Raw genomic sequence first — 574,622 nt, forward strand, 5'->3', positions numbered from 1 at the left:
CGAAAGGTGAGGCGAGACCTGAGATGTGACAAAAGGCCCAGGAGGGATGAGAATATATTTTTGATTGTTTTTCAGGCAGTGAGTTGTTGTGGTCTGGAATGTGCTGTCGGAAAAGCCGGCGGAAAAGATTTAATAATGACTTTCATTGGACAATTATGTAAAGGGGAGAAAATTACAGGGCTGTGGAGAAGGAGCAAGGAGTTGGATAAATGGAATGTTTTTTGCCTAGGAACCAGCAGAGAGTATGCTGTAGAATTCCGTGGTTCTAGAAAACACATATTCTAGTACCACGACGGGGGTCAGTTTCTTGCTGTTCTGATGAATTGAAACCATCGATTCACCGATAAAGTTTCCAGTTTCTTGTTTTTATTTATTTGTAGGGAGAAGGTTGTGCATTTATTAAGCCTCTTCTCACATCTGTTAACTCTTAATCAATGTAACTTTTAGCAAAAATGACTAAAACATTAAATAAAATCATATTGTGAGGAACATTGTTTTCATACTAGTATCTTTTTTCCACGATTTTATTTAGTCCTCCAAGAACTCTATGCTTCCCTAATTTAGGCCTCTTGTTGATTTCTGGTTTCCTTTGCCCCATCAATGGCAGCAATGACCTCAGATGCCAAGGCCTTAAACTCTAGCATTCCCTCCCTAAACCTGCCTTGTCTGACACTTTGACAATCTACCTGTTTGACAAGGTGTCATGTTTTCATGTTTGACTCAGTGTCAAATCTTTTGTAATAATGCTTCTGCAATGTGCCTTGGGACATTTTACTAGGTTAAAGGTGCTATATAAATGCAAGTTGTTGCTGTTAGCTTTACACAAGGGTTCTTCAGCCGGAGCCAGTGGTTAAAGTATGTTAGATAAAGCTTCACGCTAAGCCTGGGCCAATTCAGAGTGTGGTTCACAAGGACTGTCTGCTCTCCAAACCGAGCATGCAAATTCAGCATCAATGTTCTATTCACATTACAACTGCCATGTAAATGAGGCAGCATAAAGATCTCTGGAAGCATCAAAAGTATCCAAAACTCAGATGTGAGAGGGAGTTTTGGTGCCCTGCATCTGGGACAAAGCTAAATGCCTGTTGCCAGTAGCACTGGTCATGGTGTTGAGTGCTAAACACTGGCAGCCTGCCCATATAAACCTGCAGCACAACTTTCATAATGTAGCTTTGACTTTTATCCAGCATCAGGGCAGGAGGTGCAGCCACTGTGATAAAGTCACAAATGTGACCTTGGAGTAAACTATGCCTAATTCTCCCGATGCTATTGATTCGCACTGTAAACAGAACAGGCTGGCTCCAACAGCAATCACATTTTGTTACATGATATAAAAGGGGTATAAGGAAAGGTATAAAGATAACTGATGTGATCTAGGCTAAGCCCACTTACATCATCTTTCCATGGCCGGTCTCTTCTTTAGAAATTGTGTTAGCAACCTACAAAGGAGTTACACTGCTGTCTCCCGAGGAAAGCATGAAGTGCTGTCACCTCCCTACTTATTAATGCGCAGCAAGAGAGGCTGTAATTGATGCCTACCTAACAAGCGTCATGGCCCCTTGGTGAGATCAGCTAGACTTGGCTTGACTGCTGGCTCCTTTTGTGTGACAAACTTCATTTTCCGTTTATTTGTCTTTCTCACATTGGAGCTCAAAAGATCAAGGGATGTTTGATTACTTGCTCACACTCTGTTTCTCACGCTCCATGGAGGAGTTAGTACCTAGGTGACATCTGTGTAGATGCTTGCTCCTATACTTGTTCATTTGCATTATTTTTACTTTACATAGTCAATCATCTTTCGATGCACTAAAGAAACAGTAGGGGTGAACTTTATAATAGATATGCTCTATGGGCAGGGTTACAGATGCCAGTTGTGATATGCAGGCACTTTGCTATTGATATTTGACTGACGTGTATGTGCATCATGGACATGGAGTAGTCGGAGGCAAATAATACAGGTAACTTTAAGGGGAAGTTTGAAAACTTCACAACTTGCATTTACGCGATGGCTTTAACATGGTAAAATAGCCCAAGGTGCTTCCCAGGAGCACAATTTGACACTGAGACATGAAAGGGAGATAATAGGGCAGAGCGCCAACAAATCTGATCAAAGGTTTTAAGGAGTGTCTGAAAAGAGGAGAGGTAGAGAAAGCACCACTGGAAATGGTGGAGGGATTAAAATTGGGGATGAGCAAATCAGAATTGGAGAAGCACTGAGATCTTGGGGGTCATAGGGCTGGAGGATGCTGAAAAAATTGGGAGGGCTGTGAAGGAGTACAGGGGGGAGAAAGGAATAGAAGGATACACATATAGATAGAGTAGGATGAGCTTTATAAACACCAATGTGGATCTGTTGGACTGAATGCTTTTTTCTGTGATATGAATTATTTATTTATTCTTTCATGTGATGTGGGCGTCACTGACAAGTTCAGCATTTTTTCCTTTTGGCTAAGATCAAGTGTAGTATCGACATGCTACGCTTGGTTGAAGTCATTAGGTTACATTTCAGCTTCATTTGAAGCAATTTTTAAAAGCGGTATCTCGGCCTGTTGGCTAAGATGCAAATAAGATCAATCCTTGGAGGAGGAGCTATACCTACTCCAATCAGCTTGGACCGTGTAGATCAAGCCCAAGACAGGAGGTGGGAGCCCTGTCTTGTCAGCCTGGATCGGGAATGTCCCAACTTGTTGAGACTCTGAATTGGACTTGATTGGACTGAATTGGATTAAAAAAATAAAAAAAATTGCTCCTAATTGCTCTTGAACTGAGTGTCTTGCTATTTCAGTGAGCAGTGAAGACTCAATCATAATGATGTGGATCTGGAATCAAAACCAGGCCAAAAATGTCAGATTTCCTTCCTTAAAGTGAACCAGATGGGTTTTAATGATAAGATGATTGTTTCATGGTCATCATTACAAGACTAGCTTTTTTTTTAACTAATTGAGTTTAAATTCCACTACCTGGGGTTTTGGAGGGTCAGTCATCTCAGTTCCAGGACATCTCTACAGGAGTCCCTCAGGGTAGTGTTCTAGGCCCAACAGTCTTCAGCTGCTTCATCAATGATCTTCCCTCCATCATAAGGTCAGAAGTGGCAATGTTTGCCAATGATTGCACAATGTTCAGCACCATTTGTGACTCCTCAGATACTGAAGCAGTCCATACTCAAATGCAACAAGATCTGGACAATATCCAGGCTTGGGCTGACAAGTGGCAAGTAACATTTGTGCCACACAAATGCCGGGCAATGACCATCACCAGTAAGAGACACTCTAACCACTGTCGCTTGACATTCAATGGTGTTACCATCACTGACCCCATTGTCATCATCCTTGGGGTTACCATTGACCAGAAACTCAACTGGACTCACCACATAAACATAGTGGCTCCAAGAACAGTCAGAGACTAGGAATACTGCAGTGAGTACCTCGCCTCCTGACTCCCCAAATCTGTCCCCCATCTACAAGGCACAAGTGTGATGGAATACTCCCCACTTGCCTGGATGGGTGTAGCTCAAACAACATTCAACAAGCTTGACACCGTCCAGGACAAAGCAGCCCCGCTTGATTGGCACCACATCTACAAACATCCACTTCCTCCACCACCAACGCTCAGTAGCAGCAGTGTGTACTATCTACAAGATGCACTGCAACAATTCACCAAAGATCCTTAGACAGCACCTTCCAAACCCACTTTCACCTAGAAGGACAAGAGCAGTAGATAAATGGGAATTTGTGTGGCATGAATGTTATTTGCCACTTGTCAGCCCAAGCCTGGATATTGTCCAGATCTTGTTGCATTTGAGTATGGACTGCTTCAGTACCACCTGCAAGTTCCCCTCGAAGCCATGCACCCTCTTGACTTGGAAATATATCGCCGTTCCTTCACAGTCCCTGGGTCAAAATCCTGGGATTCCCTCCCTAATGGCATTGTTGGTCAATCTAAGCATGTGGACTGCAGCGATTCAAGAATGCAGCTCACCACCACCTTCTCAAGGGCAACTAGGGATGGGCAGTAAATGCTGGCCAACCAGTGATGCCCATGTCCCAGGAATGTATATAAAAGAAAAGCTGCCACGGTGAGATTTGAATCCATGTCCCAGATGGTTAACTTGGGCCTCTAGGCTATCATTGCAGTGGCATTACCACTACACCACCAGCTATAAAGTATAGAAACTGGAAATCAAATGAATATACTTCCCTAAGTGTTTGTGTTGATGGAAACACCTTTATGGGATGCATGTGCTTCATCAGACTGGTAGAACACAGATTCAAACCTGCAATGTCTCCCATGGTATGCTGTCAATCTCGGTCAGGCAGTGTCCACTGCTATTCTACAAGGGACAGAAATAAACATTAAAAGCAGGGATAATGCCACTTGGAGTGAGGAATTAACTGAATTCAAAGCATATGGATCAACATTCAGGTCTTCTGTCTGACAACAATGTCTTTTAACGATAATATTTTCTACTATAGGTGTTTAGTATAATCCACTAAAAGAAAATGTGTAAAGATTGCTTCAAGTTCATGGGAAGGTTAAACATTTATCTCCATAAAACCCTGGGAATCCCAGTGGGAGGATCCCTAAATGACAATCAGAATGTTGATCTTGGCTGATTTCCCTCTTTTTCTTCAGTTCCGGAAAGCTGATGCCAAATCTGGAGCATCTGGATCAGACCAGCTCACTCTGCACTAACCGGGAATTGAACCTGGAACCATCGTGGTCTGGATGGCACAGTGCCACGCTGGGTAGTACATCCACCAGACCCAGCCAACAAAGGCTATAACCTAGAGCTGACATAGCAATGTCAGCAAGTGAAAACAGAATGTTTTTATCTGGTGTTGCTCACTCTTTCATTTTGATGGGACTATTAATTGATTTTAAATAAATGCTAAAATGGTTAAATAAATGCTAAAATAAAAGGGATTGGTAAGGCCACACTTGGAATACTGTGTGCAATTCTGGCCACCCTGTCATAGAAAGGATATTATTAAACTAGAAAGAGTGCAGAAAAGATTTACTAGGATGCTACCAGGACTTGATGGTTTGAGTTATAAGGAGAGGCTGAACAGACTGGGACTTTTTTCTCTGCAGCGTAGGAGGCTGAGAGGCGATCTTATAAAGGTCTATAAAATAATGACGGGTGTAGATCAGCTAGATAGTCAATATCTTTTCCCAAAGGTAGGGGAGTCTAAAACTAGAGGGCATAGATTTAAGGTGAGAGGGAAGAGTCCAGAAGGGCAATTTTTTCATACAGAGGATGGTGAGTGTCTGGAAAAAGCTGCCTGAGGTAGTAGAGGCGGGTACAATTTTGTCTTTTAAAAAGTGTTTAGACATTTACATGGATGAGTATAGAGGGACATGGGCCAAATGTGGACAAATGGGAGTAGCTTAGGGGTTTAAAAAAAAAGGGCAGCATGGACAAGTTGGGCTGAAGGGCCTGTTTCCATGCTGTAAACATATATGACTCAATGGTAAATGGAACAACACAATGCATTCATGATTACCGGTATTGATTGGAGTTTTCACTCATACTCAAACTGCTGCTCTAAAAACACCGTCGCACTGTCACATTCAGCAGTGAGACAAGTGTGGCAAGAGTCAAAACATCTCCGCAGTCTTTGACAGGTCAATCTTTGTAATGCCAGGGGGCAGTGAAACGGTGGCTACACTCTCCACGCACATGAATCTCACTGCTTCTTTAATTCACAATTTTTGAACATTAGCTAGCAAGCTCTGATCACTTTGTATCTCAGACACTGCCGCAGATTTGACAGAGCACTCCTGCCCTCAATTTATTATTTTTTTAAATTAAAAGTTATTTATAGGTTTGAAAAATGATTTCTCATGTAAAGCAGCCGGTCAGAGGGAGAGAGAAACCTACAATGGGGCACTTTAAATATCTGCCTTTAAGGAGAAAAGCACTTGGGCCTCGTGAATATGTTCCGGTTTGCGAGCTAGCGTCAAAAACCGTGTTGGTTGGGAGCATTCTCACTGCCATCAGAAGGTTGGATGGGGTGGGGGAGGGGGGTCGTGGGGAAGGGGGGTTGGAACTCCGCCTGCCCTCCCACAGCAACAACCAACAATGGAAGAATAGCAGAGGAGTTCTTCCCAGCGTCCTGGGGCAAATATTTTCCTCACAACCACCATTACTGAATTAGAAAAAATGCAGGAAAAGCACAACAGGTCTGGCAGCATCTGTGGAGAGAGAAAATAGAGTTAACACTCCGAATCCGCACGACTCTTCAGAGCCAAAGAAAGGGAGAAACGTGATGGATTGTATGCTGTATAAGACAGGGTGGAGTTGTTGGAACAGGATAGAAGGTCAGTGATCGGTGGGAGTTAGGAGAGATTGCAACAAAGATGTGTAGGTCGCAGGACAGGAAGTGTTAAAAAACTCTTTATGTTTCTCTCTACAGTGACTTCATTGCAAGCCTACTTGTGACACTAAAATATTTATAGGATCAAGAGAAACCAGAGTGTACTCAATGGCAGGACAAGGTGTGAGCAGTTGCATAAAAGTAACATATCCAAATGCGTTAATGGAAGAATTAAGGACAGTGCTAAATGAAAACAAAACTAGATAACAAGTGACAGATGGGGGGGGGTGGGGGGGGGGGGGCGGCGGTGCGGGGAGCAGTTTGCATTGGGACAGAAAATGTTTTGGATATTTTGAAGAAAATGGTCAAGATGGAGGAGAAAGGTCACAGTTGTTGAACTCAGTGAGTCCTGAGTGCTGTAACAGGCCTGTGGTGAAGATGAGATGCTGTTTCTCCAGCTTGCACTGGGCTGCACTGGAGCATTGCAACAGTGTCGGTGGTAGTCATCATGTAGAGATGCCAGCGTTGGACTGGGGTAAACACAGTAAGAGGTCTCACAACACCAGGTTAAAGTCCAACAGGTTTATCTGATAGTAAACCCACAAGCTTTCGGAAACGGTGTTCCTTCATCAGGTGTGTGGAAGGTTCTGATCAGAGAAGGGCATATAAAGTCACACACAATTTACAGAATACTGATTAGAATGCAAGTCTTTACAGCTAACCTGCTATTCCCCTCTTTAAGACTTGAATAGCAGGTTAGCTGTAAAGACTTACATTCTAATCAGTATTCTGTAAACTGTGTGTGACTTTATATGCCCTTCTCTGATCAGAACCTTCCACACACCTGATGAAGGAACACCGTTTCTGAAAGCTTGTGGGTTTACTATCAAATAAACTGGTTGGACTTTAACCTGGTGTTGTGAGACTTCTTACTGCATTGCAACAGACCAAGGACGGACATGTGGGCGTGAGAGCAAAGTGCTGAGTTAAAATGGCAAGCAGCAGGGTCACGTTTGCAGACTGAGGGTATGTGACTGAATGAATGTGTTCTGCAAAGTGGTCACAGACAGCATTTGGTCTCCCCAGTGTACAGGAGACCGCATTGGAAGCACCAAACACAGTGATCAAATTGAAGGAAGTGCAAGGAAAATGTTGCTTCACCTGAAAGAAGTGTTTGTGGTCTTGGACAGTGAGGAGGGAGAGGTAAAGGGACAGGTGTTGCATCTTCTGTGATTGCAAAGAAAGGTGACGTGGGGAGGGGATGAGGAGTTGGGGGGTGATGGAGGAATGGACCACGGTGTCACAGTGGGAGCAGGGCCTGGGGAATGTTGATGGGGAGTGTATGTGAGGGGAAGATGTGTTTTGTGATGGTATCACTCTGTTTCCCTCTACGACTCACCCCAATTCAAGTTCCATCCCTCATGTTTTGAATCCACCCAGGCTTACAGGTATTTCTGAGATAAACCAGAGTGATGGGATTGCTGTTCAGGCTGCATACTGACATCCACACTCAGTGCCATGCATTGCCAGATATAAACACTCGACCCTTCTCTCCAGCATCATCGACTCACTGTCTCTCAAAGCTATCCTTGCCCCAGTTCCATTTTATTCTTCATCTCAAACACCATAACGAGAAGCTTTTTTTCTTCCTTTCAGCTGACAGGAATGCAAGCTGCAACAATTTACTGACACCAACACCTCTGACCCCATCTCCTTGCTCTGACCCCACCCCGTCCCTCTGACCCCACTCTGTCCCTCTGAATCCACCCCATCCCTCTGACCCCACAACATCCCTCTGACCCCACCCTATCCCTTTGACCCTATCCCGTCCCTCTGACCCCACCTTGTTCCTCTGACCCCACCCCATCCCTCTGACCCCACCCTATCCCTTTGACCCCATCCTGTCCCTCTGACCCCATCCTGTCCCTCTGACCCCCATCACGTCCCTCTGACTACTATCCTGTCCCTCTGACTCCCACCCCGTCCCTCTGACCCCATCCCCTTGCTCTGACCCTATCCCGTCCTTCTGACCCCACCCCGTCCCTCTGACCCCACCCTGTCTCTCTGACCCCATCCTGTCCCTCTGACCCCCATCCTGTCCCTCTGACCCTCATCTTGTTCCTCTGACCCCACCCTCTGACCCCCATCCTCTCCCTCTGACCCCACCCCGTTCCTCTGACCCCACCCTTTGACCCCATCCCTTCCCTCTGACCCCACCCCATCCCTCTGACCCTATCCTGTCCCTCTGACCCCATCTCTTATTCTAATCCCAGCCCTTGCTGTGTATTACACAGACTCTCTGACATTCCCCTATCTGATGTTGAACATTCAGCAAAGGTCTCGGTTTCACTCTTTCACCCACTCTCTTCACTAAATTTCGAGCACAGCGTGATGCTGAACCCTTCTTCCATTACGTCCATCTCCAAGCTCAGTTCTTTGAGCAGGAGTCCTCCCTCCACCTCCAGTTTTCTCCTCCACCCTCTGGCCTCCGACCTGCTTTTCATCTTTTCATTCAGAGCTGTTGGGGTGACATTGACTGCCTCAGTGTTTCTGCTCCTCTCACTCAGTGCAACCTGCTGCCTCATTCTCTCAGGACCATTCCCCTCCTCCTCTGGGCCACCTGTCACTTGATGTTCATTTGGCTTTCACTGAGCTTTATTTTCCCATGAATACATTCTTACCTTTATGTAATTACTGGCACCTTCTTCTGTCATTAACATTTCCTTCAATTCAGGATCTACACATTTTTGTTGCAGCTCCCACCAATCACCGACCTTCTGTTCTGCTCCCTTTCTTGTACAGAATTTAACCTTTTCGTTCTATTTAGCTCTGAAGTCACATGAACTCGAAACATTGGGTGTAATTTTCCTGCCCCTTCCGCCATGGGAATCGTAGCGGGCGGGACAGGACCATGCAACGATTCATTGACCACGGGCAGGATTTTCCAGACTTGGGGTGAGTATGACCAGAAAATCCTGCCCACTAACTTTGTTTCTCTCTCCACAGATGCTGCCAGACCTGCTGAGGTTATCTAGCCCTTTTCTGATTTTGTTTCAGATTTTTGCTTTTATTTCTGATACAGACTGTCTGGTCATTATCTCATAGCTATTTATGGGACAACTGAGGGCAATTCAATTGCTTATCCAGAAACTTTTACTCCAACATTAGTCAGGATAAGAGTGTGAGAAAACGCTTCCTACATTACAGCTGTTAGTACATTGTCAAAAGTACCTCATTGGCTGTAAAGTACTTTGGGACATCCTGTGGTTGTGGTAGGGTTTATAGATAAATGAAAACATTTCTTTCAACTAAAGATTTGACATTTCCCAAGACTATACTCTGAGGCCAAGTGAAAAATATCCCAGAAATTGTGATGTTTGACTAGTCTAAAACCCCTTTTGTTTTTCTAATATTGTCAAGGGATTTGAAAGGTCAATGGACAGTTTCAGGGAATCAAGTGTAAAAAAGAACAAACATGCCGCTGAAGATGCCTTTGATGCACCTTGATCCGTAACTCAACTGACCATGTGATAGCAATGGTAGCTTGCAACTTTATAGCAGCTTCAACATGGTAAAACTTTGCAAGGTGAATCACAGGATGACAAACAGCCACACAGATATTGGGAGAGGTGACCAATACCTTGCCCAAAGAGTTCGGTTTTAAGGAAGGACTTGAGGAGAGAGAGGTAAACAGCAGGAGAAGTTTAGGGAAAGAATTTCAGAGTTTGAGGCTTAGGCAGCTGAAGACATGAACATGACTGGTGAACAGAAGGTAACGGGTGACAAAAGCACTTTAACAAAGGGTCGTCTGGACAGGAACATCAACTCTTTTCTCTTCTTACAGATGCTGCCAGACCTGCTGAGATTTTCCAGCATTTTCTCTTTTGGTTTCAGGTAACTGGTGATGTTTAAGTGGTAAGAAATGGTAGGATGCAGAGACTTGGGAGGAATGGAAAGCTGGAAGAGGTAATGAGATAAGTAGTCACCACAGTCCCAGATGATCATAGGCTCAAAGGGCAGAGCTGACTGGTAGCGATTTAACCTGAGGGTCACCACACCTCAGGCGGGTAGCAAGGTTGCAAAGATGGGGCCTTCATGGATAACCTCAGCCGGAATGGGAATTAAATCCGTGTTGTTGGTGTCCCTCTGCATCACAAAACCAGCCATCCAGACAACTGAGCTAACTGGGAGTCCCATATCCCAAGATACTGAGGTAAACGATTCACATTTAAATTTCATTCATGAATTGCCCTGATGTGCAGCTGCTATTGCTTCAGGCAAAGCACTAGGTTGGTGGGGATATTTACGTGCTGTCATTCTGCTCCATCGAACAATTAGAATCTCTGTATTAAAAATGAGTTTCCTATCCTCTATCCATTAAGACACTTCTGGAGGAGATCTCCAGCTCAAGCAGAGGTGACTTTTGTTTCAGTAACCCAAGTTCTTCAAAAGCAGTACCAACAGTCATAGAATCATAGGGGCTTACAGCATGGAAACAGGCCTTTCGGCCCAACTTGTCCATGCTGCCTTTTTTTTAAATCCCTAAGCTAATCCCAATTGTTTGCATTTGGCCTATATCCCTCAATACCCACCGTAACTATGTAACTATCTAAATGCTTTTTAAAAAGACAAAATTGTACCCACCTCTACTACTACTTCTGGCAGCTTGTTCCAGACACTCATTACCCTCTGTGTGAAAAAACTGCCTCTCTGGACCCTTTTGTATTTCTCCCCTCTCATTTTAAACCTATGCCCTCTAGTTTTAGACTCCCCTACCTTTGGGAAAAGATATTGACAATCTAGCTGATTTATGCTCCTCATTATTTTACAGACCTCGAGGAGATCACCCCTTAGCCTTCTACGCTCCAGACAAAAAAATCCCAGTCTATCCAGCCTCTCCTTATAACTCAAACCATCAAGTCCCAGTAGCATCCTAGTAAATTTTTTATGCACTCTTTCTAGTTTAATAATATGCTTTCTATGATAGGGTGAACAGAATTGTACACAGTATTCCAAGTGTGGCCTTACCAATATCTTGTACAACTTCAGCAAGTCATCCCAACTCCTGTATTTAATGTTCTGACCAATGAAACCAAGCAAGCCGAATGCCTTCTTCACCACTCTATCCACCTGTGACTCCACTTTCAATGAGCTATGAACATGTATCCCTAGATGTCTTTGTTCTATAACTCTCCCCAATGCCCTACCATTAACTGGAGTAAGTCCTGCCCTGATTCATCTGCCAAGTCTTCCTATTCCTACTCTCACTAGCACGTGGCACCGGTAGTCATCCAGAAATTACTACCTTCGAGGTCCTCCACTTCAGCCTTCTGCCTAACTCTGTATATTCACACTTCAGGACCTCATCCCTTTTCCTACTTATGTCGTTGGTACCAATATGTACAATGACCTCTGGCTGCTCACTCTCCTCCTTAAGAATGTCCTGCAACTGCTCAGAGATGTCCTTGACCCTGGCACCAAGGAGGCAACACACCATCCTGGAATCTCGATTGTGGCCACAGAGGCTTGTCTGTGCCTCTAACTAGTTCCAAGTGATTTGACAGTGGAGTCCAGTTTCTGTCTATTTACATCTCTGTCACATCAACTACTCCACCTTGACTTGTTTCCACTGTTGCTGCAACTCTCATTCACCTCTGGTTATGTCCACAGGCACAACATCTCCAGTGTTCTTGTCACCAACTCCTGACTTTCAAGCATATAAATAAATGTAACTCATTGAAACCCTGACCGTGTAGCCTATCTCTGCACATTGCCCAGCCTGATGTGTTCCACTAGTTCCCAACTCAATGCCTTGAATTCAAAACCCTTGACTTTGGTTACAATTGTCTCCATTGGTTCGCCTCACTGTGGCCTCTACAACCCGTCCACCTTCATGTGTCAGTGTATATCCTGCATTCATCTGATTCTGGCAGCCGCTGCAACCCCTCCGCTGTCTCTCACAGTGAAGGAGTCCTCAGTGTTTGGGCCCAAGGCACTCAAATTTTTTGCATAAACCATGACGCCTTGTTACCTCTCTCTTCACTTTTGCAGCCTATTTCTTTGACCTTGCCTTTGGTTAATTCTCCTAATTCCTCTACTGCTGTTCAATGTCTTTTTCCATCTTTATGAAGTACCTCTGGATGTTTGTTACCTTAAAGGCATTAAATAAATACAAGTTGTTGTTATTGTTATGGAGCGAATTGCAATTTAAATACTGCCAGAAGGAGCTTTATGCCATAAAAATGTCTGAGGAATGGCTGGAATTATGCTGTTTTGAGGCTTTTCAGTAACAGGATCAATGTTTTTCCAGCATTTTTACAAATCTTAACTTTTAAAATAAGAACCTCCTGAAGGTATTGACTTAGGTTGGCACACAATTCTACCTGCCTGCGTGGTCAATTGAATTACCCTGATTTGTCCCTTAGCTTCGAACAATAACCTCAGCATGATCAAGAGATTAATATGGGAATTGCTCTGGCCTGAATGGCCAGTACTAATGGAGATAATTTACCCCACTTGACAATCTTCCTCTGTGACTGTGGTACTTTTGGTAAATAGATTCCAGATTCAAAAATGGTGACCTAGCCAATAAAATGGCGGTTCAGGTTAATAAAATTAATTTTATGAACAAATGACTAAGTCTTTTTTTTAATGAAAATACATTATTGTTCGACAGACACTGGGCAACAAATTACTCCAGTTATGACTGAAAGCTCCCTTGAAGATGTCACAATTCATTCAAATAATAATGAAACAAGCATGCATGAAATATATAATTTAATAAGATGTTAGCATTTAAAAATCAAAGCAATGTAAAAAAAATGAAATACAGTACAAATTTAAATGAAAACTTGATTGCTGGTGATAACACAAACTGCAGACTTAAATAATAGGAAAATATTGACAATTATATGTACAGATTATTAATACAGTTTATAAAAAAAGCAATTAAATATTTTGAAAAGCAAAAATAAAATGTTAAAAACATGTCTGATTGGAACAAAACCAAACGGAGAGGGAGACATAATACTGACGGGGAAAACACCGGTTTTTTTGACCTTCAACACAATGAACTGATATTCAGCTGCTAATCTCAATGCTTCCCACACATAAGATGCTGGTCCTTACACAGAAACTGCTGATTCTGCTGGGATCCCAGTCTGCGCCATGTTAGTTATATTAAAGGTATGAATGAGATAAAAGAATTCAATCCAGTGCTTCATCATCTGAAAAAGTAAAATGACAGATTTTGTTCAAACCAAAGCTGTTCAAAATACAGTTAGCAGGAAATCAATAAATCCATTAATATATTAAAAGTCTGATGTCGTGCACACGCTCCACATTTACAATCAAACTGCCGATGGAAAGCTGTCCTGCAGTGATCACTCCTTCCTGCCAACAGAGGTGCATCGCTGGCAGGAGAGAGTAATTGCAGTTATTTCTGTTTCACGATTGCTTTAATGATGGGGACTGAATATTACACAAAATAAGAGGCTCCACATTCAGTCGTGCACGTTACGCCCCGTTCACACAGCAGGCGCCAGTTGGGCAGGCTTAGAATTCACACATTCTTATTTCAAATGTATGGCACCCTGTGAATGGAGTAATCAGTGTGCAATTGTCAGATTGCAATCTTATATTGAATAGACAGGGTTCAGAGTGATGGAAAGTTTATACGTGACCACTGCATAAGTTGTGTACCTTGTTCCAATCAAGTCTGGTGTAGCTTATGGAAAAACTCTACCTTAATTCCCTTTTCTAAACTGCTGTTTTTTAAAAACATAATCATGAATAAAGCTTGCCAGTGAAATGCTGCCTCTTCCAAAAAAGAAATCACTGATATTTCTCTTCTGTGTGAGTATCTATTCCATTATTTACAATGATTAAATGGTACCCACGCCACAGAGTAAGTCTATGGGGAAACAGCAAGGGAGTGGGACAAATTAAAAAGCACTTTCAAAGAGCTTGTGCCAGTATTGGCATGATAGGCTGATTAACCTTCACTGCTGTATCATAAGAACATAAGAAATAGGAGCAGGAGTAGGCCATCTAGCCCTTCGAGCCTGCCCCGCCATTCAATAAGATCATGGCTGATCTGTCGCTGCTCAGTTCCACTTTCCCGCTTTCTCCCCATAACCCTTAATCCCCTCTCTTATCAAAAACCCATCAACCTGCATCTTAAAAATATTTAGCAAGGCAGCCTCCACCACTTCAACGGGCAGAGAATTCCAGAGATTCACCACCCTTTGAGTGAAGAAGTTCCTCCTCAACTCCGTTCTAAACCGCCCCCCTTTATCTTGAGGCTGTGTCCCCTAGTCCTACTGTCTTTTTTGAGCGGGAAGAGTCTCTCCACCTCTATCCTATCCATCCCATTCATCATCTTATACGTCTCAATGAGATCTCCCCTCATTCTTCTAAACTCTAACGAGTACAAGCCCAGTTTATTCAGCCTCTCCTCATAGCTCAACCCCCTCAACTCCGGTATCAGCCTAGTAAACCTCCTCTGCACTCCCTCCAAGGCCAAAATATCTTTGTGCAGGTGCGGCGCCCAAAACTGCACATAGTACTCCAGCTGCGGCCTCGCCAATGCCCTATACAGCTGCAGCAAGACCTCCCTACTTTTATATTCAATCCCCCTCGCTATGAAGGCCAGCATCCCATTCGCCTTCCTGACCACCTGCTGCACCTGCAAGCTGGGTTTTTGCGACTCATGCACAAGGACCCCGAGGTCCCTCTGCACCGTCGCCTGCTGCAGTTTTTCGCCCCGTAAGTAATAGTCCTTCCTACCATTCTTCCTACCAAAGTGGACCACCTCACACTTGCCAACATTAAATTCCATTTGCCATTTCCTGGCCCATTCGCCCAGCCTATCTAGATCCTTCTACAGACTCTCCACACCCTCCGCACAATTTGCCGTTCCCCCAATCTTGGTGTCATCAGCAAATTTCGACACCCTACACTCGGTTCCCTCCTCCAGATTTTTCTTTCAGAACCCTCGGATGCATTCCGTCCGGTCCTGGGGACTTGTCCACAATCAGCCCCTCCAGTCTGTCGAGCACTGCCTCTCTAGTAACAGTAATGTCATTAAGACCCTCCAGTCCTACCACCTTTCCATTGCTAACACCCGGCAAATTATTCACGTCCTCCTCCGTGAAGACAGAAACAAAAAAGTTATTCAATACCTTAGCCACTAGGTCCCCTTTCTCATCCTCTAAAGGACCAACATTCACCCTATCATTTTATGATTCCAAATGTTACAGCCATGACATAAGATACAAATGTTTATTGACTTACAATTAATATTTAATGGATCCAAATTGCAGTCAATTTACACTTTTATAGCCCTGGTCTTTGTTTTAAAATCAAAAATCTTTTTGGCTCCTTCTAAGTTCTGGGTTCTGAGTAAGAAGAAATCTCTATTCTATTGCTTGATAACATCAAACACACAATGCACCTCTTGCCTCTGTAACTTCCACCACAGGAAGGACAAAGGCACCACCACATCAAAGCCACAATCTATGCTGACATGGATGTACACCACCTTTCTTCATCAGTATTGGGTCAAACGTCTGGAAATCCTCTTTGTAACACCAACAGTTAAGTCTGAGACTAAGGTTCTGAACTTAAGGAAAGCTAACTTTGATGGTATGAGGCGTGCATTGGCTAAGATAAGCTGGCAAAGGATACTTAAGGTGTTGGCAATGGATAGGCAATGGCAGACATTTAAAGAACGCATGGATGAACTTTGACAACTGGACATCGCTGACTGGTGTCAGAGTAAAACGGGGAAGGTGGTTCAACCGTGGCTAACAACGGAATTCAGGGATAGCGTTAAAGGCAAATAGGAGACCAGAAAAAGCAGAAAACCTGAGGACTGGGAGAATCTTAAACTCCAGAGGAGGACAAAGGGTTTAAGTCGGGAGGGAAAATAGAACACGAGAGTAAGCTTGCAGAAAACAAAAGCTCTCTGCAAAAGCTTTGATAGATATATGAAGAGAAAATGACTGGTGAAGACAAATCCCTGACAGTTAGAATCAGATAAATTCATAATGGGCAACAAAGAGATGGCAGAGCAGCTGAACAAATACTTTGGATCTGTCTTCACTGTCTTCAAGATAAAAGGGGGGCAGTTTAGAACGGAGTTGAGGAGGAACTTCTTCACTCAAAGGGTGGTGAATCTCTGGAATTCTCTGCCCGTTGAAGTGGTGGAGGCTGCCTCGCTAAATATTTTTAAGACGCGGGTTGATGGGTTTTTGATAGGAGAGGGGATTAAGGGTTATGGGGAGAGGGCGGGAAAGTGGAACTGAGCAGCGACAGATCAGCCATGATCTTATTGAATGGCGGGGCAGGCTCGAAGGGCTGGATGGCCTACTCCTGCTCCTATTTCTTATGTTCTTATGTTCACTAAGGAGGACACAAGTAACCTTCCAGAAACAGTAGGGGACAGAGAGTCTAGAATGAAGGAGGAACTGAAGGGAATCCTTATTAGTCAGGAAATTGCTGGGATTAAAACCCAGCAGGGACCAGAGGTACTCTGCGTCCTACAGTACCTAAGGAAGTGGTCCTAGAAATAGTGTCACAGCATCCAACCAGCATTCTACAGACTCTGGAAGAGTTCCAGTGAATTGGAGGATAGCTAACATAACCGCACTTTTTAAAAAAGGAGGGAGAGAAAATGGGGAAATTATAGACTGGTTAGCCTGACATCGATGGTGGGGAAAATGCTGGAGTCAATTATTAAGGATGCAATATCTGAGCATTTGGAAAGTGGTGACAGGATTGGTCCAAGTCAGCACAGATTCACTAAAGGGAAGTTGTGTTCGACAAATCTTCTGGAATTTTTTGAGGATGTGACCAGTGGAGTATACAGGGGTGAACCAGTAGATGTATATCTGGACTTCCAAAAGGCTTTTGACAAGGTCTTAAACAAGAGATTAGTGAGCAAAATTAAAGCTCATGGTATTGGGGGTAATGTATTGATGTGGATAGAGAACTGGCTGGCAGACAGGAAACAGAGAGTGGGAATAAATGGGTCTTTTTCAGCATGGCAGGCAGTGACTAGTCGGGTACCGCAGGGTTCAGTGCTGGGACACCAGCTATTCACAATATACATGAATGATTTGGATGAAGTAATTGAATGCAATATCTCCAAATTTGTTGGCAACACCAAGCTGGGTGGCAGTGTGTGCTGTGAGGGGGATGCTAAGAGGTTACAGGGTGACTTGGACAGGCTGGCTGAATGGGCAAATTTAATATAATGTGGATAAATGTGAGGTTATCCACTTTGGTGACAGTAACAGGAAGGAAGATTATTATCTGAATGGTGGCAGTTTAGGAAAAGGGGAAGTGCAATGTGACCTGTTCACAGTGGAACAGTCGCTGAAGGCTGGCATGCAGGTACAGCAGGCGGTGAGGAAAGCTAATGGCACGCTGGCCTTCATTGCAAGAGGACTTGAGTATAGGAGTGAGGATGTCTTGTCGCTGGGACCTTGGTGAGGCTGCACCTTGAGTACTGTGTGCAGTTTTGGTCTCCTGGTCTGAGGAAGGACATTCTTGCTATTGAAGGAGTCCAGCAAAGGTTCACCAGACTGATTCCCGGACTGGCAGGATTGACAAATGAAGAGAGACTGGATCGACTGGGCTTGTGCTCACTGGAATTCAGAAGAATGAGAGGGGATCTCACAGAAACATATAAAATCCTGATGGGACTGGACAGGCTAGATACAGGAAGAATGTTCCCGATGTTGGGGAAGTCCAGAACTAGGGGTCACAGTCTAAGAACAGTGGGGTAAACTATTCAGGACTGAGGTAAGGAAGAAGTTCTTCACTCAGAGAGTTGTGAACCTGTGGAATTCACTGCTACAGAAAGCTGTTGGAACCAGCTTGTTAGATATGTTCACAGACGGAGCTGGACATGGCCCTTGCTGCTAAAGGGATCAAGAGGTATGGAGAGAAAGTGGGAGTGGAACACTGAAAGTGCATGATCAACCATGACCATATTGAATGCTGGTGCAGGCTCGAAGGGCCGAATGGCCTGCTCCTGCACTTATTTTCTCTGTTTCACCACAAAGATTGCAGTGATTCACGGAGAGTCCCGAACTTGAATGCAACCAGTATCACCCACATCTCAACAATAACATCTTGCATTTATATAATATCTTTGATGAGGTAAGTTGTTCCAAGGTACTTAACAGGGGCATTATCAAACAAAACTTGATACTAAATCACTTAAGGTCATGTTATTTGAAAACCAAAGGTGCCATGAGGAAACTCCTCTCTCTGCAACAAATTCTGACCTGGAATGCAGAGCCTAATAGAGCAGCAAAAGCAATTTCAATAATAACATTCAAAGCAATTGGATAATAACTGAAAAGAAAACATCCTCATGGTTCTTGGGAAAGAGTAGGGAAGATGAACTAATAGGATAGCTCTACCAAACAGAGATGATGGGCTGAATGGCCTCCTTTGCATTGTATGATTCTATAAATCAGAAGTGCAAAGGGACTTGGGAGTCTTAGCTCAGGATTCTCTTAAGGTTAACTTGCAAGTTGAGCTAGTAGTTTGGAAGGCGAATGTAACGTTAGCATTCATTTTGAGAGGACTAGACTACAAAAGCAGGGATGCTTTTGTGTTCTTTAAAAGGCTCTGGTCTGACCACATTTGGAGTACTGTGAGCAATTTTAGACCCTGTATCTAAGGAAGGGTGTGCTGGCGTTGGAGAAGGTCCAGAGGAAGTTCACAAGAATGATCCTTGGAATGAAAAGCTTGATGCATGAGGAATGTTTGAAAACTCTGGGTCTGTACTTGATGGAGTTTAGAAGAATGAGGGGGGATCTCATTGAAACTTACAAAATACTGAAAGGCCTGGATAGAATGGACATGGATAAGATGTTTCCATGAGTGGGAGAGACGAGGATCCGAGGACACAGCCTCAGAGTAAAGGTATGACTCTTCACAACTAAGATGAGAAGGAATCTCCTCAGCCAAAGGATGGTGAATACAAAGAACAAAGAAAAGTACAGCACAGGAACAGACCCTTTGGCCCTCCAGGCCTGTGTCGATCATGATGCCCCAACTAAATTAAAGAAAAAAGACTTCTGCCCTTATCCAGTCTGTATCCTTCTATTCCCTCCCTATTCATATAAGGCAGTACGGTGGCACAGTGGTTAGCACTGCTGCCTCACAGTGCCAGGGACCCGGATTCAATTCCTGGCTTTGGTCACTGTCTGTGTGGAGTTTGCACGTTCTCCCCGTGTCTGCGTGGGTTTTCTCCAGGTTCTCCAGTTTCCTCCCACAGTCCAAAGATGTGCGGCTTAGGCTGATTGGCCATGCTAAATTGCCCCTTACTGTTAAGGGGACTAGCTAAGGTAAATGCATGGGATAATGGGAATAGGGTCTGGGTGGGATTCTGGTTGGTGCAGACTCAATGGGTCAAATGGCCTCCTTCTGCACTGTAAGGTTCTATGATCTATGTACCCATCCAGATGCCTCTTAAATGTTGCTAATGTGCCTGCTTCCAAACCTGCTCTGGCAGCGTGTTCCAGGCACCTGCCACTCTGTGTGAAAATCTTCCTCTGCACATCTCCATTAAACTTTCCCCCTCTCACCTTGAAGCTCTACCCCGTTGTAATTGACACTTCCATCCTTGGAAAAAGCCTCTGACTGATAGGTCCCATCCTGCCCTGGGGACTTGTCTACCTTAATACAATTTAGGAGACCCAACACGTCCTTCTTTGATATATTGACATTCTCAAAAGCGTTCACACACCTATCCTTGATCCCAACATCTGTCAAGTCGTTCTCCTTGGTGAATACCAATACAAAGTACTCATTAAGGATTTCATCCACTTCGTGTGACTCCATGCATAACTTCCCTCTATTGTACCTGAGTGGGCCTAATCTTTCTCTTGCTACCCCGTTGTTCCTAATGTGTGCATTAAAAAGTCTTGGGATTCTGCTTGACCTTGTTTGCTAAAGAATTCATTGCCACAGAAGGCTGTGGAGGCCAGGTCATTGAGTGTAGTTAAGGTGGATATAGATATGTTCTTGATTGGCAGGGGATCAAGGATTATGGGGAAAAGGCAGGAGAATGGGGTTGAAAAACCTATCAGCTGTGATTGAATGGCAAAGCAAGCTTGATGGGCTGAATGGCCTAATTCTATTCCTATATCTTGTGGTCCTATAAGGAGATACCAAACCATTTGAGCAAAACAGTGAACATGGTTTGAAGGGGCTGGTAACTGGTTGGCTATGATACGTATTGCAGTGATACAATCCTCACAGTCTCAGCTCACGTGAAAGTAATGGCTGCAGGATAGCTCGAGCTTAGTGATTCCGTTATGAAGTGACCTCAGGACAAGGAGGAAGATGGGATGGCTTCTCAGGGTAGCAGTGGCCGCCGTCAGATTAACAAAACAACTTTAACCTTACTTTAACAATTCCATAAGGCCATAAGATATTGGAGCAGAATTAGGCCACTCGGCCCATCAAGTCTGCTCCGCCATTCAATCATGGCTGATGTATTTCTCATCCCCATTCTCCTGCCTTTTCCTCATATTCCCCAATTCCCAAGATGCCTTCAATGTCTCTCTGCTGGTCTTGGAATTTTAACTATTTAAAGGCTCTGTGTCATCGGCAGTTTCTGACCTGGAAAATGCAAAGTCTTTTTCACAAAGTTGCTTGTTAGGAATGAAAAAGGGGTGGTAGGAATTGGAATCTGCAAGAACTTCTGGATATTTCCAGGAAATGTAACTTCCACGGAGAAGGATCTTTGTGAAGATAAAAATCCCACCCAAAAATAATCTTTCAGTTTCAATTAGTTTCAGTTTTGTTAGGTGCTCCTGGGAACTCAGTGAGTTTACCCAGTGCAGAAGCTGAACCTCACTGGCCAGTAAAGTTCAGGTTGCGTCCATCGTCTGTGTAAGAGCTGGCTAATCTTTAGTAAAGCAGTCTGTTACATGATGCGGCACAGTGGCACACTGATGCATGGATAGTGGTGCATGTGTGGCACAGTGGTTAGCACTGTTGCCTCACAGCACAAGGGACCTGGGTTCAATTCCAGCCTCGGGTCACTGTGTGGATTTGCACACTCTCCCCATGTCTGCGAGGGTTTCCTCCAGGTGCTCCGGTTTCCTCCCACAGTCCAAAGATGTGCAGGTTAGATGGATTGGCCATGGTAAGCACATGGAGTTATGGGGATAGGGTCTGTGTGGCATGGTCTCATAGAGAACTTATGCAGACTCAATGGGCTGAATGGCCACCTTCTGCACTGCAGAAATTTTATAACTTTATGACAATTGACCTCAACTGTCTGGTATTAGGCAGAATTTCCACCCTGACAGCCATTCAGCAATATCTTTCAGAAAGTCTGTCTGTGGCCAGGGAGGCAGTGATGCTCCAGGGTCAAATAGCATCCCCAGAGTAAAGGATCCCACATAAATAATACCCACTTGATGAGCTTCCTGAGGGCTCTGCCCCACACCCCCCAGAAAATCTCCATCAAAATAGTTTTATGGTTTGCAGCTACATTTGAATTAAGTCGCTGTGGTAACAACTCCAGCTATGTGAACTGGTTCCGGGCAGCACCCTGCTGCTCCCACTCCAGAAACGGCGAAGGCACTGGGAGATGCCATTGTTAAACTGGCTGTGAAGTGAGACACTCACCTTCTATTGCGGTAGGTGTTCAGCTCCTCCTGAAGAACAGATGCCCTCTTTTGAAGGAAAGTTACCTAAAGTACACAAAGGAGAAATGTTATTTAATAAATAAAACGTGTTTAAAGAAACTGACAGGTTTCCGTAGCTTGTGCTGTCCAAATTTATAAATGACATTAAAACCATTTGAGCTGAATGTAGCAAATAACGACAGTGCTCCAAGTTGACGTGACCTTATTCCTTCAACAACAACTTGTATTTATACCCTGCCTATAATGTCATTAAAACATTATGCTCAATTTTTTTGTGCAGTGCATGAGTCCTTTAGATTATTTTGCACAGATGCATGGTAACTTTAAGTTGATAACTTGTGCGCAGTCTGTATAGGAATGGTTGTACAATTTAGTGGGAATATCAATCACAGGTCATTTCATAGGAATGTTATTAAACAAAATCTGGTACTGGGACACTTAAAGAGATATTAGGGCAAATAGTTTCTAAGTTTAAAGTTTATTTATTAGTGTTACAAATAGGCTTACATTAACACTGCAATGAAGTTACTGTGAAAATCCCCTAGTTGCCACACTCTGGCATCTGTTCGGGTACACTGAGGCAGAATTTAGCATGGCCAATGCACCCAACCAGCATGTCTTTCGGACTTGGGAGGGAACTGGAGCACCCGGAGGAAACCCACACAGACATGGGGAGAACATGCAGACTCCGCACAGTGACCCAAGCTGGGAATCGAACTCGGGTCCCTGGCACTGCGAGGCAGCACCGTGTTCAAAAGTTTGGTCAAAAAAGTGTTTTTAAGGAGCAACTTAAAGGAGGAAAGGGAGGTAGCAAGATAGAGAGGATTCGGAAGGGAATTCCAGAACTTCACATCCAGGTAGTTCCCCCAATCTCCATTTGTTAGCTGGATTAACTTGGCCACCTGCTCACCAAATGGATACTTAGCACTCCATCCCTGAATCCTGTAACATCCATTTCCAAATCCAACTTTCTCAACTCAATTCAAACAAACACACAATATATTTTTCCTCAGTTCTTTGGTTCTGAGATTGGCTAAGTAATTTCTCAGATTGCGAAAAGTTCTGGACATGTGTAGGGAGGATGTTCCCACAGACACAGACACCAAAACATAATTTTGCTGAATTCCTATTAAACTCTCAAAACATAAGCTGGTCACTGAGCAAGTTGAGAAGGAGGCTGGGATTCACTGCAGGCGGAACAGGAGGAGGTCAATGTTTGGGGAAAAGAGCAGTCATTATTTCCTCTCACCCTGTTTCAACTGAGTAGTAAAACTCCCATTCTGTGTGTCTGTTTATTGCTGACCTCTCCATGTTTCCCTCTTACTGTAGTGATTTGTGAATTAGACAACTGCCCCCCTCCATGTTCAAAGTCCAAACAATTTGTATTTGTAATGTTAAGGCTGGGATTGGAAGTGTGATGGGACGAGGATACGAGAGTTAGCACCTTGAGCAACGGAGGGTAGGAAATTCATTCAACAAAATCCAAATAACGCCACGCTGAAAGTTTACCAAATGACCAGTGACCATTTATTTGAATGAAATAATATTTTTCATTGCTATGTATTCTGACTGGTAGACTGGAATTTTAGGATTTTATTATCAACAACAGCAAATAATGCGACGTTGCACAATGAATGGTTTTGTTGAGCAGCAGTTCTGATGTGATCCCACTGTTCCCCAGGTCATAGCTAAGCTGTAAAATGCTTTATACACGGAGACGTATCCAGAATAAACATTCCAGTGTGCCTTGCAGCTTTGTACTGTAAGGTGAAAGTCCCTGAAAGTTGCGTAATGAAATACCTGTTGCCTCAGTCTTGAAATCAAACAAAGATGAAAGTACAGGATAAATCCGCACTGTGACATTAGTGTGTGCAAAAACAATTGCTCTTGGGCTCTGCGCTGATAAGCTGTGATAATGGCTGACTGCAACCTCCTGCTTAACTACTTTACGCCATCAACACTAAAATACCTTCCAGCTGGAATGAATTGGAAAAGATTTGGGGATCGAGGATAGAGCAAAGGAAACAAGCTCACTTCTCCAATGCTCATGAAGTGGAGATGCCGGTGTTGGACTGGGGTGGGCACAGTAAGAAGTCTCACAACACCAGGTTAAAGTCCAACAGGTTCATGTGCTATCATGAGCATTTGGAGTGCCGCTCCTTCATCAGGTGATTCCTGATGAAGGATCAGCGCTCCGAAAGCTCGTGATTCCAAATAAACCTGTTGAACTTTAACCTGGTGTTGTGAGACTTTTTCTTGTGCCAATGTTCATTGACAGGAATAAATCATTACCAATGATCTACATCTAGCCAGTCTGTTGGTCTTCTTAAGAGTCCAAATTGGGCATGGTGATATTATCAGAGTGATGGAGTCCATTGTCAGTGCTACTGTACTAGTGGAGTTTAATACTTTGTGGCTGGTCAAACAACAGGATAACACCCTTGAATTCTGCTCTGCAAATCTCCAGTTATTAACCTCTTATTGCTTAACTAAGAATATTATCTCCACACTGGGAGGAGATTGGTTTTATCCCACTGTAATGTGGAATTAAATGGGTCAAAATGCAGACATGGGGAAATCTGAAGCAGAATCTCCCCATGGAGTGGAAAGGCTTGTATTTACTCCACATCATCAGCCCTCTTTCTGCATGTGGCTAAAGCCAAAGAACAAAATCTGCCCTATTTGTCGTTTGGTGTGGCACTGTCATCAGGCTGTGTTGGGCAACTGCAAATAACATAATGCAATCAACAGCAAAACAGCCAATGAGACGAAATGGAACTGAGCCTTTCACCAGAGGGTAGTGAGGGGATCAACAGGTATTCCCCAACACTGCTCCATCACACAGGCACTTCAATAAAGTCCATGTCTTGTGCTTCTCAAAACAACTAATATTTATACAACACCTTTAACGTAGCAAAGCTTCCCAGGATAGGTTACCAGTCTGTTAGCAAATAAATTTTGATGCCAAGGCGGGGAAAGGACAATAGTGTCGTTGACTTGGTAAAAGGTTTTAAGTAGTGACTTAAAGGAGAAAAGTGAGGCTGAGAGGCAGTGAGGTGCAGGGAGGGAATTCCAGAACTTACGGCTTAGGCAGCTGAAGGCATGCCTGGCAGTTGTGAGTGATGAAAGTCAGGGATTCTCACAGCCATACAGAGATCTTGGACGGTTATAGGACTGTAGAAGATTCCCGAGATAGGGACGGGGGAGACCATGAGGAGATCTGAAAACAGTTTATTAAATGGAGTTGGCAATTGACTAATTATTAAATATTCCAAGATTTAGTTATGGATGCGGCTATCTGAGAAGAGTACATCTGCTCTGATGAGGCACTCATCCTATTGTTAACCAACCTGGAGCAGCAAGTAAAGGCTGAGTGTAGTAAGCTGTGCCAACTAGAAGATCCAGGTGGGGTGGTCCTGCCAGCTGGGCCCAGTTCCCCAGTGTTATTGAGAGGTTGCAGAGCAGGTAAAGTCAATCACGGTTCCTGCTCCTGATCCCAGATCGTTATCCCTACCGCAAAAATACATCCGCAGTGGAAGGTGATGAAACTCCAGCTTGGCTCTGATGTCCTCCCTGGTCAAACTGTCTACCAATAGCAGCCCATTTCGCCCATCAAGTCTGCACCGACCACAATCCCACCCAGTCCCTATCCCTGTAACCCCATGCTTTTACCCTACTAGTGCCCCTAACTCTAAGGATCAATTTAGCGTCGCCAATCCATTTAACCTGCACATCTTTGGCAGTGGGAGGAAACCCTCCTTCACACCAGAAGACTGGTCACTTTGGGGAGGTCCCGGGGGTTACTGGCACCTCCCAAGCAAACCAGCACCTTCAGAAGAGGTGATGGGGGAGATAACAGGAGTTTTAGTGAATGAAATGGAATAAGATGAAAGAGTTTGCATTTTATGAAATGCAGTATTGGCAGCCCATGTAACAGGTGCACTGGCAGCTGGGTTGGCAGCAGAAATACAATAACTGGTGCTTGACTTTCAATTTGGCATCAGGAAACTGACGCACACTGATCATTTTCAGGTCCCAACTAACATGTTGGCGCTAAGGATAGCGTTACATCAGCAACATGTCTGATGTGGTGCCATCTTTAAAGCAGGTTCCCTAATGGGGCAAGTGGTGAGCTCAGCATCAAATTAATAACATTGGATACTGCCAGGAGGTAAATCCTGATTCCAGTGTACAATCCTCAAAGGCAGATGGGTGCCATGATTGTCATTCTCTTGCAGAATAGAGGAGACAAGAGATCGGAGGGCCAGCAACCTTACAGTGCAGACACATGGTAAACAATTAACCAGAAGGTATCCCCCTGCTCTGCATTGAAAATTGTTCACTGGCTCTCCCCAGCCCATTAACAAACCCCTCAAACAACTTACTGGTTAGCAAATTGGAGATGAACAGGTCCATTGCTGCCCCCATCACTCTCCAAAATATGATGTGAAGATGCCAGTGTTCGGCTGGGGTGGGCACAGTGAGAAGTCTCATAACACCAGGTTAAAGTTCAACAGGTTTATTTGGTAGCACGAGCTTTCGGTGCGCTGCTCCTTCATAAGAACATATATAAGAACATAAGAAATAGGAGCAGGAGTAGGCCATCTAGCCCTTTGAACCTGCCCCGCCATTCAATAAGATCATGGCTGATCTGAAGTGGATCAGTTCCACTTTCCCGCTTTCTCCCCATAACCCTTAATTCCCCTGTCTATCAGAAACCTATCTACCCGTGACTTAAATATATTCAGTGAGGTAGCCTCCACCACTTCAACGGGCAGAGAATTCCAGAGATTCACCACCCTTTGAGTGAAGAAGTTCATCAACTGATGAAGGGGCAGTGCTCTGAAAGCTCGTGCTACTTTCCAAAATAACAATGTGTCCCAGAGATGTGGGGTCACTGACATGCCACCTAGAAGCATGATTTTAAAATTGCGCCCACACTCAATCTCGCTCTGACTGCTAAGTAAAAATCAGATTCTTGGTCTGAGAAGCTTAAAGCTAGTGACAGAAAAAAAGTCAATCACTTTTTCTGTCCCTGATCACTATCCCAAGAGGCCTTGTCTGCTGACTCTTACTTTGTAGGCTGCACAAAAAACCCAACTATTTGGCCGAGGCGCCTTGACTTGGAACCATATCGCCATTCCCTCTCTGTCGCTGGGTCAAAGTCCTGGAACTCTCTCGTGGCACTATGCCTCAGTGACTGCAGTGGTTCAAGAAGCTGCTCATCACCACTTTTCAAAGGGAAAGGTGAAGGTAAAATTATAAGAAGTACAACAGTTAATGGGAACCAAAGCATCAGGTTAGTATGTGAGGAGAAGGTGGAGGTGAATAGGATGAACATGCAGGACCAGGCTAACCAACATCAGAGGTTAATAAAGAGGTCAAATATGTGAAAAAGGTAGTGCACAAGAAAATCCTGCAAGGGAAAGACAAACCAGTAGGACATATTTATATAGTCCTATAGAGTATAGGAGCTGCCGTCTAATGCTTCAGTTGTACAGAACATTGGTTAGTCTGCATTTGGAGTACTGCGTCCAGTTCTGGTCACCTTACTACTGGAAGGATGTGGAGAGTCTGGAGAGAGTGCAGAGGAGGTTTACCAGGATGTTGCCTGGCATGGAAGGACTGAGTTACGAGGAAAGGTTGGAGAAACTGGGACTCTTCTCCTTGGAAAGACGGAGATTAAGGGGGGACATGATAGAGGTATATAAAATACTGAAGGGAATTTACTGGAGTTCTATGAGGATGTGTCTAGGGCAGTGGATAGAGGAGAGCCGGTGGATGTGGTCTTTCTGGATTTTCAGAAGGCGTTTGACAAGGTACCTCACAAGAGGTTATTGCAGAAGGTCAGGGGACATGGAGTTGGGGGTAGGGTGTTAGCGTGGATAGAGGATTGGTTGTCAAATAGGAGGCAGAGAGTGGGGGTCAATGGGTGCTATTCGGATTGGCGGTTGGTGACCCCAGGGGTCGGTGCTGGGGCCTCAGCTATTTACCATTTATATAGATGATCTGGAGGAGGGAACCGAGTGCAGGGTGTCGAAATTTGCTGATGACACCAAGATTGGGGGAAAGGCAAATTGTGCGGAGGGTGTGGAGAGTCTGCAGAAGGATCTAGATAGGCTGGGCGAATGGGCCAGGAAATGGCAAATGGAATTTAATGTTGGCAAGTGTGAGGTGGTCCACTTTGGTAGGAAGAATGGTAGGAAGGACTATTACTTACGGGGCGAAAAACTGCAGCAGGCGACGGTGCAGAGGGACCTCGGGGTCCTTGTGCATGAGTCGCAAAAACCCAGCTTGCAGGTGCAGCAGGTGGTCAGGAAGGCGAATGGGATGCTGGCCTTCATAGCGAGAGGGATTGAATATAAAAGTAGGGAGGTCTTGCTGCAGCTGTATAGGGCATTGGTGAGGCCGCAGCTGGAGTACTGTGTGCAGTTTTGGGCGCCGCACCTGCGCAAGGATATTTTGGCCCTGGAGGGAGTGCAGAGGAGGTTTACTAGGCTGATACCGGAGTTGAGGGGATTGAGCTATGAGGAGAGGCTGAATAAACTAGGCTTGTACTCGTTAGAGTTTAGAAGAATGAGGGGAGATCTCATTGAGACGTATAAGATGATGAATGGGATGGATAGGATAGAGGTGGAGAGACTCTTCCCGCTCAAAAAAGACAGTAAGACTAGGGGGCACAGCCTCAAGATAAAGGGGAGGCGGTTTAGAACGGAGTTGAGGAGGAACTTCTTCACTCAAAGGGTGGTGAATCTCTGGAATTCTCTGCCTGTTGAAGTGGTGGAGGCTGCCTCGCTAAATATTTTTAAGAAGCGGGTTGATGGGTTCTTGATAAGAGAGGGGATTAAGGGTTATGGGGAGAGGGCGGGAAAGTGGAACTGAGCCACAACAGATCAGCCATGATCTTATTGAATGGCGGGGCAGGCTCGAAGGGCTAGATGGCCTACTCCTGCTCCTATTTCTTATTATGTTCTTATTATGAATAGATAGAATCAATAGTGGTAGGCTGTTCCCTAGATTGGGGACAATTACGAGAGGTCACGATCTAAGGGTGAGGGGGGAGAAGTATAATTTGGATATGAGAGGAAGGTTCTTCATGCAGAGGGTCGTGGGGGTATGGAATGCGCTACCGAGTAGGGTGGTGGAGGCAGGCACGTTGGACTTGTTTAAGGTTTACTTAGATAGACACATGAGCGAAACAAGCATGGAGGGTTATAGTAGAGGGTATTAAATAGGGTCAGAGCCTCGGGACGACACCGGAAATGTAGAATTACATGTTAATGTTTTGTCCTTTTATTCCGCAGGTGTCGGTCCACCTTGTTGTCAAACGAGGGGCATGCACATGGTGGGTCGTGCGTGGGCTGCTCTTGGAGGTTCCGGGAGTGGCCTAGTACTTCGTGTTGGTGTGTGTGCTTAATCCTGGACCGGTAGACGGGCGCCGCAACAGCTCAGTGACTATCACTGCTAGCTGTGCAGATACATGGATTTGGGCCTGTGTCTGTGGGAGTTTGCGCATTCTCCCTGTGGTTGCGTGGGTTTCCTCCGGGCGCTCCGGTTTCCTCCCACACCCCAAAGATGTGCTCTTAGGCTGATTGGTGTACCAAATTGACACTATTCTCCCCTGAATCTAGCTAAATTAGGGGTTCCACTCACATACACACAGGGCAGGGTAGGTGTAGGAGGATGCGGCGGCGTGGGCTCGTTGGGCCGAAGGGCCTGTTTCCCGTGCTGGGTTGTTCTTTGTTCTTTGTATTTATAAACCCTGAACCTAAATGCACGCATTATTTGGAATAAGGTCAATGAGTTGTTGGCACAAATAGAAACAAATGGGTATGATTTATGGGGATTACTGAAACACAGTTACAGGAGGACCGGGATTGGGAGTCGAATGTCCAAGGGTACCCAACATTCTGGAAGGATAGACAGGATGGGACAGGAGATGGAGTTGCTTTACTGGTTAAAGGTGACATCAAGGCTGCATTAAGAAATGACATTGGCACTAAGGGCCAACATGTTGAATTGATCTTGGGTGGAAATAAAATCAAAGGAAAGAATTTACAGCCTTCCAAGCAATACTTCCAAAGGGCAGAGTATAAACCAAAAAATAATGAGAAGGGCGCAATGGTAATCATGGGTGGTTTTAACATGCACATAGACTGGATTAATCAAACTGGCAAAGGCAGCCTCGAGGGAGATTTCATAGAGTGTATGAGGAATTGTTTCTTAGAGCAATATGTTATGGAACCAACCAGGGAGCAGGTTATTTTAGATTTAGTATTAAGTAACGAAGAAGGGTTGATAATTAGTCTTGTTGGTAAAGATCCTCTTGGAAAGAGTGGTAACAGTGTGCTCAAATTTCAGATTCAGATTGAGTGAGAGAAGAAAGTGCCATACTAATAGAACATACAGCACAGTACAGGCCTCAAAGTTGTGCTGAGCTATATCCAAACCCAAGATCAAGCTATCCCACTCCCTATCATTCTGTGCGCTCCATATGCCTGTCCAATAACTGCGTGAAAGTTCCCAAAGTGTCTGACTCCGACTCCACTATCACAGCAGGCAATGCATTCCACACACCAACCACTCTCTGAGTGAAGAATCTACCTCGGACATCCCTCCTATATCTCCCACCATGAACCTTATAGTTATGCCCCCTTGTAACAGCTACATCCACCTGAGGAAATAGTCTCTGCACGTCCACTCTTATCTTATTATATCGCCTCTCATCCTCCTCCGCTCTAAAAAGCCCCAGCTCCCTCAACCTTTCCTCACAAAACTAACCCTCCAAACCAGGCAGCATCCTGGTAAATCTCCTCTGCACTCTCTCCAATGCTTCCACATCCTTCTTACAGTGAGGTGACCAGAACTGCACACAATATTACAAATGTGGTCTCAGCAAGGTCTTGTATAGTTGCAGCACAACCCCACGGCTCTTAAACTCAAATCTCCTGTTAATAAATGCTAACACACTATAAGCCTACTTCACGGCTCAATCCACTTGAGTGGCAACCTTCAGAGATCTGTGGATACGAACCCCAAGATCTCTCTGTTCCTCCAAGTCCCTTAGAACCCTGCCATTGACCCTGTAATCCGCACTCAAGTTTGTCCTACCAAAATGAATCACCTTGCACTTATCAGGGTTAAACTCCATCTGCCACCTTTCTGCCCAGCTCTGCATCCTATCAATGTTTCTTTGCAGCCTACAAGAGGCCTCCACCTCATCCACTACTTCACCAATCGTGGTGTCATCAGCAAATTTACTAACCCACCCTTCAGCCCTCTCTTCCAAGTAATTGATAAAAATAACAAATAGCAGAGGACTCAGCACTGATCCCTGTGGTACACCGCTGGTAACTGGCTTCCAATCTGAAAATTTTCCCTCCACCACCACCCTCTGTCTTCTATGAGACAGCCAGTTACTTATCCCCAATTGACCAAATTTCCTTCTATCCCATTCCTCCTTACTTTCTTCATGACCCTATCATGAGGAGCCTTATCAAATGCCTTACTAAAATCCATGTATACAACTGTTCTACCTTCGTCTACACATTTAGTTACCTCCTCAAAGAATTCAATCAAATTTGTGAGGCAAGACTTACCCCTCACGAAACCGTGCCGATTATTCCAGATTAAACTGCATCTTTCCAAATGGTCATAAATCCTATCTCCCAGGACCTTTCCATTAACTTACTGACCATCGAAGTAAGACTAACTGGCCTATAATTACCATGATCATTCCTATTTCCTTTCTTGAAGACAGGAACAACATTCAGCACTCCCCAGTCCTCTGGCACAATCCCCATGGACAGTGAGGACCCAAAGATCAAAGCTAAAGGCTCCTCAATCTCATCCCTTGCCTCCCAAAGTATCCTAGGATATATCCCATCTGGCCCAGGGGACTTACTGACCCTCAGGTTTTTCAAAATTGCTAATAAAGTTTCCCTCAAAACATCTACCTCTTCCATCCTATCAGCCTGTATCACACTCCCATCCTCAAAAAATGGCCCCTCTCCTTAGTGAACACTGAAGAGAAGTATTCATTCAATGCCTCACCTATCTCTTCTGACTCCATGCAGTAGTTTTATCATTGGTCAGTGGTAATTATATAGGCCTAAGGAAAGAGTTGTCCCAAGTAAACTGGTGCAAATAATTGAGGGCAGGACAGTTGAGGAACAATGGTGGATGACTGAAGCATATAAAACTTTAAAAGGGATTGATGAAGTAAGTGTAGACCAAATGTTCCCTTTGGTGGGGCAATCTTGAACAAGAGGTCACAGGTATAGGTTGAGAAGCGGTAGATTAAAACTTAGATGAGGAGGAACTGTTTCTCACAGAAGTTGGTGAATTTGTAGAACTCACTGTCCCATAGTGCGCTGGAGTCTGAATCATTGAATGGTTTCAAGAAGGAGATTGATATATTTTTAATTAAAAAGGGATATGGGGAACAGGTGGGGAGGTGGATTTGAGACCAGGGAGAGATCACCGATGATCTGATTGAATGGCGGAGCAGGCTCGAGGGGCTGAATTTGTCGACTTCTGCTCCTAATTTCTATGTTCCTGTGTAAAGGGCAATTAGGGATGGGCAATAAATAGCAGTGACAATCAAATCCCATGATAAAATTTAAAAAAAGGCACCCAATACGCACAGGCTAGGATAGTTTGAACCCTTGGCTTCAGGAGAGTTGTTAAAAATGAAAAACACATTAATTGTTTTACTGCTGAGATTTACCTGAGACTTCATGGAACTAATGGTGTCTTCAAGCTCCTGTTGCACTGTGGCAGGCATCAAACCTTTGATTTTCATTTCATATTCCTGTTGGATATGAGTGATCTGAAAAAAAAACAAAGATACTGAGGATCACATTTCGCTTTTAAGCAAAACCTGTCTGTTTTGGGATGAAATAAAATCAGGAAGCAATGGAATGGAATTTGGAGGTTTCTCAAAAAATTAGAAGTACTATTTTTAAAGGTGCAGAAGTCTGAAGTAAATTTGATTTTAAATCTGCTCTGATTCCGAAACTGCTTTCATCCAAAGTTCACCTCACTGAAATGATGCAAGACAATAAACCTGACAGCAAAATAAAGGGAACTAACTCTGACATGCCTTGTGTCTAAACGTTTGGCGATTACAACTTCAAATTCCATTCAATGTTTCAAACAAAAGCTGCAGAAACAGAGCATATTAAAAGACACAAGATGGGGTGTTTGACAGACACTGTGAGGGAGAGAACTCCTGCCCTCATAAAGATCTGGACTGGCACATGACTTTGTTCAGAAAAAGTTCACTAGGTTGATTCCTGGGATGAAGGGGCTTGTCTTATGAGGGAATATTGAGCAGGTTGGGCATATACTCACTGGAGTTTAAAAGAATGAGAGGTGACCTTATTAAGACATATAAGATTCTGAGGGGGGTTTGACAAATGCTGAAATCTAGAACTAAAGGGGTACGGTTTAAAAATAAGGGGTGTAGACCAAATCATTGAAGATATTCAAGGCTGAGTTACACTGACTTTTGATCTGTAATGCAGTCAGGTGTATGGGGGCAGGCTGGAAAGTACAGTTCAGGCCACAATCAGATTGGCATGATCTTATTGAACAGCAGAGCAGGTTTCAGAGGCCAGATAGCCTACTGCTGCTCTTGTTTCCTATGATCTTATAATAACAATAACCTGCATTTAAATGGTGCCTTTACAATTATAGAAATGTCATCAGTACATCACAGGAGTATGATCAGCCAAGACTTTGACATTGAGCACGTAAGGAGACAGGACAGGTGACTAAAAGCCTGGCGTGACAAAGGAGGAAAGAGGTAGTGAGATGTAAGGATCAAATTTTGTTTCTTACGCCTTCATGAGATGTAGGCATTGCTGACAAGGCCAGCATTTAGTACCCATCCTTAATTGCCCTTGAGTAGATGATGGTGGGCACACTTCTTGAACTACCTTGTGGTGTCAGCAGCCATGGTGCTGTCTAGGAGGGAGTTCCAGGATTTTGAGTCAGTGACAATGAAGAATCAGTGCTTTCTTTTCAAGTCAGGACAATGTGTGTCTTGGAGGGGAATTTGCTGCTGATGATATCCCATAGTCTTACCACCCTTGTCCTTCTGGGCCAGAGTCCTGGGGTTTGGGGGAGGCTGTCGAAGAAGCCTTGGTGAGTTTCTGCAGTGCATCTTGTAGATGGTACACACTGCACTGACTGTGCATCATTGCTGGTGTAGGTTTAAGCCCAAGCAGCTGAGGACACAGCCATCAAGAGCGGAGCAATAAAAATCCCAGGGGGACTTGAGACGCATTCTGTTCCTTTATAGACAAGACCACAAAAGGGAAAACTCATGACATCACTTCATCAACAACTCTACCTGCTCTGCTAAATATTCGCAACTTGAAGGGAAGCAGGCATTTCAAATAAAAAGATATCAAAGAGGATCATATTGAAGTTGCGTCTGAACTCGCCTCAGCAGTCTAGCATGGCAGGGCTTGCTGCAAATGGTAATTATCCACTGACAGATAATGTCCTTTTAACTATAATCTGATGGGTGTGGAAAATATGGGCCCTTTAAGAAGGAACTGGGTAAATTGCTGAGGGAGGGAAACTGCTGGGTGAGACTGCAGTGTCACGGATAACAAAGAGGTCTGCTGGAGCTTGATACTGGGGAGCAATTTTCTCAAGGGAAAGAAAGACTTGCATGTGCGGACATAGATGTCCTGAAGCACTTTACAGCCAAAAAAGTGATTGATGTGTAGATGACACTTGTGGTGTAGGAAATGCAGCAGCCAGTTTGTGCATAGTAAGATCCAATAAACAACAATGAGGCAATGACCAGATGTAACAAAGGGTTAAGGTATGAATACTGTATTGTCCAGAATACCTCTGTGCTTTTTCTTGAAAAATGCCACTATATCTTTCATGTCACCCAAGTGGAAGATGGGATCTTAGTTTAATGTTCTGTCCAAAACACAGCACCACTGACAATGTAGCCCTCCTTCAGTACTGATAGTGAGAATGTCTAGATTTTGTGTGATTCCCTCCAGCCCTTGCCACACGATCCGGACACCATTTTTCAGGTACTTTAGAGAAGGATAGCAGCGAGGAAACTGGCCCCTAGATTTACTGAAGGGTCCCTCACCTGTATACTTGATGCCATGGAGCAGAGGTGGGCTACAATACACCCTCAGGCTGGCAGGAGACTCTCTAACAAGGTGACAAATCTTGCCTGAGAGACTGGTGAGTGTCAGCAGCCTAAGAGGACATGTGTGCAACGCAGGAAAAAGATGAATGACCTACTTCAATCAACCAGGGTAAGTGCACCCTGTCTCCTTCTCCAACCTTCAGTCACCCCCTAGATCCCACATGAGGTGAGAACTATGCAGCTTGCAGGAGTGGGCCTGTGCTGGCAGCGAGCTTGCCTATGGAGAAAAAGTTAGGAGCCGCTGCACCTTCATTCAGATGACCAGGTTCAAGCGAGTTCTGTGCAGTCCAAACCCTTGACCATGTACTAAAACCATGCACCTGGCCCTACAGAAACACATACCAAGCAGCGAGGTCCACCCACCTGCAGTGTTCCACTGCCCACTCTCGACAGCACCTCAGAGGTGATCTGGGAGGAGTACACAGCTGTCATTCACACCATCCATCACAGAGACACACAACTGGATGGGTGACCTGAGCAGACAGGCTCCTGGATCACTATCTGCTGAGCACCACACTGTTTCTGAAGCGCAACAGGTGGAGGCAGGAATGTCGGTATTCCTGTAGGGCCAGGGGCATAGTTTTAGTACATGGCCTGGTCAAGGGTTTGGGCTACACAAAACTCACTTGAACCTGGTCACCTGGATGAAGGTGCAGCGGCTCCTCACTTTTCCCCCATAGGCACACACAAAAATAATTTAAACATAGATGCAGTATAAATCATGCACGCTGCTTTCCTCAGCAGAAGCTGGCCAAGTGATTAGAACATTGAATCCCTACAGTGCACAAGGAGGCCATTCGGCCCATTGAGTCTGCATCAACCCTCTGACAGAGCATTCCACCCAGGCCTAACCTCCACACATTTACCCCACTAATCCCTCTAATCCACACATTACTCCCCAACAACGGTGCCAAAACTAACCATCACATAGGTTTGACGGTGACAGAGCTGCCCATTTCCTCCCTGAGCAATTGTTCAACCAGTTCTGAGCTCTTCCCCAGGGCACAAATGATGATATTTGCATGAATCACAGAAATTTAACATGCAGTTACAGCAAGCAATCAGGAACGCAAATGATAACCTTTATTGCAAGGGAGTTGGAATAGAAGAGTAATGAAATCTTGCTGCAATAATATGTGGCTATGGTGAGACCACACCTGTGTACAGTTTAGTCTCCTAACCAAATGGAAGATCCACTTCTGTATTTGCCGTAGAGGAGCTGCATTAAAAATTCACCAGGCAGATTCCTGATGAGGCAAGATTGATTAGGATGCAGAATTTGGAGAATTAAAACTTGGTCCAATTCTAATGGAAAAAATAATTCTTGAAGCTTCTTTTACAGGGTGGATGCTGAGAGACTGTTTCCCTGGCTGAAGAATCTAGAATTAGGGAGTGATAACGTGAGGATAAGGGTTTAGTCATTTACTACTGAAATGAGGAAATTTTCTTCAATCAGAAAGTTGTAAATCTTTGGAATTTTCTCCCTCATTGAAGATATTCAAAACTGAAACAATAGACTTTTGGACATTAAGGAAAGCGGAGTTGGTGTAAAAATTCAGCCATGATCTTACTGAACTGAATACTCCTGCTCCAGTTATTATGCTCTTAACATATTCACATGATGGTAAATTATAAGACCATTAGACATAGGATCAGAAGTGCACCATTCAGCCCATCAAGTCTGCTCTACCATTTAATGAGATCATGACTGATCTGATATAATCCTCAACTCCACTTTCCTGCCTTATTGCCATAACCCTTGATTCCCTTATTAATTAAAAATCCTGTCTTATCTCAGCTTTGAACACACTTAACAACCCAGCCTCTACAACACTCTGTGGAAAAGAATTCCACAGATTCACTTCCCTCTGAGACCCTTTACTCTGAGATTATGTCCTCTGGTTCTAGACTCCCACAAGGGGAAACAGCTTCTCAGCATCTCCCCTGCCAAACCCCCAAGAATCCTATATGTCTCAATAAGATCACCTCTCATTCTTCTAAACTCCAATGTGTACTCAACCACTCTTCATGAGAAAATCCCTCCACACTCAGGATCAACCTAGACAACCTTCTCTGGACTGCTTCCAATGCCAGTATATCTTTCCTTAGATAAGAGGACCAAAACCGTTCGTAGTATTCTGGATGTAGGCTAATTAGGGAGGCAACACTTCCCTACTTTTATACTTCTCTTTGAAATAAATGATAATCTGCCTTCGCTATTATCTGCTGAATTTGCATGCTAGCTTATTGTGATTTATGCAAGCCCCCAAAATCCCTCTGTGCTACAGTTTTCTGCAGTCTTTCTCCATTTAAATAATATTCTTCTCCTTTATTCCTACCAAAGTGCAGAACTTCATATTTTCTTACATTGTATTCCTTCTGCCAAGTTTTTGCCCAATCACCTAAGCTGTCTATATCCTCTGTAGACTCTTTGCATCAACCTCACCGCTTGCCTTCCCACTTATCCTTGTGCAAACTGCAAACTTAGCGATATTACATTCACTTCTCTCGTCCAAGTCTTTAATATATATTGTAAATAATTGTGGTCCTAGCACAGATCTTCCCCATCATCATTTCCCAGTCTCGTTCTCTAAGTGGCCTGTGTTCACTTTGGCCTCTCTCTTCCTCTTTAAATGTTTAAAAAAGTTTTTACTGTCTGTTTTGTATTACTGGCTACTTTACCCTCATAGTTTATCTTCTGTATTATATTTTTGCTCACCTTTTGTTGGTTCTCTGGCTCATCACTAATCGTTGCTACATTGTACATTTTATCTTTCAGTTCAATACTTAATTTCCTTGGTTGACCATGGTTGGTTTTATCCCTTTCCTAGAATCCTCCTTCCTTTGTTGTGAGTCATGAACTATTTTCATAAACGTCTCCCATTACTGATCAACCGTCATTTCTGCTAAACACCTTTTCAAATCAACTCCAGCCAACTTCTGCCATGTTTTTTATTCATTCGTGGGACATGGGTATCACTGGCTGGCCAGCATTTATTGCCCATCCCTACTTGCCCAAAGGCAGTTGAGAGTCATTAACATTGCTGTGGCTCTGGAGTCACATGAAGGCCAGACCAGGTAAGGATGGCAGATTTCCTTCCCTAAAGGATATTAGTGAACAAGATGGGTTTTTCTGACAATTGACAATGGTTTCATGGTCATTAGTAGATTCTTAATTCCAGGTATGCTTTTCATTGGATTCAAATTTCACCATGTGAGATTCGAATCTAGTGATAATACCACTAAGGCCATTGCCCTCCTCTGGTCATTGCTTCCTAGGGGTTCTTCTAATCTGAGATTGTTTACTAAACGCACCTTATTATACATTACTTGATTCAAAATAGCCTGATTGCTGGTTGGGTCCATATAGGAAACTGTTCTGAGTATAGACTATGAATTCTTCCCCATGGCCACTCTGCCAGTTTGATTTTGCCAATTGACATGAAGTTTAAAGTCATCCAAGATGAATGTATTTTCTTTTTTTCACATGTTCTCATTATCTCCTGATTAATTCTCCATCCTCCAGTATAGCTAAGATTAGAGGACTTATAGATTACTCCCACCAGTGTCTTCTTCCCCTTGCTGTTTCTTACCTCCATCCAGATGGATTCTATGGACCCAATTTTACCATCAGGTAGGGGGGTGGGGGGGGAGGAGGAGGAGTCCGCTGCTACTCTGCCTGAGATCAGTGGGGGGAAGGGGGAGGGACCCATGATTGGTCTGATGGTGGGGATAAGTCGATCAGTAATGTTGGTGGGGGTGGGCCAATGTCTATGGGACTGGGGGGGTGCATTAGCCAGCCCAGTAGGAATATGGCAGGGAAGCCGCATTCTATCATTTACTTTCTGTGCACGCGCAGTTGGAGGCACTGATCGGAGCTGCAGAATTTCGGGTGTGTTAAGCCCCTCCTGTTGGCTTCTGCAGTGTGATTCGGAATTGCTGATATTTTTTCAGGCAGAATGCATATGGGGGTGCCTGAGAATGGGTCTAAAAGTTAGATCTGAAACACTGCCAATTTCAAGTCCACCCAGCATTTAGAATCAAAATGGTAAAACAGGTCCCAATATCTGCCGACCCAAGATCTTTCTTGCTAATGCACTTATTCCATCTCCTACTAACAAAGCGACCTCACCACCATTTCCTTCCTGCCTGTCCTTGTCCCTGAGTATTTAGTTCCTAGCTTTGATCGTGGGTTTCCTCCGGGTGCTCCAGTTTCCTCCCACACCCCAAAGATGTGCTCTTAGGCTGATTGGTGTAACAAACTGTCCCTAAACTATTCTCCCCTGAATCTGATTTCCAATGGGGGTACCATACACATACACACGGGTCAAGGTAGGTGTAGGAAAATGCTTTGTTAAGATGGCTGCACGGGCTCGTTGGGCCGAAGGGCCTGTTTCCCGTGCTGGGTTGTTCTTTGTCCTTTGTATCTCCTTGTAACCTTGTCTCTGTAATGGCTACGTTCCTTTGTTTGTCCATTCAAAAACAGGGCAGTTATACGAATGCATTCAGCACTTTTTGCTAATATTGGCAGCAAGTCATTTCTAAGCTGTGGTGCTTTCCACATGCATACTAACTGAAATATGTATCAATTCCTCTGGGCATCAAGTGACTGCCACAATACAGTCACGTATAGAAAGTACCTGCTTGGACTACTGAAATTTAAAATGTCTCCAAATTGATGGAAGCAATAATGTGCTATTTTGAAACTGTTCCTTTCCAAAGTATGAGGCATTTTCTCAAAGAAAGAACTAACATATATATAAAAAACACCTTTTGATAACACTAGATGTCACATTTTGTAGCCAACGAAGCAATTTTGAAAGTGTAGTCATTGCTCTCGGGACACAGTAAGCACCCACAAACAAGTTGGAGATAAATCATTAGACAATCCGATTTACTGATGTAGGTTGAGGGATATAGATAGGCCAGCACACATGGAGGTATTCCTCTGTTCTTGAAAACTGTCTTAGGGGTCTTTTACTGGCACCCAAAACAGGTCTTAAACTCTTATCCAAAAGGTGGTACCTTTGACACTGCAGTCTTCCCAAGGCACTTCATTGGGTAACAACCTGTTTTCTTATGTGCTCAGTCTCTGGGACAGAATTTGAATCATCAGACTCTGATTTAGAAGCGAGAGTTCTATCCAGAGCCACACCTGATTTCCCAGATTCGTATTGTTAACTGATGTACTCTTCAGAAGTAACTTCAACCAATCAGGATAACTTATTGTACTCACATTTCCTTTTGATGTTGCACTCTCTGATAAACAACTAATTTAAAAGAAGCAGATACTCTGTGAAGAAGCCACAGTGGGGAAACAGCTGCTGCAGGTCATTCCACGTTCAGGATTGTAGAATCCACAGACAAGCTTTTCTTTTTTCCTCTGTTACACTGTTCAATTTTCCTTTCTTTCTGCTGCTGATAATATGAAATTCCACACTGAATGGGCTGGCCCTCAATCAATGCTGATCACATCAGTGAGGAGTGGGCAAGTGTAGATTGGGTTGAAGAGTATCATTGTAGTTCAAGTCTGGTTGCCGTCCCTCTTTATGAAAAAATATTTGCCACCAGTAAACGGGAGATGGCAATTTGACACACAGCCGGACAATTAAAGACAGAGGACGGGATTTTCCAGCTGTGCTTGCCTCAAAACTGGAAGATGCCACCCAAGATCAATGGACCGTTCCACAGTCCATCCCCCGCCTGCTACGGTTCCCATGGAGGGCAAGGCAGGAAATTCCCCCATGCACTCACCTACTAAGGTTTCATTGTACTGTACACACCTTCCCTAGCATACAATTCCTCTTCTGGATCAACGGGATAAAACACATTGTGCAGTTCATAAAACCAGAACAATCAATGATTCTGTGTCTCTGGTGAGTTAGCTTGTCTCAACTGGAACAGCAGGGATGATACAATTCCTTTCACTGCACTGTGGCATACTGGGGGCAGCATGGTGGCACAGTGATTAGGACTGGTGCTTCATAGTGCCAGGGACCCAGGTTTAATTCCGAGCTTGGGTGACTGTGTGGAGTTTGAACATTCTCTCCGTGTCTATGTGGTTTCCTCCGGGTGCTCCGGTTTCCTCCCACACTCCAAATATGTGCAGGTTAGGTTGATTGGCCATGCTAGATTACCCCTTAGTGTCTGGGGGGCTAGCAGGATAAAAACATGTGGTTAAGGGGATAGGGCCTGGGTGGGATTGTTGTCAGTGCAGGTCTGATGGGCTGAATGGCCTCCTTCTGCACTGTAGGGATTTGATGATTCTTTCAGCACGTGAAGGAGAGCTGGAAGAGTGGCTCAGGCTGCTAGATTCATGATGAGGAGATCCAGGACCCATTATTTTTACAAGGTTTCTATGAGCATTGTTCTCCTGTCAGGCTGCCTGCAGCGCAGTGATAAAGCTATTGTCATGGGGACACAGCAGTTGCCCACAGACCCTACATTGCAGGAAGATGATGACGTGCAGTGGAGAGAATGTGTGGAACCTCACACAGCCTCTGTGACTGGCTGGCTCCTGTCTGCCTGATGGCAGCTCACTCATTCTCAATGGCAAAACTCATATCATAGTGGTGCAGCGGGGAATGTTGCAGCTCTCCTGATCTAACAACATTCTGTGTGAGCTGTGAGGTTCAGTGCCACCAGAGGCTGAGGCAGATGAGATAAGAGTGGCATCCATAGCTCAAAGGTGCAGAGAGCACACACTGACAGTGACTGGAATGAGTGGTGCTAGCCCTTTACACTGCAAGAAACATCCTCATTCCCGACAAGATACCAGCATTACTAATGTGTTCAGTCACTGTGAAGGGACACCACCAACATCTGGGAACTTTACACAACACATATGGGTTGTCAGTCCCCTGGTGTCGGCTCCCCCCGCCCCATACAGGAAGCCAGTTGTCAGGTTGCGACCGCAGGAATGTAGCTCATTAGAAAGGGTGCAATTAGTGAGACATTCTTTACAGAACCTGTCCGCTGTGCCCTGCTGTCTGTGATGACCTTAGTGAGCATTCTCTGGAGGGCCGAGACCTGGAGGGCTGCTGTGTGGCACTGCCACCCTCCTCGACCTGTGGAGCTGGAGCAGAAGTGGTCTCGGGAGGAGAGGATTCAGATGGGTGGGGCTCAGGCATTCAGGTTCACCTGGGTGAATGACCCTGGAGTGTGCAGCAGCTGCCCCTCTCCCTAAGGGTGTGAGGGCCCCTGGCTTCCTCCTTGGGACTGAGCTAGCATGCCATCCTCTGGCATTGGCACTCATGGATCTCAGCAATACCTGCACCATGGGGTGCAGGCCCTGCACCAGTGCAGGACAGAGGTCTTGCATTAAGGTTTCCATGGCAACTGCCACCCTAGCTGTGTTGACCTTGTTGTGTTGCAGTGTCAACACAATCACCTCAGGCATAAGGTGAATAGATTCCTCCCTGCAGCCTTTCAATCCGAGGAGTATCCCAGACATCCCTTCCTGATTTTCCTGCCTTGACTTTGGAGCTCCAACAACTGAGCACGACTGAGTCCAGAGGCTGGTCACCTGGCTGCATCTCATAAAGTCACAGTTATAGAGGCTTATAGCACAGAAAAGGCCCTTCGGCCCATCGCATCTGCACTCAGCAGCTTCCAGCAATCCTCCCGAGTGCCGGCACCTTCCTTCCTTCACCCACTGCGGATCTGAAAGTGTGATGTGCCCCCAGACTGCGACCCCGAGGCTGCTCTGAAGTTAGGTTCCACCAAAGTGTGTGAAGGGTTTGGGTGAACATTGCTTCCCAGATGCACCGACAGAAAGGAGAGCTCATGAGTTAATGGCTGGGGCCTTTAGAAACAGGAGGCATGACTCACAGCGTTGCTGTCTGATGGATGTTGCCGTGCTGGATGATCATTTAGTTTATCGACCTCACCGTCAGTGCAGAAGCTTCGGCATCCTCCCCGGCCAGCTGGATGATTCTGTCCTCAAGGTCCATGAGCTCCTTCAGTCATGGCATCCTCCTGCCCATCTGGGGGCTCCCCCTCTTGCTGTGAGTCAACTTTCCCTGCATGAAAACAGATGGTGAGTGAGTAAGCAGGTTCTGTGCCAGGGGAGGTGATAAAGACGCCTGGCATGTGTGGGTGGTAAGTGGGACCAGCAAGGTGATGAGGACATGACCCACATGGGACAGCGAGCGGGCGTGAGTGAGTGAGAACGCAGTGGATGTGTGATAGGTGTGAGAGTGGAGATTGATGGGAAAAGTGGCTTACCCTGACAGAATGGAGGAGATCATTTATCCTCTTCCTGCACTGGATGGCTGTCCTCTTCTGCAGGGCGTTAGCGCAGACCATCTCCCATGCTGAGTTGGTGACTTTACTGGCCGGTTTTCCTCCTGTGTAGGGCTTAGAGGACATCACCTCCACACTCCACTGCATCCAGCAGCCTCTCCAGGGGGACTTCTAAAAACTTGGGCATGGATTTTTGGCAGCCATCGCTTCCCGGCGATCAACAAAGTGTGGCTGGTGTGTGCTGGAGCAGCTGCCCCACCACCAACAAGGCGTGCAGCCACAGTTTGGTACTAAGGGCTGCACTACATAGTGGGAAAAGCCACCATTACCATTTCAATGCAACCTTTCCCATCTGCCATCGGCCAATTCCTGGGAAACTCTCATCCAACATTTCAGATTGATGACTTTTCAGCAGAACTCAGAATGTTTCCAGCATATTCTATTTTATTTCACATTTCCAGCATCTGCAGTATGTTGCTTCAGTCTTTCACTGTTGAGAGAGGCTGTTTCACTTACACTTGATTTTTTTCTTCCTTTACTCAGGAAGTTACATTCACTTTCTGTCTCCCCTGATGATTCAGATCAGAGGCACATCCTTTGTGGCACATTGGCACATTTGCAAACTAGACTGGCTGGCAAGCTGAAGAACTGAGATTTTAGTTTATGGAAGATTCCTTTGGGATAGCAGTAAAGAATCACTGACAGAGTGGCTTATGGTCTGCTAGGCTTGAACCCACTACGTTTCCCATAAACTACTTTCTTAAATATTGCCAAAGAGAGATATGTTGTTGAAGCTTTTCATCTTGCACTTATCAGGACAAATACAAGAATGCCAAACTTCAAATGATCATAACACTTTACACTACAGGAGGAAAGGGTGCTGATTCGCTGGTAAGTTGATTTTGATAGCCTGAGATGTTGATATGGAAAAAGCAACATGGAACTACAAGCTCCTGGATAAAAAATAGGTGTCAGACTTAGACACATTCCTTTCGTTTGCTGAAAATGGGTCCCTAGATATAAATGAATGCTTACATCTGGCTGCAGGGTTGGCCACATTATTTAAATTCTGAAATCGTGAATTGGCAGCATGGTGGCACAGCGGTTAGCACTGCTGCCTCACAGCGCCAGGGACCCGGGTTCAAATCTAGCCTTAGGTGACTGTGTGGAGTTTGCACATCCCTGCAGAGTTTCCTTTAGTTTCCTTCCACAGTCTGAAAGATGTGCTGGTTAGGCGATTGTCATGCTAAATTGTCCCTCAGCATCAGGGGGATTAGCAGGTTTAAGGGGATAGGGCCAGGGTGGGACTGTTGTCTTGAAGCAGCAAATGCCTCCTTCTGTACTGTAGGGATTTTATGATTCTATGAATGAATTTTCAGATACTGACGAAGTTCAGTCTAGAATTGATTCGCGTTATTGTAATACTAGTTGGTGCAGAGAACTGAGAGCAAGCAATGAGTTAATCGATTCATAATTATTCATAACTTCATATGTAGCTCTGGTCTTGCACTGGAAGAGAGCCAACAGAGAGCGGGGGCACAATTCAAAGCACAGATCAAATTTAAAGGGTTGTGGCCACACAATGGTAAAATGCTGGAGGAGGAGGAGCTGGAGGAGCCTTTGGAAGCTTTTGGAAAGAATCTATTGTGGGTACCTCAACTTCTTGGAAGACTGAAAAAGGAGAAAGAAGTACCAGGCAAAAGCACAAAAGAAACATAGAGGGATTTTAACTGGAATGTGAGAGAGCAGCCCAGTACCTTCCTTTTAATTAATTCATGAGACATGGGCACTGCTGGCTGGCCAGCATTTATTGCCCATCCCTAGTTGCCTGAGGGCAGTTGAGAGTCAACCACATTGCTGTGGCTCCGGAGTCACATGTGGGCCAGACTGGGTAAGGATGGCAGATTTCACTTCTTAAAGGACATTAGTGAACAAGATGGGTTTTCTGACAATCGACAATAGACTCTTAACCCCAGATATTTTCATTGAATTCAAATTCCACCATCTGCCACGGTGGGATTCAAACCCAGGTGCCCAGAACATTAGCTGAGTATTCTGGATTAACGGTCAAGTGATACTACCACTAGGCCATCACTTCCTCCTCCAATGGTTGCACAGGTTGTCACATCAGCAGTGAGGAATTCACTGCTAAGGATTTCTGCATGGAAGTACCAATAGTGGGCAACATACATTTAGGTTTTTATTGTAATGTTTGAACTTTTAACCTGGACTTGGTTGATTCTCAGTTTTTGAGCACAATAATGAGTTGTTAATAGAAGTGTTAACAGTTGTGCCGGTGGTGAGGGCGGCTGTTTTTGTGGTTTATGTGCAGGATGTGGTATCAAATTAAACAAACTACTGGCCATCTCCAAACGGAAATTTAATCTCTGGACAGAAAGGGGAACCATGTGTATTTACTCACCAGGACTGAGAATTGTAGAATCCAGTAACTGGACTGGATACCTAATGAGGACAACATTACACCCTCAGTCTAAATTGTCTGTTGATGCTATTTGCCTAGGGTCACAAATAAACAATGACAACTTGGGCAAAGTATGTTGAGGCCTACTATTAATGGTGAAACCTGATCCAGAGGAAACCCTAAAGCACTCCACGGTCAATGAAACGTAATCAATGTAATGCTGGGACCACACAAGAGCCCCCCCCAAAAAAGACAATGTGATAGTGATAAGGCAATCTGTTTACTTGATGTGGGTTGTGAGATAAATATTAGCAAGGACAATGGGACAATCACAGAATCCCTACAGTAGAGAAGAAGGCCATTCAGCCCTTTGAGTCTGCACCGACAACAATCCCACCCAAGCCCTATCCCCACAACCCCATGTATTTAACCTCCTAATCCCCTTGACAGTAAAGGGCAATTTAGAACTTCCTTGGTCTTTTAAATTGACTCCCAGGAGTTTTTACATCCAGTCTTACTGAAAGAGTAGAACGAGACTCGGTTTAATAGGAAGGATGGATTGGCTCTTCATAAAAGCAGGGGAGAAATTGGGAATAACAATCTATAGCATGCTGCATCGTTTGGAATTCAATTACACAGAAAAACCCAAGTACTGAATGATTACCAATTGCACACTTACTAAAAGAACACAGCTTTTCCTTTCAGAGTGGCTTGTGATTAGTTCATCTGAAATGTTTCCCAGTGCAGATGCCTTTGCAAGGCTGGAGTCATAACACCATGATTTAGCATAATCAAGGCTGTGCACATAATAATTATGAGCCATTTTCTGTGTTTGTTCTTCAAACATCAAAAATAGCATGGATTCCTGTAGCCGGGCTGTTGGGAAATTTCAAAATGCACTGGAGAGGCACATTCAGTCAATCTCATTTTATTATTATTTTGTAAAATTTGGCTTAATGTTGCATTTTAAAAATGTTTGTAATTATGCATGTTTAAAAAGCCACGTTCCCAGACATCTCTCAGAATTGCTGTGTTATTAATCTCCTGGAAGCCTCTGGTTACATGCTGTCAATTCCACACCTATACGTTCCTGTGATTTGGCTTGATAGAAACCACATCTAACAGCTCATCGGTTCTCTGGCTCATACTTCTGAATCTGCTTTTTGTTGTCCCAATTTCTCACCTGGAGAGTTCTTTCTCTTTGTTGTTGCGCACGGTGAGATTACACTAAATTCAGAATGGTGCTGAGATAGCAACAAAAAGAGCCCTAGACAATGCAGCTTGAGCACATTAACTCCCTCCCTGTTATTCCTGTGACTAAAGGATTTCTCAGCTCACGTGATACCACTGACTATGAACATGCTGCAAGCGACAAAAGTCCTGTGTGGGGGGAATTTCTGTTGGAAATTTGGGCTCTTCAGGTGAAAAGAATTAGTGCTTGAAACACATTGTTCTTTTGGTTTTGCCACCGGTATTCTTCGGTCAGGCAGGTCAGGTGGAGTTGCTGGCGTTGGACTGGGGTGGGCACAGTAAGTGGTCTCAAAGCACCACGTTGAAGTCTAACAAGTTTACTTGGTAGCACAAGCTTTCTGAGTGCTGACTTGGCCAACATTGTCTACCTGATATGCTGCAGGAAAGGATGTCCTGAGGCACTGGCGAGACCATGCAGATGCTACGACAATAGATGAATGGACACCGCTCGACAATACCAGGCAAGAGTGTTCCCTTCCTGTCGGGGAACACTTCAGCAGTCGTGGGCATTCAGCCTCTGATCTTTGGATAATCATTCTCCAAGGCAGCTTTCACGACACGTAATGCAGAATTGCTGAACAGAAACTGATAGCCAGGTTCCACATGCATGAGGACAGCCTTAACCAGGTTCTTGGGTTCATGTCGCACTATCTATAACCTTCACAACTTGCCTGGGCTTGCAAAATCTCACCAACTGTCCTGGCTGGAGACAATTCACACCTCTTTAACCTGTGCTTAACTGTCTCTCCACTCATGTTGCCTGCACTTGTAAATTACCTGTTAAGAGTCGCATTCCAACCATTATCTTGCAACTGAGTTTGTGTCTATATATGCGCTGTTTGTGAAACAAATCCTGTACTCACCTGATGAAGGGGTAGTGCTCTGAAAGCTTGTGCTACCAAATAAACCTGTTGGACTTTAACATGGAGTTGTGAGTGTAAATCAAGAACAGAGTAAAACTGCCAGATGATAACATAAGAACTAGGAGCATGAGCAGCCCATTCAGCCCCTCTAGTCTGCTCTGCCATTCAATAAGATCATGGCTGATCTTTTCACGGACCCAACTCCACTTACCTGCTCACTCACTACAGGCCTTAATTTCTTTACTGTTCAAAAATCCATCCATTTTTGCCTTAAAAACATTTAATGAGAGAACCTCAACTGCTTCACTGAGCAGAGAATTCCACAGATTCACAACCCTTTGGGTGAAGAAGTTTCTCCTCAACTCAATCCTAAACCTGCTCCCCCTTATTTTGATGCTATGCTCCCGAGTTCTGGTTTCACGCATCAGTGGAAACAACTTCCCTGCTTCCATCTTAATTATTCTCTTCATAGTCTTTTACGTTTCGATAAGATCTTCCCTTATTCTTCTAAATTCCAATGAGTATAGTCCCAGCCTACTTGGTTTCTCTTCACTGCCAACCCTCTCAACTCCAGAATCAACCTAGTGAATCTCCTCTGCACCTCCTCCAATGCCAGTACATCCTTTCTCAAATAACGAGACTAAATCTGTACACAGTACTCCAGGTGTGGCTAAATAATCTTCAATGTGCCACGAGAAATCAGAATAAAGCTGCCTGGTTTAAATTTCAACAATGCTTGGCAGTTAACTCTCAATCACCATTAATTGGTGCATTCTCCATAATAATGCCTTCACCAATCAGAATTCACGAGCCCACCAATCAGCACTCTGTTCTCATCCAGTATAAATTTATTGATTTCCCTTGCGTTGTATGCTTGTGAATGTCCAATGAGTGCAAGGTGAAAAGCTTCAACCAAAATGGCTCTTAATTCTGTGCTACCAAACAACTATTTAAGGACAGTCAGTATTTGATCCATTACTGTTCGAAAGGGGTATTAAACCTCATTTTCTCTTCTCCTGTTTAATAGTATTTCATAGGATTTACTGCACAGAAACAGATTATTCGGCCCAAATGGTCCATGCTAATGTTGATGTTCCATATGAGCCTCTTCCCAGCCTTATTAATTCACCTGATTAACAGACCCTTATAGGGTTTATATAGAACAGGAACAGGCCCTTCAGCCCACGATGTTGTGCTGAGCATGATGCCAAATTAAACTAATCCCTTTTGCCTGTCGTTACATTTTAAAAAACAGCTGTAAAGTACCTTGGGATGTCCGAAGTTTGTGAACGGTGCTACTTGAATTAAATCTTTTTTATCTTGCCCTTGATGGGTTTTATTTGAATGGAAGTGCTTGTACAAGCACTGGGGATCATGTGGAGAACAATAGGATTTTGATGTGCTGGCTTTATCTAAACAACACTGCTAACAATCAGTGGTGTGATTTAACAGAAACGCGGCCCTCAGTTTATGCATTAGAGAAATCTGGGAGAGTCCTGCTTTTCTTTTGTCTTTTTATGTAATGAATATGACAATTAAATTTTTGTAAGTCTGTTAACTCCATATGCCATGGTGGATACTTTAAAGGCACAAACTCAGCATTCACACCAAAATTGTTTTTCTGTTGCAATCGTTGGGACACATTGGGGACATTGCAAGCCAAGGATAATTGGACTAGATGCTTTGATTCAGTCCCACTAAAACAGAGCCAGAAACGTGGATCAAACCAGTTTACTAGTTTGATAGATGAAACAGAGATGATGAACACTCTGCTTATGGTGAGGTCCAGTTTTGCAATCCAAGCTTAGCATTCAAAAATTCTTAAAGAGTCACACGTGACATAAACCTTAGCTCTGTTTCTCTCGACAGATGCTGCCAGATCTGCTGAGTATTTCCAGAACTCTCTTTTGTACTTATTTTAGCATTTAAACCTATTGTCTCTTGTTTCGGGGCTAAGGCAAAGATCTAAATGTCTACTGTCTACTGGATCCACTACAGTTTGCCTACCGCTGCAACAGGTCCACAGCATATGCCATCTCCCTGGCCCTGCACTCAACCTTGGAATACCTAGATAACAAGGACATCTATGTCAGACTCCTATTTATTGACTACAGCTCAGCCTTCAACACCACTGTTCCCATGAAACTCATCTCCAAACTCTGTGGCTTGGGCCTCGGCACCTCCCTCTGCGACTGGATCCTGAACTTCCGAATCCACAGACCACAATCAGTAAGGATAGGCAACAACACCTCCTCATCCTCAACACCTGTGCCCCACAAGGCTGTATTCTCAGCCCTCTAATATACTCCTTATACATCTATTACTGTATGGTCAAACTCCCCTCCAACTTGATTTTCAAGTTTGCTGATAATACCACTATCGTGGGTTGGATCTCAAACAATGACAAGACAGAGTACAGGAATGAGATAGCAAATCTGGTAAACTGGTGCGGGGACAATAATCTCTCCCTCAATGTCAACAAAACGAAGGAGATTGCCATCGACTTCAGGAAGCTAGTGGGGAACATGCTCTTGTCTATACCAACGGGGATGAAGTAGAAATGGTTGAAAGCAGATCACCGATAACCTGACACTACAGTTAATAAGCCCAACAACACCAATACTTTCTCAGAAAACTAAGGAGATTTGGCATGTCAACAATGACTCTCACCAATTTTTACAATGCACCATAGAAAGCATTCTTTCTGGTTGTATCACAGCTTGGTATGGCTCCTGCTCTGCCCAAGATTGCAAGAAATTACAAAAGGTTTAGAATGTAGCCCAATCCATCATGCAAAACAGCCTCCCATCCATTGACTTCGTCTACACTTCCTGCTGCTGCTGCAAAGCAGCCAGCATAACTAAAGACTCCACGCATCCCGGACATTCTCTCTTCCACCTTCTTTCGTTGGGAAAAAGATACAAAAATCTGAGGTCACGTACCAGCTGACACAAGAACAGCTTTCTTCCTGCTGCCATCAGACTTTTGAATGGACCTACCTCACATTAAGTAGATTTTTTTTTACACCCTGGCTATGACTGTAACACTACATTCTGCACTCTCTCGTTTCCTTCCCTATAAACGGTACGCTTTGTCTGTATAGCGCAAGAAACAATACTTTTCACTGTATGCTAATACATGTGATAATAGTAAATCAAATGAAATTAAATCAAATCAAATCACCCTACTTTATTTTCCCTAGCTACTGATTGTTGCTACACCAAGAGGAAAATGAAGCATGAAACTAAGCAACAGGTCATGAAATAAGTAAAAGTGGCTGCCATGGAGAAATTTGGGCAGAAGAAATGCCACACTAGCCACTGATGTGCATTCAGGGTCAATAACAAAAGAAGAATTATTGGAGTGGATTGTTGCAGCTGGCCCACGATAAGAAGTATATCTATTTTAATAGCAGAATCTCAAAAAATAATCTGCTCTTCATCATCATCATGTTTAACTCCTCAACCATAAAAAAATCCAAAGTAATCAATGGACAGGTTAGCAACATCACAAAATGTCTTGTGCTTCTGGTAAGTAAGCCTTCTTGTCAGGAGCGTACCTTCATAAACCTGGCTCTGTTTTGTATATTTCCCAGTAATGCAATGCCAAAATAAATATGAGGCTGCTTGCACCAGACACGTGGTGGAATATACCTTGAGGCCTTGCATTGCCTAGCACCTTTATTACCCTTTCACTTGTGCTGAGAAAATTAAAAACTGAGCATTATTTTGAAATAATTACTCGAGTTAATACAAAAAAATTAAAAATACAATTGTAAGTCAATCTCTCTAGCAATTGTAAATCTTTACAGTTACTGTTTATGGTATCGACTGAATTATACAACTGAATTATTGGTTTGTACCTAAGTGCCAGCTGTAATACAACACAGCCAATTTAAACAATGTACAGATAGCATATTTATACACACAAGATAATTAACCAAACCTATTCAGAATCATTAAGGAACAGAAGGAAGTAATTCAGTTTGAGTCCATGCAGCTCTCTAACAGTAATCCAATCAGTTCCATTGCCCCCTCTATCCCAATACCCCCAGTAAGTTTACTTCCTTCAAGTGCCCATTCAATTTCTTTTTGAAAGCATTAATCACCTCCACTTCCACCACCCTCGCAGGCAGACAGTCTTTACCACTCACTGCATTAAAAAAAAATCTTCCTCGCATTTGTTCTACATCTCTTGCCCAAAACCTTAAATCTGCATCTCCTGGCTCTTGTACCATCAGTTAATGGGAACAGTTTTTGTCAACCTTATCTAAGCCTGTCATCATTCTGTACAACTCTATCAAAACTCCCCTCAATCTCCTTTGCTCTAAGGAAAACAATCCAAGCTTCTCCAGCCTAATCTTGTACCTAAAATCCCTTATTTCTGAAACTATTCTGGCAAATCTCCTCTGCCCCTGCTCAAGGATGCTCACATGCTTTCTAAGGTGGCAGTGACCAGAACGGCATGTAATACTGGCCTAACTAGATATATACTGATGGGATGCACTGCAGCAACTTAAGAACATAAGAAATAGGAGCAGGAGTAGGCCATCTAGCCCTTCGAGCCTGCCCCGCCATTCAATAAGATCATGGCTGATCTGTCGTGGCTCAGTTCCACTTTCCCGCCCTCTCCCCATAACCCTTAATCCCCTCTCTTATCAAGAACCCATCAACCCGCTTCTTAAAAATATTTAGCGAGGCAGCCTCCACCACTTCAACGGGCAGAGAATTCCAGAGATTCACCACCCTTTGAGTGAAGAAGTTCCTCCTCAACTCCGTTCTAAACCGCCTCCCCTTTATCTTGAGGCTGTGCCCCCTAGTCCTACTGTCTTTTTTGAGTGGGAAGAGTCTCTCCACCTCTATCCTATCCATCCCATTTATCATCTTATACGTCTCAATGAGATCTCCCCTCATTCTTCTAAACTCTAACGAGTACAAGCCTAGTTTATTCAGCCTCTCCTCATAGCTCAACCCCCTCAACTCCGGTATCAGCCTAGTAAACCTCCTCTGCACTCCCTCCAAGGCCAAAATATCCTTGCGCAGGTGCGGCGCCCAAAACTGCACACAGTACTCCAGCTGCGGCCTCACCAATGCCCTATACAGCTGCAGCAAGACCTCCCTACTTTTATATTCAATCCCCTCGCTATGAAGGCCAGCATCCCAATCGCCTTCCTGACCACCTGCTGCACCTGCAAGCTGGGTTTTTGCGACTCATGCACAAGGACCCCGAGGTCCCTCTGCACCGTCGCCTGCTGCAGTTTTTTGCCACGTAAGTAATAGTCCTTCCTACCATTCTTCCTACCAAAGTGGACCACCTCACGCTTGCCAACATTAAATTCCATTTGCCATTTCCTGGCCCATTCGCCCAGCCTATCTAGATCCTTCTGCAGACTCTCCACACCCTCCGCACAATTTGCCTTTCCCCCAATCTTGGTGTCATCAGCAAATTTCGACACCCTACACTCGGTTCCCTCCTCCAGATCATCTATATAAATGGTAAATAGCTGAGGCCCCAGCACCGACCCCTGGGGCACCCCACTAGTCACCAACCGCCAATCCGAATAGCACCCATTGACCCCCACTCTCTGCCTCCTATTTGACAACCAATCCTCTATCCACGCTAACATCCTACCCCCAACTCCATGTCCCCTGACCTTCTGCAATAACCTCTTGTGAGGTACCTTGTCAAACGCCTTCTGAAAATCCAGAAAGACCACATCCACCGGCTCTCCTCTATCCACTGCCCTAGACACATCCTCATAGAACTCCAGTAAATTTGTCAGACACGACTTCCCTTTAATGAAACCGTGTTGCGTCTGCCCTATCAAGCAATTCCCTTCAAGATGCCTCGCAATTTCCTCCTTAATGACGGATTCTAACATTTTACCTACCACAGACGTTAAACTAACCGGCCTATAATTCCCCGCCTTTTGCCTGGCACCCTTCTTAAACAACGGAGTAACATTAGCCGTTTTCCAATCTTCCGGCACTTCCCCGGAATCCAGCGACGTCTGGAAAATAACCACCAAGGCATCCACTATAACCTCCGCCATTTCTTTCAGAACCCTCGGATGCATTCCATCCGGTCCTGGGGACTTGTCCACAATCAGCCCCTCCAGTCTGTCGAGCACCACCTCTCTAGTAACAGTAATGTCATTAAGACCCTCCAGTCCTACCACCTTTCCATCGCTAACACCTGGCAAATTATTCACGTCCTCCTCCGTGAAGACAGAAACAAAAAAGTTATTCAAGACCTTAGCCATATCCCCATCCCCTACCACTAGGTCCCCTTTCTCATCCTCTAAGGGACCAACGTTCACCCTAGCCAGCCTCTTCCTTTTTATATATTTATAAAAACTCTTGCTATCCTTTTTTATATTAAGTGCTAGCCCAGCTTCATAGCTTCTCCTACCCTCCTTTATCAACTTCTTTGTCAATCTTTGTTGACATTTAAACCTTTCCCAATCCTCTTCTCGCCCACTGCTCTTAGCTACTCTAAATTCCTCCGCTTTTAATTTAACACTTTCCTTCACCTCCTTCATTATCCATGGCTTATTACCTCTCTTCCTACTATCCTTTTTGACCATCGGAATAAATTTCTGCTGAGCACCAAGAAAGATCTCCTTAAAGATCCTCCACTGCTCCTCAGCAGACCTACCTTCCAACACGCTCCCCCAGTCCACATTCGCCAATTCTTCTCTCATCCTACCTTACTCCCCTCTATTCAAACAAAGGACGCGTGTCCGGGAACCCACTTTCTCCTCCTCCATCTGCAACAGAAACTCCACCATACAATGATCACTCTCTCCAAGAGGATCCTTCACCGCAAGGTCCCTAATTCTACCCGCCTCATTACATAGCACCAGATCCAAGATAGCTCGCTCCCTCATCGGCTCCAACACACACTGTTCAAGGAAATTATCCCGGCAGCATTCCAAGAACTCCTCCTCGAGCCCACCTCGTCCAACATGGGTCGACCAATCAATATGCAGATTGAAATCCCCCATAACTACTGCCGTCCCATTCCTGCACGCCGCACTTATTTGCGCGTTAACAGCCCGCCCCACCTCCAGATCATTATTCGGGGGCCTATAGACGACACCCACCAGCGTCTTCCTCCCTTTGCTGTTCCTAAACTCCACCCACAACGATTCCACTTTCTGCTCTTTGGCTCCGATATCATCCCTTGCTACCACCTTGATACTATCCTTAATCAGCAGAGCTATGCCACCCCCTCTTTCCTCCTGCCTATCCTTCCTAAACACTTGATAGCCCTGTACATTCATCTCCCAGTCCCTGTCACCTTGCAGCCACGTCTCTGTAATGGCCACCAGATCGTATCCATTTGTGTCGATCTGCGCCACCAGCTCATCCACTTTATTCCGAATGCTTCGTGCATTCAGATAAAGCGCTTTCATCCCAGCCTTCACCTGGACCCTATTTGCCGTAACGCCACCAATTGGGACATCCTCGGCCTCTTCCCTTACCTGTACCCTATCCTTAACTTTAGACCTCGTAACATCACCTACCCTCGCACCCTCCCCCCCGCTAATTAGTTTAAAGCCCTGTCTACAGTCCTCTTTACTCGATTCGCCAGCACTCTGGTCCCAGCACGGTTCAGACCAACCCCATCCCGCCCGAACAAGTCCCACCTACCCCAATACTGGTGCCAATGCCCCATAAATTCGAACCCATTCCTTCCACACCAATCCCTGAGCCACCCATTCACTTCCTTTATCCTGTCAACCCTACACCCGTCTGCACTCGGTTCAGGCAGTAGCCCAGAGACGACCACCTTGTCGGTTCTACTTTTTAATTCCATTCCCAGCTTCTCATACTCCCTCCCCAGATCCTCAGTCCGCACTTTGCCTACGTCGCCGGCACCCACATGTACTACAACAACCGGGTTCTCACCCTCCCACTCCAGATTCCTCTGCAGCCCAGCTGCGACATCCTGTACCCGAGCACCAGGCAGACAACACACCCTTCTGTGCACTTTGTCATTGTGACAAAGGACAGTGTCAATACCCTTCACCCCACTATCCCCAATCACTACTACGTTCCTTTTCCCCTTCTCTTTGCCTATGTCCTGCTGCATCACTGTACCGTGTGCAGTTTGCTCACCAACCTCACCTGCCTCGTCCTCTTCCAGAGTGGAAGCAAGAACCTCAAACCTGTTATGCAGATTAAGAGGCTGAGGCCTCTGCTCCTCACCCCCCTTCCTCCTCCCAGCAGCCCCCTTTTGTCCCTGACCCTTAGATTTAGCCAGTCCAGGGGGGGTGGATGTCACTTGCACCCCATTGACAATGGCACCCTCTCTCCCCCTGATGAGCCTCAGTGTCTGTAGCCAGGGTTTCTTCATTAGTACCTTCCAATCATGCAACAAGGGTAGCAAGTGAATGGAAATACCATTACCTCAAAGTTCCCTTCCAAGTCCTACACTTGGATATACTTACAATACCTTTACGGTCACAGAATCAGAATCCTGGAACTCCCTAGCTAACAGTAATATGGAAATACCTTCATGACACACACACTGCAGAGATTTGACAAGGTGGCCCATTATCCAACTCAAGCCTTGCCAGTGAGGCTCACATCCCAAGAAGTACATATTGTCAAAAAAGTTAAGGAAACTGCTTTGGTTCTGGAAAACTTAAAAAGTGGATTTTATTTGGACTTAAATTCAATATATTGTAAACCTCTATGGCTCTATATTTATATATGCTTAACAGTGGGACCGAAACATAGAAACTAGAAGCAGGAGTAGGCCAATTGGCTTTTCAAGCCTTCTCTGCCATTAATTTTTAATCATGGCTGATCATCAAGTTCAATATCCTGATCCTGCCTTCCCCCCCTATCTCTTGGTCCCCTTAGCCCCAAGAGCTATATCTAATTTCTTGTTGAAATCAGACAATGTTTTGGCCTCAACTACTTTTTGTGGTAGATTCCCCACTCTCTGGGTGAAGAAGTTTCTCCTCACCTCAGTCCTAAAAGGATTTGATAATGCTAATAAATACTAATACCATGGGACTTCTGCAGCCATCATGCAACCCAGATGTAAAACTGTCAGGATTTTTTCGGGAAGCTGTATCTTGGCTCAAAAAATTGAGTTGCAATGTTCAAGTGCTCTGTCTGAGGGTAGATTCTGGGAACATCCAATATTCCCACACCACCATGTTGAGTGCAGTTCACCATTTCTACTCAGGACCAAAGTCTGCTATTGTGCTGGTGGCTCTGGTGTTGAGTATGTAAACCAGGCTTTCTTCAGAGTCATCAACACTGCAAACCAGATAAGCCAGGCCAATTGGTTTTATTGGTAAGGGCATTAAGGGTTATGATGAAGGAGCAGTTGAGATAGAGATCTAACCTAAGCTGAAACTTCCAGCACAGTAATGTTGGTGGGCTACACTGTCAGAGGTGCGATAGAATCAGAGAATCTACAGTGCAGAAGGAGGTCATTTAGCCCATCGAGCCTGCACCATCAGCAATCCCACCCAGGTCCTATCCTATCCCGTAACCCCATGTATTTACCCTGCTAATCCCCCTGATATTAAGGGGCAATTTATCATGGCCAATCAACCTAACCTGCACATCTTTGGACTGTGGGACGAAACCAGAGCACCTGAAGGAAACTCATACAGACATGGGGAGAATGTGCAGACTTTGCACAGACAGTCACCCGAGGCTGGAAGTGAACCTGTGTCCCTGGCACTGTGAAGCAGCAGTGCTAACCACTCTGCCATCAGGCCATCCCATCTTTTGAGAGAGATGTTAATATGAGGCTACATCTGTCCTCTCAGGTGGGCATAAAATATCTCCTGACACTAGTTGAGGAACAGCAAGGAAATTCTCCTCGTTGCCCTGGTCAATCTTTATCCCTTAACCAAATCACTAAAACAAATTAAAATCAAACTGCTGCAGAAGGATCATATAAACTCAAAACGTTAACTCTTTTCTCTCTCCACAGATGCTGTCAGACCTGCTGAGTTTATCCAGCATTTTCTGTTCCTAAAACAAATTATCTGGTCACTTATCTCTTTGCTGTTTGTTATAATTGAATTAACTGCCGCATATCCAACATGACAACAAGTGATTACACTTCAAAGAACTTAATTGGCTGCAAAGTGTTTAAGGATGTCCTGAGATTATAAAGGGTGCTATAAAAATGCAAGCTGTTCTTTCAAATTGGGTGTGGAAACAGGCTCAAGTGGCTAAGTGGCCCGGCCCTGTGCCTGAGCCAATGATTGCAGGAAGAGAGTTACTTTAACAAGCAGCTTCTTGCATTGAAATATATTGAGTACCTTTCTTCAAAGTCTAGGAAGCAGTGTCGGATTAGAGAAGGGTGAAGTGAGTGAAATGATGTGTAAGAAACATAGACACTAGAAGCAGGTGTAGGCCATTCAGCCCTTCAAACCTGCTCCACCATTCATTTTGATCATGGTTGATCATTGAATTCAATATCCTGATTCCCCCTTCCAACTCATATTCCTTGATCCCTTTAGCCTCAAGAGCTATATCTAATTTCTTCTTGAAATCACACAACGTTTTGCCTTCAACTACAGTCTGTGAGAGTGAATTCTACACATTTACCACTCTCTGGGTGAAGAAATTTCTCCTCACCTCAAAAAAGGTTTACACCTTATCCTCAAACTATAACCTCTAGTTCAGAACTCCTCCATTAATGGGAACAATGGGATTCAGAATCTACCCTGTCTAATCCTGTTAGAATTTTATAAGTTTCTCTGAGATCCCTTCTCGCTCTTCTAAACTCTAGCGAATATAATTCTAACCATTTAGTCTCTCCTCATATATCAGACCTGCCATCCCAGGAATCAGTCTGGTAAACCTTTGCTGTACTCCCTCTAAAGCAAGGACATCCTTTCTCAGATAAGGACACCTAAACTGTGCACAATACTCCAGGTGTGGCCTCGCCTATAAGAATTACATTTAATGTTAGATTGGAGGGAGATGGACTATAGGTTATAGAACATTACAGTGCAGTACAGGCCCTTCGGCCCTCGATATTGCGCCGACCAGTGGAACCAATCTAATGACCCTCTAACCTAAACTATTCCAATGTTATCCATATGCCTATCCACTGACCATTATATAGACAGGAACAGGCCATTCGGCCCAACCAGTCCACACTGGTGTTGATGCTCCCTCTTCCCTTTTCCCATCTACCATCATCTAGATCTGCCATTATAACCATCCTTCCCCTTAAATGTCTGTCTGGCTTCTTCTTAAATGTGTCTATACCCGCTGTGACAATGAATTCCACGTTCTCATCACTCTCTGGGTAAAGAAATTTCTGCTGAATTCCCAGTTAGATTTCTTGGTGAACAACTGATACTGTACTGATGGCCTCAAGCTATGATCTTCCCCACATGGGAAAACATTCTCTCTACTCGCTCTATCAAAACCTTTCATTATTTAAGGACTATTTTAAAAGTGTGGTCACTCCTCAGTCTTCACTTTTCCAAGAGGAAAAAGATCCAGCCTATCAACCTTCCCCTGATAATATATGCCTATGCATTTCTGCTAATGTCCTTGTAAATCTTCTCAGTGCTCTCTCCAGTGCCTTTAGATGCTTTTATAATGTGGTGATCAGAACTGCACACAATGCTCTAAGTATGGTTTAACCAAGCTTTAATGAAAATTTAGCAATAACTTCCCTAATGTTCAGTTTTATTGAAGGCCCCAATTTAAATTAATTTGGGAAATCTCAAATTCCTAGTGTCTGAGAATCTATTAGCATGAAACCCTGTACAATTATTGATACTAAAATTAGCCATCTCCTTCAGAAAGGCCACAAAAATAATTGGTGTGGGAAATGGGAATGTAACACTGAAAGCAGACGGTGCTTTTCTGAAGTTGTCATTAGGTACATTGTTGGAATTTTACCCCGTATCTGACCTGTGATATTATCTTCATACAGCATTAGGTGGAAAATGTTTCTTTCGTCAGTATTGGCATCCACTATACTGATGGGTGGAGACCATAGGTTGAGTACATTGTGAAACACCGGAACCAACTGAAGAATCAATCATGGAATCAGATAGTACAGAAGAAGTCACTTGGTATCCAATTAATTCCATTCTCTTGCTTTTTCCCCATAGCCCTTTTCAAGTATTTATCTAATTCCCCTTTGAAAGATTATTACTGAATCTGTTTCCACCGCCCTGTATTATCCTTAACCCATTAAGTAATAGACGCTTTTGTGTCTTGTCAGTTACCTGTTCCTGAGCCTCCAACTCCTTGTTTTGTATCTCCGTTTCTAATGCCTTGATCTGGTTACGATAGCTTTCTATCTCGGCCTCCAGAGCCTAAATGAAAAATCAGCAAAGAGAAAGAAGATCATTCGGGTTATTGACGTAGGCACTCCAACCTTTACAAAGACAAATGTGATGTGAATGGACCTGTTTATATTTGCCATGTGATTCTCACTGCAAAATGAGATAGCTGTACTTGTCCTTTGTTTCGCTAACCCTCCTACAGTTTAGAGGATTATTAGTGAACAGATTCTTTCTGTGGAAAGCTCTCTTCAAGGACTGGCATTGAAGGTAGAGATTCTGAGCCTCTCAAGGCTCTCTAACCCCATTCATGATTTCACCCACAAAAGCATAGAATCATAAAAAAGATACAACGCAGAAGGAGGCTGCTCTATCCATCTTGTCCTTGCCAGCCCGAGGACACCCACATGCCATTCCTATTCCCACCTTCCTGCATCTGGCCCATAGCCCTGTCGCTTACAGCCCTTAAAGTGCAGATTTAAGTACTTTTTAAAAGTGTTTAGAGACTCTGCCTCCACCATCAACTCAGGCAGCGAATTGCAGACACCTACCACCCTTTATGTAAAAAAGTTCTTCTTGCAGCAGTTAGTTAAGAAGGCAAATGGAATTTTGTCCTTCATTGCTAGAGGGGTGGAGTTTAAAAACAGCAGGGTTATGTTGCAGCTGAATAAGGTGCTAGTGAGGCCACACCTGGAGAACTGTGAATAGTCTTGGTCTCCTTACTTGAGAAACGGAAAGATCAGCCATGATCTTATTGAATGGCAGAGCAGGCTCGAGGGGCCAGATGGCCTACTCCTGCTCCTAGTTCTTGTGTTCTTATGTTCATGGCCTCTCTACACCTACTGCCATTTATCTTGAATCTATGTCCCTGGTTCTAGAATTCTCCACCAAGGAAACAATTTTATTCTGTCTATTCTACCTCTCGCCTTCATAATTTTGTACATCTCAATCACATCATCCCTCAGCCTCCTTTGTTCCAAGAATAATAACCCCAAACTATCCATTCTGTCATCATAGCTACAGTTTTTCTGACCCTGGCGACATTCTTGTAAACCTGCTCTGCACTCTCTCCAGAGCAATTACACCTATCTACACAAAATCTCTGTACCTAGCCCTCGTTAACCAGTAAGCTCCTTAACCAAACTGGCAACATTTAAGAAAGACAGAGGGAGATCAGAAAGTGCAAACATAACCAAGATTATAATATTTACGTTGACAAGGCAATTCAAAGAAAGAGAACCAATGAAGTACTTCTGAAGTGTGGTCACAATTATAAGAGACACAGTGGCCATTTAGCACATGTTAAGTTCCCACAAAGAGCAGTGAACTAAATGTTCAAAAGATCTGCTCCAGTGATGTTGCTGAGGGATAAAAATTGTCCAGCACAACATCCCTGCTCTTCAAATACCACTGAGTTTTTGTATCCGATTGAGTGGATAGATAGAGCTAGCATCTCTGACAGTGCAGTATTCCCTCTGCACTTCATTGGAGTTTCAGCAGGGATTATGAGCTGAAGTCTCAGTGGAACTCGAAACCACAACCTTCTGAGCCCACGGTCTCCTAACACCACTCACTGCAAATCTTATCTGCCCATCCTCCCACACCTTTTTTGTCTACTTCCTGCAACAAGCCATGCATTTTCTGCTCTTAAAATTATTTAACAGAAAATTGCGGAAAGCACATGCCAGGAGTTCAGAGGGATAAAGTGCAGTCGGAACAGACTCAATGGGCTGATGGGCCTCTTCTGCACTGTAGTATTCTGTAATTAAGATTGTGCACCAAAAGTGAGATTTCCAATTTAGACATTTTAATGGTAAATCTTCATAAATTTATGCAATCTAACTCATTAAATATTCAGAATTATGTTGTTTACGCAGTTTTAAAGATTTTACCTAAAAAATAAAACTGTGAATCTCATAAACGATTCTGGAAAAGTTTTTAAACTGAATTCTCAGCAGCAGTAAGTAGCAACCGTTTCACTTTAAACAATCGGTTTTATTTTATAATTGCCAACAATAATCCTTGATTCCAGGTGCTCTGCTCACAGATATTGCCTGATGTTAACATATTTAAATAAATGCCAGGAACGTCACATTGAAACTTTGGCAAATTCAATCTTTAGTTTCTTTCAAAGTCTCTTTTGCAAGAACAGGCAAGAAACTCTCTGATTGTCTCAGAACGGGAAAATTCCACTAACAAAATGCTGTAAAGCACACACACTCTAAAGGCACAAATCAGGAGTGTGATGGAATACACTTCACTAGCCTGGACAAGTGCAACTGTGACAACACTCAAGAAGCTTATCACCATCCAGGTCAAAGCCATTCGCTTGTTTGTCACCCCATCCACACCTTAAATATTCACTTCCTCCCAAGGCCTGATAGTGGGTGGTGTACATGGTGCTAATCACCAGGGCCTGAGCCAGTGAGAAAGAATGGGTGACATTAAGTGTGAGAGTGAATGAGAATGTGAGAGGTGTGAGAGAGTGAGTGTTTTTGTAAGTGTGTGTGAGAGACTGAGAGGTAGTAACCATGTACATGCACACATGGGGAGGCGATGGCCTAGTGGTATTATCGCTCGCCTATTAATCCAGAAACTTAGCTAATGTTCTGGGGACCTGGGTTTGAATCCCACTATGGCAGATGGTGGAATTTGAATTCAATAATTCAAAATTATGAATCTACTGGTGACCACAAAGCTATTGTTGATTGGTAGGAAAAATACCCATCTGGTTCACTAATGTCCTTTAGGGAAGGAAATCTGTCATCCTTACCTGGTCTGGCCTACATGTGACTCCAGAGCCACAGCAATGTGGTTGACTCTCAATTGCCCCTGGGCAATAAATGCTGGCCCAGCCAGTGACACCCATGTCCCACAATGGAATAAAAATGAATAAAACCATATAGGTGAGCGCACTCACACACTGTCCAACTTTCCCAAAAACCTGGTGGGCTGGGAAAGAAAAAAGACCCAGGTTGAAAGACAACCCACTTCCTACCAGAGGCCAACTCAACGTGTACACCACTGCAGGGAACACAGGATCAGTGTTAATTAAACTCAACTCCTTAACTTGTCTCTGGTCCCCACCCTTTCCCTGTGACCAGGACTTGGGGTTGAGTTTGATTATAGACCTAAAAGGTTGACTCTGTTTCTCTCTTAGATGCTGGGTATATTTCCAGCATTTTAATTTATATTTTGGTTTTCCAGCATCTGCGGTATTTTGCCCTTCTCTAATTGCCCTGGAGGAGGTGGTGGTGTCCATGCTGCAGTCCATGTGGTGTAGGTACACCCTCAATGCTGTTAGGGAGGGCGTTCCAGGATTTTGACCCAGCAATATAATTCCATGTCAGGATGGTGTGTGGCTCAGAGGGGAACTTACAGGCGGTGGAAACATTCTGGTTTGGACTTATGAGTGGCAAGTAACATTTGTGCTCACAAGTGCAGGTAATGATTCTCCACAAGGGAAATCATTTTCCCTTGAAATTCAATGGCATTACCATTGCTGAAACCCCTACTGTCAACATCTTGGGGGTTGCCTTTGAGCAGAACTAAACTGGACCAGCCATATAAATATTATAGCGCCAGAACAGGTCAGAGGCTGGGAATTCTGTGAAGAGTAATTCACCTCCTAATGCCCCAAAACCTGTCCACCATCTACAAGGCACAAGGCAGGAGTGTGATAGAATACTCTCCAATAAATGGTGGCCTAAACAGCAAAGCACACATTCTATGTAAGAATAAATAGTTATTTAGCTGTCCATCATTCCCGACTGGACATAGCAGAAGTACAAAGCTCCCTCTGAGGAATTTACAGGGATAGTGAAGCCATGAACACAAAGACGGGAATTTTAAATTTGATATGTTGATGGACTGGGAACCAATATTTGTGTTTTTTTGGGACTAATTTCTCCCATCTACTCCACTAAAAAAGTTGGGATATGACTCTGTTAATGTGGAGCAGCCTGTGGTACCTTGTTTAAGTGGATAATAGGGGCCAATTTTAAGTGGATGGAATTTGAATGAATTAAGAACTTGTCCGAATTAATGTCAGCCGATTTTTGAACTGTGGAGGGATCACAGTCAAGCCAAATTGTGCCTTCACTCCATGGCTCCAGATATAGACATTTTCTATTGGGTTTCACTTGATTGCAATGAGTAAATTTACTCTCTCCACTGAAACCAATTGTTAACAACCCAATTGCTCCTCTTGCTAATTCAGCAGAGGGTAGCAATTAATCCTGGGAGAGTTTGCTTGGCTACATACTACTTTACAGAGTTATTAGGGCAGAATAAAACATTACTATTATGTCTTAATCAGAGTTTGGAGAACACAGTTTGAAATGTCCAAACGAGTCACTTGGTCAACCGACCTAACCAAATATTTAAAATCTAAGCAACCAATCAGCTTGGCCAAAAGTACACACACCTCCTTCGAGGGGGAGTTTGCAGCAGGGTTGAATTTGATGGGAATCAATTTTCTCAATGGGTTTCTCTGTTTTGAGGGTGTGGGCTCCACTACCACCCTCGTAAAATAAAATTGCAAACAACCAGATTTTACTAAACCACTAGACTACTCTTGTGGAGTCAGTGGAATAATATGGCACTGTAATTTGTTTAGTTAGGATTAATGGCTTCTTTGAACAATCACATCTTTTACAAATTCCACATTGGAAATATGCTTTGCGAACCACAATAAATACAGTGTCTTTTGAAAAAGAGGCGAAGAAATGTTATGGTTTTAGGATAAGCCACAATTTATATTTCCACATATGTGACATTCCTTCATGATGGGAATTTTTGCCTACAGAACAATGAGTATTCCAGGCCAGCATCCTTTGATATCATGATGCTGCTTCAGTGTTTTATTTACTGAATGGGGAGCAATGGTTTGAGTTCTCTCACCAGGATACTGGGTGAAAGCAGCATGCATAATTAAAACTCATAGCTCCAATCCCTGATCTGTACTTTTAGTTGTTTGTCTTTGCGGGGGTGGTGGCAGTGGTGCTACAATTGGCTTTAGGGCCTTGGGATTTGGGAGAGGGAAGAAATTTAATCAATGTTCCTCCATCTGTCAAAGCCCACCAACGCCTCTACTTTCTCAGAAAACTAAGGAAATTTGGCATTCAGCTACCACTCTCAACAAATTTTACAAGTGCACCATAGAAAACATTTTTTCTGGTTGTATCACAGCTTGGTATGGCCCCTGCTCTCCCAAGACCACAAGAAACTACACAAGGTCATGAATGTAACCTGATGCACCACGCAAACCAGCCTCCCATCCATTGACTCTGTCTACACTTCCCACAGCCTCGTCAAAGCAGCCAGCATAATTAAGGACATCACGCACCCCGGGCATTCTCTCTTCCACCTTCTTCTGTCAGGAAAAAGATACAAAAATCTGAGGTCACATACCAATCAACTCAGGAACAGCTTCTTTCCTACTGCTGTCAGACTTTTGAACAGATTCACCTTGCATTGAGTTGATCTTTCTCTACAACCTAGCTATGACTGTAACACTATATTCTGCACTCTCTCCTTTCCTTCTTTATGAACAGTATGCTTTATCTGTATAGCGTGCAAGGAACAATGCTTTTCACTGTATGTTAACACATGAGACAATAATAAATCAAATCAAATCAATAACCATTGACCCCCTACTGTTGGAAGAGGTAGCGGCAGTCAGCCACGGATAGTCCTTCAGCACTGGGTTCTGGCGTAAAGTGTACCGGGTTGGTCTTGGTCCTGACCTCAATGACCAAACTCACCAACCCACCGGGTTGAGCAGATTTAAAATATTCACGGCAGATATTGATGCTTTCTGATGGGAGAGAGGCCAGCAGTATCAGCTGATTGCATTGGGCAAGGCTGCCCTTTCTTTTGGTAAGGCCACTACTTTATAGGGAGACTGCAGGCAATGCTAAGATATCAGTAATGGGAAATATACCATTTGCCTTGATCCCAGATTACTTTATACCTATTCTGGATTTGGAGGGACAGCACAACTTATTCAATGTTTTCTATCAGTGAAACTGGTGGGACGATTTCTGGGATTATTCCCGCTGGCCTAGAATTGACCCCAAAACGGGCAAAACCAATCCTCATTGTTCAGGCTTGCACTTGTGTGTTTGGGTAAGATAGTCAGTGATTAGCTAGTGCTTGTGGAGCTGGACACTAACTAAAATTACTGCCTTCAGAACAAATGGGGGACAACTGAGGGGGAAAAACACTTGACTGATCTGTTTACTGGCATACTGCTGCAGCTTTATTCCCCATCAAGTATCTGAAACCATGTTTGTTCTACCTGGAGGAGTCTGGGTCTATAATCGATGGAGTTTAGAAGGACGAGGGGAGACCTAATTGAAACTTACAGAATACTAAGAGGCCTAGATTGAGTGGATGTGGAAAGTAAGTTTCCACTAGTGGGAGAGACTAGAACTTGAGGGCACAACCTCAGAGTAAAGGGACGCTTCTTTAAACCTAAGATGAGGAGGAATTTCTTCAACCAGAGGGTGGTGAATCTGTGGAACATATTGCCACAGGGTGCTATGGAGGCCAGGTCATTGAGTGTCTTTAAGATGGAGATAGATTGTTTCTTGATCAATAAGAGGATCAAGGGTTATGGGGAGAAGGTAGGAAAATGGGGATGAGAATCATGTCACTCATGATTGAATGGCGGAGCAGACTCGATGGGCTGAATGGCCTAATGCTGCCTCTATACTGTATGGTCTTATGGAGAGGACCTGAATGTTTGGCTATCTAAAGAATTAATCATGCCTGTCAATAATTAACAATACGGCCATTGAACAATCTCAATAAATACTAAACATAAAAAGTAACCCCTCCCAAACAGTGTACACAGCTCCACCACGCAAGTGTGTAAATAGCAGACCTCAGCCTAGTGTTTGTGATAAAGAACAGCAACATGCCAATGTTTAGGTGACTCAGCTGTAATTCTCACCAGCCTAGCTGAGTCCCTTCGACCTGGAATTGGTTAACAGTTAACATTTTGCTTCTAGCTCTCCATGCAAATGTTTTGGCAGATACAACAGGGGAAATAAGATTTTAGTTATTACTCTGCCTGTTGCATGTGCCTGATCTCCATTTGCTGCTTGTCAATTAATGTTCTAAGCAAGCTTTTCATGGAGTAACCATCTGGCCAAGCCTACATTCCAACATTCAGGGATGTTTTTATGTGCCAATTGCATGTGTTACTAGATAATCCAAGTCACAGGAAATCACCTCTTTACTTGCATGTTGTAGAATCTGGGTTCAAAGCGGAATAAAGTTTTGAACAGTAAAAGAATTAAGGGTTATGCTGAGCGGGTGGGTAAGTGGAGCTGAGTCCACAAAAGATCAGCCCTGATCTTATTGAATGGCGGAGCAGGCTGAAGGGGCCAGATGGCCGACTCCTGCTCCTAGTGCTTATGTTCTTATTGCAGGAATGCTGAAGTACCATTATATAAGGTACTTGGTGTTCCTCACATTATATATATATAACCAACTGTCTCTCTCTAATGAAGAGAGATACTAATGGCCCTTTGTGGACCATAGCTAATTACTTACTCATTCTCAAGTACCAGCTTTAGTGTGGCTTTAAGTTCATAAGAATAGAATTAGAAAAGGCTATTCCGCCCAGCAAATTTCTGAATCCTACAGAACAAGTAGAATTAATCCATCTACAAAGATCTTTGCCCCACTTACACAATTCTCTGTGAGGAAAGTTTTGTATAAATATTACCTGAAGCTAAATTCTAGAATATTCATTCTTTCACGAATCTTCCAGATGAGTCTCTAAACCAAAAACTGGTTTGCCCTCTTAGCTGGGTGTAAAAGATCCCCTGGCACTCTTTCAAAGGAGAATAGGAGTTTTCTAAATGTCCTGGCCAATATTTGTTCTTCGATCACAAAGGAAATAAAAATCAGATGATCTGATCCTTATCACACTGCTGCTTATGGGAGTTTGCTGTGCACACATTTACTGCCACGTTTTTTGCATGACAACAGTGACACATATCAAGCCTACCTGATTGGCAGTAAAGCAGAGTGGCACATTCTGAGGTTGTGAAACAGTTTCTGTTTTTATACTGCGAAGACTGTACTATTCAAATACATGTATATCTGTGTACAAAAGGTCATGAATGTAGCCCAATTCATCACGCAAACCAGCCTCCCATCATTGACTCTATACTTCCTGCTGCCTCAGCAAAGCAGTCAGCATAATTAAGGACCCCACAGACTCTGGACATTCTCTCTTCCACCGTCTTCCATTGGGAAAAAGATACAAAAGTCTGAGATCATGTACCAATTGACTCAAGAACAGCTTCTTCCCTGTTGCTGTCAGACTTTTGAATGGATCTACGTTGCATTAAATTGATCTTTCTCTACACCCTAGCTGTATCTGTAACACTACACTCTGCACACTCTCGTTTCCTTCCCTATGAACGGTATGTTTTGTCCGTATAGCACGCAAGAAACAATACTTCTCACTGTATGTTAATACATGTGACAATAATAAATCAAATCAAATCAAATCAAATCTGGCAATTCAGTTGTTGTAAACATTCCCCCCCCCCCACAACCAGCACAGGAATTGTCATGTCCCACGTCCCAAGGAATATTTGATTATCTGCCTGTAACTAATCTTGAGAGCTCAGAAGCCATTTGCAACTGGGGCTAATTGACACAGGGGAAAGACACATTTACACAACAGATGGAGTACTGCTGCTTAGACAAGAAACAGTAGGCTGGTTAGACTAGGTAAAAGCACTGTGTGACATTGAGCATTATACAACCACAGTTAGGGGCAGACGCAAATGCAGTGCTGCAGGTAACAGCAAGTAAGATCAGAAAAAAGGGTTTCAAATATCCTTATTTTAGTATAAAACTGATATTCAACAATGAGGGTTTATGGGAATCTAACAATGGGTATAATATGCTGGCGATATTAAAATTTGTACAGTTCATTCTGTGTTGAAATGTTGCTATTCAATATCACTAATTAATACATTACAATTCCTGTATAAAAACTGTTATTTTAACAAAAGCTTATTAACATGGCAGAGGAGTTTTGTACGTGTGTTAATAGATTTGTCACTGCAACTGAACAACTAAGTTCCCCAGTGTCTTTGGGGCAAAAGCAACGTTAAAGCAATATATAAACAAATTGCTTCTGTGAAAAACAGAAAATACTGGAAATCCACAGCCATTCACACTATCTGATTCTAGCACTGATTTTTCTGAACCCCAATAAAACTGTTCCAAAAATATTCCAATTCTGCTGAAAGATCGTGATCTGGATTAACTCTGTTTCTCTCTCCGCAGATGCTGCCTGACCCCGTGGGTTTTTCCAACATAATTTTTATGACACACTTTATAAAATGCTCTAGATTGTGTTACAAATGCATGTATTGTAAGATTACTTTTGGTTTGGAAGTTGTAATTTTTAAATGTATTATAAATGAAAGAACACCTGGTTAGAGGGCCAGGCAGACAGGCCTGATGTAATTACAGACCAAAAGGAGACTGATGTTATTAGCGAAGTCAATGATGTGAGATGTTAAAAGTTAAATAATGGGAGCCTCATTAACTATCTCTTAAGGAGATGGTTTCTCTGTAAGAGATCGGTAGAGGTTTTAAATTATTCATTTCTCCAGATCAAAGATAGTATTTGGCAGTCTGGGAGGAAGCCTGTATCTGGGGAGGCTCGAAACAGACAGAGAGAATCTGCTAGCAGCCAGTACAAGGAACAAAGAGTCACTCAGGAACCAGAGGCATTTCTGATTTGGAATCACCACTCAAAGATGAAAGTGAGGCTGTTCTAAGGCTGGGTAAATCCACATTTGTGAGGTGTTGACGTAGGGCTGGAGGGATTGCCTAGTTGGATGGTAAAGGGAGAATCCCTACGAACTTCTTGTCTAGGAAGTAAGTATTGAAAAATCAGAGTGAATTCCTGGGAGCTGTGACACACCTTGGTTTGGTTCCAGAATTGAATGACCATTCAAGAAACTGACCGAAAAAGTGATCTTGATTGAAATTAAAAGTAGAATATGGAGTGTTCTATTTGGAATGCTGGTTTAAAGTGAGTGCATATGAGATGTGGTATTAGTCATGTTTGTTTTGACATATGTCACAGTAAAAGGTTTTATACAAAATATGGAACCTAGTTGCATAGTCTTTTCAATTAATAGCAGGGAATTTGCATTTCTCTTTAAATCATTATCAGGCTCTATGGAGATTGTAGAAATTGTCCTCTCTGTTTCCTGTTCTTCTAAAGTTCCCATTTGCTGTTTTTGTTTCTAAATTTTCATTGCAAATTACATTTCTGCATTATTGAAAATATCTTCTGTTCAGATATTTACTCTCACAGTAATAAATGTTGATTGTGCATTTCTTCTTCCAGTTTGCCGTCCATCCCTTTCCTCTCGCTCTTCAATCACTGAGCTTTGATAGACAGCTGGTGGCAAAATATATCGTAGAATCCCTACAGTGCAGGAGCACGCCATTTGGCCCATCGAGTCTGCTCTGACTTTCCAACAGAGCATCACATCCAGGCCCACCTCTCGCCATATCCCCATAACCCACATATTTTTCCCACTAATCCTCCTAAGCTACACATTCTGGGATACTAAGGGACAATTTAGCATGGCCAATCCACCTAACTTGCACATCTTTAGCTGAATAGCTTCCAATTAAAAGGAGCAAATGGAACAAAACACAAAGGCAAATTCCCCCCTCCCCAGATTAATTTATTGTAAAAATGGGAGGGAAATGAAGTTATCTCACTTATCTTGCAGGGATTGATTTGATAAAGTCTTCAGAGGATACCCTATCACTGTTTGGCTGTCACTGGTTCTAAAACATCCTTAGGAGGAATTTTGTTGGACGATTGTGATGGAAGATATTCATAGCTACCACTAGCACTTGTGTTTGGTCTGGCATTTAAAGTCAGCCGACACATGCAGTCAGCAAGAACAAAGTATAAATAATCAGATCTCCGCACCTGGAATAATTGTTTTTTAACTGCAAGCTGTATCAGTCTCCAAATTCACTTCTCTCAAACAAACAGTTCTTTCAGTAAAACTAGAGCTAAGAAGGCAAGATAATGGACAATGGAATATTTTTGAGGATGAATCAAAAACTGGCTTGATTAGTTCTGAAGAGGGAATTGGGCAATATGACTTTGCCCACATCCTGTCTGTGAATAACAAAGAAAAATCACCACCAGCTCCTACCAGCTATTTGAAGTTCTTACCCTTGAGTCCCAGCCTTTTGGTACTTGGAATCGTTTCTTTGTTCCCTACTGGGGATACAAGAGCGGACAGGAATCTCCAAACACTTTTGATTGGTCGATATGAAATGTGAGAGATGGAAGGCATGTGATATTTACTCTTCTCCTCAGATTTTCTCACCATACAGGCTGTTGCCTGGTTATAACTTGGCAGATGCCACAGTCGAGAGTGGAAACTCAATCAGTGACCAAGTCACAGGTTTAAATCTACTTTTGAACTAGTCCACGCCAGAATGAGGTAATTGATATTCTGTTGCTTCTCTGAGAAATGTGTTCTAATTGGTTTGTTACGTATAAAGTACTTTCTGTGAGGGCAAAAGGGAGAGATTTTTACTTAGATGCAAGGAAAAAATAATATGCATGGAAATGAAATCTTGGGGTCTCAATTGACAATAAGTTGAAGCTAACCCAACAATGCTCAATGGCAGTGAATATTGCAAAAAGGTAGTGTGGTGAATTAGTAGGACTATTTTGAAATAAAATTGTGGTGCAATTCTGCAGTTTATAAACCATTGGTCCACTTGGGCTGGAATTCTCCAGCTATTCATGCACCGCTGCCAGTGAGAATGGAGAATTTGGTGCACAGCCAGATCTCCATCCACTGCAGCGGGACTGGAGAATCCCAGTCGCCAGTGAGATCAGAATATCCAGTCCCTGAATACTGTGTCCATTTTTGGCTGACACTGTACAAAAAGAATATTGGAACTATTGAAAGGATAAATGAGCAGCCCCAGAGATGATGGGAATGAGGGAACTTGAAAACCAGAAGAAATGATGTAAATTGGTCATATCCTCAATGCAAAAGAATGAGAGGGACATGATTACTATTGTTATATATACAACAATGGGACGAGATAATAAAGACCATGACAAGCAATTCCATTTTGTCCAGGTCAGTAGAATTGGAAGGCACAACCTACAATTAAAGATGGCTAAATTAAAAAATAATCCGAAATCGGTTTGGATGCAATGTAAACTAGGGTACCACCCAATCCTGCGGGATTCTTATTCGCCATTTCCCAGGCGTTAGTTATTTTTGAACTGCACTCGCTCTAGCAGACTGGGGAAATGGAACACACTGAATTCTGATTCTTCCCACTGGGTCTGGTATAAGGTGACTGGTGTAAAATTTAAGGTGATTGGGGAGAGATACAAAAGGGTCCAGAGGAGCAATTTTTTAACACAGAGGGTGGTATCTGGAACAAGCTGCCAGAGGTAGTAGTACACGCGGGTACAATTTTATCTTTTAAAAAACAATTAGACAGTTCAATGGGTAAAATGGGTATAGAGGGATATGGGCCAAATGTGGGCAATTGGACGAGCATGGTGGTTAAAAAAAGAGCAGCATGGACAAGTTGGGCCAAAGGGCCTGTTTCCATGCTGTAAACCTCTATGACTCTTCTATGATTCTATGGTAACCATTCCTTTACAGCCCCATTTTCCTGAACTGGTCAAGTGAATATAAAAGATCCTAACTGATGAGCTGACAACATCCTTCATCTCCTGGCCAACAGTCTTCTTTCAATTAACACCATCAAACGGCACTTTAACTACATTCATCTCATCACTGGAGTCAGTCGGCTGCCAGATTCTCCCAATAGGCACTGTTTTACGTAAGGTAATCCATTGTGTGAAGGAGTCTAATTTGTTTCAGTGTGACAATATGATACGTAATGTAAGGATTATTATTACTACCATCAATAGGAAGTTTAATCCCAGAACAGAAATTCAGATGGATACTTCCCTCTGGACATGGAACCCTTCACCAGCACATGATGCACCAGTCACCGGCCAGACTGAGAACCCGACAGCCTCACCTTATCAAAGTAAGTGAAATGGGAGTAAACTTTACTGTCTTTGAAGCGTTTGTTGATTTTTCTGTCCCTTCCCTTTTTCCCGTCTAAATGTATTCAAATTGTTGGGTATCTTTCAGTTCTCATTCTGCTGAAGGGTCACACCCAAAACATTTTTCCTTTATAGATGCTAATGGACCTGCTGTGTATTTTCAACATTTTCTCTTTTCATCTGTGGTGGGAGTGACAGGAAGCCTCAGGCTAGAACTTGTGACCTCCCAATTAGGCCTTTGTTACATTTCCTTAAATGACAGGCTCGAAACTATTTTTGTGGTATGGTTTTCTCTAAAGTGATGAGCACAATGTTCCAGAATTATCTCAGGCTGTAAACCCTTAATCTACTGTATATACAACATTAGTTTTGTAGGCAGAGCGGCTGGAATTGAACCATGGGTCTTTGTAGCTTGTGTACCTCCATGTCACACTAGCATCGCATTCAGGGAAATCAAACCTTTTTATATTTTTTTAAACAGCAAACTAAACCTGCACATAAACTCAGAATCTGGATGAGTACTTGACACACCAAAACATTCAAGGCTATGGGCCAAGTGCTGACAAGTGGGATTAGATGGGCAGGTCAGGGCCTTTCATGCGTCAGTGCAGACTCGATGGGCCAAAGGATACTGTGATAAAATCTTACAGTACAAAAGGTGGCCATTCAGCCCATCATGCCTGTGTTGGCTCTTTGGAATGAATGTAACAATTAGAAAATGCCGGAAATACTCAGCAGGTTAGGTAGCATCTGTGGAGAAAAACAGAATTAATATTTTAGGTCACTGAAGACCCTTCAAGTGAAACAAATGCAAAAGAAAAATCATCAATGAAAAAAAGACTAATATGATGATATTTAAGAGCATAGTATGTGGATGGGAAAAGAGGGCGAAGCAGTGGCATAGTGGTATTGTCGCTGGACTAGAACCAAGGTAATGCTTTGGGGACCTGGTTTCAAATCCCACCAGGACATAAGAACATAAGAAATAGGAGCAGGAGTAGGCCATCTAGCCCTTCGAGCCTGCCCTGCCATTCAATAAGATCATGGCTGATCAGTCGTGGCTCAGTTCCACATTCCCGCCCTCTCCCCATAACCCTTAATCCCCTCTCTTATCAAAAACCCATCAACCCGCGTCTTAAAAATACTTAGCGAGGCAGCCTCCACCACTTCAACGGGCAGAGAATTCCAGAGATTCACCACCCTTTGAGTGAAGAAGTTCCTCCTCAACTCCGTTCTAAACTGCACCCCCCCTTTATCTTGAGGCTGTGCCCCCTAGTCCTACTGTCCTTTCTGAGCGGGAAGAGCCTCTCCACCTCTATCCTATCCATCCCATTCATCATCTTATATGTCCCAATATCTAATTAGTTAAAATCTGGAATTAAAAGTCTAATGATGACCATTGTGGACTGTCATTAAAAACACATCTGGTTCACTAATGCCCTTTCGAGAAGGAAATCTGCCGTTCTTACCTGTGACTCCAGGTCCACAGCAATGTGGTCGACTCTAAACTTACCCATCCAGTGACGCCCATAGCCCATGAACAAATATGTAAAAAAAAACTAACATATGGTTGGTGGGGCAGAATGGTTTCTGCACCTGATCAGTGGAGCTAAAACAAGAACACTAAATGCTGGATATACTGGGGATAACATGTCCCCAACAAATGGAGCTGTGTTTGGGAGATAGGGCAGGAAGATTGGGTTTGCAAAAACTTTTCAACCATACCCCCAATCTACTGCAAATGCAGCTACTTCAGGTTTAACTGTGACTGGGAGTGGCTGAGTCACCTGCTCTGGAGAGGTGGGACCATAAAAGAAAAACATGCATTTATATGGTTCATTTTGCAACTTCAGGACATCCCAAAGTGTTTTCCATAACGAAGTACTTTTGAATTGTAGTCACTGTTGTAATGGAGGAAAATGGCAGCTAATTTGCACGCAACCATTTCCCACAACCAGCTATGTGATGATGGCCAGAATGATGTGTTTCTGTGATGTGGATTGAAAGGGATAAATATTGATTAGGACATTGGGGTAATTCCCCTGCTGGTCTTTGAAATAATTCCACGGGATCTTTTACATCCACCTGAAAGGGCAGATTGAGCTTGGCCCCACTGAGTGCAGCACTCCCTCAGTACCGCACTGTCAGCCTAGACTTACCTACTCAATTCCTGCAACTGGATTGAATCCACAACCTTGGGACTCAAAAGCAAGGGTGCCACCCATAGATCTTTTGAATATCTAAATAGGGTTCTTTTCTTCAGATTTTGGAAGTCTTTTGAATTTAGCAACCCCTTGGCAGGGCTTCTAGGGCTCAGGAAACTCAGTAGCACAAAAGAAGTGATAGTTACTAGATCAGATACAGGGTTTTCCAGATCTGCTTGTGTGCCAGAAGAGGAGGAGTGTTTGCTTCCTGGTCCATCAAATGTACCTTTCTCTTGCCTCCATCATGATCTGATGTGAAAACAGCCGGCTGCCAGATGATCTCTTCTTCCCCACGATCTCTCCAATTCTGAAATCTCTTCCTTCTTGATCTTCCCCGTGACCTCTCCCCCACCACATTCTCCTTCACATAAACTACAATTTCTCTCAATCTCTCTTTTTTCCCAAATTTTCAGATCCTCATTATTGTGACCATGATTTCTCCCTCCCCTTTCCCACTGCTGAACTGTGGATCCCAATTTCCCTTGATGTTCTCTGATTGTGGAGGACCATTCCAGTGTTCCCTAGCTGCGGCCTTCCACTTCAGGCTTTTCTGCAGTAGTAGGGCGGCACACTGGCACAGTGGTTAACGCTGCTGCCTCACAGTGCCAGGGACCCGGGTTCAATTCTGGTCTTGGGTCACTGTCAGTGCAGACTTTGCACATTCTCCTTGTGTCTCTGTGAGTTTCCTCCTGGTGCTCCAGTTTCCTCCCACACTCCAAAGATGTGCAGGTTAGGTTGATTGGCCATGCTAAATGAACCCTAGTGTCACAGGGATTTGCAGGGTAGATGTTTGGGGTTGCGGGAGTGGGGCCTGGGTCGGTTTGTGGTCAGTGAAGACTCGATGGGCTGACTGGCCTCTTGCTGTACTACAACATTCTATGAAATCTATGAATTGCCTGCTTCACAGGCAATCCACCTCCTGACGATGCTGGGCAGGCTACCGGTTAAAAAAATTCTAGTTTATTTCCTTTAATTTTGGCAGTACCTCTGTATGCTTGGCATTTCCAGGATTGTAGTAAGAAGTCTCACAACACCAGGTTAAAGTCCAACTGGTTTATCTGGTAGCAAAAGCCACTAGTTTCCCCAAAAGCTAGTGGCGTTTGCTACCAAATAAACCTGTTGGACTTTAACCTGGTGTTGTGAGACTTCTTACTGTGTTTACCCCAGTCCAACGCCAGCATCTCCACATCATGACTTCCAGGATCACTAGCCGTTGACACCAGTACCCAATGCTTCCTCACAAAAAATGGGGCCATTGTTTTTTAGTATACACTTCCTTATAAAAATGCTTTCTAAAAACCATTTCTCTCCTCTTACTGATTTCCCTATTCTTCCATCGTCTTATTCAAGGTGTGTGGGTTGGCAACAAGCCCCTTAACAACACCCATGTTTGCAGTAGCAGGGGAGAATTGTCAAAGACAACATTCCCCTTCTTGAAGTTCTCAACTTGGGAACGAGGTTGGGTAGGGAATTGAAATAGCACTGCGCCATTCCGTCTCACTGTGTAATGGTGCCTGAATGTGCACTGTCACAAAAGCACTTCTTTCCACAAAACATTTGTGTCAGGTGAATTTGGAATTGGCTCATGTCTTTCTCAATTGCAGCTGAACAGAGGGATTTGGGAATACAGGTACAGAATTCCCTAAAAGTGATGTCACAGGTGGATAGGGTCGTAAACAGTGCTTTTGGTACATTGGCCTTTATAAATCGGAGTATTGAGTATAAAGGTTGGAGTGTTATGCTAAGGTTGTATAAGGCATTGATGAGGCCAAATTTAGAGTATTGTGTACAGTTTTGGTCACCTAGTTACAGGAAGGATGTAACTAAGGTTGAAAGAGTGCAGAGAAGGTTCACAAGAATGTTGCTGGGGCTTGAGAAGCTGAGTTACAGAGAGAGATTGAATAGGTTAGGACTTTATTCCCTGGAGCGTAGAAGAATGAGGGGAGATTTTGATGGGTATACATAGAGTGAATGCAAGCAGGCTTTTTCCACTGAGGCTAGAGGAGAAAAAAACCAGAGGGCATGGGTTAAGGGTGAAAGGAGAAAAGTTTAAAGGGAATATTAGGTGGATATTCTTCACGCAGAGAGCAGTGGGAGTGTGGAATGAGCTGCCAGATAAAGTGGTAAATGCAGGGTCACTTTTAACATTTAAGAAAAACTTGGACGGGTTCATGGATGAGAGGGGTGTGGAGGGATATGGTCCAAGTGCAGGTCAGTGGGACTAGGCAAAAAATGGTTTGGCACAGACAAGAAGGGCTAAAAGGCTTGTTTCTGAGCTGTAGTTTTCTATGGTTCTAATTTGCTGCAAAACGTTACTGCAAGTCTTGAAGATTGCAACAACATGCATTTTGGATTCCACTGAGATGGAGTTTTATTTCTCTCTAATATGCAATCATTTTTTAAGGCTGAGATACTTTTTCAAAATACAACCAATTAAAAATTGATTCAATGAGATCAGTCAAACAAACAGCTGCAGAAAAGTGAAATAAACCTTTGCAACTCCATTGAGTTACCTTAGAGAAATGGATGTAAGATAGTCATATAGATAGGTTGGAGACACTGAGCTGTTATCCTTGAAGAAGAGAACACTGAGAGGAGATTTAATAAAGGAATCAAAATCACAAGGGTATGGACAGAGTAGACAGGAAGAAACTTTTCCCAGTGGTGATAGTCAGAAGCTTTTTCCCAGTGTGGAGGAGTCAATTATTAGGAGGCATAGGTTTAAGGTGTGAGAGGCAAGGTTTAAAGGAGATGTACGTGGCAGACTTTTTACACAAAGGATGGTGGGTATCTGGAACTCGCTGCTGGGGAAGGTAGAGAAAGCAGATACGGTAGTGATTTTTAAGGGGCGTCTTGACAAATAAATGAACAGGATGGGAACAGAGGGATATGATCCCTGGAAGTGTAGGGGATTTTACAAGGATGTTGCCCAGATTGGGAGGCATGCCTTATGAAGGTAGGTTGAGGGAGCTCGGTCTCTTCTCCCTGGAGAGACGAAGGTTGAGAGGCGACCTGATAGAGGTTTATAAAATGTTGACAGGAATAGATAGGGTGGATTCTCAGAGGCTATTTCCCAGGGCTGAAATGGTCGCTACGAGAGGGCACAGGTTTAAGGTGCTGGGAAGCAAGTACAGAGGAGATGTTAGGGGTATGTTTTTCAGTCAGAAGTTGGTGAGCGAGTGGAATCGGCTGCTGTCGGTGGTGGTAGAGGCGAACTCACTGGGGTCTTTTAAAAGACTTCTGGATGAGTATATGGGATTTAATGGGATTGGGAGTTACAGATACTTCTATGGCTTGGTAGGTATGGATGCGATCAGCGCAACTTGTGGGCCGAAGGGCCTGTTTGTGCTGCAGTGTTCTATGTTCTATGTTTTAGTTAAGTCAGGCAGCAAGGTTGGTGCAGGCTTGGAGGGCCGAATGGCCTGTTCCTGTGCTGCAATTTTCTCTGTTCTTTGTTGTTTTGGTGGAAGGATTGAGAACCACGGGACACCGATTTAAGATGATTAGCAAAAGAAGCAACTGTAACATGAAGAAAACTTTGTTCCTGGAATGTTTAGGATCTGCACCGCCTTAGGCTGTGATGGAGCCAGGTTCAATCATGGCTTCCAAAGGAGAATTGGATAATTATTTAAAGAGAACGTTTTTGTAGGGCTATAGGTAAAAGGTGAGGGTGTGGAACTAGGTGAGTTGGTCCTGCAGAGAGCTGGCACAGACAAAATAGGCCAAATGGCCTCTTTCTGTGTTGTAACCATTCTATGATACATGATACAATGGTCAATGAAATTGGAGCAACACAGGTACAGTGGAGGGAGGTACATTGTGATTTGATATTTTATTGTCACATGTATTGGTATACAGTGAAAAGTATAGATTCTTGTGCACTATACAGACAAAGCATATAGTTTATAGAGAGGGAAAGGAGAGGATGCAGAATGTTACAGTTATAGCGAGGGTATAGAGAAAGATCAACTTGACAAGAAATTGAATTAGAGCACTGTTAGAGAGTTTATAAGAGTAAGATTAGAGTTTTAAAAGAATACAATGAGAGTAAAAGATAGAATTAAAGGGTATGCTGGGCACAGTTTGCAAGAAGTCACCTCACTCTGGCACCATCTTGAATTGGAAGGCAGTGTCGAACCATTTGTACTTTTCACAGTATTTGTGAAATAAATGCAATTGATCTCCCATTTTTCCCAGACAACATGATCGCTTATTAATGTATACATGGATTCATTGCTGGTCAGGAACAGGAGTTACTGGCAGTGTCAGAGTATTTTGACTACCTTGCAGTGTAGAACTTGCTTTTCTTGGTAATCTCCTCTCAGATTTGCTTCAAGGTGATTTGAAATGCTTGAAGGTCAAACAGTATGTTGGTCTAGCTTTTGATCTCTCCCACCTCACAAAGATTTACAGTCACTATGTAAAAGAAATATTCATTCGCCTTCAGCTATATTACAAAATCATAGTAACAAAACATTGAGTGCTAAGTAGTTAGTCACTAATTTTCTTGCCAATAAAAGTTTTGGGTTTAGATTAGCGTGTATAATAATAGTTTAGGATCTAAACAACATGGTTTCCCATACACTAGCCTTTCTCTGACAAGGCTTCCTTTCTGTCTCTGTATAACATCCAATGCATCTCCAGCTCATGAGTTCATGTTTCTAATAATTCACCCAATTTTCCCCTCCCATCCTCTCAAGGTTCCACAGGTGCTGGCAACTCTCCAGAGAGGTTTTCAAGCTTTATTTACTCCCGAGGCTAGTGGCTGAATGATGGGAGTCTACCCCCCAACCCCTTACTGAGAATTAACGGGGCCAATTGCAGCAGTTCTGTAGCTCTCTGAGATCAGTTGAATGTACACTGGGGATTAAAAACTGCTACCTTTCTTGGCTTCTGGCTCAGTAACACACTGCAGGGGTAGATTAACCAGTGAGATATAAAGTGAGCCTGAAAACTTGTTCTGCAATTACATTTCATGTGATAATTGATATAATGACAAACCAGTTATATTAGGTGTCAGCTGCAGCTCAGTGGGTAGCATTCTCTCTCTGGTTATGTACGTGGGAGCTTGTTTTTGCAAATTGTTTGCTACATTTCCTACATCACAACAATGACTACAGTACAAAAATACTTAACTGGATGTATAGTTATTTGGGACGTCTTGAGAACATAACATAAGAACATAAGAACATAAGAAATAGGAGCAGGAGTAGGCCATCTAGCCCTTCGAGCCTGCCCTGCCATTCAATAAGATCATGGCTGATCTGTCGTGGCTCAGTTCCAATTCCCGCCCTCTCCCCATAACCCTTAATCCCCTCTCTTATCAAAAACCCATCAACCCGCGTCTTAAAAATATTTAGCGAGGTAGCCTCCACCACTTCAACGGGCAGAGAATTCCAGAGATTCACCACCCTTTGAGTGAAGAAGTTCCTCCTCAACTCCGTTCTAAACCGCCCCCCCTTTATCTTGAGGCTGTGCCCTCTAGTCCTACTATCCTTTCTGAGTGGGAAGAGTCTCTCCACCTCTATCCTATCCATCCCATTCATCATCTTATACATCTCAATGAGATCTCCCCTCATTCTTCTAAACTCTAACGAGTACAAGCCTAATCTATTCAGCCTCTCCTCATAGCTCAACCCCCTCAACTCCGGCATCAGCCTAGTAAACCTCCTCTGCACTCCCTCCAAGGCCAAAATATCCTTGCGAAAGTACGGCGCCCAAAACTGCACACAGTACTCCAGCTGCGGCCTCACCAATGCCCTATACAGCCGCATCAAGACCTCCCTACTTCTATATTCAATCCCCCTCGCTATGAAGGCCAGCATCCCATTCGCCTTCCTGACCACCTGCTGCACCTGCAAGCTGGGTTTTTGCGACTCATGCACAAGGACCCCGAGGTCCCTCTGCACTGTCGCCTGCTGCAGTTTTTCGCCCCGTAAGTAATAATCCTTCCTACCATTATTCCTACCAAAGTGGACCACCTCACACTTGCCAACATTAAATTCCATTTGCCATTTCCTGGCCCATTCGCCCAGCCTATCTAGATCCTTCTGTAGACTCTCCACACCCTCCGCACAATTTGCCGTTCCACCAATCTTGGTGTCATCAGCAAATTTCGACACCCTACACTCGGTTCCCTCCTCCAGATCATCTATATAAATGGTAAATAGCTGAGGCCCCAGCACCGACCCCTGGGGCACTCCACTAGTCACCATCCACCAATCCGAATAGCACCCATTGGCCCCCACTCTCTGCCTCCTATTTGACAACCAATCCTCTATCCACGCTAACACCCTACCCCCAACTCCATGTCCCCTGACCTTCTGCAATAACCTCTTGAGGTTATGAAAGACACTAAATAAAATGTAAATTCTGTCTTTCTTAGTTCTTGTTTAGCTGTGTAGATTACCACTCACTATTGGAAGTGATTCTGTATAGCATATTATAATCATGTTATATCAGTATAACATTGCATGTGACAAATCGAATAACATATATCAGAGGCTTTTGAAGAAAGTTGGTCACTTGAAGGTCAGAATGCATTTCGAAACCTCCTTGACTGGACCGGTATTCAGTTGCTCTTTAATTCAGATGTACAAAAAAGATAACTGAATGTTGTTTGCATCATATTCCTGTTACATGAGAGCTACGGGTGGTCAGGTGATTGACCACACCTCTTTGTGAGCAAAGTACAATGTTATTCAATGGAATTCACTCCCTCCTTGCAAATCTCATATACAATCATTACAGAATCTAGTGCTGGGCTGGTCAGTGACTGGTCTAGCCACACCTAGGATTTTCTTTCTCTTCATATATGTACATATATGTACATAGGGGAAGGCGGTGGCATGGTGGTGTTATCACCGGACTTGTAATTCAGAGACTCTGAGAACCCGGGCTCGAATCCCACCATATGGTGAGATTTGAATTCAATAAAAATCTGAAATAAAAAATCTAATGATAGCGATGAAACCATTGTCGATTGTCATAAAAACCCACCTGGTTCACTAATGTCCTTTAGGGAAGGAAATCTGCCGTCCTTACCTGGTCTGGCGTACATGTGACTCCAGACCCTCAACAATGTGGTTGACTCTTAAATGTCTCTGAACTGGCTAAGCAAACCACTCAGTTCAAGAACAATTAGGGCTGGGCAATAAATGCCCACATCCACTGAATGAATAAAAAACCATACATACAGGAGGAGTAGGCCATTCAAACCCTCAAGCCTGTTCTGCCATTTGTTAAAATTTCATTGTGATCCTGCCTATTCCCTTTACACTTTGACTCTCTTGACAATCTGGAATCTATTTAACTCAGCCTTACAAATATTCAATCACAGCTTCCACTGCTCCCTGGGGAAGAGTTGTAAAGATGAGGAACCCCGTGAGAAAAACAAATCCCCTCATCTCAATTTTAAATGGGAGACCCCGCCCCCCCCTTTTTTTTAAACTGTGCTGCAACTTCTATCCTCTCCCACAAGACAAAACATCCTCTCAGCATCCATCCTGTCAAGCCTCCTAGGGCGTGTTTCAGTAAGGTCACATCTCATTCCTCTAAACTGCAGTGCATATAGCTTATACAACCTTTCCTCATAAGATCATCCTGGAATCAGTTGAGTGAACCTTCTCTGAACTGCTTCTATTGTGGTCTCAATAACACCCTACTATACAATTGTAGAAAAGCTTTCTAAGTATTCCATCCCTTTTGCAATAAATTACAACATTCCACTCACAACAATGGTACCCAATGTGGGCTGTCTAACAATTCTCAATCTTCCCTACTGACAGTCATTGTAAAAGATGCACTAAGCATATATCAATACTTTTCTCTCTATATTGTGACATACTCGTTAATTACTATCGCAGAAGATGCGGAAGCATGGGATTGAGGGTGATTTAGCTGTTTGGATCAGAAATTGGTAAGCTGAAAGAAGACAGAGGTGGGTGGTTGATGGGAAACGTTCATCCTGAAGTTTAGTTACTAGTGGTGTACCACAAGGATCTGTTTTGGGGCCACTGCTGTTTGTCATTTTTGTAAATGGCCTGGATGAGGGCGTAGCAGGATGGATTAGTACATTTGCGGATTACACTATAGTCAGTGGAGCTGTGGACAGTGCAGAAGGATGTTGCAGGTTACAGAGGGACATGGATAAGCTGTAGAGCTGGGCTGAGAGGTGGCAGATAGAGTTTAATGCGGAAAAGTGTGAAGTGATTCACTCTGGAAGGAGTAACAGGAATACAGAGTACTGGGCTAATGGTAAGATACTTAGCGTGGATGAGCAGAGAAATCTGGGTGTCCATGTGCATAGAGCCCTGAAAGTTGGCACCCAGTTTGAAAGGATTGTAAAGAAGTCATACGGTGTGTAGCTTTTATTGGTAGAGGGACTGAGTTTCAGAGCCATGAGGTCATATTGCAGCTGTACAAAACTCTGGTGTGGCCGCATTTGGAGTATCGCGTACAGTTCTGGTTGCTGCATTATAGGAAGGATGTGGAAGCATTATGAAGTAGGGAAAGGGTTAATGGATTTTGTACCTAGAATATGTCACAAACATAACCCTTCCTCATGGCTGATCTCCCTTAGCTTATACTGCTCCTGACATTAATATAAGTTATTTGTTTATGTATTACATGCTTTAATTCTCATTTTTATAAAGACAGATAGTTTAATGTGGCTGTTATTTTGTAGACTTTGCAAATCTTACCTATTTATGTTAGTTGGACATTGTTACACAGATGGTAGTTTATGATACCAGCTTTTAACAGCTGCTAATGGCAGATCACGATACTGGCTTTTAACAGGAAGAGTCCTGCTGGGACAGCCGCGATCACACAAGTAACTTCAAAGACAGGGATGCCGGTACTGCTGCAGAAGGGGTTTGAATTGTGACCGGATTAGGCCTGTGTCATGACTGCAGCTGCCAGCTGGACTGTGAATCGTGACTAAATCTGGGGCTGTATCATGACCAAGGAAGGAAGACCCAGAGGTCTGGCAGGACGTGGAACTTTGAATCGTGATTGACACTAAGATTCATGATGTATAAATGCCCACTTGTATTTGTGTTCTAAGAGAAGTTTGGTAGTCCATTGTAAGGAACCAGTTTCTCCCAAAACTCTGGAATAGACCCCAGAGTTTTGAAATAAAAACCATTGTATTTTGACTTACTGTCTCACAGGTATTATTTTACCTACAACAATTGGAAAGGGTGCAGAGGAGATTTACCAGAATGTTGCCTAGTATGGTGGGAAGGTCTTATGAGGAAAGGCTGAGGGACTTGACACTGTTTTCGTTAGAGAGTAAAAGGTTCAGAGGTGACTTAAAGGAGGCATTTAAGATAACCAAGGATTAGATAGGGTGGACAGTGTGAACCTTTTTCCTCGGATGGAGAAGGCTAGCATGAGGGGACATAGCTTTAAATTGAGGGGTGATAGATATAGGACAGATGTCTGAGGTAGGTTCTTTACTCAGAGAGCAGTAAGAGCGTGGAATGCCCTGCCTGCAATAGTAGTGGATTCGCCAACATTAAGGGCATTTAAATGGTCATTGGATAAACATATGGGTGATATTGGAATAGTGTAGGTTAGATGGGCTTTAGCTTGGTTTCACAGGTTGGCACAACATGGAGGGCCGGAGGGCCTGTACTGCGCTGTAATGTTCTAACTGATCTAAATGACATTTTCTCTCTCACCTCAACTGCACTTCATAGATTTGTCTATTTAAATGGTGATATACTGGGAAGTGTGAATGAACAAAGGTACGTTCTGGGGTCTTGGGAAGAAGGGCTGGTGTGTAACTGTGTGCTAGTGTGTGCGTATGTGGGGGGAAGAGGGCTAATTGCAGTGAGTATGCGGGGTTCAGGATGATGGGGGGAGGGGAAGAGAGAGGTGGGGGAGGGGGAGAGAGAGATGGGGGGAGAGGGAAAGAGTGTGGCTGAGGGTGGAGAGGACGGAGGGAAGACCTTAGTTGAGTCTTCTGCCACTTGGGAATATGGAGAGCTTGGCTGAAGCCTGAGTACATAAAATAACACTTTTACAAGTGCTTAAAAAAGCCCAAATTTTCCTGTTTATATATTATTATACACTGCTCTATAATAGGTGAATTTCAATAGATCTTTTCTGAACGTTACTATGTTGCTTCATTGATGTTTGGTTTTGTTGATATCTTGGGTTTCATTCATTTTCACGTGTTCAAATGCAGCCACATTGGAAAATATTTTCGGAAGCTCTGTCTTAGACATCCAATTTCCATACTGAGTTGTGTTCTCAGCCAGCCACCTAGCTGTGGCAGGTAGGGACACATTTCTACCTTCTCTCTACTGCAGCCTTCATACCAGAAATGAGCACAGACAGGATTCAATTCCAGATTCAAACTTATGTTGCAGACACACAGTGTCATTGAGTTCACCCTTGCTCGTAAAGTGGTCTGATACTGTCAGGACTCCAGTTAGTGGTGATACTGGTCTGAAGATGAGCTCAACTTTTAAACTGCATCGTTCAGCTTGGTCCACTGATGTTGTGAAAGTCTTGAGTACAACCACAGTCTTGGCCCAGTGGTTGCAATAGGTTGGGTTCAAACTCCACCTGAGTGACTTGAGCACATGACATAACAGTTTAGCTGACAATCTAATGTACTACTGAGGGATTGCCTCAATCATAGGATCCTTACAATACAGGAGGCCTTTTGGCCCACCGAGCCTGCACTGACAACAATCCCACCCAGGCCCCATATCCGTAACCCCACATATTCACCCTGCTAGTCCCTTGACACTAGCGGATGATTTAGCATGGCCAATGTATTTAACTAGCACATCTTTTGGACTGTGGGACAAAACTGGAGCACCCGGAGAAACCTATGCAGACACATGGAGAATTGAACCCGGCTGCAATTGAACCTGGGTCCCTGGCACTGTGAGGCAATAGTGCTAACCACTGTGCTACGAAGCTGTCCATATTGGAAGGTTTTGATGAGACATTAAACCATATCCTGTTTGACCTCTTAAGTGGTTGTTATCTCATCACTCTTTCTTTATTTTGTGTGGCAATTGAGGGAGTAAAGATTTACCAAGATGTTGCCTTATATGAGAAGCAAATAGAAAGATTTGAAAAATTGGGAGTGTTTACACCAAAATGGAGGAGATTATCCAATGGTCTGACAAGGTATTTGAAGGGATGGAAGAGAGTAAATAAGGAGGAAGAGATCTTGAATGAGGGGATACATATATAATGCTAAACATCAGACAGCTAGAACAAAAATCATCTTGTTTTTACAGCAGGTTGTACTACTGGGGAACACATAATTACAGCTGTAATTGGAACTAAGATCATGTAAATTTTAAAGAATAATGGGTCGGAGAAAAAGTAATTTAAGGCATCTGGGAAGAAATAAGATTCAGGAGATTCGGACTACTGCTTGCATGTAGCTTTCCCTGAAAGTAGTTTTAAAATCACATTGACTGAAATTCATCTGTCATTTTTTTACCCATTCTACCATGTAAAGGAAGGCAGATTGGGACGCAGTGGTTAGTTTCTGTTACGTAATTTAAAAAGACTGACTTTGAGAAGAAATTTTGGTAAATTTAAATCATTCAGATGAGAATGGGTCCCGTTTTGCATGCAGGGTGTATGCTTGGAATCTGATTCAGTCGTTTCTCTCTCCGCAGGCGCTAACTGACCTAGCTAATTGTTCCATCATTCTCTGTTTTTTGTTTCAGATTGCCAAGATCTGCAATTGTTGGCATTCAGTTTCAAAACATGTGAACAACCTTTGGTCCAGGAAGGAGGCAATAAGGTAGAGTTGGGTAATATTGACATGTAACTGAAAGTTGATTCAGTTTGGGGAGTTTGGAGCTGGTGAGGAGGAGAGGTCTAAGTCAGTCCTTTGGACACACCGTTGGCAACTGTATGAGAAAATGAGAAGTCAATGGCAGCCTACATCGGTCCTGAAAAGAGAACCACAAGAAGGCAGGGATAAGAAATGTTTGAGCAGCTCCAATGGGAAAGCTAGTTGGCGCTATGAAAGTATTTTCAGCCTGGCTGGATGTACAAACCTTGTTACGCTCTAATACCACAACAATCAGATAAGATGTTCCTTCCATCAACATTTGCAGTACAAGAGGAACACGGGGGTGTTAAAAATTCCTTTGATTACCTTGATACCTCTATCATTATCTCTAATCAACAACCTCTTCTCATCTTCAAATCTTCCCACAGCTTCTTGGAGTTGTCTCTCTGTAGCCAGCTGCTGTCGGCTGTTCTCTTCTCTTAAGGCTGTAATAGTAGTTTGAAGTTCAGCTACAGTCTGAAAAGAAAACAATAACTGAAAATCCCAGTTGCTTAAACATGACTATTTGCTTAGGTTTGAAAATGCTTTGAAGCGCGATAATAGCTGTGAAAATATTTGAAACTGTATTTATCAGCTGCCAAATGCAGAGAAGATTCAAACTTTCTCAGGATCTTTAATTGTCATGGAATTTTGTCTGAGGCACAGCAGATAAAAACAAGCATGTTGCTACATTTTTATTTGTCTGTGGGTTCCTTAATATTCCAGGTCAACAGGTACCACATGTATTCAGTTGGCCCAAAATGCTGTGGATATTCACGCAGCACCATCATTAACAAATTATCACTTTCACTTGCTTTGGTTTGAGGAGAAGTTGGTTAGCCTCAACACAAAAAAATCAGGACAGGAGGCCAGGAATTGCTGTCAGTAATATTGTTGGATGAATGTTTAACACAGCTGTACCAAGTTTCTTTCTGCACTATTTTAATAATGCTCTTATCCTATCTATCTCATCACTCAACAGCAGGCCTTAACCCCAATGTCACAGGACAGCACCAGTGCTAATTTTCCCTTTGTCCTCATCCCAGCAAGGGTTGTTAGTGTACCCTATATTAGCAACAAGCAATCCCAGGTTAGGTGTAGCTGAAGAGGAAAGCTCCTTCTACTTGGATTGAACCATTTCCCATAATAGTAATATCTGGCGCTTCCCTCTCTGAGCAAAAGTACTAATTTGTGCCAAATTATGAATTATTTTGTACTGCACCCACTTAAAACTGGGTGGAGACTTCCAACTTTACCATTTGGAATCATTCTGCAATGGAACCAGAGCTTTATCACGTGTTCATTGGGGTTAATTACAGTATTATTATAGAAACCCTACAGTGCAGAAAGAGGCCATTGGGCCCATTGTGCCTGCACCAACCATAATCCCATCCAGGCCCTATTCCCATATCCCTACATATTTACCCACTAATCCCTCTAACCTATGCATCTCACGACACTAAGGGGCAATTTTAGCACGGCCATTCAACCTAACCCACACATCTTTGGACTGTGAGAAGAAACCGGAGCACCCGGAGGAAACCCACGCAGACGCAAGGCAAATGTGCAAACTCCACGTGACCCAAGCCCGGAATCGAACCCGGGTCCTTGGAGCTGTAAAGCAACAGTGCTAACCACTGTACTACTGTGCTGCCCAACTATCTGCAACTTCAGATGGACAGAATCATACAAATAAGCTATGATGAACAGTTTTCTTTTGATTTTGCGATTGGGGCAGTGGCCAACATATAAAATGATCCAGAAAATATTCACAATTTCTAGATAGACTGGCTGTCCACCTAACAGTGGACAAGTTGTTTGATAGGTAAGTTACCAGGATACAGTAGTTTGTTCTATATGAAATTAGTAATCCCTGAAATGACAATAGTTCTTTATTGGTCAACTCAAATCAGAGATTAAGACTGATATCTTAATCAGGCTCAGTTACTTATACTGATTCTTCTCAATGGTCACAATTAAGGTACGATTATTTCTAGCACTTAAATAGATATGATGTTCATGACAGTTTTCCGATGGTTCATCTAATTTTGTCATGAATCATAGAAACTCTACAGTGCAGAATGAGGCCATTCAGCCCATCGAGCCTGCACCAACAACAATCCCACCACGGCCCTATCCCCATAATCCCACTGTAACTCTGAATTTATCCTGTCAATCTCCCTAACACTAAGGGGCAATTTATCATGGCCATTCCATCTAACCAGCACACCTTTGGACTGTGGGCGAAACCGGAGCACCCGGAGGAAACATGCACAGACATGCTAAGCGGTAACTCCACACAAACAGTGACCTGAGGCTGGAATTGAACCCAGGTCCCTGGCGCTGTAAGGCATCAATGGTAGTCATGATGTAGAGATGCTGGTGTTGGACTGGGGTAAACACAGTAAGAAGTCTCACAACACCAGGTTAAAGTCCAACAAGTTTATTTGATGGTAAACCCACTAGCTTTTGGGGTTTGCCCCTTTGTCAGGTGAGTGGAGAGTTACTGTCCTGTCTGGAGACAATACACATCTCTTAATGCTATCTCCACTCACATTGTCTGCACCTTTAAGACTTGATTAGCTGTAAAGACTAGCATTCTAATCAGTATTCTGTAAACTGTGTGTGCCTTTATATGCTCTGTTTGAGACCAGAACTCTCCACTAAATTGCCCAACTAAAGGAAATGGTCTTTCTCCGTTCATTTGTAATCTATTTCTGTCAACCATTTTATCAAAACTCTTCATAATTTATAAATTTTCAATAAAATCTCCTCTTAATCTTCCCTGCTTTAATGGCAATAGTATCTGAAGTTTTGTCTTTACAATGATAATTTCCAGTCTTTGATGTCATTCCAATGAATCTAAAGTGAAACCTTTCAGGCTTTAATATCCTTTTTTATAACATCATCTAAAATGGCACTCACTACTTCAATTGTGGCTTAACCATGACTTGTACAAACCTAATGTTACATGTCTTTTGTCCTCTTCTCTAAGTCCCTATTTACACAATAGAATTCCAGATGTTCTTGGGGAAGCGATGTACAAGCAAACTACAAGGGACTGAATTCTAAAATGTATTATGAATAACTCAGGCATGCAAAGGAGCTGAGAGTTTGTATCAGAGGTATGGGTATGGTTGGTTGATAGGTTGAAAAGGAACCTTGAAAAGTTCAAGATTGATGTGCCTCGAGTGAGAGAGAGTTTGTGGACATACACCTTTTTAGTGTTAAGGTTATCCTGGATCTTGGATGGAATATGTTTATAGCAGTTTAATTATATATTTATTTATATACTTTTTTTTGTTTTTCACAGGAAATGCCAGTGTTTTTATTGCCCATCCCTAATTGTCTTTGAGAAGGTGGTGATGAGCTGCCTTCCTGAACCATTGCAATCCATGTTGTGTAGGTACACCCACAGTGCTGTTAGGGAGGAATTTTCAGGTGTTTGATCCAGTAAAAATGAAGGAATGGTGAGACAGTTCCAAGTCACAATGGTGTGTTGCTTGGAGGGGAACTTGGAGGTGGTTTTCCCATGCATCTGCTGTCCTTGTCTTTTTAGGTGGTAGAGGTTGGGGTGTGGAAGGTGCTGTTCAAGGATACTTGGTGAGTGCAGACTGTAGATGGTACACACTATTGCCATTGTGTGTCTGTGGTGGACAGAGTGGATGTTGGTGGTGGTGGATAGGGTAAAAATTAAGCAGATTGCTTTATCCTGGATGGATCAAGCTTCTTGAGTGTTGTTGGACCTGCATCCGTCCAGGCATTTAACATAAGAACATAAGAAATAGGAGCAGGAGTAGGCTGTCTACCCCTTCGAGCCTTCCCCGCCATTCAATAAGATCATGGCTGATCTGTCGTGGCTCAGTTCCACATTCCTGCCCTCTCCCCATAACCCTTAATCCCCTTCGCTTATCAAAAACCCATCAACCTGCGTCTTAAAAATATTTAGCGAGGCAGCCTCCACCACTTCAACGGGCAGAGAATTCCAGAGATTCACCACCCTTTGTGTGAAGAAGTTCCTCCTCAACTCCGTTCTAAACCGCCTCCCCTTTATCTTGAGGCTGTGCCCCCTGGGGAGGTACTCCATCATATTCCTAACCTGGATGTGGTAGAAGGTGGATAACTGAGGAATGCTAATCAGGTGTTTCAGGTATGACTTGAAGTCAACACAACGGCACAAGGCTTTTCTTTACTGAGACAGTTTACTGACTTATTAACAATACCTTATACCTCTCCTCCCACACCCAGTGTCCCAGCAGCCCCCTATTTCTTTGTGATCAAGCTACTTAATTAAACAATACCTTATACCTGGGATCTTAAAAATTAACATACAACGGATATATTCCCCTTTCTTTCTTGAGACAGTAAACTTTATAACACACTTAAATATTTTCAAACCAAATCAAAGATTTGTACTAAGTTGTCTGAAGTGGAACAACTGGATTTTTGAAATGGCACAAGAGAGATTTGTAAGGTGATGATGGTGGTACTAATCACTCAGAAGGAATTGTACTGGTCACTAGGAGCTTTAGTTCAATGCTGGGTGCTCTGGTAGTGGACTCAATCAAGTAACATAGAACACTACAGCACAAACAGGCCCTTCGGCCCACGAGTTGCGCCAAACACATCAACACCTACCAATCTATAGACCTATCTATAACCCCCAATCCCATTAAACCCCATATACTCATCCAGAAGTCTTTTAAAAGACCCCAGCAAGTTCGCCTCCACCACCACTGACGGCAGCCGATTCCATTCACTCACCACCCTCTGAGTGAAGAACTTACCCCTAACATCACTTCTGTACTTTCCTCCCCGCACCTTAAATCTGTGTCCTCTCGTAGCGACCATTTCAACCCGGGGAAATAGCCTCTGAGAATCCACCCTATCTATTCCTCTCAACATTTTATAAACTTCTATCAGGTCGCCTCTCAACCTTCGTCTCTCCAGGGAAAAGAGTCCCAGCTCCCTCAACCTAACTTCATAAGGCATGCCTCCCAGTCCAGGCAACATCCTTGTAAATCTCCTCTGTACCCTTTCAATAGCTTCTACGTCTTTCCTATAGTGAGGCGACCAGAACTGCGCACAGTACTCCAAATGAGGCCTGACAAGGGTCTTATAAAGTTGCAGCATTACCTCCTGACTCCTAAACTCAATCCCTCGATTAATGAAGGCCAGTACACCATACGCCTTCTTGACCACCTCCTCCACCTGCGAGGCCGATTTAAGAGTCCTGTGGACCCGGACCCCAAGATCCTTCTGCTCTTCAACACTACTAAGACTCTTGCCCTTGATAGTGTACTTGTTCATCCCGTTGGTTCTGCCAAAATGGACGACTACACATTTATCCGCATTGAAGTCCATCTGCCACTTCTCCGCCCAGTCCTGCATCCTATTTATGTCCTGCTGCAACTTTTGACATCCTTCCAGACCATCTACAACACCACCGACCTTCGTGTCATCAGCGAACTTACTTACCCATCCCTCCACTTCCTCATCCAGGTCATTTATGAAAATGACAAACAGCAAGGGTCCTAGAACAGATCCCTGGGGCACTCCACTGGTGACTGACCTCCATTCAGAAAAAGACCCATCCACAACCACTCTTTGCCTTCTGCAGGCAAGCCAGTTCTGGATCCGCATGGCCAAAGGCCCTTGGATCCCATGCCCTCTCACCTTCTCAAGAAGTCTTGCATGGGGGACCTTATCAAACGCCTTGCTGAAGTCCATGTAAACCACGTCCACGGCACTTCCTTCGTCAATGTGTTCAGTCACATTATCGAAGAACTCAACGAGGCTCGTAAGGCACGACCTGCCCTTGACAAATCCATGCTGACTATTCCTGATCATGTCAAACCTCTCCAAATGCTCGTAAATCTTGTCCCTCAGAAGCCTCTCCATCAGCTTACCAACCACTGAGGTCAGACTCACCGGTCGGTAATTTCCCGGGCTTTCCCTGTTCCCTTTCTTGAAAATAGGAACTACATCCGCAATCCTCCAATCTTCCGGAACCTCTCCCGTCTCCATTGACGACGCAAAGATCATTGCCAGGGGCTCTGCAATCACTTCCCTCGCCTCCCACAGTATCCTGGGGTACATCCCATCTGGTCCCGGCGACTTATCTATCTTGATAGAATTCAGAAGTTCTAACACATCCTCCTCCTTAATATCCACATACTCAATCTTTTCCATCTGCTGCAAATCCGTAGCAAAATCTCCCAGATCAGCTTCCACTGTGAATACTGCGGCAAAGTACTCATTAAGCACCTCTGCCATTTCTTCTGGTTCCACACAGACCTTTCCCCCTTCACCTTTTATAGGGCCTATCCCTTCTCTTCTCATCCTTTTACCTTTCATATATTTATAGAAGGCCTTGGGATTCTCCTTAATCTTACCCACCAAGGTCTTCTCATGACCCCTTCTGGCTCTCCTAATTTCCCTTTTAAGCTCCTTTCTACAGTCTTTATACTCCTCAAGATCCTTAACCTCTCCTAGTTCCCTGAACCTTTTGTACACCTTCCTTTTCCTCCTGACTAGGTTCAACACAGCCTTCGTGCACCACGGTTCCCGCGACCTACCAAAACCTCCTTGTCTCATCGGAACGTTGTCATGCAGAGCTCCAGACAAACATTCCTTGAATATCCGCCACCTTCCTTCGGTACTTTTCCCTAAGAACGCCTCCTTCCAGTTTATTTGTCCAAGTAACTTCCTGACTTCTTCGTATCTCCCCTTACTCCAGACAAACACCTTCCTAGCCTGCCTGATCCTATCTCGTTCCAATGCAATTGTGAAGGAGATAGAATTATGGTCACCATTCCCAAGATGCTCTCCTACTGAGAGATCCATCACCTGCCCTGGTTCATTCGCCAGTACCAGGTTAAGTACAGTCTCACCCCTCGTAGGCTTATCCACATACTGTGTCAGGAAACCTTCCTGAACACACCTAACAAACTCCTCCCCATCCAAACCCCTTACCCTAGGGATATTCCAGTCGATGTTTGGGAAATTGAAGTCTCCCATCACGACAACTCTGTTATTAATACATCTCTCCAGAATCTGTTTCCCTATCTGCACTTCAACTTCCCTGTCACTATTGGGCGGCCTATAGAATACACCCAGCAAAGTTTTCGACCCTTTGCTGTTCGTAACTTCCACCCACAGAGACTCTGTAGATAGTCCCTCCACGGCATCCTCTTTCTCTGCAGCCATGACACTGTCCCTGATCAACAATGCCACTCCACCACCTCTTCTGCCACCCTCCCTGAAGCATCTGAAACCTGGCACCTGAAGTACCCAGTCCTGTCCCTGAGACATCCAAGTCTCCGTAATGGCCACCACATCACATTCCCAAGCAGCAATCCACGCCCTAAGCTCATCTACCTTATTCACTACACTCCTTGCATTAAAATATATACACTTCAGCCCCTCAGTCTGGGCATTTCCCTTCTCCACCCCCTTTCTAACCTCCCTCCCATACTGCCTGCAGTCCTCCCCTACCTGGGAGCTAACCTCCTCCATCCCAGTCTCCCCATCACAATTCCCTCCCCCCATCCTTTCTAGTTTAAAGTACCCCCGGTAGCCTTAGCCAGTCTTCCCGCCAAGATATTAGTCCCCCTGGGATTTAAGTGTCACCCGTCCTTACTGTACAGGTCCCACCTACCCCTAAAGAGGTCCCAGTGATCTAGGAACAGAAATCCCTGCCCTCTGCACCAGTCCCTCAGCCACGCATTCAGCCTCCACCTCATTCCATTTCTTCCCTCATTCTCCCGTGGCACAGGGAGCAATCCTGAGATTACTACCTTCGCTTTTCTCTTCCTCAGCTGCCTACCCAGTTCCCTATAGTCCCTTTTCACGAGTGCCTCCCTCTTCTTGCCTACGTCAGTAGTACCTATATGCACTACAACCTCTGGTTCCTCACCCTCCCCTTTCAGGATGTCTGGGACACGCCCAGAGACATCCCGAATCCCAGCCCCAGGGAGACAAACCACCATCCGCAACTCCCGTCTACGTCCACAAAAACGCCTGTCCGCCCCCCTCACTGTGGAGTCCCCTATTAACACTACCTTTCTTCTCTCTTTTTTGATTTTTTGACTTATTGGCTCAGCTCCAGAGACCTGGCCACCGCTTCCTCCCTCAGATGAGCTGTCCCCCCCAGTAGTACTCAGGCCGGAGTACTTATTTTGAAGGGGGACATCCACCGGTGTGCTCTCCAATTGTGCCATGTTAGGTAGTATGTAGAGTGGGTTAATTAAAATGTTACCTGGATTATCTGAATAATAAAGATCAGAGTAAAAGTTTCAGGCATGTAAAAGTTCTACTTACTTAGGGTTTGGGGACAATAATATGTGACGATCATTAAAGAGACTGGTACTTCAATGTAAAATAGCTGGCCAATGATAAATTTAAAAGTAAATGAGAAAGTATGAACATTGTTGTAATGAACGAGACAGTGGAAAGTCCCTTCAGTGGTGTGGTTTGTGAAGAAAATCACACAGTAATTGATGAGATGTTTCACAAAATCTTAGCTGGCCAACTGAGCTGTAAACTGACATCTGCCGTGGGGAAGAAGTCACTTCAAAGGGGGGGGCTACAGTCCCTACCAATTAGTTTATGGGAGAAATAAAAAAATAGCTTCAGTGATGTGGGATCATCTTGCAGCCTTGGAAGGGAATACAATTAGCTCGTTTTCTTCACGTTGGAAGGAGGGCTTTCATCGAGGCTGAAGTTTCAGAGAAAGATAGGCAAGCTTTATGGTTCCGCATAAGGCCATCAGCCATCAATAAACTGTAATCCAGGGGGCATGATGTAACGTCCAAACTATATTCAGGGTTGTGGGTTTTACACAAAAAGAAAAGACATGATTTGCACATGTAGATTCAAATTAAGAACACTCATTCCAGGAGGTCTCGCCTATACAGAATATAAACTGAAACTAAAACCACAGCCTGTGTAACACCCAAATGACATGAGCACCAAATCACATGATCAGCTCTTAAAGCAATCTGCAACCACTTAAATATTTAAAACTGAAAGAGAAAATGCTGGAAAATCTCAGCAAGTCTGGCAGCATCTGTATGGAGAGAAAAGAGCTGACATTTCGAGTCCAGATGATCCTTTGTCAAAGCTCAGTATCCACAGTAATTTGCTTTTATTACTTAAATAGTTAACATCCTTTCCTCTTTACTTCTGGGGTCATGACAACAAAATACTATAATGGTATTCACTGGTTCAATTATAGTCTAGACACTGTACAATGCATCATTAATCATCATACTCAGCAATAAGAAAGTCAATCAGGATGACGTCAAAGTCTCTGGTTGTACATGATGTTCAGGAAATTGGCTGTCTTTGACCCTAGAAGTATGATTTGGAATTTCAGCAAACACTACTTTTCTTGGAACTAATTCTGCATCATGCTCACTTGGTGTTTTTGAAACCACCTAAAGAAGGGAAACCATGGAAATTAAACAAATGTGTTTATGGATTGGTATGTGGTAGGTCCATCCTGTTGAAAACAGGTTGGTTTCAGCTGAAAGCAGATCCAGCAATGTTCTACTGGTATCATAAGGAGAAGCTAGCTGGCATTTTTGTGATGAACATTGATGAATTTCTGTGGGGAGGTTCTACAAAATTTGAGCAATGGGTGGTGGAAAAAATAAAGAAAGAGTTTAAGATTGAAAGTCAGGCTTTAGGAGTCATTTATTACTTAGGTAATACATTAAGAAGAATAAGTCAGAACTGACCTTGAATTTTTTTTTAATTTGTTCATGGGTGTCGCTGGCTGGCCAGCATTTATTGCCCATCCCTAGTTACCCAAGGGAAGTTGAGAGTCAACCACATTGTTGTGGCTCTGGAGTCACAAGTCAGCCAGACCAGATAAGGATGGCAGATTTCCTTCCCTAAAGGACATTAGTGAACCAGGTGGGTTTTTCTGACAGTGGTTTCAACTCAAATTCTACCATCTGCCATGGCAGAATTTGAACTGGGTCCCCAGAACATTCGCTGAGTTTCTGGTTTAACAGTCTAGTGATAATAACACCAGGCCATCGCCTCCTCACGAACCAACAGTTTTACTTAGAAAATGTCAATTGCTTCCCAGTAAATCGAACCAGGTCCTCACAAACAGAGGATCCTGTATCCAAGGAAGAGTATAGACCCAATTAAGAAGTTTGATTGGACAACTGAACTGGTTGTGCATTCAGACTAGTCCTGATGCCAGTTACGACATATTGAGACTCAGTACCATGATGGAACATACTACAGTTGAGGAAATTCTAAATTCAATGAAATATGCACTCATATCCCCAAGAAGATATTAGATTAGCCGTTTTCCACAATGCTTCACATGCTAATCTTCTGGATGGATATTTTCGTACAGCATGGTTTATCATACTCTTGGTGGGAAAGAATGATAAATATTGTCCATTGGCCTGGGAAAAAATTAAAAAAGTGTTTAAAACCTCTTTATCTGCAGAAACACTGGGCAGGATTCTCCTGTCCCATTGCAGTGAATGGAGATTTAGCTGAGCGCTTAATTCACTGTTCCCCCTGGCTGTGGTGATGGGGCATGAACAGTGTGAGAATTTCAACCACTGACCCTAGTTGAAGCAAGGGCAATAGGATTTTACTTAGCAAATATTCTGAGGGAAATCCTATAGAAGGGACATTTGGAGAAAGGTTTTCCTATTGAATGTTACACGGATAACCACTGTCGATTGGATTACACACATTCAACAAAGAGTATGACTGAGAGAAGGTTAAGGATTGATCCTGCTAGCATAAAATAAATATTAGTGAGAAAAGGGATCTCTAAAATAAACTGGGTCTAAGCAAGTCACTAATTATTGAACTGTTTTACAAACAGGAATGCTTGTTTGAAGAAATTGTTAGAGGTTCTGGAGGACGGACATCTTGCATCACAATAGATTAAGCAAAATGTGGAAAATCATGATTTTACTCTTTGATTTGGTTTGAAATTGTTTAAGTGCGTTATAAAATTTATTGTTTAAAGAAAAGGCAATCTGTTCAGGGTACGTTAATTATATTGTTTGTATTGTTAAGATGCACAAGTGAAGGACATTGTTGAATTAAGTACTTTGATAACATAGAAATAGTGACAGCTGGGACACTGGGGGTGGGAGAAGAGCTCTGAGATGGAATAAAGTCAGTTAATGCAGTAAAGATCGATGTCTTCTTGGTTTTGACTTCAGCAATTGGTTTGGATTTGTCAACAGAACTGGCCTGCTGATGAACAGGACTCGAGGGCCAAATCGATTTAGCGAGAAAGACAGTGAGATTGCTAATGGTGCCTCATTTGTGAGGGGAGTGCAATGAGTTCTTGTAATTGTGTAAGATGTATCTTTGTTGTATTGACTATTTAAAGTGAAATTTATCTTTTTAAGCATCATTTGTCTATAAATTCATGTTTAATTTGTTTCTGATTCAAGTAAAACTTAAAATAAAAGCTATAAAGAGTTAGTAATTTCTTCATTTGTAAATGTGGCTATTATGGTTTCCCATAGAGATCATAAAGTTCTTCCTCAGCCATTTCCTTCTGTTATGTTTTTCCCCACCTACATTTAGCCTTTTTATCTATCGATTGTATTTTCAATATTTATTATTTTGTTAGTTCTAATTTTATCATATGCTAACATTGAATTACATGTTCACTTTTTATTCACAGGACATTATTCTTTGAAGAATCTTCTTTTTGCCTTGTTAAAACCCTTCAGCACCATACCCTTCCCTAATCCATTGCAGCCCAATATTTGAGCCATTCCCAAATCCTTAATTTTTCTAACTCTGCATCCTCCCTTACTTGCTGCTGTCTGAATCACTCTGCCCCATCGTACCTGTACCTTCATTTCTGGCCCATTTGCAATTGCCTGCGAGAAGGTGGTGTTGAACTGCCTCCTTGAGCCACCCGGGTTCATATGGTGTAGGTACACTCACAGTACTGTTAGGAAGGGCTTTCCAGGATTTCGTTCCAGCAACAGCGAAGGAACAGCGGTATGGTTCTAAGTCACTATGATGTGTGACTTGAAGAGAAACTTGCAGGTGGTGGTGCATTCCCATGCATTGCCATCCTTATCTTTCTAGGTGGTAGAACTCACACGTTTAGAAAGTGCTGTTGAAGGAGCCTCGGTGAGTTGCTGCAGTGCATCTTATAGATGTTACACACTGCGGCCACTCTGCATCAATGATAGAGGCAGTGAGTAGTTGAAGTGATGGATGGAATACCAATCAAGTGGGCTGCATAGCCCTAGGTAATATCGAACTTGAGTGTTACGTCAGCTGCACTCAGCTAGTCAAGTGGAGAATATCCATCACACTCCTGTTGGATGCAGAAGGTGGGCAGGCTTTGGGCAATCAGGAAGTGAGTTGCTCGACAGAGAATTTCCAGCCTCTCACCAGCTCTTGTATTGGCTCAATTCATGGTCAATAATGACCCCAGGATGTTGATGGTGGAGGTTTCAGCTATCGTGATGCCAATGAATGTCAAGGGATGATGGTAAAATTCTTTCTTGTTGGTGATGATCGTATATCTGGCCTTGTAATGTTATTCTTACGTGCCATTATCTGCCCAAGCCTGAATGCTGGCCAGGTTTTTCTGCAGGTGGGCAGACAGGCTGACTCAGTATCTGAGGGTTTGTAAGTTGCATTGAACCATCAGCAAGCAACCTCACTTCTGACCTTATATTGAAGCAGCTGAAAAATATTAGCCCTAGGACAGTACCCTGAGAAGCTTTTGCAGTGATGTCTTGGGCTAAGATGATGGGCCTCCAACAGTCACAACCAACTTCCTTTATGCTCGGCATTGAATCCCTACAATGCTGAAGGAGGTCATTTGGCCCATCGAGCCATCACCGACAATGATCCCATCCAGGCCCTATCCCCGTAACCCCATGTATTTACCCTAGCTAGTCCCCTGACACTAAGGGTCAATTTTAGCATCAACAATCAACCTAACCCGCACATCTCTGCACTATGGGAGGAAACCAGAGGATCGGAGGAAACCCATGCTGACATGGGGAAAACATGCAAACTCCACACAGTCACCCAAGGTTGAAATTGAACCCGGGTCCCTGGCATTGGGAGGCAGAAGTGCTAACCACTGTGCCACCCAGAGTATGACTCCAACCAGTGGAGAGATTTTTCCCAATTCCCATTCAGTTCCATTTTGTTCAGGTTCCTGCATGTTAAATGCTGCCTTGATTTCAAGGGTAGACACTTTTAATGCACCTAGGAAACACTTTTGTCCATGTTTTGATTGAGGCTGGAAAGAGGTCTGGAGCTGAGTGGTTCTTTTCAAAGAGTTTAAAATTTTTTTTAACTTCATTCTTAAAGTTACAAAGCCAATGCCCGGAGTGGATTGGGCAAACCCAAATCCATTCCTTGCTTGCTCCAAGAAACAAATTCAAAATCCAATTGATGGTCCTCACAAAAGAGACAAACAAGATCCAAGCTGACAAGATAAGGCACCGCACCATTTTGGGCTTGATCTTAGCTGAAAGGCCACAATCCAAACTGAGGATTGCTGAGCAGATAATAATCTGCTGAGTGCCGCTTAATAGCATTGTCGATGATACCTTGCTGATGAGGTAGAATTGGCCTGGTTTTTGTAGACAGGACATAGCTGAGCAAGTTTCAACATCATTGGATGAATTTCAATGTTGTCGTTGTACTGGAAGAGTACAATCATAATCCTTTCATGTTTGTAGATTTTTCACTGCTGATCTTGTTCATCTTTGCTGGGATTTGTACAAAGTTGAATCACCTTCCCAAATGTCAAACTCCACATATTGGTGGAATATGGAAACCTGGCAATAAATTCAGTGGATCATGTGGTAGAAATATGTCATAAAAATGTCTCCTAGAATCAATAAGAAATGGGATACATGCTTAACCTAATCTGGAAGCTTCCTGACTTCAGAATCGAAAACCCAAGACCTACAATCCCTAAATAACAAGTATTTGAGTGCACTCTGATGTACAGAGACACAGTACCTTAACTTCAGCAGCTGAATAATTTTATTGTGACCATACCTTTAATTGTCCCCAATCCTTTAAATTTGCCTTACAAATAATGTTTCTCTCCCTTCCCTAGACACACCAGAGCTGGTGCCTGGTGATGTGAATAATTATGTAAATCTTAGACTAAAACACTAAACACTGTTTGCGTTTGATCTTGAGAATGGGATTTGCACCGGCTCTTAACAATTTAGAATTACAATAAAAATTAGCTCCAATGAAAACTCTCTCTGCTGGTTCGAAATAGTTAATTCATTTTCTGCAATGTTGACTTGAGATCTGAAACCACTTGTCATTGCGTCAGTTAATGTAGTCCAATATTGTATACGGTATTCTGTCAGTTCATTAATCATTACCAAGAAAAATAAATAGGATCGCTATGCAGCTGGCACAACAGTGATGATTACAAATGCTATGGGTGTTAAAAGGCTGTATCTATGGACACCAAGATTCATGTTTTAATTATCCTCTGTCAGAGTGCAGCTTCATCTGGCACATGCGCGCATGAGGAAGTTTAGACAGGTGTACATGACAGGTTTTTAAGTAAACACCTAAAGGAAGAAAAGGACAACATCATGTCCCCACTTCTATTTCTTGTATTCTTGTTCACTGTATATTGACCAGTGTGCCGAGAGAGATTGGAAGGGGATACTCCGAACAAGACTGGATTAATTAAAATTGCTGCTTTTCTGGTTTCCGATACTTTCTGTTTCCATTTGAGAAAATTAAAATAAATGGAACTCCATTTTAAAAATTCTTTCATGGAATTTGGGTGTCGCTTTTGTTTCCATTCCAGAAAGCCCTGAGGATCCAAGGACCGGTTTAAACTGTTGGGTTATACAGTTCCATTGTAGCATTCAGGAAAAGGCCATTTAGAGAATCCAATTGATCTTTTCTAAAATTATATTTCAATTCCTTGGCAGAAGCAATAGTTCTTCCTCACTGCTGGGTTTGTAGACAATAAGCACAGCAGCGAAGGGTGAACAGGACTTGGTGAGGTTTAGGATATGGGCAGCAGTGACCTCAAGTTTACAGAGGATGCTAGGTAGAAGGTTGGCCAGGAAAGCATTGCAATTGTTGAGTCTAGATAACAAAACGTATTTATACATGAGGGTGGGTTTTAACCTCCCCCCCTCCCCCCCCCTCCGTATGAGCAGAATCGAGGCTGGTTCAGGACGGAAGGTACCTGTTCAGTAGCTCCACAATGAGTGGAAGCATTTTGCAAAGCTAGCTTCACTTGTAATGGGCTAGCTGGGAACTGAGAGGTAAGTGCAGCTCAGCATCAAGGACAACCTTCAGGTCATTTTACCATCCTGGATTAGCACTGGAACAGATTGAAGAGCAGATTATTTGCCTATGCATTCAGGAACTGAACATCATATATAACAGATGGACCTAAAGGAAGGAAAGAAGCTATCTCCCGCCTACAATTTGCACATTTGGTTACAGTGTCAGATTAGCACCAGCTCTACTTTTGATGTAGAGCAACATTTTTTACCACAAGTTCATCAGGCAGTGGTCTGTACATAATGTTCTAGAGACTATTTGGAAAAATGAGGTGGTGGATCCTGTTGGATGGTTCCCTGAGCAAACTGTAAGGTCATTGGCAGAATGCCTCATCACCAGAACTTTCAAACAAGCACCAAGCCCGAGCTTGGCTAGGGGTGAGAGAGGCCCTTCCTGACACATCCTACCTACAACCCTGGAGTCTCACCCCATCTGCACGTTGCCCTTGAGGTGACTGTGGTTGGGGAGAACCTGTTGTCCACCTCTGTGTGAAATGTGCCTTTGCACAGGAGGTCTGGAGAGAAATAAGGTGGTTTTTGCCGAGGTTCATCCTGTGTAGCTCTGCAGGATGGACTGTTGCCAAGGAGACGCACCGAGATCCACTGTTGCTGGAGAATCATCAACACGATGGAAGGCGCTCTTTGGTCTGAACAAAACTTGTTGGTCTTCCAGTGTAAAGAATTGTCCTCGGCCAAGTGTTGCAGACCTGCTCATTCCAAAGCCCAGGGCTACGTGCTGAGGGACGCACTAAAGCAGCTGCAGTAGAGGTGCAATGTGGGGGAAGGTTACAGTCTAAGGCCTTTCAACCACAGTGAACTGAGGGGAAGGGAATTGTATCGAACACCCTCAGGTTGCATGAATCACACTGAATGTGTACAGTGAATATTACATGGATCACAATTGCAACTTGATCAATGTAAACAACTTAAATATCTTTTTGCAATATTTGTAATCACCATTTTGAAATATCTGTAGTGTTTCTATGACTGGATTGAAGCACCAACAGGATCGATGTAGAAACCTGAATATTATTACACTTTGTGTGATGGCCATTTTGAAATGTTTGTAATGTTTGTTCCAATATTTTACAATAAAGTATATTTTTGCAAAAAAAAATCACTCAGTGAAAGCAGCTAGCTGTTGGGTGATGAGTAATTCACTTTACATTTAATCATATATTTTATTGTCAATTGTTTCCCATCATTTAAAAAAATGCAGAAGACTGACAGTCCCGGTGAGGGGTGTGAATGGACCGGTAAAGATTATGCTTGTGAGCATCCATCAATTCTGACCCCATTTGGACAGTGTGAATCATTGGGAGGACAATTCATCATCATGGATCAGGGCCTGTTTAACATGCCATGCCTATCGTTATTCAATGCCCTACACTCGGTGCCTTTCCAGGAGTCGGAACATCAAACTTTTGGAGTTCCTTCCTCTGGTTCTCCCATCAGCCCATTCTTAGCCTTGCAAAGTTTGCAGTAACTGTACCTCTTCCAAAACTTCTGAAACTCTCAATCAGCGGAGATCCTATCACAACTGGATTTCCGCCGATTCCAGGTTGCTGCAGAATCCCAGTTTCCTGCTGGGATTCCAGGTGGAACACCTGGGAATTTTATTCCTTACAACAATGAAATCCATGGATTCTTGTCACCCAGTTGATAGAAATGCTTGTAATGTCTTTTGCATTTGTGGTAGGGTTGGTGACTCTGGTCACGTCCATTCTGAGAGACTTCCTGATCTTTCTCTCAAGCTGCCTGTTCCCCCTCTATCCTCCCATTGCTCGTCTGACCAACACCTCCACTCTAGTGCTGCATCGCCTTGACCAAAGACTTTGTCATCCAATTGGGTGCTTCTTGACTGTCAGTTAAAATGTCTTTTCCCCTCCACCTCCAATTTAAGGTCTCAATTCACTGAGGGTTTTATTTTAATTGCTGGAACTTCTAGGACAATTCGGGAAAGTTAGTGAACCCATGTGGGAGACGATCGAAATATCCACAAAATTGCAGTCACATTCCATCGCTGAAAACAGATGACTGGTGTATTTTTAAGTAATTTTACTGGAAAGTCAGTTAACTTGAAGCCACAACATAGTTTCATTTTGGATGAAGGATACGGCTGCTAACAGGATTGATAAGAGTGGCAGGAACTGATCCACTCTATACTGCCGCAACTCAAACTGCACAGCTCCTCTGCAAAAATCACAATGCTTTTGAACTTTTTGTCAGTCAAATAGGACAGTCTGCAGTTTATTGTGACCACACTTCACCAGGAAAGAAGGTTATTACTTGGGTAAAGTGAACAACAGAATTCGAAGTGCAATGTGTCTCGAGTGGGTGTTGGGAGTAAATGTTAAAGAGGGTGCTGAGCACTAGATTAGACCAATTTTGTCCGTGGGAGAGCCACATGAAAGCTTCTAATGGCCCATTATTGCTATTGCATCAATGTTCTTAGTCATAATTATATCACATTTGTGGATACACAGACATGCTATTTAGCCCAGATGAGTAGGAGTAATGTATTTAAAAAAAAAACACTTTATCCTATTTGAATGCTTCTTTAGCTAGAGCTTACATTTTCACCCTTTAACTACTAGGATAGATTGTTGCTTCCCCTTATAACAATATATTTACTTCCTTTATGAATAGTTATTTCTCTGCTTCTACTGTCTTTTCTTTTGATCCATGATGTGTTACCTGCATTACCCATAGCCTGTGTTACTTTCTTAAAATTGGATGTAACTGAGGATATATGGGGGGCAATTTTCCCATCTGCCACGGGGGGGGGGTGAAAATTACCATGCAAATGTCTATTGACCTCGGGCGGAATTTTCCAGTTTTGGGGCAAGCGTGGCTGGAAAATCCTGCCCATGGTGTTTAATCACGGAATCCTAGAGTCCTACAGTGCAGTAGGAGGCCATTCGGCCCATCAAGTCTGCACCGACCACCATCCTACCCGGGTCCTATCCCCATCACCCCATGCATTTACCCTAGCTAGTGCCCTTGACACTAAGGAACAATTCAGCATGGCCAATCCATCTAACCCGCCACCTGGTTCCATGTATGGATTCTTAAATATAATACTTTTTAAGCCTGGGAGGTGAGTTGGGTGCAGGAAGGACAGTTTGTCGAGAGAAACAGTGTGGGTTGAAGGCCCCATTTTTGCAACTTCAAAGTACATCTCAACAACAACTTGTATTTATACAGCACATTTGATGTAATAAAACATTCCAAGGTGTTTCAGATGAGCTGTTCTAAAAAAAAATTTGACACTGAGCCACAGAAAGAGATTTACGGTCAGGTTAGTGGAGGTTTTAAAGAGTGTCTTAGAAGAGGGAAAAAAGGCTGAAGTTTATGGAGAGAATTCCAGAGCTTAAGACTTGACACCTGAAGGCACGGCCACCAGTGGTGAAGAAATTAAAATTTGAGACATTGAAGAAGTTAAAATTGGAGGAGTGCAGATATCTACCAGTGTTGCAGGGCTGGGCGATATTGTAGAGGGAGAGTGAGGCCATGGAGGAATCTGAAAATGAGGATAAGAATTTTCAAATTGAGGTGCTGTTTAATTTGGAGCCAATGTAGATCAGTGATGATGTGGAGATGCTGGCATTGGACTGGGTAGGTACTGTAAGGATTTTCACAACACCAGGTTAAAGTCCAACAGGTTTATTTGGTAGCATGAGCTTTCAGAGCATGCTCCAAAAGCTCGTGCTACCAAATAAGCCTGTTGGACTTTAACCTGATGTTGTGAGACTTCTTACTGTAGATCAGTGAGCTCAGGGGTAATGGGGGAACGGGATGTTGTGCAAGTTAGGGCAGCAAGATTTTGGATGAACAAGTTTACGGAGGGGAGAGTGTGGCGAGGCCAGCCAGGTGTGTGCTGGAATAGTGAACAGAAATATCTGTGATGGATGCTATCCATCTTCCATTCATGAGAATGAAGTAGCAATAGCTTTGGGAGGGAGCAAAGGAGTATATTCACAACAAAAGCTCTGGCAATCTAAAAATCAAAATGAATGAAGCGGTTCTGGATTGAAAAGGGTTAAGGTTGTTTAAGTAAAAGGAATGCTGCAATATGCACAGAATTTAATGAATAAAGCCTGTACACCCACTTAATCTCATTAGGATACTGTTTTCTAATTATAAAAATCTTCTCTGTATTCTTTCTTTCCATAGTTTCGTCACACACTCTGGCCATTAGAAGCACAAAATATTTTCTTTTTCAACACAAGCTGTCAAGAGATCAGCTCTCACTGAATCTTATAAAATGATTGCCAGCTTTTCTCTGGGATGGATGGGCAGTTCTGTTCACTGTTACTGTGCACTTTTAATTAAACCAACTGCCTTTGGTTTTGGAGGTGGGCTTACTGAGGCAGATGGCAGCTGGTTCATGCCTTACTGTCATCTCCACTGATTAGATCTACTGTATGACAACAATGAGCTATGCAAAGGAGAATGTTTTGTGTACTTTGATTGTGTAGGGTTTTCATAACAGTTTTATTTCAGCTGCTAACAGACAACCTCTTGAATTTTAAGCACAATACTTACAGATGCAAAAAAAGTAATAATTCCTAATTAATTTTATTATGGTGGCACAGGATTAGATCTTCAAAGCGTTCTCTTTAGTTCTGATGGGCTGTAATGTGTAACTAGGATCTACAGACATTTTGCAAGTGTGGAGGTGTTTCTTAAGGAAAGCTGATTTGATAACATGGGTTTACTGACAGTTCACAAACCTGACATGGTTACTGAAGTTTCTGAATCTCTGGGCCATACCTGTGAAGATTTTAAAAGCCTCTGGCTGTATTCTTTCTCAATCTGCTTCAACTTGTTGCTGGTCTGTAAAAACAAAAGGAGAAATGTAACATGAGATAGGCAAAGAGGAAGAACGTGCACAGACACTCGCTGTTGACCTAGGCGCTTGGCACCTAATCGGTATGCCTGTCACTTAGGATCTGGGCTCCATGCCAGTTCCAACGCCCCTTCATGGCAACCGAAAGCACAGGGCCTTGCTTTGATCTCCAGCCAACTAGTCATCACTTGAAAGGAAAAATCTACCTCTGCTGCCAATTATTAGAAAACATAAAGGGCTTTCTGGATGAAAAATGACAGCATAAAGTTTATCAGAATGACTTCACCTTAGTAAAAACAGAAACACATGCTCTGATGAAGACTGTGAAGGTACAATATGACACGTATGCTTTAGAGTGCCAGATGATTTTTTTTTTAAGAAGAGTCTGGGAGCAGTGCAAGGTGGCGAGGGGGAGGGATCTGAGAAAGGGAGAAAAAAATGAGAAAGAAGCTACACAGTTGAATCTGCCTGAGGGAAGAAGTAACAACATTCTCTAACGTACAGCAGAGATACAGCCTGCTTTTGAAACTTCAAAGGAGTTTGCGCACTTAATGTAAATGTGGCCATTAGCAAAACTGAACTCCACCTTTTTGCTGTAAGACCATTAAATATGATTACTGCCAACCTTATTATAGTTTAAGCACAGAAGAGCTGACAATTTAATGAATTTTGGAAAAAGGTTTATGCAAATAAATGATCTTTAATTATAATTATAGACTTCATTGTATACAATGAAATTGTAATGTTTTAAAACAATATTTCTCTCCATAGGAAATTATTTGTTCCCGTTCTCCCCAACCACTCCTCACCATCACTCGACTGAGAGGGCGAGCTGTTCAGGGTCCTGTTGCTCGAGTGTTTGGGGATGGTTTGATGTGATGTAATTTTCACTACTCCCTCATAGTACAGCCTAGTAATGACAGAATGATACAACACAGAAAAAGGCCATTTGACCCATTGGGCCTGTGCTACCCCTTTGGAAGAACTATCCAATGGATCCGATTCCCCCACTCTTGCATCACAGCTGGAAAACTTGTTCCCTTCAGGGACATATCTAATTCCATTTTGAAAATTGCAATTGAATCTGCTCCAATCACCCTCTCAGGCAGTGCATTCTAGAAATGTTGAAATGTTTGCCTTGGAAATGGAGTGAGAGCAGAGAAAAGGATAGAGGCAGTGAAACTGACTATTATTTTTAACCTTAAACACAACTTGAATATTTAATACCAGGCACTGAACTGCAACGTTCAGTGCATGGGCGGAAGGTCATGAACAGTAGAGAGCATTAGCAGGTGATTAAGGCTCTGTAATCACTGTAGGCCAGTTTATGGGAGGTCTTACAGCAGCGATGCAAATCAGCAAGTGCACTGAATTACAGGAATAGAAGGACTTCCTTCAGGAGACATTCAAAAGGCCTGTTTGAATGGATACACAAATATTGCAAGAATGCAACGGCTGTCATCAGTATCAAAACTAAACAATAAACTGTTGGGTTTAGGGATAACCATACCACCCCCCCCAAAAAATAATTTCCAAAAGGGTTGCTTCCAAACTGAATACTGTGCAGATGTTGGAATCAGCGGGTATTGAAAAGAGAAGAGATGTGACTATGAAAATAAAGCTTCAAATGAATTTACCTGTACACTAAGACACTCCTGGCACTGGTTTGAATCAGGCTAACAAAAATGTTGCACTGGTTGCAACAGCAATGTCTTAAATTCAGCAACAGTGGCATTTTCCAGAGATTTTCCACTGCTATTTGCAGTGTAAGAGAGCACTGCTAACCAACCAAACCTAATGAAATAAGTAATGAATGCTCAATCAGTGGGAATCCCAGGACATCTACGTCACATGCTCTTTAGGATGGCAGGGGAGAGGTACTCTTATTTTTTGCTTTCTTTGTTTAGGTCTCCTTCACCATTCACTCTTGAAGGCAGTTGGCAGACCTCCCTGGCTTCAGGTGGAAGAAGATGAGGGCACCTCACAACGACTCAACCTCTGACTGGCTCTTGTTTGCTGTGGGGAATCAACAAAGCTCCACTCAAAGCCATGGCTCTACCAGTGTACAGCACACTTCACCTGAGTCACCGTTTTGGCGCAGGAGTAGCTATAGTCTGCACAGTAATGGCAAACTTGGAAGCAAAAACATAAGAAATAGGAGGAGGTCAAATGGACCCTGAAGTATGCTTCACCATTCAATAAGATCACAGCTGATCTGATCTTAGCCTCAACTCCACATCCCTGTCTGTTCCCCATGACCTCTCCTATGCTTCAATATTAACATCTCTCATTCTTCTAGACAACAATTTGCATAAGTCAACCTGCTCGAGTTCTCCTCATAAGACAACTCCTTTGTCCCAGGAGCCAAGAAAGTTCACCATCTCCAAATTGCCTCCTATGTAAGTTTCTTCCCGCTTACACAGGGGACTAATGATATGTAATACTCTAGGTGTGATCTCGTCAAAGCCCTATGCAGTTGTAGCAAGACTGTCCTTTTAAAGTCTGCCCCCTTGCAATAAATGTTCCAGTTGTGTTCCAAATTACTTGTTGAACCTGCATGCCAACTTAGCGTTTCACGTACAAGACACCCAGATCCCTCTGTTCTATAATCCTTTATTCACTTTTAACATATCATCCCTAACACCATAGACAGAAAATTTCATAGGTCCCTGTTGGGGTGATGGGGGAGGGTGCTTTAATTAGCTGGATGGCTTTCCTACTGCCCTCTTGCCTGCCCCAATCTGTCAATTTTACTGGGAGCAGGAAGGCTGAGGGTAGTCCACCAAACTTCGCCCCAATTAAGGCTTTTAAGTGACCAATTATTGGCAACTGAAGGGCCACTGCCAGCAGGAGGAGTTCAGGATCGGGACCGGGGCCTCAAGTGGGAAAGTGCAGGTCCTCCAAGTGCTCCCTCCTTGCCTGGCTTTACCATCAGTACCTCCATCGCAGGTCTCTGCACCCCACTGCAAGTCCCCAGACTTAACTGGTTCAAGGGGCTTGGGCACTTTGACTGGTTGGGCTGCTTGTATGCCTACCAGCAGCCACTGCTCCTCATGGTGCTACTGGGACTACAGAGCTGCCAACCTCTCTGAGACAAGACATGTGCCTGAGTGAGGATGTCCTGCCTCCAGCCAAGTAACGCTCCATGGATGCATTCTCTGCTGTCTCTCTGGGTGCCTGTGTGGGAAATCTAACAATTAGTTTGCTGAGTACTTTATGTCAAGTGATGACTTCTTCTTCTCTCTTGCCCCCAACTTTCTATTATTATTGGGGTGTTTTAGTGTCTTTGACCATGAAGACAAATACAAAATATTTGTGCAAAGTTCCAAGTTGTTCTTTCCCATTATTAATGTCTCAGTCTTTTAGAAATCCAAACACATTACATCTACTCATTCTCCTTTAAGCACTGCTGATTTTATTAAGATTTTATAAACATCCTGCGACTACTTCCTTAATAATGGATTTCAGCATTTTCTCAATGATAGATGTTACACTAACTGTCCTACTGTTTCCTGCTCTCTGTCTCCCTTCTTTGCTGAATAGAACAGTTACATTTGAAGTTTTACAATCCATTCGGACCTTTCCATTCTGGAAGATTACAAACAATGCATTCACCATCTTTGCAGCCACAGCTTTTAAGACCCTAAGTTGCAGCCCATCATGTCAGCTTTTATCCCCATTAGTTTGTTGAGTACTGTTTCGTGAATAATAATTCTTCCTTCCTCTCTTGCCCCCTGATTTTCTACTATTATTGGTGTATTTTAGTGCCTTTGACCATGAAGACTGATACAAAATATTTGTTCAAAGCCTCTGCCATTTTCTTGTTTCCCGTTATTAATTTCCCACTCTTATCCTCTAAGGGATCAATGTCTGCTTTAGCTACTCTCTTCCTTTTTATATAGTGGAAGCAGCTCTTTCTGGCTTACTATCATGATTTTTTGTCATAATCTACTTTTTCCCTCATTATTATTTGTATTGAACTTTCTTCGTACTCTTGCTGCAGAAGTACCAGCACCGTTTGTAGAATTTAAATGGAACGTATTTCTGTTAACGTATCATTCATTTGACAAGAGAGATTAAAGTCCGAAAGATGCGCGCACTAGGTGGATTGGCCATGCTAAATTGGCCCTTGGGGTCAGGGGACTAGCTAGGGTAAATGCATGGGGTTATGGGACTAAGGCCTGGGTGGGATTGTGGTCAGTGCAGACTCGATGGGCTGAATGGCCTCTTTTTGCACTGTATGATTCTATGGTTCTAAAGCTAGCCCTTGCCATTCCAGCTTTCTAAAGATATTTCAGATTTTACAACATTTGCTGGTGTCCTGTTTAAGAAGACACACAAACTTTGGCACTGAGATTTAACTTCTGTCAATGAAAAGAAAAGAACGTTGAAAAAGAATTCCAATCATTGGGTTTAGTTTTTGTTTGCGACCACAAGACAAAGAGCAAAGAGCAAAGAAAATTACAGCACAGGAACAGGCCCTTCAGCCTTCCAAGCCTGCACGACCATGCCGCCCGACTGAACTAAAACCCCTACCTTTCCGGGGACTGTATCATAAGAACATAAAAACTAGGAGCAAGAGTAGGCCATCTGGCCCCTCGAGCCTACTCCGTCATTCAGTAAGGTCATGGCTGATCTTTTTGTGGACCTATTTGCGGGTCTTGGTAAAGTCTCAGCTTTAAAGGATGAATGCTGAGAGATGTTTCCCCTCATGTCAGAACAAAGGGATCCCAATTTCAGACTGAAATGATGAGAGCTGTGGGGAAAGTGTTATGTATATGTAAGGCTGAGACAGATAGGTTTTTGATCAGTAAGGGAATCAAGGGTTACAGGGAAAGGGCAGGAAAATGGACACAAGGAATATCAGATCAGCCATGATCCTATTGAATGGCAGAGCAGGCTCGAGGGGCTGAATGGCCTACTCTTGTTCCTGTTTCTTATAGGTTTATGAGGTAGTCCTAATAACTAATAGGGAACTCAGTAGAAATTTATTTGCCACATGGAATAGCTGAAGTGGATTGCATGAATGCATGGCTTATATAATTCCTGTTTAAATAAGAGAACAGAACTTGTCCAGGCAATTATAGACCTGACTGCTTAACACTGGTGGTAGGAAAAATAATAGAATTCTTACGAAATGAGAGAATGGAAGAATGTTTAGAAGCAGGAAATATAATAATGCATAGTCTGCACGGAATTCAAAAGCAAGAAGCTTGCTGGGCCAACTTTATGAATTTTTTGAGGTGGTAACAGAAAGAATAGATAATGGTAATGTGGTAGATGCAATTCATTTGGATTTTCAAAGGCTTTTGATGAGGTGCCCCATAATAGACTTATGAATAAGTGATAATGTGGAGTCAGCATTAAAGTGGCAGAATGGTTCACTCTTTGGCTTCAAGACAGAAAGCAAGGAGCGAGGATAGTGGCAAGGGGTGTGAAATGGTATTCCACAAGGATCAGTGCTGGGAACACTGCTGCCCATAATTTATAATTCATGACTTAGACCTTGGAATCAGAAGCACTGGACTGGATCCTCAAACCTTACCCGTGGCTGGGATTCTCTGGTCCCGTTACAATGAACGGAGATTTGGCTGAGCACCAAATTCTCCTTTCTCAGTGACAGTGGCAGCTGAGTGTGAACAGCCAGCAAATTCTAGCCACTACTTGCAAATTCGTGAATGACTCCAAATTTGCAGGGGCCTGGATGCAGAAGGTAGTCGATATTGAGGAGACTATAATTAATGACACGAGGACATTAATCAACTTGCAGAATTGGCAAATCATAGGCAAGTCAAGTTCAACACTGACAGACATGTGATTGTGCATTTTGGTAAAACGAACAGGGAGGTTACATTGCTTGGAAGCTTCTAGTTTAGCTGGGTTAGAGGAACAAAGGGATCTTGGAGTACAAATACATTAGTCACTCAAAGTTGCCCCACAGGTTAGCAAGGCCATAAAAATGCAAACCAAACAGTGGACTTCATTTCCCAAGGGATTTAATTCAAAGGTAGTGAAGTTATGCTGAACTTGTTTCATTACATCCAATCACTAGAACAGGGTATTGAAGCTTGGTTAGACCACTATTAGAGTGTCAAAGTTGCAGCCCAACAACATTGCTGTGCAATGTCTGCCCATAATAATAATGATAAAAATTTAAAAAGGCAAGGAATATTCTTCTTTCAAATCTATCTAGTGCCTAGGCAACCACATGCTAATGGGATATCTAATAAAGCAGGACATCACACATGAGCTAAGTTTTCATCTTCAGTCTTCATCCAAGATACATCTCTCCACACTTTCCACAATAGCCTCTGCAATTTTAGAAATGTCATTTTGTGAAGGTCTTGTAACTAAATGGTATAGCAAATCTGGCAATGTCATTATTCTTATTGTTCATCATTATTATTATTGTGGGCAGACATTGCATGGCAATGTTGTTGGGCTGCAACTTTGACCAACGAGATACAATACCATGTGTTCTAATGTCAGAGGTTATGCATGAGTTATCTTGAACAGATATGCTCCAGCTGACAGCACAGCCCATAGGCACACACTGCGGATTGCGAAAGGGAAAAGAGAGGGGGGACATTTCAAAACTTAGCTCATCTGTGTTTACCCAGACCCTTTACACGACTGCAAGCACGCACACAAGAGCTTCAGCTTGTTTTTGTTTTAGGGCGGCCTAATTTCTTGTACATGCACAACTGCTTCACGTGTTCAGCAACTGATGGGCACAATGAGAATAAGGCAGACAGATGGACAGATTTACATTTCTATAGCCTCCTTCACAACATTAAGATGTTGCAAAGTGTTTTTCGCAGCCACTGAAGTATAATTGGTGTTATGAGCGACAGGAGTTGACAGGTTCCTGAGAATAGTCAGGGAACACGAATCAACCAGAAGAACAATCGCCAATTCATTAATTTTATTTGATAGCTACTTCTCCTTGACCTTTTACTCCAGTTGTCTAATAAACTGAGCTTTGAGGATCCCTTTTAAATAATCTTTGAAGTTTTATTCATTTGAACACGTAACATTTTCATTCCTGAGCTCAGTAAGTTTATATTTGTGCTCGGAGCAGGAAGGATGCCAATCCTCGCTCAACTCAGTAATCGCTGATCAAAGATGACCCGGCCAGATTGTCACCCGAACGGGCCCTTTCCAACCAGGATCTTTGCTAAGTTGTTTTTTTAACTGCCCATACAGAGCGCTGGATATTGACAACAGGCTCCGCGGGGAGGGGCTGGGGGAAGCATTTCAGATTGAGAGCACCTCCCCAGAGGATAACCCCCCTTTGAAGTTGATATTTGCCTTACAGAGGCTGCCCTGAATTCATCCTTTAAAAGGAAATGAAGAAGGGCAGGAACAGAACACAATGAAATAAAAAGGAAAGCAAAGAAAATCCACTTTATTTCACACATCAAGGCTTCTTTGGGCACTGTATGAAGTGAAATATAATTAAAGAACCATTGATGCATTTTCACTTTTGAGACAGGATGTAGGCGAGCAGGTAGGAGCTGCAGATGGTGTTCAGCTTTCATTTTATTATCTTGAAGAAGATGCTATTTGAGTTTACTCATTCTTCAATCAATTTCAACTGTCTTCACAAATAGCTGCTCTGTTTTGTATTTTTCCCAAATTATCATCTTTTCCCATCTGCTGAATTTGCTGCTTGTACTGGGAGTCTATTCCACGATTATCCCTCTGATACTTTGTTCAATATTTCATACATGAGCCCTGTCAGGAGCTGTGGAAGGTTTTCAAATACGTGTCAATAGACCCTGTCCTTGCCCATGCGCTATCCAGCTGTGGTCTGGAGCTGAGAATACAGGCTAACTTCCCCTTCCCTGACAATGAACCATAAGGCTTTCAACATCTGGACTGAAATCAGTTAACTGTTGATAGTACACAGATCAGTCCTGGGATCTGCCTGTTTTGTATGTATCAGTGTCAGTTCAGTTTCATTATCCATTGATGCCTTGGAGGGAAAGTCAGTGAACTAAGGAAATTTGGCATGACTCTCACCAGCTTTTACAGGTGCACCATGAAAAGCTTTCTTTCTGGTTGTATCACAGCTTGGTTTGGCTCCTGCTTTGCCCAAGACCACAAGGAACTACAAAAGGTCCTGAACGTAGCCCAATCCATCACGCAAACCAGCCTCCCATCCACTGACTCTGCTTATACTTCCCACTGCCTCGGCAAAGCAGCCAGCATAATTAAGGATCCCACGCACCCTGGACATTCTCTCTTCCACTTTTCCTTTGGGAAAAAGATACAAAAGTCTGAAGTCACGTACCAACTGACTCAAGAACAGCTTCTTCCCTGCTGCTATCAGACTTTTGAATGGACCTACCTCACATTAAGTTAATCTTTCTCTACACCCTTGCTATGATTGTAACTTTCTGCACTTCCCCGTTTCCTTCTCTATGAATGGTATGTTTTGTCTGTATAGCGCGCAAGAAACAATATTTTTCACTATATGTTAATACATATGACAATAATAAATTAAATCAAATCAAAAAATTGTTGATAGAAATCTCTTTCTCATCATTTCTGTTATCATTTGGAGGGTTTGCAGAGAATTTGAAAAGAACTGCAATAAAAAGCTTGGGCTTGAAGGAAATAGAGAATTATGATGATAGATTTAGGTGACGAAAGATGGGTGAAGGCTCAGTGAAACAGAAACACCAGCATGGACTAATGCTACCGAATGGCTTGTTTCTATGCTGCATATCCTATGTAACCCTATGTATAATCATTTAGACTCAAACTGTTAATTCTGTTGCCAGACCTGCTGCATTTGTTCAGCATTTTCTATTTTTAATTTATGGAAAATAGGAGCAGGAGGAGGCCATTCAGCCCTTCCAGCCTGCTCCACGGTTCATCACGATCATGGCTGATCATCCAACTCAATAGTCTGATCTCACTTTCTCCCGATGTCCATTGATCCCATTCACCCTGAAAGCTATATCTAACTCCTTTTTGAAAACATTCAAAGTTTTGGTCTCAACGGCTTTCTGTTGTAGCAAATTCCACAGTTCATCATTTTGAGTGAAGAAATTTCTCCTCATCTCAGTCCTAAAAGGTTTACCCTGTATCTTTAGACCATGATCCCTGGTTCTAGACACCACCACCATCGGAACATCCTTCTTGCATCTACCCGGTCTAGTCCTGTTCAAATTTTATAGGTTCTTATGAAATCCCCCCTCATTCTTCTAAACTCCAGTGAATGTAATCCTAATGTACGAGGACTCAATCTCTCCTCATACATTAGTCCCACCAATCAGTTTGGCAAACCTTGTCTGCACTCCCACTATAGTAAGAACAACCTTCCTCAGATAAGGAGACCAAAACTGCACACAATATTCCAGGTATGGCCTCATCAAGATAATGTATAACTGCAGCAAGACATCCCTGCTCCTGTACACAAATCCTTTCGCTACAAAGGCTAACATACCATTTGCCTTCTTTACTGTCTGCTGCAATTGTATGCTTAGCTTCTGTGACTGGTGTACGAGGACACCCAGGTTTTGTTGCACATTCCCCGCTCCTAATTTATAATCTGTCTTCCTGTTTTTGCTAAGCAGAAACCTCACATTTATCCAAATTATATTACATCTGCCATGAGTTTGCCCACTCACTCAAGCTGTCCAAATCCAAATGTATCTCAGCATCTTCCTCACAGTTCACTCTTCCACCCAGCTTTGTGTCATTTATTTTTAGATTCCTCATCCAAATCATTAATATATATAATGAATAACTGGGGTCCCAGCACTGATTCTTGCATTACCCCACTAATCACTGTCTGCTCTTTGGAAAATGACCCGTTTATTCTTGCTTTTTGTTTTCTGTCAGCCAAACAGTTTTCTATTCACCTCAATACACTCCCCTCAAACCCAAGTGCTTTAATTTTACATGCTAATTTTATATGTGGGACTTTGTTGCAAGGCTTCTGAAAGTTCAAATACGTGGAGCCATCCAATGGCTCCCCCTCATTCCTCCCTCTCACTAAACCCGGTGTTCCCCAACATTTCTGGTATCTGTGTTCTCCTTTGTGAAGACAGAACCAAAGTATATATTTACTTGGTCAGCCATTTCTTTGTTCCCTTTGTTTCTGACTTTAAAGATCTTCACTAATTTTTTTCTCCTCATGTACTTATTGAAACCTTCCAGTCAGCATTTTTGTTTCCCCAAGGTTACTCTCATACCCTATTTTCCCCTTCTTAATCAATCCCGTGGTTCTCCTTTGCTGAATTCTAAACAGTCTCAAATCCCAGTTTTTTTTTCTGGCCAATTTGTCTGCCTTGTCCCTGGATCTAATATTCTCACTAATTTCCCCTGTAAGCCATAGTTTGGTCACCTTTCCTGTTTTGTTTTTGTGCCAGGCAGGAATAAACAATTGTTGCATTTCACTCCTGCACTCTTTGAATGTTTGCCTTTCCACTGTCAATCCATCAAAATCAACTTGTGCCTCATATTATCACACTCTCTTTCATTAAGAATCAAGAGTCTGGTCTCAGAATTAACTACATCACTCTCCATCTTGATGAAAAATTCTATCATGTTATGGTCACTCATCCCCAAGGGATGTTACACAAAGAGATTGCCAATATTCCTCTCTCATTAGGCAATACCCAGTCTAGGATGGCCTGTTCTCTAGTTGGTTCCTCAACACATTGGTCCAGAAAATCATCCCGCATACACTTCAGGAATTCTCTTCTGTGGTATTGTGACAAATTTGATTTGCCGAGCCTATATGCAGATCTAAATTACCTATAATTACCAACGTTCTTTTTCCACATACGTCTCTAATTTCCTGTTTAAAGCCATTCCCAACATTGACACTACAGTTCGGGGGTTTATGTACAACTTCCACTAACATATTTTGCCTTTTAATGTTTTTCAGCTCTACCCATACCGATTCCACATCGTCAGAGCTAATATCTTCCCTCACTACTGCATTAATTTCCTCTTTAACCAGTAATGCAACCTCACCACCTTTTCCTTTTTGTCTGTCCTTCCTAAATACTGAATACTCCTGGATGTTCAATTCCCATCCCTGGTCTCTCTGCAGCCACGTCTCTGTAATCCCAACTACATCATACCCATTTACATCTATTTGTGAGATTAAATCATCCACTTTATTATGAACGCTCCATGTGTTAAGGCAGAGCTTCACGGCTTTCTTTTTAACATTACTGGAGCCATTCCCACTATCATTAACTGTGGTTCCGTTTGATTCTGGCCCTTGATTTCTCTGCTTTTCACTTTTCTTATTCCACTTTCTGAATTTTGTCAAGCCCTTGATTCCCGCTCCTCTGATTGCTTGCATAGGTTCCCAACCGCCTGCAATATAAGGTTAAACCCTCCCCAAACACACTGGCAAATATTCCCCCTAGGGCATCAGTCCAGGCTTTGCCCAGGATGTAACTTATCCAGTCTGTACTGATTGCGTCTCCCTCAGAATGCCCCAGGAATCTGAAACCCTTCCTGTCACACCATTTCTTCAGTTATGTATTCGTCCAATATGTCTGACTATTTCCATTGTGATTCACACTGGGGTGGTATTCCTGAGACCACTACCTTTGACGTCCTACTTTTCAGCTCACTTCTTAACTTCCTATATTCCGCTTTTCAGATCTAATCTCTTTCTTTCCGATGTTGTTTGTACCAATGTGTACCATGACCGCTGCGAATTTGCCCTCCCCAGCCAGAATGTTCTTCAAACATCCCGAAACATTCTTGACCTGAGCATCAGGGAGGCAACATGCCATCCTGAAGTCTCATTTACAGCCACTTAACACCTATCTCTTCCCCTTACAATTGAATCCCTTGTAACAATTGCATTCTCACTCTTTTTATTCCATCCCTGTGCAGCAGAACCAACTGTGGTTCATTGAATTTGGCTGTTGCTCCTTTCCCAAGAGTCCATTCCCCTCAACAATATCCAAATCGGTAGATCTGTTTTGCAGGGAAATAGCCATAAAAGATTATGCACTGCCTGCCCAGACCTCCTGCTCTGTCTAGTGGTCACACATTCCCTTCCTGCCTGTGGAGACTTACTCTGCAGTGTGACCACTTCTCTATACGTGTTATCCACAATACTCTCCGTCTCACAGTGCATTACATTGTCCAGAGCTGCCATTACAGCTCCAAAATCTTGGCATCCAGGACCTACTGCTGAAGACAGTTCCTGCACACATGATAGCTCCGGGGACTGGAAATGTTCTGGGTTTCCCACATGGAACATGAGGAGCACATCACGGCTTTGAGCTTTCCTACAATTACTTACCCTTTAAATTAAGCCACTGGTAGATGATTAAAAAAGTAATTCTAGGGCCCTTGTTCCTTGATATTATGTTATTTGTAAGGCAGTGGCATAGTGGCATCATCACTGAATTAATAATCCAGTGACCCAGGGTAATGCTCTGGGGATTCTGGTTTGAATCACACCATTGCAGATGGTGAAGTTTGAATGTAATATAAAAGTCTGGAATTAAAAGTCTAACGATGACCATGAAGTCATTGTTGATTGTCATAAAACCCCATTTGGCTCACTAATGTCCTTGAGGGATGGAAATCTGCTGTCCTTACCTGATCTGGCCTGTTTATAATTCTAGATCTACAGCAATGTGGTTGATTTTAAATATCATTAGGGATGAGTGATAAATGCTGGCCCAGCCTGCCATGGCCACATTCCATGAAGGAATGTAAAAAAAATCCTCAGATCTCATTACTAACACAGATGATTTAGTTATTGTCTGTGGGAGTTTGCAGAGTATAAATTGGTTGCCACATTACATCTCAAAAATCCTTCATTGGCTGAGTCGCACATTGGGACACCCTATGGTCATAAAAGGCAATATATAAATGGAAGTCTCTCTTTTTCTGCTGCCTCTGCCATCTGATTGCACTGCACTGACACAGAGAATCTTCCCTTTTCTTTACTGAAATATTAAAGGTTGTGCCTCATCAAATGTCCAAACAAACGGATAGGTGGTATCATTTCAACCTGACTGGGAAATCAGAAGAGTGCCAACGGGGTGAAAAGAAGCTGCTCAAGTAATATTATTGAGTTGGTGACAAGGGATTTAAAAATTAACCCAAACACCAGAGATTCTGATATACTTTACATTGGATGAAATAGTTCTTATGTTTAAGGCATGGACATGTTCAAACACAGAAAGTTTAGGTGTGTTTGCATCTTAAATATGTTTTATAACAGGGTCCCTGTGCCTTTGCACAATTGCCTGTAGCAGCTGGCCCATTCACACTCCACTTTTCCACGAGTCATCTGCATGGATGAAAATACCAAGAATTGTCCATAATTTGGCAGATATGTTCGTTGCAGCATTTTCCTTACTCTCCTTTCCTGAGTATCTCACCTGGTACTCACTCTTTTCTTTCTTTCCCAGTCATCTTTCCTCATTTCTATTATTTACTATTTTCTACTTTTTTTTCTCGTTCCTGTAGCTTTATTGTGTGTAAGGCAGTGGCTAAGGGACATTAGGCATGGAGGTCAGCAGTGGTGGTGGGTCAATCGTGGATAGATTGAGTTGCAGGTCACTGAGGTGGGAGAGTTCTGGGTCAAAGGCTACACTTCCTGGTAGTGAACTGGGATATGCTGCTGAGATGGGGGGATCCAGCCATTTGTAGGAGGTAATGAGGAGAAGGATGAGGTGGAAAGGGTGAGGGACAGAAATCAGTGAGCATTCAGGACAGGTGAAGGTGCCAGGGGAAAGGATCCAGGCAGGCAATACTATATATAAACTGAACATTGGTGTCAATTGGGTTTCAAGTGACTTCAGGAATGTACAGATTCCCAGTTATAAAGGATAAGGTTTGGGACAAAATGGAAGAGAGACAGATTCAATTCTGGTCTCTTTTACAGCTTCTATCTCTTGAATTCACCACTAGTGGCAGTATGTTTAGCAATCTAGCCCTTAAATTCTGGAAATGCCTCTGAAACTCTCCACCTCCTTTAAGACCTACCAGTTTTGCCAAAATTTTAGTATAGAGTCATAGAGGTTTCCAGCGTGGAAACAGGCTCTTGAGCCCAACTTGTCCACGCTGTCCTTTCTTAAAAAACCCTTAAGCTAATCCCAATTGCCCGCATTTGGCCCACATCCCTCTATACCCATTGCACCCATGTAACTATTTAAATGTTTTTTAAAAGATAAAATTGTACTCACATCTACTACCACCTCTGGCAGCTTGTTCCAGACACTCAACACCCTCTGTGTGAAAAAACTGCCCTTCTGGACACTTTTGTATCTCTCCCCTCTCACCTTAAACCTGTGCCCTCTAGTTTTAGACTCCCATATCTTTGGGAAAAGATATTGACCATCTACCTTGTCTATGCCCCTCATTATTTTATAGACCTCAATACGGTCACCCTCAGCCTCCTACCCTCCAGAGCAAAAAGTCCCAGTCTATTCAGCCTCTCCTTATAACTCAATCCATCAAGTCCCGGTAGCATCCTAGTAAATCTTTTCTGCACTCTTTCTAGTTTAATAACATCCTTTCTATAATAGGGTGACCAGAATTGCACACAGTATTCCAAGTGTGGCCTTACCAATGTCTTGTACAACTTCAACAAGACGTCCCAACTGCTGTATTCAATGTTCTGACTGATGGAACCAAGTATGCTGAATGCCTTCTTTACCACTCTGTCCACCTGTGACTCCTCTTTCAAGGAGCTACGAATATGTATCCCTAGGTCTCTTTGTTCTGTAACTCTCCCCAGTGCCCTACCATTAACTGAGAAATCCTGCCCTGGTTCAATCTACCAAAATGCATTACCTCGCATTTATCTAAATTAAACTCCATCTGTCATTCTTCAGCTCACTGGCCCAGTTGATCAAGATCCCATTGCAATTGGAGGTAACTTTCTTCACTGTCCATTATGCCACCAATCTTGGTGTCATTTGCAAACTTACTAACCATGCCCCTTATATTCGCATCCAAATCATTAATATAATCCCTCCCAGTCCTATGTCTCCTCTTTTGGCTTGGTGCCAATTTTGCATGATTAGGCTATGGTAAAGTGGCTAGGATGTTTTCCTGTGTTGAAGGCACTCTTCAAGTTGTTAAAAGGGCGAGAGGGGATTAAGGGTTATGGGGAGAGGGCGGGAAAGTGGAACTGAGCCACGACAGATCAGCCATGATCTTATTGAATGGCGGGGCAGGCTCGAAGGGCTAGATGGCCTACTCCTGCTCCTATTTCTTATGTTCTTATGTTCTTATGTTCAATTGGCACTTGAGGCAAAAGGTAGACATAAACAGTGAGAAGCAAGGTATTTGGAGTGAGATGTAGATGGATGAATGAAAAAGGCGCAGGAATGATGTGGGGGCAGCATAAGGAAGAAGAAATGACTGAAAGGTAGCTGGGAGTGAAAGGTGGAAGGGATAATAGGTAGGGAATGCTCCAGATGCCTGGTTCAAATTGGAAATCAGCTTCTGAACCTTTCAAATTGGAAATGGGTTACATGGATGCTTCCCATGTGAAGACTAGGTATGGCATTTCAACGGCAGACTCAGGCAAAGTGGAGAAGACAAAGGGCAGAGAACCAGAGGTGGGAGAATGTGGGAAGTGCTGGGATAGGCAACATGGCGAACAGAGGGAAGTCAGCAGGGTGAAGGGGCTTGTGTGTGATGGGAAAGAGAGGGGTAGTAAAGGGGAACTTGAGAAGGGCAAGCTTGGGTGGGACAGTGGAGATGGGCTGATTTTCATCAACTAGCTAAAAATTAAAAGCAAAGTTAAAATTTGTTGAGGTAAAACAAATTCAAACTTTACTTTGCATCAAACAAAATGGTGGGGAGAACCGGGAGAGTTCAATTCAGAGTGAATTAGACATTGCAGTCTGCATCTGAGCTGTGACAAGCAGCTGTTTACATAGGAAAAATTCCATTATAATTATCTGCACAGGCAGTATTAATTTATCATATTAAAGTATTCCTAAAATTTTGATAACAGAAAAGTGAACCACACACATGCACAAGGCTTTTAAATAATATAGAAATAATTTTCAGTTTTTTAAGTGACAACTAAATGAATAAACCTCAAGAACAGTGGGCTGCACTTAATAAAATGTAAGAAAAATTGCAAGCAAATAATTTGGAATAATAAACTCCAGCAAATACTCGATTTGCTCCACATTTTTGATTTCTATTTCACTTCAGTAATAGACTTCTTGGCCTAATCTTTTTGCACAAGTTATGCAAACTTCCTGGGGCCATTTAATGGAACTCGGCAGAAAATTGTGGGGAGCTAACTCCCCGTTCGTCCCTTGCAATATTATTCATTGCAGCGCTGTTGGTGTATTAACACCCCATGTGAATACATGGCTTGATGCAGTTTCCTTCACTCTGCCTCAGCAGCGCTGGGTGCAAAAGCAGTCAGGTATCCCTGGCACCCAATGTTGCTGTGGGTAATTAGCAGCAAGGAGATGGAAGTAACTCAGTGTAGAGGAAATCTATGCTCCTAAATCTGAAGATTTCAGGCAGCTGTCTTAGATGTAAGTAGGTCATCAAAGTGCAGTTGAATATTGCACACAAGAAACAGCAGAGTGAGTTTTAAATATGAAAAATTACAAAGTACAAGTTGACAGTCAACCTGAGATAACTGTTAAGGAATGGTTTCGGAACAGAAGATCAAAAATTACTTTAAACAACTGATTCAATATGATGATTAGGATCTGGCTAAATAATAGTGAACTGATTGTGTTGGATCATTGTTTCTTGTTTTCCATACTCTTGACTGTTGGATAAAACGGGTAGAAAGATTGCAGATTCACCTAGTAAAAACACTCAAGCACTTATCTGCTTCCTGAACTATTTTCCTAAGGCCAATGTCACTTCCTCTGGGCTTTGCTGCAATGTGAATTGACCTGTAAAGGACAATTCTGGATATCAAACACTTTTGCCAAAAAGTTTTTTAAAAATCTGTCAAAGGAGTAATAGAAGCATTATCCAATCCTTCATATCTGTACACATTTTCTGTACGCATGCAATAGAATGCATAAAGCCACAACAAAATTATAATGCCAAAGGTTTCACAGTGGGTGAATGAACTGTTTATGCAGCAATATATTTTATCATTAATATAAAGTACACTAAATCCTTTGTGCGCATCACAAGCTAAGCTGGTTAATATACTTCTCCCTATATCTGGAAGCTATAATAGCTTTAGCAGATACCCCATGCAACTAGGAGGCCGAAGGCCATCTATGAAAAAATCAAACTCTAAAACTTAAAAATGAAACTATAGCCTACAAATTACATTTGCAATAATATGCACAAATGTTTAAATTTATCTCAATGAGACTTCATTTTAGCAGTCAGCTGAAAAGAGTTGAAGCTGCGTTATGGGTTCATTTGGTGTAATTTGAAAATCTAAACTTGAGGCTCAGACAATAGTTATAACCAATCTGAAGGCTCAGATGATGATTAGAACAAGTCTGGAGGCTCAGACGATGATTAGAGCCAGTCTGGAGGCTCAGACGATGATTAGAGCCAGTCTGGAGGCTCAGATGATGATTAGAGCCAGTCTGGAGGATCAGACGATGATTAGAGTCAGTCTGGAGGCTCGGACGATGATTAGAGTCAGTCTGGAGGCTCAGATGATGATTGGAGCCAGTCTGGAGGCTCAGATGATGATTAGAGCCAATCTGGAGGCTCGGACAATAATTAGAACCAGTCTGGAGGCTCGGACGATGATTAGAGTCAGTCTGGAGGCTCGGACGATGATTAGAGTCAGTCTGGAGGCTCGGACAATGATTAGAGCCAGTCTGGAGGCTCAGACGATGATTAGAGCCAGTCTGGAGGCTCAGACGATGATTAGAGCCAGTCTGGAGGCTCAGACAAGGAACAATGTGCAGCATTATGGGTAAACTACTCATTCGGAGAGTCCCAATTGAGATTTTCTGTTTTTAATGCACAACTGTGAGGTTTATGTGTTAGAAATTTCACATGCATTTGCTCAACTGTGATAAACTTTTTTATTCACTTTTGGATGTATCAATCAATCTGTACATTATCAGCCACACCACAATTTTGATTAGATTTGATTTATTATTGTTACATGTATTAGTATACAGTAAAAAGTATTGTTTCTTGCGTGGTATACAGACAAAGCATACCGTTTATAGAGAAGGAAAGGAGAGAGTGCGGAATGTAGTGTTACAGCCATAGCTAATGTGTAGAGAAAGATCACCTTAATGCAAGGTAGGTCCATTCAAAAGTCTGGTGGCAGCAGGGAAGAAGCTGTTCTTGACTTGGTCGGTATGTGTCCTCAGGTTTTTATATCTGTTTTCCGATGGAAAAAGGTGGAAGAGAAAGTGGCCGGGATGCATGGGGTCCTTGATTATGCAGACTGTTTTGCTGAGGCAGGTGGAAGTGTAGACAGAGTCAATAGATGGGAGGCTGGTTTGCATGACGGACTGGGGTACATTCACAACCTTTTGTAATTTCTTGCGGTCTTGGGCTGAGCTGGAGCCCATACCAAGCTGTGATACAACCAGAAAGAATGCTTTCTATGGTGCATTTGTGAAAGTTCGTGAAAGTCATAGCAGACATGTCAAATTTCCTTAGTCTTCTGAGAAAGTAGAGGTGTAGGTTGGCTTTCTTAACTATAGTGTCGGCATGGGAGGACCAGGACAGGTTGTTGGTGATCCGAACATCTAAAACTTGAAGTTCTCGACCATTTCTACTTCGTACCCATTGAAAGGTGCTGTCAGGCTGGAGCAATAATTTCATTCGAGACCATGTACTTTATAGACAGCTCTCAAAGTCAATGAAGGCAAAATCTTACGACCGCAAACACTAAAAAGATGATTTTTTTAAAAAGTTAGGGCAATTTGGGAAAATATTGAGCTACTGAGCATCACTGGTGGAGGGAATGGATGTTTGGAGATGTGAAGCTGGCTGCTTTGTCCCAGATGGTGTCGAGCTTCTTGAGTGCTGTTGGGAGTTGCACTCATCCAGGCAAGTGGGTGTATTCCATCACACTCCTGACATGTGCCTTGTAGATGATGGACAGGCTTTGGGGAGTTAGGAGTTACTTGCTTCTGACCTGCTCTTGTTGCCATTGTGTTCATGTGGCGAGCCTAGTTGGGTTTCTGGTCGATGTAACCCCAAGGATGTTGGCAGTGGGGGATTCAGTGATGGTAACACCATTGAATGTGAAGAGGTGATGGGTAGAGTGTCTCTTATTGACATTATGGTCATTGCCTGGGATTTGTGTGGCATGAATGTTACTTGCCACTTGTCAGCCCAAGCCTGGATATTGTCTCGATCTTGTTACATTTGAACATGGACTGCTTCAGTATCTGAGGAGTTACAAATGGTGTTGAACATTGTGCAGCCATCGGCAAACATCCCCACTTCTGACTTTATTATGGAAAGAAAATCATTGATGAAGCAGCGGAAGATGGTTGGGCCTAGGACATTACTCTGAGGGACTCCTGCATAGATGTCCTGGATCTGAGATGACTAACCCCCCCCAACAACCACATCTTATTATGTACCAGGTATGATACTAACCAGAGTTTGCCCCCTGATACCCACTGATTCCAGTTTTGCTGGGGCTCTTTGATGTCACACTTGGTCAAATGCGGCCTTGATGTTGAAGGTTCACCTCTGGAATTCAGCTGTTTTGTCCATGTTTGAACCAAGGCTGTAATGAGGTCAGGAGCTGAGTGACCCTGGTGGAATCCAAACTGGGTGTCACTGAGCAGGTTATTGCTGAGCAGGTGCTGTTTGATAGCACTGTTCCATCACATTACTGATGATCGAGAGTAGACTGATTGGGCGGTAATTGGCCAGGTTGGATTTGCCCTGTTTTTTGTGTAGAGGACATACCTGTACACATTTCCACATTGTCAGGTAGATGCCAGTGTTGTAACTATATTGGAAGAGCTTGGCTAGGGGAGCAGCAAGTTCTGGAGCACAGGTGTTCAGTACTATTGCAGGAATGTCATCAGGATCCATTGCCTTTGCGGTATCCAGTTCCTCCAACCATTTCTTGATATCACATAAAATTAATGGAATTGTCTGGAGACTGGAATCTGTGATGCTGCAAAACACTGGAGGAGTTTGAGATGGATCATCTCAGCACTTCTGGCTGAAGATTGCTGTGAATGTTTCATCTTATCTTTTGCACTGAAGTGCTGGGCTCCTCCATCACTGAGGATGGGGATGTTTGTGGAGCCTCCTCCTCTGGGTGAGTTGTTTAATTGGATCTGATCCGTTAGTTGTGGGATTGCTTAGTTCTGTCTGTCCCTTGCTGTTTGGTATGCAAGTAGCCCTGTTTGGTAGCTTCACCAGGTTGACATCTCATTTTTAGGTATGTCTGGTGCTGCTCCTGGCATGTCCAGGGTTGATCCCTGGGCTTGATGGTAATGGTTGAATGGAGGATATGTTGGGCTATGAGGAGACACATTGTGCTGGAGTACAGTTCTGCTGCTGTTGATGGCCCACAGCGCCTCACGGACGCCCAGAGTTGCTAAATCTGTTTGAAGTCTGTCCCATTTAGCATGATGATAACACAATGAAGGTTATTCTCAATGTGAAGGTGGAACTTTGTCTCCACAAGGACTGTGTGATGGTCACTCATACAGATACTGCAATTTGCAGCAGGCAGGTTGGTAGGGATGAGATCAAGTATGTTTTTCCTTCTTGTTGGTTTCCCTCACCACCTGCTGTAGCCTCAGTTTAGCAGTTATATCCTTTAGAATCCAGCAGCTTGGTCTGTGATAGTCTTATTGAGCTACTCTTAGTGAAGAACATTGGAGTTCCCCACCCGGAGCACATTCTATGCCCTTGCCACCCTCAGTGCCTCCTCCAAGTGGTGTTCAACGTGAGGAGTGCTGAGTTATCAGTTGAGGGGGGCAATATTTGTAATGTACACAGAAGGTTTCCTTACTCATGCAATGAATGGTTGTGCTGTGGTGGCATATGGAAGGTAGTGCAGATCTAGAACTGAACCTGGACAGCGAATCCTTTCCCTTTGACAGGCACTCATACAGAGTGCCAAATTTAAACAAAATATTCTCCTTCTACCCTAATGTCAGGCATAATGAAAGATTGGAAAATATGTAGCCTCAGGCCACTCTCACTTTCTTGTCTAAGAACCACACGGTCTAAATTACAGAAGCAAGTTGCTACCCAACTGACTTCAAATAGTGCACAACCCAGTGAAACTTAAATATGGGTGAAAATTAAATTGAAAGCAGACATAGATAGAGAAACAGAATTATTTTTTAACCTTTTGGCCTGTTTTGGAATTATTACCACCTTCAAAGTATGGTTCTATAGTACTACTGGAAGGTACTCAAGATCTATTCATAATTTTTTTCATGGTTACAACAGTTCACAAATAGTTACTAACTGATCTATTCTTCCAGCATTTTTCAAATAGTATTATCTAATTGAGAAATACACCTATTGTCTTACTGGTATTTCAAATTGCCCGGAGGTGATGTAGCTGCAGTTCCCCCAAGCACCAACAAGAACAACATGAATTGCCAGTTCTGTACACAAGAACACAAGAAATAGAAGCAGAAGTAGGGCAACAGGCCCTTCGGCCCTGTTCGCCATTCAATTCAATTTGATTTATTATTGTCACATGTATTAGCATACAGTGAAAAATATTGTTTCTTGCGTGCTATACAGATAAAGCTCATAGAGAAGGAGAGAGTGCAGAATGTAGTGTTACAGTTAAAGCTAGGATGTAGAGAAAGATCAACTTAATGCGAGATAAGTCCATTCAAAAATCTGATGGCAGCAGGGAAGAAGCTGTTCTTGAGCCAGTTGTTATGTGAGCTCAGACTTTTCTATCATTTTCCTGACAGAAGGTGAAAGAGAGAATGTCTGGGGTGCATGGGGTAATTAAAACATTGTTAGAGAGTGTAAAAGAGTTAGAATGAAGTTTTAGAAACATAGGACAAGAGTAAAAGATAGAATTAGAAGGTCTGCTGGGCACAGCTTGCAAGAAATTGCCTCGCTCCAGCACCCAAATCATAGCTGATCTATACCGGCCTCAACTCCTCTGCTGTGCCATTTTCCCATAGTCCTCTATTCCTTGATATATCAAATATTTATCCACCTCCACTTTGAATACTTCTAATGATCCAGCCTTCCCAATCTTTGGGGTAGAGATTCACCACCCTCTGCGAGAAAAAATTTCTACGCACCTCAGCTTTAAATGACCGGCCATTTACATTGTAGCTGTGTCCCCTTGTTCAATCGAGACTCTCCCATTGGTGAAAATATCTCACCATCTACCCTGTCAAGTCCCTCAGGATCTTATTTGTCTGAATAAGGTCACCCCTCACTCTTCTAAACTCCAAGGAATACAGACCCAGACTATTTAGTCTCTCTTGATAGGCAACACCGTCATCCCAGGAATTAGCCTGGTGAATCTCTCTTTCACTGCCTCCAATGTTACTATATCTTTTTTTTGTTAAGTGGACCAAAACTGCACACATAATTTCAGGTTAGGCCTCACCAACACCCTGTACAATTGCAGCAAAACCTCCTTATTTTTGAATTCCAACCCCTTTGGAATAAAGACCAAAATGTCATTTGCCTTCTTAGCTACTTCTTGGACCTGCCTGCCAGCTTTTTGTGATTCATGCACCTGAACACCTAGATCTCACTCCTCTGTATGTCACTCACCTGCAGTCTCTCTGCATTTAGATAATAACCTGCCTTTTGATTCCTCCCACCAAAGTGCATGAGCTCACACTTGCCCACATCAAATTCCATTTGCCAGGTTTTCACTCAGTCACCTAAACTATCTATATCCCTTTGCAGAATCCCAAAATCCTCATCACAATATGCCTTTTCACCATCTTCTTATCATTTGCAAATTCGGAAACCTTACATTCTGTTCCTTCCTCCAGGTCATTAATGTAAATAGTGAACAACTGCAGGCCAAGAACTGATCCCTGCAGTACGCCACTAGCTACATCTTTCCATTGTGAAAAGGACCCATTATTCCAACTGTTTTCTCTGTAGATGCCCATGCTGATCCCACACTGGAATCTTTAGGCAGGACAGGACCCACAGAAGACAATGATGTCAGTTACAGCTTGGATTCACTCAATTATGGGTCTAGAACAAAGAAAAGTATACCACAGGAACAGGCCCTTCAGCCCTCAAGACTGCACTGACTATGCTGCTCCACTGAACTAAAACTTCCTACCCTTCCAAGGGCCATATCCCTCTATTCCCATCCTATTCATGTATTTGTCAAGATGCCCCTTAAAAGTCACTACCATATCCACTTCCACTACGTCCCCCGGCAATGAGTTCCAGGCAGCCACTACTCCCTGTGTAAAACATCTGCCTCGTACATCTCGTTCAGACTTTGCCCCTAGCATCTTAAACCTGTGCCCCCTAGTAATTGACTCTTCCACCCTGGAAAAAGCTTCTGACTATCCACTCTGTCCATGCTCCTCATAATCTTGTACACTTCTATCAGGTCGCCCCTCAACCTCGTCGTTCCAGTGAGAACAAACCAAGTTTCTCCAACCTTTCCTCTAGCTAATGCTCTCCATACCAGGCAACATCCTGGTAAATCTTTTCTGTACCCTCTCCAAAGCCTCCACATCCTTCTGGTAGTGTGGTGACCAGAATTGAACACTATATTCTAAGTGTGGCCTACTATCCAACCCCCCATCAGTAAAGCTAATATCACAAGTTGTGTATGTTAAATGGCTTTATTAAAAACTACAGATCAGTTTAGAATTGTTATCTATTTAAGCTCGATAGTACATGTAACCCAAATATATTGAATCCCTCACACAGCTTAAGAATGCACAGGGACCAATACTTGTTGCTTGTAGATGAAGAAGAATGACTAGTTCATTAGTTAGTAGATCCAACATATATAGTTAGTACTTTTTTGCCTGAACGTTTTTGGTGACTAGGTATAGAAGCTTAAAGTTGCATCCTAAAAGAGTTCCTTGGCCTTCACTTTGAGTTACTCTAATCTTCCATTTACATCATCACTTTTTACGAGGCTCCCAACAATAAGGTGAAATGGCCAAGCCATCAGGTGGTTTGGTACAGTGCTCCCCACACAGGACTTTCCACCTCTTGACATGCCATCAGTGAAACTGATGAGCACTTGACAGGCAGCAGGGACAGTCATGCGTGGATCCTTCATGGATAAGCACCTGGAAAAGGCCTTCAGACAGCTTGCCCTCTTCAACTGGGACAGTTTAGCAGAGCACAAGACTGTCAGACGAGCAGTAAAATGACCCAATATTCACCCAGAACAGCTGGAAGCATTGCAATTTATAGGGTTTCAGGTGAGGTCCACGCCACCACAACATTGCTTAGGCTACGTGCATTTATTAACCTGATATCAAGCACTTGGTTTTGCAGCTAAAATAGAAAATATCCCTAACAATCCTCAACAAGTAAAGTGCTGAAATTAGGTGTTTTAACCTGTGGTACACCGTATCAAGGCAGGGAGAATAAGGCAGCTTAAATTAGCTTTTATGTTTTGATGGCCTAAATTTTAAAAAACAGCAATTAGGTGAGTAATTGGCCTAATTAAATTTATTTTAATCTGTAATAGACTCTAGAAGTATAAAACTGACATTCTACACTTCACAAAGATGAAAATATAACCTACTCAGTCCTGGGTTCCATACCGCTATCTGCCAAGCGCATTCAAATGGTACTAGACGGGTATTGGTATTCCAAGAGTCTAGTCGTTACCGTGGTGATGGAGGTATTGCCTATAACAAAAGCTGCTTTCATTCTTGTTCTTGGTGTTCACACAATATGCCGTCTTATGAGCCGCTGTGAAATACCCTGCCAAGCCAGTAGTGTAAACAGGCAAACTGATCGTAGCAAACCACTATGTTTATTGGAGAGGTTTGCCCCACGTCAGGTAAGCATTGCATTTGAGGCACTCAACTGTGGCAAGTCTTTGATGTCACCAGCTTGTTTCTCAACTCTCCTTTGGTGCTTGAAATAATGGCAAAACATTAATATGTGGCATTTTTCACCAAAACCCAGCTCTTGTGCTGGCCGGGATATGAAAAAATGAAACAAAAGAGAAAATGCACAGGGTACTAGATATCACTGGCCCGTCCCATGTGCCTCTTCCCAGCCAATTCTAGAAAAGCAATGTCACAGCTCTGATTGCTTAGCTGGAAAATTGGGAAATGTGGAAAAATAGAAATGATTAGGCAGAGCCAATAAACCCTAATTATCTGAGGTGTAGCCTGCGATGCAGAGCCTCCAAGGCAGCACCCAGGAGGCTGATCCTCTAGCCATTTCCAGAACAATTTGCGGACAGGAATGAGGATGCCAGCATAGGTTCATTACACTTCTAATTAAATTGGGTGCTTTGCCTGAGGTGTTGCCTCCTGTTCACCTGTTTCACACGGTGACTTTGGGGCCTGGTCTGCTTAAGCAGTCCTCTTGAAAGTAGATACGATATTTATCTGCAATTTTTGTGTTCATGTTCTAGACAAATTTGCAGAGGTTTGACCTATGTATTAGAGTAATTTTCTTCTGGGAACTTAGCCATTTTTGACTTTCTTTTGCTGCCAATTCTTTCCTTCAGTATTCTTTGTTTTGGCAGAACTCTTTAAATATTCATCCTTCTGATATGGGTCTCACTTGCAAAGCTGGCATTTATTGCCCACTCCTAGCTGCCCTCTGAGGGTGCGATGGGCCTCCTTCTTTCAGCGCTGCAGTCCTCTGGTGAAGGTACTCCCATGATGTTGTAAGGTGGGAAGATGCAGCATTTTGAGCCAGCGAGAATGAAGGGATTTAAATGACACCGTCTGAAATGTTGGACATTGCATTCCTTATTGGTTTCCAAATGTGCTGAACCTTTTTGGTGAGGTAAAGGTGTTCATGAAGGGTCAGCAAATGCAAGCGCAATGATACCTGAGGCCTTGTGTCCGCATCCATCAACCTCCATGACCAGTGCTTACTGTTTTATTTCCATTCACCTGGATGTATGACTAGAATCTATCACAAAGGAGTGACTGAGTGCCTTAAAAACTTTCAAATGATCAGTGAGTCAGCATGGATTTGTAAAAGGTAGGTTATGCCTGATTAATCTGATTGAGATTTTTGAAGAGTTGATCAAAGTAGCACACAGTGTGATGTCTATGGATATTGTTTATATGGACTTTCAGAAAGCATTTGATAAACTCCCTCAAAACAGACTTTTAGCAAAAACTGGAGTTCATGGAATTGAAGGCAAATTATTGCTATGGTTCGGAAAAGGATATAATAAGGAGACAAAAAGTAGACATAATGTACAGGTAATCTAATTGGCAAGAATGTGACTATGGTGTCCTATAAGGATCAGTGTTAGTGCTTCAACTATTCATCATTGTAATAACTCCATGGAGGCAAAAGTCCCGTCGCCAAGTTACTTCATTTACATCATACATCTGTACATAAGCAGCTCTCCAGTTGCTCCATGCTGAATGCAGACTGGGAAACTGATACATCTGCTTTAAATAGGGAGCATGAGGCTCCCTAATTTAACCATCAATTAAGACTCATCAGGCAGCTCATACTCTAGCAAGCCAATCTCATTGTTCTGGCTGAAGTCATCACAACATATTCATTAATAACTTAGGTTGTAGGATAAGATATCAGAAAGACAAGCAGTGCTGTAAGCAGTGTAGATAGAAATGTAGATAAAAATTGCAAAGTGCTACTGCTTGTATGTTGGGTCAAGTGATGTCCTTGTGTGCTGTAAGGTTCTACAAATCGAAGAAATATACTCATACACGTTAATTCCAATGAAATGGCCATGGAGCTCCCAGAAAGCAGCACTATAGCAGTTGCACTTTTCTGAAGACATGCAGGAAGAAGACAATCGTTCCTAGAAAGCTAGGTTAACCACTTCAATCCAGAGCTGCTGAGCTCAGTCAGGAATTTTCTAACAGCAGGGAGGTCTTCAGATGAAAGCCCAATCTTCTGTGTATTCTACCATCACTACCACCTACAAGACAGATCTTGTCGTACGAGGTACAGTTGAGGACTTTGGATCTGTACTCGTTGGAGTTTAGAAGGATGAGGGGGGATCTTATTGAAACTTACGTGATACTGCAAGGCCTGGATAAAGTGGACATGAAGGGGATGTTTCGACTAGTAGGAAAAGCTAGAATCAGAGGGCACAACCTCAGACTGAAGGGACGATCCTTTAAAACAGAGATGAGGAGGAATTTCTTCTGCCAGAGGGTGGTGACTCTGTGGAACTCTGCCGCAGAAGGCTGTGGAGGCGAGGTCATTGAGTGTTTTGAAGACAGAGATAGACAGGTTCTTGATTAATAAGGTGATCAGGGGTTATGGGGAAAAGGCAGGAGAATGGGAATGATAATCACATCAGGCATAATTGAATGGCAGGGCAGACTCAATGGGCCAAGAGGCCTAATTCTACTCCTTTGTCTTACGGTCTTAGATCTGTCACCCAGTTTTGATATGGTGAAAACGTGTTTGTAAAAGATCAATGATTTGTACAATTTTTGAAATTCTACTATACAGAAGTTGCAGCAATTTGCATTGACTGTCAGCAAGCTCTCCAATGTGCCCCACGATTAATTGCACAGTCTTCAGGCTAGTATCAGCAAATCTCTTCACTCAGAGCCAGGAGAAGGGCCTGCCTGACTTCATCAAAATGATGGGCAACTTTTATTTAGGCAATTTACATATTTCTTTGATTGGCCATTGGCTCTAAGTTCCAAATGGACATCTTCCTTTGGTATACATTCTGCACAACGAGATGAGACATTAATTCTTGGACCCATCTGTCCTCTCAGGTAGTAAAAAGATCAAATGGCATTATTTGAACAAGAGTAGGGGATTATTGACAGTGTCCTGGACACCATTCAGCAAACATCACCAAAACTGACCATCTGCTTATTAACACATTGCTATCTACAGGACCTTCCTGTGAGCAAACTGGCTGCTACAGTTTCAATATTCAGACAGTGACCACACTTCAAAAAATTGCTTGGCTGTACAGCACTTTAGTACGTTCTAAAGCTGTGAAAGGTGCTATATAATGCAAGTTATTTCCTTTCTCTTGCATCGGGACCTCCAAATCTTCATTTACCTATTCTTCCCTTCTGCCAACAAACATTTGAATGGACCTACTTTTTTTTATTCATTCATGAGACATGGCTGGCCAGCATTTATTACCCATCCCTAGTTGCCCTTGGAGAGCAGTTAACAGTCAACCATATTGCTGTGGCTCTGGTGTCATGTGTAGGCCAGACCAGGTAAGGATGGCAGATTTCCTTCCCTAAAGGACATTAGTGAACGAGATGGGTGTTCCAAAATTGACAATGGTTTCATGGTCATCGTTAGATTCTTGATTCCAGATATTTATATTATGGAATTCAATTTCCACCCCTGCCGTGGCAGAATTCGAGCCCAGGTCCCCAGAGCATTAGCTGAGTTCCTGGGTTAATGGTCTAGTGATAATGTCACGAGGCCATCGCCTCCTAAATTGATCTTTCTCGACACCCTAGCTATGACTGTAATACTACATTCTGCACCCTCTCTTTTCCTTCTCCCCTGTGTCCTCTATGAGTGGTATGCTTTATCTATATAGCGCACAAGAAACAATACTTTTCACTGTATCCCAATACATGTGATAATAATAAACCAAATCAAAATGTTATGTCAGTGTTAGCTTGGTGTTTTTACAGATTGTTTATCTAAAAATCAACTGATTGGCTAACAAACACTCTTATCATTTAGATAATTGTAAATCTATTTATACTAATTTTGACAAAATACCATGTTAAACTAATACAAACAATCACTGATCCACCACATGTAGCTGCAGACACCCCAGGCACCATATTAGGCACTGGTCGCATTTCAATTCTAGGAGGTGGGGGGATTTCACATTTATTGAAAATGAACCAGAGGCTTCTCTCAACGCCCAGAGAATGAACACAGCTCGGCTCAAGCTTGCTTTAAAAAGAGAGAACACAAAATATACATTTTTAAAAATACCACAGATTTATGCATTTTTTTAAAGTCAATCTTTTGAAGCTTTTTAGAAATTTTGTAGATTCTGAAAAGCATCTCATCCACGTATGGATTGTGAAAGTATAAAAGATCAAAGCAAAGAGAAACTGAAAAAAAGGCAGCGTCTGCACTGTGTATTCCATTCAAAGTGCCTGACTTCAACACTTAACGGTAATCCTTAAATTGTAAATTCCATGCTTCAAAGAACAAAGTGACTGTGAAATGTTGACAGTGTTATGCATACTGCAGTGCTCCGCAGAGGAAAATTCTTCATGACAGATAATCCGAAATTATGTGATTTATACAATGTTTATCAATAGTTTGCAAATGGCTTGGAGCTGTCAGCACATTGATGCGAGTCTGTGAATATCGTTTACTCATTGTGGACATGCCTGTAGTTCCGGTACAGCTTGTCTCCAATGTTTGTTACATATATATTGTATATACATACTAAACAAAAGGAATGAATGTTAAAAATTAGGAATGGTTATGTCCTGTAAAAACCAACTGACTTATTTCGAAAGTATTTGTTTCTTTTTTGTTGCTCATATGCAGCACTTACAGTAAAACAGCTGCTTCTCGGATGAAATGAAAAGCACAAAAATGGGAGTGGTGCTGAAAGATGTTAAGGTCTATTGATGGAACATACAACACGCCATCCATTTCCTGATATACAGCTGCAGAGAAGATGAATAAAAGTAAAATAATGCTTTAGGTGTAGAGTGTACAGCATACCAACATTCTTTGCCATTGGAGGGCCTTGGGCTTGCTTCCAGTATTATCTATGAAGCAGATTAATCAATCTGGGCTGTGAGGAGGGAGGGATTTTGCTTGCTCACAAAATAAAAAACAAATTGGGGAGAGTTACAGAACAAAGAGGTCTAGGGGTACAGGTTCACAACTACTTGAAAGTGGAGTCACAGATGGACAGAGTGGTGAGTAAGACATTCGGCATGCTTGATTTCATTGGTCATAACATTGAATACAGGATTTGAGACGGTCGTGTTGAAGTTTTGGTCACCCTATTATAGAAAGGGTATTACTAAATTAGAAAGATTTACTAGGATGCCACCGGAAATTGATGGTTTGAGTTATAAGGAGAGCCTGGGTAGACTGGGACTTTTTTCTCTGCAGTATAGGAGGCTTAGGGGTGATCTTATAGATGTCTTTAAATAATGAGGGGCATAGATCAGCTAGATAGTCAATATCTTTTCCAAAGGTAGGGCAGTCTAAAATTAGAGAGCATAGGTTTAAGGTGAGAGGGGAGAGACACAAAACAGTCCTAAGGGTCAATTTTTTCACACAGAGGGTGGTGGGTGTCTGGAACAAGCTGCCAGTAGCGGCAGGTACAATTTTGTCTTTTAAAAAGCATTTAGACAGTTACATGAATAAGATGGGTATTGAGGGATATGGGCCAAACGCAGGCAAGTGGGACCAGCTTAGGGATTAAAAAAAGGGGCTACATGGACAAGTTGGGCTGAAGAGCCTGTTTCCATGCTGTAAATCTCTATGACTCTAAATGTGACCCAAATAGATTGCATGCCTGCCTCACTTATAGTCAGTATCATTATAACACAGAAGGAGGCCATTCAGCCCATCATTTCTACGCTACTTTTCTGAAGAGCAATCCAGATAAATCCTGCTCTATACCTGTATTTCCCCCAAGTGTCTTTCCAGTCTCTTTGGAAATTATTCCTTATTTCTGCTTTCACCACAATCTACCTATGACTCACGCCCAAAACCTCAAATTTGTGGCTCCCAGTCCTTGCAGATCAGCTAATGGTAACTGCTTTTCCTGGTCTTAACTTAATTTTGGGCAGAATTTTCCCAAAATTTGTCAGGCGTGTGAGGTTCTGTGGGAAATTCACCACTTCGGAGTCAGACTTGGAGGCTCAATGAACAGTTTTATTCAGACAAAGCTTTGGGAGAAGTGCCGGCACTCCGCAGTACAGGCAGTCACCTTTTCAACTACATAATGGTAGTTGAACATCTTTTATACTTTTTAGATAATAGACAGAACGGACATTAGCCATTAGCACATCGTTACAAGTTGAGTAGATAGTACGAACATCGACAGTTAACACATTGTTATACACAGACAAGTGCGGACATTGACAGTTATCACATCATTGTACATAGAGTAGATACATTTATGCAGTTATGTCCTCTATCAATGGTCGACGTTGTTATATACATTTCTGTACTTATGTCCTCATCAGTGGCTGATCTCGTTATCAAACTCATTGTTCTGGGTCTGATTTTATCACAAGTTTAAGGTGCCTCAAGGTTTGACCTGTTTCCTGCAGTAATTCAACCATTAGAGGTTTTGACTCCTTGTGTAATGTCTACGCCTAAAGTCAGTGCCTCTTAATGTCCCATCCCAGAGTCCATTTTTCGTGCCAGGTAACCATTTTGTGTCCTTTACTTTGATTTCACTCCAACAGACTGAAAACCAGCATGTAGTTCTCCAAAAACAGAACAGGTTTTCTGCTTTTAATACACAGCAAATCTGAGGGAGTTGTCTACACCATCACTTTGGTGGGATGGGGCTTGATCGAACCAGCAACCCACAGCGATCAGCGCGCCATCTTGAAAGGGCACCCTGATCTACATTAAAAATAAAGATCCCCCACCCTGGACGATCACAGACAACCCCTTGCCCAACGTGGAATCCATGCAAAACAGAGGTATTGAGGGTACTCTTCCATCCCCCACCAGAACCACATATGTATTGAAGGCACTTTCCTCCACCACCAATATGGCAATATCACAAGCACCTTCACCCTCCATAGGAGTTGTTTCCCCTACCTCACAGTCATCGCTCCCCCTGCCTTGCTCACATCCATTGCCCCACCACCTCCCCCATGCCAACCTGTGCTAAGAGGCAATACCAACCTATGTCATGGATCAGTATCAGGGTGCTGCCCGGGCATGTCCCTCTCTCCCCAGGGGCTATGCTTACCTTGGCACCCCTGGAAATTGGCACTCTTGAGTCCTCCGGGTTCCCTTGACTGATTCTCATTCTTACACAGCTTATGACTATTCAATAGGGAGGGGATCATGTGGTTGGGAAGCCTGTTAATGAGATGGAAATTTATAATAATATATGGAAATAAGATTCTTGCCCCTTCTGGGGCAGAAGCCTTGTTACGTCACCCGTGCAGGGCGGGGAAAATTGGAAACGAGATCTTGCCAGTGAGAATCTTGCTACCCAACTCTCGTGGGACTTTGCACTTGTGTCACCGTTTGTGCTCACGGTGAACATGAGTGCAGAATCCTTGCACCACATCGCGCTCCCCGCAACCCCCCCCACCAACTCCGTATCTACATTCTCTCCACTCTGCAGTCTTTCTGATACTTCTCGTTTGCACCTTCCCAAGCACCTGTAGATTCTTCCTGAAGTACGATGATCAGAAATAGATGCAATACTCTAGTTGAAACCTAACTACAATTTCATAAACATTCAGCAGAACTTTCTTGCTTTGTGTTTAGTACCTCCATTTACAAATTTATGTCCTGCCACCTTTTAAGATCGATGCACAGCAACACCACCCCCGCCCCCGACCCTCCGTCCCTGCACACTGTCCAGTACTGTACATTAAGCATAAGTCGTTTCTCCATATTCTCTCGGCCAAAATGCAATACCTCACTCTTTTCTGTATTAAACTCCACCTGCCACTTACGTGCCTGTTCTGTTAGTCTATCTATGTCCTGTTACAGTTGATTGTTACCATCCTCACTGTTTGCACATCTCCAAGTTTGGTATCACAGACACATGTTGAAATTTTAGTCTGTATTCTAATATCAAAGTCATTGATATATATGTACAAAGCAGGGGTCCTAGTACAGACCTTGGAGAACATGGCTGTCTACCATCCTCCAGTCTGAACAATAGCTATTTACCACCACTTGCTGTTTTCTGCCTTTAAGCCATATTTTATCCAGGCTGACACTGATCCTCCTATTCCACAAGCCTCAGTTTTATTAACTAGTCTTTCATGTGGTACTTTGTTCAATTGTTTTTTTAAAATCCATACAGACAACATCCACTGATTCTTTTGTCATCTTTTCCATTACTTCATCAAAAAATAATCAGTTAGATTAGTTTCATTACAAAAAATCAGTTTAGAGCTGGTACAGTGGCACAGTGGTTAGCACAGTGCCAAGGACCTAAGTTCTATTCCCAACTTGGGTCACTGTCTGTGTGGAGTCTGCATGTTCTCCCTGTGTCTGCGTGGGTTTCCTCCAGTGCTCTGGTTTCCTCCCACAGTCCAAAGATGTGTGGGTTAGGTTGATTGGTCATTAGTGTCCTGGGATGTGTAGGTTAGAGATTCAGTGGTACAAATATGCGGTGTTATGGGGCTAGGACCAGGTTGGGATTGATGTCAGCGCAGACTTGATGGGCTGAATGGCCCCCTTCTGCACTGTAGGGATTCTATGATTCTTTCCATGATTTGTCAAACATGTTCTGCCTTTTCCAAATCTCTGCTGTGTCTCTTTAATTCAAGCATCTATAAATGTCTTTTCATAGTTTCTTGATTATTATTTGTAAAAGTCTACCGACCACTGATGTTAAACTAACTGGTCTGTAGTTACTAGGAATGTGCTTACACCCTTTCTTGTATAAGTGTGTCACATTTTCCAATCCTTTGGTATCGAGGGAAGATTGGAAGCTTAGTGGCTGCTTGATGAACAGCAGTGATAGAGGAGCAAGTCTCGCTTGGTTGGAGAATGATGCATCGTGCCAAAGATCAACAAAAAGGAAGAAAAATAAATCGATTTGAAAATAACACAGAGACACAGCTGGTCATTCTTAAAAAAATCAAAACTGCAAAACTGTAGGACATGACATGTCTATTCGTAAAGGAAATGCTCGACAGTGAAACATAGGGAAGATGTGCTGGTATGAGATCAAACACAAGCCTTTTATCCTGTGGAGAATAAATATATCTGCAGTTAACAAACATCTGTTTAATGACTAAGTACAGAGGAATCAACTACAAGGCCCTTACTGTAGGTCCATTTTCCACCTACACTACTTTTTCTCGTACCCAATATAAAAGCCAGATCCCCGGTATTGCCTCAACTTACTATGGACTGAAGTGAGACCAGGTTTGCAAAGTAACCTGGGCCAATGTGCCCATTTAGTCCCAGTGAATTTACCTCTTACCCACATCACTTAATCTTCCAGCACAACAGCTCTTTGAAATCTCTGTATTCTTCCACTGCAAGACTCTTGTAAATCCCTAACATTATTTCTTCCTACTTTTGGCGGCCATGCCAATAGCCCCATAGGCCCTAAGGTCAGTAATTCCTTCCCTGAACCTTGCTCTTCCTTTAAGATGCCCCATAAAAGTTTCAAAGTTTACTTATTAGCATCACAAATAGGCTTACATTAACACTGCAATGAAGTTACTGTGAAATTCGCCTTGTCGCCACACTCTGGCACCTGCTCAAGTACACTAAGGGTGAATTTAGCATGGCCAATGCACCTAACCAGCACATCTTTCAGACTGTGGGAGGAAACGGGAGCGCCCAGAGGAAACCCACGCAGATATGAGACAACTTCTCTTTGACTAAGTTTTGGGTTTGTTCTAATACTCTTCATTAGATTTGGTACCCCCTTTTGTCTGATTGCGGTTCTGTCAAGTGCCTTAGGACATTTTATTACTCTACACATTTTACTACAGTTTATATATGGGGCACAGTGGTTAGCACGGCTGCTTCACAGTGCTTCACGGTTTGATTCTCAGCTTGGGTAATTGTGTAGAGTTTGCACATTCTCCCCGTGTCTGTGTGGGTTTCCTTTGGGTGCTCTGGTTTCCTCCCACAGTCCAAAGATGTGCGGGTTAGGTGGATCAGCCATGCTAAATTGCCCCTTAGTGTCAAGGAGGCTAGCTAGGGTAAATGCATGGGGTTATGGGAATAGGGCTTGGGTGGAAATGTGGTCGGTGCATACTTGATGAGCCGAATGGCCTCCTTTTGCACTGTAGGATTCTATGATTAAAGACACAAAACAAACACAAGTTTTTGTTGTTATTTGTCATGCTGAACACTTTCGTAACAGATTAACGTAGCAAACATTCTTATTTCTAGGTAGAATGATTCATAGAAATAAAAGTTGTTGAAGTTAGTTCAAATAACACTAATTAACAACATCAGTTGAATTAAAGCAGTTGAATTCCTTCGAATGGTTTTCTTTGGAGATCTTAATTTATTCATTCACAGGATGTGGGTGTCGCTAGGCCAGTATTTATAGCCCATCCTTCAAACAATGGATAGAACAATACTTCTTGAAGGGAAAGTTGCCACTTGATCCGTGCGCACCAAGTTATGGAGGTGTTTTACCATTAGTATATTCGAAATATCAGCTGGAATTCTCTGGTCGTTCACGCTTCACTGTAGCTGCAAGTGATGACAGAGAATTTGGGGCTCAACCAAATCTCCATTCACTGCAGCAGGATCAGATAGTCCTATTGGCCGGAGAATCCTGCCTATCATCTTTAGATCTGTAAAACTCTTTGCAAAAACAATCTGTAATAAAAGGGCAGGTTTGACCTAGAAACTAGAAGCTGCTTAATAAATATACAACTCATTTTGATAGCTAGCTGCTATCTGTGTAGGGCTTGGATTTTTTTTATCATGGCGCTGACTAGGCCTTCATTTATTGCCCATCCCTGATTGTCCTTGATCTGAGTCGCATTTCAGAGTCAACGGCTGTGGATCTGGAGTCACATAGAGGGAAGATCAGGTAAGAATGAACTAGATGGGGTTTTGTAACAATCGACAATGGTTTCACGATCATTATTAGACCTTTAATTCCAGACTTTTTTTTATTGAATTCAAATTTCACCATCTGCTGTGGTGGGATTCGAGTCCAGGTCTTACCCTGGGTCTCTGGATTACTTGTGACAATATCACTACCTCAGCACCTTCCCTATATTGTATCATGTAATATTTTAGCTTTAAATAACCTGACGACAGATGTTTGATTAACAAGGAAGGGAAGGGTTATGGGAGGCAGGTAGGAAAATGGAATGAAGGCCACAATCAGATCAGCCATAATCTTATGGAATGGTGGGATAGGTTCGAGGGGCTGAATGGCCTACTCCTGCTCTTAATGGTCTTATGATGAGACTTCTCAACGGTTTCTAGTAGTTTGGAATAGGCATAATATTGGTAAACCTCACCTCTTGCTGATAGGATCACACACAGCCAAGATAATAGATTTTCAGCGTTTTTCTGTTTTCATTGCAAACGAATGCCCATTCTCTCACCATTACACTGCTAACAGCACTTTGAGGGTGGTATTATTCTTAAAATGAAAATGTCCTTGGAAAATGTCTGGACTGAAAGTTGGCAGGGACTTAGCTCTTTTGAACCTCATCATTTGTGAGCAGCTTTGTGCTTTGTATGGGATAGAACGACTAACCATCTTTCACAAGCTTTCCTCAACTCAGCTGAGACCTGACAAAGATGCACGTTGGCATCCAGATTGCTGCTTGGAGCCCAAAAACTGAAAAATTAAAACAAAGGATCATTTTCTGGGTTGGCAAGTGGATTGGAAGTCAGTTCAACTGGAGTTTGACAGGACCACGGGACTGTTTTGTGGCAGAGCTGCTACCCACCCCATAGAAACTCACTTGTGTCTGGGGCACAGTGTGATCATGGTATGGGGGAATCATCCAAAAGTGTAATACTTGCAGTGCTAAATGTGATATATGAAGCTCAAAAATGCTTTGCAGCATAAGACAGAAGGACAGTGGAGCAAATGTCAACAGATCTTGGATAAGTAACTGGCTGTTTCATGAAGACAGAGAGTGGTGGTGGATGGAAAATTTTCAGACTGGAGACCAGTTACCAGCGGTGTCCCACAGGGATCAGTGCTGGGTCCTCTGCTATTTGTGATTTTTATCAATGACTTGGAAGAGGGGGCTGAAGGGTGGGTCAGTAAATTTGCTGATGACACCAAGATTGGTGGAGTAGTGGATGAAGTGGAGGGCTGTTGAGACATTGATAGGATGCAGAGCTGAACCGAAAAGTGGCAGATGGAGCTTAACTCTGATAAATGCAAGGTGATTAATTTTGATAGGACAAATTTGAATGCGGATTACAGGGTCAACAGCAAGGTTCTGAGGAATGTGGAGGAACAGAGAGATCTTGGGGTTCATATCCACAGATCTCTGAAGGTTGCCACTCAAGTGGATAGAGCCGTGAAGAAAGCCTATAGTGTGTTAGTGTTTTTTAACAGGGGGTTTGAGTTTAAGAGCCGTGGAGTTAGGCTGCAACTGTATAGGGCCTTGGTGAGACCACATTTGGAACATTGTGTGCAATTCTGGTCACCTCACTATAAGAAGGATGTGGGAGCATTGGAGAAAGTGCAGAGGAGATTTACCAGGATGCTGCCTAGTTTGGAGGTGGGTCTTATGAGGAAAGGTTGCAGGAGCTAGGGCTTTTCTCTTGAGAGCAGAGGAGGATGAGAGGCGACTTAATAGAGGTTTATAAGATGATGAAGGGGGTAGATGGAGTGGACGTTCAGAGGCTATTTCCTTGGGTGGATTCTGCGTTACTAGGGACCATAACCATAAAGTTCATGGTGGGAGATACAGGAGGGGTGTCCGAGGTGGGTTCTTGACTCAGAGAGTGGTCGGGTGTGGAATGGACTGTCTGCTGTGACAGTGGAGTTGAACTTTCAAGCAGTTATTGGATAGACACATGGGGCACTCCAGAATGATAGAGAGTGGAATAGCATGATCTTGGTTTCGGACAAAGCACAGCAAAACATCGAGAGCCAAAGGGCCTGTACTGTGTTGTACTGTTCTATGTTCTATCCCAGAAGGTAGCAGGACAGGTAGATAAGTGGATTAAGAAGGCAAACTGGATACTTTTCTTTATTAGCCAGGACACAGAACATAACAGCAAGGAGGTTATGTTAGAATTGAATAAAACAGTAAAATAAAACACTAGTTTGGTCAAAGGTAAAGTTCTGGTTACCATTTAACAGCAGCATACAGAGGAGAATTACAGTACCTTACCAGGAATGGAGAATTTTAACTACGAGGAAGGATTGGTTAGGTTGCTGTATTTTCCTTTGGAACAGAGGGGGCTGAGTAGAGGTTTAATTAAAATGCATAAAATTGAGGTACCTCAGCAGAGTGGGTAAGACCCCCTTGGTAGACATGTCAGTAACCAGGGGCATAGAATTTAAAGTAATTGGTAGAAGATTTAGACAGGAAGGATATTGAGCAGAATCCCTTTCGCTCAGACAATGGTGATCTGATCATATTGTAAAAATACTTGGATATCCACTTGAGGAGTTAGAATCTACCAGACTATGACCAGGCTGGGAGGTGGGATGAGGCTAGCTAATTCTCTTTTTCATCTAACATGACACAACAGGCTGAACTGCCTTCTTCGGTGCTGTAAGTTTTTATGGTTCTATGATCTGTGCAGCTTATAAAACCAGCAATGGAAACGAATCCCTCATGAGCCTTCCAATAAATCTCAGCAGCAAATGGCAAAGAAACTTTTGAGTATGTTGACTGAGAGGCTATGTTACACTGCTCTCAAAACCAACCCGCTCCCCAACACCACTGTCTTGCTCTAGCTATGTACCTGCAACTGTAAGAAGTTACCTTATGAATTTTATTGTTTTTCCAGGACTTGAAGAACAGCAAAAAAAAAGAGATTCCGTAAAGGAATATTTAATGAAAGTAGACTACATGTTGATAGCTTTCAAAGAATAATGAACCAATCACAGAATTAGATTTCTAGAAAGGCAATCAAATTTACAGAATTGATGGAATTTGACATGGTCAGTCAGAGCAAATTGGCAACCCAGAAAACATATTGTGCGTGGCACAACAGGAAACCTGCACTTTAATTAAAAAGCTCATCGTTGATTCACTGCAAGGAATGTGGAGGAGGAGTTGCTAACTCATAAATTAAGAGTATTGCTTAAAACTACATCTGATCCCATTGTAACTCAGGCACCTCCCTGGAAGTGAGGCATCTGCTGCACTTCCACTTGAATTTTGGGACTAGCTGAGTTGCTCTTGCAAAAGGCTGGCATAGACACAGAAGGCTGAATGGCCTCCTTATGTGCTGAGACCATGTTATAATTCTGTTAAACAGTTAAGGAGGCTGGCACTGCCCAGATCAGCAAATTATAAATCACTAAATTTAAAAACTAAGATAAGCTGTTTGTAAACAGCTACCATTAAAGAAGCAAGGAGTGGGATCATTGAAGTTTCCAGCTATTGCTGAAAGGGCTATCCCCAGACACTTCCAAATCTGTATTTTTCATTTATTTATCCACATCCCTTTCAAAAGTTATTATGGATTCTGCTCACTGTTGCTTTTGCTAGGGCACTGCTTGTTCTAATAATCTTCTTTCTTTATTCTTTTGGTTATGATCTTAAATGTGCGTCCTAATTAATTACTGATTCACTGCCCAATGAAGACAGATATTTTGATTTACTCGATCAAGACTTCTCATCATTTGCAACAATTTTATCATATTAAAAGCACTGATCCAAAAGGCGGTCCTGAGCACCTTGTAGAAGCCCTCACCTCCTCTGATTACTTTGAAACAAACCCAGATAATGAATATCATCCCATTATCATAGCCCAGTTATCCATGCATTTTTCCTCTAATTCGTTTACCTATTTCTTCCTGAAACATATTCCTTATGTTTCTGCCATTTAAAATATATCCTTAATTGTATAACTGATCTTACTATATTACTGAACTCTAACCAAACAGATTCAGCCTTGCACTAGCTCCAAGATCACCCCTGTGAATGTCCACTATGTTAAGAATATTTGCGATAATTCTTGACTATAATTATAAACAAAAGTTAGCAAGGCAACATACTATAATAGAATTAATAATGGGTATTGAGGCAGATTTAGTTAGCAGCCTAATGGTGCATGGACATAGCATGAAAGAGCTCAAAGGGAGAAACGTCAAACCGTTACCAAGATTCTAGATTAAGCTAAGGCTGACTTCAATGTACCGAGAGAGATGACTATATTACTATATTCCTTACACACTGATGACTGTGTGGCCAAATTCCCCTCCAATTTGATTTTCAAGTTTGCTGCCAACACCACCATAGTGGGTTGGATCTCAAACAATGACGAGACAGAGTACAAGAATGAGATCTGGTGAACTGGTGTGGCAACAATAATCTCTCCCTCAATGTCAACAAAACAAAGGAGATTGTCATCGGCTTCAGGAAGCATAAAGGAGAACATGCCCTTGTCTTCATCAAGTTTTTAGGTGTTCAGGTCAAGGGGTCCCTCCATGCCAACACTACAGTTAAGAAAGCCAACCAATGCCTCTACTTTCTCAGAAGACTAAGGAAATTTGACATTTCAGCTACGACTCTCACCAACTTTTATAGATGCACCACAGAAAGCATTCTTTCTGGTTGTATCACTGCTTGGTATGTTTCCTACTCTGTCCAAGACTGCAAAGAACTACAAAAGGTCGTGAACGTAACCCAATCCATCATGCAAACCAGCCTCCCATCCACTGACTTTGTTAACACTTCCCACTGCCTTGGCAAAGCATAATTAAGGATCCCACGCACCCCGGACATTCTCTCCTCCACCTTCTTCCGCAAGCAAAAAGATACAAAAGTCTGAGGTCACGTGCCAACTGAGTCAAGAACAGTTTCTTCCCTGCTGCTGTCAGACTTTTGAATGGACTTACCCTGCACTAAGTTGATCTTTCTCTATACCCTAGCTGTGACTGTAACATTACATTCTGCACTATCTCATTTCCTTCTCTATGAACGGTATGTTTTGTCTGTATAGTGCATAAGAAATGATACTTCTCATTGTATGTTAATATATGTGACAATAATAAATCAAATCAAAATTCTCCAAAGTAAATTGTGCAAATATATTAATGGGTCAAATGGCAGAAGATCAATTTGATGTGCTTATAAAAAAATTTGATGTGTCAGAGAACCAGTTTATACTCCTATAAGGGGCAAGAGCTCCACTTGCCAAAGAAAACAGCCATAGACAGCTAAAGAAATAAGGAACAGCATACAACAAAGAAATGCAAAAGATAGTACTGATCTTGGCAATTGGGAGAGATATGTAAACTAAATGGGCTGGCAAAAGGTGAAAAAGAGATACTAAGATCTGAAAAAATAACTTGAAAAGAAACTTGCGAAGTTATTAAAAACAACACCAAATAATTTTACAATTATATTAGGAAAGAGAGGGCAGTCTGACTCCTGGGAAGCTGATCATGATGATATTTTAATGAAAATAGGCAAATTACTAATGTTTGTAGAATTACTTTGCATCAGTATGAGGAAGAGGTTAGCCCACAGGAAACTCTAAAGAAACTAATATTGAATTGGGCTGGGGTCTTATCAAAATTAATGCAAGCAAAGTACAATTATGAAGAAAATAATGGCACTAATGGCAGTCCAAAGATGTGTAAGTTAAATGGATTGGCCATGCTGACTTAAGTTGCCCTTTGGTGTCCAAAGATGTGTAGATTAGCCATGGTAAGTGATAAATGGGGTTATGGGGATAGGACAGGGTGTGGACCTGGTTTAAACATAAGAACATAAGAAATAGGAGCAGGAGTAGGCCATCTAGCCCTTCAAGCCTGTCCCGCCATTCAATAAGATCATGGCTGATCTGTCGTGGCTCAGTTCCACATTCCCGCCCTCTCCCCATAACCCTTAATCCCCTCGCTTATCAAAAACCCATCAACCCGCGTCTTAAAAATATTTAGCGAGGTAGCCTCCACCACTTCAACGGGCAGAGAATTCCAGAGATTCACCGCCCTTTGAGTGAAGAAGTTCCTCCTCAACTCCGTTCTAAACCGCACCCCCCCCCTTTATCTTGAGGCTGTGCCCCCTAGTCCTACTGTCCTTTCTGAGCGGGAAGAGTCTCTCCACCTCTATCCTATCCATCCCATTCATCATCTTATATGTCTCAATGAGATCTCCCCTCATTCTTCTAAACTCTAACGAGTACAAGCGTAATTTATTCAGCCTCTCCTCATAGCTCAACCCCCTCAACTCCGGTATCAGCCTAGTAAACCTCCTCTGCACTCCCTCCAAGGCCAAAATATCCTTGCGTAAGTACGGCGCCCAAAACTGCACACAGTACTCCAGCTGCGGCCTCACCAATGCCCTATACAGCTGCAGCAAGACCTCCCTACTTTTATATTCAATCCCCCTCGCTATGAAGGCCAGCATCCCATTAGCCTTCCTGACCACCTGCTGCACCTGCAAGCTGGGTTTTTGCGACTCATGCACAAGGACCCCGAGGTCCCTCTGCACCGTCGCCCGCTGCAGTTTTTTGCCACGTAAGTAATAATCCTTCCTACCATTATTCCTACCAAAGTGGACCACCTCACACTTGCCAACATTAAATTCCATTTGCCATTTCCTGGCCCATTCTCCCAGCCTATCTAGATCTTTCTGTAGACTCTCCACACCCTCTGCGCAATTTGCCGTTCCATCAATCTTGGTGTCATCAGCAAATTTCGACACCCTGCACTCGGTTCCCTCCTCCAGATCATCTATATAAATGGTAAATAGCTGAGGCCCCAGCACCGACCCCTGGGGCACTCCACTAGTCACCATCCGCCAATCCGAATAGCACCCGTTGACCCCCACTCTCTGCCTCCTATTTGACAACCAATCCTCTATCCACGCTAACACCCTACCCCCAACTCCATGTCCCCTGACCTTCTGCAATAACCTCTTGTGAGGAATCTTGTCAAACGCCTTCTGAAAATCAAGAAAGACCACATCCACCGGCTCTCCTCTATCCACTGCCCTAGACACAACCTCATAGAACTCCAGTAAATTTGTCAGACACGACTTCCCTTTAACGAAAGATGCTCTTTAAGGATGCTCTTCAGGAGAGTTGATGCAGACTCGATGGGCTGAAGGTCCTCTTTCCACACTGTATGGATTCTATGATTCTAAAGACTGACAAATCACCAGCAGCAAATGGTTCTTATCCCTAGGTTTTAAAGGAAGTAAGTGAGAACATTACTGGTGTCTGAACTATCATCCTCCAAGTTCTCTCCCTATGGAAACTGCTTCTTTAGATTGGAAAACTGTGCCTCTCCATTTGCTATTAATGAAAGGTGAGAGAGGGAAGCCAGGGGAAGTCACAGACCAGCCAATTCAACATCAGTTGTTGAGAAATTACTACAAACTATTTATAATTGTGATAGGCCGTTTGCGATGGGGGATGGGGAAACCAATCACAGGGGTAATGGTCCCTGTAAGAGCTAGGTTTCTTGAGAACCGGATTTCTGGTAAATGGCCACCAGCTTCCAATAAATGATCATGTGACTAGGTTGCTTGGGAGATAAACAACAGAGGGCAAAAAGTCAATATGAATTAATTATGGGAGTGGTTGGTCCTCTGTTCAATTTTAAAGTTTAGAATAAGCTGGAATGAAAGAATTTGGTTGAAATTCTTGGTATTGGCTAAAAATAGTGAACACTCTTGTTAACTAAAGACTCTAAAGTGAATTTAACTCCTGGCATAGCCAAGTTGATAAGAAGGGTGGAGTTTCAAATATAGGAATCCATAATTAAAGAATATTAGATCAGTAAAGTTCTGACAGAAGTGGTTATGCTTCAGGCATGAGAGATGCCTATGTTGAACAGGAAGTTTGAAACTGTAGGATAGTTGAAGGAAATTTGAAAGGAAAAGCTTGCTAGAAGTAAGCAGAAGGCCGAAGAAACCTCAACTCTTACGCAAACCTTTGAAGCAGTATTCAGACCCCTTGGTTCAGCTTCCAGTTTTTGGTAAGTATTTGACTTGAGATCTTGGGTATAATACTAATAGGTGTGAAAGGAAAGTGAATGTAAGAAGTTCCATTTAGATTATAAGGAATTAATTTCATTCTACATTTGATACCTTTAACATAACTGATTATGTAAACAGAGCATTGTTATTAGGATTTATATTCTTTGATTTTGGTGTAATAATTTTCTTTTTAAAACCATGAACTTTGTGGTTTCATTCATCTGGTAAACACCTGCATTTTCAGATTCTAATTATGTGACTCTCTCCACCAAGATCATAATGTGACTAAGGATAGGGTGACCAAAGATCCTGAAAATTTCCAGTTGACCAGAGAGAACCAGCATGGATTCACAATGGGTATGTCACCCCTGATGAAACTGATTGGAATTTTCCGGTGAGCTGACTGAACTGGTGGACATGTCTACAGATGTTATTTATATGGAATTCCAGAAGGCGCTTCATTAAGTGACTCATAAGAGATGTTAGTTAATGTTGAAGTTGATAGAATCAAAGGCAAATTACCATCTGGTTCAGAAATCAGCTGAATGGCAGGAAGCATCGGTCAGGTATTGTCATTGACAGGATGTGACTGGTTGTGCCCCACAAGGTTTTCAAACATTCAACATATTTATTAAAGACTTGGGTCCTGCAATATAAAGCCACATTGCCAAATCTGTTGAACTAAGAATAGGCAAACATTATAAGCCAGCTAGATGAAAGCACAACAGTATAATGTGGCATCAATAGATCATGAGCAAAATTGTTCCAGATGGATTTTAATATAAGCAAATACAAGGTCATCCCACTTTGGACCTAAAAGGGATAGATTGGACTACATCCTATGTAGTGAAAAGTTAGAAACAGTAGAAGTTGGAGATCCAAGTATGTGATCATTAAAACATCATAATCAAGTACAGAAAATATTCAAAAGTCTAGTGGAATACGGGCCTTTATATCTAGAGGAATAGAATGCAAGGGAGTAGATGTCATGCTACAGCTATACAAAGCCCAAGTTAGATCACATCTGGAGTACAGCAAGCAGTTCTAGGAACCGTACTTTTGGAAGGATACATCTTGGAGATGTGTAGCGTAGAGTTATCAGAATAATACCTGGACTCTAAAGGTTAAACTGTGAGGATAGATGAACCAAACTAGGATTACAGTCCCTGGAATTCAGATGGTTAAGCAATCATTTGATTACGTTTTCAGAATATTAAGGGAAACAGATACAGTAGATAGAGGAACTATTTCCACTGATTGAGAAGTTCAGTGGGGCAACACGGTGGCACAATGATTCGCACTGCTGCCTCACAGTGACAGGGACCTGGGTTTGATTTTCAGCTTGGGTCACTGTGCAGAGTTTGCACATTCTCCCCATCTCTCCAAGGATTTCCTCCGGGTGCTTCTGTTTCCTCCCACAGTCCGAAAAATGTGCTGGTCAGGTGCATTGGCCATGCTAAATTCTCCGTCAGTGTATCCGAACAGGCGCCAGAGTGTGGCGACTAGGGGCTTTTCATAGCAACTTTATGACAATGTTGATGTAAGCTTACTTGTGAGTAATAAATAAACTTTAACTTTTAGGACTTGGGGGCATAATCTAAAAATTACAGCCAAACTTTCAGGAGTGAAATTAGGAAACACATTTAAACACAAGAAGTTAGAACGCATTTTCACAAATGGTAATTGACGCTAGATCAGTTGTTAATTGTTAATCTAGGATTGATAAGATTTTTTTATTAACTAAAGATGCTATGAGATATGGACAAAGGTGAGGTGAGCATATGGAGTTGATCAGTTATGATCTAAATTGAATGGTACAACAGGCTCAAGGGGCAAAATTACCTCCACCCTTCCCTCTGCTCACATCAATTCTCTTGCACCTTGTTTTCTCATGAACTATTCCAACAAAGTGACAGCTTCAAAATTAATTAATTGACTGTGAGAGATGCTATGTAGATGAACATTCTTTCTTTATCTGACATAAGAAGCGGATGAAAGTGCACAAGCCACAAGAAAATGTTTGCTCACAACCACAAAACTGAAATGTTACTTGCAAAATGTTGTATTTGTGAATGTCCTTCCCTGAGAAGCCAGAAACATGGGATTTCCCAGAGAAATCGCTCTATTTCTGAAGAAGCTCAGCTGTGGAGCAGATGATAACTGCAGATTTCATCAGCGTCACAATCTGCACATGACAATTCCCAGAATGCAGCTTCAGTGGCTTATCTTCCAAGACTAATGAACACCACAATTTGAACACTTAACAACCGAGCACTTTCTTTTGATCGACAGGAAAACAGGATATTAAAGATGAGGTCACAGCTTGCTATGTTTATTTCCCCTGGTCCTCCTCACACAGAGTGATGGTAAAGTGCTGACAACACACAGTCCAGAAGGCACTCCTGCGACCCCAAAGGTAACTAGGGACTTGGTGTTTTCTAATATAAATGTGTAAAGCATTGTATGAACTTCAAATGAGGTAATTGCTGGGCAAAATATTGTAAATAATGATATGTGGGATTAGTTGTATAAACAGAATGTTCTGGGAGATCAATCACAGTTTCAGCTATTATTCCAGAGAGACCGCCCTCTCATTCACTTGCTCTGGTGTTACTCCAACGTTGAGTCCCTGAACCCACCCCCGGCATTCTCTCAAAACCTACCAGTTATTGAAAATATGATCCTCCGCCTACATCCACCCAGCATGCACAATGCCTCTCAGAGAGAAGAATCTTGCAGCCACATTGGGCTGGATTTGACAGAATGCTGCGGATCTGCCATTTTGGCTGAAAAGATGGGGAGGGGGTGTGATGTGGGAGCTCGCCCTTGATTCCCATAGTTTCCCTGCCATCATTTAACATGGGAGCAGCTCACGTCCATCTAAAGAGGAAGTCCCACCTTATTCAGCAGTTGACTGATTGGACGACTGACAACTCTGCAGTCTCGGTAGCACCAGCCAGAAGCGGTGATCCCTGCTAAGGCTACTGTTAGTCCCACTCTGGTTTCTCTTGATCCTATAAATATTTTAGTGTCACAAGAGCCCAGTCCGGATCAGTGCAGGGAGTCAATAAGCTAGGAGAGGATTAAATGGAGTTTTGAGCTTAGGAAGGGAAATGACCTTTGCTGGGGATGAGGAGAAGTGTCTCCACTTGATTCAGGGAGCCTGCAAAGGCACATCAGCTCTGCAGCTAAAAATGTCTGGTTTCTCCCTTAGTGTGGGCCTCCCACTGCTGGGAGTAAAATACTGGCAGGGGGCAGGATAAGGCCCTTAAGTGGCGATTAAATTAGCTGCTTAAGAGTTTCAATATGCCCAAGAGTGGTCAGGCCCACTTGACACTTTTCCCAACCCCCATAAAAGTCCAGTAAGAAGTCTCACAACACCAGATTAAAGTCCAACAGGTTTATTTGGTAGCATGAGCTTTCAAAGCACTGCTCCTTCATCAGGTGACTACTAAACGTCAGCAGCACTCTGAAAGCTTGTGCTACCAAATACACCTGTTGGACTTTAACCTGGTGTTGTGAGACTCCTTACTGTGCCTACCCCGGTCCAATGCCTGCATCTCCACATCACAAAATTTCAGGTTGGGGCAGGCAGCGGGAAGGCACCCGCTGGATTTTACATGCCCCTTCAAACATGCAGAAGTATAAGATACAGCCCATAATTCTAAGCAGCCTTGTTACAGGTACAAATTTATATAATTAAGGTGGGCATCGTCTATCTGCAATGCATAAAGACAAAATGTGTTCACTTTGAAGGAACTGTTCAGAAAGAAACTCTGCTGGAGCACATTTCACACAAACTTTATCCAAGTCTTTTGATATGGTTAGAATATGGAGTAGTTGGATAGCATGGAATCATTTATTCCGGAGAAAGCAATAGAAGGATGTGTGAGAGAACTGGATGTAGAGGAGTAAGCAAAGGCTCATGTGGTGCATTTACAACTGCCACTTTCTGTGCTGTGATGTACACACCATGTAGTTCATTGTCTCCCAACTTCGGAATCATCCCTTACAATAGCATAACATCGGCGTCGCTGTAAGTAGCCTGACATTTACTAGTAAATGGAAAAATGTGGAGTCCATCACAATTCTGAGATTTTGCTTTGTTACAGATACAAATCCATCTTAAATAGAGAAAGACAGCCATTCTGACTGGTCTTTCTGTCCTTGAAGAGCATGAAATTTACAATCCGTCTAATGAAAGAAGGCCTTTGCTAACCTCAGAATGTGCTTATCATGTAGTTTTTCCTTATAGAACACAGTTCAACTTGATGATGGCGATGCACAACATATTGCATATCAGACGGGATGATAAACTTGTCCTTTTAAAAGGATACATCATGTTGATATCCTGTCCCAACGCATAAGCAATTTTAGGAAAGATGGAATTGCCCTACGTTCACCTGTATCTGGCTTGCTACCACCCCAATCGCGGAGTGCGCCAAACTATTCTACAAACATTGACAGCTCTGGTGTCAATGTGCCCTTTTTGTGAATGCTATGCAGCATCACCATATCAATCAAAAGTATATGATGTTTCCCTTTTACAAACAAAACATTTTATTTTGTTATTAAGCTATTGCATGGCCTCAATTTTAAGTCTGATTGCTTTTTGAAATAATCTCGGGTACAAAAATAGCAGCATAACTACTTTAAATGCTCCACCATTAGTGGCCATACCTTCAGGTGCCTAGACCTGAAGATCTCAAATTCGTTCCCTAAACCTCCACTTCTCTATTGCTCTTTCTCCCTTTAAGATAATCCTTAAAATCTACCTCTTGACCAAGCTTTGCCTGTCTGCCCTAATGGGGCCTTAGGTAGGTCATTGTCAAATTTTGCTTTATAATGCGCTTTTATTACATTCTAGAATAATATAAGTTGTCACAACCATGAGCAATGCCACAACTGATGCACCAGCTTTATGACTGTATTAAACATGCTGGAACAACTCAGAGTTGTAATTTTGTCATACAATTGTTCAAGAAATGCAGCAACTTGAAAGAACCGGATTATGAATCAGGGACTTTACATGCAGTTGATAAAAACAAATCTGGATATTAAGACCCTGTGTAGCAAATGAGCTTGTTAAAAGAGACAGTTACACCTTAAATGGGATTGTTGACAGTAGAATTATAAGATTCTGCAGCCAACATCTGTCCAATTAGCCAAAATAATTATAAAAACATCAAGCCAGGAGGCAGTATTTGGAATCTGGATAAAGGGGGAATGACGCGCTCCCCATACAGGATATCCTTTTAAAAGGACAAGTTTATCATCCCATCTGACATGCAATATGTTGTGTATCACCATCATCAGGTTCAACCGTGTTCTGTAAGGAAAAACTTCATGGCAGTAAATAAGCACATCCTGAGGTTAGCAAAGGTCTTCTTTCATTAGACAGATTGTAAATCTCATGCTCTTCAGGGACAGAAAGACCAGTCAGAATGGCTACCTTTCTCTATTTAAGATGGATTTGTATCTGTAACAAAGCGAAATCTCAGAATTGTGATGGACTCCACATTTTTCTGTTTATTAGTAAATGTCAGCATAATGGCATTCCTAAGACAGTGCTGAATAAGTCTAATTACTGTTAAATCCATGTCTTTAGCTTATTGAAACAAAGGATCATTAAAAGTTATAGAATCCAGAACGCTACAACACAGGAGCCTATTTGACCCAATGAGTCCACGTCACAGATGAATGAAGAGTTTTTAAAAATCAACTTCAAATATTAGTGGACATAGAGGAGTCAGCTTCCTCCTTCTAGCTCTGTGGGTTGGCCTTGACTCTGTCTTGGCGTTATCTGTGACTGGATAGAAAAGTTCAAAATTGGATTCAGCAAGTTGTCAGGTCCAGCGCTCCTCATTTGGATCATTACTACTTTACCAGCAACAATTCCTCTCACCTTCGCAGTAAATTTGCACTGTGTGCCCTTTGCAACCCGAATCTTTTCATTTTTCTTCCAGACTGTATAAAACACCTTGGGGCTTCCGGCTATTGCTTTGCAGATACAGCTTATCAGTTGTGGTTTTAGGACCTTTGCACATAATCATCTCAACGTGTGTGTGCATGCATGTGTGTGTTAACTTTGTAGTTGTGTTCCCGGAATGAATTTGAAATATTAAATGAATCAGGTTTTCCCTGTACAGCCAATGTAAAGCTGTAGCTCGGTTCTGCAGAACCCTTGTTGTCAGAAAAAGTTGAAATGCTGTAGATTCTGAAGTTGAAATTCCACTGGGTTGAAATACTGAATATCGCAACATTCCTATTTTTGTAAACGAAACTACTTGTAAAATAAAATGTGAAATTACCAAATAAATATGCTAATTCTACTTGCCCCCAATCCACCTACTCCCCAAATCTCCTATTTGCCCATTCTCCTTCTGCTCCTTTCCACTCCCTAGAAGATGGGAAGGAAGGCAAGTGGGAGAAGGAGGTGGGGGGGGAGGAATACAGCTGATATTGAGGGGGTGCACGGAGATGGGGATTGAGCGGGAGAAAGGGAAAAGCGGGAAACCAAGTTAAGCAGGAGGTGAGTATGAGGGGGAGATTGGGGGAGATGAGCGGGAGATGGGCGAGTGAGTGGGAGATGGGGGGGTTGAGTGGGAGACTGGGGGGTGAGCGGGAGACTGGAGGGTGAGCTGGAGACTGGGAGGTGAGCGGGAGACGGGGGAGTGAGCGGGAGATGGGGAGGTGTGTGGGAGCCGGGGGGGGGGTTGAGCCGGAGACAGGGGTGAGCGGGAGACAGGGGTGAACGGGAGATGGGGGGGTGAGCAAGAGACAGGGGATTTTAGCAGGAGATGGGGGTGAGCAGGAGACGTGGGGGAGGGTGAGCGGGAGACACGGAGGGTTGAGCGGGAGGTGGGGGGTGCTGAGCGGGAGATGGGAGGCAGTGAGTGAGAGATGGGGATGAGTGAGAGATGGGGATGAGTGGGGAGGTGAGCGGGAGATGGGGAGAGAGCTGGAAGATGTGGGAACGGAGAGACAGTGAGTGGCTAGATCAGGGAGTGGGAGAAGGAGTGAGCAAAAATGGAAATCACAACATTGTGTTGTCCATACTGACCGCATCATATCTACAATGTCAAAGCTGAACAACTTAAAACAGGGATGTATTGTATATGCAGAGCACTATCATCAAAATGCTGCATTACTTGATCAGGAATCAGACAATAAAGATTTTAGCACGTGATGTTGTCATGGCAACAAGCTGCTGCTACCACAGTAACAAATTTGCTGGTTTCATTATGACGAGTTGCAGCTCAGAGAGCCCAGTTACAAACAGGTCCTACTCTGCTGTCAACCTAAAAAAATGTCAGCATTGAGAAAAAGACAGTTGCGTTTATATCACACTTTTAACAACCTCAGGATGCCCTAAAGCGCTTTACAATCAATTAAGTACTACTGAGATTTCATCGCTGTTGTAAGGCAGAGGAAATGGTACAGCTAATTTGCACACAGCAAGTTACCACAAACAGCAACGTTATAATATAGTGACCAGATAATCTGTCCTGGGAAGAAAGAGACAGGACCAGGTCATTCAATCCCTCAATCAACATTCAGATCACGGCTGATCTGCATCCTAACTCCATTCACCTGCTTCAGCTCTATATCTTGCCGAACAAAAAAAATCAGATTCAAAACGATTAACTGAGCATTTTTTAGGAGAGAATTGCACACTTTTACCACTCACTGCATGAGAAGTATTTCCTAACTTCTCTCCTGAGCGACCTGGCGGGTTTAGATTTTCAGATCACATTGTCTTGTCCTGCAATTTCCCGACCAGCAGGAAAGGTTTCTCTCCTTTGGAGACGATCAGTGGTTGGTACAAATGTTATTTTCCATACATCAGCTCAAGCCTGAATGTTGTCCAATGTGGCTGTATTCAAGTTTGGGCTGCTTCAGTCTGTAAGGAGTTGCAAATTACACTGCAATCATCGACCAACTTCTGACTTAAAGTTGGAGAGAAGGTCAAAGCAGCTGAAGATGGTCGCCTATAAGACACTATCCTTAGGAACGCCTGCAGTGTTGTCCTGGGGCTGAGTTGATTGGCCTCTAATAAACACAACCATCTTCCTTTGTGAGCAGAGAGTTTCCCCACTCAGTGTCCATTGAATTCAATTCTGCAAGAGTTCCTTCATGCCACACTCAGTCAAATAGTGCCATGATGCCAAGGACAATCATTCTCATCTGGCTTTGTAAATTCAGCTCTTTTGTCCATGTTTGAACCAAGGCTGTAATGAGGTCAGGAGCTGAATTATGCTGGTGGAATTGAGGATTGGTGAGCAGGTTATTGCTGAGCTATTTGTGTGCACATTGCATACATTCAGCTGCAGAGACACTGTGGAGGGCATCTCACCATTCTTCCAATAATTCCAGACTTCAGATAGTACGATGTTGAGATGTCATCAATCACTTACAACATGAAACACCAGAAGTTTAGATTACTTTCCCAGACTAACTAGGAATAAGAGCAGAAGAAGGATGATTTTCAAATATTTTGTCTTTCAACAATGAATATTTTAGTAATCTGCTTCATGAGAGGGGTAAAAAGCCTGCAACAAGTACCTTGTGCGCAGTGTTACCTAACCACCACTCACTAAATGCCTGCCTCCACTATCTAAAGTGTCCATACAATTACTCAAATGATTAAAATCTTAATTTTAAAACTGGGTAGGTTGAATATGTTATCAGGTAATACAGTCCTTAGAGCACATGGACTTCTGCAGTCTGCTTCTTTGACCATTCCCTCAGCAATGCAGAACACATAAAATCTGCACCCCTGACAACATATAACACCAGGCTCCTAAACATAGCACTGAAATGTCAGACACTGGTGAGATCAATTACAAAAATGGAAAAATATGGGACTTTTCTGACACTCATTCGCCTTCCTGAAGTCACTGGTTCCACAAAGAAGTGACTAATACAACACATCTTCTTTGAGAGAGCAAGGAAAGTCAAGAAAAGATCCAAAATCTTTATCTGCAGAAGCCCCAGAGATGCATCGCAAACTGTTTCATCTCTTATGTAAATATTAATGGTTTAGGTAACCGCTGAGTTCATTTTACATTGAACAGCGTATGTATTTTCAAAAATATTTTGGGGGGGTGGGGAGTGGCGGGGGCGGGCGGGGTGCTTCCACTCCCATTTTTGTGGGGCAGGATCAGCAGCAGGGGTAGCCAATCTTGTGGGAATCCCAAAGCATGTTTTGCACTGGTAGGATTTCCAGTTGTCACTGTCCCGCTCTCGCCATTGACATTATGGGTATCCCAGCATTAAATGCCGGGATCCCCACTGAATATATTGAAGTATCATTACTAGGCCTTTACATCTGATAGCCTTCATATTAGGGGAATCGGGACCAACTCTTCCCTTTATTTCCCCCAATGAGTGCATAAAAAGATGATGGAGGAAGCCGTCCTTGGGGTTGGAAGCTTTCCTATCAGCTGTGCCATTCTGCAGGAAAATGAGACCATTCTGCCCTTTGTATCGACATCACTTATACAATTCTGGCATCTGATAGAGAAAATCTAATTTAAGAAAAATAAGTACAATTACCCAAAACAATCAAAGGGTGCTGTGTAATTAAAAGAATGTAAAAAAAGATTTCCTAAAGATCAAAGAGTTTGAATCGTGGGCAGGTTAAGATGATGACGTCAGCATGCAGAAAACTACAGGTATGTGCTTATCTCCAATTATCTGAAGTTAAAGCCAGCAAACTCCCCACTATAGACCACCCCTGTTAGATAGCTCACACAGTGCCTTTTTGCAAATTCTCTCTTCCAATGGCTGGTTTTTAACCAACAAAATAACTAATGATCTACAGCAGTTCATCAGAGTTATTTATTTCAAATATCCACAAGAATATATCTTTCTGTTTGTTGAAAAGACTGCAGTGAGCATTGAAAAGACTGTGAGCCCAATGATTTAAGACATAGAATCATTGAATCTACAGTGCAGAAGGAGGCCATTTGGCCCATTGAGCCTGCACCAACAACAATGTCCCCAGGTCCTATCCCCGTAACCCCACATTTATACAGTCCTAATTCCTCTGACACTAAGGGGCAATTTAGCATGGCCAATCAACCTAACTGCACATCTTTGGATGGACATTGTTAGCTACAGCTCAGTGAGCAGTACTTTCAATTCTGAGTGAGAAAGTGTGAGTTCACATCCCATTCCAGATACTTAAGCACAAAGATTTACCCTCACACTCCAGTGTAGTTCTGGGGGAGCGCTGCACCTTTGGGAGTTTCAGCTTTGAGATGAGAATGTTAACTGAGGTCTTTCTCACGTGAACATAAGTGATCACATAGCACTATTCTGAAGGAAGGTGGTGAAGTTATTACTTGTGTCCTGGTCAATATCTAGCTTTCATCATTTAATGACTGACATCATTAAAAAGTATGATGATCTGGTCATTGTCACATTGCCATTTCTGGGAGTGCACATACTGGTTCCAGATTTCCTGCATTTTACCTGCAACAGCAATTCAAAATATTTTGGGATGTCCTAAATAAATACCTCATCAGCTGTAAAAAGATCTTTTGTTGCTTTATAGTACTGTAGTTAATGGCCACCCGCTTACCTGAGTAATGCATATTAAATACTGAACTTGAAACTTTTTACATCCATCTGGGGAAGCAGACTGGGACTTGGTTACATGCCTTGCCTGAAAGACAGCAAGTCCGACAGTGCAACACTCCCTCAGTATTGTGCTGGAGTTAACCAAGATTAGTGTGCTCAAGCGTTTAGAGAGGCAATTGAACTTGGAACATTCTGATTGAGGTTAGAGTGCTACGGACTGAGTCTTGGCTTGTAGCAGTAACTATCTGTAAAAGTTTCACATAACACAAAGCAAATCAGATGATAGAAATGTAATTCTGAGTTGTAAGAGTGATGGTGTAGCCAGAATAACCAAAGCAATTTCCCTGGGAATATATGGGTGCTGAGGTTTCTGGGCATGAAATACAAGACCATAAGGAACCCGTTCCCACCTCAGTCTGAAGAAACACTTTGATCACTTTACTCTAGTAACTGAAGGGCATTGACTTTATTTTAATAAAACCCGACTGGGTCCAGGTAGCTGTGTTAATGCTCCACTTTATTGCTTTTCTGTCATATTTCATTAGCGAGAGCGGAGACATCATGTAAGTTAAGGTTTAATTTAGACAATGTGCACAGATGTGGAATGCAGCAAGAGGGGTACAACTCCAGAGACACATACCAAAATAATCAGCAGCAGATGTCCTTGAAAGAATGCCTCATCCTGAGATACTTGCTGTAACACACAATGTTCGGTTTAACTGCTACAGCCATTCACCTTGCTCTTGGAAAACCTCATCTGGGGACCTGGCAACTGAGAAATCCTGGTCAGGAGTGGAGAGGAGGCTGTCAGCGTTAGAATCTAAAAGCCACAGATATGGTTTATTTCATCAGTTATTAGTTTAGATTCTGGAGGGAAAGTTTCCTTCAAGCAGCAACATTCTAAATGTGTTTGGGATTTTGCAAAGGTAAAACGTTCACCTGAGGTCTACATAACTTGAATGAGGAATCATCAAACACCTCTTTATAAAACCTCAGGAGTAAAAATGAAGATTAATGTTCATTTCTTTCTTGTGTATTTCTGTTTGGAATACCTTTGCTTAAGCAGCTAGACTATTATCATTGGGATGGTATTGGAGGAGTTAATGAAGCTGATATTGTGAGCTGAATTAACATACTCACGGTTAAAGACACAGGGCACAATTCTTCTAAAACATTTCTAAAAGCAGTGTGATTCCCGCTGGGTGGGTCAGCATGATCCAGATCACAATCCACCCACTTTTGGAGGCTGATGGACCTAAAGATGTCAGCCAGGTTGGTTTCTCGGAGATCAGGGCACCCATTCTAAAGGGTGCTCTGATTTCCAGACAACCCTGCAGCTCCCCGACTCCTTTATCCTTCTCACTGGCAGTGACCTTCCTCCAAGTGAGCTAAGGCCCCATTCTCCACTTCAAGCCCACCCAATAGTGCCAATCTGGTATTGCCATGGTGCCAGGGTCCGTGGCAGAGCATTGCCCATCCATGTCCCTGACCACTTGCAACGGTCTCCAGAGAGGGGGTAGAGAGGGGGACTGGTGGTGTTGAGATGGTGGCGCAGGCTCGTTGGGCCGAAGGGCCTGTTTCCCGGGCTGACTTTTGTTCTTCTGTTCTTTTGTTCTTTTGAGACCAGGAGAGCTTCATGTTGCGCTGGTGGGTGGCTGAATCCTGGGAATAGGGTGAATATGGCTAAAACTTGAAATTGTATTTAAATAGCGATTGAAATATGCTAATCTGGTTCGCACACTCGCAAGGCACAAACTAGACTGCATTATTGGCCAGGGGTAGGGAGAATCCCAAAAAAGGTTTTCCCCATTGCAAAGCACGTTATGGCCCCTCTTGCGCGATGTTCTGGTCATTGCGATTTGCACCTGCGTGCACGGAGAATCGCCCCCACTGTCTCAGAAGTAGTTTGGCGTTGGCAATCACACCTGGATGAACGTGGCTCGTTCACACTACAAGCGAAAGCTTTAGCTCTCCATACTGCCAATAGGGTGTTACAACTTCAAACTGGAGATTCGACAAACTGTACACTCCTAATGTAGTACCAAGGGAGAGTGGCTCTGCTGTAAATGCCTTCTTATAGCAGAGATACTAAATCAAAGCCCCATCTGCCCTCTCAGGCAGACAGCACCGGTTCTATATCATCATTTTAAAGAATGGAAATGGGACTCTGCCTCGAACAAACTTACTATAGCAGATTATCTGGTCAGTACACATTGCTGCCTGTGGGCACTTGCTTTGCACAAATTGACTGTCATGGTTCCTAATATTCTAACTGAGAACACTTCAGAAATACTGCGCAATGCATTTGTGGTTATGAAAGGTGCTATATAAATACAATGTTTTTTCCTCATTTACCTGTGTACTGCACACAATCTTTCTAGCCGTTAAGTTTGTTTAGAGAATTACAGGGCGTTGATGCATAAGTTTCTCATTTGCTCTGATGGTAGAGACTTGTTACTTGCTGCAGACACTGTATTATGCTATATAATTTCACAATGTCACTCAGATCAGCAGTGTTCATTGTGTCAGTAAAAGAAGTCAATATATTTCAAAATCGTATCACGTCTCAGAGTTGACCGTGGTACTTTATGGTGTACCCAACCCCATTCTGGCTGATACACAAATCCTACTTCTTTTTTCAGGACATAAAATACGACATGAAGGTACAACCTAGTCACAATTTAAATTACACGGAAATTGCTACATAGAAATATGTCCAATCAGTCCATGTTGATTTTATCCTCCACATTAGTAGACCTGATCCCGTGTACCCAGCCTGTTTCCATATTCCTGTGTTTCACTGTCCTTCAAGCACTATCTGACCTATAATTAAATGTTGACATTTGCATCAATGGCGACCATCAGTACAGGTGCTGTGTGAGAAAAGTTTCTCTTTCTCATTGTGCTAAATCTGATAGTTATTCTTATATTAATGTGCCCATGGTCATAGAGTCATTGAGGTTTACAGCATAGAAACAGGCCATTTGGCTCAACTTGTTCATGCCACCCTTTTTTTAAAAACCCCTAAGCAAGTTCCAATTGCCCGTATTTGGCCCATATCCCTCTATATCCATCTTACCCATGTAACTGTCTAAACGCCTTTTTGAAAGACAAAATTGTACCCGCATCTACTACTACCTCTGGCAGCTTGTTCCAGACACTCACCACCCTCTGTGTGAAAGAATTGCCCCTCTGGACCCTTTTGTCTCTCTCCCCTCTCATCTTAAACCAATGCCCTCTGGTTTTAGACTCCCCTACCTTTGGCAAAAGATATTGACTATCTAGCTGATCTGTGCCTCTCAGTATTTTATGGGCCTCTATAAGATCACCCCTCAGCCTTCTACACTCTAGAGGAAAATCCCAGTCTATCCAGCCTCTCCTTATAACTCAAATCATCAAGTCCCGGTAGCATGTTAGTAAATTCTTCTGCATTCTTTCCAGTTTAATAATACCCTTTCTATAATAGGGTGACCAGAACTGCACACAGTATTCCAACTTCAACAAGACATCCCAACTCCTGTATTCAATATTCTGAGCAATTTTTGACCAACCTCTCTCTTTAAATTCTTATCCCTTAATCTTTGCTCGTAATCTACAGGATTGTAACATGGTAAGTATTTTCTGATAGTTCATTACACCACATTTGTTCCTGTTCTCCCATTCCACTTAACCATGATCTCCTCAAAAGGTTTGTCAAACATAATCTTCTTTCCAAAAATCTGCGTCGGCTGCATCTAATTTTTTGCTGCTCGGATAGATATTTAATTGGAATTTTAATTAAAGATTTCAAAATCTTCCCTGCCATAGAGTTAAACTAGCTGGCCTATAATTACCTGAGTTAGCTATGTCTCCTTTTCTGAAAATGGGTATTACACTGAACATTCTCCTGTTCCATAGCAAACATCCACTCTCAAGGAAGCCTGAAAGGAAAGTTCTGAGGCCTATGCCATTTCTTCTCCCATTTCCTTTTGGGGCCTTTAATGTATCCCACCAGCTCACAGCACTTTGTTTTGCTTTAGCTTGCTAACTAACACTAGTACCTATCATTCCGCCCTCAACCAATTTAGGTTTACCTCCTCCCCAGTATCCTTCTCTTTTGTTCCCCTGATTGGTCGAAATCTCAAAGGAAGTCCTGACTGCAGGACTCCATTTGTTTGGCCCATTGTAAATTGTCATTGTGTCAGCATTACTGCCAGAAAGATTAACCTCTAATCAGTTACAGTTTGAAAAGGATTTAAGAATACATGCAGAAACTCCAAATTGTACTGCATAATGCAGGAAATCTCACTAAGGTGCTGCACCACAAAATGCAAATACTACTAATTTACAAATATCATTTGTGCTTTAAGGCTTCTAATGCAAACTACTCCAGTGAATAAACTGTAATGCATTGCCACTGGATGGTACTTTACATTGGAGCAGCACACAATAGAAAACATACATTCTTCATTTTAAAACATCATTGGGATAGAGATGCTTCCCAAGCTGGGACAAGTTTGACAGAAAGAAGGCAGAAATATGCCACCTGGCAACTGATTCATTGTAGCATTGTTGAAGGCTGGCACCAGGGTCTGGTCATCTATTGGGCATAATCGCTTTCAGATAACGGAAAAAACTTTTTCAATCCACTCTTTTATACCATGCAGTTTTTTTAAATACAATGCCTATTTAGCCAGTGATGTGATGTTCTTCTTGCCTTGGTCAGCTTTTCAAATACAATAAGAACATAAGAACATAAGAAATAGGAGCAGGAGTAGGCCATCTAGCCCTTCGAGCCTGCCCCGCCATTCAATAAGATCATGGCTGATCTGTCGTGGCTCAGTTCCACTTTCCCGCCCTCTCCCCATAACCCTTAATTCCCTCTCTTATCAAAAACCCATCAACCCGCGTCTTAAAAATATTTAGCGAGGCAGCCTCCACCACTTCAACGGGCAGAGAATTCCAGAGATTCACCACCCTTTGAGTGAAGAAGTTCCTCCTCAACTCCGTTCTAAACCGCCCCCCTTTTATCTTGAGGCTGTGCCCCCTAGTCCTACTGTCTTTTTTGAGCGGGAAGAGTCTCTCCACCTCTATCCTATCCATCCCATTCACCATCTTATACGTCTCAATGAGATCTCCCCTCATTCTTCTAAACTCCAACAAGTACAAGCCTAGTTTATTCAGCCTCTCCTCATAGCTCAACCCCCTCAACTCCGGTATCAGCCTAGTAAACCTCCTCTGCACTCCCTCCAAGGCCAAAATATCTTTGCGCAGGTGCGGCGCCCAAAACTGCACACAGTACTCCAGCTGCGGCCTCACCAATGCCCTATACAGCTGCAGCAAGACCTCCCTACTTTTATATTCAATCCCCCTCGCTATGAAGGCCAGCATCCCATTCACCTTCCTGACCACCTGCTGCACCTGCAAGCTGGGTTTTTGCGACTCATGCACAAGGACCCCGAGGTCCCTCTGCACCGTCGCCTGCTGCAGTTTTTCGCCACGTAAGTAATAGTCCTTCCTACCATTATTCCTACCAAAGTGGACCACCTCACACTTGCCAACATTAAATTCCATTTGCCATTTCCTGGCCCATTCGCCCAGCCTATCTAGATCTTTCTGCAGACTCTCCACACCCTCTGCGCAATTTGCCGTTCCCCCAATCTTGGTGTCATCAGCAAATTTCAACACCCTACACTCGGTTCCCTCCTCCAGATCATCTATATAAATGGTAAATAGCTGAGGCCCCAGCACCGACCCCTGGGGCACTCCACTAGTCACCATCTGCCAATCCGAATAGCACCCATTGACCCCCACTCTCTGCCTCCTATTTGACAACCAGTCCTCTATCCACGCTAACACCCTACCCCCAACTCCATGTCCCCTGACCTTCTGCAATAACCTCTTGTGAGGTACTTTGTCAAACGCCTTCTGAAAATCCAGAAAGACCACATCCACCGGCTCTCCTCTATCCACCGCTCTAGACACATCCTCATAGAACTCCAGTAAATTTGTCAGACACGACTTCCCTTTAATGAAACCGTGCTGCGTCTGCTCTATCAAGCAATTCCCTTCAAGATGCCTCGCAATTTCCTCCTTAATGACGGATTCTAACATTTTACCTACCACAGACGTTAAACTAACCGGCCTATAATTCCCCGCCTTTTGCCTGGCACCCTTCTTAAACAACGGCGTAACATTAGCCGTTTTCCAATCCTCCGGCACTTCCCCGGAATCCAGCGACGTCTGGAAAATAACCACCAAGGCATCCACTATCACCTCCGCCACTTCTTTCAGAACCCTCGGATGCATTTTAACTCCTGTTTGTATGTTTACAGTGTCTATAGAAGTAGGAGACCATCTAACACTTCAATCAGATTCACTTTGAAATAGTTTCGAATGGTTGAACTTTTCTCATGAGAAAAGATTCTCATTGCCTATTGATACATGACTTCAACCCATCAACAGCGAAGTGATTTATCCTGCCAGATAAATCACTCAACTCTAATAAAAATAAATCCTTGATACATTCACATGATATCTTCCATTGCAAGAAACTGAAGCCATGCCAGAGAGGTTCAAAATCTCAAGCTTTGGGAGAATAAAAATAGCAGCGGGTCGCGCCGCTTAGTGAACATGATAGACTTCTTAAGAAGCTTGGGTCAGCGTGCTCTTCATTGTTACTACATTGTATGTCAGTGTTAAACAATAGCATCATTGGCTATTTCAAACTGCAAAGAAAATTATGTCCTACTGTTCTGTTTGAATATTACTTGATGTGGCAAAGAAGATACCTCAGAATACAGTCATTAACATTGCATGCACTTGAAATTTAAAGTTTGATAATTGCAGAATTAATTACATCAGGCTCAACTTCTTAACTTTTTAAAATTAATAATCTATTTCAGCGAATTTCACAGATGGAGCATAAAAAGCCAGGCAATTTCAGAGACTTGTCAGTAGCATTTTTTCAATCCTCGGGAAAAGGGAGATAAGGAAAAATAATAAATCAACATGAACAACTTAAAATTTCTATCCTTCCCTTCTCATATTATTCAAAATCACTAGACCAAAATCAGAAATGGGCTCCTTTAACTGAGTGAAGTGTCCGCAAAACAAGTTATTCCTTACCGAGATTATGGTATTGTAAGAATTGAAAAAGTGACAACCTGCATGATCCAAAACACTAAAAAGCTCTGGAGTTCTCTCTCCTTCTTTCAGAGGCTCCATAAAACCTGATTCATTGGTCAAGTTTTTGGTCACCTGGCCTACCATATTTTCATGTTGTGGAGATGCTAACGTAGGACTGGGGTGGGCACAGTAAAAAGTCTCACAACACCAGGTTAAAGTCCAACAGATTTATTTGTTATCACAAGCTTTTAGAGCACTGCTCCTTCACCAGGTGAGTGGAAATGTAGGTTTCACAAACACGGCATATATAGACAAAGACACAATTGCAAGATATTTTCAAATGGCTCTATACGAAATTCTGGTTGGTAATCGATCCTAGGAAATGTCTTTGAACCAATGGTTTTTTTTGGTACCTTTCGGTATTTTATTTCTAATCAAAAAAGTCAACTCAAGTTAAGTCCAATCATGATTCCCACATGAGGGACCAATAAGTTCCAAGTTGACAGGATGATGCATTGCACCCCTTCCTGGGCCGGATCTAAAGCTTCATCTTAGCCAAAATGCCAAGATGGCTTTGAAAAATTGCATCGGGTTGAGCCAGTGGCTACCCTGATTCTTTACCCTAGCTGAGAGAAACCAAGATCCCAGGTGCCAGCATACCCCTTGTACAGTGAAGCTAGCTTCGTACCCTGCCTGATCATAGTTTCAATCTTGCCAGGTCTTCGGACCAATGTTGCATTTCAGATTCAGAGGTGTGCGGCCACAAAGCAGTCCAGAACTTACTCCACAGTGAACAAACAGGCTCTGTACAAGGAGCAGTCCCTTTAAAGTGTGGGTAAGTACAACCATACAATAATCTTAGAGAACGTAGCAGGGCCACATACAGCAAAGTAAGTTAGAGGAATTTCGCTTGGGACATTTATTTATGCTATTGGCATTATACTAATGTATGCTCTTGTTGTGGAAGTTAATTATTTACACTGCATCATGAGCTTTTTCTATCCCCTGCATCATTTGTTTGTGTGTAAATGGGGCAATCTGCAATGGTCACAGTATTCAGAAAACATAAACACAGGAACAATCAGCCTACCTTTTCCACAGCATGTTCCATTTCAGTAGCACTTGTCTTCTGCATCTCCAGTTTCATCCTTTCCATCTCAGCTTTCAGCTTGTTGACTGCAGCTTCATGATCACGAAATGCTTTCTGTTTCTCCTCCTCACGTAGTAGTCCCAACTCAACCAGCTGTTGCTTTCTCTGAGAGTTGACCTGGATAAGTTCTTCACGTAACTGGTGGACCTGGCTCTCCAACTCTGCGATGGTCTGTGAAATTAGCAACAATCTCTTATTTTTATTGGATTGGGCCACAAATTTACACTTGATGACAATATCTTATTAAAATGGCAAGACCAAAATTGTTAATATGAGTTGGTTTGCAAACTACTTCTGAATGGATAGTATTCAAATATTGAGAAAGTAAATGGTGCTCATTGTCATAATTCCATTTCTTTTTTAAAACCTCCACCTGCATGGTGTATCCAAAGTATTTTAAGAAAACGGTCAGATACCCTGATCTGAGGCAGCACTCTCACCATAAAGCTCACAAGAATATCCTTAGAAAGGTGTTGGAATTGAAGATAGCAAGCTAATCCACATTTAAAAGCTCTGGAAGGGGAAAATGGACTTTCTGATCTTTTATTTGGAGGCAGGCTTTCTTAAAGGAAGTGGAAATTAGTCAAGTCTGACATATATCAATGTCAATCCACTTAGTATACTCCTCAAGCAACACTGTGAAGGAGCAGATGTGAGATAATTATTGCACACAGATTAGGTTAATACTCCTGTGCAGTACCAATGTTGTGCTACATTGTCTGAGGATGCGCCTTTTGGATAAGCTGTTAAACTGAGGCCCCACTTGCACTCTGACGGAAAAGATCCCGTGACTTATTTAAAAAAAAAGGCAACTGTTCCAATATCCTGGCCAAAATTGATCCCTCAACCAACAATCATCACGAAAGCAAATGATGTGGTTGATTTTCTCACTGGGACAATAAGTAGTCTCACAACACCAGGGTAAAGTCCAACAGGTTTATTTGGTAGCACAAGCTTTCAGATGAGTCACCTGATGAAGGAGCAGTGCTCCAAAAGCTCATGCTACCAAATAAACCTGTTGGACTTTAACTTGGTGTTATGAGACGGGTTACTGTGCCTACCCCAGTCGAATGCCGGCAACTCCACATCATTCCTCATTGATGTGTCTGGGGGATTTGTCAGCATGCAATTTGACTAATCTTTAGCTATTGCTACAAGGTTTATCACACACCAAAATATATTTAATTACACTTGAAACACTTTGAGATGTCCTGACACGGCAATCATTCTTTCTTTCAGGTATGATTCAAAGGTAGGATCACCATTCTTTCCTCAGAAAGGTCCTTCTTGACCCCATTTTCCTTGGAAACCTTCATACATTTTAGCTCATCCAAAACTGTGGTGCACATATCCTACCTCGTACTATCACTGAATAATTTCACTCATCCATTGTTCCCTCTTCTCAATGACGTTGGTGTTACATACCCATCACCCCCAATTTAAAATTCTCATTCTGATAGCTTTGCAGAATTTAATCCTTCGCTAACACTCTGAGCCCCTCCAATCCTACACATATTCTGCATTTCTTCAGTCTGACCTTGACTGCATTACCCTCTTCCTTTGCCCCATCAGTGGCATTAAGCCTTCAGCCAACCAGATGCCAGCTGCGGAATCGCGTCACTAACCCCTCTGCCTTTCCGAGATACTTTCCTCATTTAAGACCTTTCTTACAATTCACCTCTTTAACCCAACCTAATAATGCCTTCTTTGTCACAGCACTCTTTTTTGTTGTTGTTATTGAATAAATATATTCCAAAAGCATAAAAGTCAGGAGGAAAAGAAAAAATGTTTCATCAAGGTGAAGTTCTCCGTAAGGGTTTGATTTTTGAATAAGTTTATTTATTAGTGTCACAAGTAAGCTTACATTGACACTACAATGAAGTTACTGTGAAAATCCCTACTCGTCACTCCAGCGCTGAATGCTAGTTGTTAGTTACATTATAGACATCACTAATTAATTCACATGTAATAACTGACAACAGGAACACTATTAGAGTATACCCACACAATGGCTTAATCAGTAAATGGAGTGTCCCGTGTAAAGCCATGGACTATAGATCAGTTATCTAATCACGCTAAGGGCTGCACATTGGGAAGACCTGCCAGAGATCCTGTGACTATGCTGTATCTGTGAACATACATCAAAGACAGGTTCAGGCTTAGCTGCGATGCCCCCCCAGATGAACAATCTGCTGACATTTGCTGTCTAAGCTTATCATGAGAAATGGTCGCTTGGGCACGATACAAGAGGGTGACCAACAGCTGCAAAGGGTACCTCAGCAGGCAGCGGTGCCATCAGGAAAACGTGGCCCTTTGTCTGAGGAAGGAGCGCCGTTATACCGATGGTGATAATTGGACTCAAGCCAACTCATAGCTGGAATCTATTCCATCAAGATGCAATTTTACGCACCACTGACTTATGAATGAAGGTGCGAAAAGCACATCCAGAAGAACAAAAGTTTTCATCAAACAAGATCAGAATCAATGAAGCAATGATCATTCGAAGTTGAAAGTCAGCGGTAATTATTGAGAATTAAAATTTTTTTTATTGAATAAAACAAGTTTCAGGTGATCTGTTGTGACAGCCAAGAAATTCTGTGATGTCCGTCAGAATTTTTGAAAGATATCCTCGGGATGTGGGATTGCTGGCAAGGCTGTCATTCATTGCTTGATTCCGATTTGCCCAAAAAAGGTGATTGTGGTTAGCCATGTCCTTCACGGGCTGCACGGTGGTTAGCACTGCTGCCTCACAATGTCAGGGAGCCAGGTTCGATTCCTGGCTCGGGTCACTCTGTGTGGAGTCTGCACATTCCTCCCGTGTCTGCGTGGACCTCCTCTGGGTGCTCCGGTTTCCTCCCACAGTCTGAAAGACGTGCTGGTTAGGTGCATTGGCCATGCTAAAGTTTCCCTCAGTGTACCTGAACAAGCGTCAGCGTGTGGTGACTAGGGGATTTTCACAGTAACTTCATTGCAGTGTTAATGTAAGTCTATTTATGACACTAATAAATAAAATTTACAGCAGCCCATATGGTGTTAATGTTCAGGTACAGAAAGAAATTAGGAAGGCAGTGGACATGTTGGTTTTTATTGCAAACATTAAAGATTAAAGAAGTCAGTGCTCTAATTCAGTCTTCACAAAAGACAGCACAAATCAAACGCCAGAAATGTTGAAGAATGCAAGATTTAGTGAGAGGAAAGAACTGAGGGAGATCAATATTAGTGGGGAAATGGTGCTGGGAAAGTTGGAAGGATTAAAGGTGGATAAATCCCCAGGGCCTGACAATCTACATCCCAGAGTACTTAAGGAAGTGGCTCTAGAAATAGTGAACGCATTGGTGGTCATCTTCCAGGATTCTGGAACAGTCTGCAGATTGGAGGGTAGCTAATGTTGCTCCAATATTCAAAAAGGGAGGCAGAGAGAAAATAAGGAATTATAGACCAGTAAGCTTAACATTGGTCGTGGGGAAAACTCTTGAATCCATTATCAAGAACTTTATAGCAGAGCTCTAGAAAGCAGTGGCAGGATCAGACAGAGTCAATATGGATTTATGAAAGGGGAATCATGCTTGACAAATCTGTTGAAATTTTTTGAAGATGTAACTGGTAGAGTTGGCAAAGGGGAAGTGGTTGATATGGTGTACTGGGACTTTCAGAAACCGTTTGATAAAGTCCTGCACAAGAGATTATCATGCAACATTAAAGCATGGGATTGTGAAAGTGTATGGGGACAGATAAAAAACTGGTTTTGATTTTATTTATTATTGCCATATGCATTAACACACAGTGAAAAGTACTGTTTCTTGCACACTATACCATTCATAGAGAAGGAAACGAGAGAGTACAGAATGTAGTGTTACAGTCATAGCTAGGGTGTAGAGAAAGATCAACTTAATGCAAGGTAGGTCCATTCAAAAGTCTGACAGCAGTAGGGAAGTAGCTGTTCTTGAGTAGGTGGTTCGTGACCTCAGACTTTTGTATCTTTTTCCCGAAGGAAGAAGGTGGAAGAGAGAATGTCTGATTAGCAGAGAGGAAACAAAGAGTAGGAATTAATGGATGCTTTTGAATTTGGCAGGCAGTAACTGGTGGGGTGCACAAGGATCCCAGCTATTCACAATATATATTAATGATCTGGATGAGGGAACAAAATGCAATATCTCAAAGTTTGCAGATGATACCAAGTTGGGTGGGAGGGTGAACTGTGATTAGGATGCAGAGATCCTTCAGAATGATCTGAACAGGTTGGGTGAGTGGGCAAATCAATGGCAGATGCAGTATAATTTGGATAAGTGTGAGGTTATTCACTTTGGAAGCAAAAACAAGAAGGCAGATTACTACCTGAATGGCTGTAAATTGGGAGAGGGGAGTTGCAGCAGGACCTGGATGTCCTTGTGCACCATTCACTGAAGATAAGCATGCAGGTACAGCAGGTGCTAAGGAAGGCAAATGGCACGTTGGCCTTCATTGTGAGAGGTTTTGAGTACAAGAGAAGGGATGTGTTATTGTAATTATACAGGACCTTGGTGATGCCACACCTAGAGTATTGTGTGCAGTTTTGGTCTCCTTTTCTGAGGAAGGATGTTTTTGCTCTTGAGGGAGTGCAGTGAAGGTTTACCAGGCTGATTCTGGGGATGGCGGGACTGATGTATAAGGAGCAATTGACTAGGTTACGATTGTTTTCGCTGGAATTCAGACAAATGAGGGGGGACTTCATAGAGACTTACAAAATTCTAACAGGACTAGGCAGGTTAGATTCAGGGAGGATGTTCCCGATGGTGGGGGAGCCCAGAACCAGGGACACAGTCTGAGGATTCGAGGTAGAACATTTAGAATGGAGGTAAGGAGACATTTCTTCACCCAAAGAGTGATGAGCCTGTGGAATTTGTTACCACAGGAAGTAGTTGATGCCGAAACAGTGAATGTATTCAAGAGGCGGTTGGATGTAGTTGGAACAAATGGACTCAAAGAATATGGGGAAAAAGCAGGATTAGGCAACTGAGTTGGATGATCAGCCATGATCGTGATGAATGGCGGAGGAGTCTCAAAGGGCCAAATGGCCTCCTCCTGCTTCTATCTTCTACGTTTCTATGTAATTCAGGCTTGTCCAAGGTATGAGGTGATAGTGGATGCCTTGGTGGTTATTTTCCAAACGTCGCTGGATTTCGGGGAAGTGCCGGAAGATTGGAAAACGGCTAATGTTACGCCGTTGTTTAAGAAGGGTGCCAGGCAAAAGGCAGGGAATTATAGGCCAGTTAGTTTAACGTCTGTTGTAGGTAAAATGTTAGAATCCGTCATCAAGGAGGAAATAGCGAGGCATCTTGAGGGGAATTGCTTGATAGAGCAGACGCAGCACGGTTTCGTTAAGGGGAAGTCGTGTCTGACAAATTTACTGGAGTTCTGTGAGGATGTGTCTAGGGCGGTGGATAGAGGAGAGCCGTTGGATGTGGTCTTTCTTGATTTTCAGAAGGCGTTCGACAAGGTACCTCACAAGAAGTTATTGCAGAAGGTCAGGGGACATGGAGTTGGGGGTAGGGTGTTAGCGTGGATAGAGGATTGGTTGTCAAATAGGAGGCAGAGAGTGGGGGTCAATGGGTGTTATTCGGATTGGCGGATGGTGACTAGTGGAGTGCCCCAGGGGTCGGTGCTGGGGCCTCAACTATTTACCATTTATATAGATGATCTGGAGGAGGGAACCGAGTGTGTGGTGTCGAAATTTGCTGATGACACCAAGATTGGTGGAACGGCAAATTGCGCAGAGGGTGTGGAGAGTCTACAGAAGGATCTAGATAGGCTGGGAGAATGGGCCAGGAACTGGCAAATGGAATTTAATGTTGGCAAGTGTGAGGTGGTCCACTTTGGTAGGAATAATGGTAGGAAGGATTATTACTTACGTGGCGAAAAACTGCAGCAGGCGACGGTGCAGAGGGACTTCGGGGTCCTTGTGCATGAGTCGCAAAAACCCAGCTTGCAGGTGCAGCAGGTGGTCAGGAAGGCGAATGGGATGCTGGCCTTCATAGCGAGGGGGATTGAATATACAAGTAGGGAGGTCTTGCTGCGGCTGTATAGGGCATTGGTGCGGCCGCAGCTGGAGTACTGTGTGCAGTTTTGGGCGCCATACTTACGCAAGGATATTTTGGCCTTGGAGGGAGTGCAGAGGAGGTTTACTAGGCTGATGCTGGAGTTGAAGGGGTTGAGCCAAGAGGAGAGGCTGAATAAACTAGGCTTGTACTCGTTAGAGTTTAGAAGAATGAGGGGAGATCTCATTGAGACATAGAAGATGGTGAATGGGATGGATAGGATAGAGGTGGAGAGACTCTTCCCGGTCAGAGAGGAGAGTAGGACTAGGGGGCACAGCCTCAAGATAAAGGGGGGGTGGTTTAGAACGGAGTTGAGGAAGAACTTCTTCACTCAAAGGGTGGTGAATCTCTGGAATTCTCTGCCCGTTGAAGTGGTGGAGGCTACCTCGCTAAATATTTTTAAGACGCGGGTTGATGGGTTTTTGATAAGGGAGGGGATTAAGGGTTATGGGGAGAGGGCGGGAATGTGGAACTGAGCCACGACAGATCAGCCATGATCTTATTGAATGGCGGGGCAGGCTCGAAGGGCTAGATGGCCTACTCCTGCTCCTATTTCTTATGTTCTTATGAGCCATAAACTGGATGTGGCCTGTGATGCCCCGTTGCTCAGCCCCTGAGTCAATTTCCAAAATCCTATCAACCAGTTGAGTTTCAAATTCAAGATTCTGCTTGGAGCTGCACCTCCAATCAGAGGCTGCTTTGCTTCCATATTTGCTGCTGATGGGCTGATTAGTAAGCGTATCAGCAGCAAATGAGGGAGAGAAACAGTCTGTGATTGATGGAGCAGTGAACAGTCTTCTGATGGTTGGTGGGCGAAAGAAATGAAGATATGCCAGTTCTGGAGCCTGGGTGTCAAACTATATGGTGACTGGAGCTCAGGGAGACACACATAGCAGGGCGGGAGCTGGGGGATTCAGGCGCTGCGAGGCTGGAGCCCAGGGTGCCAGACATTGCGAGGGTGGAACTTGGGGATACAGGGCTGGAGAGACCAAGGTCTTGGTGAGTCAGAAAGAGCAAAGTTGAATTGGGCACTGGGAGGTTGAAGTTTTTTAAATTTTGGTGAGACAAAGGAAGTGATGGTGACTGAATGAGTGAGTGGCAAATATTGATTGAGTGAATGACTGAATGGGTGTGTCACAATAAGTAACTGGGTTTATGGGAGCGAGAGAGTGTATGTGTGTAAAAGTGAGTAAGTGACTGAGTGTGTGTTTGTGGGATTGAATGATGGGGTGTGGGTGAATGTGGGAGTGTGTGTGTGTATCAGTGAGTGACGGGTGAGTGGATTGGGGTGAGTGTGAGTCTGCCTCAAGTCCAGTCTCAGTCCCCTCACTCGCTCTCACTGCCACATACCATTGTCGGCCACTTTAGGACTTGAACAGCAGGTTAGGTGTAAAGATTCGTATTCTAATCAGTAATCTCTAAACTGTCTGTGCTTTATATGCTCTGTCTGAGGCCAGAACTCTCCATTCACCTGACGAAGAGGGAAACCTCAAAAGCTTGTGCGTTTACTATCAAATAAATCGGTTGGACTAAAACCTGGTGTTGTCAGACTTTTTACTGTGTTTACCCCAGTCCAATGCCGGCACATCCACAACATACCAGCACACACACACGTGCCATTTTTATTGCTTACTCTTTCTTTAACTCAACAATTTATTGTTATGACATTTCTTTCTTTAAAACCTCAACCTTTCCTTGAAATTCAGTATGTTGTTGTGCCAAATCTTATCTTTCCGAAATTTCTTTATGATCCTTTTGAGTGGGAAAAATATTCAAATGTTGCCCCCGGGCGAAAAGGTTGGACAATCCTGCTCTTATTGTGCAAGCACAAAAACAGAAAATGCTGGAAAATCTCAGCAAGTCTTGACAGCATCTGTGGAGAGAGAACACAGCCAATATTTCAGGTCTGGACGAGGATCATCCTGACAAGGCTTTGGTGAGACCACACATGAAGTACTGTTTGCAGTTTTGTTCTCCTTATTTAAACTTGCATTGGGGGTAGTACAGCCGAAGGTACACTGGATTGGTCCCTGGAATGAGAGGGTTTCCTATGAAGAGAGACTGAGTAAATTGGTCCTATATTCTCTGGAGTTTAGAAGACTGAGAGATGATGTTATTGAAATATATCATTCTGAATTCTGATTCTGAATGGGGGTTTGATAGAGGTTCTTTTCCCTGGCTGGATAATCTAAAATACATGGGCACAGTCTGAGAATAAGGGCCTGATCATTTCAGATTAAGATGAGGAGAAATTTGTTCACTCAAAAGGTCAGGAATCTTTGCAATTCTCTACCCCAATATATTATGGATACTCCATCGTTCAGTATATTTAAGATTGGTATAGACAGATTTGAGGGAATTAAGAGATATAAGGAGTGGGTGGGAAAGTGGAGTTATGGCCATGATCAGACATAATCTTACTGAATGGCAGAGCAGACTGTATTGTTTACACCTGCTTCTAGCTCTTATTTTGGAGGGAGCATCAGTACTTTGGCCCAGCAACAGTGAAAGAATAGTGGTCAATGTCCAATTGTCAAAAAACCCATCTGGCTCTCTAATGTCCTTTCGGAAAGGAAATCTGCCATCCTTACATGGTTCAGGCCTACATATGACTCCAGGGCCACAGCAATATGGTTGACTCTCAACTGCCCTCTGAAATGGCCCTGCAAACCACTCAGATTCAAGGACAACTAGGGATAGGCAGTAAATGCTGGCCTGCCAGTGGCATCCTTGTCCCATGAATGAATGAAAAAAATGTCCAGATGGACTTGGAGCGAAACTTGGGGAATGTTGTCAGGCGCCTGCTGTCCTCGTTATTCTAGGCGATGGAGATCTCCTACAAGGCTTAACCATGAAATCAAGCCTCAGTGTTGATAGTGACATCAATCTCAGTGGAAACAGCTGCGAGGACAAGTTTAATCCATAGAACCAAGAGATTCATGCAAATCATCAACTACAAGTTATACATGTCAGAGAATGAGTTATCTTGAATAACCTCCAGAAACACTCAAAGTCTATTAAGCCTATCATGGGAAGACAAAAGAATAAAGCTCTCTCTAGATCTTCAGGATTTTATTAGGGGCTCCTTGCTCTTTGATCAAAACATTCTTCTCCAGTCCAAGAGGTGGGAATGAAGAAAGCGTTAGCTTTGGTCTATAGTTCCTCTAAGTAGGAGGGTTATTAACATATCCCAAAGCCATTGCAGGTGACTGCCTGAAATCATCTTGATGACGGTCAGAGAGACCGGACATTTTTTGGAAGATGGTGAGCATCTGTGCTGGTGAATAATTCATCGTGGAGGTTTTGTGATTGGTGCTTGGAATCAGAATATTAGTATGCATAGATTCGAGTTGATTGGTATAACTACTGTCTGGAAGGCAAATAGAGAAAAAAAGCAAGCACACTAAAAATGAAAAGTCATCTCATCTATATCACCGAGAGACAAAAAGGCTCATGTAAACAGTCAATTTTATATATTCTGAAGAATTTTAATTGCGCACATTTTAAGAAGCTGTGAGTGAGGTGGAATGAAAGGAACTGTAAACACCTTCAGAGAGTCGACCTTTTAAACACAGTGGCAGTGCATGTCTTGCTAGTTTTGCAATTTCAAAAATGCACCTTCCAATTAGCCATACAAGGGCATATCAAAAACCCAGAGTGCTTGTGTGCACAGGTGTATGGGGAACAGCTGATATGAAGAAGAACTGCATTTAATCATGCTTATTGACTGGTTATTAATGATCATGAAAGATGATCTGCAATTTCGACATAGTCAATCCAGAGTCAACATGACAGTGTGCCAAGTAGCATCGAGTCAGCGTACAGGTCTGGGTTCATATATCGTAAAGACCCCAGATCAGTTTCCCTTCAGAATAAGAGAATAAATTGAACAGCAATACCCTTGCCACATTTTTTTTTTGAAGTGATACATGAAAGGCACATTGACTTTACAGGCTTGTTGTTCCATTTCTTAAATATTTTACAGTGGTTTTAGGAGAATTTCTGTTGCAAAGGATGATTCTGGAGAGTACAGCCTAATTATGATAATTTCAGAAATATTCAACTATCATTAATTTATTTGGTGAAATTTAAAGAAGGTAGTTAGAACTGTTTCTGGCGTAGTATCTAAGTGAACCAGTTGTCCTATGCTTGCACGTCCTGCAGTGACATGTATAGTGAATACAAATTAGAAGCTGAATCTTATATCTGTGTTGCAGTTCTCATTTTCTATTCGAATACTGTACTGCAATCTTAAGTCTCAGGTGGATGAAAGGAAAGCATCTCTCTGAATATTAGCTAATGCCACATTTGCAAGTCTTGAGAAGATCAGTGTGCATAAGATCATTTCTAGCGAGCAATATGTGAATTGCTTTGTACTGTTCCACTGATGGAAACTATTCCTGGTCTGGGATTAAACCCTTTTCATCATAAAGCCCCATCTGGTCCTAGGTCCACGTCAGTCAAACCTTTCCCTTTAAACTTATTGCTTTGATTCCAGATCAATTTATTCAACTGCATTTGTGTGACTCAATGAAAGGACAGCATCATTTAAACCAAAAGTACTTCCTTCATGTAACGGCCATAATTAAAAACAATGGTTGTGAAGGAATAAAAACAGGCTAATATTTCTGATAGCGCTTCAAAGGCTGACAGCTGTCAGTGGCTTTGAAGATGCTAATCAGAAACGGAGCAAGAAGTTTCCGTTAAGGGCTGTGCCTGGAAAACAAGTCAGCTTATAATGAATTAAACCATCTCAGAGACATCTTTGTGCTTGCAATTTATCAGGGTATGTATTTTCCTGTTTATTGCGTGCCATGGTAACTCCTTGGCAGATAACTTTTTTTTGCAAACAGGCAAAGGAATGCTATTTAATTATTCTACCTAATTCCAGTTAACTAACTCTGACCAAGGGAAGGAACACATTGAATTTGTTAAAAATGTTTAAAGCTCACAAAAAAACTTGAGATATTAGTGTTGGGGAGAACTGAGATATCATGAAATCCAAAATGCCAAAGAGCCATTGACTCACACAGATGTTGTATTGATGACACTAATTATATCTTCACACTACACAGCTTTGGGAAGGATGGCCCTGATAGGCTTGAGAAGTGAAAAGGTGGAACCTTGCACTCAGCTCAGATTAGGGTCAACTGGTTGCAATGATATTGCAAGTCTCATGGGAGAGTAAACAAGAACTAACGTGGGTCCTTCTAAAATAAAAGCAATGATGCGGTCAAATATAACTCGAAGGAGAAATTTATAAGAATGATAATTCTACTTGTAACACATCATAATGACAATCTCAAATCACAAAACAACATACTTTCCCTTGAAAATATACCGATGTACTAATAGGAAGTTAGGGAGCATCAGTGGCTTGTGGGGAAGGAGGCAACTAGTCTTATGAGGGCTGAATCCACTATTCTTGTAGGAGGTTCATGAGTATGGTATGGAAGCATTGGCACAGGAGTGGGCAGTAACACATAGAAATAGAGCACAATTATGATCCAGACCTTCAGCTGCCCAAAAAACTTCACCATAATCCTACCAATTGCTTCATGCTGATTTGACAGCAATTGTTTAATGGGAGATTTGAAACAAATGCCTTCAAAATCTGGATTAGTGTCGAGTAAGACTGTGTGATGGCCCCCATTCTATATAGACTTTACTTGACAGTGACTATTCACCCTATCAAAGATCACTGCCCTCTGGTGTCAGTATTAAATACAAGCCACAAAAAAGTCCAAAGATGTGCAGGTTAGTTGACTGGCAGTGATAAATTGCCTCATGGTATCAGGGGGTTTAGTAGGGTAAATACATGGGTTTGAGAGGATAAGGCCTGGATGGGATTGTTGTCTGTGCAGGCTCAATGGGCTGAGTGGCTTCCTTCTGCCTTGTTGAGATTCTATGATTTAAGACTCTTTTAAGCTTAATTGCCTCTGTCCCAAAACTAAATTGAACACTATTGATATACATGATCTACAGTTCGCAGGTGACTGCACTGCTGTTACCACTAAGTACCAGAGCAGCAAGTCATGCTTGATCTTTTCAGTTCTGTACACAAAAGCTCAGCCTGTTCTTGAATGCTGTCAAAACAAAACTCATATCAACCCAAACTAGATCAGTCTCCACTACCCATATATCCTGCAGGAGACACACAATCTGGAAGTATATTGGACACATCCCACTCCTTGGCAACCACCTCTCTCAAAAAGCCACTACTGACAAGGAGTTCCAAAGTAGGTTGGATCAGCTCAGCCTTCTACAAACTATGGCAGCAAATGTCTGACAAACAAAGGCCTACACAAGTAAACCAAAGTCCGAATGTACACAGTAGTTGTCATCACCACACTCCGCACCGCAGTGAGACTTGGTGTGTGTATCAGTGGCCCATTAGAGTACTGGAGAAGTTCTAGCAGCATTGCCACCGCCACATTCTCCCGATTAAATGGGAAAACTGTCAAACCAGTCCTTCCTGAAGTCAGCTCCACGAGCATTTGGGCAAAACCCCTGAAGCATTAATTATGATGGACTGGACACTGTGTCCAGATGGCCAAAAACAGTCTCTTTCACCAGGTTCTTTTTTTTCAACTCTCAAATGGTCAGCCTTCTGGGGAGGATAAAGAAAATGCTACAAAAATACTCTGAAGCTCTCCTTGAAACACAGCAGCATTGAATTTCTGACTAGGAAGGACCCGCTACTAATGATTCAAAATGGTAACTACTTGTCCACCAAGCTGCATGTTTTCTGACTGATGAGACAGATGACAATATGTCATGGAACGTCCTGCCAAATGTGTCTAAAGATCTGTGGCTTAGAATTGGCTTATTGAGTCACGTGAAGACCCATGACAGAAAACCTTGACCCTGAAAGGCATCATCTTGGAATAGACTGACAGCTGATGACAACGGTGGAAACAAATTCGAGGTAAGGTGTACAAAGGATTAGTGTTGGATAATACTAGAGAAGGAAGTGGCATCGTATTAATCAGCAGCAGACCACAAAGGACCATGAGAAATACAAACACGCGTTTCGAATGTACATATATAAATATACAAAGTGTGGTGAAAAAGATGGAGGAGCTACAAGCATAAATGGTGGGAATATGATGTTGAGGCAATAACAGCAATGTGACATTAAAATGCTGAACGTGGGTTGCTTGATATTCATTGACACAAAGTGTTCAGAAAAATAGGCAAGGGAAAGAAGGAGGTGGTGTGACAGTACTGATTAAGGAAGACATTGTAGTGTTAGAAACATAGAACTAGAGAGCAAGAGTAGGCCATTCAGCCCCTCAATCTTGCTCCACCACTTAATAAGATCAGGGTTGACCTAATGGTAACCTCAAAACTGTGTACCACCTACCCCCATAACCCCTTGCTTACCAAGAATCTATCTACCTCAGCCTTAAAAATCTTCAAAAATCTGCTTCCACCATCTTTTCAGGAAGATAATTCCAATGTCTCACGGCTCTCTATGAGGAAAGAAGTCTCCTCATTTCCATTTTAAATGGGTAGCCCTTTATTTTTAAACAGTGACATAGATTTCCCCACAATAAGAAACATCCGCTCCACATTCATCCTGTCAAGTTCCCTCAGGATTTTATATGTTTCAATCAAGTTGCTTCTTACTCTTCTAATCTCCAGTGAATACAAGTCCAGTTTGTCCAATCTTTCCTTATAAGACAACCAACCCATTCCAGATGTTAGTCTGGTAAACCTTCTTTGAACTGCTTTCAATGCACTTCCATCCTCCCTCAAATAAGGAGACCAGTGTTGTACACAGTAGCCCAAATTTGGTCTCATTAGTGCCCTGTACAACTGAAGCATAATCTCCCTACTTTTGTACTCAACTCCTCTTGCAATAGATGATAACATTTTATTAGCTTTCCTAAATACTTGCTGTATCTATATAATACTCTTTTAGCATTAGGACAGATCCCTCTGCACCTCAGAGTTCTGCAAACTCTTACTATTTAGATAATGTGCTTCTTGTCTATTCTTTCTGCCAAAATGGACAAATTGTCATTTCCCCACAATACATTTTATTTGCCAAATATTTGTATTCTCAAAGAGAAGACATCTTTGGGGATTAAGGACAGAATCAATCTGGTTAAGATTAATAAGCAAAAAGAGTAATCAGAAAAACTGTAGAAAAGTGGTACTGTGGGACTTTAATTCTTAAATATTGATTAGGATAATGTTGGAGTAAAAAGCAAAAAGTGGGGGAGGAATTTTTGAAATATGTTTACGAGAACTGCCCTGACCAGTGTTTTCTAAGTCCATTTAGGAAGGAAGCTTTGTTGCATCTGGTGCTGGGAAATGAGACTGGCCAAGTGTCAATGAGAGAACATTTGAGTAAGAGCGATAATTGTATCATAAGGTTCAGAATAGTAATGAAGAACAGCAAGGAACAAAATGAAGCAGAACTTCTAAACTGGAAGTGGGCTAATTACAATGGGACTAGAGGGGATTCAGCGAGTGTGAAAGCAAAGTGGTACTAAAAACTGACAGGAGAAACTGTAAAGTAACAGTGAGCGGGTGGTTTTAGAGGGTTGTTTTTCAAACTGGAGGCCTGTGACCAATGCTGTGCCTCAGGGATCAGCGCTGGGTCCACTGTCATTTGTCATTTATATTAATGATTTGGATGAGAATATAGGAGGCATGGTTAGTAAGTTTGCAGATGGCACTAAAATTGGTGGCATAGTAGACAGTGAAGAATGTTATCCCCAATTGCAATGGGATCTTGATCAACTGGGCCAGTGGGCGAATGAATAGCAGATGGAATTTAATTTAGACAAATTCAAGGTGATGCATTTTGGAAGATTGAACCAGGGCAGGACTTATTCAGTTAATGGTAGGGCGCTGGGGAGAGTTACAGAAGAAATAAATCTAGGGATACATGTTCATAGTTCCTTGAAAGTGGAGTCACAGGTGGACAGAGTGGTGAAGAAGGCATTTGGCATGCTTGGTTTCATCAGTCAGAATGCTAAATACAGGAGCTGGGATGTCTTGATGAAGTTGTACAAGAAATTGGTAAGGCCACACTTGGAATACTGTGTGCAATTCTGGTCACCCCTATTATAGAAAGGATATTATTAAACTGGAAAGAGGGCAGGAAAGATTCATTAGGATGCTACTGGGACTTGATGAATTGAGTTATGAAGAGAGGCTGGACAGACTGGGACTTTTTTCTCTGGAGTGTAGGAGGCTGAGGGGTGATATTTTAGAGGTCTTTAAAATAACGAGGGGCATAGATCAGCTAGATAGTCAACATTCTTTCCCAAGGGTAGAGGAGTCTAAAACATAGGCTTAAAGTGAGAGATACAAAAGTGTCCAGAGAGGCAATTTCTTCACACAGAGGGTGGTGAGTGTCTGGAACAAGCTGCCAGAGGTAGTAGTGGAGGCAATTTACAATTTTGTTTTTTAAAAAGCATTTAGATAGTTACATGGGTATGATGGGTATAGAGGGATATGGGCCAAATGTGGTCAATTGGGATTAGCTTAGGGGTTTTAAAAAAAAGTGGCATGGACAAGTGGGGCCAAAGGGCCTGTTTCCATGATGTAAACCTCTATGACTCAATGACTGATCTTTATGGGGATTATTTTTCAGATACAAAAGAACCAAGGCCAGTGAGGCAGATAGAAAGTACAATATAACGAACAACTCTGTCTCTGCTGATACCAGCCTGAAGGTGTTTTTGCACATGAGCTCATTTGCTTTGCATGTGTAATTTACCCCATCAGTTAATGCTAAGGGAAGTTCCCATTTTTCCTAAGTTCTTCTCAGTATTTTTAATCAGCATCCAGCACATAGTAAATCTCAAGATAAATCTGATTTGAGCAATTATTAGGGGTTAACCAACAATGGTACCACAGATCTAACAGAATCTGCTATTACGTAATGGGTTAAGTCTTTCCTTCCAGCCCGCAAGAGGAAACACACCCTCTTGACATGACAGCATCAACAAATGCTCATCAGATTAATTCTTCATGTGAGAACCAGGCCAAATGCAAGAAGTTGAGAGAGAAAGTGAAGAGGAAAAATAAGACTAACAATGAGAAACATGAGAATAGAATGACAGCATAAAAGGGAACCCAAAAAGTTTCTACTAGCACGTAAATAGCAAGTAGATGGTAAGAAACAGGTTAAAGTCTATTAGGAACAGGGAGTATGAGGCAGTTAGAAGCACAGGCCAATGCAGAATACTTATTGAATGTTCTATATGGCCTTTACAAAGGAAGAGGATGCTGATAAAATATTGATAGATGTGGAGTTTGTGGAGATAATGGATTGATGGGCAGGAAAGCTGGCTATGCTTAGAACAGATAAGTTGCTTGGCCCAATGCCTTGTTTTGCAGGTTGCTAAGAGAAGTTGGGTGGAGATAGTGGAAGGGCTTTCCTTAATTTTCCAATTCTGCCCAGATACAGGTGAGGTGCCAACGGATTGAAAAATGGGCAAAGGTGGCATCCTTGTTCAAGAAAGGTGTAAGAGCATTCCTAATAAGTACAGGCTAATCAGGATATCAGCAGTGGTGGGTAAGGGTTCAAAAACAATTGTCAGGGAAATAATTAATCTGGTGCTTGAAGAGGTTTGAGTTAATTACAGATTTGGAAAAAAAACTAATTTCATTGGACTTTTTCATGAAGTAATAGAGAAAACTGATGTGGAAATGCAGTGGAAGTTATCGATATGCTTTTTAAGAAAAAGTTTTGACAAAGCATCACATAAGAGGCTGATTAACAAAACTAAAGCTTGTGAAACAGCAGCGCCAGTGCCAGATTGGATAAGGTCAGAAAAATGTGAGCAGGGCTAAATGGGTGCTTTTCAGATTGGAGGATAGTAGATAGCGCTGTTCTCTAGGGCCAGTGCCAGGACGACTGTTAACTAATACTTGAGGAACATCATTGTCCATTATCCTCCAAACTGAAGAACAAACATATATAAATATTTCCGAATACAGGCTTGAGGGGCAGAATGAGCTCTTTCTGTGCCATATCCCAGCAATTCATAGAATCCATAAAATTCCTGCAGAGCAGAAGGGAGCCATTCGGCCCGTTGAGTCTGCACCAAAAGAGCATCTTGTCTGAGTCCAAAATATTCCCAAAATATATTTATAAATGCTATAGAGAATCACTAACACTGGACTGCCATAAAGGGCAATGATGCAGCTCAAAATTGCTATATTAATAGAACTGGGAAAGTGGTTAGATCTATAAATATGAAGAAGGTGGCACTCTTGTTCAAGAAAGGGCGTAAGGGCATTCCTAATAAGTACAGGTCAATCAAGATAGCAGTGGTGGGTAAGGGTTAGAAACAATTATGAGGGAAATAATTAATATGGCACTTGAAAAGGTTTGAGTTAATTAAGGAGTGACAGAACAGATTTGGAAAAAAAAGGCTTCACAAATATCACAATGGTTCAATGTTAGAAATAAAACGTGGCCAGGGCTGTGACATAACTCTACCTGTGAGACTGGAACATACTAATGATTCTTTCAGTAATAGAAATCATAGAAACCCTACAGTGCAGAAGGAGGCCATGTAATGCACGTCTGCTCAGCCGTACTAGTGAAAATATGCATCACCTAATACTGCTGTTTATCAATCACGGGAAAACAACTGGACTAATATGATACTTAACACTAAAATATTTAGAAACTCAATGCTTTACGCTTTGAAATTCCATTTACCTGCTTTGTCAATTTACAATCACACAAGGTGAGCAGGTACGGTGCATGAAGCGGGGTGGAATTCTCTGGCCGTTCATGCCTCACTGCCTCTGCAAGCGAGAGTCTGAAGCTCAGCCGAACTTCCGTTCGCTGAAGCCAGACTGGAGAATCCCGCAGGCGTGAACGGCCATGAACTCCAGCCATGATTCTGTCCGCACAATTTCTTTTCCCTCGTGTATCTTCACATCATACTGAATAAATTCACCGGCAATTAATAATTAGTTATTTTTAAAAAGTGCGTTTCCTCCCAGTGTAAAAAAAATCTTTAAATGTGGTTTTCTATTTGTCACCATCACAGAAGATATTCATTCTTCAACAGAAATGCACTTCATAAAACACTTGTGAATATACCCAAAATGAATCTTATAATTCAACCCATATTGCTCCAAAAAGAATGATCAAGAATATATAATCCATGGATTTATAATTGATAACTCATAGTTGTCATAGTAACAACCACGTTACAGTCAAATTAATCTTTATATCTCACCTCTCTAATCTCACCTCGCTGATTATCTTCTATTTGTAAGTCACTTCTTCACATTTACAGAACTAACTGCTTTCTCAGTTTTATTAACAATAGAGCAATTTTGAGCTACATGATTGCCGTTTATTGCAGTCCAGTGTTAGTGATTCTCCATAACATTTATAGATATATTTTGAGAATATTTTGGACCTGGACAAGATGGCCTTCTTCTGCATTGCAGGGATTCTATGAATTACTGGGATATTCAGGTGGCTTATGAAATTACTCACAGCAGATATCAACTCTATAATAAGAGTCTGGCAAAATAACCATGGAATAGAGTCTGTGGTCAAGCAATTGTATCATAGAATTCCTACAGAGCAGAAGGAGGCCATTCAGCCCAATGAGCTTTCACCAACCACAATCCCATCCAGGCCCTATTCCTGTAACTCCACATATTTATCCTGCTAATCCCCCAACACTAGAGTCAATTTAGCATGGTCAATCAACCTAACCCGAACATCTTTGGAGTGTGGGAGGAAATTGGAGCACCTGGAGGAAACCCATGCAGACACGGGGAGAACGTGCAAACTCCACACAGTTGGTGACCTGAGCTGGAATTGAACCCGGGTACTGGGCACTTTGAGGCAGCAGTGCTAACCACTGTGCCCCCCCTCCTTGAGGGGCTGCTGCTTGGAGCAACTGGGGTTTTCTTGTTTGGCAGTTCAGGTACCATTTTCTGAGGGCTAGCAGTGCCCCACTGCTGGCACAAGCTGTCAGCCAGGGTTAACAAATTGTACAGCACCCAAAGGTATCCTGAATGGGTGCAGAATAAAGTGGCATACAAAATATGCATGTTGCTACATGTTGTCTGTCAAACTGTTCCAAATCAGCTGTTGATTCATGCCAAACCCTGCCACAGCCAGCTAGCTCTTCCTTTGCTATGTGTGTAGAAACTCCATCAGATGATATATTTAGGTTGCATCTTACAAATTCTTACAAGCTTCTTCCCTGCTGCCATGGGATGATTTTCTCTCCACCCTCGCTATGACTGTTACACTATATTCTGCATCCTCTTCTTTCCTTCTCCTCAATATACTCTATGGACAGTAGGTTTTACCTGTTTAGCTCGCAAGATACAATACTTTTTACTGTATACCAATACATGTGATAATTAATTAAATTATTCACATCTTCCAAGATTCACATATACAACCACCGCATTATAATCTACCTCTGTGATGCATGGTTACTTATTGCCACACAGCATGCACATTAGGATGGCTATAAAGCCACCTTTGATGACTCCTCTGCTCTGGGAGGTGCAGTAACATGATTATATTGGCAGTCATCTTGCGCTGCTATTAATGTTTAGCAGGAAAGGAATTTAAAATGTTGACTAACCTGACCGATGCCATCGATTTGAAATTAAAGTGGGCAGCACATTGATGACATTGCATATTATTTCTGGCCTAGCCTGGAAAGAGCTACAAGCAAAAGGATTGAAGAAAAAGGCAATCTTCAGTTCCTCCGTTAATGTCCCTTTGGTCTGGTTTTGGAATCAGATGTCCTTATAGCAGTTCTGCTGACCTGGAGTCTGCACAACCAGCTTACTGCAGGTATTGCAAGGCAGATGTGTCAGGTTCTACAAAAATGGTTGTTGGTATAATCAGACATGTGCGCAGTCTGGTTTTACACCTCCTGATCTTCCTGCAATGCTTTCCATCATCCTTTGATGTATTATCTTTCTGAAGCTTCAAACCTAACCAATCAGAGGAATAAACAGCTATGTCTAGCTTAGACTTGGATTGTACAGTGCCCAGTGTAAGATGGTCTTGGGAATGGTCTGGAAACAGTTTGCCAAGTATTTTTTCAGCTATGTGTGCATATACATAAGTTTATTAAAGTTAGTGGGAAAAATTGCTTAAATTGTACACCATTACTACATAAATGGCACAGCAAAATTATTTCAAGTATCCGATTCAATTTGCATAGAATCACAGAACGCCCACAGTGCAGAAGAGGCCATTCTCATTTCTTTAATCTCACTGGTGGAGATTGTTGGTCCTGTTGTTGCCCATCGAGTCTGCACCTACTTTCTGACAGAATATCTTACCCAAGCCCTCTGTCCCACACTATCCCTGTAACCCCACACAAATATCATGGCTAATCCATATAACTTACATATTTTGGGACATTTGGGGCAATTTAGCATAGCCAATCCACTAACCTGCATGATGCAGGAGGAGTGGGAGGAAACCAGCGCACCTGGAGGAAACCCATGCAGACAGGGGATGATGTGCAAACTGTATCTCACTTCAAAGGAAAGTATAAGGAAACATTGGAACTTTCCAGCAAGACAGCATATCAGAGTCACAATATCTGCAGCCTCTTAACTGAAATCCAATTTACCCAATGATCTTCTTATTAAATGCCATTTGTAATTCACCCTGATATCAACCCCCGTCTTAAAATAAAAGTTGACAGTCTGAATCCCAATGTATATTTGTGCAACAGAATAATGCATTCTGTGCTACATGACGTGTTCCTGTTTCCCAGTCCAACATTGACATTTCCAAATCATGCCTATAAAACAACACATTCTCTGATCCACTGTGAACAGTGCCACAGGACATTAGCTAAAATATGATCAGAAAGGAGTAATTACAAGACAGTAATCTTACTTTGACAAGATTACTGACTTTAAATCACTTGGGGTGGGGGGGGGGGGGGCGGTGGTGCGGCAAATGTTCCATGTAAAATAAAGCACTGAAATCTTCATTTTAACTTATCACATGGTCATACTTAAAAGGAGTTCAATAGTGGTAACTGTACACATCAGAATTGTTTGCTGCCAATTGCAAAACTCTGGCCGGAAAATGTGAAAAATCACAGGTCAAATCCTGCTGGAAAAACAACAACTTTACAACGCATATCATTATTAACATTCAAATCAAGGAAAAGAAGCAATATCACTCAAGTTGTGAATCTCCACGATCTTCTGCCATTCAGCTGTTTGCATTTCATAAACTGCATTGAACCTTCAACCAAGTTTGAAGAACTTACCATATTTGCATATTGTTTGTCCATTAGATTCCCGGCAAAAACTTAGAGCTTAATGTAAGTCCCCTTTTAATGATCCAATAATTATTAATCCAATGCTAATCAGCCTGTACAACCCCGAAATGGGGGAATTTAAACTACTGAATCTCATTTTTGCATGTGGTAAAGTTTTGAGTTTTAAAACATTCCAATTTAAAGTACACTTTTTTTTGTCTCTTCTCTTCCGTAGTCACATCGTTTTTTTCTTCTGTGCCTGATTTAAGTTTGTTTTTTAAAGTTTATTTACTAATCACAAGTAAGGCTTACATTAACACTGCAATGAAGTTACTGTGAAATTCCCCTAGTCGCCACACTCCGGCGCCTCTTTGGGTCAATGCACCTAACCAGTACATCTTTCAGACTGTGGGAGGAAACCAGAGCACCTGGAGAAAACCCATGCAGACATGGGGAGAATGTGCAAACTCCACGCAGAGTGAGCCAAGCCAGGAATTGAACCTGGGTCCCTGGCGCTGTGAGGCAGCAGTGCTACTCACTGTACCATCGTGCTGCCCTCAACTGTTTTATTAATTGCCACCCCCAATTTATAAATTGGAAGCTCGATGCAGTTTGTACAGCCGAGTGGCATAAGTTCGTGAGGAATCATGACTTGAGTGATATTGCTTCTTTTCCTTAATTTGCACATGAATAACAAAGTGCGTTGTGAAGTTGTTTTTCCAGCAGGATTTGGTCTGTGATTTTTCAACTTTAACAGCCAGGATTTTGCAATGGGTAATAAATTTAACTTATTTTCACCCAGAGCAATACACTCTTATTACCTGTCATTGGATTTTTTTCTCATTCCTTTAATCTCATGATGAAGATTATTGGTTCTGTTGTTCATTCATTTGCCAGATGCTCTGTTGCCCTCACCAGGCCACTTCTGGCTTGCATTCCCAGAAACTTACAGGCCAAAAGCTATTTTGAAGTCAGACTAATGAATGATATACATTGCGAGATGTCTCACTCCAGCCCTGTTTAGCCACACATTTGTAAACCTGATGAGGAGGATGCCACAAGACACAGAGGAGGATTGAAAATCCAGCAGAATAAATTCATGCTCTGAAAATGGTATTCCAGAGTTACAATGTTCTTGATCCTCAAATGTTCTCCCCTCAGTAGTCACTACAAAATAAAACATTAACCTTACTTCTTTTTCCACAAAGGCTAGCAGAACAGCAGAGTACTTCCAGCATTTCTAGGTTTTTTTATTTCAGACTTTCTGAATCTGCAGCATTTTGCTTTTATTCTACAGGACAGTCTGTTGTTCTAATATTTCATTTTTTTCATTCAGAAATTTATTGCTGGTATCTCTTGTTAACAAAGGCACCATTGACCACAGTGGAATTCAATCCTTACAATATTTTATACAACAAACAACACTAACAGTGATAAAATTGGCACTCCTAAAATTGGTACTCCTAGAATGAGCTAAATTGCTGCAACTCTGTTTGTAACCGATGTGAGGGACGTCACACTGTATATTTTTGTCAAATATTTACAGATATGTTTATTGCTATTACTAAAATTTTGAACACTGAACAAAGACCTGTAAAATGGCTGAAATCATGTCTGTTTATTGACCTTGAGAAGGCACATTGAGGTTTCAGGGAAACACACCTTGACATCTCTGAGGAGCTACAAATGACTATTTACAGGCTGCAAGGCACAACTTCAAAGAGAGCTACATGAAGGCCAATTGTATTTGATAACCCAAGCTAGAATGTACACCTACTCAAGCAATGGCCTCTCAAACACTCCTTTTAACCTACAATGGCCAATGATGTTATCAGCCTGCAACACAAAACCAACAACCTGTCCTGGTCCTTCCATGCCAACACTATAGTTATGAAAGTCCACCAATGCCTCTACTTTCTCAGAAGACTTAGGAAATTTGGCATGTGCCTATGAATCTTACCAACTTTTACAGCTGCACCATAGAAAGCATTCTTTCTCGTTATATCACAGCTTGGTATGGCTCCTGCTCTGCTCAAGGCCGCAAGAAACTAGAAACGGTCATGAATGAAGCCCATCCATCACACAAAACCAGCCTCCCATCCACTGACTCTATCTACACTTTCCACTGCCTCGGAAAAGCAGCATAATTAAGGACTCCACACACCCCAGACATTCTCTCTTCCACCTTCCATTGGGAAAAAGATACAAAGGTCTGAGGTCATGTACCAACCGACTCAAGAATAGGTTCTTCTCTGCTGCCATCAGACTTTTGAATGGACCCACCTTGCATTAAGTTGAACTTTCCCTACACTCTAGCTATGACTGCAACACTACATTCTGCACTTCTTTCCTTGTCTATAAACGGTATGCTTCGTGTGCATAGCATGCAAGAAACAATACTTTTCACTGTCTATTAATACATGTGACAATAATAAATCAAATCAAATTTCCAGACACCGGATAAATATTCTTTGTTAGAGGCATTGGGAAGAGGTAAAATCATGTGACATGGGCCTCTGGCATGTGGAACAAGTAATATTGTTTTGCTAAGCTGCATTGCCCAGTCTGCTAAAAGACAAGCAGGCCACACTGAAGGAGCCCTGGCCCAAGTTGGACACCTGCCCCATCTACCCTGCTTCAGCTGGAAGTCTGTACCAATGTCTACAGGACTGATACATCTCTGTATGTGTATCTCATTGTGCGAACTCAAATCAGCGGAAAGTGAATGGGCATGTTTTCAGCCCATTGACTTCAGTGAAGGAAAACTCAGTGGACACTGATCTTTGTATTGTAAATCCTTCCTTTCCCTATCCTGTCTTTACTTATCTATTACACAGGGGACATTGTGAGCCCCTTTTTTGCATTTTGCATATGTGTAAATAAACTAAGTCTTTGAATTCATCCTATCTTGAGTTTGCTATGGGGTTATTAATAGAAAATTGGCTTGCAGCGAAATTAGGGAGTTGGGAAATATGCCACCAGATATAAAGAGGGAAACAAATTAAATTTCTGATTATGGAATGGGTGGTGAGAGGAGAAATGATGCTGATTAAGTTAACCTGCCGCTGTCTACAATTGGGAGCTCAAATCCAGGATTTGAAACTGACCTGAGTCCAAGTTTAAGACATGAGTCAAATATGATATAAACTGATTTCCAGACACTGGATAAACATTCTTTGTTGAAGGCATCGTGGAGAGGTAAAGTCACATGACATGGGCCTCTGGCTTGTGGAACAAGTAATATTGCCTTGTTGAGCTGCATAGCCCAATCTGCTAAAAGTTTAACATCTGACTAGCAGGCCACACTGAAGGAAGTCTGGCCCAAGTTGGACGTCCGGCCCAATCTACCCTCCTTCAGCTGGAAGTCTATCCCATTGCCTACAAAACTGATTCACCTTTGCATGTGTATCTCATTCTGTGAAGTCAGCATCACCGGGGAAATGAATTATCCTGCATTGGTTTTTTTAGCCAACTGACATCCATGGAGTAAAATAATATTTACTGTCTCTCTGTGATCTCAGTACTGTAAATCTTTCTTTTCTCTATCCCACTCTTTACTATCTGAATACAAGAAGGGACACCAGGAACCCCTGTTCGCTTTTTGAAGATATGCAAATGAATTACTCCTTTGAATTCGTTCTCTCCAGAATTTGTTGAGGGACAATTAAAAGAAAATTGGATCACGCCAAAACCAGGGAGTTGAGAAACATCCCACCGTGCAGAAGAAGGGGAACAAATCAAAACAAATCATTTCTATGCCTTTTAGTTTTGACAAAAGGTCATCTGGACTTGAAATGTCAGCTCTTTTCTCTTCTTACAGATGCTGCCAGACCCAGAGATTTTCCAGCATTTTCTCTATCGGTTTCAGATTCCAGCATCCACAGTAATTTGCTTTTAAATCAAAACACCTTTCCATTTAAGGACATGTCATGGAAGGAGAATTTGGTGACGTTTAATTTAACCTCCTCTCTTGTCGTAACACGTAACTGATGGTGGTAATCCACCAAATATCAAAGGTGGTGGCCCTTGTTGGAAATAGAATTCGTCCTGATACATGCGCTGATGACTGTCACAATTGATACAGAGACAAATGCTCCCGGTTGTTTCACAGACAAAAGCAGCCAGTCTAGGAGCAACAGCCTGCTGCAATTCAGAGTTTTCCTTTTCGTTCAAGAGATTAATGTGAGTGTACTTGGAACATTTGACGTGGTCACATATTGCTGTTTAGAAGCTCATGTCATCAGCCAGTGGGTTTTCTGTTTTTGACACTGATAATACAGAATTTGAAGTTACGCCAGGCATCCCTTTGTATTTTCTATGCTGTTCATCTTGCTTCAGTTTGTTAACCAGGAACTCTTGACCGTAGTGAGTATTCCATTTTGTTTTATGCTGTAGCGGGGGGACTGTGACCAAATTCAAGCACAAAGCACACACTCTTCATTTCCACCCCAGGATACATGCTAGAACATTCATCATCACCAATTCAAGCTTCCATTCTCGCGAGCATTTCCAAATCATCAAACTCCCAAATAACATTTGGTTTGGATTTAAAAGGATCAGTAGTTTATTCTCTATTACTCAACCTGTCCAGTTCCTCCTGCACTTCATTGCATTTGGAGGCCAGGATTAGTATTTGATATGAAGGCATCCTATTTTAAATATTTGAAATTGACTTTTATATATTAAAAGCAGCAGATTTCCAAACTAACAAGGGTACCACTATCAAAGTAAACCAGCTTTAAAATTCCCTGACAGCATGCAAATAGTTTAATTAAGGCTACTACCCTACATCTGCTCTGACAGCTGGCATGGAATGAGCAATGTAGCATGGAATAAATCTCTGTGGACAAAGAAATACTTCTTCTTTCTAGTCTTATTAGATCAAAAAGTTAAACTGAATTTGTTCGAGGCCTATTTGTGCAGTAAGTTACATATCCATATAGTCTAATTGAAGGACAAATTCAAATGCTGATAATGTTGATCTTCAAACCTTCAATCAACCCTTGTGAGCAAAACCTAACTTTCACATTATTCCGTTCATTACGTCTTTTCAATCCAACCTTTAAAAGTTTTTTCGATATCATCAGAAATACGTTCAAACCCTTCTGAAACAAATTCAGCACGACATCAAGCTGGCCTCCAACCAAGTTCAAGTGAAATCAAAAGTTATCCTTCATCCAGTTATATTTGAATATTTAATTCAGGGGTGATTAAATAGATTCACTGAAACTGTTGGCAATCGGAAAAATTCTCCCACACCATTTGGCTGTTGGGGCAATCAGAAGCAACTTGGAAAGGTGCACGCTATAATTTTTTTAATGCGCATATTTATTTGAATTAAACATTTTCACTCAAACAGGACAAAATAAAGCCACATTATTTGATGGACAGCTGATTTTTCTTACGACAATACATTGTGAAGCCAAGCGCCAATGCCATCTGAACAGATCCACTGGAAACAGCACATCCCTTAACTTGTGCCCCCACTGCCAAGCAGGGATGAGATGGAACCTCGAGGACAAATGGCTCACATGCAAAATGAAATAAAGAGTCCCCTCGCACCAAAATTTCTCAATTTGTTCAAGTCATTCATTTCTGACTTCAGGAGGCGGTTCAAATGAAATGTCTCAGCTTCACGGTGCGTTCCCTTAGAGAACTGCTTTTCCACTAACCAATTCAGTTTGTTTTGTGCTGCTCACAATGCACCTCATTTGAATGTGTAATTGATATTATTCAAAACAAACACGCACGCATTAATATCCCGAAAATCCTTAAATTTCTCCATCATTCCGTTTCCGTTTGCAGTTTCTAAGATACATACAGGAGGTTGGGGTTTTGTTGAGGTTTCCACCTTTTCAAGATGGTCTATTCACAAATGATGAAAATTAATAGCTCTAATGGAGCACGATAAGCAGACTGGTCTGACCAGGTAAAATGGTTTGGCAAGCTTGAGTTATCTAAAATAAAAAAATTCCACTCAGTTTTAAGATAATGGAGCCATTTTTGGTGTGTAGTCATCACCCCAAAAATGTTGAACAAAAATCTAGTATGTGTGTAAGTCATGAGAAGAGCTGCCGCCATTGTGGGAAATTGTGTAGAACCCTGAACCCTTCGAAGCTTCGAGTCCCTCAGCAAATGCAAAGCAGTCGCTCAGACACAGCGGATCCGCCCTTGCAATTGCGTTGGGTTTTATTCTTCTTTTGTTAGAAACCATTTCATATTCATGTTCAATGCCAAACAACTGCGGATCCCTGAAGTTGTGGTTCATTATTTTTTTTCCTGAATAAAATTACTTTTGGAATAAAATATTAAGTTAAGGCACCATGCAGTGCGGATGGCTCAAGATGGGCAACATGTTAACAGCGCCAACTTCACATGGGCAAGCTGACTGAAAGAGAATAACTCTTGCGGTCACATCTTAGGGTGCGAACAATTTAAACCCATTTCTGCGGTAATGTGCAAGGTAACAGTAAAATGCTTTAGAGGTTGCTTCTAATGCATTCAACTCCTTCTTTGAATCGGTATTCTTCAAATAAATGCTCTTCAAGCATCAACCTAACAATTTTAATATCATCTGGGGCTATTTTTGTGCTGGTTTTACTGTACTCGCTGATGGTGCAGACATTGAACTATATCTCACCGCATTCCCTTAATCTTTCTGCAGTGGTTTCAAGCAGGCCTCTTTCCTTCCTGCTGATAGAGTTAGGTTTTATAGCTCAAAAACACAACACATCTGAAAGTTTTTTTTATAAAAAAAAGCTCAGAACTAATCTAAATCATTTTCCATGCTGACAATGCACATTTCATCCATAAGTTTGATGTTTCAAATGTGTCCACAGTTGGGGGTTATTCTGTCAAATGGCTTCCAACAGTGACTCTTAAGTTTAAGGATTGGGAAGAAAAAGCAACAAAAAAAACTCAAGGGGAGAGCAATGTGTCTAAACCTCACAAATTCGAGAACGCTCCACAGCCAGGATATCCAGTAGTGCAAAAAAATGAGGGATTTTGGGGAGAAGGTTGGAGGGGGATGGGGGGCAGGGGGGTGGGAATAAAAATGATGTGTGGCTCCCCACAGAGCAAAATAAAAATAAATGATAAAACGTGAACATTCGACTTACGCGTTTGACAAAGGAAGTACGATTCCCAGTTTACGGGAGAAATCCAAATAATGGGACCGTGACTCCAGGTGAAAATGAAAGGCCAAAGTCTATCGCATCAGGGGATGTTTTAAAGCTGGCAACATGCAGTTTCTGCAGATTAAGCTTATTTATCCCCATCCGGCATTAGAACACTCTTACGCCAAGGACAGCACGCCCCCAGTAAATCGGCGATCAGGCATGCAATTCCAACGCTCCCAAAAAACGTATTGCATTATTACCATATTAAAGTAGGATTTTTTTTATTATTTTAGCAAAATAGACAAAAAGAAACGTCAGCCATTTTCACCTGCGAGTCTCGCCTCCTCCATTCCTGGGTCTGGTTCTCATGTTCTACTATGGCGGCGCGAAGCTGCTTCTCCAAGTTATCTATCTCGCGTTCGTGCTCTCGGACCAGGCTGTCTTTTTCCGCGTTGTGCTGCTGGAATAGGTGCGTCTTCTCCTGCTCATGCTCCAGCTTCAATTCTACTATCTGATTGGACAAGGAAGAGTACTGTTCATCAATACTACATCACTGTTGCCATGACAACAATTCTTCTGCTGCATTTTTCCCTCTCCTAATTCCTCTTAAATTGATCAATTTGTCGAAAATATTTCTTTCTTTCTTTTCCAACCCAATGCAAGACAACATTTCTGTGACATTGTGCCAACGCCCCTCTGCAGGTGCTAAAGCACTCCATTGAATTTGCTCATTATATTACCTGCTCAATCTTATCGACCCCTCCCACTCCATTTTTGCAAATTGCCTATAAATCCACAATACCCCCGAATAGAAAAACAATAAATCCACCAATATCTTTTGTAGAACTCTGACTCTATACATAGATACATATTATTTCTCTGTTGCAGCAATAACTGGCCGAAAACTATATATCTATAAAACTGTAAAACCTAATCCTTATGGAACCGTTAAATGCCGATTTCTGCAGCTATTCAAATTAAAAATGAGGGCTCAATGAAAACACGCACAAAAGGTTTTTTTTCCCCTTAAATCTTTGCAGAATGGAATTTGGATTTTGTTTTTGTGGAAAAATCAGCAGGTTACGATTCTACAGTTCCATTTCCATGCAGACAAAAATCAACCAACTTACAGTCGTTTTATATGAAAGCCGGAGCATTATCTCGCTGTCAGCTACGTGATTCTGAAATAAACAGACTTACGTGTTCAGCAGAACGCCTGCTGTGCTGGTAGCTCGCTATGATTACACATAAAGCAGTCTATTCCCCAATATTCTGTTCTCAGTCCCTACCAAGCTGGATACTGTGACCTGGGCCAATCCTCAGCTCTTCTGACTAGGTTTGAATGGTAGTATGAAACCGAGGCCTACTTTCTACTGCTTTGATACTAATCCTCCCAGACTGTGCACAATGGCACCCTACCTGGCCTTCTGACTATAGGCAGCTAGGCTGGCTTTGAAGCAGGTGATGAATAGGGGCCTGCAGGATGCCAGATTTCAAGCAAATGCCAGGCCACACAGCTGCTAGGAACAGTCACTTACATTTTTCTTCAGTTTTGGTTGATTTTCGTCGAGATGTCGTTCGGACCAAAAGATATAAGCTCATTTTAAGCACAGACATTCTCTTGTTTAACAGCTGATGGCTAGATCACTCTCAAATGTTTCTACATGCGCAGGGCATTCTAAGAGCACTTAACCCTTAGGCAACTTTCAAACTGAAATCAATTAATAAATTCGACCCCAAGGGACGTCTCGATTCAAACTTTCTTTACACGTTTCACCACAGACACACTCAATCTTGAAAATGGTAATGCTTTTCCTCCCTTTCCTCCGCACGCAAACAATAAAGCCAAGGTTTGCTGTTTGCGACGACTTTGCTAGTGTATCACTACATTACAAACCCGCATTGTGGAGCACTGCTCTAATATTCATCAGTTTCGATTCCACTGCCCTGTACTGAACTGATTCAACGCTGCTTACGTTCGTGACGCAGCCCTACATATTTCAATTATTTATTATTTCAAACAGAAAGATGCTTAAAAAATTGAAGAGGGATTAGGCACGCAAGCAGAAGACAAAGAAAAAAGCAATGGCAGGCAACGTTTTGCGGTTAGGACTTCTGTGCACGCCCATGAGGGGAAACAAGAACTCGCAATTTTAAAGCAAAACCGATGTCTAGTTTAAAAGAAAACAGGTGCACTGGAAGGGCATTCATAGTTAATGCTAATTAGTAACAAATACTTTTACTGATACTAATACAAACGTTTTTCTTTCTTCTCCCCACAACACCCCAAAATGATTAAGCAGTAACCCCTTGTTGTATCTTCTCCAGCCATCGCGATGTAAAGAGACACTTTTCACCGCGGATGCTTCCTCTGCTGGCTTGGCCAGCGACGTGTGGGAGGTGGGTTCATTCTACTTGGACCAGTGTAACGATTAGCCTCGACATGAGTAATACTTTGCACCTCTTCATTATAATGAATGCACCTTGTCCTTATTCCTCCTTTCATTCTCATCTTCCTTATAAGGCAAACAGATCGTTGCTCCATTCCAGCCCCCCCCACAAGATTTTTTTACGGCAGCATCACTGGTCACTCTGTGCAATGCGCAGTACACTTGAATGCTAAAATGACAGGCTCCCAAGGACCCTGATATAATGAGTGTAAAGATAATGTGGCAGAATCAAAATCACTATTGTTTTACATTCAATCCCCCAGTGACCCAAATTATTCTAAGCATTTTCTGAAAAGACAGAAAATCTTTGTTTCTATAAAAGTAAAAAAGAATGTGACTATATAGACCTGTTGTTCATATCGCTGCTTGAGTTCCTCCAACTGCCAAGAGAATTCTTTTGATTGCTTCTCTCGGACAGATTTTGATCTACTTAGATCTGCCTCAACCTTCTCCATCTATAAAATGCAAAAGAGAGAATTTTTGATTTGACACTGTAGTCATAGAGACAAAAATCTATAACTATTTCACTACACCAAGTACAGCTTTAAACAAAATGTGTCCAGGATGTGGTTAAACCGCGATTACATTTCAGCAGCTAATTTTGTTTTCTATTTAAATACAATCAAGAAATATTCTTTACTGCTGAACACCACCAGCAACAGTTAAAAAAAATCAAATTTTATAAAGAACAAAGTTTAAAAAAAATTTGATGACAAAGTAAATCAATCAAATCAGGATCAGAAGCAAACTTCAAATGCATTTGCCACTTTCCTTTGCATAAAGACCTCCTTCAGTTACAGATTCTGTCCCTGAGGCATCAGCAGACTGATCTGAGGAATATGAATTATACAGTGAAAACTGAAACTATCAAAGCGGCAGGTTAACCCATTGTGCAGTTGGTAAAGGATGGTTCGAAGATACACAGTGACTGGTTAAAACTGTTACTAGTCCAGAGTTGTGTCTTCATTGAGTGCTGGTGGCACTGACACTGGCAGCGAGATACTGCATGTTGAACATGTTGGCTAACTTTTTTATTCCAGCTCCTGTGAATCTGGTTTGTAATTTCACAGCCTACAGGAATGATAGTTCAGCCGTATGAACCTCTTGAATGTTATGTTAACTCATGTTATCTACTTGCAGCAATGTACCAAGTTCCTAAATCCACTTGAAGATGTTCTTGACAATTAAGGAACGTAAGACATAGGAGCAGAGTAGGTCATTCAGTCCTTTGATCCTGTCTACCATTCAATTAATACATGGCTGATCTGGGTGTGCTCTAAACTCTTTCTCTATTTTCCCTCAATAACCCTTGATTCCCCTCTCTATCAAGAATTTGTCTTGAGTAAGTTCAATGATCCAACCTCAGATATCCTGTGGGGAAGAGAATTCCCCATACTAATCATCCTGAGAGAGAGAAAATAATTGTCATTTCCATCATAAAAGGGGAACCAATTATTCTTAAACTATGCCTCCTAGTTCTAGTCTCTCCCACAAGTGGAAATACCCTGGTATCCACGCTCTCGAGTACACTCAGGATCTTACATGTTTCAATAAGGTCACCTTTCATTCTTCTAAACTCCAATGGCTATAGGGCCAACCTGTTAAACCTTTCTTCAGAAGATAACTCCCTCATCTCAGGAATCAGTCAAGTACTCTTTCTAATGTAATTATATCTTTTTTTTCAAATCAGGAGACCAAAACTGCACACAATATTCCAAATATGGTCTCACAATGCCCTGTACACATGCGGTAAAACCTCCCTACTTCTATATCCAATTCCCTTTACAATAAATGCTAATAGTCCATTTGTCTTCCTAATGTTTTTTGGACCTGCATACTAACCGTTTGTGGTTCCTGCACCAGGATCTAGCTCCCCCCCTTACCACCAAATTTTGCAATGTCTCTCAATATAAAAATAAAATATTACTTTTCCATTCTCCTGCCCTGTGGACAAGTTCACATTTTTCCATATTATCCACCATTTGCCAAATATTTGCCCATTCACTTAGCATGTCTTTATCCTATGCAGACTCCACTTTTCTTGACAATCCATTTTTCTATCTATCTTTGTGCCATTGGTAAATTTAACTACCATAGTCAGTCCTTTCATCCAAATCAGGATGGCCCAGAACTGATCCCTGTGACACTCCCATAAAATACCCTTTCATCCCTGCTCCCTATTAATTAGCCAATCCTTTATCCATACTGATATCTTACCTCCTATACCATGTGCTCTTATCTTGTGGCACCTTATCAAATGCCTCCTAGAAATTCAAGTGCACACATATTCAGGTTCCCCTTTATCCACTTTGTCCTGTAATCTCCTCAAAAAATGTAATTAGTTAAACACAATTTCCCTTTCACAAACCTATGTTGGCTCTGTCTGATCATATTACAACTTTCTAAGTATCCTGCAATAACCTCCTTAATAATAGATTCCAACAATTTCTCTATGACAGATTAATTTAATGTTAGTCCACAAATATCAGTGTGGTTTAAAGGCCCAGTGGTGCTATGGTAGGAAGCAGGTTTGTGCCTGTGATCCCGTGCACAATAAGTTGGTGATGGTACCCTTTCTGGAGAGAGGTCCTCAGGACAGATTCAATGTTTTGACAAATAGGGTAGAACAGGTCATGGAAGGGGAACAAGATTCTCATGTAGCTTTAAGCAACTTGATCAGGGGTGGTGGAAACCTGGGAACACTGTTCTATTCCAATCCAAGTGATAGAATAGTGTCCTTTGGTGGCAATTGAATAATGACCATAAAAAAAACAAGGAATGTAAATGTTTTCAATTTTTTTTGGCTCATAATTCACAGCCAATGGTTGGACACGTAAACTACATGTGTCACTAATAAATACTTAAAAAAAAACTTCCTGTTCTTTATCCACAGAAGGAATACTTGCCAATACTTGCCATCAATGCTTGAAAGTCCTTTTTTACCATTTACACAAACCTCCATTAAAAACTGTTACCAAATTTGATTGGTGAGACCATCAGATACCAGGTAGAAGCTATATGAGATGTAGTTCTGTGCAATGGGTCAATTCCTGTTACTTCCTCACTATACGGGCAAACCTGCCAAGTGTCAAACACAGCATGGAGTTGAGCATCACTCCAATTTGGTCTAAAAATGCAACGTGTCGCTGACAGCTCAAGGTATTTAAGTCTATTTGAGGTCTTTGTCCCTCATGCCAGTCATACGCATCAGGTTATGCTTCCTCAAAAATGCTGACACTCTGCCAAGGTCAGTGACGAAAATCTGTCAAAGATCCTCAGTCCATTGAAAGTTAGAAGCCTCATCCTTTACTGTCAGAAATTACTGCCTTAATTAAATGCTTCCTTTTAAATTGAGCTAGTATGTGATAGGTGAATTTTTAGTTTTTCACTATGTAACCAGTTCACTCAGACAACAGACATCAAAGATTAGAAATCTAAAGTACACAAAAACTAACAGAGGGAAGAGAAGGAAATTAAGCCCGGTTCTGTTTAAAATTATTCTCGTGGACTGAATGGTGCAACTAGAACTTCAACTCAGGTCTGAGATCCAATGCAAAGGAAAAACCCAGACTATCAGGATTAGCTGTGAGAAGCATTGTGTTCCCAGCCAGCAGTTTGGTTGATACAACCCATTAGAATAAGAGAATTGCCACTGTACACCAGACCTCGTGACCAGTTCATCTTCCCAGCAGAATTCTACAAACATGACAAATACTATGGGACTGAAGGCCTAGCAGTTTTTTCTGCCTGCTGAATGACTGGTACCCCAACATAAAAAATGACGACAAGAGTGGGGCAACTGCACAAAGACACAAAGATTCTGCTTAAACACTTGAACATTGAAATCAGAAAAAAATACAAGACAACCTGCATTGCTCTTCAGTGAATCAAATTTTTGTCCTATCCCAATGAGTGGGGGAAGTGGGGGGAAAAATGGGAAAATGTTCATACTCAAAGAGCTCTTAAGGTTGAAAAATATTGTTAATCATAGTTTTTCAATATGAATTAGCATTTTGCATTTCCTTCTCACTCTAGCTTATCTTTAATAGAGTCATAGTGGTTTATAGCATGGAAACAGGACTTCCAGCTCAAATTGTCCATGCTGCCCTGTTTTTTAAACCTCAAAGTTAGTCCCAATTGCCCGTATTTGGCCCATATCCCTCTATGACCCTAATTGTCTAAATGCTTGTCCTAGACACTCACCATCTTGTGTGTGAAAAAATTGCTCCTCTGGACCCTTTTAAGTTTACGTTTATTTATTAGTGTCACAAGTAGGCTTACATTAACACTGCAATGAAGTTACTGTGAAAATACCCTAGTCGCCATGCTCTGGCACCTGTTCGGGTATGTGGAGGGAGAATTTAGCATGGCCAATGCATCTAACCAGCATGTCTTTTGGACTATGGGAGGAAACTGGAGCATCCGGAGGAAACACACGCAGACACGGGGAGAACGTGCAGTCTCCACACAGTCAGTGAATCGAACCCGAGTCCCTGGTGCTGAGAGGCAGCAGTGCTAACCACTGTGCTACCGTGCCACCCCGTTTTTTGATACGAATTAGCACTTTGTATTTCCTCTCTGCTCTCGTTTATCTTTAGGCATCAGCTTTATTTCATTTTCAAGCTCAGTGTATCATCCTTAATCAAATTCCTAAGAGAAGTGGAGAAAATCAATAAAAAATATCTGGGAGAGGGTAAAACCTGGAAGATAGATTAAGGATGATACACTGAGTTTGAAAATGAAATAATGCTGATGCCAAAAGAGAAACAAGAGCAGAGAGGAAATACAAAATGCTAATTTGTATCAAAGAACAGGGTGGCACGGTAGCACAGTGGTTCGCACTGCTGCCTCACTGCACCAGGGACTCAGGTTCGATACCTGGTTTGGTTCACTGACTGTGTGGAGACTGCACATTCTCCCTGTGTCTGCATGGGTTTCCTCCAGATGCTCCAGTTTCCTCCCACAGTCCGAAAGACATGCTGGTTAGATGCATTGGCCATGCTAAATTCTCCCTCCGAGTACCCAAACAGGTGCCAGAGCATGTAACAGCAACTTTCTGGAGGTCTATCACTCTTTGGTCTCCTGGACAGTAAGACTCACTTGTTTGACATAAGCAGTTATACTGCAACAACTAGCTGCCTGCAGATCTTTCTCTTTCCCGGTCTTGGAAACTTGTGCTTCAGCTCAAACTCAATTAAATATTCGGCAGCAGCGGTGGCAAAACTGTGGCTCTGGTTTCTGGTGTGAGGAGTAAACAGTGGCAAGGCAGCTTTATGGGCTTTCCAACTGAAAGACTGCGCAATCGAAAACAACCTGTACATTTGGGTGGCATGGTGGTTAACACTGCTACCTCACAGCGCCAGGGACCTGGATTCGAATCCCACTTGGGTCACTGTCTGTGTGTGGTTTGCACATTCTCCCCATGTCTGTGTGGGTGTCCTCTGGTTTCCTCCCACAGTCTGAAAGACGTGCTGGTTAGGTGGATTGACCCAAACAGCACTGGAATGTGGTGAGTGGGAGAATTTCACAGTAACTTCATTGCAGTGTTAATGTAAGCCTTACTTGTGACTAATAAAAATAAACTTAAATTTTAAACATTTCTCCCATCAATCTGAAAAGAGCTGAAAACAAAAACAAGTCAAGGTAGACTTGCAACTTGGGCTGGGGCATCTTCATCAAAATGCCCCACTTGATGCTGATTCCAGTCCAACCACTCTCAAATTCCACTCGACCCAGGCACTGTTATTACACAGCTTCAAACGGCTGAGGAAATCTGAAAAATGAACATTTGATTAATCTGATGTTTAAATTCCCAACAACTGTGCTTCACAAAAATGAACATTTTTCCAGTTAAATATTTCCACTTTTCAGAAAAAGATGTCTAACTGGAAAACTTGATCATTCTTGCATTTTTGTTTATAGATTCACCAGATGGCGCTGCATTGTGCACTGGGTAATAATGGGTTAAAAACTATAGCGTTCTGCCTGAAAAACAAACCCACTCCAATGATTCCCCCAATTTATCAGATTGTACTTTAATTTCTAATAATGCCAAAACTATTCCAATCTTCAGTCTGCAACAAACACAGACCGGAATGACAAGAAAACTGGCGATAAGTTAAACGACGAGCAATGAAACAGATTTAGTTGCTGTCCCAAAAGTTACTGTGTTGGACTTCATAGCTTACCTCACTTCAAAGCATGTCATTTGGAAGCAATCTATTCTTATGCATCAGTGCTGGGATCAATTAGTAACAGTGGAAAACTGAATTCCTTACAAGAGTGTTTCCTGATTTGAAGCTAAATTTTTCCCCTCCCCTCGGCAAAATGAACTTGTCCTGAGGAACCAATGGTGCTGTAAGGATTATGCAACCCACAAAATCCACACTTCCAAAGTAATTACACGGTCAACTTTCAGTGTGATTTCAGGATGAGCATGAGGTGCAGTTAAAAAAAAACCAGCCTGAAAGTCTCCGAGTTGCTGCGGGTATAGACTTTCCATCCCTGCCAGGGACCATACCATTCCTCTGATTCCTAATTTTAAGGCAAAACACATAAGCCTTGGTGAAATGCAAGGAGGGGTTTGTGGATGGATCCAAGCATTTAGCGCTGCTCCGAGGACTGTTTCTGTTCAGAAAGAAAGCACTTGCATTTATGTCATGCCATTCATGACCCCAGGATATCCCAAAGCCCTTCATGGCTAATGAACTGTTTCTGAAGAGTAATCACTGAAGCAAGGTAGGGAAGTGCAGCAACTCATCTGCATGCAACAAGGTGTTGTTGTGAGACTTCTTACTGCAACAAGGTCCCACAGAGTAACAGGGTAATCATATTTTCTTTGTAAATTACGTTGGTTGAGTTTGCAAACCAGGAGAATTCCTGATTTCCTTTAAACAGAGGGATCTTTTTCACCTGCCTCGGTTTCAGCTGAAACATGACACTACTGATGGTGCAGCACTCCTTCCGTACTCCACTGGAGCGGAGTGTCACCCCAGATTAGGAGTAGGAATCTCTGAGACTCTGTAGCAGAACTTGAACACACAACTTTCTGACTTAGAGGTGAGAGTACTACTGAATGAGCAAGGGTGACACCTAGGAAAATTAACAAAAAAGAGGAATAACACAGCTTTTTAGTCACAAATATTATATAACATGAATGATGAGACTTCAAGAAGGTCAACTGAAAAGAAAACTCCAGATTGGATTGACTTCAGTCAATTGGAAGTGTTGTTTTGCACACAGCAGGAAGATGTGATAAGAAACGCACTTATTTTCACAGCTAGCAAGTTCTGGGAGAGTTCTTATTCTGGCTTTCATCTATTTTCAATGCCTTTTCCTCTGTTTTTACATAAATGTATCAATTCAGACAGTTAACAAAAAGATTAAGAGTCATATTCCAAAAAATTTTGTTTAACCCATTCAAATGATTTGTCCAACTGTCTGTCATCTATTCCAGCTTAATACCCTATACACGTATTTGGCACGTGTAAATTTTCAAACTCGTTGAACTCCTAGAACAAAAATGAGGGCTCTTCGTTGTCTGGCAGATCAGACCAAGATTTCCAGTCATGAAGACAGCAGTCCAACAGCTCAAGGCTGACACCCTGAGACAAATCCAGAAGATCAGGGCATGTGGTGAGAAGAGAAAGTCTTGAGAGATCTAACAATATACTGACCATCAGAACATGAAAGCTATTTTGAAGCTACCAGGGCCATATATAGACCAAGGTCAAATGGATTAAATCTCCTTTGCTCACAAAGTTAATTTATTAGTCACAAGTAGGCTTACATTAACACTACAATGAAGTTACGGTGGAAATCCCCTAGATGCCACACCCCAACACCTGTTTGGGTACACTAAGGGAGAATTTAGCATGGTCAATGCACCTAACCAGCATATCTTTCGGACTGTCCATTGACGAGCAGGTTGAAAACCAGATCGGCTACGATGGCAAATGTTTGACAATGAAGAGTTCCACAATTCAAAAAAAACCGAAATGTACAAAGCAGTTGTCGTCACCATACTCCTATACTGCAGAGACCTGGACTGTGCATCTATGACACACAAGACAGCTACAGAAATTCCATAAGCAATGCCTCCACTTCCATCCCCTGGATTCATTGGAAGGAACATTAAACAAATGCTACTGCCCTTCTTGACAAGTATTCAGGCAAATTTCCTGAGAAATAAACTTCGATGGACTGCACACTGTTCAGATAGCTGAAAAGCATCTCCTTTGCCAGGTCCCGTTTTCTCAACTCTCAAATGGCCAATGTTCCGTGGGAGGACAAAGAAAATGCTTCAAAGACATTCTGACTCCCCTTGAAGTGCAGCAGCAATGAAGTTTGCTTCATTGGGAGGAGTTTGCTCCCAACTAATCAAAATGGTGACAACTTGTCCATCAAACTGCACCATGCTTTCAGTCACAATGTCTTAGTGAATGGTGGCAGAGAGGAAGGAAAAGGAAACAAATCCTGCATCTGGAATCTACTATCTCATGGGGAATCCTGCCCCATTGTGCCCAAAGATCTATGGGTCAGAAATCAGCCTATTCTGTCACATGAAGACCCATAGCAGAGACCTGAGTAAATACCATGCTTGAATCGAGGGTCAGCCAATGATGGTGAATTCCAACAGATACTAGTGTATAGCCTGCTCTTTATTCAGAATCACCCTTTGATGAATATATTATGGTGGAGTAAAATCCTGAATGAAATTCTGAATTTAACAAATTGCTACCAAGGAAGAAAATTTGAAATAAAATGTTAGAAAGTCTCAATGACCTCTTGGATAAATCTGTCATAGCCTCCTCACAAGCAACAGCCCCAACTTCCCCAATCTTCACTGTCGCTAAATTTCCCACCCACCACAGCCACTGGGGCTTAATCTCACCAACTCTGCTTCCAGCCTACTCATTTATTCCACTGCTGAACCCCTGACTCTGCCAAAGCATCAAATTCTCTCTCTCTGATTTGCCTAAAGTTTATTCACCTGCAAACATGCCATCCAAGGCTTTAATGTGGATGATTGAATTGACATCATGGCTTTGATGGAAACTTGACTTACAGGTGACCAATCCTTATCCCTCTCCAACTCCCCACCCAAGTCTCCATACCTGTCTACACTTGCATCACTAGCCTTGCCTGAGCTGCTGTGACTGTGTACTGACGTGGCCCAAACCGCATTTCTGACTCTTTCTAGTCCATAGGTACATTCTCATCCTTTGAGCACCTCACCTTGTTCCACTCTTCTGACTTTCTTATTTTCCATAGCCCAGCCAAGGCTCACCCTGAACTTCTCGTCCATGTACCTCCATTCATTTCTTCTCTTAGCCCCTGAACTGAGTGACTTCTGATCCTCAGTGATTTCAATTGTCAGCACAACTCAACGGGCTTTCTCACCAAGAATATTTCCCTCCTGCTTTCCCTTTAATCTCTCCCATCACACAAATGTTCCATCCCTTAGCACTGCTATATTACGCGGCCTCTCCTTTCAAGGACAGATAAGAATAGCACCAATCAACTGTTTGTATTCTTCACTCTCCTAAAACATTCCTCTTCTGATTCTGTCATATGGAGACAATTCGGCCCATCACGTCTGAACTGACCACAATCTCACACAGGCCCTATCCCCTTAACCTCATGCGTTTACTCTAGCTAATCCCCTGACACTAAGGGACAATTTAGTATGCCCAATCCATGTAACCCGCACATCCCTGGACTGTGGGAGGGAACCAAGCACCCGGAGGAAACCCACACAGACACAGGGAGAATGTGCAAACTCCACACAGACGGTGACCGAAGCCAGGAATTGAACCCAGGTCCCTGGAGCTGGGTGGCAGCAGTGCTAATCACTGTGCCATCCCAGAAAAAACTTCCTCAAATCATTCACAACTGCAGTGTCAAAGTCCCAACACCTAGCCTTTGGCCTCCATTCACTACCATACTTCTGCAAGCTATCGATCTTTTCAATCACTGTTCTGACCCAACCCAGGTGAGACTCCCCCCAAGTTGTTGATCCGAGTGAGACCTCTCGATTTGTCACCAATTTGGGATGCTGTCCCCCCCAAAATTGTTACAATCCCGGGTGAGGAGGGATGAACTGATTCCCTGTCTTTATTTAACCCTCTCTGTTTGTCATAACAAGATTAAATTTAATCTAAAAAGATTCTTTTTCATGGATACCTTTTTCCCAGGCCCAATAGTTTGGTTTGAAAGGGAGCTAATTTAACCAGGCTTTCTTGGGTTAAAGAGAGAGTGAGTTTATTAGTTACAAAAGGTAATAAAATGGTCATACATTCATGCACATTAGAAGGGAGAATTGGGTTCAAAGTAAGCAACTATAAAAGAGGGATATGGAACAGTCCTTGACTTGTGAGCAGTAGGTGATTGAGTGTTGCAATTCAAGAATCCAGTTGAGGTGACTTTAACAGGTGAATAGTTGGTGTTCCAATTCCAGTGTTGTGTGGTTTGGTGGAGAAGCTTCTATTATCAGCTGCGGTCCTTGCTGACTTCCATAGTCAGAGAGAGAGATTAAGAATATACCTGAAAATGACTTTGCAGGGGTATTATGTGTGTGGTTGCTGGCTTTTAATTCTTGGTCAAAATTTGCAGCACTTGGTCTCACAGAACACACACACACTGACAGACAACCTGGGGCAACTTTTCAGCTGGCTTTTAACCCATTCTTTGCATATTCCATGTGGGTAGGCGAATCCACAAAATCTATCTGGACATTACACAGGATATCTCTTGTCTCCATCGCAGATGGCAATTAGCTTCTGGATATTTTTAGAAGTATCTTGTCTGGCAACCAGGTGGGATTCTATTGTTTCTCAGGGCAATTCTGCAGCAATTCAGCCAATGGCTTGTGTGTTCATTATAAAAACCTCAGGTATTATTTAAAGACCAATACTTCTGGGTGTAATTCAGTGGTTTTTTCTTCATTATTTTGACATCAGTCCCTCAGCATCACTTTTGAAAGTACTGTTACCAATCAATTCCTTCTACACTCCCACCTTTGTTCCCTCAAAAATAAAGGATGCAAACATCAAACTATCTGGCATTCAACTAGTTTAGCTATTTGTCTGCAGATTTGGCTGGACCATGCCAAGCATCATCAATGCCTCCCCTCCTCTGCCAACTCTGCTTTCTCTCCCAAAACATGATGAAATGCAGAGTAATCCTAGGTTCTTTCCTTCACTAATTATTATTGCCTGAAAGTCCACTTACTTTCATGCTCACCTCCAGCCATTAAAGTCAGGAGCTCGTAGACTCCTTTATCACTAAGATTGAGAAAATCCACTCACCTGCTCCGTTGCTGATGAATCCACAGTTTTCTCTAATGTTTCTTCTATTTCCATGCCTACCCTGTTCAAATTCACCTTATTTATGAGACCTACATCCTGCTGTCTCTATCCTACTCCCGCTGAACTGCTGGCCATCTCCCAGTTTTCCATTGCAGGCACCACTGATAGCTGATATAACCCCTGAACTCACTGACTGACCTTTCCTGCTTGTTAACCAATTCATCAAGCTTCAAATTTGCATCAAGTGATTGTTCAAATCATTTTACAGTCTTATACCTCCCTATCTCCCACCATCTATCACTCCTGCAGGCCTCTGGGAACTCTTTTCACAGAATCCCTACAGCGCCAGAAAGAGGCCATTCGGCCCATTGAGTCTGCACTGACTCAATGAAATAGCACCCCCCCAGGCCCTCCTCTCCATCTTCTCCTTGTAGTCCTGTGCATGTAGTATGGCTATTCTCCCTAACTTACACAGCTTTAGATGCTAAGGGGGAATTTAGCATGGCCAATCCACCTAACCCGCGCATCTTTGGAGTGCGGGAGGAAACCGGAGCACCTGGAGGAAACCCACGCAGGCATGGGGAGAATGTGCAAACTCCACACGGAGAGTCACCCAAGGCCAGAAACGAACCTGGGTCCCTGGTGCTGGGAGGTGGCAGTGCTAACCACTGTGCCACCCAGCACCGTCTTCCATGCATCCCTGATTCCTTTTGTTACAATAATGGCAACCATGTGCTCAGCCATCTAGGCTCAAAACTCTGGAATTTCCTTCCAAAATGTTCTGTCTCCTTTTCGTCCTTAAAACCCACCTCTTTCAGTTACTCATCTTATTATCGTCAGTATTTATCTAATCACATTTCAGTGAAGCATCCTGTCTCATTTTTCTGCTTTTCAGATGCTGCACAGATACAAATGAGCATTGTTGCTGAAATATACAGCAGGTCAATCATAGATAGAAAGATACATTAATAGAATATAATGTGGCCACAGGCTACTGTTTTGAGTTTGCACGTCAAATGTGTTTTTTCTTCAGGAACTCCCCCAAATCCATGTGCTTCTTGTCAAATGTGGGAGAAAATGGAATTTGAAGACTGTATTGCATCAATGTGGATAAAACATTTGGCTGATGATAAAATGCATTGCTGCCAAATGTGTAATGGAGAAGAATTCTCAGAAACAGCCAACAAGAGCCCGGATGAGGAGAATAAAATGTGCTGTTACCACAGTCATGGAAGAAGGTTTGTTTGAGTTTTAAAGCTGAATACAGCCATATTCTGCATCACATTCTTTAAGCACACGTTTACTGTTAGTTACAACTCAATATACACCGAGTGGGTAGGAGCACACACTTAAAAGAACACTGGTTGAGGAAAACAGGTGGATTAAAGCCATGTGAACCTCTGCTACTCCACATCTAATTACATACTTTTTTTTTGCAGCTTCAGGGTTTATGCCAGCCTGTTTTCTCCAGCAAGAAGACTTGGGACTGCTTATCTCACTACAGCACCTTTTTTATGTACTTAGCATGGAGAGGTATCACTGCTGGAAAATAGATCATTTCACGCTTTCTGTATTGGCACCATGTACTTTACTGCTAACGTAAAGCTAAGGCTGTGTCATAAATTGAAGAGATGAAGATGGAACTTCCCATTCCAGTGAGTCTCTGATCTTCGCTGCAACTATCTTGGGAGATGTCTAGTGGAGGCTAAGTGTGTGTGTGTACGCTGTGCAGGAGGGGGATACTGAACGGTGCTATTGCTAGTTCAATCTCAACACTAGGTCAATAGCCAAAAGCTTTCCTGACTTCTCACTCAGAACTGGAAAATGGCCTGCAGGATCAGAACAAGGTGAGGAAAAAAGATATATTTGAACAAGCTAGGCGATTTGAAATAGATGCCAATCTATCTCATTTAGTAGTTGGAAGCAGCACTAAGTCAGCAGCTTGCAATGAACAAGTCACCTCAAAAATACAGTGATTCATTTTTTTCACATTTTAAATACAGTTTAGGAAAACGGGAAGCTTTGTTTTGTTGTTTGGGTGGGTAAAGACGTGAAAGCACACCTTCTGCCTCCGCTGGTAAAAAACATTTCAGAGGTAGTTAGATGATTGTGAAAACTTGCACTTGCTAATAAAAACAGAAATAATCCAGCACAAAAGCTTAATAAATTCCTTAGACTCAATAGCAGAAGCTTCACCTGCTGTTTCATTTCAGAGTAGACCTTCTCAGAATTCAGCTCCACCTGTCTCTTGAATTCTTCCAAAGCTGCATCTGCCTTCTGGGCTTGGAGCTTCTGCATCTCAGTCACCTTCATCAGCTGGTCTTCTTTCTCACTAAATAAGCACAAATATTTCAGTAATATACTCTTTATATAAGTACCTTAAGAGTCACAGAATAAACCCAACACTAACCTTTATCTTCACATAATAAAACTCTTGCACAGGTGAGATTCACACCAGAGATGCTACACTCCCAGAGATGTTATCTTTCAGAAAAGGCTCTATCTGCCCAGATGCTGGTATAAGATCCATTGGACTATTCAAGCAAGAACCAGGAAGATTGTCCGGGTATCTTTGCCAACATATCTTTCAACTAATGACCAGAATAAATTGCCTGGGTGTCTATCTCACTGCTGGGTTTCAATACCTCATGTCACATCATCTGACTTCATCTCTATCTCAGCTCATCTGCTGCTGAAACCCTCATTCATTACCTCTAGACTTGACCATCCCAATGCATCCCTGGCTGGTCTCGCACCTTCTATCCTCCTTAGACTTGAGGTCATACAAAACTCTGCTATCCATGTCCTAACTTGCAGCATATCCTATTTCCCTATCATTACTGTGGATACTGACCAACATTAGTTTGCAATCAAATAATGTCTTGATCTTAAAATTTGTATCCTTATTTTCAAATCCCTCCATGGTTTCATGGGTGTTGATTGGTTGGCAAGTTACCTCTGATTGGTTGAGGTGTTAGCACAGACCTGCAGTCTCCCATGCCTTTAATTCAAAAAAGATGCGATGTCTGGACATTTTTTTGTACCTGCAGAGGGAGGGTCCATGCATATGAATACTGTGCCATATTGTGAGCCTTAATGATAATTTTAAATTGGTTTTTAATGTTATTCCTAGCACACACTGGATTGTTCACAAAGTGTTGCCAAGTCACAGAATCACATTTAACATGAAACATTATGCTGAGTTTTACAAGCGTGGGCTGGTTGAATATGACAGTACTCTGTCTACTGGTATAGGCCGGTTGATGTGATCTGCCATCATTGGGATGAATGGCCTACGTATCTGGCCTTTGTTTGCTATAGACAGAGGACAATGACAAGGAGACAGATTTAGGGAATGGATCTCCATTGCATCAGAAATTCCCATTTCCAAGACTCAGAAGTTCAATTTAATGATGGAGGCTGGTACATCTCGAGATGTGAGGTACATTGTCCTCCAGAGGATTGCCAACATACCCCACCAAGAAGGCCAAAGTGAGGGAAACGTCCTGAATGTGCAAAGGATAGTTTGGTCGAGGAGGGATTTCACGTGTGTCAGGGAGGGGAGGCATGGCCGCCCTCCTTACAGGACAGGTACTATGATAAATAAGTAGTGCTGTAGCCACTTACAGGCCCCATGCAGATGAAACAGCCTCTTGTTGATCTCACAAACTAAAGTGAGTTTTGTTCAGGATGGTATGTTTCCAGCGTAAAGTTCAGAAGATATAGGAGCCGAATTAGGCCATTCAGCCCATCGAGTCACTCTGTCATTTGATCATGGCTAATATGCTCTTCATCCCCGTTTTCCTTCCTTCTCCCCATGACCCTTCAACCCATTACCGATTAAAGCTGTCTAACTCCTTCTTAAATTTACTCACTGTCCCAGCATCCACTGCACTTTGGGGCAGCGAATTCCACAGATTCACAATCCAGATTTTGGAGAAGCAGTTTCTCTTTAACTCTGTTTTAAATTTGTTCTCCCTTATCCTAAGACTATGATCTCTTGTCTTAGAATGCCCCACAAGAAAAAGCATCCACTCCACGTCTACTTTATCCATACCCTTTATCATCTTGTATACCTCAATTTGACCTCCCCTCATTCTTCTAAATTCCAGACAGTATAGGCCTAAACTGTTCAATCTCTCTTCATATGACAAACCCCTCATCTCTGGAATCAATTCAGTGAACCTCCTCCGAACTGCCTCCAATGCCACTACATCTTTGCTCAAATGTGGAGATCAAAACAGTGGACAATACTCCAGGTGTGGCCTCACCAATGCCTTGTACAGTAACAATACTTCCTTACCTTCATATTCTATGCCTTTAGTTATAAATGCCAACATTCTATTCACTTTCTTTATTAGCTGCTGTACCTAGGATAAACAAAGGGATTGTGGCCTAAGGATTTTTGAGGCCATTACTTTGTATGTTTGATTGGTACACTGATTGGATGGAGTTGAAGGCAAAGATAGCCAGGGCAATTGTCTTACAATTTTGACTTTGGAAGTTCATGATGGCACAGCAGGCCTTGGAACATGTCCCGATCCACGATTCAGCCAACAATGGTGAGTTCTTATCTCAGTCTGTTTAGTGTTGAGACATTACAACTACCATCACAAGGCACTGTGGTCTCAGGGCTCAGCGGGACTTGCACCTGGGGACATCAGATAAGGACTTAGATCATAGAATAGAATCCCTACATTACAGAAGAGGCAATTTGGCTCATCGAGTCTGTACAGACTACAATCCCACCCAGGCCCTATTTCCGCAACCCCACGCATTTACCCTGCTAATCCCCCGACATGATGGGCAATTTAGCATGGCCAATCAACCTACCCCACAAATCTTTGGACTGTGGGAGGAAACTGGAGCACCTGGAGGAAACCAACATAGACATGGGGAGAATGTGCAAGCTCCACATAGGCAGTGACTCATGACTGGAATTGAACTTGAGACCCTGGCGCTGTGAAGCAACCGTGCTAACCTCTGTGCCACTATGCCGCCCAGGCAGGACTGAATTCAGTTCTACTGGTTCCCATGGATGAATATGACATCCCTCAATATTATCACACAATCATAAATATCATTAGAGGAGCGCTCTGAACAACCACAGGTGCCTTTCAGTCATCCCTATATTTTACACAAAGTGCAATTCCCCCTCTGAATGGCATCATTTACAGGAGCAAGAGGAAGCACCAACCATTCCCAGCAACTGGCTGTATTACAGAAAGACAGGATATCACCAAAGCTCAATGCAGACTAGAGTGGCTCTGCTGTAACAAATGGTCAGTGAGAGGAAATCAATGAGTAATTCAAAGGGTATGTACAGCAAAGCGTAAACATCTAAACTGGATTCTTCATTCATGACAGCACCTTTGAAGTCGGCTTTTGCAATCTTTAATAAGAAATTAATTTGCACACTTCCACTTCTCTAGATTCCTTCCTTTGTCTGACTGTCTGATTTTCCTTTGAAACGTCTTTTCTGCAGGGAATGGGAATGCTGCTTTGATACATTTTAAATGTAAGTGCTGCTGGCTCTAACAGTACTGCTGTTGATGTGCCATGTATTCAAATTCAAAAAGTGAGAGCAAATGCTCAGTAGGTCAGACCTGAGGAAGGCAAGTTTATGGGGAAGGTTAGGTGGTTGTGTGCATCTTTTCTTGCCTATACATTTGTAAGGGTCTTAAACCTACAAGATTGAGTGACTGACTTCCGTTCCCCCCTCATTACTGTCAGACCTGCTGAGTTTTCCCAGCTTGTATTCTTTTCATTTTTGACTTCCAGCTTCTGCAGTATTTTGCATTTTATTCAAATTCAAACATTGCTACTATAACTTCAAACAGCTAGGACGTACACAGTGTTGACGTTCATGCTTCTGAGTTTTTTAGACATAGTACAAATGTAGTGCTCACTAACATTCCGTCAATGACTCAAGGAATGCTGCAGTACATTAAACCCTGTATGATAGAATACTGGTCTGTAACTACACAGTGAGCTCCTGGATTCAACCGTGGGAGTTTATTCAAGTGGGTTTCGCCACTGGAAGAAAATCCAACACTGTTAATTCCAATTTAATGAGAATTTTATACTTGCATAGTGTAGCAGTGGAGAAACCCTGCCACTAAGTACTCAACTTTGTTATCTTTTCCTGGAAAGCAAGGAAAAGAGGAAGCAATATAGCACTTCGGCTTGGTCAACACCCCACAGCAATCAAATCATGAATTGAGGCAAAAGAGCAATAACTATGCAAAGGACTAAAGGTGACGGAAGGCCATATTCTAACTTCCCTGGAGATACAAAGAGCCCGCAAGCAAACCCCACTATATATCAAACTATGACGTAAATGAATGTTACAAGGTCTACATACGCAGCAATGGCTAATGAAAATATTAAAAATTTTGGACAGTTATTTTTCAATCTTCAACTTTCTTCAGTGTTTGATCTTTTGATTCACCGTTTCGACTTACGCCCTTGATTTGAGGAAAATCTGGATATCAATGCAGAAGCTGCTTGGCAGTGGAATGCTGACCAAAGCGTAATGTGGTGTCACAGCGCTGATTGTACAACAGTTTTAGCTAACAACAGAGGCACACTTTACATGAAAACATTTTCCACTGTTTTACCAAAATATCAGTTCAAAATTTAACAAAGATATTCTGGCTGAGAAATGAGACATTGAGATATGAGATGCCATTAGGAAGGCAGGAATTATTACACCTCAGGCTGAAATAACAATTATTACATCAGATTGTCTTGTCTGGGTTAATCATAGAATCCCAACAGTGCAGAAGGCGGCCATTCAGCCCTTTGGGTCTGTACCGACAATAATGCCACCCAATCCCCATAACACCAGGTATTTACCCTGCTAATCGCACTGACATTAAAGAGCAATTTAGCACAGCCAATCTGCCTAATCTGCACATTTCTGGATTGTGGGAGGAAACTGGAGCACCCGAAGGACACCCACGCAGACATGGAGAAAACATGCAAATTCCATACCGATAGTCACCAGACGTTGGGAATTGAACCCATGTCCCTGGGGGTCTGCTGTGAGGCGACAGTACTAACCACTGTGCCGCCCTGTTAAATTCAATTCCATTGCTCTCTAGGTTTCAGTAACTCATCCAAACTACTTTCATCACAAGTTATGGCAATAAGATTTGGAACAAAATCAAAACTGTGTATCTAAACTTTATTCTTGTTTTGCTATTTTTAATTGGACTTCTGTGGAACTACAAAATGACTGCAAGAGGTCACATGACTCAAGACTGACCATCCCATCTGTTCTGGGAGAAAGCAATAGAAATTAGAAGATTCAATCTTACAGAATCTCACATTCCATTGTATGGTCACATTATAATCACAAAACTAGATGACTGACAGACAAACAGTCAGGCCAATCACATCAAAACTTGGTGTACTTGAAGAAGTGTTAACAGCCAGCGTTTCACTCATAAGGGAAACAATTGATTTTGACCAGTAGCACAGAACCTGCTTGTGAGGCTGCAATTAAGTAATTAATGGACCATTTCACATGAGTGCATGCTTCCAGCCTTTTGGGTCTATTCTATATCTATTTCTAACCTGATAGCTCAGATTGTTGATTTAGCAGCAGCCGGAAAGAACTCCAGAAGCTCCCAGCTGACCAAGCCACTATGTCTCATCTCCTCGAAGCTTGTTTGATGTTAACAGTCTCTGATCATTACCAGTCTAAGCACAGAAAACACACAGTGCTGCATAGCCCTTCGCTTCAAAGGTTTCCATGTTGCTGTCTCCGACTGAAAACTCATCTGGACTGGACTCCATCACAAAGGAAACACCCTCTAGACTTTCATTCCTTGGACAGTAGAAATCATATGAACTAATATTCATTTCTGTGGTACTATTATAGTTGTTGTCCATAATTGTAAATCTTCCTCTTTTCTATCCTGTTTTACTGTATATAAGTGTGTCTTTAGAATCCATAGGATCCCACAGTGCAGAGGGAAGCCATTCGGCCCATTGTGTCTGCACCAACCACAATCCCACCCAGGCCATATCCCCATTGCCCTATGCATTTACCCTAGCAAGTCCCCCTGACGCTAAGGGGCAATTTAGCATGGCCAATCCACCTAACCGCACATCTTTGGACTGAGGGAAGAAACCGGAGTATCTGAAAGAAACCCACAAAGACACAGGGTGAATGTGCAAACTCCACACAGAAAGTGGCGTAAGCCAGGAATTGAACCTCGGTCCCTGGTGCTGTGAGGCAGCAGTGCTAACCACTGTGCCACCATGCCATCCCTGCCTTTGTGAAGTTGAAAACACTACCCCCTGCCCCCCTGGAGTCTGCTGTGAGTTATTATTAAATTGAATCACAGAAATTGAGGGTTTGGGTAAACATGCCAGGGTCAACTATTTAAGAAAATCAAAAAACATCCCTGCTTATGGACATTCACGGAGAGGCAATTGAGGCAATATTTCTCTCTTCTGTCGGTAACACATACTATCAGTTCTTATTGTGATTATTCTTCTTTCTAACGCATTGCAATTTGAAAAGGACAGATAATGGAAAACGCTCCTTTCTGCCTTCTCCTGAAGGCATCAATTCTTGCCAGGTATAATTCCACAAGTGATGAAATACCTCTGACACTTCATTCAAACAGATAATCAGTATGTACCATCTTAACCAAGGGGTTTAAAGGGAGAATTACAGCTGAGCTTGATCTTATTCTCATTCACCACAGCTCTGGGTGATTCACTCACCACCATTCTTCGTTTCTGGGCAATTGCTGCATTCTAGCTGCCAATGTTAGGCTAATTCTGCACACCATGAAATAAAACTGGTCTAACTCAGGACTACACAGTCATGCCTTGTTCCATGAGGCTATTGGGAAGGCTGTCATTCCCTGTTTTACAAAATCACGAATACTACAGTGCAGAGGAGGCCCTTCGGCCCACTGAGTCTGCATCTGCCCATCTAATCCCACTTGCCAGCACCTGGCCTAAAGCCTTGAATGTTATGGTGTGCCAAGTACTCATAAGAACGTAAGAAGTAGGAGCAGGAGTAGGCCATCTAGCCCTTCGAGCCTGCCCTGCCATTCAATAAGATCGTGGCTGATCTGAAGTGGCTCAGTTCCACTTTCCCGCTTTGTCCCCATAACTCTTAATTCCCTTGCCTACCAAAAACCTATCTACCCGTGACTTAAATATATTTAGCGAGGTAGCCTCCACCACTTCAACGGGCACAGAATTCCAGAGATTCACCACCCTTTGAATGAAGAAGTTCCTCCTCAACTCCGTCCTAAACTGCCCCCCTCTTATCTTGAGGCTGTGCCCTCTAGTCCTGCTGTCCTTTCTGAGCAGGAAGAATCTCTCTACCTCTATCCTATCCATCCCCTTCATTATCTTATACGTCTCAATAAGATCCCCCCTCATCCTTCTAAACTCCAATGAGTACAGACCCAATCTATTTAGTCTCTCTTCATAGTCCAACCCCCTCATCTCCAGTATCAGCCTAGTGAACCTCCTCTGCACTCCCTCCAAGGCCAAAATATCCTTGCCCAAGTGCGGCGACCAAAACTGCACACAGTACTCCAGCTGCGGCCTCACCAGTGCCCTGTACAGTTGTAGCAAGACCTCCCTGCTTTTATATTCAATCCCCCTCACTATAAAGACCAGCATCCCATTTGCCTTCTTGATCACCTGCTGCACCTGCAGACTGGGTTTTTGCGACTCATGCACAAGGACCCCCAGGTCCCTCTGCACCATAGCATGCTGCAGCTTTTCGCCCTTTAAATAGTAATCCCTCCTACTATTATTCCTGCCAAAGTGGATAACCTCACACTTGCTAACATTGTACTCCATCTGCCAGGTCCTCGCCCACTCGCTCAGCCTATCTAGATTCCTCTGCAGATTTTCCACACCCTCCGCACAATTTGCTTTTCCACTCATCTTTGTGTCATCAGCAAATTTCGACACCCTACACTCAGCCCCCTCCTCCAGATCATCTATATAAATGGTAAATAGCTGAGGCCCCAGCACCGATCCCTGCGGCACTTCACTAGTTACCAACCGCCAATCCGAATAGCACCCATTGATACCAACTCTCTGCCTCCTATTAGACATGATGTGGGTATGCCGGCATTGGACTGGCGTAAACACAGTAAAAAGTCTGACAACACCTGGTTTTAATCCAACCGATTTATTTGATAATAGACTCACAAGCTTTCGGGTTAGTTGCTCCTATTAGACAACCAATCCTCTATCCACGCTAGCACCTTACCCACAACTCCATGCCCCCTAACCTTCTGAAGCAACCTTTTGTGCTTCCAGGTACTTTTTAAAGGATGTGAGGCATCCCGCCTCCTCCACTCTCCCAGGCAGCGCATTCCAGACTGTCACCACCTTGTATGTAAAAAGCTTTTTCCTAAAATCGCCCCTAAAACCTCCCACTCCTCAATTTTAACTTGTGTCCCCTCGTAATTGACCCTTCAATTAAGGGGAACAGCTGCTCCCTATCCTCTCTGTCCATGCCCCTCATAATCCTGAACACCTCAATTAGGTCATCCCTCAGTCCTCTCTGCTTCAGAGAAAACAACCCATGCCTATCGAACCTCTCTTCATAACTTACATATTCCATCCCAGGCAACATTCTGGTGAATCTCCTCTGCAACCCTTCCAATGCGATTGCATCCTTCTGATAATGTGGTGAGCAGAGCTGCACACAATACTCCAGCTGCGGCCTCATCATCTTTAAAAAACTGACACAGTAAGTTGTTACTTATGCATATGTGATCCATGATACTGCACAGTCATTGTGAAAGCAATGCAGCATGCTTTTGAGACAAAGGTCCATGGTGAGTTTATCCATTGAGATAATTAAACATTTGTAGCTATACAGGCATACTATTCCCCATTGTGCCCTTTCTTCCAATAACCCAATATGTGATAACAAAAAGTGGACACTAATGAAATCATGCTAAAAATAATTGAGGTATTAACTTATTGATGAGAGAGTGTTCCTGGCCAGATGCACATCAGCCAATTATGTACAAATACATGTGTATTATTGGCAGCACATGATTGAGCCACCCTGTATCTTGCAATGAGTATGTTTGGCTAAAACATAGTACAGCAATTTCAAGATGCACCTTTATTGGCAGTGACTGTAACTGGAAAATAAAGTCATTTAAACAAAGCTGGCTGCTGCACCAACTTGGCACAGCTCCATAAGCAGTAGGCAGCATATCTGCAGTTTAAGGATCTGCACCAATTTTTCTTTATAGGCTTGAAATGTGTTGCTGGCCACCTTTTATCCCTTCCTAGTGCAGAATGCTTTGTGGTCATAAAAGGAATATTTGATCAGAAGCAGGTTATTTAGTCCCTTGAGTTTGTTCTGTTATTCACTAAAATCATGTTTTTTCTGTGGTCTAACTCCACAGACCTGCTTTTTACCCAAATCCCTTAATATCTTTGGTTAACAATCTTTAATTTAAAATTAAATAAATAGGCTAACATCAATTGCTTGCAGAAAGACTTTAAACTTTTACCACAATTTGTGAGAAGTGTTTCCTAACTTCATCTGTAATGTACCTTATCATGGCATCAATCCATCTCCGGTGCTTCATACACTGAATTACATTTGGTGTACCACAGTTGTTATTATGTCATTAAAGGCAGTAGCAATGTCACACAGCAAACAGATGGACATATGAACTAGGAGCAGGAATAGGCCATTCAGCCCCTTGAGCCTGCTCTGCCATTCAATAAGATGGAGGCTGATCTGAGTGCAACCTCAACTCCACATTCTCACCTACTCTGATAACCTTATCTACCTCTTTAAAAATATTCCAAACCTCTGCTTCCAGCGTCTTTTGAGGAAGAAAATTCCAAAATCCCATGACCCTCAGAGAAAAACATTCTCCTTCTCTCTAAATGGGAGGCCCCTTATTTTTAAACACTGACACCATGCTCTGGATTCTCCCACAACAGTCAACATCCTTTCCACATCCAAGACCACTAGCATCTTGTATGTTTTAATCAAGTCACCTCTTACTCTTCTGAACTCCAATGGGTAGAAGCTTAGCCTCTCCAACCCTTTCTCATAAGACAACCCACCCCTTCCAAGCATTTTTCTGGTAAACATTCTCTGTACTTCTAATGTTTACATCCTTCCTTAAATAAGGAGACCAATGCTGTACCAGATGTGGTTTCACCAATGCCATGTCTAGCTGAAGCTTTTCCCACAACTCACCTCACAATAAACAATAATATTCTATTAGCTTTCCTATTTACTTGCTGTATGTTTACATTAGCCTTTTGTGATTCATGCATTAGAATATCCAAATCACTCTAAATCTCAGAGCTCTGTAATCTCTTACCATTTAGACAATATGCTCCTTTTCATTCTTCCTGCCAAAATAGACATTTCACATTTTCCTACATTATACTCCATTTCCTAGATCTTTGCTCACTCAATCAACCTATCCCGATCCCTCTTTATGTCCTCCTCACAACTTACTTTCCTATTTTTGTACCATCAGAAAATGTAGCAACTATATTTTCAATCCCTTCATCCAAGTTATGTATAAAGGGCCGCTTTGACAAAGGGTCATCTGGACTCGAAACGTCAACTCTTTTCTCTCCTTATAGATGCCACCAGACCTGCCGAGCTTTTCCAGCATTTTCTCTTTTGGTTATGTAAATTGTAAAAGGTTGAGGCTCCAGCACTGATTCCTGTGGCAGACCACTTGTTACGTCTTACCAAGCACAAAATGGCCCATGTTTCCTGAAGCAAGCCAAAGCATGACAACATGATGAGTTAGCCTTCGGAAAATGGATGACTCTCTGGCAGACCCCTATCACAGCAGTTCAGCTGAGCACTGGCAGGTTTTGCTGGGAGTATGACGATAACATACTCTACAATGTTTCCTCTTCTTGAGCAGGAATACTTTTCCACAGCACAATGAACAGATTTGGGAGTTTAGCAGAGTAGAGAAATTCAACATAAGAAATAGGAGCAGAGTTGGCCATTCAGCTCTTCGAGTCCACTCAAAGACAAAGACAAAGACAAAGAACAATACAGCAAAGGAACAGGCCCTTTGGCTCTCCAAGCCTGCACCGATCATGTGTTCCTAACTAGACCACCCATTTGTATCCCTCTATTCCCAATCTGTTCATGTGGCTATCTAGATAAATGATCCTAGCAAGTCTGCCTCAACCACCTTGCTTAGTAGTGCATTCCAGGCCCCCACCATGCTTTGTGTAAACAATGTCCCCCATATATCTGTATTGAACGTTGCCCTCCTTACCTTGAACTTGTGACCCCTTGTGTTTGTCATTTCTGACCTAGGAAAAAGCTTCCAACTGTTCATCCTATCTATGCCCTTCATAATTTTATAAACTTCTATTAGGTGGCCCCTCAACCTCTGTCTTTCCAGGGAGAACAAACCTAGTTTACTCAATCTCACCTCATTGCTAAATTAGGTGAGCTAAATTGAGATCATGGCTGATTTTCTACTTAGAACATAAGAACATAAGAAATAGGAGCAGGAGTAGGCCATCTAGCCCTTCGAGCCTGCCCCGCCATTCAATAAGATCATGGCTGATCTGTCGTGGCTCAGTTCCACCTTCCCGCCCTCTCCCCATAACCCTTAATCCCCTCTCTTATCAAAAACCCATCAACCCGCGTCTTAAAAATATTTAGCGAGGTAGCCTCCACCACTTCAATGGGCAGAGAATTCCAGAGATTCACCACCCTTTGAGTGAAGAAGTTCCTCCTCAACTCCGTTCTAAACCGCCCCCCCTTTATCTTGAGGCTGTGCCCCCTAGTCCTACTGTCTTTTTTGAGCGGGAAGAGTCTCTCCACCTCTATCCTATCCATCCCATTCATCATCTTATACATCTCAATGAGATCTCCCCTCATTCTTCTAAACTCTAACGAGTACAAGCCTAGTTTATTCAGCCTGTCCTCATAGCTCAACCCCCTCAACTCCGGTATCAGCCTAGTAAACCTCCTCTGCACTCCCTCCAAGGCCAAAATATCTTTGCGCAGGTGCGGCGCCCAAAACTGCACACAGTACTCCAGCTGCGGCCTCACCAATGCCCTATACAGCTGCAGCAAAACCTCCCTACTTTTATATTCAATCCCCCTTGCTATGAAGGCCAGCATCCCATTCGCCTTCCTGACCACATGCTGCACCTGCAAGCTGGGTTTTTGCGACTCATGCACAAGGACCCCGAGGTCCCTCTGCACCGTCGCCAGCTGCAGTCTTTCGCCACGTAAGTAATAGTCCTTCCTACCATTATTCCTACCAAAGTGGACCACCTCACACTTGCCAACATTAAATTCCATTTGCCATTTCCTGGCCCATTCGCCCAGCCTATCTAGATCCTTCTGCAGACTCTCCACACCCTCCGCACAATTTGCCGTTCCACCAATCTTGGTGTCATCAGCAAATTTCGACACCCTACACTCGGTTCCCTCCTCCAGATCATCTATATAAATGGTAAAAAGCTGAGGCCCCAGCACCGACCCCTGGGGCACTCCACTAGTCACCATCCGCCAATCCGAATAGCACCCGTTGACCCCCACTCTCTGCCTCCTATTTGACAACCAATCCTCTATCCACGCTAACACCCTACCCCCAACTCCATGTCCCTCGACCTTCTGCAATAACCTCTTGTGAGGTACTTTGTCAAACGCCTTCTGAAAATCCAGAAAGACCACATCCACCGGCTCTCCTCTATCCACCGCCCTAGACACATCCTCATAGAACTCCAGTAAATTTGTCAGACAACACCATTCTTCATACTTCAACACACCATACTTCAACACCATTTTCCTGTATCTCATGATGTTTTTTAATATGTAGATATCTACCAATCTTAGTCTTGATCACAATCAACAATTGACCCCCCACAGCCCTATGGGCAGAGAATTCCAAAGATTCATCCTCCTCTGAGTGAAACAATTCCTCCACACCTCAGCCAGTAATAGACTGCCCCTTAATCTGAGATTGTATCCCCTGGTTCCAGATCACCTAGTCGGGGAAATATCCTTCTCGCATCTAACCTGTCGAGCCTTGCTCTCAGTCTTCCGGAGGGGCCAACATGACTGTTCCCCGTTCATAGGGAGCAGGTGGTTTCCTTGCCAGAGAGGACCTCTCCCGGCGAGGTCATAAAGGCAAACGAATTTGGACAATTCAGCACCGAGCTCGCTAATAACATTTAAATCAGCATCTCAATACATTAACATAACTTATTCAGCCTCTCACCCATTTCTGGCAAGAGGCTGCTCTTGCCAGAATTCCGGCTCTCATAAGATTGGGAGAGCCATGAAACTGAGTGTGATCCTGAGTTCTTGGCTCTTGCACAATTTTACCAGCTTGCGCTGCCCATCGATGGGAGGGGCAAGCTGGTAAAATCCTGGCCAGTGCTCCAAGTCCAAATGACTCTTCCACAGGACATTTTCTGTTATATATCAGATTTCTAGCATCTGTAGCATTTTGCTTTTAAATAATACATCTACAATAATACAACTATCTCCCATCAACTGGAGATAGTTGATGGGCGACTATCTCCAAGTCAAAAAGTCATGGGATTGCATCTTGCTTCAGGATTCAATGATGTTCTAGGCTGAGACTGCAGGACAATACTGAGCAGGTGATGAAAGGTCAAAGGGTCTGCCTTTCAGATGAGAAACCAAATCAAGGTTCCATTCCTTTGATTCGAGTCAGCATTAATGATCACATCACTATTAAAAGAGAAGTCAACTCCATCCTGGGCAACACTCTTCCCTCAGCCTCATCACATTAGTTGTTCATATATCTCAACCGACTGTGAGAGATCCAGTTGTGCATAAACATTATCTTAGTCACAACATTTCAAAATAATTAGTCATAATGCGAACAACTTTGCAGAGATTTTTGAGAGGTGTGAGAAGTGTAATACACGTTGAAAGTTTATTTATTAGTGCCACAAGTAGACTTACATTAACACTGCACTGAAGTTACTGTGAAAATCCCCTAGTTGCCATACTCTGCCACCTGTTCGGGTACACTGAGGGAGAATTTAGCCAAATACACCTAACCAGCGCGCCTTTTGGACTGGGGAGAAAGCTGGAGACCCGGAGGAAACCCACACAGATACAGAGAGAATGTGCAGTTTCCGTACAGACGGTGTCCCAAGCCAGAAATGGAACCCGGGTCCCTGGTGCTGTGAGTCAGCAGTGCTAACTACTGTGGCATGCTGCCTGTATAAGCCCTAGCAAATAAAAATAAGACCAGAAAATGCCGGAAATAGTACACAGGTCAGTCAGCATCTGAAATAGGAAGAAAGGTAATTGGTTCAGGTGGAACCCACAATACAATCCAAACCACTGATTTTTCAGTAATTGAGCACCCCATAAACCCCATTAATATATCATTATAGGCTGTCTTGGCTCAGACTCATTAATCATCTTTCAAATACTTCCACTGCTCAATCTTAAGAAATGGATCATTTGGTGTTCATGATGGAAAGTCACAAAAGCGCTGCTCCAAAAACTCGTGCTGCCAAATAAACCTGTTGGACTTAAACTTACTGTGCCTACCCCAGTCCAACACAGGCAACTCCACATCATCACAAATAGCAGAAAGAGAGCTAAAAGGATTGAATTTCGAGAGAGGAAGAAGAGGGCAAGAGGAAAGCAAGATGTTAAAAATTGGTGGAAATAAACGGGAAAGGGTTTTTGGTAATCAGCAAAGCTGCCAAAGCCATGCTCCCAACCCTACTCTTTCTCTTCCAGATGCTCATTGAGGTGTTCGATATTGGTATCATTTCCTGAAGTTAGCATCACATTCCTGTGGATGTTCTGAACGAGCTTCACCATTGTGCTTCAAGATGGCACCAGGACGACCTAGTAATTAACTGCTAGCCACTTATTATTCTGCTCTCTCATACCCTGCAAGCAATGCTACAAATAGCCCCATAATCAAGCTAATTATAAAAGACCAAAAAGAACTTGCTATCAAACATTCATGATGTTTTATGTTTTTTTAATCAAAGCTGCAGAATCTTACATCTATTACAAGAGCAAACATTAAATTCACTCCCCAAGGTCTTATTTGACCAGGTTTTGTCTTTCCCCTTGTGAATTTTTTTGTGCCTATGAAGTATGGGGTGCAGTACTGGGGATTGGAACACTGTCAGTAGTAAGCACTCAGGTCAGGCGCATCTCAGTATTTCTCTTCACTACACTCTGATAAAGTCACTCATGTCTAATGTCAGAATAGAATTTCTTCTACACCCAATGTAATGTTTTTCTATTGCTTATACAAACTCGTGTTAAACTGCCAAGTTCAGGTGAAAGTAAAGGAAAGCTGAAGTTGTCATGTCCACTGGAAATGAGTTGAGACTGCTCAGATTTAGCAGGCAGAGAGGATTTAAAATCATTGAATGCCTACAGAGCAGGAGGAGGCCATTCAGCCCATCGAGTCTGCACCAACTCTATGACAGAGTATCTCACCCAGGCCCTTTCCCCCACCGTATCCCTGTAACCCCACAGCTAATAACCCTAACCTTTGGACACTAAGGGGCAATTCAGCATGGCCAATCCTCCTGCGCTGCACATCTTCACTTTGAATCCAGGTTGCAGAGTTGCAGGCTGGAATTTTAGCAGCTCCTTGAGAAATGGGCTGGGAGGTAGAGGCAGTGGCAAAACGGTGGCAAAGACTCAGGAAGGATGTCTGATGTTTCCTGGCATCCCAAGATATTTCCAAAGATGGGAATGGCAATGCAGTCTGACAACCTGTGGCAGACAGTCTATTAATGGCCATTTTAGCATGGTACTGGAATTTTCCCAGCATCAGAACAACCTCCTGTTGCATTGGGAAAACACCAGGTACATCAAGATGACCTTCAGGTGTCTTCCTGTGGAGGTTGGGGCACATGGAACACCTCAGCAGCAATGGACATCCTTGAAATTATAATAGCCTTACTCGAGAATTCACTTCTCCAATCAGCAGGGGCAGACTACCTGGTCCAGCTCATTCAAAAAAATCTGAACTGGCCTTTCAAGGGTGTCTCAACATGCAGAGCTTCAGCTGCTCTGACTGAAGGGGTAGGTCACCATCCCTAATTAGTCAATGGGAGGTGGACACTTGTTTGGTCACTGCCAGTAAAATCCCTGCCACAGTTTTGCTGTCCATCTGCACAGGTTCAGTCCTGGCAGCAGGACTCACAGCAGGCCGGTAATGCCAAGATCCCAAGAACCTTCCAACACAAAGTTCCTTACCCCAGCAGGCTTTCAATGTAGAATGTGCTAAACAGCTGCACTAAGTGGATTTACCACAGAATTGCTACTTCTGACAAAAAAACTTCATAAAGGCACTGGGAGGAATTTTCCCATCCCGCCCACCACGGCAGACCACACAAAGGTCCATTGACCTCGGGCGGAGTTCTCTAGTTTTGGTGCGAACACAGCCGGAAAATCCCACCATTGATCTATTAAGTCAGATACATAACCAGGAGAGTTGGAGGGAGCATCTAATTAATGGCTGTGATAGTTTATACATAAAATAATACCTTTGAATTAACAGCAAGGTGGTAATCTAACAGAGTACAGAGGATATCCTGAATTGCACAGCAAAGCTTGGCTAATTTATAATAAACCACTGGAACCCCATAATTAGATTGCAGATCAGAAATTCTCTCGAACACTGGAGAGGATTGCAATTTCCTGTACAAGAGAGTGATAAAACACTAGACTTAAATTCCCATGGCACCTGCTAGTAGACGCCATGTATAGAAAATAGTAGGTCTGCTTTTGTTGGGTGACATTCACACTTGATTAGCAACTGTAGATTCATCACTGCAGGTTTTGGGGAAATTATTTGCAGTTGATTTTCAAGAATTTGTGCCGTTTACATACCTGGGAGTGATTACAAGGCATTGATCTCATCAAGAATTTCAGATTATAATCCGCAACAGGAAGGATGGCGAGGTTTGTAATTATTAACCGATGCAATCCAGGATATCATTCAATGATTGATTTTTTAATGTCCTCTGTCACAGGTTGCTGTAAATATTGACTACTCTCTACCATGAATATACAGACTCTCCCCCAGTTCCTACAACATCAAGCTGCCTTCAAAGTAACAGAATATAAGCAGGCTCTGTAGCGTGCTTGCGAACAGGTCAACAGTCTGCATCACACATCACAATCTTGCACTGTGATAAAATCCCAAGTATGAGAAGCTCAGCCTGATTTTTCTTTAGACGGTGAAAGTTGTCATTAATTCTTCCTCACTTCATATTATTTCCAAGCTCTGGTACCTTCACACATACACTGACAGTAAAGTTCAAATAAACCCCAGTTAAAGCTCTCATACCAAAGAACATCCTCCTTATCTCTAAAAAAACAGCTGCAACTAGTTTTGAGGATAATAAACTATCACATCAGGCAACAGCTGGCATCCCAACAAGTTGTACTGTGGGTGAAAGTGAAATAGTTCAAATCCTGTATCTTAGTTACTTGTCACATAAAACTTTTTTTGGGGTCAAGTGTGAAACAAACATGCCCCTGCATCTGTAACTGTGGGAACCATTAGTTCAGCTTAGATCATGGGCAACCAAAATGTGAAGACTATAACACCTAATTCATTCCATTAGTTCATTGTGATAACCTCCCTCCAAATCTAGTGGAAAAAAGCTCATTCCTCTTCTGATAATGTTGGCCAGCTGACCCAGGGACTAAAACACCAGCTTAGACTCTCACAACATTGGAGGAGGCCATTTGGCCCCTTGTGTCTATCTCAGCTCCCTGGAAGAGCTACCAATCAGCCATACTGTATTCCTCTGATGCATCCCCACAATGCTGATTTTTTTCCTTTTTAAATATATATTCAATTTCACATATACAATACCATTTTGAAAGTTATTATTGAATCATCAATCTTTTTTCTTGCCAATTATCTTAAGTCTGTCTCCTATGATCTCTGACCCTGCTGTCAGTCCAAAAAGCTTCTTCATATCCAGGCTATCAAATGCCTCATAAGAGTGGCCAACTTAAAATGCTAAGCAAGTATGGCTCCAGGGGTACCTAAAAAGCACTCCTGTAGGTTCAGCTCAGTGTTGGCTGGAGAGGCTTACGCTAGAGTGAACTGGTGACAGAGGGTGGAATTTTCCTAAAAAACAGCAATTGTCAGGTTCAGACTGAAAATCGGTGTGCTTCTCCCCAGAAACACAGCAAGGTTTTCACTCTAAATGTGCTTAGCGCACTACTCTGGTGTGGCAAAGCCTGACAGAGCTGCCGCACAGAGATCCCCTTCACCACGGACATCGGGACACCCGACAGCTCAGAGAAGGGGAACATCCAAACACTCGAACACAGAGGGCCAACCTCTCCCTATCACTAAATGGTTGGGTGACACCCCTCCTTCCCCCAAACACCAGGCTGGCATCAGGGTGATCCAACTGTCCCCATAACAGTATTTACACCCATGGATAACAGGCGCTGAGATTCGCAGCCAGAGTCCAAACCGAGGGCTTGGTGTCAGTCTCAAGGTTATTGAGGAGCTGAGAGAAAGATCTAATTCTAGTCAGTACCTTCACAGGTAGCAAAATAATGTTGACAGAAGCAGCCCCAGTTTCCCCAGTGTTTATAGATGGGGGTTATCTGTGGAGCGGGGCTTGCTCCAGCGTGTGTGGGGCAGGGTAAAGGGGCATGCATTCCTTTTTAGCACTGATCATTTTAAAGGGCATTGCCAGCATCACCCTGCCCTGCCACCGTGACGGCATGGACCACGCCTGCAGAACGCTGGATTATCTGGGGAGGAAAGCCGGTTGTATAGCTGGAGAGCCGCATGCCAGTTTTCTCACCTCAGCCAGTCCTCTATGGTGGAAAATGCAGTGCTTAGTTACCAGCAGGATAAATTCCATTAGTACTAACCTTTCAGCAACAACATATTATGCCATCTCTCTGAGGTGGGTTCCTACTCAAAGTGAGCCCATTTCTTTTTACATTTCAGCAAACCCTAATGTTAATTTGATTCTGATCATCCAGTTCCATTATTCAATCAGTTAAGGAAACACACCACTTTGATCTTTGGAGTAAAATACTCTGCCTTCTCTTCAATTATTGCAATTGATTTCTAAATCAAGAGATGCAGTTTGGACTTGACGTACAAGGACAAGCAAATCCAGACTCGTGCTAGGATGACTTCATTCAATGCTAATACTAATAGCGTTCCTCGTACTTGAATTAGGATTTCACACGAAAGAATTGATTGATCATTGTGATGCAATCACTGTAAGTCTCACAAATTACAATTCAATTGAGTAACAGGGAATAACATGGGCTATATTTATTACAAATCTGTGATCCACTGTTATGGAGTGTCATTGTGAGTACAAAGTGATATTATAAGGCTTTCTCCTATAAAATCATTTTACCGGGGTTTGTTGAGGGTTCCAAGCATGTTTATATTGTTTATTTATTAATCACAAGGCTGACATTAACACTGCAATGAAGTTACTGTGAAAATCCCTTAGTTGCCACAATCTGGCACCTGCAAGAGGGTAGCATCCAGCAAGGGTTGTTGGGGGAAGCCACACTGATTTTATGAAAGTTCCAGAAATTTTAGGGGGCATGAAAATTCCTGCCTGCAATGCTGAAGATATTCCTAGGTGGGGGCACTGCATTAAGTGAAGAAAGAGGATGCAAGCAAAAAGATGAAAGCAATGGAGTGTTTTACATGCGGTGGGCCACACCATCAAATCATAGCAAATTTACAGAAGCTGTTTGTCTCCGGTGCAACGAGAATGGCCATTTAGCAAAGAAATGCTGGGGTGTGAAGAGCAAGGCGAAGGCTGAGGAAGAAAATTTGGTGGGCTTTTGAGTCTGCAAGAGGGTGACCTGTGAGCAAAACCTGCTTTATTAGTGCTCTTGTTTTCATCGTTATTACTGTTATTGTTAGACTTCATTATTTATTCATAGAAAGAAGATCCTTCTTTTAAACAAGGCATTCAACTACCTTATTTGTGGTCGGAAGACACCACATCCACTGTATGTCCTTACCTGCTAGATCTGATTTGGTAGAAGGAAACAGGTGTCCATCACCTGTACACAAAGGTGGCCATTGCATTAACCTTTAAGAAAGCCACTGCACCTGACTAAACTCCAAGGATGAAAATATGTACTGTGCAATAATAGAAATAAAAAGGGAGAGAAATTCTATGTAGTTCAGGGTAATGGAGTATTTCATTTATTTATCCTAGGAGGAGATCAGCAATAAGAAGGTTGTAAGGATTTTAAAGGTAACCCTAGCCACTACAATTCTGCAAATTTTAGAAGTCTGCTTGTTGGGAAAACCATATCTTCACAACTTGTAGTCTTTTTTTAATTTATAAGGACATTGCATTATTTGGACACTTGTTTTTTTTAACAAAAACCTCATAAGTTTACCAACGGACTGGGAGAAAAACAGCCAAAATTTTTCGGTCATACGTGCCGGTGGGATCATCCGAATTTCCCGGGGCCGTTCAACAGGGCACTCCAGTTACAGCAGTGGGACCAGAAGATCCCACCGCTGGTTAATGGCGGACCACCTCCTCTGCCATGAAACATGCGGCAGTTGCATTGAAAATACCACCCAATGTCTTTTCCAAGACAGCATAGTGCCTGAGGGGGAGAATTGTTTGTTTGTTTGAGCTGCAATTGTTTTAATTGTTAGTGGAGAAGAGCTTTAAGTTTTAAACTACTGTTTTTGAACTCAGTTTTGGGGAATAAGCCCGGAAGGAAGGCTGCCAAACTCTCCCTGTCTTGCCTGAAATTCTGTGTGCGGTTATCCACCTATAGTCACGGAATCTGCATCTGAGTATAGCTTGTTTGCATTTAGAAACGTGCTAAGCTGAGCCAAGAAGAAATTATTCAGCTCTATATTCTCCTCCATATCGAAGATCCACTGGTGAGAAGCGCCAGACTGGGACCAGCAAGTGAATAACATGGGCTATATTTATTATAAATCAATTATTTACCACAATGGAGCTCCAGATCAACACCGTTGAAACCTTACAAGCTTTATCCTTCATTTTATAAAGCCTATCCTCCAGAGATCCTCACTGTTTGTCCTTTGTTTGTGTGTGTTAATGCAGTGAGTGTTTTTAAAAGGAATGGACAGTTATACTTCCGAAGTATAATTGCGTGTTAACTGGTTCTTGCAACTTGTTTTAAAAAATAAGGTTATAGGGTTTGTTTTATAATAAATCAATCATTCTGAGTTTATTGAAAGATGCCTGTTACTCTGTATCTAACAGTATTGAAGGTAAATAATTGAACATTTTGAGGAATGAATTAAACTTTTAAACTAATGGTGCAACTTGTGGAGTAGTGAGGCTAGATAAACTGCAACTCCTTCCATCCTGGTTGTAACATATCTTACTTCACCCCAAGGTTACTGTTTTTGGCCACGCTGAGCTGTAATAACGGAAAGTAACCAGATTCTCACTGTAAACTTTGTTCCTATAAAGATCACATGCATAAATAACAGAATAATAATATTTCACAACAAGTCAAGCTAGTTAAAAGAAAATATCAATGATCAATCAATCATCCAGATACATATTTCTCAAAACACCCATTTTTTATATAAAATCAGCCCCGCTTGGATTTGCAATTCTCCCCTAACTGACCGATTGTGAATTTCCCAAACTCCCTATCAGCAGACATCATGGTTTAAGCTCTCATTTCCACTCCTATTTGTTTTCATTGTCTCAGGATGTTTAGCTGCACTTTCTGACAGTGGGTAATGAGAACTATTCCAAAACTTCCTCCCTACAACAGGGTAGTCTCTAAAACTGTTTGCATTTTAAGTTGCAGCAAAACCATCACTGCTTCAAAGGTTTACCATGGCCCCCCAATTAAATATTCACATTTTAAAAATTTAAATTCCACTTGTGCTGAATATTTACAATGGGAACTCAATAAAATGAGAAATACTATCACTTATTATGACCCCTACAATTCAGGACAACTGAGTCATCACCCATGCCAAGTTCTTGAATATTTCACATGAGCTGTCCCATCTCTCCTTACTTCATTACCATTTCTTGTCTAAAGATCCAAAAGCTGTCTGTATGCAAACAGTCATGATGTGGAGATGCCGGCGTTGGACTGGGGTAAAGACAGTAAGCAGTCTCACAACACCAGGTTAAAGTCCAACAGGTTTATTTGGTAGCAAACGCCACTAGCTTTCAGGGCTCTGCCCCTTTGTCAGGCGAGTGGGGAGGTCTGATCACAAACAAACTGCACCTTTAAGACTTGATAAGCTGTAAAGACTCGCATTCTAATCAGTATTGGGTAAACTGAGTGTGTCTCTTTATATGCCCTGTTTGTGATCAGACCTCCCCACTCATCCGACGAAGGGGCAGAGCCCTGAAAGCTAGTGGATTTTGCTACCAAATAAGTCTGCAGGATTTAACCTGGTTTTGTGAGACTTCTTACTGTGTGCAAAAAGGACAGTGATGGGAAAATTAGAGGACTAACATATTCACCCATCCTAAGCCTTGCCAAGAATTGAGGAGGAATTACTGCCCTCGTAATGTATAACAATATTAGAAGGATGGTCCAGAACATTTTCTCTGGCTAATATTTCTCATATCATAATTAAAAAACATATTCTTATGTCCGCTACAAATAAAAGCCCTGGAATTATCCTACCCCTTCCTTATTATAGATGACTCTGGCTCAAAAGAAGCATCCCATCATAACTGAAGCTTTACCATTCCCTACACCGATATAATACAACCTTCAGTGAGTTCAAAAGGAAAGTAGAAGAGTTCATGAGTGCAAAGGGAACAGAAAGATACGCTACAAGTCTGAAATGAGATAGATGATAGACTTGTGTGGAATATAAATGGCAGCACAGATAAATTGGGCGGCAAGTTGGGACAGTGGTTAGCAATGCTGCCTCACAGCACCAGGAATCCGGGTTCAAATCCTGGCTTGGATCACTGTATGTGTGGAGTCTGCACGTTCTCCCCGTGTCTGCGTGGATTTCCTCTGGATGCTCCAGTTTCCTCCCACAATTCGAAAGACTTGCTAGTTAGGTGGATTGGCCATGCCAAATTCTCCATAAGTGTACCTGAACAGGCGCCGGAGTGCGGTGACTAGGAGATTTTCACAGTAACCTCATTGCAGTGTTAATGTAAGCCTACTTGCCACTCTCATAAAATAAATGTTAAAAATAGGGCTGGACACTGAACCAACTTGAAAAGATAGGATAGGTTTTTAATTAGTAATGGGATGAAGGGTTATGGAGAGCGTCCAGGAAGGTGGAGACGAGGCTGAGATGAGATCAGCCACAATCGAAACTGAATGACTTAGCAGGCTGAAAAAGATTAATTGTCTACTCCTGCTCTAAGTTCTTATGTTCTTATGAATGGCCTAGCTCTGTTTAATTTATCTATGTAACACATGCTGCCATGAATGTGGAGTTCAGTTTTAAGTCCCATGATCTTAAATTCCCAATCTCAATTGTATTGTTGTGGAGACATACTGAGTGAGGGACAGAACATGCAGACAAAGCTGTTATCAGGCCACTTTTACACTCCTCCTTGCAGCTGAATAAAAGTTGGGACTAACAGAGTATGTATCTGCCCAGACTCAGCCACAGGAGAGATGTCTGGCCTGGCAAGAGCTGAAAGCGAGAAAGGGAAAAAGAAAAGGATTTCGTACCCTCACTAAGAGCCAAACAGCTGTCTATGCATGATTATTACTATCTGTGAAACACGTTCCTTTTCTTTGATCATCTATTGAAGCTTCAAAGTTGAGGATTATATGTTACAAACACTTTTATAATGTGATACCATCATACTGGTCCAGCAAAACCTGCGTTAAAACTAGATCCACCACAAGAGCAAAACAAATCTCAAAGATCACTTATTCCACATAAGGCCAATACTTGGTAATCTGGCCCAACATTTAACACAGGTTGGAAGTGAGGAACATTACTACATGCCAAAGCGCTCTCAGCTCCAGTACTTGGTAAGTGAAAACTCATGCAACCCTGACAGGGATTAAATATCTTTTATTATTTGTTTCTGAAATGTGGGTAACGCTGACAAAGCTTATATACTGCCAATCCATAGCTGCCCTGAGACGATGGTACTGAGCCTTGAACAACAGCAATCAGGTGAGGTGCTCACACAATGCACGGGATTTTATGACCTCACTCGGGCAAGACTGGAAATTCCCACCCGAGGTCACTGGTTATTTTCATTGTCAGCCCTCGCCCGCTCCGATTCCATGGCGGGCAAGGCGGTAGAGTTTCGGTGTCTGTTTTGAATTGGACCTGGAAATGTATCTTCATAAAAATCTTATCAACTTGTAATTAAAGGTTTGAATCTGTAGCTGTAGAAATATTAAGATCGGACCCACTCTCACTTTAGGGCTAAGGCAGCTGTGCAACAAAGCAATCTGTGCTTATTGTTTTACAGTTAAGATGGAATTCACATTCTAAAGTTAAAGTTTATTTATTAATCACAAGTAAGGCTTACATTAAGACTGCAATGAAGTTACTGTGAAAAGCCACCTCGTCGCCACACTCCAGCACTTGTTCAGGTCAGTGCACCTAACCAGCACATCTTTCAGACTTTGGGACGAAACCCATGCAGACATGGGGAGAACGTGCAAACTCCACACAGGCAGTAACCCAAACTGGGAATCAAACCCAGGTTCCCTGGCACTTGAGGCAGCAGTGTTAACCACTGTGCCACCATGCTGCCTATATAAATAATAGCTGAACAAAAGAAATAGTTGATCTTTGTGATCACTCCCAGGACTTACATGGGCAATCCCTGATTGACCTCCCTGTAGGACTCAGAGTACGAGTTCCTGGGTGCTTGGTAATTACCTTACCAGGTGAAACTCGTACCCTGAGCCCTGTATAAAGTGGCCCATTATCATATTGTCCCAGTTGGGACCTGTTTGTGTTCACCACAGGCTTGTGGTTTTACTTAACTTTTACTTTGTACAATAAAGCACTGTTCCTCTACAGCCGACTCCTGGAATTATTCCAATCTTAAATTAGACCAAATTATAATTTGCATTCTCCCATTCCCAAGATCTCGCACCCCCTTTTGGTGGCTTTATTATTTACATCAGAACCTACTCTTCATAGAATCCTGACATTGCAGAAGGATGCTATTCAACCGATCAAGCCCGCACCAACACAATCCCACCCTAAGTATTTTACCCTACTAGTCTCCCTGACACTAAGGGGCAATCTGGCATGGCCAATGCACATAACCTGCACATTTTTCGGACTGCGGGAGAAACCGGAGCACCTGGAGGAAACCTATGGAGAGAACATCCAAACTCCACACTGACAGTGACCTGAGGCTGGAATTGAACCCAGCTTCCTGGCACAATGAGGCACCACTGTGCTCGCCACTTTGTCACCCTAACTCTTGGTTGACCAGAGTGAAATAACAAGAAAGTAAGAAAATAGGAGCAAGAGACATATGGCCACTCAAGCCTTCTACCCCATTTAATCCAATCAGAAGTATTTGATATCTGCACAGGCTAAACTCAACACTCTGCAATGCTCACACTTATAGCTTTTCTTGGTATGATTTACCTTATTCAGCATTCAGTTATATCCAATTGCCTACAGAATACAATTTCAGTCATAACAATTTGCCATTTGGCCATCAACCCCCGACAATTAATTCTATTTGGAATAACCTCAAAGTTTTTGCTCCCATCTTCTTGCTTGCTGGACTATTCCAAACATTTGTCACAATTTGATTAAAGCCAATTTTCCTGATATCTGGTTCAAATTTATTTTTCATTTCTTTCTATTTATATTCTCTGGTCCTGCTTCCTTTGTGTGCTTTGGAGATTATGGTCGCGACCATTTTATGTACTTACATAGAAACACAGAAACTAGAAGCAGGAGCAGGCCATTTGGCCCTTTGAGCCTGGTCCGCCATTCACTTTGATCATGGCTGATCATTGAATTCAATATACTAATCCCCCCCTTCAACCCATATCCCTTGATCCCTTTAGCCACTAGAGCAATATCTAATTTCTTCTTGAAATTGGCTAAAAATGTTCTCTTGACTGTAATTTGATAATTTTGTGCCCTTCACACTGTTCGTATTCCAGTTAATATCGGGGTAGTTGAAGTCCCCAACTATTAGTGTTCTTGTGTTTTTACTCTTCTGTCTCTCTCTTACAATTTGGGTCTATAGTACACACCTAGTAGTGTGGCTGTCCCATTTTTAATCTCTGAATTCAACCCAGAATGACTCATTTGTTGATTCATTCAGTATAAAATCCCTCCACACAGCTGTAATTGATTCACAGAAACATAGAAACTAGAAGTAGGCCATTCAGCCCTTTGGGCTTTCTCTATCATTCATTTTGATCACTGATTTCATGTCCCTTGATCCCTTTAGATTCTAGCACTATATCTAATTTCTTCTTGAAATCAGAAAACATTTTGGCCTCAAATATATTCTGCAGTAGTGAATTCCATACATTCGCCACCCACTGGGTGAATACATTTCACATCTCAGTTCTAAAAGTTTACCTTTTATCCTCAAACTGTGACCCCTAGTTCTGGACATTGGGAACATTCTTTCTGAATCTATCCTGTCTAACCCTGTTCGAATTTTATAAGTTTCTATGAGATCCCCTCTCATCCTTCTAAGCTCTAGTGAATATAATCCTAACCAATTTAGACTCTCCTCATATGACAGATCTGCCATCCCAGGAATCAACCTGGCAAACCTTCGCTGTATAGCAAGGACATCTTTCCTGAGATAAGGATATCAAAATTACACACAATACTCCATTGTGGCCTCACCCTACACAATTATAGCAAAACATCCTTATCTCTATACTCAAATCCTCTTGCAATAAAGGCCAACATACCATTTGCCTTCTTTACTGCCTACTGTACCTGGGTGATTACTTTCAGTGACTGATGCACGAGGATTCCAAGAACTCATTGAGTATCCACCACTCTCAATTTACACCATTCAAATAATAATGTCTACCTATTATTGCCATCAAAGTGGATAACTTCAAATTTATCTACATTATATTGCATATGCCATGCATGTGCCCATACACTCAGCCTGTCCAAATCACGCTGAAGCATCCCTGCATCTTGGATCATAGATCAGAGAACCCTACAGTGCAGAAAGAGGCCCTTCGACCCATTGAGTCTGCATTGACCACAATTCCATCCAGGCCCTACTCCCATATCCCTACATATTTTACCCACTAATCCCTCTAACCTAAGCATCTTAGGATACTAAGGGGCAATTTTAGCATGGCCAGTTAACCTAACCCGCACATCTTTGGACTGTGGGAGGAAACCGGAGCACCCAGAGGAAACCCACACCTCAAAAAATCATCCTCAAAAAATTCCAATAGGTTAGTGAAGCATGATTTCCTTTTTGTAAATCCATGCTGACTTTGTCTGATTATACCACTGTCTTCCAAATGTCAAGTTAAGAATCCTTGATAATTGATTCTAGCAACTTCCCCTGTACCGACGTGAGGCTCACTGGTCTATAGTTCCCTGTTTTCCCTCTACCTCTCTTTTTGAATAGCGGGTTGACATTTGCTACTCTCCAGTCTGCAGGGACTATTCCAGGGTCCAAAGAATTTTGGAAAATCACCACCAAATGTTAAATGGAGTGACATGAGATTTTTCCCTGAGCTGCCTTTCTTCTAGACTGCGTAGTTTAATATTCTCTAATCTCTCCTTACAGCTCATCCATTATGCTTGTGCTCAGTCTTGCTGGTCATGTCTGCATCCATTATAAAACTGATATATAATTTGTGTGTCAATGTGACTAAAGCTGAACTCATAACTTTTGCAGATTATTTTTATTGTCTTTCCAAATGTCAATTCTTCAGCTTTTGGTTTTCAGTTGGACTCTGCTGTATACTCTGGTTAGTCACGTGTCTAATGATGTGGACTGTCTGCCCGTGTTTACTTCACTGACACCAACTCCATTAACTCAATGGTACCTCTGTTGATCCATAGTTTGTACTACAGTTGGCTCCCCAAATCTGAAGGTATTTATACGATGGAGTATAATTGACAGAGTGAAATTCCCACATCTCCAGCAGGTTCTTCTCTGGTAAATATTATCTATTTCTCCTTGATTCTGTTCTAGATCTCCCTACACTAATTTAATTCTATTCATTGGCAGTTACCAGCATTGCTGTGCGAAATTCTCCCTCAGTGTACCTGAGTCTGCATGTTCTTCCCGTGTCTGTGTGGGTCTCCTCTGGGTGCTCTGGTTTCCTCCCACAGTCTAAAAGACGTGCTGGTTAGATGCAATGGCCATGTTAAATTCTCCTTCAATGTACCTGAATGGGCGCCAGGGTGTGGTGACTAGGGAATTTTCACAGTAAATTCATCGCAGTGCTAATGTAAGCCTAATGTAATGTGACACTAACAAATAAACTTAAACATTAGGATTTATTTTCCACTTGTCCACCCAACTGCACAAATTACTTGTTTCACTTGCTAACCTTTTCACTTTGTTTCCACTTGCGATGTTTAAACAAGAAAATTCATCACTGAAAATGCTCATTTTCACATTTGCAACTTTGATCTAGCATGACCTATCAGCAATGCCTGCAGGTAAAATTGTGAGAGATAAAGACCTGGCTTTAAGCCAGGGGGGTGAGTCGTATGTATCTATTGTGAAATTGGGAAACCCAGAACGTTTCCCAAACGTCCTGCCAAATTTAATCGCAGAGGACCTTTAAGTGGGTTTCCTGCTCAAAGGCAGCCTGACTAATAGGTTGGAGGCCCTTTAGGCAATAAGCCTATTTCACAAGACCAAAGCCTACAAAAAGGCAGGTTAATTGTTGCGGGCGGAATCGAGATAAAACATTGGGGCTAGTCAGTCATGGCCCAGGGAATCAGAGGAAAGCAGCTGGTAGTAAGAAGGATGCAGATGAGGGAAGGGAGCCCTCCTGATCTAAAATATTACAGGGAGGATGGGGTAATGAGCAACTTGTTGGACCTTAAGGAAACAGTCCAGTTCCTCCTGAATTACAAGCAGAGCTGTAAAAAGTATTTACCTTCTGGAGTCAGCCCAATTCATCTTCTTTAAACTGCTGAGTTTCCTGATACAGTAAGTAGTCTCACAACACCAGGTTGAAGTCCAACAGGTTTATTTGGTACTTTAACCTGGTGTTGTGAGAATACTTACTGTGCCTACACCAGCCCAACGCCGGCATCTCCACATCAGAGTTTCCTGATGCCCAGGAAACCCGGTCACATGGAGTTAAAAGCAGAAGGAGTAATAAAATATAGACCCAGCCTCATTATAAAAATTAAATGATAAACCTCCTCCCCATGACTATTAAAACTGGAAGTGGGTGGTTGTGGTTCCTTTTCCTGATATTTTTTATTTTTATTACACAATCCAAACCACTGGTTGTTGGGAGTTAATATTCAGCCCAAGGTCTCTTCATGCTATCAAGTTCACACAGCTAGAATGTAATTTGAGAATACACAATCATCAGAGGCAAGAACATGTTGGGGCACCATCATTTTACTTCACCATACTCAAAAAAAATAACAGCACCTCTGCAGGAATTCCAGTTTTCAACTTGGGCAAGGGTGACTGGCATATATAATCAAGGATAAAAACATGTTCTTTTATGACTGTTGTCAGATAACTAATTTCTGTACAGAAAAACCCCACAAACCTGGACACTAAATTAAAGGGTCTCTCAATATCGAGGAACCATTACAGTTTGGGCATTCATACTATGACCAAGACTAGAAATGAATGTCTACTTTGGCCTTTGGTTGATCTTAAAATTCACAACTCTTTTGTTCTTAAAGAGTAAACTTATATCAGTTCAGTCTGTCGCAGTGCAGGGTACAATAAAAACATGTGTGTGTAGATTCATTGTACTATACAGGGCACCACAAAGTTTCTCTCACGCTGATTCAATCCATCTTGCAGGACAGGGTACATTACAGTGCAGACTCTGCAACCTGAGCATGTGTGTAGTGTGTACAGTTTTCCTCCATACATCCATAGAATTCAAGCCACATAATACATGGATTACCTGTCAGTTTCTAAAAAATATAATGCCAGTTTTTTTTCAAAATTATCTAAAGAAAATCCTGGAACAAAATTTCAAATTTTTGAAAATATTTATATCACACATCTAAAAAAAGGCTGCGTGCAAAGAGGTGATAGAAAGGACACTCTTGATTACATGCCTGTTGTAGCTTTAGTTGGTATTTAAATTACACACTTGAATCTTCAGAAAACACACAAAGCTGAGAGAAATACACAAATCTTCTGTCCTTATCTCAACTTGAGTCCATTTATACAAAAAGAAATAAACTGAATGTTGAAAACAAATGTCTCTAAATATCATGGAAATTGTGTGGCAAAAACATAAATATTCTACTGCTAACACTTGTGGAACAAAACGAGGCACAGACCTAGGCAGAGAGAAACAAAAATACACTTCCAAAATTAATCACAATACACCAAATTTAACGTACTCACAGATCACTGAGAATGATACAAACTAGAGTTGAAAGTTCCTCCCTCCTCCCACCCCATATTAGATCTCTTGCCCTCTCTCCTTCCCTGTCACTGAAACCAGAGACCCACAAGTAAACCATCTCACCCGCTCAAGTTGTGTCATAGCTTTGGGTTCCCCTTCCTTTATGATACCAAGCTAAAGGATTGTCTTAGTGCTGCAAACTCCAACATTGCCATCCATTTCTATCAAAGTCTAGGACCATTTGCCAGAATGCCAAAATCTCAGGATCATTCTCTCAAAGTAGAGGGCAGTCACTTATTGAACTAGATTCACTTTTCCTGCCCTTTCTGTTAAATATCAGATATCCAATATCAACTGGTACACCTTAAATACCATCCTGATGTACATTCTCATCTTTAAAACTGGGATAAACATTTAAATACACGGAATTAAACAATATTGTTTAATCTATCACGTCAGCTTGTCACTCCTAAACTTGAGCCATCTGAGAGACCAAATTTTGACAGGATGATCTGATTGACCTGTTTATGCTTCCCATACATTTCTTCTATTTCAATACTGCAGAGGGACTTGCACTCAGGTCACAGATGCTCTATATGGATCACTAGTAGCTTCTCAACCAAAAGGTGATAGTTCTCTATTTCTCTGTGAGGAAGTAATTAATTCTATCCTATGATGAACTCACAAAAAATCCCACTACTTTTTAGTACAGTGCGCCGGAGAGGTAATAGGAATCTCAGATTTTCCTCACAAAGGTTTTCCAGGTCAAAGGTGTGTGGGCTAGGTGGATTGGCCATGGGAAATGTGTGGGGTTACAGGGATATGGTGACAGAGAGGGCTTAGTTGTCAGAGAATCGGTGCAGACTCGATGAACTGAATAGTCTCTTCTGCAATGCAGAGATTCTATGATTCTAAGAACACCTCAAATTAAACTGATCACAATGAGAATTTATATACAAGTGCAAGCTGTTGTCAATTTTAGTCCAATTCACAAAGGTGCATAAAACTGTCTGGTTGAGTTAATTTTTCATCCTCCAGCCACAAGTAGAAACTGCAGGTTTCAGCAAAATCCAATCTAATGTGTTTTGGCAACAAAACCTTTACACCCTTTATCTCAGAATTGATCAGTCAGCCCAAAGGCAAAAAAGCATGTGGAGAATTTTCATCACTACCTGGGTTTTCATTATATAGGTGCCAAAATTCTTCAAAAACTTCTGTAAGAGCAACGTCCATTTTTAACAAGGAAAAACGTAGATTTTTCACTCTAATTGATAACACGTTAGTGAAATTACCAGGATATTCAAACCTCAAGACAAATATTTTGAATATTAATGAAAAATAACTAACATTCATAACCTAATTGTAATAATGATTCTTTAGCACTTCCCAAACAGTTGAGGAGTCTAACTAGTATAACTATCAAACTTGTCACTTCCTGGTGCTGCAGTTGAAGTCTGTACAATTTTTCTTAATAAGGCTGAGTGACAATTACAAAACCTTAATTTAGTGGCCTTGCTCCTTAAGCACTGGAACCCTCTAATTCCCAATACATTAAGGACACAAGAAGAAACTGTTTTAACCGAAATCATATCCAAGTTAAATTGCAGCTCAATGGCATGTATTTGTATTACTACAAACTGGAAAAACTAATCATACTTGAACGTGAAGGAAAACAATGGGACTAAAACTACATTTATACAGCATCTTTAACATAGAAAAATGTCAAAACATGCTTCACAGGAATGTAAAAGATAAAATAGGTCATTTTCAGGTTGGTAAGATGTGACAAGTGGATTGCCATGGGGATCAAAGTTGGGACCTCAACTATTTACAATCTATTTCAATGACTTGGATGATGGAATCGGATCTGTGGTTGTTAAATTTGCTGATCACACAAATATAGATAGGAAACTAAGTTATAAGAGGACACAGTGTTCACAAAGGAACATAGATAGGCTAACTATGTGGGCAAAACTTTGGCATATGGTGTATAATGTGGGAAACTGTGAACTTGTCCACTTTGCCAGGTGGAATCAAACGGCAGCAAATCATTTAAATGGGGAGAGACTAAACACGTCTTGACCTTTTAGCTAAGATCAAGTGTTTGATCAAGCCCAAGATGGGGTGCAATGCCTTATGTTTGTCTCTCTTGTGGGGACTATGAATTCAATTTGAATGTGATTTCTGGAGCAAGGAGATGGGTTTAGGTCTGCCGGTCCACTCTGAGCGTTGGCTCTGTGACTTTAAGAATAAAATAAAAATTTGAAATAAAACTGTGGTCCAGAGGTCCTGGTACATGCTTCACTAAGTTAGTATGCAGGTACAGCAGGTGATTAAAAAGGCAAATGGACTGTTGCTGTTTATTGCAAGGAGAACGGAATATCAAAGAAGATGTTTCATCACAGTTGTTTGTTTCTGGTGAGGTCACATCTGGAGTACTGTGTGTTCTCTTTTGTTCTCTTTATTTAAAAAAGGACATAATTGCATTAGGAACAGGTCAGAGGAGGTTCACGGGACTGATTCCTGGAATGAGGGGGTTATACTATGTGGAAAGATTGGGTAATTGGGCCTGCATCCACTGGAGGTTAAAGAATGAGAGGCAATCTTACTGAAACACATAAGGTCCTGAGGGAACTTAGCAGGATTGATGCTGAAACGGTGTTTTACCATGTGAGAGAGATTAGAATCAGGGAACACGGTTTAAAAATAAGAGGCCTCCCATTTAAGTGTGAGATGAGGAGAATTGTTTTCTCTCAGAAGGTTGTGAGTCTGTGGAACTGTCTTCCCTGGAGAGGGGTGGGGGTAGGGTCACCAAACACTTTTAAGGCAGGACTACATAGATTTTTTTGATTGACAAAAGAGCCAATGGGCATTGGGGTAGGAAGGAAAGTAGAGTTGAGGCCACAATCAAATCAGCCATGATCTTATTGAATGGCAGGGAAGGCTCAAGAAATTGAATGTCCTGTTTCTAATTTATAAGCTTGTGTATAACATTGATACCAAGACAAATAAAGAAAGATTGTGACAGATGACTGAAAGGTTGGTCAAAGAATTAAATGTTAAGGGGGGGGATTTTGATTTTGGAAGATGGAGAGGTTTAGGGGGCAATTGTAGAGTTTAGGATCTCATAGTTAAAGGCAGGTCAAAAAATGCTGGTAAATACTTGTTCAAGTTAGGTTGCACAACTGAAAATGGCAAAGGTTCAACACTGGCATAATGGGAATAAGAATGTAACACAGGAAGGCATTTCCATTCCAAATCACCTTGTGTCAATCCTCAACACTCTTTGTCTAAAGTCAAAGCTAGCATGTAAAAGGGCAGCACAGCATGCAACAAGAGCAGAAAACCAGAAATAACCTACCATATTTTATGAAGTAATAGTTGATTAATTTGACAGTCAGAAATATATTAGGACAGTCTATGTAGGAATACACAACTGTAGAAAATATTCATACACATACTCATACTAAAGCAGAATACTGCGAATGCAAGAAATCCTCAGTCAAGCAGCTGGAACTCTCAACATTTTTGCCTTCCTTATCAATACGGGGAGTTACATAGAGCAACAATAAATGGGTGAGGGCGGGGTGTGGGGGAATTTGATTTATTGTCACATGTATGCAATGATAAGTATTGTTTCTTGTGTGCTATACAAAGCATACCATTCATAGAGAAGGAGAGGGTGCAGAAAGTGTTACGGTCATAACTAGTGTGTAGAGAAAGATCAACTTAGTATAATGTAGGTCCATTCAAAAGTCTGATGGCAGCAGAAAAGAAGCTGTCCTTGAGTCAGTTGGTATTTTTATATCTTTGTCCTGATGGAAGAAGATGGAAGAGAGTATGTCTGAGGTGCATGAGGTCCTTGATTATGCTGGCTGCTTTGCTGAGGCAGCAGAAAGTATTGACAGAGTCAATGGATGGGAAGGGAGTGAGAGGGGAGTAGTTAAAGAATTTCCTACAAATGGTTGGGTAAAAGGTGAACAGAATAGACAAAAGGTTGGAGTCAGAGAAGTAAAGGGGTGGAAAGGGGTACAAGGCTGGAGGAAGAGGAGATAGAAGTGAGCTATGGGAAGATTTGAAGACCAGGATTTGAAATGTGGTGTGTGGAGGACAGGATGAATGGGTGAGAGTAGCTTGGTACATTACAGGATATGGACAGCTGAGTTTAAGATAAACTGGAATTTATACAGGAGGAAATGCAAGCCCCTGTTTTAAGACTCTCCTTAAAGCCCAAGAGGTATAGATAGGGTGGACAGTGATAGCCTTTTTCCTCGGATGGAGAGAGCTAGCATGAGGGGACATAGCTTTAAATTAAGGGGTGGTAGTTATAGGACGGATGTCAGAGGTAGGTTCTTTACCCAGAGGGTGGTGGGGGAATGGAATGCCCTGCCTGCTGCAGTTGTAGATGCGCCTAGTTTGGGGGTGTTTAAGAGGTCCGTGGATAGGTTTATGGATGGAAAGGGATTGGTTTAGGTTAGAGGGTCATTGCTTTTCTCTTAATTGGTCGGTGCAACATCGTGGGCCGAAGGGCCTGTTCTGCGCTGTAATGTTCTATGTAACTCTTTGACCAAGTTTTAGGTCACCTGTCTTAATATCTCCTTTATGCATCTTGATGTCAGATTTTATTTGATAAGCTTCCTCTGAAGTGCCTTGAGGAATTTTACTTTTGTTAAAGGTGCTATATAAATGCAAGTTATTGCTATTAGTGAACACTGGAAAAACTGCATCAGGTGATGGAACATAATTAAGTATAATAATGGAAATACCATCATTCAGGACATCACATACGGAAAAATAAAGATCTCTGCTGTTCAGGGAACAAACCAGTCATAAATAAAGCTGCTTTCAGATAAAGGATTTGTTGCAGATTGCAGTAAATGTGGATATAAGCAGCAAAAGAAGTAATTGATTTGAGTTAAAGTAGCCCGGCAGGATGAGTGCACGGGCAAGATCCATGAAGATCAAATGTTACAATTTTTCAACAGTAAAGGGAAGGCAGAGTGGAGAGACTTCATAAGGAATCAACAAATAAAATCCAAAGCTAGGGAAAATCAAATAGAAATACTTACTGCCTTTAAAACCATAAAGCAGTGCATTATTCCTGAAGGAATAGTCTCTATTCTTGTTCCCATATCAATTTTCTTCCCTTCTTTCTCTTCCCCTTGGGGTTAGTCCTACAGGCACCCACTGCTTAGCCAATTAGCTATGATTCTTTTTGTGATCAATAACAGTTGAACCTTAGCACAACATCTGACCATGAAAGTCTTGCATTAAATTCAGCCTTATCCTTACCCAAGGTCCACAAATCCAACTTTCAACAGGGATCAACTGGGACCAAGAACGCACCTGATTTTTTGCAGGATTCTGAGGCCAATAGTTGCGCTCCTATCACAGGGTGAGTTGCCTCAGTAAAACAAAGGCTTGGATCTGGGATGTCCCTGGTTCTGGGTAAACTCACTATGAATTAGGGTTTTTTTTCCAAATTATGGTATAAATGGAGAATTGGAATGAACTCCTGAATTCAAATGATAGCAAGGACAGAAAATGCTGGAGTTATACAGCAGGTTAATCAGAAATTGCAAAGAGCAAATACACCTTTCTGATTTTATCCTTCAGTTTTTCCAGAAGCTTCGATGTGGACCTTTTAAACTCATTCATTTACAAGAGGCACGGTACATTTCTGGCATTTTCTCTTTATCTTTCAGGTTCCAAGCATCTGTAGTGTTATTGGTTCATACCCTCAAGCTGGTGTTTTTAAACAGCAGACTGACTACATTATTACAGGTTACAGAAAGAACAAGATGCAGCCCAGTTTACATGTGTTCAAATTCACTGACCACAGGATTATACTGATGAAAGCTCACGCGCATTCTACCACCACAAAACAGATTTGATTTTAATTGCCAGAATTTAGACTAGAGGCTCATTGTTCTTTCAATACATGCAGATTCCATTCATTCATGGAGGCAAAATCTTTGGAGAAGTTTAGGAGGCAGTGTGAGGCAGGATATAAGTTAAAGTGAGCTAGGTGGGAAAACAAGCTTATTTTCTGATTGTCTGCTCTCTTCCCCACTCCCCATTCCAATTCCACCCTTGCCACTTCCTGTCTCTTAGTTTTCAGAGCAGCAGGAATGTAGTGTACCCCAGAGTCCATGCCAATGATGCATATCAATGTGCCGTCTGGAAACAAGAAACACCAGCCTTTGCTCATTTTTCCACCTGATTTTCCTTCCTGCCGCAGGCCAGGCTAAAATCAAAAACTCATTTAAAAGCACTGTCTACATTAATTGTACCGAGACAGTGGAATTTGTAGCATTTTCCAATGCTCTAGTGGACATTAAAGGTATCTGGAGGGACAGTAGATGGTGCAGTGCATTTGCTCACTACTATTTTCCTCAACAATCTTGTATCTGCCGGGTGAAAGAGTACGAAATGAAAGGAGATTGGATGGTTTCAGCATAGTTCCTGATCGGCAGGAACCCACAGCACAAAACCATCTTCACTTTAACCACAATAGCATTCTTGTTCATAGTGACCTTACAGATGGCTGGAGTGGCAATTGTCACAATGACATTGTTACAATACACACTGTTCTTCTGAGGCTTGAAATCTAGCCAATTGTTGAAGCAGATGACAAGGAGCTTTACATTGTGTCTGGCCCACACTCCTCACCTGGGAGCATACTAAGTGCCAGCAAATATTTTATTTGCATGCAATGAAAGTCCTGAAGAAGGTAACATCTGTTCAAAAACATCTTATGAAAATAAAACCTCAGATCTATTGAAATATATCTTCCTATCATGATATTCATTACAAAGATGATGATATTTTTGTATTAATACTTTTTCTTTCATTCACAGGATAGGATATCACTGGCATGGCCGGCATTTATTGCCCATCTCCAATTGTCCTTGAGAAGTGAGTGGTGAACTGCCTTCTTGAACTGCTGCAGACCATGTGACATACTTCCAAGTGTCTCGAAAATTTTGCTCCTCGAAATTTTGCTGTCATCCTCCTTGTTTATTATTCTTCCTGCCAAAGTGGACAACTTCACATTTTCCCACATCATATTCCATCTGCCAGATTTTTGGTCACTCACTCAACCTATCTGCTTTCTTTATCCATCTGCAAACTCTTTGTCTTCTTCAGAACATGCTTTCCTACCTTTGTGTCACTTGCAAATTTAGTTACCATGCCTTCAATTCTTTCATCTAACTCATTGATATAAATTGTAAAAGGTTAAGGCCCCGACACAGACCCCTGTGGGACTTTGCTCACCACATCCTGCCAACCAGACAAAGACCCGTTTATGCACATTCGCTGTTTTCTGCTAGCCAGCCAATCTTCAATCCAAGTTAACATGTTACCCACTACACCGTGAGCTTTTATTTTCCTCTATAACCTTTGATGTGGCACCTTATCAAATGTCTTCTGGAAATCCAAGTAGAACACATCTACAAGTTCTCCTTTATCCAGAGCACGTGTTGCTCCTTTAAAGACCTCCAATAAATTGTTTAAACATGATTTCTCTATCACAAAATCATGCTGTTCCAATTACCTTGATTTTTTCTCAGTACTCAACTATTACCTCTTTAATGACTGCTTCTAACATCGTCCCCACAACTTACTTTTTTTTATTAATTCATGGAACATGGGCATTGTTGGCTGGCCAGCATTTATTGTCCATCCCTAGTTGCCCTTGAGAAGGTGGTGGTGGGCTGCCTTCTTAAATTGCTACAGTCCATCTAATGTGGGTTGACCCACAATGCTGTTAGGGCGGAATTTCAGGATTTTGACCCAGCAAGGAATCGGCGATATATTTCCATATATCTTCTACCCTTGTCCTTCTATATGGAAGTGGTTGTGGGTTTGGAAGATACAGTCTAAGGATCTTTGGTAAATTGCTGCAGTGCATCTTGTAGATAGTGCATACTGAGTGATGGAGGGAATGCATGTTTGCAGATGTGGTGCCAATCAAGCTGGCTGCTTTGTCCTGGATGGTGTCAAGTTTCTTGAATGTTATTGGAGCTGCACCCATCCAGGCAAGTGGGGAGCATTCTATCATACTCCTGACTTGTGTCTTATAGATGATGGATAGACTTTGGGGAATCAGGAGGCAAAATTCTCGCTGCAGTGTTCCAAGCCTCTGACCTGCTCTTTAGCCACTGTGTTAATGTGGCGAATCCACTTGAGTTTCTGGTCAGTAGTAACCCCAAGAATGTTGATAGCTGGAGAATTCAGTGATGGTAACATCATTGAATGTCAAGGGGTGGTGGTTGGAGTGTCTGTTATTGGTGATGGTCATTGGCTGGCATCTGTGTGGCACGAACATTACTTGCCACTTGTCAGCCCAAGCCTGGATATTGTCCAGATCTTGTTGCATTTGGACATGGATTGCTTCAGTATCTGAGAAGTTGCAAATGGTGCTGAACATTGCACAATCATCGGAAAATATCCCCACTTCTGATCTTATGATGGAGGGAAGGTCATTGATGAAGCAGCTGAAGATCGTTGGATCTAGGACACTACCCTAAGGAAATATTACAGAAATGGCGGCACGGTGGTTAGCACTGCTGCCTCATAGCGCCAGGGACCCAGATTCGATTCCCGGCTAGGGTCATTGTCTGTGTGGAGTTTGCACGTTCTCCCTGCGTCTGCTTGGGTTTCCTCCAGGTGCTCCGGTTTCCTCCCATAGCCTGAAAGACGTGATTAGGTGCACTGACCTGAACAGGTGCCGGAGTGTTTGTTATGAGTATTACACGTATCCCGGTGCAGAGCCTTTAACCTAATCTCTTTGTTATCTTGGTAACATCAAGTCTTGATTTTTGGTGAATTCTTAGTTTTTCTTTCTCTCCGTCCCTTCCTCCCAATCTCTCACCCTCATTTCCCATATTGCTACTTTCTTCTTTTACCTGGTCTCCACTTTCTGATATACTACATCTTTCCACATTTACCTCTTGTCCTCAATATCTAGTTAAAAGCCCTCTCTACTTCCCTACTTATGCAGTTTACAAGAACACTGGTCCCAGCATGGGTGAGGTATAGACCATTCCAATGGTGCAGTACCTACTTTTCCGAGTTATGGTTCCAGTGCCCCACAAACCAGAGCCCACTTCTCCCACACCAGTCTTTGAATCACGTGTTCATCTTACGAACTTTAAGTACCTGATGTCAATTTGCACATGGCTCAGGTAATAATCCAGAGATTGTAACCATTGAAGTTCTGCTTTTTAATTTAGTGCCAAACTCCTCATACTCTCTATGAAGAGCCTCTTTACCGTGTGGGACTATGACAACTGGATACTTCCCCTCCCACTACAAGTTTTTCTCCAGCCCTGAGCAGATATCTAGAACCGTGGCACCAGGCAGGAAACACAGTCGTCTGGACCATTGCTGCTACAGTGTTAATGTAAGCCTTACTTGTGACTAATAAATAAACTTCACTTTAACAGAACCAACATTTCAAGTCTAGATGACCCTTCATCAGAGCTGCTAGATGACTCTTTGTCCACTCTATTGGCTCTATTCTCTCCCCACAGATACTGTCAAACCTGCTGAGATTTTCCAACATTTTCTGATTTTGTGGCTAAAGAACTCTGTATTTGTAGCCAACTGACCTGGGGCTAAAGAAACCAGAATCAATCAGTCAATTCTACAACAACTCAGCTTTCAAGTGTGTTTACCAGGTCGAAGCAGCAAGAAAGAAAGAATCTTCATCTATTACACAACACTCCTCAGTTGCTGTTAAATGCAGACTAGATTAGATTTAAGAGCTACATTTAAGAACAAAATTAACACTTTAAACTCCTTCACTCACAAACTCCAAGTATGCACTCAATTCCTCAGGTGGATTCATCATTCACCATCTCATTTTTGAGTGCTGTCCAGATCAGATCTGCCTCATTACCTTAGGAGTTATGACTGGAATTGAACACTATAGGCAATCATCAGCAAACCTCCCACTTCTGGCTTCATGACAAAGGGAAGATATTGTTAAGCAGCTGAAGGTGTTGGGCTGATGACATTGACCAAACTGAACATACCATTAATGCTGCTGTGTAACTACAGTCTCTCCAAAATGATTCTTTATTTGGAGCAAAGTCTAGAATTTCAGTGACGGGTACACCCAAGGTGTCAAACAGTGTGTAGTGGGGCTTCCGCCTGATGTAGTGAATTCAGGTGTATATGTTGGGTTTAGCTCCACAATGATTACACATGAGCTCCAGTTGGTTGCCGTTGAGGGTTTACAAACAGTCAGATAAGAGCTCCAATACAGCTGCAGCTGCTTAAGAGGGAGCCTCTGCCATTTGAAGAGACATGGTCATTGCAGGTACATTACATGCTGGGGTTTTTAATATTATTTTTCTCCAAGGAAAATCATTGGGAATTAACTAAGTATTAGACTGCAATATAAAATGGAAGTTCGCATTGCTCAACAAAATTATATTCACAGAAAGTTTAAATAGCTGTAAGTTGCAGCTACTTGGCGCAGTGGAGGTGAGTTTGATTTGTCAGTTACCCAAAATGATCAGGAGGCATTAAAAATTATTAATTCATCCTAATGAATTAACAAAACAATCACATTAATTATGACAAAGGAGACTGAAAAGAGAGAAAAAAGAATTAGGACAAGGATGTCTACTGCTTTGAGTCCAGGATGGTATGACAAGGTGGTCAGCATGCCTTACAGACTAATTAGCAAATCATTGAATAAGGAAGGTGCTGAAGGTACAGCCCTTGGGGACACAGAAAAAACCAGAAAGACAGACCCAGAGACAGAAGTTGAATTGGAGGCGGTGAGATATTGGCCTCGAGTTGCAAACACCAGGTTATTTTTACCCTGCTAGATTGTTGAAAGGAAATATCCAGTAAATTGCTTCACAAACTTGGGGGTGGCATAGTGGTTAGCACTGCTGCCTCACAGTGTCAGGGACCCCCGGGTTCAATTCTCAGCTTGGGTCACTGTGCAGAGTTTGCATGTTCTCCCAGTGATTAGTTGGGTTTCCTCTGAGTGCTCCGGTTTTCCTCCCACAGTCCGAAAATATATGGATAGGTTGTTTGGCCATGCTAAATTGACCCTAGGTCAGGGGATTAACAGGGTAAATATGTGGAGTTATGGAATAGGGCCTGGTTGGGATTGTGGTCAGTGAAGACTTGATGGGCTGAATGGCCTCCTTCTGCACTATAGGGATTCTATGAAAAGGGGCAAGTTACATGTTCAGTATTTTTCCCTCAAATATTCAAATAGATTCTTAGTGAAAGAATTAGAATTTTCTTACTGCACATTCAATTGCTAACTGTAAAATGAAATGTCATCATTTGTAATGGGCCTCATCTGATCGGAGTGTTTCTTAGTTCACTATTTGAAAGATTGGAGAATCATACTTAAGGACACATGAAAGAGAGGTGATATCCAATGTAGATCAGATGGACCGTTATAACTTTGAGTCATGCTACAATGCAACTAGATATTGACCAGTGCAGGCACACACTTGGACAAAGATACCAGATCCACTTTTAGGAGTGGCCAGTATTATTGTATACAAATACATAGCTAAGTGGGTGTAAAAGTTTTGCATATGAAAGAAATTCTTGACTGCAAAATTGAATGTGATGTGGTAGAAGATTGCAACCTCATGTGGAGCTGCAGTATGAGACGGGTGTGAGGAGAAATACACAGAACGTACAGCAAACATGTGAGGGTATGATGTCCAGTGGCAATGCTGTGCCTATAAGCCACAGGACCTGGGAACAGATGTTGACTAAACATTAGGAAAACTGACAAAGCTACTCAACAATATACAGGCATATCCCCACTCTCCTCACTGTCCAACAATCTCTCCAGGTGAAGCAGCAATTCCCTGTGATTTTAATTTAGTCTGCTGCATTTGCTGCTTAAATGTGTTCTCTTCTGCACTGGGGATAGCAAACCCAGAATGTGGAAAAGCTCCATTCAGTCCACAAGCATGATCCCAACCTTCAGATCACTTCTATTTCAATTCACTACCTTGCTCTCATCCTTGTGTTTCTGCCCTTGGTCTCTAAGGAAGGATGTCCTTGCTATAGAGGGTGTGCAATCAAAGTTTACCAAGCTGATGGCTGGGATGGCAGGACTGTCATATGAGGAGAGACTAAGCCAATTAGGATTGTATTCATTGGAGTTTAGGACAGCGAGGGGAAACTTATAAAATTCTAACAGAATTATAGAGACATAGAGACTAAACAGGGTAGATTCAGAAAGAATGTTCCCAATGGTGGGGGAGTCCAGAACTGGAGGTCATAGTTTGAGGATAAGATGTAAATCTTTTCGGACTGAGATGAGGAGAAATTTCTTCATCCAAAGTGGTGAACGTGTGGAATTCAGAAAGTAGTTGAGGTCAAAACTTTGTGTAATTTAGGTGATGTATTTTGGTGGATCGAACCAGGATAGGACTCACTCAGTTAACGGTAGGGCATTGGGGAGAGTTTTAGAACAAAGAGATTTAGAGGTACAGTCCATAGTTCCTTGAATGTGGAGTCATAGGTGGACAGGGTTGTGAAGGCAGCATTCAGTATGCTTGGTTTAATTGGTCAGAACATTAAATATAGGAGTTGGGACACCTTGTTGAAGTTGTACAAGGCATTAATAAAGCCACACTTAGAATACTGTGTACAGTTCTGGTCACCCTATTATAGGAAGGATATTATTATCTCTCCGTGTCTGCGTAGGTTTCCTCCGGGTGCTCTAGTTTCCTCCCACAGTCTGAAAGGTGTTCTGGTTAGGTGCATTGACCCGAACAGGCACCGGAGTGTGGCAACCAGGGAAATTTCACAGTAATTGCATTGCAATGTTAATGTACGCTTACTTGTGACTCATAAATAAATACAAATAGAAAAAGTGCAGAAAATACTTACTTAGGATGCGACTGGGACTTGATGGTTTGAGTTATAAGGAGAGGTTGGATGGACTGGGACTTCTTTTCCCTGGAGTGTAGGAAGCTTAGGGGTGATCCTCATAGAGGTCTACAAAATAATGAGGGGCATAGATAAGGTAGGTAGACTACATCTTTTCCCAAAGGTAGGGGAGTCTAAAACTAAAGAGTATAGGTTTAAGATGTGGGGGTAGAGGTACAAAAGGGCCTAGAGGGGCAATTTTTTTCACACAGAGGGTGGCAATGTCTGGAACAAACTGCCAGAGGTCGGAGAGGAGGGTACGATTTTGTCTTTTAAAAAGCATTTAGACTGTTACATGGGTAAGATTAGTATAGAGGGACATGGGCCAAAAGTGGCAATTGGGATTAGCTTCATGGAAAAAACTGGGCAGCATGGACAAGTTGGACCGAAGGGCCTGTTTCCATGCTGTAAATCTCTATAACTCTATAATTTCAAAAAGAAATTAGGTATAGATCTTGGGGCTAAAGGGATCAAGGAATCTGGAGGGGGGGGGAAGGTGGGATTGAAATATTGAATTTGATGGTCATTCATGGTCAAAGTGAATGGTGCAGCAGGCTTGAAGGGCCGAATGGCCTCCTCATGCTTCTATTTTCTATATTACAAAATGTTGCCTTTCAGCTTGATACTGCTGGCCAATGAAAAGCTCTCAACAACAGCTTCTTCCCTGCTGCTGCCAGACTTTTGAATGGACCTATCTTTCTCCGCACCCTCACTATGACTGTAACAGTACATTCTGCACCCTCTCGTTTCCTTTTCTATGAGCAGTCTGCTTTGTCTGTATAGCGTGCAGAAAACAATACTTTTCACTGTAAATACATGTGACAATAATAAATCAAATCAAATCAATGAATCCTACGATTCTTTCAAAACTTAACGTCCACATTCACAGGTGGAACTCAAATGGTGCTGATGTCTTAAAAGGAAAGGATTTCACATCAGGAATGCTTGTAACACAACCTAGCTGCATAATGCATGTTTATTTCCTCACACACTACAGATGTGCCAGGCCTGCACATATGGTTGGTGAGATAGTGGTGGTGATGAACAGTCTGACTGATGCCAGCTGATCTTCGTGGTATACTTCCTTTGATCCTCTTCAGCTTCAAGCAATAAAATCTGTTGCAAGGTGCATCAAAGCGAGTCCTTATTTACTGAAAAATTGCCACTGGAAAATAGTATCTTTTTAGCTCCCTCAGTTAAGCGAGAATGTTACTGGCTTTTATTGCCCAGAGTCAATGGGGGACTTAATACTGGGAAAGACTTCTGCCCAAAATAATATGCATGGTTGCATATTAGTGCATTATTTATATCATCATACATTAGCTATAAAACTAATTATACCAGCTGAAAACATGGAATGGGAATTGCCATAGTGCGTACTCAGAATGGAAACCCAGCGATTTCACAAAGAAACAACTTTTTCAGTTCCTGTTAGCAGAACCATTCCAGCCCTTTGAAATTGTATGTCGTTTTTTTAATACACGATATATGCGGCCCACAGTAAAGCTGCCTATCTTTAACATACAAAACCAGCCCCCAATTCCCAGATGTTTCAATCAAAAGTCCTCTGGTCTCATGTAAAGGATTATTTTAGCTTTTGCCAAAGCAGAATATGACTATGTAACTAAAATACCATTCCCTTTTCTCAGCTTTTCTGAAACCATTAAATACAATTCCTGCATATTTCTGTCCTCTGTTCCTACTTCACATTCTGCCCCCTGGAGGGAAGGTCAACCAGCATGCAATAAAGGGCAAACAGAATGCCTGGTGATAGACTATGGAAACTGTGACTGTTATTGCTTAAATGGATTTCAGATGCTGATAGGCCATATACAATAAAGAACAGCTGTATGTTTTTCAAGCAGGCTTATTTCTGCCTTCACCCACTCACTGACAACTAAACCCATTACAATGTTCCCTGACTTGCCTCTGGCTGAAATGGGTTTGCATCAAAATAGTTCAAGAATCAGTACAAAACAAGTTTTGAACAAGGAACTGGAAATGCTTGGTGCTAGAGAGAACAAGGTTAAAGAGGAGATCTGTTCATCTGAAATGCTACGTGAAACCATGCGTCATAAGCAAAGATCTTGAATAGAGTCTCTCAAATTTGCTTTATTCCTTGGTTTTTGCTTTAAAACAGCCAGTTGGAAAAGGTTAGCTACAGATGACTCTTCAGGCACATCCAAGCAGCAACTGCTGGGAGATGGACAACTCATGTTGTCAGAGAGCAGGCTAACTTGATGAAGTAAAAAGGAAGGATTCAGCACAAAATGTCTGTTCCTAGACTCATCCGACCAGTAGTTTTAAAACACAGAACATGTTTTCTCTCAAGTTTAATCACATCATCTGTAAACCCCATTTAACTTACTACCTTATAATCGTTTCCAGATATCCATTAGTTGCAATATAAAACTGATGTATGTATTTGATTGATGGTATTTTCAGATACATTGAGGCACAACTAAAGTTGGTTTCTCATATATTTTTCTCACTAGTTCAGATTTCTCTCATATCCATACAATGTTAAAAGACATCAGTGCTGCTTTTAGCTAGTGTCGGATGCTGATATAGCCTGTTTGTTTCATAGCTGTCGCAGGGTGTCCTAGAAAAGGTCACACTAAATCATAGACCATAATGTTGTTTGTAATATACTTTACCTTAAAGCAAAGATACAAACTGAGATTCGATGACATTATTATGTTGCTAGTCTTGTCACTGCAGTGTGTCAGAGTCACTTTTCCAAATCGGCCATACCCTTTTGTACGATTCTTACAAGCAGACACTCAGAATGCAGAGCTGTGCAGAGTTCTGATACCAATGCCGCTTATTCACTCAGAGCAAGTAGGCACCCGTTCCAAAGCAGCTGAGGGTGAGCTGGGTCTTCATTAATTATTTCCCCTCAGGTGAACAAGCATTCTTGAACTATCTGAATTTCTAAATCAATAGTCCGGCGACGTACCTGTTATCCCTTCACCAATATTCAGGAATTATTTGGAAGTTTTCCAAAGCACTTAACTGGAAGACAATTTCTGAAAGCATGACACTTTGTTTTTCATAAATTCAGGTCCTTTGCATCTTGTTTATTTATTTAGCATTTAAAAAAAACCTCAAAGACAGGAAGGGTTTGCAGCATTATTAAAGAGTGTCTAAAGTCAGTACAATGAGAAACGAAACACACATTCGATGACATTTTTATTTTTCTTTCTGTAGTTACTCCAGTCACTGGCATCAAGCTGAGTGTGAATTCCGAATGAACACTGTGAGTGACAGCCAGAAAAGAAGACAAAGCTGAAACTCAAGAGTCCAATATTTCCCTTCTCCTTAGTACAAAAGCAATTTACCGTCATTAACCTAAAAGTACATGATGCAGTTCAAAGAAATGATGCAAAAAATATGCCCTAATCCCAAAATTACAGACTAGATGCAGTCCACTCCTTTAAGGTTTAACTCTAAATCCTGTTGCCCCACTGACTGTATAATCTCACCTTTGGACATTTACCTGAAGCTCAACAAACACTCTTACACAGCACAAAGTATATTACTAGGTTTCAACAAGGGTAGGTTGAATGCACTTTATGTACATCCAACGTATAACTGGGAAAAAAAAACACATGCAAAGCAATAACATTGTAGAAAGATTATGGTTGGGCAAAGGAAATTTAAAGTTATCAGGGGTAGATGGGAATGTGCAATTTGAAACACAAAGAGACCTGCCATGATTTTTATCCAATGTCAGAACAGATTCCAGGGGCTGAATGGTCTATTTCTGCTCCTATGTTCATTTAAAATGGGCTCCTTGCTGTCAGGGGTGAAGACTAAATGCAACCGCTAAGTGATTACATACAATTTGAAATTTCAATATTTCTGCTACATCCAATTATTTCAGAAAAAATATTGTTTATTTTTAAGACAACAAACCTAAAAGTAATGTGTATGCAAAACTCTCAACTGGGAAACTGATTAGGGGCTGCTGTGTTAAAAGTGCAACAAATGTGTCTGTGTTCACCACTGATTGTAATTCTATTCGTATTTGCGTTTAAGAAAGAACTTGCATTCATACAGTCTCAGGCAGTTCCAAAGCATTTGAAAGCTAATGAAAGTGAAATTATTGTCAAAATGCAGGAAATCTGACAACCAATTTCTGCACAGCAAAACCCCACAAACATCAGTGAGAATAACCACCAGATGACATGCACGGGAATTTCCTAGCTGTTCACAGCCCACTGTCTCTGCGAGCAGGATGGAGAATTTGGCGCTCAGACAAATCTCTGTTCCATGCAGTGGAACCAGAGGAATGTTCCCCCCCCCCGACCCCATGTGAATGGCTGGAAAATTCAGCCATGTTTTTTAGTGATGTTGGTTGACATTGGCCAGGGCACAAGGGAGGTCTACCTGGTTTTACGTGCCATTGAATCTTTTGCATCCACGTCACAGAACAGACTGTACCCTCAGTTTAACATCTCATCTGACAGACATACTGCACAGACAGACAGCTTAGACTTTATACTGCTGTCTTTGGAGTGAAACCTGAATGCACAACATTCTGTCTTCCAAGCGTGACTGCTGCCAATTGAGCCACACTTTCAGAATAGCCTATTTCAAAGATTAAAGGCACTAGAATTATATAACAAGGTGGTTAGGATAATCAGGAATGGAGTATGTGATATTTATGGTTTACCACACCACAGAAGTGACCAATCCAATCACAGATAAACTCACAATACATTTCGGGATACACAAAACGCAAGTCTGAGTTCAGACATCTTGTGTTCGTTTTAAAAATATTTTAACACAAATATGTAAATTGTAGCTTCACTCCACATTGTAGATCTTTTAGAACATAAGAACATACGAGATAGGAGCAGGAGTAGGCCATCTAGCCCCTCGAGCCTGCCCCGCCATTCAATAAGATCATGGCTGATCTGTCGTGGCTCAGTTCCACATTCCCGCCCTCTCCCCATAACCCTTAATCCCCTCTCCTATCAAAAACCCATCAACCCGCGTCTTAAAAATATTTAGCGAGGTAGCCTCCTCCACTTCAACGGGCAGAGAATTCCAGAGATTCACCACCCTTTGAGTGAAGAAGTTCCTCCTCAACTCCGTTCTAAACCGCCTCCCCTTTATCTTGAGGCTGTGCCCCCTAGTCCTACTATCCTTTCTGAATCTCTTTTACATAATCTCAAACTTTGCAAATTGGTCTTTAAGGTGCTTCTCCTGGAGCATCCTACAAATCTTATTCCTGGACACTTCAAATCAATTTCCGTAAACTGTGCTTGCATGGTTCTGAATGCTCATTTTATAAGGACAGGCAGATGGCTGAGTGCTTTCTATGCAACTGCCTGAAAATGGCTAAATGATATCCATTTGGGACGAAGCTCAAATACTGGCATTTTGTGCATTTCAATTTTAATCATGTCACCAATGGCAGCTGCCTTCACTTGTCTAGGCCCTTGATGTAGGTCTGAATGTTGTTTCATATTCATTAATGAAGTGTTCATAGTCTTAAATAGGGTAACTATATGCATTTATTAACTACAAGAACTATGTACGTATATAAATGAAGTGTTCAAGCTAGGAGCTGTCTCCATGCTTGCTTGTATACTCAGCTCTGTCCAACACTAAACTGATTCCTTAGTGCAGGTCGTGTGCGATGCATATAGAAGTTCTCGTTTCAATGGTGGAACCTTCATTCCTACTTGTTTCACAATTTTAGCTTTTTCCAGTTTTTTTCAAGCTTATGAACGTTTTAGTTCAACTCAGTTGAGTTGCTTTTGTTTCAGAGTTACCTATTCTGCAAGTTTAACAACGTCTCATAGGTTTACCAGGCTGATTCCGGGAATGGTGGGACTGGTGTATGAGGAGAGATTGACTAGGTTAGGATTGTTTTCGCTGGAGTTCAGACAAATGAGGGGGGATCTCATAAAATTCTAACAGGACTGGATAGGGGTAGATGCAGGGAGGTTGTTCCCAATGGTAAGGGAGTCCAGAACCAGGAGTCACAGTCCACAGATAGGATGGTGGTGAGGGGACATTTCTTCACCCAAAGAATGGTGAGCCTGTGGAATTCATTATCACAGGAAGTAGTTGATCCCAAACATTGAATGTATTCAAGAGGTGGCTGGATATAGCACTTGGGATGAACGGGATCAAAGGTTATGGGAAAAAACCAGGATTAGGCTGTTGCGTTGGACGATCCATGATGAATGGCAGAGTAGGTTCGAAGGGCCGAATGGCCTCCTTCTGCTCCTATCTTCTATGTTAACATGGACATTCACTCATTTTGGAATCTTTCTTCCTTGGTTATTGGCTGGACCTCAGGCTCTTGCAATTTATTTGTTAGATCTTCAATCTGTTGCATAGAACTCACCTTTCCTGCTTTCAAATTCTGGAGCTGTTCTTCCAACTTGGGAAATTCATTCTTCATGCTGGGTTGAAGCTCAAGAAGTTCATCAGTTTTGATTGTTAATTATGCTTTCAATCAACTGTTCTGATTCATCAGCAATTTATTCTCCTGCTCTCAGCATTTTGCATCATACTTACCACAGATCTAGAGATTTCTGATGCTTGAGGTTCATCGAATTGTAACTGAGGATCCATTTTTATTGAATTTGATTCTACAAGTTCATCACCTAAGCAACTCAAATCCTCCTCAAGTGAACTACTTCCTGTGAGAGATATTCCACTGTTCTCATTAGTTCTCATTTTTTTCTCATCAAATGCATTTTTCATATGTGAAACTTGATTTGCTGAACTGGCAGGAGTAGAATTATGTCAAGCAATCATTCAAGCTCACATTCTGTAATTATGCTTCTGCTAATTGCTTTTGGGATTCCTCATGATCTTTTGTAGGAATTCCTACTTTCTCTTGCCACTCTAGGTTCTTGATTCTTCATCTCATATTTCCTTGGAAATGTAATGTTTTTCCAAGTTGTCTTCCAAGTGTCCAACCATTTTCTTCTGCTCTATAGTCTCTTTGTGTACTTTGGAGACACACCACAAAATGTAATTTGGACAGATCTTGAACTGTTGGCTTATTGATGACTTTAGTGTCTCATGCATTTTCAAGCTTGAATCTTCCATTCAAATTCTTCCGATTCTTTTTGCAAGACTTGTTTATTTTGGGTTCCAAAACTTTGCTTTATTCACAGCCAGCTGCTGGCTCCACAGTCACCTGCTGTTGCAGTTCAGGTAATGCGAGATGATTTCTGAAAAGGTACAAGAAAGTTCCTTGCCTCCTTGGCACCCTTGTACCCCTTTTAAACAATGGTACAATGTTTGCAGACTTCCAATCTTTTGGTACCTTGCCTGTATGTAGTGGTGATTGAAAAATGATCCCCAGGGCATCTGCTATTTCCTCCCTGGATTCCTTTAACAGCCTGAGATACAATCCATCTGGCCCTGGTAATTTATCCACCTTCTCAAATGTCAGTCCTGCCAGTACTTCCTCTCTCATTATGCTATAGTATCAAACATTTCACACTCCTCCTCTAACTAGAATGTTAGAAACTAGAAATGAAGAACCCTTCCCACATCTTCTGCATCAATACAAAAGTTACCTTGAACATCCCTGATAGGTCCTACTCTTTCCTTGGTTACCCTCCTTTTCTTAATATACTGATAAGACCATATACCCTTTTTGCTTTCCTGACCACATTTTTATTCACCCTTGCATTTATTTTGTTCATTGACAGGATGTGGGCATCACTTGCTAGGTCAGCATTTATTGTACATTCCTAACTGTCCTTCAGAAGATGGTGGTGAGCTGCTTTCTTGAACCACTGGACCCCTGAGGTGTAGGTGCGCTCAGGGCTAGTAAGGAGTTCCAAGATTTTGACCCAAAGACAGACAGCAAAGTAACGAGCGAGATAGTTCCAAGTCGGGATGGTGAGCGACTTGGAGGAAAACCTATAGGTGTTGCTGTTCCCAGGTATTAGCTGCCCTTATCCTTCTAGATGGTAGAGGTTGTGGGTTTGGAAGGTGATGACTACAGAGCCTTGGGGTAAATATTTTCTATCCTCCTCCTGGCTTTCTAACATAATTTTTTTGTGATTGCCATAAGCTTTTTTTCTGCTTTACTTTACCCTCAGCGCTTTTAAATAACCAAGACATTCCAAATTTCACTCTTTATTTTTGGGGGGACCTGTCTTTAGTGTGCCTATAGAATCTCACTTTTGAATACCTGGCACTGGCCTGTCACTGAATTCCCTTCAAGGAGCTGTAACCAATCCACTCTCGCCAGATCATCTCTCAGCTTTGTAAAATTTGTCTTTCACTAATTCAGAATTTTTGCTCCTGCTCTTTCTTTATTCTTTTCCTTAATTATGCTAAATCTAACCATGTTATGGGTTTTATCACGAAAAAGGTCACCATCAAAAAGGTGACTTCATCCACTTGCCCAGTTTCATGTCCAAAGGCTAAATCTTGAAATGCGCATTCTCCTGTTGGGCTTGTTATGTTCTAGCTAAAAAAGTTCTCCTAACAGTAATTTGATAACTTTGTACCCTTCACACTGTTTGTATTCCAATTGATATTAGTACTCTCATGTTTTTGCTCTTATTCTTCTATCTCTCTCTCACAATTTGGGTCTATAGTACACAGCTAGTAGTGTGGCTGTCCCATTTTTATCTCTGAATTCAACCCAGAATGACTCATTTGTTGATTCATTCAGTATAAAATCCCTCCACACAGCTGTAATTGATTCACAGATACACAGAAGCTAGAAGTAGGCCATTTGGCCCTTTGAACCTGCTCCATCATTCATTTTGATCACTGATTTCATTATCCTGATATCCCCTACTCCTCCATAATCCCTTGATCTCATTAGCTCCTAGACCAAATCTAATTTCTTCTTGAAATCAGACAACATTTTGGCCTCAAATACATTATGCAGCAGTGAATTCCACACATTCACCACCCACTGGGTGAAGAAATTTCTCCTTACTTTTCTTTGACCTAACTAATTATGCCCACTACTTTTAGTTTCCTGCCTACACTGTTTGAACACCTGATATTCAGGGATGTTGAGCAGCTAATATTGCTCCTCTTTAAGCTAAGTTTCTGTTATAACAATGAAATCGTGCTACCATGTGTTTATCTGTGCCCTCAGCTCATTGGTTTTGATTGTATTTAAATATATCCTTTTTAACACTGCCAACTGTGCTGGACACCTTTGAACTTTTGCTTCTTCTGTCTTACTAATTTTCTATCTTGCCCTCTCTGCTCTGAATTTATCCTACCTGATTAAACCCTCCCCAATAGCACTAGCAACTCTCCCTACAGGATGTTTGTCCCAGTCCTGTTCAGATGTAGCCTGTCCGGCTCATACACATTCCACCTTCTCTAGAAACAGTCTCAATGCCCCAGAAACCTGAAGCTCTCTCTTCTGCACCATCTTCCCAGCTGCACATTGATCTGATGTACTTTTCGATTTCTATACTCAATAGCAGATGGCTTTGGGTTAGGGTTAATCCAGAGGTTATGACATTTGAGCTCCTGCTCATTAATCTCTTTCCCCAACTCGCTAAACCCAGCCGACAGGGCGTCATCCCTTTTCCTGCCAATATTGTTGGCCCCAGTGTGTTCTACAATCTCTGGCCATGCATTCTCCCCTATTAGAATGCTCTCTAGCTTGGTGCTATCCATGACATTTGTAACATACCATCCTAGAATCACTTCTGTGACAACAGAAGCATCTGTCTGTTCCCCAAATCCCCTACCAATATTGCGTGCCTGTCTTTTCTCCTCCTGCTCTGTGCAACTGAGCCACACATGGCACTCTGGTCATGACTCTAGCTGCTGTCTCCGGAGGAAGCCTTTCCTCTACTGGTATTCAGAACCAAATACCTGTTAGGAAGTGGGATGCCCCACTGCTGCGGTACCTGTTTGACTTTCCTGTCTGTCTGGTGGCCACTCAGCCCCTTTCTGCCTCCACATTCCTAAGTTGCAGGGTGACCACCTTCTATATTATGCTATCCACGTAGCTCTCATCCATGCTAATGCAGCTCAGTGACACTAGGTGCTCCTCAAGTTCCAAGATGCTGTGCTAATGTTTTTGTCTTTGGTGACACTTTCTGCACACAAAGTTATCCAGGACATGGGTAGTGTCCTGGAGACCCCATGTGGACTGGAGGTGCACTCAACAGGTGTGAGCAGCCCTGCCATGCCTCAAATTACTTATTTACTGCACTAAAATCGAGGAATTGAGTTTAGGAGTCGAGAGATAATGTTGCAACTATATAGGACCCTGGTCAGACCCCACTTGGAGTACTGTGCTCAGTTCTGGTCGCCTCATTACAGGAAGGATGTGGAAGCCATAGAATGGGTGCAGAGGAGATTTACAAGGATGTTGCCTGGATTGGGCAGCATGCCTTATAAGGACAGGTTGAGGGAGCTCAGCCTTTTCTCCTTGGAGAGATGAAGGGAGAGGGGTGACATAACAACATAAGAAATAGGAGCAGGAGTAGGCCAACTAGCCCTTCGAGCCTGCCCCGCCATTCAATAAGATCATGGCTGATCTGTCGTGGCTCAGTTCCACATTCCCGCCCTCTCCCCATAACCCTTAATCCCCTCTCTCATCAAAAACCCATCAACCCGCGTCTTAAAAATATTTAGCGAGGCAGCCTCCACCACTTCAACGGGCAGAGAATTCCAGAGATTCACCACCCTTTGAGTGAAGAAGTTCCTCCTCAACTCTGTTCTAAACCACCCCCCCTTTATCTTGAGGCTGTGCCCCCTAGTCCTACTATCCTTTCTGAGCGGGAAGAGTCTCTCCACCTCTATCCTATCCATCCCATTCATCATCTTATACGTCTCAATGAGATCTCCCCTCATTCTTCTAAACTCTAACGAGTACAAGCCTAATTTATTCAGCCTCTCCTCATAGCTCAACCCCCTCAACTCCGGCATCAGCCTAGTAAACCTCCTCTGCACTCCCTCCAAGGCTAAAATATCCTTGCGTAAGTACGGCGCCCAAAACTGCACACAGTACTCCAGCTGCGGCCTCATCAATGCCCTATACAGCCGCAGCAAGACCTTCCTACTTTTATATTCAATCCCCCTCGCGATGAAGGCCAGCATCCCATTCGACCTGATAGAGGTGTATAAGATGTTGAGAGGTATTGATCGAGTGGATAGTCAGAGGCTTTTTCCCGGGGCTGAAATGGTTGCCACAAGAGGACACAGGTTTAAGGTGCTGGGGAGTAGATACAGAGGAGATGTCGGGGTAATTTTTTCACTCAGAGAGTGGTGGGTGTGTGGAATGGGCTGCCGGCAACGGTAGTGGAGGCAAATTCGATAGGGTCTTTTAAGAGACTTTTAGATAAGTACATGGAACTTAGTAAGATAGAGGGTTATAGGTAAGCCTAGTAATCTCTAAGGCAGGGACATGTTCGGCACAACTTTGTGGGCCGAAGGGCCTGTATTGAGCTGTAGTTTTTCTATGTTTCTATAAAATCAGAAGAAAACAATGAAGAAGTAATTAATTTTAAATAATTAATTTATAATTAATAATCCATACAACTTCTGATAAGCTTTATTATTACCAATAAACCTTACAATAAAATAAAACCACACAATTACCAATAAATTACTTAAGTTGCAAAGTTTAAAGTTTGATTTTTCTTTCTTTTCCAAGTGTTTACAGACCTTTCCTCAAATACTGAACTAACCCAGCTATATATACACATCCCTATTTCCAAACTATTATATACTCTCTTCCATACATTCTATACCAGTTTCCAATTAGGCAAAATTTTCTCCTTTTTGAGCAGTTACAATGTTCTTCATAAAAGCTGTCGCTAAATAATAGTTTACCCAAAACGTGTGAAAATTTGAATGGCGGGAAAGCTAGTAAGCTGTGACATACAAGGCTAAGCCTTCCTGGATTCCATTTGGGACTTTCCGCTGCCCACAGTCTAATAGTCTCCCACCAACCGTGTCTAAGAAAACAAGCCCTTCTTAACAAGTATTCTCTACAGCAAACAAAATATAGCTAGGCAAAAGCCTTTCTAATGTAAGGTTATCAACCTGAAGCATTAACTCTGTTTCTTGCTTCACAGATGCTGCTGGATCTACCAAGTATTTCTAGCATTGTGGCTTTGGATTACAGATAGGCAAAGGCCTTTCAGAATTGATCCAGAAATCATGCTTGTGGGAAAAACTGAATTCATAAATATCATCTTACATTCCTTGCAGATGTCGCTCAGTGCTTCTAATGTAATGAATTATTTTGAGTGCAGTTAGTTATAAAATGGACATCTACGGCAGCCATTTCACACAGCAAACTCATACAAATGATTATAGTAGATGAAGTGACAATATTGGTACTCAGAATCCTTACATGCAGCAGGAGTCCATTCAGCCCTTCATGTCTGCACCAACTCCCCGAAAAAGCATCCCACCTACACCCTTCCCTCTGCCTTATCCTCATAACCCCATGCAATTACCATGGGTAATCCACGTAACCGACACATCCTTTGAGTGTGGGAGGAAACTGCAGCACCTGCAGGAATTCCACACAGACACAGGGAGAACATGCAAACTCCACACAGTCATTCAAGGCCGTTATTGAACCTGGGTCCCTAGTGTTGTGAGCAGCAGCGCTAAGCACTGTGCCACCGTGCCGCCCTACTTCCGCACTTGAAGGGAAGCTTTCCTGACTCTGGAAAAACTTCTGCTCTTTCACAATTGCCATCACAAGATCTTTAATATCACCAGAATTTGCACATGATCTCAGTTTAAATCATTAATACAGGAGTTCTCAAACTGGGAGTCATGGTCATAAGATACACTTTAGGGTCATGAGCTCTGAACCAGCAATATGAAGCTCAGTTTGATTCGTTAAAGGGCAAGGTCTCTTTAAATGCTTGTGTTTTGTTAGTCTGTGAACGTGGCCTAATGGACTGCTGCCTGAGGCCCAATTACTATTGCAGAAAAGGCCTGTGAATAGGTTGGGATTTCCAAAAATTTTTTTTGGAAATCCCCTACTGTTTCATCATACTCAACAACTTTCAGATTTTCACTCTGTGAACATACAAAGTCCAAGGCATTAGAATAGGATCACACTGGGAAACGGCAGCAGCAGTTAGCACTGCTGTTCACAGCGCCAGGGACCTGGGTTCAATTCCAGCCTCAGGTCACTGTCTGTGTGGAGTTTGTGTATTCTTCCCACATTTGTGTTGGTTTCCCCCAGGTGCTCCGGTTTCCCCCCACAGTCCAAAGATGGCTGGGTTAGATGGATTGGCCATAGTAAATTGGCCTGTAGCGTCAGGTTAACTACGTTGGGTTAAGAGGACAGGGCCTGGATGGGATTGTTGTCATTGCAGCTCAATGTGTCAAAAGGCCTCCTTCTGCACTGTAGGGATTCTGTGATTCCATTCTACAATACTGCATTAATCCATCCAATAATCAATAATGCACTAAAAATGATAACCTAGATTCGATGCCCAGACCTCTAGCATTGGGTTTGAACCCAGAATGACCAACGTCAATAGTTAGAGGCTTCACTCACTCGGCCAAACTGAAAATTGAAATGAATTATTTTCAAAATAAAGCAAAAAAGGTTATCTTTACCGAAAGGCTTCTTCCAACTTCCGAATTTGTTTTTCTGCATCGGTTTTCTCCTCATCTCTCTCAGTCTGCAAGGCATGAATCTGAAATAAAATGAAAAATAAATGATTAATTTGTTGGATACGTTTTGCAGTAGGAGCAAAATCAATTGTTATATTATCACTTTAAAATACTTGATAGCAAGGGAAAAACTTTTATTGCTGTGAATAAATCAAATATTCTGTAAGTACAGTCAACAGCTTGGTGGATAAAATAAATCTCTGCTGGTAGACACATTGCTGAATCACGGTCATGCTCTTGAATAAAACAAATGGAGCCTTGATATTCTGTCTGCTCTGGGGCATATTTCAATCGCACAGGGAGCAGAGGGAGCAATTTAGGCTCAAACCTCTTTCTATTCCTTCTGACAGGGAAGAAAAATTCTTACTTGGGAGAGGGTTGGTGCAGGGAGACACTGTTTCTGCCTGCATCCCTTTTGTCGTCACATCGTTTATAAGAACAAACGAGTAGGATGCCTGAAAATCATGAAGGATTCCACCTAACTAGTTCCAAATCAGCATATTTCCCTCACACACAGAGAGTGGGGTCCACAGTTAAACACACTTTAAAACTAACCCCCAGCTCTTTCCGCCTCTTCCTTACCATTTCTCCCCCTTTGCTTCCCTTTTTCCTCCTTTTTCTCAATTTTCCCTCTCTCCCACTAATTTCCCCCCTCCCCCCCACATCTTCACCCATCACAGTTTACCCTCTGATTTCAGTTTCTCTGCCCTTTGGCCTTTCACACCTTCTATCCTCTCCATAGGGTGCCATGAACAGCCTTTCTTTTTGTTTTTGTGGCTATGAATCATCTTTCATTCCCTCACCTACTGTATAAATATCTCCCACTTTTTAAGCCTTTTAGCTTTGACAAAGAGTCATCTGGACTTGAAATGTGAGCTCTTTTCTCTCCTTACCGATGCTGCCAGACCTGCAGAGGTTTTCCAGCAGTTTTTCTTTTGGATCCAAATACAAGTGATTGAACTGTTAGTGAGGAAGCATCATGTGGAGAATCCGGTGTTGGACTGGGGTAAACAAGTAAGAAGTTTCACAACACCAGGTTAAAGTCCAACAGGTTTATTTGGTAGTAAAAGCCACTAGCTTTCAGACTGCTGCTCCTTTGTCAGGTAAGTGGGAGTCCTGTTCACAAACAGGGCATGTAAAGACACAAACTCAACTTACAAAATAATGGTTGGAATGTGAGCCTTTACAGGTAATCAAGTCTTAAAGGTAAAGGCAGTGTGAGTGGAGAATGGGCCAAGCACAGGTTAAAGAGATGTGTATCATCTTGACAGGACAGTTAGTGAGATTTTGCAGGCCCAGGCAAGTCGTGGGGGTTGCAGATAGTGTGACATGAACCCAAAATCCCGGTTGAGGCTGCCCTCATGTGTGCAGAACTTGACTATCAATCTCTGCTCAGTGACTCTGCATTGTCATGTGTTGTGAAGGGCACCTTGGAGAATGCTTACCTGGAGATCAAAGGCTGAACGCCCGTGACCGCTGAAGTGTTCCCCAATAGGAAGAGAACACTCCTGCCTGGTGATTGTCTAGTGAGGAAGCAGCCATGGAATAACTTCTATGAATTTCATGACTAATGTTATACTGGCTTATGTCTCTGTCCTCAGTAGCACTATATTCCTGGGATTCGTTTGTTATCCTACGTTAATCAATGTAGCTGCTTATTGACTGTTTATGCCATAATTAAATTCATTTCTTTAATGTGAGGATCGGGGGGATGAAAAGCTAGTGGAGAAAAAGGAAGCAAAGGTTTTATTGACCATGGGCAGATTTCACTAGCCTGGAAAGTTGCTGAAAAAAATGGAACCAGCAGGTGGAAATAATAAAGACATGCTTTCAATGATCATCTGAGTCTGAAAATCCCTGGTCTGGTCAGAATTTTAAAAGTTTCTTTAAAAAAGGACTATAGATATTGATGGTGGAGTGGTGATAGCTGGGGTTATTTCTGAAATCCTTCGTATTGTTTAGCTCCCGGTATCCATTGTGCTGTTCTGGAAAGGTAAGAAGCAGAGGTGGAAGGGTCTGCTTCCCAAAACATTCCAAATTGCGTCCAAGTAGTTGGCTCATAGGCCAAGTAGTTGATACACCCTCTTGGGACATAGATGGTGGTTAGAGATCCAAGTGGATAAAAGGAAAGGAAACATTCCCCATAAAATAAATTAATTGTAAATTACTAGGTTTTATATTTATTTCGTACTGCACTGACAGTTTTAAAGGCAGTATTTCAAGTTTTAGTGCTCCTGTTATTACGAACACTGCACCCACTACAATGTTAATCAGTGGCTTATATGCATAGCTAGCGCAGCACTAATATTTCAAAAACTCAAATCGTCAAGCTGTTCTTTCATCTCCCTTTCAATGACTCTTGTTTATTACATTAGTGAAAATTAGAGGTCCTCCCATGCCTTGTGGTACTTCCAGCAAACACACGTTAGAGAAAACACTGGCCATCATTTCCCAGTCCCTGAAGGCATAAAAGGGATTCTTGCAGCTGTTCTAATTGCAGGGTCCTACAGCCTGTGCATGGTTGCTAGTCTTTTACAGCTTTATTGGGATGGAAAGCAGCAGGTCATCAGCACAAAGCAGGTGTGCTGTGCACATATAGAATTCTTTACGTTGCACCATCCACAGTTGGTGGCTGATAGCAGTTACTGATGCCATCCCATTTAGTCTCAATGAAACATTCTATTTAATGCCACACAAACAGCAATCAGAACCAATTGCAACTGGTTAATTTAAGGTGTTTCATTATACAGGAAAATAATTTTCCTGCCACTTTTTTTTTAAACAATATGGTTGAAAGGATACTGCTTCCAAAATGAACATACAGGCTGGAATTTTACTGTCCTGCCCGCCACAAGAATCGGAATGGGCAAGGGGCGGACAACGGGAAGGTCCATTGACCTCGGGCGGGATTTTATACTTTCGGGATGAGCGAGGATGTAAAATCCCACCCACAGTGAACATTTTACTTTTTTAAGAAGTCTGAAATGATTGGTATCACAAATCATCGTCCACAAGTGATGCAATTACACATTCACTATGATTTATTTCACTGGCTGGTGTGTTTGGAGGCAAATAATTTTTTAGCGTTGGTGTTCCTACAGGGACTCAACCCTATCCTGTTGTTCTTGGGAGGTGTATACCTCTGAACTTATTAAACCTTTCACTTATTCACAAAGAAAGAATAAGTATACAGTATGGTCAACTGCGCCAATGATAATGGAACAGAAAGTGAAAACTCAATTCCATGTTCTCTACATACAGACACCCACTATCTGCATTCATTTCAACTCCTGCAGTGATTGGATTACCAATATCAGGCATCAGACCAGTATTGATCAAATAACTATCATTAACCTATAAATCCCCCAGATACAAGTCACGTGGGGCGGCACAGTAGCACAGTGGTTAGCACTGCTGTCTCATAGCACCAGGGACCTGGGTTCGAATCCCAGCTTGGGTTACTGACTGTGTGGAGTCTGTATGTTCTCCCTGTGTCTGCATGGGTTTCCTTTGCGTTCTCCGCTTCCTCCCACATTCTGAAAGATGTGCTGGTTAGATGCATTGACCCGAACAGGCGCCAGACTGTGGCGACTAGGGGAATTTCACAGTAACTTCATGTAAGCCTTACTTGTGACAGTAATAAATAAACTTTACTTTAACTTTCCATTAGAAATGACAATTTTTCCTCAAGTGTACACTCTTGTTCCTGTTTGGATTTCTAGGGGATTTTCACAATAACTTCATTGCAGCGTTAATGTAAGCCCACTTATGACTAATAAATAAACTTTAATGTTCATTTTATCGCCTCTAAGAAAAAGAGGAAACAAAATTTGAGAAGCAATTCAAATGACCTACTTCTATTTGTTTATATTTATTTCAACAAATCAGAGTGCACATTTCCTGTCCTTAATTCCCATTCTTGTTAAGTTTGGTCAGTTTTGTGTCAGCCTTTAACCATTTTCCACATGACAATAGTAACTGCACTTCAAAAGTACTTGATCGGCGGTGGCAAAAAGTTTTGGGATGGCCTGTGGTCATAAAAGGCACTACACAAATGCAAGTATGTCTTTTTTTGGCAAATTGCCATGTCAACAGTTCTAATCTGATTATGCTTGTCAACTCTCACAATTCTGTGCAGGTTCAAACCAGGAGGGAATCCCGTGAAATGTGCTGAGTGCCACTGGCAGTTAACTTGGGCCTTCACAAGCATCTCATATATTTACATATATTAAATGTCTGAATTGCACAAGTTACATGGACAAATAAAGCTGCAAACAGCAATTAAATTAATGACTAATTCTTCAGTTTTGGTAATAAGCACTAGGGAGAGTACTAAGATTTTAACTACACGATGCACCTAGGCAAGATAGATGTCAGTTTCATCTTGCACCACAGCAATTCTGCCTTCATTGTTTGTCTTTGGATCCCTTGCATTTGTGCTGCATTTTTTTTGATCTCTGCCCTTCAATTCTCACTTTACATATGGGCAGCATGGTGGCACAGTGGTTAACACTGCTGCTTCACAGCACCAGGGACCTGGATTTGATCCTGGCTTGGGTCACTGTCTGTGTGGAGTTTGCGCGTTCTCCTGGTGTCTGCGTGAGTTTCCTCCGGGTGTTCCAGTTTCCTCCCACGGTCTGAAAGATATGCTGGTGAGGTGCATTGTCCCAAGCAGGCACCGAACGTTGGAACTAGGGGAATTTCACAGCAACTTAGTTGCAATGTTAATGTAAGCCTTACTTGTGACTAATAAATAAACTTTACATAACAGGAAGTGCTACAAAAATTCAGCCGGTCTGGTAGCATCTGCGGAGAGAGAAACAGAGCTAATGTTTCAAGTCTGTACGACTTCTTCAGAGTTGCAGAGTTTTCCCAGCATTTTTTGCTTCTAATTCAGATCTCCAGCATCTGCAATGTTTTGCTTTGGCTCATGTTAAAGAAATTGGTCTTGTTTCGTTCATTACATTGAGGCCAGTGACCAGTGTTATACCACAGGGGTCCATGCTGGGCACCCTATAGTTCAGTAAGAAGTCTCACAACACCAAGTTAAAGCCCAACAGGTTTATTTGTAGCAAACGCCACCAGCTTTTGTGACTGACTGTTCCTTCGTCAAGTGGGTGGGAGTTCTGATCACAAACAGGGCATATAAAGACACAAACTCAACTTACATGAATAATGATGGGAATGTGAGTCTTTATAGCTAATCAAATCTTAAAGGTATAGACAATGTGAGTGGAGAAACCATTAAGCACAGGGTAAAAAGATGTGTATTGTTTCCAGACAGGAAAGTTAGTGAAATTTTCCAAGTCCAGGCACGTTGTGGGGGTTACAGATAGTGTGACCTGAACCCAAGATTCCAGTTGAGGCCATTCTCATGTGTGCGGAACTTGACTATCAGTCTCTGCTCAGCGACTTTGCGTCGTCGTGTGTCATGAGGGCCACCTTGGAGAATGCTTATCCAAATGCCCGTGACCACCGAAGTGTTCCCCAACAGGAAGAGAACAGTCTTGCCTGGTGATTGTCGAGCAATGTTCATTCATCCGTTGTTGTAGCATCTGCTTGGTCTCCCCAATGTAGCATACCTCAGGACATCCTTTCCTGCAGCATATCAGGTAGACAACGTTGGCTAAGTTGCAAGAGTATGTACTGTCAACCTGGTGGATGGTGTTCTCATGTAAGATGATGGCATCCGTGTCGATGATCCAGCATGTCTTGCAAAGGTTGCTGTGGCAGGGTTGTGAGGTGCCGTGGTCACTGTTCTCCTGAAGGCTGGGTCGTTTGCTGTGGAAATGGTGCGTTTGAGGTTATGTGGTGGTTTGAAGGCAAGTGGTGGGAGCAAAGGGATGGCCTTGGCGAGATTTTTGTCTCCATCAATGACATGTTGAAGGCTCCAGAGAAGATGTCATAGCCTCTCCACTCCGGGGAAGTACTGGACGACGAAGGGTACTCTGTCCACCGTGTCCCGTGTTTGTCTTCTGAGAAGGTCAGTGCAGTTTCTCGTGGCGGCGCGTTGGAACTGCTGATTGATGAATCAAGTGTCATGTCCTGTTCTTATGAGGGCACATTTCAGCGTCTGGAGGTGTCTGTTGCGATCCTCCTCATCTGAGCAGATCCTGTGTGTACAGAAGGCTTGTCCGTCGGAGATGGCTTCTTTAACGTGTTTAGGGTGGAAGCTGGAGAAGTGGAGCGTCGTGAGGTTATCTGTGGGCTTGCGGTACAGTGAGGTGCTGAGGTGACCGTCCTTGATGGAGATGCATGTGTCCAAGAATGTAACTGATTCCAGAAAGTAGTCCATGGTGAGTCTGATGGTGCGATGGAACTTTTAATATCATACAGTTGTTTCAGTGTTTGTTCACCATGAGTCCAAAGGAAGAAAATGTCATCGATGTATCTAGTGTACAGCATTGGTTGAAGGCCCTGTGCGGTGAAGAAGTCTTGTTTGAACCTGTGCATGAACACATTGGCATATTGAGGTGTGTATTTAGTCCCCATGGCTGTTCCGTGCATCTGGATGAAGAACTGGTTGTTGAAGGTGAAGATACTGTGGTCTAGGATGAAGTGGATGAGTTATATAATTGCATCTGGAAACTGACAGTTGTCGGTGTTGAGTACTGAGGCAGTTGCTGCAATGCCATCGTTGTGGGGGATGCTGGTGTAGAGTGCCGAGACATCCATTGTGACGAGGAGTGCTCCAGGTTCAACTGCTCCATGCATGCTGAGTTTTTGTAGGAAGTCCGTAGTGTCGTGACAAAAGCTTTGGACTCCCTTTGAACTCACGGTGAACAATCACTGAAACAACTATATGATGACATCAACAAGTTCCATCCCATTATCAGACCCAATATGGACTACTCTCCGGAACTGGTTACATTCTTGGACACACGGATCTCCATTAAGGACAGTCACCTCAGCACCTCACTGTACCACAAGCCCACAGGTAACCTCACGATGCTCCACTTCTCCAGCTTCCACCCTAAACATGTTAAAGAAGCCATCCCCTAAGGACAAGCCCTCTGTATACACAGGATCTGCCCAGATGAGGAGGATCGCAACAGACACCTCCAGATGCTCTCATAAGAACAGGATATGATGCTTGACTCATCAATTGACAGTTCCAACGCGCCACAGCCAAAAACCGCACCAACCTCCTCAGAAGACAAACATGGGACACAGTGGACAGAGTACCCTTCGTCGTCCAGTACTTCCCCAGAGCGGAGAGACTATGATATCTTCTCCGGAGCCTTTGACATGCCATTGATGAAGACGAACATCTCGCCAAGGCCATCCCCACACTCCCACTTCTTGCCTTCAAACAACTGCACAACCTCAAACAGACCATTGTCCGCAGCAAACTATCCAGCCTTCAGAACAGTGACCACGGCACCTCACAACTCTGCCACAGCAACCTCTGCAACACGTGCTGGATCATCGACACGGATGCCATTATCTCATGTGAGAACACAATCCATCAGGTACACAGTACATACTGTTGCAACTCAGCCAATGTTGTCTACCTGATACGCTGCAGGAAAGGATGTCCAAAGGCATCGTACACTGGGGAGACCATGCAGACGCTATGACAACAGATGAATGAACACCGCTCGACAATCACCAGGCAAGGCTGTTCTCTTCCTGTTGGAGAACACTCCAGCGGTATGGGCATTCGGCCTCTGATCTTCGGATAAGCATTCTCCAAGGCGGCCTTCACAACACATGACAGCGCCGAGTCGCTGAGCAGAGACTGATAGCCAAGTTCCACACACATGAGGACGGCCTCAACCGTTCTTGCGTTCATGTTACACTATCTGTAACCCCCATAATGTGCCTGGACTTGCAAAATCTCACTAAACTTTCCTGTCTGGAAACAATACACATCTTTTTAACCTGTGCTTAATGCTCTCTCCACTCACATTGTCTATACCTTTTAGATTTGATTAGCTGTAAAGACTCATATTCCAATCATTATTCATGTAAATTGAGTTTGTGTCTTTATATGCCCTGTTTGTGATCAGAACTCCACCCACCTGACGAAGGAACAGCCAGTTCCGAAAGCAAGTGGCGTTTGCTACAAATAAACCTGTTGGATTTTAAGCTGATGTTGTGAGATACCCCAGTCCAACGCCGGCATCCCTACATCACCCTATAGTTCCTCATTTATATAAATGACATAGATGACTATGTGGGAGGTAGGGTCAATAAGTTTGCCAATGACACAAAGTTTAGCCGGCTGGTTAACAGTGAGGTTGAGTATCTTGGCTTACTGGAAGATCTAGTCCAGATGATCAAATGTGCAGTTAAGCAGCAGATGGAATTTAACTCTGAAAAGTGTGAGGTGATATACTTTTGAAGGAGTAATTTGACAAGGAAGTATACTATGAAAGGTCCATCATTGGGAAGTTCTGAAGAACAAAGGGACCTTGGTGTGTTTGTCCATAGATCTCTGAGGGTGGAAAGGCAGGTAAATAGGGTGATGAAAAAGGCATACGGCACCTTTATCAATTGGGGTATTGATTACAAAGGCAGAGAGGTCATTATGAAGTTATATAGAACTTTGGTGAGGCCGCAGCTGGAAAATTGTGTGCAATTCTGGTCGCCACCTTATAGGAAGGATGGGAACACGCTGGAATGGGTGCAGAGGAGGTTTACCAAGATGCTGCCTGGGATGGAACATCTAAGTTATGAAGAGAAGTTGAATAGACTTGAGTTGTTTTCATTGGCGCAGAAAAGACCAGGAGGGCGACCTGATTGAAGTGTTCAAGATTATAAGGGGCATGGACAGGGTGGATAGGGAGCAGCTGTTCCCCTTAGTTGAAGGGTCAGTTCTGAGCGGACACGTTAAAGGTGAGGGGTGGGAGATTTGGGGGAATTCGAGGAAAAACATTTTTACCCAGAGGGTGGTGATGGTCTGGAATGCATTGCCTGGGAGGGTGGTGGAGGCAGAATGCCTCACATCCTTTAAAAAGTACCTGGATGAGTACTTGGCATGCCATAATATTCAAAGCTGTGGGCCAAGTGCTGGCAAGTGGGATTAGGTGGGCAGGGCAGGGCATTTCATGCGTTGATGCAGACTCAATGGGCCAAAGGGCCTCTTCTGCACTGTAGTATTCTCTAATTTATCTGTCTTTCCTTGCAAGAAAAATGTTAAACTAACACTTGAGTGTGGTAACTCTAAACATGGGTAATTTCATCTTCCAATCTATAATGGCCTAGTAGCTACACTTACAAACTCTATAGCTGTAATAGCGAGCACTCGGGAAGCTTTGTTATCTATTTTACCATCTGACAACAATGCTTCAAATGGACCCAATGTTGCTCGATGTGATCCAATCTAATCCTGTGGTGATCAACGTGGTCACACTTATTTCTAGTGAGTCCTGATGTCCACTTTTTCAACAGCGTAGAGGCCATCCTCCTCACTTTAAATTATTATTTTTCCTAGTCTTGAACTGCATTAAATCTGTCCACAGGAATCATCTGTTGGTGATTGGTGGTGGTTGGTAACTAGTGGAGTGCCGCAGGGATCGGTGCTGGGGCCTCAGCTATTTACCATTTATATAGACGATCTGGAGGAGGGAGCTGAGTGTAGGGTGTCGAAATTTGCTGATGACACAAAGATAAGTAGAAAAGCAAATTGTGCGGAGGGTGTAGAAAGTCTGCAGAGGGATCTAGATAGGCTGAGCGAGTGGGCGAGGACCTAGCAGATGGAATACAATGTTGGCAAGTGTGAGGTTATCCACTTTGGCAGGAATAATAGTCGGAGGGATTACTATTTAAAGGGCGAAAAGCTGCAGCATGCTACGGCGCAGAGGGACCTGGGGGTCCTTGTGCATGAGTCGCAAAAACCCAGCCTACAGGTGCAGCAGGTGATCAGGAAGGCAAATGGCATGCTGGCCTTCATAGCGAGGGGGATTGAATATAAAAGTAGGGAGGTCTTGCTGCAACTGTACAGGGCACTGGTGAGGCCGCAGCTGGAGTACTGTGCGCAGTTTTGGTCGCCGCACTTGCGCAAGGATACTTTGGCCTTGGAGGGAGTGCAGAGGAGGTTCACTAGGCTGATACTGGAGTTGAGGGGGTTGAACTATGAAGAGAGGCTGAATAGACTGGGCTTGTACTCGTTGGAGTTTAGAAGGATGAGGGGGGATCTTATTGAGACGTATAAGATGATGAAGGGGATGGATAGGGTAGAGGTGGAGAGGTTCTTCCCGCTCAGAAAGGACAGCAGGACTAGAGGGCACAGCCTCAAGACAAGAGGGGGGCAGTTTAGAACAGAGTTGAGGAGGAACTTCTTCACTCAAAGGGTGGTGAATCTCTGGAATTCTGTGCCCGTTGAAGTGGTGGAGGCTACCTCGCTAAATATATTTAAGACGTGGGTAGATAGGTTTTTGGTAGGCAAGGGGATTAAGGGTTATGGGGAGAAAGCGGGAAAGTGGAACTGAGCCACTTCAGATCAGCCATGATCTTATTGAATGGTGAGGCAGGCTCGAGGGGCTAGATGGCCTACTCCTGTTCCTATTTCTTATGTTCTTATCTCTGGTACTGTTACGAGTGGGCCTCTACAAGACAGGTGGACTTTTAATGTAGGTTCAAATGTGAAACATTCATGTGTTTTGCCATATGATTGACTGAAGGCACAATGATGCATCTATGTGGAATTCATATTGTAATACTGAATCATGTTCCCCACCCATTCTTTTTTGCTTTTGGTAAGTCTGTTAAAACACAACAAAACAAATACCCATCAATTAAACTGCAAATTATTCACAGCATTTACTTCTTGGTTAAAGTCATGTGTGAATTTACAAGTCCTAAAGATTCCTTCCAGTGAAGCAGTAAATCCATTTACTGACACATATACAACTTTCTGTTACTCCTATGTAGTCCACCTGTGTCAAAGTTACTAATTGTGTAATAACAGGCATCTCGCTGCATAGTCGTTTACCTTCTTTTCATGGAAGTGCTCCAGATGCAGTTTTTCTTGCTCAAATCTTCCCACTTGATTCTGAAAAGAAATGACATCTCAAAGGAGAATTCATTCATTGATATAAAATATCATTAGTTATTACAAATTACAACTAAGATTTTCTAGGTTCACTTTGCAATTTACTAACTACGTCAGGGGTTGTGGGTTTTAAACAAAGAAGAAATAGATGACCTTTGCATATATAGATTTAAACGAACAATAATAGATTTATTCTGAGAGCTTTTCCAGAAAATAAAACTAAACAGCAGCCTGTTAAACACTCCAATCATATCACCATCAAATCATGTGATCAGTTCTTACAACAATCATGCAACCAATTAAATATATACCTCTCCCCCTTTTCTTTTGTGGTCCTAGTAACAAATTATCATGATGCTATATATAGGATCAATAATACTATAGACACAGTGCTGTGCACCATTAATCATTATACACAGTCAATGAGGAAGTCAATCAGGATGTCTATTCCTCTTTGGTTGTATACGATATTCTGGACTTTGGCTGTCCTTGACCTTAGAAGTATGATTTGGAACTTCAGTAGATACTTTTTCTCTTGAGCTAACTCTGCATCATTTTCATGTGGCATTGTTGCAAAGACACAATCATCAGGTAACTCAGATTCAACTAAGTCTTCAACTAAGGGCTAAAGAAGTTGGTATTTCTGGAGATTATTTCAAGAGAACAACAATTGGTCAGCACGGCGCTGTCAAAGTAGCTCTTCTTCAGTTTGAACCATGTGGGAAATTGGACCTGTTTTTGCTAAAACTATGGCTGGTACCCATTTCTCACTCATGGTACTATTACACACTAACACTCAATCTCCTTGTTGCAATGAACGCTGTTTTGTTCTCACTTCTTGTCTAGTAACTTAAGATTGTTGCTGACGCTCTATATGTCTGAAGTTTCTCGAGGTAATAACAAATCAAATGTAGCTCTCAACTTTCTCCAAGTGTATAATGCAGGTGAACTTTAGGGAGTTGCATGAGTAGTGCTTCTGTAAGATGCCAAAAAGCTATTCGCGTACATGATAACATACCTTGCTTTCTTGAAGGTTTTAGAAAATATTTTAAGGATTCTACGAATCATTCAGCTGTCTGATGTGTCAACTATCATCTGATGTATGATAAGGTGTGGGTTTTATATGCTGAACACCACTTCCTTTGAAATAATCTTCAAACACTTGTGAAGTAAACTGTGAACCATTATCACTAACAATCTGTTCTAGTTTGCTAAATCTTGTAAAAATTCATCAAATGTTTCAATGGTTTGTCCAGTTCATAGAATCCCTACAGTGCAGAAGGAGACCATTCACCCCATCGAGCCCACACCGACAACAATCCCATCCAGATCCTATCTCTGTAACCCCACATATTTACCCTGCTAGTCCCCCTGACACTAAGAGTCAATTTATCATGGCCAATCCACCTAACCTAAATATTTTTGGACTGAGGGAGGAAACTGAGCACCTGGAGGAAACCCACACAGACACATGCAAAGTCCTCACAGACAGTCACCTGAGGCAGGAATTGAATCCAGGTCCCTGGTGCGGTGAGGCAGCAGTGCTAACCACTGTGCCATCTGATGTAGTAGATCGTATGATACCAACTTCTGGCCATTTTGAGTGTGCATCAATTGTGACTAAGAACACATAACCTCAAATGGACCAACAAAATCTACATGCAATTGTTGCTACGGCATTTTAGGCAACTCCCTAAGTGTAAAGGAGATAACGGTGGTGTATTCCTTATTCAAGCACAAGACTGACACTGTCCCATTATTTCTTCAATCTGAGTATACAGATCCAGCCATCAAAAATAACTACATGTGAACTTCTTTATCCGGACTACACCAGGAATTCCTTCATGTAGTTGTTCAAGAACTCTTTCCTGCAGTCCAAGGCGAATGATTACCCAGATTCCTCACGATAGGCACCCACCTTGGATGGTCAACACAAGCTTTCTTGACAAATATGATTTTCAGAAGGCGTTTGACAAGGTACCTCACAAGAGGTTATTGCAGAAGGTCAGGGGACATGGAGTTGGGGGTAGGGTGTTAGCGTGGATAGAGGACTGGTTGTCAAATAGGAGGCAGAGAGTGGGGGTCAATGGGTGCTATTGGGATTGGCGGTTGGTGACTAGTGGAGTGCCCCAGGGGTCGGTGCTGGGGCCTCAGCTATTTACCATTTATATAGATGATCTGGAGGAGGGAACCGAGTGTAGGGTGTCGAAATTTGCTGATGGCACCAAGATTGGTGTAACGGCAAATTGCGCGGAGGGTGTGGAGAGTCTGCAGAAGGATCTAGATAGGCTGGGCGAATGGGCCAGGAAATGGCAAATGGAATTTAATGTTGGCAAGTGTGAGGTGGTCCACTTTGGTAGGAATAATGGTAGGAAGGATTATTACTTACGTGGAGAAAAACTGCAGCAGGTGACGGTGCAGAGGGACCTCGGGGTCCTTGTGCATGAGTCGCAAAAACCCAGCTTGCAGGTGCAGCAGGTGGTCAGGAAGGCTAATGGGATGCTGGCCTTCATAGCGAGGGGGATTGAATATAAAAGTAGGGAGGTCTTGCTGCGGCTATATAGGGCATTGGTGAGGCCGCAGCTGGAGTACTGTGTGCAGTTTTGGGCGCCGTACTTACGCAAGGATATTTTGGCCTTGGAGGGAGTGCAGAGAAGGTTTACTAGGCTGATGCCGGAGTTGAGGGGGTTGAGCTATGAGGACAGGCTGAATAAACTAGGCTTGTACTCATTAGAGTTTAGAAGAATGAGGGGAGATCTCATTGAGACGTATAAGATGATGAATGGGATGGATAGGATAGAGGTGGAGAGACTCTTCCTGCTCAGAAAGGACAGTAGGACTAGGGGGCACAGCCTCAAGATAAAGGGGGGGCGGTTTAGAACGGAGTTGAGGAGGAACTTCTTCACTCAAAGGGTGGTGAATCTCTGGAATTCTCTGCCCGTTGAAGTGGTGGAGGCTACCTCGCTAAATATTTTTAAGACGGGGGTTGATGGGTTTTTGATAGGCAAGGGGATTAAGGGTTATGGGGAGAGGGCAGGAATGTGGAACTGAGCCACGACAGATCAGCCATGATCTTATTGAATGGCAGGGCAGGCTCGAAGGGCCAGATGGCCTACTCCTGCTCCTATTTCTTATGTTCTTATGTGGATGATGCATTCCAGCTATTATTCCCTTCAAACCAGATCTATCAGCTTCATCATTTCTGGTCTGTTTCTGAATTTGAGAAGCTGTCACAGGCAAATGATCAGCTAGCGAAAAATAAAGAATACTTACAAAACTAGTTGGTGGCATCTGCTCAATAGGTAAAGGTAAGCATGATAATGCATCAGCTTGGCACTCTGATCAATGATACTTTATATGGTAGCAGTGTGCAGATAAGATTAGTGACCATCTTTGGTTTTGACTATCAGCTAACAACAGTGTGTTTTTAGATGACCCAAAAATAGTATTTAGAGGTCAGTGATCAGTCAATAATATGAAATAACGACCATATGAGTAACGATGAAACTTTTGTACGCCAAAAATTATACAGAGTGCTTCTTTTTCTAGCTGAGCATAATTAGATTCAGCACTAATCAGAGTACGCAAAGCAAAAACTCCCCCAAAGGCATAATATGTGAAATGACTGCCACAACTCCACTGGGTGAAGCATCGCAAGCAAGCAGTAATGGTAGCTTCAGATTAAAATGTATCAATACTTCAGACTTCTGTAAAGCATTTTTGACTTCCTTGTATGCTTTCATACATTCTGCTGTCCAGTCCCATGACTTTCACATATAGTAAACTATGTATTTCAATGTTGTAGCTAAGTAAGGACAAACTTGCCGTGGTCATTTACTAATCTTAGAAAGGGCTTCAATTCTGTCATGTTCATTGCACATGGTACTTCTAAAACAGCATTTATCCCTTTAGCTATTTTGTAAAGGCCTTTACTGTCAATAATGTGACCCAAATACTGGACTGAGGTTTGGAAAAAGTCACACTTTTCTTTCCTGACCACAGACCATGTGCTTGAAGATGTTCCAATTTTGCTCCTAAGTTATTCAAGTCCTCCAGTTCACTGGACCCTGTAATTGGAAAATTATCCAGGCAACATTGTACACCAGAGAGATTACTTAAACTCTGATCCATCGATCTTTGGAACAGGACTGGTGCGGATGTTATTCCAAAATGCAATATTTTACAATGAAAAAGACCTTCATGAGTAACAATAGTAATGGTTGAGATTCAGTGGCTACATTCCTCTGTAAATAAGCTTGTGAAAGATCCATCCAGCTGAAATCCTGCCCACCTGATATCCAAGCAAACAAATCTTCAATTAAGGGAAGGGGATATTGATCAGCACAAAACACTGAATTTTTGGTTGTGTAAAAATCACAACAAGTACAAACTCAACCATCTGGTTTCAAGGCAGATATGATGGCAGTAGCCCAGTCACTCATCGTAACTGGTTAAAAAGTCATATTAATTCTTGGGACAAACTGCCTAAGGTATTTTTTGGCAGACTATTAGGTTTTATCTTGAGTTTCACTTGAACTCCCTTCATTGGGCCAAGTGTATCTTCAAAAACACTCTTGTATTTTCCAGAAGGTGTTGTAGGTCTGTTTTGGCAATGATCCATCCATTGACTGCACTTCAGTTAAGCTTTACCTTCTCCACACATGATCTCCTAGATACAGCTGGAAATTTACCACAGACCACATGGAGAGGCAACACATTTGTTCGTCCATTCAACTCTACATTGACAATGACGTAATCTTTTGGGCAGATCTCTTCCATGCATGTCTTCAAAATCAGATTAGCTGGTTATAAAAGAAGATGCTTCAGCTTTTGTTGGTATGTAGTCTCAGGAATTAAAAGGTACAGCAGCACCAGTATCAGCCTCCATCCTAATAGAATGTATACCTAACTTCGGAATCACCCAGAATCTGTGATTCACTCTGTATGGGTAAGAGGTTCAGCCGAAGCTCTTCATCATATTTCTCCTGTTTGCAACTGTAATTATTTTCGTCCAAGTTGTAAACTCATTCGGAGAATGCAACCTGTCCTTCTTCTTGAAGGTACCTAGATTTTTCTTCCAAATAGTCTTCTCAAGAAAAGTTGGTCTAGCCCAACAAGCAAGTAAGCTTTGGTCCCTGGCTTTGCTGGATGAATCAATAATGGAGCAAATTGAAGGTTTTATTTCCTATTGTACTGAGAAAAACTGGTACAAACAACTTTCAATTCAAACAACAATTTTATTCACTTGTACTAAGTACTGAAAATACTTGGCATAGGAACTCTGTGATTCATTTTCTTCATTGAAAGGACCCTAATTGATCCATCATTCCTCTTGCAAGCAATAGTGGCTCAAGATTATTCAGTTTTTTTTTAACTGTCTTCCCAATACTTCCCTTTATATACTGGAGATTGTTGACTTGATACAAGTTATTTTTCAAACTGCTCAGTCATACAGCGAGCATGCCTTCTTTTCAAACGCGCCAGGTACTGCCTGGAATCTCACCCTTTTCTGATCGGAAAACCTGCTTTTGTTAAAAGCACACAGACAGCTTTCACCTTTCTCAACTGTATAGTGAATTTCCTGCTTTGCCACTACTCACTGAAAAACATGCATAGACCCTGCAGCTTCGATGAGACTAACTGATTTGTTTTTTTCTGGTAAGAAACACAATTTATTTTTTTTCCTTTTTGGTCTCCCCTCACTGGTACTTCAATCTTTAATCCTGTTGATGACTTTTCCCAGCCTTCTTATATTCAAGGGGGTTCATCAGAGCCAGAGCTTATCCTGTCCTCATGGAGACAGCTACACATTGAAGCAGCATTTGATGGAGAACATCCAGGATTCTTACCACAGACCATCTCATTAAAATCTGCTTTAATCCTTGTGCAGATAAATTTTTCTAGACTGCACTAAATCACTTCCATGGCATTCTTTACAGTCCAGCAAGGCAGATATCATATTGGTTAATAGATGAACTAGAGAGGGGATGACAAGACTCTTCTAATCTTCACCAATGTGAAAGTCAGCCTCATGTGGGCTGGTGTGTTTACACAGTAAAAAAAAATTAAACAGTTGAACACAGTCAGGTACAACATGAAACAAAAAAAACTGAATACAAAGGTGCACAATTTCAAACTCAACAACAAGCAGATTAACATGAAAAAGGATTAGGTCTTTCACAGAAAATTTTCAGCATAATTTTCTGAATTGTTTTCAATGATAATGCAATATTCTATACTTAATCCAGTTCAACTGTTTTGACTGCCTGAGGGATCCAAAACAGACACACAATTTAAATACAGTTAGAACCTTCTAACATCATAATCACTTATTCCATTTACTTCTCAACGATGACCAACTCAACATACTGTGTAATAAAAATGGAGTCCTATTTTTTCAAGAAAGGTCAGACCCAAATTACGATTATGTTCAAATCTGGTTGCAAAGCACTCATTTATGAATCTCTTCTGCAAGCTTTCATTTGATGACTTGATCAAAAATGTAATCTAAGAATGGATAATGGCCACATCCCCAAATACATGCTTTTTGGTGAGCTTGCTTTCACATGAGGCCAACAGCTCACCTACATCTGCATTGCAAAGTTGATCAAAAACATAACTGATAAATGGAAAGTCCTTTCTGTTGACCGGAGTGCTTGGAGACAAGTGAATGAAGGCCATGGAAAAAGCAGAGGGCAAAAGAAATGACCAGATGGTAGAAAGAACACACTGGCAGAAAAATACATCAGTACAGAAAAATACATTGGTATCAATGGGTGCTATTCTGGTTGGCGGTTGGTGACTAGTGGAGTGCCACAGGGATCAGTGCTGGGGCCTCAACCATTTACCATTTATATAGATGATCTCGAGGAGGAGGCTGAGTGTAGGGTGACGAAATTTGCTGATGACACGAAGGCGAGTGGTAAAGCAAATTGCGTGGAGGGTGTGGAAAGTCTGCGGAGAGATCTGCATAGGCTGAGCGAGTGGACGAGGACCTGGCAGATGGAGTATAATGTTAGTAAGTGTGAGGTTATCCACTTTGGCAGAAATAATAGTAGGAGCGGTCATTATTTAAAAGGCGAAAAGCTGCAGCATGCTACAGTGCAGAGGGACCTGGGGGTTCCTGTGCTCGAGTCGCAAAAACCCAGTCTGCAGGTGCAGCAGGTGATCAAGAAGGCGAATGGAATGTTGGCCTTTATAGCGAGGGGGATAGAATATAAAAGTAGGGAGGTCTTGCTGCAACTGTACAAGGTACTGGTGATGCCGCAGCTGGAGTACTGCATGCAGTTTTGGTCACCGCACTTGAGCAAGGATATACTGGCCTTGGAGGGAGTGCAGAGGAGGTTGACTAGGCTAATACCGGAGATGAGGGGGTTGGACTATGAAGAGAACTAAATAGACTGGGCCTGTACTTGTTGGAGTTTAGAAGGATGAGGGGGGATCTTATAGAGACGTATAATATAATGAAGGGGATGGATAGGGTAGAGGTAGAGAGATTCTTCCCGCTTAGAAAGGATAGCAGGACTAGAGGGCACAGCCTCAAGATAAGGGGGGGCAGTTTAGATCGGAGTTGAGAAGGAACTTCTTCACTGAAAGGGTGGTGAATCTCTGGAATTCTCTGCCCGTTGAAGTGTGGAGGCTACCTCGCTAAATATATTTAAGTCACGGGTAGATAGGTTTTTGATAGGGGAATTAAGGGTTATGGGGAGAAAGTGGGAAAATGATCTTATTGAACAGCGGGGCAGGCTCGAAGGGCTAGATGGCCTACTCCTGCTCCTATTTCTTATGTTCTTATGTTCAGTTGACATCAGGCCTTCATTATTTGTTTGTGCCAGCTGCAGAAGGTACTGCCACTCTCAAATCAGCCTCTACGGCCACAACAATGTTCAAAACAGGTATACATACATCCTGGGTGAAGCTCATTGTCTCCCAAGATGGACAGATGCCATCATAATCCAAGCAAAACTAACACTACATGGATTTCTACACACACCAACTATTAGACTTCTACAACTAATAGTTGGTGTAGAGATCCATGGCTTCATCTCCAATGAAACTGGTAGAGAGACAACTAAGGAAGGATGTGCTGCCCTTGGAAAGGGCCCAGAGAAGGTTCACAACAATGATCTCTGAATGAAGAACTTGTTGAATGAGGAACAGGTGGAGGACTTTGGGTCTCTACTTGTTGGAGTTTAGCAGGATGAGGGGGGAATCTTATTGAAACTTACAGGATATTGCGAGGTCTAGATAGAATGGATGTAAAGAGGATGTTTCCACTCGTTGGAAAAACTAGAACCAGAGGGCACAACCTCAGGCTAAAGGGATGATCCTTTAAAACAGAGATGAGGAAAAATTTCAGAGAGTGATGAATCCGTGGAACTCTTTGCTGCAGAAGGCTGTGGAGGCCAGGTCACTAAGTGTCTTTAGACAGGGATAGATAGATTCTTGATAATAAGGGGATCAGGGGTTATGCGGAAAAGGCAGGAGAATGGGGACGAGCAAGAAAATCAGCCATGATTGAATGGAGGAGCAGACTCAATGGGCCGAGTGGCCTAAATCTGCTCCTATATTTTATGGTCTGTGGTCTAACTTCAACAAGTGAAAATAATTTTAGTTCAATGTGCTCTTGAATTAAGATTGTCATCAGTTACTCTGGGCATAACACAAGATTTACTGAAACTTTTCTAAGTTGAGACATAATTAAATGTTTGAATACTGTGAGGTAACAGAGAGGACTGATGAAGCTAATGTGGTTGATGTGTTGTATGTGGTTTTCCAAAGGGTTTTTGATAAAATCCCACACAACATGTTGGTGAGCAAGGCTGAAGCCCATGGAATAAAAGGGACAATGGCATCATAGATATGAAGTTGACTGAGTGACAGGAAATATGAAACAGTGGTGGTGTTATTTTTCAGACTGAAGGGAGGTTTACAGTAAGGGTAGTGGTTATTCGAAGTCCCAGCAGATTGGAGGGTGGCAAATGTTGCCCCACTGTTTAAAAAAGGAGAGAGAAAATTATAGTCCAGTAGCAGGGAAAATGCTAGGATTCATTGTAGAGGATGTGATAACAAGACACTCAGAAAATATCAATGAGATTAGACAAAGATTCAAGAGTTATGAAAGGGAAATCATGTTTGACAAATAAAGAGGTTTTGAGTAGGTAACTAGGAGAATAGATAAGGGAGAACCAGTTGATATGGTGTATTTGGATTTTTAGAAAGAATCATAGAATCCCTACAGTGCAGAAGAAGGCCATTTGACCCACCAAGCCTGCACGACTTAAATTCCTCCCAGGCCCTATCTCTGTAACCCCACGTATTTACCCTGCTAATCCCCCTGACACTAAGAGGCAATTTATCATGGCCAATCAACCTAACCCGCACATCTTTGGAGCATGGGAAACAACTGGAGTACCTGGAGGAAACCCACACAGATACAGGGAGAATGTGCAAACTCCACACAGACAGCTATCCGAGGCCAGAATTGAACCCGGGTCCCTGGCATTGTGAGCAGTGCTAACCACTGTGCCGCTTTTGATAAAAGTTTATTTATTAGTCACAAGTAGGCTTATATTAAGACTGCAGTGAAGTTACTGTGAAAATTCCCCTAGTCGCCAAACTCCAGTGCCTGTTCGGTTACACTGAGGGGGAATTTAGCACGCCAATCCACCTGACCAGCACATCTTTCAGATTGCGGGAGGAAACTGGAACACCTGGAGGAAACCCATGCAGACATGGGGAGAACATGCAAACTCCACACAGACAGTGACACAAGCCAGGAATTGAAACCAGGTTCCCGGTGCTGTGAGGCAGAGTGCTAAGCACTGTGCTACTGTACCAACCCCAGTCCCACATAAAGTCCCACATTAGAGATAAGTGTGAGAAATTAAAGAATTTGAGATTCAAAGAACATTTTGGCATGGACTGAGAATTGGCTTGTAGACAAGAAACACAGAGTAGGAAAAAGTGGGTCTTTTTCAAAGTGATAGGTGGTGACTAGTGGGTTATGGCAGGGATCAGCGCTTAGGCCCCAGCTATTCACAATATACATCAATGATTTGGATGAGGGAATCAAAAGTAATATTTCTAAGTTTGCTGATGACACAAAACTAGATGGGAATGAGTGGTGAGGAAGAAGTAGAAGCCGAATGGCTGCCTCCTGCTTCTATTTTCTATGTTTTTAAGCTTCTAAAAGGCCTGTTCCAGGTTCACTGCTTTTCTTGCTCTAAATTAATGGAAACGATGAGGGTGTGCTGGGTACAACTTCCAAATTTTTGGATGACACAGAACAACAAATGATGAACTTTGAGGAGGATAGTGATAGACTTCATGAAGACACAGACATCCTTGTGGAAGGGAAGGAAATGTGGCAGAAGTATAAAGTTATACATTTTGATAAAAAGTTCAAAGAAAGGCTGTGTTAAGTAAATAACAGAATTCTTATGGGGGAGTAGGGAACCCGTGGGGTACGTGAGTAAGTTGCTAAAGGTGGCAAGGCAGATTGAGGAAGTGGCTAATGAAGCATAAGGATCCTGGGCTTTATAAGTAGGGACATAGAGTACAAAAGGAAGTATATTATAATGAACCTTTATAAAACGCTAGTTCAGCCTCATCTGGTTTCATAATTCTGGGCACCAAACCTTAGGAAGGCCGCAAAGGCATGGGAGAGAGTACTGAAAAGATCTTTAAGAATGATTGCAGGGATGAAAGAATTCAGTTATGTAGATAGTTCGGAGAAGCTGAGGGTGTTCTCCTTAGGGAAGAGAAGAAAGAGAAGAGAAAAGAGAAAAGTAGGGAGAAGAAAGAAGATTAAGAGAAGATTTGATGGAGGTGTTCAAAATCATGAGTGTCCAGACAGAACTGATGGGAAGACACTGTTCCCATTGACAGAAGGATAAAAATCAGAAGACCGAGATTTAAGATGAATGCCAAAAGAACCAAAGGCAACATGAGGAAAAATTAATTTCATACAGTGTGTGGAATCTGGAATGCAATGTCTGCAGGTGTGGATCATTAACTGAAGGGGAAATGTTTGCAGGGCTACAGGGAAGGGACAGTTAAGTGGAGCTAGCCAAGTAACTTTTGCAGACAGGTGAGATGGGCATGACTGGCTGAATGGTTTCATTCTGTGCTGTAACCATTCTATAATTCTGTGATCACCTTTGCATAATCCGACCTTCTGAGAACCTACCCTCAATTGTTGCTGTTTCTGATGTTCACTTTCCTGCAGTTCTTTCTTCAGTTGTACGACATTCTGCTCCAATTCCTCAATAACATCAGCTGCCTGGTGCATGAAGAAAAGGGAAAGATAAACAACCGTGAGGTTAATAACCAAGGGTGATAGTACCCTTCCACACAATACTCACTCAGAATACAACAAAACTGTGCCCACAAAAGATGACATAACTGTAAATGCTGGTGTGTTGGACAAAACAGAAAGAAATCCCACCAAAACAGAAAATGCTGGAAAATCTCAGCAGGTGTGGCAGCATCTGTAAGGAGAAAAAAGACCTGACGTTTCGAGTCCAGATACCCGTTATCAAAGCTTCTTTTCTCTCCTTACAAATGCTGCCAGCCCCGCTGAGAATTTCTAGCATTTTGTCTTTTGGTTTCAGATTCCAGCATCTGCAGTATTTTGCTTTTATCCAATGTTGTGAGGATTTTGACAAATGAAAACAAGCAAACATATTCCAGTATTCAATCTGAAAGACTACACATGAAAAAACACAGAAAGTAGAAGCAGGGGTATTGGGACTTCTCCGCCAATTCATTTTGATCATGGCTGACTATCAAATTCAATACTTGATCTCATTTCCTCCCCTCCCCCAACATCCTTGATTTCTTTAGCCCCAAGAGCTGTATCTAAAAATCAGTGAATTTTACAGATCAAAGATTTTGTGATAAACAGGGTGAGTTTAAAAGTTATTTTATATACAAACAATGAGGAGGATGGTGCTTTCTGTATACCTTGGCTGCTGAGTGTGCATGCTCCTGCTTTACATATTTGAGCTCAGAGTCATGTTGATTTTGCATTTGCCGTACAGTTTTCTCATGGCCCTCTAACATGTGCTGCTTTTCTTTCTGAAGAGAGCTGTATCTGAGGGCAAAAGAAAACAAACAACTTGTTACAAAGTTTCTCACCAATCTAAGCGGGACTTTCCGACAGCAAGCTTACTTTAATCAATGGCAGGAGTTAAAACATTTCTCTCCGGATCATTGTTCATGTACTGCTTGACTGGCACTGGGTTACAACAATCAGCAACATTTTTATTACTGAATGAGAGGCTGAATAATTTCATTTGCGAGTTTATGTAACACTTGTCTGCCATGTTATTGTATAGTTTACTAGGTTTAAAGAAAAACTGTAAAATAAATGCCTTTTGAATGATATATGCAATAAAAGAGTTCAGATATCTGCTTCACAGATTGGGGGTCAAATTATATGATAAAATTCATTTGTCCCCGAGTCAAAAGGGTGTGGATTCAAGTTCCACTTCAGTTTCTGAGCACAGTTATTCAGGCTGACACTCCATTGCAGTACCGTGAGAATCCTGCACTGTCAGAGGTGCAAACTTTCGGATGAGACATTAAACTGGCCCTCTGAATTGGTTATCAACAATCCCCTTCTACTCTACCATCCTGGCCAAAATCTTTCCCTCAAACAGCATCTGTGAGGAGTTTGCACCTTCTCCCTGTGTCTGCATGGGTTTCCTCCGAGCGTTCCGGTTTCCTCCCACACTCCAAAGACGTGCAGGTTAGGTTGATTGACCATGCTAAATTGCCCCTTAGTGTCCTGAAATGTGTAGGTTAGAGGGATTAGCAGGTAAATGTGTAGGGATTAAGGGGGTAGGGTCTGGGTGGAATTGTGGTCGGTGCTGACTCGATGGGCCAGATGACCTCCTTCTGCACTGCAGAGTTTCTATGAATCTATGATCAAACAGATTATCTGGGCATTCTCCCATGACAATTTATTGGAGTTTGCTTTGTCCAAACTGGCTGCCACATTCCCTAAACATGACGATGCTTCAAAAGTACAAAAGTCTTCCTTTGTTTTTAGAAAAGTCAAAAGTCATCTGAATAACCTCCGAACAAAATGCTGTAAATTATTTCCCCAAGAATGCACATAGGGTTTATCAGAGATTGAGGATAATAACTGGGTTGGAAATGCCATAATTAATTTGAAAGCCTATTATATAGAAACACAGAAACATAAAAAATCAGTACAGGAGCAGGCCATTCGACCCTTTGAACCTGCACCAGCATTCAATATGATCATGCTTGATCATAGAATCATAGAAACCCTGCAGTTCAGAAAAAAGCCATTAGGCCCATTGAGTCTGCACCGACCACAACCCCACCCAGGCCCTAGCCCCATATCCCTGTATATCCACTACTCCCTCTAACCTACACATCTCAGGACACTAAGGGGCAATCTTAGCATGGCCAATCAACCTAACCTGCACGTCACTGGACTGTGGGAGGAAACCAGAGCACCCGGAGGAAACCCATGCAGATATGGGGAAAACGTGCAAACTCCACACAGACAGCTCCTTCGTGAACATATCTAACGAACTGGTCCCAACAGCTTTCTGTGGTAGAGAATTCCACAGGCTCACAACTCTCTGAGTGAAGAAGCTCTTCCTTATCTCAGTCCTGACTGGCTTACCCCTTATGACCCAAGACGGGAATCGAATTCAGGTCCCTGGAGCTGTGAAGCAGCAGTGCTAACCACTGTGCTACCGTGCCGCTGATCATGTGCCTCCAGTATTCCGCTCCCGCTTTCTCTCCATACTGCTTGATCCCTTTAGCCACAAGGGCTTGTCCAGCTCCTTCGTGAACATATCTAACGAACTGGTCCCAACAGCTTTCTGTGGTAGAGAATTCCACAGGCTCACAACTCTCTGAGTGAAGAAGCTCTTCCTTATCTCAATCCTGACTGGCTTACCCCTTATGCTTAGATTGTGACCCCTAGTTCTTCACTTCCCCAATATCAGGAACATTCTTCCTGCATCTAGCTGTTCAGTCCCATCAGGATTTTACATGTTTCTATGACAGCCCCTCTCATTCTTCTAAATTCCAGTGAGTACAAGCCCAGTTGATCCAATCTCTCTTCATTTGTCAATCCTGCCACTCCAGGAGTCGGGTGAACCTTCGCTGGACTCCTTCAATAGCAAGAATGTCCTTCCTCAGACCAGGAGACCAAAACTGCACACAATACTCAAGGTGTGGCCTCACCAAGGCCCTGCATAACTGCAACAAGACATCCTCACTCCTATACTCAAATCCTCTTGCAATGAAGGCCAGCATGCCATTAGCTTTCCTCACTGCCTGCTGTACCTGCATGCCAACCTTCAGTGACTGTTGCACTGTGAACAGGTCACGTTGCACTTCCCCTTTTTCAAAACTGCAACCATTCAGATAATAATCTTCCTTCCTGCTTTTCTCATCAAAGTGGATAACCTCATATTTATCCACATTATATTGCATTTGCCAAGTATTTGCTCACTCAGCCAGCCTGTACACGTCACCCTGCAGCCTCTTAGCATCCTCCTTGCAGCACACACTGCCACCCAGCTTACTGTCATCTGTACATTTGGAGATATTGCATTAAATTCCTTTGTCCAAATCATTCATGTGTATTGTGAATCACTGGAGTCCCAACACTAAACACTACCCCACCAGTCACTGCTTGCCACTCTGGAAAGGACCTGTTTATTCCCACTTCCTGCTTCCTGTTTGCCAACCAGTTCTCTATCCAAGTCAATAAATTATTCCCAATACCATGAGCTTTAATTTTGCTCACTAAGCTCTTGTTTGGGACCTTGTCAAAAGCCTTTTGAAAGTCCAGATACACAACATCCACTGGTTCACCTGTGTCCATTCTACTGGTCACATCCTCAAAAAATTCCAGAAGATTTGTCAAGCACAATTTCCCTTTAGTGAATCCATGCTGACTTGGACCAATCCTGTCACCACTTTCCAAATGCTCAGATATTGCATCTTAATAATTGACTTCAGTATTTTCCCCACCACCAATGTTAAGCTGACAGGTCTATAATTTCCCGTTTTCTCTCTCCCTTCTTTCTTAAAAAGTGCAGTTATGTTAGCTATCCTCCAATCCATTGGAACTCTTCCAGGGTCTATAGAATGCTGGAAAATGATCACCAATGCATCCACTATTTCTAGGGCCACTTCCTTAGGTACTCTGGGATGCAGAGCATCAGGCCCTGTGGTTCTATCGGGTTTTAATTGCAGCAATTTCCTCATGCTAGACTGTCTGTCCCCAGGTATTTCTGAAAGGTTATTTATGTCCCACTTAGTGAAAACTGATCCAAAGTATTTGTTCAGTTGGTTTGCTATCTCTTTGTTGCCCATTATGAATTTACCCGATTCTAACTGTAAGGGTCCTATATTTGTATTCATCAGTTTTCTTCTCTTTGCATATCTATAGAAGCTTTTGCAGTCAGTTTTTATGTTTTCTGCAAGCCTATTCCCGTATTATATTTTTCCCTTCTGAATTAAACACTTTGTCTTTCTTTGCTGGATTTTAAGTTTCTCCCTGTTCTCAGGTCTGCTGCATTTTCAGGTCAATTTATATGCCTCCTCTTTGGCTTTAACACAATCCTTGATTTCTTTTGTTAGCCATGGATGAGCCACCTTCCCCGTTTTACTCTTACATCAGACAGGGACATACAGTTGTTGAAGTTCAATCATTTGCATCTTTAACATATTGATATTGATTGTTGATTGGTTGTTGAACAGCGCATGTATAAATTGGGCATATAATAATGGAGTAAAAACAATAAGGTACTGCAGTCAGAGACTAAGTTTCAATTCTGTAATTATTTTGGTTATGTAATATATAGGATGTTAATTTTGTAATAAAACTCACTACACAATATACAGTAGAACATTGAAAGAGCAAGGTGAACTCAACTGTTAAGAAAACATACGACTTATACACACACACATATATATAAACAAATTCTGTGTGTGTATGCGTGTCTGTGCATACGTGTGTGTGTGTGTGTGTGTGTGTTTTCGCACTATATATAAATGCACACTAGGTTGCAGCTATATAGAACCTTGGCATAGCCGCATTTGGAGTATTGCGTGCAATTCTGGTCACCACACTACCAGGAGAGTGCAAAAAAGGTTCTTATAGTCTCAAGGGTGTTTACTATGAGGAGAGGTTGAATAAAACTAGGATTGTTTTCACTAGAAAGATGGAGGCTGAGGAGAGACCTGATAGAGGTCTAGAAGAGTATGAGAGGCATAAACAGGGTGGATAAGCTTTTTAGAAAGGGGTACAGGTTCAAGGTGAGAGGGGGAAAGTTAAAGGGAGATGTACGGGGTGGGGGGGGGTAGTTTTTCACACAGAGTGTGGTGGGTGCCTGGAACGTGCTGCCAGAAGAGGTGGTGGGTGCGGCAACATTTAAGAAGAACCGAGTAAGGGCAGAAGTTCTTTTTTTAGTTTAGTTGAGGCATCATGATCGGCACAGGCTTGGAGGGCCAAAGGGCCAGTTCCTGTTCTGCACTTTTCTTTGCTCTTTGTTAGCAGCTGAAAAAAGTCCCTGAAAACATTACCAGTAGGTGATTACATTCCAGAGTTATTGCTACAAGATTACAGGATTTGAATCTGCAGTGGATTAGTGGAGAAAAAATACTATTCTAAATACTGTCATGCAGAAGAATGGTTAAACGCAAAGGAACATGTGCAGAATACCAGCTGATGGAATTCTATTGACATTTTTTTGTAACTGATATTTCATTATTTTCATCTGATCACTCAAAAACATAGTTGTTCACAGAAAAAAATTGTGTAAAAAAATTCCAAACTAAACACATCATTCTGTTTTTAATGCTCATTTTGCAACCATTTTGAAATATTTCATGGAACACATTTGGAACATACGTTATAACTAGCCTCAAGCAAACATTTAAAGATTGTTTTTAAACCAAATCAGAACCATAAATGATCAAAGAGTGAATGTGCAAATCCATATCAAGCCACATTATTTCTCTGTTTGAGGACTGAAATCACACTTCTGTCCCAGAACGAAAAATGCAACCATCTTTCAAAAGGCTGATATTTAAAGGATAAATTAAAATTGTGTTCATGTTATTAACCTCATTCAGCGGCAATTTAATTGTCCAGTTGTTATCAGCTTTCTTCTTTGTAATAATTTAGTCAACCTTCCAAGCTTGAGCTTTAAAATGATTGAAGAACCAACTTCAAAGAAGCTGTGTTTCTTTAAACTTGCTCCTGGAAACAGTAGGCAGAAGCTCAAAAATAGCTAAATAAAAACTTTTCAATTTAATAGTTGTGAGATTAAGTGCCAGGAAGACTAAGCAGGCTGGATCAAAAAAAAAGATTTTGGGACAATTCAAGATAAAAGAGTGAGCAGAATTAAAGGCCTCATTATTACAGTTTAAAGTTTTTAAAGTTTATTTATTAGTCACAAGCAAGGCTTACATAAACACTGAAATGAAATTATTGTGAAATTCCCCTAGTCGTCACAGTTCGACAATGGGTGGGAGAAGGTCAGGGGTTATAACAAAAACAACTTGTGCCCATGTAACACATTGAACATAGTAAAAATGTCCCAAAGATTTTCAGCTGAGTGATATCAAGCAAGATTTTGACACCTAAACACATGCGGAAAAATTAGGGCAGCTAAACAAGGTCGGATTTAAGGAACATTTTAAAAGGAGGAAGGAGAAGTAGAGAGGTTTAAGGAGGGACAGCCAGAGCTCAGAGCCTCAAACACTTGAAAACACAGCCACCAATAGTGGAGCAATCAAAATAGGAAATGCACAAGAATTCAACGACTCACTAAGGCTTCTTTGAAAACACTTTCCAAACCTATACTACAAAGAAAAGGGCAGCGGATACATGGGAACACCACTACCTGCAAGTTCCCCTCCAAGCCATACACCACCCTGACTTGGAACTATATCGCTGTTCCTTCACTGTTGTTTGGCCAAATACTAGAACTCCCTTCCTATTAACATTGTGGGTACCTACATCACATCGACTGCAGTGGTTCAAGGCGGCCTCACCACCACCTTCTCAAGGGCAATTAGGGATAGATAATAAATGCTGAGCCAGCAATACCCATATCCTGTGGGCGAAAGAAGGAATTGGAAAACTGTAGAGAGGAACTCAACGAGGAATCTGGCTGGATGAGATTACAGAGGTAGGGACAAAGGCTTGAAGGAATTTTAAATATAGACTTGCTTGACTGGTAGCTGATGAAAGCCAGTGAGCAGAAAGGATGATGGATGAATGGAATTTGATGCAAGTTAGGATATGAGCAGCAGAGTTTTAGATTAATTCAGTTTCTGGAATGTAGAAGATGGGACATTGGCCAAGCGTGTGTTGGAATAATCAAGTCTAGGGAAACTGAAGGCATGGAGGATGATTTTAGCAGGTGAGCTGTGGCAGCAGTGGAGTCCTGCCATGTTACAGATGGAGAAATAGGTGATCGAAGTGATGACATCAATATGTGACTCTCTGAATCGAATATGACATCAAAGTTACAAACAGTCTTCGGCAGCCTTAGATACCTCCTTTGGAGAGAGATGGAGTCAGTGATTAGGAAATTCAGTTTGTGGCAGGGACCAAAGACAGTAACTTCACCCTTCCCATTATTTAACTGGAGGAAATTTCTGCCAATTCAGTGCTGGATGTCAGTCAAACAGTATTGAAAAGTGAAATGCAGGAAATATGACACAAAAACACACTGTACACACGCACAATGTATTTTTTATGGCAGTGGATACTGGGGCATCCAAGTGACTCACCATGGAGAGGCAGTAGAGTTAATTAACATACTTAAATCAGGCCCCATTGCACAATTGCAAAATTTACCGTTGCTGCTGCATGGATCGTCCTTGGATTGGATTGAGAAACCCAGCATTGAAAGGAAGATATGAACTCCTGGCTCCACCAAGCTAAGTATCTTTTCCATCAGCATTGGCAGAGTCTCCTCTTTAATACCTTTACCATGCAGCTGAAGTACTGCCCAGCCTTGTCATGGGGAGACAAATCCCCCAATAACTCAAATGCTTTTCATTCCCTTAACGGACCTTTCACATTGATTTCAGCAGCCTAGTCACTATTGGGCACAATGTTGTTGCTTCAAGAGTCTGATGTCAGGCATATGAAGGACATTCCCAGACAGCAGAGCTGGATTTGAGTGATTAGTGTCTCAATGCTGGAAATATTGGCTTGGGAAAGTACGCTGTTGTTGGGCTTTCTTACCACTGGATTTGGAGGCACTGTTGAGGGTACTTCCCAATTCTTTGAGGTGCCTGTTGTGGGTTGCCCAAGTCTCCAAAGTAAATAGGAACACAGGGATGACAGCTGCCAGGTCAACACAATCTTTATTTGGGTTGAGATTCCAGTCCTGAAATATTATTTTCCTTTGTCGGTCAAAGGCTGAGTGGGCACAGTGGAGACAATGTTGAATTCAGTTGTCTATGTTTGTCTTTGTTGAGAAGAGGCTCCCAAGATATGGAAAACAGTCCACATTTTCCAGCATCTCATCACTGATTTTAATCATCAAGGTTAGGTTTTGTGCTGTGAGAGCAGATTTGAAGAGAACGTTTGTTTTCCAGGTGTTTAGTGAAAGGCCCATTTTCTCATGTGCTTCAGAGGAGTCAACAATGACCTGGTGCACAGTTTCTAACTAAACACACACTTGTGTTATCTTTATGCACAATGGCAGTGGTTGGACTGATTTTGGTTTTGGATTGAAGGCGGTGTAAATTTCCTGTGTGTTCTGCAGATTCTCTCCACGCCTGTGAATACTTTGCTGGAAGTGAGGTGCAGTATTGCAGTGAGAAGATGGAGAATGGAAATGTTGTTCATATGCCTGACACCAGACTCCTGTTCTACTTGGAACTCAGCTGGGGCAGGAATCTCCTAGGGTGTGCAAATGTTGTAGGGATGGCCTCAAAGCAACCTTAAAGAGGCCAAACATCCCTACCAACTCACTGGAACCCTTGGCTTGTAACCAACCAAAATGAAGAAAATTGAAACAGGAAGGCACTAAACACAATTGAGGGACTTGTCAGGAGCATGTAGAGACAAAGTCGAGGTTCCGGGGACAGCACACAAACTTCCAAACATCTGTTCTGTCTGACCCTCCAAGCACCACCTGGCCACGTGTGGCAGCGTCTGTAGATCACTCATTGGAATCATCAACATTTTCAGAACCATTGAACTTGAGTGGAAGAAAGTCACCCTCAATGTTGGGGCATCTACCTCAGAGGGTTACAATGCAATGGGTACAGAAGAGGTGGGTGGGAGTGATTACTCTGCAGATTGAGTGCTCTCCGTTGCATCATCAGCCTCAATGAATCTGGTTTGGAACATTCAGTTATTATTCACTTCAATGGAGCTGTCTGCGCCTTCATTTCTTTTTTTAAAAAAATAGACCAAAAAAAGACATAAATCACAAGGAATCACGAAATACTGCTTCTGTTAAAAATACAGAAATTCAGCTGCAAAGCTTCATGTGTTCCTTCTCCTCTCACTGGAGTCTACACCAATTGATGGTTACCTATTAGAATAAACGGCCTCTCTATTGTTCTTTTGCCCATTCAAACTCATCAATTCAAAATGATCTGCAGTCCCATCATCCGTATTCAGAAAGTTCCATTCCTTTCTCACCCGGGCTTCTGGCCTATATTGGCTCCCAGTCAATCACGTCTTAATTTTAAAATTTTCACTCTCATTTTCAAATTTCTTCATGACCTCACTCCTTCCTATTTCTGTAATCTCCTCCAGCCCCACAATCCTCCAAGACGTCTGCACTCCTCCAAGTCTAGCCTCTTGTGCAGCCCCAATTTTAATTATTCTTGCACTACTGGCCAAACCTTCAGTTGCTGAGGGTCCAAGCTCAATAAGACCCTCACTACATTTCTCCACCTCCCTACCTTGCTTTCCTTGTTTAAGATACACCTTAAAACCTATCTCTTGGTTCATGCTTTTGGTCATCTGACCTAATATCTCCTTATGCAGCTTGACATCACTCTTTCTATTGTAATAGTGTTGGGAAGCATATCGGGACATTCAAGGTTCCATATGATTATAAGTTGTTGTTCCACTCTAAATGCCTCCACAGCTCTACCTAGGAGTCCACTCAACATGTTCTGTTTGAAGAACATCTTGACACTAACCCTAAATCTTCAGCTTGCATTATCCATTGTTTTACCGACACTGTTTAAATTGACGGAGCATTCTGAATTTACCCCAACAATACAGCTTCCTATTTCATGCCCTTTTGTAAGGTCCCGTCTCAGTGACAGTAGTGGCTAAGTTCAATGCTGTGACACACGTTGTTCTCTTTACAGCTGCCTTCAAATACCCGTTACATAATGTGCAAAAAGCAAACATTCTGAGAACATTAGATAAAAGCAAATTGCTGCGGATGCTGGAATCTGAAACTAAAAGAGAAAATGTTGGAAAATCTCAGCAGATCTGGCAGCATCTGTAAGGAGGGAAAAGTGCTGACGTTTCGAGTCCAGATGACTCTTTGACCAAGCTTTGTCAAATTCTGAGAACAGTCTACCACAATTATGGGAGCACTATTTGCATCCTTTCCTTTCATTGTTATCATGCTGCTCCTTGAATTTATGTTTTCTTGTGTTAATAAAGTGAAAGGTAGCATTTATAAGGAACAAACTTCTTTTGTCACTCAAGCTCAGTGCAATGCACTCCCAGGCCAGGTGCAAGAATAGAAAGTAAAAAGTCTACACCTAAGTTGTTCCTAAATGCATGACGGAACAAGTCATTTCACACTATTTTCAGGACACTACATACCTCATCTTTACCTCCTGCAGCTCCAAGCACACCATCTGGCAGCGCTGTTCCACTTCTCCTTTCTCTTGGGTTAGTTTCTGTCGCAGCAGATTGCTATTCTCGGCCTCTACGGTCAGTTGCTGTACGCGAGCCTCCAGTTCTTTCACCATTTGGTTCTGTGGGCGCAAACAACGAATTAAATACACTCCCTACTCCAAGGTTTGTTAATATAAACTATGGGTTTGAGGATACACCTATCCACCAAACAGATCACTTCTGAATGTAGTCAGATAACATGAAGCAACTTCTGTGACACAATCTGTCAGATTTTGCTGCCTGTCCGTGGAAAAGGGCAATTTAAATTCAAATGTCTTCTCAACTGAAATAAATGCACCAACTATGTCTTGAAATATATGAGCTCAGTTCAATCATGCCAACATGATTTTCTCTACACGCCCTCAGTACATCCTCAATGGGTAGTTACAGCCCAAAATGTCACAATATTCAGTGATGTGGAGATGCCAACGTTGGGCTGGGGCGGACACAGTAAGAAATCTCACAACGTCAGGTTAAAATCCAACAGGTTCATTTGGAATCATGAGCTTTCGGAGCGCTGCTCCTTCATCAGGTGAGGGGAAAGTTGGGTTCACAAACATGGCATTTATAGACAGAGACTCACATTCCAGCCATTATCTTGCAATTGAGTCTCTGTTTATATATGCCATGTTTGTGAGCCCAACTCTCCCCTCACCTGATGAAGGAGCAGCGCTCCGAAAGTGCATGATACCAAATAAACCTGTTGAATTTTAACCTGGTGTAGTGAGACTTCTTACCATATTCAGTTCTTCTCTTTGGATTTCTGCCATTTCCTGAGTCCAGAACTGTGGCTGGTGCACAACAGATGATGATTTGAGTTCAAATGTTTGCTTTGTAGGTTTATTGAAAATCTAAAGCTCAATATTATATCTGCAACAGCTATAAATTAGAGTGCAAAAAATGCTTTTTATTTAAAGATATTGCTTTCTGTTCCCAGTTTACATTTGAAGAACTTCTGAGCAGCCAAGTCATAAATCAGATATCTGATCCACAATACGGTGAGTGTTAACCTGTTAAGAAACTCAGGGGTGGATTTAAGGGATTTTTAAAAATTTGATTTGATTTATTATTGTCACATGTATAAAAGTATTGTTTCTCATTTGCTATACAAAGCATAGAGAAGGAAAGAAGACAGTGCAGAATGTAGTATTACAGTCATAACTAGGGTGTAGAGAAAGATCTAGTTAATATGGGGCAGATCCATTCAAAAGTCTGATGGCAGCAAGAAAGAAGCCGTTCTTCTGTCAGATGGTACGTGATCTCAGACTTTTGTATCTTATTCCCGACGGAAGAAGGCGGAAGAGAGAATGTCAGGGGTGTGTGGGGTCTTTGTTTATGTGGCTGCTTTTCTGAGGCAGTGGGAAATGTAGATGGAATCAATGGATGGGAGGACGGGTAAAAAGTTAGAAGCAAGGCACGTTTTGGGTAAGTTAAATTTAATTTTTCTGCAGCTGGAAGGGAATTTGTGGATGGATTGCGTGTTGAGAAAATGTTTGGCTATTCAGTGGTTAACTTCAGTTCCTGCCAAAATTCAAAGCGATCGACCACAGCAACAAGTTTAGAAGACAGAGAGAAGGGTGGGGCTGGAGAACTCCGTGTTCATAACTGTGGCAAAAGTGTGGCAGGTGTTATTGAGAGCTGAGAGGGAACTTGGAAAAAAGATTGCTCTCTCAGTACCATTGAAGGTTGAGAAAGGCTGTAAAAACGGAGTAAACTTGTAAGAAAGCCAGCTCTACAGACCAGAGAACAGTGTGGGAAAATAGATTTCAGAATAGCAAAACTAAATAGAAAATAATACTCCAGAAGTGTAATAATTCTGCAAAGTTCAGTCTTCTGTCACCAAGAAACTCTTCATTGACAACAAGAAGGAACAGCTACACACACTGCTTACATGTAGTCCATAAGACCATAGAATATAGGAGCAGAATTAGGCCACTCAGCCCATCAAGTCCGCTCCAGCATTCAATCATGGCTGAAATTTTTCTCAGCCCTATTCCCCTAATCCCCTTATTAATCAAGAACCTATCTATCACTGTCTTAAAGACACTCAATGACCTGGCCTCCAAAACCTTCTGTGGCAAAGAGTTCCACAGATTCTCCATTCTCTGGCTGAAGAAATTCCTCCTCATCTCTATTTTAAAGGATCGTCTCTTTAGCCTGAGGTTGTGCCCTCTGGTTCTAGTTTTTCCCACCAGCAGAAATACCCTCTCCATGTCCACTATATACAGGCCTTGCAGTATCCTGTAAGTTTCAATAAGATCCCCTCTCACCTTTCTAAACTCCAATGAGTACAGTCCTTAACCGTTAATAATGGCAGAATTGCTTCATAAAAGCATAATTGCTTTTTCTTACTGGTGAAGATTCTTGACTTAAAGACATTATCCAGAGAGAAAAAAATTTGTTCTTACTCTTTGTTGCCAATGTAATAATTCTTCTGTCACCAAAAAACCTTTAATGACCACAAAAAGGAAGAGCCATGCTCAAGGCTTACAGCCTGTAGTCCGTACCCAGAGATCTACAACAACAGTCCAGGGTTGAAACAACAGGTTTTAACCCCCCCGCTGCTCACTTCCCATTGAGTGAGCCTCGGCTTATTCAATAAGAGAGTTTGTACTCCACGAATCCCACAGGGAGATTTAATGATGATCCCCTGAGCCCGTCATAACAAGGCAAAATCAAGGAAAAGAGATACACGAGCTTGGAGTTAAAGAAACCATCCTATTTAACCAGGTTTATAGTTGCGAGAGGACTTTGATAGGCAACTGAAATTTTTGAAATAATTCTATTGAGAAGCTGTACCTTGAAAGTTAAAGAAATCGACAGTGAGAAGAAACAGCCATCCAGCTGAGGCAGCGGAAAGAGATTGGTTCGAAATTCTGACAGGAGTAACTGCTAAAAGTGAATTGAAAATTCACTGATAAAAATTACCTGGGGAAATTCTGAGGAAGAATCCACAAACTGCAAACTTGTGTGCTAATGAGACCATTGTAGCTTTGAATGTACTATGTCATCCATGTTAATCTTAAAACCTGTGTATATTTGCTAAGTTTAAGGGGAGAGTAAATGATTATTGTAATATAGTCCATTTCTTTCATATTTAATAAAATGTTTTTTTTGGTAAGAACTAATTAGTGGTTCTGTGACTCCGTTTCCTCTACGTTTAATAAAAAAGAAATGAACGTTATGGTCTTCGAGACAGGGTTCCATTCTGGGATCTTGCCATCCAGTTATCAAACCAACTCGGATACTAACATAACCCAAACGTCTTTCCATATCTTGAACCATTTAAGGATTAGTAGTTAGAATAAGGAATCTGGGTGACTTCATTGATAGATATTAATGAGGATTGAAAATGAACTGACAGTCCACACTCTTGAACGTATTCAATCTTTTCTGCTCATGGTTAAAATAAAAGATCCAGTAGATCTAAGATACTATGGGGAACCCTGACATTCAGTCAGCTCTCTCTCTATTATTTGGAAACATGCTGATCCTCAATAATATAATTATAACCACAAACAGCAACTGGTGTCTTTCTTAATGGTTACTCCATTCTTAAAGTTACAAAACCAATGCTTAGAGTGGACTGGGCAAACCCAAATCCATCTCCTTGCTTGCTCCAAAAACCAAATTCAAATTGAATCCAATTCATGGTCCCCAAAAGAGAGACAAATAAGATCCAAACTGACAAGATAAGAAAGCATTGCACCCCACCTTGGGCTTGATCAGACGCTTGATCTGTGCCAAAAGGCATCTGAAACTCAAAGTGTTGTAGGTGAATGGAACCCATTCTGCACATGGATTGAGAAATCTGTCAGGGCTGCGAGTGGGTTTTATACTGTGCTCCAAAATGTCACAAGTTTAAAGTAATTATTTTTGAAACACTGAAGCATTATACTTTGGGGAAAGTCATTTTTGAAACATAAACATGTGATATCAAACATCTGTTGTTCATAAACTAAAACTATGCTTCAAGCGTTTAATGGCCAGGCCGTATAAATAATTACTCCTACTGGAACCCACAAATAGGTACAGCTGTTGTCTGATTAAGCAGCAAGGAAGATTATTCAGTCACAGGCAAGTATTTTGCTCACCACAAAATTAGTAAAGTCAGCAAATTAACAGGAGAAATAACAAAAAACACTAGTCTCTCCAAGAGGGAAAATTGCAGGCCTTCCTCTGATTTGAATTGTTTTATTGTCACATGTATTGGGATACAGTGAAAAATACTGTTTGTTGTGTGCTATACAAAATATACCGTTCATTGAACACGTAGGGGGAGTGGGAAAGGATAGACTGCAGAATGCCGTAGAAAGATTAACTTAACATAAGGTAAGTCCATTCAAAGGCCTGATGGCAGCAGGAAAGAAGCAGTTCTTGATTCAGTTGGTATGTGATCTCAGACTTTTGTATCTTTTTCCCAAAGGAAAAGGTGAAAGAGAGTATGTCCGAGATACGTGGGGCCCTTGATTATGCTGTTTGCTTTTCCGAGACAGCGGGAAGTGTAGACAGAGTCAATGGATGGGAGGCTGGTTTGTGTGATGGACTGAGCTATGCTCACAACCCTTTGTAGCTTCTTGCGATCTTGGTCAGAGCAGGAGCCATACCAAGCTGTGATACATCCGGAAAGGATGCTTTCTATGGTGCATCTGTAAAAATTGGTGAGCGTCATAGCAGACATGTCGAATTTCCTTAGCCTTATGAGAAAGTAGAGGCATTGGCGGGCTTTCTTAACTATAGCTTCGGTGGGGAGGGACCAGGACAAGCTGTTGGTGATCTGGACCCTAGAAACTTGAAGTTCTCGCAAATTTCCATTCATCCCTGTTGATATAAATAGGAGCATGTCCTCCATTACGCTTCCTGAAATTGATGAATGTTTCCTTCATTTTAGTGACATTGAGAGCAAGATTTTCCAGTCTCCCTCGCCCCGAAACCTGAAAATCCCGTCCGAGGTCAACAGACCTTACCATGGTCCGTCCCTCGCCAGCTCTGATTCCCATGGTGGGTGTCATGGTAAAGTTCACCCCTTAGGAACAGATTATTGTCGTTGCACCATTCCACCAGATTTTCTGTCTCTTTCCTGTACTCCAGTTCTGACCCAATATGATGGTGTCATTAGCAAATTTGAAAACGGAGTGGGAGGGGAATTTGGCCACAAGTCATGCTCAGAAACTTAAAGCTTTCACTTCCTTTCAATCACAGAAAAGTGAATATTAGAAGGGGAAAGAAGAATCATAAAGATATGAGATGGACCTATATATGCAAAGAGAAACATATCATCCACACAATGGAAGCAACCAATCAATTTATCTTTCCTGTAGCAAGAGACAAGAGTGGCACTTGTCTCTTCTAGGCTATTGGTAATCACACTCCAATTATTTCATAAATTTCTAAGCACTGCTATACCCTCATGTCAAATGAAATGAAGAGATCTGTGACCAGGATGTACAATTTACTCAAGTCCTTCAGCTAATACTAGAGTAATTAGAGTCATAGAATCATAGAGGTTTACAGCATGGAAACAGCCCTTTGGCCCAACATGTCCATGCTGCTCTTTTTTTTTAACCCCAATTGCCCAATTCCCCATATCCCTCTATACCCATAGTACCCATGTAGCTATCTAAATGCTTTTAAAAAGACAAAATTGTACCCGCCTCTACTATTACCTCTGGCAGCATGTTCCAGACACTCAACATCTTGTGTGTAAAAAATGGTCCCTCTGGACACTTCTGTATTTTCTCCTCCCACCTTAAACCTATGCCCTCTAATTGGAATGACAATGAGAGGTTGGAAACTTTGGTGCCAATTCTACCTGGCAAAAATGGGAGAGTCAGCAGTTAGTATCAGCCAGATGACTTAGACAGTACCATCCAGCTCCAAACCCACTATTTGGAACTTGAATTCATGCATCTGAGCATTGAAACATAGAAACCAGAAACAAGAGTAGGCCATTCAGCCTTTCGAGCCTGCTCCACCATTCATTTTGATCATGGCTGATCCCCTTTCCCCCATATCCCTTGATCCCTTTAGCCCTTAGAGCTATATCTAATTTCTTCTTGAAATCAGACAATGTTTTGGCCTCAACTGCATTCTGCAGGAGTGAATTCTATGTATTCACCACTCTCTGAGTGAATGAATTTCTCCTCGCCTCAGTTCTAATAGGTTTACCCCTTATCCTCAAACTATGACCCCTAGTTCTGAACTCCCCCACCAATGGGAACAATCCATCTGAATCTACCCTGTCTAACCCTGTTAGAATTTTATAAGTTTCTATGAGATCTCCTCTCACTCTCCCAAATTCCAGTGAAAAAAATCCTAACTGAGGTAGTCTCTCCTCAAATGACAGATCTGCCAACCCAGGAATCAGCTTGGTAAACCTTCGGTGTACTCCCTCTATAGCAAGGACATCCTTCCTCAGATAAGGACACCAAAACTGCACTCAATAGTCCAGGTGTGGCCTCACCAATGACCTATACAATTGTAGCAAAAACATCCCTATCTCTACACTCAAATCCTCTCGCTATGAAGACCAGCATACCATTTGCCTCCTTTACTGCCTGCTGTACCTGTGCACTTACTTTTGTTTACCTTCAGCGATGTACGAGGACTCCAAAATCTCACTGAATATCGACCTTTCTCAATTTACACCACTTAAGTAATAATCTGTCTTCCAATTATTGCTACCAAAGTGGATAACCTCATGTTATACTGAAACTGCCATGCACATGCCCACACACTCAGCGTGTCCGAATCATACTAAAACATCTCTGCATCCTCCTCACAGTTCACCCTCCCATCCAACTTTCTATCATCTGTAAATTTGGAGATAATACTTTCAGTTCCCTCTTTCAAGTCTTTAATATATAGTGCGTACAGTTGGGATCCTAGCACAGATCACTGCGGAACTCCAGTAATCATTGACTGCCAAACAGAAAAAGACCCATTTATGCCAACTCTTCGCTTCCTATCTGCTAACCAGCTTTCTATCCATCTCAATATATGACCTGCAATCCCATGTGCTTTAACTTTACATAGTAGTTTGTTATGTGAAACCATGTCAAAAGCCTTCTGAAAGTTTAAATAAACCACACCCACTGGTTCTCCTTGGTCAACTCTACTAGCTACATCGTCAAAAAATTCCAATAGATTTGTCAAGTATAATTGTCCTTTTGTAAATCCATACTGACATTGTCTGATTGCACCACTGTCTTCCAAATGCCGAGTTATGAAATCCTTGGTAATAGGCTCTAGCAACTTCTCCAGTACCGAAGTTGGGCTCACTGGTCTATAGTTCCCTGTTTTTTCTTTATCTCCCTTTTTGAATAGCAAGGGCCTGGGGTCCTTCTGTAAATACTCAGATCAGGGTCAGATGACAGCCTTGTGTGTGACTGCAATTTTAAGAGTGGTGGGACCATCATGCCAACATTTCTTTGTACATCTCTCTACTTCATCACTACTGTCAGGGAGGAGGTCTGTAGACAACTATTAGATTCTTGTATCCTCTTGTTCCGTAGTAGTATTTGCACTACTTGATCACCTTCACTGAAGTCTTTCTTTCTGCTTCTGCAGTTGTGTGCTGGATCAATATTGCTATTGTCCTGTTTTCTCCCAATTTCCCAATGGCCTCCAAAGGTCCTATAGTCCGGAATAGTTAACTCTAAATCATGCCAGCTTGCAACGTCTAATGGTTACCACATCACACATTTGAAGCTGATTTGTGCTGCTTGCACTTGCTGTGTTTCTTGTGCCACATGCATTTGTCCTCCTCTTGCTTGTGACATTTTGCTGTTTTGCCCAATGACAGCGCTGTTTATTGTTAGGTGGATTGCCTTCAATCCTACCACAAATTTTCATAGGCCACATTAATTCATTGTAAGGCTAACAATGGACTGCAACATGACAACTTTCAGATGGTCCACCCTATTTTTAACTAATGTCACCACTTTGACGTTTGTAACTCAATTATCACACGCATGTGTGCACAGAGCATTTACCTGGCTAATCGTCCGTATCTTGACCATATATCTTGCTGGCCTTTCCCTCGGTGTTATTTTGGTTTACAGGATTTACAGTATGTTTCTCCCTCCCTTCCTGCCGCCATTCATTAAAATGCTTCTCCACTGGCTTATTTAACCTTTATACACACAACACTCTTGTCGATAGTCAACCAGACACTAGCATCTCTCCTCCTAACAACATACTGGGTCACCATACTCTGAAACATCTACATCAGAACACACCTGCTTTCCTGAGATTGTTTATCTGACTGTGAAGCTGTGTCATTGAGACTCAAAGAATGTAAATGATTTACTTTGTGCATCTGCATATACTTTGGGCGGGATTTTCTGGCTGCGCGCACCCCAAAACTGGAAAATCCCACCACGTCAATGGACCTCTACATGATCCATCTCTGCCTGCTACGATTCCTGTGGCAGGCAGGATGGGAAACCACCACCCTTCCCCCCTTCCCAGCCTTGTATTCATCTGGAATGAGGTTGAGCTTGTCAAGCAGCATGGCAGAATCTTCCAGCCATTTAAGCTGTGGGATTTTCTGGTACCGTTGCAGTTGTTTGGAGATTTGATTGAGTGCCAAATTCTCCATCCTTGTTTGCAGCAGCAGTGGGGAGTCAACAGCTAGAAGATCCCAGCCAATGGTCCACATTGTCTCAAGTTTTAATGGTTTCTATGATTCATTCAGTTGAGGCAGGTCTATATTATACATGCAGCACACATCCTTCCAGATTCTGACCCTGCCAAACCTATGAACTTAACACATAAGAACATAAGACTAGGAGGAGGAGTAGGCCATCTGGCCCCTCGAGCCTGCTCCGCCATTCAGTAAGATCATGGCTGATCTTTTCGTGGACTTAGCTCCATTTACCTGCCCGCTCATCATAACCCCCAATTCCTTTACTGTTCAAAAATTGTTAAAAACATTCAATGAGATAGCCTCAACTGCTTCACAGGGCAAGGAATTCCACAGATTCACAACCCCTTGAGTGAAGAAGTTCCTCCTCAACTCAGTCCTAAATCTGCTTCCCTTTATTTTTTCCCTTTCCTAGTTCTAATTTCACCTGCCAGTGGAAACAACTTCCCTGCTTCTATCTTGTCTATTCCCTTCACAATTTTGTATGTTTCTATAAGATCTCTCTTCATTCTTCTGAATTCCAATGAGTACAGCCCCAGACTACTCAGTCTCTCCTCATAAGCCAATCCTCTCAACTCTGGAATCAACCTAGGGAATCTCCTCTGCACCCTCTCCAGTGCCAGTATATCCGTTCTCAAGTAAGGAGACCAAAACTGTACACAGTACTGCATATATCCTTTTTCAGGTTGTTTTTTGTATTCCTATTTCCTGCATATTTGGCCTCTGCCACAGCTCTGATTCTCATCATTCCAGCATTGTCAGCCATGCCATCAACTGCCCAAGTCCTAACGCTCTAGAATGATCTTCCTAAAGCTCTCCATCTCTCTCTCTCCTCTAATAGGATGCTTTTTTAAAGTTTATCTCTTTGACCTTTCTTCCGCAATTCCTCTTTACGTAGTTCGAACATTCCTGTCAAGTGCCTGAAGATGTTCTCCTACATTAAAGGTCCTATAAAAATGCAAGTTGTTGGTTCAGTAGATAGTGTGCTAGGATCTTAGCCCGACAGAGTGTCTGGAAAGATGTTGTCAATAGCAAAGAGTCTGTAGCTCCATTTTCTGAAACTTACGACCTAAAAACCTCCACCTTCCTCTCTTCCTTCAACATGGTCCTCACATCTCACTTCTTTGTCTAAGTTTTAGATTAGTATTTCTTACCTCAAAACTGTCTTTCAATGTCTTTGTAAGCCGTTATGCTGAAGATACTATAAATACAAACCCTTGTACATACAAACAACAGTGGAAACAGATGAAAATTAGTCTTTGTAATGGTTCTACTTTAGAATTGGAGTCTTTCTCCACTTCTTCATATTATAAAAGAGACAGCCAAACAAACATTTATAATCTTAACTTTATTGTCTATAAATAAGCCGACAGGTAGCACTTAACTCTGGTGATCTAGCTGAAATGTTTTATCTGATGCAGTATTTTCAATTGGACTATTATTCGCTCAAACATGAGTGTTCCATCATTCCATAAAGAAGTCATCTCTGGGCTATTTTGTTTCAAACCCAATTATGACCTCACAGTTGTTCACACCTAATGTCATGTTTCTGGTTAAAAGTGGTCATTAAACATCCTGGACATGGGAGATTGGCCTGAGATAGGAGAAGCAGGATGCCCCAACTGAAGCTACTGGGATAAATACAGGGGGAAAAAATCGTCAATCAACAGAAGCAGCTGGTGATGACAGCATCATCATTAGAAATGACCACCAACAGATCAAGATAGCTTACTGTGTGTAGACACTGATTGACAATGGCCTGCAAAATCCATTATATCCAACAGCAACACTGATTACATGTACTTACGAGCGATACGGTGAAAGATCTGTAGTTCATGCATAGTCACCATTAAAAACCTCAAGGAAAGATAAATAGTTTGTCTTTAGTTGGAATGTGACTGATAAATTTTTTAAAGGACCAAATAATCTATTGTGGAAAGGAAAGAAAAAGCATTCTAAAATTATACAGGGTGTTATGTTCTCAACTAGACAGCTAGGAATCTCAATCTTCCTTTCCAACAGAAATGATATAAGTTGGTTGTTGAATCTCTGTGTTCCCAAATGGATAGTGAATCCAGGGGATCTGGAAATCCCTTCATTGATTAATCTGTGCATACGGCTTTTAAAATAGTATTTCTTTATGATCAGAAAAGGGCCAGTGACAAAAACCATTAACAGATGTCACACTTTACAATAACGAAGTTGCTCATTACCCAAAGCAAACATGTTGTCCTCCAAGCCTGGATCACAATCCAACAATAATTTTTAATAAAACTCATTGGTACTGTTTATCTATGCTTTTTAATTTGGTCATGAGCATCAATCATTGGCTTCCGCAGTGGTTAAATGAAGCTCCCAGAGACCCTCCGCTATACTTCATCAGGGGACATCTGTCATGTGAGTCATTGATTGCGGGGGGGGGGGGGGGGGGGGTACAACAGCTGCAGGCTGGGTTCCCCGCAAGGCCCCACTTGTGCCGATTTGCTGCACAAAGACCTCTGTCAGTGAGGAAACAGTTGAAGTGTGCACAATGTTGGCGGGTAGATTGAAGCCAGGTGGGCGAGTTATGGAACATATGATAAGGGAGTGGTTTTTAGTCAGTTGCATTTCTGCTATTAGTCCTTGGTACTCTGGTCTTAGCCATTCAGGCTGCCATGATAAGAAGTGAGCAAGATGTAGATTGGTAAGGTTCTTGTGTAGCAACAGATTTGGGTTGATGTAAACATTGTTAAAGGGCTTTCTTGTTGCAATCTCTCAGAGGGGGGGGATGTTGCTCAGGGCTGGGAGCCGTGTTAATCAGAGTTGATACGCATTGTGTTGTTGAGCTGGGTATCTACAAGACTGGTATAGGATGAGTTGGAACATACTGGTGCTCAGTACTCTGCAGTCCAGTAGACGATGGCAAAGCTGAGGTCCTTAAGGTTTGAGCATCTGCACTCCTTGAAGAGGCAGCAAGTTTGCTGAGGAAGTTGTTTCACATTTTGCTGCTGTCTTGCTCAAATCTTTTGATATCAGATCATTTGGTTTAATTCATACCAATAAAATTTTAGAGTGCATTTGACAGTTTATTTGATGACAGAAAACACAACACAAAATCTAATAAAAATAACACTGTTGCAGTAAAAAGATGATTAATAATTTTATGGCTGAATTTGTTTGAACCATCCTTCCTGAAGTGATTAACTGGGATACAATCTAATGTCACAAATTGCTTCCCAATACTTGTCCAAATGATCAGCCTTCATCTGCAAGCCTAAAAGTCAAAGTCAGCAGGTCAGCTGCTATTGGGAGCAAAACAGCTAATTCATAGGAAAATGGGAGCAAGGCAAAGTCAATCACTCCTTCAGCCTTTCAATGAGATTACAGCTGAATTGTATTTAACTCCATCTAGCTGCCTGGTTCCATAAAAACAAACTATTAATATTGATTTTGAATGTTTCAATTGACTCCAAAACCTCATCAGCTTTTTGGAGGAAGAGAATTTCAGATTTCCACTACACTTTGTGTGGAGAAATGTTTCCTGACACCTGCCTTCAACAGAATAGTTTTACTTTTGAGATTATTGGCCGGTATTTTACGGCCTCGCTCAGGCAAGGCTCATAAAGCTCCGCCCGAGGCCAACGGCGAATTCTGTCCTGTCACACCCACCCTGTTTCCAGGGCAAGCGTGGTGGTAAAATTCCGGTATACGTATCACCTGGTTCTGGACTCCTACATAAGACAAAATACAAAATGTATCGAATCATTTTAATCAGCAACACCTCAATTGCGAATCTTTAATCCTCTGTACTTATGGGGACACAAGTTTAATTTAACCCTCGAAGTGCTGCTATCATTCTTTCTGAGGGATTCGCACCTCACCTCCTGAACTGTCAATATATCCTTCTCGAGGTACAATATCCAGAACTGAACATAATACTTCAGATTCCAATCCTGCTCCTACAAACTATATTCACGTGTTGACTTTCCAGCAGGAATCATTAGTCGACATCCAGGATGAGAAATCTTCGCCAGTTTTTTTTTCTCCTTAACTCAAGAACATTCTGTTATGTAATGATCTAATAATGAAGTCAATTGTTTAAGTTGAACTCTTGGATTTATGTAAATATGGAAATCCATTGTTTGTATAACGATTCTATTTTGCCAAAAGGCTACCACATTCTGTAGAATGAAAAAATCAGTATTGGTATACACTTGTGCCAGCAAAATGTGCTGCATGGCCACACCTTCCTGCTTTTGATTACCAGCAAACATGACTTTTCCATTAGTCTGACTAAAATTGGGCTTTGTAGTGAATATTTATCCTAAATACCTAATCACTACAGCAGGGGAATTTTCACCAAATCAACTCTTCAGCACTATTACACATACAAGAAAATCATTATACACAGTTTGATGGGGTTATACAACACCACTTTCTTGCAATGAAGTCTGAACAATAAGCTCAAGTCTGAACATTACCTTTGGATTACAGTTTAAAATATCCTTTTTCTCCTCCCTATGCTAATTATAGACACAGATTAAAAAGTGAATGAGAAAAGGGATATGGTGATGCATCTTTTGTTTGACTTTTTGGTCTCTGCCTTCTGGCCTAGAAAACACAAGTGTGACGCCACTGAAACAGGATCCAGTCAAGTAAGCTTTGTCTGGGCAATTAAATCTATCACATGATGAAAAACTTTCATCTGACCATTGCTGACATGGTCAAAGGTTAACAGCAGCCAAGATAACAAATGAATACAAAGATCATTAAGAGATCAGCAAGGCCATCTTCTGGAACCTTTCTTGCTCAATTGCATTTAATAATGGGCACTTATATATGTCAGTGTTAGTTACAGAGGAGCAACATTATACAAGCCTCTTGAGTCTGACCGCCCTTGTTTACACTCCCACCTGGCACTGAACTCCAAGCAGAAAAGGCAGTTCCTAAAAACACTCAGGAAGAGGGGATGCCTGACAGTCACTGAAGTTAAAGTCAGTGTTTATAATGTTAGCTGCAGTTCGTAAGAACCACATACTTGTGTTCAGCTGCAAATTTTAAATGTGGCCTTGTCTAAAGATGGGTTTTCATGTTTTCTACATTCTTTGCCAGGAGTGTAAAATTGGGTGGATTTCGCTCTTCGTTTAAAAATTAATCCCACATTCAAATAATTTTTTTTCTATGTTTTTGAGTCTAGCACCAGGAAGGCAACATTCCATCCTGGAGTCTTGTTTGCCGCCACAGAAACATTTTATCTATTCCCCTTGCAATTGAAATCTTCTGCCCTTATTTGATCCGTATTCCTCTATTCTTTCCTTATTTGGGTACCCATCCAGATGCCTCTTTAAGTGTTGCTAATGTACCTGCTTCCACCATCTCCTCTGGCAACGCGTTCCAAGCACCCACCACACTGCGTGAAAAACTTCCACCGCACATGGTGGAGGAGGAGGAGGAGGAGTTGGGGGGGCAGAGGGGTCAACAAGCAGAGCCGTGGTACATAGCAGTTTCAATGACATAGGTAAAACAAAGGATGAGGTCTTAAAAGCCAAATCGAGTGAGTTAGGAAATAAGTTGAATTGTACAATCTCAAAGGTAGTGATCTCGGGATTTTTACCTGTGCCACATGCTAGTCTGAGTAGAAATTGCAGGATATATCAGATGAATACATGGACTGGGAAAACGGTGCAAGAGGTAGTGTTTCAGATTCCTGGGATATTGGGACTGGTACAAACTGAATGGGACACACCTGGGCAAGACCAGGAACGATGCAAGAATAGCAGGGGGGCGGGAACCTAAACACAGTGACAAGGGAAAGAAAAACAAGGACAATAATAAAAGAGAGAAAGTAAAATGCAAAAATGGTACACCAGATAACCAAGAGTGAGATGCGATTAGGGTCACAGTGCAAAGAAAAGTTAAGATGATTAAAAATGGCAAAAAGGCTTTGCATCTTAATGCATGGAACATTCAGAATAAAGTGGAAGAATTGATGGTGCAAATTGAGGCAAATGGATATGATTTTACAGTCATTCCAGAGACATGGTTAAAAGGAGATTAAAACTGAGAATTTAATATTCAGGAATATTTTGATCTTTCAGAAAGACAGATGGGAAGAAAAAGGTGGTGGGGTAGCACTGTTATTGAGAGATGAAATGAGGACAGTTGTGAGAGAAATCTACGCTCAGATGATGTAGAGTTCATTTGGGTCAAGATAAAAAACAGCAGAGGAGACATTGGCAGTAGTATTCAGACCCCCAAAACGTAACCGTAATGTCAGAAAGGTTATAAATTAACATATAATAGGAGCATGTAACAAGAATAGAGCAATAATTATGGGTAACTTAATGTTGATTGGGTTAATCAAGTTGGAAAAGGTAGCTACCACATTGAATTCATAGAGTGTGTTAGGAATAGTTACCTAGAACAATGTCAAGAAGCCAACCAGTGAACAGGCTATCTTGGATACGGTAATGGGTAATGAGATAAGTTTAATAAATTACTTCAGAGTAAAAGATCCTCCAGGAAATAGTGATCATAACATGATGGAATTTAATATTATTTGGGAGTGAGATACTTGGGAAACAATTGTGTTTAACGTAAATAATGGAAAATAAAATGAAGAGGATAGAGTTAGCTGAAGTGGACTGGGCGGATAGATTAGCAGCAAAGCAAGCAGTGGCAGGCATTTAAAGAGGTAATTCATGACTTCCCAGTAAGGATGAAAGATTCTAAGACAGCAATTGGCCAACCAAGGAAGTTAAGGAGAGCATTAAGTTGAAAGAAAAAGCGTATAGGAGGCAAAAGTCAGTGATAGGAATAAATTGATCTCTTGTGAAGTGGCAGGCAGTGGGATCCGACAGGAATCAGTGCTTAAGCTCCAGTTACTCACAATATATATCAATGGTTTGAAAGAGGGAACCAAAAGTAATATTTCCAAGTTTGCTGATGACACAAAACTGGGTGGGAATGTGAACGGTGAAGGGAATGTTAAGAGGCTTCAACATGATTTGGAACCCGAGGTCAAGGAACCTTAGGAAAACTGGAGTCAGTGGGAATTGGGAGTAAACTCTCCGCTGGTTGGAATCATACCTGCCACAAAGGGAAATGGTTGTAGTGGTTGGAGGTCAATCATCTCAGTTTCAGGACATCACTGCAGGAGCTCCTCAGAGTACTGTGCTAGAATCCCTGCAGTACAGAGACTAGAACCTTCCGGCTCAGTGACAAAAATGTTACCCACTATGGCACAGATGTTACGAGTCAAACACAGGAAAACACAGGTTCACAGGAAAACCAAGCATGAGCCACAGAATTGTTATAGTGCAAAGAAAGGCCATTTAGCCCATCGTGTCTGCACTGGCTCTCCAGGCAAGCATTATGGCTTAATCCATCCATGATCCTTTTACAAGTGGAAATCATAGAATCCTACAGTGCAGAAAGAGGCCATTTGGCCCATTGAGCCTACACCAACCACAATTCCACACAGGCCCTATCCCCATAACTCCATGCATTTAACCGTGCTAGCCACCCTAGCAATTTAGCATGGTGCAAATACTCAACAAGTGATAAATATCCCTTGCCAGTGACTTGAAGTTTACCTATAAATCTCCCCAGCCAGAAAGATACAAGAAACGGAATTGAATTGATTTATTGTCACATGTATTGGCACACAGTGAAAAGTACTGTTTATTGCGAGCTGTTACAGCCAAAAACATACCATTCATAGAGTACATAGGGGAGAAGGCGGGTGTAGAATATGTTATTACAGTCACAGCTAGGGGTTAGAGAAAGATCAGCTTATTAGAAGGTAGATCCATTCAAAAGTCTGATGGCAGCAGGGTAGAAGCTTTTCTCAAGTCGGATGGTACGTGTTTTCAGATCTGTGACTATCGATTATTCAAATACCTCGGCCAGAGGACCCACAATTTCCTCCCGAGCCTCCCACTTGAATACATCAATTGAACCTGCCTCCACCACATTTCCAGGCAGTGCATTCTGAACCACGACCACTCATGTGAAAAGGTTTTTTCTTCGCATCACATTTGCTTCTATTGCTATTCATCTTAAATCCATGCCAACACATTCTTGATCCTTTTACAGCGGAAAAAGTTTCTCCCTTTTTACCCTGTCCAGCCCCCTCATTGTTTGAGCATCTCTATCAAATTGCCTCTTAACTTCTTTGCTCCAAGGAGAACAGTCCTAACCTCTCCAACCTATCTGCATCTGCATCTTCTCTTTGTGTCTGTGTGGGTTTCCTCCGGGTGCTCTGATTTCCTCCCACAGTCCAAAGGTGTGCAGGTTAGGTGAATTGGCCATGCTAAATTCTCCCTCTATATCAATGATCTGGATGATAATGTGGTAAATTGGATCAGGAAATTTGCTGATGATACAAAGATTGGTGGTGTAGTGGTCAGTGAGGAAGGTTTTCAAAGCTTGCAGAGGGATTTGGACCAGCTAGAAAAATGGGCTGAAAAATGGCAGATGGCATTTAATGCAGACAAGTGTAAGGTACTGCACTTTGGAAGGACATACAAGGTAAATGGTAAATGGTAAGTCACTGAAGAATGCAGTAGAACAGAGGGATCTGGGAATACAGATACATAATTCGCTAAAAGTGGCGTTACAGGTAGATAGGGTCATAAAGAGTGCTTTTGGTACATTGGCCTTTATAAATCAAAGTATTGAGTATCAAAGTTGGAATGTTATGGTGAGGTTGTATAAGACATTGGTGAGGCTGAATTTAGAGTATTGTGTGCAGTTTTGGTCACCTAATTACAGGAAGGATATTCATAAGGTTGAAAGAGCACAGAGAAGGTTTACAAGGATGTTGCTGGGACTTGAGAAACAGAGTTACAGAGAAATGTTGAATAGGTTAGGACTTTATTCCCTGGAGTGCAGAAGAATTAGGGGAGATTTGATAGAGATGTGTAAAATTATGAAGGATATAGATAGAGTGAATGCAAGCAGGCTTTTTCCACTGAGGCTAGGGGAGAAAAAAACTAGAGGGCATGGGTTAAGAGTGAAGGGGGAAAAGTTTAAAGGGAATATTAGGGGGGGATTCTTCAGACAGAGAGTGGTGGGAGTGTGGAATGAGCTGCCAGATGAAGTGGTGAAAGCGGGCTCACTTTTAACATGTAAGAAAAACTTGGACAGGTACATGGATGAGAGGGGTGTGGAGGGATATGGTCCAGGTGCAGGTCAGTGGGACTAGGCAGAAAAATGGTTCGACACAGCCAAGGAGGGCCAAAAGGCCTGTTTCTGTGCTGCAATGTTTATGGTTCTATGGAACAGATGCCGGAGTGTGGTGATTAGGGGATTTTCACAGTAATTTCACTGCAGTACTAATGTAAGTCTTCTTGTGGCTAATAAATAAATAAACTTTAGCTGAACCATTCCTTTTGCACCCTCCCCAATGCATTCATATCCTTCCTATAGCATGGTGCCCAGGAGTGCGCACAATATTCTAGCTGAGGTCTAACTCATATTGTTTATAAGTTCAGCACAACCTCCTTGCTTTTGTACTCAATGTCCCAATTGACAAAGCCCAGAATACTATATGCTTTGTTAACTGTGCTCTCCACTGTCTTGCCACCTTCAATGATCTGTGCACATATACACTCAAGTCCCTCTGCTCCTTCACCTTTTTAGGAATTTTACCCCCTATTTTATATCATCTTTCCATGTTCTTCCTACTAAGATATATTTCCTTGCACTTTTTTTGACAATAGATTCGCTACTCTTAATCAAAGTTTGAACCAGTTGATGACACTACTATTTCATGTATCACTAATGTCTTACTCCACGCCCAAGTAACAACCAGCACATTCTAAAACACATCTTTTATTTTTATAGATCTCATTGCTAACCTTGATGAAACATTGAATTAAGGTTGTCTTGGCATGACATTGCAATCCTCTAACCCAATGAACTGGGGGCTTTTTATTTCAGTTGAATACATTAAAATTTCCTCAATCACATACATGAGTAAAGCTTAAAAATATGTGATAATAATCTGAAATAAAAGGAATGCAACCAAAACCACTGTAATTACCAGTCATCAGAAAAAAGCCAACCTTGAAGTCGGTAATAATTTTGCACGCACAGACTTGCTCTGCTGTTATAGGAGAGGCACGTTTTATTTCAAGTTGCCCAATAAGGGAGAGATACGACACACGAAAATACAGTAAGAAGTCTCACAACACCAGTTTAAAGTCCAACAGGTTTATTTAGTAGCACGAGCTTTCAGAGCACTGCCCCTTCATCAGGTGAGTGGAGAGTTGGATTCACAAACAGGGCATACATAGACAAAGGTACAGCTGCAAGATAATGGTTGGAATGCGAGTTTAATGGGTTATCAAGTCTCTAAATTACAAACAATGTGAGTGGAGAGAGAGATAATCACGGGTTAAAGAGGTGTGAATTGTCTCAAGCCAGGACAGTCAGTAGGATTTTGCACACCCAGGCCGAATGTTGGGGGTTACACGTAATGTGACATGATTCAAGATCCCGGTTGAGGCCACAACATGAAAATACAATGTGTATGTGGTCTGGGAGTCACAGGTTATACAAAATGGGGAATCAACATCACAAATGTTTTAAAATAGTTAATTTAAGAAGCAACAGATTAGTTATGACACATATGCTAAAAAAAATAGGAAAACAGATTAGTTATGATAGATATGTTAAAAGGGGGGAGTAGTTTATGGGACAGATGAAGTGAAGTGGAGCTGATCACCACTGTTGACAGTGGCACTCTCTTCTGCTTTTGGTCTTTTGAGCTAACCAGAGAACATAAACCAAATTTAGAGAGCTTTTTTTTATATCCGAAATACATCTCTACTCCTAGGTGCTTGTTTATCTACCTTATGTCTGGTGTGCGCCCTTGCCAATCTTCTGATCACCAAAGAACAGGGCCATTTCTCTTATATCCGTCCCCCAGCCCACAGTCACCTTGTGCTTTATTTCTTACTCGGACATCTTGTTAACCTTACTCGGTCAGTTTGTTTTGATATGGAGTATGAGACCCTGCCTTGTCTGAAATAGCTTGTACTAGAATCATGTCCCTGGCAAAGATAAAAGTCACGCTGTCCTGCATCTGTATCAGCTCCGGGAAGCTGCAACCGAATCTTTCTTAAGTTTAAAGGGCGGGGGGGGGGAGACGGAGAGAGAGAGAGAGAGAGTGAGCGAGGGACAGAGAGCAGGAGAGCTATTCCAAGAATATTTAATTAATTTCTGAAGATTTTATAAGGTCATTAGGCAGGCTTTGCTTACAAGTTTGTGCAATATTATTAAATTGCTGTGTTTGTATCTAGTTCCAATGTCCACTATCTGAAACCAAAAGACAAAATGCTGGAAAATCTCAGCAGGTCTGGCAGCATCTGTAAGGAGAGAAAAGAGCTGACATTGTGTCCTGATGACCCTTTGTCAAAGCATTTTCTCTTTTGGTATCAGATTCCAGCATCCACAGCAATTTGCTTTTATCCACTCTCTGAATCCTTACTTAAAGTTTATTAAAATTTATTTATTTATTAGTCACAAGTAAGGCTTACATTAACACTGCAATGAAATTACTGTGAAATTCCCCTAGTTGCCACAGTCCGGGTCAAAGCACCTAACCAGCACGTCTTTGGACTGTGGGAGGAAACCGGAGAATGCGGAGGAAACCCATGCAGACACAGGGAGAATATGCAAACTCCACACAGACAATGATCGAAGCTGGGAATGAACCCGGGGCCCTGTGAGGCAGCAGTGCTAACCAATGTGCTATTGTGCCGCCCACTCTATTAAATTAGACAAAATTAAACTGCCGGAATTATATTATCTTGGTGTCATTCTAGGATCATACTTTACATAATTCTTGTTTGCAAGGAGACACAAAGAATCTCAATCAGTTCAGAGAACTTCACACTTGTGTGCAAATGAGAGACAACATTCCTTTAATGCCACTCTGTTCACACAGATTTTGCACATCAACAGCTTGGACAATCCTTCATGAAGCAAAGAAAGTTAGTTTGGACAAACAATCTAATCTGCGCTGACTGGAGGCTCTTTCATCTTAAGGCATTCCTTGAACTCCTCAGTGTTTAATTATTAAATCCTAAGCAGCGCAGTGGAATCTAGTCTGCTTTTGAAGGCTTTCAAAATTCAGGCCTGCTGACAGGAAATGTTTAATCCATTGCTTATTTTCGTAAGATACGACAAGCGCTGCATGCTAATTTTTTAAAATATATCATCCTCTTCAAATGATGCAGCAAAGTTTCCATTGACGAGTCTCTGGTCTAATCAACTTTCACTTCACAAAATGTCCACAGGAAAAAAAGAAATCAAAAGTCACTGTTTGATCATTCAAACTAACAAAATAATTTAGACTAAACAATTTATACAGGTTTATGCATCTATGTCAGATCTAACCAAATGGATCACAGTTTGCACCTTAATTGCTTTATAAAAGGGAAGAATTATTTAACACGGCAAGTGACTGCAGTAATTTTTATCACAGACTTATCATGACTGGCGAGGAAAGGTTTCATTGAAATCTCCGTGTTCATGTGTTGCAAGCATGACAGCGGCTACATGTTTGCGAGCTCTGGCGCTACTTACCTTTTACCCTGAAGTAAGACCTGTAATTAGTTGATCCTGATGTATATAATCTGTGCAATGTTTCTGGAAAATCCTGGTTAACTTTTTTGATTGCGGGGAGCCGAATAAATTCAAAGAAATCCTTGTTTGTGAGATGCAGTTTGAGCTACCTGGGTAGGGTCTGGTTTACAGTGGTGGCATCGCTGATGAGGAGACTCATGCTTGGGCACTGCTATTGGGTGAATACCACATTTATGAGAGAAAACGTGGATAATGTATTCTGCCCCCATCCACAGGTTGTGGGTAATCACTATAACAAATTGCGAGATTACCAACACATCACAGAGGTCAAGTTGTAATCTATGATTGTGCTCCTAAATTTCCTTAGAAGTAATATAAAGTAAGTTCTCACTTAAAGTTGCGCTGAAATTGTTGAAAATTACATCTTTAACTGAAACAACTCTAAGTAAAACATTGGTTCCCAAAGCAAATATTGGATTGACTTTCAGTAGGACTTTGCTTATTAGAAAAATAAAACAAATTTTAAAACATTATACCCTCTTAAGTTGAAATATTTTATATTGCTAAATTCTTACAGTGGTAAATGAAATAACCTGTAAAATGAAATAAGTTTAAAAATATAAACAAAATGCAACTTTCTACTGACAATACCCTCTGCTCACCACCAATCCTCAAACCAGGCACAGTGGCTAGCACTGCTGCGTCAGAGCACCAGGGACCTGGGTTCAATTCCCAGTTTGAGTTACTGTCTGCGTGGAGTCTGCATGGGTTTCCTCTGGGTGCTGCGGTTTCCTTCCACAATCTGAAAAACCATGCTGTTAGTAGCATTGGCCATGCTAAATTCTCCCTCAGTGTGCCCAAACAGGCGCTGGAGTGTGGTGACTAGGGGATTTTCACAGTAACTTCATTGCAGCTTTAGTGTAAGCCTATTTGTGACTAATAAATAAATAATAAATAAAGACTCTTGCTTCTTGGTCCCCTGGTCACTAAAGTCCCTCCCTAATTTTCTGAGTTGCAGCTCTCCCCTTCCCCAATCCTCCAAGTTGCCCCCTCCTGAATTCAATCTTTGCAGTACATGACTCACCCTCACCACTTCCCTCTCCTAGGCTTGCATTCTCATTCTGTTCTCATTGCTAAGCTGGTCTGCTACAATCCACATTTTAATTACATGCACCCGCTATCCTCCCCGAACCCTCGCTGTGAGTAAGGGTTCCGAAGAAAATCAAGGCAGGAGCAGCTTCAACATTCAGTTAAAATAACCTTGGGTTAGCCCAGCTCAGCACTACACCATCAGGACTCACACTTCCACAACATCAGAACTGTGCCTTCGGGTCTAGATCTGGACCTTGACCAGGAATGCAAGCCGAGGTGAGGGAAGCGACAAGGGGGTGCATCAGGTTCAGAGAGACACTGGGTTGAGGAGGGAAAAGAGGCTGCAACTCGGAGGTCGGAATGCAGGCAAAGGCTGCAACTCGCTGGTCAGTGAGTGGCAGAGATCGTAACTTGGGGATGGGGGAGGGAGAGGCCGCAACTCGGAGTTTGGGGAGCAAGGAGAGGACACAACTCAGAGGTCAGGGAGAGGAAGGACACAACTCAGGGTGTCAGGGGAGGGGGGAGCCTCAACTCAAAGGTTGGGGAGCAGGGAGAGATCCCAACTTGGACATCAAAGCAGAGAAGAGGCTACTCCAAAATGGTATCAATGCTGTCGTTGGAATCATGCTGGAAACAATATTAAAATGAATTTTGCACCACTTTACGAGATTACAGGCCCCATTAACTTATTGACATTAAAGTGAAACAATGTTAAATGGGGAATTGTAAACAAGGGCTTACCATAAAATACAAACTGCCTACAAGCATGTGCCAGAATAAATTGTAAAATAACTGACTGTGCATTCTGGATACGTGACTGCAATAACATATGTCCATGGTTATAATAACTTCCAAGTAGAAAAAGTACACTATTGCAAATGATGCCCCAGCACTCTCACTGCTCCTAATAATGGTGCTCTGTACCAACGTTACCCAATTTGACTCCACTCCTCTACATCTGTCTCATTATTCATTCCCTCTGCATCATGAATCTTGCTGTCACTAGGTCACGTTTGATACTCTCTCCAAAGCCCTGCAATTTGCCACTTTTCACTGACTTAAAGTCCTGTGAAATCCTTTCTTCCATCACACCCCAGGTTTTCTCTGGTTCCTTCTCTTTATTTTCTTATTGTTAAGCAGTTTGAGCAATTATCCTACAGGTACTGAAGAAATGTAAGCTTTGTTAATGACTGGTTTAGAATGATTCCATGTGCTGACATATATTTGGACTGCAAGCCCACTTCTGGGATTGCAAATATCCACAATTTACAAGAAAACATACCATTTATTTATTTTGAAGTTTTTTGTTCTCTAATGCCAAAACTTACAATGAACTTTCCAGTGCTAATGCATTCACACAGGAAGCTTTAGAACTATAACCTCATTTTGATTTGGCTTGTTATTGTCACATGTATTAGTATAAAGTGAGAAGTATTGTTTCTTGCATGCTATTCAGACAAAACATACCATTCATAGAGAAGGAAACAAGAATGTGGTGTTACAGTCAAAGTTAGGGTGTAGGGAAAGATCATCTTAAAGCGAGGTAAGTCCATTCAAAAGTCTGACAGCAGCAGGGAAGAAACTGTTCTTGAGTCAGTTGGTATGTGACCTCAGACTTTTGTATCGTTTTCCTGAAGGAAAAGGTGGAAGAGAGAATGTCCAGGGTGCGTGGGGTCCTTAATTATGCTGGCTGCTTTGCCAAGGCAGCGGAAAGTGTAGACAAAATCAATGGATGGGAGACTAGTCATGAAGTAGCCTTTTGGAATTGGATTGTGGCAATTTTTTCTACATTATATATACGCCAATCACTAATGAAGCATTGCTAAGTAATTTAAGTTTTTTTTAAAAGTGCCTGGTACTTACAGTGGCCTTTGTCTGAGCAGCATATTCTGTCTCCATTTTGTTGAGGCGTGAATTGGTGTCATTGAGGAGTTCCTGAATATTCTCTGTGTGTTTCTTCTGTAGTTCAAACTTCTCTTGCTCCAGTTCTGCTACAACATTGTGTAACTGCATTTCAAAATAAATCATGCATTAGTAGAAGATTGATCATTGGTAGCTAAAAATGGGTGTTAAATGATCTTTATTTTTATTTTTAGCAGCGACTAAGACAGCTTCTGTTTTGTGACTGTCCCCAAGAACTAATCATTGGACAGTTGGTATACAAAGCAACCCATAATTTCCTGAGGACAGATGTGACTGAACAATCAAATCTCAACAAGTCAGTGGTCTGTCAACAAAACACAAACCAATAAAGTTACTGAGTGATGTATTTTACTTACTCAACATCAAGTTCATCCGAAGCTCAACACTGTGAAGGTTTTGCAAAGATTACAACAGTTACATTAACATACCGGTATTTCCGTCACCATCCTACACTGAAATCTGGCCAACATTTCGAATATGTTTTATGCCTGTTTCTGAAGCATCATATTAATCCAAATTGAAGGAAGTTTTACCCACAGGTGCATATCTATTTTGAAAGACTCATGCACTAAGTATTATGCATGATGAAACTAGTTTCTGCTTTATTCCTGTGCATGATGCATAGAAATTCTCCCAGAACACTTGAGCTGATAGGGGAAGATGTTGCAAGATCTGTGTCTGGGTGCACTTAAGAAATCGAGCCAAAGTAAATACCATATAGTAGGACAAGTCAGAGAATGCACATGTACAGGAACCCAGTCAATTTTCTTACTTTTCCAAGTAAACATACTTGTTCGTTTACAACTGGCCCCATCTAACCTGAATATACACTAGTTTGCCTTCTGGGAGATTGGAGAAATGCATCTGTGACTTTTTTAAGTGCCCATTTCACGTTATGTGGGATTCATTGTTATGACTGCAGGCAATGCAATAAAGGTAAACTTTAATAGTAGACAGTAAGGTTAACTGTTGACTGAAGTGACACACGATGTGTTTGCAGTAAAGACCAGTGACAACTAACCTTAGCAAATGCCTAATACAGAATGGAAATTTATAACATGAGCTACAGATAAAGCAAGGGAAAGAAAGGAAAAATATTTACATTTAATTAGCACCTTATCATATCTTTGGGATATTTCAACCAATTTGCAATCATGTAGATTAATTTTGAAATGCAGTCGCTACTGTAATGTAAACAAATGAACCAACAATTCATGCACAAAATCCCACAAATGGTGAACAAAACAGCATAACAATCTGCTCCAACCACTTCAACAACACCATTTTGATGCTTGTGGACTCTGTAAAACCTTTCCTCTCTCCCATTTGGGTCCTTCCCCCTATAGACACTTCGACTTTCCTTCTTCAAGTTCACGATTCCTTGGCTCATCATGTCCCAATTTCCACTAGCAAAATAAGCAACCCTTCAGGATCATCCTGAAGAACAAGATAACTCTTAACTTCCTTTTTTTCTTCAAAACTTGCTACAACTGTGAGAAGCTCACTGATTCCTGCCATCAAGATCTAACCACCTGAGATGGTCAAGAGCTTCAAGTTTCTAGGTGTTCAGATCACATGGTTCTCTATGCCGACGCTATAATTAAGAAAACCCACCAACGCTTCTACTTTCTCAGGAGGCTAAGGAAATCTGGCACGGCCACTGTGGCTCTTACCAATTTTAACAGATGTATCACAGCTTGGTATGGCTCCTGCTCTGATCAAGATTACAAGAAACTACAAAGGGTTGTGAATGTAACCTAGTCCATCACACAAACCAGCCTCCCATCCACTGACACTGTCTACACCTCCTGCTGCCTTGGAAAAACAGCCAGCATAATCAAGGACCCCCACGCACCCTGGACATACTCTCTTCCGTCTTCTTCTATTAGGAAAAAGAGACAAGAGTTTGAAAACACGTACCAACAGACTCATGAACAGCTTCTTCCCTGCTGTCATCAGACTTTTGAATGATCCTATCATATATCAATCTGATCTTTCTCTTCACTCTACCTGTAACTGCAACACTTTATTTTGTACCCTATCCTTTCCTTCTTCCCTATGTACTCTATGGACAGCATGTTTAGACTGTGTAGCGCGCATGAAATAATATTTTTCACTGTATAGCAATACATGTGACAATAATAAATCAAATCAAATAGTTTATTTCATAACTTTCCTCAGGCTGTCTCCATCACCTCCAACTTCACTGATCCCATTCCAACTGCTGACCAAGCAATTGCACTTCTTTGCCCTCTGTCCTGCTAATTGACATTGCAAATAGTTCTCCCTCCTCTGGTCCCATCCCCTCTCTTTCAAAACCAACATCATCAACCCCCTGTTCATCAATTCTACTGCTGACCTCTCTATCCTTGTTAACAGTGACTCCATCTCCATCCTTTAAATGGCAAGTTATTTAAACATGCTGCCTAACTCTGTCCATCTTTCCCACAATTTCATATTTGAATTTCTCTGATCAAGTTTCTGATCTTACCACAGTCTGAAAAGCCTTAACTAAATTCACAGATGACATCCCCTACAATTGTATCAAATTATTCCTCCTCATTCTGTCTACAGGCTTTGGCACAGTAGACCATCCTCTTCCAACATCTCTCACAGTTGGCCATTTCATTAGGTCTATTTTTCCTTTTTCCAGTTTTACCTATCCAATCATGGCCATCTCCCACAATGGCTCCTCTTTCCACTCTGCACCATTATCATTAAGATCACTCAGGTATCTATCTTCAGCATCCCTCTTTTTTCTCATCCACAAGAATCACCTTCAAAATATCATTCACAGCTTGCACCACATGATGTCAACACCCAGCTCTCTCTCTCTCTCCCTCCACAACCTCTTTCAACCCCTCTACCTCAGTGTTGTCAGACTCCTTCTCCAACGTCAGCATTCGGTAAAGGTCAGTTTCATCTCGTTAAACACTGGAATGCTGAGGCAATTGTGCGCACCGTTGCTATCAATTCCATCTGCCTTCTCGGCCAGTTTCAAGCTAAACCAAATGGTTCACCACCGTGGCCACCTCCTATTCCAATGTCCTTCACAAGTTCACCCAAACTTTGAATTTTATCCCAACCAAGTTTCACTCACCCATCACTTGAAATCTGTATTGGCTCCTGGTCTCTCAAGACCTCAAATTTAATTTTTTTGTCCTCATATACCCCACCGATTCCAATGGAAAGAAAGAATTGCAGAAGTTGTAAATTTGATGAGAGAGAATATACTTGCAATTTTCCTGCTTGTGTAAACTCATGGGCTATTTTACAGACTTCACAAAACCAAACATGCACAGTAGCTAGCACTGCTGCTTTACAGTGCCAAGGACCTGGGTTTGATTCCTGACTTGGGTCAGTTTCAGTGTGGAATTTGCACATTCTCCCCGCGTCTGTGTGGGTTTTGTCTGGGTACTCTAGTTTCCTCCCACATTCTGAAAGACGTGTTGGTTAGGTGCATTGACCCAAACAGGTGCCAGATTGTGGCAATTAGGGGAATTTCACAGTAACTTCATTGCAGTGTTAATGTAAGCCTTACGTGTGACTAATAAATAAATAAACAAACATTTAAAATAAAAGAAATGAGAAAGAGTGCAGAAAAGACTTACTATGATGCTACTGGGACTTGATGGTTTGAGTTATAAGGAGAGGTTGGATAGACTGGGGCTTTTTTCTCTAGAGTGTAGGAGGCTGATGCGTGATTTTATAGAGGTCTATAAAATAATGAGGGGCATAGATCAGCTAGGTAGTCAATATATTTACCCAAAGGTAGGAGAGTCTAAAACTAAATGGCATAGGTTTAAGATGAGTGAGGAAAGATACAAAAGGGTCCAGAAGGGACATTTTTTCACATAGAGGGTGGTGAGTGTCTGGAACAAGCTTTCAGAGGTAGTAGTAGAGGTGGGTAAAATTTTGTCTTTTAAGAAGCATTTAGACAGTTACATGGGTAAGATGGGACTAGAGGGATATGGGCCAAATGTGAGCAATTGCAACCAGCTTAGAGGTTTAAAAAAATTGGGACTAGCTTTGGGATTTAAAAAATGGGCAGCGTGGACAAGATGGGCCGAAGGGCCTATTTCCATGCTGTAAACCTCTATCACTCTAATTCCCACAATCTCTGTCCTGGGACACAATTTTCTGCCAATCACAGAGCTGGCAAACTTTATCCAAGGAAGTGGAGTAACTATTTTAAAAAGCATGCATAAATGGAGAAGAAAATAACCCAAATCTTTAAGTATTTTAATCCTTTACCTTTCTCTCCCAATCATTTTTTAAAGAATCAGCACTCTGCTCAGCCATCTTCTTCAACTCAACAATCTGGTTCTCTTTACTTTCTCGGATAACTTGTGATTCACGAACCAGAGTCTGAACTGTCAAAATGTATGAACATAGGATTGAGTACACTGGATAAAACAATACAGAAAGCTAACTGCCACAGATGTGATCTCTTAGAAGCAGTATTAGTGCCTCTGGTTTCAGTTGTGTTAATTTTACAGAAGGACAGAGTTAGGAGGATTGGCCATGCTAAAATTGCCCCTTAGGGTCCCCAGATGTGTAAATTAGATGGATGGTAAAATGGTATGGTTACAGGGATAGGGTGGGGGAGAAGGACTGGGTAATGTACTCAGTCAGAAAGTTGGTGCATACCCAATGGCCGAATGGCCTTTTCTACAGTCTAGGGATTCTATGATTCTACCCAATGAAACTTCCTGACTGAAAACTTATGGCAATCAAAGTATTGTTGTATTTTTATCTGAGGTTCAGATACATTACTGGTTCAGACCGGTCCATGTGCACCATATCCATGGCCTGCCAGGCCACTCCCATGGATGTAGGGAGCACAAGGGAGGGGATTTTTGATTCTCTTGGCATTTCACCAGGTCCATGATGTCTAAGTCAAGGCCGGACCACCAGACTTAGCTCCTTTTCATCTTTGATATTCCAGGATGACCACAGTTAAAATCAGACACGACCCTCGGCAGGGCAACTACTCTCAACACCCCTAAGGAATGATCCTGTCTTCAACTCTGAGCTCGTCTTTCTTAGCCAGGCAAGGTTTAATTTCTTCTGAGGGTTGTCCTTGAAATCCACCATGTAGGATTATATGATTTGGTTTAGACAAGATTGCATCCTTTTATATCCAGGTCTTAATTTGCCTTGCAGACACCTGCACAGACTGCAAAAACTTTAGGGTCACCATGTCCTCCCTATTGGAAGCGGAGTGAGGCTTTTGGCACCACCAGGTAACTCAGCGCATTGGTATTGGTATGCAGGGCAGCGCTCGAAAAGGTATTCATAAGCCACAAGTAACAAGGCCCAATGCTGTACCCAGGCACAGGCAATAGTGGTGGGCGGTTGCCTTGCTTTCTTTAAAAAGCTCCAATAAAGGTTTGTGGTTGGTAACTTTTACAACATGCAAGTTAATACCAGGGGTCCCACAGAATACTGGTCTACATTGAAGCAATGCGTTTTAACGCACCACCTCTCACTTCCCATTGGGCAAGCCTCCACTCGCTCAATAAGGGAGGTTATCTTACAAAAAGCCCAAGGAGAGATCTATTAACAATGCTACTGCTGTTGTGGCCATCAGAACAGCTCTGATATTATACCAATAATAGGTGTAAGAATACAAGTCAAAATGAAAAGGAAAATCATTCAGATACATCACCTGAACTGATGGTGGTCTGCCTCCTTGAAAGGAGACAGTGTTGGAAAAGGGCAAGTGCTAATTAAAGAGCATTATGGAGCCATTGCTTTGCGGCTGTCAGCCTCTGTGTGAACCCTTCAACTGGACTTTCTGAAAACATTATTTCCCAAGCTTTAAAAGCCTATTTAAAAAAAAACAAATGTCTTTGTATCCTCATTCAATTCATGTAAAAAAAAATTCAACTCTGTTCAAAAAAAAATTTGTTGCAAAAGAAAACTTTTGAGTTGTGGTGTGTCATTCTTGCGCAAGGGCCACTAATCTTCTCTGTATCATTCCAATTTTAGTATATGTGCTGCTGAAGTGGGCAGCAAACTGATATTTTGACTTTGGATTACCTCTCTTTTCCAGCTTCTTATTCATCTCCTCTGCTTCCTTTTGTTTATTTCTATACAGCGTCTTTAGCTCTTCAATCTCATTATTTTTCCTGTCCAAAATCTGGAACAAGACACACAAAAAAAGTCTGAAAATCCAGCACAATCCTGTTTTAAAGGGGGTTTTTAATTCCAGTACACATCTAATTTTTAAAAAAATCATTCACAGGATGCAAGTCTCATTGGCAAGGCCAGAATTTATTGCTAATCCCTAATTGCCTTTGAGAAAGTGGTGCTAGCCACTTTATTGAACCACTGTGTGTGGTGTAAGTACATGTACAGTGCCATTAGGAAGGGAATTGCAGGATTTTGACCCAGTGACAGTGAAGGAACAATAATATAGTTCCAAGTCAGGATGGTGTGTGGGTTCAAGTGGAACTTACAGGTGGTGGTGTTCCCATACATCTGCTGCCCAGATCCTTCTAGGCAGAAGAGGTTGTGGAAGGTACTTGGTCATGGGTTTGGAATAGAAGCAGTTCAGTTCTACGAAAAATCAAATAACCAAATTTTTTTTTAAATTAAAGCATTCCTTTGAAGACAGCATCGCTAGAAGTGGTTTGAGCACTGGTACATTGATAGATGTGGTTAAGGTATTAATTTTAGTAACATTACAAATAAGAGATCAATTGAGCCAAAGACACAAATGCCACTGTAAATAATAACCAGCTGTTCTTACCAAATTTATTCAACCATCAGTATTGTTATATTTTTTAAGAAAAATATTAAATGTAAAGTGTAGAAAAACACTGCTGTGAGATATTGCAATACTTGAGTGCAAAATTGTAATTCAGAAGTGACTGGTACCAGTCTATTATTCTGAATTGAAAATATCAATGAGAAAGAATGATGTACGAAAGCTCAGGCTTGAATTCAAATCAGACAACCCAACGAGGAAGAGTTGGCCATTTGTCTCCTCCAAACCTTCACTATTAAAACCCCTTCCCCAGATCAACAATAACAAGTTAGATATTCAGTGTTTGATCAAGAAGTTGTTGTTTGAAAATCGAACTACTGGGGCGATTCTTCCATCAGAGATTCAATCAGCACCCAATTTGCGCTGGGTGTCTGAGCCTGAGGATGTCTGGGCCTGAGGGTGTCCCCAGTGCTGGATATCCAGTGCTGTCAGCTCCATGCTGGAAATCGGCGTGGAGCTGCATAATGTATGCAGCCACTAATTTACATATCATCTCCATACCATTAGCGGGCCCGCTAGCATCTAACCTCCGCCCCCACCGCCAGGAGTGGTTCGTTCCAGTAGAATTAACAGTAGCTCCCCACCTTCAGGGAGCTGGTGGCTGACCCCACTGGAGTGTGAGTGGGGGTGGGGGTGGGGGGCATTGCTCCCTTGACAGTGCCAGCCTAGGCCTCCCAGCACTGGCCATGAGGCAAAGTACAAATGTCAAGGAAAACCTTGGCACTGCCCACTAGGCATGGGGCGATTGGTGGGGCCAGGTGTCCCGCTGCGACTCTGCAGCTGGGATCAATGGGGGAAGGATGGAGGCCAGCAATCGGGGCTGCTGGTTTGGGAGAGGGCGGTGGGGAGGCTGTGCCCGGACATGTTTGGGGGCCAGCGATTGGGCCGTGGGGGGGTGGCAGACAGGGGCCACTGCACATGCACCAATCTCAGCGTTGACAGGTCAGCACACGCACAGTGGCTCGCTCGGTGCTATGCTGCCAGCCTCTCCAGCAGGGACAGGCCCTGCCCATTGATTTTCAATGGGATTTATGCTGAGGCACTCTGCAATGCACAGAGCGTGGGAGATTCTTTTTTAAACTCCCGCTGAAAATTGCAGCATGATTTACTTTGGTTTTTGCACAAATTCAACAGCCAGAGTTTTTTTTTTGGGAGAATCGCCCCTGTTGTACTTATGAGTCCTTTAAAGAAAGCAATTACGTGGCAAAGCGCAGACACTAAAAAAAAATACAAAAACTGGCACAATCCCTTGGTTTCTTGCCAAGTGAAAAGTAGATTAGACTCAGTCATCTATTATGCTAATTAGTAGTCAATGAGTCTTTGGTAATGAATTTATGCGACAAAAGGAAGAAAAGATTTATATAAAACTACATGGACACATGAAACAAGTTACATTTACCACCGCCATGATTTATTCAATCCAATATTCTCTTGGCAATTAAATTACCTGACTCACTTTGTAACATTTTGCACAGTTCAGATCTGTAAACTTTTATATATAAGTACAGTTGTTGGTTCTTATTGGGCATTTAAAACCAAAACTGATAAAATAAATTGTTGTAAATGGGAAGAAGAAAGCACAAAGAAGAAGAGCTGGCAAAGACATACATTAGTTGAATAAACATGGCTTGCAGCATTTGAAAGTGCTGTACAAATGCCAGTTGTTGAAATATGGAGAGTGATATTGCCCCAGAAATCAGCAAAGATTGATTGCAGGCGGGAAAAATGATGTCGAGCCTGCCAATGGCAATCACGGCTTTGCCCATCATGTAGTGCTACAACAGAGCAACTTGAACACCAAACAGCAGAAGCAACAAACGATAGACAGAGCTAAATGATCCCACAAGCAAAGGAGCAATTCTAAGCTCTGCAATCCTGCAACATCCAGTCGTGAATGATGGTGGAAAATTAAACAACTTACTGGAGGAGGCAGCTCCACAAATATCCCCATCCTCAATGTTGGAAGAGCTCAGTACAGCAGTGCAACAGAGAAGATTGAAGCGTTTGCAGCCATCTTTGTTCAGAAATGCCAAGTGGATGACCAATAATCCCAGCCGCCTCCTGATGTCCCCTGCATCACAGATGCCAATCTCCAACTAATTTAATTCACATCACATGATATCAAAAAGCAGCTGAAGGCAATTGCAAAGGCAATGGGGCCTGACAATATTCCAGCAATATTACTGAAAATCTGTGCTCCGCAATGGGCCATACCCCTAGCCAAGCTGTTCCAATACAGTTACAGCTCTGACACCTACCCAGCAATATGGAAAATAGCCTTGGTATGTCCTTTACACAGAAAACAGAACAAATCCAACCCTGCCAATTACAATCCCATCAGTCTACTCTCAATCATCAGCAAATTAATGGAAAGTGCTAGGAAGCTACCCTTACTCAGCAATAACCCCCTGTCTGATGCTCAGTTCAGTTTTCCCAGAGTTATTCAACTCCTGACCTCATTACAGCTTTGATCCAAACGTGGACAAAAGTGTGAACCTCAGAGGTGAGGTGAGAGTGAATGCCCTTGACATCAAGGCAGTGTTTGACCATGTATGGCATCAAGGAAACCTAGCAAAACTGGAGTCAATGGGTATCAGGGACAAACTCTCCACAGGTTGGAGCCACACCCTGCACAAAAGAAAATGGATGTGGTTGTTGGAGTCCAATGAGCTCAGTTCAAGGACAGCACTGCAGCAGTTCTCAGGGTAGTGTCCTAGCCCTAATCAACTTCAGCTGCTTCATCTTGTCCTTCCCTCCATCATAAGGTCAGAAGGGGGGATGTTTGCAGATGATTATACAATGTTCAGCACCATTTGCCATTCCTCAGATACTGAAGAAGTCTATGTCCAAATGCAGCAAGACCTGGACAACATTCAGGCTTGGGCTGATAAACGGCAAGTCACATTTATGCCATATGTGTGGCAGGCAATGACCATCTCCAACAAGAAAGAATCCAACCATCTTCCTTACACATTCGATGGCATTGGCATTGCTAAATCCCCCACCTTCAACATTCTGGGGATTATCATTGGCCAGAAACTGAACTGGACCAGCCGTATAAATAATGTGGCCATAAGAGCAGGTCAGATACTGGGAATCTTGCGGAGAGTATCAACAGCAACAACAACAACAAACCCCCCCTCAACCCCACCCCAAGGCCTATCCACATTCTACAAGTCAGGAATATAATGAACTATTCTCCATTTATCTGGATAAGTGCAGCTCCAAAACTGAAGAAACTTCACACTATACAGCACAAAGTGCCTGCTTGATTGCCACCCCATCCACCACCTTTAACATTCACTCCTTTTACTATCAAAGCACACTGGCAGCAGTGTGTACCATCCACAGAATGCACTGCAGCAAATTGCTAAGTTTCTTCAACAGCACCTTCCAAACTTGCAACCTCTATCATCTAGAAGGGAAGCATGTGCATGGGAACACCACACCTGCAAGTTCCCTTTCAAGTCACTCACCATTCTGACTTGGAAATACATCATCATTGCTGAGTCAAAATCCTAGAAGTCCCTTCCCAAGATCACTGCAGGTGTTCTGACAACACATGGACTGCAGTGGTTCATGAAGTAAAAAGTCTGACAACACCAGGTTTAAGTCCAACCGATTTATTTGTTACTAAATTCACTAGCTTTCGAGGTTACCCTCTTTGTCAGATGAATGGAGAGTTCTGGCCTCAGGCAGAGCATATAAAGCACAGACAGTTTACAGATTACTGATTAGAATGCGAATCTTTACACCTAACCTGCTGTTCAAGTCCTAAAGTGGCCGACAATGTGAGTGGAAGGAGCGCTGATCACAGGTTAAAGAGATGTGTATTGTCTCCAGACAGTACAGTAAGTGAGGTTTTGCATATGTGCAAAACCGTCCTCATGTGTGCAGAACTTGGCTATCAGTTTTCAACTTCTGCACACATGAGGACGGTCTCAACAGGGATCTTGGGTTCATGTCACACTATCTGTAACCCCCGTGACTTGCCTGGGTTTGCAAAACCTCACTTACTGTATTGTCTGGAGACAATATACATCTCTTTAACCTGTGATCAGTGCTCCTTCCACTCACATTGTCGGCCACTTTAGGACTTGAACAGCAGGTTAGGTGTAAAGATTCACATTCTAATCAGTAATCTGTAAACTGTCTGTGCTTTATATGCTCTGTCTGAGGCCAGAACTCTCCATTCATCTGACGAAGAGGGTAACCTCGAAAGCTAGTGAATTTACTATCAAATAAATCGGTTGGACTTAAGCCTGGTGTTGTCAGACTTTTTACTGTGTTCACCCCAGTCCAACTTCGGTATATCCACATCGTGGTTCATGAAGGCAACCCAACCCTACTATCTCAAGGGCAACTAGGGCAACAAATGCTGGCATGGCTAGGATGCCCATAATCCAAGAAGGAATAAAGAAAACTAAACCTAATTTGATAATTGATTAAATAATTATAATCAATATTCAATTAAACCATCAAATACATAGATAAAGTTAAAACTGAATCAAGGGAGATATCAACTCAAAAGGGTTCTGAATTTTTCAATGAATTGGAATCTGGGGTTTGTAGGTAGTAAACATGAAGTAAAATGTTTCATTTAACTCCCTATAAAATAAAACAACATCAGCACAGAAAAATTGATTGATGAGTACCTGGTGAGTCTATTCATTTGAGTCAAAGAATCATAGAATGGTTGCAGCACAGAAGAATTCGCTTGGCCGATTGTGTCCATGTCAGCTCTCACCTAGTCCCACTCCCCTCCCTTTTGTGTATATCACTGCAAATATTTTTTTCATCATGTAACATTCCAGTGCTTTTTCAGAGGCTTCAATTGAACCTCCCTCATAATCTCAAGCAGACCATACAAGAATCTAATCACACATTGTTCAAAAATTTTTTCCTCATGGCACTTCTTTAAATTGTTTGCCTCAGATTCCTACCTGTGCTATCATCATTCAATGATTCTACGATTGCAACATAGAACATGGGAGAGCATGAGGTCAAACATTTAGGACTGAGATGCAGAGAGATTTCTTCACTCAAGAGGGGTGTGAATCTTTGGAGTTCTCTATCCTGGAGTACTGTAGATGCTCAATTGTTAAATATATTTAAGGTCGAGATAGATAGGTGTGTGTTCTCCCAGGGAATCAAGTGATCTGGGGGAACGGGCAGGAAAATGGAGTTGAGGTAACAATCGTCCACCATTGGACTCAATGATGGAACAGCTTCAAAGGGTCACATAGATTATTCCTGCTCCTCTCTCTTATGCTCTTATTTGGGAGTCCTACTCTTTTTCTTTCAGGGAACAAATTTTGTTCTGAACTCTTTCAATCTTCTCTGTAAATACCTCCCATTGCTGTGACACAGCTTGACCTTCAAGTATCTATATCATGTTACCAAATCACATTTCAGCATGGTAAAGATGGCATTTTCCCAACTTAATTTTTTTATTTTTGGTTTATCTTTTTTTTTCTATAATTTTGCTGAATCTAACCAAATTATAATGGTCTGTAACTTCCAGTGGAGTGGCAATTGAGTGGGACTGCCATTCCACTCATAGTAACCTACCTTTAAATCCAACTCGCCTGACCTTTCTACTCAGGCTGAGTAGAGCACTCGGTTCCTGATGGCCAAGCCTTGAATAAAAGGAACTGGATTTTTATCAGAGGATATCCAGAGGTTCAAAGGACTTTGCGACTGGAATTGTTGCCATATATGCTTAGCGAACATGAATCTATGCGATCTATCCTTCTTCTGCTATTTAAAGTGTAATTTACAGTTCATATTGAGTACAATTTGCCTGTTAATTCATGTTTAATTTATGTTGATTTTGGTTTGATTGTTAAAAAAAGTTATAAAAAGTGAAACCTTGTCCATTGGTTTTTCATTGGGGTCATTCATAGAATCGTAAAATCCTACAGTGCAGAAAGAGGCGCTCTCCATGGGTCTGTTGGTGCAGACCCATCGAGTCTGCACCAACCACAAACCCACCAAGGTCCTATCCACATAACTCCATGCATTTACGCAAGCTAATCCCTCTGACACTAAGGGGCAATTTAGCATGGTCAATCCACCTAACCCACACATCTTTGGATTGTGGGAGGAAACCCATGCAGACATAGGTAGAATGTGCAAACTCCACACAGACAGTGACCCAAGCTGAGAATTGAGCCTGGGTCTCTGGCGCTAGAAGGTAGCACCGCTAACCACCATGCCATCCCTTTTGGTAAATGTGGTTCTTCAGTCTGTTGGTCACCAAAGGGATCATGACACCCCTCTGAATATGTGCTGCGGATCCCATTCCCCTGCTGCTAAGCTAATTTAAATCCTCTCCAACTGTGCCAGCAAACCTATAGCCCTTAAAACTATAAAAATAGAGAAGATAATACTACAAATGAACCATTCATAAATTTAATGACTCAGATTTTCCCAGTAAAAAAAAAACAATTTACTATATACACTGTGGCCTGTTAATTCCCAACAACCAATGAGAGTTTCTGCCCGTGTAGATCCAGTGTCGGTGTTGGTTGAATTGTGCAGGGAGTATCAAATACACTTCACCTGTGCTCCGCATCAGCAAAACAGAAAAAAGGTCTTTCAACAGATTCATCTGTCCAAAACATTTAATGCTGTCACTAGCAAAAAATAGCAAAAGAAAGTACAGCTGAACAAGAAACTACAACCTGCACATCAAAGCTTAATCAGGAAAGGGTCAGAGCCTTGTCCCACTTTGTACTGATTCTCACCAAGCCAGACACTACTGGTCATCATCTGTGGTAAATATACTCAAACTAAGTTAATATGCCCCAAGATGCACCTGAGCAAATATTAGCATCCAACACAGAATGCTTTGAAGTGAGGATGGGAATCTGCTTTTAGCACAGAGACTTCCTGTCTGCTGTTTCAGTGATTGAAGGAACCCCAACAGTAACCGTCCCACATTCTATAACTTTAAGGAATAATCTGTTGTGACATCTGTTAAGTGTGAGATCCAAAAGGAGGCCTCAAAACTAAATCACCCTGTCAACCCCTTCAGAACTTCGTTCTCAGGAATTAACAAGATGGATCAGGCCACATTGGGGTTTCAGGAGCAAAGTCAGATTCAGATGAAGACCCCGTTTAATATATTTTCATGAAGGCAAAATTATTCTTTCAATAATCCACCAGTTTATTTAGCATTTTGTGTCCTTATCACTCTTCCCCAGACTCTACAAAATTAGGCCAATTTATCACAGCCATTAGTGCTCGGCAGAATGATGTGATGCTTTAATGTGGTTTTACAGAAAGTCATTATTTTAACAAAGCAACTACTTAGTATTCCCAGCATCAAAAGTTAGTAAGAAATCTTTGAATTAAACTAAACTAGTCCATTTCTCTTTGAAGAAGGTGTTATTTTCTTGTTTTCCTTTTTCAAAATCATTACATATGAACATGCGAATATATGAATTAGGAGGAGTGGGCCACTCAGATCCTCAAGCCTGCCCTGACATTCAATCAGATCCTCAACTCCATATGCCCACCTACCGCCAGGAACCTTTCATCCTCTTGTTTATCAAGAATATCTATATCTGCCTTAAAAATATTCAAAGACCTTCTCAGCAAGAGAGTTCCAAAGACTCCCGACTCTCATAAAAAATTCTCCTCACCTCTGTCTTAAATGGTCACCCCTTGTTTTTAAACAGTGACCGCTAGTTCCAGATTCTCCCACAAGAGGAAACATCCTTTCCACATCACTTGATCAAGATCCCTCCAGATCTTCTATGTTTCAATTAAATCACCTTTTACTATTCAAAACTCCAGCGGATGCAAGCCTAGCTTATCTGGCCTTTCCTCAAAAGACAACCCACCCATTCCAGGTATTAGTCTGATAAACCTTTCCTCAACTGCTTCCAATGCATTTATATCATTCTTTAAATAAGGAGACAAATACTGTCTACAGTACTCCAAAGCCCCATTAACTTGAAGCATAATCTATCTACTTTTGTATTCAATTTCCCTCTAAACAGTAACATTAGCTCTGAATCATAGAAAAGATCCATGCAGTCCCTACAGTGCAGAAGGAGGCCGTTTGGCCCATCAAGTCTGCACCGACTTTCTGTGACAAAATTGAAGTTTATTTATCAGACACAAGTAGGTTTATATTAACATTGCAATGAAGTTACTGTGAAAATCCCCTAGTAACTTATCCAATACCTTTCCCGCGCCCTATCCCCATAACCCTGCTAATCTATTTAACCTGCACATCTTTGGGCTGTGGGAGGGAATCCACGCAGATATGGGGAGAATGTGCAAACTCCACACAGTCACCCAAGGCTCGAATTGAACCCGGGTCCCTGACGCTGAGAGACAGCAATGCCATCGTGCCACAAATTACTTGCTGTAACTGCATACTAACCTTTTGTGATTCACATACTTGGACACCTAGAATCCTCTGCGTCTACAAGAATGAGATAGAGAATCTGATGAACTGATGCGGCAACAATAACCTCTCCCTCAATGTCAACAAAACAAAGGAGATTGTCATCAACTTCAGGAAGCGTAAAAGAGAACGTGCCGTCTACATCAATGGGGACGAAGTAGAAAGGGTCAAGGGTTTCAAGTTTTTAGGTGTCCAGTTCACCAACAACCTGTCCTGGTCTCTCCATGCAAACAGGTAAGAAAGCCCACCAATGCCTTTACTTCCTCAGAAGACTAAGGAAATTTGGCATGTCAACTACGACTCTCACCAACTTTTACAGATGCATTTAAGAAAGCATTCTTTCTGGTTGTATCACAGCTTGGTATGGCTCTTGCTCTGCCCACGATCACAAGGAACTACAAAAGGTCATGACAGTGGCCCCAATCCCTCACGCAAACCAATCTCCCATCCATTGATTCTGTCTATACTTCTCTCTGCCTCAGCAAAGCAGCCAGCATAATTAAGGACCCCATGCACCCTGGGCATTTTCTCTTCCACCTTCTTCCGTCAGGGAAAAGATACAAAAATCTGAGGTCCCGTACCAACCGACTCAGGAAAGCGCCTTCCTTGCTGCTGTCAGACTTTTGAATGGACTTATCCTGCATTAAGTTGATCTTTCTCTATACCCTAGCTAAGACTGTAACACTACATTCTGCACTTTCTTGTTTCCTTCTCTATGAACTGTATGCTTTGTATAGCACACAAGAAACAATACTTTTCACTGTATGTTAATACATGTGACAATAATAAATCAAATCAAATCATCTCAAGAGTTTTTTTATTCTTTCTGCCAAAATGGACAATTTCCCATTTGCCCACATAAAACTTAATTTGCCAGATCTTTGCCCACTCACTTAGCCATCCTTACATACTTTGCTGTCTTATGTCCCATTTGCAACTTAGTTTAAATCGTACCGATTGTTTGAATTACCTGTTCATGTTTACCAGCCTTACTGGTTGCATGGCTACCTGTATATGCCAGCCGTACTAGATGCGCTGATACCTGTAAATGCTAGCCATACCAGATGCATGGCCACCTGTATATGCAGCCTTACCAGATGCACCGATACCTGTATATGCAGCCTTACAAGTGCATTGCTACTTGTACGTACCAGCCTAATCAGGTTCACAGTGCATGGCTGCTTATATATGCTTATATAAGGTGCCCGAGTACTTATACTGTCCTGGTTCTAAATGAGGCTATTTCCCTATTGTTTAAAATAGATTTTGGATCTGAAGGAAAATTAAAAATGATCTACATCAGAACCAAAAGACATGATGGGCTAGGAGATGGGAAAATCTATTATTACAATCAACAATAAAATTTATTGAAGTGTTAAAAATATCACCCAAAGGTGAATTATATTCACAATTGATGGTAAGGTCTGTTTAGTTCTGGAATTAAAAGTAATAGTCAAGGAGCAAGGGTTCCAAATGACTCTGTTCAAAATAACTCCTAAAAACTGACTGAGGGGGAAAAGGAAACTTTTACAAATAGGAGAGCTGAGTTTGTTGGAGAGTTTCCAGTCTATTGTACTGCATCCAAAGCGCAGCATCATATTAAAACATGGCTAATTTCATTCAATATCAACAGATTCGACTTGCGACATCTGATGTTTTGTAACTAACAGCAGCTGTCTCTTGCAAACTACTGAAGTTTGATCTTTAAATGAGCATGACCATGACTTTTCTTGTAGGAAAGTCAGAAACATGACTAACCACATCAAAAAATGGCAGATAGCTCTTCAATTTGAATAGGCTTCAAGGTTACAGAGAAAAATATGAAGGAATCCAGTAACCCACGGACAACAAACTTGTGTAGAACAACGTCCTAATCTCAAAACCCTTGGATGTTTTGCCAAAAAGCAAATTGTCATTTGCTGCTCATTGTAAATGTCCAGCAATTTGTTCTGCATTGCACGAACTGCAGCAATTGAATTTACAACACTCGTAATTGAAGCGCTAATGTCAGCCTCAGATTTTCCGACAGTCACTATTTTGGACTCTGCTCACAATCATACTGATCATGCTGAAAAAGTTAACTTGTTTTCCTGTCTAGAAAGTGAGAATTACTTTTGTGCCTGCATACGCATAGGATAATTCGACTGAAACGACTATATGGTAATAGTCCATTCAGCATAGCAAATCCAAGGTGGGAAAACATAAACATAGAAAATAGGAGGAGGAGGCCATTCAGCCCTTCGAGTCTGCTCTGCCATTCATTATGATCATGATTGAACATTGAACTCAATCGCTTGATTCCGCCTTCCCCCCTTTCCTTTGATCTCTTCGCCTAGTGCTGCGTCTAACTGTTTCTTGAAAACATTCAATGTTTTGGCCTCAACTGTTTTCCACAGGCTGATCACTCTCTGGGTAAAAATTTCTCTTCATCGCTTTCCTAAGACTGTGAGCTCTGACTGTGAAGCCTGATTCTGGACATCGTGGCAATCGGAACATCCTTCTTGCATCTACCTGGTCTAGACCTGTTAAAATTTTAAAGTTTTCTATTAGATTCCCCCTCATTCTTCTGAGCTCCAGTGAATACAACCCTAACTGACTCAATCTCTTCTCATACATCAGTCCCGCCATCCCAGAAATCAGCCTGCACTTCGAATTATCTGCTTTCCAAATTATCCTCCAAATGGGAAGCAATTCCAATTATATGCGTTTGTCTTGTTCCCCATTCCTGCATCTCCTTTTCCTTCAAGTAACTTTCCAATCTATTTTCAAGGTTAAAATGATCACTATTTCAATCATTAACTCCAGTAGTTACAACTCTGAAAAACAATTATGAGGGGCATGGACAGAGTGGATAAGGAGTAGTTGATCCCATTAGTTGAAGGTCAGTCACAGGGGACATATGTTCAAGGTGAGGGGCAGGAGGTTTAGGGGTCACCACTTTCTCCTCCTGCCTCCACAGCTCAGTTCTCCCCCCTGGCTTAGCTAGTGACACGTGTTAGGGTGTTGTTAGAAGGACCCTGTGTGTGCGTAGGACCTCAGATAGCAATTGCTGGGAGGCATCATTACTGGGTAAAACATTTTTACCCAGAGGGTCGTGACGGTCTGGAATGTGCTACCTGGGAGGGTGGAGGAGGCGGGATGTCTCACATCCTTTAAAAAGTATCTGGATGAGTTTTTAGATAGTTACATGGATACGATGGTTATGGAGGGATATGGGCCAAATGCAGGCAATTGGGATTAGTTTAGGGGCTTTTAAAAAAAAGGGTGGCATGGACAAGTTGGGCCAAAGGGCCTGTTTCCATGCAGTAAACCTCTATGACTCTATGAGCACTTGGCACATCATAACATTCAAGGCTATGGGCCAAGTGCTGGTAGATGGGGTTAAATGGGAGGTCAGGTGTTTCTCATATGTTGGTACAAACTTAATGGGCCAAAGCACCTCTTCTGCACTGGGTGATTCTATGATTCTTCTTCTCTGCCTGAAATATCTTACAATTGATCTTACATCAATGTTCCATCATTCTCGACCCCTGAACTACAAGCAACAGGTTGTTTCTATCTAATCTTGTCCCATTTCTACATAATTCAAGATAAAAGTAGATGTCACGTGGAATAAGGTGGGCTGATGAGGAAGGGCCAACATAGATTTCTAAAGAGGAAATCGTGTTTAACTAACCTGCTGGAGAGTTCAGAAACGAAACAGGAAGGGTCAATGAGGGTAATGCTCCATGTTCATTCTACAAAAATGCATTGTTTACCTTTTTGCATTGAACTTCATCTACCACCTTTCTGCTCACTCCACCAACTTGTCTACGCCTTTTTGAAGTTCCACACTGTCCTCACGGTTTACAATACTTTCAAGCTTTGTATCATCTACAACCTTTGAAATTGTCCCCTGCACACCAAGATCTAGATCTTTATTATAAAATCAGGAAAAGCAAGGCTCCCAATAACAGCCCCTGAAGAACACCGTTCACCATTTCCCTTGAAGAGAAAAAAGCTAAGAGGAGATTTGATAAAAATATTCAAAATCATGAGAGGGGTACGCACTGTAGATGTGGTGTACATAATCTTTCAAAAGCATTCAATACAGTGACACCACAACAGACCATAAGAAACATTATATTCCATGGAGCAAAAGGGACACTAATATTGTGGAGACAAAATTGGAAACAATAGGAAGCAGAGCGTAATGGTCAATGAGTACTTTTCAGGCAGGAGGAACATTTACCACGGTGTTCTCCAGGGGCTGGTTTTGGGACCCTTGCTTTTTCTGATTTTATAATAATGATCTAGATCTTGGTGTGCAGGGGACAATTTCAAAGACTGCAGATGATACAAAGCTTGAAAGTATTGTAAACTGTGAGGACAGTGTGAAACTTCAAAAAGGCATAGACACGTTAGTGGAGTGGGCAGAAAGGTAGTAGATGAAGTTCAATGCAGAAAAGTAGACGATGCATTTTTGTAGAACGAGCATGGAGAGACAATATAAAGCATGGGGTAAAATTCAAGGGGTGCAGGAGCAAAGGGAGCTGTGTGTATACGTACAAAGATCATTGAAGAACAGGTGGAGAGGCCAGTTAAAGTAGCATGGTATTCTGGGCTTAAATAATTGGGGCATAGGTTACAACAGCAAAGAGGTTATGCTAGATTTATACAAGACACTAGTTAAACCTCAGATGGAATATTTGTGTATGGTTCTGGATACCATGCCATAGGAAGAAGGTTAAAGTATTAGAGAGAGTGCAGAGGTTTACAAGAATGGTTGCAGAGATGGAAAACTTCAGTTACGAGGATAGATTGGAGGGGTTGGGGCTGTTCTCCTTGAAGAGAAAAAAGCTAAAAGGAGATTTGATAAAAATATTCAAAATCATGAGGGGGCTACACACTGTAGATAGGGAGAAACTGTATCCATTTGTAAAATGCGCAAGAAGGAGAAGGCACAAAGATTTGCAAAAGAAGCAAATGTGAAGCAAGAGAAAACTTTTTTTTACAGTGAGTGGTTCAGGTCTGGAATGCACTGCCTGAAAGTGCGGTGGAGGCAGGTTTATCTACAGTATTAAAGAGGGCATTAGATGATGACTTGAATAGAAACAATTTGCAGGGGTATGGGGAAAAAAAACAGAGGAATGGCACTAAGCCATAATGCTCGTTTGGAGAGGTGGATGAGACATGACTGGCCAAATAGCCTCCTTCTGAGCTGTAACAATTCTGTGAGTTGTAGCAACCTCCACCAAATCATCCTGTAATCTCATCCAATCTAACAAAGTACCTCACAGGTACTAGATACAAGTATGAAATTAGCCAATTTCAAATTTAAATGGAACAGGAAAAGGATCAGCTGTAAAACATGTGACCAGTGACTGTTCAGCAAAAAGCATCTTGTTCTGAACTAAAACGGAAACCTACATGAGATGGGCTGCAGTGATTTAAGGTGGCGGCTCACCAGAGCCTTCACAAGGGTAATTAGAATGGACAACAAAATCAGCAATCCTCAAATCCCATGAAAGCCTTTTTAAAAACTGGTTGCTGCTCCAAATATCGTACGCAAAAAATGATAAGAGGTGTCAAACAAACAAAGTGGGAACTTGTCACCTATTTTAACAAACATCTTTGGTACCAATCAAAATTAAAATCATAAGCTGATTTCCTTTATGCCTCAGTCTCAACGTCTGAACTTGCTCATAGTGTGAAGCACCCAGTTAAATCACCTATATCCAGTATAATCCCAGTTGGCCCCTTTGCATATTCCCTATTAAGGCTCAGTGTCAAGCCTCCGACAGATTGCTCCATGATCCTCAACATTAACTCCTTCTTCAGGGTGCAAGGAGAAATTAAAAACATTAAGAAAAATGTGACATTTTGTAGAACTGTTTTAAATTTCAGCAATTTGAATCACCCTGAACAATATCACCTGCCTTTCAACAAAAATAAATTATAATCTACCAAGGCCAACCACTCCAGCTCATGCCAAACTCTACGCTAGCTCAGATGAAAACTGCACCAATAAACCAACTTACCCATCACTGGTCGAAACCTTACCTGAAAACGCACTGCTAAAGTCTACACAGACGCTCACACAGTTTACAGTTGGTCGTCTAACTTGATTACATTTATTGATAAAATTGCAACATCAGCACGTGGAGGGAAATGCTTAACAAGTAACAGTGTGACATCCAATCGTACAGCACTAGACAAGTTTCTTATAAACTGGAGCATTATTTTACTTAACGTAACTGAAAACAAAGGAATGTTGTAACGTAACTGTTCAAAGAAAAACAAACATTGAAATTCTACACTCAAAGTTAAATTGTGTTATATACAATACCTCACCTTTCCAAATGATGAGATTTGAAATCCTTGATCATGGACTCAAGCAACTTCCCCGACATTCAACTCACTGGGCTATAGTTTCCTGTTTTCCCTCCTCCTCCCTTTTTGAATAGCTTACAGGCAGCATTAACATTACCTCAAGTCTCAAACAGAAGAGACTGCCATGAATGACCCCACTCAAAGGAAATGCAAGTACAAGGAACTCGAGATACAAGCACAGAAACAGGAACCTGGAATAGCAGCCTGTGAGAATCACGTGAGTGCATTATACTCAAACTTGCATGGATTTTCAGCAAACACATTCATAATTTTTTAAAAATAATGATAATCAATTTTTTTGTCATTTGTTTTTATTTTTGTGTGACTTCCCACAACCCAGGCCTCCCCACCCGTGTTGCCTTATTGAAAACAAGAAACTGTTTCATCCCAGGCTGACAGGACATATTTTCGTTCTTCTCAGAATGCACAGTAAGTAGTCTCACAACACCATGTTAAAGTCCAACAGGTTTATTTGGTAGCACGAGCTTTTGGAGCACTGCTCCGAAAGCTCGTGCTACCAAATAAACCTGCTGGACTTTAACATGGTGTTGTGAGAATACTTAGTGTGCCTACCCCAGTCCAATGCCGGCAACTCCACATCACGTATTTCAGAGTGAAATACTCAAAATATTCTCTGTCTTCTTATTGGACTGATACCCCAAAGCGAGAGATATTAATAAACCTTGCCAATTTACCTTTTGAACATCAGTGTCATGCTTTTGCTGCAGTTTGAGCTTTTCTTCATGGAATTTTGCTTCCAGCATCTTTGTCTTCATCGCTATCTTTTGATTAAAAACAATTAAACAAAGGGTGTTACTCAATATGCTTCTTCCCTATATTAAAGAGAATATGTAATGCAAGCCATCGAATTTATTCACTATATCATCATTTTTAATGCAAAGTGTACTCACCAAGAATTATACTCTAGATATTAAAATTACACTTTGATATTTCATTTTGACAACATTTGACTTAATGTTTTATTTATTGAATTTATTCAGGAAAAAAACTCAGCAATTTCTCATGCTGGAAATTGATACATTTCATCGCCACTTAAGCCAGAAACCATTTGACAATTTGTGATAATTGTTCATGTTGCTATTTGCTTGTTATTGCCATGCAATGCACCTTTCTTCAGCTCTTCAAAGACAGGATGGTGCAGTTGCAATAGTATGTTTTAAGCATTATGAACATTATTAACCTCATCACTGACTGCTTGCTAATAGGGCAATGCTGTCCCCAGCACACTGCATTCCTGAGTGGGGAGGATTTGAATATCCATTTACAATTCCTCACCTGTAGGTACCCAGTTTTAGCCATGTCAGGCAGTGCCAAATGGAGGTCAAACAAGCAGCAACAAAGGTCACACTTTAGGTAGAATATTAAAGCTTTGGATAGGGCGCAGAGAAAATTGACCAGTGTGCCAGCTGAGACAGAACACTTCAGTGTTGCAGTGAGACTTTGAAAAGTAAAGTTTATTGATTAGTGTCACAAGTAGGCTTACACTGCAATGGAGGTACTTGAAAATCCCCTAGTCGCCACACTCCGGCACCTATTCGGGTACACTGAGGGAGAATTTAGCATGGCCAACGCACCTAACCAGCACATTTAGCAACATGGTAGCAGAGTGGTTAGCACTGCTGCTTCACAGCTCCAAGAACTTGGGTTTGATTCCAGCTTGGGTCACTGTGCGGAGTCTGCATGTTGATCCCGGGTCTGCATAGGTTTCCTCCAAGTGCTCCGGTTTCCTCCCACATTCTGAAAGACATGCTGGTTAGGTGCACTGACCCGAATAGGCGTCGGACTGTGTCGACTAGGTGAATTTCACAGTAACTTCATTGCAGTGTTAATGGAAGCCTTACTTATGACTGATAAATAAACTTAGAAGTCTTTCGGACTGTGGGAGGAAACCGTGGCACCCAGAGGAAACCCACGGAGACACGGGGAGAATAGGCAAACTCTGCACAGACAGGAATCGAACCCGGGCTCCTAGCGCTGAGAGGCAGCAATGCTACCACTGTGCCACCGTGCTGCCCCAGTTGGGACTGTTCTCCTTACAGCACGAGGGCTAAACAGAGCAGATAGGAAGAAACTGTTTCCACTGGCAGAAAGGTCTCCAATGAAAGATGCTTTAAAATACAGCTATTGGTAAAAGAACCAGTGGAGGAAATAAGAAGACCTTTTTCTAAGGCAGCAAATTATGATGATCCAGAATATACTGTTTGAAAGATTGTGGACACGCAACAGAAACTTTCTAAAGAGAATTGGATATATATCTGATGGTTGACTCTTAAATGCCCTCTGAAATGAAAGGCAGATGGGATGGGCAATAAAAGTTCGTCTAGCCAGCGACGCCCACATCCCATGAATAAATTTTAAAAATTGCATGGCTATGGGTATGCATGGTGATGTGAGTATTTAGATAAGAGATCTAGCACAGGCACAAGAGCTCTCCTTGTGTCCTGTAAGATTGTGCAATTCTATGACAAAGACACTCCAAGGCGTTCTGATTGTTGTTCACAGATACCTCGGCCTCCCAATTATCATCCTCAATGTTCAAAGAAATGCAACAATATAACAGAGGGACAAAACCATTCAGCAACCTGTCTGCAAAAGGTGCAACACACTATGATGACTGCTCTGTGCTGAGGGATGGTATGTCACCACTGAAACAAGTCAGCAGTATACAAAATGCTACAATTTATTAGGAGGGCTACTTCCTTGATATCATGCATCGCATCCAGCAAAAATGCCCGTGGCCTATTCCGTCACAAAGACCTTCCATATGATAAACTTCATTTTTCCCATAAAAAATTATTTGATATCTTGCTAATTTGATTTTCTAGTCTGCTGCGCTATACATCAACTGCGAGCACTTTCTCTGATGGTTAATTTTTTTTGTTTTGTTCAAGCAGTTCTCTGGTTACCAATTTCAGTTATGCTGGTCTTGCACGTATTTACTAAAAAAATTATAATCCATCTGATCTGTTTAATTTCCTACTTTATAAACACAACTCTCTGCATATGGGCTCCTCGTTATCTGATGCCTATGGCTCCATCTGCTTTGAACTACTGATCAGTGTTGTTAGCTTAGCTACTCTTATCTGATCACCTCTGGGCCAAAGACGACATCTCAATAGATGAATGTGCTTTAGCTTTTTAATGGGCACATTGCTTACACCAGCGTGAGTAGGAAGAACAGAAAGGTAATGGGGAATAATCTAATACTCAGCCGCAACTGATAAAAGCAATGAATCTATCTGCTTGCTGTTTACTCTCTGCCTTACCTCAGACTAAAGTACACATCCAATAGCACTCACTTATGTCAATAAACACACGGATTCAAATAAAACGGTTTGCATGAGACAGCTTCAAAAACTACTTCTAATCACTTGCATCTTCTTTTCTTCTCTCATATTTATATATATTGCATTAATGACCAATTGTGATGTGAATTTGTCCTCGGGTTATATCAAAGAATCATAGAATCCCTACAGTGCAGGAGGCGGTCATTTGGCCCATCATGTCTGCACCAACTCTCCGAAAAGCATCCCACCCAGTCCCTATCCCTGTAACCCCACATATATATTCCTCTAATCCCCCAACCTACACATCTTGGAACACTAAGGGGCAGTTTAGCACGGCCAATCCAACTGTCCTGCATATCTTTGGACTGTGGGAGGAAACTGGAGCACCTGGAGGAAATCGGCTCAGACACAGAACATGCAAACTGCACACAGTCACCAAGGCCGGAATTGAACTGGGGTCCCTGTGTTGTGAGGCAGCAGTGCCAGCTACTATGTATAATGTGTTCCAGTCCATCCCAACCACATCCTCTCTCAATGCCTACATCTTTCAAAAAATGTAATAACAAACGCTTAGCATCCAAACAGCTGATGAAGAAACTATTTATTTATTTATAGAAAGAAAAGACTATTTCCAAGAAACATTGACAGCAAAGCAACAGCACTATTGACACTAACATCATCGATTGTCCAGGCCCCGACTGCAGGGTCAAAAGCTCATTCTCCAGCTCAAAAATCACAGGTGCTCCCAGTGGTCACAGTTCCAGAGATTTGTCAAAACTTCAAACAAGATGATCATGTGGTCTCCAAGGTCGCAGTGGCATCCTCCCCACTTCAGGTCCCCTATTTCTTAAAGATCACGACAGTCTCAGGGAACTTCAGTTAACGTTGAAAGCAACAGAATATGATTGGGGTTTCTTTTCGCGGGTTGGGTTGTCTCACTCTGGCAAGCCTCTCTATCAGCTTCTGTCAGTACCAGGGTGTCCTCTGCTATTGTTTCGTCAACTTCTGCAGTAACAGGTCCTGGGCTTGGCTCTCTTAGCATTTTGGACAATATTAACTGTAGGAAAGTAAGGGTTGGTGATGCTACTGACTCTGGTGGAGGCTTTCTTTTCCAGCATTGTCTTAATGTTTCCTCTGAATCTTGTCCTGGGCTCTCACCTCGTACAACACTCACCCAGTCTTTGCTGCAACAATTCCTGAGAACCAGCTTGGACCGCTCCCAACGATCCTCTTGAAAGTTTGATTCTTCACCTTGAATGATCGCTCTGCCTTCAAGGAATAGTCTTACCATTTTTGGATTTTTTGCCTGGACTCCATCCTTCCAAATCAGAAAATACGCAGCAAATGTGCCTGTTACCAACGTCACATCAGTGTTTCAGCTGGGGCTATTCCCATTGATGTATGGAGTGGTGCTATAGGCTAATAAAAATTGTGCAACTTTGGTGTTTATGTATGCTGGTGACTGCTTTTTCCTTCTGGATTTGGAAGTTTGCACAGCTCATTGTGTCAAACTGTTTGATGATGGGTGCCCTGCTTCGCAGGTTCAGGTAGTGTTTCCAAGAAGTTCAAAGTCATTCGGAATTCTTCAGGCACTGGTGGGAGAGTTGAATTTATAGGCAATGATAGACAGCTTAAAGCATCAGTGTTGGCTAGCTGGGTTCCTCCAATGCTCCAAGCATTGGAGGATATTCCTATGCTGAGTGCAATAAGGCCCAACACTGTATTCAGGCAGAAGCAATAGGAGGGATTGCTTTGTCTTCTTTGAACAATCCAAACAATGGTTTATGGTTCATTACAATTGTGCAATGCCTTCAATATACATATCGGCGTAATTTCTTAATGCCGAATGCAACCACTAATCCTTCTTTTTCGTTTTGAGAGCATTCCTTTTCAGCTTCAGAGAAGGTCCTTCACATAAGCCGTAAGCCTTTCAGTTTGATTCTCCTATCTGTGAGAAAAGTACAGCTCCAATTCCATCGGGAGGTATTTTCCAGGTAAGGAAAAGTTCTTTTTGTGGGTCAAAATGGATCAATGACTTGTTGACAGCAGTTGTTGCTTCACTTGCTTGAAAACCTCACTTTGAGACCTTTCCAAAACCACCTTTGGTGTTTTTCCAGCAAGGTTGCAAAGAACATAAGAACATAATAGGAGCAGGAGTAGGCCATCTAGCCCCTCGAGCCTGCCCCGCCATTCAATAAGATCATGGCTGATCTGTCGTGTCTCACTTCCACATTCCCGCCCTCTCCCCATAACCCTTAATCCCTTTGCCTATCAAAAACCTATCAACCCGCGTCTTAAGTATATTTAATGAGGCAGCCTCCACCACTTCAACAGGCAGAGAATTCCAGAGATTCACCACCCTTTGAGTGAAGAAGTTCCTCCTCAACTCTGTTCTAAAACGCTCCCCCTTTATCTTGAGGCTGTGCCCTCCAGTCCTACTGTCCTTTCTGAGCGGGAAGAGCCTCTCCACCTCTATCCTATCCAACCCATTCATCATCTTATATGTCTCAATGAGATCTCCCCTCATTCTTCTAAACTCTAACGAGTACAAGCCTAGTTTATTCAGCCTCTCCTCATAGTTTAACCCCCTCAACTCCAGTATCAGCCTAGTAAACATCCTCTGCACTCCCTCCAAGGCCAAAATATCCTTGCGTAAGTGCGGCGACCAAAACTGCACACAGTACTCCAGCTGCGGCCTCACCAGTGCCCTGTACAGTTGCAGCAAGACCTCCCTACTTTTATATTCAATCCCCCTCGCTATGAAGGCCAGCATCCCATTTGCCTTCCTGACCACCTGCTGCACCTGCAAGCTGGGTTTTTGCGACTCATGCACAAGGACCCTGAGGTCCCTCTGCACCGACGCATGCTGCAGTTTTTCGCCATGTAAGTAATAGTCCTTCCTACCGTTATTCCTACCAAAGTGGACAACTTCACACTTGCCAATATTAAATTCCATTTGCCAGTTCCTGGCCCATTCGCCCAGCCTATCTAGATCCTTCTGCAGACTCTCCACACCCTCCGCACAATTTGCCGTTCCACCAATCTTGGTGTCATCAGCAAATTTCGACACCATACACTCGGTTCCCTCCTCCAGATCATCTATATAAATGGTAAATAGCTGAGGCCCCAGCACCAACCCCTGGGGCACTCCACTAGTCACCAACCGCCAATCCGAATAGCACCCATTGACCCCCACTCTCTGCCTCCTATTTGACAGCCAATCCCCTATCCACGCTAACACCCTACCCCCGACTCCATGCCCCCTGACCTTCTGCAATAACCTCTTGTGAGGCACCTTATCAAATGCCTTCTGAAAATCAAGAAACACCACATCCACCGGCTCTCCTCTATCCACCGCCCTAGACACATCCTCATAGAGCTCCAATAAATTCGTCAGACACGACTTCCCCTTAACGAAACTGTGCTGCGTCTGCTCTATCAAACAATTCCCCTCAAGATGCCTCGCTATTTTCTCCTTGATCACGGATTCTAACATTTTACCTACAACAGACGTTAAACTAACCGGCCTATAATTCCCTGCCTTTTGCCTGCCACCCTTCTTAAACAACGGCGTGACATTAGCCGTTTTCCAATCTTCCGGCACTTCCCCGGAATCCAGCGACGTTTGGAAAATAACCACCAAGGCATCCACTATCACCTCCGCCATTTCTTTCAGAACCCTTGGATGCAAAGGTACTAATAGGGTGACTGAAATTGGAATGAATTTACCATTGTAATCTAACATACTCAGGAAGAGATTTAACTCTATGGTATTTCTGGCAGCAGGTGTTCCCTTTTGTGGCCTTTACCTTCTCTGCCAAGAAGTGCAATGCCTTGGCTTCTACCTTGTATCTCAAGTAGACCATCTCACTGGCCTGAAAGGTACTATCTTTCCTTTCTCAAACGCACTTTAGCACTCGTGAACCCTTTTTTTTAAAATATCTCTGACTAAGTGCTCCTCTTCCGCAGAACCGGTAATCAGCACATTGATTAAACTGCAACTCTGGATAAGTCCTGTGATAAACTTTCCATTGTCTGTGAAAGATCATGCATGTCAATGATGGTCCAAATGCTAACTGGTTATACCCATGCAATCCTTTGTGGGTGTTTTTAGCGACATTGCTTCAGGATGACTCATCTAATTCAAGCTGCAAGTAAATGTGACTCATCTAGTTTACTAAATGTCAAGTCGCGAGCAAATCTGACGTATCGATTCTCAATTTTGGGCATGGGATATTTGTTTAATTTGGCCGTTCAGTTGACAGTTACTTTATAATCTCTGTAAATCTGGACCAACTTGTCCAGTTTGATGACAGGAACAATAGGTGTGGCCCATTTTGCAAATCGCACTGGTCTTAAGATGTCCAGATCTTCAATGTATAAAGTTCTGCTTTTTTCCAAAATAGTCTTGCTTGGTAGTACTTTGGCGTGGCTTTGAGGTCTATGTATAAGCCTGGAGTCTCTTTTCCCTAGTTTTTGTTTGAAAACCTTGGGATATCCCCCCTCACTTAATTTGATTATCTCTATCCTGTTCAACTTAATACGTTGGAGCCAATCTCTCCCAATCAGGCTTGGTATTTGCCCAAGTAAGACAATATGCAGGAGTTGGATGGACTGCTGTCTGTAAGTTATTGTAACCATCGTGGTTCCTTTGATTTCAAGCGTCTTTCCCAGACAAGTGGTTAGCCTAGCTGCGGTGTTTTCCAACTTCAATGGTTGGACCCCATCTTAAAATTAATGGTAAGTTTGTTCCCCAATAATGGTTGCCAAAGCCCCATTATCCAATTTAATTTACAAAGGACATTTGCTCCCTAACAATACCATGGTTATTGGGGCCACTTTGCCCATGTCAATGGGGTTCAGCGTCAACACATTTCACTCAGGAGACTGGCACTCCCCCATGCTGTGGAACGTCGCTGACTTCTCTCTCTTTCCTGAATTGAGCAGGCTCTGTTTATTTCAACGTTTATGCCTCGGGTGACCTCTTTTACTGGACCTAAAATACTCTGCATCCGAAACCTGCACTTCTCTGCAGCATGGTTACTGCCACATCTAAAATTTCTTGTTTGAGTGGAACAGCTGGTTTTACCCGTTTTGTACTTCAATCTCACTTCCTTTGCTTGAATAGATGTTTATAACCCTGGTGCTGCTGCTGCAGACTTTCTCCCTGGCTGGTGGACCTTACTTTCAGGCATGTTTTGCAATTCTTGAGTGCCCTTTTCCATGGACAATGCTATTTCCAGAGCCTTTAAGTCAAGCTCAGACTCCACTAGCAATTTCCTTTGGATAGCTGTATTATTTATGCCACATAACAGCCCATCCCTCAACGTAACATTCGTGGATGTTCCAACCTTGCAATATTCTACCAGTTTCCTTAGTCTGACCATGAAATCCGTAATAGATTCTCCAGGGGCCCTCCCTGTCCAATTAAATCGGTAGTTTTGGAGAATGATTGAGGGCTTCGGGTGATAATGGTTCTTGACCAAGTCTACGAGCTTGGTGAATGATTTTGAATCAGGGGCCTCTCAGTAGGCCAAACTTCTTGTTACGCTATGTCTGGGTGCCGCAAGCTGTCAGCAAGATAATCCTCTACTTCTCCTCCCCTCAGTGCTGTTGGCTCTACAAAAGTGACGCACATGTTCGACTTATTGAACCCAGTCTTTTCCATTTGCATCAAATGGTTAAATGGCATGGTCTTACTCTATAATTCAGAGTGGAAAGTGCTTCTTTTCTTGCAGTCTGCAATGGATGCTGGATTCTATCCTTATCACCAATGTAACAACAAACATCTGGCGTCTAAACAGCTTGCAAAGTAACAATTATTTACTTATAGGAAGAAAAGACTATTAACAAAAAGCATTTGTAGCAAAACAACAGCACTATTGAAACTAACTGGGGCTGTCCTAACCACAGGTTTTAAAGCCTGCTCCGAATCACGCACTGCAGTCCCATTGGTCGGGGAGTCATGTGGTTCCCAGGGTTTGCCGAAATCTCAGATGAGAAAATCACACGGTCTCCGAGGTCACTATGACCTGGTATGATTCATGGGCATCGCTGGAAATGTCAGCAATTATCATCCGTCCCTAATTGCCCTCGAGAACATGATGGTACCTGCTTGAACTGCTGCAGTTTAACAGTTTTGATGTAACCGAGTGGCTTGTGAAGCCATTTCAGAGGCAGTTAAGAGTCAAACAATTGCTGTGGGTCTGGAGTCCCAAGTAAGGAATGCTGATTTCTGAAGGATAGTGAAATTCTTGTAGCTACGGCTACAAGATTAGCACATCATTACTAAGGCCAACTTTTTACTTAATCAACTGAATTTAAATTCTCCAACTGCCATTGTGGGATTGGAACTCACGTCTCTGGATCATTAGTCCAGGCCACAGGATTACTAGTCCAGTATGTTATGCTATTATACCTCAGTATGTGTTCTTGCCAGCTTGGATTAATAAAATTATCAAACTTCTCTTTGAATGTGTCTATGTTATTCACTTCAACTGCCCTAGGGTAGAGTTCCACATTCTTGCCACACTTTGGGTAGCATTGCTCCAGAATTGGATTGCCTAGCCTTTATTTATTAACCTTTGTTCTGACCTTACCTGCAATTGGAATCACTTTCCCTACATTTGTCCTCTAAAACCTTTTTTCAATTTTAAAGGCCTCTATCAAGTCAGCCTTGTTCAACTGTATCTGTTAAATAAAAACGCTCAGTTCTGGCATCATTATAGTACATGATTAGACTTTCTCCAGTGTGTCTATATCTTTTTTATTGTACAGGTTGAGAATCCTTTATCCGAAAATCCTAAAACCAAAAACCTCACCTTTTTGAACCTCGTGATTGTTAGTGCAGAAGACTCTGATCCGATCCGAGCTGACACAAACCTCAGCGACCGCACACAACTTTCAGCGTGGGAAGTCTGGTTGTTTCTCTACACTGTTTAACTTCTGATTTTTATCTGCACTGTTTACCTTGTGAACCCTCTCCTACAAGCTGAATCACAGATGACACCATGGGTGGGAACTTATTCCAGGTACCCCGTATTTATTATTCAGTGATACACCTTACTTTCCTAGCCATTTTGTTTTCTGTAGACTATCGCTAGCCTAGGCTTCAACCATTGTAGCACAAGCAGACCAAGGCCAACGTGTGGTGTCTAAAAACCAAATTTATCTGAAATCCAAAACGCAATTGGCCCCAAAGGTTTTGGATAAAGGAAACTTGATCTGCATGGAGACCAAAATTATCCATATTATTCTGAGCGTGGTCAAATTTCCACACTGGTTTAAGGGAGAAGCCTTCATTGCGTCATTCAAATATATCTTTTTAGGCACCAAGTCAAGCTTAACTTGATCTATGCAAGCCAATGCACAGGAGGTTAAAGAAGTATCAATGAAGTACAGGCTATGGGAGCGGGGATGAGGTGGCTGGCGTGGGGAGCAGGAAGCTAGATGTTTATCACCAATCCTGCCAGAATATGATACCAAAACAGAAAATGCTAGAAAATCTCAGTAGGTCTGGCAACATCTGTAAGGGGAGAAAACAGCTGACGTTTTGAGTCCAGATGACCCTTTGTCAAAGCTAAAAGGCATAGAAATTGGAAGATATTTATACTGTGGAGTTCCAGAATCTGCAGTAATTTGCTTTAAGCCAGAATATGATAGTAAGTTAAAATGGATGCATTTTAAAACTCCAGGCTTTCTACTGTGAACAAACTTACATCAGCAAAAGCTTTGGCGAAGGCCACTGTCTAACCTCTCGCCTGGAATGTTACATGGTAAAGAGGGAAAAGTGGGATTGGAAGAAAATGCAAAACAACTCATTGGTGTTAAAACACACAGCTCCGGTCGCTAGCTGTTTAAACTACTAAAGATCTTGCACAATTACTGTCCATAAACCTTACTTCCTGTTGTACTTAGTTAAATTATTTGATTAAAAGGACCTTATTTAATGTTTTGGGTATTTAACAGTGCACATCAAACTGGTTCCTAAATTTGTTTACCATTGTGCAGTGCTTCCTAAAATACCTGAAGGTTTGCTGAAACTGGTCTTTCATTCTCCATATTCATACTATGAATAACAATGCTGTCATTACTTAGCAAATTCAATTTTAGACATCTTCCATGTTGCAGTTATATGACATTAGCATTGGAAATGCCAGTAGGCCCAATTCTGTTCATGGCTGCATATGTATTTAATTGTTAGTAGCTCTGATGTCAACATTTTACCTGAAATTCATGAACCAAATTTTAGATACCATTTTTCTGTTAGCAACGTAGGTTTTACGCAAAATAAATTTTTAAAAAATTTGAAAAAACATAGCCCATCCACCACTCCCCCATAGCTTCTGAATTAAATTTGGTCTATTTTTGTCAAGATATGATTGTTACACATTTGCACACTTTTAACCTGATTACTTAGTTTATCTAAGTTTCTCGACGAAAGTCACCCTGCAACTCAGCCTTGGGGCTCTGAACATGCTTTCTAAATAAAATCCCATTGTTAAATTTTACATTTCTATATGTAACACAATTACATTTTCCCATTCAACTGCCTTTCGTGTCTCTTGAAACCCTCATTAGGTTTTTTACTTCAAAGACTTAAAAAGCCTGTAATTCAAAGGGCGTTCAACCAAATCTGTGCATTCTCAATATGTGTAATTCACAGGCTTCCCTGGTATGCTGTCTGATTCTTAGAAGTTCCAATTTCCTAGTGTTCACATGCTTCAATGTGCCTTGAAGGGTAGGTCTCCTCATCCTTGAATGAATTTGTTTGCCTTTTCCTGAGCAGAATTGTAACTGGAAATTTTATAGAATCCTGACAGTGCATTTGACCCATCGAGTCTGCACCGACCACAATCTCACCCATAACCCCATGCATTTACCCGAACTAGTCCCCCTGACACCAAAGGGAAATTAGCATGGCTAATTCATCTAACCTGCACATTTTCAGACTGTGGGAGGAAACCGGAGCACCCAGGGGAAACCCACAGAGAGAATGTGCAAACTCCACACAAACAGTGACCCAAGCTAGGGCCTGGTGCTGTGAAGTAGTGCTGCTAACCACTGTGCCACTCCTTTCAAAGGTTTATTTCAGTTGTTCAGGTGTTTTATGGACAGGAGTTGGGTTAATTTAAACATGTCTATCCTTAATTTAAACAACGAATGTTGTCTCACACCACCCATCCATAAACAGAAAGATGTTTTTATTTTGTTTCCCTCTTTATAAGTGATGACGCTTTTTCCCAATCCTGTGGTTTTGGTGTGATCTAATTTTCTATTGATAACTCCACAGTACATTCAAGATAAGTTGAATGCAACATTACCTCCACGCTCAGACAGTAAAGAGAGGGATAGAGAAGACCATAAGACAAAGGAACAGATGTTTTATAAAAATATACCCTGAGGTGTTAGCTCCTCATAGGTGAAACCTCCTCAAGCAGTTCAAATCTCCAAATGACAGCAAATACAATCTTGATGATTAGAAAAGAAAACAAAGATTTTGCTTAATTAGGAAATAATTTATCATTTAGTTTTCATCTCTTTATTGCTCCATTAAAAATCTGCTGTTCCAAATCAATTTTAAAAGCAGAAAGGGAGTTCTCAATAAATACAAACTTGCAAACTACGTAAATTATTAATTTTTAAACAATTTATAAATAACGTTTATGACAAAATACTGCGGATACTGGAATCTGAAACAAAACAGACAATGCTGGAAAATTTCAGCACGTCTGACATCATTTGCGGAGAGAGAATAGAACCAACGTTTCGAGTCTAGATGACCCTTCAGCAGAGCTGAAGACAAGGAAAATCGGACATGATTTATACTGAGAGAGTGGCAAGGGGGGTGGTAGTGGTGGTGGTCGCTCTGTAATTGATAGGAATGGCACTGACAAAAAGACAAAGGGAATGTAAATGGTGATGATAAAGGCTAGGAATAGTGCCAGGAGCATCCGTTAAGAGATCAGTGTGTGTAAATGGCAAAACAAAGGTGCAGAGTGTCAAAGGATAACCTGAGGAATGTGGCAGTTGGCCCCAGTTGGGTGAGATGGGATTGGAAAAGATGGAAAATGAGATTTTAGAAATGTAAAAATTAAAAGAATATAAAGTAATAAAAATAAATGAAAAGAAAAAGATGATGAAAAGAAGAAATGAAATAAAATAATAAATGGAAATGGAATGAAGGTCGAGGGGAGAGTTCACGCTCTTAAGTTGTTGAACTCAATGTTCAGTCCAGAAGGCTATAAAATGCCTAGTTGGAATACGAGGCACTGTTCCTCCAGTTTATGTTGGGCATTACTGGAACATTGCAGAAGGCCAAGGACAGACACGTGGACAGGGAGCAGGATGGTGTGTTGAAATGGCAGGCAGGGGGGAATGAAGGAGGTGGGGGTTAAGGTCTAATTATTCAGAATTTTGACAGGAGTGGATACAGAGCAAATGTTTTCTCTTGTGGAGTTGAGCTCAATAGGCCATTTATATTAGACAGTCACCAAGAAATCCAATAGAAAATTCAGAAGAAAATTTTTGATCCAAAGAGTGGTGAGAACATGGAACTCATTACCAGAGGGAGTGATTGAAGCAAATAATACTGATGTGTTTAAGGGGAAGCTGGACAAGGATATGAGGGAGAAAAGAGAAGAGATGGTTACGCTGAAAGATTTAATGAGGAAAGATGAGTTTAGCAGAAACACCAACATGAACTCGCTGGGCCGAATGGCTTCTTTGCATGTCGCAAAACCACAGGCTGTCCTCCTCACCCAGAAGATTGCTAGCCATCACTCCACCCCACCCACTCACTCCCTGAGCAAAGAAGGTGAAGGTGAGATCTAATACAAGAAATTCAAAATTATAAAAGGCTTTGATGGAGTAATTAAGGAGAAATTGTTCCCACTGGCAAGTTGTAACCAGAGGACATGGATTTAAGATAATTGGCAAAAGAATTACAGGATTGATATGGAGACATGCTTTTACAGAGCATGTTGTTACGATCTGAAATACATTGCCCGAAACTGTGGGAGACGCAGGTTTGACAATATTTATGAAAAATAAATTTGATATATTTTTGAAAAGGAAAAACTGCCAAGTCATGGGAAAAGGGCTGGGGAATGGAACTCATTGGATAGTTCTATCAAAGAGTTGGCATGGGCATGATAGGGTGAATGTCCTCATCTGTGCTTGCATCTGTGGATGCTCCCTACTTTTATATTTAATTCCTGATTCACATTATTGTTATTTCTGTTCAACCCAACTGGTATCATAATTTTCTCATACTATTGCAATCTGCAAAGTTCGCTGAAAATAAAACATTTTGATGACTTCAAGATTTATTTATTGCCAGAAACTGGGCAATTTGGCTTTAATCCAACAGGCCATTCAAACAAAGATGTTTAATCACTACTCTACACTATCATTAGTTAGTGTGATTTGCTTGTCAATATGAACAGTATAAGCTTCCAACTTGGTGTAGGCAACACTGCACAAGATCTACCAATATATCCAAAATAAGCAAAAATCATCAGGCAGCATTTCTGATCTTCCTTTTCTCTGGAGTGAATTTCAATCTGGCTGCAGAAGATGACTCCAAATTGACATGATTTGAGATGAATGTACAAATTTTACACACAAACAACTTCACTGCATCACCTACATGATGTGCTTTCTGATGCACACGGGCAATAATCACCATGGCAATGTAGACATTTAGTCTACAGTGTGCTGTGTGCAGTTTTGGTCTCCGCATTTGCGGAAGGATATACTGGCCTTGGAGGGAATACAGAGACGGTTCACCAGGCTGATACCGGAGATGAGGGGGTTAACTTATGAAGAGAGATTGAATAGACTGGGGGGGATCTTATAGAGATTTACAAGATAATGAAGGGGCTAGATAGGGTAGAGGTAGAGAGATTCTTCCCGCTTAGAAAGGATAGCAGAACTAGAGGGCACAGCCTCAAAATAAGGGGAGGGGGGCAGTTTAGAACGGAGTTGAGGAGGAACTTCTTTACTCAAAGGGTAGTGAATCTCTAGAGTTCTCTGCCCATTGAAGTGGTGGAGGCTACCTCGCTGAATAAATTTAAGTCAGGGGTAGATAGATTTCTGATAGACAAGGGAATTAAGGGTTATGGGGAGAAAGCAGGAAAGTGGAACTGATCCACTTCAGATCAGCCATGATCTTATTGAACGGCGGGGCAGGCTCGAAGGGTTAGATGGCCTACTCCTGCTCCTATTTTATTTCTTATGCTCTTATGAATACGTCACCTTGTTGTCCATTTTGTCAGAAACATTTGAACTTTTTTGTATAGCTCAGCAATGCATTTCAATTTGAAACAGCATGGAAATGTGGAACTTTGCATTGAAAAGGTCAGGGTGGCAGAGGGAGGGAAAGGGTTCATCTGTCCCACATATTAAAAACTCAACACAAAGACCAGATTTAATGTGCAGCAACTGCACAACACCCAGTGAAAGCCACCGGAAAGAATAAAATACCAAAGCAGTTTTAAAGTTGTGTGAAGTTGCCTGGTATTAAGGCAAAAAAAAACAGCTAAAACCTTCACTATTATTCTTATGAAAAATTCATAATAAAGTATTTCAAAAGTGAATTGGATTAAAAATCCCATGCAAGTGGAAAATAATAAACGCATTTATAATTCTCTAACTTCGAACTTCATGACTGAATAATTAGTGAAATGAAGTTACACAAAATATTCAATTACCTCACACTAATTTATATTCTTACTTCTGGTATATTTCAGATAAATCTTTGAACTATCTTTTCTATACTGATAAGTTTCTGGTGATTAAAGAGATCAAGGGATATGAGGAGAGTTTGGGATAATGGCATTGAATAAATCAGCCACTTTCTCATCAGATGGATGAGTGGCTTCAAGGGGCTGAATGGTCTATGCTTGCTCCTGTTTCCTTTCTTCCCATTATTCATAAAATCTGTTCTCAGAATTGCACACAACACTAAGTGATTTAATTTGTACAAAGTCAACATTACTTCCTCACATTGATTTTCAATATCTGCGTACATCTACCTTTTAACAGTTTTCTACTTGCAAACATTTTAAAGATTTGCATCCCAGATCTCATGTTAGGGAATTCCTCAAAAGATGCAGCTAAAATTGTAAGACATTTCACAAAGCCACGGTGGCTTTCTTTGACTGTGGAAGTAGATTCAATTGAGGCATTCGAGAGGGCAATAGATGATGACTTGAATAGAAACAATTGGCAGGGGTATGGAGAAAAAGGCAGAGGAATGGCACTAAGTCATGCTGCTCGTTTGGAGAGCTGGTACAGACACAATGGGCCAAATGGCCTCCTTCTGTGTTGCAATTCTGTGATATTCTTCCTGACATACTGTGCCCAGAACTGAAGAGCAATACTTCAGAGGGGAATTTAATTGCAATGTACACAATTGGAACATAAACTTCCTCAATTTTGTCTTCCAACATCCTTAAAATAAAGCCCAGCATTTTGTCTACTGCCTTTTGTTTAATTTTTGGGCCTGTGCATCAAATTTTAGCTGTTTATTTAATCGCATATACAAATTTATTTGCTCTTCCACATCGTGTATTCATTCTTAAGGAAATATTCCAATTTCTATTTCTGGATTCAAGGTGGACCTCGTGCACACAGTGAACACTAGCACACTGGATATGCTGTGTCTATGGATGTTAACAAGAGTCTGCAGACTTCTGGAACAAATTTAAAAAGGCTCTGCACAAGAGATTGGGCAGCACAGTGACAAACACTGCTACCTCACAGCACCAGGGACCCAGGTTCAATTCCCAGTTTTGGTCACTGTTAGTGCACAATCTGTACTTTCTCTCCATGTCTGTGTGTTTCCTCTGGGTGCTCCAGTTTCCTCCCACAGTCTGAAAGACAGGCTGGTTAAACCATAAGACGTAGGAGCAGAATTAGGTCACTCGGCCCATCTAGTCTCCTCCACCATTCAATCATGGCTGATATTTTTCTCATCCCCATTCTCCTGCCTTTTCCCCATAACCCCTGATCCCCTTCTTAATCAAGAACCTATCTATCTCTGTCTTAAAGACAGTCAATGACCTGGCTTCCACAGCCTTCTGTAGCAAAGAAGTCCACAGATTCACCACTCTCAGGCTGAAGAAATTCCTCGTCATCTCTATTTTAAAGGATCATCCTTTAAGTCTGAGGTTGTACCCTCTGGTTCTAGTTTTTCCTACTAGTCCTCACCACATCCACTCTATTCAGGCCTTGCGGTCTCCTGTAAGTTTCAATAAGATCCCCCCTCATTCTTCTAAACTCCAATGAGTACAAACCCAGCGTCCGGAACTGTTCCTCATACAACAAGCTATTCATTCCAGGGATCATTCTTGTGAACCTCCTCTGGTCTCTTATCAAGGCAAGCACATCCTTCCTTAGATATGGGGCCCAAAAACTGCTCACAATACTTGAACTGGGGTAGGTAAATTCTCCCTCAATGCATCCCAAACAGGTGTGGAGATGTCGGTGTTGGACAGGGGTAAACATAGTAAGAAGTCTCACAACACCAGGCTGAAGTCCAACAGATTTATTTGGTAGCCAAAGCCACTAACTTTCGGAGAGCTGCCCCTTCGTCACGTAAGTGGAAGTTCTGTTCACAAACAGGGCATATAAAGACACAAACTCAGTTTACAAAATAATGGTTGCAGTGCGAGTCTTTACAGGGAATCAAGTCTTAAAAGGTACAATGTGAGACCCGAATAGGTGCCAGAGTGTGGCAACTAGGGGATTTTCACTAACTTCATTGCAGTGTTAATGTAAGCCTACTTGTGACACGAATAAATAAGCTTTAAACTTTCAATTACTGAAAATAAATGTGCACAGAATTGGCTGTCGTGTTATAGCATGAGTTAGCCATTGGTTAAAAATTAGGAGATGGAAAATGGATAAAGAAAGCTTTGCCTTATTAGCAGGATAAGAGAGGTTTTATTTCACTGTGTTTCAGTTGTGGAGGGAGTGAATGTTGAAGGTGGTCAATGGGGTGTCAAGCAAGTGGTCTGTTGTACGTTGTGTTTCTTCAGTGTTGTTAGAGCTGCAATCACCAGGCAAGTGAAAAATATTCCAACACATTCTTGATTTGTGCCTTGTAGATGGTGGACCAGCTTTGGGGAGTCTAAAGTGAGTTACTCGCTGTGGGATTTTGATCTGCTCTTGTAGCCACAGTATTTATATGGCTGGTCCAGTTCAGCATTTGGTCAATGATAACCCCCAGGATGTTGCTAGTGAGGATTCAGTAATGTCATTGAATGTCAAGGGGCAATGATTAGGTCCTGTCTTGTTGGAGATGGCCATTGCCTTGCACTTGTATGGTGTGAATACTACTTGGTGCTCATCAGTTCAAGACTGGATATTGTCCAGCCTTTGATTTTGGACATGAACTGTTTCAGTATCTGATGAGTTGCAAATGACACTGAACATTGTGCAATCATCATCCCACTTCTGACCTTATATGGAGGAAGGTCATTGATGAAGCAGTTGAAGGTGGTTGGGTCGAGGACATTACTGAGTAACTCCAGCACTGATGTCTTAAAATTGAAGAGATTGACCTCAAACAGCCATAACCATCAGCCTCTCTGCAGGTATAGCTCCAACCAGCAGAGACTTTTCCCCTGATTCCCACTGACTTCAGTTTTGACTACATTCCTTGATGCCATACTCACTTTCAAAGCAGTGACTCTCACCTTACTTCAGCTCTTGGTGTCTACGTTTGGACCAAGGTTGCAATGAGGACAGAAGCTGAATGACCCTGGTAGAACCCAAACTGAGCTTCAGTGAGCAAATTATTGCTAAGCAAGTACCACTTGATAGCACTGTTGATGACCCCTTCCGTCATATTACTGATAATCGAGAGTAGACGGTTGGGGCAGTAATTGGCTAGGTTGGAGTCATCCTGTTTCTTGTATAAAGGACATACCTGGGCAATCTTCCACGTTATCGGGTATATTCCAGTGCTGTAGCTGCATTTGAGCAGCATGGCTCGAGGAGCAGCCAGTTCTGGAACACAAGTCTTTAGTGCTATTGCTGGGATGTTGTCACAGCACATTGCCTTTGCAGTATCCACTGCCTTCAGTCATTTTTTGATAACAGGTGCAGTGAATTGAATTAGCTAAAGACTTACATCTGTGATGGATCATCCACTCGGCTCTGCAGGTTGAAGAGTGTTGCAAGTGCACCTTATTTTTCGCACTGATGTGCTGGGCTTCCCCATCATTGAGAATTGGGATATTTGTGGAGACACCTCCTCTAGTAAGTTGTTTTATTGTTCATCACCATTCACGACTGGATGGCCAGGACTGCAGAGCTCTGTTAGTTGTGGAGTTGTTACTGTTTGGCACACAAGTAGCCCTGACTCGCGGCATCAGATTGACACATTTTTAGGTATGCCTGATGTTGCTCCTGGCATGCCCTCCTTCACTCTTCAGTGAACCAAGGTTGATCGCCTGGCTTGGTGTCTGAGTGTTGTCAGACTTCTTATTGGTGTCAGAGTGCAGAATATGCCAAAACATGAGATTACAGATTGTGGTTGTGTACAATTCTGCTGTTACTGAAGGCCCACAGCACCTCATGGATGCCCAGTGTTGAGTTCCTGGATCTGTTTGAAATCAAAATCATTTCATACTGCTGTACTGCTACACAACTTGAGGACGGTATCCTCAATCTGATGCAGGGCTTTGTCTTCATACGGAATACGTGGTGGTCACTCCTACCAATACTGTTATGTAAAGATACATAACAGATAGGTGGATTGAAGTCAAGTATGTTTTTCCCTTGTGTTGGTTCACTCATCACCTATCACAGACTCAGTCTAGCAGCTCTGTCCTTAATGACTTGGCCAGCTTGGTCCAAGATGGTGCTAGTGAGCCACTCTTGGTGATGAACATTGAAGTCCGTCACTTAGAGTACATTCTGTACCCTTGCTACTCTCAATGCTTCCTCCGGTGGTGTTCAACATGGAGGGGTACTGATTCATCAGCTGAGGGGATGCATGGTAATCAGCAAGAGGCTTCCTTGTTCACGTTTGACCTGATGCCATAAGACTTCATGATATCCAAAGTCAGTGCTGAGGACTCCCAGGGACTTCTTGTGACTGTACATGCATGTGGTGTCCGCCACCTCTGGTGGGCATGTTCTATCGGTGGGGCAGAATCTAACCAGGAATGGTGATAGTGGTGGCTGGGACATTATTTGAGAAGTCAGGCTGTTTCTTGACTAGACTATGGGAGAGTTCTCTCAATTTTGGCATAAGCCCCCAGATGTTAGCAAAGAGGACTTTGCAGAATCAACATGGCTGAGCTTGTCATTGTCATTTCTGGTGCCAGATTGTCCATCTGGTTTCATTCCTGATGGACTTTCTTGTGGTTTGATACAACTGAGTGGCTTGCTGGGCCATTTCAGAGGGCATTTAAGAGTCAACCACATTGCTGGAGTCAGGCATAGGCTAAGACAGGTAAAGGTGGCAGATATGGACGATCAGCCATGATTGTAACGAATGGCGGAGTAGGTGCGAAGGGTCAAATGGCTTCCTCCTGTTCCTATCTTCTATGTTTCTATAGGGTGAGTTTGGTGTTCTTCAGAGATCAAGTTACATTTGTTCCAAAAGCTGCTCTGACAACCACGGTGAAACAACAATTTACAGGTTAGCAATGAGGACAATATTAAATCTAATACTCAGTATATAAAAGCTTAAAATATAATGGATATTACTACTCAGGGATAAATGAGAAATCTCAAGTTTTCTCTTAGAGATGTTACCTCTGGTATATCACTCCCTCAGGACACTAAATAAATTAAGATTCCATTGCAAATCATTTTCTTGATGATTTCAGAACCAGCCTTACATGATTGCCTTCCCTTTCTCAACACCTTAAATTTGAATAATCAAATTTGCACTCCTCTCTCTTCCCTCTCAACTCCAACATGTCATCCGACACAAGAACGTAGGACACTGGATAAACTCAGCCAGCGTCTATTAGGAGAGAAACAGAATTAACGTTGAGTAAACAGGCTCTTTGTCATCTGACACGCCTTGGCTGGGAAGAGGACCATGTAAGCGTAATTCTAAAATTATTACATACACTCTCATTTTGTCCTTAGTTGACCTTACTGTATTGGGTTCCACACTTTTCTCTTGTTTACGTTGACCCTCCTACAAATGAACAAGTTTGAGTATTTTAATTTGAAACTCAGTAGAAATGTGGGATCAGCTACATCTACAACATACATTTGCAGAATAGCAACTGAAATAAAAATCTGTCTATGCAATAATTCTCTTCCACAGAATTGTTTCCAATTCCTGAAAACAAACAACTATCATCCAGCAGCTCTACACAAGCACACTCAGATCATGGTTCCTTCAATGAGACAGTGGTCCTCTGGGCATCCAACAACAGATCCAGCATGTGGGTGATCTGGACCTGTGAACAATCAACTCACCAAGTCCACATTTGATCAGATACTTGGTGGCTGCTCATGCTCGTGGAAGTGACGATAAAATACCGATTTAGTTAGGAAATTGGCCGAGTGTCAAGATTTGGGTAGGAGACATAATGAGATGGCAAAGTGGTAGCACTGCTGCCTCACAGCACCAAGGACCCAGGTTCGATTCCAGCCTTGGGTGAGTGTCAGTGGGGAGTTTCCACGTTCTCCGTGTCTGTGTGGGTTTCCTCTGAGTGATCCAGTTTCCTCCCACTGTCCAAAGATATGTAGGTTAGGTGGATTAGCCATGGTAAACACGCAAGGTTATGGGGATAGAGTGGAGGGGAGGGCCTGCGTGGGATGTTTTGGGAGAGCCGGGGCAGATGCAATAGGCCAAATGCTCTCTTTTTGCACTGTTGGGTTTCAATGATTCATTGGGGTTCTTTGATGCCACAGTTGGTCAAATGCTGTTTGTATATCAATGGCAGTCACTCTAACCTCACTAGTTCAGCTGTTTTGTTTACGTTTGCACCAAGCCTGTAATAAGATCTGCCTGAGTGCCCTTTGCAGAACCCAAACTTAGCGTCAGTGAGCGGGTTGTGACTGAGCAAGTGCCAATGTTGGCACTGTGAACACTTTCCATTACTGTGTTGAGAATTGAGAGTGTTTATTTTTTATCACTGTCACAGGTATGTTTAAATTAACAATGCAATGAAGTTATTGTGAAAATTTGATGATGGGCTGTGATTGACTGGAAACTGAAGTGGCTGAAGACTGCCATTCTATCATAGTAGAGACTTCAACAGAAGGCCAAGATGGTTGCAAATCTTTTAACCTTATCTTTAGCACTGATGTATTTCTAAATAGCAAAAATCTAGAAATGAAGATCCAGGTACACTGATAATTAAAATATTATTAAGATGCATCTAAAAAGCAGAAAGACTAATGGAATGTCAGCAGCATCCATTCTAATGAAAGCTCATGCAATTGAAACTTTTAACTGACCCCGCTCAGTATTTCCAGCATTTTCTATTTTATTTTATAATATTGACACTTGGAGTGCAGAAGTTAAATTATGAGAAGAGGTTACAAAAACTAAGGTGGTTTTCCTTGGATCTGGAAAGGTTAAAGGGTGATCTGGTCACAGGTTTCATGATATTAAGGGGAACAGATAGGATAGCGAGAAATTATTCCCACTGGTCGGGTAATCAAAGACTGGGGCATCGTCTAACAATTGGAATCAGGAGTGAAATGAGAAAACATGTCTACATGCAAAGGGTGCTAGAAGTTTGGAATTCTCTTCTGCAAATGGCAATTGATGCTACACTAACTGTTTATCTTCAAACTGAGATTAATAGACTATTGTTAACCAAAGGCATGCATTAAGACATATGGGGCAAAGACAAATAAATGGAGTTTAACTGAAGATCAACCATGATATCAGTGTCAGAGTCATAGAAGTTTACAGCATGGAAACAGGCTCCTCGACCCAACTTGCCCATGCCGTCCTTTATTTTAAACCACTAAGCTAGCACTGATTGCCCGTGTTCGGTCCACTGAATGATTTAATTTATTATTGTCATATGTATTAACATAGTGGAAAGTATTGTTTCTTGCGCACTATACAGACAAAGCATACAGTTCATAGAGAAGGAAATGAGAGAGTGCAGAATGTAGTGTTACAGTCATAGCTGGGGTGTGTTACAGTCATAACTACGGTGTGGAAGAGGTTCAAGAGATTAAACTGCCTACTCCTGTTTCTAACTCTTAGTGCGAGCCTAGGTTCACCATCTCTATTTTCAGTTGTTGAAATTAGGACTTTTTAAAATATACTATTTTTGAGTTTAATCAAATTCACAGCAACAGGGGACAGCTGGCAGTAGGTGTGGTTTATCACTTTAAGATCAGTAAATTAAAATCATTTAAAATGTAAATAAAATTCAATACATCAGTTTCTTAAAAAAATCACAACCAATGAAACAAAATCTACTTGAAGATAACAATTCCAAAAAATCTGGTATTCTTCCCGTAGGATATCTGCAATAAATCTCAAAAGAACAGTTTGATTCTCACCTTTCTAAGATGTGGTTAATGTCGTAACAGTACATGTGTTTACACATTAAAGAACCATTAACAGGTGCAAAGGATGTTCTTTTGGAAAACATTGGACCAGGAACACACACATATTTCAATCATTTAATTAAAGTTCATGCTCACTTTCTGCATGGAAACAAAACGTTATAGTGCCTTATATTGGAGATAGGCTTTCTCAGCAAGTCCAGAAGCTTGCATACATAACTTTTATGTGCATCCAATAAAAAGGAAACCATTACACTAATTGAAGCAGTGGGAAGCAGTTCAGTTGGAACTGAAAATTTATCATTTTCATCTGTACAGTTTAAATTCTTTACCTCTCAGAAGGTTCTAGACCACCACTGAATTTTGGAAATGCATCTGTACCCTCCATGACGATTGCCCCCAACATAACACTGGAAACCAATATGATCTTCCATGATGGCAATTTCAATTTATTCACACTGATATTCAGAAGCAAATAAGAAAAGGTTGCAGGGTCTGGGTCTCACCCTTATTGTACATCCAGGAATAAATGTTGCCATTTGTTACAGGAACCCAAGTAAAGATCATTTGGGAATCAAGTCATTAACTAGATTAAAACGGCTTTTATAAAGTGCTGTTTTTTCTTCAAATCTTATAACTTTTCAGGCTGAATTTAGTGCACCCCTCACGGTGGGAAACATGGCAGCCAGACCCACTTACTTGTGGGAGAGACCTCACCTCAGTCTCCTGATGGCGGGAAAGCCTGACTCAATTAAGTTGTAGGCAGGAATGGGCTCATGGGAGAAATTTACCCACTGAAGACTGGTTGTCAGTTAGGCTCATTATTGAGCCAACTGACATCAATTACCCATGAGTCCACTTGAATTTCATGACAGCTCAGGGATTAAATGCAATTCGTACAGCTTTCCCATGCCAGGGTCTTTCAAAGGCATTTAGTGCCCTATTAACTTTGAACAGTAAGATGGCTGATTAAAGCCATACCCAAGCCCTTGCTCTGAAAGCTCTTTCCCTCCCACCTTTCCAGCAACCCTCATCTTGCCCTCACTCACCGATGGTCCAAGATCTTCAACAATCCGAAGTTTCTCCCCGAGCGCAGCCATCACGCTGAATGCTAGCCTCTAATTAGTCAGCAGCTCTCGGGCGCAGGATTTTTGTCCCCAGTGACACCTATATCCCATGAATGAATTTTTAACAAGTATTGATGGACTGCTGCACTGACAGATATGCTGTCTTTCAAATAAAACAAAGGGTGGCATGGTGGCACAATGGTTAGCACTGCTGCCTCACAGCACCAGGGATCCGGGTTTGATTCTTAGGTCACTGTGTGGAATCTGCATGTCCCCCCTGTGTCTGCCTGGGTTTCCTCTGGATGCTCCAGTTTCCTCTACAGTCTGAAAGGCATGCTGGTTAGGTGCATTGGCCATGCTAAGTTCTCCCTCAGTGTTCCTGAACAGGGCACTGGAGTGTAGCGACTAGGGGATTTTCACATTAACTTCGTTGCAGTGTCACTTGTGACACTGCAAAATAAACTTTAAACATTAAACTGAGTCCAGGTCTGTTCTTTTAGGTAAACACAAAAGATCCATTCTGTGGATCGAGAAAGAATGGCTGCAACAATAATTTAACAACTGTAACAGCAATAGTGCCTTTAAAATGGCTGTTCTGGCTGAGAGTTGAGCATGCAGGGACTTTTGGTCAACTTATAGATTAAAACCAGACGCAGATCGTAAGGTTGCTCTGGTCTGAGAGCTGTGATCAGAAGCTTCCCAGATAAGGGAAGCTGTTTACATTAGCTGAAACAACATGGTTTTGCTTTATATGGCTGCTTTGAATGGGACATGTCAAATGAACTAAGCATAGTGGCGTCATTCAAAAATAATTGCATTAGATGTTTGAGCCTTGTGATCAATTTCTGGTTACACAGTTGGCTGGATGACAGAAAATCTTGCAGCAGTGAGTGGAGAATTGTGGATAAAATGATATGTGAGCCTTTGTTTGCCAGCGATAACTTGAGGCGACCAACTATCGCAAGAAGACCTGTACCGTGAAAGATGCTCCAGAGAAGACAGATTCTACATTGAGGATCTTTCTTGGCCAAGATTTTCCTATACTCAATAGTGTCTATTTTCAGTGAAATAGTTAAAGTTGATGTTCAGTTAAAGTTAATATGCAGTTAACAGCTAATGTTCAGTTGAAAATTGATTTTCAGTTAAAAGTTAAAGTTCAGTAAAGAATTGAATTGCAACTGTTTATGTTTGAGTTGGTACTAGAAGTGTTAAATAAAGGAAATGTTGAATTACCGTCCTTGTTTATCTCATTAAACTGGAATGCTTCGAAGGTATTTAAATTAAAAGCTGTATAACAATTAAAAAAACAAAAAATTTTCTAGGTATCCTGGCCAACATTTATCCCACAGCCAACTCCTGAAACAGATCATTTGATCACTCGTTTCAGTGCTACTTGTGCAAACTTGCCATGAACAAAGATGAGTGGAAAAGCAAATTGTGCGGAGGGTGTGGAAAGTCTGCAGAGGGATCTGGATAGGCTGAGTGAGTGGGCGAGGGCCTGGCAGATGGAGTGCAATGTTAGCAAGTGTGAGGTTATCCACTTTGGCAGTAATAATAGTAGGAGGGATTACTATTTAAAGGGTGAAAAGCTGCAGCATGCTATGGTGCAGAGGGACCTGGGGGTCCTTGTGCATGAGTCGCAAAAACCCAGTCTGCAGGTGCAGCAGGTGATCAAGAAGGCAAATGGAATGCTGGCCTTTATAGCGAGGGGGATAGAATATAAAAGCAGGGAGGTCTTGCTGCAACTGTACAGGGCACTGGTGAGGCCGCAGCTGGAGTACTGTGTGCAGTTTTGGTCGCCGCACTTGCGCAAGGATATTTTGGTCTCAGAGGGAGTGCAGAGGAGGTTCACTAGGCTGGTACTGGAGATGAGGGGGTTGGACTATGAATAGAGACTAAATAGACGTCCGCACACATGAGGACGGTCTCAACAGGGATCTTGGGTTCATGTCGCACTATCTGTAACCCCCGTGACTTGCCTGGGTTTGCAAAACCTCACTTACTGTACTGTCTGGAGACAATACACATCTCTTTAAACTGTGATCAGTGCTCCTACCACTCACATTGTCAGCCACTTCAGGTCTTGAACAGCAGGTTAGGTGTAAGGATTCGCATTTTAATCAGTAATCTCTAAACTGTCTGTGCTTTATATGCTCTGTCTGAGGCCAGAACTCTCCATTCACCTGACGAAGAGGCTGTCCCCTCGAAAGCTTGTGAGAATATTATCAAATAAATAGGTTGGACTAAAACCTGGTGTTGTCAGACTTTTTACTGTGTTTACACCAGTCCAACGCCGGCATACCCACATCAGTCAAAGAAGACAGAGGGTAGTAATGGAAGGGTGCATTTCTGAACGAAGAGCTGTGATAAGTGGCATTCCTCAGGGATCAGTGCTGTTTGTAATATATATATATAAAAATGATTTGGAGGAAAATGTAATTGGTTTGATTAGTAAGTTTGCGGACAATACAAAGGTTGGTGGATTTGCGGATAGTGTTGAGGACCATCAGAGGATACAGCAGGATATAGATCAGTTGGAGACTTGAGCTGAGAGATGGCAGATGGCGTTTAGTCTGGACCAATGTGAGATAATGCATTTTGGAAGGTCTAAGGAGGATAGAAAATATACAGTAAATGACAGAACCCTTAACAGTATTGACAGGCAAAGGGATTTGGATGTACAGGTACACAGGTCACTAAAAGCGGGAATGCAGGTGGAGAAGGTAGTCAAGAAGGCATACGGCATGCTTGCCTTCATTGGCCAGGCATTGAGTTTAAAAATTGGCAAGTCATGTTGCAGCTTTATAGAACCTTAGCTAGGTCGCACTTGAAATATAGTGTTCAATTCTGGTCATCACACTACTACAAGGATATGGAAGCTTTGGAAAGGGTACAGAAAAGATTTACTAGGATGTTGCCTGGTATGGAGGGCATTAGCTACGAGGAGAGGTTGGAGAAACTTGGTTTGTTCTCACTGGAACGACGGAGGTCGAGGGGTGACCTGATAGAAGCCTACAAGATTGAGAGGTATGGACAGAGTGGATAGTCAGAAGCTTTTTCCCAGGGTGGAAGAGTCAATTACTAGGGGGCATAGGTTTAAGGTGCGAGGGGCAATGTTTGAAGGAGATGTATGAGGCAGATTTTTTTTTTTACAGAGGGTGATGGGTGCTTCAAATTAATTGCCGGAGGTGGTAGTGGAAGCGGATATGGTAGTGACTTTTAAAGGTGTCTTGACAAATACATAAATAGAATGGGAATAGAAGGATATGGTCCTCAGAAGCGTAGGGGGTTTTAGTTGAAGACATTGTAAGTTTCGAGCCAATAGCCAATTAATTACCAAAATATTTAATAGTAGTGGAAATGTAATGCTGAAAGCTATACTATGATCATGTATTCATTCAAAATGCTTGAGGAGTGTGGGCATATACCTGAAGTTTAGAAGGACGAGGGGGATCTAATTGAAGCTTGCAGAATACGGAGAGGCCGAGATAGAGTGGACGTGGAGTGGATGTTTCCACTAGTGGGCGTTTCCACTAGTGGGCGAGACTAGAACTCGAGGGCACAACCTCAGAGTAAAGGGACACTCCTTTAAAACAGAGATGAGGAGGGATTTCTTCAGCCAGAGGGTGGTGAATCTGTGGAACCCATTGCCATAAAGGGATGTGGAGGCCAGGTCATTGAGTAACTTTAAGATGGAGATAGATAGGTTCTTGATCAATAAGGGAATCAGAGGTTACAGGGAAAAAGCAGGAGAATGGGGATGAGAAGCACATCAGCCATGATTGAATAGCAGAGCAGACTTAATGAGCTGAATGGCCTGATTCTGCTCCAATGTCTTATGGTCTTATAAAATGTCAGAATCATGGATGTCAGTTAACAAAATGGTATTAGTTGGTTCACTGCATTTTGATAGAATAAGTTTTTTGGCATAGCAAGAACCAGAAGATGATTATCATCAGGAATTGCTGGAATCTAGAAGAATGGGAAACTCCATAGACAAGCCAGTGTGATGGAACATAACGTAGGAATTGCAGAAATGTTTTGTTGCCAAGGTTAAGATTAGAGTTACATCAGAACAATTAAGCTGAAGAGTTGGTTTTATTTGACAGGGGGGCAGAAAGAGCAACTGCTGGAGGGGCAAAAATAAGTTAGTATGTCTTTTCAATAAAGTTACATCTAAAAGTTTTACTGACAGACTTAAAAGTTATAAACTTAGCTGAGGATAGTTCAATCTGATCAAGAAGCCAAGTGCAATAGAAAAAACAGCATTTTATAGAAATGGCAGAGATGATTTCACATCGATCGGATATCAAACAACAAAATAAATTTGCTGCTTATCTCAAGATATGATACTATTTGAGAGGCTCCAACACTCTCAGCGATATACATGACATTTTGGACTTCACTCGGAAAGAAGCTGCAACTTCCTTTTACTACTAGCGTGCTAGCTATCTTCCTTTTCAAAGTAAAATACAAATGCTTTTATTTATTCTGCAGTGAACTGCTGTCTCAGTTTGTCAAGGACAGATGTTAATTCCCAGGTTAGGTTAGGGCAGAGAATATAAAATCAAGTGTGTTCTAACGCTTTTGAGTCGATTACAATGGAGAACTGACGGAGATCAGGAAATATGTGGGTTCCCATTTTCTTGGTTTAGAAATGGTGCTTGGATGAAAGAAAAAGTATTTTTTTTCACCAAAATATGGAGGCTAAGTGAACAAATGCACTGTGTGATACAAACCGTAAGTCAGATGTTGGTAAGTCCAGAGTCAGAGTTTGCCAATCCCAGCTGGGGAGTGTTGTGATTATCTGAATATTTCAATGCCAAGACTCTATTGTTATGCATCATCCCCTGCGGATGGCCCTTGCAGTTAAACAGTCATCCACCAATGAGGAATTTTTGTTTGGGAAGTAACTGAGGACTACTGCTGCCCACAGCGCTGCATCCAATTAAGTGTATACATACTCAAGATTCAGGGGAAGAAAATATGAAATGAAATGTATGACACAAACAAGCAGGAAAAACTGATCACTAAGAAATATTCTGACAGGTTAATGAAGAATAAATGTAAACAGAATATTTAAGGTTTCCAAGGAGGAGTGGCTGCAAGTATTATTGGTTTCTCAGACACATGTTCTTGGATCTTTCAGCTTTGATTTTAGTAAAGTCATCCACAATAATGGGGTGGCATGGTGGCACAGTGGTTAGCATTGCTGCCTAACAGCACCAGGAACCCGGGTTCAATTCCGGCCTTGGGTCACTGTCTGCATGGAGTTTGCACATTCTCCCCGTGTCTGCATGGATTCCTCCAGGTGCTCCAGTTTCTTCCCACAGTCCAAAGATGTGCAGGTTAGGTTGATTGGCCATGCTAAAATTGACCCTAGTGTCAGGGGGATTAGAAGTGTAAATGAGTGAGGTTGCAGGAATAGGACCAGGGTGGGATTGTGGTTGGTGCAGACTTGATGGACTGAATGGCCTCCTTCTACACTGTAGGGATTCTATGATTCTATGAAACCAGCAAATTCACAAGATACATGTGGCTGAATTGTGAAAACTAGACAATACTTGCAGCAGCAAAGTCTTGCGTACTCGACATTGAGATCTTCAAGATCTTTTTCACTTTGTTCTGCAATCAATCATTGCTGCATCAGAACAGGAACATGCTGTATCGCCCCTTGACTCTGTTTCACCTGTCAGTTAGATTATGGTTGATCTGTGTGTGAATTCCATTTATTCTCCTCTTCTCCACCTCCCTTGATATCCCAACAACAAAAAATACCATCAATCCAAGTTCTATGCTAGTCAAAGGTGAAAACTCTTTGACTAATGTTATGGACAGGGAACAGAGGCAAACTTTATCTTTCTCATCATCCGTCTACAAACAGAGGTGTTTTGAAATAGACCATAGTGTGTTTTCCCAAAACATCTGTTTGTGAAATTAATTTTAAAGCGACTCACAGCAAACTCTCTAAGGTTAAATCGGAAGTATTGTTAATTTGGACAGTCAAACCCAAGGCATGATCATTGCAACTGCATACGCATACATTCAAGCACACAAGGAGACAGCAAACAAAGGAGTCTTACGACTAGGAATAACTTAAACTAAAAAAGCTCAAAAATATAGAAATTAATTCATGCTAATGTCAGAATTGGGTGAGAGTTCCTTCATGTATGAGTTGAAGTTCAGGTGAGTTCAGCTAGTTGACTGCAGAAGAAATTCTTCAGAATAGGTGATGATGCAGCAAGATGAGGTTAGTATGCAGACACTTGGTTTGCTCTACAGCTGATAGCAGGTATCCTCCAGAGAACAGAGTCTTTGAGGAGATTTAGACTTGAGGCATGCTTTGCTGTCAGCCTGGAGTCCTGCTTTGGTGTTAGCAGGCTGGACATTAACAGCAGACTACCCTGGGAGTCCAGGAATGTAACATCAAATCCAATGGTCAGGAGTCAGTTTCAGGTCAATAATCAGTTTACATGTCTCTGGTCAATATTCATTGTTCACTTGAGAGGATAAATAGTGACCATTAGTATCTCAGCTGGTATTATGGCTCTCTCTATGTTAAAAGTCCAGGTTAGGGAGGCACGCCATCTGCAGTTCCCATGTTTCAATGATTGTAATGGGTCCATGCAATGATAGTTGTAAGATTCCACAAGGATGAAGGTTGAGCCTTGTCCTGTACTTTTTTTTAATTCATTCATGGGACATAGGCGTTGCTGGCTGGCCAGCATTTATTGCCCATCTCTGGTTGCCTGCAGGCAGTTGAGTCAACCACATTGCTGGCTTTGGCGTCACATGTAGGCCAGGGACAGCAGATTTCCTTCCCTAAAGGACATACTGATGAGACAATCGACAATGGTTTCAATGGTGAGTTTACATTAATACTGCAATTAAGTTACTGTGAAAATCTCCTAGTTGCCACACTCTGGCGCCTGTTTGGGTACACTGAGGGAGAATTTAATGTGGCCAATGCACCTAATCAGCATGTCTTTCGGACTGTGGAAATAACTAGAGGAAACCCACTCAGATATGGGGAGAACATGCAGACTCCACACAGACAGTAACTCAAGCCAGGAATCAAACCCAGATCCCTGGTGCTGAGAGGCAGCAGTGCTAACCACTGTGCCACCATGCCATATATTTAGAAGGAGATAAGGATAGTCGAGCATAAACTAAGGCAGAAAGAGTGAACAAGCAGCAGGAGTGCTTTTCCATAAGACACCAGTTTATATTTGGATCATGAGACCATATTGACATTTTTTGAATATCAGATGCCCAATGGTTAGGTAGTGCTAGCCCACCAACCCATCTTCCTCTTTGAAATATTGCTCCACGGACTCCAGGAGTCCTCATGCCCAGATAAACATTGATAGCAGCTTATTAACCATAACAAAAAAATTCAGTAAAAGATAGGAAGACATTGAAAAAGAAACAAAATCCTGGCAGATTGTTCATTTTCATAGATAGAATTCTGCCGTCCCAGGTAAATGGATACAACTCTTGGTGCTGAAGGGATGAAGAGATATGGCGGGGGAGGGGGGGACGGAAGGGGGAGAAGAAGAAGTTGGGATCAGGATATGGAATTTGATCATCACCCATGACCAAATGATTAAGCAGGCTCGAAGGGCCAAGAGGTCCCCTCCTGCTTCTATTTTCTATGTTTCTATGAAAGAGGCAACTTACCCTCGTGCTGTGCTGCCTTAATTTTGGTGACCAGGTTTGTAAAGTTTGCGATGCGCTGCAGGAGAGTGTATAACGTTTACATTCAGGTCGCGAAAACCCGCAATAGATATACAAAACGGGAAAGCTTCTGGGGGAATCTGTTTCTGACAATGGGGCTGACTGGAAAACATATTTGTTGATATTTAACTAGTAGCCAGACACTGAAGTAAAGGTGCTGAGAATATTCATTGTCAGTAAGGTTAGTAATATATAATAGAATGTCATCAGCATACAAAGACATACGGTGTTCCAAACCAGATCGGTGCTATCCTTTAACAGTGTTGATGGCTTTAAAGCTCTGGACAATGGTTTGGTTCTTTCACCAGAGCAAGGGTAGACAAATGTATTGGCCACAACTTGATGCATCAACCAAGGTGTCCTCAGAGGAATGGGAATACGCAGCACTGAATTGCTATGAAATTATAAATCCTAAAAATCTGATGCTGTCATTCCCCATACCTAGAGGACGATCTGAAACAAGAAGCTGGTCCACAAATGCACATTCAACAGGCTCATCTCCAGTGACCCCATGTCTAAACAACAGTGGCCAGATATTAAAAGCATAATTTCCAGTTATTACTACCATAAAATCTAATGAGGCATCAAACAAGTTACCCAGTCAAGAATCAAGTATGTACCACTGTAGGAAAGAATCAGCCTCGGCCCTGGTATGTCAAAGAAGTGATCTTCTCCAGTAAGCATGATGCGGAGATGGGCAGGGCGAATCAGCCCAAAGCTTACTCCTTTCCTGTACAGCATGGACTTGTTGTTAAATGCTGCCTGCCCCCCTTGCTAGATCTGCACTTATGCCCACGTAAATCCTAACTGGGTGGTTTTGGTAAGTGACATCACAGTGCTCCTTTGCCAACCAAAGAACAAGTTCCTTCTCCTTGTAGCGATGGAATCATATGACCATACTTCCAGGAGGAGTAGGGGGAGGGTCGCCTGGACAAAGTTTCAGTCGAAGGTAGGGTGAACTCTGTCTAGCTCAAGGTGTTTGGGGAAAGTCTCCTCACCCATCACCTCTTTGAATAAAGTCAACACAGACCATGTTGGGGTTTGGCTTCTGGTCCCCTCTGACAGACAAACAATGATTGGTTTTGTTATCTATACCAGTTTTCCAGGTCATCAGCTTTGGCCTGTAGCAACATGCTCACTTTAATCATCACAGTCAGCTTAAGCTCTAGCATATAGATCCTGTTGCTGTGATTTGAGAGGGCCATCCCAATGTTGATTGGGGCGCTCGCGTGAGAATCAACAGGTAGCTGAATGTTGTTGAGGAAGTCCCGAGTTAGACCCAATAACTTCTCCAATTAATTTTAGCTTCAGGGCCAAACTTTATCAGGGTTTATCGAGCTCCACAACAAGAGTTACACTCAGGGTTTCAGTTGTCAAAGATGTGAGAGAGCTAGTCACCATCTTAACTGGAGTTGCCTCAGCAGGCATGTCCTTTTCATTCAATTTTTCCACCTGCGTGCTTTAAATTCCTAGGCACATTGGATGAATTTAGTACATGAGCATTTAGGATAGTTTTTGTGGTCTTTAGCGCGAACCATGTAATCTGTTCTGCGCAGATGTGTCTTGGACTCCTATGCATCTTCACAACACTGCCCATTTTGCCTGCTTGATCTGCTGCACTCAGTTATAAGTTACCATTACACAAAACAAGCGTCTGTGAGTGAAAAATTGAAGCTGACTACTCCTGCAAATATATTACGCCATGCCTGAAAAGTGGGGCAGAGGCGCAGGTGCTACTTATATGCCAAGTAGATGCAAAGACACAAGCTGAAATTATCTGGCCATTCCCACTGTAGGTTCTTCTAGTCCCATCACCAGCAAGCCCCCACCGCAGGTTCCCAGAGGAAAACCCCACTGACAGCTGCAGGACTGGAAAATCCTGCCGCCAGCCACTGGTGGGCTGCCTCTGCCACCACAAAGACCATCACAGTGGTGGCAGAAAATCCCACCCATAATTTCTGTGGCCTAAAAAATTGAGTTGTCTTATGCACCAGGCCAACTTATCCACTGTGACCTACAGTATTAAATCTCCCAGCACTCTTATTCTTTCCCATCAGCCTACAATTCAATGCAGTGTGTGTGTATGCTAGTGTGGGTGGGAGGTGACTTTTAAATGACTTTGGAACTTTTAAGCTAAATCAATTAAACTATGCCATTACAACAGGATGAGCACGTACTTAACCACATCACAGCCTGCTACTCAGCAAATGTCATTCAAAAACATTCTAAGATCTCTTTCCCACAATTTAAGCCCATCTATGAGTACATCTCAGATTAAAAGCAAAACACACATTCTGTAAATCCAATGACATTCTGTAATGGCTGATCAGAAAACCAGAATTTGTTACGATTATTGTGGAAGTTTTAGAAAATAAATCGCAGGCTAAAGGTGAGTTTGAGTAACAGTGTCAAAGATTTGATAACAAACCCCTCACCTGCTTGCTGCAGATGGCATGTAACAGGCAACAGTCTGTTAGACTAGAGAAGAGAGGGGAAATACAGTACTTTAATCTAGAAACTGGATACTGCTGAGAGTTTGCCATTACTTCTGGGTTTCAAATCATTCTTTTCTTTATATTTATTCGTGGGACATGGCCGTCGCTGGCTGGCCAGCATTTATTGCCCAATCGTAGTTGCCCTTGGAGGGTAGTTGAGAGTCAACTACATTACTTTGGCTCTGGTGTCATATGTGGGCCGGACCAGGTAAGGACAGCAGATTTCCTTCCCTAAAGAACATTAGCGAACCAGCTGGGTTTTTCCAACAATCAACAATGGCTTCATGGTCATCAATAGACTCTTAATACCAGATTTTTTTCATTGAATTGAAATTCCACTGCTTGTCATGGCAGGATTCAAACCCAGGTCTCCAGAACATGATCTGAGTTTCTGGATTAATAGTCTAGCGATAATACCACTAGGCCATCGCCTCCCCAACTCATTGAAATTCAGAAAGTTATGAGTGACCCACGTGAAATGGCTGTTGGATTCAAACCCAGCTCCTCGTAGGCACGTGCTCATAGCATCAAACTGCCTACACAGTGCCACTGTGTGGGGTAACACAGTGGCACAGTGATTAGCACTGCTGCCTCAGCACAGGGACTCGGGTTTGATTCCCAGCTTGGGTCACTGTCTGTGCAGAGTCTGTATGTTCTCCTCGTGTCTGCATGGGTTTTCTGTGGATGCTCGAATTTCCCTCCCACGGTCTGAAAGATGTGTTGGTTAGGTGCATTGGCCCGTCTAAATTCTCCCTCAGTGTCCCCCAACAGGTGCTGGAGTGTGGTAACTAGGGGATTTTCATAGTAACTCCATTGCAGTGTTAACATAAGCCTACCTGTGACACTAATAAATAAACTTGAAATCTGGTTACCTAATTCAAAAAGCCCGTAAGTGGATAGCAAACAAAATAATTTAATCTGGTGCAGAAGGAGGTGCTCTTCTAATGTTGGGCTTACATCATATTACTAGGGCAGAGCTCAGGGAGTTTTAATCTCCATCTGATCTTGCTGCACCCACAGTTAGAATGCTCAATGCTGACAGAGTGGGAGTAATGTGTTATTTGCTGAGATTGACGCCTCTCATTTCGACAAACAAGCACAAAACCACTAAGTACGTACTTTAACCTTAGCACCCCAGCTGAAATGGATTGGCTTGCATAAAAATTACAACTGTTGACTTTTAATCAGTTATTACATGCTGTTCATATATGTTTTTCATCTCTGTGGCAGAGCTCTTGGAGCTTTTGAAAATACTGCTTTTAATAAGGACCAACAAATACACAACAGATGTGAGACAAAGCAATTTACTACCCATGAGTATCTATTAATAAACAAAAAGGATGATGGAAACCACTAATGCTTGTACTGCAAATTTCATTGGTTTGTTTTGATGATATGCTATTTATTTTCTGGTACTGGGCACAAATCCTTGGATACAACAAAAAAATCTCCATTCTGCATGAATCTGGTTTCCCGTTGATATAATGGTTTAGAAATTGCTGTTGTGTGCTAATCAGGAGTTAATAGAGTATTACTTCAGGTTTTAGGGATATACAGAGAAAGCTATTTCACCCTTAGGTTTATCCAAGCATGTACATTTAGAACTCAAACAGCAGGTCACCTAATGGACAGGCACGATAATAAGAACATAAGAACATAACAATAATGATTGCCAAGTTGTATTAGTTGAGTACACAAAACTCCAAGGCATATAGAACTATATTGCCACTCTTTCACAGTTGCTGAGTCAAAATCCTGGATCATCTTCCAAACAGTACTGTGGGTTTACCTACATTCCATTGACTGCAGTACTTCAGGGTGGCAGTTCACCATTACTTTCCCAAAGCAATTAGGAACGGGCAAATAAATGCTGGCTGAGTCAGCAATGCTCACGTCCTGTGAGCAAAGAAAAGAAACACACATTCAAATCCCTAAAATAGCACAAGAAGAACTTGTGAACTCTTGGCATTTTACAGCACCATGAAGTTGGCAAAGCCAAGAAAATGCTGCTTCAATAATCAAGCCTTGTAAACACTACTTAGAACTCATCAAGAAGTGAGGATACAGTCTATGGAATGGACAGCAAAGTGGAAGACTGTGAAACCAGTGGCTTCTCCTTCACTCAATGCTGGTACCATAATGCTTCCATCTTATAACACTACAAGTGGCTGCCACACACAATCACCTTGACTAATATCACCAACACCAGGTCATACAAAGATACTCGCGCTTGAAGGTGGTTACTTAATGTGGCATTCTACATTTTCTTTGCTCTAGAATGGAAGAACACAGTTTCAATAACCAATATTGAATTCTCCTGATGTTGAAGTCTTGGATTCTGATCTTCAAGATGTTTTATTATCTGGAGTCAACATCATAAGAGATGACACTGAGCCAACCTTGAGCTACAGTGTCCCAGTTATGAAAAGTTCTGCTCTCAAATATACCAGCCAACATGCTGAGCGAATGCCCTGGAGCATGCTGCATGTTGGAGTGGATGAAGCAGTTGCTTTTCAAAGCAACAACACATCTGGCCAATAAAGCATCCCTCTGCAAGAAACAGCATACATGCCAGAAATGGAGCAGGACCAGGCAGCCACTGAAGGAGCAGATGCACAGCTGGAGGCTTACATTAATAGACCACAACTTGAACAGGTAAAAATGCAACTGAAAGCTGAAAAAAAAAGCCACCATGGAAATTCCACACATCAGGCAGCATATTTACTCTTAACGCTGAAGCATACTGCACAAAAAAAACACAAAATGGATAAACACTACTGCACCAAAAACTGACAATATGCAGAAAGTGCACAATGGCTTAAATCAATGTTCTGCAGTTGATTTTTCTATTATACTGTGCTAATGATTTAAGTGCTGAAGATTTGTACTCCAGTGCAGACTACTTTTGGAGCAAAACAGAAAACAATAGCTGAGGGAGTGCATAAGAACCTCCAGGAAAATTAAGAAATCAGGCATTTTATACGCTTATTGAAATGTGCCTTCTATTAATAAGGGATGCAGCAGTCGTCATCGTTATTTCCACAAGTTCCCCCTTGCTATCCTAATATGTCAATATATTCAAGATTCTATTCTTGTTCACTTTCAAAACCTCTTTGGAACATTAAGTACAGCAATTGACAATGACCTGAGACCTTGTGGTTGACTGGCTATCCTGTAATTTAACCCCTGATGCAAGCACTGCTTCAGGAACACAACAGTATTCTTCAGAATCATTCTGGTGATAGTATGAACTACTTTTCTTCTGTCCCTAGCTTCTTCAGTGATAAGAGCAAGAGGATCATTAATCACAAATGGAGGAAGTAGACTGTCTTCCACGATCCACCCTTCCACTCATCATTCCCTTCTACACTAAGCTGGCATACGCAACTGGTGGAACATAAAATCAAAAGGAAAGCACATGCAGGCCTGCATGATGCTCATTGCAGACCAGCAGCATAGATGAAGCAAAAACCTTTTTAATTCATGTAGGTCAGTGCATTCTGCACAGTGGCTCAAAGGGCAGATTCTATGATTTTTGGAAATCCAAAAACATCGCAGCCTCCTCCTGCCACTTTTCTACTCGAAAGACACCCACCCCCCACTCCTGCCACTTTTCTAAGTTGCTGTTGAATATGATGAACACTCTAGTCAAATAATAAGTCTGTTATTTCATTGATGTACCACTGTACAGCAAACTGGCTGAACCACAAATGTGTGCAGTGCCAACGTTTCAAGTCAAAGCTGACAAAGGGTCATCCTGACTCAAAACGTTGGTTCCTATTCTTTTCCCACAGATGCTGCCAGACCTGGTGAGATTTTCCAGCATTTTCTGCTTTTGTTTCAGATCTGCAGAATTTTGTTTTTATCGAAGTGTTTGGTTAGAAGGATTTGGACACATGGCTTTGACAGTTTTTTGGGAGTTTTCCCAAAAGAACAGGCACATCTCTGCTTCTCTGAAAAGCCTTCATCTCCTAAGGCTGCTTTTCAGTCTTGCCCAGGTCGCTGCGGCTGAAATAGTAGATCCAATGTACAATGTGGTGGCATAATCAGGTTGTACATGTTGTACAGCACCTGATACTTTCACCACACTTTTCTTCTCTTGCTGATCCTCCTCAGCCACATGCTATCCTAGTGAAACATTGAATTTAATAACTATTGGATGTTCAGTCTCTGAGACGAACCATGCAGAAGTATACTTCAGGTTACCATCAAGGAGTATGTTGCCTCTGCTGTAATGTTTGACTGATACATGTAGTAGGTACAGACTGCACTCCCAATTCATTAGCTTTGCTTAGTATGTCACACTTCTCCATTAAGCGCTTGTATCATCAGCAATAAGCCAAAGGAGCTTAATTTTCATCTTCAGTGCAACAGTGGACAGAAACCACTCACCTTCAACAGCAAATTCAGGCAATGTGCACCGTTCCCCACCCCACTGTTACTATTTGCTAAATTCCAAAAAACTGGGCTTGCAGCTAACAAAGGCTCTTTGGCACCCATTCCAGTTTATTTGGAGTAACTCCGGGATCAAATCTGGGACATTCTGGCTACTTACTTATTGGAGATAAACTTGCTGAGGCATCATGGGTCCCTCATGTATATTATCCCAACTTTGCTTTTTGCCTGCCCAATCTATCAGTGCTATATTTATTTTATAATAACATTTTAAACAAGCTGCTTATCCACTTTGGCAGGGCCCAAATCAGAGTCTTACTTTGACAGAACAATTATTCTAGCTCAGTGTGTGTATGGATCCTAATATTAGGGGAAGACAGGGTTCAGCTTGATACCCTTCCTGAAAACTAATCTGCCAACACTGTCAATGGGTCATATATCAATAATGATCAACTGAGCAAAATACCAGGGGTACTTGGTGACAATACAACGATGAGTAACAAATCTCTTCAGGAGAAGATGAGAGAAAAAGTGACAAGAAAAAAGGGGAAACAAAAATAAATGAAAAGCAATGTCAAATATTATTCTTGTAAAAGCTGAAGACTTAAACATGTGTCTGGCTCTGGGAGCATGTCCTAGGATTTCCTGATAATCCAAAAGCATACATCAACATATCCCACAGGTTGAGTAAAGTCAGACATTTTCCCCAACAAAGGAAAGACATTTAAAGCACAGGTCATGCAGACATCACTTCCATATCTCCCAGCAGCTGGGTGCATGTCCCAGCCTTGCTATTGTATATTCTCTGAGAATACATGAAAAGAGGATACAGAATGGAAGTTGAATACTCTGCTCGTACACTCTGACACAAAAAGACATGAACTCAGCAGCCCCATTAGTATGTGTTAATCTACTGTTTTTTTCATGTTAGAATGTATTCAGATTCAGGAAGTGGTGGTGACAGTGAAGGAGCACTCCCAGACTCTCACCAACTTTTACAGATGCACCATAGAAAGCATTCTTTCTGGTTGTATCACAGTTTGGTATGGCTCCTGCTCTGCCCAAGACAGCAAGGAACTACAAAATGTCGTGAATGTACCCAATCCATCACGCAAACCAGCCTACCGTCCATTGACTGTCTATACTTGGAAAAGCAGCCAGCATAATTAAGGATTCCGCGCACCCCTGACATTCTCTCTTCCACCTTCTTCCATCCGGAAAAAGATACAGAAGTCTGAGGACGTGTACCAACCGAGTCTAGAACAGCTTCTTCCCTGCTGCTGTCAGATTTTTGAATGGACCTACCTTGCATTAAGCTGATCTTTCTCTACATCCTAGCTATATTCTGCACTCTCTCACTTCCTTCTCTATGAACAGCATGCTTTATCTGTATAGCATGCAAGTAACAATACTTTTCACTATATGGTAATACATGTGACAATAATAAATCAAATTAAAGTCAAATCAAAATCAGACACACTGGCTGCAGAGAAACAAGAACATGGCAACATTCACATTATCTGATGGATGACATCACACTTCTTTTGCAAAGGTTTATTCAAGGAATGTAACTGAGACACTTGTGGTATGGTATGGCAATCTAATACTGTCCGTTTGATTGTCTCCTTGGACCTCCTCCCCAAAATAGAAACAAAATTACCACCCTTTGTAATGCAAACCTCCAACAAGATTCCATCTCAAAAGAAAGCTGTCAATGCCTCTTTCCCTTTAACACACCTGTTTGAACATTTCCATCAGATGGTCTATAATATGCAATAGAAGTTTATAGCCATCACTTTCATTTTAACCCTTCCGAGGAGGCTCCGTACAAAAAATATGAGGATTTAAGCCCAATTCCCTTTCTTAGTTATACGTGGCTCTAGTATGGAACAATCACACAGAGGGCAAAGGGCAGCTCAAGACTCCAAAGTCACTCAAGCTTCCCTTCCTGTCGGTCAGCCAAAGCACAGCAATGATTGTGGCATAGAGCTGTGTATTAGATTACACCAGCATGTTTGCCAAGGCAGATAAGAGTAAGAGTGCAAGTGGAACAGCATGCATCTGGAGGAATCATTAAGTTAAAATGTTTATTCCAATCTTATGCCAAAACCCATGATTCAGCTCTGAGAAATAAGGTGCAGCAAATAAGCAATGTGGAGACTCAATGAGCAGGAAACTGCAAGAGGTGAATGCCAAAGAGAGAACCTACTTTAGCCATCAGAGCAACATTTCAGCAGGTCATCAGACAGCCCAATAAAACTGAAGTCAATGGTCGAGGGTTGGCAATTTTGTTGAGCAAGAGCTGATGGAAAGGATGATTTTGTGGTTACACCTTCTTCTGTCGGGAGAAAGATAAGAAAGTCTGAGTTTATGCACCAAGCAACTCAAGAACAGCTTTTTCCCTACTGCCGTCAGACTTTTGAATGGACTTGCCTTGCATTGAGTTGATCTTTCTTTACACCTAGCTATGACTGTAACACTACATTGTGCACTCTCTCGTTTCCTTCTCTATGAACAGTATGCTTTGTCTGTATAGCACGCAAAGGAGTCCGGAATGTCACTACAGCAGTTCCACAGGGAAATATTTTCAATTACTTCATTAATAACTTTCCTCCAACTTATGCATAACACCGTAGTTAAGAAAGCCCACCAGCACCTCTACTTTCTCAGAAGACTAAGGAAATTTGCCATGTCAGCTACGATCTCACCTACTTTTACAGATACACCATAGAAAGCATTTTTTCTGGTTGTATCACAGCTTGGTATGGTTCCTCCTTTGTTTAACACCGCAGGGAACTACAAAATGTTGTGAACATAGCCCAATCCATTACAATCCAAACTAGTCTCCCATCCATTGATTCTGTCTACACTTCCTGCTGCCTCAGCAAAGCAGTCAGCATAATTAAGGACCCCACACACCCCGGACATTCTCTCTTCCACCTTCTCCTGTCGGGAAAAAGATAGAAAAGTCTGAGTTTATGTACCAAGCGATTCAAGAACAGCTTCTTCCCAGCTGCCGTCAGACTTTTGAACGGACTTACCTTGCATTAAGTTGATCTTTCTGTACACCCTAGCTATGACTGTAACACTACATTCTGCACTGTCTCGTTTCCTACTCTATGAACAGTATGCTTTGTCTATATAGCATGCAAGAAACAATACTTTTCACTGTATGTTAATACATGTGACAATAATAAATCAAATCCAATCAAATGTGGAGCTATTTACCGAATATTCGTCCAGCTCCACTCATAATTCCTATGATAATAGAGCAGCCAATGCTGGCCCTCAAAGGAGAATCTAGGGAACATCGAGGTTCGGGCTAACAAGCATCAGGGAACATTTATGTTATCTAAGTGTCATATAATAGCATTACAGAAAAGAGAAAGCCCAGCCAGTATCATTCGGTTTTGAATGACACAATCATCACTGAATTTCCCACCAGCAACATCCTGGGGATGACCACTGATCAGAAGTTGAATTGAAAAAAAGGCAGATCAACATCACAGCAGGTTAGAGGCCAGGGACCCTGAGTGAATCACCTCCTAACTCTTCCCCATCTACATAGCTCAATTAAAAAAGTGCGATGGAATTCTCAATATGCAGCTTTGGTGGATGGGGTCACGCACCACTTCAGGGGGATGACACCATCCAAGACAAAGCAGTTAGTTTGAACAAGGCACCTGACACTGAACTCAATATCCAGCCCCTCCACGACCAGTAGATTACTATTTGCAATGTCCAGTGTGCATTGCTCCAACTCAAGAAGATTACTTCGACAGGTTCTCTCCCCCAGTCAGGTTGCCACTGCAGAGACAGACCTTGGGCAATGTCATGGGAACGGAGTCATCTCTGAATTCGAGCAAAGGTGGAGGTGTGAGAAAATGAAGGGGGCTCATTTCCATATCTGCAATAACATTTCAATCAGCGAATACTGCCAAAATTACTCAGTCATATAAAAAATATATACTGCTGACAATGAAATTCTGAAATCAAAACAAAACCTCTGCAAAACATTTAAATAGAAGGAAAATAGGTGATTGCTGGAAATCAAAAATAAAAGCTGGAAACCCTCAGCACACCAGGTAATATTTCTGGTCAGTGATTTTTCAACATCTAATCCCCCATGCTTCTCCATCCACAAGTACTGCCTGACTCGCTGGCAGCATTTTCTGTTTTATCACCAAATTATACCACTGCCAACATTTTTTGAGGCAACAGAGGAACTGATATTTTAGTAGACCAAATAAAATGAACTGAAGAATTAAAGAAAAGACAATGACAGACAGCAAATACAATGAACTGGAGGGAATTATGTAACTTGTATTTATATGAAAAACACAAAGCTCTGAGCCTTTTTCTTTTGAGATTTTTGTTATTGCTTCACCCACAATGTATTAACACTGTGAAACACGGTCTAACCAACGCATAATCTTACGTTTACCGAAGAGCCACATACTGATCACAGGTGTCCTCCAAGCAGAACCTTTCGCTTCCCCACATAATGGTGAACACACTTCAAATGTAATTCATGTCAAATGCTTTACAGCATTGCTTTAGATAGGAACAAAGGCACTGTGGTTGGATTTCTCCGGCTGTTCAGGCCAATGGGATTCTTTGGTTGCGCCACCAGTGCACCCCTGCCCATGGGTTTCCTGGCAGTGTGGGGTGGCTTCAATGGGAAATCCTAATGATAGTGGCAGGACCAGAGAATTCCACAACGAACAGCACGTTGTCTCCTGCCGCCAAGAAACACGGAGTTCGGAGGTCAGAGAATCCCGCCTGAATGCTTGTAGGGTCTAGTGGAAGAAAGTTCCCTCTGTTTTTCCTAATGTCTCTGAATTCTCTCTCTGCCAACCCGTTCTCAATTACCCCACCCAGTTTAGGCTCTGGACACATCTCCAATCTGTCAGGACCCTCCCTGTAACCACTCATTCCTCAGTTCAAATGATCTTTTCACATGACTGGTGATTGTAACACAGCTGTTTAAGAGAGGGCGGTTGCAGACAGGAAATCATAGGCGGTTAGCCTGACTTTGGTCATTGGCGAGACATTAGAGTCCATTATTAAAGTTGAGATCACGGAGTACTTGGAAGTGTATGATAAAATAGGACTGAGTCAGCATGGCTTTATCAAGGGAAGGTCATGTCTGACAAATCTATTGGAGTTCTTTGAGGAGGTAACAAAGAAGTTAGATAAAGGAGAACCAGTGGTCGTGATTTATTTAGATTTTCACCTTTGAGAAGGTGCTGCATAGAAGACTGTTAAATAAGTTCAGAGCCCACGGTGTTAAAGATAAGACCCTGGCATGGATAGAGGATTGGCTGACTGGCAGGAGTCAGAGGATGGAGATAAAAGGGTGTTTTTCAGGATGGCAGCCAGTGACCAGCGGTGTGCCTCAGGGGTCAGTGCTGGGACAACTTTTCACAATATACATTAATGATTTGGAGGAAGGAACTGAAGGCACTGTTGCAGATGATATAAAAATATGTAGAGGAACAGTAAGTATTGAGGTAGCAGGGGTCAGCAGAAAGATTGGACAGGCTAGGAGAGTGGGCTGAAAAGTGGCAGATGGAATACGACATGGAAAAGTGTGCAGTTATGCACTCTGGAAGCAGGAATGGAGCAGAGAGTATTTTCTAAATGGGGAAATGCTTAGGAAATCAGAAACACAAAGGAACTTGGGAGTCCTTGTTCAAGATTCTCTTACGGTTAAAGTGCAGGTTCAGTCGGACGTTAAGAAGGCAAATGCAATGTTAGCATTCAAGAGGGCTAGCATACAACAGCTGGGATGTACTTCTGAGACTGTATAAAGCTCTGGTCTCACCCATTTCGAGGACTGTGAGCAATTTTGGGCCTCGTATCTAAGGAAGGATGTGCTGGCATTAGAAACAGTCCAGAGAAGGTTCACAAGAATGATCCCTGGAATGAAGAGCTTATCTCATGATGTACAGTTGAGGACTCTTGAGTCTGCACTCAGAGTTTAGAAGGATGAGGCAGGATCTTATTGAAATTTACAGGATACTGCGAGGCCTGGATAGAGTGAACATGAAGATGTTTCCACCAGTAGGAAAAACTAGAACCAGAGGGCACAACATCAGGCTAAAGGGATGATCCTTTAAAACAGAGATGAAGAGGAATTTCTTCAGCCAGAGAGTGGTGAATCTGTGGAACTCTTTGCTGCAGAAAGTTGTGGAGGCCAGGTCATTGTGCATCTTTAAGACAGAGATAGAAAGGTTCTTGATTAATAAGGAATTCAGGGGTTATGGGGAAAAGTTAGGAGAACGAGGATGAGAAAAGTATCAGCTATGATTGAATGGCAGATCAGACTCGATGGGCCAAGTGTCCTAATTCTGCTTCTATGTCTTATGGTTTTATGATTGGTCAAATCTTAGCTCAGTCATTTGCCTGTTACAAGTTTGGCATTGCTGCTAAAATCTGGCATATATAGTGTAAAATACCTCTTTTTGTTTCCTTTTGTTCTTCCTTTATCTGCATTTTGCTTGGTTTACTCCCAAACCACATCTGCGAGATTTTTGAAAGATAATTCCAAAATTCAAATAAAAAGCTAAAAAACAAACTCTGTACATAAACAGCAGAAAGCAAATTAGGAACAGAACTTTTGAATTTGTATGAAATTCATCAACCACTTACGATTTTTGTGATTTATAATAGCTGAATTTTGGATGCTTTAACATTATCCCTTGCAACTATCCATATTTCTGTATTTCATTTTTTAAAGCGATCAAGTTCAGTACAAGAAGAGGCATTTCACTTTGCTTCCATTCGGAAGCAGGGCAGAGCAATTTTTTTTTAAATAATGACACCATAATTTATTTTACTAAAAACCTGACAGCAATGCAGAAAAATACACTGATGCATCATCACTCTACAGATTAAGAGTAAAAACATTTGAATCCCTCAAGTTTGCACTGTGCTGGTTGCTACAAGGGCATTAAGTGAGGCTAACACAGCAACAAGAGGGAGACAGCAGCAACTCCAGAATGTACAGGTTCTTGCTCAAAGGGAAAGGGTATCATGATGGGAGGTAGACCCATTCCACATTCTGTGCATACATAACAGGACCTTCAACCATATGCACATACAGTGTTTCTCTTATATAAACCTTCGATCTATTTTGGAATCCTTTTCCAGTTTGGAACGAGCAAAAGGCAAAAGCGCTATTTCATAACACAACCTGTCCTCAGTTCACTTCCAGTTGTAGTCTGAGATATGAGAAACAGGATGTAGTAGTTACCTCACTTGATAACTTTCAGAAATAGCCCGAAAGCCCAGATTAATCACCTCACATAAACAATCTTGTCACAAGCAGTTGACAAGAACTTCATTTTTTTTTGCAGTTCTGCAGCAGGAGTCTGTACCCAATATATGACATCCCTAAAATATTCAAACAAATGCATGTAACGTTCCCACCCTTGAATTGTCCACTTCTATCCACTCTTCTCGTAATGGTGCTGACTTTTGCTGGGTTCCAGGTGCATGGCTACCAATGGCATTACAGCAACACATATCTTCCTACCTCTTTCTCATGCATTCGAACCAGAGTTTGCTCATTGCAGAATGTGCTAACATTTCCCAGACTCGCTTTTGGTAAAATCTATAGAAGAGAAAAGGAAAACAAAGTGGTTCAGTGATCAAAGGGAAAGGGTAAGGGAAAAGCCTTCAGGAAACTCAAATTGATGACTGAAGGATCCAATAATCAGTCTCTTCACTTTCTCTACCCATCAGCATTTGGGAATCTAACACCTACCGGAGACACAGGTATTGGTTTCTCCCGTAAATATCTGGGGTTTTCAATCTGGAAAAACAAAAACAAGAATTGCTATTGATCATGGATCTCATTTTCCCTTTTAACTCTCCAGCTTAAACACACAAAATCAAGTGACTTCAAAAAACAGGACACCTAAACAGCAGTTCCTCTTTACCAATCAAAGCTGTATTTAGAATTGTTTAGTTTTATCATATTGATTGTCATTCAAGTCCTGACCATACATACCCTTCTGATGATAGAAAATGGAAGAAATATGTGCTAAACCCAAATAGCCCTATTTTTGTCTAATCCTGGATTTTAAATTGACCACAGAAACACAATAATTTCTTCACATTCAAATATAGTAAACAACAATGTTTCCAAGGTCTGGGGTTTTAGGCCATCAGGTTACAGGATTATAGAATCCTGAAGTGCAGAAGGAGGCCATTCAGTCCATCGAGTCTGCACTGGCCATAATCCCACTCAGGCCCTGTCCCCATACTCCCACACATTTATCCGAGCTGGTTCTCCTGATACTAAGGGATAATTTAACATGGCCAATCCACCTAACCCTCTCATCCTTGAACTGCGGGAGGAAACCAGAGCACCCAGAGGAAACACAGTCAGACATGGGGGGAACGTGCAGACACCACACAGACTTTGAGCTAAGCTGGAAATTGAACCCGGGTCCCTGGAGCTGTGAGGCAGCAGTGCTAACCACGTGCCATACCGCCGTCACCACTGTGCCACCACGTCGCCCTCAGATTAGACCTTATTGTGTTGACCCAGCAGTGACACATTTCAAGATAATCATAGCACATCTTTTAGCTCAACAGATGGAACTTGCAAGCCTTTTAGGGTTATGGCCTGGTCCTACGTTGTGTCATGTCCTTACTAGATCACAGGGTAATGGTACAGTGGAGGAGTGGAAACATTAGACAATATTCACAGTTTTATTCGCTCTGCCAAAGATTCTGCCTGGAAAGTTAATACACGATCTATGGCTGAGGGCAGCATCAAATGGTAATCTTTAGTGAGTTATGCCTGAAGCATTTGTTTGATTATTTCTATGTAAAATGACTTTCAAACACTGACTAGCAATTCTCACAATTATGAACAGTAAGCCATTCTCAGAAGGTGCAACAAAACAAAGTGCTTTGAACACAAAGTGCTTCTGCATAAACCGGATTAAAATGAATATGATTTACTACACTTCCTCCAGATAGGAAGGCATGTGGATGTGAAAGCAGCTTGTGGCTATCAAACAATTCAGGCTTCCATATTAAATAACAATAAGATGATTCAGTTGCTCCTATTCCAATTGAATGCTATTGAATGAATCAGAGAATTGGCATCTTATCCCTGTGTGGATACTGACTCCACTATGAATTTATGATTATCATTTTGTTTTCTTATTTCTTGCATCCTTTCATTTGAGCAGCGAATGACATTGATGCTGCCGAAACTGACTTGAGAAGTTGCCAAATTTGACATCAGGAGGAAGCCAAACTTCAGCATCATTAATTAGCAACAAGCTACTCATTGAATCATTTCAATCATGTGCACATTGATTAAGCTTTATTACATCTTTGGGCTACTCATACAATATGGGAGATTATTACAAGATCCCAAGAGTTGGAAAGTGCATGACTGCTCCTGAAAATTATTGGGGATCGGCCAATAAGTGAACAAGATGTGAAAACCCAATTTAATTTGTCACGATGAAATCTCGGCATCTCTGCTGAATTAAATCTTAATGGTGCTACATGAAGAAATTAATGGGTTAACCATGGACCATAAATGAATGAGCCTGCATAAGTCAAAAGTGATAATCAGTTCATCGCCCCCTCATTGTTAAAACAAGCTTTTGGCACAAATTGAGGCATGTTTCAATAATCTGTGCAATTGCTCAAGAGCCTGGATGAACATTGAGTCCCCTTCCAATCAAAAGAAAACTTTTGAAGCCTCAGCTATGATTTTGTTTTGTTAGAGTTCTGAAAACTTTTAGCTTTGTGAATAAGGAGCACATGAAAATGTTTAACTATGAACACATCTTCTTTATTTCCCAGTGAGACCGAGGTTGCTCTGAGGAATTAGGGGATTCAAGAATGGAGAGGATTGTACATGGCCACAGAAAGGACTGGAGATGAAGTCTCAGATGGGTTCAGAGACAATTAAGCATTTTTGGACTGGGTCCTGCAATGTAAATAAATCTAATCATCTACCAATGCTACATAAATAAGTAACTTTACACATTTAACTGATATACTTGCTTAAATCAATGTTGTCCATATGTTAGCCACATGTGGCTAGCTGAGAATCCAGATGTGGCAAATTGTATCTTTGATTAGTAAATAAAAACTGAATAACAGACATGGTCACTGGGCATGTACTTTAAATTTTTAGTATGTTTGTCACTAGTTAGGAGACTAAAAGTACACTGGATTTTGATGCTTTTTAGGTGGTTGTAGCTCGTGAATTACTTGCTAAAGTGGTGTGTAACAAGGGTGAAAATGTGGACTACAGCAGAGGAATGAGGGTACAGTGAAAAGTATTGCTTCTTGCACACTATACAGGCAAAGCATACTATTCATAGGGAAGGAGAGTGCAGAATGTAGAATTACCGTCATAGCTAGGGTGTAGAGGAAGATCAACTTAATGCAAGGTAGATCCATTCAAGTGTCTGATGGCAGCAGAGAAGCACCTATTCTGGAATCAGTGTTCTCAGACTTCTGTATCTTTTTCCTGATGGGAAGAGAGAACGTCCGGGGTATGTGGGGTCCTTAATTATGCTGGCTGCTTTTCCAAGGCAACGGGAAGTGTGGTCAGAGTCAGTGGATGGGAGGCTGGTTTACGTTATGGGTTGTGTTTTGTTCACAAAGTTTTATGTTTCTTGGGATCTTGGGCAGAGCAGGAGCCAGACCAAGCTGTGATACAACCAGAAAGGATGTTTTCTATGGTGCATCTGTAAAAGTTGGTGAGTGTCTTAGCCAACATGCCAAATTCCCTTAGTCTTCTGAGAAAGTAGCAGCGTCGGTGGGTTTTCTTAACTATAGTGTCGGGGGTGGCGGGGGGGGGGTGGAGGATCAGAACAGATTGTTACTGATCTGGACACTTGAAAAGTTGAAGCGCTCAACCATTTCTACTTTGTCCCCATTAATGTGGACAGGGCATGTGCTCCACTGTGCTTCCTGAAGTCGATGACTATATCCTTCGTTTTGTTGACATTGAGGGAGAGATTACTATCATCACATCAGTTCACCAGGTTTTCTCTCTCTTTCCTGTACTCCATCTCGTCATTGTTTGAAATCTGACCCATTATGGTGCTGTCATCAGTTGGAGGGGAATTTAGCCACAATTATAGGTGTGTAAGTAGTATAGTAAGGGGCTGAGGATACAGCCTTGTGGGGCACTGGTGTTAATCGTGGAAGTGGTGTTGTTGCCTATCTTTACTGTGGGCTAGGATCCAGACACAGAGGGAGTCACAGAGACTGAGTGGAGAGAATTGCTATCGTTGTAATCAGCTCAATTAGAATAACCATTCCAGGAGCACAGAAGCAAGCTCATCCAGTATCAAACAGGTGCAAAAATTCATGGCAAGGCAAGAGGTTGAGACTGGATAGCAGCAATATACCTGTCACAATTTACCGGCCAATATTCTTAGCACTCATTGTGAAGTAAAAACGTTGCTAATGACGGCTGGACAAAAAGCTGACTGGCTCTAATATATTCAGAGGAACATAGGAATTAGGAGCGAGAGTCGGCAATTCAGCTCTTCGAGCTTGCTCCGCCATTCTATGTGATCATGGCTGACTTCCATCTCATTCTAACTCTACTTCCCTGCCTTTTTTTCATAGCCCTTTATCCTGCTTTTGATCAAATATTTATCTATTTCTTTCTTGAATCCATTGATTCTGCATCCATTGCACTCTGGGGCAGTAAGTTCCATAGACTCACAACCATCTGTGAGAAGTAGCTTCCCCTTATCTCTGTCTTGAACCTCCCCGCTTTTACTCTACAACTATGACCTCTTGTCCGAGACTCTTGTAGACAGGGCAACATTCGGTTAAAATTTACTTTATCAATTCCTTTGAGTATTTTATGTACCTCAATCAAATCCCCCCTCATCCTGCTGTACTCCATGCAAGAATTCTAAAGCTTAGGGAGAAAGACAGTTAAGTTTCAAAGCATTTTTACCTGCACTGAATGTATGAATAATGAGGGAATCAAAAATTGGGGTCTTAAATGTAAGAATAATTCAGAAATCCAATAAGAAATTCAAGAGCTACTTTGTGACCCACTGAGTGGTTAGAATGTTGAACTCTTCAGCACGAGGAATTAGTGAGTTTGACATTGTAGATGTATTTGGAATCATAGAATCTTACAGCGCAGAAGGAGGTCATTCAGCCCATCAAGTCTGCACCGACCACAATCCCACCCAGGCCCTACCCCCATAACCCCATGCATTTACTCTAGCTAGTCCCCCTGATACTAAGGGGCAATTTAGCATGGCCAATCCACCTAACCCGCACATCTTTGAAGTGTGGGAGGTAACCGGAACACCCAAAGGAAATCCACGCAGACATGGGGAGAATATACAAACTCCACAGACAGTGACCAAGCTGAGAATCGAATTCGGATCCCTGGCATTGTGAGGCAGCAGTGCTAACCACTGTGCCACCATGCTGCCCAGGAAGGGAAGGGAAGGGAAGGGAAGGAGAAAGGAATAGAAGATTACTTTGATATGGTGAGATAAAGCTCATGTCAAGCATAAAAACCAACACAGACCAGCTGGACCAAATAAAACGTACAGCACAGAAACAGGCTACCTAAAAAAAAAGAGATTTTTAATGAAAATTATTACGTGCAGTTAAAATGTTGCTGCCACTGGGTATCATTAACATTAAATAACATAATCTTAAAAAGATGGATTGGGCCAAATCTTTCAAGGAGTAGCAATGACTGTCAGAATGCCCCAACACTTCTACTGTGTAGCACCAAAATGGAGTTCCACATTTCTCATCCAGACTTCCCAACTGAGATCTTCAGAAACGTGGGGCATACCTGCCCCCTCTTTACGGCACTAGCCATATTTTGGTAAGTATTCATCGACAACCACAGGGACCAGTTTGGTTGGGGAAGGGGAAGGGGAGGGACAATGACTCCAAGGGGGGACTCTGGGGCCTATGGAGTCATTCCAACGTTTGGAGGGTCAAAGGGAAGTCTGAGGGTCAGCAAGGTGGTTGGAGGGTTAGGTGAGGTCATTTACTGAAGCAAAGAGAGAATACATCATTACTACCTACCAACTGCAAACTGCTTTAGATTAATTCAATCAAAAAGTTGATTAGTAACAATAAATAAGAGTTTGTGATCATTAACATTGAGACAACTTATCATTGTTTCACTTATTTGCATATTTGCTATTGTAGAGAAGTATGGACATGGAAATCAATAAGAGGCTGTTGGCAAAGGGATTTTCATTGTACTTTGAAACTGAATTTCTTGTTCACACTGGTTGAAGAATCATTAAGGGGGCAGAGACACAAGGTCAATCCTATAAGAATGAAGGGGATGGAAGATAATTTTGTTCTTCCCCATACAGCATTATTAAAACAAAGAATGCTTTGTCTTAAGCAACAATTGAAACAAGATTTAAAAACAATAACTTTCATATATGTAGTGCCATTAACATAGAAACATCCAAGACCCTTCATGAGTGTGTTATAAGACAAAAAATAATATTGTGAATAAGTCGCCAATAAAATATCTCTTGTGTTAACTGATTAGACAATATTGTTATTGAAGTTACATTCTGAAGTCCTCCATTTTTGGGTGTACTTTATTTGATAACTGTGTTAAATGATAACCAAGTGTACTAACTCAGGAAACCTAACAGAAAAGGAACATAGTTTATTACAGAATGCAATAAAACCACCACCATAGTGTACACACACTAGTCCTTGGCTGGGACTGCAGTTCAGCAGGCCTAGTCCTGGGTCTGCCTTATCAAAGGCTCAGGTAATAAGTTCCAGTTCGGCAGGACACTGCCTGTTACCTGGGGAACTCATACTTAACGAACTCCACAGGGAGATTAATCCATGATGGACCTCATCGGTACTTCAAAAAAGTAAAACGGGATGCAGCAAAATCAGATTACGGTAGATGTCTCCAGTTGAAGAACTGCAACAAGCACACAAAGTAAATGGCTTCCTTCTGTGCTGTAATTGTTATGTTTCTATATGTGAAGATACTGGAACAATGCACTGCATCAAATAAAAGCAAAATACTGCAGACGCTGGAATCTGAAACAAAAACAGAAAATACTGGAAAATCTCAGGGTGATGTGTTGTTCTCCTGTCCACATGTCCGTCCTTGGCTTTTTGCAATGTTCTGGAGAACCCCAATGCAAGCTGAAGTATCTCATCTCTTGATTGGGCACTTTACAACTTTCCGGACTGACACTGAGTTCAATAACTCCCTCCTCCACTTCACCCCATTTCCATTTATTTTACTCAATTTCATTTCATCTCGTTCATCCATTTTCTCATCCTTCTTTTTCACTTATTTATTTACACTTCTCCATGCCAGCTCTCCTCCTTTCCACATTCTCCTCCCCCCTTTCAGGGCAACTGCCACATTCCTCAGGCAGTCCTTTGACAATCTACACCTCTGTTCTGCCATTCTCGCTGGGCACTCTTAGCATCTTCTCAGCCTCCTGTATCCTCATTTACATTCCCTTTGTCCAATTTTACACCAGCCCCACCCCAATAGTATCAATCTTTGCTGATTCTCTTTGCTCCTTTTGGCTCTAATGAAGGGTCATCTAAACTCAAAATGTTGGCTCTATTCTCTCCCCACTGATGCCATCAGACCTGCTGAGATTTTCCAGCATTTTGCATTTTTGGCACTGCATCAAATGTCTGGGACCCTTAGTTCTCCACACAATGAATTGCTGACGTCAGTCAGGATCTGAGAGAAACAGGGAGCAAAGGCTGGCTGTTTTTCCCAACAGAGAGGGCAGGAAAACAAGGGGGTAAATATCGTCTAGCTACCTTTGTGGTTGACAATACAATGACATTGGCAGAACCTGAAAGCAGGTTCCCTTCTTGGCTTCACAGCTGGGAAGGGAACAGGCATGTGGTTGTCAAGGAGGAATATGCTTTCTTCCCTTCTATTTCCTCCCTTCCTCATCTGAAGCTGTCAACACTTGCCAGGGTATGGTTGGTCATCTGCCAGGACCTCACCAAAGCAAAGAGGAACATTTTAAAAGAACAAGGGGAATACTTTGAAAACATATACATGTACCATCATACGTACTGAGTACTTCTGAATTTCCTTTTACCAAGGGAATAATGAATGCCTGAGAATGACACATCTGTCCTCTAATCAAAGAGTTCAACTCTAAACCACAAAAACAAAGCTCAAGCTGTTCATTACTTTCCTTTGAACCCTCCGATTAGAGATTAGGCTTCCTGGTATTTGTTTGTATTTTTGTATACACACACATTTTCATTTAGTTGTTGGCTCCTTATCCTGTTTTTCTAGTGATGACAGTGTTTCCCTGACAAATGCTGATGTTTAATTAAGTAGATTAGTCAAAGTAGATAACGGAGAATGAATAATTTTCATCCCATCACCGATTGCCATGATTTACAGTAGTTGGCATATGGTCCTGGATTTTTAAATGCTGTCGCCATGTTTCTTTTAATTAGGTGGATACACAAAGCCTGCCTGGCTTTTGCAATATACTTTATGACAATTGTGGTATTTTACCGTCAGAACCAAATTCGCAATTGTAAAAGTTACAAAGAGATTGCAATTCTCTTACGTACTTTTATAACAGATGTAGCCTTCTGCCCCTCTGCAGTCCAGAACGTTTCCCAGGGTAGTTCAGTGCTGCAGCTGTTTGTGGTGTCGCCTTCACTGACTACTGAAATGACTTTGAAGTTTATAGAGGCCAATACCATTCTATTTGCTCTCATGCAAAGCCACAACTAAAGGATATGGGATGACTGTACTCACTTTGATCTGTTTATTACTAATATTGTATTCTCAATTGAGTTAGTCACTGAACTGCAAAGCTATTGTGTGGCTATTGGTTATTCTATTTATATGACGAATGAGAAACTTGACAAACTGCCGAGAATTTAGACAAGATTTTAACTGTATGATTACCCTCAAGACAATTTCAAGAAACTTGTCTCACATTTAATTCAAAAAAGTTAAAATATAAGCTTTATTGAACCACAATATTAAAATGCATTAGTAATAGTTTATTTAAAAATTGCCTAAAATTGGAATTGGACTCACTGACAGTGGCAAAGTAGTTAGCACTGCTGCCTCACAGTGGCAGGGACCCGGGTTCGATTCCCAGCTTGGATCACTGCCTGTGCAGAGTCTGCACATTCTCCCCATGTCTGATTGGGTTTCCTCCCACAACCTGAAAGACGTGTTGGTTAGGTGCATTGGCCATGCTAAATTCTCCTTCAGTGTACCCAAACAGGTGCCAGGGTGTGGCGACTAGGGGAGTTTACTTCACTGCAGTGTTAATATAAACCCACTGTGACTAATAAATAAACTAACTTTGATGTGATTGCTGTCGTACTGGTAGGACTGAGACGCCCAGAGTCTTCCTTGCTTCAAGTGCACCCTCTGTAGGTGAGATTTCCTGATTCTTCAATGAGTTATTTGATAATAAAAAATACTCAGAACTAGAGAAAGGAGAGAATCAGAGGAAAGATCACTCCTGTGTGAGGGGAAGGAACAGAACTGTTATGCGACGGGTATCATATCATATCTATAAAAGGTAACTGCACAGCAGCACTCAGAATAGCCAAGCAATTGTCTGAATGCTAAACCACCCTGTCATCTGAAATGACAGAAGACAGTAAAAAAGGGGAAACAATGGAAGAAATCCTATTTAAAAATGATATTTCGGAATGAAAAGCCTCAAGTTATAATCGTAATCAATGTTAATCTAAGCTAAGGGACATGTATTGAATTATGGTTGGACCACATTATATTGTGAACAGCTCTTGTCTTCACTTTCTAAAAAAAATGTCAAGACAATGAACAGTGAGCAGAAAAGGTTATACCCATTAGAAAAAAAATTAAACACACTGGAGCTCTTTTCTCTAGAAAAAAGGGAGGACTGAGTTGTGTGAGACCTGATAGAAATCATAGAGATTATGATACCGTTGATCAGGTAGATGTAAAGAAAGCTTCCACTTAGAGGAGACCAGAAACCAGTTGTCATAAATATAAGATAGCCACTAATAAATCCTATAGGGAATGTAAGAGAAAATTATTTACTCAGGATTCATTTAGATTCCGTATCTCTGCTTCCACAAGCAGCAGTTGAAGTGAGCAGCACTTCATGAAGTAAACTAGATAAACATGAGGAGGAAAGGAATAGAATGATAGGAAGGATGGAAGTGTCGCGAGGAACATAAAAATATGGACTTATTGGACCAAATGACCTGTTTCTGTGTTCTAAATATTATGTAACTATATAAACCAAAAGCAAACAAACAGAACATACCCCAAGATTCCAGCTATTTAATCTTGCTTCAAAGTCACTCTCATCAGATGATGTAACTGGTCTGAGTTCAGAAACCGCCTGGAAATACAATTTAAATACATTTTATACTAAACTGTCATGAAACAAAGGGTTGCAAAGTGAAGAACAAAACTAAATCCTTTCAGAGACTTTCTGTATAAATTACTTTGCTGAAATTTGAAAACCGTAGCTAAAATCTTGATCTTTAGGCATTACTTTGTACAGAATATTTTCTCACCACTGCCCACGCTGCAGTGGTAAACTTGTTTTTGCCACTAGGCAATGACTATTAATCCAGAAACATAGCCAATGTTTAGGGGGCCCAGGTTCAAATCCCGCCACAACAGATGGTGGAAATTGAATTCAGTTAAAAAAATCTGGAATTAAGCACGGTAGCGCAGTGATTAGCACCGCTGTCTCACAGCGCCAGGGACCCGGGTCCAATTCCAGCCTTGGGTCACTGTCTGTGTGGAGTTTGCACATTCTCCCCTTGTCTGTGTGGGTTTCCTCTGCGTGCGCCGGTTTCCTCCCACAAATCCAAAGATGTGTGGATTAGGTGCATTGGCTATGCTAAATTCTCCCTCAGTGTGGCCAAACGGGCACCAGAGTGTGACAACTAGGAGGCTTTCACAGTAACTTTATTAGTGTGAATACAAGCCTACTAATAAGTAAACATTACTTTTGAATCTAATGATGACCGTGAAACCATTGTTGATTGTTGGAAAAACCCATCTGGTTCACTAATGTCCTTTAGGGAAGGAAATCTGCCGTCCTTACTTGGTCTGGCCCACGTGACTCCAGAGCCACAGCAATGTGGTCGACTCTTAACTCTTAAAGGCCACATATTCCATCAGCCTTTTGCATTATGTTCCAGAAACCAATATTCTCGTAAGCAAGAATGTTCCAACTAGGAGGGCTTTCACCAAAAACTATGAAAATGCCAAGAAAGACTTGCATTCATACAGTGCCTTTCACGACCAAACATCTCAAGCACTTTAAGTACTTTTGAAGTACAAAGTCTGAGTGGGTTACCTCCAGGTGCTCCGGTTTCCTTTCTCAGTCCAAAGATATGTAGATTAGATGGATTAGGTATGATAAATGCGTGGGGTTATAGGGTTAGGACGGAGGGGAGGGCTTGGGTAGGATGCTCTTTCAGAAAGTCAATGGGCTGAATGGCCTCTTTCTGCACTGGAGGGATTCTATGATTCTATTCTGTGAAATATAATCTTTGTTGTCAGAAACATGGCAGCCAATTTCAGCACATCAAAGTCCCACTAATAGAAATGTAATAATCACCATGTTTTTGTGATGTTTATTGACATCAGCACACCAGGGATAACTCCTCTGCTTGTCTCAAAAAAAAGTGCCGTGAGATCTTTCATGCTTATCCAAGTGGGCAATTGGGGCCTCAGTCTTACGTCTCATCTGAAAGACAGTACCTCAGACACAAAATGCAGCAGTCCCTCAGATCTGCATCAGAGTGTCAGTCTTGATGTTTGTGCTCAGGCCCTGGAATGGGATCTGTATGCAGAAGCTTGCGCCTCAGAGGAGGTGCCAACAACTGAACTGTGGCCGATACACACAAAATACCAACACGCAAATGCCATCGTAAGCACATTTTCGCCTCAGATCTCATTCATTTCCTTGAAAATTTTCAGTTGAAATGCATTTTGCTTTTTCTGCACTATTCCATGGGGATAACTGTATTCCTTTTATTGAGTGTAATTGTTCAAACTATAATGTTGGAGAATTAGGAAGAACATCAGAACAAACTGAATGGAAAGATGAAGTTGGAGAGGAAAAGGAAGAAGCTGCAAGACTGAATTAAATGAACATAGGAAATGAAAATAAAATTAATAATAAACCATACAGAACAAAGGCCATCAAAAAAGAGCATCCATCCAAAGAAAAACTTGAAAATACAACAGGTGCAAAAGTAAGTTCAGAAAGGAATAGCACGTGGTCATGGTGGAGAAAACAAAATCTCAAAGGGTTGTAAATAAAACGGAGATTAACAAAACATACATCTGAAAATTTGGCAAAAAAATGAAATAAACAAACCAACCAAAAAAATGTAGACCAAAGGGGAGGAAACCTCAAGCCACAAGTTTGGCAAAGGGTTGGATTCAATCAGCCACTTCAGTGGAGCTCCAGTATGGCATGGGCATTTCAGCAGTTTACCAATCAACAGCCAGTACATTTACGTGGGAGCTGAAAAATGCAATCGAGTTAACACAACCCCCATTCATCCTGAGGGTATGCATTAGCATTAAGCCCAGTTAATGCAATGGAAGTTTCCACAGTTGTATTCAAAGAAAAATGATTGAGGTATTCTTCTGCTGGGTTCCTATTAAATTCAGGAATAAACCTTCACCATGTTGTTTGTCCATCTCAGAGGCCACGGGAAAGATTGCTCTGCGAGATTTCAAGCTGACACAGGCTGATAACGTTGAACATTGGTTAGACTCAAGTGAACTTCAATTTGCATCTTCCATACCATAATTTCTGATAAAGGATTATAAGTTACCATATAAGCCATCAGTACAATTTCACCAAAATGGCACAAAGCTTGAAAGTATAGAAGTGGTTTCAAAAATATTTCTCACTGGAATTGGGATCTTTAAAACTCATTGGGCTATTGAGCAATTTGATGCTCATCCAAGTATAAAATTGAGACTCTTGTCTCACCAATTGACAGAAGTGTCATTTTTTCCTATGGACTGGAGGGAAACATATGTAAGATAGCAAATTGGAAATCATGACCTTAACTTTACAGACAGCCATGTTTTGAAATTAACAAGGAATAAGGCCATAATAGGTTTACAGATGAATATCACAAAGTTAATTAACAAAAGGACTGTGAGAAAACATCTTACAAATATTGTTCTGGAACGTGCTGCCAGGGATGGTGCTAGAGGCAGATATAATAGGGGTTTTTGGGTTAGCACATGAATATTCAAAGAATAGATGGATATGGACAAAGGGCAGGCAGAAGGGATTAGTTTAATTTGGTGTCAGATGTGGCACAATACGTGGGCTGAATGGCCTGTTTCTATGCTGTACTCGTTCTATGTTCTATGTATGAATGAATTTGAAATTTGGTTTCAGATGGACAAAGGACAGTCACAAACCAAGGAACTTTAGTAAGGCAAACTTTGAAGGGATGCAAAATAAATTGGGCACAGTAAATTGGGCTGAGTTGTTACTGACTAAGAAGTATTGAAAGATGTTTTTTGGTTCAGTACAAATCCAGCACATGTGCCAAAAAGACAAAAGCTCCACATGTGCAGCTCAGTAACCATGGTCAACAAACAAGGTACGGGACTGTATGAAGCTTAAAAAAAGGCTTACACAAAATGGGAAATTGAAATCCACCAGACTGCGAAAGGCATAAAAATATCAAGGGTTTTAAAGAGCAACAAGGGAGCATGAACAGAAATTAGCAAAAGTAATCAAAAACAACAGTAATTTTTTCAGAAATATATCAAGGGAAAGAGTGGTGAGGGGGCAAGGTCTGTATAAGTCAGATGGGTTGGTACTATGGTGATGATGATGGCAGATTGTAGGCAAAGCTCATGGGAAATCCTGTCCCTGTGCTAGTTAGTATGATTGTTGCTGACAGAAGAGACCAAATATTGATCAACAGGCTCTTGAGGTTTTGGAACATAGATCGGATAGGATTTGGTACAAGTTGTTCATGCCTTGTTTTAAATTTTCAGGTTGCTTTCTTGGTAGTGTGAAAGGCATAAAAATATCAAGTATGCCAGTCTCCTGTTACCACAGCCAAATGCCAACCAGACAGGTCTTTTGAACTGATCTTTGAAGTGTTTGTAAGGTGCACCTCAGTCTTGCCTTCAGGAGCATAGTTCATCATAAAACACTGGTTTAGACATTCTGTAATCCTCCATGTCTGACAGGTGTCCTGCCAACGAAATTGGCATTGCAAGAGAATACATTCAATACTGGGCAGATTGGCTCTTTTAAAGACTTCAGTGTTGATGTTGCCCTACCATCTGATGCTCATGATGGATCGAAGGCCAATGTTAGGCAAAAAGGAAATGGCAGACTTGTAAAATGATAGCCATGGTCCAACTGATGGTCTCCAAATCAGAAGATCATGGGTTGACATCCCATTCCAGAACTTAAGCACGAAAATCTACATTGATACTTAAGTGCAGTATTAAGGAAGTACTGCATTGTCAGCTGAACTGTCTTGTAGATGAGGCATTAAACCAAAACCCATTCTGTCTTCCCAGGTGGACAGGGAAGATTGCATGATTTTAGTGAAATAAAACAGAGGTAATATCCAGTGTCCTGGGCAATATTTATTCTGTAATCAATATTCATAGAACCATACCTTGCAGAAAGAGGCCACTTGGCCCATTGGGTCTACGCCAACTCTCCAAAATAACATCCCCCTGGGGCCCTACCCTCCATCCTATCCCCACTATGCCATGCATTTACCAATCCACACATCTTTGGGCAGTGGGAGGAAACCCATGCAGACACGAAGAGAACATGCAACCTCTACACAGTTGCCCAAGGCAGGAATTAAACCCAGATCCATGGCATAGTGAGGCAGCAGTGCTAACCACTATACCACCACACCAATGAAGCAGATCATTTGGTCATTTATGTACTGTTGTTAATGGAGCATATTGTGCAGATGTTAGTTGCCATGTTTCCTACATTACAACAGTCTTCACCTCAAAAGTACTTCAGTGGCTGTAAGTATTTTTGGACGTTCAGAGTTTGTGAAAGGCGCGATATCACAAAATCGCAGGAGGCAATTTAGTCCATCATATCTGCACCAGCTGTCCAAATGAGCAACTCACCTAGTCTCCCTGTAACCCTGCACATTCAATTTTTCAAATAACAGTTTAGTTTCCTTTTGAATTCTTCAGTTGAACTTGCCTCCACCATCCTCCCAGGCAGTGCATTCCAGACTCTAACCACACACTTGGTGAACAGGTTTTTTCTCATATTACTATTGCTTTTCTAATTACTTTAAACCTGTACCCTCCTTCTTGTTCCTTTCATGAGCAAGAGGTAGTTTCTTACAAACCTTCATCCAGCCAGAAAAGCATCCATTAACCGCTACTGTTTCCTGTCTGAGCCAACTCTGTATCCATGTTGCTACTGTCCCTTTTATTCCATGAGCTACAACTTGCTCACAGGTAGGTTGAGTGGCACTGTGCCAAACATCTTTTGGAAATCCACGTACACCACACCAACAGCATTGCCTTCTTCAGCCCTCTCTGTTACCTCTTCAAAAAATTCCAACAAGTTAGTTGAATATAATTTTCCCTCAAGAAGTCTATGCTACCCTTCCTTTATTAACTCTTATTTGTCCTGAATTATTGTTTCTAGAAGTTTCCCTATCACCAAAGTTAAACCGACTTCCTTTATAACATGATGTAGACTGTCAGATCCTGGGACTCATCTGCCTTTAATCCTAATAGCTTGTTCAGTACACCTTCCCTAGTGGTGGTGATTGTTTTAAGTTCTTCCTTTTCAACAACTCTGCATAACCTGTTACTATTGGGATGGTTGTAATGTCCTCCACCACGAAAACCAAAGCAAAATATTCATTTAGTCTCTCTGCCATTCCTATGCTCCTAAGATACTTAGATGAGGGAGGCTATAAAGCACATCTATCCAAACTCCCTCCAGTGCAGTATCCAATTGTTTCCTGAATGATTCTGATTCTTTTATCTTCACAACAGTTTATCATTTATATAACATTGCTGGCTTATTGACATCAGTCGAAGGAGGAGACTTAATGACAGGTGACCCCAAAAGCCTTGGTTATAAAGGTAGGTTTTAAGAGCTCGAGAGGCAGTGACATTGAGAAAGACAATTCCAGAGTAGAGGACATACATAGCTGTATCTAGCCATCAACAGGGTTTACTTACTCTCTCTTCATTGGCACTTACCAAGTAAATCAAACTGCTGGATTCGTTCTTGCCCACCCAACTGTTACTAAATAGGCTATTTAAAAAATAAGTTCATTGTTTCAAGAAATCACCAAGTTTGTACTATGGACTGAATGCTTCAAAATGCAAAAATGAGACAGAGTTCACTCTTTAAAAGCTGAAACAATTCATGTTAAACATGCTAATTGTATTAATAGATGCGAATGTTCTTTAAAACATCAATCATTAAGTGATGGCGGAAAATGATACAGGGCTTCACAGGCAACACAAAATAACATACAGGATCCCACAAACTTCTGAGTTCTATTAGATGAAAGTGCAGCTTTCCGAGGTCTATTTCCAAATGAGGAATATGAGAGTTTAAACATAAAATGTCAACTTTATATAACCTTTTTATTTGATAAAGATTTGAAAGTTAAGGATCGCGGGAGGTGGTAAGACACTGGTCAGGCAGCAACATTTTTCCCACACAGCAAGCTCCTGATCCCAACTGTCCCGCAGGGAAGTCTCCACAATGCATTTCATGCCTTTCCCACAGTTAAACAGCAGTAAAATTATGAGAGGTGATGAACACCAAGATACTTTGGTGCACTTTCCAATGGTTCGACTGAAAACTAGCATTGATATAAATTCAGAAAATACTAGAAATACACAACAGGTCTGCCAGCATCTGTGTAGAGAGAAACAGAGCCAATAGGCAGGATTTTATAGCATAAAATCGAGATAAAGATCAATGGACATTTCCATTGTCTGCCCCTCACCAGTTCCGATTCCATGACAGGCACAGTGGTAGAATTCCGGCGAATGTTTCAGATTGGCTTTCTGATGTTTGGAGCCACAATCACTGACACATACACAAGACTTTTCACCATATTTTTAACAGGAGTATGCAATTGGGAGATGGCAACATGTGAAGAAACCAGTAAGTGTGGAAGAAACAAAAGTGGGACAAATAAAATAAATTTGGTAACAAATTGAAAATCACAATTCAAACTTTTCAGGTTTAGCTGAATCTGCAAAGTGCTGATATTTTTCAACATTGTCAGTGTCAAATAAATTGATACTTTTGTTCTTTACAGTCCTCTGGTGCTGAGGATCTGTTCTCACCTCCCTCAACTTACTCCAAGTAATTATTTTTACCCAAGAAAGTCAATTTGGTTCAATGTTAGCACACTCACTGGAGTTAGTAGATTGTGGGTTCAAGATTTATTCCCAAGGAGTATAGTAAGTAATCTACATTGCCATTCTGGGGCCACACTGAAGGAATGCTACATTGCTATCTTTCTGGCGAAATGTTACACTCAGGTCTCATCTGCACCCTAAAAAGGTGCCACTGCACCAGTCAAGGAAAACAGGCAACCAGCTCCACGCCATCTGCCCCAACATCCCCCAACCACTTTCTCCTACTAAAGCAAGGCGAAACAAATTGTACTTATTTATCTTGTGGCCAACATTAATCTTTCAACCAACATGAAAACAGATTAGTTCATCATTTATCTAATTAAAGCTTGTGGGACCTTGCACTGCCCAAATTGGCTGCTCCGTCAACTGACATAACAGTGACAATGGTTAAAATAATTAATTTGAGGTGAAGCATTTGGGACATTCTTTGATGTGAAAGGCGCTGTTTAAATGCAAACTCGTTCCTACTTAACATTTGCATTCCACATCACATCCCGGGTATTTTTAGAGCAAAAATGCCTGTATTTTAATTAACCCTAATGCAAAACCCCAGAGCACAAAATATAGAGAATGGTTTTAAAAATTTAAAGGGGGTTGTTTTATCAATGAATTCACGGACAATGAGAATCTGTTTTTCTGTTGCCTGCGAACTGAGGATCTGGGGAGAGAGTATGAAAAGCTGGGAATGGAATTAAAAAGTAGAACTGACAAGGTGGTTATCTGTGGGCTACTGCCTGAACCGAGTGCAGACGGGGGTAAGGTTGATAAGATTAAGGAAGTGAATGGGTGGCTCAGGGATTGGTGTGGGAGGAATGGGTTTTAATTTATGGGGCATTGGCATCAGTATTGGGGTAGGTGGGACCTGTTCAGGTGGGATGGGGTTGGTCTGAACCGTGCTGGGACCAGAGTCCTGGCGAATCATGTAAATAAGACTGTAGACAGGACTTTAAACTAATTGGGGGGGGGGGGAGGTGCGAGGGTAGGTGACATTACGGGGTCTGAAGTTAAGGAGAGGGTACAGGTAAGGGAAGAGGCCAAGGATGTCCCAATAATAAAGGGAGTAGGGGGCGTGAGTATGGTTGGTGGCGTTCTGGCAAATAGGGTCCAGGTGAAGGCTGGGATGAAGGCACTTCATCTGAATGCACGAAGTATTCGGAATAAAGTGGATGAGCTGGTGGCGCAGATCAGCACAAATGGATGTGATCTGGTGGCCATTACAGAGACGTGGCTGCAAGGTGACAGGGACTGGGAGCTGAATGTCCAGGGGTATCAAGTGTTTAGGAAGGATAGGCGGGAGGAAAAAGTGGGGGGGGGGGGTGAGCATAGCTCTGCTGATAAAGGATAGCATCACGGTGGTAGCAAGGGATGATATAGGAACCAAACAGCAGAAAGTGGAATCGTTGTGGGTGGAGATTAGGAACAGCAAAGGGAGGAAGACGCTGGTGGGTGTCGTCTATAGGCCCCCGAATAATGAGCTGGAGGTGGGGTGGGCTGTTAACGCACAAGTAAGTGCGGCGTGCAGGAATGGAATGGCGATAATTACGGGGGATTTCAATCTACATATTGATTGGTCGACCCATGTTGGATGCAGTGGGCTCGAGTTGTTGTTCCTGGAACGCTGCCAGGATAGTTTCCTTGAACAGTGTGTGTTGGAGCCGACGAGGGAGCGAGCTATCTTGGATCTGGTGTTATGTAATGAGGTGGGTAGAATTAGGGACCTTGCGGTGAAGGATCCTCTTGGGGAGAGTGATCATTGTACGGTGGAGTTTCTGGTGCAGATGGAGGAGGTGAAAGTGGGTTCCCGGACACGCGTCCTTTGTTTGAACGGAGGGGAGTACGGTAGGATGAGAGAAGAATTGGCGGATGTTGACTGGGGGAGTGCGTTGGAAGGTAGGTCTGCTGAGGAGCAGTGGAGGATCTTTAAGGAGATCTTTCTTAGCGTGGACAGAGGATTGGTTGTCAAATAGGAGGCAGAGAGTGGGGGTTAATGGGTGCTATTCGGATTGGCGGTTGGTGACTAGTAGAGTGCCCCAGGGGTCGGTGCTGGGGCCTCAGCTATTTACCATTTATATAGATGATCTGGAGGAGCGAACCGAGTGTATGGTGTCAAAATTTGCTGATGACACCAAGATTGGTGGAACGGCAAATTGCGCAGAGGGTGTGGAGAGTCTGCAGAAGGATCTAGATAGGCTGGGCAAATGGGCCAGGAAATGGCAAATGGAATTTAATGTTGGCAAGTGCGAGGTGGTCCACTTTGGTAGGAATAATGGTAGGAAGGACTATTACTTACGTGGAGAAAAACTGCAGCAGGCGACGGTGCATGAGTCGCAAAAACCCAGCCTGCAGGTGCAGCAGGTGGTCAGGAAGGCGAATGGGATGCTGGCCTTCATAGTGAGGGGGATTGAATATAGAAGTAGGGAGGTCTTGCTGCAGCTGTATAGGGCATTGGTGAGGCCGCAGCTGGAGTACTGTGTGCAGTTTTGGTCGCCGCACTTACGCAAGGATATTTTGGCCTTGGAGGGAGTGCAGAGGAGGTTTACTAGGCTGATGCCGGAGTTGAGGGGGTTGAGCTATGAGGAGAGGCTGAATAAACTAGGCTTGTACTCGTTAGAGTTTAGAAGAATGAGGGGAGATCTCATTGAGACATATAAGATGATGAATGGGATGGATAGGATAGAGGTGGAGAGACTCTTCCCGCTCAGGAAGGACAGTAGGACTAGGGGGCACAGCCTCAAGATAAAGGGGGGTGCGGTTTAGAACGGAGTTGAGGAAGAACTTCTTCACTCAAAGGGTGGTGAATCTCTGGAATTCTCTGCCCGTTGAAGTGGTGGAGGCTGCCTCGCTAAATATTTTTAAGACGCGGGTTGATGGGTTTTTGATAAGCGAGGGGATTAAGGGTTATGGGGAGAGGGTGGGAATGTAGAACTGAGCCACGACAGATCAGCCATGATCTTATTGAATGGCAGGGCAGGCTCGAAGGGCTAGATGGCCTACTCCTGCTCCGATTTCTTATGTTCTTACGTACTTAGTATAAAAAGCTGGGGAGTGAGAGAAGGGTAATCCCAAACAGTTTTCAGCAATTTCACTGTTGAAATAGGCATTTTAAAGTGAGAAAAATGATGATCTTTATTTATAATGGCTCAAGATTGCTCCCACTAAATAAACCTACACTAATAAAATGTAAGAAACCCAACAGCAGTTGTTTTCAACGACACTGAAGGATTAATAAAATCACTGAGGAAAGCCTGGAAACATACAGGTCTACACTTTGAAAAGCTATCCCTGCAAATCATGTTTTAATTCCAGTTGTCAGTCAACCAATAAAGATTATTTACAGCTAATATTTTTAGTGCAGTCAAACTATAATGGAAAGGAACTGTCTACATGAGGGATCTGGATAGCCTGGAAGAAATATAACAAATAGAAATGCAAACTTTACGCTGTTATTAAATATTAACCATGTGACACTAAGCCGCAGAGAACTAATACAGCATTTATTTACAAATGATTTGGAAAGAATGATATTCATTCAATAAAAACGAAATGCTGCGGATGGAATACGAAACAAAAACAGAAAATGCCGGAGAACCCCAGCAGGTCTGACAGCCTCCCTGGAGAGAGAATAGAGCCAATGTTTTGAGTCTAGATGACCCTTTGTCAGAGCTCACTCGATATTCATTTGCGTTTATTTGAGGTAGACAGTGTGCTCTCTATATAAAAAAAAACAATTGTGCCTTCAAGCTTATATTCACCATCAATGAATCACACAAATCGGTTCAATTATCTACCATAGTTGAAAATTTGATTTGATTCATTATTGTCACATGTATTACTAGACAGTGAAACATATTGTTTCTTGCATACCGTTTATAGAAAAGGAGACAGTGCAGAATGTAGTGTTACAGTCATAGCTAGCATGTAGAGAAAGATCAACTTAATGCGAGGTACGCCCATTCAAAAGTCTGACAGCAGCAGGGAAGAAGCTGTTCTCAAGTTGGCTAGTACGTAATCTCAGACTTTTGTATCTTTTTCTCAACAGAAGGTGGAAGAGAGAATGTCCGGGGTACGTGGGGTCCTTAATCATGCTGGCTGCTTTGCCAAGGCAGTGGGAAGTGTAGACAGAGTCAATAAAGCGAAGGCTGCTTTGAGTGATGGACTGGGCTTCATTCACGACCCTTTGTAGTTTCTTGCAGTCTTGGCCAGAGCAGGAGCCATACCAAGCTATGATGCAACCAGAAAGAATGCTTTCTATGTTGCATCTGTAAAAGTTGGTGAGAGTCATAGCGGACATGCCAAATTTCTTTAGTCTTGTGAGGGGCGTTGGTGCACTTTCTTAACTGTAGTGTTGGGATGGGGGTACCGGGACAGGTTGTTGGTGATCTGGATACCTGAAAAGCACTCGACCATTTCCACTTTGTCCCTATGGATATAGACAGGGGCACGTTCTCCATTACCCCTGAAGTCGCTGATTATCACCTTCGTTTTGTTGACATTGAGGGAGAGATTATTGTTGTCACACCAGTTCATCAGATTCTCTGTCTCATTCCTGTACTCTGTCTCAGCATTGTTTGAGATCTGACCCATTATAGTGGTGTCATCAGCAAACTTGAAAATTGTGTTGGAGGGGAATTTGGGCACAGAGTCATAGGTGTATAAGGAGTATAGTTGGGGGCTGAGGACACTGCCTTGTGGGATACCAGTGTTGTGGAAGATTGCGGAGGGGAAATATTACAAATGAGAATGGAAGTCATCCATTTTGAATGGTTAATGAAATATTGCATGCACCAGATGCAGGATTCTCTAACTTGTGCCATTTTGCCAGATACTATTTATTAATGAATACACATCAGCAAAAGTGGGAACAAAGAGGATTTGTAGTTCAATTATTAAGGATTTCTTCACAAGGTAATCAAAGTTGCGGGATGGTTTTCAAGGGCGTTTTATCAAAATTCAAAACAAGTTATTTTTATCTGATATAACTCATTGGCAAACCCATATTTAGAATACTGTGTGCACGTCCTCAAATACCTCTTGTTGGTAAATATACAGACCAAAAAGACTTCCAATTCAATTACTGATCTGCACTCAGGTTAAAGACAACAGTATTTTTGTCCTTTGTCAAACAGGGAACATTTTTTAATATCTTGCTTAAAGCTTAGCAAAATTAAAAATAAAATAGACACTGTTGTTCATCAACAAAACATCAACAAATGAATGAAGCTTCAGAACTCTAATGTATAAATTTAAGATATAGGAGGTTTGTTTTAGCTGCCTATCAATTTAAAAGTACGACATATAAAAAATATCTATTGTACACATAAAATGACTAAACTAATTTGGGAAAAGCTGTGCCACATCATCCTACATAGAATAAGATTCATTGGGTGGAATTGCAGCCAGTGGGATCTCAGTCCCGCTAAAGTTGACCCCTACTATGGGTTCTACAATGGCAGGGTGGGCAAGCCATGCAAACTGCCATTGACTTCGGCAGGACTGGAAAATCCCACCAGCAGCCAATGGCAAGATGCCTCCACTGTGAGCAGCTGGGAAATTCCAGCCCGTCTGTCTGGATTGTAATCCAGAAACTTCCGTCAATGCCACAAGTCAAATTGAATCAAAGTTCAAGTCTTCAGCACAAAAACCTAGGCTAACACTTCAGTGCAGCACAGAAAGAATACTATCTTTTGGATGGGATGTTAAACTGAGGACCTTTTTCTTCAGGTGATAAACAGCACTATTTTGAAGAGCAGGAAATTATCTCCAATGACTTGGTCAATCGGCCTTTTATCAACTTCATTTTTAAGTTATTACAGTAGTCTCTATGGGAACTTGCAATAGGCAACTTAGCTTTTTTTTTGAAAAAGCTCACTTATGTGTTGAGAGCGTCACTAACTAGGCCAGCATTTATTGCCCTCAAGATGGTGATGAGCTGCCTTCTTGAATTTCTACGGTCCCTGAGGTGTAGGTACATCCACAGTGTGTTCGGGAGTTCCAGGATTTTGATCCAGCGACAATGAAGGAACAGCAATATATTTCCAAGTCAGAATGGTGAGTGGAATCTCCAGATGATGTTCTCAGGCATCTGCTGCCCTGTCCTTCTGGATGGTAGCTGTCGTGGGTTTGAAAGCTGCTGCCAAAGACACCTTGGTGAGTTCCTGCAATGCGTCTTGTAGGAGGCACACACTGCTGCCGGTGGTGGAAGGAGTGAAGTTTGTGGAGATGGTACCAATCAAGCAGGCTGCTTTGTCCTGAATAGTGTTGAGCTCTTGAGTGTTGTTGGAGCTGCACTCATCCAGGTAAGCGGAGAGTACTCCATCATACTCCTGACTCGTGCTTGTAGATGGTGGACAAACTTAGGGGAGTCAGATGGTGAATTACTCACTGTAAATTCCTAACTTCTGACCTACTTTTGTAGTGTTCATATAGCTAGTCCAGTTCACCTTCTAGTCAATTTGATGCCATGTTCCTACATTACAACACTTCCAAGTACTTCATTGGCTATGGAGTGTTTTAGGATATGATGAGGGTGTGAAATGTACTATATAAATGCAGGTCTTTCTAAGTTGATATTGGAAACACATTGCTTGGGAATGGGATTACATCAGGGATTTGATGGAAACCTATTTTATTCTAGTGTCACAGGTCATCAGGCTACATATGGATTAGTTCTAAAGAGCATTTTAATCCCTTTTCGATTAACTCAATCTTTATTGTCTTATTCTAAACACTGAAGCCAGAAAGGAGGAAATGATAACAGGTCCATTCATAACGTCCATATCCTGGAACTCTTGATCTACCAGCTTTGTGGAAATATCTTCACCACTGGACAGCAGCAGTGAAAGAAGGAGGCAGCATACCATCACCTTCTCAAGGATAACTGCCACTGATGCCCATATGGGCAGTACAGTGACACAGTTGTTAGTACTGCTGCCTCACAGCACCAGGGACCAAGGTTCAATTCCCGCCTTGGGTCACAGTCTGTGTGGATTCTGCATGTTCTCTGTGTGCCTGCATGGGTTTCCTCCAGGTGCTCCGGTTTCCTTCCCCAGAATGGTTAGAATGGCACTGGCCATTCTAAATTTTCCTGCAGTGTTCTCAAACAGGTGCTGGAGTGTGGCAAATAGGAGATTATCACAGTAACTTAATTGCAATGTTAATGTAAGCCGATTTATTGGATTTCTATGAGGATGTGACTAGTGCGGTAGACAGAGGGGAACTGGTGGATGTGGTGTTTTTAGATTTCCAAAAGGCGTTTGATAAGGTGCCTCATAAAAGGTTGCTACAGAAGGTTAGGGTGCACAGAGTTGGGGGTAAGGTGTTAGCATGGATAGAGGATTGGCTGTCTAATAGGAAACAGAGAGTTGGTATCAATGGGTGCTATTCTGATTGGAGGTTGGTGACTAGTGGAGTGCCGCAGGGATCAGTGTTGGGGCCTCAACTGTCTACCATTTACTTGGATGATCTGGAGGAGGGGGCTGAGTGTAGGGTAATGAAATTTGCTGATGACACGAAGATGAGTGGAAAAGCAAATTGCGTGGAGGGTGTGGAAAGTCTGCAGAGAGATCTGGATAGGCTGAGCGAGTGGTCGAGGACCTGGCAGATGGAGTATAATGTTAGCAAGTGTGAGGTTATCCGCTTTGGCAGAAATAATAGTAGGTGGGATTATTATTTAAAAGGCGAAAAGCTGCAGCATGCTGTGGTGCAGAGGGACCTGGGGGTCCTTGTGCACGAGTCACAAAAACTCAGTCTGCAGATGCAGCAGGTGATCAAGAAGGCAAATGGAATGTTGGCCTTTATAGCGAGGGGGATAGAATATAAAAGTAGGGAGGTCTTGCTGCAACTGTACAGGGTGCTGGTGAGGCCACAGCTGGAGTACTGTGTGCAGTTTTGGTCGCCACACTTGCAGAAGGAAATATTGGCCTTGGAGGGAGTGCAGAGGAGGTTCTCTATGCTGATACTGGAGATGAGGAGGTTGGCCTATGAAGAGAGACTAAATAGACTGGATCTGTACTCGGAGTTTGTGTGTGTGTGTGTGTGTGTGGGGGGGGGGGGGGGGGGGGGTGGGGTGGGGGGGGCGGCGGCGGCGTTGGTGTGCAGTTTAGAACAGAGTTGAGGAGGAACTTCTTCACTCAAAGGGTGGTGAATCTCTGGAATTCTCTGCCCATTGAAGTGGTGGAGGCTACCTCGCTAAATATATTTAAATCACAGGTTGATAGGTTTCTGCTAGACAGGGGAATTAAGGGTTATGGGGAGAAAGCGGGAAAGTGGAACTGATCCACTTCAGAACAGCCATGATCTTACTGAATGGCAGGGCAGGCTTGAAGGCCTACTCCTGCTCCTATTTCTTATGTTATGTTCTATTTGTGACACTAATAAATAAACTTTAAATTTCAAAAAAGATTCCAAGAACGGATTTTTTTTTAAAACCTCAGGCAGAGATTACTTAGCTATCAGTTCAGCCAACAGTTTTCTTTCTGTGTAAGCTGCAGCCATATTGAAAGTGCATGCAGTTTTGACATCCTACCTTCAAAAACATATAGTAAGTTCTGATATGAGTAGAAAGAATAATTCAATCACTTGTGATTCTAAATTATCAAGAGGCATTCTAAAAGTGAATTTTATTTTTATAAGCTTGGCTCAGTGGTATTCTCCCGAGACAGAAGGTTGTGTGTTCAAGCCCCAATCCAAAGATTTTGTAACCAAGATTGACACTGGTGCAGAACAGAGGCAGTGATCATCTTTGGCCTCACCCAAAGACTGGAAAATCCTGCCAGAGGTAAACAGATCCTTGCGTGGTCCTGTATCGCCCACTATGATTCCTGTGGCAAGAAGATTCCACCCATCATCTTTAGAATGAGGCATTAAACCAAAGCTCGGTCTGTCCCCTCAAGAAGATGTAAAAGACACAACTGTGGTTTTCAGAGGAGGACAAGAATGTTCTCCTGGTGTCATAGCCAAAATTTATTCCTCATCCATAAAAGCAGATTATCTGGATATATGTTGTTCACTGATGCTTGTGGGACCTTACAGTTCACAAAGTGGCTGCAACATTTGCTGACATTACATCCATGTCCACTCTTCAAACAACTTAACGAGCGAGAAGTCCTTGCATCTTGAAGGCATCAATGATGCTACATAATGCAAGTTCTTCCTTCTTTCTATTGAATCAAAAGTGAAGAAAGTCTAGAAATTAGAACTAGTTTCCCCCATCGTTCCAATAAACACATGGAAAAAATTTCCTAAGTCAATTAGTTCCTTAAAAAACAGCAGGTTAAATCTCTGCTTCTGAGTGTAATTGGATTGTAAGGCTGATATTATTAAGCAAGATGGTTCTAATGACTACATATGACTGCGTAAAATAAAAACTCACGAAATAGGGGATAACATATTGGCATGAATTGAAGATTAGCTAGCTAACATAAGAACATAAGAAATAGGAGCAGGAGTAGGCCATCTAGCCCTTCGAGCCTGCCCCGCCATTCAATAAGATCATGGCTGATCTGTCGCGGCTCAGTTCCACATTCCCGCCCTCTCCCCATAACCCTTAATCCCCTCTCTTATCAAAAACCCATCAACCCGCGTCTTAAAAATATTTAGCGAGGCAGCCTCCACCACTTCAACGGGCAGAGAATTCCAGAGATTCACCACCCTTTGAGTGAAGACGTTCCTCCTCAACTCTGTTCTAAACCACCCCCCCTTTATCTTGAGGCTGTGCCCCCTAGTCCTACTGTCTTTTTTGAGCGGGAACAGTCTCTCCACCTCTATCCTATCCATCCCATTCATCATCTTATACGTCTCAATGAGATCTCCCCTCATTCTTCTAAACTCTAACGAGTACAAGCCTAGTTTATTCAGCCTCTCCTCATAGCTCAACCCCCTCAACTCCGGTATCAGCCTAGTAAACCTCCTCTGCACTCCCTCCAAGGCCAAGATATCTTTGCGCAGGTGCGGCGCCCAAAACTGCACACAGTACTCCAGCTGCGGCCTCACCAATGCCCTATACAGCTGCAGCAAGACCTCCCTACTTTTATATTCAATCCCCCTCGCTATGAAGGCCAGCATCCCATTCGCCTTCCTGACCGCCTGCTGCACCTGCAAGCTGGGTTTTTGCGACTCATGCACAAGGACCCCGAAGTCCCTCTGCACCGTCGCCTGCTGCAGTTTTTCACCCCGTAAGTAATAGTCCTTCCTACCATTCTTCCTACCAAAGTGGACTACCTCACACTTGCCAACATTAAATTCCATTTGCCATTTCCTGGCCCATTCGCCCAGCCTATCTAGATCCTTCTGCAGGCTCTCCACACCCTCCGCACAATTTGCCGTTCCCCCAATCTTGGTGTCATCAGCAAATTTTGACACCCTACACTCGGTTCCCTCCTCCAGATCATCTATATAAATGCATCTTTTTCCAGTTAGCAGATGTGACGAGCGGAGCACCATGGGGATCACTGAGGCCTCAACATTTTACAATTTATATAAACGACTTAGGTGAAGGGATTGAAGGTATGATTGCTAAATTTGTTGATGACACATAGATAGGAAAGTAAATTGTGAAGAGGACATAACAAGATTACAAAGAGACATAGGTTAAGTGAGTGGTAAAATTCTGGCAAATGGAGTATTAGGGCAAATGTGAAATTGTCCCTTTTGGCATGAAGAATAAAAAAGAACTTTATTATCTAAATGGTGCGAGATTTCAGATTTCTGAAGTGCAGAAGGATCTAGACGTCCTAGTGCACGAATCACAAAAGGCTAGACAGATCCAGCAAGTAATTAGGAAAGCTAACAGAATGTGACTGTTCATTTTGAAGGGAATTGATTACAAAAGTATGGAATTATGCTTCAGTTGTACAGGGCATTGGAGAAACTACATCTGGAGTATTATGCACAATATTGTTCTCCTTATTTAAAGAGAAATGTAAATGTATTGGAAGCAGTTCGAGAAGGTTTACTGGACTAATAGCAGGAATGAGCAAGGTGTCTTATGAGGAAAGGTTGGAATGGTTAGAAGAACCACTAGAAGAATAAGAGGCAACTTGTTTGAAACCTTTTAGCTCCTGAGGGATATTGACAGGGTGGATGTGAAGCCTATGTTTGCTCTTGCTGGAGAACCTAGAACTAGTCACTTTTTAAAAATAAGGGATCACTCATTTTAGCCTGAGCCAAAGAGAATTCCTCTCAGAGTCGAGAGTCTCTGGAACTTTTTCAAAAGGCAAAGGAAGTAGAGACTTTGAACATTTTGAAGGCACAACTCAATAGATTCTTGATTAACAAGGGGATGAAAGGTTATCAGGAGTAGGCAGGAATGTGGGATTGAAGTCACAAGCAGAACAGCCATAATCTTACTGAATGGCGGAGCAGAAAATTATATTTTCTAATGTTTTTATAATCCTAACTTCAGAAGTGCAACTGCTGGTGTTTCCTACTGCAGGCATCTCTGCATCTTTTGAAATGAAATCCCAATTTAATGTCAAGATTCGTTACATTGTGATCAGCCTCATGCCACAGTCATTCACTGGGAAGTGGATACAACCTCCTCAAACTCACCTCACCTGGATCTGTAACAACAACCTGAAAAGCTATCAATCTGGCCCACATCCTCGAGCAAAGGGCAAAGTTTTAATAGGCTTCACTTCCCATCCCCAAGCTCTTAAAATCCCCCAGAAATGAGGCTACAATACTCATTTAACCATACTGCTGTGGCAAAATACTACTCGACTATTGAAGAACCCAGCCTCAGGTTAGATGCATTTAACTACAATGCTTAACTTTATCTGTTCTTCCCTCACTCCAGTCTTGCACACAGGAGATGGGATTAGGTAGCTTCTGAGCTCCCTCTCTGATAAAAGGTTACAGACCTGAATCATCAATCGATGCTGCCAGATTTGCCAAGTGTTTCCAGTCATTTTTAGTTTTTAATCTCTGTAAGGGTAATTAGTAAACAATAAATTACATCCCCCCGATAAAGTGACAACGTGAGTTGCATTTTAAAGGGAAGTCACAAATTCCAACCACGTACAAACTCTTGTTTGATGAACTTGACGATATAGAGAGTGTTAACAGCACAAGTAATGATGTACACTGTGAACCACACTTTTGTTTAGAATACTAGCAATACACCACAATTGTACCTGAGTGGTAAAATACCTTTTTCTGAAGCATTGCAAAATCTGGAAAATATTAACTTTTTAGAAGATATATATACTCTCAGCCCTACCAGTTAGTCACTCCACACCCCAGCCTTGATTACATGGCAAGCTCGGACTTTTGTCTATATAATTCTGTAACGCTAGGAAGTGCATAATCTGCCTTTTAACGTTCTCACCTTATTCACTGTCTCAGCTGACCGATATAAACCTGTGACATTCAATCAAGTTTAACCAGCCACCATGAAGGGGGGAGGAGAGCACAAGAGAGGGGGAAACCACAGGGTGTGAATGCTGTAGTATGATACTGTGCCAAATCTTAAAATTTCTGTCAACTGATCTTTTGCACAATTGAAGAAATATACAATTTACAGAGCAGTTTTAATTCCACAGTATTTATGGGCAATCAAATTATACAGCGCAGATGAGCCATTCGACCCATCGAATCTGCACTGACACATTCAAAACACCTGAACTCCTACCTAATCCTATCTGCCAGCAGTTGGCCCATAGCCCTGAATGTTATGATGTGCCAAGTGCTCATCCAGGTACTTTTTAAAGGATGTGAGACAACCCGCTTCTCCCACCCTCCCAGGCAGCGCATTCCAGACCGTCAGTGCCCTCTGGGTAAAAAAGGTTTTTCATCACAACATCCCCCAAACTTCCTGTCCCTCACCTTGAACTATGTTACCTCGTGACTGACCCTTCAACAAAGGGGAACAGCTGCTCCTTATCCAATCTGTCCACGTCCCTCATAAACTTCTGCACCTCAATCAAGTCGCCCTTCATTCTTCTCTACTCCAATGAAAGTAACCCAAGTCTACCCAACCTCTCTCCATAACTTAAATGTTCTATCCCAGGCAGCATTCTGATGAATCTCCTCTGCAGCCCCTCCAGTGCAATCACATCCTTCTTATAACATGGCAACCAGAACTACACACAGTACTTTAGCTGTGGCCTCTCCAAAGTTCTATAGAACTGCAACATGACTTCGCTGCTTTTGTAATCTACATCCCGATTGATAAAGGCAAGTGTCCATATGCCTTTTTCACATCCCTACTAACAACAGATTTTTTTTTTGGCTCTTTTCATTTTCCACACAAAATACAACATATCCACAATGTATAAACGTTTCCTACTTATTTCAATAGGATGTTAAGCAGGTTGTGCCAGCAAAGAACCACTTTGTTGAATACTCCTCTACGTCTATAAAGTAGAAAGTAGCCACTTACAGTACAACAAAAAGTAATTATTTCAATAAGAGCAGAAATTCCCAAAAATCCATAAGATTTATTTGAAACATTAGCCTATTATTTTCCTTCTCTGCCCAATGCTCTGTACTTCCAAGATTTTCTGATTTCATTTCATGGTCCCAGAAGATCTATGTTAAGTAATCTTAAGTACACAGAGCAGTTTCAAATAGTGAATTTAAAAGTTGTGCCAAGTATGAATATGCTAGTGACTTAATAATCATGTTCATATTCTTCAGATATGAAGAACTACTTAAAGGAAAACAGACAACAGGTTTCCTGACTACAAACCCAAAACTGTACAAGTAGAACGCAAGAACTAGGAGCTGGAGTAGGCCATCTGGCTCCTTGAGCCTGCTTCGCCATTCAATAAGATCATGGCTGATCTGTTCATGGACTCAGCCTACTCACCATAACCCTTAATTCCTTTACTACAGCCATCTTCTTAGGACAGCACGGTGCTTAGTACTGCTGCCTCACAGCGCCAGGAACCCTGGTTCAATTTCTGGCTCGGGTCACTGTCCATGTGGAGTCTGCATGTTCTCTCCGTGTCTGCATGGGTTTCCTCTGGCTGCTCCGGTTTCCTCCCACAGTCCAAAAGACATGCTGGTTAGGTGCATTGGCCGTGCTAAATTCTCCCTTGTTGTACCTGAACAGGCTTTCCAAGAAAAGTTTGGCATGTAGACTTTCCTCTAAGTGGTGAAGTAAATCTTGGTTTGGTTCATGAAACACATCATCCAGATGCTTGATACATCAGCCAAACAGCTCATTTGACACTAGTCACGGTGTTCATGGCCAGGACCATCACCTTCCTGAGGATGATTACCTGGAACTATATGCATGTTCATAACATGGATGTCAGTATGTGGAATATCCTAATATGAAACTCCTAACAAATGACAACCTTACAATAAAGGAACGCTACATTAGAAATGAAACACCTGCACTTATTTATCTTACTGTTAAGTTAGTGGAAATATTTTCTTCATCTGATCTACGTGTTGGACTTGGAGAACTTGAATGAGATGTTACCTTGCCACTGTACGTGTGTCTTCGCCTGTAACAAAACCACAAAATAGTAACAATCAGTATTCCAGGAATGTAAATTGCACAGCTCAGAAACATAAGGGTAAAGATAACCATCTTATACAGGGGAGCAGCTACATACTGTCACCATGTATGAATAGTACAGGATTATATTTAATAACTAAAATATGTCTTGCAAGTCAAATGATGGTCATGATAAGAACAGCTTTGAGCTGTTGTTAAAAACATTACACAATTCTCCAATGCAGGTTGCAATATTTCATGGATAAACTTCTGTTTGTAAATGAGTTTCTCCCTTACTCTGCCAATAACCATTCTTGTCACCAGTCCAGGTATGGACACAACAGCTTTATAATCAACCAACATGAACACAATTGGATTAGTTAGTGTTTCCTCAACACTAATCCATTTACTCTGTGAAGTTTGCATGTCTGCGTGGGTTTCATCTTGGTGCTCCAGTTTCTTCCCACAGTCCAAAGATGTGCAGGTTGGATTGATAGGCCATACTAATGGTCCCTTAGTGTCCCAAAGTTAAAGTTTATTTATTAGTCACAAGTAGGCTTACATTAACACTTCAATGAAGTTACTATAAAATTCCCCTAGTTGCCACACTCCAGTGACTGTTCAGGTCTGACTGTGAGAGGAAATGAGATGAAACTCACGCAGACACAGGGAGAACATGCAAACTCCACACAGACAGTGACCCAAGCCAGAAACTGAACTTGGGTCCCTGGCGCTGTGAGGCGGCTAACCACTGTGCCACCCTCAGGTTAGGGGAATTAGCAGGATAAATATGTTATGGCGATAGAGCCTCAGTAAGGTGCACTGCCAGAGAGTTGGTGCAGACTTGATGGACTGAATAGTCTCTGTAGGGATTCTATGATATTTTGGAAAGCAACCTGTCTACATTCAGGAGTTGTGGTCCAACAGTCCAGGCTGGGACTTTGAAGATGGTGTGTTAACAATTATGGCCTCATACCCTTTCACTCCATCAGACTGCATATCTGAAACATCTGCAATATTCGTTTTCAGATGTTTGTGTCATAATCTGCAATATACCAATACTAAGAACTCCACTTTCTCACCACTATTTGTTAAAACCTTCTTGTTTTATTTCAGAAATCAGTTTCTCAGAAAAAAAAGTGGAATCCTGTATGTTTTGAAGGGAATTCAAGTGCACATTATTTGAATAAGCAAAATATACATTTACTATTCAATATTTCATTCCTAAATAAAACAAGAGCCTCCAAAATGTTCTACAGCAGAAATTCCCCAAATAAGTTCTAAATCTCAACTTTTGTCACCAAGGAGACAGCAGTGGGCAGGGAATAAAGACTTCTCCAAAGGAAGGAAACCACAGACCCTACAATGAACATCCTATTTAACAGCCAGGCAGAAGTGGATTCAGCGGGTAAGAGGGAGCAGGTTGCCAGTTTGTCCTCTTGGCTGCTTTATGATATGCAGAGGGAGAAAGCCCTCCCTCAGCCATTTTATACAAACTAAATTTCCAAACTCACTAAAACAATTTATTTCACTATTGAAAATAAAATAAACAGATTTGTGCCAAATTAGCAGACTCATTTATTTCCTCAAGACAGGAAAGGGAGAAAGTATAAAACTAACTGATGATCTACAATTCTAGATAACTATTGAAGAAAGGAAGACATAACAATATGAAAAATCAAACTGAGCATGCAGACCCACCTCCTGTTCCCTCAAACTTATTCCCACTAAACCGCTGACCACGCAACCTCTCGTCCTGGAATCCCATGTTAATCAATATTATTGACGTGGAGATGCCAGCGTTGGACTGGGGTAGGCGTAGCAAGAAGTCACGCAACACCAGATTAAAGTTCAACAGATTTATTTGGCAGCACAAGGAGTCTTAGGCTCCTTCTTCAGGTGAGTGAGGAATTGTGTTCACAAACAGGGCACATACAGACACAAACTCAATTTACAAGAAAATGAAATAAAGATAATGTATTATCTTGCAAATTGAATTTGTGTCTGTATATGCCCTGTTTGTAAACACACTTTCTCACTCACCTCAAGGAGGAGTGAGATTCCAAAAGTTGTGCTACCAAATAAACCTGTTGCATTTTAATCTGGTGTTGTGAGACTTCTTACAATCAATATTAGTAACAGTTCTCTCCTTCAGGGCTGGTGTCTCTCTCCTTTAAATCTGTTGTTATCACCCTTTCCCTCAAAAAAACCCTTGACGCCACTGTCCTTCCTAACTATCATTCTACCTCCAACCTCTTCCCTCGCCAAAAGTTCTTAAACATGTTGTTGCCTTCAAAATCTATGCCAGTCTTTCCTGGATCTTTAATTGCACTAATAAGGTGTCCACCCATGAAGTCTGGAAAAGCTCTCAAAGTCCTATTTGCCTGTGAGAATAATAAACTTCCCTTTCTCAATCTGTATGCTGTATTTGGTATGGCTGACTACACTATCTTCTGCCAACACCTCTCCATTGTAACCCAGCTGGATGGAACTGCTCTCACCCAGTTCCATTTTTATCTACTTAATCTCAGCCAGAACATCGCATCATTTGGAACAGCTTCTCTTCTTGCTCTGCAGCATTACCTCTGGTATCGTCCAAGGATCCATCCTCATCATAGAATTCCTACAGTGCAGAAGGAGGTCTTTTGATCCATTGAATCTGCACCAACCATAATCCCACCCAGGCCCTATTCCTGCAATCCCATGTATTCATCTTAACTAGTCCCCCTGACCCTAAGGGGAAATTTAGCATGGCCAATAAACCTAATCTGCACATCTTTGGACTGTGGAGGAAACTGGAGCACCCAGAGGAAACCCAAACAGACACAGGGAGAATGTGCAAACTCCACACAGACAGTGACCCAAGGCCAGAATTGAGCCTGGGTCCCTGGTGCTATGAGGCAGCAGTGCTAACCACCGTACCACCATGCCACCCTTGGCCCGCTTCTATTTCTCACCTACATGCAGTCCCTCAGTACCATCTGAAAGCATATGTTAATTTTCACTGCACCCAACGCGACCTCACTTTTCTCAACTTCTCCATTGTTGCTAAATTATCAGACCAACATCCAGTGCTGATGAGCAGAATTTTTCTCCAATTAAATATTGGGAACATTCAAGCTATTATTTTCTGTCCCTGCTCCAAACTCTGTTCTCTCAATACCAATTCTGTCCCTTGGAAAAAATCAGAGATTAAACCAGTCTGCTCACAATCTTGGTGCCACTTTTGACCCCAAGATGAGCTTCTGACCTTGTCGTGGTGCCATCACCAAGACTGCCAATTTTCACCACCATAACATCATGATATTTAGCCCTGGTCTCAGTTTATCTGTTGCTAAAATCCTCATTCATGATTTTGTTACCACTGGACTTGAGCATCCCAGTGCACTTTCAGCTGGTCTCCTCAACCCTATGTAAACTTAGGCCATTCAAATTCTGTTACCTGTGCCTTAATTCTCAGCAAATCTCATTCACGCATCACCCCTGCACTCACTGACCTATGCTGGCTCCCAGTTTAGAAACATCCTGATATTAAAATTCACATCCTTGTTTTCAAACCTCTTCTTGGTCTCACCCCTCCCTATCTCAATGACCTCCTCCAGCCTCAAAAACCTCCAATATACCTGCACTCCTCCAATTCGTACCTCTTGACACTCGTACTTTTAATTCCTCCACATTGGCTACGTCTTACTTAGGCCACAAGTTCTGAAATAACATTCTCTGCCTCTTTATACTGATTTCCCCCTTAAAACCTTAGACCAAGTTTCCATCATTTAACCAAATATCCCCTTATGGGGCCCCGTGTAGTATTTTGTTTTATAATGCTCCTGAGCAACACCTTAGGGCATTTCATTACCTTAAATGAGTGCCTGCGCATGTCTATGCCTGTGCATGTGTGCTTGTGCGTGTCTGTGTCCGTGCATGCGCACACACGTGTACACATGCATGTTTTTGTATATATGCATGTATATATGTGTCTGTCTGCGTGTGCCTGTGTGTGTTAGGCAGAATCCAATAGCTTTTATAATTTCTCACATGCAGTCGACACAATTAAAATCAATTTTACATTTTTATCCTAAGAAATACCGGACACATTTAAATACCAATCGCACCGTGTCTGTAAAATGCAGAATTTAAAGTAAAGTTAAGCTCAAGTAAAATTTATTGATTAGTCACAAGTAAGGCTTACATTAACACTGCAATGAAGTTACTGTGAAATTCTAGGTTTTCACTGGAAATTGCTGGATTTCAGTAAAGGGTGAAGTTCTAACCCATCCAGATCAGATTTAATAAGGAGGCACGGGGGGAAACACGCTAACCAATCAAGGAAGGCTTTCCTTCTGGGAATGCTGAAACACGTTCTCTGACAACATCCTACAGAATTTGTGAAGAGTTCTGTGAGAGCTGAGAAGTGCCAGTCACTGTGAGAGATGTGGGGGGAATTAAATCCAGAAATGTGATGTCTATAAAATACTTAACTTTCCATTGTGCTTTTTCTATAAATAATTAAGAATTCACCTTTTGCTCATCTCAGAATGTTGCAAACATCAATAAGCGTTGAAAAAATAAAAAATAGTGCACATCCACTTAATTCCTGCAAGCTTAGGGCATCATGTCAGCCATCAGAAAGCACTTCAATAATAAAATGCAGTCAATGGGGTATCCCATAATTAAACCCAGCTGTAAAACTGAACTTGCCCATGATGCACTGATGATTTAGAATGTACAAAGCTAAACAGATGCAACAACTTCCTTTTACAACTATCCCATCTTAACACCAATCCCATTTCTTCCCTTTGCTGCTGTGCCAGGCTTAATCAGATTTTTACAATCTCAAAGAAATAAAAAGGCTTGCATTTATATAGTGCCTTTTGCAACCTCAGACTAAATGTTTTACTGACAATGAAGCCCTTCCATAATCCAGCACTCACTGTTGCTAAAGAAGGAAACGTAATAGTCAATTTGCACACACAAACCATTCAGCCCATCGAGCCTGCTCCGCCATTCAATATGTTCATGGCTGATCTTCGGCTACAGCTTCATTTTTCTGACCCCTCCCCACATTCCTCAATTCCCTGAGGGACCAAACATCTGTCTATTTCAGTCTTAAATATATTCAACGGTGGATCATCCACAACTCTTTGGGGTAAAGAATTTCAAAAATTCGCAACCCTTTGAGAGGTTTCTCCTCATCTCAGAATTAGGCCACTTTTGCTGAGACTGTGCCTCAATGTTTTGGATTCTCTGACTAACAGAAACAGTAGCCACCCTATTGAGCCACTTCCAAATTCTATTGGTTGGACTGAGAATTTCTCCTATTCTTTTAAACACCAGAGAACATCAGTCCAATTTACTCAACTTCTCATCGTAGGCCAACTCCCTCATTCCAGGGACCAATTTAGCGAACATTCACTTACGCCTCCAATGCAAGTGTATCCTCTTTCCTAAACGTGGAGACCAAAACTGCACACATTGCTCCAGATGCCGCCTCACCAAAACCCCAAACAACTGCAGCAAGATTTCTTTATTTGTCCACTCGAAATCTACAAACAGCAATGTGATAATGATCAGATAATCTGTTTTCATGATGTTGGCTGAGAGATAAATATTGGACAGACACCAAGGCATATTGCCCTGCTCTTTTGCAATATAGTACCATGGAATCTTACACATCCACTTGAAGGGGCAGTTGGGGGCTTCAGTTAAACCTTCTTTCCAAAGGATGGAACCTCCAACAGTGTAGCATTCTGGAACTCCAACGCTGTAGCATTCTCTCAGTACTATATTGAGGTGTCAATCGTGGAGTGGAATTTGTACTTACATTGTGCTATTTCAGAAGAAAGAGTGTACCACCACTAACCCACAACTGATATCCTATTCAACCCTCAGCTGAGCTTCTGATTTAATGTTCTCCCTCAGAAAGGCAACTTACTTTTACCTCTAACATTAATCCTCCACTCTTATTTCAGCCCTGCTGCCACTAATTGTGTCATTTATCAACATCTCCACATATGCAAAAATACTGGAAATACTTTGCAGGTCAGTCAGCACCCACAGAGAGAAAAATTAGTGCTTCAGATCAATAACCTTTGCGCTGCCTTGCCGTAGAGGCCACTAGATAATAAATGGAACCAAGAACTATGTCTGATTTTTCCTTTAATTAGCCCATGGACACATTTACCAATCACAGTACCTCTACTACCATGACCACTGAATGATTTAGCACAGAAAGAGAATATTTGACCCAACATTATGTCATAGAGGGTACAGCTTGGAAACAGACTCTTAGGCGCAACTTGTCCATGTTGCCCTTTTTTTTTTAACCCCTAAGCTAGTCCCAATTGCCCACATTTGGCCCATATCCCTCTATACCCATTGTACCTATATAACGGTCTAAATGCTTTTTAAGAGACAAAATTGTACCCACCTCTGGCAGCTTGGTCCAGACATTCACCACCCTCGGTGTGAAAAAACTGCCTCTCTGGACCCTTTTGTATCTCTCCCCTCTCACCTTAAACCTATGCCCTCTAGTTTTAGACTCCCCTACCTTTGGGAAAAGATATTGACTATCTAACTGATCTGTGCCCCTCATTATTTTATAGACCTCTATAAGATCACCCCTAAGCCTCCTACACTCCAGAGAAAAAGTCCCAGTCTATCCAGCCTCTCCTTATAACTCAAACTATCAATTCCTGGTAGCATCCTAGTACATCTCTTCTGCACTCTTTCTGGTTTAATAATATTCTTTCTATAATAGGTTGACCAGAATTGCACGCAGTAATTCAAGTGTGGCGTTACCAACGTCTTGTACAACTTCAACAAGACGTCCCAACTCCTGTATTCAATGCTCTGACCAACGAAACCAACCAACATGCTCATGTTGACTCGCTGCAAGAGTTATTCACGTTGTCCTATTCAGCCTGCCCTGTCCTTCAAAGTCCTGCACATTTTTCCCTTTCAATCATTCAGCTAATTCCTTTTTGAAAGTTACTACTGAATCTGCTTCACTGCCCTTTCAGGCAGCATATTCCAAATCACAACTCACATAGTAAAAGAGAAATTACCTTGCCTCTAGTTCCTTTCCTTATTACTTTAAATGTGTGTCCTCTGACTGTCAGCTCTGCTGACAGTGTAACAGTTTCTCCTTTATTTACTCTATAAAAACTCTTCAAGACCAGGATATTTTATCAAGTTTCTCCTTAATCCTTTTTGCTCCAAGAACAAGCTCTCTTTTTCTCCAATTTTGAAATCCAACATCACTAGTATCATTGTAGTAAATATCCAATAAATTCTTCAAAGGCGTTGACATTTTTCTTAAATAAAGTAGTGCTCAGAATTGGACCAATACTCCAGATGGAGCCTAGCCAGCATCTTATAAAGGCTTAGGATAACTTGTATTTTTTTCCTCTGTTAATAAAGTGAAGGATTGAGTATTTTTTTCACCAACTTCTCAACTTATTCTGCCATCTTCAAAGACCATGTGCCTACATTTCCAGGAATCTTCATTCCCTTAAAATTACTTTTGTTATATTGTCTCTCTTCATTCTTTCTACTAAATCACTTCACACTTCAATGTCTTCGGTTCCACCTGCTCACTTCATTAGTTTGTTTCTGTTTTTCTTAAGTCTATTGAGGATTTAATTTGGGAGATCCCTGATCTAATATGGCTCAGGACAACAGTGGACAATGTTTTTAATCACTGACTCATTGCCCAGGGGTACAATGAAAACCCAAAAATATCAATTTGAACAATATCACTGTGGTGATGCACAACATCTAACAGAAAAGTGAAATGAACATGCGCACAATTTGCCAGAGCCTTATTTCTCAATGTAAGTGAAATTCTATTCAAATCTTAAGACATTGGGATTTGCATTTATAGATAGTTTTATAGCACAAATGCTTACCTCTAAACATTGAATGCAGAGGTAAAATTAAAGTTAAGGCTGCAGGAAGTGACTTAGATAAAGCTGTGCTTGAGTGAACAAATGTGCAGTGCTGGAGTCCCTAGTCTGGCTTACATCTATGATTCCTCATGAAGAGGAGTAAAAATCAAAATGGAGAGTCATCCGTGAGCCAGCTGGTTGAGAAGAAGATTGGCAGGGCCCCAAGAACAGGTCACTGTCAGTGAATTCTGCACAGGAAGAGAAAAGGGGAATATGGAAGATTGTCATTCCCTTCTTTACAAATCAAATCCAGCCTGCTCAGAATTCATTAACATATCTTAAATAATAAAGTCACTTGCTAGTTCTTTTACCCTTCTGTACTGTATGGATTCTATGATTCTACCCATCAGCATGCCACAAAACAAGTCAAGACTATAAATTGCATCTACAATATTCAAATGGCAATATTAAAAAAACAATTTTAATCTCATGTTAATGAAAGCTAACTTAAAAATTACATAATTTTTCTTTCCATCTTTACTATCAAATTAGCATATTTAATTTTTCCCTCCAGAAAGTAAACAGCAGTCATCGAGATGTAGAACAGTTCTAAAGGTTAAGGTTATTGAAGTCTTTGCAAACTGGCTGTTGCATTTCCTAAAGAAAATATACTGAAATTATGTATTATCCATAATACAAACAGGGACAAAACTGGTTATTTGTAGCATCGTATACAACCCATTTGTTTTTGGAAAACCATGCAGATTTTCTTTGCATAGTGTTGGCTCCCAGAATAATGAATGTTTTGTGTGATCCAATGCCAATAGTTCTTAAATCTGATACAGGTTTTAAGTTCGCTTCTGCTCCTTCTTTCCAGCATGCTCAAAATAAACTGACCGATGTACAGGGAAAAAAATCTTCATCTCCTTTGAATTGCAGCAAAATAAACAAGCCAAGCCCAGTTTGAAGCCCCAAGCACTGTCATCCTTCAGAGAGTGAGCAACTCCCAGTGAGGAAATTAAAATCTCAAAGCTTCAAAACAAAACACAACATTTCAACATGAACACTTAAAGAAACACACACTTCAAATTGGGCTATCCTTTGCATTTTTAACAATCTTAAAACATAAAACATTATTTGATTAAAATGTAGCAAGACTAATAACTTGAGGTGACTTGATGTGGCTAGTAACAAACTAAAAGATTTATTGACTGAAAAAATTCATAGAATCAAACAGTACAGAAGAGACCATTCAGCCCATCAAGTCAGCATCAACCACAATCCCACCCAGGCCTTAGCCTCGTAATCCTAATGCATTTACCTTAGCTGGTCCCCTAAGGGACAATTTAGCTTGGCCAATCTGCCTAACCCACACATCTTTGGGCTGTAGGAGGAAACCCTTGCAGACAGCGGGGAGATCGTGCAGACTCCGGACAGACAGCGACCCAAGCCGGGAATCGAACCTGGATCTCTGGTGCTGTGAGGCAGCAGTGTTAACCACTGTGCCACCCCTACAAGAACTACCTATAACTATACAGGTCCACTCCCAATAACACCCTAACTCCCACTGCGGCCTTCCAGCCCCAGCAATGCACACCCTCACATCCTATTGGCCCAGTTTTGCACACCTTGGTTCTGGTATGATCACATGGCCCATGAAGGATTGCCTATTAAAGGGGCCACACTAGCACACTCCTTCCCCCCAAACCTCTCAGACTATCTTTTCATGAAACAAAAAGACAAACAGTTAACACAGAGACAGACAAAACAACAATATTACAGAAGCAACACTAGGAAAAGATAGTTCATAATGTCAGCCCATCTGGAAATTTCTGGACGCTTGGGATACACTGTAACTCTGTCAGGAGTTCTTCAGCAGTCGATGACACAGGAACTACTCACGGTGTGGAAGTGCTAACCACCTCTGGAGCTAGGCTTTTGCTGGCCTCCTCTTCTGACACATCCACTGCTACCAAATAAACCTGCTGGACTTTAACCTGCCATTGTGAAACTTCTTACTATGTTTACCTCAGTCCAACACTGGCATCTCCACAGCATCGCCACTGAAGTCAGAAATGGCCTTGGTTCCACCGTAGGCATCAAAATCTCCAGTTCAGAAGCAGATAGACATGAACTTGATGAGGGGCACACTTGCTTGTTTTCCAGAGTTGGTTCTATTTGCCTGCACAAGTGGTCAAAATGCTTCTTTACTTGATGGCCATGGGCCTCCACCACACGAGACCGGCCCCATCTTCTCCACAACTTTCCCTCGTACACAGGCAGGTCTGTCATAGAAAACATGGTTGCCAACATTAAACAACCTGGCCCCTTTCAGGGAGTCATGATTTCTGAGAGGCTTGCATGGCCCTCCACCTGCCCCAACAAATTTGGGAAAAGTAAACAGGTACGCAGGTGCCAACCCATTAGCAATTCCTCAGATGCGACCTCAGTGTTGGCATGAGGTGTAGTATCGTAGGATAGCAAAAAAATTGCCAATCGCAATGGCAACAACCTATGAGCCTGTTTCAAGGAGGCCTTGAACGTCGGCACAGCTTGTTCCACCAATCCAATTGAGGCAACATGATAGGGGGCAGTCCTGAAATGACGAATACCTAAGATTTGTCAGCCATGAATGCTACTCCTTGTCTGATACCAACACTTTGGGAAGTCCACGTACCGCAAAGATCTGCCTCAGTTTATCAACGGTAGATGTAGCTGTGATGGATCCCATGAACAGAATGTCCAGCCACTTGTTATGGGCATCTACTGGAGTAGAAACATGTGCCCGATAAAGGCCCAACAAATCTACATGTTGCCGCAACCACAGACAGCCTGGTCACTCCCGGGGTGCATGCTCACTTGTAGCGATAATGTTTGCTGGGTCTGACAACTTTAACACTGCCCAACCATTTGTTCCATTTCTCTATCAATGCCAAGCCACAAGACTTAGCTTTGGGCCAACGCTTTCATTCTGCTCTGGCCACAATGGCCATCATGTAACTGCCACAATAGCAACCCCATCTTTGCAGGTTATCTCATCTCTGTGTTGCAAGGGCAGCACAGTGGTTAGCACTGCTGCCTTACAGAGCCAGGGACCTAGGTTCGATTCCCTGCTTGGATCAACGTCTGTGCGGAGTCTGCACATTCGCCTTGTGTCTGCGTGCATTTCCTCCAGGTGCTCCGGTTTCCTCCCACAGTCTGAAAGACGTGTTGGTTAGGCGCACTGGCCATGCTAAATTCTCACTCAGTGTACCAGAACAGGCGCCAGAGTGTGGCGACTAGGGGATTTTCACAGTAACTTCATTGTAGTGTTAATGTAAGCTGACTTGTGACTAATAAATAAACTTTTAAAAAGAATAAGGCTATATTTGCTCTGCCTTGTTGAAGTATGGTGAAAAGTCTGACAACACCAGGTTTTAGTCCAACCTATTTATTTGATAATATACTCAAGCTTTCGGGGTTAGCCCCTTTGTCAGGTGAATGGAGAGTTCTGGCCTCAGACAGAGCATATAAAGCACAGACAGTTCAGAGATTACTGATTAGAATGCGAATCCTTACATTGTTGAAGTATCAGTCAGTACCATTTTCATAACCTTTGACAGCAATGTGTCCCTATTGGAAATGACAATGTAGGCTGCTGAAACGGGCAAGACATTTAAAAAAAATGCAGGGCCAATGCTATCTCCTGTGGAACAGGTGGCGATTGTGTGGTCTGTAGCAGTGGAATGCAGCTAAGTGCATATGCATTTGAAGTGTGTTTTTTGCCTATGCTGGAGGGAGGACATTGTTGTAAGTTGCCAGCAGTAAGGTCCATCTCTGTACTCTGATCGAGGCAATAGGCGGCACTAGTTTATCCTCCGAGGAAAACTCTGACAATGGCTTATGGTCTTGCATGACGTGAAGTGTCGTCTGTAGAGGTAATGGCGAAATTTCATCATCACGTAAGTGTCTACTTCCTATGTAAATTGTCAGTATTTATTCTCAGCATCTGACAAAGTCTTCAAAGAAAACAGCATTGGCCTCTCTGCCCCATCTGCCATTCCATGCGATAGAAATACTTCAACTGCTTAGGGCAGGGCATCATAGGTGACTACCAATGGCTCGCTGGTGCACGAGCAATGTCGACAATTGTGAAGCCTGTTTGACTTGGACCAAAGCCTACTTCCCTCGCTGATTTTTTTTAAAAAGCTGGTGTTGGGGTTAGGCGACAGTTTTGTTGATATTATAGAAGGTTCCTACAAATGTAACTGACCGTTCCTAGGAGGATTTCAGTTCTGTCACGTTCCTAGACACCGGCACTCCCTGAACAGTCTTCACATTGTCTATGAGGGGGATGCAACCACTTTGCATGGACTTTAAAACTGAGGTTCGTAGCCTCCTCAGCTTGAGCAAATACATTCCTCACATTTTAAACATGCCAACTTCCAATAACCTCTTTAGGACCTCCTCCAGGTTTGCGCCATGTTCTTCAGGAGACACACCTGTAATTTGGACATCATCCAAATACATCAACACTTTGAGGATTCCTTGTGACAAGCTCACCATAGTGCGCACAGCCTGATAAGACACCAAATGGCAGTGTACTGATGTAACTGTTTGAGATTATTTATTATAACTAACTTTTTGATATCCTCTTCCAGTCCCAGCTGTTGATAAGTATGACTTTTTGATTTGATTTAGGTCTAGTTTAGTATATTTGAGGCTCCGGGCTAACTTATCACAGCGGTTTTCCAGCCTCTGGATGGGCTAACAGTCCAGTAGAGCTCCCCTGTTTACCATTAGTCTATAGTCCCCACAGATTCTTATGATATGGTCTGGTTTCAGTACAGTGTGGCCTGTTCAGAAAACTGCACAGGTCTTCCAGCCTTTTCAGTTCAATCTCTACTTTTTGGTGTAACACACTGGGCATGCTCAAAACACCGAGTCATAGCCTCAAGGTTTACGTAAATTTTAGCTTTAACCCCTTTCATCAAATCCAGTTCTCTCCAAAATACCTCCTGATATTTAAATAGGAATTCCGTGAATCCCCCCATCCTCGACATTAAATATTTTCAGATAGTCTGGTTTTATTTGTTTTAACCAGTCCTGTCCCATGAGACTAAGTCTCTGTCCTTCAATCACCATGATGGGTCGCTGACTAACTGGTTCCTACAGGCATGGAGGTTGTCCCCACTATCTTCAGTGTCTCTCCTGTATACATCACCAAAATAGCCTCAGAATAGCTAAGGTTTAAAGGCTGCTGTTCCTTTTGGAGATGTTTAAATGTTTTCTGCACTTACGACAGTGGCCACAGTATCAGGTGTCAACCTCCATTTACTGGGGAGTGTCATTACCCATTAAAACAATCTCAATGCCAGGCATCTTGCTGAGTTGGACCTTAATGTGTGTAAGCCTCAGATCCCTCTTTTGGTTTCTCCACCAGCTTATTCATAGGGGTTGTAGTCATCATTTCCTTCTTTTCTACAGCATTCTGTGCAGCCTCATGCACTCCACATGTAGGTCGCAGGCAACCCTTCTTTTTGCATCTGAACCAGATCAAATTCTTGCACTGGCCCATCTCCTGGGGATGGTCTCTCCTACACCACAAAAAAGCCTCCGACCCTGGTACTGAGCGATTCTTCTCAGACCCTGCTGACCTCACTTGGGCTGTTCCTAGCAGCAGCTGCTTCCCGCCATAACCGGTTCACCTCATTCTGCATACCTTAACGCTCACACAAGCCTTGCTCAGTGCACTCAGTCACTTGGACCATCTCTACTGCTTTTACCAGCGAAATCTTGGTTTCAGCAAGCAGTTCCTTTTGGATGTTGAGGTTGGTGATCCTACAAACCAAACAATCCCACATCATGAAAGGAGGCGATAGTCTCGTGGTCTTATCGCTAGGCTATTAATCCAGAAGCTCAGCTAATGTTCTGGGGACCCAGGTTCAAATCCCATCATGGCAGATGTTGGAATTTGAATTCAATATAAAAAAACTGGAATTAAGAATCTACCAACGACCATGAAACCATTGCTGATTGTCAGAAAAGCTTACCTGGTTCACTAATGTCCTTTAGAGAAGGAAATCTGCTGTCCTTACCTGGTCTGGCCTATATGTGACTCCAGGGCCACAACAATGTAGTTGTCTCTCAAATGCCCTCTGAAATGGCCTAACAAGCCACTCAGTTCAAGGGCAATTAGGGATGGACAATAAATTCTGCCAATGTCCCATGAATGAATAAAAAGCCTCCCAATGCTCAGCCAGCTGTTGAATTTTGCCCATAAAGCCAGAGACCATCCCTCCTGGCCCCCTAACAGTAGAATGGCATTTGCACCTTTGCATGATAACAGAAGGTCAGGGGTTATAGTGACCATTAACCAAATTGACTAACCGGTTGAAGGTTTTTTGTCTGGATCTTTGGATCATGTCAAACTCCTCATCAGATTGCAAGTCTGTGGGCAGCAGACTGTAAGCATCTTCTGCTTGTCCTCTGCTGTTACTTTGTTTTAGGAACAAAAATAACAGTCTCTCGACGTACTGCGCCCAACTTCGGAGTTGAACTTGGAGGAGTGAACACTCTGCTTCCCCTCTAACTCTGCACTGAAAACTTTCAACAACTCATCAGGTCTGTCCTCGTCACCAGTGTAATAACTCAACTCAACGTGGCCAGTAAGAAACTAAAAGATCTATCGGAGAGAGAGCAGAGCTAACGTTTCAAGTCTAGATGACTCTCCTTCAGAGCTGCCCAGCGCTGACAAAAAGTCATCCAGACTCAGAACATTAGCTCTGCTCTCTCGACAAGGATGCTGTCAGACCTGCTGAGGCTTTCCAGCATTTTCTGTTCAAAGCAAAACCTTTACATATTAACCTCCCAATATGTCCCGTCCAAAAGATGATTTCACGGAACAAATGAATCATAGCAGCTACAGTGTAGAAAGAGACAATTTGGCCCATTGAGCCTGCATTGACAACAATCCCACCTAGGTCCCAACCCGGTAACCCCACATTTTTACTTTCCTAATCCCCCGACACTTGGGCAATTTATCGTAGCCAATCAACCTAACCTGCATATGTTTGGACTGTGGGAGAAAACTAGAGCACCTGGAGGAAACCCAGACATGAGGAGAAACTCCACACAGAAAGTCACCCAAGCCAGAATTGAACCCGGATCCCTGGCGCTGTGAGGCAGCACTGTGAATTACTGTGCCACCGTGTCACCCTTCGCAATGATTTTCTATCAGAAGCTTAAAAATGCTACAACAGCGAGGTGGGCAGCAACAAGACAATTGTGTCTCTGTGAGAACATGAAGCACCTGCAGGGTTTACCCCAGTCCATACAGGATTATTCCTGTTGACTGATAGGGCTTTCTGCAGTAGTTGGCATGAATTACTTTTCAATCCATCCGCACACTTTGATAATGAATGAGGTTATGTGGCGGGGACGGAAGATGGCTAGAGTTACAGGTGCCGAGATCAAACAAAGCTAAGGCTCATGATTCTTGATGGAGGATGAGGTAGCAGTCTCAAAGAAAGAAATCAGACACTAATTTTTACTTATTCAAACACCAGCCTGTTATTCTGCACTTGGCTGAACAGAAAAAACATTGCTGGGTAAACTCTCTCGTCAGAAAATAGTATGAAATGGGGAGGTGCTGGCGGGGGGAGGCAGAAGCCGCACATATAACGCATTAAGTTTTGCAATAGAATCTTTGAAGATGAAAAGTAGTGAGCCATGCAACTAATCTGTTAAGTTAATTAAAACATAGCTGGTAAAGGCAATTTCCTTTACTACTAAACACAATATTTAGAATACTTTAAGAAGAATCGTTGGTGGACTCCAAAAACTTTGCAGAATTGTATCATATTACTCAATTCATCAAACCATGAACTCACTGGCAACAGTTAGATTAGAAGTATGTTCTCAAGGTGTCAATTGTGTTGGTTTACAGAGAAAGAATTTCAAAAGTAAAACAAAGAATACCACTGATTTTAGTCATATTTCTGAGTGAACAAAATGAGATGAAGCATTCAATCACCTGGCATCAAGGTATTTAAAAAATATATCAGAAAAAAGGAGAAAAAAGTTCAAAGAAAGAAACTGCAAACCTAGCAAGTGCCAAATGCGATGAGTTTACATTAAACATTGTCTTTATTTTGTGGAGGCACTCTCTTGCAATGAATTATTCATCTTTTTTAAAGTTTATTTATTCGTATCACAAGTAGACTTACATTAACACTGCAATGAAGTTGCTGTGAAAATCCCCTGGTTGCCACAATCCAGCACCTGTTCAGGTACACTGAGGGAGAATTTAGCATGGCCAATGCACCTAACCAGATGCCTTTCGGACTGTGGAAGAAAGGCTGGGAATTGAACACAGATCCCTGGCACTGTGAGGTTGCAGTGCTAACCATTGTGCCGCCCCACCACTCCTCTCTGGGGAAAATAATTCCACAGACTAATAGCCCTCTGAGAAAAAAAATTCTTGTCCAGTCTTATATGGGAGATGAGAATAAAAGAAAATGGAGTTGCAGCATGTGGATTGGTTACAGTCAACAAGGCAGGTTTATTGATAAGTTGTTCACTGTACAAAGGCTTGGGGTAGATGGGCTAAACGTTCACAAAGCAGCCAAAGATGTCATGAGCTAAACATGTGTCAACATGTTTAAGATATTAAAGATAGAAGGATGGTAGGAGTTGAGGGCCTGAATGCAATTATTGTCACTAGAGAGGTAGTGCTTGATCGACTAGCGGGACTGATGGTGGACAAGTCCCCAGGACCAGATGGAATACATCCCAGGGTTCTGAAGAAAATGGCAGAGGCGATAGTGGATGCCTTAGTGATTATTTACCAAACTTCGCTGGATTCCAGGGGAGTGCCAGAAGATTGGAAAATGGCTAATGTTACGCCGCTGTTTAAAAAAGGTAGCAGACAAAAGGCAGGGAATTATAGACTGGTTAGTTTAACGTCTGTTGTAGGAAAAATGCTTGAATCCGTCATCAAAGAAGAAATAGCGAGGCATCTGTAATGGTTTGATAGAGCAGATGCAGCACGGATTCGTTAAGGGGAAGTCGTGTTTGACGAATTTATTGGATTTCTGTGAGGATGTGACTAGTGCGGTAGACAGAGGGGAACCGGTGGATGTGGTGTTTCTCGATTTTCAAAAGGCGCTTGATAAGGTGCCGCACAAAAGGTTGCTTCAGAAGGTTAGGGAGCATGGAGTTGGGGGTAAGGTGTTAGCGTGGATAGAGGATTGGTTGTCTAATAGGGAGTAGAGAGTTGGTATCAATGGGTGCTATTCTGATTGGCGGTTGGTGACTAGCGGAGTGCCGCAGGGATCGGTGCTGGGGCCTCAGCTATTTACCATTTATACAGATGATCTGGTAGAGGGGCTGAGTGTAGGGTGATGAAATTTGCTGATGACACAAAGATGAGTGGAAAAGCAAATTGTGTGGAGGGTGTGGAAAGTCTGCAGAGGGATCTGGATAGGCTGAGCGAGTGGGCGAGGATCTGGCAGATGGAGTACAATGTTAGCAAGTGTGAGGTTATCCACTTTGGCAGGAATAATAGCAGGAGGGACTACTATTTAAAGGGCAAAAAGCTGCAGCATGCTACGGTGCAGAGGGACCTGGGGGTCCTTGTGCATGAGTCGCAAAAACCCAGTCTGCAGGTGCAGCAGGTGATCAAGAGGGTGAATGGAATGCTGGCCTTTATAGCGAGGGGGATAGAATATAAAAGTAGGGAGGTCTTGCTGCAACTGTACAGGGCACAGGTGAGGCCGCAGCTGGAGTACTGTGTGCAGTTTTGGTCGCCACACTTGCTTAAGGATATTTTGGTCTCAGAGGGAGTGCAGAGGAGGTTCACTAGGCTGATATCGGAGATGAGGGGGTTAGACTATGAAGTGAGACTAAATAGACTGGGTCTGTACTCGTTGGAGTTTAGAAGTATGAGGGGGGATCTTATAGAGACATGTAAGATAATGAAAGGGATGGATAGGGTAGAGGTAGAGAGATTCTTCCCGCTCAGAAAGGACAGCAGGACTAGAGGGCACAGCCTCAAGATGGGGGGGGGGGGGTCAGTTTAGAACAGAGTTGAGGAGGAACTTCTTCTCTCAAAGGGTGGTGAATCTCTGGAATTCTCTGCCCGTTGAAGTGGTGGAGGCTACCTTGCTAAATATATTTAAGACACGGGTAGATAGGTTTTTGACAGACAAGGGAATTAAGGGTTAAGGGGAAAAAAGCGGGAAAGTGGAACTGATCCACTTCAGATCAGCCATGATCTTATTGAATGGCAGCACAGGCTCAAAGGGCTAGATGGCCTACTCCTGCTCCTATTTCTTATGTTCTTATAATATTACAACATCAAACCAAATATATAACATCAAATAACCAATGTATTTTTACATGTCATTAAAGCATATATACAAGGACAGGCAACAAGTTATTACACACTAATAATAGTTAATAGCAAAGATAATTTGGTGGACATTTATCCAGCACTGGTTGCCTTCCGAAGATTTGGTTGTTCTTTATCTAAGAGACATTCACTGATTCTTCGGTGCCTCAGTCTCTTTTGCAGAAGAAAGGCCTGTGACAGCAAAGGATTTTTGAAATCTCGATCTCTGCTGATTGACCCAAAGTTGCAGTCACAATATCTGATAGTATGGACGGTAGTTCTGGCACATTGATGCATGTCGCTAACTGATCTGCACTTTGTTTCCACACTAGCTCTTCTACACCCTTTCCAATGCATCAACATCCTTCCGGTAGTATGGTGACCAGGACTGTACTTAGCTACAATACGTTTAGTCTCTTCATCCAAGTCACTGAAATACTTTGCAATTAGTTGAGGTCTCAGTACTGAAATGAGTAGAGGCAGGAGTGAGATCAAATGATGTTATGGAGATGGAAATAGGCAGTCTTAGTGAGGGTACAGGTGTGGAATCAGATCATTTCACAGCCAAGTACAACACCAAGGTTGGGAACAGTCTGGTTTAATTGCAAACAGCGCCAAGGAGAAGGATGGGGTCAGTGGTAAGGGAATGGGGTTTGTAGAGACGCCATTGCTTTAAAACTCCAGCTACATAATACATTCTGTTCCTCACCTCGCTCCATGCTTGGTCACCATGTTGAAAAAATTACAAATTCAACCCTAAATTCCAAGTCATCAAATACCTTATTAAAAGAAAACTGACATTAATGTCAGTGATTTTCTAGCTAAGATTCAATGTTTTAAAAAAAATATGCTGTAAAATCTCTTTTCCATTTTTTCTTAGGTCTTCAGGAACACAAAACAAGAGGTTTAACTGTGAAATTTTTGAAAAAGTCAAAAGGATAGTTGTTAGCTGGGCTATCCCATTGGAAAAAAATTTGCCGGAAACACCAGCTTCAGACAAGGCAACCAGAATAACATTTGAATTTACCACTTCAGCTACACAATTGATTATTGGAAATATAATTTCCAAGGTCTACTAAACGGGATCCTCTAAAGCGCTTGCTACAATACATTCTGGAAGTCACCAGAGTGAAATATGTGGCCCCGATCAATGAACAACACTCCAAGGGCAGCAACACCCCTAAAATGGATACAATCAGAGCTCATGGGATAGGGGAGACAAATCCATTGGAACAAAGTGAAAATAGATATTTGTATCGGGCTAAACATGAGGCATTCGCGTGTTACCCCAGTCACACTTTAAATTACTAAAAAACAAAATACTGAAAAACTTAGAGGAGCACGGTTTCCAATTGAAATTGAAAGCATGTGAGAAATTGTCTGACACACTACGATTACAAATACCAAATTTTTCATACATGATTCAAATTTTACAGTGAATCGGATTTTCTGAATAGAGATATACTGGAAAACAGGTTTGGGGGGGGGGGGGCGGAAATCAATCATGACCACAGTTATTGGATTGCATTCATTTTGAACAAAATTTGAAAAATTATACAAGCCAATGGCAAAATTCAATGGGTTAAAGTTAAATTGAACATAGGTGTAACTTAGCCAATAGCTAAGCAAGAATGTTCAAGGTTGGAGATGGAAGCCAAAGGGAAAAGAATGGACAGCCTTAGCAGATTAGGCAACCGAACTCAAAGGAAAAACATTCAACAACATATATTTAAATAGCATATTTAAATAATAAAACAACTTCAGCCATCTGACAGGAGGTTTATCTTGCAAATCAAGATCCGAGTCGCATAAAGTGATATTAGTGATGGTGATCGAAACATTGATCAAAGAGGTAAGTTTAAGGAGTCTCCTACAGGACAAAAGAGAGAGGAATAGGCGGAGAGGTTTAAGAAAGGAATTCCAGACCTGAGGGTTCAATAGCAAAAGATACAGCCACTAGTGATGGAGCAACTAAAATCAGGGTGTTGAAGAGTTGGTAGAGCCCAGAAATCTCAAAGGAGTCATGGAGTTGAAGGAGATCTATAGCAAAGGGCAAGCCAAGGACAGATTTTAAAATAAGGATGATCATTTTAAAATCAAGACATTGCTAGACCAGAAGCCAATGCGAGCATAGGCAAAGCAAATTTATTCCAGGTTAGACCAGGCGCAGCAATGTTTGGATGATGTCAAGTTAATGGATGTCAAATATGGGAGGCTGTCCGGAAGTGCATTGGAATAGTTAAACGTGGAGGTAACTAAGACATGAATGAGGTTTGCAGCAGCCAATGAGCTGTGGCAGAAAGGAAAGAAAGATAATATTACAAAAGGTGGAAGCAGGTGGTCTTAGTGATTATGTGGATATGTGGTCAGTAGCACATCCCACAAACAAACATGGCACAGAATACTTCAGCTTATTCAGCACTCGGTGTCGAACAAGCAGTTTAATAATTAAGTAACAATGTAGGAATCGAGAGGGGTGGAGGTGTGATGCAGTGTACATGAGAAAGCTGACACAGTACTTACACACAAGCTAATTACATAGAAGGGGTAAGAACATAAGAAATAGGAGCAGGAGTAGGCCATCTAGCCCTTCGAGCCTGCCCCGCCATTCAATAAGATCATGGCTGATCTGAAGTGGATCAGTTCCACTTACTCCCCATATAGATCAGAAATCTATCTACCCGTGACTTAAAACATATTCAACGATGTAGCCTCCACCACTTCAATGGCCAGAGAATGCCAGAGATTCACCACTCTCTGAGAGAAGTTCCTCCTCAACTCTCCACCCCCCCTTATTTTGAGGCTGTGCCCTCTAGTTCTGGTTTCCTTTCTAAGTGGAAAGAATCTCTACCTCTACCCTATCTAGCCCCTTCATTATCTTGCAAGTCTCCATAAGATCTCCCCTCAGCCTTCTAAACTCCAACGACTACAGGTCCAATCTACTCAATCTTTCCTCATAAGCTAACCCCCTCATCTCCAATATCACCCTGGTGAACCTTCTCTGTACTCCCTCCAAGGCCAATGTATTCTTTCGCAAATAAGAGGACCACTCAGCCCTAGAGTTGCTCCATCTTTCAATAAATCATAGCTGATCAGAATTGCACCCTCAACTTCACATTCTTGCTGATCCCCCGATAACCTTTCACCCTATTGTTTTTCAAGACTTCTATTCAACTGACCATATTTGGAACACTTTTGATCCCCTTATCTAAAGATAGATATATGGGCATTGGAGACAGTCCAGGGAAAACTCACTATGTTGATCTCAGGTATGCAGGGATTTTCTTATGAGGTTTGAGTAGGTTGGGACTATTCATTGGAGTTTAGAAGAATGAGAGGTGACCTTCCTGAGACATAGGATTCTCAGGGGGTTTGACAGGGTAAATGCTGAGAGGTTGTTACTCCTTGTGGGGAGAGTCAAGGACCAGAGAGTAATAATCTCAAGAGTAAGGAGTTGCCCACTTAAGACAGATGAGGAAGAACTTCTTTTCAAAGCCCACAGAATCTTGTTTTAGTCAATCTATACACATCCAGCCCCCTTTGAGTGACCTCGAAGGCCCCTTCACTCCAGTGGGGTTGGGTCGCCCGCTGGAGTGAACCACTCCTAGCCAGGTGGGGTGTGGGCGGTTCTCAGAGACACACTAGGATATTTCAGTCACGGCCCTGCTAATCAGATGTAAAATACATTTAAATGAGAATTAGTATAAATTATGCAGCTCTGCACCAATTTCTGGCGCTGAGCTGATGGCACCCAAAATCCAGGTACTGGAGACCTGCGGAGGCTGTAGTGCCTCCGCTTTTGTCTCCAGGCCAGCTGTGCTACAAGAGCAGCACAGCGGGATGGAAGGATCACCCCCGACATTCAGATAGATGTCAGAGCCACCGGATGGTAGTCATTAAGACATTAATGTCTTCTTGAAGCAGGAAGGGGCCTCAGATTGGTGTAAGGAGAGGTTAATGATGTCTGCAAATACCCCTGACAGCTGATCCATGCAGGATCTGAGTGCACATCAGGGTACCCCATCTGAGGCAGTCACTCTGGGCCAGGTGAGGGTGCTGTAGCTGCAGAAATGTCACAGTGAATGGAACAAAAAGAAAAACATTCCCTCTAAGAGGTGTTGAACTTCCTATCTGAATTCATCGACTGTCAGCATTCACTGTTTGAGAGGTTAACAAGTCTTGCGTGTGGAAAACTCATTATATCAACTTTACCTGGCACCTTCCTAAACTTCTAATCAGATCATCTGTTTCTGCACAATTAACTCCTCCACTCACCAGATTCCACTTAGGATATTAAATGTGAATCATGTTTCTCCCTTCAGCTTTTTATTTTCCAAATAACAAGGTGAGCTCTGTTCTTCTCCACAGATCAAAGATGTGAAGCCTAATGACATTCTGGTTGTCCACTAAAGCCTTTTGACTTGTGCACATTGACCAAAAATAGATTCAATATTCCAAGTGAGATCTCACCTATGCTTCATCAACTGTGGGCTACATTCCCTTTCACGTGCTCCATATAACTACCCAGAAATTCCTTTTCAGCTTAGTTATCTTGTCATTTCAACAATACTGCATGCTGTCTTTCACGTTATAATCTATTTGTCTTTGTCATTTAGTCTTTTCTAATTTTTTCCTCAATTCATAACAATCTGATGTCTTGCAGTTCCTTCTGATTACATCTTGGGTCATTTGGTAGCTCTATAATTGGGTATGATAGTGCATTGGCATTTCCTATGTTATAACAGGGATTACACTTCAAAAGTACTTCAATGGCTGTGAAGCACTTTGGGACATCCTGAGCAATTGTCTTCAATTTCTCCTTGTTGTGCATGGCCAACTTGGTGCATCCTTTAAGATTGTTACTCAAACATGAGACAAAGATCTTACACATCTTAAAGGGATGTTGCACGTGTGCCTGAATGTTCTGTTCAGGGAACGAACAGGATTGCTGCGTAGCCATGCACCCATGCAGCTTACCGACAGCATCGACCGTGCATTTGTGACAAGTGCTATGTAAATGCAAGTCTTTTATTTTCTTGGAGAAGTTGAGTTCAAACCTAATTGTAGATTTCAACATACTTCAGCGCAGTACTGAGGAAGTGTGCCATCTTCAGGATGTGGTGTCAAACTGCGGCTCTGTCAGTTTGTGGGATCTTTGTTGTAAACTAATTAGCTTCCATGTATCTCTTCATTATAACAGCAATTGCCCTTCTAACTAATTCCTTTGGGTGTGAGATGCTTCCACAACAAGTTCTGGGGATGTGGATGGTGGTAGAGAACCGCCAATTCTTCTGTCATCTCTTGGCTTTTTTCAATCCTATGTACTTTTTTTAAAAAATGTAAAATCATTTTGTTCCTTTCCTACTTCCTCTTAAACACTGATCCAATCAAAGAGGCCATCAAAGGGGATTACCAAGCAACAGATGTGAGGATTGAAGAAAAATAAACTTTGTTTTCCCATCAAACCCACAACATGACAGGATCCTTATAAGCAAAATGACATCTTTTCAAGAAAGCAACGCCACAAGGCATCTCAGAGAAAAAGCCAACAAGAAGCAAGAGTGAATGTGCATTTATATAGCATCTTCCACATCCTTAGACCATACCAGAATGCTTAACTGACACCTGGTTACTTTTGGAATAAATTCATTATTGCTTTAAAGTGATAGATGAGGAGTTAAAAGAGATGACTTAATACATTGTTGAAGATCTTTTTGAAGAGGTTTGAAAAGAGAATTTTGGGGAGTAGATTTGTATGGACTGTTTCCCAATGGTAGAGGGGAGGGAAGCAGGGTGGCTGGAAAATCACCTTAGGAAAAATAGATGAAATGGATTGGGATAGAAACATAGAAACTAGCTGCAGGAAGAGGCCATTCAGCCCTTTGAGCTTCTCCGCCGTTCAATATGATTTTTTAAAAATTAATTTTATGGAATATGGTCATCACTTGCGAAGACAGCATTTATCGCTCAACTCTCGTTGTTCTCGAGGTGATGGTGATGAGCTGCCTTCCAGAACTGCTGCAGTCCATGTGGTGTAGGTACACAAACACAGTGCCATTCAGGAGGGAGTTCTAGGATTTTGATCCATTGGCAGTGAAGGAATAGCGATATATTTGAAAGTCAGGATTGCAAGTGGCTTGGAGGGGAACTTCCAGTTGGTGGTATTTCCAGGTATCTGCTGCTTTTGTCCTTCTAGATGGTAGCAGTCTTGCACTTACAAGGTGTTGCCTAAGGAACCTGGGTGAGTTGCTGCAGTGCATCTTGTTGATGGTACACATGGCTTCTTGTCAATATTAATACAGAGAATGATGGACTGTATTCACAACTAAATATCTGGCAGGCAATCTAATAATAGTGTTAGCCATGGAGTTACAGGTGAGTGTAAAGAAGTAGTGTTGAGTATCATCAGCGTACATATCAGAGCTGACCTATGTTGTTATTAATTACACATAGCCAGCAGCAGAATGGCACAAATAATCCAGTAATTTTTGGTGATTAGTAATTCATGGGCACCTCTACAGTGCCAAAAGTTGCTGACTCATTTTCACATGCCATTCAGAATTCTTTTCCTGAAGCAAATTCCAGCCCATTATTTGCATTTGCGACAATAGAAAATATCAGAAACAGATTTTATTTTAAATTGAGCATGCATTATCCTTCTATTCAGCCTTTTTATCCACTTGTAGCTGTCACTGGGCACACAATTCCCACTACTATTAAGATAGCCAGACTACCTGCTCTCAAGCATCCATCAATTTTACTCCTCATTTAGTCACTAGAGAACACAAGTCAGCATCCAGTGCTGACCTTCCTTCATATTTCACACTTCACTACAAAGATATGCTGTACGCTACCTCTCAAAGCAGCGTATCGAAAACTGGGAGGAGGGGGGGGTCAGGAGCTTGGGAGCAAGGGTTTGGGATTTGAATCCATCCACACGCATCCATACTTTCAATACTCGATAGGTTCTGATGAAAGTCACGTTAATCTTGTTTCTCTCTTCACAGATACCACCTTTCTTTTCCTATTTATTTGTGGGATGTGGATGTCGCTGGCTGGACCAATATTTATTAGCTATCCCCAATTGCTCATAAACTTAGTGGCTTGCTCAGCCATTTCAGAGGGCACTGAGAGTAAACCACAAATTTAAGTTTATTTATTAGTGTCACAAGTAGGCTTACATTAATGCTGTGATGAAGTTATTGTGAAAATGCCCTAGTCACCACTAGGTGCCTGTTTGAGTACACTGAGGGAGAATTTAGCCACAGCCAATGCACCAAACCAGCACATCTTTCAGACTGTTGGAGGAAACTGCAGCACCTGGGGTAACCCATGAAGACATGGGGAGAATGTGCAAATTCCACACAGGCAGTGACCCAAGCCAGGAATCGAACCCGTGTCCCTGCCGCTGTGAGGCAGCATACTAACCATTGTTCCACAATGCCGCCCATAGCTGTGGTTCTCGAGTCACATGTAGGCCAGACCAGGTAAGAAGCAGATTTCCTTCCCTAAAGGAGATTAGCGAACCGAATGAACTTTTACTATATTCGACAATGGCTTTGTGGTCAGCAGACTTTTAATTCCACCTTTTTATTGAAATCAAATTTCACCTCTGCCAAGGATTCGAACCCTGGTCCCCAGAGCATTACCTTGAATCTCTGAATTATTAGTCCAGTGACAATACCACTACATCATTGTCTTCCCAACTAACACCTGACCTGCTGAAAATAGAACTTTCTTTCTTATTTCAGATTCCAAGCATTTGCTTCTGTATCCAATGTCATCCAGTTAATTCAGATTAACAATGAAAATAAATATAAATACGTTAATTATATGTGTACATTTGTATGATCATACATACGAGTGAATTCAGCCCCTCGAGCCTGCTCTGTCATTCAATAAAGTCATGGCTGATCTGATTATAATCTCAACTCCACATTCCCACCTATTCTTCAATAACCTTTCACCACCTTTCCTATCATCCAAGATCAAATCTCTAGATTTTCCTCACACTCATTTCAATATGAAATGAAATGTGTAAATAGCTTTAAAGTGAACTGAAAGTTCTTCATTCAAGATTAAATTTAATGCTTAATTGACAGAATTACACAGCAATAGTCAATGGTGCAAAAGCAAGTTAAATCTGAAAAAAATCCAAAGTGAATATACACAGACAAAAAACAAAAATAATCTGACCGAATTCCCAACTAAAGCTATGAGTTCACTGAATATGTAGCACCATCTTGAGCTCAATATGCGGTACTGCTAAACAGCACCCAGTTTAAACAGACACCAGAAATGTTCCAAAACAGAGCTCCAGTGAACATGACCACAAACAACACAAAATACTGTGGAGCCTGTAAGGCACATTAGGATTTTAAACTTTTGGCATTATGCAAGCATCAGAAACACAACTACAGGGTCAGTCTGGTCTAGGAGCTCGCACCTGGGCTTGGGCCCACAACCATCAGAAGTGAGGTTGCAACTTGTTGAGCCATGCTTAGTAATTAAAAAGCAAACATACTAAAGTAGTGGAAGTAGTAACTACAAAGTCCATCACATTAAGCCCCATGTTGCTATGTAACAGCAACTTGCATGTACGTAGCATCTTTAGGTCACTTTTAAATGACAGTGACACAGTAGTTAGCACTGCTGCCTCACAGTGCTGGGGGCCCAGGTTCAATTCCAGTCTTGAGTGACAGTATGGAGTTTACACATTCTCCTCGTGTCTGCGTGGGTTTTGCCTAGTTTCCTCCTACAGTCCATAGATGTGCATGTTCGGATTGAACATAAGAACATACATAAGAACGTAAGAAATAGGAGCAGGAGTAGGTTATCTAGCCCTTCGACCCTGCCCCGCCATTCAATAAGATCATGGCTGATCTGAAGTGGATCAGTTCCACTTTCCCGCTTTCTCCCCATAACTCTTAATTCCCCTGTCTATCAGAAACCTATCTACCCGTGACTTAAATATATTCAGCGAGGTAGCCTCCACCACTTCAACTGGCAGAGAATTCCAGAGATTCACCACCCTTTGAGTGAAGAAGTTCCTCCTCAACTCTGATCTAAACTGCCACCACCGCCCCCCTTATCTTGAGGCTGTGCCCTCTAGTCCTGCTATCCTTTCTAAGTAGGAAGAATCTCTCTCCCTCTACCCTATCTATCCCCTTCATTATCTTATATGTCTCTATAAGATTCCCCCTCAGCCTTCTAAACTCCGAGTACAGACCCAGTCTATTCAGTCTCTCTTCATAGGCTAACCCCCTCATCTCCGGTATCAGCCGAGTGAACCTTCTCTGCACAGCCTCCAAGGCCAATATATCCTTCCGCAAGTGCGGTGACCAAAACTGCACATAGTACTCCAGCTGCGGCCTCACCAGTACCCTGTTCAGTTGCAGCAAGACCTCCCTACTTTTATATTCTATCCCTCTCACTATAAAGGCCAACATCCCATTCGCCTTCTTGATCACCTGCTGCACCTGCAGACTGGGTTTTTGTGATTCGTGCACAAGGACCCCCAGGTCCCTCTGCACCGTAGCATGCTGCAGCTTTTCACCTTTTAAATAATAATCCCTCCTACTATTATTTCTACCAAAGTGGATAACCTCACGCTTGCCAACATTATACTCCATGTTAAATTGACCATGTAAAATTGCCCCTTAGGGTCCCAAGATGTGTAGGCTAGGGAGATTATTGGGCGAAATACATGGGGTTATGAGGATAGGACAAGGGATGATAAGTTGCCCTGTCAGAGAGTTGATGCAGACTCGATGGGCTAAATGGCCTCCTTCTGCAATGCAGGGATTCTGCGATACTGTGAAATAACAAGGAAATGCAAAGGTCAATTTCTGCATTGCAGGCTTGGACAAACAGAAATGTAATGATGATCAGTTTTTTTTAATGATGTTGATCGGCCAGGACACCAGGGGTATTTTAAATAAAAAAGCAAAACAGTGGAAAAACTGGAAATCAGAACTAAAAACAGAAGATGCTGAAAATGCTCGGCAGGTCAGGTAGCATCAGTGGAGAGAGAAACAGAGTTAATGTCTCCAGCTTGTTTATGACCTTTTCCGATTCACAGTTGAACTGATCCTGTCAGGACACACACTTTCCAACAGATTTCACTCTATTGCAATCAACAATCACTACCTGGAATGCTGGGCCACCATAAGATTAGCTAAATCAGCACAAAGTGGTAATTGAATCTGGAACAATGGCTCAGCAACTCATAACCAACTCAATCAATCCTCCTGTTAACAAACCTGCTTATATTGTCTTATCCATGTTGGAATTAATTTCTCAAAATTGTGTGATGATCATCAGCAAATTGCAGGAGGTTCTCAAGTCATCGAGTACAGAACAGAAAGGTTTTTGCCTTGAAAAACCTGGGCAAAAAAATCACTCATTTAAAATGAACTTGCATTCCAAATTACTCCATTCACAGCACCAAAAGGTGCAGATACAATTCTTTATTCTTTCATCATCTCAAGGGGAGATTATTGAAATTCTTCAGCCCAAGAGGAAAAGTTAGTTTGAAAGCACTACAAGGAGCTATAACAGGACTCAAAATAGGTTATTAAAAATGACAGACCTGTGAGTAGCACGTGGGGCATCGTAAGATGCATCATCTTTAGGGGAGCTTCTCCAGGAGCTACTGGACTTGGAATCCCCTGCACCCAGCTCGCCAGTCACCCAGTCTGGTATTGCCTCAGCTTGGTGATCAAGAGGTTTCGCAAAACTGGGCTCGTCAAAGTAGATTGACTGCAATTAATAAAACAAACATCAGAGTTGACTTACTGAGATGTCCTGCCCCAAAAGACACAGAGATCAGACCCTTTATCATCCAGTAATTTCCTGACTCAGGGCAATAACAAGTTTTAGCTGATTCACAATATCTGCTTTTTTTCCATTTCCCTGATCTCTTTCCACAGATGAGAAAATGTTTAACACTAAATAGCTTCATAGTGTGTTACTAATGTACACAAGGAGAGACATTATCACTTCTTCAGTCGTCTGTAAGTAGCCTGCATTGCATATTGGTCCTCTGACGTGCTGCCACTCAAAGTCCTACATGACAAGCTCTAAATTCCAAGCCACTGTAATGCTATAAAGTACCTGTCATTTTCACACACTTCCTCACAGCAGTTACAGTGGTGATCAGTTGAGGTCTACCAGCTGCCCTATCAGAAAGGGAGCAGTAAAAGAGAAAACCACATTTAAAATATTGTAAGTTCTGCATTATATAATCGTATCTGAGGGGCCAAAAGAAGTGACCTATATGCTTGAAAGGTTTTGGCAACCATTACCTGAATATTAAGAGGCCTCTACTTGTGTTGTATTTTTGGGTTGTGTACCATAACAGCCATTAGATAAATCTTTTACACTCATTTTGTTGAGGTTGTGGTATATAATAGACAGCAATTGCCAGCAGACAAGAGGAGGCATTGGCTCAGACTCTCCAGTAGCAATGAGGGGAGAGCTGTCAGTGTTTACTGCCATTACTCCACTAAAACTGACAGTAAATTTCAGGAGGCTTTAAATGCACAGAAGGACACAAAGTTGGTAGTTGATTCGACACTTCTTCAGGAGCTGCTGACTGCAAATTCCAGATCATCGATCCACGTTAAACATGAATCCAGATCCACAGTGGAAAAGAATACTTTAAACCAGAGTAAATCCACACATTTGCCTTTCTGTGCCACATAAGTGCATTCAATGTACATGTGGGAGGGCCACGTATAATGTTAAATGTTTCCTCTAATTTACCACTGAAAATATTTATCCAAAATCAGTCCATGTAAAACTACCAGGCCCACAAAATTCAAACAAAAAAGACGAACTAGCAAATAATCAAAATGACCAATAGGATGTGGTTCCTTGGGCTTCAAGGGAAGGACTGTCAGGGCTTGGGGATCACATGTAGCTCTAAGACACTGGTCGAAAAACCCTAGCAGATTCCAGTCCACAAAGAGTAGTGTCCTTTCTAAAAAAACAGTCTATTCAAACAGAGAACGTTAATAATCCATTGACTCCATCTACATTTTCCGCTGCTTCGGTAAAGCAGCCAGCATAATCAAAGATGCCACATACCCCGAACATATTCTCTTCCACCTTCTTCTGTCAGGAAAGATACAGAAGTCTGAGAACACGTACCAACCAACTCAAGAACAGCTTCTTCCCTGCTGCCATCAAACTTCTGAATGGAGCTATGTGAGATTAAGTTGATCTTTCTCTACATCCTAGCTATGACTGTAACACTACATTCTGCACTTTCTTCTTTCTTTCACCCCTATGTACTCTATGAACGATATGTTTTTTCTGTATAGCTTGCAAGAAACCATATTTTTCACTACATACCAATACATGTGAATAATAAATGAATTCAATGACACTAGAAGAAATAGCTACAAATAGTTCAAGACCTTATCTTGTGAGAAAACGCAATTAAAATATGTCTGTCTTTAATTCAGAGTATTTCAGTAATGTTGCTGCTTAAACTATTGCAGTTAAGTACCCAGTTGGTCTTGACAGCATTGCTCTCAAAAGAGTGTTTACATGAATTATTGATTCTGTGCTCAGCGCAATCAGCTCAAACTGTTCCGACCTTCCAATCCTATCGGCAGCATAGTACAGAATATGGAAGTTAAAAATGGTTTTCCCCTCAATGGTCACTATGCACAACACATCAATGGTGCAACATACAATAGGAGCATATTCCCCACAAAACGGGTGGCATTTTACAGCTGCTCCTGCCAGTGGGATCCTCCGGTCCACTGAAGTCAATGGACTTTTGAATGGCTCACTGCATTTTCTGGCTTCACCCTTGCCACAAAAGGTGTCATAAAGTTCTACTCAATGGATTTTTGATCAAGGTCAATCTCCCTGGCTATTTAAAGTTTATTTATTAGTCACAAGTAGGCTTACATTAACACTGCAATGAAGTTAAGTGAAAATCCCCTAGTCACCACACTCCATCACTTGTTCAGGTACACTGAGAGAATTTGGCATTGCCAATGTACCTAACCCAGCATGTCTTTTGGACTGTGGGAGGAAACCCACGAAGACATGGGGTTGGGAGAACGTGCAGATCTCGCAGACAGTACCCAAGCCAGGAATCAAACCCAGGTCTGTGCCACCCACACATGCATGACTCTTCTGGCTCTTCATGCCAGCAGGATCTTCTGGTCTCACTGAAGGCACACCTCCACCATGCATTTCCCTGTGGAGTGGGATGGAATCATTGGGAAATCCCAGAATCAAGACCAGAACATCCCACCGCCGGCACCACCTCCTGCCATTAAGAAAAACACTGCAGGGTGGCCAGAGAATCTCGGTGTACTTCTCGCAGATTTCTTAAAAGTGGAACACATCAGCTGCCTGCTTTTTGCATGGGATAATGCATAACACATGGTAGGAAAGTCTAAATAATAAGGTGAAGGGGAAATACATGAAAAAAAGTAATAAGAAGCTTCAGGACAGATCTGATAAAATTTCAGAGACCTAAGGAAGTAGGAAAAGAAACTACACAACTATGGGTTGAGGGGGAATTTGGGACAGAACCAAAATTGCCCTTCCAATACACAAACATCCCATTCGTTTGTCTAACCAACAGAAATAATAATTAATGAAAGTGCCAGATTATTAGGTAGATAGGGATATGATGTAATGCTAACAAGGGAAATACATCGTACAATGTATTTCCTGTCAATTGTAACCTAGCAGCACTTGGCACAGATTCACCTGTGGGCAACTGATTTCCTATGATAAAGTTCATTTATTTATTAGCGTCACAAGTAGGCTTACACTAACACTGCAATGACCTTATTGTGAAAATCCCCTGATCGAATAGAATAATGAATCTAACAGTGATCTAGTAGAAGCAAATTTTTTTTTACTTTAATGGTTCACCTACACTACAGCAAGATACCACAGCCAAAATGCATTTCCACATTCAGATGAATATATATCCCTTGATGTATGCATGGCACAGACACATATCCAAACTACATACCCTACCTTTGACCCCAGAATATGGGACACAGTAAGGACCTCTGGACTCCTAGGCTGACTGGAAGTTCTATCCCTGCTGCCAAAGGCCTTCCCACAATTTCTAGACCTATATTCTTTGTGAACTCATTTATAAAATACACACGTAATGCCAAAATCCAGACAGTAATGATACTAATCTTCATAATGACATAGCTTTAAAAATAACATACACAGAATATCATTTCCATAAAGACTTGCAATTCTTGAACTACTTAAAGTTTATTTATTAGTCACAAGTAGATTTACATTTACTGTGAAAATTCCCTTGAACTATTTCTGTTTCAATGTAGGAATAATTTTGCTGAACATTTTGTACCATATAAGAAGGCAGAGTCTTAAGTGATCCAGGTTCTGGTCTGTGTGTGAAAGGCCCTTCAAGTACTCCCCGTCTCAGCATGTGCAGTAAAAGCTTGGCGTACATGTTTCGATTTTTGCGTCCCATGACTCCTGCTCCAGCTCCAGATGGCTCACATAATTTCTTGATCCACAGGGCACATCTCTGGCGTTCTATAGCATGTAAATAGAAGTTTTAAGAGCACAATTATTCTCTCAATGTGCAGTAAATATACCATGAACTGTGGCATAGTGGTAGAAAAATGCATATTATAGAAGTGGGGCAGGACACAGTTCAGATCCACCATCAGGAAGCACTGATCTAAAAAATAAGTCAGGAAAGAACATAAAGAACATATCACCATCAATTTGATATGCGTATGGCTGCAGCAAGACTTAATCTGGTATTAGTAAACACATCAAAGTGAGGTTCTGATCACCAGAGAACAATATGACTACAGAGAACTAATGGAATTCATTTCCTACCAACACAGTTGAAAAACTATATTAGTTGAAAACAAAACCTTGGTGTCACATTTGGTCCCAAATTGAACTTGTGACCTCTTTACATGTCAACACTCAGACTACCTACTTCCACCTCCAAAATTTGCTTGACTTGACCCTTTCAAGAGGGCATTGGGATAATTGCATCCAGAGGCAAGGAGGAACTGAATTAGGATTTCATCTACAAGTGAAGTCCTAATTCAGTTCAGCCTTAACTCTATATGCAATTATTCCAATGCTCTCTTGGCTGGTCTCCCTCTGCTGCTCATTTCTGACTCACTAAATTGCACTCCATCATCTCTGTACTTGTTGGCCTACATTGGCTCTCAATGTAGCAACATCTTGATTTCAAAATTCGAATTCCTGTTTTCAAATCCCTCCATGTACTTGCCTCTTCCTATCTCTGGAATTTCCTCCAACTGTACAAACTCCTGAGATATCGGCGCTCCACTGATTTTGGCCTCTCCTGCATTAATTTTAATTGGTCCAGCACCGTTCAGTTGCCTCAGCCCAAAAGCTCTGGCATTCCTCCCCAAAATCTCGCCATCTCAATACCTCCCTTTCCAAGAAACTCCTTCAAACCTACCTCTTTGACCAAGCTTTCGGTCACCTAACTTAAAATCTTCTGCTGTGACTCAGTATCACCATTACATTAAAGGTGATATACCAATATAAGTGATCTTAAAGTACTTAATCCAATGGATTTTCGGTTGAGATGGGCAAAGTGTTTTATGATTACTGTAAGGCACACTATTCAATATCCACTGTATCCTACGCTTCGTGATATTCAAAATCTAAACAGAATCAAGGACAGCCAGCTTTTCTTGTCACTACTCCTGAAAGGCAAGTGGCTTAAATTTCTTGAACAATCATCCCAGAGCAGTAAGGCTTCACGTACATCCAGAACTCAGCATAAAATATATACAAATTCTTCATCTGGAAGTGAAGATACCGAGAGCTACCAGGCTAAAAAGGAATAGACACAGTAAGTGGACATCATTGTCAAGTCCAAACCTAACTGCTCTGGAAATTTACCCACGTGGGCGGGGAAACGCGCACAGCTTCAGGAGTAATGCCCTTTGTCAAGTGTCCCTTTCTAACCCAATAATACTGAAGACAATTGTAGAACACTGTAGCTGCTGCATCTACAATCATGTAATTTAACAAAGAGCGAGGAACAAACCACAGGCCTTTCTGGTTTGCATGACTCATATGCTCAAGGGATAAACTTGCTAAGTCATCAGGCTAATTTTTTTTAAAATCACTAGGCAGAAATAATGAAATGTTGGAAAAATGGTTATCAAGGTAGTTATATTAGTGCCAGCGTGCGCAGAAGACAAAATGTTCAAGCTCTTATTATGATTTATGAAGTTTTCACCACTCCCAATTGTGTCTGGTTTGAGGTTCACTTCTATCCATTTATTATTGCATTGGCCATCAATTACAAAGCACATAACTGTCATAACATTTCTCTTCAATCCAATAACAATTTCATCATACTCTGTACTATTGATTCAAAAGTACTTTCGTAGAACTGATTTCCATTAAAATTAATGGCCCTGCTGCTGGCAGATCCTTGTTTTGCCAGTACATTAGAGCATCAAGCAGCTGGGCAAAGAAAATCTTCCAGGAACAAAGAGAGAAGTGAAGAAACAGTCCTTCACACTTCTTACCAAAAGAGGCAGTCGTTAAATAGGAGTATTGATTCCCTCCCCACATCAGAGAATGCCAAGCAAAATACTGTGCATTTTTTATAAAAAAGTGCACAAACTGTAGCCTAGAGCCATTCCTGGTCTTCAAGCGGCTGCAATCTAATTCCCCGAGCCAAAGCCTCAGTTCCATTTGTGCCCAGATACTCTTCTAGTTGCTGGTTTGTCCTTTTTCAGTTGTCAAAGCCTAGAGGTTTGGAAAGAGCAGTTTTTTAACCCACTGTTTCTACTGGCTGGCGTGTCTAGCACATTATAACTATGGTTTAAAAATTAGAGCCAGACCTTTCAGGAGTGAAATTACAAAAGACTTCTTGCACACAAAAGGGCAGTAAAAATATGAAGTCCTTTTTTGCAAACAGCATTGAATGTTGGATCAATTGTTAGTTTTAAATCTAGGAATGCTAGGCTTTTGTTAGCCAAAGATATTAAGGCATATGGGGCAAAGGTAGACAATATGGAGCTAGACACAGGTCAGCCATTATCTCAGTGAATAACAGAACAGGCTCAAGGGGCTAAATGGTTCCCTTGGTGGATAACACCCAGATCTGTTAAGTGTCAGTGATTTCAGATAAATGAAAATGAATAGGAACACTGGATTAAACGTTACACATAACCAACAGACCCATGATGAGGGCCCTGAGCAGTTCACAGACACAAAGTTTGGATCCCTGCTGTACATCAATTAGCAACGTGGAGTAGTCACTGCAAGCATGATATCATGAAGCAAATGAAAACAGCAAGAAAAGTAGTAACATTACAGTAGAAATGCTGCTATTCACTAGTGCACAAACCAGTATTGCGCAGATCAGAGAACCTACAGGTGAATACCCATTCCAGGTGTAGAAGTCAAAACTTGGTTAAAATTGCATAAAATCTCAAACAGCTGAACAAAAAATTAACCCTGATGTTTAAATCAGGGCACCGTTGGCGTTCCAAGATAACTTAAACTACCTAAGGGTCACTGGGTCTCAAAGATGAACTTTCTTCCTTTTAGAGCTTACCTGACTTGTGTAAAAGTTTCAGAACGTACGGTTTCATGTCAACCAAGTAGTGGTCAAATTCTGAATCCAATTTCTCCCAGGTTTCTTCCTTGTTTGCCATTGCGATTCTTCAGTAAATGTGCCTGCTGCCTGCTAACAATATAGAACAAATAATTCAGAAGAACTCTATTTAAAAAAAAATCAAATTCTGCCAAAACGATTGGTCACATGTTGCCATTCACATTAATCTCACAGTAGGTGGTCAAACTACCCTCTAAAAATATTGGGACAGAGATCTGGAATTAAGACAGGGGAGAAAGTTTATTTAGGAAAAAAATACTCAATTAAGATCATTTTATATCAAAATTGATTTACTGCCACTTGAGGCAATCTCTTTCAAGAGGACTGGACCATACAATGTGGCAGGACCTTGAAGTTGCCAACTGGTTGGTCGTTTCCTGGAAGTTTTGATCACATGGCATCCTGGCCAATGCATCATACACAAATGCTATTTTATTGATCTTACAAAAGATTGGATCCCTCTAGTCAAGTAAATTTGAACTTATGCACCTGCTGCACCAAAAATTTGAAAACTCAAGAAGTGCAAAAGAGGAAGTTTAAAGTTTACTTACTACTGCCACACGTAAGGCTTACATTAACACTGCAATGAAGTTACTGTGAAATTCCCCTAGTCGCCACAGTCTGGCGCTTGTTCAGGTCAATGCGCATAAATAGCACTTCTTTCAAACTGTGGGAGGAAACCACAGCATCTGGAGGAAACCCACGGGGAGAATGTACAAACTCCACACAGACAGTGACCCAAGCCGGGAATCGAACTTGGGTCCCTGGCACTGTGAAGCAGCAGTGTTAACCACTGTACCACCATGCCATCCAGATGAGTACCGTGTGGGCAGCATGAAACCAGGAGAAGGGGAGTGATTTGCCAAGGGGAAAGCAAAAGAGCAAGGAAATTTGATTCCATCAATAATTAATAGCAACTCATTGAAATTACTGAACTAATAGTAATACCAGTAACGTGAAGATTCTCCTCACAACCAGCAGCAATACAATGATTCGCTGGTAGTTGATGTTGTCCCACTATCCTACCTGCAACACGTAGCAATGATATAACCCACTGATGCTCAACCTGAAATTACAACTAGAAACTTCCTGCACAGTGCAATATGCAGTCAGAGTCCTCAGTCCATGCCACTTTTAATAGGCCCAATTCTCTATCCCCTTGGAATCTACTTTGAATTAAGGCTGTGTAAAGATGATCATCCTAACTGAAACCATTAGAGTCAATCTGTATTTGAGCTTCACACTTTGAAACCAGTCAGCACCAACCAACAGAAACAAAAGTAAAAAATGGTAAAAGGGAGTGAATTTGGTGTTTGATTCATGTTTCATAGAAGCATGGCCCTTAAATCAGCACAAACATTTCTAAATCACACTCTGAGCTCGACTTAATAAGGAATAGTGGTCTTAGAATGGCTTTAGAGAAGAGCTCTGGTTCGTGTGCCAGTGAATTCTCTCTGCTCCAATCTCATTCAGCTCGCTACTAGGAATCTTTTATATTCCTCCTTCATAAATATTTATCCAATTCCCTCTTAAACGGTGTTCCAGTTTCTATCACAATTGAAAGGGATAATGAAGCATCCCATTATCAAACAGCCATTGTTTCAAGAGCTTTGAAGTCCCATTCTCCCACTCTACCCCTGTAGCCCTGCACATCTATTCCCACAAGTACCAACCAATTTCCTTTGGAAAATCATTCATCACCTCTGTTTCCGTCACCCTAGTAGGCAGCAAGCTCCAGTCATTACAACTTGCTGCATTAAAAAGTTCTTCTTTATATTTTCCTCTTTCTCGTGCCCAAAAACCTTAAATCTTTGTCTCCCAAACTTAGTCCTTGGACCATCAGTTAATGGCAACAGCTTTTCTTTGTCAGATTTATCCAACCTGTCATAATCTTGTACATTTCTATCGGATCTCCTCTCAGCCTCTGTCACTCCAAGGACTCAGCTTCTCCAATCTAATCTTGTAGTTAAATTCCCAAGAACCATTCTGGTAAATATCCTCTGCATCCTCGCAAGGACTAGAACTGGGTGCAATACTCTAGATATGGCCCAACCAGAGCTTTATAAAATGCTCAGCACAACTTTCTTGCTTTTGTACTCAATATCTCAATTTAAGAAACCCCGTGATTCCATGCACTTTGCTAACTACACTCTCAATACATCCTGTCATCTTCAGAGATCTCTGCACCCAGATACTTTTGTACCATTATGTCTATATTGTGTCTCCGAATTCTTTTTGCAAAGATGCATTATCTCACACTTCCCGGTATTAAATTCCAAATGCTATTTTTCTGTCTATTCTGCTAGCCTAATGATTGGTACCAATCATTCTTTGCCATATCTCTAAGTCTGGTTACATTATGTGCATGTTACTTACTGTTTTCTGTTCTTAAGCCAATTTTTTTCCACCCAAGCTGACACTTATTTCATGATCTCAATTTTAATACCCAGCCTTTTATGTGGTACTTTATCAAAGGCTGTCTTAAAATCTATATTAAAAAGTCCATTGCATTCTCTTCACTGACCTTCTGTTAATTCATCAAAGCATTAAATTAATCAAAAACAATCCTTACTAGCTTCACTTAACTCAAGCTTCTCAATGTGCTTGTTGATACTTTTCCCAAATTTTTACCCATTACCAACATTAAACTGACTGGCCTGCAGTTACTGAGAATCCCTTAACCATTCTTGAATAAGGATGCTAGATTTGTCACTTTTTAATCCTCAGAGATCTCTCCCAAATCTAAGGAAGATTATGACAGGAATTTCCATCTTCATCGCCCTTAGCAATCTGGGATGCACACCATTCAGTCCAGGTGATTTATTCACCCTTAAACATAGCTAGCCTTTCCACTGCCTTCTGCAACTGTCAGAACAGGACAAATATGGCATTCATAGTTCAAAGATGTACAGGTTAGCTGGACTGGCCGTGCTAAATTACCCTGATTAGAGGGATTAGCAGGATGAACGCGTGGGGTTATGTGGAGAGAGTGGGCCTGGATAAGATGCTCTGGAGAGTCGTGCAGACTCGTTGGGTTGAATGGCCTCCTTCTGAAATGATTCCATTTCATTTTTGTAGTTTGGTGAATTGAAGGACTGTCCAATTGACCTGTCACATTTATGCTGGTATTAGGTCCTTAATTGAAGCTTTCCATTCTACTCCAATTTTCTTGTTCTATACCTGTATCCTTTTTTTTTCAAGAACTTATCAAATTTCCTATTAGATGATGCTCTATTTTCTGTCAAGATCATCACTAATCATAAAATTATTTCATATTTCTATCATTTGTTTTAGTCTTATATTCTCTTCCGGTTTTATTTATTCTCACATTTCCCATAATTAAAGCTTGTATACTTGAGACAAAAAACGTGGGAGGCAGTTACTTGGCAACTGCACTGTTTACAGCAAACAAATCACAACACTACTTGGAAGGTCGGACAGGAATTGCCCAACTATCTTTAGTCAGGAGTTCTGTTGGCAAACACAAACTATGAGGATGAGCAACAGTACCATCAGACTAATAAGTACAATTATCTGAAGTTGGATAAAAGCTAGACAGTATGCTTGTTGGTAAACTGGGCCAGTATTGAAATATTCAAATCCTTGAACATTTCAAGGTATACCTGATATACCACTGGACACCATGATTCTCTCAAGGCAGCATCAGCAAGTTACAGATATTGCATTTTCTTCCCAATGCCAGAAATTGGTTCTGCACCATTTCAGTTTGGTCAGTAAAGTTAAAAGTCTATTTATTAGTGTCACAAGTAGGCTTACATTAACATTACAATGAAGTTATTGTGAAAATCACCCAGTCATCACGCTCCAGCGCCTGTTTGAGTACACTAACGGAAAATTTAGCATGGCCAATGCACCTAACGCACACATCTTTGGACAGCAGGAGAAAACTGGAGCACCCGGAGGAAACCCAAGCGGACATAAAGAGAACATGCAAATTTCATGCAGACAGTGACCCAAACCACTGTGCTACCATGCTACCCCACTCCATTTCTTTCTACTATTGCAAGTAGGAGAACCATTAAGCTGAAATGGGCTACTGGGTTCAAATACAATAAGACCAATTATATGCACCCATTTTGCGCTTTTAAAAGTAGGAAGACTTCCCAACTACATTCTGATCACGTAATAAAAGGAATGCCAAGCTAAGAAGGGATAGTCAAATAAAGGCTTCCCTTTACATAATTTTCACCACAGCAGGACAATCCAAAGTTGCTTCATGACTAAAGAAGTACTTTTGTCATGTAACTGTTTGTTGTAATGCAGAGAATGCGATAATGTCTGGATGTTTTTTGTGATGTTGTTTGAATGATAAATATTGGCTAAACACTGAATGTAACTCTCTTTCATTATAGAGCCACGGGCACAAGGGCAGGCAATGCCTTGGTCACTGTCTCATCTGAAAAGTAATGCCAGTGCAGCACACCCTCAGTACTGCAGAGTGTCAGCTTTTATTTTGTGCTGAAATCTTGATATGGGACTTGAATACATGAGAACATAAGAAATAGGAGCAGGAATAGGCCATCTACCCCTTCAAGCCTGCCCCTCCATTCAATGAGATCATGGCTGATCTGAAGTGGATCAGTTCCACTTTCCCGCTTTCTCCCCATAACCCTTAATTCCCCTGTCTATCAGAAACCTACCTACCTGTGACTTAAATACATTTAGCGAGGTAGCCTCCACCACTTAAATGGGCAGAGGATTCCAGAGATTCACCACCATTTGAGTGAAGAAGTTCCTCCTCAACTCTGATCTAAACTGTCCCCCCTAGCTTATTTTGAGGCTGTGCCCTCTAGTCCTGCTATCCTTTCTAAGTGGGAAGAATCTCTCTACCTCTACCCTATCCATCCCCTTCATTATCTTTTACATCTCTATAATACACAGCCTGATAACTCAAGAGGCAATTGGTCTACCAACTGAGCCATAGCTGACACATGAGGAAGAGTGACCACAACTTGCTCAATGAGCTGAGTTTTAAGAAGGGTACTAAAAGAAGAATACCTTTTCCAGACTTAGGCAGCCAGGAAAGCACCAAAATCATCAATCTAAGGTGACAAACATTTGTACTTCAAATAGTGGAGGCAGAGGTGAGTGCTGTTACAGAATTGGAAGTAGACTTTTCTTGCGATGACAAGGATGGGAGGGTGGTTCAAACTTCCAACTCAAGGTCAAACAATGGTTTAATTCAGTCCAAAGCAGTAGGTAGGCAAGGAATTAAATCTGTGGCAAGGGTATGGAGCATGCGTGGAGCTGAAGGTGATTTAAAAGATTTAGTTTATTGGAGGCTTGATGTTGGATACAGAGAAATGAAATAGGGTTGAGGAGTTGTTAGTGGTGGTGAAAGAATACATTAAGAGTGCGGCAAACCATCCAAAATGTGACAACGTAACACCCAGTCATACCATGGTCTGACTCAAGAACACAGGAGGCCATTTCACATCCACTGAAGTGCTGAGAATAATCCCAGATCCTTTTTAATCTGCTAGAGATTTTAGCATCCTATTCCATATTTTGACAAAGTTGCCAAAGTTCTGAAAAAAAATCATATTCACTCCCGAGAGCAATGTTCTGTATGGGCAATCTTTCCCTAGCCAGTAAATTACAACTCAACACAAGACGGCAATCATAGAGTCATAGAGGTTTATAGCATGGAAAGAGGACCTTCGGCCCAACTTGTCATTGTCACTCTTTTTGGCCCATATCCCGCTATACCCATCTTATCCATGTAACTGTCTAAATGCTTTTTGAAAGACAAAATTGTTCCTGCCTCTACTACTACCTCTGGCAGCTTGTTCCAGACACTCACCACGCTGTGTGTGAAAAAAGTTCCCCTCTGGACACTCCCCTCTCACCGTAAACTTATACCTTCTAGTTTCAGACTCTCTTACCTTTGGGAAAAGGTATTGACTATCTAGCTGATCTATGCACTCTAAGATCACCCCTCAGTCTTCACTCTTACCCATTAAGCATCCATATATGCCCTACAATAGTAATGGGATAGCCGTGAAGCATTTGGGGAAATCCATCCTGTGGATGTGAAATGCAATACATAAAACCAAATTGCTCTTAAGTAACAGCTATTTCCATGAGCAGATGCCAGTCTCAGATTGGGAGCTGCGCAAAACCGAAACTGAAGATGTCCAGCTAACATTTAAGTCATTTGTAAATTTAAAATCTGTCATCTGAAGTGTCAATTGTTTACATGCCAAGTAAACACTTGTTCCATCAACATGTACAAAGATAAACCTCAGGCCATTTTAATTCTACTTGCTTCTCTCTCCCCATTTCCAGTATAAATCAACTCAAACAAAAGAAAAAGGTTATAAAAAAGTACTGGGTCTCAATTTTTATGAATTTTTTTGCTGCCAAATGAATGGTCAGAGTTTCAGCAGTAATAATTACTATGGAGAGAATGAGGTAAGTATGGATGCAAGATAACAAGTTCAGCTAATGAAAACAATCATACCACTGGAAAAAAAACATTTCTCAGCCTTTCGGCTAAGATCAAGTGTAGTTTTGGCATCCTGCACTTGGTTGAAGTCAGGAAGTTACATCGAGGCTTCATTTGAAGCAATTTTTCAAAGCGGCATCTCGGCCTTTTGGCTAAGATGCAAATGAGATCAAGCCTTGGAGAAGGTGCAATGCCTGCTCCAATCAGTTTGGATCATGTAGATCAAGCCCAAGAGAGGAAGTGGGAAGCCTGTCTTGTCAGCTTGGATCTGGAATGTCTCACTTGCTGACACTTTGAATTAGATTGTATTGAATTGGATACAAACAAAACAAATTCTCAGCATGGAAAGTCAGAAGGACTCCTGTAATAAGAAACCACCAACACTTATTCCTGAGGATAATGGGACAAATCACACAATCTTCAAGCAAATATCACTGAAATGTAATACACAAATATTGCTATTGATCAAGACAAAAATCTCTGAAATTCTCTATGCTGATCATCTTAATTGTGTACAAGTTACTTCCACATATAATGCTGAAGGAAAGAAACAAAATGACACAAATACCAATAGAAATCTGTTCAGACTCCTATGTTGAATCATGGAGACAGACAATTATCCAAATATACTTTTTAGAAATTTACACAAAAGAGAAGTTTAAAGTGATACAGAAGCAAAGTACTGCAGGTGCTGGAAATCTCACAACAGAAAATGCTGAAAATACTCAGCAGATCTTGGAAGCACCTGTGGAGATAGAGTTAACAGTTCAGATCTGTGACAAATGCTGCCAGATCTGCGAGTATTTTTAGCATATTAAGCTTAAGGTTCTTCTCAATATCCAGCACAAAGTAGCCAAAATAACCAATTCATCAGCTGAAGTCATGTGACCAGATATTAGTTTCATTTTCAACGACTTTGTTTTCCTGATTGAGAGAATCTATCGTAAACTGTGCGGCCAAATTCCCCTCCAACTGGATTTTCAAGTTTGTTGATGACACCATCACAGTGGGTCAGATCTCAAACAATGAGATGGGAGTACAGGAACGAATTTAAGAATCTGGTGAATTGATGCGACGACGATAATCTCTCCTTCGATGTCAGTAAAATAGGTTTAGTCATTGACTTCAGGAAGCATAGTGGAGGACATGCCTCGCCTACATCAACGCGGATGGAGCAGAAATGGTCGAGAGCTTCAAGTTTCTAGGCGTCCAAATCACCAACCACCTGTCCTGGTCCCCGCAAATCAATACTAAAGTTAAGAATGTCCACCAATGCCTTTACTTTCTTAGGAGACTAAGAAATTCAGTATGTCAGCTACAACTCTCACCAACGTTTACAGATGCACCATAGAAAACATCTTTTTTGGTTATATCACAGCTTGGTATCGCTCCTGTTCTGCCCAAGACTGCAAGAAGCTACAAAAGATCGTGAATAAAGCCCAATCCGTCACACAAACCAACCCCTCCATTCACTGACACCATCTACACTTCCTGCTGCCTTGGAAAAGCAGCCAGCATAATCAAGGACCCCACACACCCCAGACATACCCTCTTCCACCTGCTTCTATTGGGAAAAAGATGCAAAAGTCTGAAATCATGCACCAACCGAGTCAAGAACAGCTTCTTCCCTGCAGCCAGACTTTTGAATGGACCTACCTCATCAAGTTGATTTTCTCTACACCCTAGCTATGACTGTAACACTATATTCTGCACTCTCTCCATTCCTTCTCTATGAATGGTATGCTTTGTCTGTTTAGCACACAAGAAACAATACTTTTCACTGTATACATGTGACAATAATAAATCATATCAACTGAAAATCCTCAAGATGGGTTTGGTACTTTTCCCCCAATTCTTATCCCAAACTTTAAGCAATGTCAATACAGATAAAATCAGTAGGCCAGCTTTCTTGCTCAAGCAAGAGGTTTTATAGTTTTCAAAGTTGATACTGTGGTTCTTCAGGAGCTGAATTAATAGAAATTAAAAATTCCTTTATAGTCAGCAATAATCTTGAATTTCGTACCCCCCCCCCCCCCCACCTTTCCCAACGAACAATTTCATGGGGTAAGGGGCAGAGAGAATCTTATATGGAAAACACCTCTATTCCAGCTACATTCTCTTTCACAACTTTTCAAATTTTACAGATTGATGCCAGCTTTTCAGAACATTCTGCAAGTTAACAACCACAAAGTCAAAAAGCAACTTAGTCATGAATGCATTACACTGGATCCACTTACTAGATAAATACACCAAGATAATTCCATCCCATCATGCAATGAGGGCAAACAAATACTTAACGCATTTAATACTTTGAGAAAACCCTGCGTTACTATTATAAATACCAACAGGCTTACCACTAGATCAATAAGGGTGTAATGAGTGCACAGGATATCTGTTGAAAATTTTTCAGGATGCTTTGTCAATGCAACGTTTGCTCTATACACCTGCAGTATCAGATGTTTTAAGAAGCTGTTATAAAGAGTTTAAAACTAGCGCTGCAACTTCACATGTCACATACAAAGACAAGAAAATTTGATGACTATTGACTCTGTCTGACATCTGGTCAACCCAGGCCAATGCACAAAATTTAATATATGACAAAAGATGATTTAGAAAAAGTTGGCTATTTACAATGGGAAAATTTAGGCCTTCTGACAAAGTATAAAGATATTTGGTGCAGGAGTATCAGAATAAATTTTCCAACAATTAATATTAGTAATAGGACTTCAATGCAAATATCCTTATTCCCATGAGATGGTATTTAAATTTCTAATCCTCTGTCAAGTAATGAAACAAACATGAAAAGGGTCACATTCTCCAGCTAATATATTGAAATGTCCAATAGAAATCAGGAAACAGATATTTGTCCTCCTGACCCCCCCAAATAATTGTGAGTGCACCAGAAAATAATCAAGTGACTTTCTCAAAGGGATGCTAAAGGAAAGGTGGGCGGGGGGGGGGGTGAAGAAAAATAAAGTAGTGGACATTTGACACTTTATGGGCAGACGCGATGACTGAGGATAATTTCCTTGGCCAATATCCAAAGTCAACACAAGAACTCAGCTGACAGGTTCATGGCAGCAATACAGTCAACATTCTCCTCAATTAAGCCTTCCCTCTCCACATCCAGAAGTGACAGATTTGTGCTCTGCACATCCTTAATATTACATTGTTGAGTTTGCTACTCATCTTCATGGAAAAATGGTGTGTTCAATTAAATGGCTTCACACAATCATCATTCATTCAACAACTCCATCTATTTGAGGAATAGTATGATTTTTACATAACGCTGTAAAGCACAGCAACTTCAAGATGAATTGTGGCATCATAAATTTTTAGTATGTCATTATTCTTCAAAGAAACTCCTTCACTTTTGAGTTTCCAATCTCCTCTGCTGCTTGAAGAACTCTTACTGTGTTTACCCCAGTCCAACGCTGGCATCTCCACATCATGAAGAACTTCAGAGCAGAGCAGAGGAGAGTGTAGTTAAAACAATAAAACTGTAGTTGTCTGCTGCAACTCCTCTGGGAATACATATCCTTCTGGTGGTGATCTCAGAGGTTCAAGTCTGAATTGTTAATATATCAAAATATCATTGATTAATCTTCAAACATGCCGGTTCTGGCTTTGCTCCTTTTCATGCCAAACTAATGTAAATTTAAAATGAGATACACACACTAACATTATCATTTTAAAAAATGCAGTTCAAAGTGTCACCCTGGATACATTTAGTAAAGTCAATTTTTCCACCCAAACTTTCTCCCACAATTTTTGGTCTATTTGGGTAATATATTTCACTTTACCCATCACGAATTAGGCAACTAGGTCTAGGTCCACTGCTGAACTTAGGAGACAACGTCATGGTGGAATTACACTCCAACTTTCCTGCCACACTATTTTCATACAGTACAAAGTAACTTTACGATTGAGATTAATTGATCTGTAATAGACAGGGCATTAAAATTTATAGAGCAACAAATAAATGGAGTTGAATTACAAATCAGCCACAATCTAATTAAATGGCAGAACAGATAAGGATGGCTGAATGGCAAGGTAAAATTAGGAATGCATGCCAAATGATCTATGCCAAACCAAGTACTATCAAGAACATTCTTGTGAAATCCCCAGTGATGGGTTCAGTAATCAGAGTTTGTAGAGATACCTCAAACTCAATACAGCCAGCAATTGACCGAGCAATCCCCAACTCAACCTGTCGAGTTACGAACAAACTGTTAGGCTTCAGGCAGTCACTGTCACCCAATCTTGTTCATCCTTCAAGCAAAAATAACTGTGTTCATCATCTGAGGCATTCTTGCAGGTAGGTGAGACCAATCTGCACTCCAAAGCATTTGTTGCAACTAGGACAGAATACTATAGACAGTTGGGTTTGGATGAGTTGCTGACTCAGAATTTCCTTTCTTTGCATTTTCTCTTTACCTCTAGTACAGACCTGTTTTCAAAGGAGGCCGCACCATTTTGTTTCTGGTTGAATCAGATGCAGCAATTGTGGGGGAGCTCCTCCCAGGATTCAAAGCCAAAGTGAAAAGTCTTCACGGTGTAACACTTAACTACCATGCGAACAGACACAATACACAAGCTTCTCACAAAAGATTTGCTTGGGTGAGTGAATGCCTGGTATTTTGGCTACACAACCAGCCCAACTCAGTTGTGACTGTCTCAACATGGTTGGATTCTTGGCATTCCAGCTCAGATGAACACCTCAGAGTCCACTATTTTGTCCTGCCATCTGATCTTCAGAAGCAACCAAAGCTAGCTCAAATGAAAATGGTTAAGCTGCTTGGCATGATGCTGGCAAGCTATCCATTTCTTACACATGCAGAGCAAAGTGGATAGGACTATTACTCTGTTGACTTTGGTCAGCAAACTGACTTCTCTTCATTTCCAGACTCATGCTCTAAGTCTGCCAAGGGCTACACTGCTTTGGCAATTCTTACAAGTGTCTTGAAATCCATATAGACAAAGAACATTACACTGCAGTACAGGCCCTTCGGCCCTCAATCTTGCGCCGACCTGTGAAACCAATCTAAAGCCCATCTAACCTATGCTATTCCAATATCATCCATAAGTTTATCCAATGACCATTTAAATGCCCTTAATGTTGGCAGCTGGTGAGAGTGTGTATTGCCGAGGTAATTGAGCTTATTCACTGCTGACAAGTTCTGGTCATGGACTGAAACTTTGAGCTTGAGATAGGGCTTTCCAGCAGGAGGCTGGAACATTAGTTTTCTTTGTGCTGATTATAGCATCAAATTTGCCTTAAGCATGGAGATCAAGTCCCCATTACATTGTGTGGCCAGCTGTGAACTGGCAGCTAGTCCAGAGTCCAAAAAGGAAATCATGAAGTACTACCTTGGAGACACTGGTCTTTGCCCAGCATTCTCTGAGATTGAGCAGCTTCCCATTCATGCAATATCGGATTTCAATGCCAGGATCACCATTTTGGATGGCAATGGAGGGTCTGACAGAGAAAAACATACTGAAGGTGGCACTGACACACAGCCTTCTTCAACTCCATTTGGACTGGGAAGGAGTCAGATGGCTCACCATCATCCAAAGCGCACGCAAGCATGCCATCGTAGAACTGCAAACCATTGTGACGAATTTCTCACGTAGCCTAATTTCTCCATCACCTTCCAAAGGCCCTCACAATGACTGTGTCAAAAACGTTGGCCAGGTCAACAAACATGATGTAGGTCCAGATTCCGTTCTTAGCATTTCTCCTGGAGCTATACGAGAGCAAACACCGTATCAGCCAGTGGATTCTGAAATTCCATTGCCCCTTGGATAGCAGACCCTAGTTGAAATGCTGCACAAAGCGGTCCAGAAGGATTCCAGTAAAGATTTCAATGGTGATGTACAGTAGTGGGAATTCTCAGTTACAAGATTAGCAAGTTCCTTGTACTGGTGGACGATAAGGCATGAAGACAATGACAGAAACTAGTTAACCATTCACCAGACAGCCATCAACTAAACCAAAACCAGTTATCTGCTCAAACTTAGGTGACAGTCATCACCCTTTAGAGCTGGTAGGACAACCATCATCCTTTTGACCCAAGAGGACGGTTGTCCCCCTCAATCACAACACAAGAAATAGGAGTAGGCCACCAGGCCCTTCAAGCCTGCCCCGCCATTCAATACGCTCATGGCTGATCTATGTCAGCCTCAACTCCTTTTCTGTGCTATTTTCCCCTTTGCCCTATATGCCTTGATTTATCAAACATCTATCCACCTCCAACGATCCAGCCTCCATCACCCTTTGGGGCAGTGCATTTGCTACCTTCTGCGAGAAGAAATTTCTACACATGCTGTTTTAAATGACTGTGCTTTATCTTGTAGCTATGACCCATAGTTCAAGACTCTCCCACTAGTTAAAACATCCCACCATCTAACCCTATCTGTTTGAATAAGGTCACTCCTCACCTTCTAAACTCCAAGAAACACAGACACAGACTATTTAGTCTCTTCTGATAGGACAATCTGCTCATCCCAGAATTACTCTTCCTTTGGACTGCCTCCAATGTTACTATATCTTTTGTTAGGTAAGGGGAGCAGAGAGAACAGGTGTCATCCTCCAGACATGAGATAGGAGGGCAGTACAGCGGCACAGCGGTTAGCACTGCTGCCAAAATGCCAGGGATTTGAGTTCAATTCCCAGCTAGTGTCACTGTCGGAGCGGAGTTTGCACATTCTCCCTGTGTCTGCGTGGGTTTCCTCCAGGTGCAAAAGACGTGCTGGTTAGGAGCATTGGCTATGCTAAATTCTCCTTCAGTGTACTCAGACAGATGCCAGAATGTGGCAACTAGGGGATTTTCATAGTAACTTCATTGCAGTGTTAATGTAAGCCTACTTGTGACACTAATAACTGAAAGTTATCACCCACTCATCAGTCACTGGCATGAAAGCAGAATGCAAGCTGTTGACATTGCTGGCAAGAACAGGACACTGATCTGAAGCAAGTGCTGGGATTCTACCTCCTGCCAGCCGCCACTGTCAAAAGGCCAAAGTGCTCGGTCTCTGTATGGGGAGGAAGGAGGGGCAGCCAGTCTGCAGAAAGCTCACAAACAGAACAGGACACTCCCCAGACCTGTGTGTACACACTGCTCCTCAGGCCTGTGTATGCGCACATACTGCTCTCACCAGGGCCTGTGCGCACATACTGCTCTCACCAGGGCCTGTGCGCACATACTGCTCTCACCAGGGCCTGTGCGCACACACTGCTCCTCCTGCTCCCTGGGCCCCTGTGCGTACACGCACTTCGCTCCCTGGGCCCCTGTGCGTACACGCACTTCGCTCCCTGGGCCCCTGTGCGTACACGCACTTCGCTCCCTGGGCCCCTGTGCGTACACGCACTTCGCTCCCTGGGCCCCTGTGCGTACACGCACTTCGCTCCCTGGGCCCCTGTGCGTACACGCACTTCGCTCCCTGGGCCCCTGTGCGTACACGCACTTCGCTCCCTGGGCCCCTGTGCGTACACGCACTTCGCTCCCTGGGCCCCTGTGCGTACACGCACTTCGCTCCCTGGGCCCCTGTGCGTACACGCACTTCGCTCCCTGGGCCCCTGTGCGTACACGCACTTCGCTCCCTGGGCCCCTGTGCGTACACGCACTTCGCTCCCTGGGCCCCTGTGCGTACACGCACTTCGCTCCCTGGGCCCCTGTGCGTACACGCACTTCGCTCCCTGGGCCCCTGTGCGTACACGCACTTCGCTCCCTGGGCCCCTGTGCGTACACGCACTTCGCTCCCTGGGCCCCTGTGCGTACACGCACTTCGCTCCCTGGGCCCCTGTGCGTACACGCACTTCGCTCCCTGGGCCCCTGTGCGTACACGCACTTCGCTCCCTGGGCCCCTGTGCGTACACGCACTTCGCTCCCTGGGCCCCTGTGCGTACACGCACTTCGCTCCCTGGGCCCCTGTGCGTACACGCACTTCGCTCCCTGGGCCCCTGTGCGTACACGCACTTCGCTCCCTGGGCCCCTGTGCGTACACGCACTTCGCTCCCTGGGCCCCTGTGCGTACACGCACTTCGCTCCCTGGGCCCCTGTGCGTACACGCACTTCGCTCCCTGGGCCCCTGTGCGTACACGCACTTCGCTCCCTGGGCCCCTGTGCGTACACGCACTTCGCTCCCTGGGCCCCTGTGCGTACACGCACTTCGCTCCCTGGGCCCCTGTGCGTACACGCACTTCGCTCCCTGGGCCCCTGTGCGTACACGCACTTCGCTCCCTGGGCCCCTGTGCGTACACGCACTTCGCTCCCTGGGCCCCTGTGCGTACACGCACTTCGCTCCCTGGGCCCCTGTGCGTACACGCACTTCGCTCCCTGGGCCCCTGTGCGTACACGCACTTCGCTCCCTGGGCCCCTGTGCGTACACGCACTTCGCTCCCTGGGCCCCTGTGCGTACACGCACTTCGCTCCCTGGGCCCCTGTGCGTACACGCACTTCGCTCCCTGGGCCCCTGTGCGTACACGCACTTCGCTCCCTGGGCCCCTGTGCGTACACGCACTTCGCTCCCTGGGCCCCTGTGCGTACACGCACTTCGCTCCCTGGGCCCCTGTGCGTACACGCACTTCGCTCCCTGGGCCCCTGTGCGTACACGCACTTCGCTCCCTGGGCCCCTGTGCGTACACGCACTTCGCTCCCTGGGCCCCTGTGCGTACACGCACTTCGCTCCCTGGGCCCCTGTGCGTACACGCACTTCGCTCCCTGGGCCCCTGTGCGTACACGCACTTCGCTCCCTGGGCCCCTGTGCGTACACGCACTTCGCTCCCTGGGCCCCTGTGCGTACACGCACTTCGCTCCCTGGGCCCCTGTGCGTACACGCACTTCGCTCCCTGGGCCCCTGTGCGTACACGCACTTCGCTCCCTGGGCCCCTGTGCGTACACGCACTTCGCTCCCTGGGCCCCTGTGCGTACACGCACTTCGCTCCCTGGGCCCCTGTGCGTACACGCACTTCGCTCCCTGGGCCCCTGTGCGTACACGCACTTCGCTCCCTGGGCCCCTGTGCGTACACGCACTTCGCTCCCTGGGCCCCTGTGCGTACACGCACTTCGCTCCCTGGGCCCCTGTGCGTACACGCACTTCGCTCCCTGGGCCCCTGTGCGTACACGCACTTCGCTCCCTGGGCCCCTGTGCGTACACGCACTTCGCTCCCTGGGCCCCTGTGCGTACACGCACTTCGCTCCCTGGGCCCCTGTGCGTACACGCACTTCCCTCCCACCGGGGCCTGCGTACACGCACACACGCACTGCTCCCACCGGGGCCTGCGTATACGCACACACGCACTGCTCCCACCTGGGCCTGCGTACACACACACACACTGCTCCCACCTGGGCCTGCGTATACACACACACTGCTCCCACCTGGGCCTGCATATACACACACACACTGCTCCCACCTGGGCCTGCGTATACACACACACACACTGCTCCCACCCGGGCCTGCGTACACACACACACACACACACTCTGCTCCCACCCAGGCCTGCGTATATACACACACACACTGCTCCCACCTGGGCCTGCGTATACACACACACACTGCTCCCACCCGGGCCTGCGTATACACACACACACTGCTCCCACCCGGGCCTGCGTATACACACACACACACTGCTCCCACCCGGGCCTGCGTATACACACACACACTCTGCTCCCACCCGGGCCTGCGTATACACACACACACTCTGCTCCCACCCAGGCCTGCGTATATACACACACACACTGCTCCCACCTGGGCCTGCGTATACACACACACACTGCTCCCACCCGGGCCTGCGTATACACACACACACACTGCTCCCACCCGGGCCTGCGTATACACACACACACACACTGCTCCCACCTGGGCCTGCGTATACACACACACACACTGCTCCCACCCGGGCCTGCGTACACACACACACACACACACTCTGCTCCCACCCAGGCCTGCGTATATACACACACACACTGCTCCCACCTGGGCCTGCGTATACACACACACACTGCTCCCACCCGGGCCTGCGTATACACACACACACACTGCTCCCACCCGGGCCTGCGTATACACACACACACACACTGCTCCCACCTGGGCCTGCGTATACACACACACACTGCTCCCACCCGGGCCTGCGTATACACACACACACACTGCTCCCACCCGGGCCTGCGTATATATATATATATACACACACACACACACACTGCTCCCACCCGGGCCTGCGTATATATATATATATATACACACACACACACTGCTCCCACCCGGGCCTGTGTATACACACACACATTACTCACTATCTCTCCGCTAACGGCGCCGCCACTGTTCAAATCTCTCAGCCGCCAGCCGGATGTTGCCTCCTCGTGACGCACTTCCGCCAACGGCAGTCCAGCCGTTTCCATAGTAACCGGAGACTCTCAGCATCGAAGCGGCGGGTCCCAGGCTAGCCACCCCCACCCCAAACTTCCAATCTCCCACCCTCATTCTCATTCTCACCCCCACCCCCACCATGTCCCACCCCCACCATGTCCCACCCCCACCCCCACCATGTCCCACCCCCACCCCCACAATGTCCCACCCTTCACCCCCCATTGTCTGCCCCCCCCCCACTCCTAGCCCTAATATCCCTCTTTACTCCCAGCCCCAATGTCCCACCCTCATCCCTCCCAATGTCCCACCCTCGCCCCCAGCCCCAATGTCCCATCCAGCCCCATGGCAGGATAATGTCTCACCCTAACACTCACATTAACCCTGACACTCACCCTCAGCCATGTCACTCTAACTCTCAACCCCAAAGGCTGTGGGCCCCAGACCCACTCTCAGCCCTCACCCCGAAACTGACCCTCACTGTCCTGGCAGGATAATGTCCCACCCTCACACTGAACCTCAGCCCCATGTCTCACCCTCACACTCGCACTCACACCCGCCCCATGGCAGCACCATTTCTCACCCTCAATGTCTCACATTCAACCTGTCCTATGTCCACTATTTCTGCTTCATCTTGCTATCTTTTTCAGCTTCCAGGGAGCTCTGCTTTCGTTGCCCTATCTTTCCCTATTTAGAAAATATACTTCGACTGTGCCCAAATCATCTTTTTAAATGTCCAATTACATTTTTGTCTGCCAAACTTCCATTCTGATTTACTTGGGCCAGGTCCATCTTCAACATGCTGAAATTAGTCCACCACCAATTATATAGTTGCTGAACTATAATGTGCACTTATGGAATAAAGGCACCTAAAAGTTCCTGCATTTTACAGTGCAAAGGTTATCCCCAATTGCCCAAATCAATGTTCTTTTTAAAATCCTGCTGTGGCTTCAGGTCCTGGAAAATGCAGTAAGTATTTTCGCTCTACATTGCTCCTTTTCCTTTTCCACAGGTAATCAAAACCTTATAATGTAGTGATCTATGTATTAGGGAGAAAAATGTAGCTATTTCTCACTCTGGAGCAAATCAGCCAAAGACTCTTGGAATTTTGGACAAGACGTTTATTATGAACTATAGTACGGGCTGGCCCCAGTGCTCCAACTAGTAGCACGCCAGAGAGAGCACCAATGCAAGGATTGAACATACAGTTATAGTTAAAATCCAGTTACAAGAAATTAGCATATACCAATCAAAGATATACATTTGCACTGGAGTCATCTAAATCTGCTCAACTGTCAATTAGGTTTACATCATGCATAATATAAGGATACAGTTGTCAAATTACAACTTGTGCACATCTACCTAATTATAATATCACCTTTTTTTTCAAGTTACCTATTAACTTCCAGACATGATTATGATAACGATATTTCTAATCAGTGTGTCAACTCCCCTGTCCTATTGTCTCTTGTTAGAACAGACACTGACACAAACTGCAGCTGTGCATAATTCAACAGAAGTCTTGTACGTATACTGAGTTCTCCCTTGTAATTGGGAGTTTTATGGACCTTGATACTCAAGTGGGTCTGCTGTAATCGAGATCAATGATTTTCTCATAATTTCCCTGTGTGACTGGGTTTAGCAACTTGAAGCTTATGTCATTTTAAGAATTGTGTGATTATTAACCCTTTCAATCTACGCTCCCTAAAATTCTTCTGTTGACACTTCCTCCATTTGATGCATCTCATTCCTCAGAAGCCTCCTTAGTTGCTCAGCCCAAAACAAACTGATTAAGAAAGTTCTCCTGAACACACAGCAATTTTCCCTCCTCTCTGTCCTTTGCACTCTTATTAAACTAGTCTATATTAGGATAATTGAAATTCCCCTTTATCAGTAATTCACAGTTTTAGTAGTTTGTAATTTCCCTGCATACTTGTTTCTCGATATTTTTCCTTCTAGTTGGTGTCCTATAGAATATGTTCAGTGGTACAGTGTCTACAGGACTTCATCTTTCTTTCAACAAGATATGGACCATAACCTCTGGCTGTTCACCATCTCCCTTCAGAATGTGCAGCTCCACAGTACCATCCTGGACCCAAGCGTCAGAGAGGCAATGTAGCACCTAATATTGAATCCCGTATCATTATTGGGTTCTAAGTCTGTCTCCTGTCCTTTTACAACTGAGCCACTATAGTGCTGTGGTCTTGGCGATGGCTGTATTCCCCAAAGCAACCATACCCCTCACCAATAATCAGAACTGAATACTGATTAGAGAGGAAGATGTATTCAGGAGACTACTGACCTGGCCCTCCTTGTCTGAATTGTGGTCACATTCCTAAAGTGCAGCTCCTTGTAGCTCCCAGCCTCGTGGTGCACTGCAGTGATGCTAACAGTTGCTCAGGTTCAGAAACCCAGAGATCCAACTGACAATGTTTCCTGCATATTTGATTTTTCAGAACACAAGAAACATCCTGGATCTTGCCTGGGATGGAACATTTGAGCTGTAAGGAGAGTCGAGATAGGCTTGGATTGTTTTCTTTAGCGCAGAGAAAGCTAAGGGGGATGTATTGAGGTGTATAAGATTGTGAGGGATATGGATAGGATGAGTAGGGAGCAGCTGTTCCCTTTGGTTGAGGGGGTCGATCACAAGGGGGCATAGTTTTAGGATGAAGGGCAGAAGATTCAGAGGGAATTTGAGAAAACACCTTTTCACTCAGAGAGTGATAGGAATCTGGAATGCACTGCCTGGGAAGGTAGTGGAGCCTGGAAAATTTACAAACTTTAAAAAATATTGAAATATCGAGGATATGGGACAAGTGCAGGAAAATGGGATTAGTGTGCCTTTGGTGATAGAAATTGTCAATGCAGACTCGATGGGCTGAAGGACCTTTCCTGCACTGCATGACCCTATGAGGCAGCATGATGGCACAGTGGTTAGCACTGCTGCCTCTCAGTGCCAGGGACCCAGACTCAATTCTGGCCTTGGGTCACTTTCTGAGTGGAGTTTGCACATTCTCCTCATGTCTGCATGTGTTACACCTGGGTGCTCCAGTTTCCTCCCACAGTCCACAGATGTACAGGTTGGGTGGGTTGCAGGTTAGGTGCCATGCTAAATTGCCCTTTAGTGTTGTGTCAGGGGGACTAGCTAGGATCAATGCATGGAGTTATGGGGACAGGGACTGTGGTTGGTGCAGAATCAATGGGCCGAATGGCCTCCTTATGCACTGTAGACTTCTATGACTGTGACTCTCACAAGGCACAAAATGTACATTTGATGAAACTGAGGTGCCTTGCCATGCCACTATTTATTAGACCACTAACTTCAACAGGAATAAATTTAAGCTTTACAAAACTTAAGATTTAAACGTGTCATTTTTTTTTAATTGGTTTAAAGTTCCTTATCTTAGATCTTTTTTCAATACTTTTTATCACAGTCTTAGTTCTCTTGGACTTGGCACCTGGTGCTTGGTCGTTTTGTGAAGCTTTCTGTTGCTTTCTCCGTAGCTGTGCGCTTTGATCCCAAAATGAAAAACATAGAGAACTGTGCACTGATTCCAATGTCCAAGGAGTATCAAGGGATTGATTAAGAAGGAAAAAATTGAGTATGAAGGTAAGGTAGCAGGGAACGTAAAAACTGACTATAAAATTTTTATAGGTATGTAAAGAGAAAAAGACTGCCAAAAACAAATGTAGGCCCCTTACAGTCAGAAACAGGAGAATTCATAACGGGAACTAAAGAAATGGCCGAAGAATTAAATTTGTACTTTGCTTCAATCTTCATGAAGGAAGACATGATAGTGTACCAGAAGTTCTGAGAGAAACCAGTTTTTGTGAGGAGCTGAAAGAAAGCAGCAATAGTAGAGAAATGGTTTTAGGGAAATTGATGGGATTGAAGGTGGATAAATCTCCAGGTCCTGATAAACTTCATCCCAGAGTACTTAAGGAAGTGGCCCTAGAAATAGTAGATTTATTGGTGATTATTTTCCAAAATACTTTGGACTGTGGGCTGATTCCTACAGATTTGAGGGTAGCTAATATAAGCCCGTTACTTAAAAAGGGAGATAGAGAGAAAACAGAGAACTTTAGACCAATGAGCCTAACATCAGTACCAGGGTAGTTGCTAGTGTCCATTATCAAGGATTTCTTAACTCAGCATTTGGAAGGCAGTGGTATAACCAGACAAAGTCAGCATGGATTTACGAAAGAGAAATCATGTTTGAAGAATCTATTGGAATTCTTTGAGGATGTAATTAGTAGAGTTGTCCGAGGAGAACCAGTGAATATGATTTATTGAGACTTTCAGAAGGCTTTCAATAAGGTCTCACATAATAGACTACCAAGTAAAGTTAAAGCACATGGGATTGCAGGTAATGTCTTGAGATGGATAGAAGGCTGGCTGGCAGATAGGAAACAAAGAGTTGGAATAAATAGGTCCTTTCTGATTGGCAGTCAGAAGGTTCCGCAGGTTCTTCCTGGGAGAAGGGGGATATGCTAGGCCCCAATTGTTCACATATGTTAATAATCTGGAAGTGGTAAGTGAAAGTATTGTCTCCAAGTTTGCAGATGATACAAAATTGAGTGGAAGGTGAGTTGTGAGGAGGATGCAGAGATGCTTCAGCATGATTGGGGTCAGGCTGAGTGTGTGGGCATGTGCATGGCAGATGCAATATAATGTGGAAAAATGTAATGTTATCCACTTTGGTTGCAATAATAGGAAGACAGATGATTACTTGAATGGGTGTAAATTGAGAAAGTTGGATGCTTAGCAAGACCTTGGAATCTTTGTGCATCAGTCACTCAAAGTAAGTGCGCAGGTACAGCAGGCAGTAAAGGAGGCAAATGGTATGTCGGTCTTCGTAGCGAGAGGATTTAAGTATAGGGATAGGGATGTTTTGCTATAATTTTATACGGTGTTGATGAGGCCACATCTGGAGTATTGTGTGCAGTTTTGGTGTCCTTATCTAAGGTAGGATGTCCTTGCTATAGAGGAGTATAGTGAAGGATTATTAGGCTGATTCCTGGGATGGCAGGTCTATCACATGAGGAGAGACTAAGTCAGTTAGGATTATATTCACTGGAGTTTAGAAGAGTGACAGGAGATCTCATAGAAACTTATAAAATTCTAACAGAGTTAGACAGGGTTGATTCAGAAAGAATGTTCCTGATGATGGGGAAGTCCAGAACTTGGGGGGGCGGGGGGGGGCGGGGGGGGGGGGGCGGGGGGGGGGCCGGGCCGGGGGGGGGGGGGGGGGGGGGGCGGGTGGGCGGGGGGGGGGGGGCGGGTGGGCGGGGGGGGGGGGGGCGGGGGGGGGCGGGTGGGCGGGGCGGGCGGGGGGGGGCGGGCGGGCGGGGGGGGGCGGGCGGGGGGGGCGGATCTGGGGGGGGATCATAGTTTGAGGATAAGGGATAAATCTTTTAGAACTGAGGTCAGGAGAAATTTCTTCACCCAGAGGCTGGTGAATGTGTGGAATTCATTATCACTGAAAATAGTTAGGGCCAAAACGTTGTGTGATTTCAAGAAGATTTCGCTCTTGGGGCGAAAGGATCAAGGGATATGGGAGGAAGGGGGAAATCAAGACATTCAATGATCAACCATGATCAGAATGAATGGCAGAGCAGGCTCGAAAGGCTGAATGGCCTACTCCTTCTAGTTTCTATGTTTCTATCCAATTAATACAAATCCATTATTAAGTTTAAATGAGCAAAGATATGTATTTAATTAACAAAGATTTTATTGGTTCTTGTGATTTCATGTGTCAACCAAACAGAATTAAATAGAATTACCTTGGAATAAATAAAAGTGGTGTAATTTAGATTTTGGCAATAAATTACATCTAGCTTAAAATGTATGATATCGCCAAGCTATGTGATTAATAGCAGCACAATGCTACGTTTGGCAACTTAGTTGATGTCTGAATGCTTGATGCTTGTTTGGAAAAGATAACTGCTGCAAATGTAATGTGACTAGTATTATGGATCAATGGTACTAATTGAGATTTGTGAACATTTTATAAAGCTTTGATCATTTTTCATTATAAACGATTCTTTGCTGATGAGAATGGTTCCATTGCTCCAACTTTAACACTGTTTTATTTCCGATGGAAGTGATCGATAATTCATTTGGTAGGTCCAACCTGAAGGTTCTGGAGAAAACATACGCAAGGTTATTTAGTTTGTGTCATGAAATTCCATTTTTATTTCTCCTGCATCATCTGTCCCACCTGTCACTTTCCCCTGTCAAATGTTCCCCCCGTTCATCTGTCATATAATAAATCTGATACTTGCGTATATTCCTTTTCCCCTCTTTATGATGGTAATTTCCGACATAAACTTGCACTGTAACTATATCTTCCTGGCAGTAACTTTAAAATAAGGACTGACTTTCTGTCTTCATGCCCTGGTCCACTTAAACTCTGTTTCACCAGAAACTATTCTTAGACATGACTTCCTATGCATGAGACCCCACAGGAGATCAACAAACTTGAAATTTCGATAGGCCTGCCCTACCAACACAATAAGAAGTTTCACAACACCAGGTTAAAGTTCAACAGGTTTATTTGGTAGCACAAGCTTTTGGAATGCTGCTCCTTCATCAAGTAAGTAAAAGTTCTATTCACAAACAGGGCATATAAAGATACAAACTCAATTTACAAAATAATGGTTGGAATGCAAGTCGTTGCAGGTAAGCAAGATACAGACAGTGTGAGTGGAGAGATTACAAACAACAGTGGGGCCACTGTTGTTTGTAATTTTTATTAATGATCTGGATGAGGGTATAGTTGGGTGGATTAGTAAATTTGCTGATGACACCAAAGTTGGAGGTGTGGTAGATTGTGAGGAAGGGTGTCATAGTCTGCAGGGAGACTTAGATAGGTTGCAGAGCTGGGCCGAGAGGTGGCGGATGGAATTTAATGCGGAGAAGTGTGAGGTAATTCACTTTGGTAGGAGCAACAGATGTGTCGAGTATAGGGCTAACGGGAGGACTTTGAATAGTGTGGATGAACAGAGGGATCTAGGTGTATGTGTACATAGATCCCTGAAAGTTGGGAATCAAGTAGATAAGGTTGTTAAGAAGGCGTACGGTATCTTGGCGTTTATTGGTAGGGGGATTGAATTTAGGAGTCGCAGCGTCATGTTGCAACTGTACACTACTCTAGTGCGGCCGCACTTGGAGTACTGTGTGCAGTTCTGGTCCCCGCATTACAAGAAGGATGTGGAGGCGTTGGAGAGGGTGCAGAGGAGGTTTACTAGGATGTTGCCTGGTATGGTGGGGAGGTCCTATGAGGAGAGACTGACGGATTTAGGGTTGTTTTCGTTGGAAAGAAGGCGGCTAAGAGGGGATCTTATTGAAACATATAAGATGATTAGAGGTTTAGATAGGGTGGATAGTGATAGCCTTTTTCCTCGGATGGAGAAAGCTAGCACGAGGGGGCATGGCTTTAAATTAAGGGGGGGTAGCTACAGGACGGATGTCAGGGGTAGGTTCTTTACCCAGCGGGTGGTGAGGGATTGGAATGCCCTGCCTGCTGCAGTTGTAAATGCGTCTAGTTTGGGGGCGTTTAAGAGATCTCTGGATAGGTTTATGGACGAAAAGGGATTGGTATAGGCTAGTGGGTCATTGTTTTTGTAACTGGTCGGCGCAACATCGTGGGCCGAAGGGCCTGTTCTGCGCTGTAATGTTCTATGTTCTATGTTCTATGGTTAAGCATAGGTTAAAGAGATGAGTATTGTCTCCAGCCAGGACAGTTAATGAGATTTCACAAGTCGTAGGGGTTACAGATAGTGTGACGTGAACCCAAAATCCCGGTTGAGGCTGTCCTCATGTGTGGAACTTGGCTATCAGCCTCTGCTCAGTGACTATGTGTTGTTGTGTGTCATGAAAGCCACCTTGGAGTGAAGAAGCTATGACATCTTCTCCGGAGCCTTCAACATAAGAACATAACATAAGAACATAAGAAATAGGAGCAGGAGTAGGCCATCTAGCCCTTCGAGCCTGCCCCGCCATTCAATAAGATTATGGCTGATCTGTCGTGGCTCAGTTCCACTTTCCCGCCCTCCCCCCATAACCCTTAATCCCTTCTCTTATCAAAAACCCATCAACCCGCATCTTAAAAATATTTAGCGAGGCAGCCTCCACCACTTCAATGGGCAGAGAATTCCAGAGATTCACCACCCTTTGAGTGAAGAAGTTCTTCCTCAACTCCGTTCTAAACCGCCCCCCCCTTTATCTTGAGGCTGTGCCCCCTAGTCCTACTGTCTTTTTTGAGCGGGAAGAGTCTCTCCACCTCTATCCTATCCATCCCATTCATCATCTTATACGTCTCAATGAGATCTCCCCTCATTCTTCTAAACTCTAACGAGTACAAGTCTAGTTTATTCAGCCTCTCCTCATAGCTCAACCCCCTCAACTCCGGAATCAGCCTAGTAAACCTCCTCTGCACTCCCTCCAAGGCCAAAATATCTTTGCGCAGGTGCGGCGCCCAAAACTGCACACAGTACTCCAGCTGCGGCCTCACCAATGCCCTATACAGCTGCAGCAAGACCTCCCTACTTTTATATTCAATCCCCCTCGCTATGAAGGCCAGCATCCCATTCGCCTTCCTGACCACCTGCTGCACCTACATGTCATGGATGAAGATGAACATCTCGCCAAGGCCATCCCCACACTCCCACTTCTTGCCTTCAAACAACCGCACAATCTCAAACATACCGTTGTCCGCAGCAAACTACCCAGCCTTCAGGAGAACAGTAACCACGACACCACACAACCCTGCCACAGCAACCTCTGCAAAGCATGCCGGATCATCAAATGAATCCCATCATCTCACGTGAGAACACCATCCACCAGGTACACAGTACGTACGCTTGCAACTCGGCCGACATTGTCTACCTGATATGCTGCAGGAAAGGATGTCTTGAAGCATGGTACATTGGGGAGACCATGCAGACGCTATGACAATGGATGAATGAACACCGCTTGACAGTCACCAGGCAAGAGTGTTCTCTTCCGTTTGGGGAACACTTCAGCGGTCACGGGCATTCGGCCGTTGATCTTTGGGTGAGCGTTCTCCAAGGCGGCCTTCACGACATGCACCAGAGTCGCTGAGCAGAGACTGATAGCCAAATTCCGTACACATGAGGATGGCCTCAACCGGGATCTTGAGTTCAGGTCACACTATCTGTAACTCTCACAACTTGCCTGGGCTTGCAAAATCTCACTAACTGTCCTGGCTGGAGACAATACACACCCCTTTAACCTGTGCTTAATCCTCTCTCCACTCACATTGTGCCTTTAAGACTTGATTACCTGCAAAGACTCGCATTCCAACCATTATTTTATAAATTGAGTTTGTGTCTTTATGTGCCCTGTTTGTGAACAGAACCCCCACTTACCTGATGAAGGAGCAGTGCTCTGAGAGCTAGTAGCTTGTGCCACCAAATAAACCTATTGGATTTTAACCTGGTGTTGTGAAACTTCTTACTGTGTTTACCCCAGTCCAACGCCGGCATCTCCACATCATGGCTACCAACACAGATGCAGGGGAACAGAATACATAGCAGACCAAAGTAAAGACTGAGGACCTTGTCCCAAAAAGATGGAGGCAGGGTCATGTATTAAAACTCCTGCATTCAAAATTTTAATTAGGCGCTAAGTGGAATGCAGACATATTAGCCAGGATGTTCCGCTCTTTGTTCCTATCGGCTGGGTTTGGCAGTGAGAGTGGAAAATAATGCGAGAAAGCCTTAAATCACATTTCATATTAATGCAAATATAATATGCAATCATTCTTTGCCGCACCCCCCCACCCACCCACCCACCCACCCACCACCACCACCACCCCAGTATCAGTGGCAGGTCAGGTTTCCTGCCATTCAACATAGAATCACTGAAACCCTACGGTGCAGAATGAGGCCATTTCGCCCGTCAAGTCTGCCCCAACAACAATCCTAACCCCACTTTGTTACCCTGCTAATCTCTCTCACTTATCACATCCCGGGACACTGTGTTAATTTGTCATGTCCAATCAACCTAACCTGCACATCTTTGGACTGTGGGAAGAAAACGGAGCACCCGGAGGAAACCCCACACAGACACAGGACAAAGTGCAAGCTCCACACAGACAGTGACCTAAATCGAGAATCGAACCCAGATCCCTGGAGCTATAAGGCAGCAGTGCTAACCACTGTGCCACCATGCCGCCTGCTGTCACTGTGTCGCAGAGGGAACGTCATTGAAATATATCGGAATCAAACTCCCATGTCAAATGAAGTGTCCCTGGCAGTGCAATGTGAGAACAGCATAGCGTACAACCGGTTTCAAAAGGCATGCACTTGGTGAGTAGAACTCTGTAGGGAGAGCTGAGTGAGCAGCTCTGTATCTTCAGGGGGTAGAGGGGAGATGGTGGTGAGTCAGGGAGATGGGGTTGAGCAGGGAAGGACAGGCAGTGGGCAGGAGGGTTAAATTGTATGCCAGATGTTCCTTGGGCAGTCATGACATCACACCCAGATCACTGAAGTGCTGATGTGATGATGGGTTGGGGGAATTAGGGGCTGCCCGCAAGCAACATGGTGTGGAATTTCTTTCTCTAAGTCCTATGCAATAAGGCAGAAAAAGCCAGTAAGATCGTCCCTTGTGTGTGTACACACTCTTATCAATCAATGTCATTTATTTGATAGATGCTCTGACTATCCATTATCTTCCACTATTTCGGAGGAAAGTCTGCGATCATGTACCAACTGACTTGAGAACAGCTTCTTCCCTGTTGCCATCAGACTTTTGAATAGATTAACCATGTATTAAGCTGATCTTCCTCTTCCTCCATCAGTAACAAAACATTATATTCTGTACTCTCTCCTTTCCTTTTCCCTTATGCACTCTATGAATGATATGTTTTGTCTGTATAGCACACAAGAAACAATACTTTCACTCATCTTATACATGTGACAATAATAAATCAAATCAAAATCAAATCAAAACATTGATGTCTTCCTGGACAAAGAAGTGAGAGAGTAAAGCATGTTATTGATTATCAACATGGAAGAAAAAGTTCTTTAGTTCAAGAACATGCAACAACATACATTTATATAATGCCTTGAACATAGTAAAAACATCCCATGGCACTTCACAGGAGCAGCCATCAAACAAAATCCGGCTGAGAGACACAAAAGGAGATTTGAGGACAGGTTTGGTTAGGAGTATGTTCAAAGGAAATAGAGAAGTTTAGGGAAGAAATTCCAGTGCTTTAGGACTTAGCTGAATGTATGTCCAATGTTGGGCTGAAGGAATCTGATACACAAGTGGCCACAGTTGGAATATACACACGTCTGAGAGACTGGGGGGATTGCTGGAGGAGGTTACAGAGATAGGGAGAGGCAGGACATTGGATGGATTGAACACAAGGATTAGAATTTTAAATTTGAAGTGTTACTGAACCAGGAGCTAATGAAGGCCAACCAGCATAGGAGTGACGAGTGAATGGGACCTAATACATCGCGAGTGGCATGGTGGCACAACGGTTAGCACTGCTGCCTCATAGTGCCAGGGACTCGGGTTCAATTCTGGCCTGGGTTGACTATTTGCATGGAGTTTGAATGTTCTCCGTGTTTGCACGGATTTCTTCTGGGCGCTCCGGTTTCCTCCCACACTCCAAAGATGTGCAGGTTAGGTTGGTTGGCCATGGCAAATTGCCCATTAGTGTTAGGGTAGGTATATGGAGTTGCAGGGATGGGGGTCTGGGTGGGACTGTGGCAGGTGCAGAATCGATGGGCCAAATGCTCTGTAGGGATTCTATATGGGCAGCAGTGTTTTGGATAAGCTGAGGTTTATTGAGGGTTGGAGATGAGTGGCCAGCTAGAGGAGCATTAGAGTAATTGAATGTTAAAGGTAAATCTGGTCATGGCATTTAATTCTTTGGCTAAGCTTAGAATAAAGAAAATATAAGGAACACTGGTGTGGAACAGTGAGAAATAGGATTTACTGATTTGTATATATAAGTAAGGAGGTCTTGCTGCGGCTGTATAGGGCATTGGTGAGGCCGCAGCTAGAGTACTGTGTGCAGTTTTGGGCGCCATACTTACGCAAGGATATTTTGGCCTTGGAGGGAGCGCAGAGGAGGTTTGCTAGGCTGATGCCGGAGTTGAGGGGGTTGAGCTATGAGGAGAGGCTGAATAAACTAGGCTTGTACTCGTTAGAGTTTAGAAGAATGAAGGGAGATCTCATTGAGACGTATAAGATGATGAATGGGATGGATAGGATAGAGGTGGAGAGACTCTTCCCGCTCAGAAAAGACAGTAGGACTAGGGGGCACAACCTCAAGATATAGGGGGGGGGCGGTTTAGAACGGAGTTGAGGAAGAACTTCTTCACTCAAAGGGTGGTGAATGTCTGGAATTCTCTGCCCGTTGAAGTGGTGGAGGCTACCTCGCTAAATATTTTTAAGACACAGGTTGATGGGTTTTTGATAAGAGAGGGGATTAAGGGTTATGGGGAGAGGGCGGGAATGTGGAACTGAGCCACGACAGATCAGCCATGATCTTATTGAATGGTGGGGCAGGCTCGAAGGGCCAGATGGCCTACTCCTGCTCCTATTTCTTATGTTCTTATGTATAAATTTCCAAACATGGTAATGTTACTAAATGGAAACTGTGAGTGTAGACCAGGCTCCTCTCCACAGGGAAGAAGAGAAAATCAGGAAAGGGGAGTCAGCTTTCTGGCTTCTGCCCGCACCTCTTATCGAGCAGTCTGGGGGATGAGTAGGGCAGATGAGGGTGGCACGGTGGTTAGCACAGCTGCCGCACAGTACTGGGAACCCAGGTTCAATTCCAGCCTCAGGTCACTGTCTGTGTGGAGTTTGCATGTTTTCCCCGTGTCTGCGTGGGTTTCATCTGACTGCTCTGGTTTCCTCCCACACTCCAAAGGTGTGTGAGTTAGATTGATTGGCCAGACTAAATTGACCCTAGAATCAGGGGGATTAGCAGGTAAATATGTGGGTTACAGGAATAGGGCCTTGCTGGGATTGTGGTCGGTACAGACTTGCTGGGCAAAATGGCCTCCTTCTGTACTGTTGGGATTCTATGAGTCTGCCCATCTGATTTGGGGAAGGTATCATATGCCCATTTGCTGAAAGTCATCTTCATTCATGGCTGGGATTCTCCAGTGCCGCTGAAAGTGGATGGAGTTTTGACTGGAATGCCAAATTCTCCATTCTTCCTTGCAGTGGGGCAGCCATGGATGAGATCGAACAATCCCGCCCTTTGTCTATATAATAGTAATAGAAGTAATGCAGCTGTATCGCTTCACAGACATTGGCTTATATCAGCTGAGATTTTTTTTGTCAGCTTTTCAAACAATGAAAGGTTTATTAAATTGTAAAAATTGGCAGAATTTTCACATCTGCCAGACGCAAGAATCGAGGTGGGGGGAGCTCTTAATTTGGCTGGAAGCAAAGAAATCTGTTCCTTGTCAGTTGCATAGACAGTGCGAATTTTATATTCCTGAATTTCAAAGTTTAAAGATGGGTTGCACTTCCTGACAATGTCAGGAACCCCATTTGCATTCATAAGAACCTGTAATACATGTTGATTAAAAGGCTTTGCACCAGAGTTATGTTCATCCCCCAAATTAAGTTCCTCACTGGTGAGAATTTAGGATGTTCATTTTTACTTCACCTCTTCCGTGACTTTAACCCCATAGGTGTTGTTTTCACCTTCTCCGGGACATTGTGTAACTTAGCTTGAGTAGCAAATGTTGCACAAAGTCTGGATAAGGGAGGCAAGCTTTCTGGGCATTGGAGGGAGTGCCTTAGAGGAAGGAGTTGGTGGGGGTCTTGGGGGTTGAACTGAGGTTCTTGGTGATGGGAGGAAACAGTCATAGCCAGATAAGGGAGGGATATGTTAGGATGACAGGCCCAGGTTGAGAGTTTAGTATGTAAAGGTCACATTGGGGGTGTCATGGAGGGGGACCAGACAGATGGCTTGGATAATGGGAGAGACAGGGTCAGGGTGGATGTGGGGACAGTAATAGATGTGAGCTCTGAGGGGAGAAAACACGTGGAGGTGATCTTCAGTGGGTCCAGGTAAATGTGGGAGATTCAAGGGTTACAAAGGGGAGAAGAATGTGATATTTGGTGGGTCAAGGTTGACAGGGGAGGATTAATGGTGGTGGAGTGAGTATGAAGGTGACATGCATTATTTTTCAAAACTGACTTTGACCACACAGTTCCTCAGTCAGTGAGTTCTCAATGGGAAAAGACTGTTTTGGGGATGGGTAGAGTTCAAGATGAGCACTATTGCTTGACTGAAGGGGCACCCTATTGATGATGAGGCAACTGGGTGTCACTATGCTCAGGTGTGTTCCCCTCTCTGTGGTGAAACCTGCATTGCAGCAGCTTTGTTTCTGACTGTTGAGTCTCATTACATCGAGATCCCAGCAAGCTTTGGAGCTGCTATTCATTCTGTGCCATTTGCCATCGGCTGCAGCTTGAGGCAGAGATGAACGAGGTGAGGAAAGTGGATGTCTCCAAGGGGCAAATCTGGTGGATGGCAGCCAACTCACAACTCCAAAGCTCCATCATCCCAGGTGAATGGTCATTCCCAACAGGGGTTCAAGCAATTGGTCTTTCTAGGTTGCCAAGGCAACGGTCTCTTTTTAGAGGTGAGGGTAATAGAGACAAGTGAAGTAGTGTCAGAGGGAGACTTCTTGCAATTGGCTTGGAAGGGGTGGGGATGGCCTGTCTAGACAGAATTCAAGCGAAGGGTTCAGCACTGGCCTGTCAGCTTTGAGATGGAGGGAAACCTGTAAAGGACCTTATCATGAAATATATCACTCCAATTCTTTCTAATATCCACTGAGATGTCAATGATGCAGGTGCAGAAAACCTTGCCTTGGTAATTGCTCTCATCTAGATAGAAAGATAGAGAACCCATCACAGATTGGCACAGAGTCAGGGGAAGCAGAGGCCTGAGCAGCAAGTGGTGAAAGTCAAGGTTCTGAGGAACATAGACCACTGCACCAGCGAGCATTGACCCAATCATGGATGTATCTCAGGCAGTGCTCTTATCTGGAGATGAGCTGAAGGTAATGTCAGAGGCACTCTTGTACATCCCCATGTGTTGTTGCTCACATCTGCCAGCTTCTTCAATACAGGCTATGGCTGATAGGACTATGGAGCAATAATGAGAAGCTCCTGGCCTGCATTGATTGAGTGGACATCCCGGTGCTCTTTCAATATAGTGCCCCGTGAGGTAACAGCAGAGTGGGCAACTTCTTGCCCACCCCGCCAGCAGATTCACCAAGTTCCTTGCAGATCTATAATTATTAAGCTGTCTTGGTGCCCAATGAATATCCCAATGCATTTCCTGTTTGGCACTGGGCTTTGTCTCCAGAATAGAAAATTCCACTCTATATAGCCAATGTAAAAGACTTTCAGACATCCTCATACCGTGAATCATTCTCACCTTCAAAGCAGGATGGAATTTCAATGTGACTATCTATGCACTGAGTCAGAACTGGATATCCACAATTTTGTTTTTTGTTTTTGCAGTAAAAAGCCACCCTTTCTCGATGTAATACTCTCTTATTTGGGAGATCTGCTATCCAGTACTTCTCCCCATTGTAGAATACACGACCTCTCTTTATGGGTATAATGCATGGAGCTGGTAAAGAAAAACACACCTTATAAATAAATTTTGTTTCCAAACACATTATTCATAAAGCTAGTGTCCCATTTAAGATCTAACAACACTGCAGCTTCATTGAGAAAATAAACTGTGGCACATAAGATTCTAAAGTCAGTAATTTGACCATTCCTGCAAAAAAGCAGGCTCCTACCCCAAATACCAATCCAAATCTCACACCCTGTTATCACTTTGATAGTTGAGGTTTGGATAGGTGCATTGGCTATGCTAAATTCTCCTTCAGTATACCCGAACAGCCGCCGGAATGTGACAACTAGAGGATTTTCACAGTAACTCTTTTTTATTCATTTGTGGGACATAGGCATCGCTAGCTGACCAGCATTTATTGCCCATCCCTAGTTTCCCAAGGGCAACTGAAAGTCAACCACATTGCTGTGGCTGTGGAGTCACACGTAGAGCAGATCAGGTAAGGACAGCAAATTTCCTTCCCTAAGGGACATTAGTGAACCAGATGGGTTTTCCCGACAATCAACAATGGTTTCATGGTCATCAGTAGATTCTTAATTCTAGATATTTTTTATTGAATTCAAATTCCACCATCTGCCGTGGCGCAATTTGAACCCAGGTCCCCGGAACATTAGTTGAGTTTCTGGATTAATAGTTCAGCGATAATACAACTAGGCCATCGCCTCTCCTAAACTTCATTGCAGTGTTAATGTTAGCCGACTTATTGACACTAATAAATCAACTTTAAACTTTTTAGCCTGGCTAGTAAATCTCAGTTTATGTTTATATCCATGCTACAATTTGGAATCTTCAATTACAACTTGTATTTAAATAGCATCTTTTACATTGTAGCAAGTCCTTCACAGGAGCTTTATCAAACAATATTTGACGTCCAGCCACATAAGATGAACATTTTAAGGACCATTTTAAAGGAGTAGAGAAAGTCAGGAACTCCAGAGATTTTGGCTTAGGCAACTCAGGGAACCTCTGCCAATGATGAGGCTTTGAAATTGAGGCATTGCCAGAGCGGGAGCCAATATAAGCCCGCAAGCACAGGAGCAACAGGTGAATGAGATGGAAACAGCATCGTTTTGAATAAGCATGTGTTTATGATGGTGGAAGGCTAGTTTGGAGAGTGTGTGAATAGTCAAATCTAGAGGTGGCCAAAGCACGCTCGGGGGTTTCTGCAGTGGATAAGTTGCGGCCAGCAAAGTTGGGCAATTTTCCACAAGTTGGAAGGAAGTAGGCAGTCAGTAATGGCCTGTATATGCGGCCAGAAATACATATCTTAGCCGAACATGACATCAGACTGTAAACAGGAAGACTGTTGCCAAGATGAGGGTTAGAATCAGTGGCTATGGACCAGAGTTTGTGTTGGGGACAATGTTTTTGGTCTTCCCAACAATTAGTTGGAGGATATTCCTGCTCATCTAGTGATTGATGCTGTGAAAGATATTACAAAGATCAGTGTCACCGAAAGTGAAAGCCACAACAAGACCATGAAATTGTCTTTTGTGCCATATTTACCAGGGTAAAGTACAGGTTACAGATTTATCGTTCACATTATCAATGCTGGAAGCAATCTGAATAATAAATGAATCATAAAAGGAATCTATTAACGCAACATAAAATAAACTGGATTAAATGCATTTTTACTTTAGCCAACAACACTCCTGTACTATCTCAATCCCTTGGTGTACAATGAACTTTGTTATCCATAGGTTTCTTGATCCTAGCTTTGTAATTCCAATTTAATTTGCCTCACCTCGGCATGTGGGTTTATCAGTCCAGTTCCCTGTCTTCTCACACGTGACTGTCTTTGAACCATCCAGGATGTAATTTTCAATGCAGCCATAGTCAATAGTCTCCCTGTAGCCATAGATGTTTTTGAGTGCAAATACCATAAATCCATTTACTATTTTTGGTGGAAATCCACACTTCACTTCTATAATACAAAAGAAAACAGCTTGTGAATTAGGCTTTAAATTTGATGTTCTCTATCACTGTTTTTTTTAAACTTTTTAAAAATTTATTAGTGTCACAAGTACGCTTACACTAACATCGTAATGAAGTTACTGTGAAAATTCCCTAGTCATCACATTCTGGCACCTGTTTGCACTGACGGAGAATTTAGCATGGCCAATTCACCTAACCTGTGCATCTTAGAACTGTGGGAGGAAACCCACACAGACACAGGGGAGAACCTGCAGATTCTGCATAGACAGTGACCTAAGCTGGGAATTGAACCCAGGTCTCTGGCTGTGTGAGGCAGCAGTGCTAACTACTGTGCCACCCCAAAAACAACAAGTTGGTGCATTTTCTGTCTGGCAGTGATGCAGTCAACAAGATTATATGCAGCAATTTTCGTGTCAGTCACACCTATGTGTGCCAGTTCACCAGGCACCACTCCCTATAAATGGGGAAAGCAGGCACATTAGAGATGGCAAGTTCGAAATAATGTAATGGCACAGAGTATAGTCATGATGCCTGTCCCACCCTTTTGTCAGTGCAACACAACTTCCTATCCTCTCCTAAATAAGCTGGACATTTACAATTGCCAGGCAGGGGGCAGCATGGTGGCACAATGGTTAGTACTCCTGCCTCACAGAGCCAGGGACCCGAGTTCGATTACCAGCTTGGGTCACTGTCTGTGTGGAGTTTGCACATTCTCTGTGTCTGCGTGAATTTCCTCCAGGCGCTCCGGTTTCCTGCCACAGTCTGAAAGATGTGCTGGTTAGGTGCATTGACCCAAACAGGCGCTGGAACGTGGCGACTAGGGGAATTTCACAGTAACTTCATTGCAATGTTAATGTAAGCTTTACTTGTGACTAATAAATAAACTTTAAAAGTTTGTTAAAAGGGAAGCCTGCAACTTTCTACATTATTAGTTGGATTTGAGGTTCTTTAACTGTCATGTTTTTTGGACATTCTTTCCTGATGCTTAGTGATATGGGTGAACAGGTCGAATCATGGATTTGCATTTTGTCCTTGTTATTTCTATTGTCATTCCTCACACGCTGGATGCCACTTTCTGAATTCCACTGAATTTGGATTAGTTGGAGGACTTGACATGTGTGGACATGGAGAAAGCCAGTATACATTGCAAGAGACCAATTCCTGCATTTTCACTGCTTCCACTAGCACTTTATTTATTTGTTTGCAATAGACGACCATTAGGACTTGTATCAAGATCCTTTGGATCTCGGTATTTGCAGGAAATCTCCACATGGAAAATCTGAACATTGAAGAAGTCTGTTTTTCCTATTCCCCATGGTTTTCTCAGGAGATCTTATCTATTACTAAGATCTTTAATGTGTGCATTGTATTTTGATTTGAAATACTGATGAGTATTTTATGTCCTTTGTTTTATTCCTGGCCACGGGGACCAAATTTGCACCTCAATACGTCAACATCTTCATGCACAGCTTCAAACGAGACATCGTCACCTCACAGGACCTTCAACCAATGCTATACACTAGATACATGGGTGATATTTTCTTCTTTGGACTCATGGTGAACTATCACTGAAGTAACTATATGATGCCATCAACAAGTTCTATACCACCATCAGACTTACCATAGACTACTCTCTGGAATCAGTTGCATTCTTGGACACGCGCATCTCCATCAAGGACGGTCACCTCAGCGTTTCACTGTACTGCAAGCCCACTGATAACATCACAATGCTTCACTTCTCCAGTTTCCACCTACACACGTTAAAGATGTCACCCCCTACGGACAAGCCCTCCATATACACAGAATCTGCTCAGATGAGGAGGATCGCAACAGACACCTCCAGACTCTGAAAGATGCCCTCGCTAGAACAGGATATGGTGCTTGACTCATTGTTCCGACACGTCACAGTGAAAAACCGCACCGACCTCCTCAGAAGACAAACACGGGACACGGTGGACAGAGTATCCTACATCATCCAGTACTTCCCTGGAGCGGAGAAGCTATGGCATTTTCTCTGGAGCCTTCAACATGTCGTTGATGAAGACGAACATCTCGCCAAGGCCATCCCCATACCTCCACTTCTTGCTTTCAAACAACCTCACAACCTCAAACAGACCATTGTCTCCAGCTTTCAGGAAACCGTGACACTACATAACCCTGCCACAGCAATCTCTGCAACATGTGCTGGACCACCAACATGGATGCCATCATCTCACATGAGAACACCATCGACCAGGTTACACGGTATCTGCTCTTGCAACTCGGCCAACGTTGTCTACCTGATACGCTGCAGGAAAGGATGTCCCGAGGCATGGTACATTGGGGAGACCATGCAGATGCTACGACAACGGATGAAAGAACACCGCTCAACAATCACCAGGCAAGAGTGTTCTCTTCTAGTTGAGGAACACTTCAGCGGTCACAGGCATTCGGCCTCTGATCTTCGGGTAAGCTTTCTCCAAGGCGGCCTCCACAACACACAATAACGTAGAGTCGCTGAGCAGAGACTGATAGCTGGGTTCCACACACATGAGGACGGCCTCAACCGGGATCTTGGGTTCATGTCACACTATCTGTAACCCCCACGACTTGCCTGGGCTTGCAAAATCTCACTAACTGTCCTGGCTGGAGACAATACACATCTCTTTAACCTGTGCTTAACCCTCTCTCTATTCACATTGTCTGTATTTTTAAGACTTGATTACCTGTAAAGACTCGCATTCCAGCCATTATTTTGTAAATTGAGTTATGTCTTTATATGCCCTATTTATGAACAGAACTCCCACTTACCTGATGAAGGAGCAGTGCTCTGAAAGCTAGTGGCTTGTGCTACCAAATAAACCTATTGGACTTTAACCTGTTGTTGTGAGACTTCTTACTGTCTGTTCCTGGAAGCCAGTTGTTCAGTTGGAGCCAATCTTCACACACTTTTATATTTATTTGTACAATACAAGCGCAGGCCACCTAACCCAACAAATCCAGATTTTACCATCCCGTCTGTCACAGGAGTCAGAGTGGGTGAGGGATGGACCATGAAAAGATTTGTTGACCTCGGGTGGAATTGTAGGGTTTCTGGGCAAGTGAGGCCATAAAATCCCACCTAGTGGGTGGAATTTTTGCATATTTTTACAAAGTGTGGCAGTAGCAGGAAAGATGGCATTGAAGGCACTGGCTTCCAATGTCGGTTTCCTCCGTCTCGTTGTCAGGCACAAACAAAAGAAAAGTTCCAAGAGGTGGGCCCAACGATATGAGGCTGGTGAGTGGCTCTGAATGAGACATTCCATGTAACAGCCTCCCGCCTCACTGATTTTTTCAGCAGTATTTTCAAAATGAATCTCCCATACTCTGTGCGTCACAGAGAGCCTTAGTTTGAAACACGCTGAAAATCTGTGGTAGGGCCTATTCCTGCTGGAGAGGCCGGCAACATAGTGCTGAGTGAGCCATTGCGCACGCGCCTATCTGTCAGCACTGAGATCGGCGCATGTGTAGTAGCGCCACACTGCTGGCCTCCTAATCACTGGCCAGCTCAGTCACTGGCTAGTACCACAACTCCCATTGTGGCCAGCACCACAATTCCTATCGCTGCCCTTGTGACCACCCCGCCCTCGCGGCCCTCGTTGATCTCCCCCACCCCAGCAGTCCCAATCTCCCAATGCCCCTCCGTCCTCCGCAATGCAGCCCTGACCCCACCAGAAAGCCAACCCTCCCCCCCACCATTATGGCCAGCCCCAATTGCTGGGCTCCCTCCCTCTGTCACTGATCCCAGTGTAGGGAGGCAGCGGGACCCCCCCCACTGGTCCTGTCCCCTTGGCACTGCCCAATACCCAGTGCCAGGGTGCCCCCTGGGTATTGCTGCTTTGCCCTTTGGGTAGTGCCAGATTGCCAAGCTGGTGCTGGTAAGCTGGCAATGCTCAGGGGCACCCCCCTTACCCCCAACCTCACTCCAGCAGGGTTGGGCTGCCAGCTCTCCGTTAGTGTGGATCTGTTATAAACCCCACTGAAGTGAAACACACTGGGGGGCAGCACTGGCAAGAGGCTGGTGAGCCCGGAGGCCTGGAGACTTCAGTCCCGGGTCTGCTGATGAGACTTAAATTGCTATTACATAATTTATTCAGTTCCAGCACGGAGCTATACGATGCCAGAAATCGGGTGGCCAGAGACGCGCGGAGGCCTTGGTGCCCAGAAGGAAGCCCGCTACATAGCCTTTGCTTCTGTCTCCCAACCTATAGTGCTGCTCTTAGGGGAGAATTGCCCCCAACATCCTGCTCCCTCCCTTCTTGGGCCTGGTTCCTCGAGTTCAGCATTCCACTGGCAGATGTGTGCAGTTTTGGTCACCGCATTTGCGAAAGGATATATTGGCCTTGGAGGGAGTGCAGAGAAGGTCCACCAGGCTGATACCAGAGATGAGGGGGTTAGCCTATGAACGGAGATTGAATAGACTGAGTCTGTACTTGTTAGAGTTTAGAAGGCTGAAGGGGGATCTTATAGAGACTTACAAGATAATGAAGGGGCTAGATAGAGTAGAGATAGAAAGATACTTTCCACTTACATAAGAACATAAGAACATAAGAAATAGGAGCAGGAGTAGGCCATCCAGCCCTTCAAGCCTGCCCCGCCATTCAATAAGATCATGGCTGATCTGTTGTGGCTCAGTTCCACTTTCCCGCCCTCTCCCCATAACCCTTAATCCCCTCTCTTATCAAGAACCCATCAACCCGCTTCTTAAAAATATTACAGAACTAGAGGGCACAGCCTCAAAATAAAGGAGGGGCAGTTTAGAACAGAGTTGAGGAGGAACTTCTTCACTCAAAGGGTGGTGAATCTCTGGAATTCTCTGCCCATTGAAGTGGTGGAGCTACCTCGTTGAATATATTTAAATCACGGGTAGATAGATTTCTGATAGACAGGGGAATTAAGGGTTATGGGGAGAAAGCAGGAAGGTGGAACTGATCCACTTCAGATCAGCCATGATCTTATTGAATGGCAGGGCAGGCCCTTAATCCCCTTGCCTATCAAAAACCTATCTACCCGCATCTTAAATATATTTAGCGAGGCAGCCTCCACCACTTCAAGGGGCAGAGAATTCCAGAGATTCACCACCCTTTGAGTGAAGAAGTTCCTCCTCAACTCCATTCTAAACTGCCCCCCCTTATCTTGAGGCTGTGCCCTCTAGTCCTACTGTCCTTTCTGAGCGGGAAGAGCCTCTCCACCTCTATCCTATCCATCCCATTCATCATCTTATACATCTCAATGAGACCTCCCCTCATTCTTCTAAACTCCAACGAGTACAAGCCTAGTTTATTCAGCCTCTCCTCGTAGCTCAACCCCCTCAACTCCGGTATCAGCCTAGTAAACCTCCTCTGCGTTCCCTCCAAGGCCAAAATATCCTTGCATAAGTACGGCGACCAAAACTGCACACATTACTCCAGCTGCAGCCTCACCAGTGCCCTGTACAGTTGCAGCAAGACCTCCCTACTTTTATATTCAATCCCCCTCGCTATGAAGGCCAGCATCCCATTTGCCTTCCTGACCACCTGCTGCACCTGCAAGCTGGGTTTTTGCGACTCATGCACAAGGACCCCGAGGTCCCTCTGCACCGTAGTATGCTGCAGTTTTTCACCATGTAAGTAGTAGTCCTTCCTACCATTATTCCTACCAAAGTGGTCAACTTCACACTTGCCAACATTAAATTCCATTTGCCATTTCCTGGCCCATTCGCCCAGCCTATCTAGATCCCTCTGCAGACTTTCCACACCCTCCGCACAATTTGCCGTTCCACCAATCTTGGTGTCATCAGCAAATTTCGACACCATACACTCGGTTCCCTCCTCCAGATCATCTATATAAATGGTAAATAGCTGAGGCCCCAGCACCGATCCCTGGGGCACTCCACTAGTCACCAACCGCCAATCCGAATAGCACCCATTGACCCCACTCTCTGCCCCTAACCTTCTGTAACAACTTGCAATAATTAATTTCCTGAAATATGGAGGAGAAATAGAAACTATGAAACACTGTTGATGTGGGCTTCAGAACACCAGAAAAGTAACAAACCCCATCAGACATACTTCCAGTCATGTCACCTGAATAATACAGCAATCACACACGATCTTTCAATCGGACACATTTTTGAGCACCATACACATGGTAGAGACTCCTGCTGTTTAATTTTGCTATCACTTGCCTTTACATTGAGGCGCGTTGGTCCATCTTCCGTTGGATGAGCAAAAGCCTGTCTCATTTCCAATCAAAGCCAGGCCTTTCTTGCATTCATAGTAAACCATGTCACCAAAGACAGGAGCAGCATTAGGCCTGACTGGGGTGCGGAAATGGACTACTCCATTTTCTGGTGGAATTGGTGGTGGACATTGCACAGCTTTAGAAAATACAAAACAAAGATAAGAATCAGCTGCGTTGGTAGTATGAGTTACTGTACACTGCCTGTCAATACCAAGTCAAAGGTAGCATAGAACAGGTTAGAGCTTCGTCAGAGCTGTGACAAAGGGTCACACAGCTCTGATGAAGTGTCATCCAGACTTGAAACGTTGGCTCTATTCTCTCTCCACAGATGCTGAGATTTTCCTGTGATTTTCCAGCATTTTCTGTTTTTGTTTCAGATTCACCATTTGCAATATTTTGCCTTCAGGACTTGAAGTCCACTTATTCCCTAAATGATGAGTCTAGTCTTCTTTTGGCTTCTCTTGTTGGTAAAGCTGATGTAACAAACAACCTATCAATGAGATGGAGGCAGTCTAAATATTCTTCCTACTTCCCCAAATGATTCTGTTTTCCTAATGGCCTGTTTCGGAAGATATCATTCCCTGGTTTAGCAATCGGATATTTAAGCTGCTGCCAAAATTCTGATAACTTGTGTGCAAAAGGAAGAATTTTCCCTTCCTTATTCTAAAGAAGTCTACACTGCATTGACATCAACAAACAAAGATGTGTATCCCCTCCCCAATTTTCTGCACTCCTCCCCAAAAGTCCTGATCCTTGTTAAAGCTAAGGATGCTACCACGATGCCACAGGGTCTCCTATTTCAGGTAACCATATAGCAGGAGGTCTGGATTTTTTTTGCCTTTCTTAACAGTCCATTGACCCATCTATGCCATTCAGTATGATCGTGGCTGATTTTCTAACTCAACTCAATCTTTCTGTCCGCTCCCTGTGTTTCTTGATTCCCTGAGACTAAAAATCTCTTTATCTCATCCTTAAATATATTCAACATGTTGTGTCCATAATCCTCTGGTGTAGAGAAATCCAAAGATACATAATTATCCAAGATGGTGCCGGAGTGAGGTGACTTCTTGTAAGTTGTGCTCAGCATTCCTTCTATCTTTTACTCTTGTTCTATGCTTCTGAAATTTTATTCTAACTCTTCTATGACTGTAACATTACATTCTGCAATCTCTCATTTCCTTTTCTATGCGTGATATGCTTTGTATGGTGCATAAGAAACAATACTTTTCACTGTATACCAATACATGTGACAATAATAAATCAAATCTTTGAACAAAGGATTTCACCTCATCTCAGCCCTATGTTATCAGCACCTTGTCCTGAGGCCTTGCCCTAGTGTTCGAGATTCCCCATCCAAAAGAAACAACTTCTCAGTGTCCACCCTATCAAACTCCTTCAGGATCTTGGATGTCTCAATGATATCACCTTCTCCCAAACTCCAGACAGTATAAGTTCAATTTACTTAGGCTCTCGTCATTAACATTTCCATCCCAGAGAACAATCCAGTAAACCTTCATTCAAACACCTCCAAGGCAAACTTATCTTTCTTTAAATAAGGCAAGAAGGTATGTGGTGCAATGAGTAGCATCCTGCCTCTGAGCCAAAATCTTGGGTTCAAGTCCCGCTCCAGAATTTGATGGCCAAGGAAGTTGTGTTTTGAACAAGGCCAAACCTCTAAATCCTTCCAAAAGCTGGAGGTGAAAGTGAGAGAAATTCCTGGTCAGCCATGTGAAAGAAAGAAATTGGAACCTCAACCATAACTATCCAAAGCTCTAGTCTACAATGTGTGTGAAGAGTTGAAGTTTCCACAGCAACCCAGACTGTTTGGGGGTGGGCTGGTTAGCTCAGTTGTCTGGATAGCTGGTATGGATCAGATTACTGCCATCAGTATAGGGTTCGATCCCCATGCCAGCCAATGTAAATTTGGAACCTATCTCTTTGCCCTATCCATTGGGCTGGGGTGCTGCTGGTCAGACATGTCTTTGGGCACAGAACACAAGAGAAAGAAGCATGGAGACTAAAACTGTGTACAATGTCCCAGATGTGGTCTCACCAAAGCCCTGCACAATCATATGTAGTAAGACTTCTTTATTCTTGTAATCCAATACCCTTGCAACAAAGATCAAACTGTCATTGACCTTCTTAATTGCTGCTGTACCTGCATGCTAACTTTCTGCGTTTCTTGTATGAGTACATTCAAATCCCTCTGAAACAGTAACATTTGTAGGTTTCATGCTTCTTTCACGCTATTCTGCTCTTCTATTACTCTGACCAAAGTGAATAAATTCAGACTGCCCCATTGGGCTCCATCTGCCGTCCTGTTTCTTACTCATATAGCCTGTCTTTATTTCTTTGCAGCCTCTCTGTGTCCTCCTCACAACTTGCATTCTCATCTAATATTGTAATGTCAGCAAACTTCAAAACATTACTCTCTATCTCTGTCTAAGTCAGATTGTAGGTGGCTGGGGCTCCAGGGCTGATCTTTGCGGCATTTCTAGTCACAGCCTGCCAACTTGAAAATGCCCCATTTATCCCTACTTCTTCCTTCCTATCCATTAACCAATACGCCAATCCAGCAGTGCTCCCAATTGTTACACCAACTGGCTGACACCAGTTAATAACACAGCCCAAAATCTTTGGGGGCAGCACAGTGGCACAGTGGTTAGCACTGCTCCCTAACAGTGCTGGTTCAATTCCTGGCTTGGGTCACTGTCTGTGTGGAGTTTGCACATTTTCACCATGTCTGAGTGGGTTTCCTCCAGGTGCTCCAGTTTCCTTCCACAGTCCAAAGGTGTGTTGGTTACGTTGATTGGCCATGCTAAATTGCCCCTTAGTGTCAGGGGAACTAGCTAGGGTAAATGCATGGGGTTATGGGGATGAGTGAGATTGTGGCCAGTGCAGACTTGATGGGCCAAATGGCCCCCTTCTGCACTGAAAAATTCTATGATTCTATGCAGTATACACGATACACTGCATTTTCACCCATTAAGCTCTGAGGGGATGCTGCACTTCTGTAGGGGTTAACTCAGCTTTCTGGTATCGTCTTATTGATTCTCCCCAGAAGGTTCAGCAGCCACTATATTATTAAAAATATTTTTCTTAAGAAAGAACCACAAACATGTTCATCTTACAAAAGTTCTTGTTGTTGCGCGTTTATGGGAGGCCACAGCTTTGTGAAAAAAGCATTTGACAAAATTTGAAAAGAATTGCTAGATGTATTTTTAAAATGTTTTTGATCACTAAGTCATTAAAGATACAATTCCTCCCCTGAGAAAGATTCAACCCCAGTGTTAAATGGATTCCACGCTTGATAGTGAAGAGTAAAACTAAACACCAATTCTTTTCCTTTATAATCGGCTTAGTTACATAATGCAACATTTCATATGTCTGTCTTCTACCAACTAACCCCAGTGTCTCAGCCATCTCTCTTTATATGTGCTCTAGGTAGTTAATGCCTTTCACTCTTGTAATTTAAAAATATACTAACATATCCTGAACACCAAGCATCCAACTGTTCTTCAAATTATTGTCCATTATGCAACTATAGAGTATGTAATGTAATTCCTCTCGACCTTTAGGTGTTTCCAGGTGGATGGTTAAACTTGTTATGCAACATGTGTACAAAATGCTTACGTTCACAAGACTGTGACTGATCACTCCAGGTCCCATCATGTAGACAGGTGCTGTGGTTTAATCCCCGAAGAACGTACCTGAACAAATAAAGTTAGGGTTACCAACTGTGTTAAACAAGAGTAACATTCAGTAATCTGCAATTCTGTGCGAAACTTCAGTCAATTAAGTTTTAATTTTAACATTCTCACTGATAGAAACCTTCAGAAATACAGCAGTGGATAAGGTGGGAGTGTGGGTAGAATTTGCAACTCCTGCCCCCACTCTACTCATTTTCCATTCTCATGTTATCGTGTGGGTGGAAATACGCAGTAGAGACCAGGCATTCCTCTCAAGCAAGGGGAGGTGGAAAATCAGGTCAGCATTGGGCAGGGTATTGGTGAAGCCACATCTGGAGTCTTGTGTGCAGTTTTGGTGTCCTTATCCGTAGAAGGATGTCCTTGCTGTAATGGGAGTATAGCGTAGGTTTACCAGGCTGATTCCTGAGATGTCAGGCTTATCGTATGAGGAGAGACTAAGTCGGTTTGGATTATATTTATTGGAGAGCGGCACAGTGGTTGGCACTGCTGCCTGACAGCGCCAGGGACCTGGGTTCGATTCCTGGCTTGGGTCACTATCTGTGTGGAGTTTGCATATCCTCCTGTGCCTGCATAGGTTTCCTCTGGGTGCTCCGGTTTCTTCCCATATTCCAGAGGTGTGCGGGTTAGGTTGATTGGCAATGCTAAATTGCCCCTCAGTGTCAGGGGGACTAGCAGGGTAAATATATGGGGTACGGGATTAGGGCCTGAGTGGGATTGTGGTTGGGACAGACTCGATAGGCCGAATGGCCTCCTTCTGCGCTGTAGGGATCCTATGAGTTTAGAAGAATGAACATGGATCTGACAAAAACATATAAAATTCTAACATGGTTACCCAGGATAGATTCAGAAACAATGTTCCTGATGGTGATGGAGTCCAGAACTAGGGTCATAAGGTGTAAACTTTTTTGGACTGAGGTGAGAAATTTCTTCACCCAGAGAGTGGTGAATCTGTGGAATTCACCACCACAGAAATTGAAGTACTTTGCGTGATTTCGAGAAGAAATTAGATATATGTGATAACCTCCATGACTTGCATCACTCATTGAATACGAAATCCCTGAAGATTGGTAATTAACTAGCCAGGTGGAGCATGTATATTGAGCACTGTACAATGCAGACCCCTGAGTGGGTCTATTATTTCTTCTGTCCTGGTTGGGACCTGTTGTGTTCACCACAGGTTTATGGTTTTTGTTTTATGCAATAAAAGCACTATTTGTTGACAGCCAACTCCTGGAGTTATTATAATATAGCTCTCGGGGCTAAAGAGGTCAAGGGATATGGGGGGAAGGTGAGATCAGGACATTGAATTTGATGATCAGCCATGATCAATGGCAGAGCAGGCTCAAAGGGCCAAATGACCTACTTCTTCATCTATTTTCTATGTTTCTGTTTCTAGCCCTTCCACACCTCCCAGCAAAAAGGACAGGAGGAGGCAACAGCCAAGTGGTATTATTGCTAGACTATTAATCCAGAAACTCAGCTAAAGTTCTGGGTACCCAAGTTTGAATCCCACCATGGCAAGATGGTGGAATTTGAATTCAATTTTTAAAAATCTGGAATTAAGAATCTACTGATGACCATGAAACCACTGTTGATTGTCAGAAAAAGCCATGTGGTTCATTAATGTCCTTTAGGGAAGGAAATCTGCCATCTTTACCTGGTCTGGTCTACATGTGACTCCAGAGTCATAGCAAAGTGGTTGACTCTCAACTGCCCTACATGGGCAAATAGGGGTGGGCAATAAATGCTGGCCAGCCAGTGATGCACATGTCCCACGAATGAATAAAAAAAACCCCTCCCTTTCAATCACAGTTTATACTCGACACAGTGAGAAAGATATGTGGAAGGTAATAGAAAAACATGTATGGCTTTGTCAAGGGGAAAAATAACTTGAAAGCATGGTTAATCCCCACCATCAGCCTCGTTTGGGTGTATTTTCTTGTTGCTGTTCACTTTTACCCACTCATTCTTCCTCAGTTCCTCAGTGGAAACATGACGGTAACATGCGCTAGCACCGATTTACGAGAAACTAACCCTCATTCATGTGTTGACTTCATATTAAATTTTTCTGCTAGTAAAGAATTTTTAATAGAAGTTCAGACTTGATAAAATTATTTAGCCAATAAATTACAACACCTATGACAAACCATTGACAGACTGGGATAAAAATAACCAGCTTCTACATCTTTATGGCAAAGCCATTTACGAGGTAATTGAATCTATTAAAAGTAATAGTAAATAATGTTTAAATAAAAGGCAGATGGTGTGAAGTAAATCCCAATGTTACTACCACTTAAATCAAAAGGTGCTACTGATGAGCGTGACATGCCCAAAAGGGAATTAATATTACATAAAATGAAGTGAGGGAATAAAATTGATGGGAATACTCTCTGTGGGAATACTCTCTTTACACCATTATGGACTCCTTCATAAGTTTTATTAACCTTGAATGACAGTTTTATGGTTTCTTCTGCAAATATGATACAAAACTGATCTACTTTCTAAAGCGTGTGGGTTATAGGAGATGGGAAATGGAAGCAAGATACATTTGCTAATTGCGTTTTCAGTACACAAACTGTACATAGAAAACAGCTAACTGGGGAATCTCTTCACTTATATGTATAAGGGAAAGAACTTTCCTGTCTGTAGCACCCAGGAATGCTAAATTATTTTAATGACAGGAAATGAGACGAAGAAAGGTGATTCCTGCAGTCAGGGCAAACCAAGTGCTCCCAGGGAATCGGGGTGGTTGGGACATTGGTTGACCCGTCCTGCCTTGCTTTGTCTTCCTGAGACAAAAATTACCTTCGCTGCTGGGCTGCCTAAAAGAGGATTGAGATAGGATAAAAAGAACTTGTGACAAAGCTTTGATAGACTTGGATAACATTAATGCAAGAAACATTCAAAGGGTTAACTTCTCAAAACTATTCTGTTGGAAGGTCATCAACCTGAAATATTGCCCAGAATTTTCCAGCTGTCCAAGCCAATGGGATTCTCCAGGCCTGCTGCAGTGAACGGAGATTTGGCTGAATGCCAAATTCACCCTCCTTGCATGCAGCTGCAGTGAGGCGTGAATGGCCAGAGGATTCCAGCCATCAATTCTGTTTCTCTTTCCATTGGTGCTGCCAGGCTTGCTCAATATTTCCAGCACTTTCTGTTTTTATTTCAGATTTTAAGCATTCACAGAATTTTGCTTCTGTCAGATTGCAGTAATCTTGTGCTTGTGATCACCTCAGCTCAGAGTGGTGAAGGATCCAGGCAGAATAGTTAGCTCATGCGTTGATGTTTTTCCTCCCAACCCAAGGATCTTTCAGAACATTAACAGACAGAGATTTGGACATGCAGGTCCACAGTTCCCTATTAGTGGCACACAGGTGGCCAAGGCTATTAAGGAGGCATATGACACGCTTGCTTCCATCAGCCAGGGCATCAAATACAAGAGTTGGGAAATCATGTTGCAACTATATGAAACTTTGGTTGGGCCACATTTAGAGTAATATGTGCAGTTCTGGTCATCACACTACCAGGGGAATGTGAAGCTTTGGAGAGAATGCAAAGAAGATTCACCAGGATGTTGCCCGAACAAAGAACAGAGAAAATTACAGCATAGGAAAGCCCTTCGGCCCTCCAAGCCTGAATGGACCACGCTGCCCATTTAAACTAAAAAGCCCCACTCTTCCAGGGACTATATCCTTCTATTCCCATCCCATTCATGTATTTGTCAAGACACTATTGTTTCTGCTTCCACTACCCCTCACCCCCTCCAGCAGTGAGGTCCAGGCACCCACCACCCTCTAAGATATTTATCTCATATATCTCCTTTAAACCTTGCCCCTTGCACCTTAAACCTATGCCCCCTAGTAATTAACTCTTCTACCCTGGGGAAAAACTTCTGACTACTCTGTTCATGTACCTCATAATCTTGTAGACTTCTATCAAGTCATCCCTCAACCTCCGTCGTTCCAGTGAGAACAAACCAAGTTTCTCCAACCTCTTCTCATAGCTAATGCCCTCCATACCAGACAACATCCTGGTAAATCTTTTCTGTACACTCTCCAAAGCCTCCACATCCTTCTGATAGTGTGGCAACCAGAATTAAGAACTATATTCCAAGTGAGTTCTAACTAAGGTTCTATAAAGCTGCAACATGACGTGCCAATTTTTAAACACAATGCCCCGGCCAATGAAGGCAAGTAGGCCATATGCCTTCTTGACTATCTTCTCCACTTGTGTTGTGGGGAAATGGATTTCAGGAAAATTGGTAATGGGGAAGAGAAACAGAGGAATTGATCCTGTAATTTTATAATCAAGAAAGCTTTGTACTTGATAGTGTTTATTGTTTATTTTCCTTTATTATTATGTTTAATGGTATAAAAACCAATAGGTATGCACTAACTGCCCCCTTCCCCCGCCTCCCCCCCACTAGTTTCAATACTATAATGAATGGGATTGCTTAGTTATTAGGTACTATTAGGGACCATATCAGAAACTGTCAAGGTATGTTATGAAGTTAGCCTAGATTATCTCTATAGTTCCAATTTAAGCAATATCCCCATAGACATAATCCTTCTTTGGAGCGAGTTAGCACCAAAGCAGATATGCTTACATGAATGTTATATTTCTAGCCTTTTAACAATTCCTGACAGAGATCCAGACAGACTCCTGTCTTCTGACTCCCATATAACAGTTCCCAGGGAAAGATCTACCTTCAAACAGCAGAACTTCAGAGAAAGAGATGTATTTTCTGGCAGATCCCAGTTTCCAATCTCCTTAGAGAGAAACAGCTACTTCTGTTTCCAGGTCCCGAACAGCAACTGAACTCTATGTGCCTAGACCCTCCCAGTCACATGACTTTTCATGTCACAATCCTAATCAACCTCTACTCTGAAAAATCCTTGAGGAAAACACTGACATAACAATCCTGCTTTTGCCTGGATTAAAACAAACATTCTAGCAATTAGGATCAATTATGCTGCTGTAGCAACACAGGGGAAGGTGGCTATAGACAAAGCAGCATCGCTAAATAGAAGGAACTGCTAAAAAAAAGCACAAGAAATGTGACACAAATACATTTCTTAAAGGTACAGTATCATCACAGCACTGAGGTTATATTTATGCTAGCATAACTGCAAAGTGGCTTTGCTTCATACTACTGCAATTCTAAATACAACCAAGGAGCTGCTCTCACTTTGTTACATAATCAGAGTGGCATCCAAGTCCAGAATTCATGCTTCAGCTTATTAGCACCAGGGCAAAGCAATTTCACGTTTCACTGATGCTGCAGGTCCAGGTAACAATTTTACAACAATAAGATGATAATAATAGGGAACAAAAAAGTGCTGGATCACATGCAAATATTTTCCAGCACTTCCGCAAGAATGATCAAGAATTAAATGTATTTATTGGATAAGTGCATAATGCCATATAATACACATTGGATTGTATCAGTCCCATGATGTGAATGTCTCCATGAAATCTACTGGAAATGGGGATGCAAGAACAGCCCAGCCCCTTTCCCGGGATTCTCCTCTTCCCTAAACTCCTAGAAAGATTAGGAAAGGTACAGTGTGGCCAATAGAATTGCAGGATAATGAGATTTTTTAAAGCCAATCGCGCTGAGAATCTGTGCAGAAAGATGGACTAAATGGCCTCTGTTTCTGTTGTAATGTTCTACAGATATTTAAGCAGAAATGTGTCATAAGACAGGTGAGAGTTAGGAAAGGCACACAAGTGACTGTGCAGATATATCTCAATGGCATTTAGGGTGGTGTGGCAAACTGCCAGACTGTTAAAAATGTATAAATCAGAATTCTAATGTTTAAGTTATTCAAATTTTAGTTTGTGCATTGTTACTTTATTCCCCAATGTGCACTGTTTGCCTTCTTCTTAATGAACTGTTCCAATGAAAATGACATGGTCATATATTTAAACATCAAGACAGATATATCTAGGGTTTCCTAATATCTGTCTGAAGGCCAGCAGCCTGTATGGTCGATTGGGACTTACAAACTGGGAATCTAATGGCCTCATAACATAGTACCACTGTGTATCTATCTACCTTTGCTAGTATTTAATGTACTGTATAGTATGTGCAGGGTGGAATAGTGGCACAGTAGTTAGCCCTGCTGTCTCCATGGACCTGGGTTCAATTCCCTGCTTGGGTCACGTCTGTGTGGAGTTTGCACATTCTCCCCGTGTCTGCGTGGGTTTCCTCCCACAGTCACAAAGAAGTGCGGGTTAGGTGCATTGGACATGCTAAATTGCCCCTAAGTGTCCCAGGATACATAGGTTAAAGGAATTTGTGGTGTAAATATGTGGGGTTGCGGGAATCATGCCTAGTTAGGATTGTTGTCAGGTTCAATGGGCCAAATGGCCTCCTTCTGCATTGTACATTAAGAAGTCTCACAACACCAGGTTAAAGTCCAACAGATTTATTTAGTATTGCAAGCTTTCGGAGCACTGCTCCATGATCAGGTGAGTGGACTACACTGTAGGGATTCTAGGTTTCTAGTTATACAAATCAGGACTTTAAAACTTTGAACATTACCCTATGGCCTTTTATTTCAGTTGTCTAATAAATTATAATATAATCCTAAATAGTATGAAAAGCGATCTCGGTACATCTCTTTGTGTATCTCAATTACACGTTGACTGATGTATTTTCACTTGTTCAATATTTCCCTGTCTTGTAATGCATTTATCTGAAAATTCAACATTTTGCTGGAATCGTTAATATTCAAGTAGGGAAGCAAAATAACCTTACAGGTGAATGTCTAGTTTCGAATCAGGAATTGAGGGGAGGATATTCTCCAACCCTGCCATACCATCCACAGGAATTCTGATGCCCCACTGAATGGGGCGTCGGCCAAGAATCAGGATTCCTGCCAGGCGTGAAGACAATCGGAATTCACTCGATCCAGCCCACCAGTCCCGACCGGATTCCCACCTAGCGAGGCAGGCAACCCAATAATAATGCAACCCACTGACTGTAACATAGTTAGCCCATTTACCAGCCCCTTACTATTCACCTGCCCACTCCCCCAGCAGGAACTGTAGCACGCGGGCTTTGGTGATGGTAATCACCAGCGTGGACATGGTGTGTTGGATTTTGAGGGTCCAGGGGAGCAGCACCAACCTCTCAGATAAGAGGGACATCCCCCCCCCCATTCAAATCACAGGTCAATACCCCCCGCACACCCCCCCTTACACCATGCAGGTATGAGAGTGATCTGACCTGACCCTCACTCAACCCCACTCCCCCATCAAACCACACAATCAGGCCCCCTCCCCCTCAGAAACCCCCCTCCCACCTACCCCTTTCCCCTCGGTCCCCCTCTTAGGCCTCATCTTCGCCCTCCTACCCACACTCAGGCTCCCCCTTCAGGGCATGTGCCATAGTAGTGCCAATGGTCGAGTGCCTCTTGCACCCTAGCACTGAGACTCTGACCTTGCACCTTGGTTTCCAAGGTGGGGGGGTCAAGGAGGTCAATCCAGTGCCCCTCTGCCAATGCCAGGACCCTGGGGGTTGGGTGGGCTTGGGCTGGCAGCAAGGGGTTGACCTCACCACTGTCCCCTGGGATGGGGTAGGTCAGATGGCTGGACTGCCCCTTCTATCCCTGGTGGACCTGAAGATCATCCGCAGAATGGTGATTTCAGGCAGCCCTGTGATCAACATCATCATTCCAGCCTGTCAGGTGTGCAAATTCTGAAGCAGTCAGGTCACTTTAACCTCAATGTCCCGTGATCACCTGACTGGATTTTAAATCATTACAGCACTCCGTTCTGCAGCAGAGATTGTCAGAAGCTGAAAGTGTGAGCAGACCTCTCTCAAATCTTCTGCCAGAGAGGAGCTGTCAATCTTACCTGGCCAGTGAGAGGAAGGTTCCATTGTGCACAACTGTACATTCAGCCCAAATGTATTCATGCAGCTTTGAGGTCTCTGAGGCTTCATTGCAAGCTGGAACCTTTGAAACCCTCTCAGTTGCATTGGAAACCTTTGATATCTGTCAATTTCAATGTGCAGTGCTTTGAAAGAGGCTTCCGTTGACAGCTGTGTTTATTTAAATTTCACTTCAAGCTTGGCTGTATCTTAAGTACATCCTTTGCTCCTAACCTCAATGTTTATATAAGTTCTAAGCCTGATTGACAGTTGTGGTTTTTTCAAAAGAAATAAATGAACATTGGGATCTGAAGGGGAGGATGACTGAGTGGAGGGTCTGAGGGTGAAAGGGGACCTGAGTGGAGGGTCTGAGGGTGAAAGGGGAGCTTGAGTGGAGGTCTGGGGGAGAAAGGGGGGTCTGAGTGGGGACTGAGGAGGAAGGGAGAGTTGGTTGGGTAATCCTCATGCTTACGTGTTGCGGTGGGAATAGTTACCCATTATTTGTGGGTGAGGGTGGATACTCCCCTTTGGTGAAGGGTTGGTGGTTCCTCCCTGGATAGTGTGGGGGGTGGGGGAGGGGGAACAGCATTTAGTTTTCTTTGGTGGAGGGGGGACTTGTCCCTGAGCGCAAAGATCAGGGCGCTCTTTAAAAATGGTACCATTACCTTAGAACAGCAGGTCTGGCTAGCAGGTTCCCCGAGGTGAACTCAGTTGTATATTTCAGGTGGGTGAATCCTACCTGACAGATCCCGCCAGTGCCAGTGGGGAACACTCCAGGTTTCCAGCAGGTGTGTGCACCTAGCTTGAAAATGTGGCGAAAAACTGCAGCAGGCGACGGTGCAGAGGGACCTTGGGGTCCTTGTGCATGAGTCGCAAAAACCCAGCCTGCAGGTGCAGCAGGTGGTCAGGAAGGCGAATGGGATGCTGGCCTTCATAGCGAGGGGGATTGAATATAAAAGTAGGGAGGTCTTGCTGCAGCTGTATAGGGCATTGGTGAGGCCGCAGCTGGAATACTGTGTGCAGTTTTGGGCGCCGCACCTGCGCAAGGATATTTTGGCCTTGGAGGGAGTGCAGAGGAGGTTTACTAGGCTGATACCGGAGTTGAGGGGGTTGAGCTATGAGGAGAGGCTGAATAAACTAGGCTTGTACTCGTTAGAGTTTAGAAGAATGAGGGGAGATCTCATTGAGACGTATAAGATGATGAATGGGATGGATAGGATAGAGGTGGAGAGACTCTTCCCGCTCAAAAAAGACAGTAGGACTAGGGGGCACAGCCTCAAGATAAAGGGGGGGCGGTTTATAACGGAGTTGAGGAGGAACTTCTTCACTCAAAGGGTGGTGAATCTCTGGAATTCTCTGCCCGTTGAAGTGGTGGAGGCTGCCTCGCTAAATATTTTTAAGAAGCGGGTTGATGGGTTTTTGATAAGAGAGGGGATTAAGGGTTATGGGGAGAGGGCGGGAAAGTGGAACTGAGCCACGACAGATCAGCCATGATCTTATTGAATGGCGGGGCAGGCTCGAAGGGCCAGATGGCCTACTCCTGCTCCTATTTCTTATGTTCTTATGTTCTTATGAATTCCCCCTTGAATGTTTTGAAACTTCTTAGTAAGAGACAAAGGAATGAACTATTACAACTTAATAAATACATAATTAAAGTGGGGGTTTAAGTGTATTTGCAATGTTTTACTCTGTTTTTTAGAGAAGTTGGGAAACAATAATGTCATTAAAATGGATTCTCCAAGAAGATTCAAGTCAAAGGACCAACTTTGACTCTCTTCCTGCCATCCGATTGGTCAAGGACAATGGCATGGGTCTGAAAGAGGATTTTGGGTTGGCAAATGATGCAGAAGAAAAAGAAACTTAACGAGTGTTACCATTTTTTAAAATGTTTGACTCTGTCTACACTTCCCGCTGCCTCGGCAAAGCAGCCAGTATAATTAAGGACCCCACGCACACTGGACTTTCTCTCTTCCACCTTCTTCCATCGGGAAAAAGATATGAAAGTCTGAGGTCATGTACCAACCGACTCAAGGACAGCTTCTTCCCTGCTGCCATCAGGCTTTTAAATGGACCTACCTTGCACTAAGTTGATCTTTCTCTACACCCTAACTATGACTGCAAAATTACATTCTGCACTCTCTTGTTTGCTTCTCTATGAATGGTATGCTTTGTCCGTATAGACGCAAAAAACAATACTTTTCACTGTGTACTAATACATGTGACAATACTAAATCAAATCAAATAAAATAAAGTATCAGGTGCTGTTGTAGAATCATTGACTAATACTCACCCTTCATTGCAAGTGTAGTAAACCTTTTTCCCAAACGTGAAGTCTGTGGCATGCATTTCTCCATTATCCAACAATCTTGGCACAGGACAAGATCTTGCTTTTAGGGAAAGAAATACTTAAATCAGAATTATTTTACAGTGTTCTGTTTTGCATAATGCCAACCAATGTATTTATTCACCATGTGCAGAAGAGTTGATCCCGAGATATGAGTATGCAGTTTAATCAAAGTGTCCTGGTAATCACCTATCATAATGCTGAAGCTTTGTTAGCCTTCAATGCTTATTCATGTACTTTGCTAACACATATTATGGCCCTCAAATTTATTGGCACTCTCAAAAACCACAAGGGTGACTCTTCTAAAACTTGCCTAAAGTGGGGGGAGGGGGGAGGGGGGAGGGTAGCAGCACAGTTAGCACTGCTGCCTCACAGTGCCAAGGACACAAGTTCTATTCCAGCCTTGGGTCACTGTCAGTGTGGAGTTTGCATATTCTCCCTGTGTCTGTATGGGTTTTCTCTGGGTTTCTGGTTTCCTCCCACAGTCCAAAGGAGTGGGGAGGGGGAGGATCAGATTCTCTCTCTTCCCAGCCCCTATCCCCGCACCACCTCACACCCCCATACACCCCCCACCCCTTTGCCCACCAGCGCCAGCCAAGCCAAGCACCATCCAAATGTTATGTTCAGCTTTTCTTTATCAGTCTTTGCAGTGAATTTAATAATTATCCTGGCCACCTGTTTTCCAAAGATTTCTATATTTATTGGACATGTATGTTCCCCTCTGATCTTCCAGAACCAGGCTGGGAAATGTTCCCTTCATTATTGGAAATTGAGTGAGAAAACAGTCCTGAATGTACCACAATAATCCTCTCCCTCCTCAACTGAAACTTTGCAATGAACTTTCTGCTGTTCAGCAGTCTTATATATACGCTGAGTAATGTTATCAATCCTTTGCTGTTGCTTAGCTTAGTCCAGGCTTGTTCTGTTTAGATCACATCTCCATTACATATTTCAACTCACTGCCGTGAGTTGCTGTTTTTGTGTCAAAGCTTCTTAACTTTAAGTTGTGAATTTAATTCTCTAACCCAATTGTTGCTGTCATGCATTCATATACATACATTTCCATAGAATCCCAACAATGCAGAAGGAGGCCATTTGGCCCATCGAGTGACAATTTAGCATGGCCAATCAACCTAACCTGCACATCTTTGGAATGTGGCATGAAACCGGAAACTCATGCAGACACAGGGAGAAGGTATGGACTCCACACAGACAATGACTCAAGAGTTTAGTGATTCAGATCATCAGAACTAGCAATGGTTAGAGAGGTAGCAGCTTTAAGCAAACAAAGGAAAAGGAGGGGAACAATATGTGGGTCAGGTGGATTGGCCATGTTAAATTGATCCTATGGGTGGAGTTTTCCCGTTCTGCCCATTCCGGGAATCATAGTGTGCGGGGGGCGGAGGTGGGGGGGGGGAAGTGGTGGGGTGGGGGCAGGTGGCAGTGGGGTGGCACCATGCTAAGGTCCGTTGACCTCTGGTGGGATTTTCCAATCTTGGGCTGAGCACAGCCAGGAAATCCCACCCTTCATGTTAGGGAGATTAGCAGGGTAAATACGTGAGGCTATGGAGGTAGGGGGTCTGGGTGGGATTGTTGTTGGTGCAGGCTCGATGGGCTGAATGGCCTCATTCTGCACTACTGTTGAGATTCTGTCTTTCTAAGTCTTGTGATGGGGCAGTTGACAGGTGGGATTAAATGACAAAGGGAATGATGGTAAAAGGCCAGCGTAGATGGTATTAGGATAAGAATGAAACGAAAGATGGATCTGGCAAAGATGTAAGCAGCAAAACTATTGCTAATAGCTGCTGAGGGGGAACATGGGAACTAAGGTTCTAATCTGAAATTGTTGAATTTGGTGTTGGGAGTTAAAACTGTTTGTTGTACTTTTTCCGGGTTTCTAAGAATTTGTGAATTACTTACGTTCACACCTGAATTTGGGTTGGTTCCAGGCCCCATTCTTTGGGCAAACCAGCTTGTTGAAACCCAGTCCTCTGTAGCCAGAGTGGCAGGAATACACCACCTCTTCCCCAGGTTCATACACCCTTTTTCCATTCATAACTTTGGCATTGTTCACTGGTGGTGGTCTGCCGCAGGCTGCAGGTAAGGGGAGAAAGCCGTTGTCATTTTCAGTGCAACATATTTTTATTTGTTTCAATGTATTTCTTCCCTGCCTTTCAGGATTCCCATCCCAACATTTGCAACGGAGAGAAGTTGGAAAAATGGAATTGGAAAAGGCCGTTCTGTCCATTCCATTCGTTCACCCAACAGCTACGTTTAGCGACATGGACTCCACTCAACTCACTCCATCAGCAGAGGTAGGTAATATCTACAAAGAAATTTCCCATCTTGAAAAGGAAGTTAATAAAAAGGCATTTGAATTTTCAATAGACCAACACTTACCCAATACTTACCAAAATAATTAGCCTCCTGTCTCACCAATTCCCAAAGACAATGGCCAGAATTTTACCACCAGAGTCAGGGTGGGTGAGGTTCACAGAAGGGCATTCTCCATTGTTCTCGGGTGGGATTCTACGAGCCTTGGGCAGGAGAGGTGGTAAAATTCCGACAAATGTTTTCACCCAGAGAATGGTCAGCCTGTGGAATTCGCTACCAGAGAAAGTAGTGAGGCCAAAACATTGTGGGCCGAATTTTTCAGCCATGCTCATCCCAAAGTCAGAGATTCCCACACAAGGTCAATAGGTATTTGCATAGCCCATCCCCCCCCCTCTTCTGCTATGATTCCCGCTGTGGGCGGGATGGTAAAATTATGCCCTGTGTGTTTTCAAGAAGCAGTTAGATATAGCATTTGGGGTAAAAGGGATCCAAGAATATGGGGGAAGCCAGGATCTGGCTATAGAGTTGGATGATCAACTTTGATTATAATGAGTCAGCAGAGCAGACTCAAAGGGCTGAATGGTCAAATGGGAAGATAAATGGCAGATGAAATTTAGCCCTGAAAAGTGTGAGGTGACACACTGTGGAAGGAATAACTTGACAAAAAAGAACTCAATGAATGGTAGGACACTAGGAAGTTCTGTGGAACAAAAGGACCTTGGCATGCTTGTCCACAGATCTCTGAAGGCAGAAGGGTATGTCAGTAGGGTGGTGAGAAAGGCATATGGGACACTTGCCTTTATCAATCGAGGCATAGATTACAAAAGCAGGGAAGTCATGTTGTAATTGCGTAAAACTTCGATGAGACAACAGCGAGAATGCTGGTGCAGTTCTGGTTACCACAGTATCGGAAGGGTGTGATTGCACTGGAGGGAGCACAGAGGAGATTCACCAGGATTTTGCATGGAATGGAACATTTAAATTATGAAGAGAGGTTGGATAGGCTTGGGTTGTTTTTGCTGGAGCAGAGAAGACTGAGGGGTGACCTGATCGAGGTGTACAAGATTATAAAGGACCTGGGCAGAAAGGAAAGTTTATTTATGGTCACAAGCAGGCTTATGTTAACACTGCAATGAGGTTACTGTGAAAATCCCCTAGTTGCCACACTCCGGTGCCTGTTCAGGTACACTGAGAGAGAATTTATCATGGCCAATGCACATCTTTCAGAGTGTGGGAGGAAATTGGAGCACCCAGAGGAAACTCGCGCAGATACGGAAAGAACGCATAGACTCCGCACAGACAATGGCCCAAGCTGGGAATTAAACCCGGGTCCTTGATGCCGTGAAGCAGCAGTACTAACCACTGCGTAAGGAGCAGCTGTTCCCCTTAGCTGAAGGGTCAGTCACCAGAGGACATAGGTTCAAGGTGAGGGGCAGGAAGTTTAGGGAGAATGTGAGGAAAATCTTTTTTACCCAGAAGGTGGTGATAGTCTGGAATGTGTTGCCTGGGAGGGTGGTAGAGGCAGGTTGCCTCACATCCTTTAGAAAGTATTTGGATGCACACTTGGCACATCATAATATTCAGGCTATGGGCCGAGTGCTGGCAGATGGGATTAGGGGAAGTTCAGGTGTTTCCAATATATCAGTGCTGAATGATGGGCAGAACAGTCTCTTCTGGGCTATATGATTCTATGGTTTATTTGATTCCCACTTCAATTTCTCTCTCCCTGTTTCCCTATCATTCTCTCATTATGGCTTCCCTCTATTTTTGGATTAATTTCTCTCCATGATTTTCTTTTTCCATTATTTACATTCTTAGTTCCTCACATTGCACTGACATTTTAGCAGCAATAAGGAAATTATTAAGGAAGTCGCAGTGTCCTGGGACAAGAAAACTCATTCCTGTTCCGAGGATCTTTACTCTGCTGGGATTTTGTCTTGAACTTCATCTGCATTTTCAAATCCTTTCATTGCAAAAATAAATTTGCAAACAGCGGAATATCTGTTTCAATTTGACCTTTTACATGTTTTAACATTTACCAATAAATGTCACAAGGACAGGCTGACCTTTGAAGGAGTTCTGCTTGTTCATTTTGGGTTCTGTTTGTGATTGAACATAAGAACATTGGTAAAACAAAATAGGCGAGTTAGTGTAATGCATTGGAATGGCAATCTGTTTCATTGACAATTCCAGTTCCATGGTCAGATCTCTACAATTGGCAAAGCTTCTGTTTACACTGGTTAAAATAGGATATTTTAACAAGCGTATTTACATAAGAACATAAGGAACAGGAGAAGGCAAACGACCATTTGACCTCTTGATCTATAAGATAATGACCAAACTTCTATCTCAGCTACACTTTAAGTTTGAGTTTATTTATTATTGTTGCTAGTAGGCTTATATTAACAGTGCGGTGAAGTTACTGTGAAAAATCCCCTGGTTGCCACACTCCAGCACCTGCTCAGGTACACCAAGGGAGAATTTAGCACAGTCAATGCACCTAACCGTACCACGCTATTCTCATATTCCTCAGTGTTCTTAAGATCCAAAAATATGTCATAGAATCACAGAATCCCTACAGTGCAGAGTGAGGCCATTCAGCCCATTGAGTCTGCACCGATCACATTTCCACCCAGAGCCTATCCTCGTAACCCCTCATATTTACCCTGCTAATCCACCTGATACTAGGGTTGATTTAGTATGGCCAATCAACCTAACATGCATATCTTTGGAATGTGGCAGGAAACCAGAGCACCCAGAGGAAAGCCATGCAGACACAGGGGAGAATTTGCAAACTCCACACAGACAGTGACCCAAGGCCGGAATTGAACCTGGGTCCCTGGCACTGTGATCGCTGATATTGATCTCTGATTTGAGTTTATTTAATGACTGAGCACCCACAGCATGAGTGAGGCAGACAGTTCCAAAGGTTCACAACTCTTCGACTGAAAGTAATCCTCCTCCTCCCCATTTTATCCCAAAACTATGACTGTTCGTTTTAGATTCATCAGCCAGGAGAAACGCTCTCCCTTAAGCATCAAGCTCCATATGGGTTTCCTCTGTTCTTTTTTGGCTCTGTCTCCGAATCAGAACATTCCTGGTTCTAGTCCTAGTGCAAAGCTCAAGCACAGTTAAGGTGGGCACTCCAGTGCAGTACTAAAGGAGTGCTACATTGTCAGCGCTGCTATCTTTCAGGTCAGATGTTAAACTAAGGTCTCATCTGCCTATTTGAGTGGATGGGCGGCATGGTAGCACAGTGGTTGGTACTGCTGCTTCACAGTGCCAGGGACCCGAGTTTGACCCAGGCTTGAGTCACTGTCTGTGTGGAGTTTGCACGTTCTCCCCGTGTCTGCGTGGATTTCCTCCAGGAGCTCCGATTTCCTTCCACAGTCAGAAAGACGTGCTGGTCAGGTGCATTGACCTGAACAAGCGCTAGAGTGTGGCAACCAGGGGAGTTTTACAATAACTTCATTGCAGTGTTAATGTAAGCCTTAGAAATTATAGGAACCCTACAGTGCAGAAAGAGGCCATTGGGCCCATTGGGCCTGCACCAACCACAATCCCACCTAGGCCCTACCCCCATATCCCTACATATTTACCCATGTTTATCATTAGTTTTAGGCAGCATAGATTTATTAGAATGATAATTGGACTGTAAATGTTAACTTAAAAATATAGATTACACAAACTGTGGTTGTGTTCCCTGTATTTCAAACACTAAAGAATAATCTGATTGAAGTTCTCAAGATTTCTTTCTTCATTTATGGGATATGGGTGTTGCTGGCTGGGCCAGCATTTGCTGCCCATCCCTAATTGGTGGTGAACTGAGTGTCTGTTGCAACCGTTTCAGAGAGCAGTTGAGAGTCTACCACATTCTCTGGGGTCACATGTAGGCCAGACGAGGCAAGGACAGCAGATCTCCCTGACTAAAGGACATCAGTGAAACAAATGGGTTTTCCCAACCAACAATCGGCAGTGGTTTCACAACCGTCAGTAGATTCTTAATTCCAGATATCTTTTATTGAATTCAAATTCCGCCATCTGCTGTGGTGGGATTCGCTCCCCAGAACATTAGCTGAGGAATTTATAGGATAGATAGAGAGAAACTACTTCTGCTGGTTGGAGAGCCTGGGACTGGGGGGAACAAGCCTAAAAATTGGAGCCAGGCCTTTTAGGAATTAAGTTAGGAAACAGCATGTGCAAAGGGAGGCAGAAGTTTGGAGCTCTCTTCTGCAAGCGGTAGCTGTTACTAGATTAGCTGTTCATTATAAAATGAAAGGGATTAAGAGATATGGGATAGGGTTGGGTTAATGGAGTTAGGTTGCAGATCAACCATAATCTCATTGAGTGGCAGATCAGGCTGAAACTGCTAAGTGGCTTCCTCCTGAACCAAGGGAATGGTATGTGGTGTTGAAGGTATAAAGGACAAAAGTAATTTTTTTTTATTAGTCAGTAAAAAGCTCTAAAAATAATGAAAATTTAAGGGATCAGTTTCCCAAAGTGCTGGGGGTTTAAAGTAAGTTTATTTATTCGTGTCACAAGTAAGGTTTACATTAACATTGCAATGAAGTTACTGTGAAAAATCCAGCACCTGTTTGGGTTACACTGAGGGAGAATTTAGCAGGGCCAATGCACCCTAACCTGGACTTGCTTCAGACTGTGGGAGCACCCAGAGGAAACCCATGCAGACATGGGGAGAATGTGCAGTCTCCACACAGACAGTGACCCGAGTCAGGAATTGAACCTGAGTCCCTGGCACTGTGAGGCAGCAGTGCTAACCACTGTGCTGCCTCCAGTTAAACAATGTCTGAGCCATGCAGATCAACAAAGTCCCAACTCCAATCTTGGGTATGGACAGCACTTGAATTAGCTGTTCTTCGAAAGAGTAACAATAGAGGAAGCTACAAGAAACTACAAAGGGTTGTGAACGAAGCCCAGTCCATCATGCAAACTCATCCATTGGCACTGTCTACACTTCCCGCTGCCTCAGAAAAGCAGCCAGCGTAATTAAAGACCCAATGCACCCCGGACATTCTCTCTTCCATCCTCTTCCTTAGGGAAAAAGATCCCAAAGTTTGAGGCCACATACCAACCAATTCAAGAATAGCTTCTTTCCTGCTGCCATCAGACCTTTGAATGGACCTATCTCGCATTAAGTTGTTCTTTTTCTACACCCTAGCTGTGATTGTAACACTGCATTCTGCACTCTCTCCTTCTCTATGAATGGTATGCTCTGTCTGTATAGCACGCAAAGAATAATACTTTACACTGTGTGCTAATACAGGTGACAATAATAAATCAAATCAAATCAAAATTAGTCTGACTGTCCTTGGACTTGTTCATTATCTAATTGGTACTGTGCATGAGCAGAGGTTGAATGAGGACAGGATTCAGCACAGCTACAGTGCAGACCATTATCATCAAATAGAATCCCTACAGTACAGAAGAGGCCATTTGGCCCACCACATCTGCACTTACAGAGTGTATCTTTCCCAGGGCCTCTCCCCCACCTTATCCCTGTAATCCCACAAATTTATTAAGGCTAATCCCGCTTACCCACACATCTTTGGACACTAAGGGGCAATTTAGCACGGCCAGTCCACCTAACCTGCGTATCTTTGGACTGTGGGAGGAAACTGGAGCATCCAGAGAAAATCCACACAGATACGGAGAGAATATGAAAACTCCACACAGATAGTCACCCAAGGATGGAATTGAACCCGGCTCCCTGACGCTGTGAGGCAGCAATGCTAACCACTGTGCCACTGTGCCACCCTCAACTATCCTGACTGATTGGTACTCACTAGCCAAGCTTCCACACAACTGATGGTCAATTTGGTCAAGTACTTGTCCCAGACAGAACACAGCAAGGACTCTGCACTCTCTGGAGAGAATCAGAAAGAGAAATCGAGAGAAAAGGGAGGGCAGAAAGTTCATTAAAGTTTTTACCTGCTGAAACATATTCACAAAAACACAGTTGATAAATCAAAGCAAGGAGGAAATATTTGGTTATCATTTTCACGAAAGCTGAAATGCGGACGCCACAAAACGAACAGTTGCTGCTTGCAGCTGGATCCCAATGCTCCAGAAATCTGATGTGACCAGAGGGGTTGTTTCTATCCCAAACACTCGATTGAACCAATAGAGAAATAGGTTACTGACCGTGGAAATGTAAAAATGCAAATCACCTCTGGATGACATTGTGAAACTTTTCTGATTTGGATATTTCTCAATCTGCACACATCCCAGAGTAGAGAGGCACCGGCTTTGGAAGTTTGAGTATTGCGATCTGAATGTCTCAGCTCTCTCAGAACATAAACATGGTCAGTCAAAGATAGAAAACTGCTGGGAAGCTGAAATAAAAATCAAATACTGGAGAGGAAGACAGGTTGGTTAGAATCTGAGTTAAAAGAAATCCATCCACATTTAAGGGTGAAGTCAATAGAATATTGAATCTCTATAATGAGTCAGAAGGAGACCATTCAGCCCATCGAGCCTGTACTGACAACAATCCCACCTAGGTCCTATCCCTGTAACCCCATGTATTTATCTTGCTAATCCCCCTAAATTACACATCTTGGAACAATAGGGGCAATTTAGCATGGCCAATCAACCTAACCCACACATCTTTGGATTGTGGGAGGAAACCGGAGGAAACCCACACAGATATGGAGAATGTAAAAATTCCACACAATCACCTGAGGTCGGAATTGAACCCGGGTCCCTGGCACTGTGAGGCAGCAATGCTAAGGAGGCTTTGGAGGGAGTACAGAAAAGGTTTACCAGGATGTTGCCTGATATGGAGGGTATTAGCTGTGAGGAGAGATTGAATAAACTGGGATTGTTCTCCCTGGAAAGATGGAGGCTGAGGGGTGACCTGATAGAAATTTATAAAATTATGAGGGGCATAGATAGGGTGAACAAAAGTTTTTTTCCCAGGGCGGAAATAACAATGACAAGGGGGGAAAGATTCAGTGGAGATGTGCAGGGGAAGTTTTTTACACAGAGGATGGTGGGGAATGCGCTGCCAAGTGATGTGGTTGAGGCAGATAGGTTAGCGACATCTAAGACTTATCTGGATAGACACATGAACAAACGGAGAACAGAGGTGGTTGGTCTAGATAGGACAATGTGATCAGTGCAGGCTTGATGGACTGAAGGGCCTGTTCCTGTGCTGTACTATTCTTTGTTCTTACCTGCTCTGGCCTACATGTAGGCCCACCCACAGAATTTTTCTTTTTATTTATTTGTGGACATGGGCATCACTGGCTGACCAGCATTTATTGCCCATCCCTAATTGCCTCAGATCAGTTGAGAGTCAACCACATTGCTGTGGTTCTGGAGTCGTGTGTCAGCCAGACCAGATAAGGATGGCAGATTTTCTTTCCTAAAGGACATTAGTGAATCAGATGGACTTTTCCAACAATCGTTTCATGGTCATTGGTAGATTCTTAGGGCAGGACTTTGGCTCGCCCTGAAACCAGAAAATCCCACCTGAGGTCAACCAACCTTTTCATGGTCCACTCCGATTCCTATACTGGGCAGGACAGAAGAATTCATCCCTTAATTTCAGATTATTTTTTATTGAGTTTGAATTCCACCATCTGCTGTGGCAGGATTCGAACCTAGGCCCCCAGAACATTCGCTGAGTTTCTGGATTAATATTCTAGCAATAATACCACTAGGCCATCGGCTCCCCATTGACAAACTGTGCTTAACAACACTTAAGGATGGGTAATGAATGCTGGCCTAGCCAGTGATGCCTAAATCTTGCAAAAGGATATTTTACAAAAAGTTAAACTCTCATATTAAATTCCAAATCTAAACTGTCAGCCAACTGCCTGTGTCACTCACTCAGAAGTACTCTCTCCTTTCCTTTTCAATGAACAATATGCTTTGTCTGTACAGCACGCAAGAAACAATACATTTCACTGTATATTAATACATGTGACAATACTAAATCAAATCAAATAAAATCATTGTGAGAGGGGATATGATATATTCCAAATGAATGGAGCTGTAATCAGTTGCATTTATCCACCTCATCCTTGTATTATTAAAAGGGTGTGGAATGGTTGGTAGGGGTGAAAATGAGGACCCAGGGTTCAGCACCTCTTGCTGAGAAGATTTCTGGTAACTAACTGATTTTCCACAGGACAACAACATTTTAGCAATGTTGATTTAACTCAGCGCAAACATTGCATTGCAGAGACAAGGTCCATCATATCAACTTCAGTTAGTCAACATAGGCAATCATCTAATGGTTAAGGGCGGTTGTTTATGAAGAACTTTTAACTCTTTAGCAGCTGATCCTGAGTTCTGTCTGTTTCAGGAGGAAGTATTGCGATCACTGCTGGTCCTGCTATTTTTCACACAATTTCTCACAAACAGTTTCTGTATTGTGTTCAGTAACAGAGATTTGGTGTCATTTTAAAACATCAGCAACAAAGATTGGATGAGGTGATGTTTATGGAGAATGGGGGATGAGAGGCCAGTGAGCAGCGCTATGGAGGTGGTAGCACAACAGTGATCGCAATACAATGAATGGTCCATTCATTCTTCAGCTTATTACAGCTGCTCTGCTATGATCTGCAACACCCATGATAAAAGAAGGAAAATTACAGCACAGGAACAGGGCCTTTGGCCCTCCAAGATCATGCTGACCAACTGAACTTAAACCCCTACCCTTCTGGGGACCATATCCGTCCATTCCCATCCTATTCATGTATTTGTCAAGACGTCCCTTAAATGTCACTATCATATCTGCTTCCACTACCTCCCCCGACAGTGAATTCTAGGCACCCACCACCCTCTGTGTAAAAAACTTGCCTCGTACACCTCCTTTAAACCTTGTTCCTTGCACCTTAAACCTATGGCCCCTAGTAATTGACTCTTCCAATCAATTGATCAAGATCCCGTTGCAATTGGAGATAACTTTCTTCACTGTCCACTATGTCACCAATCTTGGTGTCATCTGCAAAATTACGATATTCTCAGCCAAATCATTAACATAAATGACAAATAATAGTGGACCCAGCACTGACCCCTGAGGCACACTGCTGGTCACACAGGCCCTCCAGTTTGAAAAACAACCCTCTACCATAACCTATCAAAAAGCCAATTTTGTATCCATTTAGATACCTCACCCTGGATCCCGTGAAATTTAATTATATGCAATAACCTATCATGCCGTACCTTGTCAAAGGCCTTGCTAAAGTCCATGTAGACAACATCAACTGCACTGCCCTCATCTACCTTCTTGTTACCCCTTCAAAAAACTCCATCAAATTTGTGAGACATGATTTTCCACTCAAAAAGTCATGCTGATTGTCTCTAATCAGTTCTTGTGCCTCTGAATGCCTGTAGATCCTGTCTCTCAAAATACCTTCCAACAACTTACCCACCACAGATGTGAGGCTCTCCAGCCTGTAGTTCCCACACTTTTCCCTGCAGCCCTTTTTAAACAAAGGTACAACATTTGCCATCCGCCAATCTACAGGCACCTCACCCGTGACAATCGATGATTCAAATATCTCGGCTAGGGGACCAGCAATTTCCTCCCTAGCCTCCCACAATTAAGTAATTAAATAATTATTAAGGATTTTGGAAAGGTGAAGGTTGAGAATGGGATATAGGTAAAGTATAAACTCAAGTTTAAACTTCAAAACTCAAATACTCTTTGGTAAATAATGGTTGCATTTCAACTAAGAAAATGGGAATGTTATCAATGCAGTAATTGTTGAATAAAAGGCAGGTTAAATGCCACAGAAATAACCAGGAGAACCTTGGGCTTGTTGTAATGAAGCCACCTGATTCACTCATCTCCCTCAGGCAAGGAATCCTCTATCCTTCCTTGTCTGGCCAGTTTGTGCCTCCAGGCCCAACAAGCATTTCATTTTTATTAACATTTGAAGTAATTTAGCAAGGCATGTTGTATTTGTGTTCTGTTCAACATATCAGCACAATGTTATATCTGTGCTGTATTCTCTGTGTACCAGCACCATGTCATATCTGTGCTGTATTCTCTGTGTTCCAGTACCATGTTGTATCTGTGCTGTATTCTCTGTGTGCCAGTGCCATGTTGTACCTGTATTGCATTCTGTGTACCTGTACCATGTTGTATCTGTGTTGTATTCTCTGTGTATCAGCACTATGTTGTATCTGTGCTGTATACTGTGTGTACCAGCACCATTTTGTATCTGTGCTGTATTCTCTGTGTACCAGCACCATGTTATATCTGTGCTGTATTCTCTGTGTACCAGCATCATGTTGTATCTGTGCTGTATTCCCTGTGTACCAGTACCATGTTGTATCTGTGTTGCATTCTGCGTACCTGTACCATATTGTATCTGTGCTATATTCTCTGTGTACCAGTACCTTGTTGTATCTATGCTGTATTCTCTGTGTGTACTCGCACCATTTTTTATCTGTGTGGTATTCTCTGTTACCAGTGCCATGTTGTATCTGTGCTGTATACTGTGCGCACCAGTACCATGTTGAATCTGTGCTGTATGCTGTGTGTACCAGTACCATGTTATATCTGTGCTGTATTCTCTGTTACCAGTATAATTTTGTATTTGTGCTGTATTCTCTGTGTGCCAGTACAATCCTGTTTGTATGTATGTTGAGTATAGGAATTGGAAAATCATGTTGCAGCTATATAAGACTGGTTAGGCCGCATTTGGAGCATTGTGTACAATTCTGTATATACATTATGTATATAATTCTTTGATTTCTTTATTGTGTGTTCCTGTAATGTTTGTGGCCATTAGCCTTGGGCAGGAAGCCACAGGAACAAAGATAAATGGGGCATTTGGATGGATATTAAATTTAATAAGTAACTTGGGAAACCAGTAAGATAGAATGAGAACAAAAATGGTTATTTGTTGCACAAGTAAGGAACATTCGAATCTCTGTGACACTAAATCGCAGCTGAAATATAGGACTAAAGAGTCTCGATATCTGTGGAGTCCTGGAGGTAGAACAAAGAACAGCACAGCACAAGAACTGGCCCTTCGGCCCACCAAATCTGTGCCAACACAGATGTCTCTCTGATCTAATATGTTCTTGCCTCTACGTGGTCCACACCCCTCTATTCCCTGCCTATTCATGAATCTATCCAGGTGCCTCTTGTTATAGAATTGGTTTCCACCACCTCTTCCAGCAGCATGTTCCAAGCATTTACCACCCTCTGTGTGAAAAACTTGTCCCTTACATCTCTTTTCAACTTCCCCTCTCTTACTTTCAACCTATGCCCACAAGTAATTGACCCTTTGAGCTTGGGAAAAAGACTCTGACTATCCACTCTATCCAAGCCTGTCATAATCTTGTAAACTTCAATCAGGTTTCCCCTCATCCTTTGACACTCCAATGAAAACAATCCAAGTTTGTTCAACCTTTCTTCATAGTCTATATCCTCCAAACCAGGCAATATTCTGGTAAATCTCTTCTGCACCCTTTCCAATGCATCAACATCTTTCCGGTAGTATGGTGACCAGAATTGTACACAATACTCCAAATGTGGCCTAACCAAAGTCTTATACAGCTGCAACATAATTTTCCAATTCCTATACTCAACGCCCCGACCGATGAGGGCCAACATGCTATGCGCATTCTTGAACACCTTGTCCACCTGAGTTGCCATCTTCAGGGAACTGTGGATCTGTACACCTAATATTTCTAAGGGTTCCACAATTTACTGTATATTTTCCTTTTGCAGTAAATTTTCCAAATTGCATCACTTCACATTTGTCTGGGTTAAATTCCATCTGCCATCTTTCGGCCCAGGTCTCCAGCCGATTAATATCCTGCTGCATCCTCTGACAATCCTCTTCGTGATCTGCTACTCCCCCAATTTTTGTTTCATCTACAAATTTACTAATTAGGCCACCTACATTTTCCTCCAAATCATTTATATATGTTATAAACAACAGAGACCCCAGCACTGATTTTTGTGGAATATCGCTTGCCACAGATTTCCAGTTAGAAAAGTATCTTTCCACTGCTACTTTCTGCTTCTATGCCCAAACCAGTTTTGTATCCATCTTCCCAGCTCACCTTGGATCCCATATGACTTCACCTTCTGCATCAGCCTGCCATGGGGAACCTTATCGAAGGCTTTACTAAAGTCCATATACACAACATCCACTGCCCTGTCCTGGTCAATCATTTTTGTCACTTCCTCAAAGAACTCAGTCAAGTTTGTGAGACACAACCTCCCCTTCACAAAACTATGCTGCCAATTGCTAATAAGTCTATTCACTTCCAGATGTGAGTACATCATATCCCGAAGAGTCTTCTCCAATAATTTCCCCACCACTGATGTAAGGCTCCCAGGCCTGTTTCTTCTCAGATTGTCTCTTTTACCCTTCTTAAACAGAGGAACAGTGTTGGCAGTTCTCCTATCCTCTGGTATCTCACCCATGTCCAAAGAGGATACAATGATTTTGGCCAAGGCCTCAGCAATTTCTTCCCTCATCTCTCTCAGTATACTGGGATAGATGCTATCTGGCCCTGGGGACTTGTCCATCTTAATGTTTTTTAAAACCTCCAATACCTCCTCCCTTTATATCTCAACATGTCCTAGAATGTCAATATCCTCCTTTCTACACTCACCATCCACCACATCCTTTTCATTTGTGAATACTGAAACAAAGTACTCATTAAAGTCATTCTCCCACCTCATCTGGTTCCACAAATACCCTCCACAGTCCTTGAATGGACCATCCTTCTTTAGCTACCCTCTTCCTCCTTATATATGCATAAAAAGCCTTGGGACTCTCCTTAATCTGCTTGCCAAGACATTTCCTGGCCTCTTTTAGCCCACCTAAGTCCCAGTTTAACCTCTTTCCTGCTATCTTTGTATTTCTGAAGAGCCTTATCCGTTTTCGATTTCTTGAAATTTAAGTGCCAGAGCACATTAAAAGTAGTGGGCATCTGGAGCAGGAATGCTACATGACTCACATGGGTGGAAAACCTGAACTTAGCAGGATTATTTGAACTCAGTGCTGAATTAAAACAGGTACCACTTCCAATGCAACCAGGGCCTTAACCCACAAGTGTATAAGTTACTTTTTTTTAGAGTGGATGCAAATGCTTGTTAAGAATGTTTAAGTTCCATAGAACTGTCAATCTGTCAAGTTATTTAAATAGTCTGCATTTTAAAAATGGAGAAAGAATCAGCCTGTCTTTGTTAGTCTTGAAAAAAATTCTAGTGATTTCAATAGCTGTTTGTTGGCATAAGCCTAAGTGCTATCAACATAGCATTATTCCTGCTGATTGCTTTCCATAACTTATCATTGTCACAATGAGAACTGCAGGTTTATTGATAACTCAAAGAGGTTATTAATGGATTAGTTGTCTTTGATATGTAGTTTATGAAAACAAATGTTTGTTTTTTTAAATAAGGGATTAAGTAATTAAGGGTATTTAAATGTAATGAAGTGACTTTTAACAGTGGGTGTGTTTTTGTAGTGTTACATTTAGAACTCGATTTTATTTCATCTCAACATGGACCTCAAGGTCTCTCCATGTTGGTTATGAGATGAGTTGGCATGGAGGATATAGGGGAAAGGGTGGTTGGTAGGTGGGGATAAATGAGTTGTCACTAAGTTGGCATAGGAGCTGTAAGGTACCATCAATTCTGGTGGGGAACATGTGTTGGCATAAATGAGTATTGCAATGTGATGTGGGAGGAGGGAGCTGTGTTTCATCGGTGAATATCCATTTGCCAAATTAGGCAGAAGACATGATTCACTCTATTTTCTTGCGATATTACAGTTCAGTACTAATACTATTTTCCACTCTTCCCTTTTGGATCCTCTTCTTGTGGAGAAGCAGCCCCACTCTGGGGAAAAATAAACTTCAATGAGCATCAATGGCTCTCAGTTAACTCTGAAGCAAGTCCTGGTTCATTCTTAAAGGGACTTGCACTTCTAACATTGTCAAGCTGAGTGTGTGAGACCTGCAGGGATTAACGCTTAAGGAAACACCAGGGACGATGTCCCAGAGAACCAAGGTGGGCTTCAGCACCTGGCATCCCTAGTGGCGGTCTTTGATCGGCTAGCCCGACTCTATCCCACACATGATCCCTTCCCTCCCAAATGAAAATCCCACCATTCAAGCCACTCTCTCCTGAAGCGAGCACTGTAAACGGAGAGGATTTTTTGAACATTCCCACCAGCCTCAGGAGAGAAACTCCAAGATCAGAACTTAAAGACACTGAAATTTGATAATTTACTTGCCATGTTTTCTTCTTGTCAGAAGTGGCAGTGGAATCAAAGATAATGTTTGGTTTGTGACCCAAGCCTGTACTCTCTAACCAAGAGAAAATTGCATTCTTCGAAATAGCTACTAAGGGATCTCAAATCAAACTGCCATTCTCCCGATGTAAAGGTACATGACAGGTGCGCAAAACATTTGTCTAATAAAATCATCGAATCCCTATAGTATACAAGGAGGCCATTCGGCCCATTGAGACTGCACCGACCACAATCCCACCCAGGGTCTATCCTTGTAATCCCTCATATTTACCCTGTTAATCCCCCTGACACTAGGATCAAATTAGCATGGTCAATCAACCTAGCCCGCACTGTGGAAGGAAACTGGAGCACCAAGAGGAAACCCACGCAAACACGGGGAGAATGTGCAAACTCCACACAGACAGTGACCCAAAGCCAGAATTGAACCTGGCTCCCTGGTGCTGTGAGGCAGCAATGCTAACCACTGTGCTGTCCCCATTTCCCTGACCTCTGCCTGGGCAGCTTGTCCATAATGGTAAAATTGAGATCAAGTCCTCGGCAATGTGGGAAATTAAACCCTCCTGTCCTTGAGTGCCACAGTGTAAGGACTGGAGGAAAGTATTCCACCTGACAGCTGGAAGAATCAGCCTCCAGAATTGTTGCAAAAAGGCTGTAGTTGAAAGAAAGGAAAGGTTTGCATTTAAATTGTGTCCTTCACTCCTCAGGCAGTACTTTTCAGCCAATGAAATATCTTCAAATTCAGCAACTAATTTGTACACAGACAGCTCCAGCAAACAGCAATGAGATAAATCATCCAATCATAGAATGGTTCCAGCACAGAAGAAGCCCATGTGACTTAGCGTGTCCAATGAGCTGTCTGCAAAAGCAGCTCAGCTCATTCCACTCTCTCTGCCCTTTCCCCATCTCCTGGCGGTTTTTTATTCTCTTCTGGTATTTTTCCAATCCAAAGCCCTGATTGCATCTTCCTCCGTCACACTCAGGCAGTGTATTCCCGATCCTAACCACCTCTGCTGGCAAGTCTTACTATCTGGCACCTTATCAAATGTCATTTGTCAGTTGAAGTCCATATACCCCACATTAACCACATTACCCTCATTTTCCACCCCTGTTATCTTATGAAAAAACTTAGTCAAGCTCATTACATCTTGCTGGTTTTCTCTAATTAATGAGGGGAGATCTAATAGAAACATATAAGATTATGAAAGAAATAGGTAAGATAGAAGCAGGGAGGCTGTTTTCATTGGCAAATGAAACTAGAACTAGGGGGCATGGCCTCAAAATGAGGGGGAGCAGACTTAGGAGTGAGTTGAGGCAGAAGTTCTTCATCCAAAGGATTGTGAGTCTGCAGAATTCCCTGCCCAGTAAAACAGTTGAGGCTACTTCATTGAATGTTTTTAAGGCAAAGATAGATTGATTTTTGAATAGTAAACAAATTAAGGGTTATGGTGAGTGGGTGGGTAAGTGGAGCTGAGTCCACAAAAGATCAGTCATGATCTTATTGAATGACAGAGCAGGCTCGAGGTCCAGATGGCCCACTCCTGCAAATAGTTCTTATGTTCTTATGTTATCTGTACTTGCCCAAGTGAACTAGGTAAATTGTATGGCTCTATTGTGAAGTTGTTCCTAGGTCCTCAGGATACACCTTGCTTTTTCCAGCCCAGAACATTGTACCCTTCATCAGGAAAGGCAAAGTGGAGGAGGAGTTGGAGTGACTGCAGGGACTTGGAATCATTGAGCTTATTGAGTTCCCTCATTGTCAGCCGACCGGTGTAAAATCATGTACAGGGTAGGGAAGGGCAATACAAATGCAGACATTCTGGGTTGTCTCCCTTTCCTGGCCCTAGCCCAACAATAGCTGAGGTCCCTGGTGAGGTTTGGGGAAGGAGGGGAAGTGAAGGTGAACGTAGGACCCCATGAGTGGCAAATACGCCCGTGACAACGAGTATCCTGGCACGATGCAAGATTTCTCTTTGCACAGAGAGGGAGTCTGTGCCTCCTCATCAGAATGTTTCAGGCTTGAACTGCAAAGCAACCTCTTAGCATTCTGTGAGAAAGATCTGCCACATTTCAGCAGCAACACATTTATATTAAAGTATAGAGGTCATGGATTCAATTCCCACTCCACAGGCTTGAACACAAAATATTAGGCAGCAGAAAGTGTGAGAAATACTGTCAGAGATTCTGGTCATTTACTTGCAACTTCATAAACAGAGCATGGCAGCACACTCAGAGCATCCGGACCAATATTAAAACCTATTATTGTGGTCAGGGAGAGAGTCAGCCTGAGGGAACTCAGTTCTGGAGACGAACAGGCGAGGGTGGCCATTGGAAGCCAACAGCAATTATCCAGAACCAATCGACAGTAAAATCTCGTGGTGAAGCTGCAGGGTTGCAGGTTGTCAATGGTTATTCTGGGAGCTTGTGGGGTCTAGGGAGGAGCAAGGCGAGGGGGGTGGGTGTGAGAGCAGGCCAGACTGACCTGGGAGAGAGCGCGAGCATTAGGAAGTGGGCTGATAAAAACTAAAAATGAGGTCAGCACAAGAGAAGCTGCTGATTGAGAATCTGGAGGGTTTTTTAATCCATTGTTATAAGTCAGGTCGGATTCTTCAACGCGTTCTATGAAGCTCGCCTGACCTGTAACATTTTACGTTGAATGTGGCTAGGAGGAGCATGAGAGGTTTCACTCCAGGTGGAATTCAACTGACCCACGAGGAGCTTTTATCAAAAACAAAGTTTAATGAAGAACATTGATGACATGTATAATAAGCCAATTAGCAAGAACTTTTAACAATTACAAACAAGAAATACAACAACCACAATAATGTATAACTCTTAAGGAAATATCTCTAATGTGTTCCAATCAAAGCCAACATCCAATACACAAAACCCTCCAAATAATCACAATACAGCCTAAGTTATTGCCCACTCATTACAGGAATCCCGCCTCCTGGATTGAATGCTGGAAATCCATTGTGAAGAAACTCAGAAGAGGATGTAGTCGAATCTATTTCCCAAAACACAGCTTCTTTAAGGCAGAACCAAGCAAAGAGAAAAAAAACAGGGAGAGAAAGAGACTGCTTCTTAGCTTGCTGCTACACTGCTTCGCAAAACAAAATAGTAAGCCCAAAGGACAAACCCCAATCACTTGTTTGCCCCAGGTTAGCTCCATCCTCAAAGACATAGCTAAAGCAGTAAGCTGCATGATTTAAAAAAATCTTTCTAAAAGGTACACTTACATACCACTATCTTTAATGTATTTTCATTCATTTCAGTATGACTAATGAAAAAAGCATGGCTGGAACCTCAATCCCATGCATGACACATCCTGTTCCATGTGGGAACTCCAGGATGCTTCGTCTGTCCTGAACAACCCCATACACAGGGAGGAGCAGCTCAGAGAAGGAGACATTGCTGGTTCTGGAAATTGAGATGGGTCAAGTGAAATTCTCTGGGGGAACCTTTAGAGAACAGTGATCATTATATCATAAGGGTTAGGTTAACTATGAAAAAGAACAAAGAGCAAACTAAGAATAACAATATGAAATAGGAGGAGTGCCAATGTCATTGGGGTGAGAGCTGCTTCATCGAGGTAAATCAGAATTATGTCTCTCCCTCTGCTTTTCCTGTCTCCTTCCCACTCTGACATCTGGATGTAACAGGTCCAAGTGTGACTTTGGCTTCCTGTCCATCAGTGATTCAGCTGGTGAGAGTCCTGTTATTGTTTAAGACGTGATCCGTTATCACCTACCATTCTCCTCAATCCTTCTTTCAGTGTCTGAATGGCTCACTCTGCTAGATCAGTCGTAGGCGGATGAAAAGGTACATGGCGTGTTCCATTCCTTTGTCTAAACTTTTGAAACAAATCACTTGTAAACATTGTCTCGATATCAGAAATAAGAGAATCTGGAAAAACATGAGATGCAAAAACTTGATGTAGCTTTTCTATGGTAATGAGAGCTGTGATGTTACTCAGGTTGTGGTACTTCTAATCATTTAGACTGTGTGTCCATGATGATTGGAAACATGTGACCAATAAAAAGCTCTGCAAAGGCCATATGAAGTCTTGGCCTTGGATAGTCAGGCCACTCCCATGGATGTGATGGTGCTGCTGGTGCCACCTTCTGGTTGATCTAGCAGGCAGAACAGGACTTGCCCTCCAAGTCCTCTTCCATGTTAGGCCACCAAACGTACAACCTGGCTAACCATTTCATTCGGGTTTGGCATTCTCTGGAGAATGTGAAAGTCTCTCAAGCAAGAAAACTGTCTCTAGAAGAAACAGTGTCCAAAATTCTCCTGTCTCGCCCACAGCGGGAATTGTAACAAGTGACACAGAACATTTGGAGAATCATTCAACAGTTCATTGAGCAGGGACAGGAAGTTCCAGTCTTGGGAAGCACGCGGCCAGAAGATCCCGTCCAATAGTAATTGGCTCAAACTAGTGAGCCAATCAGCAACAAGTGCAAGAAGGAATCAGCCTGTAATTGGATGAGCTGCTTCTCCACATTTTTGCAACTCTCCGTTGGGCCGGTGGAAAGTTCCAGGACCCTTGTCCTCAGCACCCTACTGTTCAAGACCCTGCCGTTCAGTACCCTGCTGTTCAGGACCCTGCTGTTCAGGACCCTTCTGTTCAGGACCCTGCTGTTCAGGACCCTGCTGTTCGGGACCCTTCTGTTCAGGACCCTGCTATTTGGGGCCCTGCTGTTCAGGACCCTGCTGTTCAGCACCCTGCTGTTCAGGACTCTGCTGTTTGAGGCCCTGCTGTTCAGGACCCTGCTGTTCAGCACCCTGCTGTTCGGGACCCTGCTGTTTGGGACCCTGTTGTTCTGGACCCCGGTCCCCAGGACCCTGTTGCACAAGAGTGACCTTGCTGTTCAGGACCTGTGCCTGGGCACAGTGAGTTTCAGAGTACATCCCCTGTGCTCACTGTGTCTGCTAATGGCCTGTTAGAGGCAGGTGACTGGGGAAATATCAGGTGCACTGTAGATTTGCTTCACAAAGCAATTCGAACCCTTCCCCTTTGCTCAAATTGGTTAATTCAAATGAAATAGTAAAAACCATATGCAGCATTGCTCCGGTTTAAAATTGGTTCATTTGAACAGACAGTTCCAAGCCTTGGTAAAAGTTTGATTGATGTATTAGTTATGTATTTTGACATTTCATCTGTGAAGAGTCAGGTGTGGATAAAACTTCTAATTACTGCCAGCCAGGCTACAAATCCCCGTTCCAGTAATTATCGAATCTGTGACAGAACCTAAACATAGCCGGTCAGTGTTCAAACATGAGTGATGGACACAGTAACAGGTTTACAGATATCCACGAGTGTGGTGTGGGTGTCCATGAGTTGATATGTAAGCTCATGTGTTGAGATGAAAGGTGCTGCTTTTCTCACTCCTGGTACGTGTGGCCTATTCACTGTTGCTTCTTGAGAATGGCTGCGTGTACGGCTTAGCTTGATAAATGTCAGTGGTGTCCGCTGGTTTGTAAATGGTGTTAGCACTGATGAGCGCTCAGGGATAGCTGTTGGAAAGGCAGCGAGACAGTGAATACAGGGCTGGGGAGGTGTCAGAAACCGAGTCGAGCTAGAACAGCAATTACCAGCCAGGAAGGAGACGGTGGTGAATTGTTCCTCTCTTCCCTGTCACAGAGGTCCAACTAATTAACTTTCCCAGGCACAGCCTGTCCCATTATAAGTGGGAAAGGAAAGGGAGCTGAACTGTAATGACTTCAACAAAGCCCACGAAGTTGGCCTCTTCGAGTATAAGCTCCCTGATTGAGGTCATAATTGCCCACACAATCATATTTACCTAGCTAATCCCCCCAATACTAGCGTCAATTTAGCATGGCCAATCAACCTAACCAGCACATCTTTGGACGTGGGAGGAAACCGAAGCCTCCAGAGGAAACCCACGCAGACACGGGGAGAATGTGCAAACTCCACACAGTGACCCAAGCCGGGAATCAAACCTGGGTCCCTGGCTCTGTGAGACAGCAGTGCTAACCACTGTGCCACCCATTGGGAATCCTGGAGTGTCAGGGCTACTGAGACTCTGGATTCTGACTTTGTACCTGAAGCACTCTTAGGAGAGGGATTAAGTTTGTCAATAAAGGGATTCTAGTGAAGGGCCACCAGCCTCGGAGAAGTTATTTCAGCAACAACTTTGGATTCTTTTAATTTTGAGCACTAAAACCTAAAAACAGGAGATGGGTATGCCCCCCTCCCACCATCAGCGAGATTCATGACAGGTGAGGTTAGAAGACATGGTGGGATGTGTGCAGTTCTAGTCACCCTATTATAGAAAGGATATTATTAAACTAGAAAGGGTGCAGCAAAGATTTACTAGGATGCTACCAGGACTTGATTGTTTCATTTATAAGGAGAAGCTGAATAGATGGGGACTTTTTTCTCTGGAGCGTAGAAGTCTGAGGGGTGACCTTATAGAGGTCAATAAAATAATGGAGTGTCTGGAACAAGTTAGGTTTATTTATTAGTCACAAGTAAGCCTTACATTAACACTGCAATGAAGTTACTGTGAAATTCCTCTAGTTGCCACAATCCGACGCCAGTTTGAGTAAATTCCTTTAAGACTGTGGGAGGAAACCGGAGCAGCCGGAGGAAACCCACGCAGACATGGGGAGAAGGTGCCGACTCCACATAGACGGTGACCCAAGCTGGGAATTGAATCCGGGTCCCTGGCACTGTGAGGCAGCAATGCTAACCATTGTGCACTGTGCCACCCCCATACAAGCTGCCAGTGGTAGTAGTAGAGATGGGTATAATTTTGTCTTTTAAAAAGTGTTTCAACAGTTACATGGGTAAGATGGTTGTAGAGGGATATGGGCCAAATGTGGATAATTGGGATTAACTTAGTGGTTAAAAAGAAGGGTTGGTACGGACAAGTTGGGTCGAAGGGCCTGTTTCCATGCTGTAAACCTCTATGATTCTGTATAAAAATTGGTGTCCTGACCACTGGAGGTGAGGTTGGGATCTTCCTTTCCGGACTTTCATGGCGGGCTGATGGTAGGTTGACCTTCCTGCTGAAGCTCGATGAGAAGCTCATTAAAACATCAACAGGATCCTATTGAATCAGGTGCCAGAATCCCGCCACCCTGTCAAACCTTCCGTCCCACCAGTGGGGATGTTCCCGTCTTCACACACGGGGCATGAACCCGTTGAGAGGGGTCGTAGGGGTTTTCCCTTTACCTCCGCCATTTTAAATTGACGTGCGCTTTTCAATTCCAGTTTCCGAATGTTCGAATTCTCTCTTTTTCCTCTTCTTCTGCTAGGGCGGATTCTTTCCCTTTCTTTTTCTCTTATCAGTCATTCAAGCAGTTTGATTTCCTTTTCATTTTGTTCCTCTCTTTCTCTGGCATTTTCTGTTGCTTCCCTTTCCCTTAGTTTTGCAATCTGTGAACATGCCATCCAGCTGCTGGGATATGAAGAAACTGATATTCAGCAGTGCTTACCAGTGTTACTACTTGTTGAGGATGCTGATGAAGATTACTTTGATGACATTAAGCATGAATTAATAGTTGCAATTGGCAGTAAAGCAGTCAATGTTGTGAGGACGGTTTTCATATTTCTGAATTGCAGGAGATGCAATAATCCTGAAAAACTGTGTAAAAAGATCCCACTGGAAGCTGTAGCTTTTACCCACAAATTAACAAAGGACGAAAAGGTAGTGTTTTCTAACAAGCGTAAAATACTTGAGGAACGTTTTAAACCAGAGTTTATACTGACATTCGTTCTAATGAGTGAAGAGTTTCTAGAACAGTACATCCGGGACTTCAGGAAATATTTACATGAGCTTTGGCAAAGGGTCATCGGGACTCAAAATGTCAATTCTAGGGCAGCACGGTGCACAGTGGTTAACACTGCTGCTTCACAGCGCCAGGGACCCAAGTTCGATTCCCGGCTTGGGTCACTGTCCGTGTGGAATTTGCACACTCCCCCCGTGTCTGTGTGGGTTTCCTCCCACAGTCCAAAAGATGTGCTGGTTAGGTGCATCGGCCATGCTAAATTCTCCCTCAGAGTACCCGAACAGGCACCAGAGTGTGGCAACTTGGAGATTTTCATAGTAACTTCATTGTGGTGTTAATGTAAACCTATTTGTGACTAATAAATAAACTTTAACTTTTTAACTTCTTTTCTCTGATTACAGATGCTGGCAGACCTATAGAAACAATGCCATATGATCTCTTCTTTTCGTTTCAGCATTTCTGTTGAATATTTACATTTTCAAACGCCACATTTTCAACATTATATATATGCAACTATGTAACACAACTTCCAGATCCTGCCATGGAATTTAGAGTGGGCAGGGACAATTCCACCCCAGAGATTCACTCCAACAAATTCAGAGTGTTTGACAATCATTCACACGGGAGCTTTGGCTGCAGATAGTTTAAAGTGGTCTGCAAATTCCATTCCAGATTTCTATCTCAACAATCCATCAGCAGAGATAGATTGAAATAAAATCCAAGTGTCCTATGGAGTCTTCATGTCTGAGATTCTGCAGATTAATGAGTCCCTGCAACATTTTCTGCTTTTATTCAGCAAACTCACAGCCTGGCTTCTGATCTGGGGAACTTGCACATCATCCCTGTGAGCTGCAGAGCACACTGGGTGCACCACACAAATGCCAGGCAATGACCATCCCCAATAAGAGACACTCTAACCACTGCCCCATGACATTCAATGGTGTAATCCCCCATTGTCAACATCCTTGGGGTTACCATTGACCAGAAACTCAACTGGACTCACCACATAAACATGGTGGCTACAAGACCAGGTCAGAGGCTAGGAATACTGCAGTGAGTAACTCATCTCCTAATTCCCCAAAGCCTATCCACCATCTCCAAGGCACAAGTCAGGAGTGTGATGGAATACTCCCCACTTACCTGGATGGGTGCAGCTCCAACAACATTCAAAAAGCTCGACACCATCCAGGACAAAGAAGCCCTGCTTGATTGTCACCACATTCAAGCCTTCTACCATCAACGCTCAGTAGCAGCAGTGTGTACTATCTACAAGATGCACTGCAGCAATTCACCAAAGATCTTTAGACAGTACCTTCTAAACACATGATCACTTCCATCTCGAAGGACAAGGGCAGCAGATACATGGGAACACCACCACCTGCAAGTTCCCCTCCAAGTCACTCACCATCCTGACTTGGAAATATATCACCATTTCTTCACTGGGTCAAAATCCTGGAATTCCCTCCCTAACGACATTTTGGGTCAACCCACAGCACATGGACTGCAACGATTCAAGAAGGCAGCTCACCACCACCTTCTCAAGGGCAACTAGGGATGAGCAATAAATGCTGGTCAGCCAGCAACACCCATGTCCCACAAATGAATTTTAAAAAATATACAAAGTTCAGGCAATGCATTGTACTCCGGCCATGCTGGCCCCAAGACCGGAAAATCCTGCCTGAGGTGAACAGATCTTTGCATGGTTTTTGTCCTACCCGCTACAATTCCCGTGGCAGGCGGGATGGAAAAATTCCACCTGCAGGAGGGAATATTTGCCATGAGTGCCAGTATAAAACAGAAAGATGTATTATCGATGTCTGAGGGTATAAAGAGGAAGAGAGTATACAACAACAATACTAACTTGCATTTGTGTACCACCTTTAATGTGATAACAAGTTCCAAGGCATTTCACAGGGAGTGTTATCAGATGAAAGGTAATGGCTATGGATAATAAGGCAGTGAAGTCGTATTGATCAGAATTCACTTGTAGCCACCAGCATCAAACCAGGACAGGGATTGGCAAAGGAGGGAATTGTTTTCCATCTTCTACCCAGTTATATTGGGACATAAAACCATAAGACATAGGAGCAGAATTAGGCCACTTGGCCCATCAAGTCTGTTCCGCCATTCAATCATGGCTGATATTTTTCTCATCCCCATTCTCCTGCCTTTTCCCCATAACCCCTAATCCCCTTATTAATCAAGAACCTTTCTATCTCTGTCTTAAAGACACTCAATGACTCGGCCTCCACAGCCTTCTGTGGCAAAGAGTTCCACAGATTCACCACTCTCTGGCTGAAGAAATTCCTCCTCACCTCTGTTTTGAAGGATCGTCCCTTTAGCCTGAGGTTGTGCCCTCTGGTTCTAGTTTTTCCTAACAGTGAAAACATCTTCTCCACGTCCACTCTATCCAGGCCTTGCAGTATCCTGTAAGTTTCAATAAGATCCTACCTCATCCTTCTAAACTCCAATAACTTATTCCTCAATCTGAAACAGACAGAAGCTTGGTTGGCGATAGATAGGAAACCAGGATAGTGAGAGAATAAGGGCGGGATTTTCCAAGTGCGCTCACCCCAAAACTGGAAAAATCCCACTCAAGGTCAATGGACCTTTGCATGGTTGCACCACCTTGCCCACCAACCCCCGCCCCCCCCCACCCTCCCAACCCCAACCGCCCACTCCAATTCCCATGGCGGCCGGGACGGGAACATTCCATCCTAAGTGTCTCATCTCTGAGCTCTGGTAGATTTGCAGCCCCCGGGATGGGGTGTAATTTGTGACCACCTGCACCATCACAAAGCCAAGATGTGGAGATGCCGGCGTTGGACTGGGGTAAACACAATAGGAAGTCTCACAACACCAGGTTAAAGTCCAACAGATGTATTTGGTAGCAAAAGCCACTAACTTTCGGAGCTCTGCTCCTTCATCAGGCGAGTGGGAGATCTGTTCACAAACAGGGCCCCCTGTTTGTGAACAGATCTCCCACTCACCTGACGAAGGAGCAGCATCAGAAAGCACCAGCCCTGTGGACTGCCGAACACTGTGACCTGTGAGGAGGTGCATTTCTGGATAATCTGTGATTCCCGGTGCCCCGGGGGTAAGCAGCTGACAGTCAATCTTCACACTCTGTCGAGAAAATCAAATACAAAGATCAGCCACCCTAGAAAAAGCAGCAGCTTTATAACCTTACTGTGATTAGATACAAATTGTCATAGAATCCCCTATAATGCCAAAGGAGGCCATTTGGCCCATCAAGTCTGCACTGATCCACTTTTTTATTATCCTATCCAGGTCTATCCCTGTAACCCCACACATTTACCACGACTAATCCACCTAATCCACACCTCTTGGGACACTAAGGGGCAATTTAGCATGGCCAATCAACCTAAACTGCACATCTTTGGACTGTGGGAGGAAACCGGAGCACCTGGAGGAAACCCCCGCAGACACAGGGAGAACATGCAAGCCCCACACTGACAGACACCCAAGGCCAGAATTGAACCCAGATCCCGGGCGCTGTGAGGCAGCAGTGCTAACCACGTGCCAGTGTGCCACCATTTTGAATCCTTATTGATTGCAGAGTCCAGGGATGTAGCAAGGATGAGCAAGAATTCAGTTCTAAGGCTGAACTCACCTTTAAAGTCTTCAGGCCATCAATTAGTCAGAGCTTCTGTTTCATTCATCACCACCACCAGCCAGCACCAAACCATATGGCAGCCGAATTCTGTTCAAAAAAACAAGTTTCAAATCTCAGCCAAAAATGGGAATCACTTGTAATCCAGTTAAAATACTCCAAAAATATTTTAAAGGGCCCAAACCTTCGACCATAGAATGTCTACAATGCAGAAGGAGATCATTCAGCCCATCGAGTCTGCACCAATAACAATCCCACCCAGGCTCTATCCCCACATATTTACCCTGCTAGCCCCCTGTGACACCGAGGAAATTTAGCATAGCCAATCCACCTAAACCACACATCTTTGCACATTTATGGAAGGGGACTGGAGCATCTGGAGGAAACCCACACAACCACATGGAGAACATGCAAATTCCACACATTCAGTTATCTTAAGCCTGAATTGAACCTGGGTCCCTGGCACTATGAGGCAGCAGTGCTAATCACTGTGCTACCATGCCACCCAAATCTATAGAATCATTGTAGAAAATCCATCCCTTTTGGATTAGGTTCACGATTGCTGTGGGAACCCACCAGAATCCAACAAGTATGGCTCCTGCTCAGCCCAAGACCGCGAGGATCTACGAAAAGTTGTGAATGTAGCCCAAACCATCACGCAAACTTGCCTCCCATCCATTGACTCTGTCTACACTTCCCGCTGCCTTGGCAAAGCAGCCAGCATAATTAAGGACCTCACACACCCCTGACGTTCTCTCTGCCACCTTCTTTTGGGAAAAAGATACAAAAGTCTGAGGTCACATACTAACCAACTCAAGAACAGTTTCTTCCCTGCTGCTATCAGACTTTTGAATGTACTTACCTTACATTAAGTTGATCTTTCTCTACACCCTAGCTATGAATGTAACATTGCATTCTGCACTCTCTCGTTTCCTTCTCTATGAACGGTATGTTTTCTCTGTATAGTGTACAAGAAACAATACTTTTCACTGGATGTTAATACATGTGGCAATGATAAATAAAATCAAATCAAATAAAATCAAGCTCAGAAGGAGATGTGAAGGAAATGTTACTACAATGTCATCTTTAAAACTGCAAAAGCATTTAAGGCTGTGTCCCCTGGTGCTAAAAAGCAACCATGGTTGACAAATCAATCTTAACAGGTCAATCTGGACTGACCCAAAGGCCAGACCAAGCACAGATGTGGGGACTTTGGTGAAAATGGTTTTGAAGATATATGATAGCTTCATGACTATATAAGGAAACAGGAGCTGGACAAGTGAATAAACTACCCGAACATCCAGGAGATTGACACATCACATCAGGAAGAGTCCAAACCATGCTACCCGACTTACCGAGCACAGAAATGACTATTGTACTCAGTAGACTCAATAGTGATGTTATGGCAAGGAAAGGAATAAATCAATATTCAGGTTGGTTTGAATCTGTTCTGATACCAAGTAAACCTGTTGAACTTTAACCTGGTGTTGCGAGACTTCTTACTGTGCCCTCCCCAGTCCAATGCCAGAATCTCCACATCATGTCCTAATTCAGGAAGTAATAACATTTTAGAATGAGCAAAAGTCAACATATGAGTCCAACAGTCTGGAGAACTTTTTTTTAGCTTTGGTAAAGGGTCATCTGGATTCGAAACATCAGCTCTTTTCTCTCCTTATAGATGCTGCCAGACCTGCTGAGATTTTCCAGCGTTTTGTCTTTTGGTTTCAGATTCCAGCATCAGCAGTAATTTGCTTTTAGTCTGGGGAACCTGTTGACTGTTTTAAGTTTATGAATTAGTTTTAAGTATATCTTAGTGTATCACAAATAGGCTTACATTAACGTTGCAATGAAATTACTGTGAAAATCCCCTAGTTGCCACAGTTCGGCACCTGTTCAGGTACACCAAGGGAGAATTTAGCGTGGCCAATGCATCTAACTAGCACATCTTTCAGATTGTGAAAGGAAACCAGAGCACCCAGAGGAAACCCAAGCAGACACTGGGAGAATGTGCAAACTGCACAGACAGTGACCCAAGCTGGGAATCGAAGCTGGGTCCCTGGTGCTGTGAGGCAGCAGTGCTAACCATTGTGCCGCCATGCTGCATTAGCTGAGGGCTGTGACCATGGCAACCTCAGGTCAGACCTTACAAGAGACCAAATTGTTGTTGGAGTTGGTGGTAATACCTGTTCTGACATACTACAGGCTAAAGGAGGTCCAACTCATGGCGAGGTTATGTCATGGTATAGAACATCAACTATCCAACTTATTAAGCAACAAAGAGGCAGGGAGACTCCAGGAAGACAATACCAACCAGACCACATGGTTGTGGGAGATCATGTCAGTGCTGTGGAGTCAAAAGGCCTCACAGGCAAGATCAATTCCCAGCAATCTCTGTGCAGAGTTTCAACTGCAATCTGCAGGGGCGCTTTGGAAAGCTATGTAAGGCTAAAACATCCAGGATCCCAAAGCACGGGATTGATGTATCTGTTATATATTTGAGTGGCTGCATGGTTGCTTTAAAAGCAGGTCACATGACTTGATCACGAGGTCATTGAGGTGTATCACAGCTTCTGTCTTAGGGTGCAAAAAGAATTCTTAGTGCTGATCTGGGTAGAAATAGATCAATACGCTATCCCACTGTAATTCATGGCTTACCCTCTCAAAAACGCCTTCTTGTGGCTCCCTCCATACCCATCTCTGATGCTTTTTCAACAAAGTATGTAGGGCTGCCATAAGATTGCCAAGTTTGGTATGAACTTTCCATAATAATTTACAAAGCCAAGAAACAATTTTAATTCTGTCGTATTCCTTGGTGTTGGTGGCTTTTACCTTTTCTTCGACTGGGTGTAGATCAGGACCTAGTAGTACAAGGACCGGAATGTTATTGCCATATGTAACTGGGGTTACCATGGTTCCTACTCCTTAGAATGGCTCTAAGTTACCAATCTTGCCTTAGTGTCCCACGGCTTGAGTGTAGCAATGCCCAATCATAATCTTCTAAATTCTTGCTCCCCTACAATGGATATTGCTGCCCCCATGTCCACCTCCACATCCAAGGAGTGTCCATTCACTTTAAGCTGTAGCTGTATCACGGCCACCTATGGTGTGGTGACACAATTTAGTAGTGCTAGATCCTCCGCTTCAGCCCAACTTGTCTGATTACATTTTATTTTGGGGTGGCTTCACCCTTTGATATGGAAGTTGCACCCTCTGCTTGTTTTGGTATATTTTCTTAGGGTCAGTTCCCTGGTTGCACGAACTACACTGGCTGCTCCCGTAATTGCAGGAGTCCCTCTCATCCAATGCTGGGATTTGCCGGTTTTCTTGCTTGCTCGCTTTTCCTCGCCCAAAACTAGGGGTCACGATTATGTTCAACTATGGACCTGGGTCTGCAGTAGGAGGCTTGTCCGAGCTTAAGGATGTTATTGTCTATAGACTCTTGCAGCTCTTGGGCACCTTTCTCTAGACTTTCACAGACTAAGGCCAGCTCTATGACTTTATTTAAATCTAGGTTTTGTTCTGTCAAGAGCCTTCTTTGGGTTGCTAGATCATTTATGCTGCACTCTAAACAATCTCTCAGCATTTCCAATGGGCCATATTTGCAATGCTTCACCAGTTTTCTTAGTGGCACCAGAAATTCCATCACTGGTTCTCCTGCATTCCAACAGTTGTACTGAACTGAATGGGTGGTTTATGATGGTAATGACTTGCCACCATTTCCATTCACTCAAAGATCTTGGGCTCCAATGTTGCCAGATACGTCAGAGATTTTATAATACTGAATGTTGCAGCCCCCCCACACAATTATCAGGATGACCTTTTGCCAATTATCTCCTATTTCATTAGCCCGAAAGAAGTACCTCATTCTCTCAGCATATTGTGGCCAGTCCTCAATACTCATGTATAGCTCCAACTTCCTGAAAAATGACTTTGCAAAACCTGAACGATACAGACTTTCCAGGATTACAAGAACATTCCTTTTACCTTGTTGCCAGTGCAATAACGCCAGGAGTTGGCTGTAAAGGAACAGTGCTTTTATTGCACAAAATAAATTAAAGTAAAACCACAAGGCGATGGTGAACACAAACTGGTCCCAACTTGGAAAATGGACCCACTCAGGGGCCTGCTTTATAAAGGGCTCGGTATTCGGGTTCCACCTGGGAAGATAATTACCAATCACCTGGGAGGCAGTATTCTACGTGTCCTATAGGGAGGTCAATCAGTGATTCCCTATGCAAGTCTGTTCAAGCTGATAAACCTCTGAACCTCTTCATGAGATCAACTGAACAAACCCTTGCAACACTCCTGTTCCATCTATCTCAAGGACTTATCTTGATTCCTTTTGAAAGTATCTAAGGGGAGGTGTTGGCCTAGTGGAATTATCACCTGACTATTAATCCAGGGGAGCTGGGTTCAAATCCCCCCACGACAGATGGTAGAATTAAGAATCTACTAATGACCATGAAACCATTGTCAATTGTCAGAAAAACCCATCTGGTTCACCCCAGGGGTTGGTGCTGGGGCCTCAGCTTTTTACCATTTATATAGATGATCTGGAGGAGGGAACCGAGTGTAGAGTGTCGAAATTTGCTGATGACACCAAGATTGGGGGAATGGCAAATTGTGCGGAGGGTGTGGAGAGTCTACAGAAGGATCTAGATAGGCTGGGCGAATGGGCCAGGAAATGGCAAATGGAATTTAATGTTGGCAAGTGTGAGGTGGTCCACTTTGGTAGGAAGAATGGTAGGGAGGACTATTACTTACGGGGCGAAAAACTGCAGCAGGCGATGGTGCAGAGGGACCTCGGGGTCCTTGTGCATGAGTCGCAAAAACCCAGCTTGCAGGTGCAGCAGGTGGTCAGGAAGGCGAATGGGATGCTGGCCTTCATAGCGAGGGGGATTGAATATAAAAGTAGGGAGGTCTTGCTGCAGCTGTATAGGGCATTGGTGAGGCCGCAGCTGGAGTACTGTGTGCAGTTTTGGGCGCCGCACCTGCGCAAAGATATTTTGGCCTTGGAGGGAGTGCAGAGGAGGTTTACTAGGCTGATACCGGAGTTGAGGGGGTTGAGCTATGAGGAGAGGCTGAATAAACTGGGCTTGTACTCGTTAGAGTTTAGAAGAATGAGGGGAGATCTCATTGAGACATATAAGATGATGAATGGGATGGAAAGGATAGAGGTGGAAAGACTCTTCCCGCTCAAAAAAGACAGTAGGACTAGGGGGCACAGCCTCAAGATAAAAGGGGGGCGGTTTAGAGCAGAGTTGAGGAGGAACTTCTTCACTCAAAGGGTGGTGAATCTCTGGAATTCTCTGCCCGTTGAAGTGGCGGAGGCTACCTTGCTAAATATTTTTAAGACGCGGGTTGATGGGTTTTTGATAGGAGAGGGGATTAAGGGTTATGGGGAGAGGGCGGGAAAGTGGAACTGAGCAGCGACAGATCAGCCATGACCTTATTGAATGGCGGGGCAGGTTCGAGGGGCTGGATGGCCTACTCCTGCTCCTATTTCTTATGTTCTTATGTTCTTAGGGTTCTCCGACAAGTGAAAACATGCTCTGCACACCTGGCGTGCTCAATCCATTCTTCATTTTAAAACAACTATCAAATCACCTCATTAACTTTGAAAAAGACAGAAAACCCAACCTGCTTAATATTTCCTGACAGCTGTAACTTCTCAGTTTTACAACCGTACATGTATCTTGAACTTTCTCCAGTGAGTTTACATCAGCAGCTGGAGAGAGATATCGCTGAAGCAATGGGTTATCTGACAGTGTGAGAAAACGTAATCAGAACCAGCCCAGCTGCGCACGAGGAGAGTTTCAGTGAGATGCTCTGGCTGATCCCAGTTTTCGGTCTGATTAAGAAATCTGTCACCTCAGACTCAACAACAGTAAAAACCTATCCTTCTCTAGTGCCTTCAACTGTAAGCAGCACGCTGGCACAGTGGTTAGCACAGCTGCCTCACAGTGCAAGGGACCCAGGTTCAATTCTCAGCTTGGGTCACTGTCCGTAACCAAAAGAGAAAATGCTGGAAAATCTCAGTGGGCCTGGGAACATCTGTAAGGAGAGAAAAGAGCTGACGTTTCGAATCCAGAAGACCCTTTGTCAAAGCTGTCCAGACCTGCTGAGATTTTCCAGTGTTTTCTCTTTTGCTTTCAGATTCTAACATTTGCAGTAATTTGCTTTTATTGGGTCCACTGTCTGTGCAGAGTCTGTATGTTCTCCCCGTGTCTGTGTGGGTTTCCTCCGGATGCTCCAGTTTCCTCCCACAGTCTGAAAGACATACTGGTTATGTGCATTGACCATGCTAAATTCTCCCTCAGTGTACCCGTACAGGCACCAGAGTGTGGTGACTAGGGGATTTTCACAGTGACTTCATTGCAGTGTTAATGTAAGCCTATTTGTGACACTAATAAACAAAAAAAACTTTGGCCTTAATAAAATATCCCTTAACAAAATATCCCTAAAATATCCCTTAATAAAATATCCATCAGAAAACAATATCAGTCATTCAGCAACATGAGGAGATATTAGGACAGATGGTCTGAGTAGGTTATAATGAGCATCTGAAATTCGAACACAGCGGTGGATTTTTAGAATTCATTCCATCAGATGTATTTAAATCCTTTGAAAATAAATAAAGCAAATAACTGGTTATGAACCGAATTAAAAGGTTAGAGGGTGAGTGTAGGAATGGCAGTTTCAATATTCTATGTAATGAGTGACAGAAGTTCTCTAAATATTTTCTAATCTCCCAAGCAAACACAACCATAAGAAAAGAGTCTTTGAAGCAACATTTTCGCCCTGTTCCTCTCCCAGTTCAGTCTCCACAGGGCGGAATTTTCCACTCTGGGAGCAGGAACTGGAAGTGGTGGCCCACCAGTCACACAGAGCTCCAGCTCACAGATTCAGTGACACCTCCATCAAAGTGATGCACAATGCAGTGGGGGCCCCCACCCTGAGGAGGGGGAGGCTGTCCAACTAATCCTGCATGGGAGGAACTGTCCAGAGTGGTCAGTGCCCAGAGTCTCCACCAGGGGGCTGTCCTGTAGTGTTGGACACGAGTGAATGATCTCATCCACTGTGCCAGAGTAAGAGAACTTTCAACTGCTCACACTCACCTCACTGAATGGCACAGGGCACCATTTTATACAGTCCATGCTACTTAACCTGATACAGCGATGCCTCATATCCTCACTGTAGTCCACCCAGTCCGCAGGTGGAGAGGCCACAGCAGATCCCTGACCCTTCCACACAGAGAGTGCAGGTGCTATCTGGGGGAGGAGGAGAGGTGGGAATCACTGCCCTCGTCTGTGTCCTTTCATCAGTGTCCCTGAGTCTGTGTTTCCTAGTATATGTTCCCCAAAGAACCATGAACAAAGAGCGGTACCACACAGGAACAGGACCTTCAGTCCTCCTGCGCCGATCACATTGTCCTATCTAGACCAACCGCCTGTATCCTTCTATTTCCCACTTGTTCATGTGTCTATCCAGATAAATCTTTAAGGTCGCTAACATGTCTACCTCAACCACCTCACTTGGCAGTGCATTCCAGGTCCCCAACACCCTCTGTGTAAAACTCTTCCCCCTCACATCACCACTGAACCTTTCCCCCCTTGCCTTGAACTTTTGCCCCCATGTAATTGTCATTTCTGCCGTGGGAAAAAGCTTCCAACTTTTCACCCTATCTATACCCCTCAGCCTCTGTCTTTCCAGGGAGAACAATCCCAGTTTATTCAATCTCTCTTCATAGCTATCATACCAGGCAACATCCTGGTAAACCTTTTCTGCACTCTCTCCAAAGCCTCCATATCCTTCTGGTAGTGTGTATCCACTAGTCTGTATTTAAAGGTGGCTTCAATCCAAGCGAGGCTGGAAAATCCTGTCCTATGAGTCTATATGTTGTCACTGGCTGTGCAGGAGATATGGCTGTTCCTAGAGGCAGCTATGATGGTTTCTTTGAGGTAATTACTCACCCCAGCTATTAACGATAATTGCTCTGGATACAACCTTCCTCCTATTTTACTATCAAAAGCTGCCAAATCTCCTCTCATTGGGAAATGGTGTGATTAGTTCTAATGAATAACAATGAGGCTATCAACAATCTTCTTATTGCTGTTTTTATATGTAAGAGTGCATTCGATGCTAATAGCTTCGTACAGCGTAAAAATTACAAAATGATCACATACATTTTCTTATCATATCCGGAGGGCTTTTCCAGTTTCCAGACCCCAGCGTTGTTTCTGTGCGTTAAAAACCTGTTCTCTTTTCTTTATAATTATGTCCCAACTGGATCATCCTTCCTGGCATCTTGGAGCTCATTCACATTGTAAAAGCAATCTAAATGTTCTACTGCTATTCCTGTGTGCAAATGTATCCCCAGAACACAAGGAATTCTCTTCAACTAGATCATAAGGCAAGAGAAGGAAGACAAAAAGGACGTTGAAAGCAAAAGGAGGTGGGTGGGTGGGTGGGGGGAAGGGAAGAATGGAAGACTTTTTTATTTATTCACAGGATCTGGGCATTGCTGGCTAGGCCAGTACTTATCACCCATTGCCAAGTTGATGGTGAGCTGCCTTCTTGAACTGTGGCAGTGTTCATGATGTAGGTACACACACAGTGCTGTTAAAGAGGGAATTCTAGGATAGTGACCCTCGACAGTGAAGGACCAGAAATATAATCACAAATCAGGATTCCCCGACCGATGAAGGCAAGCATGCTGTATGCTTTCTTGACTATCTTATCCACCTGCATTGCCACTTTCAGCGATTGGTAGACATGTATGTCCAGATCTCTGTGCCTGTCAACACTCCTAAGGATCTTACCATTTACTGTATGATTCCTATTTGCATTGGGCCTTCCAAAATGCATTATCTCACACTTGTCTGGATTAAACTCCTTCTGCCATTTCCTTGCCCAAGTCTCCAACCGGTCTATATCTTGCTGTATCCTCTGACAATCCTCTTCACTATCTGTAACTCCACCAATTTTTGTGTCATCTGCGAGCTTATTAATCAGACCAGCTACATTTTCTTCCAAATCATTTATATACACTACAAATAACGTAGGTCTCAGAACTGATCCCTGTGGAACACCGCTAGCACAGCCTTCCATTCAGAAAAGCACCCCTTTACTGCTACCTGCTGTTTTCAATGCCAGTTCTCCATCTTGCCAGCTCTCTTCTGATTCCACGTGACTTCAGCTCTCGTACCAGTCTACCAAGAGGTGCATCTTCATTACCATAGAAAATAGTTGATGCCAAAACATTGAATGTATTCAAGAGGTGGCTGGATATAGCACTTGGGGCAAATGAAATCAAAGGTTATGGGGAAAAAGCAGGATTAGACTATTGAGTTGGATGATCAGCCATGACCGTAATGAATGGTGGAGCAGGCTGAAAGGGCCAAATGGCCTCCTCCTGTTCCTATCTTCTTTGATTCTACGTTGTCAAAGGCTTTACTGAAGTCCATGTATACAACATACACTGGCTTTCCCTCATCTATCATCTTCGTCACTTCCTCGAAAAACTCGATCAGGTTAGTGAGGCGTGACATCCCCTTCACAAAACCATGCTGTCTATTACTAATAAATACATTTGTTTCTAAATGTGAGCAAATCCTGTCCAAAGAATCTTTTCCAATAATTTTCCTACCACTGACGCTCACTGCTCTCCGGCCTATAATTTCCTGGATTATCCCTGCTGCCCTTCTTAAACAACTGAACAACATTGGCTATCCTCCAGTACTTTTCTAACTGGAGGTCTGTGACAAGTGTTGTTCCACAAAGATCAGTGCTGGGGCCTCTGTTTATAATATATAATTGATTTGGAGGAAACTGTAGGTGGTCTGATTAGTAAATTTGCAGATGATATAAAAATTGCGGGAGTAGTGGATACTGAGGAGGATTGTCAAAGGATACAGCAGGATGTAATTCGGCTGGAGATCTGGGCCAAAAGATGGCAGATGGAATTTAACCTGACCAAAAATGGGGTGATGCAATTTGGAAGGTCTACTGCAGAAGGAAAGTGGTAAATGGTAAGGCTGTTAGAAGTATTAGCATACAGAGGGATCTAAGCGTGCAGATCTACAGTTCCCTGAAGGTGGCAGCTCAGGTGGACAAAGTGGTCAAGAATGTGCAAGGCATGCTGGCCTTCACTGGTCGGGGCATTGAGTTTGGGAATTGGAAAATTACATTGCAGCTGTATAAGACTTTGGTTAGGCCGCATTTGGAGTATTGTGTACAATGCTGGTCACCATACTACCGGAAGGATGTTGATGCATTGGAAAGGGTGCAGAAGAGATTTACCAAAATATCGCCTGGTTTGGAGGATATGGATATGAAGAAAGGTTGAACAAACTTGGATTGTTTTCACTGGGGAGTCGAAGGATGAGTGAGGGGGGACCTGATAGAGGTTTACAAGATTATGACTGGCTTGGATAGAATCAGAGTCTTTTTCCCAGGGTCGAAGGGTCAATTACTCGGGGGCATAGGTTAAAAGTGAGAGGGTGAACGTTTAGAAGAGATGCAAGGGGCAAGTTTTTCACACACAGGGTGGGGATGCACTGCTGGAGGAGATTGTAGAAGCAGATTCCATAACAATGTTCAAGAAGCATCTGGATAGGTACATGAATAGGCAGGAAATAGAGGAATATGGACCACATAATGGCAAGAAAGTATTGGAGAGGCATCTGTGTTGGCACAGGCTTGGTGGGCCAAAAGGCTTGTTCCTTGCTGTACTGTAAGAACAAAGAACAGTACAGCAAGGAACAAGCCTTTTGGCCCACCAAGCCTGGGCCAACACAGATGCCTCTCCAATACTTTCTTGCCATTATGTGGTCCATATTCCTGCACTACATCTTGTGGACAGTACATGGTGCTGCCAGTGTGTGCCAGTGATGGAGAAAGTGAATATTTGAGATGGTGGATGGGGTGCCAATCAAACGGGCAATTTGTCCTGGATGTTGCCGAGCTTCTTGAGCGTTACTGGATCTGCGTTTGTCCAGGCAAGTGGAGAGTGTTCCAGCACATACTGAACTTGTGCCATGTAGATTGTGGAAAGATATTGAGGAACTAGGAAGTGAGTTACTCACTGAAGAATTTCACCTCTTATGCCCACAGTATTTATATGGCTGATCTCATTAAGTTCCTGGTCTATTTCTCTAAGTTTCTGACCCCAAGAGATTGATGGTAACCCTGTTGAATATCAAAAGGAGATGGTTAGATTCTTTCTTATTGGAGGAGATGGCTATTGTCTGATGCTTGAGTACACTAATGGGAATGTTACTTGTCACTTATCAGCCCAAGCCTGAATATTGTCCAGCTTCTTCTACCTGTGAGTGTGGACTTCTCCAATAACTGAGGAGTTACAAATGATACCAAAGATTGTGCAGTAACCAGTGAAAATCCCATTTCTGAATTTAGGTTGGAGAGTTGGTCATTGATGAAGTATGATTGATGATTACGTGTTGTAAACTACTTTACGGAACTCCTGCAGTGATGTCCTGGAACTGAGATGGTTGACTTCTAACAACCACAACCATCTTTCTTACCAGCGGAGGCTTTCTCCCCCTGATTCTGATTGACCTCAATCTGGGGCTGTTTAATGTCACAGGGTCAAATGTGGCCTTGATGCCAATGGCGCTCACTCTCCCCTCACCTCTGGAAATCAACATTTGGCCCGTGTTTGGACCAAGGCTGTAATGAGATCAGGATTTGGGCAGTTCTGACACAACCCAAACTGAGCAGGTTATTGGTGAGTTAGTATTACATAACAGCAATATTAACAACATCTCCCATCAATTTGCTGATGATTGAGCGATGGATTGAATTGGGTTTGTTTCGTCTTTTTGTGGACAGGACATAGCTAGGCAATTTTCCACATTGTCAGTGAGAGGCCAGTGTTATAGCTGTACTGGAACACCTTAGTTAGAGACATAGCTAGTTTGAATGATCAGGTCTTCAGTACTAACGCTGGGATATTGCTACAAAATGGGATGGAACTACAAAAGGTCGTGAATGTAGCATCACGCAAACCAGCCTCCCATCCATTGACTCTGTCTACACTTCCTGCTGCCTCAGCAAAGCAGCCAGCATAATTAAGGATCCCACGCACCCCGGACATTCTCTCTTCCACCTTCTTCCTTCGGGAAAAAGATGCAAAAACCTGAGATCACGTACCAACTGACTCAAGAACAGCTTCTTCCCAGCTGCCGTCAGACTTTTGAATGAACTTACCTTGCATTAAGTTGATCTTTCTCTACATCCTAGCTGTGACTGTAACACTACATTCTGCACTATCTCATTTCTTTCTCTATGTACGGTATACTTTGTATAGCACACAAGAGACAATACTTTTCACTGTACATTAATACATGTGACAATAATAAATCAAATCAAATCAAATGTTGTCAGTTTCCAAAGACTTTGCTGTAATCAGTGTCTTCAGTGTTTCTTGATATCACATGGAGTGAATCAAATTGACTGAAGACTAGCTTCTTTGTTATCAAGGATCTCATCAGAGAGCTGAGATGGATCATCCACTTGGCTCTTCTGGTTGAAGGTGGTCATAGATACTTCAGCCTAGTCTTTTGCACTCAGGAGCTGGGCTCCCCCATCATTAAGGATGGCAATGTTGGTGGAATGTCCTCCTCTCGTGAGCTGTGTAATTGTCCACTACCATTCATGATTGGATGTGGCAGGAGCATAAAGCTTAGATCTGATCCGTTGGTTCTGGTATCATTTCCGCTATTTAGAATTCACATAGTCCTGTGTTGTTGCTTCACCAGGTTGGCACCTCATTTCTTGCCATGCCTGATCCCGTCATACACTCTTGCACACCTCATTGAATGAGTGGGAGTTGTGTTCATAAACAGGGCATATATAGACACAAACTCAATTTAGAAGATAATGGTTGGAATGAGAGTCTGCTTTCTTGCATCTTTGAAGAAATTTGATGTCTGTATCAAAATATGCAATCTTCTTGGAGATCCTTTCCACTTGGAGCTGGCAGTTTGCAGTGTCGATTCTAACCATGATGTGGAGATGCTGGTGTTGGATTGGGGTAAGTCCAAGTGGAGAGGATCTCCAAGAAGATTGTGCATATCGACACAGACATCAAGTTTCTACAAGGATGCAAGAAAGCAGATTCACATTCCAACCATTATCTTGTAAATTGAGTTTGTGTCTATACATTGCCCTGTTTGTAAACGCAGCTCCCACTCACCAGATGAAGGGGCAGTACTCCAAAAGCTTGTGGCTTGTGCCACCAAATAAACCTGTTGAACTTTAACCTGGTGCTGTGAGACTTCTTACTGTGCTTACCCCAGTCCAACACCGGCATTTCCACATCACACCTCACTGAACCAGGGTTGGTCCTCTAACTTGATGGCAATGATAGATTGACGGATATACTGGGTCATGAGGTTACTGATTGTGTCGGAGTACAATACTGGTGCCAAGTATTTCTGATTTTGAACTGTTAGATCTGTTCTGAATCCATCCCATTTAAAACGGTGGTGGTGCCACACAGCACAATGGAGAGCATCTTCAATGTGAAGATGGAACTTTGTCTTCACAAGGTTGTCATTCTTACCAGTGTTGTTCAAGGCAGATTGATGATGATAAGGTCAGTAGGTTTTCTGTCATGTTGGTTCTTTCATCGTCTGGTTCAGGCCCAGTCTGGCAGCTATGGCCTTCAGAACCTGGTCAGCTGAGTCAATAATAGTGTAACCGAGCCCTTCTTGCTGATAATGTTATCGTCCTGGGTCAGATCCCTAAGCTTTTGGAATGATCTGGCTCGGACCCTGCAACTTTTTGTTTAAAGTAGACCAAGTCTGATATCCAAGGCACTTGCTAAGAGAATAAAGTCACAAAATTCCATAGGTTTTGACCAAACAAAAATGAACTTTACTATATATGTCAGAAAGATAACGCAATTTCCTGTATCTGTCTTATACAGTAATATTCAGGGTTAACATGAGGCACATTTGGGTTAACAAGCAAAACTGTGGTCAATCACACCACACTGCACAATGAATGGCAGATGCAACCAAGACAGATTCCATGGATTTCTTAGTAACCCACTAGACGTCAGTAATCACTGTGAGTCGATCAACCTTATTGAAATACTGTCTCTCTCACAAGAAAGTGCAGTCTTTACCTTTAAAGCGGGCCTTGATATTCTCTCCAAAGATTTTCCCTAACTCGGACAGCCTCAGTGACTACATACTATAAGTCTTGGGCAACATGACCCAATTTTTGTCCTTTTTTTGTGCAGGTACACTGGGCCTGTCCTCAGCCTGAAGAACTACAAAATATTCGATAGTGCTATCTGCGTCTGACCCACACAGGTGTGAATCTCCCAAGGCATGCTTGGAGTTATATTTGCCAGCCTCTCGCAATGAGGTACATGTGGATCTCTTGACAAAGGACATTGAATTCCCTCAGCTAGAGCACATTACGTCCCCTTGTTACCCTTGGTGCTTCTTCCAAGTTTTTAAAAGTTTATTTATCAGTCATAAGTAAGGCTTACATTAACACTGCAATGAAGTTACTGTGCAATTTCCATTCAACATAGAGAAGTGCTGATCTATCATCTGAGCGAGAGTGGTAGGTGGTAATGAGCAGGAGATTTCCTTGCTCATCTTTGACCATGAGATTTTGCGGGGTCCAGAATCAATGTCAAGGGTTCCCAGAGTAACTCCCTCACCAACCTAAACCACTGTGCTGCTGCCTCTGATGGGTCTGTCCTGTCAGCAATATTCAACATACGCAGGGATGGTGATGTGTTGGACTTTGGCTATAAGGTATGGTTCAGTGAGTATGACTAAAAGTCTAAGACTAGAGGGCATAGGTTTAAGGTGAGAAGGGAGAGATACAAAAGGGTCCAGAGGGGCAATTTGTAGTGAGTGTCTGCAATGAACAGTAATAGGGGTGGGTACAATTTTGTCTTTTAGAAAGCATTTAGACAGTTACATGGGTAAGATGGGTATAGACGGATATGGGCCAAATGTGGGCAATTGGGACTATCTTAGTGGTAAAAACTGGGCGACATGCACTAGTTGGGCTGAAGGGCCTGTTTTCATGTTGTAAACCTCTATGACTACGTCTGGCTGTTGTTGGCTGGTCTGTGGGGTAGGTGTCCCAATTTTGGCACAGATCCCTCAGTGAGAGGACTTCATAGATTCAACTGGGCAGAGTTACCTTTGTCATGAGAGAGGAGAAAAATGGAGAGAAGGGAGGAGATGAAGGAATAAATGAGGGAAGAGAAGAGAGAAACACTTACCAAGGTCCCTGACTGTGTCCATCCCACCTACTGCACTTCCAGCTTCCATTTTTGCAATTTTCCCAACAAAGACCAGAACCACTTCCTATACAATGACAAGTTGCTGACCAGGTATTTCTGGGTGCTGTACATACAATGATGATGTATTGTACATACAGTTAAGTTCAATGGTTTTTGGGGGATACAGTGTATGGGAGAAATATCATTTAGAGAGCATGACCCATGGGGGATAGAGCCTATAGTGGGTCTGTAGTTGGAGGATAGAATATATGTAGCATGGGGGATACAGTCTATAGTAGGTCTGTAGTTGGAGGATAGAGTATATATAGCATGGGGGATACAGTCTATAAGGATAGAGTATATACAGAGGAGCTTTCTATCTGATTGCACTGTTTCTTTTCAACTCAATTCTCCTGATATCGGCATTAGTTGATGTAAAAAATTGCAGAATGTTAGCATCAAATTGTGTTCCATTCAATGTGAGTTCCTTCAGCACAGGGTTAAAAAACATTATGTTGGAGCCAGGTTTCATCCACAAACCTGGCTGTGTCCCCAGGCTGAATTAACTACTGTTTGGAATTTCCCCTGATGCCACTAATTTGTGAGATGTTAAAGAGGCCCCAAGTGTCTTGCTGGATCTTCTGTGTGCAAGGGCAAGACATCAGTAATCACTGTGAGTCAACTTACCTTATTGAAATTCTCTATCACAAGGGAGTCCAGTCTTTGCCTTCAAAGATCAGGCCTTGGTATTCTCTTCAAAGATGTTCTCCAACTTGGAGGGTCTCCGTGACTACACACCATGGATCCTGGGCAACATGACCTAATTTTTGTGTGCAGGCGCACTTGCTCTGTCTTCAGTCCAAGGGTAGCCCAGTGGTTAGCACTGCTGCCACACAGCGCCAGGGACTCAGGTTCAATTCTGGTCTTGGGTAACTGTCTGTGTGGATTTTATACTGGTTTCCTCACTCCAAAGATGCATGAATTAGGTGGATTGACCATTGTAAATTAGTATCAGGAGGATTAGCAGGGTAAATACATGGGGGGATTTCAGAGACAGCGTCTGGGTGGGATTGTTGTCGGAGTAGGCTGGATGGACCAAATGACCTTCTCCTACACTGTAGGGATTCTGTGATTCTATAAGAAAGGTCTTGAAGCTTTATTTTAACTTGATGAAGGGGTGACGATTGTATGCTAATTGAACTAGCAAATAGTTTTGTATTTTGTACATTTTTTAAAAATCAAGTTTGGCAATTTAATATCAGGTTACTCACAGACCCAGTTTGCAGCTGAATTAATCAAACTTACCATCAAATTACCGCTCTTGAATATATCAAAGAATATTTTTATAGCAATTTTTAAAAATCGGTTTTAATTGTGCTGTTTGATTGCATTCGTTCACAAAACATTTTGCACTTGGTATCATGCAAATTAAACTTGGCAGAAAAAAGATTTTCAACACAGCTGCAAGTTTGGATACAATCTGCAGCAGAATTTCCAATTGCGCCCATAGTGGAAACTCTATTTCTGTATGGAGGGGAGTATCTTGTATCCAGGAGATATAGGGATGTAATAAAACATTAAACATTAAAAGTAGGAGCAAGAATAAGCCATTTTGTCCCTTGAGCCTGCTCCGTCAACTAATAAGATCATGGCTGGTCTACCTCACTTTCCTGCCCCATCCCCATAATGCGGGGCTGTCCACTTCTTAAGAATAATAGGAAGGCAGATTATTATTTGAATGGGTGTAATTTGAGAGAGGTGGACATTCAGCCAGACTTGGAGTCCTCCTACGTTAGTTGCTGAAAGTAAGCACACAGGTGCAGCAAGTGGTAAAGAAGGCAAATGGTATGTTGGCCTTCATAGTGAGAGGATTTGAGTACAGGAGCAGAGATGTTTTGCTGCATTGTATAGGGCGTTGGTAAGGCCGCACTTGGACTATTGTGTGCAGTTTTGGTGTCCTTATCTGAGGAAGGATGCCCTTGCTATAGAAGGAGTGCTATAGAGGTTTGTCAAGCTGATTTCTGGGATGGTAGATCTGTCATATGAAAAGAGACTAAGTCGATTAGGATTATATTCACTGGAGTTTACAAGAGTGAGAGGGGATCCCATAGAAACTTATAAAATTCTAACAGGGTTAGACAGGGTAGATTCAGAAAGAATGTTCCCAATGGTGGGGGGAGTCCAGAACTAGGGGCCATAGTTTTAGGATTGAGGTGAGGAGAAACTTCTTCACCCAGAGGGTGCTGAATGTGGTCACTAAGTCGTTGAGGCCAAAATGTTGTCCGATTTTAAGAAGAAATTGAATACAGCTCTAGGGGCAAAAGGGATCAAGGGATATGGAGGGGAAGGGGGGAATCAGGATATTGAATTTGATGATCAGCCATGATCAGAATGAATGGTACAGCAGGTTCGAAGGGCTGAACAGCCTATTCCTGCTTCTATTTTCTATGTTTCAATCCCTTTATCTGTTTAGAGTCCATAGATCTATTAATCTGTGTTTGAATGACCATGCATCCATAGCTCTGGGGCGTAGAAAATTCCAAAGATTTCCAACACTCTGAGTGAAGAAATTTCTCCTCCTTATCTGAAATAGCCAATCCTATATCTCGATTTTATGACCCCAATTTCAGGATCCCACCCCCCCCAGCGAGGAGTAAATAGCTTCTCCATGTCTATCTTATCAGGCCCTTTCACAACCTTGTGTCTCAATTAGATCACCTTTCATGGCACGGTGGCACAGTGGTTAGCACTGCTGCCTCACAGTGCCGGGGACCCGGGTTTGATTCCCTCCTCAGCACACTCAATGTGTCTGTGTGGGTTTCCTCCGGGTGTCCCGCTTTCCTCCCACACTCCAAAGATGTGGGGGTTAGGTTGATTGGCCATACTAAATTGACCCTAGTATCAGGAGGATTAGCAGGATAAATATGTGGGGTTACGGGAACAAGGCCTGGGTGGGATTGTAGTTGGTGCAGACTCGATGGACCGAATGGCCTCCTTCTGTACTGTAGGATTCAATGATTCTTTAGAACTTCAGCAGATCTAGCTCCTTTCCACATAATCTCTCCGCATTGGATGATCTCTCATCCCAGCAATCAGTCTGTTCAACGTTTGCACTGAGCTAGAAACAAAGAATAAATAATATAAACATATTAACTATCACACTTTCATTCAATCAACTAAACCATTATGGGAGGAAATGAAGCTCTGTCTCCCCTCCTGCCCTAGGTCCCCAGCTTGTAGCTCTCTCCCCCATCTGAGTCCCCAGCTCGGAGCTTTCTCCCCATCTGGATTGCCAGCTCATAGCTCTCTCCCTCATTTGGATCCCCAGCTTGGAGCTCCCTCCCCCTTGGGTCCTCTGCTTGGAGCTCTCCCATCCATCTGGGTCCCCAGCTCAGAGCTCTCTTTCCCATCTGAGTTCCCAGCTCGGAGCTGTCTCCCCCATCTGGGTCTCCAGTTCAGAGCTCTCTCTCTCATCTGGGTCCCCAGCTCGGTGCTCTCTCTCTCATCTGGGTCCCCAGCTCGGTGCTCTCTCCCTCATCTGGATCCCCAGCTTGGGGATCTCTCCCTCATCCTGATTCCCAGCTCAGAGCTCTCTCTCTTTCACCTGGGTCTCCAGCTCAGACCTCTCTCCCTTATCTGGGTCCCCAGCTCGGTGCTCTCTCCCTCATCTGGGTCCCCAGCTCAGAGCTCTCTCCCTCATCTGGGTCCCCAGCTCAGTGCTCTCTCCCTCATCTGGGTCCCCAGCTCGGTGCTCTCTCCCTCATCTGGGTCCCCAGCTCGGTGCTCTCTCCCTCATCTGGGTCCCCAGCTCGGTGCTCTCTCCCTCACCTGGGTCCCCAGCTTGAAGCTCTCTCCCTCATCTGGATTCCCAGCTTGGAGCTCTCTCCCTCATCTGGGTCCCCAGCTCAGAGCTCTCTCCCTCATCTGGGTCCCCAGCTCAGAGCTCTCTCCCTCATTTGGATTCCCAGCTTGAAGCTCTCTCCCTCCTCTGGGTCCCCAGCTTGGAGCTCTCTCCCTCATCTGGGTCCCCAGCTCGGAGCTCTCTCCCTCATCTGGGTCCCCAGCTCGGTGCTCTCTCTCTCATCCAGATCCCCAGCTTGGAGCTCTCTTCCCATCTGGGTCACCAGCTTGGATTGCTCAGAAAAGTATATTCTTCCTTAGATAAGGAGCCAAAAACTGTTCACAATATTCCTGGTGTGATCTCACCGAAGCCCTGTATAATTGCAAAAATATTCCCTGACTCCAACTGCTTCACACTAAAGGTCAACAGCTGATTTGCTTTTCTAATTACTTAATGTGGCTGCATCTTATCTTTCAGTGATTCATATACAAGAACACCCAAATCCCTGTGAATCCCAACATTTCCCAGCTTCGCTGATGAGAGAAATGTTGAAGCTTTTGATCCCGCACTCATCAGGGCACTGCTCAAGAATACCAATTTAAGGGCAAAGCAACAATTTATACTATATGAGAAGAGTTCTTATTAGTAGGGTCTGATTGATATGGAACATGTACCAGTTGATAGTGACTGACAGTTAACTGCCAAGCCTTGTTTGAATTTAAGCCAGGCAGCTTGACCCTGGTCAAATCAGTGAGTGGCTGTCACTTATTTTATTTAGCTGAAACAGGTACAATGTATGTACCTGCTCTTTCTGTCTTCAAAGATCAGGGCTCCGCGTATTAAAATATGCAGCTTCAAGTACATGTGACTATGATTTCCCAAGCTCTCACCTTTGATAAAATATTTTGCTTTTCTATTCTTCATATAAAAGTGGGTCATTTCACCATTCCCCACATTATCATTCATCACTCACTTCCTTTCACAATCACTTAACCAGGTTACATCCATATAATTTAATGTTTATTTATTCGTCACATGTAAGGCTTACACTAACACTGCAATGAAACTACCATGAAATTTCCCTAGTCGCCACAGTCTGAGGCCTGCTCAGATCAATGCACATTTTTTCAGAATGTGTAAGGAAACTGGAGCACCTGGAGGAAACCCACACAGACATGGGGAGAATGTGCAAACTCCACACAGAGAGTGACCCAAGCCGAGAATCAAACCTAGGTCTCTGGTGCTGTGAAGCAGCAGTGCTAACCACTATGCTATGTTTATATTTGACTTGATTTATTATTTAACATGCATGAGTTTACAGTGAAAAGTATTGTTTCTTGCATCTTTTACAGACAAAGCATACCATTCATAGAGAAGGAAAGGAGAAAGCGCAGCATGTAACGATACAGTCATAGCTAGGGTGTAGTGAAAGATCAACTTAGTGCGAGGTAGGTCCATTCGAACATCTGATGGCAGTAGGGAAGACGTTGGCTGGTACATGACCTCAGACATTTGTATCTTTTCCTAGTGGAAGAAGGTGGAAGTGAGAATGTCCAGGGTGTGTGGGATCCTGAATTATGCGGCTCTTTGCCAAGACAGCGGGAAGTGTAGACCGAGTCAATGGATGGGAGGCTGATTTGCGTGATGGATTGGGCTAAACTCATGACTTTTTGTAGTTTCTTGCGATCTTGGGCAGAGCAGGAGCCATACCAAGCTGTGATACAACCAGAAAGAAGGCTTTCTATGGTGCATCTGTAAAAGTTGGTGAGAGTAGTAGCTGACATGCCAAATTTCCTTAGTCTTCTGAGAAGGTAGAGGCGTTGGTGGGCTTTCGTAACTACAGTGTCGGCATGGGGGGACCAGGACAGGTTCTTGGTGATCTGGACACCTAAAAACTTGAAGCTCCTGTGAACTGCTTCCTTTCACACTTAGTTTTGTATCGGTATCAAAATTGGATTGAATACTCACAGTCCCCTCATCTAAAGTTTTGACATAGATTGTAAATAGCTGACATTGAAGCAATGATCTTTGCAGCGTCTGACTAGTTACAAATGCCAACCTGAAAATTACCCATTTGTTCCTACTCCCAGTTTTCTGGCCATTAATCAATTCTCAATCCGTGAGAATATATTACCCCAATCACATGAACATAAGAACATAAGAACAGAAGAAATAGGAGCAGGAGTAGGCCATCTAGCCCCTTGAGCCTGCCCCGCCTTCAATAAGATCAAGGCTGATCTGCCGTGTCTCAGTTCCACATTCCCGCCCTCTCCCCATAACCCTTAATCCCCTTGCCTATGAAAAACCTATCAACCCACGTCTTAAAAATATTTAGCGAGGCAGCCTCCACCACTTCAATAGGCAGAGAATTCCAGAGATTCACCACCCTTTGAGTGAAGAAGTTCCTCCTCAACTCCGTTCTAAACCGCCCCCCACTTTATCTTAAGGCTGTGCCCTCTAGTCCTACTGTCCTTTCTGAGCGGGAAGAGCCTCTCCACCTCTATCCTATCCATCCCATTCATCACCTTATATGTCTCAATGAGATCTCCCCTCATTCTTCTAAACTCTAACGAGTACAAGCCTAGTTTATTCAGCCTCTTCTCATAGCTCAACCCCCTCAACTCCGGTATCAGCCTAGTAAATCTCCTCTGCACTCCCTCCAAGGCCAAAATATCCTTGAGTAAGTGCGGCGACAAAAACTGCACACAGTACTCCAGCTGCGGCCTCACCAGTGCCCTATACAGCTGCAGCAAGACCTCCCTACTTTTATATTCAATCCCCCTCACTATGAAGGCCAGCATCCCATTTGCCTTCCTGACCACCTGCTGCACCTGCAGGCTGGGTTTTTGCGACTCATGCACAAGGACCCCGAGGTCCCTCTGCACCGTCGCATGCTGCAGGCTAATCTTGTGAGGCACCTTATCAAATAGCTTTTGAAAGTTCAAATATACCAAACCCACTGGTTTCTCCTCCTGTAACTTGCAAGTTGCACCCTCATCTCTTCAGCTACTGAAGCAGCCTATGTCCACCTGCATTGAGATCTGGACACCATTCGACACTGGGCTAACAAATGACAGATAACATTAGCAGCACACAGCTTCCAAACAATAAGAAGTTCCAACAAAATGAAATCTAGCCATCCCCATTTGAAGCCCCACAGCATGACCATTGCTAAGATCCCCACCATCCTCGGGGGGGGTCACTACTGAGCAGGCACTGAACTGGACAAGACATATAAATACTGTGGCTACAACAGCAGGTCAAAAAGTAGGAATTCTGCAGCGAATAGATCACTTGAATTCTCTAAAGCCTGTTCACTATCTACAAAAGAATTCTCACAACACCAGGTTAAAGTCCAACAGGTTTATTTGGTAGCACGAGCTTTCGGAGTGCTGCTCCTTCATCAGGTGAGTGCAAGATTTGGATCACAAACAGGGCATATGTAGACGCACTGTACTATTTAACCTGTGCTTAACCCTCTCCCTACTCGCATTGTTTGTATCTGTAAAGACTTGATCACCTGTAAAGACTCGTATTTCAATCATTATCTTGCAATTGAATTTGTGTCTATATATGCCCTGTTTGTTGCCCTGTTGCCCAAATCCTGCACTCAGTTGATGAAGGATCGTCGCTCTGAAAGCTTGTGCTACCAAATAAACCTGTTGGACTTTAACCTGGTGTTGTGAGACTTCTCACTGTGCCCACCCCAGTCCAATGCCGGCATCTCCACATCATGACCACCATCTACAAATCACAGGTAAAGAGTGTGATGGAGCGTGCAGCTCAACAAGCTTATGCCATCATAGATGGTGATTGACATCCTGTCCATCATCTTAAACATCCACCCCCTTCACCACCAGAGCACAGTGGCAGCAGTGTGTACCATCTACAAGAGGAAGTACAGCAATCTGCCACGGCTCCTTTGACAGCATCTTCCAAATTGTGTGACCTCTACCAGCTAGAAGGACAAGGGCAGCAGATGCACAGGAACAGCACCACCTGCTAGTTCCCCTCCAGGCCACTATACCATGCTGATCTGGAACTAAATCACCGTTTTTCAATGTTGCTGAATTCTGAGACTCCTCTTCTAACTGCAATGTAAAGGTATCCACACCATATAGATAGCAGAGGTTCAAAACTGCACCCCACCACCTTCTCAAGGGCAATTAGGGAGGGGCAATAATTTCTGGACTTGCCTTCATCTCAAAAACTCAGAAGGCGAATTTCACAGTAACTTCATTGCAGTGTTAATGTAAGCCTTACTTGTCACTAATAAATAAACTTTAAGATTTGTCAAGCATAATTTTTTTGTATAAATCCATGGTGACTCTGTCTAATCATATTGTGATTTTCCAAGCATCCCACTACCACATCATTAATAATGGGTTCTCTAAATTTCCTGACTGTTGATGTCAAGCTAACTAACCTGTAGTTCCATGTTTTCTCACTCTCCTTTCTTCAGCTGTGGGGTTACATTTGCGATCTTGTAAACCATGTGGACTATGACAGTGTAGCCTCTTTAAGGGGGTGATCCCTGAGGGCCATGTGATGGAAAGATAGAAATCTTGCAGTGCAGAAGGAGGCCATTCAGCCCATCAAGTCTGCACCAGCCGCAAGCCCACCCCATAACCCCATGCATCTACCCTAGCTAGTCCCACTAACACTAAAGGGCAATTTAGCATGGCTAATCCACCTAACCCACACATCTTTGGACTGTGGGAGGAAACAGGAGCACCCGGAGGAAACCCACGCAGACACGGGGAGAATGTGCAAACTCCACCCAGATAGTGACCTAAGCTGGGAATCGAACCCTGGTCCCTGGTGCCGTGAGGCAGCAGTGCTAACTACTGTGCCACCGTGCTGGCCTGTGGTGATGTGACTGGGCCAGACCCCATGGAGAGGCAGAGTGGGAAGCTGAGCCAATCAGAAGCCAGGGTGCATGCCCTGTGTCAGGGAGGACCCTCAGTAGGAGCCAGGGAGGAGGACAGAGTGGGCATGTATTGCAGTTCTGTCAGACCCTTGTTTGTACATATATAAATATTGTTGGTAATAAACATTTCATAGCTTGAACCAACAACAAATCACCTTTGAAGTTATTACGGGGACATTTTAGAATCTAATGAATACTGAAATCAATTTACCCACTCTCTCCACAGCCACTCCAAAGATGTGCAGGTTAGATTGATTGGTCATGACAAATTGCGCCTTATTATCAGTGGGAGGATAAATATGTGGCATTACTGGGACAGGACCAGGGTGGGATTGTTGTTGTTGCAGACTCAATGGGCCAAATGGCCACCTTCTGCATTGTAGATTCTACGAGTCTATAATTCTATGATCTGTTCTAAAACTCTGGCTTGTCATCTGTTGTTTTCACCTGCACCTGAATTTCACCTGCGCCAATTTCACAGTCTCCTTTTGTCTGATATTAATTACTTTAAGATCCTCATTTTCCTCTATTTCCCCCACCAAGATCTGTTTTTTTTTTGGCTTGTCTTCTTCTGTGGAGACAGAGGCAAAATATTCTCTGTTCAAGGGTCACCCGGACTCGAGACGTTGGCTCTATTCTCTCTCCACAGATGCTGTTAGGCCTGCTGAGGATTTCCAGCATTTTCTGTTTTTGTTTGAGGCTATTTATTTAACGACTCTGCCATTTTTGTGGTTCCACATTATGATTTCTCCTGTCTCAGCCTATAAGGGCGTGTTTACAGTCACTAATCTCTCTCTTTTTGTATACCCTTAGAAGCTCTTACTTCCATTTGATATTTCCCACTGGTTTCAATTTTATCCCATCCCAATTTGCTCACCCTTTCCAGATTGCATTCCCAAATGTCGACTCTCAACTGTTTATAGCAACATCATAACTTTCACATGTATGTGCATCTGTGTGTGTGTGTGTGTGTGTGTGTGTGTGCGTGTATGCATGTGCGTGTGTGTGAGGGTGGCGGTGTGTAATTCCTGAAAGGAATGGGTGTTTGCATGTACTGTGTATATGGGTGAATACACTGTGTGGACAAGTACAGTATACATGTTGTAAGCCAGTCTAAATGTTGATATGCCAGTGTCAGTTGTGGTGGCATTTGAAACTCCAGTGAGCATTGAGTTATGGAACTCTAAGATTAAAGCAAAATACTGTGGTTGCTGGAATCTGAAACAACAAACAGGAAATGCTAAAAAATCCCAGCAGGTCTGACAACTTCTGTGGAGAGAGAACAGAGCCAACGTCTCGAGTATCTCCACTCTCTCTCTACAGGCGCTGCCAGACCTGTTGAAATTTTCGAACATTTTTTGAGTAATGGAACTCGCCTGGTTGGAAAATCAAAAGATAAGCCAGTGTTAGCACTCACCTTGTAATCTACCATTCAATTGAAGATGGGAATCATTGGTAAATGTGTACAGCAGCGTGTGTGTGTGTGTGTGTGTGTGTGCGTGCGTGTGCATGTGTGTGTATGTGTGTGTGTGTGCGGGGGGGGGTGGGGGGCAGTGTGTATGTGTGTGGGATGTAGGGGAGTGCAGTCTGTGTGTGTAGGGTGATGCTGTGACAGTGCAGTGTGTGTGGGCCGTGTGTGTGTGGGCAGTGCTGTGACAGTACAGTGTGCATGGGGCAATGCAGGGATAGTGCAGCTTGTGTGGGCAGTGTGTGTGTATGTGTGTGTGTGGGCAGTATAAGTGAGCAGTGTGTGTGGGCAGTATGTGTGTGTGTGTGTGTGTGGGCAGTGCAAAGTGTGTGTGTGTGTGAGGGGGACAGTGCAGTGCCAGTGCAGTGCTGAGGGCAATGCAGTGTGTGGGCAATGTGTATGTGGATGTGCTGTGTGGGCAGTGCTGTATGAGCAGTGTATGTGGACTGTGTTGTGTGGGCAGTGCAGTGTGTGGGCAGTGCTATGCTGGTGTGTATATGTGCAGTACAGTGTGGGCAGTGTATGCGCTGTGTGGGCAGTTCTGTGCTGTATGGGCAGTGTATGTGCTATGTGGCAGTGTGTGTGCTGTGTGGGCAATGCTGTGCTGTGTGGGCAGTGTGTGTGTTGTGTGGGTGGTGTGTGTGCTGTGTGGGCAGTGTGTGTGCTGTGTGGGCAGTGTATGTGCTGTGTGGGCAGTGTGTGTGCTGTGTGGGCAGTGCTGTACTGTGTGGCAGTGCTGTGCTGTGTGGACAATGTATGTGAGCTGTATGTGTGGCAGTGTGTATGCTTTGTGGGCAATCTATGTGAGCTGTGCTGTGTGGGCAGTGTATGTGCTGTGTGGGCAATGTATGTGAGCTGTACTGTGTGGCAGTGTGTGTGCTGTGTGGGCAATGTATGTGAGCTGTACTGTGTGGCAGTGTGTGTGCTGTGTGGCTGTGCTGTGTGGGCAGTGTGTGCGAGCTGTGTTGTGTGGGCAGTGTGTGTGCTGTGTGGGCAATGCTGTGCTGTGTGGGCAGTGTGTGTGCTGTGTGGGCAGTGTGTGTGCTGTGTATGTGCTGTGTGGGCAGTGCGTGTGCTGTGTGGGCAGTGCTGTGCTGTGTGGACAATATATGTGAGCTGTGCTGTGTGGGCAGTGTGTGTGCTGTGTGGGCAGTGCTGTGCTGTGTGGGCAGTGTATGTGCTGTGTGGGCAATGTATGTGAGCTGTACTGTGTGGCAGTGTGTGTGATGTATGGCAGTGCTGTGCTGTGTGGGCAGGGTATGTGAGCTGTGTGGGCAGTGTGTGTGCTGTGTGGCAGTGTATGTGCTGTGTGGGCAGTGTGTGTGCTGTGTGGCAGTGCTGTGTGGGCAGTGCTGTGTGGGCAGAGTATGTGCTGTGTGGGCAGTGTGTGTGCTGTGTAGGCAATGTAAGTGCTTTGTGGGCAATGTATGTGAGCTGTACTGTGTGGAGGTGTGTGTGCTGTGTGGCTGTGCTGTGTGGGCAGTGTATGTAAGCTGTGCTGTGTGGGCAGTGTGTGCGAGCTGTGTTGTGTGGGCAGTGTGTGTGCTGTGTGGGCAGTGTATGTGCTGTGTGGGCAATGCTGTGCTGTGTGGGCAGTGTGTGTGCTGTGTGGGCAGTGTATGTGCTGTGTGGGCAATGCTGTGCTGTGTGGGCAGTGTGTGTGCTGTGTGGGCAGTGCTGTACTGTATGGCAGTGCTGTGCTGTGTGGACAATGTATGTGACCTGTGCTGTGTGGGCAGTGTGTGTGCTGTGTGGGCAATGTATGTGAGCTGTACTGTGTGGCAGTGTGTGTGCTGTATGGCAGTGCTGTGCTGTGTGGGCAGTGTATGTGAGCTGTGTGGGCAGTGTGTGTGCTGTGTGGCAGTGTATGTGCTGTGTGGACAGTGTATGTGCTGTGTGGGCA

General features: G+C 42.7%; 2 protein-coding genes and 1 pseudogene across 3 annotated transcripts; all 3 read right to left on the minus strand.

The window, feature by feature from the left end:
• Positions 1-13,181: 13,181 nt before the first annotated feature.
• Positions 13,182-481,433, minus strand: cep112 (centrosomal protein 112). Of its 2 annotated transcripts, XM_080209169.1 has the most exons (27): positions 481,374-481,433; positions 464,547-464,678; positions 461,316-461,506; positions 457,542-457,711; positions 428,603-428,699; positions 407,111-407,188; positions 397,570-397,617; positions 397,339-397,416; positions 350,975-351,061; positions 334,756-334,855; positions 332,965-333,083; positions 328,651-328,794; positions 304,398-304,552; positions 294,533-294,662; positions 293,757-293,849; positions 282,506-282,565; positions 271,510-271,589; positions 214,674-214,809; positions 201,516-201,623; positions 199,047-199,229; positions 170,210-170,440; positions 107,509-107,571; positions 87,743-87,892; positions 60,205-60,294; positions 32,730-32,831; positions 21,981-22,045; positions 13,182-13,543 (listed from the first exon to the last, which is right to left on the minus strand). In XM_080209169.1, the coding sequence occupies exons 2-27, from the start codon at positions 464,644-464,646 to the stop codon at positions 13,540-13,542; spliced, it is 2,862 nt and encodes a 953-aa protein (XP_080065295.1). In that variant the 5' UTR covers positions 464,647-464,678; positions 481,374-481,433; the 3' UTR covers positions 13,182-13,539. The 2 variants fall into 2 exon arrangements, with proteins under 2 accessions (XP_080065295.1, XP_080065296.1); XM_080209170.1 differs by lacking the exons at positions 332,965-333,083; positions 334,756-334,855.
• Positions 334,615-334,730, minus strand: LOC145356729 (U6 spliceosomal RNA; annotated as a pseudogene).
• A 6,088-nt stretch (positions 481,434-487,521) lies between the features above and the next one.
• LOC145356449 (beta-2-glycoprotein 1-like) lies at positions 487,522-527,563 on the minus strand. Its single transcript, XM_080209178.1, has 8 exons — positions 527,497-527,563; positions 521,134-521,307; positions 519,160-519,256; positions 508,914-508,990; positions 505,225-505,416; positions 498,850-499,029; positions 496,899-497,096; positions 487,522-487,586 (listed from the first exon to the last, which is right to left on the minus strand). The coding sequence occupies exons 1-8, from the start codon at positions 527,561-527,563 to the stop codon at positions 487,522-487,524; spliced, it is 1,050 nt and encodes a 349-aa protein (XP_080065304.1).
• Positions 527,564-574,622: the final 47,059 nt, after the last annotated feature.

The sequence above is a fragment of the Carcharhinus amblyrhynchos genome, chromosome 21, assembly GCF_965287045.1.
Source record: "Carcharhinus amblyrhynchos chromosome 21, sCarAmb.v2.hapA, whole genome shotgun sequence".
NCBI lineage: Eukaryota > Metazoa > Chordata > Chondrichthyes > Carcharhiniformes > Carcharhinidae > Carcharhinus > Carcharhinus amblyrhynchos.

What these genes read in the sequence shown, in the direction of transcription:
- cep112 (XM_080209169.1), bottom strand. Translation starts at nt 464,646, where the DNA reads ATGGCAAACAAGGAAGAAACCTGGGAGAAATTGGATTCAGAATTTGAC. An exon ending in TAAGAAGCTGGAAAAGAGAG is followed by an intron (nt 333,084 to 334,755) that starts GTAATCCAAAGT and finishes ACATTTTGACAG; the next exon opens with TTCAGACTCTGGTTCGTGAA. An exon ending in AGCACTTCCATGAAAAGAAG is followed by an intron (nt 271,590 to 282,505) that starts GTAAACGACTAT and finishes ATTTTATTTCAG; the next exon opens with ATTCATGCCTTGCAGACTGA.
- LOC145356449 (XM_080209178.1), bottom strand. Translation starts at nt 527,563, where the DNA reads ATGATAACCAAATATTTCCTCCTTGCTTTGATTTATCAACTGTGTTTT. An exon ending in TTGTGAATATGTTTCAGCAG is followed by an intron (nt 521,308 to 527,496) that starts GTAAAAACTTTA and finishes CCTTACCTGCAG; the next exon opens with CCTGCGGCAGACCACCACCA. An exon ending in CAACGCGCCTCAATGTAAAG is followed by an intron (nt 499,030 to 505,224) that starts GCAAGTGATAGC and finishes TTTGTATTATAG; the next exon opens with AAGTGAAGTGTGGATTTCCA.